General features: G+C 37.0%; 14 protein-coding genes and 1 long non-coding RNA gene across 16 annotated transcripts; 12 read left to right on the forward strand and 3 right to left on the reverse strand.

Moving 5' to 3' along the window:
* Window positions 1-234: 234 nt before the first annotated feature.
* LOC140143921 (uncharacterized) lies at window positions 235-6974 on the forward strand. The gene is made up of 3 exons (XM_072165764.1): window positions 235-391; window positions 4255-4455; window positions 6459-6974. Exons 1-3 carry the CDS (start codon window positions 235-237, stop codon window positions 6935-6937), a joined length of 837 nt encoding a protein of 278 aa, XP_072021865.1. The 3' UTR covers window positions 6938-6974.
* A 15176-nt stretch (window positions 6975-22150) lies between these two features.
* On the forward strand, window positions 22151-28226 carry LOC140137314 (uncharacterized). The gene is made up of 4 exons (XM_072158958.1): window positions 22151-22403; window positions 24438-24761; window positions 26933-27271; window positions 27496-28226. Exons 1-4 carry the CDS (start codon window positions 22307-22309, stop codon window positions 28200-28202), a joined length of 1467 nt encoding a protein of 488 aa, XP_072015059.1. The 5' UTR covers window positions 22151-22306; the 3' UTR covers window positions 28203-28226.
* A 3392-nt stretch (window positions 28227-31618) lies between these two features.
* LOC140143929 (thyrotropin-releasing hormone receptor-like) lies at window positions 31619-32797 on the forward strand. Its single transcript, XM_072165773.1, has one exon. It carries the CDS (start codon window positions 31619-31621, stop codon window positions 32795-32797), a length of 1179 nt encoding a protein of 392 aa, XP_072021874.1.
* Window positions 32798-61508: 28711 nt separating this feature from the next.
* On the forward strand, window positions 61509-71288 carry LOC140146697 (uncharacterized). Its single transcript, XR_011858284.1, has 3 exons — window positions 61509-61693; window positions 67631-67764; window positions 70672-71288. It is a non-coding gene; the product is annotated as an uncharacterized lncRNA (long non-coding RNA).
* A 13890-nt stretch (window positions 71289-85178) lies between these two features.
* LOC140146698 (tetratricopeptide repeat protein 28-like) lies at window positions 85179-204328 on the forward strand. Its single transcript, XM_072168569.1, is given in 20 exon segments — window positions 85179-85339; window positions 110953-111267; window positions 170282-170429; window positions 171132-171278; window positions 174664-174789; window positions 176459-176617; window positions 181972-184785; window positions 186238-186544; window positions 188823-189079; window positions 191635-191873; window positions 192695-192885; window positions 193611-193980; window positions 193982-194019; window positions 194159-194282; window positions 194979-195216; window positions 195707-195783; window positions 196294-196416; window positions 198179-198290; window positions 198751-198858; window positions 201372-204328. Coding segments are annotated over 20 exon segments (8328 nt in total). The 5' UTR covers window positions 85179-85312; the 3' UTR covers window positions 203780-204328.
* Window positions 204329-225343: 21015 nt separating this feature from the next.
* LOC140146699 (protein-tyrosine sulfotransferase 1-like) lies at window positions 225344-426133 on the reverse strand. Of its 2 annotated transcripts, XM_072168571.1 has the most exons (8): window positions 426023-426133; window positions 399708-399813; window positions 358842-358892; window positions 328621-328677; window positions 281376-281468; window positions 238532-240138; window positions 234426-234998; window positions 226517-226644 (listed from the first exon to the last, which is right to left on the reverse strand). In XM_072168571.1, exons 6-7 carry the CDS (start codon window positions 239404-239406, stop codon window positions 234440-234442), a joined length of 1434 nt encoding a protein of 477 aa, XP_072024672.1. In that variant the 5' UTR covers window positions 239407-240138; window positions 281376-281468; window positions 328621-328677; window positions 358842-358892; window positions 399708-399813; window positions 426023-426133; the 3' UTR covers window positions 226517-226644; window positions 234426-234439. The 2 variants fall into 2 exon arrangements, with proteins under 2 accessions (XP_072024673.1, XP_072024672.1); XM_072168572.1 differs by lacking the exon at window positions 234426-234998 and having other exon boundaries at window positions 225344-226644.
* On the forward strand, window positions 252183-350354 carry LOC140143944 (uncharacterized). Its single transcript, XM_072165783.1, has 2 exons — window positions 252183-253008; window positions 350239-350354. The coding sequence occupies exons 1-2, from the start codon at window positions 252183-252185 to the stop codon at window positions 350352-350354; spliced, it is 942 nt and encodes a 313-aa protein (XP_072021884.1).
* On the reverse strand, window positions 356398-357249 carry LOC140143956 (uncharacterized). Its single transcript, XM_072165791.1, has one exon. It carries the CDS (start codon window positions 357247-357249, stop codon window positions 356398-356400), a length of 852 nt encoding a protein of 283 aa, XP_072021892.1.
* On the reverse strand, window positions 422756-424326 carry LOC140143965 (uncharacterized). Its single transcript, XM_072165800.1, has 2 exons — window positions 424097-424326; window positions 422756-423545 (listed from the first exon to the last, which is right to left on the reverse strand). The coding sequence occupies exons 1-2, from the start codon at window positions 424324-424326 to the stop codon at window positions 422756-422758; spliced, it is 1020 nt and encodes a 339-aa protein (XP_072021901.1).
* A 17636-nt stretch (window positions 426134-443769) lies between the features above and the next one.
* Window positions 443770-459916, forward strand: LOC140137323 (collagen triple helix repeat-containing protein 1-like). Its single transcript, XM_072158969.1, has 4 exons — window positions 443770-444413; window positions 447374-447523; window positions 448457-448673; window positions 459281-459916. The coding sequence occupies exons 1-4, from the start codon at window positions 444315-444317 to the stop codon at window positions 459427-459429; spliced, it is 615 nt and encodes a 204-aa protein (XP_072015070.1). The 5' UTR covers window positions 443770-444314; the 3' UTR covers window positions 459430-459916.
* A 2233-nt stretch (window positions 459917-462149) lies between these two features.
* Window positions 462150-466899, forward strand: LOC140143980 (collagen triple helix repeat-containing protein 1-like). The gene is made up of 4 exons (XM_072165815.1): window positions 462150-462691; window positions 463232-463339; window positions 464647-464851; window positions 466419-466899. Exons 1-4 carry the CDS (start codon window positions 462605-462607, stop codon window positions 466565-466567), a joined length of 549 nt encoding a protein of 182 aa, XP_072021916.1. The 5' UTR covers window positions 462150-462604; the 3' UTR covers window positions 466568-466899.
* Window positions 466900-470044: 3145 nt separating this feature from the next.
* Window positions 470045-474241, forward strand: LOC140137333 (collagen triple helix repeat-containing protein 1-like). The gene is made up of 4 exons (XM_072158977.1): window positions 470045-470347; window positions 470752-470901; window positions 472070-472280; window positions 473584-474241. The coding sequence occupies exons 1-4, from the start codon at window positions 470243-470245 to the stop codon at window positions 473727-473729; spliced, it is 612 nt and encodes a 203-aa protein (XP_072015078.1). The 5' UTR covers window positions 470045-470242; the 3' UTR covers window positions 473730-474241.
* Window positions 474242-480209: 5968 nt separating this feature from the next.
* On the forward strand, window positions 480210-511337 carry LOC140143992 (uncharacterized). The gene is made up of 6 exons (XM_072165822.1): window positions 480210-480723; window positions 503990-504052; window positions 504965-505075; window positions 505744-505845; window positions 507925-508161; window positions 511183-511337. The coding sequence occupies exons 2-6, from the start codon at window positions 504037-504039 to the stop codon at window positions 511335-511337; spliced, it is 621 nt and encodes a 206-aa protein (XP_072021923.1). The 5' UTR covers window positions 480210-480723; window positions 503990-504036.
* Window positions 511338-512668: 1331 nt separating this feature from the next.
* On the forward strand, window positions 512669-522237 carry LOC140146700 (uncharacterized). The gene is made up of 8 exons (XM_072168573.1): window positions 512669-512981; window positions 513624-513785; window positions 514461-514724; window positions 515210-515371; window positions 516308-516577; window positions 517294-517455; window positions 518515-518781; window positions 519497-522237. The coding sequence occupies exons 1-8, from the start codon at window positions 512702-512704 to the stop codon at window positions 519502-519504; spliced, it is 1575 nt and encodes a 524-aa protein (XP_072024674.1). The 5' UTR covers window positions 512669-512701; the 3' UTR covers window positions 519505-522237.
* Window positions 522238-556329: 34092 nt separating this feature from the next.
* Window positions 556330-566990, forward strand: LOC140146701 (uncharacterized). The gene is made up of 4 exons (XM_072168574.1): window positions 556330-556384; window positions 560387-560476; window positions 561400-561478; window positions 565531-566990. Exons 2-4 carry the CDS (start codon window positions 560468-560470, stop codon window positions 566217-566219), a joined length of 777 nt encoding a protein of 258 aa, XP_072024675.1. The 5' UTR covers window positions 556330-556384; window positions 560387-560467; the 3' UTR covers window positions 566220-566990.
* The last annotated feature ends 9726 nt before the right edge of the window (window positions 566991-576716 follow it).

The raw sequence follows: 576716 nt of genomic DNA on the forward strand, positions 1-576716 counted from the left end.
GATGCACTAAGGACTGGCGGATCGTGTTCGTGGGTTTAAAGTGGGTGGTAATTCCTTGGCCTCGCGATTAATTCTTTTGAGTTTTTCCGATAAATCTCCGTGATATGGGATGGTAATACTTGTTGTTCTCCCCGTCTGATTCGTGCTATTGGCAGTGGGTTTACTGTTGTCCTTGTTTAAGGTCTTGTTTATGGCCCAGTCCTGGTAGCCATAGATACCCAGCGCTTTGCGAAAATGTTGATGTTCAGCGATCTTGTCGGAGTCTTTGGTGATGATCGACTCAGCTCTATGGAAAAAGGTGTTGACCACGCCGAGTTTCTGAATGAGCGGGTGATTGGAACCAAATTGAAGGTATTGGTCTGTGTGTGTCTGTTTTCGATAAACAGACACAGTAAGGGAGCGATCTTCTTCCACGGACACTAAACAGTCAAGAAATGCGAGTTTGTTATTTGACAATCCTTCCTGCGTGAACTTGATATGGGGATCAATTTGATTGATGTGGTTGAAAAACTTATCAAGTCGCAACCTCTCTATTATTTGTTATGTTACCTGTATAATACAACACACACAACACAAATCACGAGTAGTTAATATGTCTGTATGAGCTCCAAAAAAAAAACCCTTTGGGTTAAAATTTATAGCATAACTCCTGAATACCCTCCGCATCCGTTAATCATGTTAATGTACTTCAGTCTCCCGATATTCTTCTCAGTGTGCATAATGATTCTCTTCCAATTATTTTGGTAGTTGAAATGCATTCAATATCTACGTTCACATGATACAAATAATTTAGGTATTAGAATGAAAGTTCATCTGTGTTGGTAGTAGACATAGTTTAGTGGTTTAAACCTTTGACCACAGCACAAAAATTTGCGTACCTGGAATTTTCAGTCGACACTTCGACTTTCATCAGCAGGCTGGCAACTAAGCTTCTGGATGTGTGTTTATGTTGCACTTATTTTGTGTATGTAGTGTTCTATCAACAAATCCACAGAGCGGCGATGGGGTCCCCAGTGTCACCAATCGTCTGCAATTTGTACATGGAAGATCTTGAACAAAAAGCAATAAAATCAGCACCCCCCCCACCGTTGTTTGTGGTATCGTTATGTGGATGATACTCACACAAAATTAAAGAAGCAACATGCCCAGGAGTTTACGGACCATCTCAACTCTTTGTACCCTGATATTAAATTCACGACAGAAGGCGAAGAAGATGGCGCCCTCACGTTCTTAGACACCACACTGTGATCAAAGAAGACGGGAGTCTTAAAATTAAGATCTACCGTAAGCACGGACCAATATTTATATTTTCAATCTAATCACCCTGTCCAACACAAACTTGGTGTCATTCAAACCTCAATATCACCGGGCTGATTGCATCGTCACAAATCCTGAGGACAGGGAGGGGGAGAAGTCGCATATAAACGCAGCGCTTGAATGATTGCGGCTATCCCAATTGAGCCTTTGACAGAGCTGTTAAGCCGAACAAAGACAAGAAGGACACGGAAAACGTTAACCGTGAGACCAACACTGAGACAAAGGGACAAGTGTTTTTGCCGTATATGAAGGGTACACCCGAGGCGCTTAGAAGAACTTTTGGCACCTACGGGATAAGAGCGTGCTTCAAGCCTACCCAAACGCTTAAAGACAACTGCTTGTTTCCCCAAAAGACAAAACCGAGAAGAAGGACATAGCGGGGGCCGGTTTATTTCATCCCATGCTAAGGACAAACCCGTAAGGGTCAGTGTTCCGAATCTTATATCAGCGAGACCGACAATTCGCTTCGCACCAGATTTTTGGAACACCAACGCCCCAGCTCTACCTCGTCTGAGGTTTCCCAACACATCCACATCGAGTCTCCCGGTCATCATATATAGACTTGGACAAAGTTCAAATTCCGGACAAGGAACCCAGATATTTTGAGCGTGGTGTGAAGGAGTCCTTCTACATCAGAGTGAACCAGCCGTCACTGAACAGAGACGGGCGGGCCGATACAAGCTACCTAGAGTCTACGACTGTTTGTGTTGTGATCAAAGGTTTAAACCACCAAACTAAATTTATATATTTTTCATCTATTTATTTATCTATTTGTTGTTTCTTTACTGTCAATACTTTCGTTCACAGAAGTATAACCATCTACAAAAGGACTCTTTAGACATTTTAACTGAGAGTAAGTATTTTCATCTTGATCAACACCAAACATCACGCGACATCGCGCGTTGACGTACCGCGTCCTCATTTGAAAAACTAACTGCGAGTGGTAGCACATACCTCCCCCCCCCCCACTTCAAAAAAATAAAGACAAACGCAAAATCTCTAAGAAGCGTCGGACTATTGTCAGCCAGGGCCTTATGAGCTGGTTAGTGGTTAGAGCTATATCTTCATCAAGAAACAGCGCAATAGCCGTGCAGCCTCTTAAGTGCCAAGTTGAGCTGACCATACTGTCGCCATTCATTTATTTTTATGATGTGCTTGAGAAAGTTGGGGAAAATCTTTTATTCGCGAACTATATTACTTTAAAAACCTAAAAATTAACCCCAAAAAATTCTCACGGGCTTCATTCAGGCTTGTCAAAATCGGAAATCTTACACTAAAACACAAAATTTCACGCCAAAGTTTAACACCAGGATTTAAAACTCAGTCAGGTTTTGCCAAAGTTTTAAAAAAAGACAAATAAATAACGGATTGTTAATGAAATGAAGAAGAAGTGGAACTTAGCAACGCGACCAAGGTTATTAGCGCCAAGTCAGTCTACTTACACTTCAAATCTATTGAATTCCGCCATTGTATTCTATTCATAAGATGTAATGCAAGAATCGCATAAATCGCTCAAATAAAAATTCATTAATTGTCTCTACCGCCGACGTTTCACAATTATTAGAGAGATTGCGATGTTACATACGTGGGCCGTGCGTTTATACGACGTTGAAAACTGCGTTAAATATTGCTAGTCTCAGTTCCAAATTGGATTGTGCTCATTCGTCACGAAGGAGAACAAGGCGGATGGAACAAAGACTAACATCTGATCTGGTCACTAGAGGGCGATGTGATTGAAAATTTAATGGTCACCAAGTCCTATGTCTACTTCAATACAGCATGCTTTTGATTTTGACTAAAGACCAAGGTTAACATGCTGCTTAAAATAAATTGTATTTTAGTGCTTCCCAAATATTATGGTTGCCAAAAAACATATATTTTGGTAGAATAAGGACCACTACATCCATGACTTTACTTTCAAAATGGGGCTTTTTCGTTGTGAAAATTAGGCGCGTTGCATGAACCTCGTTATGCCGTAAAATATGCATCTTTCAACGTCACCCGTGCGTTTTATACGACGTTGGTGTCCAAAATGTGAAATCGCAATGTCATTTTTTATACGGAAAGTATCGCACACATTTCAATGGATTATCTCTACGTGTGAACCTCGCGTTTGAAATAAGTCAAATTTTCACACATCGCTGTAGCTTTATTATAATGATTTCTTACAAACAAAATGGATCATATTAATAGTCGTCATATTTTGGCAGACAGGATCACCAAATACACAAGCTTCCATGGGTCGGTCAATCGTGAAAAAAAAAGTTACTCGTTCGGCTAAAACATTGAGTCGTCTGAGTATCGATCAAACAAGCGAGTGTCCTAGAATCCGAACGTCCTAGATTATTAATTTCGAACTTTCGACACCATAACGTCCCAAAATCCGAAAAACTGATTGTGGTGAGCCAGCTGAACGTTCCAACAACTAAACATCGTGATCTGAACGTTCGACCAGGCTACTCTTACTACTTATGTTATGGTCAAAATATAAACACTGGGTGGAAGAATTGTTATTTCGACCAACATACTCATAGACGGTTGGTATTTGTATACCATTAGGCCTAACCGTCGGAAAAGAATTCGTTTCGCATCGGTATATTAAAAAAAAAACAGATACTGCCTCCCTATGGGTATACAATGTTCAATTCACTCGGCCTTTCCTCGTGCTATAATATGTTTTATTACCACTGCACGATCAGACATTCAATAAGTTTTTACAGATTTCGTACCAATTGTATGGTCTTCAACAGTTTGCTGGTCGGTATAGGTACAGTTTAGTATACCGGTTAACTTGTTTTATATAGGCGCAAATCCCACTAATTGCCCGTTACTCATTTCTCTATAAGACAATGCCCCGTTCGGGGCCCCGTTCTGATGCCTTGCTAAAGTAAGCTGTTGTTGCCGTGAAGTTGATGTTGGGATGTATTCTTTTAACAGATGGAGAGGCAGCCCAGCAAGGAAATTCAGACACTGCTGGAAGTGGGCCAGAGGGTCCAGCCGGACCAGCAGGTTCAACTGACCCGGAAGTGCCTCGTAGTCTTGCAGGACCACCAGTACCCGCCGCAGACCTATCAGGAACTATTTATATCCGATGGGGACGAGACGACTGTCCATCTACGGCTTCCAAAGTATACGACGGTAAATTTAGATATAAATTTAATGATAACGACAGGTCGACTGGTAATGCTGATTAAAGCACTGTTGTATTGAAATCCGGGGGGTACTCAGTATGGACAAATGACCATACGGGGACGTGCCGCAAATATGGGTAGCATTTTCAGCCTCTTGGTGCCTGAGATTGGAATTCCAGTTTCCTTTCTCACGAAGTAAGGGCTAAGAGTAAACTTGTACAATTGTGTTTGGGAGTGGCCTTCTCTCTTTCTCTTTTTTCCTAGCTATTTTCTTCCATTTCTTGCTTTGTTTATCAAAGCTATCTAGGCCAGCATGCATATATTAGCCTACACTGGCTATCCAGGCTTGTGCATTTGTATGAGCTTGGAACGGTCCATGGTTTTCCATGGATTAGCATGTGTTCCTCACGGACCAACCTGGGTAAACAAACAAACAAACAAACAATGACCCCTTTTTCAAAGCCTATTTTGGTATATGAATGGGTCCTTTTTCAAAATTTTCTCAATTTTTTCGGAAAATAGCCCAATTTTTCCGTAATCTAGCCAAAATTTTCAAAATTTTCCCAAAATTTTGGGAAAATTGGTAAAAACTAAGACAATTTGGGTTAAATTCGGCCGAAAATTTTGACTTTTGGTATATCAATGGGTCCAAATTTCTTGAAAAATTGGTATATTTATGGGTCCACTTTCAAATTCTCAGCAGCACGTCCCTACCAAAACCAAACTTGAGAACCCCCCCCGGGATTGAAATAGCGGAAGCTGTACTCAAGATGTCAGGATAACCACTGAGCATCCTTTGGTAAATTTAAGGTGATATCACAGGGGTGACACTCGATCCGAAGCATGACAAAATGACCCCTCCATTGTGTTTGTTCATTTGTGTATAGAGAGACACTCTTGGGGGGGGTAGGCAAGGATCATTAAATCAGGATGTGACACTTAGTAATTTGCATGTGTCCCATTCTTATGTTAATAGCATATTGTCATTAAAATGATGGTCTGACCTGGAGTGAAACCTAAAACGGCTTCACACCCCGACTGCGTGAGAGAATGTCAAATAGTATAGAACGGTCGCAAACACGGTCTATCTGCATTTAAAACACATTTTAATTAAGATTAAGACAGGTTAATAATCGAGTACCCAATACAATCCACTATGAAAAGCGAGCCGTGAATGTTTCAATGTTGAAATACGTAATTCACGTAATTTCACGACAGAATAGTTTCCGTTTGTATCGGCTACCGAACGAAACATAATTATTATGCACATTCCGTGTCACGGAAAAATGTCGACCAGACTAGCTTTGCCAGGCAGGGTAGGCCATCGATTAAAGTGGTTTTCCAAGTAAAGGGTTGGATGCGTGCCGTTAGACCAATATAGGCCTATAAAATAAACGCCGTGTCAGACAAAAGTCTTTGAACATGGCAAAAGTTCCAAGTCAGCAAAAACATTTGAATCCAGCGATGCTGAGGTCTTCATCAGTAGGCCTACTCGGGCGGAGTCGGGCCCCAGTACTATAAGATAGAAATACTCGGAGACTCGTTTCTGATTAGAAAACATTTTTTAGTCTATGCTTTTATATGCATAACTTGCATTTCATTTTCAACAGAACCTCAATCATGCAAATTACAATATCAGAGCCTGAATTTAAGCACAAGCCTAGTCTTAGGCATTGTAGGCCTACCTAAGTGCCTGTGCTACTACTGTTAGTTCCTGGGCTCTACTGAATGAACTTTGAAGCTATGCGTCTGCGAACCTATAACTTAATCTACTATAAATACTAATTTTCCTTCAAGATGTAAGACAAGTAAAGATTCTGAAAACATAATAATGATAAAATTGGATGGTTTTTTTCACCCAATACTACACATTTATTGCTCTCGCTATGAGTTTTGAAATATTGGACGAGACATCCAACATTTTAAAACTCATAACTCGACCAATGAATTTGTAGTATTGGGTTCAAACCATCCAATTTTATATCAATATTGGTCATTGTTTCTTTTCAGGGGTCGCCGGAGGGGCGTGGTTTGATTTCACTGGCAGTGGTTCTAACTATCTATGTCTTCCGTGGGATCCAGTTTATCTTCCCTACCAGTCCGGTAAACAGGACTACAGAGGAATGGTCTACAACGCTGAATATGAGACGTCTGATTTTCCACCACTTTCAAACGTACATAACTACGACGTTCCCTGTGTCGTTTGTGAAGTAAATAGCCGGTTGAAAATGCTAATGATTCCCGGTACGGAATCTTGTCCAGCCGGCTGGATAGAAGAATATGACGGGTACCTGATGTCCGACATGTTCTCGCGTGATAGCCCTACAGAGTTTGTTTGTGTGGATCAGTATCCCGACGTTATTCCAGGGACTTCCGCAGATGAGAACGGTGTTGTATTTTACCCAGTTGAATCGCGATGTTTTTCAAATTTGCCATGTCCAAAATATGTTGACGGCGGAGAGCTGGCATGCGTTGTCTGTACTAAATAAATGCATTAAAGGCCAATGTGGCTAATACTAACACAATTAGACTGTGGTCTAAACCAACATGACCAATGGTTCTATATTGGAAATTGTGTGCTCATTTAAGCGTCATTCGGTAAGTTTGTGTATTGGCAACAAACCTTTTTTGTTAATTCGGGTACATGCTACATTCGAAATATTTTGTCTGCCAAGATATATGTGACCCGTTACAGCAAAAGGTACCTTAAGTCGGGAGCTACATATGCCTTATTTTGCTAGTAACAAATGCATTCTAAACCAATCATTAATCCTATTGTTGTAGAGGATAATAAGCTTGTAGCTGTCTATAGAACTGTTTGTTATACAGCTCTAGTCTTTATTTGATATGGCTAATCCCTGTTCAAGTGGCATGAGTGGTGGGTTACAAAAGCATTGTATTGTATTTGTATAGGTATGTATTAGCCACCCACTAACAATGAGAGGGCATTTCCTGAACCTCGTTGACTTGTAGATGATTTGAAATGACCGCCACTTCAGATTGTCATTATTGTTTGATATTTTCTGCCAACATTGGGGGAAAAGAGACACTTGTAGCAGCCGACATAAGGTACCTTTCGCTGTAACGGGTCACATATTTGAACCCCATGACCTCAAAGAAAGGATCCCCAAAACCCCGGAGGGGTTCTCCCTGGTTGATGGTATACGGGGATGTGCCACGGTTTTGGGGTACCTTTTCAGCAATTTTGGTATATCGATGGGTGGGTTTCCAGTGGAGACCAATGCGCCCAATTGGGCGCATTTGGGCATAAATGCCCCTAAAAGTGCCCAATTAGGGCAAATTTGGGTGTTTTTTGTGAAACATTGGTATACTGATGGGTGGCAAAAACAGCAAAAAGTAGGTATAGAGAAAGTCAGCATCCGAAAGTCTGCATGGCATATCCCCGTAATTTTTTTTCGAAGAACCCCCCCCGGGCCCAAAACATACAAGGAGCAAATATTAAACATTATTCCAAGTTCACTAAAAACATCAGGGTAACAAAACTGTGACATAGTGTGCATAGGACATAGTTACAAGGCTCAACAGGTCCAAGGTCAATTTGCATGTTGTACAGGACTAAAAAATTAAAGTTGCTCAGATTTTCGTACAAACGGAGGCAAAAACCTCAAGTTCATGGGATTCAGGGAAAGAATCGTTTCACTACCTGCGATTTGAAATTCAGAAGATAGGTAATAAATAAATACCAAGTTCATTGAATCCTTTTGAATCCTGCCGGTCTTTTAACTTTTTGCTGTGTAACATACTAACCAAGACATCGCAGATAGTGCAAACTATTCTTTTTCTGAAATCTCAAAGCTAGACGAACAATTTGTAAAAATTTTAGCGAACATTTATAGAGCAACTTTGACTTTTGCCCCATGTACAACAAGCAAATCATACGCACACAAACCTCACATTTCTGGTATGGGGGGTCAGACGAACATTTTATTTTTTGCCCCTTAGGCCTATTTGATCCCGTAGGGCCATCGGGGTCTTTTGAGGGTCACGATCTCAAAATACTGCTTGTAGACAATGGACTCGAGTTCAGCGTAACCGATTGAACAAAAATAAGCTGGTTGCCAGCTTTTACTCAAACTTGCCGATTGGAACGCGATTTTTCCAAAATAGAACCTGATAAATAAAGTACATGTAGGAGCAAAAAGTAGAAAAATAATAGCTCTTTCCACATAAACTTTAATTTTCCTATTAATTGTTTTTAATTTTAAATTAGTATAGCATCCTCGATTTTGGGGTCATACATATTTTTCATGTTTAGAATGTCGTAAGGATTCCTGTTAAATTGGCGCACGATTGAAGCAATTTTAACCATTGACCCCTTTTTCTTTTCCCATGTTGAATAATCGAGCAAATATTATTGCAAATAGATTTCAATCATTAACTTCAATTTGTGCGTGAATCGCTAAAATATCAACCACTAAACACTCTGCATTCAACGCAAACTAAGCATTTATTAAACTCTAAACAAAGGTATGCAATTAAAATCCAAACCTAAATGGTCTTACAAGTAGGCCTATACATTTTAATGGTTAGTTAATTGTTATACGCGGATAATATAACAAAATGATTAAAAATGCTAATATTTCTCTATTTTGTGATTTTTTTTTTGTTCATATATCTATCTTACAGTAGATTGCACATAGAACTTTGTGACGTGATCTGATTGAATAAGGCCAAAGTCGGCAATTATGAAATTGAGATTATAGGCAAAAAGTAAGGAGCAAAAAATAATTTTAAAAAAAGAAAATGGATACATAAAAAGTTAGTAACTTTGCAATGCCTTGGACGTAGGAACATCCGTATGCTGAGGCACTGAAGAAGTTAGTAATGGTAATAACTCCATTTTCAAATTTCCGACTTTGATCCGAGTGAAAACAACAACGGTTATGGTTATCGTGGTTATGGGTAATAAAAGTAAAGTAATGCAAAGCAGAACCGAGTTTCAAATTCCGTTATTTAAATGTGAATTTCTCTACCTTTCATAAATGTGTAATAAGTAGAAACTTTAGTATTCAGAAACGTCAAGGCGAATCGAAGGGGAGCATGACCTCTATATTGAAACAAATAAAGCTGACACACAAGAGGAATGTCGATCCCAAGGCTTGGTGAACTTGATGTAAGGGAGGTCATTTCCGCCTACACTCCAAAACCGTGTTTTTGCGTTTAATTGCTCCATAAAAATAGTGCACTATATTCCCGACTAATAGGCCTACTGTGGTTTTTTTACATTCATCAACCTGTGATTTCTTTTTGCCTCTGAATGTTAGGCCAAGTAAAAATAAAAATATGTTTCTCGTCCGGGTTTTTAAAAATTAGCAGGATGAGGGGCTTTTTATTTTCTATTTTTTATCGGAAAACGACACTAAATGCCTGTATTTGGCACTATATTTTGGGTATTCGACGTACAGATTGATATCTGAGAAAAAGGAGGAGGCCCTTTTTATTTTATTGTTTTTAGAGGTAGGTCCCTCTAGTGATCACAAAACTCTTCTTAAATGATGTATTATGCATTTACAAAGCCGTAAAATAAGTTTCAACTTCTGAAACATCTTTTTCAACAAGTAATAACTGAAAGTTTACAAAATAAAAAGAAATTTGAAAAATCTTCAAAAAAGGAGGAGGGCGCGGACGAGAAACATGTATTTTTTTTACTCGGCCTTATGCTTGTGTATGCATTTTGTTGTTGCCTTGTCTGATGATTTTATACATATTTGTAATTGTTACCCAGGCGTATCAGGTCTGTGACCTGCTTGCTGGATTGGTTTTTTTAGTAAATAAATAAATAAATAAATAAATAAATAAATAAATAAATAAAATAATAATTAAATAAATAAATAAATAAATCACCTGCTTGCTGGATTGTTTTTTAAGTAAATAAATAAATAAATAAATAAATAAATAAAATAATAATTAAATAAATAAATAAAAAATAAATAAACAAATAAATAAATAAACATATAAATAAATAAATAAATAAATAAATAAATAAATAAATAAATAAATAATAAATAAATATCTCCTGTTTTGATTAAAAGCTCGTAAAATCATTAAATGCGCGCAAAAACATTTTAAAACGCTTCATCACCGTTATATAAACTCGACATTTTATACTTAAAAACACTTTTCGTGTTTGCAGAGATATAACCCACAATCCCGGAAAAAATGTGTTCGAACACCCACTGTAATTCCCATGTTCTACTTAGTATAGTGCGCACGCTATATGAGTCACTGGAAACTAAGAATTATAACAGAGTTCTCTCAATGTTCATCTTAAGCATATACCCTCCCCTTTCCCCACCAATCAATGTTGGGAGAAGATAATGTGACGCGATCAAGCAAAATCAGTCGGAACTCGGAAATATTAAATTTTCAGTTTCTTATAGGATGGTAAAAGCATTTACCAAGCTGGATTTTGCAGAAAACCCCATTGAAATTGAACAACCAGTTCCAATGATATGAGCAATTAAAGAGTTTCCAATACAATAGGAAACAAAAGGAAATATCTTCTTTGTTTGGCTATATCTCGAAATCAATATTTCCGAGTTCCGACTGATTTAGCTTGATCGCATCACAATGGTGAAGATGAGCATATTGGGCATGCCAACAATTGTACGGGGCCGGGTAGAAGGGGTACCATTTCCAAAAAGGCCTTTAAAGTATTCGAACAATAATTTCTAAGATTGTCTGAGGAATTCTAAAATCAGTGTTTGCTTTTTCACATTTGGGATCATAACTTCAGATCCAGTAGAAACTTGGACATGTTAGTTTATATATGATAAGGAACACAGGCAATAAATCATATTACATTACATCTACAAATATTTCAGGGATCGGTCACTTTAAACATTATATAAGTTCATCAAATTTTGAATAAGTTAAGTCGAATAAGACGTAGAATACCTTATACATATCCCCAGACATTTTAAAACATAGCAATTTAAATAGCTAAAAAGTTGACAATGTTTTTGGACAATTATGGACCATCTTTTATATTTGCTATAACACTAAGGGCACCGTCAATTAAACATCCCACGGATGTGGGATGCAAATTTGTCAATGTTATCTGCAGTAGATAGCAAAATATTGCAACGACATCTACCAACCTATGTCCATTGCTTTGCCAAACTTCTCCTTCCAAACCAGTAATTCCCGACCACACAAAAGTAAACTTCAAAGAATTCAAGCAAAGACAAAGAAAAAGAAATCATTAAAGACCCCCCACAAAAAATAATAATAAAAGATATAAGAAACAAAGAAACCAAAACAAAATAGCAAAGAAAATGCCAAAATTAAATAAAAGATTGTAAAACAAAAAATCAAAGTAAAAGGAAAATAATGCATTAAAAAAGAAGGAAGAATAAAAAGTAATAAAAAGTGCAAATGTCACTTGCTGTTCAATATGTTTCAAGTTCAAGTCCAATTTCACATTAAAAGACACACAAGTATAAGACACATTAATCAATAAAACATGGTCAATGATCGGTGTGCAAGTTGAGGGTTATTTCATGATTGTCATTATATTTGATTGGAAAAAAAGTAAATATAAACGCTTCAAAAATGCTGTTTTTCAGTTAAACACCGATCATTATGAGCATTATAGATAATGACCTTTATTATTAGGCCTATGCAATCCCCACATGGGCACATTTCATTAAACATGATTTGCGTTGTCTCTTCAGTGGGTAGGGGGGTGTACACTGAAAGTGTGAAAGCCTATTCATGGTAAAGGTAAATCCACCAAAAAAACGTTGACAACGTAAAGAAAGCAGCAAGTTTAAAAAGCCCCCACCTCGGCTCACTTTTTGAAACTTGGTCCCATTTGTAAAAGATACGGATTTAAACTTTGTCATAATTATCAACTTGAAACACAAAGTGTTATGTATCTTTAATGTGCCGATGCGATATTATTTTTTTTTAATAAGTTGTTAGCATTCTGGAACGATCAGAAAGGTTATTATGTTGTTCTTGGCCAATATCCTATATAATTATGTTTTGTTTTATAATATTAAGTTCATGATCAATTGAATGATCGATTGAATTAAACGAATAACAAATAGGCATGTTAATGACAATGATGCTATTTTAAAAACACCGATTTGCTGTTGATATTCAAAATGGGACCAGGTTTCAAAAAGTGAGCCGAGGTGGGGGCTTTTTAAACTTGCTACTTTCTTTACGTTGTCAACGTTTTTTTGGTGGATTTCCTTTCTTTTTATGAATGTAGCCAAGCAGCTCCAAGCTTGGAAAGTCATCGGGTTACCAAGTACTCCATAAAACGAATAAAACGAAAAATAGATGTTTGAAATTATGTTATCCTTGATTTACGACCGTAAATAATTTAACAAAACTTTATCAGCCGTTTATTTTTAAAACTCGTTGGTCACAGCTACCGCGTGACTGTAATGTTAATAGGGATACATAATATGATCAATATACATTTTAATATACTTTAATTATTCAAAGGCAACTAAGAAAATGTAAATATGAACAACACATACCCAATGTTGACGATGCCAGCGAGACACAGAGTCAGTCCGATTTACTGAGAAATACGCGTATAATTATGTAGCAAGGCTTATACTACGGAAGCGTCTAAGTGCCACGACTTAGCAAGATAATTATGTTTTAATGATTGTGGTTTTTGTAGTACTGCGGGCAATCTAGTTGGATATCCAAATTTCGCGGTTGATGGTTCTTTGTAGCCCTGCGAGGCAATTTAGTTGGATTTCCCTATTAAGCGGCAGTTGTTGGCGGTCTTTCGCGGTTTGTGATTTTAATTTCCCTCATTCTTCATGCCCTACCCTCTATCGGGGGTTAATTTATAGTTTAAGCTTGTTGGATAACTATACTTCGCGGTGTGTGGTTCTTTGTAGCTCTGCGGGGCAATCTAGTTGGATATCCAAATTTCGCGGTTGATAGTTATTTAGATTTAGATCTAGTTGGATTTCCCTATTAAGCGACGGTTGTTGGCGGTCTTTCGCGGTTTGGGGTTTTAATTTCCATCATTCTTCATGCCCTACCCTCTATCGGGGGTTAATTTATAGTTTAAGCTTGTTGGATAACTATACTTCGCGTTGTGTGGCTTTTGAAGCCCTGCGGGCAATCTAGCTGGATGTCTCTATTGAGCGGCGGTTGTTGGTGGTATTTCGCAGTTTGTGGTTTTAATTTGTTGGATATCCAAATTTCGCGGTTTGTGGTTCTTTGTAGCCCTGCGGGACAATCTAGTTGGATATCCCTAGTGAGCGGTGGTTTTTGGCGTTCTTTCGCGGTTTGTGGTTTTAATTTCTCTAATTTATCAGGCCCTGGCCTCTATCGGTGGCTAATTTGTCTTTTAAACTGGTTGGATATCCATATTTCGCGGTTTGTGGTTCTTTGTAGCCCTGCGGGGCAATCTAGTTTGACATCCCTATTGAGCGGCGGTTGTTGGCGGTCTTTCGCGATTTGTGGTTTTTAATTTCCCTCATTCTTCAAGCCCTGATCTTTAGGAGGGGGGGGGGTAATTTATAGCTTAAGCTTGTTATATAACCATACTTCTTTGTAGCCCCGCGGGGCAATTTAGGTGGATATCCAAAATTCGCGGTTTGTGGTTCTTTGTAACAATGTGGGGCAATCTAGTTTGACATTCCTATTGAGCGGCGGTTGTTGGCGGTCTTTCGCGGTTTGTGGTTTTAATTTCCCTCATTCTTCAAGCCCTGCTCTCTATCGAGGGTTAATTAAATAGCTTAAGCTTGTTGGCTATCCAAATTTCGCGGCTTGGGGTTCTTTGCAGCCCTGTGATTCACCATTTGACCATCCTAACCATGGTGTATTTAAAAAGTTTAATGAACACACTTTCACACATTAGGTAGAATTTCTTAAATGTAAGTCAAGTAATGTTTTTTAAAACAATAAATGTGCATACCCTGTGCGTATCTCTCCCTTCCTATCACTCGCTCTCTCTCCCTCGTCCTCCACCCTCCGATTTATCACACAGTGGTAAATTTGTGACATTTAAATACATAACATTAAATTTACGAGTAATGTTTGTTTTTAGATGAATATAAAATTTTAACCCCTTCTCTAAACTAATTATACCACATGTACATAATATGCTCAATGAACATAGCACATAAACCATTAACATGATTGAGGCCTGTATTTGTGTGTACAAAACGCTACGTAAAATCTATACTAACTGACCGCTATCTAGTCCGAAACCCGGTTTCCAGACGGACATGTGTGTGTTGTTACAAGGAATTCAAAGTAATTTTATCATCAAGTGACCCACATAGAGGAACACGACATCTATCGTCCCAGCAAACACAAAACGTTTTCGACATCATTCGCAAAAGGTTATATAAAGTTGTCAGAAAACGTTTAAATGTCGGGTTATATAAAGGGTATATTAAGAGTATAAAACGTTTTCATAACCTTAAAAAACATTTTTTGATAATCTACTGCTCAGCAAACAAAAAAGTTTTACAGTAAACGTTTAAATGTCGGGTTATATAAAGGGTATAAAATCGTTTTAATAACAATCCAAAAACATTCTTGAAAACTTGATACAAAACATTCTAAACAGAATGTTATTTTGGGGTTGAAAAAATATTTTGTGAAAAATGTTTGCCCAAAATATTTGCAATAACGTTTTAAAAACGTTTTCATGAAATATATAACCCGACATTTAAATGTTATTAAAAGGTTTTGAAAAAAACATTTTAAGAATATTTCTGTGTTTGCTGGGTTCAAATATTTTAACATAATGTTATTTAAGTATTGACAAAATATTTGGTAAAGCATGTAAAAATGTTTTTAAAAATAGTTTACAATAACATTTTTTGAAAACATTTAAAAAATATTGTTGTAGTGTGTTTTCATACAAAACGTTTTAAAACGTTATCATGACCTTTATACAACCCGACATTTTAATGTTATTAAAACGTTTTACTTAAACCAAAAGCCAAAATATAACTTATTTAAAACGTTTTTAAAACGTTTTTGTGTTTGCTGGGGTGAGCCAATCTGCATTCTGTTGCCTGCAAAAGCCGACGATCAGGTAAAAATTATAAACAGATAAAAGAAGCGTGAGCAGATATTTTTCTTAATTTCATGATAAGCTTAAATTACATTGAAAACGCCAAATTGCAGTCACAAAATATATGATATTCGTAAGCAAGGGCCTCCGGGGCCCACGGACAAGGAGCAATACGGGCCCTTTTAACCTCTCCTTTATTAGCCATATCTTTCACCCATATAACTAATAATATTAATGAGTAATCGTCAAAAATGCTTCAAATGCCCACTGTTTCAAAGCTGAAACGTCATTTTATTTGTTTTTCCAGTCTCATAAATCATCTAGATTTTCGAAAGTTATGCATAATTGCATTATATTATATTCTTACTTAGAACATGGACGTACTAAATACGTCCATGCTTAGAAAAACCTATAGTTGACTCCAAATTACCAGTGGTGGTGGCAGCATTAAATGTAGGTGGTCATGAGACGAGCATTTTTGTTCCGGTTTTACTCGGACTTAATTTTACTATTTTAATGCGAAAATTTTTAATTTCAGATTCTTCTGTCCCCAAACTGGTGTGTTTTGCTATTTGATTGGGCCAGTTTCGCGTTTTTTCATTAATTATTATTTTGTACATACATGGAAAATTTTCGTACATTTTCCGACATACTAGGGGCCCTTGCTTCTGTAATATCACAAAGATGGAAATGTTAAATTTGAAGAGTATCATTTTGACGAATTTTATTGAACGTTAATCGCCTTATAGCGAATCTTACAGGGGCCCCAACCGCTTTTGTGTTTAGTGTCGTCAACTAAGTAGTCAATTATTGAGAATACACTGCACTTAATTAGAGTTACATGTTTTTTGGGTTTTTTTCTCTTTTCCCCTTATTTCATTTTCGCTTTTGCTCGGGGCCCCTAAACCCTCGGGGCCCATAGACTTCGTCCACCCTGTCCTCCCGCTTGCTACGCCCCTGATGGTAACGTAGGTATGTGGAAAAGAAATGCAATAGCAATAACAAAGTATATGGCCAAAGAGTTGTCTTTGGCATGTCGCTTTTTGCAGCAGTGCTGCATTAATTCTGAATTGGCTGGGTGTTACTATACTGAAATTTTCGAATGTGAAAGGCATTTTGTACCACTGAAGTTTTTCGTACACATCGATAGCTTTATTAATATAAAGATTGACTTTTGTAGAATTTTGGTTGTGTATCCATTGATTTTATATGCGATTTCATTGAAAGAAGTGTTTTTTATTTTTTTGATTTTCAACAACACACTCAACCTGGGCTCCTTGCATGAGGAATATTAGCTACAAGCATTAGCTGAGCATGCGTCCTGTCAATTTCTACTCTCACACCCCTGATTTAGCATAGGGATTGGGCTCGTTTGCATATGCATGAGTTCGTTGAGTTGGTCGTAGCGTCCTTGGAGATAGTACATTTCTAGTAAAATGGTATAGATGAGTTTATAGTCAAAATGCGTGATGTATTTTAGCAGTTTAAACGTAGGCCTATGTTTTTGTAAATGTGCATAATTTCCAATCACGTCGCAGATGGCAACTATCACAGCACAAGTAATAATTTATCCTAGTGTATTGCCCCGGTAGAATACCTTGCATATGCCATAGACAAATTTTGATAACTTGGTTGGTAGACAGAGATGACGTCAGTGGTACTGATTTTGGTTTAGATCTGAAACCATATTATACCTCAGGTTTAGATTGAGAAAGTATAGGCCTACATATCAAGTAATTATCTGGTGGGAATTATTTTATTGTTGTATTAATTGTGGTATACTGAACCCGACAACCACATTTGAAGAAAATAATTATAACTATCTTAATTTTATCATGGGCTATATTTTTGCCGGCGGAGGAATATGGATTTAGCCTGGGGAGTTAGCTTTCAAAAACTGTATCACGTGTCATTACATGTGGATGGGATGGGTGAAGTTTCGTGTTACCAAAGTATGGTGTGTTACCATTACAACAACAACTTACTTATTTACATAGTACATCCAATCACAGCGTGCTGATCTGTCTGAAGTAATAAACAAAGGTTGTTCAGTCGCACAGTAACAGTGCATGCACGTCATTAGAGGCGCTGTAGTTTAATATGGATATGCAAACGAGATGGCCGGTGACCGTGACTCAACTGTAAATGATTATTCTTCGGGACACCTTGACGGATTTTCCCGCAATTGACACACCGTGCTGTAAGCATGGTAAAGTGAACCTGTAAAATGTACCAAATGCAGTTTTGATATTGCGGTACATGTCAGCTATTTTTTTTCAATTTTCGGCCGTTGTTTCGGCCTACAGTTTGTTTAGGACTTCTGTGTTGTGGACCATACTATTTTGTTTTTACGAAAGTGATAATATCTCCATCATTTTGTTTCAAGTTGCTTTATTTATTACTAAATAGCCTATTCGGTCTGGGTATTAAATTGATAGGCCTAATGGCGCAGTGTAAAGGACCATGCGGTTATAAGTTGAGACTCCCAAAAGACTGACGGCGTGACATTTTTCTTGAACAAATGAAATGATAATGATATTTTCAAAATGAATACTTACACCCCTCATAGGGGTCTATGTAAAACAGTCAATTATCAGAATTGCAAGTGTAGTCTAAAAGTGACAAAGAGATATTGTATTCTCTGGTTTGGAATGAGTATTTATGACTGAAAGCAGTTTAAGCAGCTAATTAGCACTAATTAAACCTTTTGAATAAATAATTAGGTCTGTTAATGAAGTAAATTTTGATCACCCTGTATACATAGAAGCAAACATCGCACCCAAAATAAAGTATATTTCTGGTTGGCTTTTTCAATTCAAGCTCTGTTTGATTTTGTGGTCCTCAGATTGAGAAAATATTCCTGAAAAGAAAAATATACCACATGTTCCTTAAAAAGTTCATTTTTACACACTGTATATCGTCTAGTACACCCTGAATATTGATTTCGAATTTTGGTCAGTTTAATCTCTGTTCTTAATGCTTTCCAGAAATAGGCCTACCTGTAATTGGTTCATAAAATGATATAACTATTCATCGCAAAATTGAAAACAATGGCCATACCCGATGTCAGTCAATGGTATATCCAAACCACAATATGAACCTGAAGACTCGTCATCAGACTTAGACACTATCCATGCTATCAATGAGGAATTGCTATTACCCCATACCACAGTATTATGTTTATAATCATTCCTAGGCCTTATTAAAGGCTCAAATGCATACAACTTTTAACTCATTTATGTTAAGTACAAACTTGAGAATATGTTCTTCATTTTAAGTAAATGTCATCATATGTTATTAAGTATACCAAGAAATGAACTAAGTACTCAGCATATAAATTAATTTGTGCCCTCATTGTGGGTTTTAAGACAAAATAAAATAAAGGAAACAAACATCATTCTCCTTTTTACAGTGTCGTTTCTAAAAGCTCATTTTTAAGCCAAAGGTCCTCTCAGTGAATGTGAAATCCAACATTTTTTCTTCATTCACTGCGCCGTCTTTTTTAAAGACATTTCTTGTTTGAAATATCACTAAAAATATCAAATTTGGGAAAAACGCCCCAAAATTTAAAACAAACGCGAACCTTCCAAAATAAATACATATTCGCACTCGGCGGCCCAGTCACTACCTGTCGCTGTGATTTGGGGTAACTCGTTGCTTCCCCTCTCCAGATACCTATACTTCAAGTTCGCCCATACCCCATGCCTTAAATAATACAATTTTTGTCGTCACATAATATCAAATCAATATACACAAATAAAGTGTGTCATGAACATGATCAACGCACAGCATCGATTATTCATTTCATTTTTTTCATATATTATTTTTCATACGGTCCTCACTTCATTACAACATAACAATCGATGCGTCTCGTATGTATACGCGGGTCACTACTTCCATTGTAGTTCGGATTGATCATTTTATTTTCAATCTATATTTAAAATGACCCAACTTTAATGTTCAATCGTTAGACTTGGTTTGTATTGTCAGCCAGCTTTGATCGCGAGCGACAAATGTAACGATTATTTTTTGTCCACTAAACCTCTTTTGGAGGATATTGCAATCCTTCTTTCAAATGAAAAACAATACGATCCACATCATTGGTCGGTCTCACTCGCCTGAAGCTAGCGACATGAGTATAAATTAAACTTCAGCGATATTATAAGCACCAACGTCGTTACATATAGCAACCTAAAAGTACGAGCTACTCATTGGTTAAAATGCAATCGTTTGTCGTCGCGGCGCTACCCGATTCAATGTCAAGTTCCAACAAAAGTGCATATAGTTTGCGCAACAAAAAAGAATTGGGTATCGAAAACCGATCATTTTACGGCAATTTGACTATTACATTTAAGTGGCTACATATACTATGAATTTAACCATTGGTTCCAGAACCGGGGGCCTGGGGAGCCCGGCCCTCTCAATAACTTTGGTGAGGGGACCCAAGTACCCTAGGGCCCCCCAATAATTCATAATTTTAAGGTAATATTCATAATTTTAAGTATAATTCAAAATGTGTAAGGTAGAATTCATGTAAAATGTATCCATTTCAAAAGACCCACCTCCTTTGACGTTTCGCGTTACGCAGTAGGCCAAAAAATTTGGGCCCCCCCCCCCCATATTCAAAATCTTCCGGAGCCTCTGTTAACTTTATACGCGACCTGTGTCACCCTAAGTTGGTTTCAACGTAAAAATCTATATACGTCACATCACAGATCCTGATGGGTCATAACGCGTCAATATTTAATGCAAAAGAAGAAGACCCATTTGTTGAGCCTATTCTGTAAGTATATAGGTGCATTATAATATATGATTATTTATCATAAAAGTTTGACGTGCCATGCGTTGTTAAACCTGTTAACTTGGAAGTCGTATAATTTTGTGTTGATGTAGCCATCATATTATTTGCTGACGTATCTGCTTCTCACTACCGGCATACCAGGTAAACTGGGGCAAAATCTGGGGGCAAGATAACAAAAGAAGCCTTGGGTGTTGTGAAGAGCTTAACAAAATAAAAAAAGATGGGGAAGAACCATCATCCTTGAACACATCACTATAGTCGCGTTCACACAGTCGGATATAAGTGAGTTATTATTACCGGTAATAAGCGACTTATAACCGGTATTAGTGACTTATTATCGGTATTAAGTGACTTAAATCCGACTGTGTGAACACGACTTATGTGATGCAGTGATGCCGCATAGAGTGATTCAAAATTGGGCATTTTACGTCATCAGCAGTGCTGTCAAAAGTCACACTGAAACCATTTTATCAAAATGATTGTTACTTTCTTCATAATAGGATATAGCTTACGTCACATAATATGTATGCATGTTTTACGTGGAATCGTCACGCGATCTCGTTTGCGTTCATTAGCTTTCATATTGTTCTGCAGATTCTGCGAAAGGTTGCATCTTATATATCTTATAAAGTTGATGTAAGGTCGTTGCATCATTTATAATTGAAATGCACAGTTTATACGTGTTTAGCCACCGCTCGATCGGAGAACAGAGATCTCCGGTTTTATTATAGAAACTTAAATTTGACTATAATTAAATAACTACAGGCTTAGTCTTTCTCAAGCATGTATTTTAGTACACCATTGAGCATTACAATCCTGCAAAAAGTAGAGATTCGACAAAAATTGAGGGCGTCGCTGTGGAGTAAATCACACATTATGATTTTAATGTTTCATTTTACGGATAACATTTGCAAACATGACTTTGAGCTAGCTGCTTCTTCAGAATCAGGTGATTATTTTGTGCTGCATATGAAAAGGTTACTTCAAAAACGATTCTCTTATAAATGCACACACAGTTTCCACCTCGTTACACCCGAGTACATAGATATTTCCAGCACAGCGAGTCTAGTCTCCACGCAGTCTGTGTTATACTACACGGTTGAGTGCATAGCATCATAAGAGCTATGTGAGATCTAGTGGAAAATAGACGTCTGTAATTGGTTTTTGTCCAAACCTCAAGTGTTCCCTGCATCCAATCAGAAAATTTTTGATATCGAACGAAAGCTCACACTTCCCCCTAAAACACTTTTTTTACATATAGGTCAACAGATAACGCAATTCAATGTTATAGCAAGGTGAATGTGGTACATCAGCGAAAACTACCTATCCAAGCACATTGTTTGACCGAATTGTAGGTTTTAAAAGTCAAAACCTCAAATGTTCCTTACAATATTCTTCAACATTTATGTCATTAAATGAAAGAGCACACTTATACTGGCCATTATACTAGCTTATTAGAATGAGCAATAGCCAATTCTCTTTAAATTGCAAATCTTGTGCAAAAAGTTACTATTTTCGCCTGTTTTGTCATACGGTTGTAGATTCAATGAACTATGACTTTGCTAAAGAGCGCTTACAAATATTATTGACATGATGGTATAATACGTTAAATCATTTATCACACAACATCGCCCACATAGAACTGAAAAAACTAACCAGTATTATTTGTATTCCCAATTAACAGTGAGAAGCCATTTACTCTTATATGGGAAAGCTGAGAGTACTTAAGGAGTATAAACATCACTAACTGTTTCCATGGTAACTATCTTCCAACACATCCGGGAGAAACATAGCTATATACTGTCAGGCTTCAAATTGCTGTGTGAATGTGAGAAAATAATACCTTTCTATTTACCGAGTCAGCAGCGCTCGATCGAAGACGGACATCGACTATATCGAGTTTTATTGTCATTTCAGAACTTCGGATGTAAAAAACAGAAGAGTTTGACGACAGTATTTATAAGGCAGTAATATTATCTGCCCTGGATTGATGTTATAGACAAAGTCAACAGCTTGCCTTTACATATGAATCGAATGTTGAGCTCAATGAAACAATTTTTTCTTCTGCTCTCCGTAATCGTATATAATTTGCGAAGTGCAAAGACGCTTGGATTAAACACAGGTAAGATAACAATAATTACATTAAAATTATATTTTGTTGAAGAATGCCTCATATGTGGCGTGTTGGTGGAGTATGTGGGAATGCAGCCCTGTGGTAGGCCTCCTAGAAATCAAATTTGAAATTTTAAGTTGAACAACTGAATGGTACGATATCAGTTGGACGACTAAAAACGTACTCGGGCTATCAATTTCATATCAACTGCGACACTAGTGTACGTTTACCACATCCCGGCACGCCACGTAAATCACGTTCTTGGTTTTTGTTTGTGTGTGTAAGGGGTGTCACGGGGGGGGGGGTTGTTCGTTGTTTTTGGTGGGGTGTGTGAGGGTGTCATTTGGGGGTTGTTCGTTGTTTTTCGTTTGTACGTGTCATTTTTAGTCGTCCAACTGATATCGTACCATTCAGTTGTTCAACTTGAAATTTCAAATTTGATTTCTAGGAGGCCTATAATATGCCAAATGTATACGTTTCACAAATAATTAGTTTAACATTTAAATATTTTGTGTGTCTGAATTTTGAATATCCCGTATACGTAGGCCTATAGTTTGCTTATTATAATCTATAAACCACATGTCTACCCAGCAAACACAAAAACCTTTTAAAAACGTTTTAAATAAGTTATATTTTGGCTTTTGGTTTAGGTAAAAACGTTTTAATAACATTAAAATTGTCGGGTTATATAAAGGTCATGATAACGTTTTAAAACGTTTTGTATGAAAACACACTACAACAATATTTTTAAATGTTTTCAAAAAATGTTATTGTAAACTATTTTTGCAAACATTTTTGCCAAATATTGTGTCAATACTTAAATAACATCATGTTAAAATATTCGAACCCAGCAAACACACAACCGTTTAATAACATTTAAATGTCAGGTTATATAAAGGTCATGAAAACGTTTTTAAAACGTTATTGAAAATATTTTGGGCAAACATTTTTTGCAAAATATTTTTTCAACCCCAAATTAACATTTTGTTTAGAATGTTTTGTATCAAGTTTTCAAGAATGTTTTTGGAATGTTATTAAAACGTTTTTATACCCTTTATATAACCCGACATTTAAACGTTTTCTGTAAAACATTTTTGTTTACTGAGCAGTAGATTATCAAAAAATGTTCTTTAAGGTTATGAAAACGTTTTATACTCTTAATATACCCTTTATATAACCCGACATTTAAACGTTTTCTGACAACCTTTTATAACCTTTTGCGAATGATGTCGAAAACGTTTTGTGTTTGCTGGGTATCTACATCTACGTTTGCAAACTATATAAGCCTAGGGTAAGAAATTAATATGAAAACGCATAATTAATAATGGTCAAATAATGTGATAAACGACAGTAAGAAACATGTAATTTCACTTATTTTTGATTTTTAACTCTCTTCAGACTGGTGTCGATTGTAGACAACTTTTTTTTTAATAGAAATTCAAAAATTTCAGAATTGTAGGCCTACATTTTCATGACAATATTTGGAAAGTGAGTACAAACAAGCATAGTATTGCCTCTATATTGATTTTAAAGACATTTTCCAAGTAATAAATGCAAAAATAACTACTACCATCCTGTCAAAGTACATATTTAGAGTGAATTCACTCCATCCCAAAATGTCAAAAGTATATTGATTTCATATTTTGCGGAAGGACTTCGATATAATATCCATTTACATCTATTAATAACATTTTTAAAATATTTGTAAAAATTTTCACTAAAAGATCTTTTGAATGGATTTTTTAATGCCTGGTTGTGGGCCGTGTGATATGTGACGGGGAGGTGTCAGCTGAGGTGTGGTGTGAGCAGTGACGTTTGCCAAATGGTGGGGGACATTTCCCCCTGCCCCCTCCCCCGGATTGACGCCCATGGTTGCATAGAGGCTACACATCTCCACTGTGTTGTGTTGTGTTCTGTTCTGCGGTTGTTTTGTTGCATGATGTCATGTTTATGTTTCGCCTATATGTTTTCGTTTTAGCCTGATTAAAATAACCATTTTTCTTTCTCTACTCTTAATCAAAATGCCATCTTCTCCTGGAAAAGGTGACATAAGGCTCGTTGGCGGTCAACACCAATACGAAGGACGTGTTGAAATTTTCCGTGATGGACTCTGGAGCACTGTATGTGATAATAAATGGGATTTGAACGATGGCCAAGTCGTATGTCGACAGCTTGGATTCGGACCCGCTACCTCTGTCACTAAAAGAGCAGAACGTTTCGGATCAGGGCAGGGGTATACTTTAATGGATGCTGTAGAATGCGTCGGAACGGAGACGTTGTTGATGCAGTGTGATCACGGAGAATTTTACGTGAATACGTGTGAACATGATGAAGACGCCGGGGTGGTGTGCTCACCACCGCAATTTGGTAAGTATTCGCCGTAGAAGTGATGATGTAACTAGTGATACTGATAGGCTGTACAGCCCAAAAAAAAGGGTGATGTTTCAAAAAGCTTAGGGTACCAGCTGAATTGAAGCAGCTAATCCTTCTGAGCATTTTGACACCTTTAAAAAAAAAATCGGTTGAAAAATGAGACAGTGCCGGCCAAAAAACTACGCATAAGGGGGATTTCTTGGGACCCCCCTATTTTTCACTATTTTGACAATTATGGGCGTTTTCTTTGCTGTTTGTTGGATTCTAATGATTATTTACATGATTTTGGGTCCCCTGGATATATTTATGCAATTTTTACACAAATTGTATGTTTTGATGCAAGTATAAGAGCCAATTTAGGATGTGAGGGCGCTGTTCAGCCTAATAGCTGTTACGTATCCCCCTACTAAAATGTTATCATTTCTTATTATCAAATCAAAGTTATTGATATATAACATCATCTATCCAAATTTGAACTCTCAACCTTATTTCACTTGTGCGTGGTACCCATTTGAATATGTGTAGAGACGCTTCCATTGACTTACATGTGATACAAAGTTCGTTGACCCTGTATATTGCTATGGGCAGGTTACCCTGTATTAAAAATTAGTGCCACGGCCACACCAAATGTGATAAATGGCTGAAAATTTCAGAATATGGATGATTCATGATTATCTCTAGTATGATTAACTTAAAAATCAAAAATAGTTGCGAAATGGGTCGCTAAAAGGTAAAGCGCCCTCACGGCCTAATTTTACCCAAAACCGTTAATTTTAAGGACACTAAAAAGTTTCATTTGACACAAAGTGCATAAATGACCTTCCTGGACCTAAAACTATGTAAGTAGATACCAAAAATGCATTACATAATCCTTAATGTGATAAAATTCCCTTAAAACTAGAAAATAAGGGCAAAATCTGCCCCCCCCCCCTTGTGTGTCGTTATTTGGCCGGCACTGTCTCAATTTTTGGCCGATTTCAATAAAATTGGTGTCAAATTACTCAGAACAACAAGCTGCATCCAATAAGCTGGTACCCTAAGCTGTTTGCAACTACACCCTTATACAGCCTATCACTAATGTAACAGGAGTAACTACCATTGCATATATCGCACCGCACTAGAACGTTCACGCGGTACCTCTGCATTGAAACATACATGTGAAAGAGCAGGGATCCAGGAGGGTGCTTTGCCCTCAGCATAATTCTGAAAGCCCCTCTGAGCCTCCCCCCCCCCCCTTGCAGGAACAGATCCTGGCCGGTGGATATATACCTGGATTATTCTATATTGAATCTTCATATCATGTTGATCACTCGCACCTGTAAGATTAGTATCTTTGAAAAGATTGTATTGTATTATGCACAGGTAATGGGCGCAACCCGCTTGTAGTGCAGGGCGATATATTCAAAATTGTTTCCCATTGCTATGGTAGTTAATCTGGTCACATCATCACTTCTGCCACGAAGTAGGTTAACACTTCAGATTTCAGATACTGGCGTTATATTTTAAAGGATGACTCCGGTAATCAAACATTATGCCTTATATGTTAGAAAAAACAATTATCAAGCACGAATCACGTGATTATATTTGAAACAACCTCATATTGACCATAAAAATTAACAAAAACAGTCGGCTCTCAACACGCGATATTCAAAATTCCCGCGCCGATATTGTCTAGTGCAATGACGTCATGGATACTTGTATTACTAGGACGTCATTGGATCGGACAATTTCGGCGCCCGTGAGCCATATTTTAAGCTCCTCCCATGTTCACAAAATTGGTACATTGCAAATGTATTTCAACTGTGATGAATACCAACTCTTGACGAAGTTTAGGATATATCACCTCAAACCCCTTTAAATTTGATAACAGAACAATGTTGCATAAAGTCCGAAATTGTGTCCCCCACAAAGCTCAAATTCAGCCTCCCTAAATCCGCCATTTTAGGCAAATTTCCTACATTATGAGCACCATTATTTAAACTTATGGAAAACACATTTTCTATCAAACAATTATTTTACACCATCTCCCGACACACCCCAATTTATAGTTATAGCCCGCGCGGTTTATGCAGACCCCTGCCAGATCAGTCTTGGAATTTTGCCAAAAAATATTCCATATTAAATGTCAAGTCTGTATAATTGTATGTCTTTCTTTCACAATACAGAAACTAATGACGTTCGTCTGGTGAATGGAGCTCACCACGCTGAGGGCAGAGTCGAAGTATATTACAATTCGACTTGGGGAACCATATGTGACAATTGGTGGGATTCTCGGGATGCAGACGTGATTTGCCGAGAACTTGGTTTCCAAGATGGCGCCCATAAGGCTTTCGTCGGTGCTGCATTTGATCAGGGTTCGGGACCCGTATGGTATGATAGCGTAGAATGTGAAGGGACGGAGGAAAGGTTTGCGGAGTGTTTCAAAATTGGCCCGGTTTTGACGGCTAGAGTTGGACAGAGATGTGGACATACACATGACGCGGGCGTGTCATGTAAAATTGCAGGTGAGGCAACTCTATTCTCTCAAACCTTTACATGAATCGATTTGAACACTATGTACCTTATCTACCCCGTTTTGCCACCATTTAAATGGTATCGATATGTCAACGATACATGGGTTATAGTGAAATCAGCAGATTGAACTACCATCAGCATTTTTAAACACGTCCTGATATATTTGACTTTCATGTTTCTTTTATATTGGTTTTTTTTCTCTCTCTCTCCACAGGTGGTAACCCAGCTTGGACAATAACTGCCATAATTCTAACATGCATTTCCATAATTGTGTTGGTTTGTGTTGCATTGAATATCCGCATCCGAGGACGCAAGTGCTGGACATTCATCCCTGGATGCCATAAAGCACACAATAGCTATCCTGCGTCTGATATGCCACAACCCGATTCACGAAGCGACGATGTTTTCGACCGTGATTCCGTAATGTATCCGCCACCTCCATTATATGATCGCTGCGCGAATAACGACGACACCAATTATGAATCATTATATGGACATTTTGCCATGTGTTCTTTCGGACAAAGAACTAATTCCGATTCAGGCGTTTTTCAAGATGACGAATCACCACCGTCGTCGCCTCCACCACCGTATGATTCCGTCTCAGAATATTCCCGGTATATATTATCAACGGTACACGGACCATCAACTTTATCCGGGAGTTTATCTGTCGGGCATACACCAGTGGGTACCCCGATTACAATCCGGGCAATTAGAGGTAACTTTACCCCGCAGTCGTCACCCAATGCATCACCACAAATTCACCGGGCTGCTTCGCGGATATGGAGGGCCTCTGTGTCGCCTAGTGTGTCACCAAGAGATACCCCTGATGAAATTCCGGTATCTCCACCACCCCCATATTCAGAAACAGATCCTGAAGAAATAAGAACTATAAGTAGTACACATATGCCTTCTGTTGAATGAGATAACATAAAGTTACATTTTTATCAAATCCGGTATCTCCACCACCCCCATACTCAGAAACAGATCCTGAAGAAATAAGAACTATAAGTAGTACAAATATGCCTTCTGTTGAATGAGATAACATAAAGTTACATTTTTATAAAATCAAAAACACAAGCGACAAGACTCGACAATGTACACGTTGGCCAAGAATGCTGCCTAGCGACTTGAGAAGGATACCCCAGCAAATACACAATCTTTTACAGAAAATGTTTAAATGTCGGGTTATATAAAGGGTATAAAAACGTTTTAATAACATTTGAAAGCGTGATGCAAAAATATTCTCACAAAATCTTGACAAAATATTTTGCACAAATGTTTGCCCAAAATATTTTACAATAACGTTTTAAAAACGTATTCATGATCTTTACATAACCTGACATTTAAATGTTATTAAAACATTTTGAATAAACGTTTTAAGATTATTTTTGTGTTTGCTGGTACTCTCCCTCTGTTCTCGATAACAAGAAGCTCAAAACGATTTACCGTAAAAGAGAGTTTGTGATTCCCATACGCCGTGATTGTACATCTATATCTATCGCATAAGAGGTTACCGAAACAAAAACAGTGCGGTGACATGAAAAAAAATTACATATAATTATATGCACTACTTAAACATTACAAAAACCAAAACCAAAAACACATCATTTATAATTAAAGCTGTTTTGAAAGCTAAAATATTGGTGATCTTGAGCATATTAACCAAGGGTGAAAAATAAGAGAGCTTGAAGCAGGGGCTACTTTAGTATAAAAAAAGTGGCCCTGGTTCACCAAGATTTGGAGTGAACCATGGGACACTTGGATGAACCAAGGCCACTTACCAGGGGTGAAAATAAGGAGTGATGGACCAGGGGCTTCTTTTACTAAAAATAAAAATGTGCGAGATGAGTTTTAAATAAGCACTATAGTTGCTTATAATTAGATATTGTTGGTTCACTATACAGGGGGCCAGCTTTGTAAGAAAAGTGTCAACTAAAATTCAAGCCAAATGCGTTCGTCGTGTACACACACACACACACAAAAATCAAGACAAAGGTGTGATGGTGTGTGTACACGACGAACGCATTTGGCTTGAATAGGAGCCAAGTGCAACTTTCAAAATCTGACTTGAAGCCAATCAAGCGCCCATAACTCAACCAAATTGTATCGTAGAGCAACAAAAGAGGTATCAAAATGCGCAGGAGAAAGCTGCGCTTTATATACATTAAATAAGTTTTCGCTATATATTTCAGTTCCCGATATATCTGACCATCTATAATCGTTTCGATACTTTATGGGTTGAGTTTATATTAATAAAAGCCAAACCTGAATTGGTAAGTGTCCATCACTCTCTATTTAGCTAAATGGTACGCCCATCTAACTATTTAAAACCACTCTCCTGTGACGGTATGAAATCGATTCTTTAGCCTGTATTTAATATTTAACGTACGAAATGAACGCACAGACGAAACAGAAATTGCCCACAATTTTTCGTTTCACAATACATCAAAAGGGCATTTCGTGATCCACAGCCTCATCCCCCCACTTTTCTCAAAAAAAGTTGAGATTTTTACATCACTGGAAACCTCTGGCTACATAATGTTTATGTACAAGATATTTCTTGCAGATTAATTCGTTTAGCAAAGATATCGTGAAATTTGAATTTCGTTCTGGTGCACCAGAACGAAATTACAACGCATTGTCTATGGAGTAGTGTAATACACATAATCGTGCATAACTCGCAAACGCAAAATCGTAATCAACTGAAATTTTGTGGAATAGGTTTTTTCGTGGATATCTAATGAAAAATGACATAAATAGAGGATGCTAGGATCACGAAATACTCCTTTAAATAGAATCAAGAATATAATACATACGAAGGAATATTAATATGATCCATTTTTTGAAATTATTATAATAAAGCTACAGCGTGGTGTAACAATTTGACTTCATTTATACGTGTAGGTTGTCCATTGAGATGTGTGCATGTGAGATAAGCCGTATAAAAAGAGGTTGCGATTTCACATTTTGAAACGTGGCTTTGTACCGCATGGCGTGATTTAAGCAACGTGACTATTTTCCCCCAGAAAAAGTGCAACAGTTGAAAGAATTTTGAACATGTTGAGTGGGTGGGGTGGTTGTTTGGGACGGTGTTTATATAATGTTATACTAGTATGAAAGCCGAGATCCACAACTGAATGAAATAATTTATCATCATATTCTGTAACATATCATATTGGAAATCCGGAGTGTTACTACTATAATTATGCAATCTACACAAACGTTTTTAGAATGTATCAATATATTTTTGCATGGTTTATTGTATACTAGTATAATGGGTGTCGAAAATTACTTGAGTTCCGTATAATTATGGTGTGGGTGGGGTATGTGTGGTGTGCGTTTATGCACAAGTGTGCTATAGCACAGATCAACAATATAGTCATGTTAGAACTCTTCATGATATTTTTGCACGCAAATCCCGATTATGGAAAATCTACTTTCACATAATTTTAGTCATTCTCTGTAACATTAAATATGCGTGTATAACTGTATGCATTATGTGGATGGCTTCGTGTGTGTAGGGGTGCGTGCATGTTCGAACCCTTGTAGGGTGAGTGTGGGGATGTTGCATATATGGGGGGAAGCCCGGGAGACAGTATGTGCAGGGGGAGTTTATGTATTTGTCCTTATGAATTCAATCTTGGTTGTTTGCATTTATACGAATTCGCAATCTCCTTTGATTACGAAGATGCGGATTAAGATAATATCAGTGTCCTTTTGAAAAATAGAAGAGTTAAAGTGACCACCGTAATTTATTATATAATACAAAATCTATATTGAAAAATATAATATAATATCAGTAGAAGTAGAAGTAAGTGCAATTACAGTAGGCGTAACTGCAATCGTCATCACGTAGGTTGTACTTGCCTAATTAGAGGACAATCATAATTAATTAGGTTGTGAATGGTATTACTTGTAACAGCTTGCAACACCTCATAGATTACAATTTACTCTAATTAGTAGTTATCCTATTGTTTCGGATCGGAACAGAAATCGCATTCGTTCACATTGTATATGATGCAATTACACGAATTATCATAATTTTCAGGCCTGTGTACATTGTTCCTGACATCAAATTTAAATGATTTACAAAAGATGTAGCCTATATATTTAGCTCGTTGTATAAGCTGCATTGACAATAATTGCTCGGTTTTTATGTCCTTAGTCAAAATAATTGATAAAGGTTGATCAACAGAATAGAAAGCGCATTAGTTCACTCATATATAAGGTGCACGCAGAGCCAGACATTATACTATACTATTTACGGAGCGTATTTCTTTCGTGAATCTGCAATCCTCCTTCAAGAGGTACTTACAGCGGGCTAGCCGTATTTAACAATGGATAGCTATAACTCCACATTAGCCAACGGCACCGTTGAAGAACACTGTGATGGTGTCCTTAACCTTCAGTTTGCAGCAGAGGACACTATAACCCGCCACCTGTACTCTACTCCAGAGAAACTGATCATACTGACACTCTATCCAATATCGCTATTGATTGGACTTACAGGCAACTTCGCGTTTCTGGCAGTCGTTGCTTTCGTTCCTGAAATGCGCACCATAACGAACGCCTATTTGGGAAATCTTGCAGTGGCTGATATACTCTTCTTGTCCGCTTTGAATTACGATGTACTGATGGGGTACATTCTGTCTCCTATTGTTAAAATGAAGCCGTACTTTTCTAGTTTCGGTTGCGGGTTTAGAATTTGTATTCAATTTACATCTCATGTGACCATAGTAGGTTTGATACTACTGGTCACCGTGGAGCGATATTTGGGAATCTGCAAACCCTTTAAACACAGAATTGTTGTCGCGAAAGGTCGTACGGTAAAGCTCATCCTTGGGGCATGGTCTGTTGGGCTTATGTTTTCTGCCTTGGTGATACCAAACGTCGCTATTTTTACAAAAACCTGCGTTATTTGGCCAACAACGCGCAAATATGATACATTCCCGGGAATATTGAGGTCATGCAATCCAGTCATACCAGTCTTTGGCATGTTTCATGACATTCTTCTAATCCCGCTTCTGATCGTGTTACTTACTACTATGATAATGTACACCAGAATTATTCGCAACTTAAACAAGAGAGTTTCTGAGGTAGCTGGTACAGGCGTAACCGACGCGAGGCAAGTGCGTAACCAAGTCGCTCGTCTCCTCATCGCCACTGGTACATTCTTCTTCTTCTGTTGCGTGCCAGAGTTTACTCTTCATTTCAACAAACTGATTCTTACCGTAAGTAACGGGGACGTTGGATTCAAGATGACCCCTAAACAACAATGGTATGTTGTTTGGTTGGCACGCGGAATGACAACGAACAGCGCCGTTGTGAATCCCATCATCTATGGGTTAACCAATAAAAGATATCGAGACGCTTTCAAAAAGCTCATTACTGGTAAATGGATGAAAAGAAAGATGGCTGCCAATTTAGGAAGCGGATTGAATCAAGTAACTGTGAGTTCAAAGGTCAATCAGAGTGGTTCATCGACTGCTAACATAAATTCACAATCAAACCAATAAGACCGTTCACTAACAGGTACCAGTTTCTTGAACATTTTTAGTTTTCTAGTGCGCGCCGCCCACTAAAAACAAATAATACAGTTTTTACGCAAGTGGAAGTGATTATGCGTCCCAACAACACCAATAATTGGTCTCATTTTGGCCACTGTCTTCAATATACTAGTTCCACCGGTCAAGATCTATATAGTACTGTATAATTTGAGCGAGTTTGTTTGGTAGATATCCAACATTTATTTTGTAAAATATCTATCAGATTTGAATAGGGCCAGAGAGACAGTGGTCCCAGTAGAGTGAGGCCGGTGTATGCTCTCATACCTCAATAATTATAATTTCAATGGCTATATTATAGGAGATATATGGACTATCATAATATTTTACAATCCAATAAACTATTTGAATGTACGCAAAGTTTACTCACAAGCCTGAAGCTTTTGTCATCATACGAATATAATGCAAACAACACTTAAATATGACACATTCTCGCGAGTGTTGAAGTCGCGAGGCAAGTGCGTAACCAAGTCGCTCGTCTCCTCATCGCCACTGGTACGTTCTTTTTCTTCTCTTGCGTGCCAGAGTTTACTCTTCATTTCAACAAACTGATTCTTACCCTAAATAACAGGGATGTTGGATTCAAGATGACCCCTAAACAACAATGGTATGTCGTTTGGTTGGCACGCGGAATGACAACGAACAGCGCCGTTGTGAATCCCATCATATATGGGTTAACCAATCAAAGATACCGAGACGCTTTCAAGAAGCTCATTACTGGTAAATTGATGAAAAGAAAGATGGCTACCAATTCAGGAAGCGGATTGAATCAAGTAACTGTGAGTTCAAAGGTCAATCAGAGTGGTTCATCGTCTGCTAACCTAAATTCACAATCAAACCAATAAGACCGTTCACTAACAGGTACAAGTTTCTTGAACATTTTTAGTTTTCTAGTGTGCGCCGCCCACTAAAAACAAATAATACAGTTTTTACGCAAGTGGAAGTGATTATGCGTCCCAACAACACCAATAATTGGTCTCATTTTGGCCACTGTCTTCAATATACTAGTTCCACCGGTCAAGATCTATATAGTACTGTATAATTTGAGCGAGTTTGTTTGGTAGATATCCAACATTTATTTTGTAAAATATCTATCAGATTTGAATAGGGCCAGAGAGACAGTGGTCCCAGTAGAGTGAGGCCGGTGTATGCTCTCATACTTCAATAATTATAATTTCAATGGCTATATTATAGGAGATATATGGGCTATCATAATATTTTACAATCCAATAAACTATTTGAATGTACGCAAAGTTTACTCACAAGCCTGAAGCTTTTGTCATCATACGAATATAATGCAAACAACACTTAAATATGACACATTCTCGCGAGTGTTGAAGTCGCGAGTCAAGTGCGTAACCAAGTCGCTCGTCTCCTCATCGCCACTGGTACATTCTTCTTCTTCTGTTGCGTGCCAGAGTTTACTCTTCATTTCAACAAACTGATTCTTACCATAAGTAATGGGGACGTTGGATTCAAGATGACCCCTAAACAACAATGGTACGTCGTTTGGTTGGCACGCGGAATGACAACGAACAGCGCCGTTGTGAATCCCATCATCTATGGGTTAACCAATAAACGATACCGAGACGCTTTTAAGAAGCTCCTAACTGGTAAATTGATGAAAAGAAAGATGGCTACCAATTCAGGAAGCGGATTGAATCAAGTGACTGTGAGTTCAAAGGTCAATCAGAGTGGTTCATCGTCTGCTATCGTAAATTCACAATCAAACCAATAAGACCGTTCACTAACTAGACTAGTGTATGTAGCCGCCGGCCGCCCCCACTCAAAACCAATAATACAGTATTTACGCATGTGGACTTATACATGCGTCCCAACAACGACAATTGGTCAAATGCACTTCGGCCCCAGTCTTCAATACATATACCAGTTCCAGCGGTCAGGATCTATTGTAGGCATGTACTGTATAATTTGAACGAATTTGTTTGGTAATATTCACCATTTATTTTGTAAAATATTTACCAGATTTGAATGGGGCCAGAGTGGATGGCCACAGTAGGTTGAGGTAGGGTTATGCTCTCATACCTCAGTGTAATTTCGATGTCTATATTATAGGAGCTATATATTATAGTATTTTACAATGTCGATAAATTATATACTAGTACTTAAATATATGCAACTTTTACTCACAAACCTGTTTCTTTTGCCATCCTAAATCACGAATTTTCCGCAACTTAACTGCTTTGCTACACTATAAAGCAGGTTATTAATAGTATAGTCTCATTTCCAGTGTAAACTTTGGATTTACATACATACATACATACATATTAGAGCTTATAAAGCGCTATTACAAAAAGATCAAAGCGCTAAGTGATACACTGCAAAAGCAAGAGAATGAACAAAAGCAAAGAGTCAAAAAGGATAATAATGAGCCTTAAGAGATTTTTTAAATGTTGCCACTGAGGTTGCCTCCCTGATGTTGCGCGGGAGGCAGTTCCACAACGCTGGACCAGCAGAACGAAAAGACATGTCACCACTGCGATTTTTACCGATGTGAGTGTTCAGAAGACTGGTATCCATAGAGGATCTTGTGACGGGTCCAGATGAGCGCGTTCTGTATGAGAGTAATTCTGTGAGGTATGAAGGAGCAGATTCATGCAAACATTTGAAGATGTACAGACAGAGTTTGAATTTGATTCGATCTCTTACTGGCAACCAGTGAAGGTCGTGCATTAATGGTGTGGGGCTATCAAGTCTGGCGGCATAGAATATGAGTTTGGCTGCTTTGTGTTGGAGGGATCAAGGTCTTTTGATTTTGCTCCATAGAGGAGAGCATTCCCGGTGTCAAGGCGTGATATCACGAGAGCTTGCACAACTGTGTGAAGTGTTTTGTGGTCCAAAAAGCGACGAATACGGCGAATATTACGGAGCTGGAAATTGATTGAAGAAATCATGCTATTAATGTGAGGAGTCATCGTTAGGCGAGAGTCAAACACTGTGCCCAAGTTCCGAACATTATCAGATGGTTTAATGACGCTGTCTCCCACATTAAGTTGCAATGGCGGAAGTTTACTAAGACCTTGAGAAGTACCGGCTATGAAGAATTCAGTTTTATTGTTGTTAAGTTTCAATTTGTTCACGCACATCCAGTCTTTGAGTTCTGAGATACAGGATTCAAGTTTGTGAAGAGCCATCTTGTGAGCGTTAGGATCCCTAGGATTGAACGATATGTATAGTTGCGTATCATCTGCGAATTCATGGTAACTGAGTCTGTGTTTATGTATAATCTCACCGATGGGCAGTGTATAGATGATGAACATAAGTGGACCGATAACCGAGCCTTGAGGGATACCGTAGTCAAGTGAACGCTTTTCTGAGAAGAAACCGTCGATGTGAACTTGCGTGGTCCTACAAGTGAGGTATGAACGTATCAACTGTAATGCAGTACCTGAAATCCCTAATCTATGTTCTAGGCGGGACATTAGCACATCATGGTCAATGGTGTCAAATGCTGCAGACAGATCAAGAAGGACTAATAAAACTACTTCCCTCTGTCTACAGCATCTAACATTTCACCCTTGACCCTGATGAGCGCAGTCTCTGTGCTCCTGTTAGAAGTGTACGCAGATTGAAATCTTTCACCCAGATTATTTACATGAATATACTCAGTAATCTGTCTACACACAATTTTCTCAATTAGTTTAGAAACAAATGATATGTTTGACACAGGTCTGTAATTGCCCAACTCATTCTGGTCAAGAGATGGTTTTTTTAACACAGGAGTGATGATAGCTTGGCCCAATGACTTTGGAAATGCACCTTCAGACAGAGACTTATTTATAATAACAGTGAGACAGCGAGCAAAAACCTCAGAATGCTCTTTGAGCAGCCAGGTGGGGATGATATCAAGCTTGCAGGTCTTTATTGGACACTGTTTAACAAGTTTAAGAACCTCATCTTCAGACACACATTCAAAGTCAGTGAGGGATGAAGAACACATATTGGATTCCAAGTCATGGTGGTCAAGACTTTCTTGATCCAATCCATCACGAATTTTGGCAACTTTGCTTTCAAAAAATTCAGCAAATTGGTTACATAAAGTTTGGGTAGAGTCACAAGATGGCAATGGTTTTTGAGACTTGTTAAGGAGAGTATATTAGGGTGGTGCGTTTAAATGTACACTAGCAATTAAACTTTTTGGTAAACAAAGCATTAACAGTGTTTTACACCATTGGAAACCTTCTAAATGTTATTGTCAAATGTTTGTATGCTTACATTTATACATTTGCTTAGGAACTGGCACCTCCCTGGTTTTCAATTTTTTTTTGCATCTATTTTTCCATCCTCTCTCGCCTTCCAGCAAATTTGGGAGAATTGTATGCTTTTCCGCTTCCGCTTCCGGTCCTTTGGTTTTGGATGAAATCTCCTGCCCCAAGCCTTACAGACAAAACTACGGCTGCGATTCATTATCTTAGCCACTTCTGTCAAGCTATTGCCATCACTGTGAAGCTTAACAACACGATCCAGTTCAGCATCGGAGGCAGATTTCCCTCTCTTTCCTCCCATCATGTGACTTTGTTTACGTTCTGTCCCTTTAAATTTAAGGCCGGAAGGAGCTTTTTCCTCACCAATCACAAAAACAGCGAAAAAATTATGAAAATCCGTTCAGAATTAGTCGAGTTCGGTATGGAATGAAAGCTTAAGTCTTCAAGATGCAGAAAATGGGCGCACACCACTAAATAATCGTCCCATTGAAATACACGGAAAATACAAGAAAGTAAGTTTGTTTTTCTACCCCATGTAACAACATTTTTAATATTTTGATCGAATCAACGTCTTAAATAAAGATTAAACTTTTATTTAAATATGATTTTTGGGACAAGTTGAGACAAGCTTAAAAGATACGAACTCCTGACCAGCGCCATCCCGAATTTCAGCCGACACTCTCGCCTCCTTACCAGTTCCGGCCATGATATTGTTCCGAGGGCCTATTGCCCATGTACATTCGATTCGGAACATTTTCTGAACAGATTTGTAATGTTGAGCTCCTATTCTATCGTTTTTATCAAAACAACCAAGAGTCACTCAAATTTGGTTCCCTTGGGACGCCGATATATTTCGCATAGGCGCTATTTTTACCGGAACTATGAAGGGTTACACCAAATGCGGAAGGATTTAGTGTAGTGCACTCTTCTAAGAAAAAATATTTTTGATATTCTTTATTTTTGGAATCAGTGGTCAACATCCTACAAAAGTGTAATTGCTTTTTATCGCTAGTCGCTCTAAAGTTATAAAACAGGGCTCCAAACAAGCTGGGACTGGGTGAAAAATATGATACTTTTTCGCAATTTTCGGCATTCAAGGGCCAAAACAACATTTTGACCATGTTAAACTGTATTTATAATCCCATTAACATCAGGAAAGTGACTTTGTTTACTAAAAATATGTACAATCACAAATATAACATGACCGAAAAGCGACATGTCATCATTTCACCCCCCCCCCACTCTTATATCATGCATAATATAAGGACGTGCAAATAGGCATGTGCCTAAAGATGGGGGGGGTATGGGTAGATATAACGTCAATTTGACACTCTAAAATGTTAAATTTCCCAGTTGCGTGTCCCGGGTTGCGTGTATTATTTTTGCAAGATCTAAAATTAAGAACCCCCATCATTAGAATTGTTTGATAAATTTCTCTCTTGGGAATTGAATATTTGGTCATATAATAAAAATGCCATCATTTTTCCACCATTAGGCCGTAATATAGTATACTTTGACTTTAAATGTCTATTGAGACCCAATTAAAGGTTCCGTGATTATTTTCAAAACGGTTATAATTGAGTTTTGATCTTATAATTACATTTTGCATCAACATAATTCCAAAGATGTTTCATTTTTTCTGCACCGAGATAATCAAAAGTGACCACTTCTATGATATTGTGGCCAAAATAGCTCAATTTCTATAGCCCGGTCTTAAATTGTCAATTCGACGGGAACTTGTGTTTTGAAGCAAATTTCTCGTATGTTTAAGAATGAAATCGCGTATTTGTAGACAGAAATAGAAAACAGATCTTTTTTCTTTGCAAAGACATCAGTTTCAGACAAAAATCTCAACTTTTGGCACTTAAAATCAGGTATTAATCATGTCCATAGCCTATAAAAATGAGTCTTCGAAGGGCGCACACCACTAAATAATCGTCCCATTGAAATACACGGGAAAATACAAGAAAGTAAGTTTGTTTTTCTACCCCATGTAACAACATTTTTAATATTTTGATCGAATCAACGTCTTAAATAAAGATTAAACTTTTATTTAATTTGATTTTTTGGTACAAGTTGAGACAAGCTTAAAAGATACGAACTCCTGAACAGCGCCATCCCGAATTTCAGCCGACACTCTCGCCTCCTTACCAGTTCCGGCCATGATATTGTTCCGAGGGCCTATTGCCCATGTACATTCGATTCGGAACATTTTCTGAACAGATTTGTAATGTTGAGCTCCTATTCTATCGTTTTTATCAAAACAACCAAGAGTCACTCAAATTTGGTTCCCTTGGGACGCCGATATATTTCGCATAGGCGCTATTTTTTACCGGAACTATGAAGGGTTACACCAAATGCGGAAGGATTTAGTGTAGTGCACTCTTCTAAGAAAAAATATTTTTGATATTCTTTATTTTTGGAATCAGTGGTCAACATCCTACAAAAGTGTAATTGCTTTTTATCGCTAGTCGCTCTAAAGTTATAAAACAGGGCTCCAAACAAGCTGGGACTGGGTGAAAAATATGATACTTTTTCGCAATTTTCGGCATTCAAGGGCCAAAACAACATTTTGACCATGTTAAACTGTATTTATAATCCCATTAACATCAGGAAAGTGACTTTGTTTACTAAAAATATGTACAATCACAAATATAACATGACCGAAAAGCGACATGTCATCATTTCACCCCCCACTCTTATATCATGCATAATATAAGGACGTGCAAATAGGCATGTGCCTAAAGATGGGGGGGGGGGGGGGTATGGGTAGATATAACGTCAATTTGACACTCTAAAATGTTAAATTTCCCAGTTGCGTGTCCCGGGTTGCGTGTATTATTTTTGCAAGATCTAAAATTAAGAACCCCCATCATTAGAATTGTTTGATAAATTTCTCTCTTGGGAATTGAATATTTGGTCATATAATAAAAATGCCATCATTTTTCCACCATTAGGCCGTAATATAGTATACTTTGACTTTAAATGTCTATTGAGACCCAATTAAAGGTTCCGTGATTATTTTCAAAACGGTTATAATTGAGTTTTGATCTTATAATTACATTTTGCATCAACATAATTCCAAAGATGTTTCATTTTTTCTGCACCGAGATAATCAAAAGTGACCACTTCTATGATATTGTGGCCAAAATAGCTCAATTTCTATAGCCCGGTCTTAAATTGTCAATTCGACGGGAACTTGTGTTTTGAAGCAAATTTCTCGTATGTTTAAGAATGAAATCGCGTATTTGTAGACAGAAATAGAAAACAGATCTTTTTTCTTTGCAAAGACATCAGTTTCAGACAAAAATCTCAACTTTTTGGCACTTAAAATCAGGTATTAATCATGTCCATAGCCTATAAAAATGAGTCTTCGAAGGGCGCACACCACTAAATAATCGTCCCATTGAAATACACGGGAAAATACAAGAAAGTAAGTTTGTTTTTCTACCCCATGTAACAACATTTTTAATATTTTGATCGAATCAACGTCTTAAATAAAGATTAAACTTTTATTTAAATATGATTTTTGGGACAAGTTGAGACAAGCTTAAAAGATACGAACTCCTGAACAGCGCCATCCCGAATTTCAGCCGACACTCTCGCCTCCTTACCAGTTCCGGCCATGATATTGTTCCGAGGGCCTATTGCCCATGTACATTCGATTCGGAACATTTTCTGAACAGATTTGTAATGTTGAGCTCCTATTCTATCGTTTTTATCAAAACAACCAAGAGTCACTCAAATTTGGTTCCCTTGGGACGCCGATATATTTCGCATAGGCGCTATTTTTTACCGGAACTATGAAGGGTTACACCAAATGCGGAAGGATTTAGTGTAGTGCACTCAAATAACTTTCTTTGACTAAACACAGCCGTAGGCCAAATACCAGAGGGCGACAAAGCAATTTCCAGCTAGTGTACATTTAAACGCACCACCCTATACTATAGTATTAACAGTTTGAAAAATACCCTTGGCATCCGCAGTAGCCAATTTCTCATGATAGAACTCCTTCTTAGCAGTTTCAATGAGCCCATTGACATAAGACTTTTGCTCAAGATAAGCTTGTTTGTCAACAAGGGAACCATGTTTACACCATTTTCGTTCTAAGCGACGACGCACCTTTCTTTGATCTTTGATGTTATCATTATACCACGGGTACCGTGGTCTAATAGTGCGAGCTTTTGTCGTCTCAGGTGCATGGACATTTAGAATGGTGCTAATCTTGATGTCATAATCATGAATGTACACATCACAAACTGCATCCGGAGTCATGTCATTGAGAGAGTTACACAGATCAGAAACAAATTTATCCCTATCAATAGCCTTAAAGTTACGACATTTAACCATTTTCTTGGTGAGAGAGGGTTTACTACAATTGACATCACAAATGACCATAAAATGGTCAGGAGACATGCCATTGTTATGCACATCAGTAGATTGAAATAAGATCCAGGGTGTTTCCATGAATATGGGTGGGTTTCATACCCGGTCCCCGCACTCCGTGCATCCGCGGGTATTCATGCTTGTCGGTGAACTTTAAAAACACCCCCTTTTGCACCTCATTTCGCGAAGTTTTTAGGGGAAAAAGACCCCTTTTTTAGCGATTTCGCGAATTATTTGCCCTTCGACAATACCCCTATTTTAGCTAAAACGCGAACGATATTTCTAATATACCCTTTTCTGGCAGAAACGCGTAGGCTGCTCGATGAAAATACCCTTTTTTTTAATTTCGCGAACACGTTGTTTGAAAAAACACCCCTTTTTTGTGTGTTTCGCGAATCGCGTTTCTTCATCTGAAAACACCCCTTATTTCGCGAAATTTTCGACAAGCATGAATACCCGCGGATGCACGGAGTGCGGGGACCGGGGTTTCATAACATGTTGTTGAAAACCATTGGCTTCAACACAGGCAAGGAAACGTTTGACCTCAGGTTTAGAAGGCAAATTGACATGTATGTTAAAATCCCCCAACATAACCACCTTCTGTGGGAAAAGAGAAATTTCGCCCAAGAAATCCTCAAACTCATTCAAATAATCAGAAAGCAGCAAACGATTTTTGGCAGAGGGTGGTGGCCTATACACAATGATATACTGAATACCATTAATAGGATCATTAACACTAGCATATTCAAATGTAACAAAGTCATAGTTCAATTTTGTGATCTTAAAGTTCAGAGATGCTTTGTATATAACAGCAATTCCACCATGGTTAGAGGTACCTCGAGGAAAGTTATAGAAATTGTACCCCGGGGGCGTGCATTCACCGATTACAACTGAATCATTTACTTTTGACCCATAATTTTCATGTCAAAAAGGAGGCCCTGACAATTTTGAGATCTTAATTTTGATTCATTACTCGTTGACTGCCGATAAAACGCCCAATAAAGACTTAGTCACCGGACCGCGCCGGCCAGTTAAAGTACATGCCCTATCACACCACTCCACACCATACATAAATTCTCCCAGTCACATTTCCCAAATATGAAATTAAAAAATTCAAATTTTAATTTACTTCTTTTAAAGTTTGGCAGAGGCGGGGTTCGAACTCACGGCGCAACGCTTAGTACTCTATGAGCCTAGCGCCTTAGACCACTAGGCCACTTGTCTTCTTGTTATTCATCTGAAACTTATTTAAAAATATAATCGCAACTTCAACATAGGCCTACCACGTGACAAGCAAAGGCAGAAAACGTATTATATTTTGGAATTTTATCTGCTTAAAACATTAATGTGTATTATAATACAAGGTGTATCAAAATGATTGGTACCCGTCAGTTTTTATTGATAATGGATGAGTCAAACGCATCAAAATTCAACATAAGATCCAAATAATTTGCAGATTGATTATATAACAAGTCATAAACTATGTATTCCATACATTTCAAGAGTATTCAATGTTGCATTTGGAAGAGGCGGATTTTCAAACAAACATCAAAATTGATGGGTACCAATCATTTTGATACACCCTGTAGAGCTACCATTATTTATATTGTTGAATTCTCAAGCGCATAGAGACAATTAATACGAGCGTCCTATGATACATACACAATACATAAAATCGATTTTGATCTTCGGCATTACTCGGTGACCTCCGATAAAACGCCCAATAACGCCGGTCAGTTAAAAAAAAATGCTTAAGTACATGCCCTATTGAGATAAGCAATCCTTTTGTGATATGTCCATTCATCCATATAATAATAGCAATCAGATTTTTGGATGGATGTTTTACACAGTGATTGGAGAAGAAGCTATGTAAATAATCAAAAGTACATGTCTACAAATTGACAAGGACAACTCCTTTTGTCAAAATTGTTTTCACCTATTGCTCAGTATGTTAATTAATCCGATTAATTACGTAATTTCGCCAGCGTATGATATATCAGTACTAATATGTAGGCCCAAGGAGGTTAGATATAGAAAGAAGAGGAAATAGATTACGTATCGCATATTGGTCCTTTGTGCCTATTAGAGTTTCCGCCAAGGGAGGAAGAAAAAAGGAAGGAGGGGGAGGAGAGAGAGGAGAGGGGACCGATGGAGTCACAGGGCTCTAAATTACATAGGCGTAGATCGGGGGATAAATGCCACAATATTTTGCCAGGGGATGGTCAATATAATCACCCCCCAATATTGACGCCTGTGTATTGGTTTGTGTCGAAATTAACCTCATATTTGGCCATTTTATAGCCACAAAATGCCATTTTTAGCGCTTTGCGCGAATTTATTCCACTTTTGTCCCATATTTCACCAGTTTAGTTTCAATAGGCCTATGCTAAAATTTTCGCGCGCATTTGTACCATAAGGTTCACTGTACTGGGTACTTTTAAAAAATCCTGACCTAACCTAAACATAACTTTAACCCTTAGATTGGAGCTCTACTAGAAGTAAAAATATAGATAGTGAACGAATTTAGTATTTCTATATCTATGTGAGAATGATACAATAGAGGCCCTGCATGAAATTATTGATTGGCTCCAAACAAAGGTTTTCAACCGGTGTCCTTCACCGTAGTTATGGCGGAGTGCAGTCCATTCAATCAAATGTTGTCATCAACCTATTTGATCGTAGTGCAGGATTATGTGTGTGAGACGAACTGTCACGGTAGATTGCAATCATGCTTTTGTTGAATGCATTTGAGTAGTCCGCCATATTTACGGGATGATACGTCGCATGCAAGGCCTCTATATGACATGATGAACATAGTCATTGATGCATCAGTTTTAAAATAGACTAGGCGGTTACCCATATTTGGCGGTTCTCGGCTGGGCGCGATTACCAGGCTGATGGTGACATGCCCATATGACAATTTTTACTAATTTGACCTCAGATGACCCCAGGGTGACATTGGATGACCCCAAAATGACCTAAACTTATAACTCTAAATGTTGACTGTACCTACCAAGTTTCATGCCCATATATGAGCTTTTACTAATTTGACCTCAGATGACCCGTGGTGACCTTGGATGACCCCAAAATGACCTTCAAAAAATGCTGCTTTAAATGTTGACTGTACCTACCAAGTTTCATGCCCATACGACACTTTTTTGTAATTTGACCTTAGATGACCCCTGGGAGGGGACCCCGTGGTCAAATGACTTAACGAACATAAACATCTTCTTGCCAGCACAGAACTATACCCACCCACCGAGTTTGAGCCCCGTACGACCTAGTTTCATGCCCATATGACAGTTTTTAGTCATTTGACCTCAAATGACCCCTGGGAGGGGGGCCCCGTGGTCGGATGACTTAACGAACATAGACATCTTCTTGCCAGGACAGAACTACACCCACCCACCGAGTTTGAGCCCCGTAGGACCTAGTTTCATGCCCATATGACAGTTTTTAGTCATTTGACCTCAAATGACCCCTGGGAGGGAGCCCCGGGGTCGGACGACTTAACGAACATAAACATCTTCTTGCCAGGACAGAACTACACCCACCCACCGAGTTTGAGTCCCGTACGACCTAGTTTCATGCCCATATGACAGTTTTAGTCATTTGACCTCAAATGACCCCTGGGAGGGGCCCCGGGGTCGGATGACTTAACGAACATAAACATCTTCTTGCCAGGACAGAACGTCACCCACCACCGAGTTTGAGTCCCGTACGACCTAGTTTCATGCCCATATGACAGTTTTAGTCATTTGACCTCAAATGACCCCTGGGAGGGGGCCCTGGGGTCGGATGACTTAACGAACATAAACTTCTTCTTGCCAGGACAGAACTACACCCACCCACCGAGTTTGAGCCTCGTACGACCTAGTTTCATGCCCATATGACAGTCTTTAGTCATTTGACCTCAAATGACCCCTGGGAGGGGGGGCGGGGTCGGATGACTTAACGAACATAAACTTCTTCTTGCCAGGACAGAGCTACACCCACCCACCGAGTTTGAGCCCCGTACGACCTACGACGGCCTCACATTAGCAGTCACAGACAAAAACTAAATCTACAGAATATATCCATTACTCGTCGATACTCGAAAGAGCTCAAAATAAATAACTTAGAAAATTTTCTTGATGTCCTTTAACATGTTTTCATAGTTAACCATCGTTAGCCATGGAAATCTATCATGAGAACTGACCGGTGACTAAGTCCGATTTATTGGGACGTTTATCGGCAGTCAACGAGTAATGTTTTGCATCAGCCCCCCCCTTACAAGTGTTTGTGAACGGTCCCTAACTTCCAATGGACATGCCCCGGCAGGTCGTACATGACCTAAGGCCTGACAACCTTGAAAACCCGAAATAATGCTTCGTTCTTTTCGACCTTGATGTTCATTGGTCACGTTTTCTCTTTGAGGCCCACGTATTTCAATTAGGGGTCACCAGTGTTCACAATTTGATTCATTCAGTACGGTATGCAGAGCATTTACATAGTAATACAGGTTATAACAAAAACATTAGGCCAAATAAAAAAATAAACATGTTTCACGTCCCCTCTCGCTTCCTTTTTTGAGGTTTCTTCAATTTTATTTTTATTTTTTGAAATTAAGTTATAACTTTTCAAAAAATATGTGTAGGGAGTAGAGATACTTTCAATAGCCTTGCTAATATACAAGAAACACTTTTATAAGGTTTTGTGATAGTAAGAGGGGCCTATCTCTCAGAACAACAAATAAAAAGAGGCCTCCTCCTTTTTCCAGGCATTATTGTATGTACGCTAAAACAGCTCTAATTGTGGCTATTTACATTGATTTTGCGATTTAAAAAAATAATAAAAAGCCCCCTCTTCCTCCTTTTTTTCAAAAACCCGGACGTGAAACATGTTTTTATTTTACTTGGCCTTATACAATTTAGAAAATTAGGCAACATGTCAATTTTATTGAATTTTATTTGGTCGTCAATTTCTTAAGGGATCTGGAATGAGCGTTTTGAGCATTTCGACAGTATTTTTTGTGGGACATGAGAGCCATATCGAATTGCATTTTGAATACGAATAATGTCTTTCTGATATCAAATAATTTTCATTTTTGAAATTCGCAATGTAATACAAATTTTATGACAAATTATTAAAATTTGATATTTTTCACATTTTTGATATATAACAGTCCTCGAAGTAAATTTAAAAATCCAATGATATATTCTTAAAGTGTATGTAGCTGGGGGAAAAGCCGACGATCAATTGAAAATTTTGACCTTTCATATTGAAGATATGGATTTTGTTCCCCAAAAGAACTAATTTTTTTTGGTGTTTTTTGAAAAAAATCCATATCTTCAATACGAAGGTCAAAATTTTCAATTGATCGTCGGCTTTTCATCCCACCTACTTACACTTTAATTATAAATCATCAGATTTATAAAGTTTACTTCGAGTACTGTTAAATATCAAAAATATCAATTTTTAATCATTTGCCATAAAATGTAGGCCTATATTACATTGTGAATTTCAAAAAATCAAAATTATGTGATTTCAGAAGGACGTTCTTCGTATTCAGAATGCAATTCGATATGTCTGATGTGCTCTAATGTCCCACAATAAATACTGTCCAAACGTTCATACCCCATCCCTTAAGCTACTACATAAAGTTTTGCTTCGATCAACTCGGTGGTCTACACGCGAAGATAAGACCAATTGTAGTAAAGTAGTCATAAGGCTGAGTTCACATAGAAGTATACGGTATACGGTATTCGCTATACGAATACGCTCATTCGATCAGGCTGAGTTCATATAGGAGTATACTATGTGAACTCAGCCTGATCGAATGAGCGTATTTCGTATAGCGATTAGCGAGTCTAGGCATGATAGGTCAGTTTACCAATTTCCTTCGTCTAATCAAATGCTTGTAAGTTTACTTCTTGAGGTCACATTGCATTCAATGAGGTGTCATAATGTGCATCTATTTAAAAAAAAATGAATTTACCCACATATGGTTTAGTTTTAAAATTAGGACGGTATACGCTGCACTAAAATCGAACACGACCGATTCCCACTTATTCCCACTATTACTTAGTCATGACCAGCAAGTTTTAAAAAAAAACGACTGATAAAGAAGAATAAACAGATGCGCCGCGAGACTATATTTACACGGAACAAAACGCTATTGTTCTATGATATTTTTCGCTGGGTACAAAATATATCTAAAACCATGCTAAATCTTATTTACTGTCCAAAGTGTCATATTTTAATAACTCTTTATTTCAAAAAGTTACACCAATCTTACAGTCCCAGGATTGTTTCTGGACGGGGGTCGGCCGAAAAACGAAATTACGTTTATAGAACTTCGTCGATCTTCCTCGTATAAGTGTGGCAAGAATGAATGTTTGGAGGACTAGTGAAATCATAGGCCCAAATACTAGTCTGTATATCTTTATTGCCTTACTGTGTCTTCCGCGGGTCTTCCGCCTGTACACATCCTATTTCAGATGATTTCATGACACTTGTGACGACCTCCATGACTAGACTCCCCACTCCACTTCACATTACAGCTGCCTTAGCGATGATTGTCTTTTTTAAAGACTATTCTTGTTTCATCATATATCGCTTTACTAAAAATTTCTGTTAGGTCTGACAGTGTTTAGCAACTTTTCTTTCATGACTTTTCGCCAAAGTGAAAACTTTCCGAAATAAATCATAAAAACCGGGTGTCTAAGTTAATTGGACAGACAGTAGCAATATTTCATTTGGCAAAACAGGGTAATATAATTTTTAAATCCCAAAGCACAAGTGCTGTATTTTTCATCGGGTGTAGTGTGTGGGCATCAGGATTAATGGGATTTTAGATGCAAAAACTCAAAATGAAATCGGCTGAGAAATGGGCTAGTGTAGGTTCATGTAAGATCATATGGCAAAGCCCCAAGAAGTTCTGGGAATTTCAATTTACTGCAAATTTCAGTAAATTGAAATTCCCAGAACTTCTTGGGGCTCTGTCATATTTAAGGGCAAAAATGCAGCCTGAAATTATATAAATGAATACAAATAAGCCTAATGGGGTCCAGGGGGCAAAACCCCTGGAAGCTCTTGGGATTTTTTATGTATTCGGAGTGCAAAATGGTACCAAAAGGCATTTAGGCTCAAATAAAAGACCATCAGCAAAAAATCTTTTTAGGAATAAGGCTACAGGACTTTTTAAAAGCTATAAGGAAAATAGGGAAAGTTTAAAATATAGGAAATATAAGCCGCTTAAAGTCCTGCAAAAGTTATAGTTCCAAATGATAATGGCTTTAATGCATTTTCTGAGAGTGCACACACATGGGGAAAGTATGGGAAAGTATTGTAGGCCTACTGAGACTAGACTGCTTTGCATTCCCTTTTTGATAAACAATTCACACCATGCAAAAAACACAACACAACCATGACAACCCCAGTGACCACTCTGCCCAGAGAAAAGGGAACTGACTGCGCCTGTATTTGGAGTATGACCTTGTGACCCACCATAACACATAGGCTCAACCCAGAACCCCATTCATCATCTCCAATCTGAGATTAGTCTCCACGGCAGCCAGTCCCGGGGGGTCACTCCCATTTTGGCCTGTACACCATCCGCGATAATCACCTTTTGAAAAGCACCCTAAACAAGGATTTAACCCTTGGCTAAAACGACACCCTAAACAGGGATTTCATTCCTAACATCAAATTTCATACCCTAAATTTCATTTCCGCGTATTTAGAAATTGCAAATTTGCTACCCTTTTTTCCAATTTTTCATGTTTTTGACACCCTAAACGCGATACGCGAGTATCGTGCCTACCCATGAAAAACGACCCTTTTTACGCGTTTTCATTATCGCGGATGGTGTACAGGCCACAATGGGAGTGACCCCCGGGCAGCCAGTGGTTCCGTTCCCTCCACACAAACAGTCTGCCAATGATATTACGAACGAGTTCTTTTTGATTGGCTAGCACTTCTTCCATGACGTCATCCAGCACGTGCTGTCGCGTATCTGATTATTCAGCCAAGAGTTCAACCAGGCGGCGGATGACATGATCGAGCCGGCAACTCGTGAAACCGCCCGGCCGTATGGCATTTTCCACTCGGTTAGTTTTGTGGGGTTCATTATCGAACCCCAACGGTTTGAGCTTGTATTTATATTATTTATCAACATAGGCCTATTTGTTTGTGATATTTCAAGCGTTTTAAAATTTCAAAATAATCCCATTCAATTACACGGTTGACGATGAAAATTTACTGAATTTAGGGACTGCACGTCATACACCACCTGAGTTCAACCATGTTCTATTTCCAGGGTCTATGGTTCAACCCACTGGCAATCAAGTTCCCGGATGCATCACTCCTGATTAGGTTCTCATAGACTTTGCATTGTCGCCCTCTTAGCCAACCAGAAACGGCGTATACGTGGTCATTGGCAGACTGTTTGTGTGGAGAGAGCGTAACCAAACTGGCTGCGGAGGAGACTAATCTGAGATGAATGTAAATGAAGTAAATATCAACGTGTGTGGTAACTCTTAACCAATCAATAGGCATCCATACATATTTATCATTTCTTATGAATAATACATGGACCCATAGGCCACGTGGTCTAGCTGGGTCAGGTTACTTTAAGGGGGTACTACACCCCTGCCCAATTGTGTGCCTACTTTTGCATTTTTCTCAAAAATTATAGAGAATTGGTGACAAGTAAGATATGTATATCATAGGGGCAAGGACTACAACTACTGCACTGGAAATTTTATTTCAGCACAGACAACAGTTGTGGAAAAAAAAAAAAAAATGAGGGAAAACCAATATATGATCAGTAAATCAACAACTACTTGCCTTGAGTTGCTGAATTTTCAGTGCAATAGTTGTAGTCCTTGCCCCTATAATATACATATCTTACTTGTCACCAATGCGCTATAATTTTTGAGAAAATGCAAAAATTGGCACAAAATTGGCCAGAGGTGTAGAACCCCCTTAACACCCAAGGCTGCATTATTAATGATGTAGCATCATAGTCAGTATTAGAGTGCATAGTTCATTTTATTTTCCAAATAGAGTAGACCTTTTTTTTCTCGGTGGCGCAATTCTTGGGGACGATGCTTTTCGGAGTGAGTCACCAACATTGAAGATCTATACATTGTAGCTGTTGAATCAGAACAGGCTAAGGGGCTTTTCCATGGTCAGAGGGAATACAGGGATGATAAATTGCCCGTTTGCCTCATACATATTATTATTTTGTATACAGTCTGCAAAACAGTTATTGTTTACCCCTGAATATCCTAAACAAAGGCAGATATGTCATAATTAGAAACAGCAGCTAATAGCTGTATCTTTTAGCTCGGATTTAAGGCTTCATTCGTTAAAATCTGTCAAGAAATAAAAACACGATGATCCAAGGATATGGCTCGCATCCTGTTTGCTCTATCCATATTACCTGAATCTTGCCCCAAATACTAAGAGGCCACATGTCACATGGGAAAACGAGGTAAATCGCACATTATTTTTGCTAAATTTTATCGCCATTTTGTGGACTTTAAGCTTCCTTAGCAATTTTTTTGGCGATTTTAGCCGATTGGTCAAGATTTGAAACAATTTTTATGCCTCCACCGGAGGTATTATGTTTCCTGGTTGTCCGTCCGTCCGAGCTTTTGAGTGCAATTTCTCGGAACTGGTAAGGTGTATTGTGATGCAATTTGGTGGAGGGGTGGTAATAGACTATGCCATAGTCGAATTTTATTAAAAGTATGTTATTATTAGTCATGATGAACCCATTTCGTTGAACTCAAAATTATACTGATGTTTATTAAAATTAAAGTATTCAATAGTAAAATGGTCATAAAGAGTTAAAAATATCAGACGATTAGTGACAATAAAAGTAATTGAATGCAACATTATCTTGCATAATTATAACGGCTCACTTTAATACTGAACAATTCTGATCTACCAGTTTATTGATAGCGAACCCCGAAAATTCGACTATGAACTCAAATTGTAAGCAGAACTTTACCCCCTGGACTTTGCTCTCTAAAAACACACTGTCCAGCATACTTGTTTATCAGTTCATTAACCACAAGTACTAAGCATGGACGCGCTAGATGTTTGATGAGAGATTAACTTTCGCGTCAACACAAAAGCGCCGCAAATACCACAGACAGTTGTTTACGGTGTAGTTAATGGTAATGGTGCGGGCCCAGACGATTTAAACCATAGCGAGGTATGGGCGACCAATCACAAGGCAGATCCATTTAAAGATGCATTACATCATGGCCAATTTTAGTTAGGCCAGAAATTGGCCTAACTCTCCATAGAGTCCCGTGTTAAAAATCTTAACCGCAAGGCAATGTCAGTAGTCCACTTGGGAAGCTAACAAACAGAGGGAGTAGGGTTACTGATCAGATGTGAAAATCTATCAATTGTGCACACATTAATTAAATCAGAGTTTTAAGCTTAAATACAATATCCAGAGTATGCACAATGGGCAAGTGGACTAGGGTGGCAATTGCGAGTCTCCAAATTTTAGCAGGTTCACAAAATATGGTAATTAAGTACCTAATTTGCATAATTTATGCATATCAAGCAAAATAAACTTGTGCACAGATTATCTGGAGATCAGTACGAGTTACAGTGATGAAACTTGACAGAGAGTAGCACAGCCAGAGGTTCTTGACCTTTTCATCACAAAATTTGCATAATCGCAAGGTCATTGTGAGGTCATTTGGGGTCATCGGGGGTCAAATGGCCATTGTTGCAGGTTCATGAAATTTGATGGGAACGACTACTGTAGGAAGAAAAAATGTCAAGGTCATTTTGGGGTCATCCAAGGTCATCCAAGGTCAAATTGCTATAGATTGTCGCAGGTTCGTGAAATTTTGTGGGGATGACCACTGAAACAAGCCAAAAATGTCAAGGTCATTTTGGGGTCATTCGGGGTCATGTGGGGTCAAATCGCCATAGACCGCTGCAGGTTCATGAAATTTGGTGGAAACAGCCACCTTAGTGAGACAAAGAATGTGAAGGTCATTTTGGGGTCAAGTGAAATTGCACCGGTTAAAATGATGGACGTCAAGGTGGAGGCATTGCGGCCGACGCTTTGCGTCGAGAACCGCGAAATTCTAATTTTAAATATATCTCAGTTTGCTGTGGTTGATTAAAATTAAACATGCACAATTTAGCAACATTTTCAGCAATTTACTGTGATTTCCGGTCACTTTGCCGATTTTAAGCTTTCTTTATATATAGGAGATTTCATTGTGATTTTTGGCGATTTTAGCCGTTTGACCAAAATTTGAAACAATTTTGTGAAATTTACCTCAATTTGCTGCGATTTATCAAAATTTAACGCGATTCATAGTGATGGGTCACAATTTAGCATAATTTCGCGCAATTTCCAGTAATTTCCACCAACTGTCGGTTAGGGGCGCGTGTTTTACCGTGTTTTCCTCTTGGGCAAGTACCCAGCAAACACAAAACGTTTTCGACCTCATTCGCAATAGGTTATAAAAGATTGTCAGAAAACGTTTAAATGTCGGGTTATATAAAGGGTACATTAATGGTATAAAAAGTTTTCATAACATTAAATAACATTTGTTGGTAATTTACTACACATCAAACACAAATGTTTTTACAGAAAACATTTAAATGTCGGGTTATATAAAGGGTATACAAACGTTTGAATAACATTCCAAAAACATTTTTGAAAACTTGGTACAAATCATTCTTAACAGAATGTTATTTTGGGGTTGAAAAAATATTTTGCAAAAAATGTTTGCCCAAAATATTTACAATAACGTTTTTAAAATGTTTTCACGACATTTATATAACCCGACATTTAAATGTTATTAAAACGTTTTGTAAAAAACATTTTAAGAACATTTCTGTGTTTGCTGGGTGCATATATTTTAACATAATGTTATTTAAGTGTTGACATAATATTTAGCCAAAAATGTTTGCAAAAATAGTTTACAATGACATTTCGAAAACATTTCAAAAATATTGTTGTAGTGTGTTTTCATACAAAACGTTTTAAAACGATTTCATGACCTTTATATAACCCGACATTTTAATGTTATTAAAACGTTTTTACCTAAACCAAAACCCAAAATATAACTTATTTAAAACGTTTTAAAACGTTTGTGTGTTTGCTGGGTAGGCCTACGGTAACCCATCATGTGTGTTTCCCATGAACTAACTTAGAGGCTTCAAAATGCCCAGGATAAGAAATTGCATCTATTGAAACAAATAATTTTCCCAAATATGGTTTAGGTTTAATATTAGGATTTTTTTTCCAAGTGTAGGCCTATACTGATACCTTTGTGGCGCAGTATAAGAAACTTAACATGGATTCCTGAAATTGGATAGCTCAACATTTATGCAAAATCCCTAGAGGACATTTTTCCGTGAATTAAAAATGATCAAGTGCTTATACTCCGGATTTACGTGTAATGTTTGATAACATGGTAGGGGCCTATATAATATGTTGTGGTTGAAGTTTTAAAAGATTTAAATTTTGCATTAGCATTCCTTGGAAATATTCCAAAAACATTACTAAATGTGTGAGAAAACTACTTTTTAGCCTGCTCTATTTCTTTTTACATGTTGTCCAATATGGTAACATTTTCTAGAAAGATATTTACAAGTATCCCGAGCATCATCTTAGTCTTACATGCAAGCTTTCATTTTTAATATCGTTCAGTATTTTCACATAATGAACAAAACCTAATTGAATGTTTTGCAAGAAAAAAATTGTTTAAGGGCTCTGCTATGAGCGTTTGGGCAATATTTTTGTGGGACATGAGAGCACATCAGACATATCGAATTGCATTCTGAATACGAAGAATGTCCTTCTGATAGGCCTATCAAATAATTTTGATTTTTTTTTCGCGACATAATACACATTTTATGGCAAATGATTAAAAATTGATATTTTTGATATTTAGCTGTCGGGTGAAAAGCCGACATTTATTGACCTTTTGTATTGAAGATATGGATTTTTCCCCAAAACACCAATTAGGTCTTTTTGGTCAAAATCTTCAATTGATCGTCGGTTTTTCATCCAGCTACATACACTTAAAGTACATATCATTAGATTTATAAAGTATACCTCGAGGACTGTTGTATATCAAAAAATTAAAAAATATCAAATTTTAATAATTTGTCATAAAATTTGTATTATATCGCGAATGTCAAAAAACCAAATTATTTGATATCAGAAGGACATTCTTCGTATTCAGAAGGTAATTCGATATGTCTGATGTAATCTCAGGTCCTACAAAAATACTATGCAAACGCTCATACCAGAGCCCTTAAGAAGAGCGGAAAGGAACAAAATATAAAGCACATTGCCATGTTAACCACTGCAGCTTTTATTCTCTATTGTGTCCGATTTGAGCGCTGACATGTGATGCGATCAAGCAAAATCAGTCGGAACTCGGAAATGTTAAAGGGCAGGTCTATTGCAAAAACAAATTTATCTCTATTCGAAGAGAATAATTATTACATTACAAGTTGACACTCGTTGCAATTTTTTATGCGTATTTCTCCTGAAAAAGAGAAATTGTGTGGGTAAAGTTCGGGCTCCTACATGTTCTTCCCCCGTTTGAAGCGAAATTAATTTTCAAGGCAGCGGTTGATGACGTAAGTAAATGAAGCGGACACTGTATCATGCTCTCATTTACTTGTGTGATCACTTTGACAAGTTTGACATTAGCAACAATGAGTTGTACTATTATTTACCATAACAATGCTGCATAACAATATGCAGACTATTGTTCTCATTTGGGAAACAAAGCGTCACACAGTATTGTTACTATGCGTTTGCTTTGTAATATTTCATCCAACTGAAACTATAATAACTATAACATTGCAATATCGCACAGGGAAATCAGATACAGGAGTTTGTGGAAAACACGGTTTATATATGCAAGTCTCAAATTGATCACGCTGAAATTCTAAGCTCAAATTATTTTTTTTATTTTTTAGCGCAAATATTTCTCATGATATTGATATACATATGAATTGTAATATCACAATTTACTAATATATAAAAGAAGAAGCGGCTGATTTTATCCATATGTTTAAAAACCATTACATTTGTAATACTTAATTCAGAGGTTTTTTTCTGTGAACAACAACAGTATACGTTCTGTGCATTGAGAATGTTTATAGTCCTTTCTTGCAAAGCAGGCACAGTCATTTCATGACGTCAACTTTTTTCTAGGTCAAATCTGTCTCGTTCGAAGGAACTCATCGCTTAAGTTGGTTTTTGCCGAATATCAATTTTAAACGTCTTATTTTCTCAAAAAAAGTCATTTTCATTGTCCTCATGATATTAGCTTGCCAATGATGTGATGTTGTCCGAGCAATATAATATGACCTTTAAGGGGTGGGGTATGAACGTTTGGACAGTATTTATTGTGGGACATTAGAACACATCAGACATATCGAATTGCATTCTGAATACGAAGAATGTCCTTCTGATATCAAATAATTTTGATTTTTTGAAATTCGCAATGTAATACACATGTTATGGCAAATGATTAAAAATTGATATTTTGATATTTTTAAATATCAAAAATATCATTACTTCGAATATCAAAATTATCAAAATATCAAAATTATCATTACTTCGAGGACTGTTAAAACAGTCCTCGAAGTAAACTTTATAAATCTGATGATTTATATTTGAAGTGTATGTAAGTGGGATGAAAAGCCGACGATCAATTGAAAATTTTGAAAATTTTGACCTTTCATATTGAAGATATGGATTTTTTCCCAGAGACCTAATTTTTTTGTGTGTTTTGGGAAAAAAAATCCATATCTTCAATACGAAAGGTCAAAATTTTCAATTGATCGTCGGCTTTTCATCCCACTTACATACACTTTAAATACAAATCATCAGATTTATAAAGTTTACCTCGAGGACTGATATATATCAAAAATGTGAAAGATATCAAATTTTAATAATTTGTCATAAAATTTGTATTATAACAGTGAATTTCAAAAAATGAAAATTATTTGATATCAGAAGGACATTCTTCGTATTCAGAATGCAATTCGATATATGTCTGACGTGCTCTCATGTCCCACAAAAATACTGTCTAAACGCTCAAAACGCTCATTCCAGATCCCTTAAGAGATCGTGAAAGTAAGATATAGGATTATCTTGTGAAATTTGAAATGTAAATGGGCACCATGTCATTTTTTGACACGTAGATCAACCTAGCTTCTCTTTTCATGTTCACTGATATGTAGACCGCAACCTTTAGCGCGTAAATTTCGGAAGCCTATTCGCCGTAGAAATGATTAACTACCATAGAAATAGATGAATACAATTTTTGAATACATCGCCCTGCATTACAAGCAGGTTGCACTCATCACCTGTGTCTGTCTGCAATCATAGATTGAATACACAGTGATTGAATACAATACCACTCTTTTCAAAGATACTAATCTTACAGGTGCGAGTGATCAGCATGATATGAATATTCTATAGAATTGCGATTGAACGTTGTAGTGCAGGACGATATATTCAAAATTGTATTCATCTATTGCTATAATCCGATTAATTACGTCACTTCTACGGCGAATTATAACATAAGGGTAGTTCCTGATAGATGCACACATCCATTAGAGTGTGAAATTGGTTATTTGGTCCCGAATTAGGAACACAACGTTTTCGACTGTATATTAAGTCGAATGATTTGATTTTTCATTGCTTTTCAATCTTTTGAAGACTCAAATTAGGGACAAATCATTTCCAATTGCATAAAATATTGAACATATTCACTCTAAAAAGTTTGAAATCTCATTCCAAATAATTATATGCAACATTTGGCAGTACATTAGGAGTAATACATGATTGGATAGTGAAATCAGTCTACAAAGTCAATCCAAAAATCCATTTCAATCTATTTTCAATCTAAATCAACAGAGGTTAATGCAGGTTTATTGATCTTTAAATACAATAATGATGTCATAATATACTTTACATTTAATGCAAAATGGGGCGAGTTCAAGACACGTGGCCTTAAGTGGTACCTAAACTTTAGTGGGGTCAAAGGCCACACAAGTTTCAGTAACGGGCATTTAGGCAAACAGCAATCTAAGGGGCTACCACAATTGGTGTGAAGAATTGCTGAGCCATTCCATGTCAACTCTAGGGATGTGCACCGCAGCACCTCTTCAATTTTTTTGTTTTTCTGTGTGGTGGTAGATATCGATGAGAAAGTAAAATCCTGAAAATTTGAGCTTCATACTCCATTTCGTTTTCCCGTGGCATCAATTTGAAATTTAGGGGTCAGCGTAAAAAATGTGTCGCAACGCGAAAGACGATGTTTGGAGGTCCATAAATGTATAAAGGGAACCCCAAACAACTTTGAAAAGTATGTATCATGGGGTACTTTTTTGTGTAGAATTCAGATCTGGCATCAGAAAACTTGTGACTCCTTTACTTTAAAAGATATAGGGCCCTCAAAATGCAACTTCGTCCATCCAGGACCAACTTCGGGGGGTCAGAACTCCATAAGTGAAAATAAATTTACTGTCCATTTTTTTGCCAGTCAGAGCCCTTTGGTAGACATAAATCAGCTATCACATACTTTTTGAATTTTGACAATTGACCACACCGTTCTTGAAATATAAGAATTTTTACGAAACTCCCTCATTTTCAAACCTTTCCACGGATTCAAATATCACATGATCTGTATTCGGAGTGCTAATCACTGCATCATCAGCGCATGAGGCGTTTATTGACATTGATAGGTATTTGACTCCGTGGAACGGATTGAAAATGAGGCAGTTTCGTAAACTTCTTTTATATCAAAAACGGAGCGGTCAATTGTCAGAATTCAAAAAGTATGTGATCGCTGATATATTCCTCAACCACATCAGTTATTTAGTTATGTTTGTCTTATGCGTTAAAATACACAAAAAAAATCAGTTTCCGGCGATACAGTTCTTTCAGTGACGCGATGTATAATTATGTTAATAATGCCCAAATAAATAAGTATTGCTGTAAAATATGTTCTTTTAATGTAATAATATCAGAAATATATGTGTCAAATTTATCCCTACCCCAGAATGTGTCCCACTTACCCCCAAAGTGTTGGGGGTAAGTGGACAGTTGAGTCATTACATAACGGCCCCGCCCTTCTGTACTGAATCGGAGTATCGCCCGCAAACTAACTCCAGACATTGTCCTAGGATTATACTTGAATTATAAAAACATAAGTCCAATCTTTATTCACTTAGGCCCCCCCACATGAGTTTTATATCCAATAATATCCTTAAGTGTTCCACTTACCCCATCTTACCCTACTGATCTGTTACCGAAGCTACGGCCCTTGGTATTTTCCGGACATTTCTGAAAATTATCGTAAATTTGAATATAATCCACTATTTTGAAGCCAAAAAAGTTGGAATGTGTGGGTTTTTTTTCGTGGTAAAACATTGATAGTAAGAGAATTATGTTCGGTGACCAAATCTTTGGAAAGTGTTTGTTCCAAAAATTTGGTCACGGAACATTAGCATTCTTCTCTTACTATGATAGGATTGTTCTTAAGGGGGTACTACACCCCTGGCCAATTTTTGTGCCTATTTTTGCATTTTTCTCAAAAATTATAGCGCATTGGTGACAAGTAAGATTTGTATATTATAGGGGCAAGGACTACAACTACTGCACTGAAAATTCAGCAACTCAAGGCAAGTAGTTATTGATTTATTGATCAAATAGGCCTACTGTTTTCCCTCATTTTTGACTGTAACTCCACAACTGTTGTCTGTACTGAAATAAAATTTCCAGTGCAGTAGTTGTAGTCCTTGCCCCTATAATATACAGATCTTACTTGTCACCAATGCGCTATGATTTTTGAGAAAAATGCAAAAATAGGCACAAAATTGGACAAGGGTGTAGTACACCCTTAATCAACTGAAATCAAGAAAACATAAAATCAATGAGATTATTGTTTTAAAAATTGCACACGAACGAAATTGGTTTTGTTTCAAACAAATGTTCAAAATTGTCAAAATTAATGGTTTTCTTACAAAATAACAAAAAACTATAATTCAAAAAGTTTAAGAGCCTTAATATTAAATGCGTTTTTTCTGTGTGATTTGACATAATTGTATTAAGGTGCACCTTGATTTTAAATAAACATTATTTTTCAGTAAAATGATTTTCTGAAAATTTGTCAAATCTATAAAGAAATACACAGAAAATACAGTGGAAATAAAAGACTGAAACCAACCCAGTTTTTAAGCTTCGAATGGGCCGGCTATTCCGTTTAAAATCCACACTACCCTGTGGAAGATTGAGCGAAAGTCTTCATCCACAGAGGGAGTATGAGTTTTGACTAGAATAGACAATTGGGTAACTTCCATTTGAAATACTCACGGAATATAGGCCTATAGGTAAAGCCATAATACAGGGGGAGTATGGGTTTCAAAGTGATTAACGAGTCCTGACCAATTACATTTGAAAAACGTACTCACCCTTAGAAGATATTTCCAGAATATTCCACAGGGGTAGTGTGGATTTTAAATGGAATAGCCCAATGGTATCTTTCATTGGGCAGAAAATAAACTTAATCAGAGAAGTGCAACATCCTTGTTTTAAAAAAATGGTTTTCTCCGAACTGTACAAAGCTTTTGATTTAATTCTCTTCATATGCATATTTTGGCATTTTTTCAAAAACTTAAACCACAGAATACTGGAACATACATGTGGTCCAGACGATCGTAAAAACATCAAAATTCAGATTTTGGTACCCTTGCCATTGTCATAGATGTAACATAGTTCAGCCGAAAGCCGTGTATTTAAGCATAGACCATGCATGATTATGGTGGAACGAACTTTTTGCACACTATAATTATATTACGCTGTAGGTTGTTTGGAACTCACTTCGCAACCAGCACATCCCCCAGACTTTCGTTATTAAAAACGCCAGCTTAAAACCCATCTCTGTAAATTGATTGTTTTTATGTTTGTTTGTCATTTTCGTGTTTTTGTTGGTGAGGTGCCTTTTCTTTGTATTTGTTTGAAACTGCTTTTGGAAATCGACCAAAAGTCATGGTGAAGCAGCCAAAACATACAAGGTTTTTAAACATGGAAGTTTATTAAAACCTATTAATAGAAATGTCCACTAAAAATTGAAGTACTTTTAAATTGATTCAGATCTAACTTTATTGGCTGGGAATTGATGAAAGAAACATTTTGGCGTTTAAATAATCTTAATCGGACGTTTCATTCCAGAGTGTCACGGTTTAATATAGGGCTGCTAGAACAAGTCCAAAAAGGAATACTAACAGAAAGTTTTTTCTTAATATATTTATTAACTAGCGTTATCTGGAACATTACATTTACTTATAACAACATGAAATAAGATCATCCTGAAAATTTAAGCGATTTTGTTGACATACAACAAAAAATATAAGACCTCAAAACCCCGGGGGGGGGGTTCTTCGAAAAATTTTGTACGGGGGTGTGCCACGCAGACTTTCGGATGCTGACTTTCTCTATACCTACTTTTTGCTGTTTTGCTACCCATCAGTATACCAATTTTCAAGAAAAAGCACCCAAAAAGCACCCAAATGTGCCATTATTGGGCGCTTTATGTGCACTTTTTCCAAAATACGCCCAATTGGGCGCATTGGTCTCCACTGAAAACCCACCCATTGATATACTAACATAGCTGAAAAGGTACCCCAAAACCGTGGCACATCCCCGTATACCTTCAACCACATTATGTTGACCTACGGTACTTCTACTCATGAGGGGTTAATATCGGGGTTATAGCCATGGTTTTGACATCTAGGCCTATATATCCTATGTGTCGTACGTGTAGCAGTCTTATCCTGTTTACTTGGAACAAGAGTTCGAAGAAAAGTAGAAGCACAGGCTAGGCTAGGTTTAAACCTGGATACTATGAAGTCGAAATGACGTGACAGGTACGTGACCATTATAATTAAGACGTTTTCCAAAAATCTGAAAGATCCTGGCTATGATCCATTCCTATTATGTTTCCAATCGTTCCAGATTGTATATAAATGCTACTGTTGAATAGCAAACAATACAGTATTGCAGGAACTGATGCCACTTTTGGACAGTCGACAGTGCAAACACAACTTCATTCTGAAAACATTAACAGTTCAAATATTTCAAGCTCAATCTCTGAAGTTTGACGGCACTTCGATTTGGCGTCTTTCAAACCGGACTCCTGTCTGCAGTCAACTTGATACGGTTTATGAGGTATGTTAGTTTACATTATTTTAATTTAAAGCCATAATGTACGATTTCCATCAAATTTTGTTATTTTTTTTACTGAAAATGCTAAAATAATACAGTGTGGGCCAAAAACAACTTTACCCAATTTGAGAGGGTGGTTGCTCGAATTGTAGAAGAGCTATTCATAATATTGTTTCATATTCTAAATGTATATATTTCTAAAAGTATGTGATGAAGAAATGAAAGCAAAAGAAGCTAAATTAACAAAATGGTGCTAGTTTTACGTCCGAGGGTCAAAAATCACTTTGTCCACACGTAATTCAATGGTATATGTGTCCGATTGCTAAGAGTACGGCATACATATGCGTTAGACATACATGTAATTGGTAAACACGTCTGGCTTGTCTTTGAAAAGTGATGATTGTTTTACATGCATGAAAGAAATACGATCGATTTTAACACCCATTTACTTGTCCTGTACTCGAACTTCACTCCTGTCATTGACCAACAATTAGCATAAAGGTTTTATCTGGCGCAATTTTTGAATTTTAAATTGGCCTTCGTGCATTTTGTGACTGCGTGGTTTATTTCTAAATAGGTTTGCAAGGTGTCAAGATAAGGTAATTCACAACACAAGAGATGACTTTTATGGCAAAGGTATACTTAATTAAGAACAGAAAGCTTTTTGGTAGTGCAGCGTCAATTTCGGATTCTTTTCCCGAACGTAAGATCCCACCGAAATCTACCATAACTCTACATACGAACAACTTTCACAACCTAGGAAGTGTGATGAATAGATGCAAAGCACGGAGCGGACGTCCAAGAACTGGTCGTCCAGCTGCAAATATTGCAGCGGTTCAAAGGGAACTTGCAGCTAACCCCAGAGTCAGTTGTCGAGGCAACAATTTGCCGAACATACCACGAACGCAAAGTTTTAATAACTTCAAACTTTCTTGTAGATAACATTTCGTAATGACAAAAAATTCAGGTCTGAGGTTACAATTGCTTTGCGCATATTTAAAGAGAATTGTGTTTATCTTTGCAGCGTGAAAGCTGCATATCATGACGAAATATCATAGCTTGACATTTAAATTGTTCATGTTTGATTTATTTGATTTTGTTATATAAAATTGCTGAACAAATTTGTTCGTATACTGAATGGTTCTCGTTCTTTATCGAACTCGCCATTGCAAGTGGTGCGACGCGACAGCTAGTAGTAGGCCTTCGCGTGGACAAAGTTAATTTTGACTCTTTGATTTAAAACTAGCGTCACGTTTTTAATTTAATACAATTTTGGATAGTTTTCTCACCAAATACTTTAAAGAAGATGTTCTTTATGAATATGTAAAAACAATTTGCAGCAGACTTTTCAATTTTGAGATATGAACCTTTTAAATTGGGTAAAGCTGTTTTTGGCCCACACTGTATTAGTAGTAACTGTCAGGAAAGTACGTTCCTGTCCAATAAGCCTAAATAGCAGGGTAACATGAAAGAAACACCACTGGCTATTTTGGCCGCTTAGGCACGGGATCACAAATTGGCTGTGCTCCAGCAGGGCCACCCGCTCTGGCTGTGCTCTAATCTGAGTGGAGACAGGCGAAGCCAAATCAAGGTTGGCCCTGATACCTGCGATCGGCTGCGCTTATACTAATAGCGCGTTGTTACTACCTACCTTGCGACCCATATCGGCACAAAAGGCTTGTGCAAATAGCTAATAGCCCAGAGAAACCACAAATCCTAGGAACAATAGGAATAATGGTTAGTATTGGTCAACAAATATTATGCAAACCACATTATTTACCCAAGCAGATATATAATCCTCATGCGACCTAACACCAAATGACCCGCTCTGGCTGCCGCCTTCAAAATACATTGACCACCCAGATTGCAGCCAACCTGGGAACTGTCGCAGCCAGACAGCACAGTCAGAATTAAAAGGGGTAGCAGGGCCTAGGCGGTGTGCCGTCCCTTTCGTGTTTCATTTTTGTAGATTTGAATAGCGCTTTCAACTCAAAAGGTTATTTGCCCCAGTACTATACTCCTTTGTCAAATTGCACCTGTGCATCTTCATTCAGTCACAAAACGTAGGCTATATGCTTCACTGCATTTTAGTTATTACCTTCCTCTCACCCAATGACCCCCCTTTTTGTTTTTCTGTCACCAAAAGAAACCATCTTTTAAGAGAATTTTAGACAAATATCTCACCGAATGACCCTGGGTTTTTTTTTTTTTTTTTTTTTTTTTTTTTTTTCTTAAAATTTCAAATTTTGATGACTTTTTGAAAATTTTGTATCGACTTTGATATTTTGACCCAATATTTTCACACATTTTGCAATTCCGAATTTGTAATATGTTATCAAAAACAACATTTTGAAAGTAATTGACGACGGAAAAAAAAAAATTCAACGACGGAAACGTTTACAATTTGACAAAATGGTCAACTTTGGGCTTGTCGTTTTATATGAAGTCAACCTATACGATTACTGGGAGTTAGCAAAGTTGTAATTTAAGACTATAGTAGTCATATAAAAGTGATGTTTTATAAATTTTGAAGGTGGACCACATCGACTTTGGGCCCCTGAAAATGTTGAATTTCAATAAATTTCATCTTCGTGAGGGCGCTGTTCGAAATGTAAATGAGTTGTGACCACAATTTTTTGGATATGCATTGTATTTATCCTATATATAGCATCAGTGATAACAAAAGATAATTAATCTGACAAAAAAGGGAATTTAGGGGGCTAAACTTGCCAGTTTACAAAACATTAAATTTTTTCTTGCATATTTAATGACCCCGTGACACAACACGCAATTACACAAATTTTTTATTTTTTGACAAATTGGGCATGCAGTTAGTGTGTATACAAAGTTTCAGACCTCTCTCTTTTTATAAAGAAGGCACAGACTCCCAAAGATGAAATGTATTTAAAGGGCAACTTTTGGGTCCAAATTTAGACCCACCTACTCCAACTTTAAATGGCTGCCACAGAAAATTCGTAAGCGCTACAGACCTCAAATTTGCCGGTTTTTGATATTTTTACAGGTACAACATATGACTAAAATATAAAGCAAATCTGAGGGGGTCAGGTGGGGCGCCTCCTTGATTTCATATGGAGTGACCCTATGAGGTAAAACCATAGAACAATACCTGGAAGCGGCAATAGAAATTAGCATGAGGCGCATTGATATGTAAATAGCGTATTGTTATTGAAATGTGTGCTCAGACTTATAGAGGGCGACAGTCATGTTAGGCAGACGGAGAATGGCTGGATATGCCGGGCATGTCAAATTGCTGAGTGAAGGCTGATAATCAGTAATCACCTTTTGTATAGGTAATAAGCTAGTATATTTCGTGTACCAGTTGGTTATAACAAAAAAAAATAGTATAATATTAAATATATTAAGTGTACAAACTTTGAAATTTACGTGAATTTGAAGAGCAGATAGAGCTTCGAAATCTAGTCATCTGGTGTGAAATTCTGCTGCGTGATCCCCTCTACGTGGTAGAATTATATTCATAAAACATTGAATTTAACAGATATCATGGGCAGCCAACCACGATGATCAAGGTGTCAATATGAATTATTCATAATGGATCGATAACTGGCCTCATTTTCTAATCAGCGGCATGCATGTTTCATAGGATTTGCGTTGCTAATAGAACAACCGTGAATTTAGTGTCACCCCTTGGTAAAACGGCTCTTAGTCACGGATTCATTCTTTCCTACCCAGAATGTCGAAGGTGGTAAAAAGTGGTATACCATAATTAGTCTGTATTTTCATGATTTCTCCGGAAATACATCGAATTGGATCGTCAAATTTCAGGATGGTATATGAGAAAAATATAATCTATATTATATCATACCAAAAACTCATCAACAATGAAAAAAATTGGGGGAGGGGAGCCTGTCAATCGGGTTACGGACCTTTAAAACAGGGAAGTGAGAGTAGTATCACTTCCCATACTGCAGTTACTGTCCGTTTTCCTATACACAATACACAGTGCTCTCACCATTGACGCGTGACCTGTACAAATGATGTATGTTGGGAGAATGGACACTTGCCTAGTTAACATCACTGTGTGAAAAATAACCAGCCAATATTTTATTTATTCTCCAAACCTTCTAGCAAATATATTTCTCTAACATGACCTAAAATTACAGCTAGGTTAGATGTTCAGAAATGGTCGCACTTTTGTAAAATATGAGTGAGGGCAAGGCATAGCTAGCCAACTCCCCGTGTTAATTGAATGGAGATTTGACCGAAAATATTGGTATCGGACCGCTCACTTCTGAAGGATGCCACAAAAAAACGGTAAAAGCTACATTTAAATTATTCTAAATAGGTTCTAGAAAATAAAGTTTTGTAACATGTCCTAAATTTTTAGCTAATTTAGATGTTTGGAGAGGGTCGCACTTTTGTGTTTTAGGAAGGATATGTAAACGACAGATAACACCAAAAATATGAAGAAATTATTTCCAAACCGTGTTAAGTCAACAATCATTATGTTGCTCATTTTGAAGAATGCTGGTTAACAAAAAGCAGGTCTTTGTCTCATTTCGTGAACAAAAGTACACATACCATTGTTTCCTTTCGTTTCCTTTATAATCGGTTACCCAACTGAAGCTATAAATACCAGCTTTATTGCGATGTCGCACATTGAAAACAGATACTTGTGCACAACCAGAGAAGATCTGATTTAATCAGTTGAGCTGCTTCAATGAGTGTTATCTTGGTTTAATAGCTTTTAATGGGGTTTAATCCTGCAAAGGTCGAGATGAGTTCTACTGTAGACATGACTGCATCATGCCTGGTTAAAACAAGACTGTCTTAGCTGTTTTTAAAACTCCCGCTACCGCTACATCACAATAAGACTATCGAACAGTGCAGTAGTTGTATGTCGCGCAAGCATATCGACATACCAGTCCCTTGCCTTTGTTAATGAGTAGGCCTATTGAGGTCAACTCATCTATAGATAGGCCACTTGCATAAACTTGTTATACTTTTTGCTTGAGGAAACTTTTGAATTGAAATCATGCTCATTTTTTCCAGTTTTAGCATTTGAACTAAAAAAACTGCAGTACATGTATAGGCCTACTTCTTATTATAGGAAATGAGGCAAGGAAGTCATCTATTTTAAATCACTTTTAATCACCTGAGCACTACCTGCCGATCTAACATAATTGCCGCTGATTGGTCAATTACATGATATCTTCACTTTAATCACCAATCAGAATGGAGCTTTGAAAATAATTCACCCCAATTATTTTTGCGTGGTGAAATTAACAATGTTGCTGATTGGTCCAATTGATAATGAAAACTTCTTTTTGACCAATCGGCAGGTAGTTCTCATGGGGTTAATTTAAGGACATAGACACCTCTGACATAACTTAATCTGAACTGAATCTTTATTTCCATAAAAACAAGCAAAATACATTGTTGCATATTTTATTGGCTTGAACTTGGAGAGTGACCATGTCCAAGTTCAAGCTAAAAGGACTATTCCAGTTGAAATCCATACACCCCCTATGGAAGACATGACCTTAATCTCCCACAGAGGGAGTGCGGATTTCAAATGGGGTCATCTGAATGGGTGCCTCATTTTGAAATCCACACCACCTGTGGGGAGATTAAGGTCATGTCTTTCATAGGGGTGTATGGATGTCAACTGGAATAGCCCAATGGTGGACAAAATCAAAGTAAAATAAAAGTTAACATTTGAAGAGTATCGTCGCAAAACGCAATAAATGCCATTTCTGAAATTTTTGAGTTACGATTCAGGCACCATATTTTAGCAGCTTAATTTGCGTAGGCCTATATCTCAAATTGGTAAAAATGGATATATCGCGTTTTGCGATGAAGCTCTTCATTATCCGTACTGGCTCTATTAAAGCCCTTAAATATTATTGTTTTCTCTAATAGAGTACTGTTTGTAACTTTCCTTATCCATTTATTATTCAGGAAGTGAACGTTACAACTTATTGTGGAGCAATGGAACTGTCGTTGAAGATCTGTCTATTCGCCTTCATGGTACCAATGGTGCTGTGCGGTACCTGTCCCCGGTATTGGACATCATTCGGTGGAAAATGTTACAAGTGAGCCTATAAAATTGTCAGCTTGTCTATTTGCCCCACCCCCACCAAAGAGATATGTCTCAAAGCTGCCGCGTGCGTTCGTCTGCGGTGTCCCTTTTTCTCAGAGAAATTGGCCAATGTTTTTTCTAAAACAAAAATATCAGTAAAAATATGTTTGAACTCTCTCCCCGCAGGTGTGGACTGCAGACGACAAGTTTCATTTTTGTTTTCGCTCTATATCGCTCAGGTACACCTCAGTGAATATATAGGCTACATCCAGTTTAGACCTTGGAATTAAAGTAGACCTTTGAACCTAAGTAGCTCCAAGTCAAGCTTCTTCTGCAAATGCTTTTGCTTTGTCTTCACTAGAAATATTTTATAGTATAATATTTGATAGGATAATGCCTGGTAATGGAAATGCAGACTATAAATGCTAGCTACTAAATTAACCTCACTCCCTATGACATATTTCAGTGAGATATCTAACTTGAGGTGGGCATAGAATATTAGCCTCATTTCCCATGAAATTATTTATAAAACTGTGTTCTGTAGCCCACAGTGGAGGGTTTGTTACCTGGGGATGATATTAGTTTCAATAATCATAGGTGTTGACAGATTGATAGTGGTCTGGAAGTTCAAGTTAGTAAATTACATACTGCTCATGAACTTCTTTAGATCAGATTTTGTTTGCCAGCCAGCTAGGTCAGTGTGCATGGCCAATACAATACCAAATGCCCATGAACTTCTTAAATTTGCATTGAGAGGTAAGAAGGCTTGTTCTGACCAGGGTATGGATTTGATATAATCAGCCCAGCATTTAACAACATTATTAACAACATTGAATGTTAAGGCCAAATGTTTATATCTTCTCCATTACATTGCACACAGTATTTTGATGCATTACCTGAATAGGTTTAGTTTCATATTACCTTCAACTTTTACTTTTACTCTCTAGTTGAAAGTAAGTGGCACTAATGAGGTTCTCAGCATTTAGGTCCAGTTTTAAACCTTTAACTTTTACCTCATATCCCTGCTTTTACCCTCTTTCAAGTTGAAGTCCAGTGCATAATGAATATCATCAAAATGTTGTTTCCCTGTTTAATTCCGACCTTATTCAACACCAACGACTTACATTGCACAACCATGTGTTCCAATCATGCCTGAGCACTCCCTTTTAAAGGTTTTTTTTTATTAATTCAACAATTTTTAGAATTGTAAATGTTCATGGAATATGAGCATGAAAAATGCATTAAAATGAGTACCAACAGAACAATTCTAGTATTGGATCTGTGGTTCTTAAGATAGCTCTTGATATTTTGAGAAACTTCTCAAAACTTGGGACTTTTTTATGTTGACGCCTAGGGCCTATGGCTAGCACGCAGTGCTTTTAAAAAGCATTTTTTGGAATGATTGTATGATTAACACTTTAAATTGGTGAAAATGTTTCATTATTTGTATGTTAAGTTTGAAAGTTTCGAGCATCTGAACCTTATTTTTACTGAGTTTGAGTTGGGGACGCACTCCGCATTTGATTATTTAAATCTTCGGCAAGCTTTGAGACATTATTATTTCTTGTAAACTGGGAAAAGACATTAGGCTCTATAAGATTAATGTTTTAGTTCTCGTCCAGAGGATTTTCTTGAATTGATGAGGAGGAGGTTTTTTTTCTTCAATGTAAAATTAACATTGTGAGTAGTTTTTGGTCTTTTCCATCAGCGCTCAGGGAAATGAGGAGGCCCTTTTTTTTCTTCTTTTTCAAATGTGATATTCTGAGGGATAAACCCCTAGAGTACAACAAAAGGGCTTGGAAGTGATCCTAGGGCTCTAATAAACTTATTCATATGAAGTTTTCCTAAAGCATTCCAAAGTCTAAATTAAATAGTTTTGAATTTTTTTTTTAATGAGGAGGGAGGGTACGAGAACCAAAACATTAATATTTGTTGGCCTACGTTCAAGGATTTGCATAAATTAATTTGTGGTGTGTGATTTTTAATATCAAATTGATTCGGAATTCTCAAAACTTGAATTTGTTTCCCTAATGAACTTTTTTTGAACTTGGTTAACTTATTTAGCATGTTTAGGCATAGTTTTTCCAAACTTTATAAATTGAGCTAAAAGGGTTAATGTTTGCCCCCCCAATACATTATTTAGAATATCTATCTATATATTCCAGCTCCACACCTCATTAATTTCCCTGACTCAGTTTGGTCTCTAGTGGACTGGTGGTGCAACGCAGTGGCGTGTCCGGGGGGCATTGGGTGATGAAGCCGGCCCCCGCACTTTGTTAAAAAATCATGCGAAATCAGCCGTTTTTTGGCTATTTTAGCAAAAGCCCCCGCATATATCTTTGAAAACCCTCTGAGCCCCCCCGGCAGGAAAAGATCCTGGACACGCCGGTGCAACAGATGGGGGTGGGGGAATATCCCCAGTCAAACTCTTGCCTCCCATGCCGCCAGTAAAAATCCAAAATTACGAACATTTTCACTTTTTGTGGCAATTTTATTTGTGCGCAACATTACCCCTATAAAATTCACGTCCCCCACGCCGCGTGCCCCCCGAAATTCTAGTGCCGCATTACTGCTCTTCAGTAGGCCTAGGCCATAGGCCTACTAAGTGTACAAAAGATTTTTGATGGCTTTGACCAACCTTTTTGTTTCCAACATTCAATATTTACGGCAGGGGAGTGGGAGGTGTTTTTTTGTGAGTCTTGAATGAGAAGAATCTGCATTTTTTACTTGAACCATGAGGGGGAAATGTAAAGTTTTAAATGGGGCAGAAGGGGAAAGTAAGCGGGGAATTCGGACATTTTGAGAGGACGCGAGGGTGGAACGCGAAATTTTTTGTCGATTTTTTGTCACACTACCTCTCCTCCCCATCGGCGTAACTTTTGAACGGTCCCTAAACATGTTCTTTCATGGCTCATTACAGATTGTTTATAATTCCAACTTCGTGGACAAGTGCCCGAGACCGTTGTATACAAAATTATGCGAAATTGGTCAGCATAAACAACCGAGACGAAAACGACTTCGTTTCTTACCTATCTTCTGGTTCAAGTGAAACTGCCAGAGGACTCCAAACATGGATTGGACTGGGGCCTAACTACCATCAACAGAATCCAGTACGGTGGTTGGATGGCAGCATGATGCTCCCCTACACTCGATGGTCAGGTGGTCAACCGGATAATTGGCGGAATAACGAAGGATGCATCGAGACAAACCATAACACAAGGGGCTCATGGAATGATAGTCCATGTAACGATAACCGACAGTTCGTTTGTGAAAAAAGACAAAGTCACAGTAACTGCTGACAATAGCAATAATAGCACTCTAATTAACATGTCTTGCGATCGCGCGTTTCTGCCATTACTTTGTATGTATAATCGCAATAATCGCACTGCGATTTTGAAGAATTGCTATTTGTGCTATTAACAAACTTAAAATATTTCTACAACATTAAAACGGCTTAACGTGGTACGCTATTCGCGCGATTATGCTATTTCCCCCTAAGCAAAAGCCCCCGCATATATCTTTGAAAACCCTCTGAGCCCCCCCGGCAGGAAAAGATCCTGGACACCCCGGTGCAACAGGTGGGGGTGGGGGAATATCCCCAGTCAAACTCTTGCCTCCCATGCCGCCAGTAAAAATCCAAAATTACGAACATTTTCACTTTTTGTGGCAATTTTATTTTTGCGCAACATTACAAATAAAATTAATACATTACTATACAATTCACGTCCCCATGCCACGTGCCCCCCCCGAAATTCTAGTGCCGCATTACTGCTCTTCAGTAGGCCTAGGCCATAGGCCTACTAAGTGTATAAAACTGAAGATTTTTGATGGCTTTGACCAACCTTCATTCTAAATGCAGATTTTGTTTCCAACATTCAATATTTACGGCAGGGGAGTGGGAGGTGTTTTTTGTGAGTCTTGAATGAGAAGAATCTGCATTTTTTACTTGAACCATGAGGGGAAAATGTAAAGTTTTAAATGGGGCAGAAGGGGAAAGTAGGCGGGGAATCCGGACATTTTGAGAGGACGCGAGGGTGGAACGCGAAATTTTTTGTCGATTTTTTGTCACACTACCTCTCCTCCCCATCGGCGTAACTTTTGAACGGTCCCTAAACATGTTCTTTCATGGCTCATTACAGATTGTTTATAATTCCAACTTCGTGGACAAGTGCCCGAGACCGTTGTATACAAAATTCTGCGAAATTGGTCAGCATAAACAACCTAGACGAAAACGACTTCGTTTCTTACCTATCTTCTGGTTCAAGTGAAACTGCCAGAGGACTCCAAACATGGATTGGACTGGGGCCTAACTACCATCAACAGAATCCAGTACGGTGGTTGGATGGCAACACCATGCTCCCCTACCGCACTCGATGGTCAGGTGGTCAACCGGATAATTGGCGGAGTAACGAAGGATGCATCGAGACAAACCATAACACAAGGGGCTCATGGAATGATAGTCCATGTAACGATAACCGACAGTTCGTTTGTGAAAGAAGAGAAAGTCGCAGTAACTGCTGACAATAGCAATAATAGCACTCTTATTAACATGTCTTGCGATCGCGCGTTTCTGCCATTACTTTGTATGTATAATCGCATACCTTGGTGTTAGTGTAGAGTATTTTCTTTTGCAGTTTCAATAACTAGATGGGAAGGGGTGGTTTGTTTCGTAACCAGGTTATAAAATTGACTTCTATAAGTATAAATTGCAAATTGCGCACATCGTTATTCAACATGGCTGACAATATTATAACTACCTATCTTCAGGTTCAAGTGAATCTGTCAGAGGCCCCACAATAATTATAGATTGGACGGGCAGGCCTTGCCAGGATTTTTTGGGGGTGGGTGCTGATTTTGAAAAGGTGGACCTTTTTCCAAGGGGGAGCAATTCTGTGAAACGTGGACTTTCTTCCCCAAATTTAGACCTTTTTTGACCAAAAAGCTTTAAAAAATGAAATTTTTTGGCTCGCTATGCTCAGGCTACGCTCGCAAATTCTTACATTTTTGGACTTTTGTATACTAGTACTTTTGCAAATTTGGGGGTGGGGTGGTGCGTCGCACCCACCCTGGCTACGGGCCTGGAACTGGGGCCTAACTATCATCAACAGAATCCAAAACGATGCATGGTTGGATAGCACTGAGCATCATGACCTACACCCGATGGGCAAGAAGAGGGCAACCAGATACAATAGCGAAGGATGAAGGGGTTAATGGAATGATGCACTGTGTAATAATAACGTATACATTTGTGAAAGAAGTCCGACTTAGGGGCTAGTACAACTTGACAATTTAGAAATGCCTAAATATTATGCTATAAGGGACCGTTCACAAACACTTGTTAGGGGGGCCTGATGCAATGCAAAAAATTCATCGCAAACATTTTTCAGTTCCCCCCTTTTTGACATGAATATTATGGGTCAACCCCATAGAAAATCATATAAACTCAATTTTCCCAGGAAAATTTGTGGTCATTTTTTTCACCCCCCCCCCCCCTAGGAGGGTCAAACATTTTAAGGGTCCCCTTTTGCATCAGGGCCCTCCCAACAAGTGTTTGTGAACGGTCCCTAAATCCTTCCAAATTAATATTATCTGTCACAGTTTATCCATGGCTTTTGATACAAATTGAAACACTTTTGCCATTTTACGGCCTAAGCAAACCCCATCAGTGTTATATATTCTTGGTTTTTAAAAATCCCACCCTCACTGTAGAGCATCCTGGGATAAAGTGCACGTGGTTCTACTTGGTGGTTGTTAAGCTAAAAATATCTTCTTTTGGTGAATTTAAAAGAAAAATGCCTGGTGCAAAGTAGTTCCAACAACTTTTATGAGGTGGAAAGAAAAATTTTTTTAAACAATAATTATAATTATAATTTAAAAAAAAAAAAAAAAAAAAACATGTTTGTTTCCTGTAGCAGGTCCAAAAAGTCAAATGCGAAATGCGTGGTTTTTTTAATCCATGTCTTGAAATGGAAAAAAAATACCCTTTTCGCTTCAAATTGGTATGAGAATTTAATTTAGGCCTACAGTGGGTTTCTCCGACACAAAAAAAAATCATATTCTTCATTTTAAAGAATATTTATATTGTTTATTTGTTGTGTAATGTGTAAATGTTTACTCCAGTAGTGTTTTATATTATTTTTTGCGATTTTTCCGGGTTTTTTTCTTTTTTTTCTTTGTAAGTGAAAAAAAATTCAAATGCGCACATAAGCCGTCAAAAACGAAATGCGCACGCTACAGGAAACAAACTTGTTTTTTTCTTTTTTGGCCTTATAAATTTAATTTCTATTAATTGCAAAATAATTGTACGCATCATTCAGTTATTCAACATGGCTGACAATTTCTGACTAAATTGTTTATTATTTTGTTTGTTTGTTTGTTTGTATAAGAGTTTGTCCGGGGTACACACGCTTGAGTCCTGATTGCTTAAGATGACTTGCTTATATCTAACATATTTTCATTGCTTCTCATTTTAGTTTAGGTCATCAATTATTTTTTATTCTATGTAGTTATTTTGGTGACGACTGATTTTAAACTCTCAATTTATTGGCAGTCGGTTTTACTCAAAAAATGATAAGTTTATAGTATTTGGTGTATACTGTGTATTGTAAGCCCCCATGTCACACGGAAACGTGAACGCCAAAACGGCGCAAATGACCATCAAAGATGCCTGAAATTGCATTAACTTTTTGCAAAGTTGCACAAAGTTACCATAAGTCGCATAAACTTTGCGCAAAGTTGCATACAATAATTGCAAAAAGATACATAAAGTTTATGTAAAGTTGCATAAAATTGTATGAAAATTCGCAAAGTATAGAAAATTATGTCAACTTTGAGAAACTTCATGTGCAACTTTTGTCGTTTCCCGTGCAACATAGGGCCGTGTATAGCACATTCTGGTATTGTTCCATTTTAAACAATTAACATAAATGTATTATTTTCTTACTCACAGTTTCAGAAAATTTTCATTGGAATTTAAAAAATCATCACTGCACTCAGTTGCAGTTCTACTTAACAGTTAAAAAATTAGCCCTTTTTGTGAAACTCACACATCCACTATTATGCGGCTTACAATGTATTTAATCACCTTTTCTTTATACACTGCAAGAATATACCGTAAAACCATGTCTACAAGCATATATAGTGTGTTTTTGATGATAGCTAAATTAAAACGAGACAACCGTAAATATCCCAATACAAAAGATTGGTCTTACAATAGTACTTGTTTGTATGTGTTTGTATCGTTAATTAATTTGCTCAAACTCCATAATATTATGATTTTGTCAATGGATGGCGCCAGGATTAATTTAGCTTTCATCAAGACCACTCTATATGCTTGTAGACGAGGTTTTACGGTATATCCACTATTATACAGCATGCTTAATGTATTTTAATCACTGTTCCTTTATACACTTCAAAAACAGTGTTTAGCATGTAAATACTTTTCTAAAGACATCCTTGCCGTCACTTTATATAAACATGTTTAAATACTTAACATGTTTAGAGTATTAATGGATAATGTTTAGCCTTAGCCCCCTAGCGTTTAGCTTCAAACATAAGGCAAGAATGCGTTCAACAAAAGTTACATGTTCAATGGCTAAACACAGTTTTTGGAGTGTACACAAAAGTTTGTAGAGGACAATAAATAAATAAAGAGATCTTCTGGAAAAAGCTATTCGAAATATCTTGCTGTATTTCTTCATGAATTGGTGAATTTATTGTTTCATATAAATATATCCTTAAGGGCTCGGATAGCGACATTTCCACGTATTTTTTGTGGGACCTGCAAGCACATCAGACATATCGAACTGCATTTTGAATACGAGGAATGTACTTCTGATATCTGATATCAAATATATTTTTTTTTTTTGACAAAATAGGCTATCAATTATCAAACTGTCATGAAATTAGACATATATCGCGAAATTTCACAAAATTACAACTATTTGATATCAGAAGGACATTCCTCCTATTAAAAATGCAATTCGATATGTCTGATACATGATGTGCTTTCAGGTCCCACAAAAACTACTGTGCAAAGGTGGGTGACCGACCCCTTAAGAGACCGACCCCTAGCTATGAACAACCCCGTTGTTGGGTAAAATATAACTGTTTTGTTGGGTAATATTAATTCTGGTCCCAGGGGTTATTTTAACGTGCCTCACCGTCACGTTCGTGCAATGAGATAAAAGTGTTGATGAAGTAGAGAGCGTTTCAAAAATTAAAAAAATGACATTTTTACCTGAATGTGACCGTAAGAAAGGCTCTACCATTGTCTACTATAAAAGCATATCTACACGGATGGTTAATTGTCACTGCACGAATATTTTATCTCGTCACGTACGTGACAGTGAGGCACGTTAAAATAGCCCCTGTCTGGTCCAATCAGGCTAAAGTCGGCAATAATGAAACTGAGATATAGGCAAAAGTGAGGAGAAAGAACAATAAAGAACATAAGAAAATGTACAGATAAAAGGTTCATACCTTTGCCACCAAGTATCCAAGAGACATGCGGATTCAACAACAGTAATTTTATGTAGGCCCCTATACTGAGCAAAAGCACGGTTAGTAATGGTAGTAACTCAATTTTCAAAATTTCCGACTTTGGCTTGAGTGGATCAGATTGAGTCACATATTTTAAACTTAATTTTTGTGTGAAATTTACCCAAGAATAAGATTGAGATATTTAATTACCCAACATGAAAGTTATATCTTATCTAACCTGAGAAGATCTTCTCTGATCCAACAAAGGGACGTTGGGTTTACCCATAGGCCTTTTACCCAACCGTTAACAGTGTAAACATACTAACCTATCGACCCGGGTGTCGACTCTGGGTCCCGGCTCTGGGTGTCGACCGTGAGGAGCACTCACACCAAATTCTGTTCCAAATGACCAGCAGGAACCAATGGATCCAAAAGGATACAAGTGTGTCACCCTGGGGGAGATGTCATTTTTCTTCGGAAGGGGGGGGGGGCACCTTTGTTCCATAACCATTAAGGTATAAGACTTTTTTTTTGTTATAGCCCCCGATTGAAATGTATTTAATTATGTTTGTACTCACTCAGGTAACATTGTGTGTGGATTTTACATCCTAACTAAGTGCTAATCTTTTTTATGGGCATTTTAGTCAGTGTCTAAAATGGCCCCAAATGAGGGTTTTTCAATATTGCCGTCCATTTCTAATTGTAACCCCCATAGACTTTACATGTAACATAAAAAGGTTCATACAAATTTAATAGCACTTAGTTCAGATGTAAAATTCACACAAAATGCTTTTTGAGTGATTACAAAGATAATTTAAAATATACTTTTCATTCGGGGCGGGCTATGTGGAATTTATTTTAATGTATTCTTTGTACAATGACATTTCACAATAAAATGTCCATTGGAAACAAAGGTGGGGGTCTTGAATATATGTCCCCCTATCGCTTGCTAAAAATATGACCCCCCCCTTTCCGGCATGTTTCGCCCACATATAGGCCTGACTCAATCCATTGTTGGAACTATATAAAGTGCCAAAACTTTAACTGTTAGTGTAAAGAAAGGGCGCAAAGTGCGCAAAAAATTTGATTAGGGGTAAGAAACGCGCGCGCAGCATACCAAAACTTTTGAATTAAGGGCAAAAATTTAGAGCCACCACTCACCAGCCCTTAATAATTAATTTTACAACCCACCCCTATTTCTGGTGTAACAAAATTATGACCCCCCCCCATTTTGGCATAAAAATAGTAGGTAGGCCTATATTTACTTATGAACCCCCTTTCGAGAAAGTGACAGCCCCTAACAATTTTAAAATAGCAAAAAATGTGACACAACATCCAATGCATGGGGGTTGGCCTAATATCAAATAAAATAGGCCTACATTAGTTAAAACCCTAGCGTTTTGAAAAGACGAAACTGTTCTTTGTAAATCGAGAGATACCAGCTAGTGTACATGGGAGTCTAAGACCTCCCTTAATAAAAAAAAGTTCTGTCTTTTCGAAACGTCGCGTTTTTAACACGTGTATTTATTTGCTTTTACCCCATTGGATGTTGTGTAACATTTTCGCTGTTTTTAAACTAAATCATTTTAGTCATGTCAGTGCAATAACGTCGTAACGTTTCAGTCATTTTGCAGGACATTTTTGTGTTTCAATTTGTCTTATTTGTTGTTTTTTAACATTTTTTAAAATGTTACAAAATTACACGGAAAAATAATTGACATAACATAAGGCCCCTAATTGTTTGTAAAATTCAATTTATTACTTCCAAGGACTTGTAAAATAGCTTAAGGGATCTGGAATGAGCGTTTTGAGTGTTTCGACAGAAGTTTAGGGGACATGAGAGCACCTCAGACGTATCGAAATGCATACTGAATACGAAGTATGTATATCTGATATCAAATAATTTTCATTTTGAAAATCAAGATATAATACAAATTTTATGACAAATTATAAAAAATTGATATTTTTCAAATTTTTGATATATAACCGTCCTCGAAGTAAATTTTATAAAGCTAATGATATATTCTTAAAGTGTATGTAGCTGGGAGGAAAAGCCGACGATCAATTGAAAATTTTGACTTTTCATATTGAAAAAAATCCATATCTTCAATACGAAAGGTCAAATTTTTCAATTGATCGTCGGCTTTTCATCCCACCTACATACACTTTAAGTATAAATCATCAGATTTATAAAGTTTACTTCGAGTAATGTTAAATATCAAAATATCAATTTTAATGATTTGCCATAAAATGTGTATTACATTGCGAATTTCAAAAATCAAAATTATTTGATATCAGAAGGACATTCTTCGTATTCAGAATGCAATTCGATATGTCTGATATGCTCTAATGTCCCACAATAAATACTGTCCAAACGTCCCGGCCAAACGTTCATACCCCTTCCCTTAAAGTGTCAAGTGTGCATATTATTTTTTCATAATCCATTAATTAATAAATTTCGCCCGAAATGTCACTTAATCGATGTTCTTTCGCTGACACAATAATTATGAGAATAGCTCAACAGTCAGAAAATAAGCGTAAGCGAAGGAGCGTTCCGACTCAATCAGGCTGATAATAGTAGTGATTTCAACATCTGGATTTCAACGAATCAAAAATGGAATAGCGCCATCGCTTGTTGATCGTGTTGGTAATTAATTTTAGTGGTATTTTAACAAATAAATGTCCAGAGAAAATAGTAATTTTTAAAGTGACAAATAAAAGGAAAAATAGAGAAAGGGTTATAATAATCTAGAGAGTGAGCTATAGATTATCTGAAAAGGCAGAAATTAAATTAGATTTTGATAATTATGTGTTCGTCTTTCGAATTTCCATCTCTTTCACGTTTTAAGTCTTTTTATCTTTTTTAATCACTTTTGCCTTCTCTTCCCTTTTTAGATATAAATTTGGGTGAAGTTTTTCTCTTTTTTTTCTTATTCTTCCCGTGTTTAAGAAATTATTATGACTTCGGGGAATCTGATGAAAACAAGAAAATAAATGGGAATTTATTGGCTATATAATAAAAAAACATACCATTTTGCCCAGAAAAAAAAAAGAAAAAATGTTGGCTTTGGCTTTTTCTGTCAGTAATTGGCCATCCGTCAATTTTCCGTTTATTTCCCCGGCGGGATTTCCCCTTTCCGTTATTTTCCTCTGTATTTAGGCTAATTTAGGCTACATGAAAAGACAAACTCGGTCAAAAGTCTTTGTCGCGTAAATGATACCACAGTTGAGACAACATACCAAACAACTCAGGTGGCAGTTTACTTGGCTGTTCCCTTTGATTGTCTTCCTCCCTAATGTACCCCAATGCTGAAATCTTGACAAAGGGAATTGTTTTAGGGTGAAACCGTCAATTATTTACAAATACTTAGTAACATTTATGACATTACATATGTATATACCTTGGGAAGTATTTTCTAAAATTTATTTAGGGGAGGGGAAATCAGTTGTTGGAAAGTACGGGCCACTAAGTTATATTCCAAATACGCATTTGGCTGTTTTCCCATATTAATTAATTACCTGCTTGTAAAGACTTTTGGAAGATTCTTAAGAGTAATGATAATAGTAAAAGTAAGTCTGCTGTTCACTGTATAAAAGCGCCTCAATCGGGTGAAATAATTTATGATAAATTAAAAATGAATCAAACTATTCTCCAATATTGGCGCACTTTAGGCAAGATGTACATGAATATTAATGAAGATGGAAACAACGAGAGTACAAATAGAGTAAATATGGTAAATACAATGGTTAATTCCATTAGATGTAATTCAAATGTTAATGTAAATGATGATACATGCTTGCACGATGTTGATATTAATATGAATATTGTTTTAGAGGCACTGAGCATTGCAAAGAATAACAAATCTCCAGGTTTAGATGGAATTACAAATGAACTTCTTAAAAATGGTGCAGATTATATGCATAGAAGTATATTAGTAATGTTTAAGAAGTTTATCGATCTTGAAAAAACTCCTAAAGAATGGAATCGCGGGATAATCGTTCCTATTTTCAAGAAGGGTGATCGCAAAGATTTGAATAATTACAGAGGTATTTCACTCACTTCGTGCGTTTCAAAAGTTTTCAATAGAATTATTGCGATGAGCATTTCAAAATTTTTAGAGAACTCAAATACGCTTTCGGAAGTTCAAGGAGGATTCCGCCCTGACCATAGATGTGATGATCACATATTCGCACTTAAAAGCATTGCCGCATGTCGTTCGGCGGAGGGGAAGAAAACATTCATGGCATTCTTAGATTTCCGTAAAGCATTTGATACGGTGTGGAGGGAGGGTCTTCTTTTGGCAGCCTGGAACTCGGGGTTAAGGGGACGAATGTGGAGATTAATTGATGCGCTTTATGACAATGTTCAAGCTCAAGTTAAATTTGGTAATATTAAAACTGATTTTTCGAAGTCTCTGAAGGTGTTAAACAAGGCTGTGTATTGTCACCTGTATTATTCTGTATTTTCATACATGAATTTACTAAATTGCTTAAAAACATGAAATTGGTGTAAGGATTTATAACGTATGTGTCGGTAGCCTTTTTTTGTTCTTCGATGTAGTGTTATTAGCCGACAATGAACACGAGTTGAACAGAATGTTAAGTTTAGCAGCAGCATTTGCTGATGAATGGAAACTAAGCTTTAATTATGACAAATCTAATGTATTAATAATAGGCCAACGTACTGATGCAAATAAGTTGTGGAAATTAGGCGATAAATTCATATCAGAAGTAGACTCTTATAAGTATCTAGGTGTTACCATATCTCGTAATCTCTCAGATCATGGTCACGTTCAAAAAAAAAAAAAAAAAGGTAATAGAATTATTGCATATATCAAGTCTGTAATAGGTAATTTCGACAATTTTAATCGTGTTTATTATGGTGATATATTATGGAGAACAATAGCGCTCCCATCAATTAATTATGCTAGTGCAGTGTGGATTCCCAGTAGTCAATCCGATATTGATAAGCTTGAAAATCTTCAGCTTCAGATGGCGCGTCACATTCTCAAAGCCCCCCGCAATACACCACGTGCAGCGCTCTATGGCGATTTGGGATGGGTCCCTATTTCCACGATTCAGAATTCTTTCAGGGTAAAATATTTTGCTCGTGTTATTGATTTGGAATCCCATCGCTGGCCAAAATTGCTTTTGAACACGATGATGAGCTTAAACATCGAGCCTAACAAGCTGCGTTACAAATTCTTAAATAGTGTCCAAAATATCTTAACCGAATGTGATTTAGATGATGTCATCGCCTGCGCAAAGGTCGGAAAACCTCCTCGTAATCCACATTGGGTGAATTCGATTAAAGATAGTATTTATAACATCTCTAATAACAAATGGGAAGAGGACGCTCAAACTAAATCTTCACTCGTTGATTACTTAGCAATTAAAGACGCTCCATATATGGAGACATATCTTTTAGATGCAACTGACTTTCATGGCGCCTCGCGTTGAAATTCAAAATTCGCTCTAACACTCTCCCGTTAGACAGTAAAATTTGTAAATGGACACCAGACAATGATGGTATTTGTAAATTATGTAATATTGATCGCGAGGATGTAAAACACTTCCTTTTCACATGTCACTCACTTAACACAATCAGGGCTGATGAATACAGTAAACTTGAGAAAGAGCTAATTAATTTAAATGGTATAGATATTTGGGAATTATTCATCTCTGGTAACTTAGACGTAAAGTATAATATGACCCTTGGAAGTGTAAAATTGTTTGATAATATAAGTAAGGCAGAAGATTTCTATCACACATTTGATAAATTCTGCAAATCCTTCGTGAAAAGAGCATGGAAGGCAAGATCCGAATTCAGTTTGAACGCTACTGATATTTAATGTATTTATTTATATGTGATGAATTCTGCGTTGCTAGCTAAACTGTATAATTGAATATTTTTATATTTTGTTTTATTTTCATGCTTACAACCCATTTCAAGTCAACTTGGGTTGAGACAGGCAATTTCTTTTCTTTTGTTATTATATATCTTATAATTTGGCATGTATATTCAGTTGTGTTTAAAATTCGTTTTTTATATGTATATTGTTTCTGAACGCACCGCTGGTTAGGCGTGTGCCACTGATATAAAAGTGTATGTTCCAATAAATAAATAAATAAATAAATGATCATGCACTAACTCTTGAGGCCTTATTAAAATTTATATACTTTTGAAATGATAGTACAATTTGTATTTTTGATTTTTCATATGTGATGCGATCAAGCAAAATCAGTCGGAACTCGGAAATATTGATTTTGAGATATGGCCTAACAAAGGAACTATTTTAGTTTTGTTTTCTATTGTTATGGAAAGTCTTTAATTGCTCATATCTTTGGAGCTGGTTGTTCAATTGCAGTGGGGTTTGCTGCAAAATGTAGCTTTGCAAATGTTTGTTACTATCCTATAAGAAACTGAAAATTCAATATTTCCGAGTTCCGACTGATTTTGCTTGATCGCATCACATATGAGCTCATATGCTCTACCCTAAATAATGTATTGTGATGAAAGGTAACATAACACCCATTCTGCTTATTTATTTTGTATTTTTGATACACTGAACACGTATCTGTTCTTTTGAAAATATAATTAATTATAGGCCTACCTTTTTCTTTTTCATTAGCTCGAAACATCATGTACTTTTCTTTTCGCCAGCCCATATTTTCGCCAGCCTATTCGCGGGCTGGTATCTATTTCAGAGATCGGGTTTGTATGCTCAAGAGATGAACTTATTGGTATTGGAATGATTTATTTTATTTTACTTTTTGTGGTGGAATTTTTTAAAATTATTGTCGATGAGGACTATCATGTTCTCATTGATGGTTTGGTGGACTGTCGTGTAACATGGATGTAAGCGTGATCCTAAAAATGCCTTTCACAGTGACCCAAACTAATCATAGGCGTAGATCCCAGGGGGGGGTGGGGATTTATCCCCCATCCCCCATGCTCCATACAATCATCCCCCCCCCCCAATGTTGACGCCTGAATATGGGTTTCTGATCAAATTAACCTCATATTTGCCCATTTTAGCCCCAAAAGTGCAAATTTTCGCGCGCTTCGCGAGCATTTATTCCGCTTTTGCACCATATTTCATCAGTTTAGCTTCAAAATAGCAAAATTTTTCACGCGCTTCGCCCGCATTTGCACCGTGAACTTATTTTGTCGCCAAAAGTATACTGCATTCATTATATTTCCAAAAATGTTTCCAACACCATCCCCCCCATCCCAATGTCAAAAAGAAATCTACGCCACTGAAACTAATTACAAGACCTCTTCTGCATTGAGGCTGGCTTTCCCTTTAAAGGTATTTTTATTATGAGATGCTCCATCATAATTATATTCATGATCACAATACATGATTACCGTACATCATCATCACCATTACCACCATATAAATCATAGGATGGTCCCCCTAACAACCCCAAAAGAAAATTTCAAAACCCTACCTCCCCCCCACCACAAAAAAAAATTGACCCTGTAAATATGATAATTTCATTTTTTACTAAAATAGTGTAATATTGAAATTGGCCCTGTAAACATGATAATTTCACTTTTTACTAAAATAGTGTAATATTGAAAATTGGCCCTGTAAACATGATAATGTCACTTTTTACTAAAATAGTGTAATAATAGGCCCAGTAAACAGAATTTCTCACCTTAATTTTGGGCTAAAATAGTGTAATATTGAAAATTGGCCCTGTAAACATGATAATGTCACTTTTTACTAAAATAGTGTAATAATAGGCCCAGTAAACAGAATTTCTCACCTTAATTTTGGGCTAAAATAGTACCGGGGTATGAAACATGTATTAGGGTCTAATGAGCTGTGGACCTCCAAAGGATATAAGACCATAGCCCTACTGTCATGATGATCATCGTCATGATCAATATCACCACCATGCACCATCTTCATCATGTACTTGGATGAAAATTCCCTGTTTATATTGCATTTTTCAAAGTTCATACCCATCATTATCTTTATCATTCACCACCACCACCACCACCACCACCAACATCACTACTCGTCATCACTACCACCACCACCACCACCACCACCACCAACAACAACAACAACAACAACAACAACAACAACAACAACAACAACAACAACAACAACAACAACACTAGGCTCATCATCACCATCATAATCATGGCATCACCTATATTCACTTGACCATCATCATCACACCATCGACATCGTGATCATCATCATCATTTCATAATGACCAACACCATATCGCCACCACCATCATCATCATCATCATCATCATCATCATCACCATAACCATAAGATATTCATCATCATAATCATCAACATTACCTATTTACTTGACCATTATCGTCATCATCATCATCATCATCATCATCATCATCACCACCATCTTCATCATCATCATCATTATCATCATCATCATCATCATCATCATCATCACCACCATCTTCATCATCATCTTCATCATCATCATCATCATCACCACCATCTTCATCATCATCATCATCATCATCATCACCACCATCAAATACCGACACCACTCATGATGCACCACCACCACCATCACCACATCACTACCACCATCATCACCACCATCACCACTACCACCACCATCATCACCACCACCATCATCACCACCACCACCACCAGCACCAACATCATCATCACCACCATCACCACCATCATCACCACCATCACCACCACCATCATCACCATCACCACCACCATCACCACCAAAACCACCACCACCATCACTACCACCATCATCATCACCACCATCATCATCACCACCATCATCACCACCATCATCACCACCATGCACCACAGCATGCAGCACCATGCACCATAACCACCCAGGGCAAGGGCACCACCAATGGATAATTTCACTATTTCAGAGGGCGTGCGTTCAATAAATCAATTTCCCACGGTTTGTTGCCATCTGAAAACAAAATGGCGATAGAGGATTGTGTGCATCTCTCGCCACTCACAAAATACACTGTAATATGGGAATAATACAATGGAACTACTGTCAACATTATGTTATCCTGAAATATATGTGAAATATCAACAAGTACAGAAATGGAGAAGAAACCAGAACGAAGGAAGGTAAGAGAAAACGGTGTAGTTCTTAGAGATTCCTCCGAAATGTCCGATGTTGATTTGGCATGTTTGGTACTGGTAGTGGTAGGCCTGCCATTCAATGAATTGCATCAATGTACACGATATGGGACTATGTGTGTGGGACCCATGATACCCATGATACCGGCTGATTCAAACACACAGTAAACGTAAACAAAGCTTCCAACCGGCTGTTAAAATGGTACCATGATCATCAAATAACCATGCACAGTAATTTATGAACAATTTGTGAATCTAGTATTGATGATGTTTTATTATTTAAGTTTTAAATTAATTTTAAAAACAACAACATGAGTGACTAAATCACTGGCTGCGAAAAAGAATCATTGATTATAGCAAATAAGGGTGTCATTTTTAACACCATGTGTCCGTGCTAAGGGTATTTAAATCTAATCACATTCCTGTCCCTACAATTGTCATAATAAAATATAGGCCTACTGCCCTAATAATGCAGGCGATAATTATGTTGAATAATGATAACTGAGTAGGCCTAAGCCTACCAAATCCAGTTAGGAAGTATCCAATTAGAGTATAATTAATAAAGGAAATAAGAAACCTTGAAAGATAATTTCTTCTACTTTTTTCTTCAAAATTGATCATGCACCCTTGCTAAGGGTTGGATTTAATCCACTTGTAACTTTGTCCAAGTTAAGGGTATGGTTAACAAACCATTATCCTTCTTAAGGGTCATTTTGAAGACACAATGGTTGTCCTTGTTAAGGGTGCTTTTCTGAAGTGCATTCACACGCATGCTTACAACTTTTATATGAGTGGCCCCCCTGGGACATAATGACATCTACGGACCTCAGTATGCTGAGTTATAGTTACTAGAACTAGCTCTGTTCCTGAATTAGGGGTTCATTCATTTCATATATTTTCATGACTAAACGTTTAGTCATGAAAATATATGAATGAACCCTGTTTTTGCGTGCTGTTTTGTTCCAGCCTCCACTTTAACTAAAAAATACCGTCATTTTAGACTAAAAGCTACCAATTCCTTATCCTTTTTTAAAGTTTTTCCATCGCTAGTAAGAAAACGTTTACTTGCTTAGGGCTGGCATTTTCTTCGGAAGGGGTGGTCCCAAATATGTCGGTGACCAGAGTCAATTTTTTTATGACCCCCCTATCGTGGGCAAATTTTTTTTACGACCCCTCCCATCTTGGGTCGACATATTATTCATCGCTGGAACTAAGGTGCTGAGTAGGCCTACGGCAAAACTTATGAGTGATGAAAGTGCGTGGAGCGCGGAATTTTTTTAATCGTAAGTGTAAAGAAGGCGCGCGGAGTGCGTAAAATTTTTAGATTGTACGCCCCACATTTCGATTGTGAAGTTAAAGAAAAAATTTTAAGTCACAGCCCTCAATAATTCTATAACCCCCCTATTTTGGGTGTTAAAAAATTATAACCCCCTAGATTTCTGGTCTGAAAATTCTATGACCCCCCTGTATTTTTGGGACCCCCTTCCAAGAAAATGCCAGCCCCTTAGTCTGCCGTGTTTGGGCGTGCGCGAACATCGCGCACCGGTACATCATTCGCTTTATGTAAATTATAGCTCTCGGCGTATATGTGTATGTACCTATATCCTACTCGCGAGCGTCCATCGGTTCTCACAGCTTATTTACGACCAGAAAGCTGGGCATAAATGTTGTTTATACATGTATGAACTGTATTTTGCTGTGCACCTTTGTTTTGACGACAAACCGTCATGTAAACTCATGTTCGTGCTGTGATGTCGTAATTTTGTATACAGCTAGCCGTTCTTCCGGGAACGGCTGTCTACAACAACGTCACTTTAATTCACCAGCAAATGTAGTCCGTTTTCACTCATTGTTACAAAACGTGACATGTACACCAAATACAGCCCCCGAAATGGTCTACTTTTAGCGGACCCCATCATCTCCGAAACATTTTAGTGGTCAGTTAAAAATGGGATCCCCAACCCTTTGCTTATCTTTAGATGAATTTGTAGTAAGTCTATATGTGTCGAAAATTGCCCGGTACAATTTACAAACATAAAAATGGCCACTTTGCTTCAGTCCCCGTTCAGTCCCGATAGACTCAGTACACCGGTCGATCTTACCGTTTCCGATGTTGATTAAGATACTTCTTGCATCGATCCCGAGATGCGGAAAAACCAATAGTCATTTTGTCCCACATAAATGAATAAATAACAAAAACCCCGATCCCCGGTGGACTCACCCAAAAGGTGACGTCACACCATATGATCGTCCCTTATCCTCCTTGGTCTCCGACTGACACAGACGTGCCTATCGATTGTTCATAGCACTGTGTATCAATTTCTCGACCAAGACGAGATATACGGTTGTAGTTTCACACCTTAGGTAAAACCAAACCGGTATTGTTCGGCTGAGGATAGTTTTGACGGCATTTTCTGGCGAAAAAGTGACAAAAAACGATCCAAAACTTAGCTACATATCGTGCCTCCGTTTGTATACGGGACACACGAGCAATTCAAAATGGCCGCTCGTTGGCGCCATTCATTTTGTTTCCCACGTAAAACAACCATTGCAGCCTGTAAGTTACAATAGATGTTTGTACATACACATTGTATTTCATGTACGGTAGGTTATTGTTGCTATGTTAGGGTGATTACTCTATCGTTATGTCTTCATTACCGTCCAATAAAGACGCGAGTTAATCAGATATTCATACGGTGGGGATTGGTAGGGACCCGTCTGACATTTTAGTAATAAAGTTAGCCAGTCCTTACTTTACCACTAACGTTAGCGACCAGCCTCCGTGCTCAGGTTTGCTTACTGGGCTTGAGTCGCGTGTTGGGGGGTAGTGCCCCCTCCCTTTCTCCTCGCTCGCCTCGGCCCTGTCGGGCTTGCCCTTCCCTGGTGACGGAGCGGGACCCACACCGCTCTGTTTCACCCACAGGAGTGCTCACAATCTTCTAGATGTCTTTCTTTTGCTTAGGACTCTCCGAGTTCCAGCTTGACGATTGGGATAGGCTCCGTCATCGCCATAAGACGAAGAAGAAATCTACCAAGGGCACTGGTAAGGTCGATACGGTGGATTCTGCTGTGACAGCCCCTATGGGTCATGGCAGGTCTGCTTAAGGGGCTCCGGTCCCGGACAAGCAGGCGGTTCCTTCGAGGACTGCTAAGCGCGTCCAAAGGCTCAGCAGCCAGCGAAAGCACTGACTATACGTCGGAGCAAAGTAGCAGGCAGCAGAGCGGTAACCACCAGCGAAAACCCTAGCGGGTTTTGCAGCAGGAGGATACCAGTCGACACGGTAGATTCTGCTGTGACAGCCCCTATGGGTCATGGCAGGTCTGCTTAAGGGGCTCCGGTCCCCGGACAAGCAGGCGGTTCCTTCGAGGACTGCTAAGCGCGTCCAAAGGCTCAGCAGCCAGCGAAAGCACTGACTATACGTCGGAGCAAAGTAGCAGGCAGCAGAGCGGTAACCACCAGCGAAAACCCTAGCGGGTTTTGTAGCAGGAGGATACCAGTCCTCTAGCGAAAATCCTCACGGGTTTTTAGCAGGAGGACACCCGTCTGTTGCAGGCATATCTACGGGCTCAAACAGCCACAGTAGTAGCCAGCGACGGGCAGCATGCAAGGGGACCCCGGGCTTGCCTGGGTTGAACCCTAGCATGCATGGGTTCAGCAGAGACGATACCGCGGCTAACGCTGTGGGTGTAGTCTTAGCAGAACCAACTGGGGTTGTCACACGGCAGCGTTCCACCGCCGAGTGATACCCTGGGCCCTAGAATAGCTGCTGGCTGTCCACAGGGACTGGCTGGCGATTATTCAGGGGTTGGGCTCGCAGTCTCTCACGGGACAGCGACCCAGGTGCATTCGGTGGCAGCTACAAAGACGAGCTACGGCTTGACTTCAGTGGTAGCCGCTATGCACCCGCCCATAGCTGCCGTGAGTGGTCCGCCACACACAGCGACCGTGGGCGAAGCTCTAGAGGGTACAGTAAGTAGCTTGAACAGCCTAGCTGATCAACAACCCACTTATGTCCTCGAGAGCCAGCGGAGCGTGGGTGATCCATTACCGTCAATGGGTCAATTACCCTCTCTTGATCGATCACTGTCAAATCAACAGGGCATAGCTCCATTGATTGACGCTGCCTATTCAGGTGGCGAGGTGATTGATCGGGGTATGCACGCCAGCTACCCGTGGTACTAGGCAAGCTCCCTCTAGCCAAGGGACAGCCGGTATAGCGGGTACCATACACACGGCTTGATCCCCTTGCGGGGAACGCAGTGAGGCATGGGTACAGTGGTACACAGCCGGGAGCCCTCACGGGCACCTACGCTGGAACCACGCATACAGCGGTACACAACCGGGAACCCTCACGGGTACCCATGCTAGTACCGGCGCCGGTACCACGCCAGCACACAGCTTGAGCCCCCAAACAGGGAACGCGGTGTGGCGAGGGTACAGCGGTCCACAGTTGGGAACCCTCACGGGTACCCACGCTGATACCGCACCGGTACCGCAGCACCCGCCTTAGTCACCACAGTCTCTGTGGCAACAAGGGGGGGGGGGAGGCGGTGCTGGTACTGCAGTACCATGGGGTTACCCTGGTGGCGGATCCTTTCAGGGTCAGCTGCCGGCTGGGTATGCCCGTGGTACCCGCCGCAGGGTGTTTCTTCCACGGCCCAGCACCGTGGCAAGTGTCGCCTAGCGATGGCCACGCAGTATCAACATCAGCTGTTGACCAGGCCAGCCGGCATGGGGCTAACCCAGATCTTTATCAGGGTAGGCCCCGTGCTGCTAGCGCTAGGACGACGGCTGCGAGAGCATGCGGACCCAGTGGTGCCATGGCGGATACCTCAGGGTCTTGCGGGAGTACTCCCTCTTCTGCTGGCAGGTAGTCGGCGAGCCACACAGTGGTTATGCCTTCTTACCCGCTTTCAGATGCCCGTCCACAGTTACCGTCATCATCGGAGCATGATACGGATACTGTGGCGAGGGAAAGGAGTCGGAAGCTGAGTCCGGTAGTGACATCACTACAATCTCCTTCCCCGCTGCCCCGCGAGGGGAGCAACAGCACTGATCTTCCTCCGACACCCCCTAAGGGGGAGTCCATGGAGGAGGACCAGGGATCCTTTCAGTAGGATGCTCAGCTGCTGCTTCCTCACAGGGGCGCCTGCACTCTCATTCCCGCAAACCTCACGGGTAGATATCGTGGGGCTGTCGAGCTCAGTAGAGCTATGGCGCCGGCGTGCTTGCACGCCTCTGCGTGTAGCGGGGGAGGACCACAGGACCTACCTGAGGGGATCCGAGAGGGACCCAGATGTCGTCAAGCGTATCACGCTCAGACAACATCTGAGCTCTTCCATGAGGTGAGCCTATTAGCGGTGCTAACAGCTAGCCTCAACGAGAGCTCCATGGGCCTAGCCCATAGGGTGTCCACTCAGCGCCCGGGGAGGGGCCTGCCACTCCAATCGCTCAACGCGATGGAAAGGCAGGGTCCTTTTTCTCTTTGGATGCTTCTGCGCTACGGTGGAGGACCGTGCAAAGAAGCTACCAACGGAGCACTCTGAAGAGGTCGGAAACTGCCCTTACCATGGGTAGGAGCTCCGACTTCAGCAGGCCGTGCACCACCAACAGTACCCGAGCCCACTACCTCTGCAGCACCCATTTCTGGGAGGCGCAAGGGTAGCACAGGAACAGCTGGCAAGCCCGAAGAAGAGCAAGCGCTCTTCCAAGGGAAGCTAGGCAGAGCATTCCTGGGGGCTCAGCGGTTTTTCCACAGGGGATCTCCCAGTGGATCGACCGCTTATGGCTTTCACCCAGAGGTGGGAAACCATCTCTTTGAGCGCCTGGGTATGGTCAGTGGTGAGTGGGGGTTACAGACTGGCAACCCAGTCTCCCCACATTCGTCTGCACATTTCAGAGGTCCACAGTAGTGCCGTCAGACGGCCCCCAGCGTCGGGCACTACTGACAGGGATCACACAGCTTCTCACGAAGCGGGCGATTGTCCCGGCTACCCCCGTTCTAAGGGTGATCTTGGAGCCATTGGCTCCAAGGAAGACCGGCGACGGGAGCCCCATCCGGAACCGCAGGCTGTTGAACACGTTCTTCAGGCCCAAGAGGTTCAGAATGGGGACTCTCGCCTCGGTGCTAGCCTGCCCCATCAGGGGCATGGGAACAGCATCGCTAGATCTCTCGGACGCCTATCTGCATATGCCAATCGCCTCTCAAGATTGGAGGCATCTGCGCTTCTAGGTACAGGATCAAAATTACCAGTTTTGATACCGGCCATCCGGCCTGTCCATCTCTCCCAGGGTGTTTAACACTCTTGGTCAGAGCGGTGGCAGCGTACCTGAAGCACAGGGGTGTCAACATCAGTTGCTACCTGGACGTTTGGCTCATATCTGGACGCACTCCACTGAAGACTACGGGTCTCATGGGGTTGATAGTCCGTGAGGTGCGGGACCCTGGATTTTTGATCAACTCAAAAAGTCCAGCGTGGTCCCGACGCAGACACCACTATTTTGTAGGGGCCCAGATCACCCTCACGGAGGGGTTCGCGGTGCTCTCACCCGAGCGGGTGACGAACATGGTGCGGTGTGCCTGACTCTTGGCCGAGTCTCGGGCAAAACCCGCTGTGGCATGGATGAAGGTGGTAGGCCTAATGGCCAGTATGGTAGACCTCGTGCTGTACTGCCGTTTCTACGTTAGGCTTACCCAACTACACCTTCTAGCCTGCTTGCAGGCCCAGTCGTCACCCAATATCCCTCGCGGTTCCGTTGTCGGAGATCGCGCGAGAGGAACTCTGGTGGTGGACCCATCAGCCCAATTTGACCCAGGGTGTCAGGTTTCCTGCACCCCCGGTATGTCACGTAGTGACGACCATAGCGTCAAAAGCGGGCTGGGGGTCCACATCCACGGAGACTCCGTCTCGGGCCTATGGGGCCATAGAGACAGAGTTTCACATCAACCTCCCTCGCTTACGAGGAGGTGATCGTGGAATCACATACCGTTGTCCTGACGGATAACACAACCGTGGTAGCCTACCCCAACAGACAAGGGGACTCCGGGCCACCACGATTGAGCCTGCATGCACGACACCTGATAGGGTGGTGCAAGTTCAGGCAGATTACGATGAGAGCGATACACATCGCGGGCGTCACCAGCATCCTCGCGCACAACCTGTCACGAGGAAGGGTGTCGGACCAGCAGAATGGTCCCTTGCTCGCAGGTCGCTCAGACGATCTTCAAGGGATGTACCACCCCTCGAAAGATCTGTTCGCATCTCATCGCAATCATCCACTGCCGGTGTACTGCTCAAGGGTCGCGGACCCCAAGCATTCACCGTGGGCGCTCTGTCCATAGACTGGGGAGGATGACAGCTTATGCAGTCCCTCCGATCTCACTACTCATGAGGGTGGTGGCCAAGATCGGGTGGGAAGACTGCATTGTCATTCTGCTAGCGGCAAGGCCGCTGGCACTCCCAGTACCAGATCTACTCCGGATGCCCGGAGCGGAGGTACCCCGTCTATCACTAGAGCACCTGCAGTTAGCTGCATGGCCCTTACCAGGGAACACGCAGCGGAGGGATACTTTTCATCAGAAGCTGTTTTTCTCATCGCCGGGGCTAGGCGGAAGTCTACCCTCCGTGCGTATAGCCAGAGTCTGGCTCCATACTACGCTTGGTGCAATGAGACAAATAGCTCTACCGCTAGAGCCTCTGTGCTGCTAGTTCCGGAGTTTCTGACAGAAAAGTTCCAAGCAAGACTTCAGCGGGCCACTGGGGCCAGCTATAAGTCAGCTGTCCTCTCCATTCACCGAGGTTTCGAGGCGGGTTAGACTATCATAGCCGATGGTTACCTTATTAGTCTACGCCTCGACGGTATGTTCAACGAGTGTCTACCAAAAAGGAAAGTGATCCTCCTAAGGGATCCCAACACAGTCTTAGATTACTTTAAGGGTCACCCTTTTGACCTTCCGTCAAAAGCGGCAACTTAAATACGTAACTCTCAAGATGGCTTTCCGGTTTGGCGTTGGCTTCGGACGGCGGTGCTGAGTTGCACACGGTCTCGAGGTTAGCTTCCGTGTTCACAAACACTGGAGCGACACTGTTTCGGCGCTCTGTTCTCGTGACTGCGTACGGGCGCGGTGCATACCGACATTCGTCCCTCTCCAATCCCCAGGGTTGGGCAAGGTTCGGCTGAAGCCAAAGATAGGCTGGGGTGTCCGATAAGGCGCTGCAGCACTATTTCTTCCGAACACAAGCCTTGCGAGGACTCACGACCGCATTCATCACCCTTACAGAGCCTTTCGGTCCAGCCGCTGTCGCAATGGCTGGTCCAGGTGTTGGTGGGGTCCGGGGGGATCGCGAAGGTTTCGCGTCCCACGACCCACTCGACACGAGCTATCTCATCATCTTGGGTATACCGTTCGGTTGTCCCTTGAGGAGATCTAGCAGGCGGTGTCCCGGAAGCCACCTTCGCCTTCTCTACGATACTTCCGTTTACGTTAGTAATCAGAGACGGGCGGGAGGTTTACCGGGACATTGTTCGGCGATCATAATACGGTGGTGTACGGGTACCAGGTTTTCAGACTATACAGAATACTCAGCATGGTAGGAACCAGTGTCGCTATTCTTAACCACCAAACTTATTAAGTAAGGAGGTTTATGTCTGTGATCGCGTGGTCTTTTTGTTTCCCGACCGTTGGGGAAAATATTTTCTGACCTCGCGAAAACCATCGTTACCGCTCCCGATCCCTGATCAGATGCTGACCAATCTTGTACCTCCATCCGTCGGTTACTTGCTAGATCGATCTTTCAGATGTTGATGCAAGAAGTATCTTAATCAACATCGAAGCGGTAAGATCGACCGGTGTACTGAGTCTAGTCCCAAACAGAAATGTTTGGTAGACTCATAACCGTGCGATCTTACCTTTCCGATGTTGATTATCCCGACCCCGCCACCCCTACAAGTTTGGTCCGAGTAGGGGATCCCAAGTCGGATAAGGGACGATCATATGGTGTGACGTCACCTTTTGGGTGAGTCCACCAGGGGATCGGGGTTTTTGTTATTTATTCATTTATGTGGGACAAAATGACTATTGGTTTTTCCGCATCTCGGGATCGATGCAAGAAGTATCTTAATCAACATCGGAAAGGTAAGATCGCACCGGTTATGAGTCTACCAAACATTTCTGTTTGGGACTATTTCTTCCGTACTCCAATGGTTCTAATGTCGAGTCGGACGTCACGATATATTTTATGATAGTCTCATACAATGTATGTACACACTACACAGCCAGTTTGTGTCGGTCTGACGCTCGTCGATCCTAACAAACATGTGATAGCCACACATATACAGTCTGGCCCAAGACTAATTTTATCATCAAAGAGTCATACGCATGGTGCATGCGCGATGGAGTTCTTAGACTCGCCATTTTGCCATATATTTCATAAAATAAAAAATTTAACAAAAAGTAATTTTTCTCACCCGCTATACCTAGCGAGCAGATATAGTGGGTGAGAAAAATTACTTTTTGTTCAATTTTTTATTAATGAAGTTACATGTTGTTTTGAGGAATAACATTTGCTTTTTTGGGGAAGTTCTGAGTTTATTTCAACTGGTGGTGTAGGATCGCAAGGTGAGTGAATTCGTGATGAAGTTTTCTTATTTCATTTCAACGATACAAGACATACCGTACCGTAGGCTAAAAAGGTCATACGCATGCGCTGTGGTGTTCTTGAATTCTTGAATTTTATCACCAGTCAACACTGGCTATGATAAAGTGCTGTGGGGATTGGGCAAAAGTATCACGGTATGCGACGCGTGCCAAAAGCTAGTATTCTGTGGGTCAGTGCCACATCACTTTCGATTGATTTGCGACTCACTGTCAAGTGAAAACATGAAATTTATTTATTTATTTATTTATTTATTATTTATTTGTCACAAGTCATTGATTCAATTAAAATGTTGTTGTTGATGTATCATGTATTCAATCGCAAATAGTCAGTGGAATCAACAGACCTGAAACACAACACTCTGTGGAGTGTTGCTGGTTCATCACATTATTATGAAGTCTTCCAATCAGAAGATGAAAGGTCTAAAACATCAAATTATTGGACAAGATTGTAATAAGATAATTTACCATTTAGTATAGTCTGGGTTAAATTTCTGATCATAGTAAATCCTCTCCAGTATCCCAACTAAAAAAGCAGTGGAAAGTCATGATTATCATTATGGGGGTGATTACGGTAATATGATGCATGGAATTCAAAGCAACATCAAATTCGACTTTTCATTAAATTAAAAGTGTAAACAGGACTGGTAAGATTGGTATACGGGCAAGACTCACATGTAGGTAAATGACACCACTCAGTAAAATAATTAAACTATCATTGCTAATAGATACAGTAATTATTTACACTCATTATCAGCTAAATGATCCTAGTATCAATTGCTATCTCTAGATAAGGTGTGCTGTTACACAAGCCACATTCTGTGTTAACTCTGTACACAGTTTTATAGATAATTTCTATGACTGCATGATAGTTGATACACATGTAGTAACTAGCATTATCTGATTCAATAGTGTGTGACTGTGTCGAGGACTGTCGACTGTCAGTTCTACACTAAATACAAGATTTCATGATGACACATTTTACTGCCAAAATTGTCACAGTACTGGCTTATGCTGTTGTCAATTGCAATCCTGACTCCCAGGACCCGGACAATAAAGTATAGCAAGGACTTAGCTGGGGGATGTAACAGCTCAATGGGTCCGCAACTCCCCGCACTGCCGAGACATAGCCTGGACTTAAACGGTGATATAATGCATCTCAAAATGTAATGCATCGTCAAAATGATCACTTTGCACAAAAAAAAAAAAAAAAAATTTTTTTTAAATGATCCTAGCATTTAGCTCTTGGTCCAGGGACACTCCAAAACGGATTAAATTTTTTCATGGGCATCCGACGGATAATCTGCAGTGAATTTCTGGTCATCCGACAGCAAATATTACCACTTAATTGGCACATACACATACTGCCTGCTATCACTCTGGATTAAGGTTGGGCATCGCCAGGTTTTCTATGTCGTGATATTTCGGCAAAATTTATCACCATATCGATCATATCGCGATAAATTTTAAAGACTCAAACAAATTGTAGTAAAGTTAAAATCTTAAACAATGTTTCTATTACGTCATTTCCGATCTTTATTCCCTCCTCATTGCATCATATACTAGAACTTAGTCAGTTCCCTCGGATCGCGATGTGCAAACAGTAGAGGCGCGTAGCGCTGACATCGAGGCGCGTACAAGTAAGAGGTTTGAAGACGAATGATCCTGCCCAGTCAGAACTTGGATTGCTTGTGGTAGTCAGACCTCATATAAATTACTTGTGCTATTGGGCAATGGCAGAGAGGCTCTATACTAGAGCTATCATACATGTACATGTAAGTGCTTCATTATATTTGGAAGGGTAAAATCTGATTACAAACTATGAATATTATTGCCAAATTGGTGACTTTATTCAGCTTTCATTTGGGAGTTGTTGAGTCTATTATAGTTTATCGTGGGGTCATTGATGAAGCAGTCAAGAATTAACGCATCGCGATTAATATTTTCTCACGTTATTGTCGCCGAGCACGATATCGCACACCTACTCTGGATGGTGTACAATGTACATTTTTGTCATCAATATTCAATACAAGTTGCGTCAAAACATTTCATTTGAAGTTAGCACGGGCTCTGTGCTGTACTCTCATACCTATGATCCAAGGGTGGTTAAGGGGGTGCGTTACCCCAGGCCCGGGGCCCTAGGGGGCCCAAACTTAAGAAAACATACCTTAATGGGCACATAAAAGCAAAGAAAAGAAGGGGCCTCAGGGGGCCCGTAAAAAAGGGGGCCCTGACGTTCATTTTACCCCCGGGCCAGTAATGGCTATCGGCGGCAAGAGCTCTTATCGGCGGCACTGGGCATTGCGGTTTGCGAATGGGGCAAGTTCTAATGTACTGTATTGGATATTTGTAATTGTATGTTTGATCCATTCCGAACTAGAACTGGTTTCAGTTCCTCAGGCCTAGGGGGGGGGGGTGCACGGACGAAGCGTGCATGGCTGCAAAGTGACCTTCAATTGCACTCACAAGTGGATTTTGTAATGTCAAAAAGTTATCTTCCCCACCGGAATGAACAAGTGCTGTTCTGAACATACAAAAATACATACAAAATAGCAAAAAATTGGAACAAGGAGTACACCACTGTTCAAAATGTTCAGTGAAAATCTATTTATAAAATCATAATTATTATGCAGCTTCTTTCTTGATCATGCAAGCATAAGTTTTAATGCCATCATAATCCCATACTAAAATAAAATATTGGATATTTTCATCCTTTTATCCTTTCAAACAGTGTATGACTATTGTGGCTGACCCCAAACAAATAGTATTGTCCATTGGTACTAATCAATAAGGGGCCATTGAGTATATTGGATTGGGATTGGGAGTAATGCAGAAATTGATTAGAAATAGATTCTTAACTGCCACTCTGAATTTTATGTCAGTTAAAATGATAGCCCTACATGTACTATGTACAATTGTACATGTACGTGCATTTATGCATACATTCGTATACCAACCTGGTGGCAGAGGAGGAGACTCGTAATGAGCCAGGACAAAATTAACTGACAAAAATTCAAAATTCACAAATTTTGATTGCATTTAAAATAGGCTTAGGAACTACATGTACATGTAGGGGGCTCAGCCCCCTCAATAATTTTGGTGCGAAGGACTGGCATATCTTTCAGCCCCCCCCCCAAAAAAAAATTGTGATAAAATAGAGAGACAATGGGCCCAGGACAATGGGTGTTTGTGACCTATATTTTGCAAAATTTTCTGACTCTGAGGGGGAGGGTTTAGCTTTAGTTGGCCCACCAATTTTTTCCAAGTTTCAGACCCCCCCCCCATGTTGAAGATCTTCCTAAGCCAATTTGTGTGTGTTTTACAATCATGTATGCATTTGTCATGAAATTGATTAAAAAATAAAAACAAACTGAAAAGACACTTGATTTGGCATTAAAATTTTAAAAAGTTGTATAAATTAATTTTAAATATAAATTTACATTTAATAGTAAACACATTGGACCAGTACAACTTCCGTGAGTCACAGTGCTAGGAGGGTTGTTTCTTTGAACTGTTGTTCTCAATACGATACTGCACTTGCTCCCATGTACAAACATTTCTGAGTGTAGCTACATGACTTTAAAGTTCAAACAACAAAGAAAAATCAAGTTGAAATGAAATCAATGGTGCCAATTCCTTTTATTTCGACAGATTTTATGGTTCATTACCCGTCCCTTTTCAATTCCATTTTGGAAAGAAAAGACCTGTTTTACTACGCTTACTGTGCGTTTTGCTTGACAATGGCAAGGCTCTACAGGAATTTTGGAAGTCTTTTGAGAAACGGTTGGAAAATCTTAACAAAAATAAAAACACAATTTGTCTTTAATATTGATGACAGTATTCCAAAGCCTTGAATATTTCTAATCTAAACAATGTAAATAGGGAAATCTATTCTGTTGCTGATAACAATGAATCAAGAAATGGGCTATTCCATTTAAAATCCACACTGTCCCTTGGGGGAAGATTCTGGTTGAATCTTTCTCAGAGGGTGTACATGTATGAAATTCAAATTGAGCTGCCTTTATGTGTTCATTCCATTTGAAATTCATACTCCCCCTGTGGCAGATATTTCCAAAATCTTCCACAAGGGGAATGTGGTTTTTAAATGGAAGCCCAATTTTATGTTTGTACTTCTGAGTCAGTACCCAACTATTTTGTTTTAAGATTATTTTAAGGCCTAAAATGAAATTAATTTTTTGGTTTTTGTCCTCACCTGCATTGTTTTCTTGAGTTAGTCCATATTTTTTTTTCTTATTCAACAAAGTATATAATCTTTTAAAAGCTTTAGCAATTTATTACAGCGGCTAAAAACAATACCTTTATTCTCATTCTTAAACACTTCAATTCAAATAGAAATATTTACAAAATTTGAATCAAATTAAATCCTACATTTTAAAAGGAACTACCTAGGGCTTAAAATCGATCAGTCCTGTTGTTGCTATGCGCCTCCTATTGGTTCAAATAGCGAGCACACGTATCGCGCCGATGCACACGCGCTGACCCGTGTGATATCATGTCATATCACACGGGTAAAGAATCAATGAGATTGCAGGAACGTTCTCAAGTGTTTAAGAATAGCAGTTAAACAATTTAGTAATCCGTTAAACATGGTTGTGTCGCCAGCATACGGACAAATTGCCTTTATAAACATATGTGTAGGCCTACATCCCTGCTGGATTAGCTTAGCGAGAGCGATTTGAATCTGCCTCTGCGAAATCCAACATGGCGTTACTATCAAATTGAGACAAGACCGACTTATACTTATACATGGTACAGTCAGTATGTAATACTGCATGTAGGCTGCATGATGACTCTGTCAGGTTGTTTTGCCACGTAGGCCAATCATAAAAATACTTTCCTTTGAAAGAAAAGAATGATGTACCAGTAATAAAATCAAAAGAGGTCAACATTGGGTGCAATTGTTGAGGAGGTACTCAATTGTTGCATGGAAATTATTAATTTCTATTTCGAAATGTATTTGTCAGAATATATGAGTAATGGTGGCAGTACTTGTATTTTGTACATAATATTATTCATTATTTTGTAGCATGTAGTTACACACCTCTCCTAGAGATACTGAAGGGTTCAACAACTTTCATTTGATCAGTGATTTGTCTACATGGACAGTGGCGGTGCCTGGAATTTTTTTTTTTTTTTTGGGGGTGGGAAGTGAATTTCAGGGGGGGGGGGCAAAATCGCAAAATTGTAAATTTGGGTTTTTACTGGGGATTTGCCCTAAGGCACCGCCACTGTACATGTAGGTGGAGGAGAGAAAGCTTTATGCTTTGAGTAAATGAGGAGGGGGGTGTTGATATATACTTAGTAAGTTAGTATAATATAATTATTATAGTTTGTAAAATTATTTGGCTCATACATTGTAGTGTATTTTTCACTGAGCCTCGGATTGTTCACAAGATCTGTAGTACTAGTGAGGATTTTGGCCTACAGTAAAATGTACAGGACAGACATTATGTGTGAGGTCAAAGTTTTAAACAAAAATTACCGTACTGACGCGAGTATAGTCCCACCTTCGAGTAAAGTCCCACCCCCAAACTTTTGGAAAATTTCAGAAATAAAAATTTTTAAAGTTATTTATTTGTTCGTCTTTGGAGTGTCCCAGGACCTAGACCTAAATGCTAGGATCATTCATGGTTGACCTAAAAAAAAAAAAAAAAAAAAAAAATTCAAGATGTTTTGTTATTTTTAATATGAAAATTGATAATTTGTATTCATGTCATACTCTATTAATGATTTCAAAATGCATTCAAATTCAATGCATTTTGAAATCATTAATAGAGTATGACATGAATACAAATTATCAATTTTCATATTAAAAAATAACAAAACATCTTGAAATTTTTTTTTTTTTTTTTTTTTTTTTAGGTCAACCATGAATGATCCTAGCATTTAGGTCAGGTCCAGGGACACTCAAAACTCAAAAAATAAAAAATTAAATAATTTTTTTTTTTTTTTTTTTGAAATTCGAGTATAGTCCCACCCCCAATTTTGAAAAATGTTCACCCAAAAGCGGGGTGGGACTATACTCGCGTCAGTACGGTAATACTCTGACACCACAAAATATTACATTTTAGTGCATACCTTCAATTTCAAAAATGAGACAGAAAGCTGTATTGTATGCTTATCACATTACCATCCTCTTGGTTTGGTCATGGATCTTGGTTTGGTCAGACCTGTAACCAGGATTTATTGGGGGGGGGGGGCTGATTTTGAAAAAGTGGACTTGGGGGGGCAGATTTTGAAAAAGTGGACTTTTTTCAAAATGTAGTCTTTTTACCAAAAAGCATAAAAACTCTTTTTCTCTCACTACGCTCGCAAATGGGAAAGAGAATCTGAAAGTCAACTCATTGATCAATATACCGATATTTCAAGAGATTTGGACCCATTGAATCGATGTGTAGGCCTATACCAAAAGTAAAAATCAGTCCTATGTATAACTGCACCGTCACCCCCAAATTGGCAAAAGCAATAAAAGCCCAAATCCCAAATTGTGAGTGTAGCAAGCAAAAAGAATCAGGTTTTTTATGCTTTTTTGTCAAAAAAGGTAAAACATTTTTTGGGATGGTCCACTTTTCACAAAAATGCCTCCCTGACAAAATAGGTCACTTTTTCAAAATCCATCCCACCCAAAATTTTTTTTTTAAAACAAATTTCTGCGAACGGGTTTTTCGCTAGTTTTTACAACTTTCCCCCAAATTTTTGGTAAATTTAAAATACTTTTCGATACAGTGAGGCAAAATTGGGCTATTTTCCAAAAAGATTGAGAAAAAAATTATCTATCCATATACCAAAATTGGCCAAGAAAAAGGGGGTAAATTAATTGATACCCCAAAGGCTGAAAATGTAGTGCACATCTGTATAGTGAGTACCCCACTCCGATTCTCACCTTGGGGCTGTGACAGGCTGTCCCCCAAACCATCCTGTTTAAAAATATCTGAATAGCCCGATGCCTGGAAGTGATATAAAGCAGCAATTTGGATTGGAACAAAATTTGTGTAAAAAGCAAACACAGATTTTGCCTCCATGCAGCATGTATACAATGTACTGCCTTAGGGGCATAGTACCGTAATAGTATTGTACTTTAAATGCCTTGCCAACACAATATTCCAAATAAACTGATTCCCATATACACATGTATACAACAAATCAGACAGCTATTGAATGAAACTTGATTTTACGGGCGTACTATTTTTGGTAAATCGCAAAATCTTGAGGTTCCAGTTTCAATTCACAAATCTGCTTTTGCAAATCAGTTTTGTGCAAAACTTGTTTTGTATTGTTTGTTTACAAGTCTACCGAACCATTGCTTAATCGAAAGTTATGATAATTTTCAACAAGTTGCAGACGAACTGTGCATAATTTTCTCAAAAGATTGAGGCATTGAAAATTGTTGGCATTTCATATTGCAGACTACATATTCGACATGTTTACTTAAATAGCATATTAATCAGTGGAACATTGAGCTTTCGTTCAGGCGTGAATGTTATTTCTTCTCTGTATCTGCGACAATCGTCGCTAAATATGAATATTTTCCACCCGACCGAGTTGGTTGGCGTTGATGTAGTGCCATTCTGTATGCGATATGACAGCCATGTTTTGTATTTCCTGATAGATACTACATTGTAGTACTAGTAGATGATAGTTTATCATACTTAGTGCTAAATTACACCAGGTAAGCTCAGCATGTATAAATGGCCTATTAGGGATGTCAGAAAAAGATAATTGATGACCAATATTTGTAAATTTATCATATTAAATTATCCATGCAGTCATCATTAATTTTTAGTCACTTTTTGGTCGCATCAACATATAGTCACATATGGTGGTAATGGGGTTCCTTCTGAAGATTGTCCATGCAAAAGACGGGTGGTGACATACAATTATTTACCTTATTCAACCTAATAAGCACCCAAGAAGCGGCCCTGCAGAGTGGCAACTGTCAAAACCGCCCACTTTTTCGTGTACCCAGGAATGTCTGAACCTTAGTTCCAGTTTAGGATTTATGTGAAATTTTGACTTATGTATTTTGAATGTTTTAAAATGCATGTAAATTTCCATTTGGAACTGATAATCAGACCCGAAACTTTTCCTCTTTTCAGCTGATTTTCTCTTTTTTATTCCTGAAATGCATGTGTTTTCTTTTATTTTCATCCCAATTTGAGCCATCTTACCCTCATTTTCAGCCTTTTTCGAGAATTTTCAGCTTTTTTCCTCTTATTTTATAAAGACCATGTTTCAGGTATTAAAAAAATTGTGTAAATTACGGTACTTTTTAGTTTTAGTGAAGGATAAGTCATTAGAATTTTCATTAGATATTATCTGGACTGAAAAATTTGGCAAAAAATCAAGGAAACAGCATCGTTGACAAAGTTGAAGCACCATTGAAACATGTAGCTATTTTCTCTACCTGTCTTAGGTAGATCTGAAATAACAGATTCTGTCAAATGTCTTATTTTGTCACTGGATGGGCCTTTTAAGTTTTTATTCATTAATGCTGTAGGCCATAAAATAATACAATAACTCTTTCTAGGCCCCTATACAAATATATCGAAGGAGAGAAGAACTTATACAACCATCAGGCAGGTGGTAGCATACAAATTTTTTCCGATCGATGTTTCATCCAACTCTTTAAGCCCCTACAAATTATGTATCCTTGTATTATATATGAACTCTCTTTGGGCCCTGCATGTATAAAAATGTGTCGTAGGCCGGTAGGATAATTTTACTCATGAACTGTTATCAACCCGCCTGAAGAAACTCAACACCTTTCTTCCCTTTTCACTTTTCACTAAAACATTTTCCTATTCTCAAAGATAAGTTTTACCCAAACATGAGCCTCTTGTTTTTCAATACTACTCTAATAGGATGTCCGTGACTTTGTAGCAATGTTATACAGTAAAAGAACTAATTTTCATGTGTGCAATTTTTCACATTTTGTTTAATAATTTTCAACCACTTTGCTTGTTCTTAAATTTACTATTTTGAGTTTTCTTACATTGGTCAATACATAAAAGAATATATTCTGATGTTTTTATTTTCGTAGTAGCTGTGTTGAGTGCAAAATGTGAAAATTAATGTTGCACGAAAATTGACTACTTGTACAGTAGTTGACCAAAGGCAACCAATTCAACAGCTTGTTGTAGAGAGAAGATAGAGAGAGATGATAACATTTTGTTCAGAAGGATAAGTTTCCCCAAACATGAGCCCCTTGTTTAAACTGCTCCTAACTTATTCCAAATATATGAAACAATTATCGTTAGGGGTGGGCAAAAAACATAATTTGTCCATCACAACACATAGTGGCGTAGAGTGATTTTCCAAATTTTTTGTTTCACATAGTGGCGTATAGGTTTAGAGCTAGCTATTATCCTATAATAGTTATTCCTTGTTAACTATTAAAGATACAGTTTAATAATTTCAACCTTAAACTTTAGTTTCAAATGGAATCGGGTCACTGAGAGATAACAGTTTAGGAGTATCCACTCCATTACTAGTAGCATATATCCATCAAAAACTGTTTGCTCGGAAACACATTTTGTCCTTCACGTCAAAACTATGTCACCACTATGTGTCGCGACCAACAAAAATTTTGACCAAAAAGTGCAACTTAATTGTTCAAAATCCCCCCAAAACTGCAATTTTTTTGCCAAAAACAAAAAATATTTTTTATTTTAGTTTCTCCCCAAATATCCAAAAAAAGCATGTGGGCACAATGAAATACATAATTTGCACAGTGAAAACACAATCGCATTTTTTGAGGGAGTGGGGCGGGCCCTACCTATCATCCTTTCCATGACTTAGAAGTATCTTGACCCACGGCAGCCTATTCAGCAGCAAAGAGAGAAAAATCAAATGTTTGTTCTGCAGGAAAAGATTCCCCAAACACAGCCTCTTGTTTTTCAATACATACTACTCCTACTCATTCCAGGCACAAAACAATTATCTAGTCCTAGCTGGATCATCCTGTCCATCGTATTTGACCCATTGCAACCTATTCAACAGAGAGAATAGTGTGTTCAGGCAAATGATGTTTATTCCAACTTACAAGTAGCTCCAATTATCTGACAGGGATGCCAAACATTTTCAGCGGATATTGCGGGTCAACTAATCAAAAAGTCGCCCAATTTTTCACTTAACCATTGGTTTCTATGGGATAGTTGCGGTTGCGGGAGCCAATGTTGAAAGTCACCCAATTTTTTATTTTTCCAAATGTTTGTTTCTATAGGACAGGAAATGTGTAAAAGTCACAAGTGGCAAAAATGTGGCATGCCACAAAATCACAAGTTTATCAACAGTGTTACCCAGCATACATAAAAATGTTAATATTGAAATGGGCCAATAAAGGATACATGTAATTGTGACCTAAAAAAGTAAAAATTGAACATCACAAAGTCTTTGCCATTTGAGGAGAGCTAGAGTGATTGCTCCCCATCTCTCCTCTGAAATAAAGCTGAGGAGAGCTTTTTATTGCTTGCCTACCAATAAGCACATAGAGTACAGTAAAAATGCTCTCCTAGTGCTCTCCTGTAGCACTCAAGGAGAGCGATTAAAAGCTCCTCTGCAAATTTCAAACGGCAAATCCTGATCACAAAATTTGGCACTTTTGTTCAGTATTTTGGCAGTCGGTATGCTACTATATACAGTGGCAACATTTCAGGGTGTATTTTGGCTGGTTAGGAAAATAACATGTCCACAGACAAACTGTAAGCCCATCTCGGATGTGCTGTTTAACACACTGCCGTAACATTACAGCTAGCGGTGATCAGGAAAAGGTGATAAGAAATTGTGAAAAAAAAGTACAGTTTGGCATCTTGATGGCAGAAATGACACTATATCACATGTGACATCAATTTTTATGAAAAATGATAACTAGTGGTAAAATACAGTGGTTGTCCATCAGACAAGTGCATCCATGGCTCATCATGGTTGTCGAGAATATGATTTGTGGACTTGCAGCAAACAAGTGGTTATTTCGAACACTTGACCACAATAAAAGTGCAAAGTTGAGATACATACTGAGGCTGTCAGGCATTTAGAATATTGATCAGTTCTTGGATTTTCTTCTACTCATCTGGACAGCACTAGACCCGGTTGAATAGCATTTCCTTTCATGTGCTATAGTTGTGGTCAGACGGTCATAGAATTCTCAAGAATCAGCATGCTCGAGAACTGGGATGCTTTGGACAATCCCTCTGCACAACTTGTAGAATTTGTGAGGATTGGCCCGGTCCCTGTACTCCGTGCATCCGCGGTATTCATGCTCGACGAAAATTTCGCGAAATAAGGGATGTTTTCAGATGAAGAAACGCGATTCGCGAAACACAAAAAGGGGTGTTTTTTCAAACCATGTGCTCGCAAAATTGAAAAAAAAAATGTATTTTCATCGAAATATCATTTCTGTTGCTTTTTTCAGAGAAGAGGTAATATTTTATTATATCTTCTGTGGTTTTACGAAAATATTGCACTTTCACAATTTTCCGTTTGGCGCATATCCGGTGTGCCAAGTGATTGAAGTTCATACATTGAGCCATGGGACCTTGAGCCAACCCTACGCGTTTTTCCCAGAAAAGGGTATATTAGAAATATCGTTCGCGTTTTAGCAAAAATAGGGGTATTGTCGAAGGGCAAATAATTCTCGAAATCGCTAAAAAAGGTGTGTTTTTCCCCTGAAAACTTCGCGAAATGAGATGCAAAAGGGGTGTTTTTAAAGTTCACCGACAAGCATGAATACCCACGGAGTGCGGGGAAAACTACGATTCTTAAAAATTCAATCCCTGATTGCATGCCCACACTAATTCCATTGAAGACTACAACCCTGGCGAAAAATGTTGCCACACCTGAGCGTTAATTGGCCAACATCCTTCCCCGCTCCCCTATTGCAATGTTGATGTGGACAAAATCATCACCATTTCTACATTACAAGTCTCCCAACATTGAGAAATGGGGGTGGGGGGGTGGGGATGGGCGAATATGAAAGCTGAATATGTATTTGCAACTATTATACAAAATATTGCAGAACTATCACATATTCAGCTCCGACTGCATGGTTTTAACGCCAGCACATGCTGGTGTGGCAACACATTTCCGCTGGATTTCCGCCAAGATTGTAGTTTTGAAACGCCAACTCTGGAATTACAACCAGAAACTCACTTTTACCCATCTAGTGGGGCGCAGAATTGAGCCGTTTAACTAAACAAGGTCATAGGTTTTAAAGCTCATTCCTCGAGAATCGCAAAATGTTTCGTTCACACGACAGTAGCACTCGAGGATTGTGCCCACTCACTCAGGGAAATGGTGAAATCCCCTAAATGTGTTGGGAATAAATTTGGGGAAAAACTTTGGGTTGGAATCTTCTTTTCAAGACAGTTCACACGAGGGATTTCCACAAGTTTTTGCTTGAGAACTGTGTTGCTTTTAGCAGAAAGCCCTCCATGTGGACATGCCTATAACCTTCTCATGTACACCTGAATTTAATTGTGTCTTGTATGGATTGCCTGTAGTCAAAGCACTCTACTGCCTTACCATTATAGAAGGAAGTATGACAGTGGCGTAGCCAGAAATTTTATATTGGGGGGGGGGCAAGTTTTTGACACAAACCGACAAGTAATATTGACAATTCGAGCATAGCGAGCGAAGCGAGAGGAGCGAGCAACAGGTGGGCCCCTGGTGGGGTCCAGGGGGTAGGGGTCCAGGGGGGCGAATCCCCCGGAAGCTCTGAGGTTTTAGCGTTGTGGAGGGCCATTTTTCATGCATGTTTTTACCTATATAGTATTTTGTTCCTTTATAATTTACGTAGGTTACACAGTGCGCCGGTGTGCCTAAATACCATACAAATAAGTAATGTTGAATCAAATTTTCATATTACTGACACTTTTAGTCGGACCCAAGTTCACATGACCGACGATGCAGATGCATGATTTGCCGACCACTCAAAATGAACCGACAGTCCCGTCTGAACCGACGGAATGGTATATGGGGGGGGGGGCAATTGCCCCCCTTGCCCCCCTCTAGCTACGCCACTGAAGTATGACATGCATTGGGTTATCCAGTTGAAGTCTATACATCCCCTGTGGAAGACATGATCTTTGTCTTCCAGACAGGGGGTGTAGGTTTCAAATGGTGTGACCATTTCAGGTTACCCCATTTGAAATTGTCAGTTTGTGTGTGGAAGATTTTAAGGTCATACTTGTACATGTATGTCCCCTTAGCATGAGATATCAGATATTGTTGAATAGAACTGCTGCCAGTGCCTCATCAGAATTGCTTGTGGATATGGTAGTAGTAGCAGACCTCATTCCAAGGCAGTGGGCAGCCTTCGGCCTCACCCTAGATGTGGGCGCTGCGAGCCTCTTCTCGACATCAGCACCTCTGCTCATGCTAACGCGCTCGCTGTTTTGGCATCACAATCCGAGGGAACTGATTGCTTGTGATATATTAGTGGCAGAGGCTCTTTACTAGAGCTAATTGTTGAACGGATGTACCTGGACTTCTAAAAGTCTTGTTTGCCGACTAAAATGGTTCTTTATTGACCCGATTCTTCCTGTTGGGGCATTGGTAATCTAAAAAGGTGGATTGGGTGGATAGGGAGACAAAAAAATGTCTTGAACTGTGATTATGTGCGAGATTTTACTACCTTAGCATTCAAGTACTCATCAAATACATGAAATGAGTGAGACCTGCGACAAATGCATGGGAGTTAACAGCCCTGCCATACATCCTTCTGGCATGGTAACGTAGTCTAGCTATCATATCTAATACCTGTAAACACATCGATTGCACCTTCCTTGCAAAGTAAAAATCAAAGATTTGCAGCCCGCAGCTAGCATGTGTTCAATTCTAATAAGAGACGAGACATTAGCCATGATCACGGTCGAACCATAAATCTGGCTATTTTAATCCCAGATCTTTATTTATTGACCATGAACGGTGAATTCTATTATGGGTTCTATTCAATATGGTATTGAGTTGTGATATGAACGCTCGGAGAAGGTATCCTACACTTCCCACAATGCATTTCTTCCATTTCAGTTTTCTACACTGGATTGCTATCCCGGGGGGATCACTCATACATGTATATGAAAGTTGTAAGCATCCGCGTGAAAGAAAACGCGGATTTAAGGTGGTTTTGAAAAGCAAAACGAGGATCCGCGATTAGGGTCTCAAAACACTCATTTTACTGAAAGAAGGGGTGTTTTTTAAGGACGATCCTCGCTTAATAGGGTAGTTTTTTAAAATTAACGGACATTAGTGGTGACATATTTATCAAGTTATTCGGCACAATAGAGTGGTTTCTGAGCAATTTTACTGCCCAGATTTTTTAAAAAGCGGAGCCGACTTCAACAGCGCCAATTTTAAGCTTACCGATATCATCACTGTCACTGAATGGCACTCTACCGACTAATGCAATGAAATAGGGGCAAATTTCAAACCAATTCCTCCCTGTTTTTATATTGTCTGTCCTTGTTTAGGGGTAAATTTCAAACAAATTCCTAGCTTAGGGTGTTTTTATTTGAGTACAATCCTTGTTTAGGGCTAGTTTGATAAATTTTCGACATCCTAGCTTAGGGTCATTTTTGAAAGTCAATTCACGCGGATGCTTACAACTTTTATACATGAGTGCCCCCGGATTGCTATCTAGTGCAACATGGGTTGATAGTGACAAAAAGTACCTCAATGAACAGAGCACATCGTGATGATTATTTCTAGACTATTGACCCATCTTTAGCCAATCTATTTTTCACATGAAAATAATTTACGGAAAATGTGCGAAGTAATAAGAGTGTCATTTGCAGTAATGAGATCATACATCATGTTGCAAAGGATTCTGGGAAGGGTAAAATTATTGCTAAGAACCAAAAATGATCTCATATCAGGGACACAGTTCTTTAGCCTCCATTCATTAGCCTACAATCATATGTCTATAATTGACATCAAGTTGTAGATTATGAGTTCTCATACCCAGTGTATGAAAGGTCATTCAATGAATGTACAAACATTGGGATTTTAAAAAGAACTGTGTACTGATAGATGAGAATGTTTGAGTTTACCCAAAGTTTAATAAACAAGTGCATCATATTCTTTGATGCATTATAGAAATGTTGGTGCAGGGTTTTGCTGAAATATTTCAGTCGCAGAAATGGAAGCAAAAAGTGAAGACACATCTGGGAAAGTTTTAACCAAATTGTGAGCTACGAAATATTTTCAGAAGTGCAGGGAATATTGAATTGTGAACAAATATAGAATCTATAGATACGTAAGTGGATATAATGGATTTATTTTCTGGTTTTGCTAGAAACTGCATAATGTGAACTACATAGAAATGATATAATTTGGTGCTTAGTGTAAACTGAAAACTCTTGTCTGATAAATCTACATTGCAGCTGTAATCGGGGCTGTAATATCTTGGCAATGATGGCCTCTGCAATGGAAAGTCATCACAAAATGGGCTGGAATATTGCCACCCTGTGCTTGAATGCAGCATTGTATGCTAATGTGTGCAGCAACACTTTCTCTGGCCAGCAACATGATATATCCCATGGAGTTTATTTCAATTTGTTTGCATGAGGCTGGGCATCTCAGGTATATTTTTAACTTCCCCCATGCTTTTGGGGAAACAGAAAGGAAAGAAGGAGGGAATTTAAGAGAGAAGATGAACAAAGAAGTGGTTTGTTTTCCTCAGGATTCGAACCCCAGACCTCTGTCAAGCACTCAGTTGGTTGGCGACTGGTAGCCAACAGATGAATCGCCAACAAAACCATGCATATTGATGCAAGCTTGCGCAGTGGCTTTGTGCTGTTGGATTTTGTTGCATCAGGGAAGGTTAGGGTGGGATTTCAAGTAGAATATTCATCAGACTTCAGAGGATACTGTCGTAATAATATTATATCTGTTTGTTAACCCAACTTTCTCTATTATTTCGTCACACAGAAGAGCGCCACCAAGGATAGCCAGGATAGCGATAGTGTCACAAGTCGCGAGTCTTCCAGCAATGCCGGCGAGGATGTGATACCGATGGAAAATAAACGAGCCCTCTTTCAAGAGAAAGTCCGCCTGAGTAACGAAGCATGTCAGGCCGGGGATTTTCCCCGTGCCGTCCGGCTGTACACGGAAGCGCTTCAGTTGGATCCGGGGAATCATATCTTGTATAGCAATAGATCTGCGGCTCATGTGAAGTTAAAACAGTATGAAAAGGCTTTGCAGGATGCGATTAAAGCGAGGGAGCTTAACCCCAAATGGCACAAGGTAAGAACAGGTTACTTTAGGAACTAGCCAACTACAGTATTCTGCAAATTCCTTCAGCGGTGTTCGACTGTTCTTCCTGATTATCACTTAAAAAAGAACTAGGTCACACTTGCTACGCGGCGGCTTGATCGGCAAGTGAGGTGCTGATGTGATGATGACGTGATTCAATTAGCGAATCAGAATCCCACTTTCTGATATGCTATAAACAGTGCCAAATCAGTAGACTGCTGAAGAACCTTTGCTAAAAACTGTAGAGACATTTTTGATTTCATTTGCAGGGACATCTGACATAATTTAGTTGTAGACAGTGGCGTACAAGCCAAGGGGAAGAGGGTTGACCCCTGCTGAAAATTTGGCATTCAGTCCCCAGCTATTAGGTTGAATATGATATGCTACTTGCCGGTGTACAGTGTGGGCCAAAAACAACTTTACCCAATTTAAAAGGTTCATATCTCAAACTTGAAAAGTCTGCTGAAAATTGTTTTCACATATTCGTAAAGAACATCTTCTTTAGAGTATTTGGTGAAAAAACTATCCAAAAATGTATTAAATTAAAAACGTGACGCCTGTTTTAAATCAAAGAGTCAAAATTAACTTTGTCCACGCGGGGCTTACTAGCTGTCGCGTCGCATCACTTGCAAGGGCGAGTTCAATAAAGAATGAGAACCACTCAGTATACGCACAAATTTGTTCAGCAATTTTATATAACACAATCAAATAAATCAAACATGAACAATTTAAATGTCAAGCTATAATATTTCGTCATGATATACAGCTTTCACGCTGCAAAGATAGACACAATTCTCTTCAAATATGCGTAAAGCAATTGTAACCTCAGACCTGATTTTTTTGTCATTACGAAATGTTATCTACAAGAAAGTTTGAAGTTATTGAAGTTATTATGCGTTAGTGGTATGTTCGCAAATTGTTTCGCCGACAACTGACTCTGGGGTTGGCTGCAAGTTCCCTTTGAACCGCTGCAATATTTGCAGCTGAACGACCAGTTCTTGAGCGTCCGCTCCGTGCTTTGCATCTATTCATCACACTTCCGAGGTAGTGAAAGTTGTTCGTATGTAGAGTAATGGTAAGCTTCGTGGGATCTTACGCTCGGGAAACGAATCCGAAATTGACGCTGCACTACCAAAAGCTTTCTGTTCTTAATTAAGTATACTTCTGCCATAAAAGTCATCTCTTGTGTTGTGAATTGCCTTATCTTGACACCTTGCAAACCTATTTAGAAATAAGCCACGCAGTCAAAAAATGCACGCAGGCCTATTTAAAATTCAAAAATTGCGCCACATAAAACCTTTGTAATTGTGTAATTTTTATGCTAATTGTTGGTCAATGACAGGAGTGAAGTTCGAGTACATGACAAGTAAATAGGGGTTTAAATCGATTGTATTTCTTTTATGCATGTAAAACAATCATCACTTTTCAAAGACAAGCCAAACGTGTTTACCAATTACATGTATGCCTAACGCATATGTATGCCGTACTCTTCTCTTAGCAATCGGACACATATACCATTGAATTACGTGTGGACAAAGTGATTTTTGACCCTCGGACGTAAAACTAGCACCATTTTGTTAATTTAGCTTCTTTTGCTTTCATTTCTTCATCACATACTTTTAGAAATATATACATTTAGAATATGTAACAATATCATGAATAGCTCTTCTACAATTCGAGCAACCACCCTCTGAAATTGGGTAAAGTTGTTTTTGGCCCACACTGTACATCTGGTGGATGTAACTATTGTAGACGAGTGTGAATACTTGTGTAATCACTTAATTGGGACGATAACTTTTATTGTCAGAATTACCTGGGTTGTAGCCCGATTACAAAAAATTGAGAAATCAGGAAGGTATAGAATTAGGTGTCATCGATTGTTTTTTGTGTCGTAGTATCATCGACATGACCTAAATCCTTTTTGACACTTTACTACACATATCAAAAAGAAAAAAAAGAAAATTTCCATGCTATTTTGTCCAAATAAGCTTACTGTATGTCTGATCATGTTTTCATCGGAAAAAGTCGAAAATTACCACCCGAAGTTGACCCGAAGTAGAAAGAACCAGGAAGTTTGTTTACACCGGAAGTCGGTGATCGTAACTCATATCGTCATGATTTTAAGTTTATTTATTGAGTTTTGTCAGCATTTTTAGATCTCATTACGAGTGTCGATATGTGTCGATTGTTGTATTTTTTCCCTGACAAAGTGTTGAATTAGAAATCATGTGTCGATAACACCTCTGCTTTTGGTCGATCCTTCATGTAATCATTTCGTGTAAGCTAATCCTAACCCTAAGCATAATCCGACCCCTACCCCTAATCCTAACTCTAACCCTAATCCTAACCCTAAACTAACCCTAACCCTAATTTCGTGTATAATTACATGAAGGAGTAACCCTACTTTGTCAGCAAATATTACTACATGTACACAAGAGAATTGGTAGATTATTTGACTATAAACATCAGGTTTGCGAAGTAGAAATATACTTGCCTTAAACATTGTATGTAGCTTTTTTTCTGAACTTATAGATATAAGTAGTACAATGACAGTACTACAGGTTTGTAATTTGTTAAGTGAATTGTATTCTGGACACCTTGGAAGTGTAGCACACCTATTGATACAACCAATGGAAGGTTGAAGTGAGAATTTTTTACAAAGAAACAATTAAGATAAGAAGGTCAAAAAATCAGACAAACAATGCACCACCAACAAGACAATAGTGGGATATTCAGCACCTTGCCTGTTCAAAACTATACATATGTATCAAGTGAAATAGGTTGTTTACTGGTTGATAACCATTGTGTGGTATAAATCAGTGTTTCCGAGTTGCCAGGGAGAGCCATCTCTGCACTCTTGGGCTTGTTTGAGTGTCTGCAAACTTGTTTATTGACTTGACACTTGACAGTCACTTTTGGGAGGATTTCAGAAATTTTTAGAAAGAGTTACATCTTATATTTTTTCAAAGCTGTTTTTTTTTTACCCTGTGAAATGTCATGTGGGACCACACATTTCCCCTAGTTATGTTACGGTGTAAATTGACAGCTAAAATTATGTAATTTTCTCATGAAAACGAATGGTTGCTTCAAATGTACATTTTCTTCAAAGCAAAAGCCACATGGGAGGGGGGGCAAGCATTTTTTCAGCAGGATGCCACAATTTGTTTTGCATTTGCACCTTTTTCGATATTTTCTGAAAGGTGGATTTAACTTTTTGTTTGCTTTTTTACAGTTATTATTTAGGCCTTAGTTCATGTACACATTATTGCACACCCCATAAATCTACATGCTTCTATTACATACAAAACATTTACATTGTAAGTCTGATTCATACTCCACATCGCAGTGCGATGCGATGCTGCAATGTATGAAAACTGAAATCTGAGCCAGGTTTTTACGAGCTTGGTTGTGAATATTCTCAATACGAAGTGGAAATTTCTGTCTGCGATGGAGTTTGACTTAATCTCATCGCGCTGCGATATCGCAGCCATGCACTGTTGTGAATGGCTGCTGGAAATTCAAATGCGGCAGAATGACCATTAAAGGAGATGCAGACCCCACATGTTTTTAAAACATCACAGTATCGTGTGATGAAATTGAAATGTACATTTTAATTTCGTCGTGCATGGCTCTGTGATGTAGAGTCTGAATCAAACTTTAGGGGCTATTTTCTCTCTGCTTTTGGCAGCAGTTTACATTATACAACACCTGAACCAGCAACACTGTATGCGGTCTGTCTAGACATACACAGGTTCATATGGTTACAGGTCTTGAACAAGAATTTCCCATGGAGGTCTTGTTTTATGCATAGTAACATTGGTGCGTACTGGTAGTGAGTGTTACATGTTGACTACTTTATAAAAATGCACATATCAGTATTTATACTTTACACTCCATACTACATGCAGTACATGTTCTGTTGCATTGTAATGATACAGATATTACAGCATAGGGGCCATGCAATTTTCTGAAAAGGGATTTTCCCCTTCTGAAACATGATAGCATGGGGTAGGGCCACAGTGGGGTAGGGCTATCAGCTAGCCTGTCAAACTCAATGCAGACTTGCAGCCTTGTTGAAATTTTGAGTTTTCAGAGCTCGCCTGTGAAAATTCTCATCGCGCAGTGGAATTTTCATCGGCGAGAGTTGAATTTTGAAAGTTGAATTTTGTTCAATTTGCTATATCGCAGCCGTGCAGGGTCGGCAGACCTTAAAGCCAGATGCAGACTCTACATCGCACGATGTAGCGTTGTGATGTGGAGCCTGCATTGACCTTCAGTAAAATAGATAAATTTCTTTAAATGGCAATCATTTGTGGTAGGTCTGGTGTAGCAGTGGAAATCCAAGTTCACGCATCTATGCAAGACAAAACATAAAAAATCCAGCAATATTTGAAATGACAGGACTCTGGGACAAGGCAGAAAGGGAAAAGTTTTAGTCGGTTCCATTGAGCTGAACATAATTTCCTGACAAACAGATTTACAGTGAAATATTTCCTAATCTTCTTATGGTCTCATTACCAAATGGACCAAAATATTTGGGGTTGAAGAGTATTTTATAATATTTTAAAATTTTATAAGCAGATTTGTCAAATGAGCATGACAGATCCAATCATGTAACCTTCAGTTTGTTAATACTAAAAGTTGCAGAAGAGGATACAAATCAAAGGCCATATTTTCTGTCATTACTATATACTGGGCCTATTATACCTTGTACCACACAGTGGCAGCACCGGGGGGGCAAATTTCCCTGAGTTGGAACTCTTGCCTCCAGTTCCCCCCAGGGCTACTGAAATCACCGGTATCGTGGTACCGGCGTTCCCAGAAAAAAATTCAGAGTCGCAGAAAAAAAAAATCAAGACGGAAAAATAATCTTTAATATCATTTTTCTGAAGCTCTGAAAATATTCTGTGAACACGATCACTGTGAAATATTTTCTGCGAACTTTCTGCATGGCGATAACTGATAAATAAAACTAAACGCCAGTGACAGGAATGAATATAGCATAAGTAGGATTCGTTCCCCAGAAAAGCAGGTTTTTCATTGATTTGCCAAGGGAAATAATTTTTTTTGTTGCATATTGTTTTGGAAAAACTTCAACTGTTCACATCTTTGGAACTAAATTAATGTTCAATAACTAGGATTTTGGGTCCTAAAAAGGGGGAAAAAAAAAAAAATTCAGTCCTTAATAGAGGGGGATCAAAAAATTCGAGGGTAAAATTCGAGTAAAATGTACAAGAAGGCATGTACATTCCAAAATTTTGCACGCTCACAAGCATCTAATGTTAAGTATTCAATTTTGTAATCTCAAGCTACAAATCAACAAAATGTGCGCAGTTTACAATTTGGGTGTAACACTATGACTCCAATGAGTAATAACTCCAAACAGTCATTTTTAGCTAATGCCATAGGGTAGATCCGGGTGGGAGGGCATAAATCCCCCAATATATTGTTAGGGGATGGTCCATACAATCATCCCCACAAAATTGACGCCTGTATATGGGTTTCTAACCAAAATTAACCCCATATTTGTTCATTTTAAAATAAAAAGTGCCAATTTTTAGTAGCTTCAAGCAAATTAATTCTAAGATCATGCTGGGGCTTTGCCCTGGACCCCACCTGTTTAATAATTGTGTTCATACTCGCGCTCCGGCTCCACGCTGGCAGAAAATATTTCAAACAACAGTTCAGGTTCCCAGAAAGGAAATTATTTTTCGCTGCCCTGCCCCCCCCCTTAAAAGTCAAAAGTATACAAATTTCCACTTTTTGCAGCAATTTTGTGTACAATCTTTCCTCCCTGATATTTAAAAACAAATTCCTTGTGCTGACACTGTACATTTGACAATTTCTGTTTTCTGCGTAGGGGGGGCTACTTTCCCATTGTACAAATCTTAAGATATGACACCTGGCAGCTATTGCAGACAGTGCTTTCTTACAACAAGAATTGTTGTATATATGAGATCAAATTGTTGCAGTATTGTTTTTAGACATTTTATTGCTGATTAATTCCAACTATTATAAAAGATTTTTAAAAATAAATTAAATTTATGTACAATTTTATAGTACAAATGTAGGCCCAGACATCACACCATGCAATGTGGTGAGCATATTTGAATAACAAAGCATTTACAGTCAACCTTGTCAATAATTTTGGGATCTGCTTTAGATGGTTAATCTGTTTATATTTTGAAGGATAAGAGAGATTATCCCTGGAAGTGTTTACTGAAAACAGTTAGATGCAAATCAGACATACTGCATTCATCTGAGTTTGTTTTCAATTTCTACAAGTTCTGTTTTTGTGGAATTTTATTTTACAGCACTTGTTTGTAGTTTGCTTGCTACAATGTATTTATAAATATTTATTTATATTTTGAAAGTATCAAACAAATTTGCCACACAGCACCGAATGGATTACTTGTAAAAATGTTTTACAAAATGTTTATGTTTTCATAATTGCAATATTTACAGTACTGGCTGCAATACTTTGAAATATTATTCATATTCATAATAATATTGTTCCATAAACATGTAGAATGTGTAAACATTTGTCTCTCTAAATAATTATTGGCAAAACTACAATTTTCCATATCAATGAACTAGATTTCCATATTGGCATGTTGGTGTACATTATTTGAATCTAGTGAATATTAGGTTTTTCCAGAAAATAATTGCAGCCCCTTAGAGGAGTACCTGGTTCGTTTTGGACCAGTTACATTATAATATGATTGCTGGAAATTCAGACTTTCAAAGTGTCTTGTATGAAAATTCCAGCAAAATAGTACACCATGGAAAATCTTAAATTTGAAGGGCTCATTTTGGACAATTCTGTAATTTTTCGTACATTTTAATTGTATTTCCAAGCTTTTTCCAGTAACATTGGCAACTGCAATTTCAGTTGTTTTCAGGAAGTAAACCTGGAAAAAAGACATTATTTTTATTGAAAATTTACCCCTCTGTAGAGGATGTGCACTTACTTTCCAGAATAGCACATTGCCAATGATTGCTCCCAACATTGCCAAAGCAAACCAGTTTGGGATGCTGTTTGTAGTGGATGGGGGGGGGCAATGAGCTGAGTTTTCCAATGATTAGGTGGAAGATTCAGAAATCTTTTCCTATTGGCTGTCTATAGTTGTGCCTCTTGACATGAATACATAAGGTGGACTCCATCAGTTTATCAGTCCCATAGGCCAGCCAGTAGTGTTGACATAGCCAACCTCCATAGCATTGTACCTTATGTTGACCTAAACCATGTTGTGAAACAAGAAGGACTACAATCGGAGAGATATTTTGCATAAAAATAGAAAATTGGTGCTCCATGTTTGCTGAGTATGGTTGCACAAATGAGGAGTGGGCTGGAGGATGGTAAACATACAATTGTCAAGTGATGTTATGTCCCGGGGGGGCCACTCAAATATGAGAGTGTACGCATGCGTGACCAAATTTTTTCAACACCCCTAAACAAGTTTTCCTCTGTGAGCAAAATGACCCCCTAAACAAGTTTTTAGCGCTTTCCCAAAAAAATTTGACCCCTAAACAGGTTTTTGTCTAATTTTGACCCCCTAAACAAGTTTTTGTCTAATTTTGACCCCCTAAACAAGTTTTTGTCTACTTCCACGTTACAAGTTTGGATGGATTTTGACAAATTGAACAAATTTGTAGGCCTACTAAGTTAGTAACTTTTCATTGAACACTAAAACTGAGTCCACCTCCTAGATATAGGCCTACCCCCCCCCTCCGGTAGGCCTATACCATACCGTACCACTTTAAAATATAAATAATTCAGATTCGTAGCTTGTTACATGAATCTGATTGGATTCTCGTAAAGTAGTTTTGTGAGAATATACCAATATTCAGCGTAATTTATCATCATAGTTTATCCAGACAACGTTAAAGCAGTTTTCACATCGTATTTGGTTCCGGATTCGGCACCTAAAGTTGATTATCGTGTCCTGATATCAGCGGCCCTTTTCATGCTTTCTACTGCATATATAATTTCCTAAAGTAATCCAGAGAAGGGGAAACTCGCAAATCTACCAGCAGGAGTAGTGAATAATGTGAGGAATCTATAAAGGTCCTAAAAATCTTTTTGAAATAGGGCCTACATATGAATTTTCATTCGGATTTTCGTCTCCCGCTTTGTCCACTGAACTATATACCCATCATCATAATCATGACGTCATTAATTAATATGCACGTTTTTTAATCTAAACGGTATTTTACATAGAAGTACGAGGCCATGGTTAAATCACATGTAACACGTCATGAAATATATTTGCATAACATAGTGCTTTAAACATTTATACGACACTGGAATAAACTTTTTCGAATCGGAGTTTCAGCAGATTTGAAAAGCGGATTAAAATGGTACCCTAAATGCGTTACAAAACGATTTTAAAACAACCCCTTTTCATGAAAATCACCGTTTTTGACCCCTTAACGCGTCACGCGCATAACGTGCCCAAACAAGAAAAACACCCCTTTTCACGCGTTTTTTTGGTCACGCATGCTTACATCATTATATTTGAGTGGCCCCCCCGGGTGTTATGTGTACATTATTGATGTAAGAAATTTATGAAATTTTATTTTTATTTTTTTCAGACAGAAATATCTTGTTCATAGTCCAATAGCATTCCAAACCATTGAACACAGATTTTATAATACATGTAGTTGGAGTACTGGAATTTGTTCAATCTTGGTAAAATTTAATTTATTCTTTTTTCATGGATGAAATTTTCAGGTATTCAATCACAATTACTGAGTGTTTTGAAGATTGTGAATATTTATATGTCATGAAATTTAATCTTATTTACAGAATCAATTAATAAGTCATCATATGACTGGATGTCTGCATACATAACATGTGTATAACTGCCAAACCCCAAATACTTTTTAATTTTAAATTTTGGCATGGAATGTGAACAGTAAATATAAAGTAATCATCTTGGGGGTGACACAAGGATGGATAATATTTCTAGTTGTGATTTAGTCAAAATGTTGGGAAGATTATGGATCATACTAGGTTTGCTATCTACTGAAGATAGCTATGTCAAGGCCTGAGAGGAAATAGGTTTTTGGAAGTGAATTACAGCTCGATATCCTTGCTTAGTAGCTCCAGCAACATGATCAATATCACTATTATTTAGTACATCCATGCTATTATCAGCAAATGTTTGTGATTGAATTTGGTGTGGTGGACCTTCATTGATGTGTACATTGCAAATGTTGGGAAAAACGCTGATGAACAAATTTTAATCTCTACCCAGAGCAGCTAGCGAACATAAACATTTAAAAAACAAAAACCTAGTACATCTATCCGGATTTGGACCGGGACCTTCATTATACTAGCACGACACTCTAACCAACTGAGCCACAAAGGCATGCTGGAGAAGAGCGGAGGATTTAAATCTATAGTATTACATTAGGTTCGAATGAGGTTCGTCGCATTCGTCAAATGATGTTCATCGCATTCCTATCGGAATGCATCAGAACTGCATATTTGTAACAAATACACAAAGTCACATTGAACTGGGGACCCTCATAATTACCGGTACTACTAGCACAACGGTCTAGCCAACTGAGCCACAGAGGCACCCTGAAGAAGAGCGGAAGATTTAAATCTATAGGTAAACCCTGATGTTCACTAAAGATGAATTTTGATATATCTGGTAAAGGATGAAGCAACATGATTGTCAATGGCACTGTGTCTTCTGATATTGGAGATTGGATATCTCACAGCTGTTGAACCTACAATGCAGAATTCAGTTGAAATTGCAGATGGCAGAAGGTGTTACTATCTACTGAAGATGGATTTTAAGTTTACATGCATGGATGCATGTGGGGTATGATAAAATTAAAAAAGATGGAGCTATTTATACTTCCAAATATTTTCAACTAATATTTTTCAAACTTTGACTAGCAGACACCAGATATTGGATTAGAGATGATGAATGTTAGGATGCTGCCATCCAATGAAGATGAATTTAATTAATTGTATTTTACATTGTTTTTATCATGCAACCACAGAGCTATATCCAACTCTGTGTAACCGATGTGCAAGCATCGACTACATGACGAGGAAGCTGTCATACATTTTTTCGATGGAGGCACCAATTTTGTATCACCTTGAAACTCAATGAAAGTCATTCCTTTTAATGTGAGAACTCAAGTAGCTGTCATTTTTATGAGTGGTTGTTGCTGCTTATTTCTAGCATATATTTTGTTCACCCAATCGTCAATTGATACATTGACAAAGACACTTTCACAGCAGTTGGGAATGATTTTAAAAGAAATCTGAATGCATACGAAATAGTCTCTATCACAGGCATCACTGTTAATCCAGGAAATGCATCATCACCGGAATTGCAGACTGCAAGTATAGACTATTCAAACCACACATTCCGATATTCACTTAAAACTCATCACGATTACCAGATTTTGTAAATTTGCTCCCATTTGAAGAAAAAAACTTTAAAAAAAGAAAAAAAGAAGAAGACACAGACATTAAAACTTCCTGTTTTTGTTCAAGTTTCATTAATCCAGATCAAAATATGTGCAGAATATCTGTTGATGACACATTATATGAGATAATGATTTCTTGTTTACATCAAAGATTAAGATTAGTCCTCTTAGCTATGCAAATCTGTGCTCACAATCGGATTATAGCACTTTCATAGGATTAGAAAATCCTTGATCACAATTATTTTACAAAGATGTTTTATGTCTTGTTCAGAAAGGTGTGGAGTAGGTGTAAACGGAACATTGTGTTCAGGGTTGCTAAACCCGCAATTTGGTAGCCCAATTGGGCGACTTATGACAATTTCCTGTCCCATAGAAACCAGTGGTTAAGAAAAAATTTGGGCGACTTTTCAACATTGGCTCCCCCAACTTCCGATAGTTTCCTGCCCCATAGAAACCAATGGTAAAGAGAAAATTTGGGTGACTTTTTGATTATTTGACCCGCGATTCAGGCTGAAGTCTTTTGGCAACCCTGATTGTGTTGTTGATGATTCAGCTAACAGTGGAAGCAGGATGCAGGAGGAGATACATTTTGATGCAACCATCAATGGAACAAATTGCCTGTAAATTAATTTGGTTTATAGAAAAAGAAAAATACACCATTTACACAGAATACAGTATATGTGATCATCATACTGGGTTGGTGCCTCTAGATGTACAATCTTGAACAGGACCAGGTGATAAACAACATGTAAAGTGACATTTGAAGTGGAGGAGTTGTTGTTTTCTTGAACTTTGAAGCACTTGTAGCTACAAATAGGAAACTTGCTGCAAACATTTATAAGACTGTAGGGAGCAAAAGCTACATAATATTGGCCATTGATGCTCAGGGGAGAGTGAGTCAGTGACTTCCAAATCTGAGCAAATTATTGCTGTGTGCCTCAATTCTGAACATTATTGGACCAGGTGTATTCAATTGTCATCTGAAGTGGAAGACTAGGTATTGTTTTATTATTGTAAGGAGCCAGTGAGTGAGTTTATGTCATTGAACATGCTGAATATTGTCTACACCTGATGCAAAGGAGCATCTTCTGTCAAAGCTGGATATTATGAAGTGGCTTTTGAACAATGATGTATTGTTTTAAAGTAGGCTTTTAGTTGCATCACTCTACGACACATTGTCATTGTTTTATTGATACTTTTTGTGAAGTATCTTCCATGCGTTGATTAGTTTCTTGACTAAAAGATACTGGACATCTTCAGTGCTTCTTATTGTATATACATGAAGGTAAATGTTTAAGCGGTTTCTTACATGTATGCGATACCGTTGTTTTTGAATAAGAAAGTTTTGGCCGTGTTTCATTTATTGGAATCTTGTCTTTATCAGTAATAGGAAATATGTGTAGACCTCATCTGATTCCAGGTCTGTCTGCTCTTAACTTGACTGAAATACCAAAGTAGCTGACATTTATTGTGAATAATTCAGATGATACAATTGATGCGTTAATTGGAAATCCAAATCAAATCAAAATGGAATCAATATCTAAACTTTCTACGCAAGATTTACATGACGACCTGTCTAAAGATAAAGAGATTCCTAGTCCTAGGAGTGAGCCGGATGGTACTGAGCGGCATATTAGTGAATCAGATGAAAAGCCGGGATACTTGGATGTTTTCAAATATTTTGTCAACAAAGCAGAGGTAAGTGTTCTTTACCCTCCCCTCTCCAGTCCATCCCCTACCAAAAGTGGAAAGAAAATTTTATTTTACTTTCCTTTACAAAGGAAGTTAGCAACACTAGCCCCTATCATCAGTGGCACAGCCAGGATTTGATATTGGGTGGGGGAAGTCATTCTAAGAACCGACAAGATAAAGTGACAAGTGGAGCATAGTGGCTAACTGATGGTCCAGGGGCCAGCCTTAGGGTCCCTGGTGGGGTCCATTGGCAAAGCCCCGACATAGGTCCAGGGGTGGAGCCCCCATGGATCGCATGCAGATGCATGATTTGCATGCCAACGGTCCCGTCTCAACCAATGGAATGAACCATCAGTTAGCCACTATGCTCCACTTGTCACTTTATCTTGTCGGTTCTTAGACATGCTTGCGTGTAAATAACGGAAAACTCTCACCCCCTCTCCCCCTTTCAATGTTAAGAAATGCCAATGTCTTCAGCGGTTTCCCAATGTGTTCCAACATTGATTGATGGGGAGAGGGGAAGGGTAAATCATTGTTGTAGATGTCATGTTTGTTAGCAAAATATATGTCATTTCCATGATCATGAATTTCGACAGAGTGTACCAAGTGTTCCAAGGACTTATTTCGTAGATTGTAGTATAATTTTTGATCAGAATGATTTCAGCAAAACCATTCTCTGTCATCGACATCAATTATATATTAAATTGGCATTTAGATATCATATACTGTAATTGATGATATTATGTACAATATCACTTTCTGCATGGAAAAGATACTTTCATGTGTGTGGTGAGTTCATTGACCAACATGTCAGCAATAACAGCTCAATTTAACAGTTGATATGAAGGGTATGACAGTTTCCATGGTGAAGACTGGGGGCAGGGTCAGAGGTCACTGACAAATTTATGTACCATGTGATGGTATGGCATTACTCAGAATCATGAGGATTATGGGGTTGTTGAATAGTGCACTGTTTGTGGTCTAGACCTACAGGCCAGAGGGTAAACATTGTTAAATGGTTTGCTTGACTTGTGAATATTTGTGATATGACTATTTGCTTGAAAATTAAATCATTTGAATACATGCTGTAAAATTTGCTTGCACTTCTGCCATACATTAGTCTGTGCTACAGACAGTGTACTATGTTTTACCCATAGGGAGATTAACTACTGGGAACCACACACTTCTTGGAAACCTTGCTGCTCGCTTCGCTCGCTATTCGAGGGGAGTCACGGTTTGCAATCAAACAGCAAAATGTTTGTTGTATAGGGTGGGCCCTTCAAAAGAAACCCCTTGGGATGTTAAAATTATTTTGTTTTTTACCCAAACTCAAAAGGGGAACCGGACCATATCAGTATAATTAATATGTTGCTGATCAGAGCAACATGTACTGATCTTTGCAATGAAGTATACATGTAGTAGTGCAATCGTTTTGAATAAGCTTTCAATAATTATGTATGTTATGAAAGAGTAAAATGAATAGAGCAGATCATGTGGTACAGAATAAATAGTTGTACTATTCAGTGTTATTGATTTCCATTTTTCAATCAGTTTTGTTTTGAATGAGTCATGTATGGCTTTACTGTGGTTAGAAAATGTAGCAGTGAGCCCTCTAGGGTTTGTTAGCAAATTGTTTTTGGCATGTGGGTAAAAGGTCAGTGCTGCCCTCTGTTGGTCAGAGCAGATATCACAGATTTGTGGAGGTGGTGCTGTAAGGAAAATAGGAAAGTCATAAAAATTAAAATTAATTGCCAAATAAAATGGTTGGGAATGGTTTGAAACATGCAAAGAACAAACAAATATTAAGAATTGAATACCTGAGTGGAAGAAGGGCCCAACTCCATCAAAACTGTTTTCGAGATATTAAGAAAAAACTTAATATTTGGAAAAGTTTTATAAAATTATAGACAGAATGTTTTCATCTTCAGGGGACCTTTAATACATAAACATACAATATTACATACATTCAAAATTATATATGATGTTTCCATGGTAACGGTACAGGTCTTAATACTGAGCTGGAGTTGGGCCCTTCTTCCACTAATATACTGCAAGTGCCAATTCCGTAAGCAGATGGGTAATTATCCATTAATTGCACAAATAGAAGCATGTAGTATGTTAGCAAGAAAGTTTATTGTAGTGAAAAGCAGAATTCATGGATGAACAAAATTCCTCTTTAACCCAATATTTGTGGAAGAAGGGCCCAACTCCATGGAGTTGGGCCTTTCTTCCATGAAAACCATGATTAAGTGTAACTGGAAGACTATTTAGAGAGTGGATTTTGGCTCATCTTTCACACACAAGGAAAAACAGTCTGCTGGCAATAAAATGCTGGGTCTAACTCAATTTCGTAAAAAATGGAGTTGGGCCCTTCTTTTACTCAGGTATTCAATTGTACCCTTTCCCGTGGGATAAGAAAGAAAGTAGAGGTTGATTTTGTAATTCTTTTCACATTTTATGTGTGAAAGTTTTATTCATAGTGGAAAACTTAAATTCAGTTATTTGTATTGTTTGTGGATAGTTAGGTTAGGCCTAAATTGTTAATTACCTATTAAACCAGATTAAACATTTAGAATTGGTGACAACCAATAGGTCATTACATGCACAAGTACTGTAGTCTAAACAAATTAGATAAGATAGAAATGTACACACATTACCCTTTGACAAAGAAGTAATTAGGGCTGTTAAGGACAGATCAATCACCAAGAGCATAGAATTTTGTTCTAACCTCACTTCCGTAGTTAATTGGTAGAGTGACTACCAATAGCTAAGCGATTTATCTTACTTGTGTCAAGTCGCAAGCCAGTTGACTTTATTCCTTTGTTCGAAGCAACTTTGTCATTCCTCAAAACATGTATTTATCCTTAAGATATGGGTCAGCAAATTGCCCTTACTATCATAGAAATGGGTATGGGGATGGCAGCTTGAGCCAGGCCTCCTCTAAAACTACCCCCCATTAGATGACTCACTGATTTTTGCTTGACCTATCTCACAAAATGCTTGTCCTTTGCAACAATAATTACTAATTGGAGTTCCATGTTTGTCTGTAACTATATTTGTTTTACTCCAGATTGACATGATAAGACATAATGCCAGTGCCAATGGAAATGACCTTTCTTTATTCTAGATTCCCTATGTCAATGAGCTAATAATTTGTATTGATTGTCTCTTTGTTTTGGTTTAATTTAGAATTTTCCTCCTCATGCCAATACTTAAGTCTGAGTTCTTTATGCAAATGGAATGATTTTCTACCAAACTCATCCTGTTCAATGCTACAAGGTTTAAACATTGCAATGGTAAAGATGTAGGAGTTTGAACTGTGCCACTTCAAAGGATGTTGCATCCAGTGGCATAGTGTCATAGGGGCAGGGGGTACATGTGCCCCCAAATGATTGCAAAATCTAGAAAATCCTATTGGAAAATAGCCGAAAAACGGCTTGTGACCCCCAAACAGACTCGGTGACCCCATCATGGTCGGTTCCCCCAATATGATGACCCACGCTGTAACGCCACTGGTTGCATCATCACCTTGTTGAAGCAGGGACATTGAAGTCAGGTAAAGTTTTCCCCTTGAAATTATCATTTTATTCACCACTGAACCAATACTATAGTACTAGGCATGTGTGTGTACACTTGTTTGAATGAATTTTTCATGGCGGATTGCAAATTATCTTGATGACGACAATTTATACCAGTTTTGAAATTTTGATTTTTTTTTGGAAAATTTTTCAATATTGACCTAGAATATGAATTCCACTTCAGTATGTGAAAGGATATAGGTGTTGCATTCATCTCATGTGTGTATAGCTGTTGAGGATGGTGATTTATTTGCAATATCTTTGTCAAGACATGATCACCATGACTTGAAATTGACCATGGACTTACATTGTCCATGTCACTCCAAATCATCTCTGGGGTATATTCTCAATGCTACTGGTAAAGTTAAATGTCGCTAATGCTTTGATTATGTACAGAAATTAACCTGTGGAAGCTAGGGTTGAGGTTACGGTACACAGAGTTTAATAAGTTGGCTGACTATTTGACTGCATGTTGTATGTAAATAGACTTTGGAAGTGGTTATGAGAGTGTTTGAGTCATTAATCTGTAGCTGTCATCTGGTAACATGATGTTGAAGCTGTGTCCTCTGGGGATGATGAGTTGATGTTTGGGCTAGTGGTCTCAATATTTTTGTTCTGAGATGTGCAAGTGCAATCTTGATTGATCTTGATCGGAAAATTAGGCTTTTCTCCTTTCCATTTTCTCCTAATAACTCTTTGTCCAATGTGCTATTTTCTTCTGTAATTGTGTTCATGAAGGGAACAAACAGTGGTGGCACTACGGGGAGGGGGTGCCTCCAGTCAGAACTCTTGCCCCCTGTTTCTCCCCAGTAAAAACCCAAAATTACAAAGATTTCAACTTTTTATGGCATTTTTCTGCAAAATTTGTTGATTTTGCCTCCCCCCAAAAAAAAAAATTCCTGGCGCCGCTACTGGGAACAAACCAAAGTTTGATGATGTTCTCTAAGCAAAAGTCCTTTCATTAGGGGGAGGGGTAAAGAAAAGTCTGATTATGTTTGTAAAAACTAGTTAGAATAGCATCAAACGCCCCTCATGTCAATGTTATTTTTTGCTCATATGATTAAAGTGTGCCACTTGTCAAGTTAAATAAGTGGTCCAAATTTAAATTCAAACGGAGGTCGGGAAATGGGTCCACCGCAAGCTCAAAGTTTGAACATTATTTGCATGTATAACATATAATTACACATGAGGCAGCTATTTAGTTTTCGGTACTTTATGACATGCACAATAAAGGCTGCCTCATTGATTTGTGCACTAAGTAGCCAAAATGTATCATCTCAATGATCGCATACTTCCAAATCATAATAATCATGCTAGGATGATGTCACAGGTTATAGATATGCCTTCAAAATGAATAGCTGCCCCATGTATTCAAATACATAATAAAGCATACATATCTCTTATAGTCTTATTTGGTGTTAATTCACTTTACGGTTGCCATCAGAAAGGAGTCAATAGATAACCAGTAAAGTACAATGATGCTTCTGCTTGAGCAGTGAACAATTAAAAAGCCATTATATTATTTATATTACCATTGCTCAAGATACTGCCCATGAAGTGAAAGTTACTAGTTTAGTCTTAATCACAGCTATCGCTATACAGTTTACGCTTCCGCAAATTTGGTGTCTTCTTCCGATCTTGCTCCACCACCTGCAGAACATTCTGATAATGTTTCTCACTGTGGGCTGTAGCCAGGAAATCGGCACTCAGTTTCACACCACGTTCCGCTCGTCATTAACCACATTGATGGCTTTAACATTGTTTAAGGAGGATAGATACGCTGGGGATTCTGGCCATGTGTCTACGCCATCTGTTAAGAACGCCTCATTAATCTGCAAGATGTTCATGGTAAACCAAGAGTCTCTGCCGGCAAAGTCAGCTAAAGCTGTTGTTTGTGTGATGTTCTCATCAGAGAACTTAGGCTTACCAAAGTCTGAACCATACCGATTAGTTGGTGTGACCATCACTTCATCGGGTTTAACTGCGAGAAGCCTACTAGCAAGAGCTTGTTTCTCCTGTGGTGGCACCTTATCACTGAAGAGAGCCAGTGGCAGCCCTCGAATTAAGGATCTCAAGGGGCACGGCAATTTTTTTAGGGCAACTTGATAATTGCCTTGGATTTTCACTGAAAAGACAAGGCAGCACGGCAGTTTGTAATATTTCAAGAGGGCATCATGGCAACTGTTGAAAATTTGAGAAGGGCACCAAGGCAATTCTCAAAAGTGAAGAAAACACACACAAACATAGATAGAAGATTTTATAATGAAGGGGCAGGGCTGGGGCACCGACGGCAACTTCATTAGAGGGCACGGCAAGTGACTGCCTTGGGTAAAGGACATATTTTGAGGGCATTACGGCAGTGGGGGTGGGCACCCACGGCAAAATGCCATGGGTGCCGTGGGTTAATTCGAGGGCTGGCCAGTGGGATCATTTCTTAGGAGATGTACCACAGATGTCATTCCATGGCTTTAGGGCACTTGCAGCAACATCAGCATTGACATCAGAATACTTAAGCAGACTCTTGTATAAGCAGAGATCGTTCTAGGGAGCATCAACTGCAACTGCAACGCTGCATGTCATCCACCAGGAGCTGTAGATTACAGTTGCGAAGATGACAAACTCGCGTAACTTGGGCAGCTGTAGTCGTGATTAAGTAACTTTCACTTCATGGGCAGTATCTTGAGCAATGGTAATATAAATAATATAATGGCTTTTTAATTGTTCACTGCTCAAGCAGAAGCATCATTGTATTTAACTGGTTATCTATTGACTCCTTTCTGATGGCAACCGTAAAGTGAATTAACACCAAATAAGACTAAGAGATATGTATGCTTTATTATGTATTTGAATACATGGGGCAGCTATTCATTTTGAAGGCATATCTATAACCTGTGACATCATCCTAGCATGATTATTATGATTTGTAAGTATGAGATCATTGAGATGATACATTTTGGCTACTTAGTGCACAAATCAATGAGGCAGCCTTTATTGTGCATGTCATAAAGTACCGAAAACTAAATAGCTGCCTCATGTGTAATTATATGTTATACATGCAAATAACGTTCAAACTTTGAGCTCAAGGGTGGACCCATTTCCGACCTCCGCTTGAATTTAAATTTGGACCACTTATTTAACTTGACAAGTGGCACACTTTAATCATATGAGCAAAAAATAATATTGACATGAGGGGCATTTGATGCACCCTATCGGTCAAAGTTGAACTTTTCAGGTTGGAATTTTCAATATTAAACTTCCGTGTTACTTGGAGGGAGTGAGGGGGTTAGCCTCTTAGTCCTAAATTAAGCACTTTCGTTTATAGGACGGCATAAAATGTTTGGGTTGTTCCCTATACGTTATGTATAATGGTAAAACTATCTGGTCTACTTGAACTTCCGAATTGCTAAGAAATGTTAAAGTATTTGTCTGATGCCATGCCACCTTTTTCTTTCCCTTTGACAATTTCTTGCGACTAGAAATAGCACAGATCTTGGACTATTACACCCTGTAAAACAGCCACAAGTACTTAGGCTACAGCACAAGTACTTAGGCTATAGCACAAGTACTTAGGCTATAGCACAAAAGTTTCAAAATCAAGAAATTCAAAACAGCAGAGAGCATGGATAAAACAAAGACCCTGTGTTCGGAACAAAATACCACTTGGTAAACAACTAATTGCCATTGTGACATATATTCACGGACAAACAGATGTTAGATCAGAAATTACAGGCAGATCACTTTTCATAAAAGAAATAATTTGCACAATTTTGATAATTGTTAGGAATTCACTTCCATTGAAACTAATTCGACCAATTTTGAATTGAAAGACAATGTGTGGTTGTAGTATATTTGAGCAATTATAATTGGAACCTGCATATTAAGGTCCAAAACAAATCAACAATGGTTGATAACAAAGGCTGGACACTTTTAAAACAATTTGAAATTATGAAAGAAAAGTGGACACAAAATTTGAAAACTGGACATTCACCAACATAACTGTCTGTACTTTGATAATTTCAAAATTTAGGGAATGGAGACATTAAATAATGTATTGAATTTAGTCAATTTACCATAGGATATGAAAGTCTCCATTTTTTAATGTTTTCTAAATGTTAAAGCAGCTCCCAAATGTTTTAATATTCGCCAAATGCAGTAGACCTTTAACTTTTTTTTTATATGTTTATAATGGTTTTTTTTAATAATTTTGTTTTTGTACATTTAATTCTTTATCCTGGGGGGGTGCAGGAGGAAAGGGATGCCCCTTTAAGTAAAAAACATTACGAATGTCCCTTTAAAGACCATACCGTGACAGCTAGAGTGCCCCAAAAGACACACGTCGGTAAAAATACAAATCAATTTACTGAGTAAGTAACATAAACTTGTAGTCTGAACCAAGGTCCAAACTGAGTGAGTATTGAGTATGTAAGTGACATTTGCATTTGTATGCTGGACCAGGGTAAAAAACAAAAACAAAAGAAACTTTTTTGGACAAAAACAAAAGGCAATGACATAAAGAGAACAAACAAGTGTTTTAGGTTGTACAGGAACCTTAAACATACAGTGAAATTAAAAAGAAGTGAAAACTTTTGAAAACGTAACAGCATGAAAAATTAACCCCATGAAAAGTACACACACACACACTGATGCGCACACGTGCCATGACATTGTGGCTTTCTTGTCGCAGACAATACCCGAGTTAACAAAGTGCGAAATCCATCGGGTTTGCCTGGGTTAATATACAGGTGTTTAATTAGAGGTGTGAGGATAGTAGCCAATGGTTCTGTGATGCCCAACAGCTGCTATGGGCTATTCTATGTGAAAACCATACACCCCCCTTGATGAAGATATTTTGAATTTGAACCCAATTCAACATCCTTAGTAATATTCTTGATCTATCAATTTTCTTCTGAAAATCACAGAAAAAGGCATGGGAGCCAGACATGGGATCTGAGATATAATTTGCAATTTGCTAGGCATAGCTGAGCACTTTGGTCCATTCCATTCCATTGAAAACCACACTCCACTTGATGATCTTTTTGGAATTTGAACCAAATTCACAACCTGAATGAAAGATATTTGAATTTTAAACAAAATTTACCAGTGTTGTTTGACTTAAATCGTGCTGATTTGAATAAAAAAATACGATTTGAATACAAAGAATCCGATTTCTTTGGCTTGTTTTTAAAAAATCAAAAAAATCAGCAACCCTGAAATTTATCAAAATAGGGAACCAAAATTGTGTAAACTCTAACTGGGTTTCATAATTTTACTTTTGAGCTGCATAAAATCTGCAAATTTTCCACATGGATTGTTTGCAGATAGCTTAGTGTAATATTTCACAGGGGGTGTGGAATTCAAATGGAATAGTCTTAGGATCGCATTTCATATCTTGCAAATCTCTCATGCCAATCAGGCTATTTTAGAATTTAGAAAAGAAGGAAATAAAAAAGGGAGAAATTATTAAAAAATGAGTCATTATTCTGTATGCATTCATGCATCAGAAATCATCGGCAGTTGAGTTGATTGATGATAAGAATATTTTAATAGTAAAAAATTAAAAGTAATTATTTCATGTTGAATGTTATCGGGCCATGTGGTTTGTAGGCTAGCATAGATCTGGCTGGCGTCAGGATATTGTCTTGATTAATACAAGAAAAAGTCTTCATTTCCCCCTCTTTTCGCCAAAGGGCAAATGCAGTCCTTCATGCCAATTTTTCTATTAAGTTTGAGCAACATTACACATTGTAAACACTGAATGCGTCGATATCTGCCCAGACTTCACAAATCGGTAGCACAGTGGTACGGGCTCTGCCTCGCAATAGGAGGATTGCGAGTTTGTGTTGTGCACTTGAGCAAGGCACTTTACCTCACTTGTCTCCCTCTACCCAGGGGTGAAATGGGGAGCTGTTATGAATAGTTGTCCATTGAGAGCCGCCCAAAGGTATTCATGAGTATGTCTATGGCAGCTGCTTTGATACATGTGAAAGGGGCTATAAAATACCAACATTGTGTAAGAAAGAAACAATTAAAAATGTTTCTTGAGACAATTTAAAAATTGCAAACAGGATTAATTGCAAATCTACATGATATACACACAAATCTAATTAAAATGTGAACTCTTTTGCAATGTCAGTGCAGTGGTATGATTTCTCCCACAGCAGCTGAAACTTGAAAGGAGTATCCCATCATGCATTGCAGTATATCTGCATGCTCATAGCAAATGTATACAAAATAGAAACAAGAGCCGCTAGATATTGAAAGCTATGGATAGTTTCACAATACTTCAGGGGTCATACTTTTGCAAACAATTTACCAAAGTCTAAGCTCCCTTGATTTTTAGTGAGTAATTGAAAGGTGAAGTGAGGGATTTTGTGTACATTTTCTATGACACATTTAGTTCTATGATGGTACTGCAAAGCATAATGGGATATTCCCTTTAGCTGCTGTGGATTTCTCCAGTTATTTTATTGTTGTGTTTCCACTGTACACAGGTATAAGAAAAGGCAGATTTTGATAATTTTGTTACTACCATGTTGAACAATGACAAATTGTGATCAATTGTTCATGAAAGTTCATCTGTGTCTGTAATATATGGATGATTGAAGATGAAAATAATTTGTTTTGGGGTCAAAAGTGTAATGTAAAATCAATACATAATGTACAATGCAGATCATATTATGCCATATTTTGCAACTTTTGAAATTTTGTGATCTGTCAGTTGACTTGAAAACTTCCAAACCAGTTTTCTATCTGTTGGCTGCATGAGATAAAACTGGCCAGGTCAAGCACTTCAAAGTTCAAATGTGAAAGAGTTGCCAATAATATGTAAATTAATAAAACAATGAAATGAGAACAATAGTCATGACCCCCTAGCATGCCTGGTGTTGGTGCTTGGATGTGTTTTGCGCTTTTGGCTTACATGGTATTGAACATGGAAGTTTAGAGTAGAAGTAGCCCATATTTTTTATTATGAAAAGTTTTTTTTGCCAAAAAGACTTCTTGAACTCATTAGTAACAGCTTTAAAGAAAGAAGACACCCCAACCAAATTGGTTTGATCTTGCGATTGACAAAAACTCACTCATTTAGAAGGATGCTTATTGACATAATTCTATGGTATTTTAAGCATCAAAATTATAGGCCTACAACTTTATTGATACATGAGTGCATTAATTCACATATTTGTTGTGTTTGTTGTGATACGTTTTAAGATGGAACCATTATTCTCTTAGAATAAGAAGCTGTTAGAAAAACTTAAGAATTTCCTCTTCATCTCTCAACCCATTGGCTAAAGAGCAAAGTTGTTTATATTAATCGTTGGGAGTGGCTTTCTTTGCTTCTTTTTATTTTTCTTCTTTTTAACTAATGTAGCCTGGCTTATGCATTTTGCATAGGTCTGGACATTGGATTTTCTTTGGACCCAAGCCTGTTTTTACAAACCAACTTAAGTAAACAAACAAACAAACGTTTTGGTCTTGTACCAAATTTACATCAAGCATGATTTTGTATGTATCTCTCAAAAGGCAACATGTATGGCATAACAATGAGATAACATAAACACATAACAATAACCATTTCGATAGAGCCTAACCTACTTTAGTATACAAGATCTCGACACTTAACAAGCAAAATAAACTACAATCTTGCAGATACAACTAAAGCTACAAGTACATGTACAACTTCATGCTACAGATCTGTTGTTAAGATGGTCTTTTGCAAACATTCTATTTGTTTCGCTCTCAAAATGCATTATCAGTCCATTTCACTATTACCGGTATATTCAAGGTTATACATGTTGTTACGCTAAAGTGTCTGGCAAGTGGTCTGGCTATGTCCAGTCCCCGCACTCCGTGTATGCGCAGGTACTTGTGCTCATCAGAAAATTTCAAAACTTGTGATAAGTTTAAGTTTTTATAAGTTTAAAAACTTGTGGTCTGCAGTCGACACCCATGTGGAGAGAGTTAAATGGTCTCTGATTTAAAGGAATATTTCGTGATCCTAGCATCCTCTTTTTATGACATTTTTCTGTAGATATCCACGAAAAAAGCCTATTCCCAAAATTTCGGTTGAATCCGATTTTGCGTTTGCGAGTTATGCATGATTATGTGTATTACACTGCTCCATAGACAATGCGTTGTAATTTCGTTCTGGTGCACCAGAACGAAATTAAAATTTCACGATATCTTGGCTAAACGAATTAATCTGCAAGATATATTTTGTACATAAACATTATGTAGCCAGAGGTATCCAGTAATATAAAAATTTCAATTTTTTGGGGAAAAGTGGGGGGATGAGGCTGTGGATCACGAAATGCCCTTTTAAGATCTCATGCTTTCGGCATAAAAATATTGCATGGAACTAATTATGTGGTCTAGTCACAATGTTTGTGAGCATCTTCAATATTGGTGCAATAGAAAATACTTGACTGATAGTCTTTCTTGACTTTTAAATCGCACAAACGTAATTACATGTGTCATAAAAGTAATAGGAATTTGAAGTCTGGTTATTGCCAGGAACCATATTATAACGTCCACACGAAACTGTTTTTATCTGATCTATAATGCCCGTAAGGTTTGATTATTAAGAATTCTGGGTTATTAGAAATAGAAGGATAGAGAAAGGAGAAATTATAATTAAATAGATGACGGCAGAAGCAAAGTGGTAGATCTTGGTTTATTAAAAATGATATGAAGACAACACCATGAGTCAAAATGTCTCATATCCAGAGAAACAGTCCAATAGCCTACATTCAACTTTTAAGAGGTCAAATGTTGACCTCAAAGATGTGGAGATGAGTTTTTGTAAATACCCAATGTGTACAAAGATCATTCTATAATGAAAGACGGAGATAAAAAGACTAAATTGTGACTGACGTCAGGGCAAAGGCGCGCTGTGATTGGTTGCAAACCTGCGCAGTACGGCATTTTCTGTCTAGTTGTCAGAATTTCAGATGTGAACTAGTCTTTTTATCTCTGTCTTTCATTATATGTGTGTACTTGGATATTGGGATTAAAGAACTGTGTACTGAGAATTGGCATGATTGAGATCCATTCCTTGCAGGCAGAGAAGATATCTTACACTTCCCACAATGCATTTCATTTCAATTTTCTGTACCGATTTGTTACCCAGTGCAATATGGGAAGATAGTGACAAAAAGTGGGTCAATGAACAGAGCACATCCATATTACTTACATGTATGTGCGTTATATGGCTATCAAAAGACAGTTCATTCTCAACTTGAAAACAAAGTGAACCTGTGTATTTGATGTACAGAGGTGATGTATCATGTTGCAAAGGATTCTGGGAAGGGTAAGATATATTCTGTGCTCACGGTACTTCTTCACTTTTATGATGGATCTGAGTGACCATCACTTGTGATCTAATTATGACCAATATCAAAAATTGGGACAAGCCCCATATAGCTGGAAGCTCATGCAATAATCCGAGACACTCTCATATGAAAGTGGTGGATACGTGCCTACCGGTGTCAGGAAGTAGGTGCCTATTGGTAGCTAATGCTGTTTAAAACAGGTGTCATTGGGGAGTAAAATTTGGGAAAAGGGGTGATTGGGTAGAAAATTTTTTAAAAAGGGGGTCATAGTGAAGAAAATTTCAACAAAATGGAGCCGAATTCTAATTTGTTGGCCAAATTTTTAATACAAATTTGCTGAAATAGTTTTATAAAGTTAATGCATTATTTTATGGTAATTTGATGATAAAATTCTAGAAGAAAGTCTAGAAGTCATTGAGTAGCCAAACCTCTAATAGGAGATAGAACTTTATGAACTTTTAAAGAAGTGGGGTCCATAGTGCCAGGTAAGTTGACTTAGTAAGGTCTGTTGCCAGGCACATAGATATACTCATCACATAACAACAATGCAATAACAACTTACTGATGGAAATAAATAAACAAACAAACAAAAATGCTTATAGGCAAATCAGAAATGGAACAAATGGCTTGCTCAGACAGAAGCTTACCTCTGTGTTAGCGTAACACGAGGTAGTAAGTGGTCATTCAGTCCACATGGTCCCTCCTCAGGGTTGTTAACTCTAAGCATTCCATATTAGCTGCTGCAGCGATCACTTTGTGTCAGTGTGCTACCACAGAGATTCTCGGTGGTAAAATCATTCATGTTAAGCTTGTTTATGACAAACTTGTTCAAACAGGCGCTAACACTACTTCAGAGTATCAACCTCAGAGGTAGCTTAGTGTTAGCCTAACACAAACTTAACTTGAAGCCCGTGTGAACAAGACTAAATGCAGCAAAACTGACTGCTTCTGATGCCACCTGTTGCATTCACCTAAACAAGAAGTATGGTGGCAAACTTGATGAATAATTGAATATTTGGATCATAGTGTTCAGTAAATGTGTCATGCAATAAATGTTGGCAAGGAAGATGTATTTGATGGATTTTTATTTGCCATAGGAGACAAGATGAATAATTGAAGAGAAAGTTGAGGACTGCACTGTGCTGTTCTTAATGAAGTGTAAAATTTGTTGAAACTGTAATGCAGTTACTAGGTTGAAATTAAAAAAAAATTCCTTTGAAGATTCATGTGTGTTACATTTCACTCCATGATAGCAAAATTTCCTATAATTTGTTACATGGGAAGCAAATTTTCCTCTAAAACCTACCCCCCCCCAACAAAAAAAGAAGAAGAAAGAAATCATAAGCTTCCTTGATTCCACACTTGTTCATTTTGTGTCTGCCCCCTCCTGAACCAATGATTTTAAACTTAAAGCCTTAATGTACGATCTTTTTAAATTTTTAGATTTTTCTTTTTTTCTTCTAAAATGATAATATACAATCATTATGAAAGTTCCCAATACAAAAAAAAAAAAAAAACATTGGGAATTTGCAAAGAAACAACATCATAATCTTCACCTGTATCACTCAAACATCTCGCACTATTTGAATTAGGACAGCGAGTGCGGCCTCAGAGTTAGTCTCCTCTGGCGGCCAGTTTGGTTACGCCCCTCCACATGTGGAGGGAGCGTAACCAAGCTAGTTTTGTACGAGACTACGGTTTGCGATCGTGGCCGACATAAAGTCATAATCTAAAAAATTATGACTTTATGTCGGACCAACAGAAAATCGTCCCGTTTTACTACAAATAGGACGAATTTGACAGTTTGCTCATAGATTTAAGTTAGAACATGTGTAAGTATTACAAATATGCCAAAAAATCGATTTTGAAAAAAATAAAGGTAAATTCTGAAAAAAGATCGTACATTATGACTTTAAAACACACCATCTGCCATCTAACTCTAAGTCTGGTTTCATGTCTTGCACATTTGTAAGCTGCTTGTGCAACATGATTGATGTGGTGGGTGCCATGCCCGGGATGCCATGCCCATGAATTGAATCTTAAATTATTCATGTGTAATATTGTGTGCCTCCTGGAGGGATGTGTCCCAAAATGAACTTATTATAAGGTCATCATGACCCATTGTCTTTGTCAGTCTTTTGTTGTAATGGGCTGTTTGACTAGCTTGGGAGGTCAGGGTGGGGTGAGGGGAGCATTAAGCCCGATCCTGACTCCACATCGCAGCGCGATGCGATCCTGCGATGCTATCAAAACTGTAACCTGAGCCAGGTTTTTACGAGCTCAGCGGTGAAAATTCTCATCGCGCGGTGGAAATTTCGGTCCGCGATAAAGTTGAACAATGTTCAACTTTTTCGCATCGCACTGCGATATCGCAGAAAATCTGCTGGAAAATCAAGGTCGGTAGACTGAGCTTAAAAGGAGATGCAGACCCCACATGCTTTTAAAACATTGTAACATCGCGCGATGAAATTAAAATGTACATTTTAATTTCATCGCGCAATGCTGCGATATTTGAAAAGCATCGTAGCATTGCATCGCGCGAAGTGTGGAGTCAGGATCGGGCTTTGCGGAGGGGTTGGTAGAAGATGGCCTGCTATCTTGAGCCATCTGTGCAATGTGTGGGGTGGTGGAAATGACAGGTTCAGATATGGTTATCTTGGAAATATGCAAAATTAGTGATGGTGATGATGATGACATATGGTGAGGATGATAAAAATCAAAGTGAAGGGGATGATGAATGATGATCAGTGATGATGATGTTGATGATGATGACAACAATGTTGATCATGATGATGACTGCAATGACATACTAGTGAAGATGAAAGTGAAGAGGATGACAATGATGATGATGATCAATGATGAGGGCAATGATTGCGACGATGATGTTGATGTTTTATTATAATGATGACTACATTGACATGCTGGTAAAGATGACAGTGAAGGCGATGATGATGGCAGTGATGACTATGATGATGATGATGACAACAACAACAATGTGATGATGCCATGACGATGTGGACAATGACATACTGGTAATTATAAGGTAAAGATGACAGTGAAGGGGTTGATAATGGCAGTGATGACTACAATGATGGCGATGACCACAACAACAATGTGATGATGCCATGATGATTAGGACAATGACATACTGGTAAAGATGACAGTGAAGGGGATGATGATGGCAGTGATGAGTACGATGATGATGATGATGACAACAATAACAGTGTGTTGATGCCATGACGATGTGGACAATGACATACTGGTAAAGATGACAGTGAAGGGGATGATGATGGCAGTGATGAGTACGATGATGATGATGATGACAACAATAACAATGTGATGATGCCATGATGATTAGGACAATGACATACTGGTAAAGATGACAGTGAAGGGGATGATGATGGCAGTGATGAGTACGATGATGATGATGATGACAACAATAACAGTGTGTTGATGCCATGACGATGTGGACAATGACATACTGGTAAAGATGACAGCGAAGGTGATGATGATGTCAGTGATGACTACAGTGATGATGATGTCAACAGCAGGTATGATGATGATGCCACCATGATGATGAGGACAGTGACCATGATGGGGGCCATGATGACTTTAGAAACAACAATGAGGATATTTTTAGCTGATTTAAAAGAAACAACTGAAATGTACCACTGATTCGGTGCTGGATTGGCTTGTCTGCATCATATAGCCAGGACATGGCAATCAGAAGAACTTTTAGTTCCACTCAAATGTGAATCCAATTGCAACCTTCACATTCATCTTCCTGGATACTTGTTGATTATAATGCAATGCAGTGGGTGTTATGTGGGTTGCTTTATGGGTCTAATGACTTGCCTTGCATAACACTAAGCACTCAATTAAGCATCACCATAAACACATTACTCCTCGTAACTTCTTTTATGAGACTAATTTTCATATTTGGTTTACACCATTGCTATGTATTTGCACTTCATGATTGGACGGTTTATGAACATTTTGCCTGTAAAAATAATTATTTACAAATTTAAGACACAACAGTTATAGACCATTGCACTAATTTATTCATAATTGTCGGTATTTGTTTTTGAAAATTCCTTGTTAATCCCTTAATTAGGTCCTATAGTTGTAAACAAGATTTGCCCTTTTGTTTTCTTAAACTGAGATATCCATATACAGGGTTGCCAAACTCGCGATTTGGTAGCCCAATTGGGCAACTTTTGAAGATTTTTCCCGCGACTTTTGACAATTTCCTGTCCCATAGAAACCAATGGTTAAGAAAATATTTGGGCGACTTTGCAACATTGGCTCCCGCGACTTCCGATAGTTTCCTGCCCCATAAAACCAATGGTAAAGAGAAAAATTGGGCGACTTTTTGATTATTTGACCCACGATTCGGGCTGAAATCTTTTGGCAACCCTGTCCATATATAGGCCTACATGGTACTCCACCCAATATGCAATGGAACCAGATTACCGAAACAAACTAATTAGACCTATACTTTATCTAGGTTTTAATAGTTTAATGCCAGGCGATGAAAAAAAAGGTTGTTTCTTCAAAATTGTCTCCAAGTTTTCATATATTTTTTTAAGCAAAATTTTCCAGTATAATTTTTGGGCACAGTGTTTTACATCAAAGTTATATAATTTAAAAGTTTGGTAGTTTTTTAGGGTTATCCTTAGTGTAAGAGAGCACGAAATACTAAATTAGGGTTAGGGTAAGGAATTAGGGTTAGGGTAAGGGTAGGGTTAAGGTCCGTTCATACTACCACCGCATTTGCGATGCGTTGCTTTGCGATGCCGATATATCGATTACTTTTGTCGCAACTCAACGCAACTCGTCGCATTTCCAAGTTAAAATGTATTTAACTTTATTGCGATATTGCAATGCAGTACTTGCAGTACGATGCAGTGCGACAACGCACCGCATCGCGAAGCAACGCATCGCAAATGCGGTGGTAGTATGAACGGACCTTTAGGGTTAGGATTAGAATTGGGATTTGTTTGGTATTCTCTTACACGAAGGATACTCCATTTTTTAGGAGTCCAAGCCACACATCCACATCCAAACCAAAGTTGAGAACAAAACTTATGCAAATTCCAAATGAGCAAACTCAAATTATACCAGTGTAAACTTTATTTAGCATGAAAATGGAATAAGAAGCCACATATATCACATACTGGTCTATTTTTATGCAGTACTGTTAATAGTTCAAACAATATCACAGATAGAGTTTCTAATTCTTCCATTTTCCACCTAATTTAAAGAAAAAAAACCCAACCTAAGAGTCAAGACCACTTGTAACAAAGGCCCAAATTCCAACAATGCAAATTAACCGCCCTTTTGTTCTCTGCCATTTATTCCCATTCATTTTGTGGTGCTACATTACCTAAATTATTAGTGCCCATTGTCATCAAATATATACGATTTCCTCTTTCCATTTTCCAGCCATTTACGAAAAGCGCCAGATCTGTTTTCTATAGAAAATTACCAAAGTATGAAGTCATTTGTCGTTTCACACTGATGCCCTGTTTGCCTGGGGCTACTGCCAGAATGGTTGTATCATCTGCGATGGTCAAGTTCAATAAGTTCCATAGCTTAAAAGTTGAGCTCAAGTAGTTGGGTATGAGTTTTTGTACCCAACACACTCAAATGTCATTCTATCCATGTTAAGGAGCCTATTGGGGTTAAAGAACTGTGTACTTAGATGAGCTTGTTCACCTGGGGCTGTTGTCAGTGTTGTACCTGTTGAAATTGACAGAAGACAATGAAAGTTCAGCGGATGTTCATCATGATGTTGATCTATTTTTCTCCAATATCATTGTCAGAAACTTTAGGATTTGGCTCATATAGGCAAGGTGTGTGTGCTTATGAGTGCATTTCAGAATACTGTTAAACAAATATATTAGAACACAGTAAAAAAGAAAGAATAAAATTAAAAAAGAAACAATAACCTGTGTTGCAAACAAAATTTTGATATAAATTGGGTCTTGTTGGGTGCAATAAATTTGATAGACCCTCCATGGCTTGCCTTGGTAACCATATGCACTGCACATGCTATTTGAGGGAGTCACATTCTGAAGAACTTAGCAAGTTCTTAAAAAAATACACGAATACAAATATTCTGGTGAAAATTCTTTTCTAAATTCATAAAATGTGACCATTAAGCTACTTGCAGGTTCCGCCATTATGCACTATATATGCGGGAGAGCCTCGAACTGGCAGCATACATGAAAGGAAGAATTATGTAACCTTACACAGAACGTTATGACTAGTTCAATTCCCATTCATGTATGCTGCCAGTTCGAGGCTCTCCCCATATATAGTGCATAATGGCGGAACTGCAAGTAGCTAATACACCACTTAACCAGGTGTAAAGTCGCCAGGGCCCATTTCAGAAATATTGGCTATTCTCAGTAAAATTTAATAGGAAACAAAAGAATTTCATTATTTCAAGAATTTCAATTATTGATTATTTGAGTGACTTTTAATTTACCAAGCATTGTATGTGATATATTATTTCAAAAGTTTATTTCTTTGGCATTGTAACTAATTCAAAATCTAATAATTGAAAATTGCAACTTTGCACCTGGTACGTCATGGATGGTCACAAATGGCAGAACTTTAAAAATACTAAAAACATCTGATCAGGGGAAAATACATGTAAAACAACCTAGCATCTGGTGGTAGTTCCTATTATACATGTAGGCCCTACATCGATTTGAAATCAAAAGTTCAGAATAATTATGGTCAATTAAAATCATTGAACTACAAACAGGTCAGGAGCATTGATCAGCATTCATAAATTACTATTGAAATGACAATTATTCCCAATGTGCAAGCTAGGGGGCTCTGTTCGCCAACCACACACAGAGCTCTGGCTGAGTCAAATCAGGAGAAACCGTTTTGTGTGTACACATTGCATTAGCTCAGTGACAGGCTTTACGTTCTGTCAGTCAGCAGGGAGAAGCGATGCATGCATTTACTACTTGGGGATCTAGCATTGATCAACTACACACACTTGTTCAGGAGTAGAAAGTGAACGCTGTCTTGTTTACGATGGTAGTGATTTTCACAGTATATTGATAGGAATTATGAAGTAAGGAGCGAGTGCAGATTTGTTCTGGTACGGTGATGTCCATACGGACATTACTTTGGATATACATTCAACATCAGCTCTAGAAGTTCCCATAAGGATTATACTCACACTTTTCTGTGTTGGAAAATTTGTATTCTCTCTTTTTGGATGACAGTGATTTGATATATTTGTCCCTATTGAGATGAATTGATGTTGGAACTTTTATTACTACAGGAGGGATGAACGGTTATTCTTGGCTTTTTAGCTGATGTAAATTTGATCAGTGATATTCATGTATTCTGTTGCAGATTTTGTCAGATGGACAAAATGATGGATTTCATACACACATTTTTCTGTATTGGAAAATTATTATTCTCACTTTTTGGATGACATTGATTTCATATGTCCCTATTGAGATGAATTGATGGTGGAACTTTTTCTACAGGGAGATAATGAATGGTCAATCTTGGCGCAGCTGACCACTGCTTGATATTGCAGCTGACATGTGATACTTGTTCTGTAGCAGATATTTGTCAAACTGGTGATACATGTATAGATGATGTTATTTTACATGGAAGAAGTTAATATGATAATATTCAAATAGGTATTGGAGGAAAATAGATCATATTTCATTGTAAACATGACTGAATCATATCAAATTCTGTTATTTTCCTGTTGTAAGGTTCAGTTTTTTTTCAAGTGTTTTATATGTTAAACAATCTGACATAATCGCTTGTGTTTTGTTTTGGCATTACTAATCTGTCGTCAAGTTGGTGCATATTAACTCTCTTCACGTGGGTGTCGACTGCAGACGACATGTTTCAAAAAAAAAATTTCAAATTCTAAAATTTCAGAAATTTAAATTTTCATGACCATATTTGGAATCAGCATGAAAAATGCATTAAAATGAGTACAAACAAGCCTAGTATTGGTTCAGTAGTTCTTAAGATAGCTCTTGATATTTTGAGAAAATATTTCAAAACTTCAACTTTTTCCGTTTAAGCGCATGGCTAGCACGCAGAGCATTAAATAATACATGAATGTTTGCCTTCAACAGGTAATGAATGAATGCATCACTTAATGCTGAAATCAATTCCAAGTGTCTGGTTGCGTAGAAACTTGACTTTGGGATGTATTCAAGAGTAAATCATTTAAGCTTAGTTGACGTAAAAACAACCGTATTTGTAGAGTTTGATATCTATGTGGGTTGGAACTTGGATTGGAACCAGACATTCAAAAATAGATTTGAGGATCTCTGGTGGAACTCATTGATTGCATTCCAAAAACAGCGGAGGAGATATTAACTGGAACATACTTAATCTTTTGAGTCATATTGTGTAATTTGACTCGGAATGTATTGAGAAGCACTGATTTAGACTGACACTGAAAAGTGTAATGGATGTGGATTTTCTAGTGCACTTTGAATGGTTGGAATTGATTTGATGCATGGCGACCTGTTGGAATAATATGTATTGTGTGTATTGGGGAGATGTAACTTGTTTCATTGATGATGGATATGTACAAGGAATCTTTTGTTCACTTAAAACTTGACTGTGATGGTGTTCCTTTATCATGATCATGGAGTAAATGGTTTTTCCTTGGAGAAAAATGAAGAACTGATTGTGTGTTGAAGAAACCGTTTTCTGTAGCTGACAAATAACTTGATGGTTACTCCTTCATGTAATTTTACACAAAATTAGGGTTAGGATACTGGGAGATAATGAAGGGATGCTGCACTGCAGCCAAAGAAAATTGTTTCTCTTGCCCAAGATCGCAATAGTTGGAGAAAGCATAGATACTAAAAATTTTTAGTATCTATGGAGAAAGCTTGTTATAGTCGCCTGTTCCACAGCTGACTGATGATGATGGTTAGGATAAGGCTTAGGATAATAAAGCATAGGCCTTCAATGAAGGTCTATGATTAAAGCTTACATGAAATAATTACATGAAGGATCAACCAATTTATCTGTCTTGCAGTGCTCTTGATATCAGTGAAGAAAATTTGGAGGGGAAAATGCTGAAAATATGATTAGGCCTACCATCCTTTCTGAAAAATGCTATCCTTTCTGGAGAAACTCACTGGAGGCAAAGACAACAGCATGTGTTTGTACATACAGATGGTAAAATCCAGGTTCCTCATCTGAGAATTCAAGAACATTGGAACAATTTTCACTTGGAATGTACTCAAACCGTTTGACTTTTTAGCTGCAGGTATCTAATATCTATCACCCGGATCTATCATCTCTTCAAGCTGTTGCACTTGGCAGTTGTGTGCTTTTCTACTGGTTTTGTAAACAGTAAAATACGGTAGCGATTTATATAACCTGCAGTGTGTATGCAGTCTGTATGGTAGTTTCCATTAAGCTTAGTGTGAAAGGGACACAGGGACCTGTATTATAAAAGCATCGTAATTTTGTAACAACACCAGTGTGGCTACAGGTCATTTGAAACAGAGAATTCTGTTATTGTCAAAAATGAGGCGTGTATTTCTATTTTCATAGCCTCAATTTGATAACAAACAAAGGTAAATGTTGGTGACTTACAAAATATTAGAAAAGTTGACCTCTTTATTCAGCAACAACACAGAATTGCTTCCATGTATCGCACTTAAATAATACACTTAAATAATGACTCCGGGACTTGCAGAAAAAAAGGATACTTGATATTTATATGGCTGCTACTAAGTTAAGATGAAGAAACTTTGTCGGGTTTCAAATTCAGACATTTCGCTTATAAACGTTGATGTTAGTTGATGGAGACCATTGACCTTATTTTAACAGCGTCAAAGGTTCAACAACACTACATTGAAAAGACATACATGTTGAAACGTGTTCTGCATTCAAATAGCGACTTAAAAGTTACAGGAAAGGTACAAAAAAGAGAGTTATTTATAGCCTCCAGGAAAAAACAAAAAAAAATTGCAAGTTGAGTTACAATCGTACAATTGAGTACTCATTAGGGGGCTAATGGACGGGTCTATGACCCACCGCCCCGGGCCTACCTGAGCTCAAAAACCGCGAAGTGATACCTAAGTATTAGAACTCGATAAGCGTGGAATGATAATATCAGGCATGAACGACCGGATGTGTAAAAAAAGAGTGCTGAAAAGGAGTAACCGGTGTATTGATGTGTATGGGATAGGATTGTGTTTGGAAGTTTTGTTGACACCTTAACGTGAGTAAGCAGCTTCAGCACCAACTATTGGTTTGATGGTTGATAGGACTAGCACCTGCCCTATGTGTGTTAAGAAGTTGTGAAGCTGTGCTTCCAAGATCGTAAATAGAGGACAAACATTAAGTGAACCATGAAATTGCGATTGTAAACATCAGGAGGTGTAAATCGTTTTGTGTTTTGATTTGGAAAAACGATCTTTTTGTTGTGAAATTGTGCAATAATGGTTTGAGTTATTGAAGATATTTCACAGCAATTTGTGGTTGGAGATACTGTGCAATAATTTTAAGTTACAAAATTGTCTTTTGAAAACAAGGACATGCAGTAGTGACCACCATTTGCTGAAGGCTCCACTGTGTCAAGATTGGAGACAGTTTACTTGAAGTTTACTTTGCATTGCTTAAACAGGGCAGAACATATTGCAGATTTGAAGCAGTTGCTGATTGGAAATGAACATATTGCAGATTTGAAGCAGTTGCTGATTGGAAATGAACATATTGCAGATTTGAAGCAGTTGCTGATTGGAAATTTAAATTAGAAACAGCTAATCATACACACTTAAAACTACGGGGTCAAAAAATGACCCAAACGGGGTCATTTTTGACCCCAGCATAGTTATCAACTAAACACCATACCACTAACGGGGTCATTTTGACCCCATTGGTCGGGGTCATTGCAATGACTACGTATTTGGGTCAAATAGTAACCCCATTGGGGTCAAAATATTACCACATTTCGGGGTCAAATGAAATGACCCTTCAAAAGGGTTGCCTTATTGGGTTACTTAATGACCTCATTACGGGGTCAAATGAAATGACCCATTTGAAAGGGTTGTTTTATAGGGTTACTCAATAACCACATTTAGGGGTTGTTTGGATTTTTTTAGTAGGCCTATGGTCATGCTGGTCCCACCAGGACATAAGTGTGTTTCTGCACAGAGAAAGCATTACATAAACAGCAAACTGCAAAATGCGTCTGTGTATCACACTCACACACAGTCAGTCATCGCCTATGACAGTTCACGTATTATAAGCTTACATGATATAAGCTTATAACAACTGCAGCCAAGACACCAGCCACGACAGCATGAAATTGAATGAATCTGCGTGCATAGACAAGGGTCTATGCATCCTTGCAGTCTCACTTTTCAACTAACTTTTCATATTCCATCATGCAGACAAGCACACACGACAATCCGCTGAGCTGCACAATCAGAACAAATATGGCGCTGATGTGACCACGTGAGCCGATGCACATAGTTCCGAAATGCAAGTCATTATAAAGTTGACAAATTGGGTAACTTCGGTCAAAAAATTAGTTTTATTTATTAATCAACAAACATTAATTGCAGCTCATGTTTAAACTCATTTATGAATTGAGATTTTCAAAGCGGAAGATTGAAACTGATATCAATGCTTGGACGGTATCGGCAAAATGACCACTAAGTTTTTGACCACGTTAAATCGTGGCTAAAATGACCTCGTGAATGTGGTCAAATTAAAACAGTACAACCCCCTTGAAGGGTCAAAACAACCCCAAACGTGGTCAATTCAAAATGACCACGGAAAATATAACCCCGTAGTTTTTAGTGTGTAGTCTTAAAATGTTTCAAATTTACTTAGTATTTTGGAAAGTAACATGTCTGCTGATATATGATGGATGCTGATTGTGTAGCCATAGATGACATTAAGCCTTTCTCAACTGGTTTCCCTGCATATTTAGCAGCTTCATATGAAACACTTTTATCCCATTGTTAGATATGTAAATTTATGCAAAGTAAGGTAATATCCTTAGGGAAATCTTCATGGAAACCATGCAATATCAGAATTGATACAAGTCATTATGAATTTCCTTACAACCTTCGACCGATCATGAGCGAAATTTGTAGGATATGCACTACCGGTCTCATTCTGCACGGCCTTTAGTGCATATCCCATAGTTTGGTATAGCAGGGGTTAATTAGTTATCTATTGCAAGTGGAACTAATTGGTCATCTTTCCTCCGAGCTTCGGGAATGGAAATCTGGAAATTTGTAAGGGGTCAAATTCAGTTATTTTGCGACTAAAATCAGCATGATTTCTTCTAAATTCTACTACTATGCATGTACTCATCAAAAGCCTGTTCTAGCAAGCTGGATGAGGGACTGCTGTGTGGTGCTTCTACACATGTGACATGTGCTCTTTAGACATACTGTTGTGGTATGTTGTACACATGTTTACAAGGATTGCAGTATTATGTTGACTGAAGTTTGACATGTTTATCAAGGAGTTGAATTCAACAGACATACATTGACAGAAACATTGCTCTTTGTGGAAATTGATACACACTTTACAATGGAGTTGAATTCAGCAGACAAACTTTGACATAGCTGTGATGGAAAAATTACTCTTTTTTTGAAAAATGATCCATGCTTTTGTCATTTCTATGAGAAACATTCTGCATTTATGAAGTTTACATGTGGAATTTAGATGAGTTGCATCCAAGACTTAACAGATAAACACAGAAGTTGTAACTTTTCTCTTTTGTCAACAAACTTCAGCATATTTGGAATGACACATGGTATTAAGAACAAACTTGTAAAGCTAAGTCACTTTCCTGTGGAATCTACATGCAGGGTATCTTATAAGCCATGTCCACACAAAAGGCGTCTGCTCAGTGGAAACTCATGAGGATCAGAACCCATGAAGGTACAGTCAGGGGTTTTGTCCGTGTGGACACACTTTGAGGTTTGACACCTCAAGGGAAACTGAAGGTTTGAGTATTTGACCCACCACGAGGCTCAAACCTCCCAGAGTTTTAGGGGGTTTCGCCCAACCTCCATGTGCGCTCAAAGAAACTGGGAGCTTTGTGTTGTGTGGACACATTTCATCCATTGATTCATCGTCACATAGAGGATAGCTCTTGGTTTCTGCTGCCAAAACTAGCAGGTGGACACAACTAAAGAGTGACACATTGGAAGGTTCAAACTCTTGGAAGTTCATAGCCTGTCTGAACATACTGGTCCATAGAAGTTGTAGCATTGGCCAATGCTCAAGTGGAATTATACTGTTGTTATATCCTAGCCTGGAATAATAGAAGTAAATTTCAAGTGGATTCTTGTACATTTTGAGGATACCAGCCCAAAACAATGCCTCTCATTGTTATATTCTTCGGTAATATTTGCAAACCCCTCTATGGATCTATTCAACGTTATTGAAAACCATGTATGCTCAAGTTAAATTTTAAACAAACTCTATTCAGTAGAAAAATGTAACCACAATAAAAAGGTGTATGTACGCTTGTCAGTCATACTGGTTAAAGTGAAAGGGCTATTTTTAGAGTGGTCAGTTGGTCACTTTGTGTTGCTACTTGCTTCATTTGAGTGGATCAACATTGGGGTGGATTTCTACAGATTTTTGGAATTATACCAACATGGGATTTTCTGAAATCAACAATATTATGGTGATATGGATTTCTACAGATTTTAGATGGATTTTCTAAAATCAATATTCTTATACAGATCAATATTGACATGGATTTCTACAGATTTTGGAATTCTACATATAGGATTATCTGAAATCAACATTCTAACTTTTTTACTCAATATTTCTGCCTGTGATCAGTGTTCTGAGACTTATCCTTCTCAATGCTCCAGTGGATGGAATTTGTTCAGCTAATGTAACCAGCAGCTTATAATTGTCATCTTCATTCACATTCTCTCAAAATAGTGTTCAGCTTAGTGGAACTACCAGCTTATCATGTTCATCTCTTCCTTCATGCCCTTGTCAAAAAAGAAGATTTAAATTGAGAGATATCCATCAGTCACTCACTTTATCCCAGTAACAATTGCTTGGCTTAATCACATCAATATTGGAATCTGTTGGATTTTGCTCCAATAATGGAACCATCAGCTTAAATAATGTTCATCTTCCTCAACATCCTTGTCAAAAGAGAAATTGAGAGCTGTTTATGACCAAATTAGTCATGGTATTCCTATGACAATTGCATGTATTATTTGAATCAAATCAACATTTAAATCTGGATTACATCAGCTTGTAAAGGTGTGGTGGGAAACACATCAATTTGTCCAATTCTGGTTTCCCTGCACTTTTTCAGCAAATGAAGCATGCTGCTGTGGTTTAATAATATGGAATATATTTAAAAGCAATTTGTCTGTATGTGTGTTGCTCTCAAATTTACATGTTGGATTTAAAATCTGATACTACTACTAGCCATGATGGACTAACTTCAAACTTGTCTTGTAAAGTGAAAGTGGAAAGCATCTGTATTTGAATTTTGCTTGGATATTTTGGCAGGGGGTTATGGGAGTGATTTAGTGGTTTTAGTTTTATTCCCATTTCACATGGAAACTGGATTATACATGTTCTTTTAATATTAGATTATATTGTATTTTGTGCCTAAAATTATTTTCTATTTTATTTTGTGCCAAGGCTTTGAAGATGGGATATACTATGAATTTGAGTAACTTCAAATATCTGCGTTTGTGCACTAACTTTGAACAAATCACTGTCATCCATATACAAACATTATGACTGTGACGTGACATCACGGGAGAACAATGCACATTATCATGTTGATGTGCAATATACAGATATAACTGTCAACATATTGACTTAGTGATTCTAGAATGTTATGATTGAGGACATAGTGATTCTAGAATGTTTTGATTGAGGATTTAGTGATTCTAGAATGTCTTGATTGAGGACATAGTGATTCTAGAATGTTTTGATAGAGGATTTGTGTGTACTTGACATAGTGTTGTCATACTGAGTGTTTCTATACTCAAGAATGCTGAAATGGCAACCAAGAAAGAAGGTAAGATTATTATTGCTAGTATGTAATGTTTTTTACATTGTTAAATTTGTTTTTAATTTTCAGAAATAACAGAATTCAGTCAAAAATTTAAAATCTTGTGATACTATAGCTCCTACATATCTTTAACATCCTCATGACATAACTGAACATTCTGTGGGTGGGGGTGTGTATGTTAACCTACAACGGAGAACAGATGTATAAGACTTTCCGCGAACCGTTGTCGTTTTGCGAGGTCTGCAGTAGGTTGCAAATGCCAAATGTATTTTAGCAATACTGTAGCAATATACAAGGTCCAGGATTGCCGACGCAGGATAGTGTGGGGGTGTGGTGTGTGTTTGTTACACCCCAGTTAAGGACACACATATCGAGAAATACCTGTGAGTCAGGAAGTATAGAAAGAAATGTGCATGCTTCTTGGATATTGTTGTGTGTGCCCGCGTTATATTAAGTCTGCACAAAAAGTAACTCAGCTGTTATAAATATGCCTATAGATTCAGAACAAATTATTGTTTTCACAATATTTCAACATAGAGAAGGATGATTTATTTACGCGTATTTTGATACCCCATATGTCCACTTTTGTTCAATATTAACAACACAGTAGTGCTTTTACAGAAAAATACCCGAATTTAAAAGTTGCAGTTTACAGCTATCAATGGTTATAATGCCATCACTGTAAACACGTAAAGCCCGTCATTATCTTCGCGTTTACTTCAAATCAATACAAATAACTGCAACTTTTAAATTGGGGTATTTTTCTTTCAAAACACTGCTGTATTGTCAATATTGAACAAAATTGGACAAATGGGGTATCGAAATGCGCGTAAATAAATCATCCTTCTTTTATGTTGAAATATTGTGAAAACAATTATTAGTTCTGAATCTATAGGCGTATATATAACAGCTGAGTTACTTTTTGTGCAGACTTTAGTTAAAACGCAATGGTGTGGGTTAAACTGCCTGTGTTTACATATGTCTTGGGAAGTACATCATCACTGATCATCATGGTTGGGGATGGGTTGGCATAATGTGGGGTGGGTGTGTTAATTTATGTGTTGTGTGTACTATAGGCTACATGTCATTAACTTTATATATGTGCCCTTGAATGTGTGTACACATCTTTTATGGGTAATATCAATTAAAAGATGCTCTGTTCAGTGAATGAACACTCCAAAATGACATGATAAAGTAATTCATCATCAATTCATTGATGCAGAAAATTTCTTGTTATTTAGTGTTAACCATCAGATTTCCAAGATCGCATTATTAAAGGAAGTGTCCGGTAATCACAACATTAACCCTTATATGTTAGAAAAATAATTATCAAGCACTAATCACATGGTTTTATTTCAAACAAACTCATATTAACCATAAAAAGCGAATAAAACAGCCATCTCTCAACACGCGATATTCAAAATTCCGCTACCGAAATTGTCTAGAGCAGTGACGTCCCAATAGTTCAATGAAGCCTGTCGACAAATGAGCACAAATAACCATGACGTCACTGCTCTAGAACATTTCGCGCTGGAATTTTGAATATCGCGTGTTGAGAGACGGCTGTTTTATTCGCTTTTATAATTAATATGAGTTTGATTGAAATAAAACCATGTGATTTGTGCTTGATAATTATTTTTCTAACATATAAGACCTAATGTTGTGATTGCCGGACACTTCCTTTAAGCTAAATACAACCACTCAACAACCCATGGTTGATGAGTGACCTAGTTCCCTGTATTTCCCCTATATTTTTTGGTGAATTGCATGTAGCAATTGCTTCTAGGGCGCTGTGCTATTGTAAATATTAAACTCTGTTCATGTGGAAGTTTATTTTAAGTGCTACATTGTACAAGATAAAGAATGAGGTCATACAAGTAGGTGTAATTGTATAAACATGAAGATGATATAATATGAGTGTAAACACAGATTCTGGTGTATGGAAGGAGCAAACGAAGAGAGGATGGTGGGAGGGAGGGAAAAAGAGAAAGGAAAATTTTAAAAAGGAAAGGAATATGAGGTAACAAAATAGCACCACAAATTATTTCCAAAGCGTTAAGGGGGTACTACACCCCTCGATAAATTTGTGTCTATTTTGCATTTTTCTCAAAAACTAATAACACACTGGTAACAAAAGTTATGTATATTATTGGGCAAGAAATCCAATTACGACACTGGAATTTCAGTGACCCAAGACAAGCGGTTTGTTATATACGTTAAGAAATAAGGTACTGCTAGGATGTACCTCGTTTCCTATCGTATACTGAACCTCTTATCTTGAGTCACGGTCACTGAAATTTCAGTGTAGTAATTGGATTCCTTGCCCCAATAATATATAATTTTTGTTACCAGTCTGTTATTATTTTTTGAGAAAAATGCAAAAACAGTCACAAATATACCACAGGGGTGTAGTCAGGCATGAGAATTTTCAGTTTAAAAACTGAATTCAGTTTTTTTTATAGTCAAAATTTTCGCAACTTTATTTAATTTCAGCCTGTTTTTGGTACTTTTTGCCCAATTTCACGCGCATTTTCAGTTTTTTCAGTTTTTTTTAGGAAAGTGCAGTCTCATGCCTGTGTAGTACCCCCTTAACTTAATCGAAATTGTATTTTCTGGTCCAAGTCCAGAAGAATATTCCACTCTCCTGCTGTTCTTGAGATGTGAAGAATGCATCATCATGATTGATTTAGATGTATTATGTTCCTTTGTTAACATTATCAGTGTTGACAAATAGTTTCAGCGTTTAACAGAAGATCGCCAACGCATCTTCCAATTGGTGATTTCCTCTTTTCTCAGTACCTAGCAACGTACACCTGTACAGCTGTGAGATGCTGTGACAAATTGAGTGTATTTACACAAGTTAAGGTTTAGTGTGGATATATCTCAGCCCTCCAGGCCAAATGCAGTCAGTGGTATCTTGCGATATTCATCCCTCGCAAACCTGATCAAGATATTTCTGTGAGCAATAGGGGCCTATGTAATTTCCTGAATTTCGTGAGAGAGATTATGTTTGGAAATTAACTTGATGCCTTTGGATATTAGAACACTGCCATGTAGTATTTATTTTAAAAGATAAGCTAAGAAACATATTTATTGACCATCAGAAAGTAAGAAAATTTAATATTTGCCCATTCTCAGGATTTTTTGTGTAAATGTGTCTGTCTTCTTGAGGTGTTCTTGACAATGGATGACATAAACCTGGAATGGGAAGTTGTTATCTTAAATTAAAGATAGTTTTGATGATGTCTCCTCTCTCATCATATATCACCAACAAATTTATATTTAAATGGGAAAGAGAAATAATTTTATTGACACGTGAAACCAGAGGGAGGATGAGTAAGAATTTACACCTATGTCGCTTTCACCATAGACTGTGAAAAGAAACTATGCTTTCACTTTTGTTGTTAATTTGGAAATATGACCCAACTGGGCATCAAATGGTGTAATTTGCTATTTGAAAAAAAAAGGGGGGGGGGCATTGCAGGAGGGGAGAAGATATGGCAAAATTGCATATTTGGCACCTGGTGGGGAAGATACTTCTTTGATCATTGATGACCAGGAAAAGGCTTCAAGGCAGAAGGCACAATAAAAGCAGAAGCTTAAAATTGAAGCATAAGCTTAAAATTGAACAGAAACAGAAGCTTAAAATTGAGATTAAGGGGTAGGGGTGATATAAATATCAATTTCCTTATTTTCATATTTTGGTTTTTTATTATACAGATTTTGAACAAAAGCTGAGAACCTAGCATTTCAGTGACAAAGTAAAACGGACATAGGACGTTCAATTTTACCAATAATACCTGGCATTCTTTACATGTGTACATATCAGTCACACCTGAACACATTGCTTTATTATTCAATGAAATTTGACAAATCCCCCCTCCCAACCCTACTGTCATGGAAACCACTCAGTTTCCTGTCCCAATGGACACCCTGGAGGGTAAGGGTCGTGAGGTCATGACCCTTTGTTTGAGGGTTATGTTTGTGGTGCAAACTGGGGGATACCTGAGTAAATAGACTTGTTGCTGTTCATTGGTGATATCCAGTCATGCCATGATTTGAGGTGTTGCCAATGCATTGAGTGATCTGATCAAAGGAAATGTATAGAGACTGATGGGTGTGATGATGAAAAAGGGGGGAAAGTTGGTACAAAATTGTGAAGATGTTGTATACAGGAAAACTGGACAGACTCAGTACACCGGTCGATCTTACCGCTTCCGATGTTGATTAAGATACTTCTTGCATCGATCCCAGATGCGGAAAAACCAATAGTCATTTTGTCCCACATAAATGAATAAATAACAAAACCCCGATCCCCGGTGGACTCACCCAAAAGGTGACGTCACACCATATGATCGTCCTTATCCTCCTTGGTCTCCGACTGACACAGACGTGCCTATCGATTGTTCATAGCACTGTGTATCAATTCTCGACCAAAGGCGAGATATACGGTTGTAGTTTCACACCTTAGGTAAAACCAAACCGGTATTGTTCGGGTTGAGGATAGTTTTGACGGCATTTTCTAGCGAAAAAGTGACAAAAACGATCCAAAACTTAGCTACATATCGTGCCTCCGCTTTGTATCACGGGACACACGAGCAATTCAAAATGGCCGCTGTTGGCGCCATTCATTTTGTTTCCCACGTAAAACAACCATTGCAGCCTGTAAGTTACAATAGATGTTTGTACATACACATTGTATTTCATGTACGGTAGGTTATTGTTGCTATGTTAGGGTGATTACTCTATCGTTATGTCTTCATTACCGTCCAATAAAGACGAGTTAATCAGATATTCATACGGTGGGGATTGGTAGGGACCCGTCCTGACATTTTAGTAATAAAGTTAGCCAGTCCTTACTTTACCACTAACGTTAGCGACCAGCCTCCGTGCTCAGGTTTGCTTACTGGGCTTGAGTCGCGTGTTGGGGGGGGGGTAGTGCCCCCCCTCCCTTTTCTCCTCGCTTCGCCTCGGCCCTGTCGGGCTTGCCCTTCCCTGGTGACGGAGCGGGACCCACACCCACTCTGTTTCACCCACAGGGAGTGCTCACGATCTTCTAGATGTCTTTCTTTTGCTTAGGACTCTCCGAGTTCCAGCTTGACGATTTGGATAGGCTCCGTCATCGCCATAAGACGAAGAAGAAATCTACCAAGGGCACTGGTAAGGTCGATCACGGTGGATTCTGCTGTGACAGCCCCTATGGGTCATGGCAGGTCTGCTTAAGGGGCTCCGTCCCCGGACAAGCAGGCGGTTCCTTCGGGACTGCTAAGCGCGTCCAAAGGCTCAGCAGCCAGCGAAAGCACTGACTATACGTCCGGAGCAAAGTAGCAGGCAGCAGAGCGGTAACCACCAGCGAAAACCCTAGCGGGTTTTGCAGCAGGAGGATACCAGTCGATACGGTAGATTCTGCTGTGACAGCCCCTATGGGTCATGGCAGGTCTGCTTAAGGGGCTCCGGTCCCCGGACAAGCAGGCGGTTCCTTCGGGACTGCTAAGCGGCCCAAAGGCTCAGCAGCCAGCGAAAGCACTGACTATACGTCGGAGCAAAGTAGCAGGCAGCAGAGCGGTAACCACCAGCGAAAACCCTAGCGGGTTTGTAGCAGGAGGATACCAGTCCTCTAGCGAAAATCCTCACGGGTTTTTAGCAGGAGGACACCCGTCTGTTGCAGGCATATCTACAGGCTCAAACAGCCACAGTAGTAGCCAGCGACGGGCAGCATGCAAGGGTACCCGGCTTGCCTGGGTTGAACCCTAGCATGCATGGGTTCAGCAGAGACGATACCGCGGCTAACGCTGTGGGTGTAGTCTTAGCAGAACCAACTGGGGTTGTCACACGGCAGCGTTCCATGGCGGGACCGCCGAGTGATACCCTGGGCCCTAGAATAGCTGCTGGCTGTCCACAGGGACTGGCTGGCGATTATTCAGGGGTTGGGCTCGCAGTCTCTCACGGGACAGCGACCCAGGTGCATTCGGTGGCAGCTACAAAGACGAGCTACGGCTTGACTTCAGTGGTAGCCGCTATGCACCCGCCCATAGCTGCCGTGAGTGGTCCGCCACACACAGCGACCTTGGGCGAAGCTCTAGAGGGTACAGTAAGTAGCTTGAACAGCCTAGCTGATCAACAACCCACTTATGTCCTCGAGAGCCAGCGGAGCGTGGGTGATCCATTACCGTCAATGGGTCAATTACCTCTCTTGATCGATCACTGTCAAATCAACAGGGCATAGCTCCATTGATTGGCGCTGCCTATTCAGGTGGCGAGGTGATTGATCGGGGTATGCACGCTCAGCTACCCGTGGTACTAGGCACGCTCCCTCTCGCCAAGGGACAGCCGGTATAGCGGGGGACCCATACACACGGCTTGATCCCCTGCGGGGAACGCAGTGAGGCATGGGTACAGTGGTACACAGCCGGGAGCCCTCACGGGCACCTCCGCTAGTACCGCGCCGGTACCACGCCAGCACACAGCTTGATCCCCCAAACAGGGAACGCAGTGTGGCGAGGGTACAGCGGTCCACAGTTGGGAACCCTCACGGTACCCACGCTGATACCGCACCGGTACCGCAGCACCGCCTTAGTCGCCACAGTCTCTGTGGCAACAAGGGGAGGCGGTGCTGGTACTGCAGTACCATGGGGTTACCCTGGTGGCGGATCCTTTCAGGGTCAGCTGCCGGCTGGGTATGCCCGTGGTACCCGCCGCAGGGTGTTTCTTCCACGGCCTAGCCCCGCGGCAAAAAACGCCTAGCGATGGCCACGCAGCACCAACATCACCTGTCGACCAGGCCAGCCGGCATGGAGCTAACCCAGATCTTGATCAGGGTAGGCCCCGTGCTGCTAGCGCTAGGACGACGGCTGCGAGAGCATGCGGACCCAGTGGTGCCATGGCGGATACCTCAGGGTCTTGCGGGAGTACTCCCTCTTCTGCTGGCAGGTAGTCGGCGAGCCACACAGTGGTTATGCCTTCTTACCCGCTTTCAGATGCCCGTCCTCAGTTACCGTCATCATCGGAGCATGATACGGATACTGTGGGCGAGGAAAGGAGTCGGAAGCTGAGTCCGGTAGTGACATCACTACAGTCTCCTTCCCCGCTGCTCCCGCGAGGGGAGCAACAGCACTGATCTTCCTCCGGACACCCCCTAAGGGGGAGTCCATGGAGGAGGACCAGGGATCCTTTCAGTAGGATGCTCAGCTGCTGCTTCCTCACAGGGGACGCCTGCACTCTCATTCCCGCAAACCTCACGGGTAGATATCGTAGGGCTGTCGAGCTCAGTAGAGCTATGGCGCCGCTGCGCTTGCACGCTTCCTCTGCGTGTAACGCTGGAGGACCACGGGACCTACCTGAGGGGATCCGAGAGGGACCCAGATGTCGCAAGCGTATCACGTTCAGACAACATCTGAGCTCTTCCATGAGGTGAGCCTATTAGCGGTGCTAACAGCTAGCCTCAACGAGAGCTCCATGGGCCTAGCCCATAGGGGGTCCACTCAGCGCCGGGGGGGAGGGGCCTGCCACTCCAATCGCTCAACGCGATGGAAAGGCAGGGTCCTTTTTCTCTTTGGATGCTTCTGCGCTACGGTGGAGGACCGTGCAAAGAAGCTACCAACGGAGCACTCTGAAGAGGTCGGAAACTGCCCTTACCATGGGTAGGAGCTCCGACTTCAGCAGGCCGTGCACCACCAACAGTACCCGAGCCCACTACCTCTGCAGCACCCATTTCTGGGAGGCGCAAGGGTAGCACAGGAACAGCTGGCAAGCCCCGAAGAAGAGCAAGCGCTCTTCCAAGGGAAGCTAGGCAGAGCATTCCTGGGGGGCTCAGCGGATTTTCCACAGGGTGATCTCCCAGTGGACGACCGCTTATGGCTTTCACCCAGAGGTGGGAAACCATCTCTTTGAGCGCCTGGGTATGGTCAGTGGTGAGTGGGGGTTACAGACTGGCAACCCAGTCTCCCCACATTCGTCTGCACATTTCAGAGGTCCACAGTAGTGCCGTCAGACGGCCCCCCCAGCGTCGGGCACTACTGACAGGGATCACACAGCTTCCCACGAAGCGGGCGATTGTCCCGGTCTACCCCCCGTTCTACGGGTGATCTTGGAGCCATTGGCTCCAAGGAAGACCGGCGACGGGAGCCCCATCCGGAAACCGCAGGCTGTTGAACACGTTCTTCAGGCCCAAGAGGTTCAGAATGGGGACTCTCGCCTCGGTGCTAGCCTGCTCCATCAGGGGCATGGGAACAGCATCGCTAGATCTCTCGGACGCCTATCTGCATATGCCAATCGCCTCTCAAGATCGGAGGCATCTGCGCTTCTAGGTACAGGATCAAAATTACCAGTTTTGATACCGCCATCCGCCTGTCCATCTCTCCCAGGGTGTTTAACACTCTTGGTCAGAGCGGTGGCAGCGTACCTGAAGCACAGGGGTGTCAACATCAGTTGCTACCTGGACGTTTGGCTCATATACGGACGCACTCCACTGAAGACTACGGGTCTCAGGGGTTGATAGTCCGTGGGGTGCGGGACCCTGGATTTTTGATCAGCTCAAAAAGTCCAGCGTGGTCCCGACGCAGTCACCACTATTTGTAGGGGCCCAGATCACCCTCACGGAGGGGTTCACGGTGCTCTCACCCGAGCGGGTGACGAACATGGTGCGGTGTGCCTGACACTTGGCCGAGTCTCGGGCAAAACCCGCTGTGGCATGGATGAAGGTGGTAGGCCTAATGGCCAGTATGGTAGACCTCGTACTGTACTGTCGTTTCTACGTTAGGCTTACCCAACTACACCTTCTAGCCTGCTTGCAGGCCCAGTCGTCACCAATATCCCTCGCGGTTCCGTTGTCGGAGATCGCGCGAGAGAACTCTGGTGGTGGACCCATCAGCCCAATTTGACCCAGGGTGTCAGGTTTCCTGCACCCCGGTATGTCACGTAGTGACGACCATAGCGCCAAAAGCGGGGCTGGGGGTCCACATCCACGGAGACTCTGTCTCGGGCCTATGGGGCCATAGAGACAGAGTTTCACATCAACCTCCTCGCTTACGAGGAGGTGATCGTGGAATCACATACCGTTGTCCTGACGGATAACACAGCCGTGGTAGCCTACCCCAACAGACAAGGGGACTCCGGGCCACCACGATTGAGCCTGCATGCACGACACCTGATAGGGTGGTGCAAGTTCAGGCAGATTACGGCGAGAGCGATACACATCGCGGGCGTCACCAGCATCCTCGCGCACAATCTGTCACGAGGAAGGGTGTCGGGACCAGCAGAATGGTCCCTTGCTCCAGAGTCGCTCAGACGATCTTCAAGGGATGTACCACCCTCGAAAGATCTGGTCGCATCTCATCGCAATCATCCACTGCCGGTGTACTGCTCAAGGGTCACGGACCCCAAGCATTCACCGTGGGCGCTCTGTCCATAGACTGGGGAGGATGACAGCTTATGCAGTCCCTCCGATCTCACTACTCATGAGGGTGGTGGCCAAGATCGGGTGGGAAGACTGCATTGTCATTCTGCTAGCGGCAAGGCCGCTGGCACTCCCCGAGGTACCAGATCTACTCCGGATGCCCGGAGCGGAGGTACCCAGTCTATCACTAGAGCACCTGCAGTTAGCTGCATGGCCCTTACCAGGGAACACGCAGCGGAGGGATACTTTTCATCAGAAGCTGTTTTTCTCATCGCCGGGCTAGACGGAAGTCTACCCTCCGTACGGATAGCCAGAGTCTGGCTCCATACTACGCTTGGTGCAATGAGACAAATAGCTCTCCCGCTAGAGCCTCTGTGCTGCTAGTTCCGGAGTTTCTGACAGAAAAGTTCCAAGCAAGACTTCAGCGGGCCACTGGGGCCAGCTATAAGTCAGCTGTCCTCTCCATTCACCGAGGTTTCGAGACGGGTCGACTATCATAGCCGATGGTTACCTTATTAGTCTACGCCTCGACGGTATGTTCAACGCAGTGTCTACCAAAAGGAAAGTGATCCTCCTAAGGGATCCCAACACAGTCTTAGATGACTTTAAGGGTCACCCTTTTGAGCTTCCGTCAAAAGCGGCGCTTAAATACGTAACTCTCAAGATGGCTTTCCGGTTTGGCGTTGGCTTCGGGACGGCGGTGCTGAGTTGCACACGGTCTCGAGGTTAGCTTCCGTGTTCACAAACACTGGAGCGACACTGTTTCGGCGCTCTGTTCTCATGGTTACGAACGGGCGCGGGGCATACCGACATTCGTCCCTCTTCAATCCCCAGGGTTGGGCAAGGTTCGGCTGAAGCCAAAGATAGGCTGGGGTGTCCGATAAGGCGCTGCAGCACTATTTCTTCCGAACACAAGCCTTGCGAGGGACTCACGACCGCATTCATCCCCCTTCCAGATCCGTTCGGTCCAGCCGCTGTCGCAATGGCTGGTCCAGGTGTTGGTGGGGTCCGGGGGGTCGCGAAGGTTTCGCGTCCCACGACCCTCTCGACACGAGCTATCTCATCATCTTGGGTATACCGCTCGTTGTCCCTTGAGGAGATCTAGCAGGCGGTGTCCCGAAGCCACCTTCGCCCTTCTCTACGATACTTCCGCTTACGTTAGTAATCAGAGACGGGCGGGAGGTTTACCGGGACATTGTTCGGGCGATCATAATACGGTGGTGTACGGGTACCAGGTTTTCAGACTATACAGAATACTCAACATGGTAAGAACCAGTGTCGCTATTCTTAAACCACCAAACTTATTAAGTAAGGAGGTCTATGTCTGTGATCGCGTGGTCCTTCTTGTTTCCCGCCCGCTGGGGGAAAATATTTTCTGACCTCGCAAAACCATCGTTACCGCTCCCGATCCCTGATCAGATGCTGACCAATCTTGTACCTCCATCCGTCCGGTTACTTGCTAGATCGATCTTTCAGATGTTGATGCAAGAAGTATCTTAATCAACATCGAAACGGTAAGATCGACCGTGTACTGAGTCTAGTCCCAAACAAAAATGTTTGGTAGACTCATAACCGTGCGATCTTACCTTTCCGATGTTGATTATCCCGACCCCGCCACCCCTACAAGTTTGGTCCGGTAGGGGATCCCAAGTCGGATAAGGGATTTATCATATGGTGTGACGTCACCTTTTGGGTGAGTCCACCGGGGATCGGGGGTTTTTGTTATTTATTCATTTATGTGGGACAAAATGACTATTGGTTTTTTCTGCATTTTTGGGATCGATGCAAGAAGTATCTTAATCAACATCGGAAAGGTAAGATCGCACCGGTTATGAGTCTACCAAACATTTTTGTTTGGGACTATTTTCTTGGAATTTTAATTTTTTTGACAGTTTTTAACTTTTAGATCTTTTACATTTACCTGGGCATTGATCTATAGATTGAGTTACTTGCCATCAGTTGAAAGTTTTAAAATTTTCTTGGTTATTTTAGCTACCGGAATGTATGAGCCTACATGTATTAGATAGATATGCATAAATTTATAAATGTATGTATTTATTTATTTTATGAGTTTATTTAAATTTATTTATTTTATTTTTACTTTAGCGAGGGCCTCATATAATTCATAAGTTTCAAAGTAATACATTGATACATAAATTGAGAGAGATATAAGCACAATACAAGCACAAATTTGAAATGCTTATGCAGTTACTTTTAAAATTATTCCAAATATTGGAATCTTAACTTTATAGACAAAAACAGCTTTACCAAACATGTGTTTCATTAGGACAAGAAAAAACATTTGTGTGCCCTTTCCCGACCGAACCGAAAAATCACAAAAATCTTGGGTCCTGATTTTATTTATTTTTTTTATTTTTTCATAAGCTAAAAAATTCAGTATAATTATTTGTGAAAAAAATTAAAAAAAACTTTTCTAAGATATTTTTGAGTGTTTTGAAACCATGTTTCCATGACTGTTCTCATTTTTCTTTGTTTGTGTTTTGTTTTTAAAACAAATGTGGGACTTTAACATCCGATGTTTACATCATAGTAAAAAAAGTTTTTTAAAAAAATCGACCGGCCGACCCTCCTGATTTTTTACATGAAAGGGCAAACAAACAATTTTTTTCTTGGCCTTATTTGAGATGTGCCAGTTTTACATTTTGTAGATTTAAAAGCTGCAAACAGGAAAATTATATGTAAATTTGAAGAAAGGTGAATATCAACTACTGTATACACCCATTTGCATTTATAAAAGGTTATAGATGGCCGGAAGGGAGATTTGCGAACAGATTACAATTGCCGATAAAATGTACGCTCAATTCAACAAGGAGTCACTGACCACTGAAATTTAGTATTCTAATAATTCTGTGGGCAGTGAGTCAGTTTCATTTCATTTGAAAGATACTTCAGATTTGTAATACTGAATTCAAATTTAATTTTAAATGATGGGAAGAGATGGTCAAGGTACAGGTTGGTGTTGATTATGGTGGTGGTCAGAGAATATCATACCCTTCCCAGAATCCTTTGTAACATGATGGTGCATCACCTCATTTCATCAAATGACACCCCTATTTGTAAAGGTTCCCTTTATTTTCATTTTGAGAATAGACTTGCTAAACGTGGGTCAATACATTTTGCAAGATACGGATGTGCTCTGTTCATTAAACCCTAACGCCCTAGCTGCTTTTTGGCGAGGGGGAAGGAAAGAAGGAAGGAAGAAGAAGAAGAGAAAACTTTTTTTTCTCGGGTGCGGTTTCGACCACCGACCCTTCGGGTGCGGTTTTGAACCACCGACCCTTCGGGTGCCAGACACGTGCACGGGCCTACCTTGCCATGGGGGTGTAGCTTTGCCGGCCAAGCTTTCCGTGAGCATATGACTGTTCGCATGATGATGCAATCGCATCACGTGTGATACCTGCCTGTGCATATGCTTTGTGAACTGTTGTATTTTGTTGTTTGGTAAGGTTAAGGTTAATATGCACATATATGGCGAAAATTAAGTGATTCTTAAGGCACATTTAATCTTGTTGAGGTACTTTTTGTCACTCAGTCGACCCATGTTATACACTAGATAGCAAATCAGTACAGAAAATTGAAATGGAAGAAATGCATTGTGGGAAGTGTAAGACATCTTCTGTGGGTAGCATTGAAGATGATGATAATTTACACATATTTGTTCAAAATGTTGACAGTAATGATGATAGTGGTGTTGCTGGTGTTGTGATGATGAGGATATTGATGATTTGGATGATGGTGAAAGTGGCAATGATGAGGAGGGATGATGGTGGTAATGATGATGACAAAATGAGGTTGATAACATTTTGGTGATGATGATGATGATACTGTGCCATTAACAGCAATGAGGAGGCGGGTGTTGATGGTGAAGAGGATGAGATGATGATGATATGTTGCTTGATGATGGCAATGGTGGCATTGGCATTTACTGGTTTGTACTAGCTTCTACTTGGGGAATGGGGGGGGGGTTGAATCATAAAAGGGTTCAAAATTATGAAAACAAACATTTGAGCTTCATTTGAGGGGGTTAGATGCTGTTTTATTGGGGGTAGGGTGACCCCTCCCTAACTTAGCTTCAAATACCACCCAAGGGACCTCCATTTTGAATCTCTTTCACTGTGCATAAGTCAAAGTTAAGAATTGACCTGGAGAGGCTTCTACAGTCTTATTATTTTCATGCTTGTTGCATTCCTATAATTTTGTAATTGAAAAGGGAGAGGCCTCGATTATTTTCTTTGCTACATGTACATGTAGTAGTAAGATATACCAGTATCTGAATTCATGAACACAGTGATACCAGCCTTGCTAGGCGTCAGTATTTTTATTAAAATTCATACTCCACAACTTCATGTCAAATTTTGTGCTATGATTGTTTGATAAAATTGATTGAACTACACCATTGGAGATGAGGCCATTTTGGTCCATAGTATTCTACATAAATGGACTAACTGTTTCTGAAAGTGTTTTTGAGCACAATTAAACACAAAATAATTATCCCAGGAAACAGGGCCAATTCTAACCACTGTTAATTAGTTATTGTACCCAGCATGACTAGCAAATTGAACAAATCATATCCAAAGATAATTATGATCAATGTTAGTTTTGTTTTTGATGAAGACATTCATTCAACTAACATTCACACAAAAATTATTTCATTCAATGTTATCAAATGCTTCGGCAAAGTTGGAAATTTTACCTGGGCGGATGAAGGGAGCTCAAAATATAATTAACTTTGTGTTATGAGTCAATATTGAGATCCATGTATCAATATGTTGCTACATAAACTGCTACATCTGTCCTTTTTCCCACTTCATTATGATACATTTAGTGAAAACAAATTAATTTCCAGTTAATTTAACCAAGTAACAAGAGTGGATAAAGACCCTTTTGTTGCAGCGATTGTATGCTTCATTAGATCATATAAAGAGGTTTTAAGTAATTGTTAGTCAATAGTACTGGTCGATGAGAACAAAAGTTTAAAGGGTTAACTTTCTCTCTGACACACCATATTTTTGTAGGAAATATTGTAACAAGTTTAGGCAAAATTAAAAAAATGTCTTAAAGCACCTGCACATTTGTTTTTTCTTAGGACGTCCATTTCAGCTGAAACGGTATATTCGTTTTTTCAGGGGTGTGATTTTTCCGGATTTTTCCGGATTTCCGGATTTTGGGATTAAAAAAATTCGGATTTTCAAAAAAAAAAAATTATTTATTTTTATTTTATTTTTTTGTCGCTTTTGGAGTGGCCCTGGACCAAGAGCTAAATGCTTAACACAGATGTCACATTTCCGGAATTTTCAGTTTCCGGATATGAGAAAATCTCCAATTTTAAAATGAAAATTCCTTAGAACCCTGACTGGATGATTTATAGACATACTGTACTGTGAAAAAATGGTGATGCAATTTCTCATGTGTTTGTGAATGATATGATACTGGAAGTATGTATTCACAGATAATAAATGTTTTTATACTATAAAGTGAAGTATTTTAACAGTTTCTCATTTTTGCATTTTACCCCATGAAATTGCATCTCCAGTGGTGCTCAAGTGTGTAAAACCCCTCTGGCTTCGGGGGGCTTCCCCCCCCCTCGACCCCCCCCGGGCCCTTGCCCCTGGACCCCACCAGGGGCCCTTAAGCAGGCCCCTGGACCCCCCGCCGCAACAGGCGCGAGCTCCGCTTTGCAATTTTATTGCCTTGGGTTTTTTTTCTTAAAGCACCAATCACACCCCTGGTTTTTTGTTTTTGCTAAAAATCATGAAATTCTGAGCAGATATATTTTGATGAAAATTACTTATTCGATTATAGCTATAAAACAATTGACATTTGTACTTCAGTTGTGTATTATGATCCACATTTGTATGCTGTGTATTTTGAACCCTCGCAAACAACATCTTAATTCAAAATAATAAAGATTAAACAAAACCCTTTCATCAAATTATATAGGATGAAACTTCCTGAAAAACATGATTTTCTTGCATTTTTTGATACTGAAATCATCAAGCAGCTGGGTTTTCACGTTGTGTATGCCCTGCTCTCGACCAATCACACACACCGTTAGATAATGCACATGTATGAATTATTTACCACAAAATTAAATTAAAAATTGAATGAAAGTGCAACTGTTCTCTGCAGCACACAATTTTGAATCTTACCAAAATAATAATAGAGACAAGGTCATTTGTTATCCAATATATCTGACAAATATAGATAGAAATGACCATATTTAATTTGACACAAAATGTAACCAACCCTTCAGAATTGTTATGTTCCCGAAAATTAAATTAAAATGCCGTCCATAAGAGCATAATGAATTCTATAAATGTAATAATAGAGCTAGGTCACCTGACATCCAATATATTGGACACAAATTGGAATGACCATTTTTAATTGCCACAAAATGTAGCATCAATTGACACCAACATATTGAAGGTGTAATGCAAAAAAAGCCCTATCCACAATAGCTGCCAGGTGTCTCATATGCACACTATAGAATGCAGAAACTCAAATGTCTATAGGGCAGCTATTGCCTTTTTGCACTAACCCTAAATATATAAAGGTTAATTTAGATGTCATCTCTGTAATAGCTGCTAGGTGTCATAGTCTTAATATCTGTGTACAATATAGAAAACAGAAATGGTCAAATGTGTATAGGGCAGCTATTGCAGGTACTGTCTTCTTGCACAAACCCATAACGTCCATCCAGGATGGACTTATTAATATAGATCTATTTAGTTAGACACTCCATTTAAGGTAAAATCTTGTCGGTTGTCAGTCCAGATTTTCTTCCACTTCATTAGTGGTTAATGGAAATCCAATCAATATAATGAATGTAACATTGATGTAATTATATTATCTGTTCATTTGGCCTTACTACAAATTGGGCAATTCCAGTTGAAATCCATACACCCCCTGTGAAAGATGTCAGTGGCCTTAATCTTCCATATGGGGTATCTCAAATGGGGTTACCGGAATGGGTGACTCCATTTGCACCTCTGTGTTGGAGATTAAGGTCATATCTTCCATAGGGGGTGTAGGATTTCAACTGGAATAGCCCATTTTGTTACAGGTATTTTGATGAGCCTGCTGTAATTGACTTACACATTTAGGTGGCAAGTTAGCAAGGTTAACTTGTATTTACCAGATTTCAACTGCAAGTTTTAATTTAAATAGATTTTAAAATCAGTGTTAATTCTATACTTTTTGTGTCACTCTGAGGTAGCAAGCGTTGAAAAAATTATGTGCAACATCCCCATACTCTCTAAATGTGAAAGAGTGAAAAATCACTCAAAAAGAGTGAAATCTCACTCTTTCAAAGAGCCATCTGAGTGACAACTCTTTTAGAGTGAAGCTCACTCTCAAGAAAGAGTGAAAAAATTCACTCCGGAAAAGAGTGAATCAGAAAAGAGCATTTATTTATTTATTTATTCATTTAGGCCTATTTTATATACAAGAATATCACAGCAGTTCATAACAGCTACTATGTGCTTTAAATTGTTGTGAGGCTAGGCCCCAGGTTAAGGGTAGGGCCCGGTCTAGGAATATTGAACTGGTCTAAAGCTTAAGCACATACACAATGTGTCGAACTTCAGTGTGGGATGAATGATGAAAAACTATGGATTTAGTGAAGCTAATAGTCAAACTGTTCAATGGTGAGTACACTTAGGTGTAGGACATAACACTTGGCAAATACCATGTTTACGGCGACACAGTCTGGAGAAGCGTGATGCGGCATAACCTACATAAGCTTACATATGCGTACATGTAAACCGGCCCAAACTGCTCACATATGACTTAAGCTTACTGCCGCCGTTGTCTCCAGACCAAGTGTATACTTGCTACGAGTTATACCTACACATAAATGTAATCACTATTGAGTATGCTGTCTATTTCTTCATCAAATCCGCTTTCTTTCGCCATTCATTCACACACTGTTCGCCATTTTGTTACACAAGTTCAACAAACATCGGCCGATTTTGGCGCTTCTGATTGGCTGACAGTTCACTCCAAGAAAGAGTGAGATTTTGCGCCACTTTTGAGCGAGTGAGGCTCACTCGAAATCGCGAGTGAAATTATGTGTACTGTTTTCACTCTTTTAGAGCTAAAACCCACTCTTTTAGAGCTAACTTAAATTCACTCTGAAATTCAGAGTGGTTTTTCACTCTTTTACATTTATGATAGAGAGAATTTTACCAAGACATTTGCACTTCCTTCCCTTTGTAGGTGTCTTGGTAACCATTTTCAAATAAATGAAATAGCGAGTTATGTTTTTTGTCCTCAGTTTTTTTGGGCGCAAACGTCTAAAAACTCACTTTCACCGTGTTTAACCAGAATATTTATGGCTAATCTTATTTTACATCAAACAAATTCTTATCGTCCATCATATTTATTTTTGGAAATACTTCATTGATTTATAAACTAAATGAGAGGGCAAATCAGATTGGTATAGATGGTTACTTATTTCCAAGGTTAAAAATAAACCTTTTTGTAAAAATTTCAGTACCATCACCCTTTAGGTCAATTCCGTAAAAGCTTACATGATAATCTGTTAATTGTTAGTGTCTTTTCTATTTTTAGTGTTTTAAATGCAAGGGTTTTGACCTCTGCTTTAAAAGTACAGCAAATTATTTCTAATGAAATTTCTATTTGGGTAGAAAATACTCCAGTGTTTGTGTTCATACAATGTACAGTATGAATTGACCTCGAATTTTTTGGAAAAATGCAAGCTAAACAACACTGATTTGTTCACCTTTTATTCATTTGCATTTTGTGTTTGATTATTTGTGAGTTTTCACTTCAAAGTTTAAAGGAATATCTTATTTTTTAAATGTCTGTGAAATGATAAACTGCAATTCAGTTATTAAATGTGTACTGATAGGCCGAAAGTGATTTATATTATTATTATTACATTTAAAACCAACACTTTATAAAGAGTCTTTATCGCTGAAATCAAAGCGTAATAATACAAATCAAAGAAGCAAGTAAAACTAACCATAGGAAATCTGAAACAGATGAGTTATGAGAGCAGATTTGAAGTTTATAGTGGGCTTTATGATGGCAAACCCTAAAAGAATTGAGGACATCCTAGTGTCTTTGTATTTCAACAAGATATGAATATTTATTGCTTTCAAGCAGTGGTGTAGATGTTTTTTTCCCAGGGAGGGGGTGGCAAAGAGGGAAGGTGACTCTTAGGTGGGGGAGCGCTGTTTTCAACTAATGATTCAGCAGCATTCAGGGAGACAGGTATTTATAGTTAGTAGGTACACTACACTAATAATCCTACATCAGCAAGTAACATTACAACCAGGATCAGCTCCCCGATTAGTAACATTTACATTTTAATACATACAGCTTTTGTCCTGACAGAACTGCAGAATTGACATTGGAAGCGGTTTGTACAAAGTCGTCATTTGTGTGTGATGGTATATGTTTAAGTTTCTATAAAATAATTAACCATATATTTCTTTTTTGTTTTGTTTTTGTACAGGCATACTACCGACAAGGCGTTGCTCTGCAGTGTTTAGGACGTCACGCTGATGCTTTAGCAGCATTCTCATCAGGTTTATCTCAAGACCCTAAAAGCTTACAACTCTTAGCAGGACTTGTGGAAGCTGCTGTCAAATCACCATTAAAAGGTAAGAAACAAGGCGTTGCTCTGCAGTGTTTAGGACTTCACACTGATGCTCTATAGCAGTGTTCTCATTTGGAGACCAAATATTGCCAAGTTTCTGTGGCTGAATCTTCCTCCTCCTCCTCCTCCTCCTCCTCCTCATAATCTTCATCAGCTTCCTCCTCCTCTTCCCTATCCTCATCCTCATCCTCCTCATCCTCATCCTCATCCTCCTCCCTCCTCTTCCTCATCATCATCATAATCCTCATCAGCTTCCTGATCCTCTTCATCCTCCTCCTCCTCTTCCTCCTCCTCCTCATAATCCTCATCAGCTTCCTCCTCCTCCTTCTCATCATCCTCATCCTCATCTCCTCATCCTTATCCTCCCTCCTTCTCCTCCTCCTCATCATAATCCTCATCAGCTTCCTCATCCTCTTCATCCTCCTCCTCCTTCTCATCCTCCTCGTCCTTATCCTCCTCCTTCTCCTCCTCATCATAATCCTCATCAGCTTCCTCATCCTCTTCATCCTCCTCCTCCTTATCCTCATCCTCATCCTCCTCATCATCATAATCCTCATCATCATTATCATCCTGGTCGTCATCATCATCGTCCTCCTGATCTTCTTTAACTATGAGTTAGCATTTAGAGAGCATTGATTCATACAATTATGTTTTTAATTAGTAGATATATTTGCTAACTCTGGCAACTGATTTATTTCTGTTTCAGCTACATTTGAGCCAATCTATAGACAGTTACAGTCCATGAAACTTGACAAATCACCATTTGTGATCATCTCTGTTATTGGACAAGAACTACTAGCAGCTGGTTACCACGCCTCATCACTCACTGTACTAGAATCGGCTCTGAAGATTGGTAAGTTAGCATGGAAAAGTGGTATCAAGGATCTAAATGCTATAGGATAAGCCATTTGTTTACAGCTCTCTCGCAAATAAAGTCAATCTAATGTCAAATTGTTCTTGTCTAAAAAAATACCACTTTCACCATCAGGTTTACAGGATGAGAAAATGAGATAATACTGTATACGCTGCTATTTTTGCGAGCGTTTTATGTTTGGAAATTTCTCAAGTGAACGTCCAAGCAAAAAAATATGTGAAAATAACATTGCATATACAATACTCTTTTCATTTATCTCAGCATTTTTTTAATAATTTTTATCAGATAGTTTTACTACACAAGTTTCAAATATGATATATCAAGATTAACTTATCTTCGTCGAATGAAGAAATTTTCTAATGTGAACAGGGTCCATGAGGGAGAGCTCCACATTAATTATAGGTTAATAAATGCGTATCACTTGTTGGGAGTAAAATTATACAAAAGAATGCACATGTACTGAAATGTGGATGTGTCTGACGGCAATGCATACAAAAGTTTACTAGTTTGCAAGTCGCTGATTTCCCAAATTATTTAGAAACCTACTTCATCAGTGATTTACAGGGCCCTTAGGATAGCAGTGCTGTGTACACCTTGGTCTGGGGCGGACATTTTATAAATAAATTTAGAAGAGCAGCAACGACACCACTTGCATTACATTCCAGATGTTAAATCTACATCATATGCAAAATTTGAGGAAAACTGAACGAGTTCGTTTTATTTTAGGACCATTTGTCTATAACTGGTCTTTACATGTAGCCCTATGGAGAGAGTGCCCGTTGAGGTCGTTATAACCCCCATTTTAGGAACAAAAATGTGATTTAAAAAAAACCGGACACACACGAATTTTCTAAAATTTTCAGAGTATGTAGTATGAACATGTAGAAATATAATCAAGTAGTTGCCCTACCTGCTCTTCTCCTAAAAAATAAAAAGTCCTATACCTCAATGATAATGAAACTTAGGTGTGTATTGAAGGGCTATACCCTGTGTATGGAAAGTGCTAATAAATTCAGTTTGTTTAATTTATGAATTTACCATTTAATTAAATGTTAATATAGCAACGATACATGGTACTATAATGTAGGATGCACTTTTAATCAAGGCATATCATCAATATTAAATTTACTGATTGTTAAATTGAAAGTCTATAGCTGTAAAAACAAAGACATGGAAGGTACATAGATTGTCACCAATATTAACACATAGGTGGCAATAATTATGAGGTTCAACTATATGTGAAACAATCGGATCCAATCAATCCAAAGTTGGCAATAATTAAATTGGTATATAGGCAAAAATAAGTGGTACACCCCGTCAGTCCGAAACCCCGTCAGTCCGGACCACTGCTAGTCTGAATTTTAAGCTTACCTAACCAGGATCTTAGCTAGAAATTGAGGGCTGCCCTTCATTTGAATAAAATTGCCTGTCCTAATTCGACCTTTAATACATTTACCAGACATCTATAGCCCATTAGGGGTTCAAAGAGTTCAAATATGTGCTGATATGGCCTTGTCCTACAAATTGGGTCTACTAAAAAGGGCAATTAGCTTCTCAAAACATACAATTTATAATATAGCATCTGTCAAAGACATTAATTTTGCCCGTCCCATGAGCAAACTGGCCGTCTAAAATGACGGCCAGACGGGTGGCTAGCTAAGACCCTGTACCTAACGCTAACCCTGAACCTAACTCCTAACCCTGAACCTAAACCTAACCCTAACCCTAAACCTAACACTAACCCTAATGCTAACCCTAACATTAACCCTAACCCTAAACCTAACCTTTACCCTAACCCTAAAAATTCGGACTAGTGGTGGTTCGGACTGACTGGGAGACCCCAAAATAAGGAGCATCCCAAGCACACAATAAGAAAACAAGAATATAGACAATAAAAGGGTTTTTTTTTTTTATTTATTTTTGAAACAAAAAATTTGGCAAAAAACAAAGAAAACCGTCATAGACAATAAAAGTTGATAACTTTGCAACCGGAACAGATTTCAACATATGTAGGCTTATCCACTAATTTGACTTTTAGTATGTTTCAGAATATTATCAGGAAGTTGCAGTTTTGTTAACCCTAACCCTACCCGTGGTTTTTGTGCTATCGGAAGGGAAAGAAGATGAAGAAGAAAGTCACTTGGCACCCCGGATTTGAACTAATTAAGTCATCAAGTCCCGTGGAATGCATGCACGCAGAGTGGTTTTAATAGTGAGCTTTAGTGAGTCCTAGTTGGGTTAGGGTTAATTCAACTGTAAATTTTGACTTCTTTGGTACCATTGTTATTGTTAACCATACTTGTTAACATGTTAACATTAATTAACTTTCAGAAAAGTAGTCCTTTATCTATACAAAATGTATAATTTCAAATTATGTACCAGGGTTGGCTTAGGCACTTCTATGTAAGGTGATATACAAGCTACGTTGTATAATTATTGCTATTATTTTTTATTATTCTATTCAAAGAGGCAATTAAAGTGCCTTGAACTTCTGCAATAGTCTGTAAAATTGGTTCATTTAAATCAACAAAAGTGTCATATTTTTCACACTGATCGGCAAAATGAAAAGACTTCACAGTGGCAATTGATGTTATAATTGCAAAATTTTGCAAAGGTTTGCAAAAGTTGTTTATTATATAACAATAAGTGTCATATTTGTTCACAATGATCTTCAATAATCATAATAATTAAGATATTAAATTCAGTTTAATACGATTCAGTGCCTACTTATTATTATATTCTTCATGGTCAATTAGTGCACGATCTTCCAATTAGCTATTCAAGTTGAAAACCATACACCCCCTATGAAAGTCGTAGCCTTAATCTTCCACACAGGAAGTATGAATTTCAAACGGGGTTTACTTGAATGGGTGATTCCATTTAAAATATACACCCCCTGTGTAAGAGGTTAATGCTAGCCTTCCATAGGGGCATGTATTTTAACTGGAACAGCTTATTAAACACCATAATATTGTTTTCACCTGCACCACTGATTAAACTGTTTTGAATGAGTGATTGTGTTATATTTTTCTTAACTATTTTCTTGTAAAATTGTACTCCTAATTGGAATGACTTCTCTGTCAAAATATTTTAATTGCTACAACTCAACACTGAACCCAGTGTGCTGCCTATTTTTCTGTAAAATAAGATAAAATTATTATATAATTTTTAGATTTAATTTGATACAATTGCTTTATTTCAAGGCCCTGCAAAAAAGGAAATAAAATGAATGGAAAAAGAAAGGAAGAAAAGAAAAGAGAAAGAGAAAACCAAATTGACTGCTGCATTTGGAGGAGTCAATACATTATGCACTCTTTGTTTCATGTTTATTTTGTATTTTTCTTGCCCCCTTCTTTCAATCCAGGTACATGTAGTTTGAAGCTTCGAGGATCTGTATTTTCAGCTCTGAGTAGTGCACACTGGGGTCTAGGGAATGCTGAGAAAGCTACTGCATACATGCTACAAGACCTGTCTGTGGCCAAAAGTCTAAGTAAGTATGGTACTGAGATCTCAAACATTCTCATCTATCAGGAAATGTTTATGGAAATTGAGATACACACTACAGTTCACAAACAAATGTGACATGATCAAGGGAATGAGTCGGATGTCGCTAATATTGTTTTTGAGATATTGGCAAAAACAGTGTTCAAATTCTTTTGTTTTATATTGTTTTCAGCCATTGATAATTGCTCATAACTTGGTAACCAGATGTCCGATTTTGATTGGGTTTGCATCCAAATGTAGCATTTGTAAACTGCTAGAAAATGGTGCAAAAAAATTTTAATTGAAAATTGCAGACAAGTGACTCATTCCCCTTGATCATGTCACAAATGTGGAATTGCACTGGCCCACTACCAATCATTTGCAGGCATCAAGTGGCAGGTCATTCACATTACATGGTAACATTTTCAAGTGTTTAATTGGAATGTGGCCAGTGAAAATACCAGAATAGTTGCTATCAGTCATGCACTTCACATAAATTGAGTGTCATGGTCTATGTCATCTACAAAGTCTCCCAAGTTCATGGGTTTCTGTCAGGTGGGGTGCAAACTTGGGTCACAGAAATTTGTCAATATAATTTGACAAGTGTTGTTTTACTAGTCATAAAACTGTCATAATGGGGCAATATTGGTACTTTCAATATCCAGATCAATTTGAGTTTAGGCTCTTCCATTTAAAATTCATGTTACCCCTGTGAAAGATTTTGAAACTATATTCCACAGGGGGAGTATGAATTTCAAATGGAATTAGCACATTAGGCAGCTCGATTTGAATTTCATACTCACTCTGATCTGAGAAAGATTCAACCTGAATCTCCCACAGCAGAGGGAGGGTGAGTTTAAAAAAGAATTGGTAATGTGCTTATTCCATTTAAAACTCATACTCCTCATGTGGAAGATGTTTTCAAAAGCTTCCACAGGGGTCGTATGGATTTTATATGGAGTACACATGGGGCTGATCCAGGAATTTTAATAGGGGGGCTCCATATACCCAAACTAAACTTTTGTTGGCACCGACACACAAAGTCAAGCACAGCTGCAAAAATTAGGGGGCACCCGGCTCCCCTAAATCCACCCCTGGTAGACTCACACATTGTTTTGTTTCAGTTTCAAGTTTAAAAATTTGACCATGTGATGAGAGAAAGTTGGCTTATGTATACTATAAGCTATAATCTCTTATAGTGTAAGGATAGTGTTTCATTTCAAATGTACTTAGTGTCACAAATTATGACTAAATTCTTGTAACTTGACAAATGAGGTGTCAAATAAAACTCCCAATATGTCACCTTGTAACCCCAAACATGACTTTAAACATGATTGCATGTAAGAGCTCTTGGTAATCTTTTTGTCCCTGCAATTTTTCTATTGTGGGTTTTTTATCAAATTAACTTGACATTATAAATAAATTTTTTATAAATTTGCAGGCCTATAGCTTATAGCTTACAGCTTGACAAATGAGGTGTCAAAGAAAACTCCTAATATGCTGCCTTTTGACCCCAAACAATTTTTTAGACCTTAGTTGATGATGGATAGATTAAAATATTCAGCAGTTATAATAATATAGGGCCTATGCATTTAAATTGAGAACACCATTGCATACTATTTATTGATCAATTGTCAACTATGAAAGTATATCCTCACTTTTTCTCAATTTTCTAGATGATCACATCGGTGAATGTCGAGCTCACGGCAACTTGGGCGCAGCATACTTTTCTCAAGGCAACTACAAGGAGGCCCTCACACATCATCGTTTCCAGCTGGTACTCGCCATGAAGCAAAAAGACAGAAACGTGGCAGCTTCGGCACTCAGTAGTTTGGGTAAGAATATTTTTATGTCAAGACTGGTCTGGGCAGGGTGATTATCTATTTAGGTAATGCTGAAGTGTTACATGTAGCACCAACATAGCTCTGCAAATCTAAGTTTGAAGCTACATTGGGCTATTCCATTTAAAAGCCACACTACCACTGTGGAAGATTTTGGAAATATCTGCCACAGGGGAGTATGTTTTTCAAATGGAATCGATCAGGGTTAATCATTTTGAAACCCATACTCCCCTGTATTATGGCTTTACCTATATCTTCCACAACTGGAGTGAGTATTTCAAATAGAAGTTACACAATTGTCTATTCTATTCGAAACTCATACTCCCTCTGTGGAAGACTTTAGCTAAATCTTCTACAGGGGTAGTGTGGATTATAAATGGAATGTATAAATGGAATGTAAAAGCCCATTATGCTGGTAAGGTATTCTAAATGCCTGATGGACAAATGATCAGTTTGGTATGAGGCAAGGATTAAGTAAGTTTTAAAGGAGGAAGAACTATAGGCCTACATTGATGCAATTCAAAACTAAACATCAAAACCAAAGGTCGCACCCTGTTTTGATTCACCATCCACATAGCCCTTTTGCACTAGGAAAATTCAGAAATCTTGGGAGTGCAGGTTCGATCTCCACCTGTTTTTTTTTTTTTGGTCTCTCATTTGTATCATGGAATAACATTGACTCACACTCTTTGCAAGTTAATTTCAAGGTATCAACCCAGGCATGAAAGGCACCCTCATACTTTAGCTAGTACCAATTCCTTGGAAAATTGCTGTGATTTTGGCAAATTGCTGCCATTCATTATCACATAAGCATGTGGGGATACTTGTGATTTAAGTGTTATGACCCAATTAGCTAGTTTTGATATTTTCCAGATCTGTTTAAAAAGAGTTAATGTTTTATCCTATCTAAAAGTTTCTTGTCTGTCAATGAAACAATAAACCAGTTGCTAGAACATTTTCATCTTGAAAACTAGCCCAATTTTCCTCTTAACTATTTGTTTCAATGGGTCCGAAATATAATGAAAGTTGTGGGAGCAATGCTAAAAATAAATAATAGCTCAATTTTTGTCTTAACTATTGGTTCCTATGGGTCAGAAATATAATGGAACTTGTGGGATCCAATGCCCCAAAAGTAGCCCAATTTGTGTCTTAACCATTGGATTTTATGGGATAGAAAGTGGCCAAAAAGTTGCTGTGAAAATCTTCAGAAATAGCCCAATTGGGCTACTAAATTTGGTACTTGACAATGGTGGGTGGGTACAAAAACTCGTATTCCATACCTGAGGTCAGATTTTGAGTTATGATTCTTTGATGGTGGTTATTGAACTATGCCATTGGAGATGAGGCCATTGTTGACCCATCAAGCCAAAATGATCTCACCGCCTGATGGCAAAGTTCACTAACCTCTCTTCAACAAACATAACTCCAAATTTGAAGTCGTGGAGTATGAGTTTTTGTACCCAAATATTCAAAGGTCATTGTATGAATGTACAAACATAGTAGGGTTAGAACTGTGTAATAATGGTTGAGCATGTTTGAGAATCCTAGTGTAATTCTTGGGGTAAAAGGCCGAAAGTGTGTCCTTTTCTTCTCAGAAAAGTGGACTAATTGAATCCATTTATCCACACTATTTGAGATCTGGGTGACATGATAATTGTCTCTTATGTGGAATGGATTACTTCAAACAGTTGTGATACTTTCCAGAGCCATTGGGCTATTCTAGTTAATATTCTTACACCCCATTATTGACAACTTGACCAGGCCTGGAAAAAATGATTATATCCCGGCAAGATAGATCAATTTCCCTCCAACAAAGCAGTATTTCCCAATATTTCTTATGTATTTCTTTATCCAGAATAGCAAAATTTCCCTCCAAATGCCCAAATTTCCTGGCAAGGAGATTGCCAAATTGCCTATTTTTTCCAGGCCTGGACTTGACCTTAATCTCCCACACAGGGTTGTAAGTTCAATCAGGTAACCCTATTTGAATTTCACACTCCCAAGTGGGAGAGTTAGGTCATATCTTCCATAGGGGGATTGTTGGATTCAACTGGAATAGCCCAGCCTCAGTTTGTAAGGACCAAAGAAGTGCATGAAATGCAATGGTTGTCTTTTAATTTATTTATTTTTGAAAATCACTTCGGTATGTTTACCTCATGAGTCAGTCAATAGCCTTTGAGATTCAGTGGTTGCATTAGGAGGGGGGGCATGGTGGGAAAATCCCCCCCAGTCAGCACTCTTTCCTCCTGTTGCCCCCCATAAAAACTCAAAATTATGAAAATTTCCACTTTTGGGGGCAATTTTGTGCAAAATTTGTTGATTTTGCCCCCCCCCCCCCTGCTGAAATTCACTTTGCCCCATGCCCACCTGAAAAAAATTCCTGCCGTCGCCACTGTTGAGATTATAATGATATGATCCAATCAGACCAAAGTTGGCAATAATGGAATCCAGATAAAGGGAAAATAAGGAGCAATAAGTAGATCAGATCCTATCACATTTGAAAGATTTTCCCAGAGAGCAACTCAAACTTGTTTGAGAGAGCGAGAGAAAACAATGGCTTTTAAAATTCAAACAGTTTGTTTCTTGAACGATAAACCCAAGTGTCTGACCATTTCAAAATGCAAGTTTAAAATGCATTTGGTTTTTGGACAAAGAAAACAAGTTCAAATGTGTGTTTTTCCAATCAATTGCAAGAAGTCATAATTCTCTGCAGAATTGAGAGGTTCTTACCGATTCACAACTTCACCCCATGATCCTTCCAAACGAATTTGATGGCAACATTTAGTTAAGATATTTTTGCTGAGGAGATATGTGTTCGATGAGTGAAACTTGTTAAGGAGAATTCCAAAATTGTTTGTGTCCCCTTTACACCCCCTTAACCCTCACTTCCAAAAATATACTACAGGAAGAACTCAAAGCATCCCCTTTCAGAGCACATCACTCACTGAATCCAAATTGTACCTTTGATTCCATCATTATTATGAGTCATGCCCTTCTTTGAATCTTAAACATCAAAACAACCTGGGTAATCGGTGAATTTGTATGCATCGAATGAAAATAAGCGTGCTGCCATGGCAACATGGCTACTGAGTAAATAAGTATGCTCTTTATCTGAATCCGGTGGAAGCTTGAGGGTCAAAAAAAAGAAGAATATTTTGATTTCCTCAAATAAGCTTTATTTAGAACTCAAATTGTAAGGAGAAAATGAAAAATAGGAAAAAGCTAGGGGTGTGGGTATTGAGTATATAGAACACTGAATTGTGGAAGAAAAACTATGCCATAGCAGCCACTTTGACTTGGCCTTTTTTTTTCTTACATAGAAGAGAGCGGGATTGACAACAAGTACAGGAAAACCATGTATCTCTGATCTCTGTACATCCTGTAGCGCTTCCATGCATCAGTTTGATACATGTAGATATCTGAACTATTTAGGCAGTGTGAAAATCAGAAGCATTAAAGGAGTTTTTGTGATCCTAGCATCCTTTTTTATGACATATTTCAGTAGTTCCACATAAAATGTCATTTGATTCTGATTTTGTGTGTGTTACACTGCTCGATAGGTCACTGTGTTGTGATTTCATTCTGTTAACCAGAACGTAAAACAAATTTGATGATATTTTTGCAAAACAAATTAATCTGCAAGAAAATTTTTGTACATCAACAATATGTAGCCGGATGTTTTCAGCATCATAAAAATCTCAACATTTTTGAAGAAAAGTGGGGGGATGTCAAGTTGTGGAACAAGAAATGCCCCTTTAATGGGGGCAAACAAATGCAGGTTGAATTTGATCATAGATAATGAAGGACCCCTCACTATCTATGATTTGATCTGGAAGGAAAAAACCCCAAACATTAACTCTGAAACATAAGATGCAAGTTATCGCATAATTCATAAGTTTCTATGCCAATATATAAACCTTATGGTTTATTAACATTAAATGGGAATTTACTTAAATGAAAGCATGAAATATGCATGAAAGCCATAAGCATCACAAGGGATAAACGATGTCGGCAACTTATCCATAATTCAAGAGATGAAAATCCTTCCAAATGTGTTTCAATTGAGAATATAAGCGAGTAGACGTGGATTATGTTGTCAAGCCTGTAAGCACTGTGAGATTTGTGCGACAGGGTGAAAGATGTTATCAAATTTGTGCGAGAAACAGGTTGTAATGTTAGCATTTAGTTAGGGACTGGTCACTTTATGATACGTAGGGAGGATGGGAATTAAGGAAAGTTAGCTTTTCAGCAGAGAGCATCAAATTTGTTTTTAGGTAAAAGGTGGCAACTCACATAATTTCTAATATGTAAGTTTTGAGAAAAAAAGAGATGCCTGATATTTTGAAGTAAATGTGAGAAATAAATTGACAAAAGCTTAATGTTCTCTATCTGTGAAACAAATTTGGGCTATTCCAGTTGAAATCCATACACCCCCTGTCAAAGCACCGGGAGCGTGAATGTCACAGTGGCACATCTGAATGTGTGACTCCATTTGAAATCTACACCCCCTGTCAGGCAAGGGAGAATGCCAAATTGTTCTTGGGATAAAGGGGGGGACATAAGTTTTTGTCTGAACAATTTTGAAATCCCTCTTTTATGTAACGATTTTTGATCCTATAGTACAACAAAGGTTAAGCTGCCTTTTGCAACTTACGTGATTTTAATGACTTGCCGAAGCTTCAAATCCTAATCTTTAATTAAGATTTCATTTATAGAAATTATTTTCTCCCACCCTTCCCCATCACAACTACTGCTGACTCACAAAATAACCATTTGGCAGATCAACTTTTGTAGGTCCAAACAACTTAATGGCACTTATAAGGGCATAGCCCAGGGGGCACTCAACTTAAATTTTGGTAGGGGTATGCGGCGCGGAGCTGCGTACTTTGGGAACTACATGTATAAGAACTGATTTTCAGGCAAAATACAGGCTTGATGAACTGAAATTTCAGCATTTTTGGGGGTCTAAGTGAACTGAAATTTGGCCAAATTATAGCTTGTGGAGCTAAAAAATTCCAAATTTTTCCAAATTTGAGCGAAAGAGCTACAATTGTCAGAGTTTGAGGTTCAAAGAACTGGAGCATGATCAAATGCGGGTCTTAAGGAACTGCTGGAGAGCCTGAAAAAGGCTACATGTGAGTGACCCCCAGGCGTAGTAGCTGACAGTCTCTAAAACAACAACAGATCTATAAAGTCATAATGTCAAACTCAACATGAAAATATATCATTTAAAAAAAAGCACATTAGTATTGATAATTCTTGATCTTTTACATCCAATAAAACATCAAATGCAGAATCTTTGTCACTTGAGATTGAAATTTTGTCTCTTTCCCTTTCATTCTTTGCAGGTCATGTGTATTCAGCAATTGGTGATTATCCAAACGCCCTCGCAAGCCACCGGCAGTGTGTCTTACTGGCCAAACAACTCGCCGATAAACACTTTGAAGCCAGAGAAGTGGGCAATGTTGGCGCTGTTTATCTTGCACTAGGAGACTTTCAAAATGCTCTCGAGAGTCATAAGCAGCATCTAAACATTGCCAAGCAGTTGGAGAATCGCAACGAGGAAGCCAGAGCATATAGTAATCTTGGTAGTGCTTATCATTACAAGCGAGATTTTGATAAGGCCAGTTTCTTCCATAATCATGTACTGAACATAGCTAAAGATGTTGGTGATCGGACAGTAGAAGGTAGAGCGTTTGCCGGATTAGGCCACGCAGCCAGGTGCATGGGTGAATTAGACAAGGCTAAGCAATGCCACGAACAACAGTTGAATATTGCACTTAGTACCAAAGATAAGATCATGGAAGGGCGAGCGTGCTCAAATTTAGGTATCATATGCCAACAGTTGGGACAGTATGATTCTGCACTGAAACTACACAAAGCGCACCTGACGATCGCGTCGGACATCAGCGACCGTGGCGGAATGGGCAGAGCATATGGTAATATAGGTAATGCTCACAGCGCTTTAGGGCAGCCGGAGCAAGCCGTGAAATACCACAAGCAAGAGTTGACAATATCGCGAGAGGTCAACGATAGATCATCGGAAGCCTGCACCCATGGAAATCTTGCGGTGGCGTATCAGGCGATGAATATGCAAGACAAAGCGCAAGAACACTATCAAGCTCACATTGGAATTGCGCGTGAGCTGAAAGACTCCGCCAGCGAAGCACGTGCCTTACTAAATTTAGGAAATTACCACTGCTCACGTGGTGAATTCACACAAGCGCTTCCATTTTATCAGCAATTCCTTGCATTATCAAAGGAAGTCAATGACAATAGGGGACTTGGAAAGGCGTACCACAATTTAGGGTACGCTCACTACTCTCTCGGAAATCTCAAAGAAGCCGTCCATTTTTACGAGAGGGATTTAGGATTAGCCAAAGAGCAGAAGGATAAGGTCAACATGGGGAGAGCATTTTGTAATCTGGGTCTCGCCTATAGGGCGCTAGGGAACTTCCCAAAAGCAGAAGAATGTCAAAAGTGCTTCCTTACGATAGCCCACCATGTGAAAAACGCCCCCGGTAAATTCCGTGCCTTAGGGAATCTGGGTGATATCTACATGGCGAAAAAGGACACCGACAGTGCCATCAAACTTTACGAACATCAACTTCGGCTTGCCAAACAGGTCAATAATAAAACACTGGAAGCCAGTGCGTATGGCGCCCTCGGTGCAGCTAGTCGCAAAATCAAACAGTTTGATAAAGCGTTGGCGTATCATACACAAGAACTACAATTGTGCGAAGAGTTGAATGACTCAAAGGGAGAGTGCAAGGCTCATAGTAACTTAGGAGCAGTTCACACATCGTTAGGAAAGTTTATGGACGCTATCAAATGTTACGAAGAGCAGCTGAAGAGAGCCACCGAACTTCAAGATAGCACTCAACAAGCGCAGGCTTCCGGAAATTTAGGCATCTCCAAAATGAACATGAATCTGTTCGAAGATGCTTTAGGGTATTTCGAAGAACAACTTGCAACTTTAGAGCAAGGATTTGGCAATAATGTGTTGAATGATAGAGGGCGTGCTTTTGGTAACATGGCTGAGTGTTACGAAGCACTTGGCGATTTTGACGAAGCGGTGCGTAATTTTGAGCAGTATTTGTTGATTGCGCAGAAGATGAATAGTTCAAATGAACAGGATAGAGCGTATCGCGGTTTGGGGAACGTACATCGTGCGATGGGAAATCTACAGCAAGCGTTATTTTGTTTTGAGAAACGACTTGTGGTTGCACATGAAACGGAAAATTCAACCACGAGGGCATCGGCGTATGGTGAGCTAGGCTGTTTGCACAGCCTTATGGGTAATTATGAACAAGCAATATCATGTTTGGAGCACCAGTTATCAATAGCACGTGAAATGAACAATAAAACAATGCAAGCAGATGCAGCTTGTGGGTTAGGCGGTGTCTATCGCGAGATGGGTGAACATGAGAAAGCGCTAGAATTTCATCAGTTAGATTTAGACCTTGCAGAAGAAACTGGAAACCTCGCATCTCAAGGTAGAGCGTTTGGAAATTTAGGAGTCACAAACGAGTTGCTTGGTAACTATCAAAAAGCTATTATGTATCAAGAACAACATTTGAGCATAGCAGCACAGGTTAATGACAGAGTTGCAAAAGCTCTTGCGTACAGTAGTTTAGGGCGTATCCATCATGCGCTTGGTAACTACTCGCAGTCTGTTGCGTATCTAAGGCAAGGACTTCAAATTGCTGATCAGTTGGGTCGGAAAGAGGATGAAGCCAAGATACGCCATCGACTCGGTCTCGCTATGTGGTCAAATGGGAGCTTGGACGATGCACAACAGCAGCTGTACCAAGCTGCAGATATATTTGAGAACATTCGACGCGAGACGCAAACGAGCAATGACTATAACCTGTCGTTGCTGGAATCACAATCGGCCTCATATCAAGCTTTGCAAAGAGTTCTGGTTGCTATGGGGCGATCGGATGAAGCTCTAGCTGTAGCCGAACGGGCAAGGACAAGAGCCTTTGTGGACTTGCTTCTTGAGAGACAAGCTGCTGAGATGAACTCAGTAGATGTGATGGATACAGTGTTGATGAGTGTGGACCAGATATTGGACCTTGTGGGACGCCAGAAAGCTACTGTGTTGTATTACTCCATTGCGGCTGGTCATCTGTATAGTTGGCTCATCAATTCAGAGCAAGGTAAGTCTTTGGTGATACTTTAACCACATGGGCATTGTTGTCTTTCGAACAGTGCCTGTTATTGGTTACATGTTGTAATCATCTGAATAACCAATCAAAATAGAGCTTTTAAATCTTAGAAGAATTCTTAAAAGTGGGTAACCTGATTGGCAGCCTCATCCCCCACTTTACCCCATCAAAATGCAGATTTTGGTATCAGGTGAAAGCTCATATTTTTCTCATTAACATATTGAAATTAGGCATTATCGGTATATTTCTGAAGAAATCATCAAAAAACTGTTGAATTAATCTTAACTGTGGTATACCATGTTCTAGACTAATTCATCAGTTTTTGGTGATATCTTCAGAAATACACCGATATGGAACCTCTAATTTCTTATTTGGTATCAATTTATTACATGAATATCATTAATAAAAAACACTGTAGACTATATTATCATGAGATCACGCTGTCAGTAACATTAATACTTGAAAGGGACAACATTTTATGCTCTATGTCAATTTTAAAGAATTCCATTTTCCAAATTCATCAGGTCACCTTCCTTTAAGCTTAATCCCCTTTAGCCCTAGAACAAATTTTAATTGCATGATATTATTTGAATAATTGTTATGAATAATAATAAGGGCATTTTGTTATGCCCCAAAATCCACTTATGCAGGTGCAGAAAAAAAAAAAACAGGTTAAATTGCTTAACACAGTCAAGTTAGCTCAATATATAAGGCGTTCAACTATGGTGCGATAGGTTGCTTGTTCAAACCCTGGTGGTGGTTAGTATGCTCTCGTGTAAAAATGAGTTAGCTTGAAATTCCCTGGGACAAGGAACTTACTGCTAATTGTCCCGTTGTAACCTGTACGAAACTCGGGGAGCTGATCTTGGTTGCGATGGTCATTTAAGGAATGTCTAGGGTGTGTGCTCTTGAAAGCTGCAAGGTACCTGTGATGTTGTTAAATGGTTTATGGAATGATGTGGGTCCGTAGTGGTCAGCAACAACCTGTAAAGTGTGTTGGGGCTTGTGGATCAACGTCCAGGCTAACGTCTAATGCAGGCTTCCTCAAATAGATTTGTTGAAGCGCCACATGAAAGAAAAGAAAACTGCAAAGCGCCACTCAATGCTGCGAAGTTGCCGGGGAGAGTAAGAGGGGGTGCCCCCCCCCCCTGAAGCTATTGATTTTTTTTAAATTTGAGATGCAAATGATGCCATTTGGTGCAACATTTTGTACTATTTTAGCCTGTCTTTACAAGGATAACATGGGGATCGAATTGTTTAATGTTGAAATATAGAATATTGGAGATATTCCTGCAAAGTTTAATCAACGGGTTTGATTTTTTTTCAAATCTAAACGGCGCCGCGCGCCACTCGGGAAGGCACGGCGCGCCACATGTGGCTCGCGCGCCACTATTTGCGGACCCCTGGTCTAACGTATACATCATCTTTTACACTTCACTCCAGGTATAGTTAAATTCAATGACTGTAACTTGAATGACATCGACAAGGAAAACGCCAGGGACCAGTCCAACAACACCTCCGCAGACAACTCCAGTAATGCCATGCTAAACCTGTCCACCTCCACCCACCTTGATCACTACATCATGCACGCGAGAGAAGCGCTGGGTGTCGACTCCCAACAGCAGTGGATACGTGGTAATGGTGACGTCACGAGTGAGACGGAGAGCGAAGCGGACGATTTGCTGCAGCAGCATTTGGAGGAGTTGAACGCTAAGTTATCTCATGATCCAGAGAAGAGTGGGTTTATGAGGTAGGTTTGTAGACACTGTCAGAGGAGATATCTTATTCTTCCCAGAATCCTTTGCAACATGATATATCAGCTCATGTCATCATATGATACTCCCATTACTTTGTACAGGTTATCTTTGTTTTTATTTTAATAGACTGGCTAAACCTGGGTTGATAGTCAGGAAATAAACATATTTTGACAGATAGGATCTGTTCCCTGAGGTACTTTTTGTCACTTGACCCATGTTGCACCAGATAGCAAATCAGCACAGAAAATTGAAATTGAAGAAATGCATTATGGGAAGTGTAAGATATCTTCCCTGAGACACTATCAGGCCCATATCTTACACTTCCCATAATGCATTTCTCCCATTTCAATTTTGTGCACTGATTTGCTATCTAGTGCAACATGGGTCAATATGGGGAATTTGCAAAAGTATTTAAAAATTGCTAAAAAATCCCAATTTGCAAGCATAGCAAGTTAAAAAAAATCGTTTTTTTATGTTTTTTTGGTCAAACAGGGTCAACTTTTTGGGAAGAAGGTCCACTTTGCACAAAGTGTCCGCCACCCTTATCATAAAGATTATCACCACAATGCACCATGCTTTTCAAAACACCCTAAAATTGGCCCTGATGCATGCAAGGTCCCATTGAACTTACACACGAAGGAGAGTGTTACGAGTCGTACTTGACTCAAGGCCAAAATCACCTTTTACCCGAACTCACACGAATGCACAACACAAATACACTGTTTGATTAAGCTAACATAATCTAAGTCTTTAATTGAAAACAAAGTATGCTTGGTACATATAACAACAATATACACTAAAATCACACAATCAGTTTTACTCTATCGGTACTTAACCAGCGGTCTTCTTGTTGGTGATTCTAGAGTTCTTGCAATGTTCTGGACGACTGATTTAATATATCCTTATTCACTTGTCCTGCGAAAATCAGCGAAGTCCATAGTACACTTGCATTTATAAATCCTTGCGTATAAAATCCTCATACGAAAATGATGATGCTTCCTCCAATCTCCTTTAACGCTGCTATCTCCACAAATATATCTCCTTGCGCTGCTTTCTCCACAAATATATCTCCTTGCGCTGCTTTCTCCAAAAATGGTGTTTCTTTCACCAATCACTCTTTTCCCAGGGAACAGGTTTCTTTAACACAGCTCCGCTGTTTTTTGACAGATGCGTGGCCTTCACAAACCCAGCAAACTCCAGCAATTTGACAGAAGAACTTTTAATCCTTTGATGAGGAAGAGCACTTTTGTGTGCTCGCTGTCTTCTTCGTTGCTGTATTAAAATTAGCTCAATTATTGGCTATATAAACTGGTTAAAATGTACTTCTTTTTGAAGCACAAAGACCATCACACACATGTGCAGTATCTCAATCTCCCACGGCATTCTGTAAAGTCCCAATAAAAGCCTCCAGCTTTTTATATCAGTACTCATGCAAAAACCCATCATCTATTAATAAACCATTACTTCAATCACATTTTCACAACATTGCTGCAATCTTGGGATTTCCCAATATTAATTATACACATTCACCTTTCACATTACATCACTTCCTGGGGGGTTTTCTGACTATGGTGCAATATACTGAACTGGGGATTTCCAAGTTCCAAACATAGATCTGACTTTGTTTACAATAATTTGGGGAAATACCAAAATGACTTTCCACACCATTGTCTTGCACGTACAAGGGTGTTTCCCATCTCATGAAATACTTTCAGCTTGTAAACAAAGTTAAATAATTAAATTAAATCAAATTACTCAGGGCACATCACAAGAGCTTTACAGCAGCAATTTCATGGGGGCTCAAGATGGTATTTATGAGTAACTGGGGGGGTTCTCATGTACTCTTTACAAATGTTCACAAATTAAAGAGCTCCTGAAAGTAAGACAAAATTGGGTTATGAAATGAAATGAAAAATGAGAATCGGTAATTTGTTGACACGGAAATCAACCTAGTTTCTCGTTTGATGTACACTGATGTATGTAGACCTCAACCTTCAGCACCCAAATTTTGGAAGGCTGTTATAGCATAACAAAAGGATAGTTCCTGATAGATGCACAAATCCATTAGAGTATAACATTGGTTATTTGCACATGAAAGAACATATTATTGTCCTCTCCTGGTGTATGTGTATATAACAATACAATGTATATCATGTTTTGGTCTGGCTGGAAAAGGTCAAATTCCAAAGAAGTGGTATGTTGTACATCATCTTCACATTCTCATCATTTTATCTCTTGTATTCCATGTTCTCTCCTCATATAATTCATTAGATTAAAGAACCGTAATCACGCCTTCAACAGTAGCGGCAGAAGTGTTGCTAGCGTCATCAGCCAACTCAGTGGTGGAATGAATATCAACAGTAGTGCGGTCTCTAAAAATCAATCGCAGCAACTCAAGTTGTCATGGTCAGGGCGCCCTCCGTTGAGAGTGTTGTACGATCTCCTGATTGCACCTATGGAGGATGCGTTGCCGCAGCATAACAGATTGGGATCTTCAGTGTTGCCAGATTTAGTGCTTGTCCTAGAAGGTTAGTCAATTTAATTTAGTAATAAATTGGTTTGTCGTAAAATAAGATAAGATGAATTCCAAGGGAAGGAACCTGTATGTAACAAAACAGCCTCATGCTTACCATTAAAACAATAAGTTTCCAAATTTTGAGTTGTATTACTCCAGTACACACTTCCGGTTGTGGGTAACAGAATGCAGCATGTTTTTGTTCATACCTTCTAATCAAAGTGTCTTAGGCATTGAATTTTACTGGGATAATGAGACAAATGTGAGCTTTCTTCTGATACCAATATTTCTAGTTTTGCTGAAGAAAAATTGGGACGAGGCTTTTGATCGGGTCAGTCAATCTAAACAAATTAGTGGTGTCACCCATCACTAATTGCAACAGAATTTTTTTCACATGTATACATTTTAGAGATGTGCCCTGAACATCATACCAAAAGTATACTAAAATATACTTGGTGGAAAGGTAGTTTTTGGCGGGAAAAGGTCATACAGGGGTCAAATTTCAAAATTGCTTTAATCTTTTTAAACACTATACCAAAGCATTCCTCTAGTCTTAAGGATTCAGAAAAAGTATAGTTTGTCATATCTGTGATGTACCATTCTCAAGTTGTAAGCAAAAAGGTCAAAGGTCAAATTTTGGGCTCCACGTGGGTCAAATTTCGAAAAAAATGCTCGATCTCCTTGAAAATGGTCTCAATGTGTTCGTCCTTTAAAAACACTCCAAAATAAGAATAGTTTGCCATATCTTGGATGTTTCGTTACCTAGGTAGCAGGGTAAAAGAGGTCATTGACCATTGAACTCTATTGACCCGACCTAGTTTTCGATGATACGCATGTAATTAAACAACCTAAACAGTACAAATATTCTTTAAATGAATTATTTTTGCAAGCCGAACAATTTGAGACCATTTTGGTTAAAATCAGACAATTTTTAGTTTTTTGACCTCTGTTGAACCCAACATTTGACCTTTGACCTTTTCGGTTATAACTCAAGAACCGTACATCACAGATATGGCAAACTATATTTTTTCTGAATCCTTATGACTAGAGGAATAATTTGGTATAGTTTTTAAAATGATTGAAATTTGACCCCTGTATGACCTTTTCCCGCCAAAAACCTTACCTTTCCACCAAGTATATTTTAGTATACTTTTTGTATGCTGTTCAGGGGACGTCTCTGAGATTCATAGGAGTGAAAAAAATTCTGTTGCAATTAGTGGTGAGTCAAAACCCACTTTGACTGGACTATTAATAAATAAAGGCCTTCATTGCAAACAGTTCTGTATTAATTATTCATGAATCTGAGCAAGTAATAAACAAATTTCAATCGGAATTGGTTTTACCAGAGAAGATGTAATAAAGAGGAGGGTCAACAGAATTATATCCTTGAGATAATCCCGTAGGTAATCCTGTCGCATCTATTCATAGTCCTTTATTCTCAAGTAGTTAGACATCCACTTGAAATATCCTATGATGTTATGTGTGTGACCGCCCATGGTTGACCAATTTTCACTACAGAATTGAAAATATTTCCAATGTTTCTATAAAATAATTTGTTAAAAAGTATAAAACGTGTGTGTTAAGGACCTGCTGCTTGGATGAGATACCACATGTGGATAATACAAGAAAGAAATAGAGTGCTGTAAAATTTCCCCCCAAATCCACCGTTTTTTGTAAATATATAAATTTCTAAAGAAGAAATTTTTAGGATTTTTTTAGAGAGGTGATGATTGTTGATCATTTCTATTTTATTATTTTATGTATTTTCCTGTCATTTCCTGCCAACCTAATAAAGATATTCTGATAATTGATAACATTCTTTATCATAAATAATAGAGTCTGAAAGTGGCAACAAGTAGCAAAAATTATAATTTGCCATGGAACTTCAGTCATATTTTATCTGAAATCTGACAAGATTACAGGGTCTGCATGCATGGTGTGTATGGCATGATGACATGCACACACTGACGTATCCCTAAAAGCAGTTAGCTGCAACTTGTGTATCACACCCATCCCGGGTTCAAACCCTATTGTAGTATTCTATTGTAAAGCAGCTAAATAGGGTGATTCATCATTTACTTTGAGTGAGCGGTTTCACACATATTTTGTTTGAGGATAGCTTGATCAACCTCCTCTTTATTACATCTTCTCTGGTTTTACCTTTTAAAGATACTTGACCCAATCAACAGCCTCATCCCCTCATTTTTCTGCATTATAATTGAGATTTTGGTATTAGAAGAAAACTCATATTTTTCTCATTATTCCAGTGAAATTTAACACCCGAGATATTTTTCGTTTAAATGTTGTGAACAAAAACATAGTGATTTGTGGTAACCACACTGGATGTGTATGTACTATCCTATAGGGTATTGTTATATACACGTTTTTGCTTCTCATATCAAAATTGGGAAATGTAGTCCTCAATCTAAGATTGAAAAAAGAACATGAAAAATCGGACCACGCTTTATATTGTATTTAAATTTTTATCACAGAGTATACATTTATAGAGTTGCTTATTATTACTTCTGATTATTCATACACAAACATGGTCTCATTTGATTTCTCCAGGTGATTTATACCTAGTACCATTTGCGGTCCTCAAAGGCGGTTCGTCAACGGAGTGTCTTCATGAACGATTCAACCTGCGCATCCTGCCATCCCTCAAGGCGCTGACGGCCAATCTATACTGGGAGAAACGGAGCCTATCCAACAGCGGTCTGGTGCCGGCATTAGTGGTCGCTAACCCTAAAATGCCACAAGCAGTCACAAATAAATGGGGCTGGGGAGATTTGCCTAATGCGGAGCAGGTAAGGATTCTCTCCCAATTATTGTAGAACTCTTATGTCCTAATAAAATGGTTGATGATAAATTTGGTTTGTTGCACATATTGATGCTTTATATGAACATAGCTAGGTAAATAACATCAAAATTGAGAGTTAAGTTATGAAAGAGTAAACAAGACAAGAACCTTCTTATCCTTTGAAATAGACTGGGAAATGGGTGTGTCCTTGTGTGTAAGATATTCATAGTTGTGTAAAGACTCCATTGAGGAAGTAACCAGCTTTATAAAGCTCTGTAATCCTTCAAAAAAGATTTCTGTGCTAAGTATGAACAGGGGAAAATGCAGACTTGACCATGTTTCTATGTGAAGTGGAAACTGTACTTCTGGTTTATTTTGCAGTGTACTATTTAAACTTTGCATGCTGGTGTATGATATGTGCAATACACTGATAGTGCATGAGCACCAAGTGCTTCATACACTAATACTGCGGAAGAAATGGTCTTAATCTTCAAGTTCCACACTGAGAGAGTGAATTTCAAATGGGGTTACCTGAATGGGCAACTCCATTTGAATTTCGCACTCCATGTGTGGAAGATTAAGATGCATGTCCTTCATAGCCTAGGGGTGTATGGATATAGAATAACCCATTGTTAGCACTCATTTGTAAGTAAAATGGTTGATGACTTGAACAAATTTGGTTTGAATCGTCTTTTACCCAAAACATGAGTTAGAATTCAATGAGAATTGAGCTTCTCTGTATCCAGTTTCTTTGTTCCTCTCACATAATCAACAACAACAGCAAGCATTCTGTGCATCTCAAACTTATTTTCTGCATAATAATTCCAGGAGGCGCATATTGTCGCTGACCTTATGGGTGTGAAGGCATTAACCAGCCAATCAGCAACCAAAGAGAGGGTACTCAAGGCTATCAGTACAGCTGAGTGTCTACACTTTGCCACCCTTGTGTCATGGAAACTGTCTGCTTTAATATTGTCACCTGGAGAGGTTATGCCTGGATCACCTGAACACAAACTTGGGTAAGTTCTGTCTTCTGTCTGGGGGTAAGGGTCTTGCTGGGGGTTTGAGGCTATATCAGTACACCCGAGTGTCTACACTTTGTCACGGTGTCTATAGGAAACTGTCTGCTTTAATACTGTCTCCTGGAGAGATTTTGCCTGGATCACCTGAACACAAACTAGGTTAGGTTTTGTCATCTGTCCAGGAGCATGGTTCTGGGAGAGGGGCTTGGGGCTATTATACCTGTATCATACTAGCAGTGGTAGTGATCGAGAGATAAATTAAAGAGTGTTTCCAAAACTCACTCAGTCCACTTTGACCCATTATATATGAGACAATCACCTTTTGGACCGAGTGATGAGTTCTGCAATACCAATGTAACTCAATACCAGGACATGAAGACTTAGTGAACTTTGGAAATTAATGCAGATTCACTTACAAGGTGCAATAATTATGTGTTCCCCTGGGGTCTGGGGTGGTGAATTTATAGGGGGTGGGGTAAAGATTTTTTGGCATGCTGAAAGGTGGGGCAAGCATTTTTGGTAAGATCAAAGGGGGAGGAGGGTGGAGGAACAAGTGATTTTTTGGCACAGATAGTTTGGGCACTGTTTCGATGTTACGTCCTAAAAGGGTGTCTTCAGAAACATGTTAGGAAAACGTTCAAATGTGCAAAATTTCCTGTTTGTTGCAGATATAAACAGTTTTGCTTCTACTTATTGTTAAAATACATCATTTTTCTTCACAGGGACAATAATGGTAACATGGAATGCCATGACCTGAATGACAATGAAGAAGACAACCGAGAAACACATCCCGACACTCCTCCCTTATCTGAATTCATCCTCACGGCCGCTGACGTCCTCGATCTCCGTCTCACTGCCAAACTTGTCGTTCTAAGCGCATACTCCACAGACAGCCGTGGAGGGCGCATCACTGCTGATAGCGTTATTGGCTTAGCAAGGGCGTTTCTTGCAGCAGGAGCGCAAAGTGTGTTGGTTCCGCTTTGGCCCATTGCAGAACCATCAAATAAGATTTTTATGAGGACGTTGTATAATACCTTATTACAAGGGACTAAAGCTAGTGTGGCGATTGGCGAGGCGATGCAGAGTGTTCGGGGAGAATAAGCAATTTGTACATCCATCCAACTGGGCAGGGTAAGTAACTTTTTTGCCTGTTTGAGTGCTGTGATAAATTAATAAAGTGACTACTTGTGTTTCATAAATGATCAAGTTCTTTTTGTTGGTGGTGATGCTTTTGTACACTAACACATTTATTTTGTATGACTTTTAACAGGTATATGCTATTAGGCTGTGATGTAAGGCTGAGTAACAAAAGTGCAATGTTTGGTAATGCATTAGGAGACTTACTGACTACACCTACAAGATGTAGGGAAGCTCTAAGAGTGCTCCTACATTTGGTAAGTACATATAGGGTCATAGCAGGTATATGCTACATTTGGTAAGTTCATATGCTGGTTTGTTTAAAGTTTGTTTGGTAGGTCCATTACCAAACTTTATTTTGTAAAATGCAAAATTGAACATGAAAGAAGTGAAGAATAAAATAATGAACAAAATGTGAACAACTCATTAAAGCAGGGTTATACTCACTCACAAAGATGTAGGCTCACTCGCACATACATACATTAGTCCAAACATTTGGAAACCAGTGTGGCTTTACCTTTGGTGTGAGAGGTCCTGGGCTCAAAATCTCTGCAGGACAAAAAAAATCAAATGCTTGCTCCCCATCTAGAAAATGTGGGACACATTACCCATGGTAAAGACCTCATTACAGTCAGTATCCCATCTAATGCAAAGTGAAAAATCCAACACATACAAAATCTTGAAATCATACACATTCAAATATTCAACGGTTTGATATAGCAAAACCCTAAATTATTATCTGGTAGTGATGGACAACAAAATATATCCTTCTTATAAATGAGAATGAACCATTGAATTATGGCTGTTGCTACTCAGGGCACGAGTACAACTAGCTAGTGATAAATGGTATATTATTTGCACTAGCAAAAATCATCGGCTTCACACGTTGATACTCTTGTGACATGCATTTGAAATCAACACCAATTAACCACAATCTTGTATTTATCTTTCAGATTGAAAAATCCCTTCAGCGCATCAACCGCGGACAGAACAACCCTATGTATACTACACAACAGAGCATCATGAACAAAGTCGGTCCAGTCAGAGGGTGGAGGGAGCTTCTCAAGGCTGTTGGCTTCAAATTTGAAGAGGATAGTACAGGAAGTAACATCCCTCCCTCTGTATTCTTCCCCGTCAATGATCCAGGGGAGAGGATGTTGCAGGCGAGTGCTAGTCTGCAGGCTTTGCTGGGTAAGTTGCATTCCTCCCACTCTAGTTATCCTTTTAGAGACAGTCACGTTTAAACTAGAACCAGTATGCATTAAAATTTTATTCTTGGAAGTGCATAGAAAACAAAGAGTTCTGCATGCTGGGTATAATTATGCTCCAAAAAAATTGAAACCGAATAAATATTTGAAGTAGAGAGAGAGTAAAATTTTGGCTCTTGTGCAAAATATGGCCTACACAAGAATAAAAGTTGAAATGCACATAGTGGTACCATTTTCAGCTACATTAGTTCAGGCAAAAAAGAAATGTTTGGTTGCCCATGAAATATGCACTGACGTCACTGCCACATCAAGGTGGAAATGGTATAATGGTCCAGTGAGGGTGGGTTGGTGTGGTGTTGGAAGCACTCCCTATCACCACTGCAGTCTTGGCTTAATTCCTAGTAGGTATCCCATTAGGTACTCAAGTATTTAAGAAGTGCAATTTATGTGTTCTCTTCTGTCCATACTTGCAGGTTTATCACCCAACACCCTGATAGCCATCTCCAAGTTACTGTCATCACCTGAAGCAGCTACAGAAATCATGGGCATGGTAGGTACCAGTATTATATACTTTGTTAACACTCAAGAACAAGTGAATTATACCACAGAAAGAATTTTCTCATCTACCCACAAATTGACCAATACACCTTAGTTACCAATCAATGTGTGGATAATCTTTGGCACCAACACAAACTATCAACACTCCTGACCATTAACATAGTCATCAAAATGCACCCATACATTCAAACTTCATTGTCTATATAATTATGTCTGACACATAAACACACCAATATTCTTGTTGGCCTCAGCAGGGTTAAAAAAAAGGTGGCAAATTGTGTTTGCCTGCCCTTTTTTTGGCCTTGGTGCCCCAGATCTTTCTCCACTTTCAAGGCATTTATCATCACTCATTAGAGTCGTTAGCCTTGATTTCCTTCATCTTTGCCCAGTGGCCTTGAAAATGGGTGCCCTAAATATTTCAAATTCAAGGCCTGGTGTGTACATGTCAACAACCACAGTGCAACATATGCAAATTGATTCAATTTTGTCTCCCATGTACCAGCTTAACAAGGTTAAAGATCAAATATCGGCAGCACGAGGGCGTATTTTGGAAGATGCTCATGAGAGCATAAGCGTGCACATAGAGGACCACTACAAGTCACCCAGAACACAAGTCACAAAGATGGTGATTAACTAATTAAACTAATTATAACATTGCTGTTGCAAAAAATGCACAATTTCTTTTATCTGTACTGCTTGGATCTTAATTGCACAACTGAAGATAATTTGCTGTGTTTTCTACACTATAGTGTGTCGCGTCTCAAGTTGAGAGTAACATATCATGTTGGATTTTGTAGTGGCAGATTTGAATCACTGCATTTACGCAATTGTGTCGCCGGTGTAACAAACCACCATTCTACACATGCGTGTGAGCACACAACTCAAATCTGCCGCTGTGAAATCTGTGCAATGCTCTCAACTTGAGACAAGACAGATTCCCATTTCAGGAAATTGAGGATTACAGTCAAGTAAAAAGAAAACAATTTTGAGATAAAACAAAAATGTTAAAGTTAAATTGGAAAAATTTAGCTCCTCAATTTTCTGGAATGGGACATAATTATACAATACTTTCTGTCCTATTGATTATGGAAGAATTACCATGGTACCATAATTATGACCTGTAACTTGATTTAATTTGGAACCATTTGGACTATGACCATGCAGTAGATATTTATCCCAGGGTTCCAAATTGATTTCATAGGATGAATAATCTTCTCTGCTCTTTGATGAGCCACTTCAGAATAATGGCAATCCTAATCCTAACCCTAACTCTATTGCTTTTCATCTCAATCCCTTAATCCTTAATTCTAATCCTAACCCTCATCCTAATCCTTATAACCTTACCCATCTCTCATAGGGCAGCCATTATTCTAAAGCAGGCAGCCATTATTCTAAAGCAGGCAAATAGCAGCGCAAGTACATGTACCATTTGTGGGTTGTGCAGTGGCGCACAAAGTTGAAACCAAAAATAGCTACATATTATTTATTTATTTCATTCATTTATTTTACTGTGCTCAGTGGAGGCATTGCATGAAAAGAGTACATGTTCATGGCTACTTGTCCAATCGCTTGTGCTCTTGGGGTGCTTACATCTGGACATCTGCCTGGGCTTAACCACCGAAGCCCATCTGGGGCCTTTTAAGTGTGTCACATTTAAGGACAGAGGCACTTTTAAAGTGGAGCTTTCCTAAATCTAATAGAGGATTCCTGTTCTAAAACTATTTTCATTTTTGCACACAAGTATGCTGTGGTAGCACAATGCACTTCACCAATTTGAACATATTTGCTTAAGTGTGATTGGGATATTCAAATGGTTTTGCTGGCCAATCAATTTGTTATTGTTACTGTTATTGTTGAGTCTGTGTGGTATCACAATGGTTAAGGGGGTACTACACCCCTGCCCAATTTTGTGCCTATTTTTACATTTTTCTCAAAAATTATAGAGCATTGGTGACAAGTAAGATATTTATATTATAGGGGCAAGGACTACAACTGCTACACTGGAAATTTTATTTCAGCACAGACAACAGTTGTGGAGTTACAGTCAAAATGAGGAAAACCAATATTTGATCAATAAATCAATAACTACTTGCCTTGAGTTGCTGAATTTTCAGTGCAGTAGTTAATAGTCCTTGCCTCTATAATATACCTATATCTTACTTGTCACCAATGCACTATAATTTTTGAGAAAAACACAAAATAAGCAAAAAATTGGCTAGTGCCCCCTGAAGGTATTGTCTACGCTAGCAGAATGCATGAAATCATCACTGCTACAAAATGAAATCAGCACAAAGAATATCTAAGGATGGAAACCTTTTTGATTGTGCGTAATAAACAAATAAGATTTTGTTATAATTCATATTTATGATGTCAATTCTTACCAACAGCTCCAACAGGTAGTAGCAAAGTACACACGTGACAGAGAGGGCGCTATACAACTTCCTGTCAACGTAACACTATGGCGGACTCCTGGATGTCATGAATTGCTTGCATCGCTAGGTGAGTGGGATGATTTGCAGGCATGGTTTTCTTAGATGTCACCTTCAAAGCCATCAATGCAAATCAAATTGCTCGACTTACTGTACACAAAAAGTATCTGTACACTTAAAACAAATGTTATTTCTTAAAGACAATAAAACTCGACTAGACACATGTAGCAGCCGACTAGTGCATTGTTTTGATATGGATGTACACATATTTGCTTGGGCCAAAATCAAAGATTTGCGCTCGAGAGCCAAGTACACTTTGTTTTGCTATATTTACTGTACATTTCAGTTAAGGGCCAATAGTTGATCAGTGGACCGAATCTGGTACACGGGCCACCTGTTGAGAACCACTGGCTTAACTCATCCTCTGGTCACAACCTGTTTTACAAAATTGGCATGGCCCAAACCAATTAAAGGATGGATATTGCACGCTGAATATTGCTAATAATGTTACTTATGAATTAATGTTGCAGGTTTTGATTTGATTGATGTGGGTAAAGAAGAGGTCCTTCTTATCACAGGGAAGAATGTCAGTCGCAGAATGATCACCTACGCACTGCAGGGTCTACTAGCAGTGTTTGGTAAGTGTTGACTCAAAAATAGCATTAAAATATATGGGAAGTCAATGAGCTAAGGCTTAAAAAAAAGATTTGTATTACCTTTAGAGCTCCAAAGTCGGGTCGGTTGGACAGTTAGTCACTTCTGTTTTTGCCACATACAATATCAGGAAACGCAAGTTAACCACAAAATGCCATTGTAAACAATGATTTATAGTAGAGTTTCTTAGGCTTGTTTTCAATATTGCGCAGCACAAATTACAAACAGGCAAAACATTTTCTCAAAATTTTTATGTATTTTATACCAAACATGAAAAAAACGCCACCCTTGTTGACATTTTAAAGTCAGTCGAAAGAGGGCAATACAAATCTTTTTTAAGGCCTAACCTCACTCGGTATTGGAAGAAATTGTGCTAGTCTAACCAACTATGGCTGGTAGAACTTTTGTGGTAACAGGCTGGTATTAGCCGGCAAATAATTTAAGGACTTAAGGTTAGCCGAGAGTTTTTCATGCGCTTGATTCCAGAGGGGCGCAAGTTCATAACAGAAACAGCCGTGCAGAAAATGAACAAGCGTGCGGGACGTGAGGCCTACTTACAATAGAATATCGATCCACGGTCAAGACATGAAACTTGGCTTAGCTCGTGCCCGGAGCTCGTGAGTCGGGGGGGGTGTCAGGAGGGGCAGCATGCCGGGTCGGATACCGGGGGGGCACAAGCCGTTTTCGGCGGCAATTTTCATAAGGATTTTATAAATTTTAAAATTGATTGGGGCACTTTTCAAGCTACGCCCTGGAAAATGTGTTGATTTTGAATTTATAGCCTTGATATCTTTGATGAAATAAATCAATGCTGCTATTCCACTGATTACAATGTAATAGGGTACAACAAAATAACATCAACAACAATATCAAAAAGCAATTATTTGCAAATCGAATTTGGAAAGAGTATTCAACAAGACAGACTTAGCAGGCCTACAAATTTCTGAATTATATAAAGTGAAAATCACGATTCACTGCAGTCAGCGAATCAATCAAATAAAACTTAAAAGAAAGGAGCAAGAAAGAATAAAGAAATAGTGAAAAAGAGAAAGAGAGAAAGAAAAAGAAAGAAAAAGAAAGAAAGAAAGAAATAAAGAAAGAAATGAAAAAAATAAAAGGAGAAAGAAAAGAGGAAAGGAAGGAAGTATAAATGAGAAAAGAGAAAAAAAAGAAAGAAAATTCAGCCACACGGGACTCGAACCCACAAAAATGTTTCATAAAAGATTCCCAGTCCAGCGCTCTATCCACTCGGCCATACATCAGCTTACGCGATTATATTGCTTGTTCTCGAAGCGGAAATATAACTATAATTTGATGCAATTACGTGATTACAACCGCGTCCGCACAATGGCTCTTAGAATAAACACGCATGTCGGCGCTGAAATTTTGAACGAACTGACGGAGGAAAAACCTCATTTTTTGGAATACTAGCTTCAATTTGCAGTGAAAATCAAATGGGATAGCAATTGGCAGAATGTTGAGAAATAATGTAGGTATTCAGATGTCTAAATTAACGTCCCGTAATCAAGATATCGATAATTTCACAAAACAGTTTTTTCCGAGGCAAGATTCTCGAAAATGTTCCCCAAAGCGGGCTTTTAAAATTTAATCGGTACTGTATTTGGTTCTTCCCCATGGCAACATTATTTCTTTAATCGATTTGTAGTACAATACAAAAAAGAAGAAAACAATCACTCGGCGTGGTTTTATACGGAGCGCACATTTGAAAAAAAAACGTCATGGAACGTGTTTTTGATATTGGGAACATGGTGCGCAAAAACGCATTAAACGAAGGATTTTCAAATTTATTCTAAAAATTTGTATAAACACACAAGAAAAATGTTAAGCTACATGCAATGCACCAACATTTCACTTGTTGCGATATTTGATTACTGAGAAAACTCTGTTTAGAGAACAACTTTATACGTCTTTTATACGTTTTTTATGCGTTTCTTCGTGTAACCTTAAAATAGGAATACACTTATTCTTATGCTCAAGTTTGAATTATCGTCACAGAAGTAAAAATATTCTTGAATATGACTAATCAAATTTACATTTTTGAGCTAAACTAAACAATTGTCCACCACAAGTACATTATGAAAGTTGCTTTGTATGGTTCATCTGCCCGATTTGTGAATGCCTTTCTGTGATAATATAATCAGGCATGAGAAAGAATTTCAATGAAAATAAACCCTGTAAAATAACTCCCAAATGCCCTAAACCGGCCAAAAAATACAAATGTGAAATATTGGGCAAAACCTACCCGCATGAATTCATGTTTATAGCAACAGAATTGCCATACTTGTATAATATATGTTTTTCACGAAGTTGTTTTTGGCAGCAGAGCTTTGATTAAGTTTGGACTGGTAAATTTTGAGTTGGACTGTAACTTGTAAGTTGAAAGTTTGACTGGCTGATCAGGCAAATTCTAACTTGCTATGTACTTGCTATTATTTGAAGTCAGTAATAATTTTGTTTTCTCTGATTTCCTTCCCAGATCCCACTGAAGCACCAAAGCATCTTCCTGCCCTAGAAAGCTTCTCTTCCATGGAAAGTCTCTGCTCCGATCACTCCGGCAATTCCGTATCCGGCATGTCCGGAATGTCGCTATCCGCCATGTCCGGTGTTTCCATCGTCTCTACCCATTCGCTCAAAAGTGGTAAAAGCATTGCTAGTAATAGACCGACCGAACCTAGCGTAAACCGATCAAAGGACGGTCCCCGTGCCAAGTTACGCGCCATGAGTCACTTTGGAGGAGCGACATCAACGCCAGTAACGCAGGACCCTGCAAAAGTTCACTATGAAACCGTGAATCCGTATTACAATTCTAGAATTTCGCCAATCACATCAAATGTATCCCCAGTGACATCCAATGCATCTGAAGTCAAGCCTGACCTTGCTTCACCTGTGACCTCTCGCCAGGTCAGTAGGTCAACTCCGCCGCAGCAAGGAATTGTGGGTGAAGATGATTATAGTTTGGAGACTACATTAGCAATGGGACCTGATGTGACCACATTGTTGAATAGGCTTAATAGCCAATTTGGTGATTTTGACACTCCCACACCGACAAACTCCGAAGGCACATTATCGCTAAAGGATCACTATTCCTCACAGGAGTATCTCATGCGAGAGGAAGAATCACCACTGCAAATGGCAGTTGGTAATGTGAACTTTGCCTTTGAAGATGATGCTACAGATTTTGACCACGCTTCCATGAGGTCGTTCGGTCCGGTACGCATTACAAACAGAAAGTCGTCTCCATCGCGATCAGACTCACCGGGCGATGTTTTTCATCCTACTAGTACATACACACGGACCGGTATGTCACCACGGCAAAGTCCGGTCAAACTAGAACCAGGGGTTACAAATCCAGGTTTCAGTCGAGGATCAAGTCCGGGTTACAGTCGAGGCTCGTCCTCTAGTCCAGGAAACAGCCGGGGTTCAAGTCCTCATATCAGGGATGCACGAATGTTGAACAGAATATCCCCTGCTTTGTCAAGGGATAGCTCGATTTCCAGAGGGGATTCACCCCATGAGATAATAGCTTTGAAGATCTTACAAGACACGGCCAGTCATATGAATGCGGTGGAAAGTATGCAACGCAGAGCTAAATTAGAACAAGCACATCGGACTGCTCAGAATCGGAACAGTCCACTTAGGAGCAATCCGGCTCACTCCGCTTTCGCGTCAAATTTCCCTAAATCTGGCCAAAATGGGGAAAAAGATTATGGTGCTTGGAAATTAGTGTCTGCATCGCCGAGGAGATCCTCAGGATCTAGCACTGCATCGATTGGAGAAAGCGCTGCTACTGGAAGCCCGCCTGGTGCGGGGAAATTAGGTAGCGATTCTGGTGTGGAGTCTAGTGCTGAGCAAATTGATAGAAAAGCAGTTGATTCAGTGAATGCACCACCGCCCATAAAAGCCAAACCGGTAATAGGCAATAATGATTCAAGGCTACACGGTCAAACTAGCGAGACTAGCCAACATCAAAAACCAAATTTGACTTTGTTGGGCACAAATGGTGCAGGTAGAACCACAAAAACAGATATGGCATTTGGAGCTAGGAACTCAAATACTACCTCCTCAGTTTCTAACAAATCTTTGTTAAACGGTAGCATTTCGTCGCACGATGACATCCCCAGTATCGTGCGCCCTCAAGCTCCAAGAAGCAACTCGACAGTCAGCAGCACCGCAACTCTACCGATGAGAAAGAAGCTCAACTACAACCCACCGACAGATTTTCAACATATAGGAAATTCTAGTTTTGATAGTACAGACTCTAGTATGATGAGTGACCGGTCTGGTAACCTACCCAGACCGGAGAGTACACATAGTAGCATGTATTCCTCTACCTCGTCCATTCCCAGTGTTATTCACATGCCTGCATCTAAACCACATACATCATCAGGTACCACAATGTTGCCCCACGCAAAAGGCGCAATTGATCGCAGCAATGGTACGTTGCCAAGTCATCTGAGATTGAACCCTGACTTCAGCAACCAATTAGAGGCTAGTATTCAGTCCATGAGCCGCAACAGGTCGAAGGTTGACGATCATGCTGATAGTGTCAATTCAAATCAACCTGATGCAAGTCCGCATAAACATCTAAATGGTGCTCTTAACAGTGGCTCAATACAGGTGACTGGTGCGAATCATGTTGGTGCAGCCTCAAATGGGAGTGCTGTTCGTGAACTTAATACAAAGCCAAGCAGTGCTACTAATACAACAAAAATGTATGTTAACACAGCAGCGCCAAAACCATTTGCAAATGGAGGAATAGGATGGAGTAGCGTAAACGGTCCCAAGTCACCCAAAAGTCCAAATGTTCCCACTTCGCCAAGATCCCCCACGAGTCCGTCTAGAACAGTAGCGGTTAGACGTGTGTATCAGTCGGAGCCCTGCTAACATAGAGCCTTTGGAAGGTTTTCTTGTGGAAATATGTTGGATTAAAGAGACTTGCTGACTCATTTTAAATTCCCCTTTCTGGCCTTGTCTTTTGAGGTGCACTATCACACACATAAAATGATCACAACAAATGCAATTCACAACATGTATAATTCTAGAGAGCTCACTTGAACATCCCAGGAGTGTGATCCAAATCACACCCCTACAGCACACCTGAGGGGTGTGATTTGTAGCACACCTCAAAATACAAGGCCTGCCTTTTTGATGAAGAATGAAAATAACCCACCGTAAAAGATAATGATATTTTGTTTAATTCTTATAATTTGTAGTAAACTGACTACAAAGGACCAACCTTTTTCTGTATGATTGAAGACCGAATTAAAAAGACTGGTTTGCTTATGATGTCCTGTCAACCAGACCAAAAATGCCGTACTGCGCAAGTCGGCAACCAATCACGCCGCACCTTTGCCTTGATGTCAGACGCAAACTATAGTCATTTTAATTCGGTCTTCAATTATAACAAATTTCTATTTGTGTGTGCCTTATTGTAATGTACAAAATGGGTATTCCTTGTGAAATCCACCCTCCCCTGTGGAATATTTAGCCAAAGTTTTCCACAGAGGGAGTATGAGTTTCAAATAGTATGTACCATAAGGTAAGTTCCTTTTGAAGTACTCCCTCCTGCTGTTGGAGATATAGATAAAGCTATATACAGGGGGAATATGGATTTCAAAATAACTCTAGCCAATTCCATGTGAAAACCCTACTCACCTACCTGCAAGTGATTTGGATAGGATAACCAGACACAACATTGGGCTGTTTCATTTAAGATCCAAACTCACACTGTGGAAGATTTTGGAAATATCTTCCATGGGGGAGTATGAGTTTCAAATGGAATGAACACATTAGGCAGCTCCATTTGCATTTCATACACACTCTGAGAAAGATTAACCTGAATCTTCCACAGAGGGAGGGTGAGTTTCAAATGGAGTTGGTTAACATGCTAATTGCATTTGAAACTCATACTCCCACTGTGGAAGATATTTCCTAAATCTTCCACAGGGGTAGTATGGATTTTAAATGGAATAGCCCATTCCATATGCTGGTAGAAATAATCTCAAGTGGCTGACCAAGTTAGATATGGGAACTTTCACAGCAAGTGATTTGCTAAATAAATAGTTTTATTTGTGCAATTTGTAAGGTTTAGCCAAGTAAATATCTGTGAGAAATAGTTTGTAAAAGACCCCAAATGTGATTTACAAAATGTTAAAATTGGATATATGAAATAGTCAATGACCAGGGAAGACATCTTATACTTCCCAGAATCCTTATTACATCAAATGAAACATCCATTACTTTGTTTTCATTTCAAAATAGACTGTCGATAAGTCAAGAAATAAACACATTTTGCAAGTATGGATGTGCTCTTTTCATTGAAGTAAACTGCATCCAAAAAATATTCAACACTTAAAACAAAAGCAATATCTTAAAGACACTAAATCTAAATTGCATAGTGAAGTTGTTGATAGATGGAGAATTTTGTTCTGCATACTTTGATACCTTATTAGGTACGATGCAATTTTATTCCACTAAGCTATAGCCTACTCATTTGAATGACAAATGGTCACGGTTCAAAAGTGACAACTTCAGATATTTTCTCCTTCAAGGCGATTTCTACTACCTTTTGTTACAGGTTCAATAAAGCCTAATAGAGGAACGCTTACTCCGCTGTGATCAATATCTGCATGCTTTGAGGGAAAAGTCAATGCAAGTTTTTGTCACTTTTGAAAAGCTCTCTTTTTATTCAAATTGCTATAAGTTAGGAAAATAAAGTCGTATCGTACTGAATGAGGTATCAAAATAGACAGAACAAAATTCTCTATCTATGGACTTCTTTATTTTGTAATTTAGTTTTAGTGTCTTTAAGAAACAGCTTTTAAGTGTTCAGATACTTTTTGGGCGCAGTATACATTTCGTCACTATCGACCCATGTTGCGCTAGATAGCAAATCAGTGCAGAAAACTGCAATGGGAGAAATGCATTGTGGGAAGCGTAATATATCTTCTGTGGTCAATGATATTTATTTTATTTATTTAAAAAACAAACAAGGACACCAAGAGCAGGTGTTTGGAACCAATGTGTTGAAAATTATATTTCAGTTTTGTATGTAATATTATTATGATTATTTTGTATACTTATTTAATTATTGTACATATATATCCAAAGAAACAATGCAGTACCTATTTATTGACTTCCGGGCTTTATGTACAGTTACCTTTCTTTCCCCCTCCCCTTGTATGGGTTATTCCAGTTGAAATCCATACACCATATGGAAGATGTGACCTTAATCTTCCACACAGGGAATGTAGGTTTCAACTGGAGTTATCCATTCAGGTAGCTCCATTTGAAATTCACACCCCTTATGTATGAGATTAAGGTCATGTCTTCCATAGGGGGTGTATGAATTTCAAGTTGAATATATCAATAACCTTCAGTCATGTTTGATGTACAACATTTGTACTTGAGTACTAGGAATGCCAAGTTTTAGGGAATTGTTTTATGCTCTATGTACAAAACCATTTTGTCTGTATTATATAATGAATGTTTTATAATAATTATTTAAATGTATTCGTCCATATCATAATAAGCATTAATTCTATAGCATTCAAAATGCCACTGTAAATGTATATTTGTACAATTTTGTGAGTACTACATGTATAGGGTTAAAGGTGTTATTATTATTTGAGGCAAAATATGAAATAAGTACTATGTCAGTTATGGTGACAAGTTATTATTTAGCTTCAGCATCACAAGATTTGGATGAGATTCAAGATTAGACTAGGACAGAATCTCAAAATTAATTGTGCAAAATGTGGGCTAACTTCCACCGCTGTCAGGGGAATTGTTAGCGGAAATGAGGGTATGGGGATGTGCAGCATATTTGGGATGCATTTTCAGTCAGTTTAGTTTATTGATGGCCCTCAATTTAATGAAATTTTGGTTCTAAAAGGGTGTTTTTTCCAAAATTTCTAGAAAAAGTGCCAATTTTCAGCTTTTTAGACAACTTTCCAAAAATAGGTATAATTTTGGATCTGTTTTACGTCAAATTTTGTTTTTCTGAGTCCCAGCCACATATCCCCAAACCAAAGTTGAGAACTCCGGGCCACCACCGCTGGTTTGATTCCACACACTCCACACAAACTGTTTGCCATAATAACATCGCAAGTCCTTTTTGATTGGTTGAAATCTGTCCCACATGTCATCAAAGCACAAATTGTATAACAAGCCTACCAAGATGTCAGTGACTGTTAAACGTCTACTTAATATTCACAAGTCATGATTATAGTTGAGTTGAATCAACTTCCTTTGAACTCCAACGTACACAAGAAGAGTGGAATCGATTTCCATTGAACTCGGACGTCCACACGAGTTCCTGGATCTAGCCGTTTCTGTTAGATGCTCATAGCTATTCAGAAATGCTGGTATATGTTACATTGACAGACAGTTTGTGTTCAACTGTATTGACATTGCAAAGAAAGTGATATTGAACAGAATTTTAAGCAAGAACAAAAATTATACATTTGTTGGTTTTAAAGATGATAAAACTTGGGAATGGAAAGCATCTCATGTTTCAATAAATTTCAGAGATGCATCTAGGGTATGTAATTTAACACATACTGGAAGTAAAATACAACAACTGCTCCGTGCCAGGAGTTGGTAAGTGCAATAGCTGCCAGGTGTAGATGAGTACAATGCACTGTGTGTAAATTGCCAAATGTTCACAGGGCAGCCATTGCACTTGCCCACTTCTGGCACTGAGTAGTCAACCATTGATCAGAATGATCAAAATTGTCAAAAGTTGGAATTTATGTATTTTATTTGACTTCAGTGCTATCATAAACAATGATATCTGCACTGGCATTGGTATGTCACAACTCGCATGTGAGTAGCATTGTTTTGTGATTTTGTAATCAAATGTATTCCAATTTTAATAGAAATCATGATCAAATAATAATTCATGAAATACAAGAAATAACATGAATTTCTGCTGTCTGTGTTTTGTTGGTGTCATCAGGTGATGATATATCCTAGTCCTAAACAGCCCTGATACTGACCCTATTTACTCTTACCCTTCAGACTAAGGCCAAAAAAAATCTGTCTCATACACATTTTTTTTTCTTCTACGATATGGGATGTTCATGGCAAAAAGGCAAAATTGGATTGTTATACGATACTGAAAATATCAACAACAAAAATTGAACATACACTGAATGAAAAAATACGACCACCACGTAGCGTTAATTGGAGTTGGAATCTGAGACAAACTTTCTTATTTTTTGCCTAATGCGATAACTGTCCCTAGCAGGTGTTGTCCGACAAGTAGGACCTGTTTCTTAGTTACCAAACTTTACTCGGACTGATCACTGAAGAAAGATAAACCACGATAGTGCCGCTCAATCTTTCACGATTAGTCTTTCTTGCACCTTGATATCTTTGTAAAATCAAATTCTTGGAAATGGAATTACTGGTAGTCTACAGTGTTTTTATTAATGAAAATCGTCATGATCCTGTAATGAGATGTACTATTTTACATATTGCAATTAGGAGTTCTAAATCAGTGTATTTCTGAAGATATCATCAAAAAACTGTTGAATGGTCTCAAACGTGGTACCACAGTCAAGACTAATTTAACAGTTTTTTAATGTTTTCTCCAGAAATATACCGCTTTGGAATGCCTATATGTTAATGAGAAAAATAGAATTTCTCGTTTCATGCATATCAATTTTGTAATTAAAAGAAAAAAGGGTCCTACTATTGAATCCAATTGAACATTTTTGACAGCTTAATCACGCATCTTTGCACAGTATTTTTTGTGGCACATCAGACATCCCAAATTTGCATTCTGAATATGAGGGCTGTCCTGATGATATGATATCAAATAATTTTTTGGTCTTTTATGAAAGGTCAAAATTTCCATAATATAATGCAAATTTCAAACAATATTATTTGGGTTCCACAAAAAGTCTGCAAAATCACACCAGCCAAGAAAAAGTCCCAGTCAAGTTTTCACTTTTGTAACATTTGCTGGAAGGACAGTAATTTCTAGTAGTCAAGAGTAGTGACAAGTAACCGTCAAATAGGTTGGGGGGGGGGAGGCAATTAGTGCCTTGTGAATAATAATAATTAATCATTTATGTTGGAAAATTACCTTGGTCGATTTCACCCAATGACATCAAAATGATAGTGCAGAGTTAATATTTTCTAAATGGTGAGGCAGCGGGTGAAAAAGGATTTCTGTGGATTAGGGGCACAACACAAACAAGACAAAGACACATTTTATTATTAAAACGCAAGGTGGCTGTCTATTTATTCCCATTTCATAGGGCTTTACAAGATCCAGTGGAGCAGATAGATCACATCCTTATTATCGCAATAACATATTCCCAAGAAATTCATCAAACTATACCATTTTTCACCCCGATGTGGCAGTGGCAAGCAGCTATTTCGCTCACACATCTATGCGGCATTTTTAAGCACATGTGTACGCCAGTACTATGAGCGCCCAATGAAATGCGCATCAGGGTAAAAACGGTATACAATCAATTACAATTACAATCAATTACAATTACCCCAGGTAGCTTGGCATGGTGGGGGACTTGATCAATAAAATAAGATGGACCAGGAAAAATTTCTTGTGGTACGGAGCCAGGACTTGACTCGCCATATGGACAAAGACTTGGGAAGTGGGAGGGTTGAGGACTCGCCATTCGAAGAAGCCCACCCTGCTTGGAAGTTGGCGAGTCAAAATTGAGTTCCCAACCAAGGACCCCAGGGCCGTTATTATTAAAACCGAAAGGTGCAATGCACAGAAAACAAAATTGGGCTATTCCAGTTGAATCCATAACACCCCCTGTGTGGGAGATAAAGGCCATGCCTTCCATAGGGGTTATGGCTTTCAACTGGAAAAGCCCATTAAATAGACAGGACCAATTTTCTATGACTCCCTAGCTTATGGAGTAAATACAACTATTAAATAGTGTACAGTTTTACTCGTGACTTGTGGGATTCAGTGGCAGCGGCAGGAATTTTTCAGGGGGGGCATGGGGCATGGGGGGAGTAAAGTGAATTTCAGGGGGGCGAAATAAACAAATTGTGCGTAAAATTGAAGCAAAAAGTGCACATTTTCGTAATTTTGGGTTTTTAATGGGGAAAAGAGTTCTGACTGGGGGGGGGGGCATTTTCCCCTGGTGCCGCCACTGGCGAGATTGACAGATCTATGTTTTTTCGGGATTATTGAAATAAACCAATAAATTTCTAGTACATACGACTGGAGACATGGAAATATGATTCTATACAAAGCATCTCTTTTATGCACCTTTTAATCGTACTTTTAGTACCACTCTAAATATGTGCCAACCTTCTAAAAAAAACAACTGAAAACCACACAATTATTATTATTAGCTTACTCTCCCACCAAGTAACTGATAAACATGTACATAAGTCAAATATTCATGGTAACATTATGGAGTCTGACATTTAGTCTGACTCCTACTCATTGGCGAAGTGATGTAAAAAATTGTTTGATTGGCGTAACATGGCGTTAGTATACTCAAGGACATTCTTTGTATGCAACTTTTAAAGCTGTAAATTGCATTTGATAAAAGCCTTTTTTACTTCCTTTTTTTTAAATTAAATTTTTTATTTATTTATTTATTTATTTATTTTTTGCAAAAAAAAGAAAGAAAAGGTCTAGGGCTGGGCCTAATTTTAAGGTAGCTCGGGTTACGCTAATCTAACTAGGTGAAAACAATTTTTGATTATATCTCGCTCTTACAAGTGCGAGTGATCAGGTCTTTATCCCGGTTCTTTGACATCTCTGGTCCAATGCATACATGTGAACGTTGTAGTGCAGCGCGATATAATCAAAAATGGTTTTCACCTATTGCTACAGTCAATCTAGTACCGACGCGGACGCATAATTGTGCCGACATTGAAGGCACGCATACCTGCAGCAGAGACGCAGTACTGCACGCTGTTTACAGGCTGTATACGCGCGCGTTGTCACTTTGTACTTCGGAGTGGACAAACTGTATGGTACATAATTATTACATCACTTCACGAGCGAATTGAATTCTTTGGTCTCAATATATTTCTGGACATGCCCAGTGATGCCAACACCATGCCTTAGGCGGATATTTGATGCTACTAAAAAAACATGCCGCTCCTTGCAAGTGTCAGGCTGCGGCAGTAATTTGACGTGTTTTTCCTTTCAATTCTGCCAATTATAAAGATTTTACAATTAGAAATTGCAATTACAATGGTTTTTGTGACCATATGTTTTGTGACCATATGCTTTTTCCGCCCAATTGGGCGATTTATGTTGTAATCTAAAATCCTACAAATTGGGCAACTTAAGAGGCATTCACTGCAGCCTGGGGAGCTGATGCGCCGCCGCCTTGGCACTGAAAAGTTTAGGCAACACTGGCCATGCCTGTACAGATACTTATAAACCACCATATTCTCCAAAACCACACCTTGCTTAGCCTCTAACATGAAAGAAATATTACAGCACATTATAGTAACACATACAAATTTATTAATAGCCTATTTATATGACCCATTCTGGCAAAACATGACACCCCCTTAGGCAAAAAAAAAAAAGATGTTTGCTTGCCCTCAACCGAACGACCCTAATTTTGGAAATCAGAAAAAAGGTGTTTTTTTCTATTTACTGTACAAAAGAATACCGACTCTATTTTTGGAAATTCCTGAAAATTTTTTTTTTTCCTTTTCAAATTTTTGCATTCTGAAGATGTAAAACAAATGTATTTCAGAGCTTGTGTTTTAGTTGTTTTGTAATGTCTGATTTGTCATATTTTGAGCCTTAATTAATACAAACAAGTAATTAAAAAAAAAAAGAAATACCGACCCAATTGTTAAAATTCATTTGAGGGCAAGCAAACAATTTTTTTTTTTTTTTTTATGGAAGACATGACCTTAATCTTCCTATACAGGGGGTGTATTTTCAAATGGAGTTCCCCATTTAGCGTGGAAGATATAAAGGTTGTGTCTTCCTCCATAGGTAAGTCCAAATTATTTTTGCTGTAACTTTTTTTAAAAGTTGCAGCAAATCATCTGTGAGATTTGACAATCATAGGGCAGCTATTATTATAATAATAATAATAATAATTATTATTATAATCAAATATGATATTTCAACTTGCATATTGGTATAATGTTGTAATCAGACCTTAACCAGTGGCGTGCGCATTGGTCAATCAATGACTGATTTCGCCCGCACCTTAAACTCCTAATCAGACTCCATTCATTTAAGAAAATTACATTGTTAAGGGCTGGGGTATGAGCATTTGGATAGTATTTTTCAACAAAAAATAATTTCATATCAGAAGGACATTCTTTGTATTCAGAATGCAATTCGATATGTCTGATGTGCTCTCATGTCCCCGCTCATGTCCTACACAAAATACTGTCCAAACGCTCATACCAGAGCCCTTAAGGCATGAATTTGGCAGAAATACCAACATTCACATCGCAAAGTTCCAGAAATTGTTAAAGTATATGGAAGCGAAAATTAAACGATTCAATTCTTTTATTTTTCTGTCAAAATCTCACAGATGAAATACACAGAAGCCTATTTCAATATGTAAAGTCCTTAAGGGATCCAAAATGAGCGTTTATTGCGTTTCGACAGTATTTTTTGTGGGACATGAGAGCACCTCAGACCTATCGAATTGCATTCTGAATACGAAGCTTGTCTTTCTGATATCAAATAATTTTCATTTTTTTAAAATCACAATATAATACAAATTTTATGACAAATTATAAAAATTGATATTTTTCAAATTTTTGATATATAACAGTCCTCGAAGTAAATTATATAAATCTAATGATATATTCTTAAAGTGTATGTAGCAGGGAGGAAAAGCCCGACGGTCAATTGAAAATTTTGACCTTTCATATTGAAGATATGGATTTTTTCCCAAAAGACCAAATTTTTTTGGTGTTTTGGGAAAAAAATCCATATCTTCAATACTGGTCAAAATTTCAATTGATCGTCGGCTTTTCATCCCACCTACATACACTTTAAGTATAAATCATCAGATTTATGAAGTTTACTTCAAGTACTGTTAAATATCAAAATATCAATTTTAATGATTTGCCATAAAATGTGTATTAAATTGCAATTTCAAAAATCAAAATTATTTGATATCAGAATGACATTCTTCGATTCAGAATGCAATTCGATATGTCTGATGTGCTCTAATGTCCCAAAATAAATACTGTCCAAACGTTCATACCCCAGCCCTTAACAAGTTGTATCTTTTTTGCAGGAATAGGTCATTAATTATGTTATAAACATCCACCAAATTTCAAATTATATTTTAAATACAAAACAATAATATTTACACTATTATTATTTTTCTTACACTACATGTTTGAATTACATATAATACACATGCTCATTTTCAGAATTATTATTTAATTTCCAATCTGTGTAGAAAATGAACATTTTTTATTATGTACAATTTACATCAGTATAATAATATACTAGTCTGCATATAAATTGCTTGTTAAAGGTGGCACCATTATATCGGAATAAACAAGACAAACATTGTGATAATTTCAACAAAAAAATTAAAATTTATGTACAAAGAGAAAATTTCCCACTTGGTTTGTCTCCTTTTACAATGGGCTGTTCCGATTGAAATCCATACACCCCTATGGAAGATGTGACCTTAATCTTCCACAGAGGGTGTATGGATCTCAACTAGAACAGCCAAATTACCGCTATGGTTGTCACTTTTTACAGTGTTGTATCAGCCAATAAAACTCAGAAACAAGACATTAGAAATAAATGAGTGCCTAAGACAATATAAGAAATTAATAATATAAATGGGTGAACAAGCTCTCTAGATGAGCCTGTGTGGATTCCTCTGGCTCTGAATATTTCTTTCCCTCGCCAAAGTTTGTTTACCTGAAACAAGACTGCAAGGAAAAGGAAAGTCGGATGAATTAACCCAATAACTTGAGACGGCAAAAAATCAGAACCAGTAGGGATTGAACCAGTGCACTAGAGATTTATGGTCTAGAACTCGTCCAACTACAGCAGATTGCTGATGAATCTTCAGCAGTCATGATGGTTCCTCACTCAAGAGTGTCGACAGCCAAATACAATATAAATGGAGCCACAAGACTATTCTATTTTCACCTCCAGTATGGTCGTAGTATCAAATCGCATGCTAATCTAATCATGCATACATACAAGGGCGGTTTGTTGGCATGTTTGCCACATACAACCATTGACATCACTACCAAACTCGGGATGAAATAGTATAGCATTATGTGCAATATCAAATAGAAAGAAACAAGCAACATCACTTATTATGTATAGTCGCCACTATAAATACATTGATCTTTCAGTTTTCCATTTATATTTTATAGTACTTGACAAATGGCATACTCGGCAAAAGATACGCAATGTTAAGTGAAAAGATTTGAAGTGGTTAAATCCTGTGAAACTGCCATTATATGACATTAATTTGCCCCTATCAAGAGCTTATTTTTTAAAACTGCTGCTTTATTTTTATAGCGGCTGTGCGCCATCTTTTGTACATTGTATTATGCTTTATGTTTACCTCTCATACCAAGGATGGGGTCGTAGAGTTTAATAAAAGTCCATCACTTGATGGACGCCTGAACAGATTTCAACAAAAATAGCACCTGTGTACCTTGGACAATGCCAATTACTAATTCTCCCAAAATAGCACATTTTTTATGACAAGGATTACTTTTATTGATATGGATAAATTGCTCTGGTGTATATTTTGAGTCTTGTGATTTTCACCTCCACCTTGTCACGTTACTAAAACACAAAATCTGTTACACAAAAACGCAAAATATTTCTAACTGAAGTCCTAAGCATATATACATTAATAAATCATATGATAATGCAAAATCTTATTACAAACTTAAAAAAAAAAAACAAGGCCCTGCCAAGTTTGTGTTAATGAGGTTCCACTCTATTCTGCTGCAAATTACCCGAGCCTATTATAAGGACTAAAACATGTTTCTGCAAGGAAATATACAGTTTATAGTACAAATTGCACTACCAATAGGTAAGAAAATAAACTCTAGATAGGTATATTAAAAACAACAAAAAGATAACAAAACTTCATACCACAAAGTAATTTTATACATAAAGTGAGATTAGTTACTGACAGTGCATGCATGCATATTTTGGGTTGCCAGCTTTTTTTCATATTTATGTACATATGTTTGTACACCAATCTACCAAACCTGTGATTTGGTTACCCAATTCGACAACTTTTAAAGAACTCCCACCATTTTGAGGGATTTCTTTTACTAGTTTTCTATGGGACACTGCAACTTTTGAGCAGCATGTTGGAGAAGTTACTTCAGCAGCGCTGATCTCAGTAAATACACAATGAAATCTTCATAAAGGAATATAGTGCTTTTGTAGTGTATGCATTTTTCCAAATTTGTCAAGCCTTTTCACACATTTTCTTCGCATCCCTATTACAAGTAAACATACATCAAATGCATGGAGTACAGTGTTTTGCAGTCGCCACCTTTACACATCACACTGCTCATAATCCAGTCCAGTGTTCTTGAGACCATAGAAGATACCTTACCCTTCCCAGAATCCTTTGCAACATGATGTATAACCTTACCCCGGAACTTTACTACATCAAACGACACCATTATTACTTTGTACAGGTTCCCTTTGTTTTCATGTTGAGAATAGACAGGCTAAACATGGGTTGATAGTCAAGAAACGAACACATTTTGCAAGCTCTGAATGTACTCTGTTCATTGAAGTACATTTTGTCACTATCAACCCATATTGCACTACATACCAAATCAGTACAGAATATTGAAATGGAAGAAATGCATTATGGGAAGTGTAAGATATCTTCTCTGACAAGTGACTGATTTGAAAAAGCACTTAACCTTTTTGTGATTCAAAAAATCAATATTGTGACATACCATTGCTCAAATTTTTCAAAACAAAAACATCACTGCATTAATGCTACAAATTCCAAATGAAATTTCAAGTCCAACAAAAGATTTTTATCTGTCAATTTTTTTATGTAAATTAATCATTAAATGCCTCCTTGGCCTTCTCCCCTCCCTCAAGTCACATATTATTGATTCATGTTGTGATTTGAAAATGAATAGGATTTTATTTTCCTTGAATAAATCCCCTTATTTGGAACATGCATAACCCGGGGCTTTAATCACGACACAATATGGTACGTGCACGTATTCTTCTTACAGAGCAGAAAGTTCATTGACACAGTCGCGATTCAGTAGACATGTTTGATTATTGTATGGTTGTACAATCAGCAAGATAAGTGCACAGTTAAGCGATAGTTTACAGCTCATCCAGCCCTGTCGTTAACAGTGAAAACTTGAGAGTGATGATAGTAATGATATTATCATTATTATTACATTATTATAGATAATCCTGGATACAAGATATTCATCCAATGACAGTCAATTGTACTAGTCTAAAGAGCTTCAAAAATAAAGTCAAAGAGCACTGCCAAGCCAAAAACAAATTTTTTTATTAGCAAGCATCATACAGAGGTTTACACAGTTAGCGTGGTGCGTCGCCTGAAGATGTCTTACCGACTATACCAGATGAGATGAGATGTCGTATGAGGTATCAGTTAACTTGCACTCTTCTAAATGACCATGCATCCACCAACTTGGACAGATATTGCATGGAACATAATTGACGATATAATTGAAGATTAACTCCAATACTACATTATTTTTCGCTCATGCACCTGCAATGTTTTCGCTAGATCGACAAATGGTGGTGCTGTGATAGTTCTGGAATAGTCCATTTCTCTATAGCATCATAGAAACTCTTGAATGACATTGAGCATGCATGTTATGTTTCTGGTCATTGGGTTATCCCATATTGGATCTATATCCAAATCCTTTGCCATTATTCAGTTTAGGATTATCCAGTCTGCAGACAGAGAATTATCACAGCACCACCATCTGCTGATGACACTAGTCCATCTATCGAAAGGTATTCCAGGCAAGCGAAAAAAAAAGGGTAGTGTTGACTGTTGAAGTTAAATTCTTCTTATGTATCACTGAATATCCACTCATATATAATTGTCAAAGTTCTTTATTTAGTTCATCATTTATGGACTGAATTTTTTTCCCTAATGAAATGAGCAAAAAATAATAAGATGGCTTATATATAAATAAATCAAGCATTAACCATGACAACATAACTCCATTATTTAGCTGCACTCTTCCTCACACCGGATAGTATCAAATTAGCAATGCATTCTATTTTAATGTGTCTTTGACAAAGTGACTTACACCAAAGGGAAGTATGGCATGATGCTAGCAGATATGATATACACCATTTAGCAATATATGAGGAGTATCATTACAAGAAAGCTACTTATGATATCATCCATGAAATGGATACTGCAGCAGTAAGCTTATGACAGTATTATGTTTCATGCAGTCCTCACAACATGGACACTGTACTGTTTTAGTAAGCTTATAATGTTCCATGTAGTCCTTAGGAATGAAATCAAAACTCGACCGGCGGTTCCGTCCGGTTGCCATTGTTTAGAACAATAGCAACCGGACGGAACCACAGAGAACCGGCGGTCAACCACCGGTCAAGTTTTGATTTCATCCCTTACAACATGGACACTGCACTATTTTAGTAAGCTTAAAATATAATGTTCCATGTAGTCCTTACAACATGGACACTGCACTGTTTTGTCCCATTTTATACTGGGCTATTCCATTTAAAATCCACACTACCCCTGTGGAAGATTTAGCTGAAGTCTTCCACAGAGGGAGTATGAGTTTCAAATAGAATAAGACAATTGGGTAACTTCCATTTGAAATACTCACTCCATTTGTGGAAGATATAGGTAAAGCCATAATACAGAGGGAGTATCAATTGCAAAATAATTAACTCTGAGCAATTACATCTGAAAAACATCACCCCTCCCCTGTGCAACATATCTCCAAAATCTTCCACAGGGGTAGTGAGGATTTTAATTGGAATAGCGTCAATAGCCCATTATAAAGAAAAAAGTGTAAATATATCTTTCTTTCTTGCATTTTATTATATTCAATCAGCTGAAACAGCCTTTAATTATTAATCAAATTGCAGTGTATTCCTTTCAAAATTTTGCACATACTCTCTTCCTAGATGTAGTCTCACTACATTGGACACATTTTTCTACATTATTCCACTACCTGTCCATGTCCATTAGGACTCGTTATCAAATCATCCATAACTCCCAGCTACATGAGATCTGAGCCATGAAATTAATACACAATTCAGAGCTAAGCTGTATTATGTTGCATACTTAGTTTACTCTAATTAAAAAGGTCAAATCGTCCACTATCGTCAACCACCACTCGGTGAAATTCATATTGTAATTTAATCCAGTGCTATTACATTAGATATGATTATTCCCATACGTCTAGACCATGTACATCTAGACGTGTACATAGGGACATATGTGACGTGGTATATCGAAAGCAGACACTTTTGGGCAGGATCGTAAATGAAGATATAGCCAAAAATCTGCCCGGGGGTGATTTTCTTACAATTTGGGTTTGTTGCAAATTTGCGATGTTATTAATGTGTAAAATATTGTCTGACAGTTTCAGACCGGAATATAATTGGCTTTTTGTATTTTTTCAGACATTTTTCAAGATAGATATTACTTAGACAATAGATACACAATATATTTAAAGGCCAATATCTCAATTTCCAATTTTATAATACCATAACTTCCGAACTCAATATCTTCGCTTAGGAATGTCCGATTTCTTTGAGGAAAACAGCGTTGTGGAACAAAATATCTCTATATTTAAGATATGTAAAAACCTCAATATTGATAACCTGCCCAAAAGTTTCTGTTTTTGACATGACAGGTCACATACACCTGATCAAAACACATGTACATCGGTTGTATAACATATAACAAACTACTGCTGGTTTTATGCTGAAAATTGTCCCTGTTCATTCCTACATAGAGAGCACAATTAAATTGGTACAAAATAATTATTTCAATGGACCACTCATACTTAAAGGAGTATTTTGTGATTCTAGCATCTTCTTTTTTACGGGTTTCAGAAGATCTGCATGCAAAAGGCTTATTCCTAAAATTTCAGTTGATTCTGATTTGAGATATGCAAGCTATGAATGATTATGTGTATTATATAGGCTCCATAGGGCCACTGTGTTGTAATTTTGTTCTTGTTAACAAAACATAATACAAATTTGACAATATTTTTGCCAAGCGAATGAATCTGCAAGATTTTTTCCCCACAAAAAACTGTGAAGCCAGAGGTTTTTGATAGTATAAAAATCTCAAACTTAGTTTTAGAAAAAGGGGGGGGGGGTGTGTGAGACAGTGGATTATCGGATTATCAAATACCCCTAGAATTCACCATCATTTTCAACTTTGACCTATAAATTTGGACCAAGATGTTGACACTTCTGTGAGATGGCAAAAACATCTCCTTTAAATACACTTATTTGGTGAAAGGAATGCTGATAAACATACTGAAAATTATTGGTATTTCAAGTATAATACATGCCAATTTCAGTGTGATTTTCAGCCTGTTAAATGGCCTATTGCAGTTGAAATCCATACACAGGGAGTGTACATTTCAAATGGAGTCCCCTAATCAGGCAGCCCCATTTGAAATTCACACTCCCTGTGTGGAAGATTCGAGTCATGTCTTCCATAGGAGGTGTATACATTTCAGCTGGAAGAGCCCATTTTCCTGCCTATTAAATAGGTATGAATATTATAAGCAAAAATACAGGAACTGACTATGCATGACAAAAGAACCATTAAATTGATCATATCACATATGGTTCTCTTTTGATTGGCTTCTACACAATATAGTTGCAAACTTATGCTGGCTGATGAATGACGACTTTACAATTCATGGGCTATTCCAGTTAAAATCCATACACCCCCTATGGAAGATATGACCTTAATCTTCAGCACAAGGGATGTAGATTTCAAATGCAATCACTCATTCAGTTAACCCTATTAGAAATTCACACTCCCTGTGTGTGAGATTAAGGCCATGTCTTCCATAGGGGGTGTATGTATTTTCACTGGAATAGCCTAGGCAATGCCTTTGCTCATCATGTAAACAGAACCAGCCGGTTAAATGTCTAATATAATTTTATGTAAAGTGTATTTGCATATTTTTAATTTTGGATAAGCATACGAAGAGCACAAAAACCGTCAAATGAATGTAGAGTGAAAATGCCCTTTTCGCCAGCGTCAGCTGGCTATCTAATTCGGAGATCGTCTCTGTTTGCTAAAGAGATTACGGGTACTAGCATTGGTTTGAATTACTTTGCGAACTTTTTATGGTGAAAATATATAATAGACATGTTATTGGATTTGTAAGAAAAAGAAAGTATGTTTTGCCGTTTCAACGAATGAAAACGAGTGAGAATTTCAAAAGTTATGGTTTGAAGGAAATATGACATTAAAAGTTCATGCCAGGCCTATAATAGTTTCCACAGCATATCAACGAAAGAAAATTATAGAATCCTTGTTATCAGGCGTTCTTAGATTTACATTTGCAGACCTCCTGGAGATCAGCACAGCATGAGATGTGAGTGTATTGATAACATGATTAAAACCTTTATGGACGTAAAAGTCAAAGTAAAATATCCTATATCCTGTATCGTTTTATGGATAAAATGACTCAAAATGTCATTTATGAAATAATTTATATCTTAAACATCAGTTTTGTCTTTTCAACGGAAAAATTCGATGCAATTTCAGGGCCTATTTTTGATATGGGTATAATTTATATACATGTAGGCCTGTTATAATTGAACAATATCAGTCTTTATACATTTTATAATGTGCTATATTAAGTATAAATGGCGAATTAATATAAAATTAATGTGCATGTATAAGGCAAGTAGGATGGCAGTTTTTAGCCAATTAACTAAAAACTGCATTTCTTTATATTAATAATGAGCTAAGGGTAGCCTAAAAGGCAGAAAAGACAAAAAAGACAGAACAATTTGGAGTAATTAATTGACAGGAAGTTATAGGAGTTGTTTGGTTTGCTGTTTCTGTGTGCATGTTCTCATCATTGATGGTTTGGTGGACTGTCATGAAACATGATGGATCATAAAAAAGAGTGATCCTAAAAATGCCACCACCCAAACTAATTACAAGGCATCTTCTGCATTGAAGCTGGCTTTCCCTTTAAGGGGAGTTTTTATTTATGATGTGATAATCCACATCAGCTGGAGAGACATTTCCCTACATGCATTGCAGTGGATAATAATCCACATCAGCTGAAGGGACTACCCCCATCATGCATTGCAGTGGATAATAATCCACATCAGCTGAAGGGACTATCCCATCATGCATTGCAGTCGATAATAATCCACATCAGCTGAAGGGACTATCCCATCATGCATTGCAGTCGATAATAATCCACATCAGCTGAAGGGACTACCCATCATGCATTGCAGTGGATCTGCTTGCTCCATAGCAAATGTACACATAAAATTAAGAGCCTTTTAAATATTGAGATAACTTCAGGTGTCATATTTTTTCAAACAAACGTCTATGCATCCTTGCTTTAAGCGAGTTATTGTGAAAGTTAAAGCAAAGGTTTTTGTGTACATTTCTTATGCCATGTGCAGTTCTATTATTCTACCAGAAAGCATTCAGCTATTATGATGATAATCACTGCCAATTTATCTTAGTCGGTATCGAGGTGAATGTTCTACTTCATGTGAGCAGTACTTTCTATTCACACGTTCTATCCAGAGGTTGATTAAATGTAAGCCCAGAATACATTTCAGCCACTGACAGCATGTTTGAGAAACACATGGTTATTTTCAGAAAACATCACGCTGGGCTCCTGCTGTGCATGGTCAAGGTTGTTATACAACAAGATAAGCTATGTGTCTGCATGCATGCATGTGCAAGAAAACTTTGCTGGTTGCACCTTCTTTTCCCAAGCATTTAAAATATCTAAAATTGTTTTAAAAACACACGACTTTTTAACTTTCTTGGTAGCAATGTATCAACAAACATTACCCGTACCCAATTATCAATTCAAAACATAAAAGTCGCGATGAATATTCCATCAAAACTACTGGTTCTTATTTTGCACATAAATTTGAATGTGAAATGGTGTTGAAATGGCTCCTTTATTACATTGCCCCTAATATCATACTGCATGTTGGGATTACATTGAATCAACCTCTGCGTTCTATCAGGCTTAACAATTACTTGCTTGTATAAAGATGTGTAAACATTACAAATACAAAGACATGTCCCAACTTACACCTAACTGGATTCAGTTAAATTCATTGTGTTTCTAGGAAAATTAAAGCCATACATAATTACAGCCAACAAAAGCATGCATGTAGCTTAGGATGATTGCATCATGGCCGGCATCACATCAGATGCATGCCTGCACAGTGCTTTTGCTTTGAAAGATTTTATAGAGTTAGAGTTCATATAAATTCGCCCTAATTTGATTTACAACAACTTGTTTATATTTACTGTTAGTAACACATTTTAACCAATGAATAAACCCAAATGCCTATGGCAAACTGACTCTCTTTGAGTACTCTGCTGGTTCATTAATATATTTTCAACAGTTTTGCCATACAGACTTAATTTTAATCCCATGGACACTACCAGCCAAAATTATCGTCCTCTAAGGACTATTTCGATTGGTTACAAAAAAGGTATATTATGTATTGAGCCAATCAGAAATATGGTAAGAATTAGTCAGCAGGGCTGAATGGGATTAAACTTAAAATTGCTGAGAGTTCTAAAAGCTCTATTTTGATTGGTTTCTCAGATGATTACATCATGTAAGTAACCAATCAGAGGCTCTATAAGATAGACAATAGTGCCCATACTGACGAATGCAAGATGTCAATAAACCGTCCATATCATCGTTGGGAAGGAAAAATCTCCTATGTGCTTTTGGCCCCTGAACCTGCCGACAGGTTACATAGGAAGTTTTGCTTTAAACATGTTCAGGGGCCAATGACACATAGGAGGTTTTTCCTGCCCAATGATGATATATAACCAGTAAAGTGCCCGACGCTGTTTCACCAAGCAAAGTTATTGACCATGGCACCAGATGCTGTAAAAAAATTGATATCGCCCTCTTCAGTCAGAATGATACAGAGGCGCGGTATAGACCGTATGCAATAAACCAACCGGAACGGTATAACAATTGAAATGGCAGACATGTTGGAGGACAGTTCTAAGATAGCTTAAGATGACAGAGGGACAGGTCTCTAGATCGATTCCACAACCATTCATACCTATTCTCTGTTTTATTGTATTATCATGCGAATTGCCCTGTGGTACCTTACGGAGGACAGAACTTAATTTAAATGAGGATGACTCTGTCATGAGTGACGTAGTATTGCATACCCTCTATAAAAACACATTTTGATTGGTACAATATTGACAAAAGACAACAGTAATCGCCACAGAAGAGGTTGTCTTGTGAAGAAGCACCCTGTTTCCATATTTTTGCTATAATCTCTGTATCACACACAAAATTTTAGCAATAAGGCGACACAGAAAAAACCTCACCCTGTTCTATGGGCCCGGATTCTTAGTTTTGAGGATTTTTTGTAGCTGTATGCTGGCAAAAACAGCAATTTTTGGCAGAAGTAGAATGATTTCGATCAGAAGTATTTGAAAAACATATCAGCCAATATTCAAAATATGTTTGCACAAATTGCTCAGATTATTTTCTGATTATTCAAGCTTTCTGTGATTTTTGGGTCATTTATAGCCTCGCCTAGAAAAAAAAGTCACCCATAGAACAGGTGGGGTTATTTTTTCGTCGCCTAAAAGACATTTACATTTCAATAGTTACCGTATGGAATATTGTGACCTCTAATATTGTGTTTGTAAAAAAGTGACCATAATTTCTTATTTTCATATCATAAGCCTTATACTATAGGTATACTGAACATTAAAAAAATCCCAAATTTTTTCACCATTTGATATTTGGTTAGTTTCTATGTACAGAATTAGTGAGCACCAGTCCTGTTTTGCTATAATAACATAAGGAAAAAACTTAAGACAAAAAACACATGTATATGAGAAGCCACACAAAAAGAAGCTTAATTCACTGAACTGGTCATTATTAGAAATTATAGGTGCAAGTCTACATGAAGATGAGCTGAAACTAAAGCTGAAGCTAAAATATTTGTTCACAAACATCTTCGAGTTCATCAGCTTTGCTTCAGAACTGGTGCAGGATCACTTGTATTCACACAAGGCGGTTCTCGAACCACGAGTCTCGCCTGCTTTTGTGACGCCTGCTTTTGCGATTACTTTTGGTAGACAAAAATCTAAAGAGGACCACCATTGACCCCGTGTCAGTCAGGGCAAACGCAGTTTGAGTTTGCATAGCTAATGAGCTTTACTAGCGTCTGACGTCACCCTCACCAGTTTGTTTACGATTTTCTGTGATGATTAAAATACCAGAACAAAGTGAAAAGTGCGCCCTATAATTAGTTTTGCACCTTCAAACATACAAACCATCTCAAAAGTTAGGTTTTGATTTTCATTATGATTCATTTCCATTAGCCAAGGATACAAGAGAGAAGCTTCTTTTTGAGTAGCACTGTAATACTTTGAATTATCTATACATAAAATATTTTTTTAGATATTATTATTTTTGTTACAAAAAAGTAAGTATTATTTACACCTTTATAGTACATAGTTATTTCTAGACAAACAAATTATGTCTAGAACAGGAAATATACAATTCCAATTTTCAACAAAAAAGAATTATACAAATTAAAGTCATTTTTAAATTAATTATTAATCATTTCTTGATGCATTCTTTTTATTTAACTGATGTATCATGGACATGTAAAACTGACTGAAATGTGATCTGCAGTGGCGTCGGCATGAATTTGTTTTTTTTGGGGGGGGGAAGCATGAGCGAAGTGAATTTTAGGGAGAAAAATCAATAAACTTTTGAGTCTTGAGACAAAAATATCTAGTTATTTTTGTTTCAGTTGAAGTCATCGCCTTGAGGCAGCCATTTTCTACTCCCAATTTATGCAGTTTCTTTAAATGTGCATATGTACACCAGTGCAACTAGCTCACAATTTCAAGCTGTCAAATGAAATGTGCACTAACATCATCGACTCACATGGAGGAAAAAGAGTATACCTTGTATTGTGCCCTTAAAAAGCACAAAGAAATAGAATATACATAACTTCCGCTAAATTTACACTATTTGCTTTTAAGTCTGTGTAAATGTTGAATACATTAGAAGTAAAAAAACACTTTTGCTATGTTGTGTTGTGAGTTTGTGTGTTGCTTGCACCACCTGATCTGTAACATGCATTTATGAGTTCTTTGAAGCAGTTTGATGACTAAGTTACTGTGAGCTTTATACACAGATTTTGACTATCTAATAATTACCATAGTCATCTTAGTCATGACTATTTGGTAGTTGGTAATGACTATTAGACAAGTTAAAAGCTCAGTCATGCAACCCCAGTTTCCACCATGCAACAGAGTAAACCTATGCTTATTAATGCTCGGCATAATAGCCATACATACGCTTCAACGTAACAAGTCCAAGTTTTGAAATATATTCTCTAAAATCAAAGAGCTATCTCAAGAACCACCAAACCAATACCAGGCTTGTTTGTACTCATTTTAATGCATTTTTTGTGCTTATTCCAAATATGGTCATGAAAATTCTGAAAGTTTTTAATTAATAAAAAAATTAATTAATAAAAAAAATTGGAACTTTCCATCTGCAGGCGACATATGTGCGGAGAAGGTTAACATAAAAAGAATACATCAAAAATAGCTGCCCTTGCAATACATGCACTGCAATGGCAAGAACACAAGAACTCTGCATCCTGAATACATTCTACACTCTCTTGGCAAGAGCAAACTACAATATGACTGTGTAAGAGGTTATTATATATCATGTTACTATAAGACAACTTTCTTGAACAGAAAGAACAAAAACTGTCAAGAAAAGTAAACCGATGTTAAGGATATCAAACACAAGTTAAAAACCAACTGTACATCATTTTTTGATAAAATAACTAATTATTAAAAACACAAACATAACCCTTTTCATTTCAAATAGAAGAAAACAATCAAAAAATCCCAATATTTTCACCATGATAACCTCTTGCACAGTCACAAAAATCAGGAAAGATATTTGACAATTCAACATTTTGGTACATAAAAACTATCTACATCTGAACTACTACATCCTAATACTGTCTATGTCACCGAAGGGCCGGGTAGGGGCCCTCAGCACGCTTGGCAAATTTTGGGTTCGGCCTTCTTTCACCATGACCATTATTAGCAAATTCCTCATCTTGGTGAGGTCTTGGTCCTTGCTTCTCTCTAGTATCTTGCTGCAATTTTGCAATGTTAAGTGATGGCCGCTTGTCCTGCGGCGGAATATACGACGGGTCTTTTCCTTCTACTTTATCCCGTTGCTTTTCTTGCTCTAAAAGTTTATCAACCACTTTCTTCTGTTCTTGTACCTGCTGCATGTTGTGCTGCCACTTTTCGTTATTTTTCATGATTCGATCCTCGTTGTCGAGAACGAACTTGTCCGGTTTGCCGTAATTGGGCGGGTTGGCGCGGGGATCGTAGCCTAATCTTGCCAGCATGGGGGCCAGTTTTGCCATGTCGTCTATAACGTCTTTCGGTATTTTTCCCACCCATTTTGAGAGTGCTTCGAGGTTCACAGGTTTGACTACTTGGTCTGTTGAGCGTTCTCGTCTGTGCAATTACAGAAAGTATGAAAGACACAAAAAAAAGGAGAGAAGAAAAGGAACAATTAGTGCAAAAGTCTCAATGAAATCTACATTTATTCAGATTTTACTATCACTACAATCCTAACATGAAGAAGAAATATATTAGAATGGTGAATGCAATACAAAACATCACAATTAAGCACAACATATACCTCACATTATCTAATTATGGTATTGATAAACTTTTCAAGTTCAATTCTCACCTCCCTTGTTATCACATTGATACTGGGCTATTCAAGTCGAAATCCACATGCCCCCTACAGAAGACATGACCTTAATCAACCACACAGGGAGTGCAAATTTCAAGGTCATGTCTTCTGTGGGGGGCATGACGATTTCAACTGGAATAGCTAAATGGTGAAACAATTTCTCTGAAATTCTTCTTTCATTTTTAGATGTCCCAATATCTCATTATTTTCTGAAAGAACTTTAAAATTTCCTGAAACTATAACTTTTTCTATACTTCTGTGCAGGATAAAAAGAGCAAAATTTCTTGAAACCTGAAAAATTGAACTAAGTGAACATTTCTGCCGGGGTTTCTTCATTTTGTGCTTAGATGCCAATGTTTAGCTGTTGCTGTTCCTACATTCTGTCTCAATTTCAAAATGATGCATTTCTATCAAATATCTCCTGAACCACTAAGAGCCATTTTGGGCTATTCTAGTTAAAATCCACACCCCTTATGGAAGACATGACCTTAATCTTCCACACAGGGGGTGTAGATGTCAAATGTTATTACCTGAATGGGTGACTCCATTAGAAATCTACATCCCCTGCATGGGAGATTAAGGTAATATCTTCCATAGAGGGTGTATGGATTTCAACTGGAATAGAACAATGGTCTCATCCACTATGCCACAGTTCATCAACTTCCATTTAAAAATCATAGCTCAAAATTTGACCTCAAGTTCAGTAGTATGAGGTTTAGTACCAAAGTCATACAAAGGTCATTTAATGAATGTGGGAACATATGGGGTTAAAGAACTGTGCCCTCATAGATGAGCTTGTTTGAAATCCTAGTGAATATGATATTCGAAAATAATACACTTCAATTTTACATTCCCTATCATTTGTCATCTCCCCATAGACCAGCAAGGCAATTAATTTTGGTCTCACATCATTGCATCTTCACCCGCTACCAAATTTTGATTTCAGTTTATAAATCAATATACGGCAACTGGAGCATGGCTGTGCAAACGGAGTAACCGTAAATGGTTTTCTAGTTTCGTATAATTGTGAAAGATCACAGATTCTGATAATTGATGAGTTTCGGTTTCATCTGCTTTGTCTGCAGGGAATCATGTTGGATTTCTATTACTATAATATTTCATTCTAAATTTGAAATTGTCGCAAAAATGAAAAAAATCACACACACAGATCCATTGAAACTTGACATTAAAAAATCAATGCACCCGTCAGTTGAATACAACAAAGTTGTAAGTGCATAGTTAAGCCAAAATAATTATTTGTTATGTTGCCCTCACAGTAAAATGGGGAAGGTCTGACAATTTTTTTTTCAGGATCAATTTGCCTTTTCCTGACAATTCACTGTATGATGTAACAGGATTATATTAGGATAGCAATTGCAGACCTGCCAATCTACCAAAGCCAGAAAGAGGGACATTGAGGCCAAACCTTGTATGTGTACAGTGTACATTGTATACAAACCAGGAACAGCCAAATTTAAAAAAGAGTTGAGGTGTGCAATACTTTCAGAATTCAGGGAAGGTTTTGCAGCTCTATATTTATCACAATAGACTAAAGATAATGCTATAGCAAAATTTGAAAGTAAAATTTGCATCATTTTCTGCTGTTCTTACATTTGAATTTGCCATCACTGAAATTTTCAGGAAGAAGGACTATCTCTCTTTTTCACTTTGGAAAACCCCAAAAGAGGGATGGTTGGCAGGTCTGCAATTGGTCCACACTATTTTTGAATGTATTGCCCTGCACTATATGTTACACACTTCCTCTGCATTGCACCATAGATTATCAAAGTACATGGATAAACATATTGAAGATCTGGATCGGAATTTTATAGAAATTTCACATTATGCCGAGTCCATTTATGTTTCAAGCGCACCTGTAAGATTAGTATCAGATTCAATTCCGGGATTCAATCTTTGATTGCACACATATGCAGGTGATGAGTGCATCAGCCTGATTATAATGCATGCCAATACATTTAAAAATAGCATAAACCCATTGCTATGGTGATTAATCCTGTTACAGCACTACATATACTGCAAATTATCTTGCATGGAATGGGATATTCCATTTAAAATCCACACTACCCCTGTGGAATATTTCACTAAAGTCTTCCACAGAGGGAGTATGAGTTTCAAATAGAATAGGCAATTGGGTAACTTCCATTTGAAATACTCACTCCAGTTGTGGAAGATATAGGTAAAGCCAGGAGTACATGAATGGGTTTCAAAATGATTAACCTTGACCAATTACATTTGAAAAACATACTCCCCCTGCGGAAGACATTTCCAAAATCTTCCACAGGGGCAGTGTGGATTTTTAATGGAATAGCCCAATGCATCAGTTTGCTAGGATTGAGACAGACTTGTGATTAATACCCCACGCAACCTCATCAGCATGTTATTAGGACACAAAGTGTTATTGCACATGTTTGGAAAATATCTGTGAAATCAAGAAAGAGCAAAGATAAGTGTACAACACATAATTATGTTATTGTGTGGGGGTGTATGTGTGTGTGGAAACGAACAACATATCAGCAATATTTTTTTGTTTTGTTTTTCAAATTTTTGTTTAAAAATTGGGCTATTCCAGTTGAAATCCATACATCTCTCAATCCTAGCAAACTGGTATATTGCACACAAGATAATTGCTTTGAAATAGCTAATTGAGCCTGGAAAAAACCCATACACCTCAAGGGAATATGAATTTCAAATGGGGTTTCAGGAATGGGTGGCTCCATTTAAAGCCTTAATGTACGATCTTTTTAAATTTTTAGATTTGTCTTTTTTTCTTCTAAAATGATAATATGCAATTATTATGAAAGTTACCAATACATTTTGACGCGAAAAACATTGGAAATTTGCAAAGAAACAAAATCATAAACTTCACCTCTATCCCTCGAAACAACTCGCACTATTTGGATTAGGACAGCGAGTGCGGCCTCAGAGTTAGTCTCCTACGCGCCCAGTTTGGTTACGCTCCCTCCCCATGTGGAGGGAGCGTAACCAAGCTAGTTTTGTACGAGACTACGGTTTGCGATCGTGGCCGACATAAAGTCATAATAAAAAATTATGACTTTATGTCGGACCAACAAATAGGACGAATTTGACAGTTTGCTCATAGATTTAAGTTAGAACATGTGTAAGTATTACAAATATGCCAAAAAATCGGTTTTGAAAAAAATAAAAGGTGAATTCTGAAAAAAGATCGTACATTATGACTTTAAAATGGATTTCAACGGGAACAGCTTACTGTGGGTACAAAGTGAGTCCCTTTTTTTAATTTTTTTTTATCCTTAGACATAAGTTCCCCCAGGTTACACCCTTATATATGCCCTATGTGATAAGCCCCCCAGGTTACCCCCTTATATTGGGCCTGGGTATTATTGTGACCATTGCAGTTTTTTTCCACACACACACAATCTAGGAAAAGAAGGTGATATTTCAGCACACATATATAAAGCATCTGTGAAAAGAAAAATGATGATAAGTGTTACAATACAAATAATGAACAGAACATCTGTGAGACAAATTACATGAATAGATCAGTGAATTGAAGCCATATGACAAAAGGGAGCTATAATCATCACATAGGTGCAGCAAGGATGCACATAGTAGCTGCCATTTATAATAACATGACAATTATCATAAATTGTGAAGTCTGATAGCTGCTTCTCAAGTACAACATAGTCTGCTAGATTTTAACTCTCTGTGTGCGAGCTATATAAAGAGGGCCATAGGCTTCAACATTAAAAGTCCAAGTTTTGATATATTTTCTCAAAATATTAAGCGCTATCTCGAAAACCACTGAACCAATAAATACAAGGCTTGCTTGTACTCATTTTAATGCATTTTTCATGCTGATTCCGAATATGATCATAAAAATGTACAAATCTGAAAATTTTGAATTTGAATTTTTTTTTGTCGTCTGCAGTCGACACCCACGTTGACAGGGTTAACATAGCAATACTGTGTTACAGAATAGCTGATTCCTGGTTAACATGATTAATGGCATTCTGTACGACAGTTACCAATATAAAATGTACATATAGTACTCGAACAATACCCTTATATCCTGCCATACTGACATCACATGATAACAATGCCCCTTTTGTCATAACAAGGCTGTACTATGTTAATACACGACAACAAACACTTGTGATTAGAAAGTGAACGCAGGCTACGGTGGCGCTTGCAGCAGCGTGGCGGCAATGGCTAAGCGTTTCGTCTCCTTCACCGATTAATTCTAACAGCTTCAGCTGGTGGCATCAGTATTTGAAGTTTCCCAGGCGTTTGTTATGTGTACTCTCATGTGAGTTCTCCAGGGCAAAGGCAATGATATCCTCTATTATGGTCATAGCAATGAAGTCTCTGCTAATTCTACACCCATGTATGGCATTAGCGCTATTAAAACCATCACCATCGACTAGAAATAGCTATGCAAATTATTTTACTCCTTTTCCCGTACCAGGAAGTAGTCGGCTCTACTGCCGATTCCAGATAAAAATAGAGCACCTTTCTTCTTCTTTTTTTTTTTAAAAGTGTTATTCTGTTTTTCCTGACTCAATCAAAAACCATTAGTTTAAACTGTGACTGAATAAAATTTTAATATTTGGCCAAAAAAGGAGCAAAAATCAGTATTTTGCATGTTTTCTTACAATAGAAGTTACAAAATTTGATAACTTAGCTTTCCAAGTCTAACGATCCAGAATCGTATGTATAGGCTAAAATATCACTTTTAAATTTACCCATTTGTTTTAATTTTAATTATTGTTTGAAAACATGTTATCATTGGCTAAAATTAGTCTTTAAAGACTCTTCAAAGACTAATTTTAGCCAATGACAGTTCTTGGCTTCATCGGGCTACTCCATTTAAAATCCACACTACCCCTGTGGAAGATTTAGCTAAAGAATTCCACAGAGGGAGTTTCAGTTTCAAATAGAATAGACAATTGGGTAACTTCCATTTGAAATACTCACTCCAGTTGTGGAAGATATAGGTAAAGCTATAATACAGGGGGAGTACGAGTTTCCAAATGATTAACTCTGACCAATTACATCTGAAAAACACACTCCCCCGGTGGATGATATTTCCAAAATCTTCCACCGGTGTAGTGTGGATTTCAACTGGAATAGCCCTTTGTCCCATTATTATATACAATTAAGTGCCGTCTTTTTGTCTGATATCGAGAGTATTTTACTAACACGCCGTCATAGCTATCCTTTAATGTGCACAGGATATAGCAATGCACTGCAGCCATTACCATTATTTTTGCAACATCAGCGCTAATGGTTAAGATAACGTGGTGCCTAATGCTGATACGTGTCTCATGTCTCTATTGATTTACAGAATTGGGTGTTATTTTATTTTTGTCCTTGCCGTTCAGCGTGCCAATGGGGCAGTCGTGCGGTTGGCTAGCATGGCCGTGGCCAGATTGTCCAGTAGTCATCAGTACTTTTGATAAGGTGAACGAGTTGGATAAATAGCCCTTCAAGTTGTTCAGGAAGCCAAGGAAGACATAACATATAGTCACCCTGCTACGATAATTGCCCAACTCATTTTTTGTAATTTTGGGAACAAGTACAAAATAAAGTTCAAGCATGCATTTAAACATATTTATTCGCCAATCTTTGCACAAGAACAAATGATAATGAAACAAATTAAAAGGAATAATCAGAAACTGATCATAATTGATGCATGCTTGAACCATATTTTGTACCTTTTCTCAAAATTACAAAAAAAGAGTTGTACAATTATCATAGCAGGTTAACGATAGGTCAGTGTTTCTATAATTATTTTGTACTAGACTTGAATAGTGTTTTTATCTTTGCTGGTGTGTGATTTATGCATTGGTGGTGTGTCTGCAGTGTTTGTGTGTGTGCATTTGCAGTGGTACTTCGACATAACTAAAGAATACCTACACCACCCTGTGGATAGGGTTAGAGTTTTGAAGTTAGGCCTAAAAAATAAAAATAAAAAGTTTGATTGGCGTGGCATAAAGAATAAATTAGGGTAGGTAGGTAAGGTGGTTTTTTTACACATGCATGTAGGGTCGGGCCTAAGGGACGGTCGGATTACACCAATCAAACAATGCTTTGTCATGCCTTAGGGTTAGGAATAGAGCAGTGGTACGTGTTAGGTGCAGTAGATATTCTGTAGTCATCCCTGTACATTATTGTGTGGGTCCTGATTGCTTGCCATGGAACCTGAAGTGGTCATATTGTTTGGGGAATAGTCCTGTTTTGAGTTCGGTCATTGCTGGTGTGCAGTTGAAATGCATTACTAGTGTCTATTGCTTGCCATGGGATCTGAAGTGATCGCATTGTTTAAGGAATAGTCCTTTTTTGAATTTGTGATTGGCAACTGGTGTGTGTATAAATGCATTACTGGTGTTTGCAGTGTGTGTACGGTGAATTACTTGTGTCTGTGTTACTCTCTGCATACCTTTTTCCACTGATGCTGGATGAACATTGCTGGATTTGCTTGGAATGCCAAAATCCTCCTCAAAAAGGGGGTTGCGTTTCTTTTTAAAAAATGTTTGGAATAGCCCATCTACTTTACATCGGGTCATCATCATTATCAGTCGGCTGCGGAGCAGATCTATTGCGATCTTGGGCAAGCGAAACAATTTTGTTTGGCTGCAGCATCCCTTCAGTATCTCCCAGGAGGAGTATTGAGTATTTAAATGTTGTGATCGTCTGTGCATTTTTGTGTGTGAAGTTGTGAACACAAATTTTGAAATATGTACATGAAAATGATTGGTCATATTTTTGTCATAGTTTTTCTACATGTATTCCGCATCCAGGTCATTAATTGCCACAATTTCCCAAAGTGTTAAGCTTCAACAACCACAGTAATGAGTATTATATTTGATCTTTTCAAAGGCCAACTGCTGAATACATTACATACTCAACTTTAACCTATAGGTTAGGGTTAGAGGTTAGTGTTGTCTATACTGTATTCAACAATTGCCCTAAATTTTGAGTATGAAGGTATCAGAGAAAAGGACAAAATAGTGCTAGTGTATGTAACTCTGTTCCCCCAAGTAAAAACACAGAATAGGTATTATAAATAGCATAAATACTGCTTATCTTATTGGGCAAATCCATTTAAAGTCAACATGCTTGGAAATATCTTCCACATGGGGAGTATGAATTTCACATGGAATGAGTACAGCTCCATTGAGTTCCAAATAGAGTTGGTCAATGTGCTATTATTCCATTTGAAATTTATACTCCCTCTGAGCATATTACTTCCATGCTCTGAGGAAGATATTTCCACAGGAGGTGTGTAGCTTTTTAAATGGATTAGCCTAATAAATGCATGGAAGACATGACCTTAATCTTCCACACAAGGAGTATGAATTTCAAATGGGATTACCTGAATGGGTGACTCCATTTGAAATCTACACCCCCTGTGTGGGAGATTATATAAGGACACATCTTCCATAGGGGTGTATGGATCACAATTGGATTAACCCAGTTGCTGTGTTTTTACGTGGTAGGACAGATATAATAAGTTATCATATTCATATTGTACCATATGTTATCTAACTAGTAGTACCCTCCCACTCTGGGGTGAGCCGGTTCCCTTCTCTGTCGCCGCTGATGCAGTTGCTGTTGCTGTCGCTGTCTGTCCCCTTCCATTCTCGCTTTCATCAAATCATCAAATGTCCCTTTTCCACCTGCGGGTTTGGGTTTGTTCTCCGGTCCATTACTGTTTTGATACTGCTGCCTGTTGGGGTTCATGCGATTTGGGAATTTTTGTGGTCTTTGTTGCATTGGTGGACGGTCTGGGACAAATCTGTTAGGGTCCGCTAATTTCTCTTGTTTAATCACATCATCCACAGCCTTCCTCTTATTTTCCTGCACTATCTTCATATTCTCTGCCCATTTTTCAGATTCCTTTTCGATTCGATTGGACTTCTCCAGGACTTCTTTGTCGGGGGTGCCGTAGTTTGGTGGGTACGCGTTGGGATCGTAGCCGAGTTTATCGAGCATTGGCGCAAGCTTAGTCATATCGCGCTTGACGTCATCTGGTATGTGACCGACCCAGCTGGTAAGCGCGCCTAGGTTAACAGGTTTGATCACTTGATTTGTTGAAGGTTCCCTCCTGTTTTACATGCAAGAAAGCAAGATATAAAGAAAATGTTTGTTATTATCAACATCTTATTTTTAATCAGGCCCATAACCAGGATTTATTTGGGAGGGGGGCTGATTTTGAAGAAGGGGATTTTTTTTCAAAATTTGGACCTTTTTGGACTGGGGCAGATTTTGAAAAAGTGGACATTTTTTCAAAATTTGGACCTTTTTTACCAAAAAGGCATAAAACCCCCTACTTTTTCGCTCGCTACACTCACAAATGGGACCCTTTGGGTAAAAAAGGGGACTTTTCGGCCTTTGGGGATGGGGACATCCACCCCAGCCCCCTGGTTATGGGCCTGTTTTTAATATAAGTCAAATATGATTTAAGCCTAAGCATGATGCAGATTGTATAACATTATGTAAAGCATGAAACTGGTAAGTCCACACACTTTCACAAATAATAACAGAGCCCACACAAATATAACCACAGATTTTCAAATATAACCACAGATTTTGTGTTGAGAATCTGTGATATATCCCACAACCACCCATCCCTACTTGCACACACACACACACACACCAGTCTTCTTAGACTGCTTTGCATTCCCTTTTTGAAAACAATTTACACCATAAAATGCTATAAAAACTTAACACATCCCCAGTGACAGCTCTGCCCAAAGAAACAGGGGAATCACAGTTTTCGGATGGAAAACGGTTTTTGTTCTGGATTTTTAATCATTGTGAGATGAGTTGATATTGAAGTATGAATTTCAAAAAGGGGTTATGAAGTAGACTAGTCTTTTGAGCATGCTGAGGGGGAATTGCGCCATTCCAGTTGAAATCCACACACCCTATGGAAGACATGACCTTAATCTCTCACACAGGGGGTGTAGATTTTTTTCAAATGGGGGCCACACATTCAGGAAACCCTATTTGAGATTCACACTCCATGTGTGGACGATTAAGGTGAATGTCTTCCATAAGGGGTGTATGGATTTCAACTAGAATAGCCCATTCATTTCAATATTAAAAATGATAAAAATAATAATAATCATAATGATATAATGATTAATATTAAAATATTTTAAATTTGTAGTTCGAAAGGAGGAAAATAGAAACTTGAATAATGACGGATGCGGCCTTAAAAGGTCATTTAAAATTTTAAAAAGTCCCACTACACAGTAATAAGAATGATAATTACCATATAATAATTATAATAACAATATGTTATAATAATAATAATAATAATAAGTATTAAAATAAGACAGTATTTTGAAGAAAGCAAGCAAGAAACAGGACATGTAAAAGATGACTGCAGAACAGGTGAAAGAAGACACCAGACACCTGGTAACAGTCACATTTTCTCTGTTAATCTGAAAAAGAACATGATCAAATTCATTCAATCCTCTCCATCTTTGATATACAAGTTATTTTGCACACACCATATTCTCTTTATTTAACCCTGTTGCATTTTTCAAAGGGGGGTGTTAATTAGAGGTCCTTTTTAGAACAACAATTCCCATTGCTAGTTCCGTCTCACAGTGCAGTGGTGCTCTACAAAAATACCAGATTCCTACCAATATGGTAAACATTGTCTATAACAATGGCCAGCCGCTACAATGATATTGTGAAATCGGTGATCAATATTCATAAATACAGGTACTGTATGGTATTTTGGCTGCATTCACGGAACAGTTTGGTTGAAAAAAATAGTGGGGGGGGGGGCATTTATAGTGGGGGGCATTTATAGTAGAGGGGGCACAAATGAGAGAGAATATGGTATATACTTCACAGGGTTAGTATAAAAAGAAAGACACCATCTGGAATAGCTGCCAAGAGTCATATTTTTAGATGTTGTCGTTAGGCAAGTAAAACCTCTATGTGTCATTGGCCCCTGATCATGTTTAAGGGGGTACTACACCCCTGTGGTCAATTTGTGACTATTTTTGCATTTTTCTCAAAAAATAATAAAACACTGGTAACAAAAGTTATGTATATTATTGGGGCAAAAAATCCAATTACTACACTGAAATTTCAGTGACTCAAGACAAGCGGTTCAGTATATATGATAGGAAATGAGGTACACCCTAGCGGTACCTTATTTTTTATCATAAATAACGAACCGCTTGTCTTGGGTCACTGAAATTGCAGTTTAGTAATTGGATTCCTTGCCCCAATAATATACATAATTTTTGTTACCACTGTGTTATTAGTTTTTGAGAAAAATGCAAAAATAGACAAAATTTATCGAGGGGTGTAGTACTTCTAAAGCAAAACCTCCTATGTATCCTTCTGGCAGTTTTGTTTTAAACATGTTCAAGGGCCACAAGAAGGAAGTTTTTCCTGTCCAAATGTGATGAATACAGAAATTGTCAAATGTTTATAGGACAGCTATTACAGATAGGTTTTCTTGCAATAATCCTTTGATTTTTAAGCTCACAATTTCAACTCTTAAAAAAAAAACAAGTTCAAAAGTGTTATTGATTTGGTTAACACTTTTACCATCTAAACACTCTATGAAATTCACCTGACATGCGTCGTAGGGCAGGAAAAATCTCCATGTGTTTGTGGCCCCTGAACATGTTTAAAACAAAACTGCCAACCAGTTACATAGGAGGTTTTGCTTTAAGCATGTTCAGGGGCCAATGATACATGAGGTTTTTCCTGCCCATCAACGCATGGCAAAATGGAAATGTGCTATTCCAGTTGAAATCCATACACCCCCTATGAAAGACATCGTTTTAATCACCAACACAGGGGGTGTACATTTCATATGAAGTCCCCCATACAGTTATCCCCATTTGAAATTCACACTCCCTGTGTGGGAGATTAAGGTAATGTCTTCCACAGGGGGTGTATGGATTTCAACTGGAATAGTCCAGTGGAATCTTAATGCAACCTGTCATTTTGTCTTCTATTTTTGCCATTGCTTTTAAAATTGTCCATTTTTTTCAACATCACTGGAGTTACAACTGTCACAAATAATTTTGAATTTTTAACCAACATGCCATGAAACTTGACTTGGGTTATGAATTAGTACTTGCTTTAAAAGGCAAAGCAATCAATTTATTGAATCAGCTTACAATGCATCTGTTAATGAAAGGAAAGGAGGAAAGGAGGAAAGGAAAGGAGGAAATGAAGGAATGAAAGAAGGAAGAAAGAAAGAAAGGTAGGAAGGAAGGAAAAAGGTAGTAAGGAAAGTAGGTAGGAAGAAAGAAAGAAAGGAAGGAAGAAAGAAAGAAAAAGAGAGGAAGGTACAAAGAAAGAAAAGTAGGAAGGAAGGAAGGTAGGAAGAAAAGAAAAAAGAAAGAAAGAAAGAAAGAAAGATAGATAGATAGAAATAAAAGGAAGAATCACAGAGAAATGCTCAGAAAGAAGTAAGAGAGTCGGGTGAAAGTAGAGTTCCGAAAAAAAAAGTGAGAAAGAAAGAGAATTACATACAATGTTTTCTTGAATTGATAATAAAGAGATACACATTAAAAACAGAAAACGAACAAACAGACAAACACAACATAATGATAAATTCATACATTCAACCAGTTGACCAATGTCAGTCATTACCTTGATAGCGAAATGCCGCCAGGTTTGCCGATGGCATCTTCGTGATGTAACACAGAAGTATCCCAATCCACCTTCAGAAAGCCTAGAATTTTTCGCATCCACTCTTCGGGATGCAGTACTAACTGTTCATAATAAACTGGCAGACACCACTGTGGTCCTACTTGCAGACATTGGTTATACATACTCTCTACCGCTGTATTCCACTTTTTTAAACAATCCCTGTAGCTTGTAATATCAAAACCAGTGATAGTTACTTTGCGTTCGATGATCGAGTGGACCGTGGCACGCCCATCTCTTATCATCAGTAGATACTGACCATGTGGGAAAACGTCGTGTAAGTACGTCATAGATTTGAGAGTGAAAGGGTCTTTGTTACAAAGACGTGGCGCAGGATCGCCGTGCTTGGCGATGATTTCTAAAATAAAAGCTGTCAGAGCATCGTCTATAACCGGGTCCGTCAACCCGGCTTCTAGTAACCGGGCATGCTCTTTGACGGATTTGCGCCACTGTTGTCGCATGCTCAGTAGCCTTGGTATAACTCTCGTTTCCTCACCGCACCGTACATCGGGGTGCGCGTCAAGCATTGCACGCATCAAAGTTGTTCCACTACGCGGCATGCCGCCTATAAATATTAGCGGCATGTCACGACTGTACTCATATTCTTTATCTGTTTGTTTGTCTTTGATCACATGATCTGTAGATCTCTGCACCATTCGTTGATTATTTAAGCCACCCATCATTTTCTTTTCATCGCACGTCGACTGTAGAAGTAAAAATGTGATGCTTGCGGTGGCGAACACCGTCGCTAAGGTCCGTATTTTGCTGTAACGAGCCATGTCTCGTAGCACGTGTCGCACAATGCTGTTAGCGATCATCAAAACCGCATAACTGAAGAAATTTCGTCAGCACGGAATATCAGATGTTTTATCGCATAAGTGTGTGCACAAGCTTCCAAATACTTCAGTGATACCGCCGCTCTTACTTTGTGATCCCTAGAGACGATAATTATAAATCTCTCAACATGTGAAGATGATCACTAAATACTGCTTACACAAATCATCAAAACAATCAAACAGATATTATTCTTCTGTCTACAATACAGCTGTATTGTAATCCATGGATAACTTCTTGCCTTTCTTCCTCTATGGGTGATATGCTGAATGCAAAAGCCAAATTAATCAAACTAGTATTGAAAGACTCTTCCTTGTCACGACAACCTTCTACACGTAATCCAACTGTTTTCCTCTTCTGACAAAATTATGTCAACGTCGATAAATCACAATACAAAAATGATGCTAATTTTATCTTCTTTCCTCTTGGATAGCTAATTAGCAACAGCAAATTCCACGCGGATTGATCAAATTATGAATTTTTCACTTGTTTTCCGCACGGATGATCAGAATTATCTTTCAATTTTTCACTTGTTTTCCGACAATCAGAACAACTTATTCAAGACAGCTTTTTCCTCATTTGCATTGCACCAACTATTCCAACTCATTTAAACGTCGATAGTCGTTATGTTAGCTCTGCCACGTTGCCAGTCCTCAACTTGGCTCGCTGATCAAAATTGATGCACGAGTCAGAAAGATAAAATAATGTGCATTAATCTGTAAGTGGAAAACAAAAGAAAGAAATTATTACTATTATTAGCATTTTATAGATTCAATCATGGGTGTATTAATATGCCATATGCTAAATGCCTATGCTCTATTGGATTTGATGCATTTACTGAAATCTTTTCAGCAGGTACTTATTTTAACAGCAGAGTTGGGCTATTCCTGTTGAAATCCATACACCCCCTATATGGAAGACATGATCTTAATTTCATACACAGGGAGTGTGAATTTCAAATGGAGTCACACATTCGGGTAACCCCTGTGTGGAAGATTAAGTGCATGATTTCCATAGGGGGTGTAAGGATTTCAAGGGGAATAGCCCATAGTGTGAGGGTGACTGGTTTCTGTCACTACAATATGTGGAGTTAGTTATTTAGTAAAAAAAGCATATTTTCATTTCTGTTTTCTGTATCAAAGGAGGCTTCAGTGGCGTACCGTGACCGCTCCTACCCCTGGGGGCTGAAGTAAATTACATTTTGCCGCCCCTTCCTCAACAACCCGAAAAGGTTGACCAAATTTTTTTTGGTGGTTTGAAAAAGTGAAGAGCAAAAAAAAAGAAAAAAAAAAAAAAGGGTTTTAGGCGCTAGCACCCTAAAAGCAACGTATAGTGCCATTTTTTCACAGTTTTTATACTTTTTCAATTTTTCCGCCTTTATTCTTTACTAATTCGTTTTGCCGCCTTCTTCTTCCGCCACCCCTCTTTATGACGCCCTGGTCTGGTGCTTTACCAACTGAGCTAATGGGGTTGAGACACAAATTTGTAGGTTTATTTGTTCACGTGTATCAGTGATTTGCTCTTTACACTTTTGTGGATAGGGCACATCATGTTTGCATGTTTTAAAAGCGCTGGATAGTAAGCACATATGCTAACTGTTGAGTTTTTACAGAAGATGAACATTAAATGTGCTATAAAAGTGTCCATCTTTTCTCCACTTTAAAAATGACGACCAGTAATAAAATAAATAAATAAATAAATAAAAATTAAACAAATAAACAAACAAATAGTACCAAAATATATAGTGCAATCAAAATCATTGAATGGGTGACTCTATTTAAAATCTTCACCCCCTGTGTGGAAGATTAACATCAAATCTTCCACAGAAGGTGTATGGATTTCAACAGGAATAACAGTATTTTGGTGATCCTGTCTAGCACGTTGTATGATACATTTTGAGGAAGTATCAATCAATAAATATACCAGTATATCATTTAGGTACAATGACAATCCTGTACACTGTAAATTAAATTTGATACCACTTCTCTTGTTTCACACCCGATTTAATAACACAAAGGATTTGAAAACAATTTTATGGTACTCAACATGTGTAGTGAATTGTAAAAAAGTTGCATTTAATTAATATTTCCTGTGACATCATACAGTTTTATGTGATATTATGAAATCATATTTATTTTAAGGTACTAATGATGATGATGATGATGCCAATGATAGCCGATGTCAGCTGCACCTGAGCATCCACTACCTACTCATAATATTGGACCTGCCTGGTAAAAGATAGTAAAAACAAAAATTCCTATCGTTTATCTTCATTGTTAGTCATTTAAATATTATTTTAATTACAAAACACTGTTTTATTTAGCAAAAATTAAGTTAACATCATGAAAACTCCCCTTTTTCTGAAATGAACAAAACTTGTTTACCCTTTTTAGTTGCACATACTGCGATCTTGTTCGTGTATTATTATAGTACATGCTACATACACACGCTTCGACAAGCATCTACCGCAAAGCAGCAGTTGCCGTATGATAAACGGCATACAGAAACCAATGAAATTCAGCGCTAACAAGCTAAGCCACAGCCACTGACTAAGAATTCACAATTACATTAACAATATTTTTTTAGATACATAGCAATTGAAGTAGTTAGTCGACCTTTAACAGCTGATGACATTAAGTTTTACTAATGCATCAAATATAAGTTTATGTAGATCTGCTTAAAATACGCCATTTAGGAGGCCAAAATATGCACCTTCATTTTCCAAAAAAAAAAAAAAAAATATGTGATTTTCCACCAATAACACAAAATCTAAAAAATTAATAAAAAATATGAATATATTTTTCTTAATAGTTCTTTTTTTGTGATTTTTAATATATATAAAAAAGATTTTTCCACAAATGTCAAAAAATGCATTTGGAACTAAAATACGCGATTTGCACCAAAATGACGCAATTGCATATTGTTAGCATCCCTAAGTTAATGTCATTGATTTATACGGTATTCATCCATTAATCAGGTGCATATATCATCGGGGCTTATAATCATCATCGGCTATAGACATATTGTGTGGGCCGTAATATGATAACACTCATAGCAACTCTTTAAACAATCTGAATATATGCACTATTGATGAGAAAATTTAAATTCGATCACGTCAGAGAATTGTCAGCAGACTAGCGACTTGTTGTTATCATAACATGTTTAATTTCATTCAAGTTGTCCTCACTTTGGGGGAAAATATAAATAAGAAGCTACTCAAAATCATTTGATTAAATCAGGTATACAGTCACAAAGGGAGAATAATTAACTCTAATGAAGTCAGTCATTTGTTTTCCATATTTATGATATTTAAGACCTAACAAAACAAAATTACTAGTCGGAGCCATGTCTGGCAAATTGTGTTTCATTTCTAAAGCAAAAGTGATGTCAAAGACATAACTAGAGATGCCACTCACTTATTGCCAAAAAAAACGAAACCTAAAAATGCCAGTTACAATGCCTGCAGAGTGTTAGCGGCCGGGGTGGGGCGTTGCCAATTTCTCCCTTTCCTTACTAAAAAACCGAAGTTCCGGCTAAAACCAGAAAAGTATCATCTCTGCATAACGATGTATATTCATACATAACGAGTAAACAAAATTTAAAAACATCTACGCTACTAAATTTGGTACACTCGTCGTACCGCTTTCACCAGTGAGTGTACCACATTTAGTAACTAGTGTAAAAGTTTAAAAACGATCTTATTTGATGTCAAAGATGTTTAAAAGTTGTTGATTATCTACAGCTGATGGCAACCTTTGGTATTTGTCAACATATAATATATTTATCGATAAGAGATATTGAGTGATGAATTTAACTCTCTCCACGTAGGTGTTGACAGACTGCAGACGACAAATTTTTATTTTCTTTAAATTCAACAAATTTCAGAATTGTAAATTGCATTGACCATATTTGAAATCAGCATGACAAATGCATTAAAATGAGTACAAACAAGCCTAGTATTGGTTCAGTGGTTCTTAAGATAGCTCTTGATATTTTGTGAAAATATCTCAAAACGTGTGACTTTTAATGTTGAAGCCTATGGCATTAAGGACCCCTAAGATGACCAAGTTCCCTCACTGCACTATTTATGAGACTGAGTTGACTGAACCTTGTAACAGGTAACAGTGCACTACTGATAATATGGAAATGACTATGTGCTGTCAAATTGTTAGGTGAATGACCCGCATACCACTAAGGAGGATTAATCCTTGGTTGAGTCCCACACTTATGGCAGATCCTGCAGCACTTGTGGCCAATAAGTGCAATTAACCATAATGCTGATATTACAATGATTGAAAAAGAAGTAGAAAAAAAGCGCTCAGTCAACATATTTGAATTATGATTTTTGTTAATCATATTATATGTTTTTTTATTACTTTGTAAATTATGAAAGCATCCATCTATTGCTGATTGCACACTCTACTAACTCCTGCTTTCAAAGGTTCATCTACTGTTAATCTAGCATTCTTTGTTTCTCTTGTTCAGATCATTCTGTGATATCTACGGCAGATGACAACCTTTGCCATCTACTGCTGAGAGCACAACTTGTTATCAGCAGTTGAAGGCACATTTGTACTATCTATTGCTGATAGCACTACTTGCTTTCTACTGCTGATAGCACATTTTGCTATCTACTGCTGATAGCGTATTTTGCTATCTACTACTGAAGCGCTACTTGCTTTTTACTACTGATAGCACATTTTTGCTATCTACTGCTGATAGCACATTTTGGCTATCTTTTGCTGATAGTACATTTTGCTATCTACTGCTGATAGCACATTTTGCTATCTACTGCTGATAGCACATTTTGTTATCTACTGCTGATAGAACATTTTGCTATCTACTGCTGATAGTACTACTTGCTTTCTACTGCTAATAGCACATTTTGCTATCTACTGCTGATAGCAGATTTTGCTATATACTGCTGATAGTACATTTTGCTATCTACTGCTGATAGCACATTTTGCTATCTACTGCTGAAAGCACTGCTTGCTTTCTACTGCTGACAACACATTTTTGCTATCTACTGCTGATAGCACAATTTTGCTATCTACTGCTGATAGCATATTTTGTTATCTACTGCTGATAGCATATTTTGCTATCTACTGCAGCTGATAGCACTATTTGCTTTCTACTGCTGATAGCACATTTTTTATCTACTGCTGATAGCACATTTTGCAATCTACTGCTGATATATGAGTGAATGTTCTTAGTCATCCAGTAGTTTCAAACAGAGTTTTGGAATTAAATCTAATACTGGAACATACTTTTGGCAACTATTGCGACGTTGCGTCTGGAACCACCAGACTTCATCAGGCAACTGACCCGTTGGACTGGTCACGTGATAGACGGCTAGGTATCCCGTTTCACCAATAGTGGTGAATTTGTGTATGGAAAGCTTGAACAACAGGCCTTGAAGTCGTACCGGGTACAAAACCGAGGGTTTATGCGTTTTGTCGATTTACACTTTCGTTATACTCAACCGTAGCGAGCTCAACGGGTTCTTCTAACACATCATTACCCATAGACACGAGAAATGAATATGAGACGCACCACTTAATTTGCCACACATATCAGCATCAAACCGAATCAAGAATTTATTTTCGCTTAATATTTCTACATAAACAAACAACGATAAGCATTATCAATTGCATAAGTATATAAAGGTTCCAGCAAGCCACATACATGTAAACAAACATTAAGGCAAACATAATTCTTTTGGATGAGGTATCTAAAAGTAATAATTATGCGCTATTATGCGTTAATAGCTTCATACAAAAACAAAGCAAATAAAGTTGCAAGAGCAAAAGCTAGGGTGTGAATTACTCTAAAATTTTGTAAGAGAATAGCTTCCTACAAAAACAAAGCAAATAAAGTTGCAAGAGCAAAAGCTAGGGTGTGAATTACTCTAAAAATTTGTAAGAGAATAGCTTCATACAAAAACAAAGCAAATAAAGTTGCAAGAGCAAAAGCTAGGGTGTGAATTACTCTAAAATTTTGTAAGAGAATAGCTTCCTACAAAAACAAAGCAAATAAAGTTGCAAGAGCAAAAGCTAGGGTGAATTACTCTAAAAATTTGTAAGGGAGCAGCTGCTTACAAATAACATCAAAAGCTAGGGTGCATTAAATATAAGTTTAGCAAAAGCTGACAAATATGAAACAATGGCTGCCGAACCTTCAGAAATACATCAAATTAAGAAAATATGCAGAAAAAGCAGAGGGAATTACTCCCATTCACTATCATTGACGCTATATATATAGGCTAAAATACCCACCTACTCATAAACCATGCCATATTTAGCACTAACGCTAATGCTTTTGAAACACATTGTAATTAGGCAAATTGTAACATGCAATGACTGGATCTCAAAAGAGATTCCTGGCCATCTTTGAATTAATGGCAACAAAATCGCAATTGTGGCTGCTCAACCACTGACTTTAAAGATTTGTGGCGACTGAACAACAAACATACTGCTTATGTTAAAATGCACAGAGGGGAACCAGCAGAACGGTTGGTCCTCTTTTGAAACACTAAACTCAATTTAAGACATGATGTGCCAATCAACTTTTCTTTTTCTAGCACATAAAATCATTACATGTACTACTCATAGAAGTACATGTAACTAATCAAAGAACAGTTGCTGATTATTTTTAAAACCAATTATTACGGTAACCAATATTATCAACCCATTTCGATAATGAAATAAATATTTCAGCTTAACAATATGTGTACTAAAAATATACTGTACTGTTTACCAAGTCTCACAGACATTAACATGTACATGTACATCATTCCCAATTTAAAACACATACAAAATCCAATATGCACAAATAAAATAATACATGTACTTCTCATGGGAGAAGCACATGTATACAGTCTACATGTATGAAAGGTTGTAGACTAATATTATATCAGAATTTCAAAATCTTTAAATGATTTTCAGCTTAATTATACCATATGTACACGATTTGTAGTTGTACTAAAAACTCAATCACTTACATGATCCCCCCACACCCATTGATCCACTTTCCTCATGGCAGATTGATGATTAACTTAGTGGAATAAAAGTATCGCTTTTAATTGTACATTTTTCGCTTAATATTCTAAGCTGTCTATATTACATGCATGAACAGTACCAACAAGTTTGATTTTTTAGCTTGGATTTATACCTTTACAAATGTATTTCAAATTACCTTCCCCCAGAGCAATAGTTCACCACTTCAAAGCTTTCCTCAACCTTACTTTCCTATTTAGGGAGTGGTGGGTGGGAAAATAAATTTCTCGATCCGAATTTGATGAAAGCTGAATGTGATATGAACCAAAAGCAAACCCGCATCAACATTAGGTCTACTCCCATTGGTTCATGGCTAGGCCATAACGGGCCTTACGATTGGACGTGGTATGATGCACTCGTAAACCATAACAACAATAACCTCACGGTTCAAAACACAATGACCTTACATCAACAGTCATGACGGAAGCAACCATTTCTCTGCATGGGTAAACTGGTTTCTTACAGACAAGCTTTCAGAAACGTTATTACCCATAGACACGAGAAATGAATATGAGACGCACCACTTAATTTGCCACACATATCAGCATCAAACCGAATCAAGAATTTATTTTCGCTTAATATTTCTACATAAACAAACAACGATAAGCATTATCAATTGCATAAGTATATAAAGGTTCCAGCAAGCCACATACATGTAAACAAACATTAAGGCAAACATAATTCTTTTTGGGATGAGGTATCTAAAAGTAATAATTATGCGCTATTATGCGTTAATAGCTTCATACAAAAACAAAGCAAATAAAGTTGCAAGAGCAAAAGCTAGGGTGTGAATTACTCTAAAATTTTGTAAGAGAATAGCTTCCTACAAAAACAAAGCAAATAAAGTTGCAAGAGCAAAAGCTAGGGTGTGAATTACTCTAAAAATTTGTAAGAGAATAGCTTCATACAAAAACAAAGCAAATAAAGTTGCAAGAGCAAAAGCTAGGGTGTGAATTACTCTAAAATTTTGTAAGAGAATAGCTTCCTACAAAAACAAAGCAAATAAAGTTGCAAGAGCAAAAGCTAGGGTGAATTACTCTAAAATTTGTAAGGAGCAGCTGCTTACAAATAACATCAAAAGCTAGGGTGCATTAAATATAAGTTTAGCAAAAGCTGACAAATATGAAACAATGGCTGCGAACCTTCAGAAATACATCAAATTAAGAAAATATGCAGAAAAAGCAGAGGAATTACTCCCAACGAGTTACTAGTCATGACATGCTAGGAACTCGCCCAACCCCCCGTTTGTGTTTGTTAAATTTTCCTGTAACTAATGCAATTTATGACTCTGGAACTCATTTGCTAGCCCTGATCAATGGATTACGACTTAATTACAATTCTATATTATTACACCTTTCCCTTTAACCGATATTGTAATCCTTCTTCATAATGAAACACAACTTTCACGAAAAATTCATGACTGGATAGTACATGTATTAACTATTTTGATTTGTGAAATCTTTATCATGTTCATTGAGGACTTTACACAACTTTCACGAAAATTCATGACTGGATAGTACATGTATTAACTATTTTGATTTGTGAAATCTTTATCATGTTCATTGAGGACTTGTTACTTCAATGGCTAGCACTCATAAAGTGACATTTTTATCACCTGCTTTAATACAGAAAATTGACAAATAATGTGATATTTACAAATTTATATAAACTCATCAAATAATAAATGGGAAAGAAAATAACTATATTTCAAGTACCGTATATAATTGATATAAATCTTCATGTATATAATTACATGCAAACATGATCCTAAGAATGATTACAATTCCACAGTACAAGTAATGATGCTTGTTTTGAATTGAATCAAATGGTGGTAACTATTTTAACTACCATACCCGATCATTCCACATTCTGAGGAAACAAATAATTTAAGATGAATGGTCCTAACCTGGACCCTGCCGAATCTTTATTGATGAATTAGATGGCTAATACTGCTTTCCAAGCAGGCCCTCGTGCATAACATGAGGTAATTTTTTCCAAGATTTATCCAGAAAATTTACAAAATAACCTGATACATTGTATTTATATAAAATCATATTAATAACTGGCCAAGAAAAGAAGAAAATAACTCTATTTCAAGTAAATCTATAAATAAATGTATACCAGCATAAGTACATTATGTATATAGTGATGCTTGTCTAATGTCTTGTTTACACAATTCTTGAGCCTGACCACTTCTATGATAATAGTATAATATTTTCATCTGCTTCTCCTTGTTCAGTTCGGCAATCAGCAATTCTGCAAATCAGCGGCATCGGGTATTTTGCGCAGTAGAAAATCAATTTTAGCAGTTCAATCGTTAACCGTAATGATTATTTATTATAACGTACATTCCATAAACAAACCGCTGTAAGAAACGTTGGTGTTTGTAGATAGACTACGACTTCATCCCAAATTGATAGTACTGGTAGATGACGGATGATGGAACCAATTGTTGTAAGTTTGACACAAGCTCTCTTTTGACTAGGAGAGCAAGAACGACAGTGTGTCCTGCTTCATCGCTTTAATAATAATAATATCGATAGTAAGTATTTGGTAATGTTAACATTGGTCTTTTATTCCTGCACACCTACTCATTCTGCCTTTTCTTCTTCCACTGCTGCTGCATTAATGCCCATTCAGAAAATATCAATTTTTAATTGTCTTCCAATATCATATAATATTCTGAATATGTGCGTATTTGAGCTAATTCCGAATGCATGCATTTTATGGCTGCATCTTTCCAGTCCTGGACATCCAATTATGATTCAAGTTCCAGCGTTTCTCGTTCCCCATCCTTTAGCATCTCAGCCCAATCTGCAATTCAAAAATACAAAGAAGAGAACTAATTGTGCCAATAAAACCCTTACTGTACGAATGAGCAAACAGTATGGCCCTATTCTTTTTTACTGCATGATTGTGCCTTGCAATTGGAATAGGACTTAGTCATTATATTTGTCCTTTGACCCCAATACTCCATCGAAATTGAGATTTTTGTATCCACTGAAACTTTAACGCCCGAGATATAAAAAAGAAATTGATACTGAAACGTAATCCGATGTGTAATACGGTATACCCAAAGTGTATCCATTAATACTCTCACTATGGGCCGCCTATATCTAGGCCCCTAATTTTTATTTGCTTCTCATAATTGTCCAACTGCACCTGGGCAAAACGTCTCAATTTGCATGTGTATTCTGTAATAGCCTTAATTTATCATAATGTAAAAAACGGATCCTGTAAAAACAACACAAATAATATATCCAAATGACAATATTATGAATAATTCACAATGTTATGACTACTGATCAACCAACACCTAACCAGAAGAGCACCTTTGGCTTGACTGATAGCCATACCTCACCCGACAGGTAGACTCTGCTTGCTAATTAAAGACTCGTTTGAAATAAAATTAAAGATCTAAAGCATTTAGTTTTATACTGAAATGAATAACATTGAATAGCCACTGTTGTACTCACTGGCCCGTGGGAGGAAAGTACATGCATCAATGATCAACAACTACCAATCTTTATTTATTCCCTGCAACTACGATGACTCGAAATTAATTTCAATGAGATCTAATCAAATATCAATATTCCTGACCCGATAATACTCGTCATTAATTTTAAATTCAGTATAATTATGACAAAGCGCCACAAAAACAAGATGTTTTAGCTTGTTGATCATCAAAAGACCAATCCACCGTATATAAAATGCATGCAAATTGAATAATTGCTGATACTTAAATTATAAAGCAATGAAATTCTATTCTAACTTTTATTTTATTAACTAATTTATTTATTTATTTAACCCAATCCTCCCTACATTATGCTAGGTGAATTTAAATTTGCCATCAACTGCATCATTTTATATATCAAATTAATGCCCAAGAGTAAACAAAGCCAAAACTGAAAACCATTTTTTCATAGCACTTTCCGTAGCAAAGTTACATCTTGTCAAAGATTGACTTTCATCAAAAAGTTTCAGCTAGCAAAATTCCCCAAAACGGCATTTTCGGGTTGTTTCTAGATCTTAGTCTCATTATGATATCCAAATCCTCTAAAATTCCATGTGCGGGTGACTTATCACCATAAAAAATCATATATTTGGGTCAAGTGAAGTATAGAAAACATATTTATGTAGGTTTCTTTCTTCGGGCACTTGTTTTAAATTTCTATGTAAAAATGCATTGACATTGTCGGCTGAATTTGACTGACTAGCAAATGTGTTAACTAAGGTTTGCCTATTTTAAATATAGTAATTAAATTAAAACTTCTCACCGAATGACTCGTCAATTCTGAAGTTGTACAATGTATTTGCATCGCAAACTGCGACCCGCCTGGGCCCCACCATGTACCATAGCCGTCGTTGCGATGCCACGCCCACTTTATGAATTGAATACATTGTCCCTGTACTGGTGCCGCTGTTACCATGGTTTCAAAGTCATACATCTTCAACCTCCGTGCGCTGATGATTTGTTTTGACTGCATTGCACAGATTAGATTGTTTACCTCGCCTCAATCACAATCGGCGATGATCCATTGTATATCAACAAGTTCACAACAGCACGAAATATCATTCGTTGTACCCTTAGTCCCCTTTTGGCGTCAAGATTCTTTATCAGCCGATTTTTTAATAATTACTAGTCCATATCTTCCAAAAGTACATGCATTTTGGTAGATTTCCTGCACTTCTGTGTGAAGTTCGAGAAATGCTTTTTCCCGGACTTTCTTAACTCCAATTTCACTGCGCATGTCCAATGACATTAATGATGCCATTTCATTCATAAAATTTATTAGTTCCCGCACCACGTTGCTATTGCCTTTCTCATCTGATTGCCAGAGTTCAAGCATATAAATCGCCGTCTTCGCAGCCTCGAAAGTATTTCATAAGCCGATTTTTGAATTATTACTGGTCCATATCCTCCAAAAGTATGTGCATTTTTCGTAGATTTTTTGCACATGAATTTCAAGATATTATTTTTCTTCCTCAAATTTTCATTATGCATGTCCGCATGTCCAATGACCTTGACGATGCCATTTCATTCATAAAATTGTTGCGTGAAAATCAAAACCTCGATTGCAATTTGTGTTTATGCAGAATCAGATTTTTGATAAATGTTTTGTTTCCCGCCCATGTAGCTATTACCTGTGTCATCTGATTTCCATAGTCCCGGCATATAAATTTCCGTCTTCACCGAGGAATGTCCCCGAAGATACAGATAAAATAATCCATGATTTGTTTATAGTTATACATGATTAAATTACGCCGCAAATCTGGTATCTTCGTAACTTGCTCTGTTAATTTTTTCTACTTCCTCTTGCGGCCTTCTCCATCACGAACGATGCATGATGAAAAATTACCCCAATCTCCGGCAATATTTAGAAGGATAAACCTGTCATAATTATTTGTCCCGGTTATTGTAGAAGATATCGCCATACGCAATGAATGCCAATGATACGATGCACCAAAGTTAATTGACAATTGGCCCATGAATAATTTAGTAAGCTTAAGTAGAAATATCGGAAAATAAATTTCTCGATCCGAATTTGATGAAAGCTGAATGTGATATGAACCAAAAGCAAACCCGCATCAACATTAGGTCTACTCCCATTGGTTCATGGCTAGGCCATAACGGGCCTTACGATTGGGCGTGGTATGATGCACTCGTAAACCATAACAACAATAACCTCACGGTTCAAAACACAATGACCTTACATCAACAGTCATTACGGAAGCAACCATTTCTCTGCATGGGTAAACTGGTTTCTTACAGACAAGCTTTCAGAAACGTTAATAGCGTCGATGACAACATAAAATTCACCCAAGAACTGTGCAAAGACAATACCCTTGCATTTCTCGACTGCTTGATATCTGTTCAAAGCGATGGTACCCTGACATCTAAGGTGTATAGGAAACCCACACATACTGACCATTATCTTCAGTTTGGTTCCCACCATCCACTCGTACACAAGTTAGGAGTAATTCGAACTCTCCAATATAGAGCTGATACCATCATAAGTGAGTCTGAACAAGTTCCCGAGCAAAAGGACCACATCAAAACAGCCCTTAATAACTGTGGTTATCCGGACTGGGCCTTTCTCAAAGCCACCAAGAGTAAAGAGCCAAAGACCGGAGGCGCGAGTGGTCAAACCAACAGAGCTCGCGCAACGATACCATATATTTCGGGAATCTCGGAACGCGTGAAGAACCACTTCAAATCCTTTGGAATCTCAACATCCTTCAAACCAGTTAACATGCTTCGCGGGAAACTTGTGAATGTGAAGGACAAGCAACCGAAGGACAAACGCTCAAACTTAGTGTACGGGGTTGTGTGTGGTGATACCGATTGCTCTGCGGCTTATGTTGGAGAAACCAAACAGGCGTTAAAAACCCGCATTGGTCAACATAGGAGACCAAGTACCAACGAAGCCCAAAACTCTGCTGTTTACCTCCATTTAAAGGACACTGGACACTCAATTAAGAACGAGGAAGTCGTTATTCTTGATAAGGAGGAACAATGGCATAGGAGAGGCATAAAAGAAGCCATTTGGGAACGCATTGAGCAACCGTCACTGAACAAGAAAGGGGTAACTCCGCTTCAATTTATCTCATGCATGGGACCGGGCCATCGGGTCGATACCTAGCCGTCTATCACGTGACCAGTCCAACGGGTCAGTTGCCTGATGAAGTCTGGTGGTTCCAGACGCAACGTCGCAATAGTTGCAAAAAGTAAGTTCCAGTATTAGATTTAATTCCAAAACTCTACTGCTGATATCACTACTTGATTTCTATTGCTGATAGTACACTTTGCTATCAGCTGTTGAAAGCACATTTAAACCTACATGCAGAGCATTTTGCTCTTTACTACTGACAGCACCTTTCATTATCTACTGCTGATAGCACTACTTGCTTTCTACTACTGATAGCACATTTTGCCATTAGCTGTTAAAAGCATATTTTGCTATCTACCACTGATAGCACACTTTGCTTTCTACTACTGTTAGCACACTGCTATCGCTGGCTGATAGCACCTTTGCTACCTATTGCTAATAGCACACATTGATATCTACTGATAATACACATTGCTATCAACCCACGAAAGCAAAATGTGCTACATATTGCTGATAGCACTATGCTACAGATTTCTTTCCATTGTTTAATGATAATCTTGGAATTCATCGAAAGTATGTGTACTATAAGAAACAAAATATGTTATTGTTTGAGAACATCACTAATATACAGTACAAGTCAAGTCAAGTCAAGTCAAGTTAAACTTTATTAATCCATTTCTGGAAATAACATGCACATGAGATCAGTACAGTGCATGAACGGATATAGTACAAACTACTAATACTCCAAAATGTCAAAAAGTCCCTCACTATTATCTCTAGTACATGTAAATCTCCTAAGGCTGTCCTCTTATGACCCTATACAGAGAGATAAAGCCATTATGAATAACAGAACAGGTCTTACACCTGACACTGGTTAAACAGTGCAATAATACCTGTATGACTATGATGACTTGACTCATGTCTGCATGTTAGCGATTTCGTTAACCTTAAGATTAAAGAGTGTATGTGCTTTTAGAAATGGTTGCTCTGTGTAGAGACATGCTTGGGTCCTGATGGGAACAGGCTCAAAACAAAATGGGCTATTCCAGTTGAAATCCACACTACCCCTGTGGAAGATTTTGGAAATATCTTCCAAAGAGGGAGTATATTATTTATAATTTTCTTGTGTTTGATGATACCATTATACTTATTTGTAATACTAGTATATTATGTATGCTATTTTGGTAAATATTGTGTATCGTAATATATTTTGTTGCTATAACATGTATACAATGAGGGCCTGCTTGAAAAGCAGTGCTTGTCACTGAAGCAGTATTACCCTCAATAAAGAAAGAATAAATAAATAAATAAATATGTTTTTCAAATGTTGATATCCGTACTCCACCTGTATTATAGCTTTACCTATCATCTACAACTGCAGTGAGTATTTCAAATGGAAGTTTAACCCCACTGTCTATTCTACTTGAAACTCATACTCCCTCTGTGGAAGACTTTAGCTAAATCTTCCACAGGGGTAGTGTGGATTTTAAATGGAATAGCCCATTGCTCAAGTGGTCAAGCCTGCCAGGATTTCAAAACACCTGTGACTATGCCAAAATTAGGCAACATTAACGAGGAACACCTGTTAGATGAAAGTTAAGCAAAGAAGATATCTTCCCACAATGCATTTCTTCCATTTCAATTTTCTGTACTGATTTGCTGTCTAGTGCAACATGGGTCGATAGTGAGGAAAAGTGCTTCAATGAACAGAGCATACAGATCTTGTAAAATGTGTTTATTTCTTGACCATCAATAAACACCCAATCCAAACTTGGTTTCACCTCGGGTTTGGTGGTGACAAGTAGGTGCATATATTTCAAAGGTAGCAGTATCAAAATCTTAAGATATTGTGCATACGTGTGAACATCCATCCACCTTTTCCCCATCACTGTCATTGCACCTGAGTGCAACATAACCTAATCCAAACACATTATCAGAAACTGTCAACATTACCAGTATCACCCAATGAAATCCAAGAAAGAATTGCATCGTTCTAGTCAAATCTTAAGATATTGTGCATACGTGTGAACATCTATCGTAACCTTTTCCCCATCACTGTCATTGCACCTGAGTGCAACATAACCCAATCCAAACACATTATCAGAAACTGTCAACATTACCAGTATCACCCAATGAAATCCAAGAAAGAATTGCATCGTTCTAGTCAAATCTTAAGATATTGTGCATACATGTGAACATCCACCTTTTCCCCATCACTGTCAATGCACCTCGTGGAACATAACCTAATCCAAACACATTATCAGAAATTGTCAACATTACCAGTATCATCCGATGAAATCCAAGAAACTCGCCTCTCTAAAATGCTTTATACAGTGTTATGAATATTTTCTATAGGCAATGCAGAGATTCTCAACTGTACCAGACACTTTTGTTCAAATTCCTTTCGCATTCCAACACCCCCGAATATGTCAGTATATTGATTTTTATTGAAACAGGCCGCTTCACCTCGTGTACGGTTAACAACATATATATAGGACGTTTAAATAGCTCAGATTCGTCTCCTGAATTCCAAATTGAACTGGTTGAATAGTGAGCACAAAATATTTGACCCAAATTTTCAGTATAACTTTCCACATACAAATTGGAACCAATATTTTGTTCAATTTTAGCAATCAAGTAATGTTTTGTGGACATTCAATACATATCAGCATATGTGAAATATTTTTGTGTAATTTTGTGTCTGATTTTAGATGTTCACTTTCCTTTCTTCCATCCTTCTTTCCTTTGGAAAAACTGTGGCATGATCGACGGGAATTATAATAAACATAATTTTTTCACCATGTTCGCCGTCACAAATAATAAAGGAGACAAGCAGAAAAAGTGATCCCGCCTGAGAATCGAACCCAGGACCTTAGGTTTACAAGACCTGTGCCTTAACCACTTGACCACAGGAGCTAAGTGATTAAGCTGGTTGCAATTTGAAACTATAAGCGGTCACTTCTTTCCTTTCTTGTTCCTTTTTTGTTTGCTCTTTCTTTTTCTATTGTTCTTTATTTCATACATTCACACCCATCATTTGTTTCTTTCATCTTTTATAACTTCCTTCCTTTCTCTTTCTTGTCTCCTTTCTTCCTTCCTGTCAGTTAACACTTTCTTCCTTTCTCCATCCCCTTTCTTCCTTCCTGCCAGTTAACAGAAGACATATTTGGACAAGTTTTTACCGATTTCAAATTACCAAAGCATGGCAGTGTGCCTTTTATCAACTCATAACTTGTAAAAGGAAAACCATAACAGCATTTTGGAAAACTGTGCCAATTATTTGCAAATCTAACCCTACGATCAATGTACATATCTTTACTACACATTTCAATGTCCGCAGTAAAGAGGTGCGTAATGATATTACGTCATCACAGGTACATTCGCAAAAGGATCTCTGGATTTTCCGAAATCAACTGTAACTGGCCTTTGGTTTTGATATCAAAATTACTTTTGCTTTATTTATGGAAAATGCTACCAATCTTCTCTTATCCCATTAAGAGCCTCATTAAATTCCCCTGTCACCTATTGCTAGATCGTATCTCTTCTATGTCTCCTTGATGGTGATTGAGGCACCACATAATGCAAATCAAACAATGACCATGGTTGTCATGATTTTTTACACCAAAAGTGCGGCAATCACCAGGCAAAGGAGGCATACAAACAGCTAAACATATCCCATAAAGGGACAAAAACACCCAAAATGCTAATATTTGGACTCTTTTACTGAAACTAATGGGTGAATTATTCTTGGCCTGCCAAAAATTGCTCCCTTCCTGACTGTGGCAAAAAATCTTAACCCCCCTAATTTCGATGTGGCAAAAAATCTTTGTCCCCCTCTTTACACATGCCATATTTTGGAAAACCCCAAATTAATACCTTAAATTGTCTTATATCATGTGAATCGAGTGCATCAAGTAGATTTGCATATTTAAACATTTTCCTAACATGTTTCTACACCTTTTTAAGGAATAATATTGAAACAGTGCCCAAACTATGCCAAATAATGCTTTCCCTTTTTTGGCCATGGCAAAAAATCTTTACCCCCTCCCGATAATTCACCATCCCCGACACACATAATTATTGCGCCAACCCTTACAAAGGCACTCAAAATTCAACGGAATGCAGAAAATGTAGGCAACTTGCCAATAACGCATCAACCCTAGGCAAAAGAAGCTCAATGTAATTGTGTGAGCTTTTGTGACAGCCGTGTTAACGTTAATGCAAAGTAGCAGGATTTTGAAAGTAGCCCAATTGGGCCCCATACGGTGTTTTGTAGCAACCCTAACACTGACCAGTAACATCATCTTGCTGACCTATTGTCAAGCATGCAATCTGATCAGCGTGTTCATGTCGTTAGGATTTACAATAACATCTTGTATAAACCTACTATGAATTGCGCTATTCCCGTTGAAATCCACACCTCCTATGGAAGACATGACCTTAATCTCCCACACGGGGAGTGTGACTTGCAAATGGGATTACCTGAATGGGTGACTCCATTTGAAATCTACTCCCCCCTGTGTGGGGGATTAAGGTCATAGGGTGTGTGTAGATTTCAACTAGAATAGCCCATTAGGTAAGATAATAATACAGGTTTCAAGTGGTTGTGTTGGAAGTCGTGTCTCAAATATTTTGTTAATAAGCATTTTGTCTGATGTTTGTTCTTTACTTCACCATAGGGTTAAGGAAACAAAGGTGTTCAGGTGATAATGTCTATCACTGCATGACTTTTCCCCTTGTTTCTTCATCGTATATATTGTCATTCATTACTACCCTCATCAGCAACATCACCACAATCATAATATTATCACCGTTTATTGTCGTCATAATTATATCATCACCATCATCATTATCATCTTCATCATTATTGCACCATTCTCCTCATCTGCCTCCTCCACCTCATTGTCATTGTCATAGGCGACGGTAGCGAGGGGACACATCATCTCAAAATTTTTCAAGGGGGGATGTCTCCCCTAAAAATCATAACAGAAGAAAAAATAAAGCAATAATAGCCCTGTACATTAGCCTTTTTAGTACGAAACACTGTGCTTTGGCTCGAATAAGGTAAACTTGCTTAATAACTTTTGTGCACTTCACTCGCACTGGCCCACAAAATGGCAAAACACACCGCATTTGGGCTAAAAATGTCTGAAATTGACATGTTTGTGTGCTTCGTCTGTCCACAAAAGTCCCAGTAAAACCGGAACAAAATTGCTAGTTCCTTCCTAAATTTTAATGCTTCTGCCACCACTGGCATCGTCAATAATCATGATTATGATCATGTTACAAAACTTTTGAAATCACTTTGAACATTCAAGAAACAGCAAGTGTGATATGTGGGAAGATGTTTCAACAGAGACACATCCTCTATGTCCCTTTCAAATTAGATGGATAATTCATGCCTATTAATTTGAATTTCAAATCAAATCGTGTTTTTAAGTCACTAGCCCTTTGCAATCTCTTGAGCTGTTTTCCTGGTTCAAACTCCTGGTGACTAAGTTTAAAAGCAGGCCCTATTTGCTTACGCAAATCAAGTTCATAACACTTATCACATACATATTCCATTTTCATGTCAACATCATTTATGCAAATAAAATACTCAAGAGTAGTGCCAAAATCAACAGACATTGGTGCCTTCAGCTCTTGAAAACAAACAATACTGGATAACGCTTCTTATATTACTTGATCGTCAGTGAAATTGTTCAATCAAAATATTACATTATTTTTTGACGTGCATTTATACATCGATAGCGATTGCAATGAGAGGAACAATTTGAGATATACTACAACATGATAGAACAAATTTTACATTTTTGCATTTTTTTACATTATTTTTACATTATGACCTTCAACCACTTGTGTGTGAAGCATAGGGAACAAAATGGAACTAATTCTAGTTTTATCATTTGAGGTGTAAGGGTGCCAAAAAGCATTCATAACCTCATTAATAAACGCGATGAGTGCGGTCCAATTACATTTAGTTATTTGTGAAAACGCGAACGCAAATCGAGGTCATTAATATCTCACAATTGACCGCAAAATGCGTAATTGTTCCAATGGCGCACACAATTGACTGGCGTTTGCGTGTTGTTGTCGTCGAACAAACTGCGTCTTGGCGCTGGCTGCCGATTTGGATTATGCGCTACCATATTTGCACAGATTGTGATACGCACTTTTGTTATTGGTCGTTCTGTTTTAGTCTGATCGATTTTTGGAAAGGGAAGATGTAAAAATCATCTATTAATATAAATTTTTCAGCAAAAGTTTGTGTTATTTTGTAAGGTGAAGAGATTAAAGTGGCGGTTATGAATGAGGTTAATAACTTTGCATCGGTAATATGTCGGTCATTGTGAAAAATCTAAACAATTTGCTTTGGACCTCGGAATTCCTCGGTTCCAAAGGCAAAATGTTTAGATTTTTCACAATGCCCTCCAAATAACTGATGCGCAGTTATTAACCTCTAATTGGTACCACTCAAGTAGCAAGACAAAATGCTAACTCAAATATCTCCCCATAGCGCCCTGTACTATGATGTCAAACTATCAATTCATGTCAAATTCGCCAAACTGTATGTATTATAGTTGTAAACATGGCATCCTTCCACTAATTTCCTTCCCAATATTTTGCATATTAGGCCATGTTTACTCACTCACAATCCATCTGATATTCTCCCTAAGGCAAGATATCAACATCAGATAAAGTTTATATTTTGGTTATACGGTCGTGTGTCTTGAGCTCGCCACCAAAAAAAGGTGGCGACGTTACATTTTGCCAAAGTCGACTCAAAACAAATGATGATATCTCTGTCAAGCAAGAAGGTATTGTCATGCTTGTGGTCTCATTTTATTGCTAAATAAAATGCACTTTCAACCCTGTAAAAAGAAATACTTGAAGTTTTTTAATACTGACACTGTTGCTCATAGAATTCAGAATGGGCAGGGTGGCGGTGGTGGGGGATGTGGTACACACAAACTCTATGGAATTGGTATTTTTAGTGCGTAATCTGCTTCTGTAAAGGCTGTAAATTGGATTTGGGCTCTATTTAGCATCTAAAACACTCATGGCCTTACAGCTAAACAATTCTACTAATTGTTTTTAATAATTTATAATTGATTTAGTCTAGAAAATACAAACTTTTCCATACAAAACTACCCGTTGTCATATTAAACACTGTAGTAAGTAATGCAGATGTCTTCAAAATCTAAAAGTTACTGTAAAATTTTAATTACTTATCCTCCATCATAGTCAAAGTATAGATTTTCTGAAGGGAAATTTGACGAGGAATCTAAATATGGACATATTTTTTTCTGTATGGGTTAGGGGGAAAATGTTTAGGTTCAAAATATGTTGAATTGTAAAAAAATCTAACATACTTTGGGACACCCTATATTCCTAGATTACCAAACTGCTGTGATTTTGGTTTCTTCCAAAGTCAGTTGGCTCTCCATATCCTCTAACCAAATGAATGTTGTTTACTTCCAGTTTATTACTGTAAGTTGGTAATAAGCAATGCATTGAGTGACCCATTTTTTATCAAAATCTTTTTTATTCCACTCTATATAACTTGCAGGCCACCCTGTATAATGAGTTGAAATGTATATTTGAATTGCTTATGCTGTCAGCTTTCCAAAAATGTATACTTTTGCTAGTTTAGGGTTGATGATTGTCGAGATAATCTAATTAGAAACCCGGTTGGTGTAAAAATTCATAATATTTGTCATGTAACGCTAAGGGTGGCGAGTTCAGGACACACGGCCATACACATCAGCTCTCTTATATTTCAATGAAACATATACATACTGGATATATTTAAGGTGGTACTACACCCCTTGATAAATATGTGACTATTTTTGCATTTTTCTCAAAAAATAATAACACACTAGTAACAAAAGTTATGTATATTGTAGGAGCATTCAATGGAATTTCAGTGACTTAAGACAAGCGGTATGTTATTTATGATAAGAAAAGAGGTACCGCTAGAATGTACCTCATTTCTTAACATTATGATGAACCACTTGTCTTGAATCACTGAAATTTCAGTAAAGTAATTGGATTCCTTGCCCCTATAATATACATAACTTTTGTTACCAGTGTGTAGTATTTTTTTGAGAAAACTGCAAAATTAGTCACAAAATTTATCAGGGGATGTAGTGCCACCTTAAGCTAGATTGTGATCGAAATAAGCCACATTCACACCAGTTACACAAGTTTAAGAATTCTTTCCCACTGCCTTCCAGGCAAAACATTGTTCAGTGTATGTGCAGCTGTCACTCTGAACCCTCTGATACTCTCTGTCAGACAGGCCAGTGTGCAGGGGGTGTGGCTGCCAGTACGCAGGGGGTGTGGCTGCAAATAGAGGATGAGGCTGCAAATTAGTGGGTGCTCTCAAGATATCAACTACTCTTGAGATATTGCCTATGTGACATCAACACAACTGTAATTATATTAATACACTAGGAAGATTACTTTGATCACATTACAAGATAAGACTTTACACTTCTTAAATTCTCAAGATATCACCTACTCTTGAGATGTTATCCACTATCTGAAGTAACACAACTATATAATTTTATATCTTATAAGGAAGATTACTTTGATCCCATTACAAGATAAGACTTTACACTTCTTAAATTCTCAAGATATCACCTACTCTTGAGATATTATCCACTGTCTGAAGTAACACAACTATATAATTTTCTACTGTGATAATTTTCATATCTTATAAGGAAGATTACTTTGATCACATTACAGGATGAGACTTTACACTTCTTAAATTCTCAAGATATCACCTACTCTTGAGATGTTATCCACTATCTGAAGTAACACAACTATATAATTTTCTACTGTGATAATTTTCATATCTTATAAGGAAGATTACTTTGATCACATTACAAGATAAGACTTTACACTTCTTAAATTCTCAAGATATCACCTACTCTTGAGATGTTATCCACTATCTGAAGTAACACAACTATATAATTTTTATATCTTTATATAAGGAAGATTACTTTGATCACATTACAAGATAAGACTTCACACTTCTTAAATTCTCAAGATATCACCTACTCTTGAGATATTATCCACGATCTGAAGTAACACAACTATTTATTTTTTTATATCTTATAAGGAAGATTACTTTGATCACTTCTCAAATTCTCAAGATATCACCTACTCTTGAGATATTATCCACTGTCTGAAGTAACAAAACTATATTTTTTTTTATATCTTATAAGGAAAAGTACTTTGATCACATTACAAGATCATTCTCAAGATATCACCTACTCTTGAGGTATTATCCACTATCTGAAGTAACACAACTATATATTTTTATCACATTACAAGGAAGAGTACTTTGATCACATTATAAGATAAGACCATACAACCTGATATGATCAAGAGCTGAGGATCTGTTGTCAAATAATATTGACCTATGGACGTCAAAATTTATCAAGATTTCAACTCGCACATCTAACTTGTTTGATGTATCCTGTCAGTGTGGATATAGTAAAATATAACAAAGTAAAATAGAGGTAGAACATACTGGAAAGGGTTTTTCTGTATATGTGGAGCACAATTTACACTGGGGGAAGAGAACTGATATGTAAAAGTGGTACGCAGTATGTGTGGCGTTGAAGGGTAGGGTCCCCCTTTTTAGGCCCACCTGCAGTTCCGAAGACCCCAGTTGGGGATAATATGTTCTAGTTCAATATACAGGGATGTAAGTAGGACTGAAGAAAAAATCCTACAAATCCTGAAAAAGCACATGAATTTGGGCTAAAAAGCCCCAAAATGGGCTGATAATAAATAAAAGTGCGGAAATTTGGACACAAAAAATCCTACATTCAGGATTAATCCTACAAACTTACATCCCTGATTATATATTGTAGCTCCATTTGAGTAAAACTCCAAAATTGTATTTTTTTAGCCGAAATTGGGGGAAATTTGCATTTTCTTACCTCTACAACCTACAATTTGTCCCAATTTCAGTTCACTATTTAGATCCAAAAACAATGAAATTTCAGTTCAAAAGTTCCCAATTTTGCTGAGAAATCACTTCTCCGTTCCACACCAGCCGCACTCCTGTACCAAAATGACAGTTGAGTTCACCCCCACCTACCCTAAAATGTACAGGGCTTTTGCAAAGCAAAATATTACTAAGGCAATAGAAACAAATTAGTTTGATCTTCAAACTATCGATTCTTAGTTGATCTTTATTATTTATGAAATCAATTAATTAACTATTGTTAATTGTGATAACATTTTGAATCTTTGCCTGTATTGATATTGACCAATACAAATTTAGCATTAGGCCTAATTCTGATTAATTAGTTGTTAGTTCATTGTAGCATTGAAGCAGCATCGACGGTCGATCCAAAGATCGAACAAATTTGTTTCTGGTGCCTAAAGTTCCATATTTGACAGAAGCAAAATAAGCTTAACCCCATGACAACTACCTGCCGATTGGCCAAAAAGAAGTTTTCATTATCAATTGGCCCAATCAGCAACATTGTTCGAATAAAATCACAACACAAAAAAATTGGGGGTGAATTATTTGCAAAGCTCCATTCTGATTGGTGATTAAAATGAAGATATCATATTATTGACCAATCAGAGGCAATGTTAGATCGGCAGGTAAGTGCTCAGAGGGTTAATTGTGATAAAGCACAGTAAGTAGAATTTTGATTTTGCAAGGAAGGAAATGCTAAATCTGTCGTAATAATATCCTGATTTCCTGCGTGCAAACATTTGATCGGTCCCTACAGGGAGTCGGCTTATAATACAAATATTGACAGGATGATGAGGCACAATGGTGCAAAATATTTCCCTGAAGTGCACGGGAGACTGTAGGCTTACTATTTTGAACCATTTCCAGAATAATATAAAGAGCAGTCAATACTGGTTTTATGCTATATATGAAAATATTCAAACTGTCACAGTCTCAAAAAGTTACTAAACAACGAGCCGACAATCAGTGTCAGATTGATCTATTGAGACAAAAAGTTTCATAGTAAGTATGACAATGGTATTAGAAAATTTGAAAAAGGCCTTACAAATGGCAAGGAAATTTTCAAAAACTTTTCATGATGAAATGTAAGGAGTAAGTCATTTGGCTAATTTAAATTTAACATAAATAATAAGTAAAGTAAGTGCCCTGCACACAAATGTACAGTTTATAGAATAAAAATTACCACAAAAAATGTACAAAAAATTGAATAATTTGATTTAGAAATGAAAATCTATGTTAAAAATAGCTAAAAAATATACGTATATATTAGTGTGATAGCTGTTGGTAATTGTCCTGGACTAGAATTGAACAATGTTTTGTTAGAAATATTAATAAATGATAACATCAAATAACCATATATGTGATGCGATCAAGCAAAATCAGTCGGAACTCGGAAATGTTGATTTCGAGATATAGCGAAACAAAGGAAACATTTCCTTTTTGTTTCCTGTTGTTTTGGAAACTCTTTAATTGCTCATTTCTTTGGAACTGGTTGTTCAATTTCAATGGAGTTTTCTGCAAAATCCAGTAAATGCTTTTTACTATCCTATAAGAAACTGAAAATTTAATATTTCCGAGTTCCGACTGTTTTTGCTTGATCGCATCACATATTACCTCAATACTTCCATTGTGCAGATTATTATTGTAACTGTATTATTCTCTTCCTTGTACCAATGTGTGTTGGGATGAAAATAAAACTGATCTGAATTGAAAAACTTTCACATAATTTACCACCATAATTCACTTTCAAATTTGCTTTGCTATGTAATTTAATGATTTTTTTCCCTATGTAATTCTGCAAATCTACATTTCATACCCGACATTAATGGACCCTGGGATGAGAAGCCAGTATTAGCCATGTTCAGATGGTTATAGATTCCTTGAGAATCAGGTATACTTGAAATTGTGATTACTAAGTTTATTCCCGACTGCAGGTCCACATACTAGTAAATCCATTGAAGCTGTATCACTTTGTACGGGTGTTTTCATATCAAGAATAGATTGGCTAAACATCAGTCGATAATCAACAAATAAACATATTGCAAGATCTGGATGTGCTCTACTTTTTCTCATTTCGACCCATATTGCACTAGATAGCAACAGAAAATTGATATGGAAATGCATTGAGGGAAGTGGATTTTCCTTCACTTGAAGATCATTTGGGATTCACTTGGGGATATCGTAAGAATATCCCTAGATTTCTTTGGGATACATTTTGAGGTCAATTTGGGGACCATTGGTATCCACAACACAGTAGTTTTTCCTTCACTTGTAGATCATTCGCGATTCACTCTGGCCCGGGATTGGAACATGCTTCCAAATGATATCAAAAACATCCCCAATCTCAATCAATTCAAGGGTGCAATAAGAAAACATCTCAGTAACGGCTAATTTCCAGTGGGGTCTGTTGTCCATTGTGTGCTTTCTTTCTTCTTTTGTTGTTCATACTCTGCCTTTTTTGCCAAAATCTTTCTTTCAAGGACCCCATTGGAAATAAGCCTGAAACCACATTTATATGTGACGTGTCATGTCAAAAGGAGACACTTTTGGGCAGGTAATCAATTTTGAGATTTTTACATATCTTAAATATAGATATTTTGCTCCACAACGCCGGTTTCCCCAATGAAATCGGACATTCCTAAGCGAAGATATTGAGTTCGTAAGTTATGGTATTATAAAATTGGAAATTGAGATATCGGCCTTTAAAAATATTATTGACAATGTTGACAGTAGGAATTACCTTGAAAAATGTTTCAAAAAATACAAGATGCCAGTTATATTCCGGTCTGAAACTATCAGACAATATTTTTAACATTAATAACATCACAAATTCGCAACAAACCCAAATTGTGACAAAATTACCACTGGGTAGATTTTTGGCTATTTCTCCATTTACGATCCTGCCCAAAAGTGTCTCCTTTTGACATGACACGTCACATATATCTTTGTATTTCTTATTTTGTCAAATGTCATATGTAATGTATTTTAAACTTGTAATCTTAATACTAATAACGGCGTGTCCGTCCGCGCGCTATCACATACAAGTCCGCACGGTTAGCGATCACGCGGTGCACTATCGCTATCGCGTGCTCGCAGTGCGCTATCGCGGAGTATCAATGGGAGTGTGCGCGGAGTACAGTGCGCGCATCGGAAAAGCATTACAGTGTGACTAACAGGTGCATCTCATCGGACCAATAATTATAGGCCTTATTTTCAACACATATTTCAATACCGAACACGCACACACACCAAACACGCATGTAGGCCTATTTCAGCAGAACATGACTATTTCCGGAATCCTCCAGAATGGTTAACATAAAAATAAAGGCCTATAACCGTTTTTTCGTTCATGTTTCTCGCGATTGATTTCATTACTTTAGTAATGGCCTATATCCACGTCCAGATACTAATTTCGGTTTCTCTAAATGTGGTAACAGGGCAGGGCTTGGAAGAGGCGAATGATGGGTTTCCAGATTATGGGTAGGCCTACCGAACTACCAAAGTAAGCATCACACTTATAAAACAGAGTTGATTAAGTTGTGTCAAGATGGGTCTTGATCATTGAGAGACGCATTTCATAGTAGTTTAAAAAGTCAGGGCGGGTATATGGGTAACGGGTTTGGGTAATTAGAAATAGGCCTATCACGAGAAGCGCCCGACCCGAGAACCGCGAAATCTAGTATTATATATTTATGTACTTTGTATTTTTATAATGCTGTTTTATATGGAACCAAATAAAATCAATCAATCAATTATCGTACGAATATCCCTAAATTTCTTGGGGATACATTTTGAGGATCAATTTGGGAACATCAGTATCCATAAGACACAAAGCAGTTTCCCCAAAAGTTTTTGCTTGAGAGCTGCATTGCTTAAGCAAAAATCCATGTGTGTGGCTACTGCTATATGTGTTATCATACAGCAGGGTTAATATCATGTTTCATCCTCATCATGTAATCCAATAATATAGAACCAACTGACTTGAGTGATTGGTAAACCGCACTCATTGCTGAATTAAATGTCATATTTAAACAAGTAAATATTTGATTCACTTTAAGTTATTTTAGATGAGACTTTTTGATTGACTCTCTGTCGCAAATTGTTTTAAGAAAGATTTATGTTCAAGGAAATTGACAATTCGTCGGCTTCATTCCAAAGTAGCGTTAAGGTGATTTTTAGTCAACTTTTTGAAAAGTATCAAATATGTTTTTAATGATGTTCTCTTTCATTTTGCTAAGTCTCAGCAGCCGAAATTAGCTAATAATTCAACTTGTTGTATGTTTACAAAGTAAAATTTTGTGGCAGCGTGTCCTTTTCTGCCAACCCAACTCATCAGGCCCTCTATGCCGGTTCCTGTTGCTGATAAAAGGAAACAGTCAGATGTGATGAGTTAACACCCAGTCTGATGAAGCCACTTGAAACGCCATTAAAATGTGAGTAAAGCACCTTCATTTTGAGTTGGAATTGTTCAAAATGAACAAATGAGTAAATTGTTGAAATGTGCTGGTACCATATGGGGAAGTGCATATTAAATCACCAACATTTCCTGTCAAGGACTAACATTTTCTCACATAGTATAAAATGAAAATATTAAAATTTTATGTTTTTAAAAAAGCCTTTAGCTTACAGTTGAACCATCCTCTTTGAATGGTCTCTTCCAGTATAAATCCATACACCCCCTATGGAAGACATGACCTTAATCTCCGACACAGGGAGTGTGAATTTCAAATGGGGTTACCTGAATGAGTGACTCCACTTGAAATCTACAGCCACTGTGTGAGAGATGAAGTTTATGTCTTTCATAGGGGGTGTACGGATATAAAGTGGAATAGCCTTGTCAGAGTAACCTCAAATTCCCAAACAAAATTATTTTAGCATAAACTCATTACGGTTGTACACCACTCCCGCACACAGATACTGAATTGGTATTTCATTTCATTTCATTTCATTTCATTTCATTTCATTTCATTTCATTTCATTTCATTTCATTTCATTTCATATACATCAAAAATTGCAAACAAATAGAAAATACAATAGATTGCACATTATGGATAAAATACATTAAAATCTACTGTACATATATGTAATTCAGGGTACCAGAATAAACTATTGCACAAGGTGATAATAGAAGAAATACCAGTGAGTACCAAGGATAGCCCAAAAAGCCTTCTGAAGAAAGCTTAATTCCATTGGGGTCCTTGAAAGCACCCCCTATGAAAGAGATCAGTATCCTCTAAACTACACAATATATGAGTCAATTAAACTGTGTTGTTTTCCACATGATCTGTTCATTCTGAAATTAACTTTCAAATCAATTGCGGTACTATCAACATAACAGTGTCTTGCTGCTTAGACTAAATTGAACCACATGTGTTCACCTCGTCACCAAAGATTATTACTGCTGAACACACAACTGACTGATTTAGTGTAGTGCTCCCTATACCTCCTATGAAAGAGATAGAGTATCATCTTGACTACACAAGACATGATTCAATCCAAATTGTGTGCTGTACCCATGACCTGTTTACTCTGAAATTTACTTTCAAATCAATTGCGGTACTATCAACATAACAGTGTTTTACTGCTTAGACTAAATTGAACCACATGCGTTCATCTCATCACCAAAGATTATTACTGCTGAACACACAACTGACTGATTTAGTGTAGTGCTCCCTATACCTCCTATGAAAGAGATAGAGTATCATCTTGACTACACAAGACATGATTCAATCCAAATTGTGTGCTGTACCCATGACCTGTTTACTCTGAAATTTACTTTCAAATCAATTGCGGTACTATCAACATAACAGTGTTTTACTGCTTAGACTAAATTGAACCACATGCGTTCATCTCATCACCAAAGATTATTACTGCTGAACACACAACTGACTGATTTAGTGTAGTGCTCCCTATACCTCAAAGAGATGGAGTATCCTCTTAAGGGAACTGGAATGAGCATTCTGAGCGTTTGGACAGTATTTTTTGTGGGACATGAGAGCACATCAGACATATCGAATTGCATTCTGAATAATGAAGAATGTCTTTCTGATATCAAATAATTTTCATTTTATGAAATTCACGATATAATACAAATTTTATGACAAATTAATAAAATTTGATATTTTTCACATTTTTGAGATATAACAATCCTGGAAGTAAATTTTATAAATTTAATGATATATTCTTAAAGTGTATGTAGCTGGGAGGAAAAGCCGACGATCAATTGAAAATTTTGACTTTTCATATTGAAGATGATCCTGTGCCATATACTGGGGTACCCAAAAAGGTGGCTTTGTTACATTTTGATGTGCAGTTTGGATTTCAAAACACTGTCTCTTGAGTATTCCTTCACTTAGAAGATTCAATTAGGTCTTAAATTGAGGCTAATTTATTCTATATTACTCATGTTTTTATCCTGTTTTAAAATATTTTTCAATTATTTTCTTATGACGTTTGGCATGAAATGTGCCAAGGGTGGCTCAGGATTAGGGGGAGGAGGATTAGGGGGAGGGAATCATATCGTAAATTTGATTTAAAACCCCCTTTAAAAATTTGAATCTAGTAAAAAAATGTCTAAATGAACTCCCAGACATCTAAACCAAGTAAATAAATACAAAAGTTCATTTGAAAGACCAATACTTGCTCAGAATGATTGTAAATGTAGAAAAAAGAGGTGGGGTTACATCCTCCCTACTTTGTGATTGTTTTTGCCCGCACTCTCTCATTTTTTAACCGATTTCCATAAAAAAGGTGTCAAAATGCTCAGAAGGATGAACCACTTCAAATGAGATGTGTAGCTAAAATGTTTGAACCATTTCATTTTTTCACTATGTAACACAAAGGTACCCCAGGTTGTGACACAGGACCAGATATGGATTTTTTTCCCAAAAGGACCTAATTTTTGTTGGTGTTTTGGGGAAAAAATCCATATCTTCAATACGAAAGGTCAAAATTTTCAATTGATCGTCGGCTTTTCATCCCACCTACATACACTTCAAATATAAATCATCAGATTTATAAAGTTTACTTTACAATTTTTAATGATTTGCCATAAAATGTGTATTACATTGCATTGTGAATTTCAAAAAATCAAAATTATTTGAAATCAGAAGGACATTCTTCATATTCAGAATGCAATTTGATGTCTGATGTGCTCTAATATCCCACAATAAATACTGTCCAAACGTTCATACCCCTTCCCTTAACTACACAAGACATGATTCAATCCAAATTGTGTGCTGTACCCATGACCTGTTTACTCTGAAATTTACTTTCAAATCAATTGTCCTGTCGACATAACAGTGTTTTACTGCTTACACTAAATCGAACCACATGCGTTCACCCCATCATGAATGAGTGTATACACAACAGAAACTGATTTAGTACATTGCTGGCTACACCTCCTATGAAAGAGATGGAGTATACTCTTTAAATACACAAGACATGATTCACATGACCTGTTTATTCCGCAATTGATTTTGATATCAACTGTGTTCTTGTTAACATAACTGAACAGGTGTTTTGCAGCTTCGAGTGAACCACATTCATTCATCTCATCAAGAAAGATGTACTAGCTGCTGTACACACAAAAAACATACTGAAGGAGATGGGTGTATCCTATTAACTACACATGATTCAATCAAATTGTGTGCTGTTCCCTATGACCTGTTTATTCTGCAATTGACTTTGATATCAATTGTGTTCTTGTCAACATAAATGAACAGGTGTTTTGCTGCTTCCACTAAATGAACCACATTCAGTCATCTCATTAAGAAAGATATTATATCACTGATACACACACAAAACACACCATATAGTGGTCCCTATACCACTATCCTATACCACTTCATATGAATAAGGTGGATCACCCTCTAAACTACACAAGACATGATTTAATCAAATTGAGTAGCTTTCCTCATGACCTCTTTATTCAGCAACTGACTTTGAATTCAACTGCATTTTTGTCAACAAAACAGCATTTGATTTTACACTGTACTGCTTCAACTAAATTGAACCATATTTTATAAGTTCATCTCATCACAGCACACACACACAACATACAGTATACATTGTAGTATAGTATGGTGCTCCCTATACCACCTGTTATGAATAAGGCAATAGAAACAAATTAGTTCGATCTTTCGATATTTGGTTGATCATTATTATTTATAAAATTGACTGTTGTTAATTGACTGTTGTTAATTGTTATAACATATGGATCTCTGCCTGCACTGATGTTGACCAATATATATTTAGCATTAATTCTCATTAATGAAGTTGTTATTTCATTAATGAGAAGCATTGAGCAGCATCAACTGTCAATCCAAAGATCGAACAAATTTGTTTCTGGTGCCTAAAATAAAGGGGGAGCACCCAACTACACAAAACATGATTCAATCATGTTTGTCTTGTTTCCCCTATGACAGGGGTCCGCAAATAGTGGTGTGCGCCTTCCCGAGGGGCGCGGCGCCTTTTAAATTTAAAAGAATAAATAAATAAAAAATTTTTTAAAATCAAATCAAATCAAACTTCATCCATCAGGAATATCTCCAATATTCTACATTTCAACATTAAACAATGCGATTCCCATGTTATCCTTGTAAAGACAGACTAAAATAGTACAAAATGTTGTACCAAATGGCGCCATTAATTTTGCACCTCAAATTTCAAAAAATCGATAGTTTCAGAGGGGGGACACCCCTATGACTCCCCCCTCCCCCCGCGGTGAGTGGCACTTTGCAGTTTTCTTTTATTTCATGTGGCACTTCAACAAATCTATTTGAGGAAGCCTGCCCTATGATCTGTTTACTCTGCAATTGACTTTGAATTCAACTGTGTTCTTGTTCTAGTGTTTTGCCGTTTCAAATTAATTGAATCACATACCTCCATCTCATCAAGAAAGATGTACCCACGGATGTACACACACAAAACATACTAATTTACTATAGTGCTATTTTAAATACCTGCCCCTCTTTACATCCTCAGAACGACATGATTCAATCAATCGCGTAGTTTTCTCCACGACCTGTTTGCTCTGCACTTGACTTCCAAATCAATTGTGGTGCTGTCAACATAACAGTGTTTACTGCTTAGACTAAATTGAACCACATGCGTTTTTCTCGTCAGCAGCGATGTACCCACAATGAGTCATTTTCATCATCATCAAATTTTCAAATGGACATTCTTCACTGCATCATTATTAATTGCACTTATTAATTTCACAGGTTTCAGTTGCCCATATAAAATACAGTCAAAATGGTTGCACAGGGTTTACTGAATTAGCTGTATCCAATTACTATAAAAATGTGAAAATATATTTTGTACAAATTTTACGTCATTTGGTAGTGTGCTTGCGTAATGACCCTCTTGAGAAGCAGGATGCAAACACATGGCTACAGAATACTAATAGTCTTCACAGCAGTCATTAAGTAGTACCTACGTTTTACCAATTATCTCTCCCTTGTAACCCAGGGACTGCAAGAATTTGACATTTTTTATCATCATAAAATGCAATGATCAGATACGGTGTTGGATGTTTGGTTGCAAAATGAGACACAATTGATCCAATTTGAAAGAAAAACACATTTTGTTGGTCCCTTTAATGGGTTGAATACAATTGTGCCTAAATGCATAGTCAGCCATGTTATCTTAACAATTAATAACAAAATAACACAACTAAAGAGTTTTTATGTTTATAATTCACTTCCAGGAAAATATTATGCAATTTCAAGGGCAGCAATTAATGCGAGACACTCCCAAATCTTTATCAAATTTACAAAAAATCAAAAATATTTTGTTATAATTATGCATTTTATTATCAACAACTCTTAGATCAATCATGGGTTATTAAATCATATTTGCTTGTGGGGAACAGAGAGTAAAACTCATTTCAAGGTTCGTGAATTTGAGGGCAAAACAAGAAGTTATGTTATGTCTACTGTACATTTCAGAGCTGTTCAAGCGCCTAGCACAATTGGTCAGTGGGCTGGATCAGGCCTGCAGGCCACCTATTGAGAACCAGTATTAGATCATATTTCCAAGGCAATTAAATTAAATGCTGCAAACTTAACACAGCTGATTAAATAAATTTACATGTTGAAATTACTTAGGCCTAAATGAAATAGCTATTTCGTTGTTGTTTTTGTTAATGCCTTTTAATGCCAGTCTTATCCAGTTCTCTTATTGCAGCTGTAGTATGTAGCATTTATTGCATACTGCTTTCAGTAGTAGATAGCATTTATTGCTATAAGCAGTAGATATCATATATTGCATAATATTGCTATCAGCAGCAGATAGCATTTTTTGCAAAATATTGCTATCAGCAGTAGATAGCATTAATTGCAAAATATTGCTATCAGCAGTAGATAGCATTTATGGCAAACAATTGCTATCAGCAGTAGATACCATTTATTGCAATGTATTGCTAGATCAGTAGTAGATAGCATTTATTGCAAAATATTGCTATCAGCAGTTGATAGCATTTATTGCATGATATTGCTATCAGCAGTAGATAGCATTTATTGCAAAATATTGCTATCAGCAGCAGATAGTATTTATTACAAAATATTGTTATCAGCAGTAGATAGCATTTATTGTAAAATATTGCTACCAGCAGTATATATCATATATGGCATAATATTGCTATCAGCAGCAGATAGCATTTATTGCATAATATTGCTATCAGCAGTAGATAGCATTTATTGCATGATATTGCTATCACCAGTAGATAGTATTTATCGCGAACTATTGTTATCAGTAGTAGATAGCATTTATTGCAAAATATTGCTATCAGCAGTAGATAGCATTTATTGCATGATATTGCTATCACCAGTAGATAGCATTTATTGTAAAATATTGCTATCAGCAGTAGATAGCATTTATTGCAAAGTATAGCTATAAGTAGAAATAGCATTTATTGCAAAATATTGCTATCAGCAGTAGATAGCATTTATTGCATGATATTGCTATCACCAGTAGATAGTATTTATCGCGAAATATTGCTATCAGTAGTAGATAGCATTTATTGCAAAATATTGCTATCAGCAGTAGATAGCATTTATTGCATGATATTGCTATCACCAGTAGATAGCATTTATTGTAAAATATTGCTATCAGCAGTAGATAGCATTTATTGCAAAATATTGCTATCAGCAGTAGATAGCATTTATTGCAAATTATTGCTATCAGCAGTAGATAGCATTTATTGCATGATATTGCTATCACCAGTAGATAGTATTTATCGCGAAATATTGCTATCAGTAGTAGATAGCATTTATTGCAAAATATTGCTATCAGCAGTAGATAGCATTTATTGCATGATATTGCTATCACCAGTAGATAGCATTTATTGTAAAATATTGCTATCAGCAGTAGATAGCATTTATTGCAAAATATTGCTATCAGCAGTAGATAGCATTTATTGCAAAATATTGCTATTAGCAGTAGATAGCATTTATTGCAAATGATTGCTATCAGCAGTAGATAGCATTTATTGCATGATATTGCTATCACCAGTAGATAGTATTTATCGCGAAATATTGTTATCAGCAGTAGATAGCATTTATTGCAAAGTATTGCTATAAGTAGAAATAGCATTTATTGCAAAATATTGCTATCAGCAGTAGATAGCATTTATTGCAAAATATTGCTATCAGCAGTAGATAGCATTTATTGCATAATATTGCTATCAGCAGTAGATAGCATTTATTGCATGATATTGCTATCACCAGTATATAGTATTTATCGCGAAATATTGCTATCAGTAGTAGATAGCGTTTATTGCAAAATATTGCTATCAGCAGTAGATAGCATTTATTGCATGATATTGCTATCACCAGTAGATAGCATTTATTGTAAAATATTGCTATCAGCAGTAGATACCATTTATTGCAAAGTATTGCTATAAGTAGTTATAGCATTTATTGCAAAAATATTGCTATCAGCAGTAGATAGCATTTATTGCAAATTATTGCTATCAGCAGTAGATAGCATTTATTGCATGATATTGCTGTCACCAGTAGATAGTATTTATCGCGAAATATTGCTATCAGTAGTAGATAGCATTTATTGCAAAATATTGCTATCAGCAGTAGATAGCATATAGCATTTATTGCATGATATTGCTATCACCAGTAGATAGCATTTATTGTAAAATATTGCTATCAGCAGTAGATACCATTTATTGCAAAGTATTGCTATAAGTAGTTATAGCATTTATTGCAAAATATTGCTATCAGCAGTAGATAGCATTTATTGCAAATTATTGCTATCAGCAGTAGATAGCATTTATTGCATGATATTGCTGTCACCAGTAGATAGTATTTATCGCGAAATATTGCTATCAGTAGTAGATAGCATTTATTGCAAAATATTGCTATCAGCAGTAGATAGCATTTATTGCATGATATTGCTATCACCAGTAGATAGCAGCTTTATTGTACAATATTGCTATCAGCAGTAGATAGCATTTATTGCAAAATATTGCTATCAGCAGTAGATAGCATTTATTGCAAAATATTGCTATTAGCAGTAGATAGCATTTATTGCAAATTATTGCTATCAGCAGTAGATAGCATTTATTGCATGATATTGCTATCACCAGTAGAAGTATTTATCGCAAAATATTGCTATCAGTAGTAGATAGCATTTATTGCAAAATATTGCTATCAGCAGTTGATAGCATTTATTGCAAAATATTGCTATCAGCAGTTGATAGCATTTATGGCAAAATATTGCTATCAGTAGTAGATAGCATTTATTGCAAAATATTGCTATCAGCAGTAGATAGCATTTATTGTAAAATACTGCTATGAGCAGTAGATAGCATTTATTGCATATTACTATCAGCAGTTGATAGCATGCATTACATATTATTGCTATCAACATAAGATAGCATTAATTGCATAAATCAGCAGTAGAGACCATCTATAGCATAATATTGCTATCAACAGTAGATAGCATTTATTGCACAATACTGCTATCATCACTAGATATCAATAATTGCAAAATATGCTATCAGCAGTAGATAGCATTTATTGCATAATATTGCTATCAGCAGTAGATAGCATTTATTGCATAATATTGCTATCACCAGTAGATAGCATTTATTGTGTAATATTGTTATCAGCAGTAGATGTATTGAATAAAATTGCTAAAAGCAATAGACAACATTTATTGTTCAATATTGCTATCAGTACTTGATGGCATCCATTGCATAATATTACTATCAGCAGTAGATAGCAAGAGTTGTAGCTACCGTTTTAAATGATTTTTTCTTCATAAACAGAGCAAAACATTTTTTTTAGGGGGTGGGGTCCCCAAAAGCTTATTCCCTGACCACTCGCATTCACTTAAGATGTGCCCATAGCCATTCATGGACTTTAGCCATTCGTGGACTTTAGCCATTTAGAGCCCACCACTAAAATCAGGCTAGCTACATCCCGGGTAGATAGAATGTTAGGTATTGCTAATTAGCAGTAGATAATAACATTATGATGTGCATTGCTAACATCAGTAGATAGCATTAAGCAACGCTCAACAACCTGCCCCAAACACACACATGCTACCAAGTATATTTCATTCATTTATTTATAGTTTCTGATCATCCTTGTCCTCTCCTCACCTCATCTTCCGACATCCACACAAGTTATTTCCCAAATTGGAATTCTTATGAAACTATACAAATTTAGACACATCAGCCTAGACACTCAACAACAAGATGCCTGCATGAGATGAATGACAAGCAGCGGTATTCCAACACATGCGAATGAATTGGGTTCATTCTGGTGCTTACATTGAGATATTCTAGAATAAGTATGTACTCTCTGAATTTGGAGATCTTTCACATACCGTAAAAACTCAATAGTTAACATATGTGCTTACTATCAAGCGCTTTTGAAAACATGAAATTGTACCAAAGTCTGGCGCTTTACCAACTGAGCTAATGGGATTGAGACACACATTTGCAGGTTTACTTGTTGGTATAACTATGTGTATCGATGATTTGCTCAAAACCCTTCACACTTTTGTGGATGGGTGACTTCATGCTTGCATGTTTTAAAAGCGTTCTATTATAGTAAGCACATTATGCTAACTATCGAGTTTTTACGGTAGTGTTTTTGATATACAAAGTACATTTATTGCTATAAACAATAGATAGCATATATTCCGTAATATTGCTATTCAGCAGCAGATATCATTTATTACATAATACTGTTATCAGTAGTAGATAGCATTTATTTCTATCAGCAGTAGATAGCACACACTGCATAAAAATGCTATCAGCAGTAGATAGCATTTATTGCACACTATTGCTATCAGTAGATAGCAATTATTGGATAATACTGTTATCAGCAGTAGATAGCATTTTTTGCAAGATATTGCTATCAGTTGTAGATAGCATTTACTGCATAATATTCTAGAATAAATATGTGTTCTCTGAATCTGGAGATAGATCAAGTTTTTTTAGACAAATAATCGTTAATTTACACCATTACAAAATGACAGGCCGGCCCTACTTGAAAGGTCTATCCCGCCAGTAGAAAATTGTGGTTTTTTTGGTTGCCTAATGGCTGTGTATAGCATGTATTGCATAATATTGCTATTAGTAGTAAATTGTATTGAATCATATTCACATTCATAAATTCATTATAACCATCCTTCACATCATTCCTGTCCTACAATTCTAATTCTGTAGGCAAAGTGCATATTCTTCCCCCAATTACCACACTTCAACAACGTGCAATGCATAGCAGAATAAATCACTGCTACAAAGCTACCAGTTTACACACATTTTACAACATGGTTTTTTCTTTTCTAAATATCAAATATAACTTTTTAACAGCAGTATTCTTCTTTCTTTTCAAAGTATCAAATTTAAGACTCTGAAAGTAGCAAAGCTATACACCTTGCCAAAACACTTCACACTCAATGCTATATCATGCATATTTTTTTATTTATCTATAGTTTCATTCATACAGTCATGCATTTATAATCATCCTTGTCTTCACCTTATCTTCAGACATCCCCACAAATTACTTCCCAATTTAAAATTCTTATGAAACGGTACAAAATTAGTAATGTCAGCCCAGACACTCCACAACTTTACATGCCTACATGACAAGAATAAGAAGCAGAGGTAGTCCAACACATTATACTGAATTAGTTTCATCTTGATTTTTACATTGAGATATTCTAGAATAAATTTTTACTCTCTGTCCTGAAAATGGATCACTTTCATATTAACCGTTCAATCGAAATTCTGACATTTTGCAATATCAGCAGTAGAAAGTGTTTGCTTTTAGTTAGTATATATTGCATTATAATATGGTTGCTTAAAGCATGTATTGTATAATATTGCTATCAGCAGTAGATGAATTCAATTCCCAATTATCATAATCACATTCATAATTCATTATAACCATCGTTCACATCATTCCTGTCCCACAATTCTAATTCTGTAGGCAAAATGCATTCTCCTCTCCATTATCACACTTCAATAATGTGCGATGCATAGCAGAATAAATCACTGCTATACACCCAATTTAACACACGTTTTACATCACTTTTTTTTCTTTTCAAAATATCAAATATAACTTTTTCACAGCAGTATTCTTCTTTCTTTTCAAAGTATCAAATTTAAGACTTTGAAAGTAGCAAAGCTATACACCTTGCCAAAACACTTCACACTCAATGCTATAATCATGCATATTTTTTCATTTATCTATAGTTTTATTCATACAGTCATGCATTTCTGATCATCATTGTCTTCACCTCATCTTTCGACAGCCAAACAAATTACTTCCCAGTTTAAAATTCTTCTGAAATGCTACAAAATTAGTAATATCAGCCCAGACACTCAACAACTGAACATGCCTACATGATGGTAATAAGAAGCAGAAGTAGTCCATCACATGAGACTGAATTAGTTTCATCTTGATTTTTACATTGAGATATTCTAGAATAATTATATACTCTCTGTACCTGAAAATGGATCACTTTCATTATTAACCATTCAATCGAAATTCTTACATTTTGCTGTATCAGCAGTAGAACGTTTTTGCTTTTAGTATCTTGCATATAATATGGTTGCTTATAGCATGTATTGCATAATATTGCTATCAGCAGTAGATAAATTCAATTCCAAATTATCATAATCACATTCATAATTCATTATATCCATTGTTCACATCATTGCTGTCCCACAATTCTAATTCTGTAGGCAAAATGCATTCTCCCCTCCATTATCACACTTCAACAACGTGCAATGCATAGCAGAATAAATCACTGCTATACACCCAATTTAACACACGTTTTACATCACTTTTTTTTCTTTTCAAAATATCAAATATAACTTTCAACAGCAGCATTCTTCTTTCTTTTCAAAGTATCAAATTTAAAACTCTAAACGAAGCTATACAACCTGCCGAAACACTTCACACACAATACTACAATCATGCATATTTTTTCGTTAATTTATAGTTTCATTCATACAGTCATGCATTTCTGATCACCCTTGTCCCCTCCTCGATTCATCTTCAGACATCCACACAAATTACTTCTCAAATTAAAATTCTTATGAAACTGTACAAATTTAGAAACATCGGCCTAGACACTCATCAGCAAGATGCCTGCATGACGGGAATAAGAAGCGGCGGTAGTCTAACACATGAGACTAAAAAATTGAATAATTTATATCTCTCCGAGTCTGAAGATAGATCATTTTCACATTTAAAATATATAGATTCTGCGATTAAAATTGTGTTTGAAAACCTTTAGAAAATGCAACTGAGTGTGATCTGTAAGCTGTACAAATTGATGTAGTTGAAAATCCAAACACCCTATGGAAGACATCTCCCACACAGGGGGTGTAGATTTCAAATGGAATGACCCATTCAAGTTACCCAATTTGAAATTCACACTCCCTGTGTTGAACATAAGGGTCATGTCTTCCATAATGGGGGAGGGGGTGTTATGGATTTTAACCGGAATAGCCCATTGCCGTTGGTGTTAGAGAAGAGAAACAGGTTGTTTTGAATTGGACTCAATATTGGGCTATTCCAGTTGAAATCCTTACACCCCTTTGGAAGATATGATCTTAACCTCCCACACAGGGGTGTAGATTTCAAATGGATTTACCAATTCAGGTAACCCTGTTTAAAAATTCACACTCCCTGTGTGGTAGATAAAGATCATGTTTTCCATAAAGGGGTGTATGGATTTTAATTGGAATAGCCCAATTCTTGCGTTTCACAATAAGGGCGCCGCCAGCGGTTTACGATGTAATCGTGATGTGTCATGGGAAAAGGTCGACATCCAAGTCCGCGCAATACGAATATTACCATGCTATTACATAGGAACATGTGACAATATTTTTTAGTTTGTCAATATAACGGTATTACACGCAAATCGATTAATTGTGCACAAAAATTAATTGTGCACATTTCAAATCACATTATTAAGTATTATTGAGTATCGATTCGCGTGTAACACCTTTATTTTGACAAACTAAAAAAAAGACTGTCACATGTTCTCATGTAATAACATGGTAGTATTTGCATTGAGCGGGCTTTGATGTCGACTTTTTCCCATGATACATCACGTTTACATCACGATTACATCACAAACCGCTGGCGGCGCCTTATTGTGAAATGCGAGAATTGTCGTTGGTGTTAGAGAAGATATAGAAACAGTTTGCTCTGAGTTGGACTAAACTACTGTACCCCATGAGGGCAAGATCCAGGATGGAATCAACAAGGTTTATGTTGGTTTGCTGTCTTGTTTGAGTATGTTATTCTTAGGTGGAAGCTGTGGAGGATGCAGTGATGCATGAATCAAGGAGTGTTTTGACCATCAATTAAATGCAACATGTTTAGAATAGTCAATGAGGAAAGTTGAGATGGTTAACAAGCAGATTTGGGAAAGATTAAAAACTTACATAATTCTAAACTGTATTTTTAATTCAATTTGATACATTTGAAAATCTGGTCTTCATGGCAAATTGTATGTACCAAAAACCGGAACCAAATATGTAAGCCTAATGTTTGACATATTTTTTTTTATTACTGGAACTAAAATTTACAACTCACTTTGCTGTGTTGTCTCTGATACCATCGGACTTAATCAGGCATCTGATTGATGATGGTGTGACATCGTTTAAATAGTATTGTCATTACATTTGATAGTATTTGTAAGCAAATCAACCAATAAAACATATGTATGTATGCCAGCTGGTTTTTAAACTGAATTATTCAGTTCAAATAATATTTATTTGTGTGACTTACCTGAAGAATGTCTCCTAAGTTCTCAGAAAAACATCAAGTCAAAATCTAACTTCAAGCTTTGAGCACAGATGATGCAAAGGGTCGGTCTGAAATCTAAACAGAAAGAAAAAGAACAACTTGTTTTAAAATCCAGCCAAATCTAAATGACCAGTACAGTTTATCTTTTTTTTATTGTGGTAATCTATAATAAATTACTGAGTTTGGCGAATTGGTAAGGCTAAAAACTTCTACGTTTTACATTATTTCGGAAAACGGATTTTTGTGTTGCGTAGAGTAAAGTTGTCCGCACCCCAATAAAACGTCCAATTTTGTTTTTGTTTAAGTTAAGGGTGTCAAATTATGTTAATTAGTTTCAAAGGCAGGGCAAAGGCAGTGGCAGCGCACCTGCATGCCAACACAAATACACTTATGTTGACATAGCCTGAATTAGGCCTTCTATCCTGTCATCGGTGTGAGGATATTATGCCTTTAGTCTTAACTATTACATGACACAGTAGAAGCAACTATAGAAACTCAATTAACATCTATTGTTTATTCAACTAATTGATCAACATTAGCATGTATTCTGTGTTTTTATGGAGAACCTAAAAGTGAAACTTTTGAAGGACAAATTAATCAGGGTTGCCAAACCACACCATGAATAAGCCTACTCTGCTTTGTGGTAGTGCTACATGTATGTTTAATGTTATCAGCATAATGTATGATCAGGTATATGATCATAACTTTATATGAAATAGAGTGTAAGGAAATGTGAATAAAATTGTTTCAGCTGCACAGTGGTGTAGCCAGGACTTTTTCAGAGAGAGAGAGAGAGAGAGAGGGGGGGGGAGCGAGGCAAATTTCATGGGGGGGGGGCGGATTGTCACAAATGGGCTAAAGAGTACGACAAATTTATCCAAAATGGGTTAACAAATAAAAAGTACAACAAATGCATAGAAATCTAAAATATCAGATCAGCCAGCAGGCCACAGCGGGCCAAGAGGGATGTGAATAAAATTGTGTTCATCTGCTCAGTGATGTAGCCAGGACTTTTGCAGGAGGCGGGGGCAGCAAGGTACATTTCAAGGTGGGGGACAAACTTGGATGAAAATGATAAAAAATGAGCTAAAAGGTACAAAAATTTGTCCAAAATGGGCTAAAAAGTACTGTAGAAACAAATGCATAAAAATCTTAAATATCAGAGCGACCAGCATCCCACAGGGGCAAAACATGATCTAATTGCAATTTCAAGCCATTGATTTATATGGAAAAGATACTTAATAGTATACTTCTAAGTTCTAAATGATCATCTCCTCTCATACCATTAATCACATTAAATAAAACATTTACATGTACACAAAATGTACAAAATTTACCAACCGCGAAAGACCCTGACCGCGAAAGACAGGTGACCGCTAGTAATAATAAATATCATGATTTTACCAGCCCACAACAAATCTGTTTAAATGCAGCTTGTAAAAAGAATAGACCAGATAATAATGAATATAATTTTTACCAGCCCACAACAAATATGTTTAACCACGCAGCTAAGAACAAGAAAAGACCAGACATTCTTAGTCAGTGGGAGTGGTCTAGTTCGTAGACACAAAATCTGATTGGATAATCACATGATTTTGCAAAATCACATCTTTTTTTTTTAATTCAACTTTTTGGAATCGCCCATACATGACCCAATACCAAAAGCTGCATATAGTAGGAAATGAGCCAGTTAAAAAGGGACACAGCTATAATATCATTATTAACTTTATTTACATAATATTACGTTTTAATCCAAACACTGTTTGGTGTCATTTTCCACTATTTTCTTTCTTTATGCATGTACATAATGTATTATATTAGTGAATAAATGCATAGGTTATGAATGTTTTATTTTTGTATAAAATACAAACCATCACTTATTTCACCTGCCTGTGGTTAGCATATGAAGAAAGACAAACAAATGTGCGCTAGCGCCTTTGTAAGATATCTTGAAAAAAATATCAAGATTTTAGATGAAAGAAATGCTTTATTTTGATAGATTCTATATTCAGAGTGTCTACCAAGCAGTACTTTCATTCAGTGATTTGATCATTTGGAAATTTGTAAAAATCATGAAAATTCAGCTTTTTGCACCTTTGTTTAGTACCCCACCTGTGGGGAAATTATTTTTATTATATTTTTTACTTGTTCTCTTTCAGTTGACACCACTCCGGTGGTCATACCTTTGTGGCCTTTTGTGATATGTCCATTTCAGACCAAAAGATTAGTGAGTAACTATGCACTTATATAGGCTTATATAATATGATTATTTTTACCCATATTGCAAAAAACTATTGGCGGCTTCTTTTGGTCATATTTCAAAATCTAATTGCAGCAACAATACACTGAGTCTGCTTGATCACAGCATACAGTGTAATCAATTTTGTATGAAAAATATGAAATGAACAAAGCCAAACACTATCCTTCGCATGTCGTTAACTTAAATATCTTAACTGAACTATCTTTTTATGTTCTAATAGTAAATCCGCCTAGCTGCGCAAAACAACAATTTCTAGCGCAAAACAGTTTTAACTTAATTTTTATTATATTGGCAATAGAATTTGAAAGTTTTATTGCCAATATAATAAAAATAAGTCCTGTAAATGCTTGAGAGTCAAACTAGAAAAAATTTCCTATGACCGAAAATTTGTGTTTAATTTGCTATGCAAATAAATCTATACAAATGTGGTTTGACACCAAATATTTCTGCTCTTGGACTCTTTTACTTAGAAAAAATCTCTAAATCCGCCTAGCTGCCCAAAACAACAATTTCTAGCGCAAAACAGTTTTTTATTGTAAATGTTCGAGAGTCAAACTAGCAAACTAGAAAAAATCTCTAATACTTCAATGTTTTTGCTATTTTGTTGATTTATTCTGTAAAAAAGTGGTCTAAATACATCACGTGCATGTGTATCGTTGAATCATTGAATCAGTGACGTATAAACTGGGAGCATCTTGTTAATCGTCTTACGTCTTGACGTACAAACTGTGTGCATGTCGCTATTCATCTTACGCCTTGTTTGTACATCCCAACTGTGTGAAGCTACGCCAATAATCATGATAATAATATGATCGGCAAGCTAATACATGCATTGTAGCTGGAATGAAATATTAATTTTCTTCGTTTTACCTCATTTGTTTGGCTCAAAATTAAAAGGGGACAATGTGCTCAGTGAAAACTAACATTTAAATAGGAATCTATTCTTTATGCAAATCACACATCATTGCTTCAATATTGTATGTAGCCACAAAAAAAGTCACATGAAAATCCCTTTAGTACAATTTTACATAACTGTAAGCAACTGGCAGCTGACTTCATATTTCAAATTTGTCAAATACAATGGATTAGCAGTTAGTCTCACCATCCTTAAACTCTGACAAATGCTTGGGGATTTCCAATCAAATGATTGTAAAGCAACTTATGCCGGAGACTAGTCGGTAAAGATGCAATGATTTATTCAATATTCATCAATAATGGTCTGTGAATCTGTCAGAGCATTCGCGAGTCGGTGATATATCATGTCTACTTCGATGGGGAAATCTTAAAATATATCCTTTTTGAGATACCATGATTGATCACCTGTCTTCTTCTAGTATTTACCAGACAAACAAACTTAGAAGAAAATGTGACCGGGTTGCCGATCAGTCCGAATCGCTGGTCAAGTAATCAAAAGTCACCCAATATTTTTCTTCAACATTGGTTTTATGGGACAGGAAACTACCGGAGGTTGAAGGAGCCAATGTTGAAAAGTCACCCAATTTTTTTCTTAACCATTGGTTTCTATAGGACAGGAAATGATTTAAATCATAGGGGACATCTTCAAAAGTCGCCCGATTGGGCTACAAAATCAAGGCTTTGGCAACACTAAATGGTGAAGGCAGACATATTTTGAATAATAAAATGGGCTATTCTATTTGAAATTGCCACACCCCTGAAGTCTTTCAAAATGAATAGACCTTTTCAAACCGACTTTTAACGATTTATTCCGATTAAACCCGAAGCATGAAATAATCTCCCCGAATGCGTGCGCAGAAAAAGTACCTCTTCAGAATCATGTACAGTTCAAAGTTCCAATGCATAACAGACTACATAACTGCGATGAACTTTCGCACGGTCAAGTATGGATGAGAGAGGTACTTTTACATGGATTCATGCAATCAAGTGTGTGGTGGTATATTGTCTTGTGTAAGAGATGCCATCATTAAGGGTGTCTACGTTTAAACGTTTCACATGTAACCGCCCGTTAAATGCAATATCAGTTTAGAAAAATCGCTCACCCCTAGCCATCATGTCTCCCTTCTCTCTTGAAAATTTAACAATAAACCATCATTTGTAAAAATACATATCCACCAAATGATAAAATTTATATAACAGTCAAAAGTAAGAATTACCAGCTGTGATTTCCATTATAGCCTACATGTAGTTTGATTTTTATGACAAAAAATATAGCAAGGCAATGTTTGCCAACGCTCTCCATCTTGTTAATTTTTCCCTCATAAATATTAAGACCATTGGGCTATTCCATTTATAATCCACACTACCCCTGTTGCAGATTTTGCAAATATCTTCCACAGGGGGAGTATATTTTTCAAATGTAATTAGTCACTGTTCATCATTTTGAAACCCATACTCCCTCTGTACTATGGCTTTACCTGTATCTTTCAAATGGAAGTTTATACCAAAGAAACTCATACTCCCTCTGTAGAAGATGTTAGCTAAATCTTCCACAGGGATAGTGTGGATTTTTAATGGAATAGCCTATTGAATCAGTAAAGTTTCCACTCCTAGTCAATTTCCATCTATTTTTCTCTTTGTGCCTCCTGGGTAAATCTGATCAAACATCCATCTAAATTGCATGCAATTGTCTATTCCAGTTGAAATCCATACACCCCCTATGGAAGACATGACCTTAATCTCCCACACAAAGAGTGTAGATGTCTAATGGAGTCACCCATTCAGGTAACCCTTTTTTGAAATTCACACTCCCTGTGTAGAAAATTAAGGTCATGTCTTCCATAAGGGTGTAATGATTTCAATTGTAATAGCGCATTCGATTGAGTGCATTGGCTGACTACTTCATAGTCGTCTTTAGTTTGATAAGAATTTAAAATAATGAACAATAACAGACCTGTCAGTCTCTTGTGGCGTTTGGATAGAAATTAAAAATGATGAGTAATAGTATATCTGTATGCCCCTCTATCTCTTTCTCTCACTTTCCTATCCTATAGTTTGTTTGGCTTGTAAATGGCAAAAAATATGAGCCTCCTTATACATCATGTACTGATATAGAATGGATGTGTGTGCAATCGCCTTCAAATCGAGGACACACACACACACTACTTTCCAACCTGTCCTCTATCGTTATGCATAAGATAACGTCCGCAGTGTTGGGCCACCTGCTGAAACAGCCTCATCCTTTATCATTGTCTTCACCATATGCATAGCATTTATTTGGGTGTTTTTCAAAATGTTTTGCATATATTGAAAATTTCTTTAAGGCATATTCCTCCCCAACCCCTACAGACCCAACAATGCGGCTGATGATATGGCTTCAATTTCAATCAACATTGTACAGGGGGACTGAGAGGGGTAATTTTAGTGGATGGTATTAGTGTCCCAAATTTTTTTTCCAGGGTTTTGGAGCCTGAAACTTTACGACTATTGAAACTGGGAAATGTTAGATTAGGTTTAGGTTTAGGTTTTATTAACAAATATAGATACATCGCAGCCAAATGCTGAATTGTGAAGCGTATTACAAAATGTTTCTCCATTCTCCTTTTTCTCACTCACCCGCTGTTTGATCCATATATTTTTGATTGGCAAAGGTGACTTGAAACAAGGATGCTATTTTGTTTCATACTTTATTATCATTACGAGGAAAATCAAACATACTTTGCACATGATAACTAGTTGAATAATTCAAAGTCTGCACTGGGAAAATGAGCAATCTGGCTATGTAAACTGGCTATTTACATAGCCAGATTGTAGACAAGGGTTCTTAACAAAATTCCTTGTAGTACTTTAAAATGTAGCAAAATCTAAAGTGCCACAATCCAGGGGCCTGCCTGTTTCTGATTGGTCGCGAGATGCGACACAAGAAAGGTACACCCAAGAACTTAATTTCAGTCTCTGAGTTTGATACTTAAAATAGGGCTGTATCACTCTACATGACTATGGTCACAACTCAAGAAAATTAACCCCAACGCTACCAGGTACTACAAAATACTACTTAATGTGCACTGGTCATGTGTGCATCCCATGTGATGTGATGATGCAATCACCCTAAGTGATATATAGGCACGCTTCCATTGGCCAAGCCAGCGGAAGATCTGTGGCTAAGTGTCCCGACCTAGTCCTTGGCATGCTAGGGGTCTCAGGTTCAAATCCCACCACAGCCTTTATTCCTTCCTTCTTTCCCTTCCAGTCACCAAAAAGCCCTTGGAGTGTTAAAGTTAAGTTGCTGATTGAAAGCCTTGTTTCAAGTCATGCTTGATGAAGTTGTGGGAAAGATTTCATCCAATCAAAAGGGTTTGTAATGTTAACCCAAATTATCGGCCTCTAAGAACTACTTTAATTGGTTAAAAAGAGGACTATATCATGTATTTAACCAATCAGAGATATGGTACGAATAGTCAGTAGGGCTGACAGGAGATAAAGCTTAAAAGTACCAAGATATCTAAAAGCTCTATTTTGATTGGTTACTGAGATGATTATATTATGTAATTAACCAATCAGGGCCTCCGTAAGAAATGCAGTCAGTGCCCATGGTGTTATCATTGGCAGACAGTTTGTGTGGAGGAGTGGAATCAAACTGACATTGAAGAAGACTACATGTACTGTAAAAATGGAAATATTTGCGCTACATTTATTTCTGTGCTTTTCACGTTCCAAACTTCTACTGCGAAAATAACAATATGTGAATATATTCCTTTTGTATACAGGCTAATGTAAGGAAACTTAGAATCACAAATTTAAAACAAGAGAAACAGTTGAAAATTGGCAAAACGTGAAAAAATAATCACACAAAAATTTCCACTTTTATAGTGTACTGAAACGTGACTATGCATCCAGCTTTGTGTAATATCAAGTCCAAGCCATTTTGAAGTGAAATATCACATGTACGACCATGATTTGATGAAAACACACAATGCTATGTCAGATGCTATTCTTCTTGGCACAATAATTCAACAAACCATCATATCAATTTCTTCTTGATGGAAAAGGTCACTTAAACTCTCCAAATACCTTCCAGATATGTCCCTTGTGGACAATGATGATTCCACATCATCCAATTCTACAAAGAGAGACATTCCATTTCAACCTGAGGTAGGTTTAGCACCTGTGTGAATCAGAATTGTGTTAGTAAATCTGACTTTTACCAGAGCAATCTCTTTGATAGTGTGCTACCTCCAAGCAATCCTTCAAAAGTTAGCATGTAGGCCTACCAGTCTCCTGACCAGTCTGGCCAAGAGTCAACATTTCTTTACATAGACTGATTTGCACTCCCTTTTTTAAAAATGATTCCCACTATACTTTGATCAGCTCGTAATCGGCGGGAATTGTTAGGCTTTTACCACTACGCCAAAAAAGTAGATCCGCGTTAAGAGTGATATTGTTCATCTGGAAGATCTACAATGTGTATGTTAAAGAAAGTAGACAAGTATAGGACTTGAATTAATAAATTGTGATTTTTCTGGCAAGGTGTCACAAGACAATTCTCTAAATAAGATATATATTGATATTAATCCGCTATGTTAAAATTCTCGCCGATTATGAGCTGATCAAAGTATAGCTGCACCATTCCATAAAACACAACACATCCTCAGTGACCCCTTCCCCTTTTCTCAGAGCGTCACAGTTTTCAGATGAGAGCGGTTCTCGTAACTTGCAATTGTTGTGAGATTATGAGTTGATACTGAAGTACTGTATGAATGTCCAAAATAGACTATGAAGTAGACTATCCTTATAGGACAGATATAGAGACCCCAAGGTTAGTAATCTCTAGATCAGATTCATCTGAACACATCTATAGAGGCAGAGATAACACAAGGTATTGATAATCTCTAGATCATGCCTCATCTGAACAGATCTATACAGACAGATAGGGATCCAAAGGTACTGATAATCTAGATCATGCCTTGTCTGAACAGATCTATAGAGACCCAAATATAGTGATAATCTAGATCATGCCTCATCTGAACACACCTATAGAGACCCCAAGGTAGTGATAATCTAGATCATGCCTCGTCTGAACACATCTATAGAGACAGAGACCCCAAGGTACTGATAATCCCAAGAGGACATTATTACCATCTCTACACATGCCAAGAGGCGGTTTTTATAAAAACATCCTCAAGCATCAAATCTCAATTGCTTTATCATCACCATTTATGATGTTATCATTCATATCAAGTTCAGAAAATGTCATCCAACTGAAACTTCAGATTTCATCTGTATGGCAATACTATAAATCTATTCTTCTCCCTAGCCTGTCATTTCTCATGTCATGCTTTCATATTTTTGTCTCATTTTAAATATTTGCTTGGGGTACAGACTTGGGGGGGAGAAGGACTAAAGTTGATTGGTAATGTCTCTGTACACTAAATTCAGACTTATACTTTCCCCAAATTGTTTCAATGGGCCCCAAATAGGCAGATTTTAAATCTTTTTGATATAAAATTGAATCCCATATTTATTGGTCGAGCTATGCATTTTAAAATACTGGACAAGATGTAGTCGAGTCCAATATTTTTCCAATATTTTAAAACTCAAAGTGAGACCAATAAATCATAATTGGGTGAAAAGCATCAAATTTTATCACTATGTTTTGGATCAAACATTCTCACACACTTGGATTCATCAGAACAGTATAAATTATACTATAATGAAGACCTGGGAAGAAGGCTACTCAGTACAAAAATACCATACGGGGATATGCCACAAACATGGGTCACATTTGCAGCCATTGGTATAGCACAGGGACTGCCTTTTGAGGAGAGTGAGAGCAATCACTCTCTACTGCTCTCCTTAAAGGCCCTTTCAGTGATTTCACAGGAACATTAAAAAAAATGGAAATTTGTCAGAGTTGCTTAGAAATAAAGAATAAGTCTACAGAATTTCATTAAACCACTTTTCCCCTGAATACATCGACAAATTAGTCAAAAACAGAAGTTTTAGAAAGGTTTTCTACTTCAACTCTGAGAAAATCGAGATTTTCGTACAGTGCGCCACCAATCGACTGGAAAAACTTCCTAGTCCAGTGTTTCTAACACGGGGAAGTAGAGTCTAAATTGATTTAAAACAGACGCTTTTAAGCTACAATTTTGTAGTAGAAAACAAAATAAGCAATTAAAGGTCACCGAGGCAAACTAACGGTCAATTCAAATATGAAAAACAGTTAAAATTGTGTATTTTGTTTAAAATAGTAGCTACTGATGTAATAAGTAGTAGAAACAATACGCAACGCGTGTTAGTACGTGGAGAGTGAGCTTCTTTCGATCTCGAGTCGGACTTTTGTACTGTCAGTATCAAAAGTCCAGAATCATGCAAATGCTTTATTTTGTCTAAAATACACGGCTTTCGACCGAACCACTAGCAGGCTATGTTAGCACATCTATGCCAATTACAAAGGTACCAAAATCTGAATTTTGATGATTTTTACGATCATCCAGAGCAAATCACTGAATGGGCCTTTAAATCTGATATAGGAGAGTGATTTATAGCTCTCCTTAGTTGGCCATTCTCTCCTATTGTAAATGCTCTCAATGCTCTCCTGCAAATTCCAGAAGACAGTCCCTGATATTAGCAATGATCCCTTTTTCTGCAATTTGGTCAGAAAGTTACAGCGATGGGTTCAATTTTCTTGAAAAACTATAGTATATGCATATGCATGGATGGGTCCACTTTATAAATGCTCAGCAGCACATCCCTACCCAAACCAAACTTAAATACCCCCCCCCCCCCAGTCCATTACTTCCCCTTGGGCACACACCTGAATACTCAATGACTAATTCTCACTAACCAAACTCACACGTTTACGATCTCACTTTCACTGACACTTTGTTATGTCATCTCAACTTTTCTGTCCTCTTCTCCCTTTCATATTCAGTTGACCTGCCTAAAATTGACAGAATTATTCTTCCTTCTTCCTCATTTTTAAAGTTATACATTAATGCATGTCATTTCACGCCAAGTTGTCAACAAAATTGTTATTTCCTGTCATCTCGACAAATGGGCTATTCCAGTTGAAATCCATACACCCCTATACTTTGATCAGCTCTTAATAGGCGGGAATTATTTGGTTTTTGTTACTGCGCAAGTCAATAAAGTTCCAACTTACGCACGCGTAAATTCACAAAAGCGCACATCATTCACGCAAAACACAAAGCGCAGTTCGCATAGGTGGTGCGCCTAGCTGTGTGTACGCCATTCTGTATCAATCCACGATGTTATGAGTCCCGCCTATTACGAGCTGATCAGAGTATAGGGGTATAAATTCACGGTTATTTGTCTAACCGTTTAAACGGACCACTGTCCGGTCGGTTAACCGTGTAAACGTATGTAAAAAAAACACAAACTCTAACCCCTTCCCAAACCTTACTACATGTATACAAACCCACCCAAGCCCAACTTAGCCTAACATTAGCATGTTTAGTAAATGCATTAATATATAGTAATAAAGTTTCAATTACTTTATTTAACCTCATCTCATCAAAATGGCAATTTTTATGGCGAAGTATAGGAAGGAGAACCCTTTCACATACTTTTTTCTTGCAGGTTAGAAATATAATAAATAGGTCCATGCATGCATTTTGTATGATGACCTATTTATCAAATTTCTAATTTCCAAAATTATGTGAGAGGTTTCTCTTTTATTTTGTTAGCAATAAAATTACAATTTCGATGAAATGAGGGAAAATAAAGTAAGTAAAACATTATTAACACACTCATGCACTTAATTCCCTTTTGGGGGTAAGGGCAAGGGTTTTGGGTTAGGTTAAAGGTTAGTTGGGCTAGGGTAGGCTTGTATACATGTAGTAAGGTTTGGGGTGGGTTAGGAAAAACATTGAAAAACTTTTTTTTTAAGTTTTAAAAACGGTTAGCGATTCTTCTAAATGGATAGTGCATTTACGGGCAGTTACACGTGAAACGTTTAAACGTAGACACCCTTAACACCCTCTATGGAAGACATGACCTTAATCTCCCACACTTTGGAGTGTAAATTTCAACTATTTCAAAGCTCATCCTATAAAATGTACAAACAATGAACATATTGAGTTCAAAAAACTAGTTTCTGACACTGATGAGCATTTGAGATCTGATTGAGATTGTAAATAATCCATGAATGTCATGTGATGTTGCATCACTAACCAGGTAATCTACTTAATGTCTACTCCACCGCAAGGGATAGAATCAGAGGAGATAGCTTACACTTCCCATAATGCATTTCTCCCATTTCTGTACTGATTTGCTATCTAGTGCAACATGAGTCGGTAGTGACGATATGTACCGCAATGAACAGAGCACATCCAGGTCTTACAAAATATGTTTATTTCTTGACTATCGACCCATGTTTAGCCAGTGTATTCTCAAAATGTAAACAAAGGGAACCTGTACATGGTATTGGGAGTGCTATTTGATGAAATGAGGCGATATATCATGTTGCAAAGAATTCTGGGAAGGGTAAGATACCTTCTCTGATATAGGATGATGCCAATAATGTTTCTATTATTCACCAGATTATTTCCACAGATTTGAATTAAATCCTGCAAATATTATATATACATGAACTGGATTATTCAGATAGATTTTAAGCTGAAATTAACAACTTTCTCATCAGCTAGTATAAAAGAGCATTCCAATTCAATATATTAGTATTCCAAGCGGACATGCCGCAGAATCTGTGTTAAGTCTCCTCCACTACCTGTTTGATTTTGCTCACTCCATAAAACACCTTCTGCCAATGATAACATCACAAACCCTTTCTGGTTGACTAAATTCATTGCCACAATGTTAATGCTCTGTGTGCTATAGCCAGTCTTCAAAATAACAATTCCAAGTTTTGAGATTAGCTGTGTTACAGCAAACAATGTTTTATTGCCTCAGAAAAAGAACCAGCCGCATAACTACAGCATATTGACAGAATCTAGGTTGGAAAGTCTACAATAACAAAGTATAAACTACTAGAGTTCATACAAGTCATTCTATGATACATCTGTGTTCTAGAATTGCATACATGTTTTAGTACTCCAAATCAATTGTGAATGTGTCAAATTATGTAGTGCCGGTTCTTCTTTTTCTTGCACAGTACCGGCGTAGCATGAATCATCCTATTGGAGAGGCACTGACCATGATGTGGTGTAGGTGTAGCCACCGGGCCTGATTATAGGAGGAGTAAAAGTCATTTTTTTTGGCAATTTTCCAATGGGATTGTCAAAATGTTCAAATCAATCCCTCTGTGACCCTATGATGCTACGCTCTTCTTGCAGCTTACAACATTCAAGAAACAAGTGTAGGTAGAAAAAAAAAACATGACCAAGCCTCGAAATAAGCAGATCTGGACCAGGAGCCACACATTTGGAAAAAGCGGCTCCTGGTCCTATGATTATCTAGCGAACCAGGAGCCATTTTCAAAGAGCTAAGAGTCATTTAAATGTTAATTGTACTGTTTGTACATATTAAATACAAAACCTGCTTTATAACTACCAGGCTCTATTTTTTTTTTTTTTTGTAGAGCCTGGTTCACATGATTTTGGTGTGGACCAGGAGCCAAAATGTTATGACCATTGGGTAAATGGCTCCTGGGTGCCTGGTTATTTCGAGGCTTGAACATGACCGACCTGATATATTTCATGTTATGACAAACAAACTATACTTTTTTTTATGCCAACATACATTCAGCGGTAATTTCATTCATGACCATTGTACTTTATTATGAAGAATAAAAAAGGAGAAAAAGAGAGACGTAATCCTTAAATGCAGATTGCCAGAATCTAGTTTGGAAATCTACAATAACAAAACATACCATACAAGAGTTCATACATGTCCATCTGTAATATGTCTGTATTATTGCATATGTTTTAGTATTACTATGATCAACTCCAAATCAAATGCGAATGTATATGTAGTGGGTTCTAACGCTCATAAAACAAGTATAAGACATGCAGAAAAAAGTAAAAAACATGACCGACCTGATATTTTTTATGTTACAGTTTTTTATGCCTGTTTTAGTAGTACTTAATGATCCACTCCAAATCAATTGTGAATGTATCAAATTATCCCTGGCAAATTATAGTGGTTTCTTCTTTCTTACCACTTAATACAACATTCATGAAACAATCCGTTAAAAAATCAAATAAAAAAAAAACGACTGAAGAGGAGTAGGAAGAAGAAACCCTACTGAAGATTGACAGAATCTAGGTTGGCAATCTTACAATAAACAAAACATACCCTACAAGAGTTCATACAGTCTGTGATATATCTGTGTTGTAGAATTACATACATGTTTTAGTATTCTAAATCAATTGAGACTGTGTCATATTATATGTAGTGAGTTCTTACTTGCAGCTGTTGACAACGTTGACATGAAACATTTATAACATAGAGGATGCGCGTCTGATTGGTTGTGTTATCACTCTTATGCACATCTTGTTTCTTATAAAGTCTGCACAAAAAGTATACAGCTGTTATAAATACGCCTATAGCTTCAGAACTAATAATTGTTTTCACAATATTGCAAAGAAAGAAGGATGATTTATATACACACATTTTGATACCCCATTTGTCAAATGTAGTTCAATATTTACAACTCAAAAGTGCTTTTAAAGAAAAATACAGGAATTTAAAAGTTGCAGTTTAATCAATGGTTATTACGCAAGCAGCCTGGCATGTAAAACCCTCTATTATCTTCGCCCTGACTTTAAATCAATTGATACAAATAGCTGCAACTTTTAAATTTGGGTATTTTTGTTTTAAAAGACTGCTGTGTTGTTAATATTAAGAGAAAAGTGCCTGTGGTGAGTCATTTGGGTCACATTCATTGCACCACAGAGAAGAATATACAAGAACTACATTTTCCCCAGGTACTGACTACGAGCCTGTCACCCTAACTAACCAGTATCAAGGGAATAATAGCAGACTCAGATTATTTATGAAATAAAGTTATTTCAAATGAAAATTATGGTTTTTAGATATCAATAATTATGTGCACGGAATGCTAGTTATTACACTGCAGATAGCAAACTATTTTGGAAATAGAATCATTTTTCATTCCATTTGCTATCTACTGTAACTACAAAAAAGTGGAAGATTAACATTGTTGTAATACTATCTGCTATAATTTAATGAAATCATTTCAATTGAAAAAAAAAAATTACATATTTTTAATAGCAAGAAATATTTATGTATATGGAATGCAAGTCATGATCATTGACATATATCTACTGCAGATAGCAAAACTCCATTTGCTTTCTACAACAAAAAAATAAAATGGAAGTTTAACATTCCTGTAATAGTTTCTACTGCAGATAGCATTGTTTGATGAAACAAAAATATGACATGTTCTGTAGATATGATTTATTAAATGAAATCATTTCAATTGAAAACAATGATATTTAGATAACAAGAATTATTTATGTGTATACAATACAAGCCATGGTCACAGACATTGCTATCTACTGTATATAGCAAATGTTTAGAAAATAAATTCACTCCATTTTGTTGTCCATGTTGCTATCTACTGTAGATAGCAAATGTTTTGGAAATAAATCCACTCCATTTTGTTGTACAATGTTTTGGAAATATATTCACCCCATTTTGTTGTACACATTGCTATCTACTGTAGATAGCAAATGTTTTGGAATAAATTCACTCCATTTTGTTGTACACAATGCTATCTACTGTAGATAGCTAATGTTTTGGAAATAAATTCACTCCATTTTGTTGTACACAATGCTTCACTCCATTTTGTTGTACACAATGCTATCTACTGTATATAGCAAATGTTTTGGAATAAATTCACTCCATTTTGTTGTACACAATGCTATCTACTGTAGATAGCTAATGTTTTGGAAATAAATTCACTCCATTTTGTTGTACACATTGCTATCTACTGTATATAGCAAATGTTTTGGAAATAAATTCACTTCACTACATTTTGTTGTGCACATTGCTACAGGGTGTCCCAGAATGATTTATACCGTGTTTGAACAAAATATCAAAAATATATAGTCAACAGTGTATCTAATTTTAATAAGTGCAATAAAATGCCACACATGTCTCCTACTTATTCTGTGATTTTCATGGAAATAGCTTGATTCGTTTTGGCGTGACATTGCTATTACTGAGAATAGACGAAAACTGCATGTGTGTAATTTACAGTACAAAGGCACCCCAACACATTGATCCTTTATCACCCTCGTCCAGCCGCACTGCGCAATTATGAGAAAAATCCTACATTCTTTGATAGGATATACACCAAATTTGGCACAGATGTAGAGCTTACAATGCTTAATAATTCTTGATATGGGATTAAGTGAAAAATGACATCAGATATTTAGGTTGAAAAACATACTTTTTATGTGATTTTTACCTCAATTTTTACCCAAAAATGTCATTATTACAGAGGATATAACTTCCTCAAGGATCCTCCGCAGTAAATTTTAATCTTCTTCGTTACATAGCTGTGGGTTTGTCCATATACTGTAGACATAAATGCATGCTGTGACGCTAAGGACGAACCTTCTCTATACTTTTATGAAAAATCCACCTCTGCCGGCATTTCAAATGATGAAACTCACACACCGCAATAATTGTCTTCAAAACTGCCGCCAAAGAAAGAATAGTTTAAGGTCACTCAAGCATAGCAAATCCTTTATTCCATACAATGATTGCTTCGTAACATCATAAATAAACGATAGATATCAACTATTTAGTAGAAGACCAGGACACAGCAATATACTGCATAACATTACTTTGTGCTGAACGGTTAGTAATTTTACAGATTTTCAAAATAAGGTTGCTTTGTCAAAACTTGGAATTCGCCATTTTTACGCAATCCTCTCTAACTTCAACTAGAAACGTCCAATTTTTAAAATCTAAAAAATCTGAGAAAGCTAAATATATGTAAAACTTAAAATGCAAAACAATATGACCAATAGAAATGCCGTTCCTACCTAAAAAAAATCCATCTTTCTCGGTATAAATCATTCTGGGACACCCTGTATCTACTGTACATGTAGATAGCAAATGCTTTGGAAATAAATTCACTCCATTTTGTTGTGCACATTGCTATCTACTGTAGATAGCAAATGTTTTGGAAATAAATTCACTCCATTTTGTTGTGCACATTGCTATCTACTGTAGATAGCAAATGTTTTGGAAACAAATTCACTACATTTTGTTGTACACATTGCTATCTACTGTAGATAGCAAATGTTTTGGAAATAAATTCACTCCATTTTGTTGTACACATTGCTATCTACTGTAGATAGCAAATGTTTTGGAAATAAATTCACTCCATTGCTATCTACTGTAGATAGCAAATGTTTTGGAAATAAGGTAAAGGTAAAGGAGACGACCCTGTATAAACAGTGATCGGAGGGCCCATCTCTCTTTCATTGGCGATTGGGCCAGACTCCTCCATGTAATGTTGCTATAGGGGATCGCTACACCTCCTCTACAGCGAGTCTGTTACCTTCCCAGCATTTAAGAATGCCGGTACCCATTTAAACACCTGGGTGGAGAGGAGTAATTGAGATAAAGTGCCTTACTCAAGGGCACAACACGATGGCGTCGCCGGGGCTCGAACCCGCAACCTTCCGATTATGAGTCAGTGCCCGTTCCGCTAGGCCACCGTGCTCCCATAAATAAAGTCACTCCATTTTGTTGAACACATTGCTATCTACTGTAGATAGCTAATGTTTTGGAAATAAATTCACTCCATTTTGTTGCACACACTGCTATCTACTGTAGACAGCAAATGTTTTGGAAATAAATTCACTCCATTTTGTTGTACAATGTTTTGGAAATATATTCACCCCATTTTGTTGTACACATTGCTATCTACTGTAGATAGCAAATGTTTAGGAATAAATTCACTCCATTTTGTTGTACACATTGCTATCTACTGTAGACAGCAAATGTTTAGGAAATAAATTCACTCCATTTTGTTGTACACATTGCTATCTACTGTAGATAGCAAATGTTTTGGAAATAAATTCACTCCGTCTTGTTTTAGCAAATGTTTAGGAAATAAATTCACTCCATTATGTTGTACACATTGCTATCTACTGAAGATAGCAAATGTTTTGCAAATAAATTCACTCCATTTTGTTGTACACATTGCTATATACTGTAGATAGCAAATGTCAAGGAAATAGATTCACTCCATTTTGTTGTACATATTGCTATCTACTGAAGATAGCAAATGTTTTGCAAATAAATTCACTCCATTTTGTTGTACACATTGCTATCTACTGTAGACAGCAAATGTTTAGGAAATAAATTCACTCCATTTTGTTGTACACATTGCTATCTACTGTAGATAGCAAATGTTTTGGAAATAAATTCACTCCGTTTTGTTTTACATTGCTATCTACTGTCGATAGTGTTTAGGAAATAAATTCACTCCATTATGTTGTACACATTGCTATCTACTGAAGATAGCAAATGTTTTGCAAATAAATTCACTCCATTTTGTTGTACACATTGCTATATACTGTAGATAGCAAATGTCAAGGAAATAGATTCACTCCATTTTGTTGTACATATTGCTATCTACTGAAGACAGCAAATGTTTTGCAAATAAATTCACTCCATTTTGTTGTACACATTGCTATCTACTGTAGACAGCAAATGTTTAGGAAATAAATTCACTCCATTTTGTTGTACACATTGCTATCTACTGTAGATAGCAAATGTTTTGGAAATAAATTCACTCCGTTTTGTTTTGCACATTGCTATCTACTGTAGATAGCAAATGTTTAGGAAATAAATTCACTCCATTTTGTTGTAAACATTGCTATCTACTGTAGATAGCAGAATGGTTTGGAAATAAATTCACTCCATTTTGTTGTGCACATTGCTATCTACTGTAGATAGCAAATGTTCAGGAAGTAAATTCACTCCATTTTGTTGTGCACATTGCTATCTACTGTAGATACTAGATAGCAAAAGTTTTGGAAATAAATTCAGTCCATTTTATTGTAAACATTGCGATCTACTGTAGATAGCAGAATGGTTTGGAAATAAATTCACCCCATTTAGTTGTACACACTGCTATCTACTGTAGATAGCAAATGTTTTGGAAATAAATTCACTCCATTTTGTTGTGCACATTGCTATCTACTGTAGATAGCAAATGTTCAGGAAGTAAATTCACTTCATTTTGTTATACATACTGCTATCTACTGTAGATAGCAAAATAGGTTATAAAATCGGTCAATTTGCTACCATAGCCAGCTAAAATGAGTCAATATTTTCCATACATTGCAATCTGACTGTAGATAGCATAATATTTTAAACAAACATTTTTCCACCTACTGAAAAAGCTATAACATGTTCATGAAATTTCATACTTCATTCCAGATTCCACACACACATTAAATTGCCATCAACTACAAATAGCAAAGTTGCAATCTATTTTCATTTCTAAAATCACTCAGATCCAAAACATGCTCATCTATCAGGGCACAGTTCTTTTACCCCCAATACATTTCAAAACAGTCATTGAATGACCTTTGAAAATTTGGCTACAAAAACTCATATGCTGCAACTTGAGGTCAAATTTTACAATATGATTGTTTAATTGAGGTTATTGAACTATGCCTTTGGGATGAAGCCACTGTGGTCCACAGGGAATGCACAATATCCATTTACTAAAGCCCATGCCATTTAACCTTAGCAGCTATTAGTAAACAATTTAAACATGGCCTTCCTTTCATCAGGCCCAAAAAAAATTGTTTGCCACAAGCGCCCAACCCAAAAAACACAAACATCTCGGGTCGCTTTACAAAGAAATTGTTTTTATTTTAAAATAATGTTTGTAAACTCCTAAAATTTCATCAATATTGCACATTTTCTCTTTCAAAAGGGAATTATTAATTTTTAAGTTTATATTTTGAGTGTTTTGAAGCCACATCCGGTGTTCAATAGCTTTAGTTACACCGTAAGATGTGGTTTCACCTTCCATATTTCAAAGTGAAGGATGAGCACATGAAAAAAAGATAGACCTACCGACGCTCCAATTTTTTGTCTCTTGAGGGCAAACAAACAAACAATTTTGTTGGCCTCATGTTTATTTCTACATATTAGCCCACCCACACATCATATTAAGGCAATGTAAAATGCTTTCTGTTTTGAAAGGTTTTATCCCTTTCAAAATTCACAATTACGTAATTATTGATATTTTTTTATTGTAAAGCAACAGGGCTTGAAAAAACTGCCATTTCCATTCACTTGAAACAATCTGGCAGATTTCAATGTTTTCTTTCCTAAACGAAAGAACCATAGAACTGATCTTGCATTTGATTTTCCTTCTTTATCACAGTCCAACTATGTGCAGGGCTGCTATATTTGTAAAGAGGGACTATAGTAGTACCACAATAACATTGGCCGAACTTGGATGGGAAACCTTGGAACTTAAACATGAATCAACTCAATCACCAGTGGTCAGGCAGCCATAAGCTTCTGCAACCAGTGAATTGTCACACCAGAATCTTCACACCAAAGCACTTGTGACCAACAGAAAAGAAAGACTGTTGGGTGTATTCATCATCTTACCCAAATACCACAAAGGATTGGAACCAGCTACCTCAAAGACTGGTTGACATAAAAAAGAAAGAAACCAAAGCATTCAAGAAAGAAGTTCAATCCAATTAAATCTACTGATGTACAGTGAACCATTCCTTCTCACCTGGCATTCAGATGAAGTGATGGGAATCATTTGAAAAGAACAGAATAGAATGTTAACATGCAGTTAAAGCAATTTTTATGCAAACTTGTTTCCTTATAACATGTTAATTAAGTTATTAAAAAGGACATTAAGGGTAACATTACGCTTTGAGAAAAAAGACAATATTTTACCAAAAATATGAGATTGCAACTGCAAAATGTGAGAATAAGCAAGATTGATGCTCCAAAATTGGCGAAAATTACAAAAAAAAAATAATAATAAATAAAATATTGCCCTCTATAGCCTATTGATTTAAGCCGGCCTGAAGACCAGACTGACCAAAATTACAAATATTTTCCGCATAAATCAGCGTGAAATGTCAATTTTGAATGGTTTGAGCAATAAATAAAGAAAAATACTTGCGATGTTTCTTAGATATGCCAGAAAAAGGACCGTTTTTGTAAACTCAGGCTGGAAAATCAGGTCTAACGTATGCTGTACAATGTACTGGTTTTTGAATTCTGCATACATACTGCACAGAAACAGCTTTTGTGATAGAAAGTAATCTGTTAAAAGTGTGAAAAGCACTAAAAGCGAGAATCACAGCATGAAATGCGAGATTGCGTTTTCTCTCTACGCCTAGGTAAAGTATCACCTTCAATGAACAACTTGCAGGTTGCCATTGTTTGAAACCTCCTGGGTTTCTTTGCTGCTCTCCAAAATCTCATTGTGAGCAACAATTTCAATAGAAATGGACACTTCATTGCAAATTGCATGGACACATACACCACTCACTAATACATCATTGAAAAGCTTCTGCACATACAAATGTATTTCAAATTGATCGAGTCTGGGAGCAGTTACACAGAACATATCGACTGACTGTTCAGTGCCAGAAGTGGGTAAGTGCAATAGCTGCCCAGTGTGTGAAAGTTTGCCAACTTACACACAGTAGTACTCATCTACACATAGCAGTCAACATATTCTGTGTATTGTTCCCATTGTCATATCAAGGGGTTAGTGCCAGAATGCCCCTTCTGCAATAGCTGCCAGGTGTCATATTATAGATGTGTACAATGTAGAATGCAGAAATATCTATAGGGCAGCTATTGCTGATACGGCCTTCTTGCAATCACCCCTGAATATATCGTTGGGCAGGAAAAACCTCCTATGTGTTTGTGGCCCCTGAACATGTTTAAAACAAAACTGCCAACCAGTTACATAAAGGATTTTGCTTTAAACATGTTCAGGGGCCAATGACACATAGGAGGTTTTTTTCTGCCTAACGACGATATATATAGGTCAATTTGATGATAAAAGTTGACATAGGATGGTTTTTCATAAAATAGATCACTTCTTCTGGAAGTCAACATATATATGCCTGTCATAGTGCCATCTGCTAGTATACATTGAGCATCACTTCTGGATTGGGCTGTTCCATTTAAATTCCACACTACCCCTGTGGAAGATTTTGGAAATATCTGCCACAGGGGGAGTATGTTTTTCAAATGTAATTGGTCAGAGTTGATCATTTTAAAACCCATACTCCCCCTGCATTATGGTTTTACCTATATCTTCCACAACGGGAGTGAGTATTTCAAATGGAAGCTACCCAACTCTCTATTCTATTAAAAATTCATACTCCCTCTGTGGAAGATTTTAATTAAATCTTCCACAGGGGTAGTGTGGAGTTTAAATGGAATGGCCCATTTCACTGCCATGCTCACATGAAGTTTCTTGTCACTTCAGATAAAATGGTAACAATAAAGTCGTTCTTTGACAAGAAAGACACAGTTTCAAACTTGCAGACACAGTTATTTATTACTTATTAATTATTAATTTCAGAGTTAGATTACTAGACATGCAAACAAATTATAATTCTTAGTCAGTGGCTGTGGTTTAGCTTGTTAGCACTGAAATTCATTGGTTTCTGCATGCCGTCTATCACACAGTAGACTGCAGCAACTGCGTCATCGCGGAAGTAGGTAGTGTGTTCTATAACCATGCATAAACAAAATCACCCCACACGCACAAAAACGGTAAACAAGTTTCGTTCATTTCAGAAAAAGGGGAGTTTCAAGATGGTAACTTTTGCTCAATAAAAAGGTGTTTAGTTATTAAAATAATATTTAACTGACCAAGAATGAGAATAAATGATTGTGGATCTCAGCGTGTCCCTTTATTTACATGTAGATCTACTCTAAAACTCATTTTTTTAAATCCCCTCCCTAGTGATAAAATACATTAAAAGTCCACCCACCATATCACTCAGAACCAACAACATTTTGATGGCAATTGATTTTTAATAGACCACTATAAGAGAAAGATTTGAACAGTAAATGCCAAGATGACAAGGGGGAAATAAGCAAAACAAGGCCAAAGGCAGATGTTTGAGGAAAACAAGCAAGCAATGGAACAACCACTTTAACAAACACTAGCAGACAAAAAAATAACAAGATGTGGATCGACAATTGGGGCATGGTTTTCCCACTCCCTGAACTGAACCAGACTGCAAACAGAGCCAAGTCTTGCGCCAAGCTGAAATGGTCCAGTCTGGTCCCTATCAAGTCCTATTTGCAATTTAAAACTATACCACAACATGCTCTTCATCAATACCCCTAACATATGCACTGAATCAATGGGACGCGGGGCATTTACTTAAAAACAATGTTTGATAGAAAAAATGTGGAGCAAATTTAGAATTGTTTGCGGGATTAAATTGCAAGCAGGCCCAATCTGCAATGACTGCCAGGTTTCATATTCCCAAGTATGTACTCTGACAATACTGTCACGGAGGTATAAACTTGTGCGTTAGTGTTATAGACCTGACGGGGAAGTCCTCTTTTGGTCTATATGCTAGCGCGCTTGCCTTTTAATCTCGTGGGTTTGAGTCCCGGCAGGATTGGAAGTGGCTCGAGAAGGCGCAGGATACTTCCGTGAGGGGGTTGTGACATAAATGGTGGCAGCGGTAGGATCTGGTGTTACTTAACACCAGGGGTATCCATCCATCGGAAAGGGTTAGGCGTTCATATAATGGCTGGCCTAGTATTCCTTGTAGCAAGGATGACCAAGCTGGCCGAGTATTCCTTGTATCAAGGACGACCAGTTAGAGGAAGTAAGGCACGAGGACGCACCTTACAAGGAGGGGCATTGTCACTGAGGTATAAGTGTGTTAGTGTTATAGACCTGACGGGGAAGTCTTCTTTTGGTCTATACGCTAGCACGTCCGCCTTTTACCCCGAGATCGTGGGTTCAAGTCCCTGCAGGACCGGAAGTGGCTCAAGATGGCGCAGGATACTTCCGTGAGGGAGTATGCAGAAATACAATGCATGCAGAAATTGTCAAAATGTCTATACAACAGCTATTGCAAATAGGGCCTTCTAATGCGCTAACCCATTGTGTTGTTGCCACCTTTAATCCTTAACCAGAAACCTAATATCCGAATATCTTGAAGTTGAGGTGGCTGCACTTCAACCTCAATCTTGCCAAACAAACCACAGGTAAGCCTCAATATAGCAATTCTAAATGACTTCTGAAATTCTACAAACAAACCGGGAACTCCAACTCAACAAGCAAGGCCAATAATCCCCCATAGCAACAAGGCATAGATTAACACCAAGTGACAGCAAACATTATCTCCCGCCATTACTTTCTCTTCCTATCTGCTCCCATCAACCATTAATGCCAACGCAAATAAAGTTTACAAGCGGATCAGGTTAGTACAAGGAGGCACAAGTGGAGATCATATGGTGTGAATAAGGTGGGATGATTCCGACGACTACTGTAATTTATTTTCCCGTGCGTAATTTTTTGCGTTTCAACGTTTTGAACCATTTCATTGTTTTAAAATTTGCGATTTTGAGTCTTCTTACAAAGAAAGAACATATTCGCATGTTTTTATATTTGCGGCGGCTGCATTGAGCGTAAAAAGCGTGAAAATTAACGTACCGCAAAAATGTCCACTTCTACAGTACATGGGGTGTTGACTGCAGACGACATTTTTGTTTCAAATTTTTTTTAAATTAAAAAATCAGAATTGTAATGTTCATGACCATATTTGGAATCGGCATGAGAAATGCATTAAAATGAGTACAAACAAGCCTCATATTGGTTCAGTGGTTCTTAAGATAGCTCTTGATATTTTGTGAAAATATCTCAAAACTTGGGACTATTTATGTTGAAGCCTATGGCTAGCATGCATAGCATCAAAGAAATCTTCCATTTTTCATCAAATAGAACAACAGCAGTGAATAATTTACTACATGCCCTAAAGACCAAAGTTTGCCATTTTATGTATATTGTATTCGGTGTTCTTGTCCTTTTTTACAAAAGAAAAAGAAAATCACTACAATTCTACTACATGCACACTTTCTATGTAAATTAACTATATATTGACATAAAATCACTGTTTCGGGTCACAGACCTTTATTTATGCTTTGCATTCTAGCCATACTTAGGCTTCAATATAAGAAGTCCGAGTTTGAGATATATTCTCAAAATCTCAAAAACCATTAAACCAATACAAGGCATGTGTGTACTCATTTTCATGCATTTTTCGTGCCGATTTCAAATATGGTCAAAATGAATGTACAATTCTGAAATTTTAGAATTTTTAAAGAAAATTTGAAAGTTCAGACAACACCTGTATGGAGAGAGTTAAGTAAGCTTAGTTCATTTAGACATGAGCCCCATGGAATGGAGAAAATACCAATGCTTTACAAGTAATTTAAACACTAAATAAACTTAACTCTCAATTCTTTTCTTTGATAATTCTGAATTTTGGTGACACCATAACAAACAACATAATTTTCAAGATATGAAATGCAAGGCTCTTTCTAATATACGATCATATTCTTTTTTCCCTTTAATATGGTGCCTCTTTTTGTTTTCCAATCTCGCAGATCATTTTGCCACTAAATGCATAGCCATGCTATGCATCAACACGCCAGCCTCTAAAACTAACACCTTCATGTGTCTATAGAGCACTGTGCAGGCAGGGATGCATTCCAACATTCAAATGCCACCAACCGCTCATTTTCTGATAAAATACCGTAACATATTTAGAAAAAACTCAAATACTAGGAATGTTTGTACTCAAATGAATGCATTTTTCATGGAGACCTATATGATATATGATAACCAAATATAAAAATTTGGTGATTTTTTTTTGTAATTTTTGTAATTTTGAAAATTTCTAATCCGTCGATTGCGTATTGAGTTACAAAGACGGGTAAGTGATTAAAATGCATACATATGTATGTTGCTACTGGAGCATTTCTCTCCCTTGGGGGAGTGTGTATTACATGGTAACTGCAGACTAAGCAAAGCCTCCTTTAAGAATATGCCTTTAAAGGCATTCTTGACAATGAAAGAATGGTAACATGATACAGAGACGAGCGTGGGCTCAGATACAGATATTTTTATCATGACAAAAGAAACTGAATAAAAATGTTAATGGACCCTGTAGTTGTGCCATTATACTACGTCATTACAGGGTGGTTCTAGAGATGTCAATATCAGAATAAAATACTGGGTAGCAGAAAATACACTATGTATAGGGCCTATATATGACATTATTAGTTCTGTAGTTCTGTAGTTTTACATACACAAACAAATAAGATATTGCTCAAAAGAAACACCTACTTCAAAGAAAGCCACTCAATTCTGCCTATCGGTCAAAGTGTAAAGGCTGTCAGTGTTACATCATTTTCGGCTGTCTTGTTGATAAATTAATATAATTGTAGAAAATAAAATCACACATATTCCCACCTATCAATGAATTGATTCACTTGGCGAAAGGCGGACACCTCTATTGGACAATTTGTGACATAACCTTGTCTGTACAAGCAAACCAAGACAATTTTAACACTTTCGACAGAAACTGAAGGCAAATAAATAAATATTTACCTGCTAATATTTTCGGTAACTACGGTAACTGTTACCATATCTTCTTTACCCTTGGATGATTTAGGAGTTTCTAGAAAACTATAAATTCTCGGATGATCCAGGCCCCTGTCTCTGTTGAGCCTGAATTGTTTTTCCTGTCTGGTGGCTATGGACTCCTTTATCTTTAGGCTTGTCTGTAAGCGTTTTCATGCACTAATGAAAACATCTAATGTACCTGATTATGATATGCTTAAAGATGGAATACATGTATGCTTGCACTGCATCAGCGCAATAATGCTTCAGATTTCCAGAAGCCGAGTACAGTGACCAGTTGACCACTCTATTCACTCACTAAGCCACTGTGTAGGACAGTTGGGGCAGTCAGCAATACTCTTTCACCATATATTCTACAAATCTCCAGAACTACTGTGCCAGCTAATGTCAAACATGCAAACCCCAGATACTTGGCTTTTATGTTCCTGTATAAGATCCGATGCTCTTGAAGTCAAAACACCACAATCAAACATTGTCAGCCATTAAAGATCTTTTGTACCATCTACAGCCTGTGTCATAGTAAGTTTTACAAATACTATCCACCTTACCCAGTCTGTCCACATCTCAAGAGGAGCATTTTCCACAGATGCATGGTATCTTGGTCTTTGGCAATAACAGCTTCAAAACCACTGATTAAAATGCTTCAGGTTGACTAGCAAAAGGCACACAAGAGTATTATAAACTTTGATCAAACTGCAGACACACAATGTGTAATATCCTATATTATGTCCATCACTTTTAATCTATACTACAACACAAACACACTGCAACCCACACACCTCTGTAGACTCACCCCTACATTCACATCATGAGGAGCGTCATCTAAATGGATGTTGCGAGGTATCAGTAATCATTGCTATCAGCGCCAATGATATGTGGTGTGGTATTGGTGGAATACACTCGAGACAATCCTAGTATTAAAGCTTTGAGTCTTACTTATTACAGAATACCTGTACCTGTATCTCAAATTAAACTATTATTATGTACACCCACAAGTCTCATTTCTCATGCGTCATACACACCAACCAATATGACATCTGCAAACCTCTGTAGACCCTTATAGTGTATCTTGATCATCTTAGCCCCTGATCAAACTACAAACACATCACATAATCCCATAATGTCCATCTACTGATCTAGTCTCACTATGGACCACAATGCAATGGCCTCAACCCAATGGCATAGTTCAATAACCTCAATTAAACAATCATAGTGCAAAATTTGACCTCAAGTTGCAGAGTATGAGTTTTCATACCCCAAAATTCAAAGGTCATTCAATAAATGTACAAATGTATTGGGGTTAAAGAACTGTGCCCTGATAGATGAGCACGTTGTGGATCCTAGTGTCTAATCCATACCGCAGAAACATGACATGTTGCCCGTGGGGATCGACGCTAAGTCAGGTACTGCGTGAGCAAACTAAAAAATAGCGCAAACAGCGCGAGCGTACACAAAAGAAACTTCGCGCGTAAGATAAGCGATGTCGCCAGGTCTGAACGATGTACCGGCGTCAGCTGAATTCTAATACGCCTAGGTGGCACAGGCATGGAAAATTCCTATCTGTTTATTTATTCATCTACAATGTATGGTCTAATCCATATCACAACACAAACATCCTGCAACTCACTCACCCATATAGCCTCACATCATAAGCAATATCCCCCAATTGATGCTGGGAGGTATCAACCACATTGCTCTCAGTTTTTAATACATGGTATGTGCACGCTGTAATGTTGGAAATCACACATGAGAACACATAACACATTGACTCTTGGTAATTACAGTCCTGTAATTATCAAATTATCATTAGACACCCACAAGCCTCATTTTCCGTAAGTCACACAAACAAACTAATGTGGCATCTCCAAACACCTGTATACCCTTATATTGTTGAGAGCATCCTACGCTCCTTGTAAAGTTGTGAAATTAAATTTGTGATAATGAAGTGGTTTACACTAACAGTATACCTTTGATCAAACTGCAGGCACACACTATGTTATCCCATCTGTCTATCCAGCCTAATCAACATGACAACGCAAACACCCTGCAACCCACTCACCCCTAGACTCACGCATACATTCACACCATAAGGAGGATTTTCTAAACTGAAGCTGCGAGATATCAACGACATTGCTACCAGTTTTTAATACGCCAATTATATGCAGTGTGAATACAGAATACACCGACTTGTGACAATTACATAATACCTGTATATATCAAATTATCACTATGAACAACCACAATCCTTGTTTGTCACTCGTCACACAAAGAAACCAACGTAGCATCCTCTGTAGACCCTTATATTGTAAAGATCATCCTGAGCTCCACATGAAAGTTAAACGAAATAGCTTGTATATGATAAACATAGTTTCACACTTTTCATCAAACTGCAGACACATCACATGTAATCCCATCTGTCCATCGCACAACACAACACAAACACCCTACAACAAACTCCCCCCTAAAGACTCACCCATACATTCATATGTCAAGAGGAACACTGATGCTGTGAGGTATCAACCGTGCATTGCTATCAGTTTTTAATATACACCAATGATATGCGGTGTGGTAGTGGAAGGCACAAACAGGATACACTGAGTTGTGACAATTACATACCTGTATTTATCAAATTATCATTACAATACAGACACCCACAAGCGACATTTCTCATGTCACAAAAACGAAGCGCAGTGTGGCATCTTTGAACACCTGTACGCCCTTATATTGTATAGATCATCCTACGTTCCTCATGAAAGTTGTTAAATGAAATCGTTTGTGATAGTGAAGTAGTTTACAATTACGGTATACCTTTGATCAAACTGCAGACACACTATGTGTAATCCCATCTGTCCATCTGGTCTAATCCACATCACAACACACACAGCCTGCATCCCACTCATCCCTGCAGACTCACCCCTACATTCACATTATGAGGCACATCCTCTAAATTGATGCTGCGAGGTATCAATGACATTGCTACCAGGTTTTAATACACCAATGATATGCAGTATGGTGTGAAAGCATAGACTTGAGTCTTGGTTATTACTCAAATCGATCATTACGAACACCTATAAGCCCCATATCTCATGCATCATGCAATCAAACCATTATTGCATCTTACTCCTGTAGACTTATATGTGACCCAACACATGCAAATGAGACTGATGTTAGATATAAGAAAATGGCATGAAAGAAGATATATGTGACACGATCTGGTCCATGGGGGGCCAAAGGAGGCATTTTTGAAAATTGAGTTACTGTAATTATTACATTATACATACAATAGGCTATCATTTACTGAAAACACCAAAGGTCTAGCATACTTGGTTCTTAAGTTATGAAATTTTTTGATGTCTATTTTCTTATGTATCTTATTGTTTTTTTACTCCATATTTTTACCTTTATCTCAGTTTCAAATTTGCCGCCTTTGGCCCCCATGGACCAGATCGTGTCACATATATTAACCCCAACCGCAATATAACAAAATACTACTCTACAAAGCGACTTCACGATCAAGCATCCTTCATAATCCGATTGCGCAATGATCCAAAATCACATATACACACACAAATGTTGGGTTTGGCAACATTCACACTTATGGCTTTCTATACCCAGTTTTGTCCTCCACACTTGATTGGTCGGTGGTTTAAAACCGGGGGTAGAAAACAATTACTCTCTTCATCTTCTCTCTCCCTCCCTTCCTTCGTTCCTTCCTTCTTTCCTTTCCCATTGCCAAACAATAGTGGTACCATTAGGGCTAAGGTTATATTTTTCCAAAAAAGTAAATTCCCATTATTTACAGTCATCACGCATCAAACACATTATTTGTCAACATCCGTCTCATTTGGTAGTGTTGGGTCATATCTTGCAAAGAGCATCCTCCATCCCACACGGATGTTGCAAGGCATCTATCACATTACCATGACTACTACCCAATGTTTAATACCAGGAAAACACAGTTTATCATATTCCTAAATGTAGAACAAGAAAGGGAATATATGTGACGTGCCATATCAAAAAGAGATACTTTTGGGCAGGTTATTTTTTGAGTGTTTTACATATCTTAAATATAGAGATATTTTGCTCCAGCACCATTTTCCCCAATCAAATCGGACATTCCTAAGTGAAGATATTGAGTTAAATGTAAGTTATGGTATTATAAAATTGGAAACTGAGATATCTGCCTTTTAAAATATTATTGACAATGTTGAGAGTAGGAATTACCTTGAAAAATGTCTCAAAATATACAAGATGCCAGTTATATTTCGATCTGAAACAATCAAACAATATTTTAAACATTATGAACATCACAAATTTGCAACAAACCCAAATTGTGAAAAAATCACCCCCAGGCAGATTTTTTGCTATTTCTCCATTTACAATCCTGCCCAAAAGTGTCTTCTTTCCACGTCACCACATATATTATTCCAAAAAGGAAATTTCAATAATTTATAGTCATCATGCATACCTGTACTTCAGCATTGTTCCGTGTCAACATCAAATTTTTAGGCATCCATCTCAATTTGTCACGTTGGGTCATTTCAAAGAAGTCGTGTTCACATTGTCGGACGTACGCCCGGCGGGAACTTGGTCGGCGCAAGTTGCTAGGAGTAGCGGTAGTTGCTGCCAGGAGTAGGTGCAGTGTGAACGATGGTCAGCGTAAGTTCCGCCAGGCGTACGTCCGACGATTTACTCCTGACAAAAAGTCAGGAGTAGCGAGCTGGGTGTAACTTCCGCCAGGCGTAAGTTGCAATGTAAACGCAGATTACACCTGGCACCCGGAGTAAGTTTGACCTTTTGTTGGTCGGAACGAAGAAATTACATATCGTGTGGTTGATAAAGGTCACAGAAACACCGGAAGTGGTAGCCAATGTTTACGCCGACCAGAAGTGAATACTTGGTGGAACTAGTCGGCGTAATGCTAGGAGTAGGCTAGGTGTGGACACGCGGTAGGAGTAGGGAAAATATTTGTGGAATTTTGATCAATGTTAGCGTAAGTTTACGCCGGGTGTAACTCAAAATGTGAACACGACTAGAGTATCCTCAAACCCACACAGATGTTGCGATGTATCTCTGACATTAATACCAGGTGTTTAATACGATGATGATATGCATAGCGATGGTGACACACATGCAATAGAATATGACAGCATTATTATAGATTCAAAGCATGTCATTAGGGGTAAATTTGGTCCCCTTACACAAAAAGATGTACCTGACGTCTACCTTTGAATGCATTTACTTTCTTTTAAGCAAGATTTTGTGAACTGGAGAAGCAGATTACAGAATATACAGATTTAATTTGGAATCAAGAAATTTAAGGGGTACTACACCCCTGGCCAATTTTGTGCCTATTTTTGCATTTTCTCAAAATTATAGCGCATTGGTGACAAGTAAAATATGTATATTATAGGGGCAAGGACTACAACTACTGCACTGAAAATGCAGCAACTCAAGGCAAGTAGTTATTGATTTATTGATCAAATAGTGGTTTTCCCTCATTTTTGACTGTAACTCCACAACTGTTGTCTGTGCTGAAATAAAATTTTCAGTGCAGTAGTTGTAGTCTTTGCCCCTATAATATACATATCTTATTTGTCATCAATGCGCTATAATTTTTGAGAAAAATGCACAAATAGGCACATAAGTGATATCTGAAACAGAAATGAATGATTTCTTCTGACATTCAAAGTGTCTATATATCCACCATTTATCTGATCATATTTGACATAGCTTGTTGAGATATTATAAACACAGCCAAAAAAGAAAGTCTCCAGTAGTGCCATCCCCATTTAATCAGATTCGGATGAGTTTATGGCAAAATAATTTATATAATAATTTTCTATACACCTTCCTGCGAAGATTGATACCAAATTTGATATCAAAAGTTTAATCATCATGAGCAAAGGAGCCGTTGTTTGGAAATTCGTGCAATTTTAAAATGACAAATTACGAATTGACCACGCAAAAATCAATGCATGGTATCAGCTTATTATGTGGCCTGAAGCATGCCCAGTACAGGAATCATTGTACACTTGCTCTGCGCACAATTGAAAGAGCGGGTATTTGATTTGCATTTTGACATGCATGGGCAAACCTTTAACCTGCCGGCCTATTCAGGCGACGTAATTCTTGGCACTCACGCTAGCTCTGCTACGTGATACAATTCCTATGTCATTTTTAAAATTGCATGAATTTCCAAACAAATATTTCTATGCTCACGATGATTAAACTTTTGATATTAAATTTGGTATCAATCTTCGAAGGAGAGTGTATAGAAAATTATTATATAAATTATTTTGCCATAAACTCATCAGAATCTGATTAAATGGGGATGGAACTACTGGAGACTTTCTTTTTTGGCTGTGTTTACTACCTAACATGAACAGGCCTGGAAAAAATGTTGATAAATTTCCCAGCAAGCGAGCAGGATTTTCCACTATTTCTTATGCATTTCTTTCTAAATGACCAACTTTTCCAGCAAGGAGATTGCCAAATTGCTCATTTTTTCCAGGCCTGTAACATGATGTTGCTTTATTTTAACTCTTTATTTTCATGAACTGTTTGATAAAAACTGATAAAACATATTTATAACATATTTGTTTCATTCTACACCCATACCCATGCACCAATAAGTGCCCACCGCCCATCAACCCAGCAATTTTTTTCAGCACGTAAAATAACTTGCAATATTAATCGTCCCCCCCCCAGAGAGTTTGGTTCAGCTTACCTACGGCAAAAAATACTCACATTGTAGGTTATAGGGGCAATCACAATGTTAGTTTTCATCACAGATTCCATTTAAGGTCCATCAATTACATTTTTATACATTTTCGTGTCCAAATGCACCTAAAAAGACATATCAGTGCCGATTTTCAACCTCCAAAACCACCAATATTGTGTTAAGTATCTGCATTTATCAACCAAGCAATGGCATACTACCATAGCATAAAATAATAACAGCAGATAGCAATGGTCATACACATTTGGGACATTTTATATGCATGTAACCAGTGGCGTACCGTGGCCTCCCCAACCCCGGGGGGCTGAAGAAGAAACAATTTTGCCGCCCCTTGCTTAACAGCCCGAAAAGGTTGACCCAAATTTTTTTCACGGTCGTTTGAAAAAGTGAAGAGAAAGAAAAAAAAAAGGATTTCAGGCGCTAGCGCCCTAAAAGCAACCGTTTTTTCAAAAAATTTTATGCTTTTTCAATTTTTAGCCCTTTTTCTTTCTTAATTAGTTTTGCCGCCCCTTTGTTTTTTGCCCGCCCTGTTTTTGCCGCCCTTCTTCTTCCGCCGCCCCTCATTTTTGCCGCCCTACTTTGACCCGGGCTGGCGCCTAAAGCCCCCAAAATATGCGCATGGTAACATTGGGCATCCACCTCAAAATAACTTCCGTGTACTTAAGCACCCTGAACATGCTGCAATGAATATGGTATAACATGTACATATAAAATAGAGCAAATATACTTTCAGTGAAAGTCTATTGTGTAATTGATGTCAAATCCGATATTCTATTTACAGTAATGGTTTCAATATTAGGTATCCATTGAAATACTAAACACTGATTTTGCTGCCTCCAAGCATGGACTATTTTTATGAACTGTGTCACAGATCATCTATAAGATAGGATGGATGTGGTTGGGGGCAAAGTATATTGTATAACTGATTTCAAATCCGATATGATATTTTCAGTAATTGCTTCACTGTGATGTATCCTATACCATACCTGCCAACATTGAAAACCTAGAAAACAGAGTACATGGCGAACGTAGGGGCCCGCTTAAGGCCCGGTGGGGGTTGAGGGGGCGAAGCCCCCCAAAGCTAGAGGGTTTCTTCTTTCTACACTGTAAAAACCCTTATAAGCCCCTTCACAGAAGACACATTTTATAGAAAAACAACAATAAAGAACAAGGTGAAAATGAAGCCCTAGGCTTTATACACTTCGAGGAGGGATTTATACTGCATATCTAGCAACAATTTCAACACATATTTGATGACTACAACCTTTGAAAAAAAATGTGAAAAAACATTCTGGGACCTGTTTTTATGAGTTTGAAAAATATGCTTCCTTCACACAGTAACTGTGCTTTTAAAAATGCAGTTTCCTATACTTTTGTACATAACGATCATTCGTTGAAGCAATTTTTTGGCTTGACAAGAAGGCCTACGTGACTGATAGGACATTGATATGATGCACAATACAAAGGTGAAATTTTTTTTTAAATCCATTTTTTTCTTAATTTTTTCAAAGTTTTTGGCGACTTTAGAGACCCGCTAGACCTATTCTGAAGGTTTGCATTTGAGGAGGGATTTATACTCCATATCTGGCAACAATTGCAACACATATTTGATGACTGCAACCTTTGAAAAAATGTGAAAAGACATTCTGGGACCTGTTTTTACAAGTTTGAAAAATATGCTTCCTTCACATAGAAAATGTGCTTTTAAAAATTCAGTTTCCTATACTTTTGTACATAACGATCATTCGTTGAAGCGATTTTTTGGCTTTATAACAAGGCCTACGTGACTGATAGGACACTGATATGATGCACAATACAAAGTTAAAAATTCAGAAAAAAAAAACATTTAAAAAAAACATGTCAAATTTTTTGTTGACTTTGGAGAACCACTAGACGTATTCCGAAGTGCTAGGATCATTCACAGTTAATTTGAAAAAAAAATTGGGAAAAAATTACAAATAAATTACAGTTTGTTATCTTTAATATGGAAACCACTAACTAATGTTTACCTCTTCATCTATCACATTATTATACATGCATTGGTTTTCCATGCATTTATAATATGTGCTAGATGAAGAGGTAAACATTAGTTAGTGGTTTGCATATTAAGGATAACAAACTGTCATTTTTTTCCAATTGTTTTCAAATTAACTGTGAATGATCCTAGCACTTCAGAATAGGTCCAGTGGTTCTCCAAAGTCGCCGAAAACTTTGGAAAAGAAATAAAATAAAAATTACTAAAAAAAAAAAAAAAAAAAATCGGAGTAGTTGGCAGGTATGCTAATACCTATAATGAATGGATTCAAGCGTAAAAGGTTCCGTTTAAGAAATACAATTTAAGGGGGTACTACACCCCTGTGGTAAATTTGTGACTATTTTTGCATTTTTCTCAAAAAATAATAACATACTGGTAACAAAAGTTATGTATGTTATTAGGGCAAGAATCAATTACTACACTGAAATTTCAGTGACTCAAGAAAAGCGGTTCAGTATATATGATAGGAAATGAGGTACATTCTAACGGGACCTCTTTTCTTATCATAAATAACGAACCGCATGTCTTGGGTCACGGAAATTCCAGTGTAGTAATTGGATTCCTTGCCCTATAATATACGTACATTCTGTTACCACTGTGTTATTAGTTTTTGAGAAAAATTAAAAAATTGACACAAATTAATCGAGGGGTGTAGTACCCCCTTAACTAAAAGTATGTGAATGAAAAGTAAACAATTATTGACATGATCAACCCCTTTTCTTCTGTGATTAAGGCTTTGCCTATTATTAGCCATGAGATGATACATGTGAGGTTCATAATTATTACACAGCCCCTTAGTTGGTATCCAAAACAGGCTATGTAGGCCTATACGTCATGTCTATCTCAAGAACCACTGTACCAATACTAAGTCCGTTTCTAGTCATTTGGTTACAGTGACACATACCTGTTGCAAGAATAACTAAGTTGAGTCCAAGGCATGCTAATTAATTTTGACACACATCTATCTTAAGAACCACAAATACCAGGCTGCCCTCAAAATAGATATATTGAAACAAATAAGATACTTGGGAAAACAAGTCTAAGAAATGTTTTCTTTCAATTAAAATTGTTCAATGTCAATATTCTACATGTGTAATTTGTTTGCTATTCATTACCTTCTATGCATGGGGACATCATAAAATTTGTAGGAAAAATCAGTGTGTTAATGTCAAGTTACAAGTTCTATTTGATCACCATCAAGTTCTAAAAGGTGGCTGCCTTTTGTAGAGGGTTGGGGTTAAGAATTCAAATTGAGTAACCCAGTCAGACAACCCCCATTTGAAATTCTCACTCCTTGTGTGGAAGTTTAAGGTCATGTCTTCCACAGAGGGTATATAGATTTCAACTGGAACAGCCCAATCAGCCTGGGAAGTAAGAATTGTTTTCTTTCAATTTAGAATTGCGGTATTTTAATCTCCCATTTGTTGCATGTCTGTTTGCTTCAATGAAGTCATAGTGGAATTCATGTATCCAATTCTTCTCTTGTTGTAGTCACATAATTTCTAATTAAGTGTGCTTGATGTAAATAATGTTCTTGCCTTTTGAGTGTTGCAACAAAATAATGTCAATGACATCAGACTCATGCCAAGAATGAACTCAATTAAGTACTGTACAATGTTGTTATGACCACATCAAAGTTAGCAAAGAAACCAAAAGTTTGATAAAGTGTTTTATTTTGGGTCAGAATTTTGTTTTAGTGCGAGAATTAATAAATTAATATAAATTTGCGGGAATCATGTGATTCTTGCAAATCAACTTCTGTGTAAACTACAAACGTTTGCGGGAATCAACTTTGATTCATGCACATCTGTTTACAAGAATCGATTCTCTGATTCACACCAAAATTCTGACCCTGTTATTTCAAAAGACCCACACAATCACTCAAAATCCAAATGCTACAATAAGCATGATCTAAAAACTCTAATCTCTATTCCAACATTTCACTGACATACTCTTGCATTTCTCTCATTTCTAAGTAATTAATATGTTCCTCCACACGCACAAAAAATGATACGAAAACATTGTCGTATGTGCAACCCAACCGCTTGTCTCCAGCATTGTCACAATTTTAATCATAATACATCAGCTCAGATTGCACATGATGTACGGTGGAAGATAAAATGTGTCAAGCCAATCATAAATAATCGTTGATATCTATGTCAAGTATATTGGATCACGAAATGTCGGTTTAACTTTAATATATTAGAGTGTTATTATGTGGGATCCGTGTTATGAGATAAAAGTGTTTTGACATATGCATCTGTGTCATAATTTTGTGGAAATTTTAACTTTTCCACACTGAAGTAAACAGAATGTCACTTACAATGGTGGAATTATCATGACAAGCAAAATCAGAATGAATCTGAGGTCTTTATAATATAGTAGTACAGTTTAGATTTAATGAACACGCGAAGTGCCCTAATTTTCCTGACTTTGCTGGTATAAATTCAAAATAGGTTCTTACAAACTTTTCTGGTTAGATTCAAAATACTTGCAGGCCTGGAAGAAACATTTTCCTGATATTGATAAATATTAAGATAAATTACCCACAAGTAGCACAAAAAACTTAAAACTTACCCATTTTCTGTAATTGAGGATACTAAATTTTGTCCGAATGCCAATATTTCCTGTGAGGCAGCTCTCAAATTTCCCCATTTTTCCAATTGATTCTTGAAAGACACAATGCCCTTGAATCCAGACAACCCCAGTAGTGGTTTGTTTTGTGTCAGATTGTTGTGAACTAACAATATTCCAGTATTGTATTTCAAAAAGACCCAGACAATCACCAACAATCTCAATTCCACGATAAGAATAGAAAAATCCCATCTGCGACATTCTGACATTTCTCTCATTTCTCACAGATTAATACTTTCCTCCACATGCACAAAAATAATAGTAAAAACATTGTCATCGAACCCCCTCATCTACAGCATTGTCACGATTTTAATCAGAACACATCGCATTAGGTTGCACATGATACAGCGGAAGATAAAAACCAAATGTAACAAGCAAGCTACAAATAATTGTCTGTATCTATGTCAAGTACAAGATGTCAAGATTAGGATACATCCTATGTCAACTTAACTAAAAATTGTTATTATGTGGGGAAGTATGTCATGATATTTTGAAACTTATCTGTTTCATAATTTTGTGGAAATTTTAACTTTTTGATACAAGCAAACAGAATATCACTTACTATAGAGAAATTGTCATGACTAGCAAAAATCAGAAGTAATCTGAGGCTTTTATAGTGTAGCAGCCGCCAAGATTTAGTCAATTGCTTTGATTTTCTTAACTTTGCTGGTATCAAAATAAGTTCTTGCAGTCTTCTCTGATGAGAATGAACTGGCTTGCAGGTCTGGAAGAACAATTTCCCTGAAATACTCAAAATTAAAATTTGTGACCTGACAAGTGGCACAGAAAACTTGAAATGCATACATTTTCTGTAATTGAGGATACTAAATTTTGTCCAAATGCCAACATTTCCTGGGAGGCACTGCTCTCAAATTTTTCCACTTGATTCTTGAAAGATACAATGCCCTTAAACCAGACAACCCCAATAGTGGTTTGTTTTGTGTCAGATTGTTGTGAACTAACAATATTCCAGTATTGTATTTCAAAAAGACCCAGACAATCACCAACAATCTCAATGCCACGATAAGAATAGAAAAATCCCATCTGCGACATTCTGACATTTCTCTCATTTCTCACAGACTAATATTTTCCTCCACACGTACAAAAATGATACTAAAAACATTGTCATCGAACCCCCTCATCTACAGCATTGTCACGATTTTAATCAGAACATATCGGATTAGGTTGCACATGATACAGCGGAAGATAAAAACCAAATGTAACAAGCAAGCCACAAACAATTGTGTGCATCAATACCAAGATGCAAGTGCAAGATGTCAAGATTAGGATACGTCCTATGTCGACTTAATTCAAAATTTTTATTATATGGGGAAGTATGTCATGATGTTTTGAAACTTATGTGTCATAATTTTGCGGAAATTTTCACTTTCTGACACAAGCAAACAGAATATCACTTACTATTATATAGAGGAATTTTCATGACTTACAAAAATCAGAAGGAATCTCAGGCTTTGATATATAGTGTAGCAGCAGCCAAGATTTAGTCAATTGCTTTGATTTTCTTAACTTTGCTGGTATCAAAATAAGTCCTTGCAGGCTTCTCTGATGAGAATGAACTGGCTTGCAGGTCTGGAAGAACAATTTCCCTGAAATACTCAAAATTAAAATTTGTGACCTGACAAGTGGCACAGAAAACTTGAAATGCATACATTTTCTGTAATTGAGGATACTAAATTTTGTCCAAATGCCAACATTTCCTGGGAGGCACTGCTCTCAAATTTTTCCACTTGATTCTTGAAAGATACAATGCCCTTAAACCAGACAACCCCAGTAGTGGTTTGTTTTGTGTCAGATTGTTGTGAACTAACAATATTCCAGTATTGTATTTCAAAAAGACCCAGACAATCACCAACAATCTCAATGCCACGATAAGAATAGAAAAATCCCATCTGCGACATTCTGACATTTCTCTCATTTCTCACAGATTAATATTTTCCTCCACACGTACAAAAATGATACTAAAAACATTGTCATCGAACCCCCTCATCTACAGCATTGTCACGATTTTAATCAGAACATATCGGATTAGGTTGCACATGATACAGCGGAAGATAAAAACCAAAATAACAAGCAAGCCACAAACAATTGTCTGCATCTATGTCAAGTACATTGGATTACGATACGTCCTACGTCGACTTAACTCAAGAGTGTTATCATGTGGGGAACATGTCATGGGATATAAATGTTTTCTGAAACATATATGGATCTGTGTCATGACTTGAAAATCAAGAGCAATCTTTGCAGATTTACAGTAACATGAGGCCAAATTTACAGCAAAACAAGTTCATTATGTTGCACTTTGCTGATATTAAAAATAAGTTCTTGTACGATCTTATGCTGAATATGAACACAGAATCAAATTATTCTCAAATTATTTTGAATCACTTGTAATTGGGTGAAAAACATGTGTGGGTTTCGGGAAATCAACATTGATTCTCTTACATATTACTTGGAGTAACATTTCAAACTACCTTTCAGAAGTAACAACGGATTTAACCCAACTCCACAAATATTCAAAATTCTAAAAGTTGGCTTCCTCTAGATGGCCTGAAAACCTAAATGGATTTTTTTTATTTGTTTTGTTTTTACTTCTAATTTTAGAGACAAACAAATTTTGAAAATTTGCAGCATTTTTTCAAAACATTTCAGTTCAAATCAATCCACTACTGCCAAAAAACCAACTGTTTTCGGACAAAAAGGTGAGTGTTGTTGACTAGTTTTAAACTTTTCTTTGACAACTGTTTTTTAATCAAATACATCTAAAAAAATCCTCAAATGCAACATCTGGGTTGGTCAGGCCTGTAGAACAGGAGTTTTTTTGGCTACCTAACTCAACAGGTTTCTTCTGTCAGTCACTATTTCAGCCACAAACAAGACATGTGACCAACAAATTTACCTAGGCGAATGAAGACTAAGTGCAGCCCTATGCTACAAATGTGTACATCCATGTCAAAATGATCAGCGTTCGAAATTTTGGTTGTCCGGTTGCCCGGGACAACTAAAAAAGTCGCCGGACAACCAAAAATACTGATTCGGTTGTCCGCCGGACAACCATAAATCTAGCTAAAAGTCAAATTTGTAGGCCTACGGACAACCAAAAACTTAGACGGACAACCAGAAATTGTAATCTGGTTGTCCGTGGGACAACCATTTATTTTTCCTAAATTCGAACACTGAAAATGATGTACTTGTCGGCTGCTACATGTGTCTCATTTAACAAATACCAGACTCATCTCAAGTGGAGGTCACTCCCAATCATCCCCAAGTCACAAAGTTTAGGAATGTTCTCTGTATTCCTAAACATGTGACTTGGGGTGATTTGAAGTGACCTCCACTTGAGATGAGTCTGGTATTTATTCCTAGCTTTTATGTAAAATGAGACACATGTGACATGTAGCAAGCGACAAGTGCATTGTTGATATGGATGTACACATATTGGATTGTCACATATTGTGGACCAAAATAACATATCCATCAATAGCTTTTGACTTCACACTAGCGTTCCCACAAGCAATGCAGTCTAGTCAATAGACTGTTGGGATTACCTATGGTGTCTTTTTCTTGATAAATTTGCAATCGACATCCATCACTATGTAATACACACAACAAATTATTGTGAAAATGAGATACAAGCAAAAAACATATGGCAGCAAGATGTACCAACAGGATCGCATTAGTACCAACGCATCAATGAAACCAGGGGACACACAGAAAATGTTAAAAACTGCCAGTCAACATCAAAAACAATGACACTGCACTAACTAGTCCGACACTTATCCCTGTCCCAGCCGTACAGGCAAGTGTCAAACACATTTCACAGATCCACTTATTTACTTGTGAACTAGTTCAACTGCCGATTGTGAAGTGCTATTTTTGTGTTAAATTTACATTGATCTAGAGAATACTCTCCAACACTTCATTATCATGTAAAGCGGATGAAGATGTGGATGAAGACATGTTTTTAACGGTTGGCCACATTGTGACCTATTTCGACCTAGTTTTACTTATAAAGACAAGTTTAGGCTGTAAAAGGAAATATAGGTATTGGCACTATTAGGCTTGTTCAGACAAGAGCGCACCTCAGTGTTAGTGCAACACGGATGTAGTGGGAGGTCATCATTAAAACAATGATACTTGCCCTCGTTAACTCTAAGCACTCTGTGTTATCTGCAGCAATTACTTCGTGTTAGTGCACTTCCACAGAGATTTCTCGGTGGTATCTTTCATGTTACACTTTGCTCACTTCATGTTTGTTAACACGATACTTGTTCAAACGGGTGCTAAGTTTAGTGTTAGCTGAGCTAGGCTACTATTGCTATATATTTAATTTTTGAACATGTGTACTGTGCCTGGCACCGTGTCAATGCCTGTGCATACTTCGCAGAAGCTCTGACTTTAGCACTTGGCTGCTTAGTAACAACATATCGTGATCAGTTTAATTTTCTCAGGCCGTGCGTAGTCCCTGTTGCAAACTTTGTAATAGGCGCATACATAATATTAATTACACATGCATGTGAAACATCGACCTGAATGCACTGACATCACTGACTAGAGGAAGGCAAATAGACTATAGTTGCTGCAATAGGCTTCCACATAAAAAATCTTATTTTCTTAAAATATCAAGAGCTATCTCAAGAACCATAGAACCAATTCTAGGCTTGTTTGTACTCATTTTAATGCATTTTCATTCTGTCTCCAATGAAATGCCATGAAAATGTACAATTCTGACATTTTTGAATTTTTAAATTTTTTTTAGAAACATTTCGTCTGTAGACGACACCCACACAGACAGCTCTCAAACTTAGCTATCTAAAGAACCACTGAACAATACTAGGCTTGTTTGTACTCATTTTAACACATTTTTCATTCTTTTTCCAAATATGGTCATGAAAATGTACAATTCTGACATTATTGAATTAAAACAAATTGAAACATGTTGTCTGCAGCTGACACCTGAGTGGACAGAGGATAGGATGCTCATTGTTTATGGAAAGTCACACAGTATATACATTATCATGTCAATTATCATCATTGGGCAGGAAAAACCTCCCATGTGTCATTGGCCCCTGAACATGTTTAAAGCAAAACCTCCTATGTAACGTAACCTGTTGGCAGTTTTGTTTTAGGCCCTTCACAATTAATTCTTAGTTTCCTGTTTCATGGTTGAAAACAAGGGATGAGGTGACTTTTAATTATTAATTATTAATTATTGATTATCTATTATTTTCTTTGTTTTAAAACAAGTGGTCGCAACCTACATCAACCCGTTTTGACAAGTTACATGCATTTAATTATTTTACAACTATGTTTGATTTTATACATAAATAATGGTACAGTTATGTTCTTTGTTTATTCATCATTATAGTTGATATGATCAAAGTCAGGAAGTAGCAAATGGGAGTCATTAAAAGTTATTTTAAAAGAGTAAATCCAAAATATAAATAAAATAATTAAAAGTTTTGCAATTCTCTACTTCGGACGCGGGCGGGCGGGAAACAGGAAACTAAGAATCAATTGTAAAAGGCCTTAAACATGTTCAGGGGCCAGAAGCTCATGAAGTTTTTCCTGTCCAACGACGTTATGCATATTGCAACCATCATCTCAAACTCAAGTCAACGCAATTATAAATTTGTAAAATTAAATGCATTGCTTTATAACGGCATTGGAATATGACAAGATGGTGGTGAAGCAGGACTGCTCCATTCCAGTTGAGATCCATACACCCCTTATGGAAGATGCGACCTTAATCTTCCACACAGGGAGTGTGAATTTCAAATGGGGTTACCTAAATGTGTGACACTATTTTAAATCTACACCCCCTGTGTGGGAGATTAAGGTCATGTCTTTCACAGGGGGTGTGTGGGTTTCAACGGGAATAGCCTACTGTCTGCTGTATTATCAACTCATGCTACTAATACCCCAAAGGAGAAAGTAATTGTTGTATTAAATGTGAGCCCTCTCCATGCAGGTGTTGACTGCAGATGACAAGGTTCAAAAGTTTCTTTAAAAATTCAACAATTTACATTTTTCATTACCATATTTGGAATCAGCATATAAAATGCATTAAAATGAGTACAAACAAGCCTAGTATTGGTTCAGTGGTTCTTAAGATACCTCTTGATATTTTGAGAAAATATCTCAAAATTTTTTATGTTGCTGCCTGTGGCGTGCATGCAAAGCATTAACAACTCATGTTTAGCAGGTGATTTCAATGATGTATTAAAATGCATGCAAAACTTAAAATCTATCGAGAATCAGCAAAAATTGATTCCGGTAAAGACTCTCCCGAATTCAATTTGCATGAATCAATATTGATACGCGTAAAACACTGGGCCAGTCAACAGTGGAATCTAAATCGCATTAATGTGGTTTTTCAGAAATTTAGATAAATGTAGATTTCTATGGGAAAGTAATTCCATATATGAAATCTGCAATAAGTTTACAATGGAGTGCAGTATCACGGTATAGCTCAGGGGTTCTTTAAAGTGGTAGCCCGCAAACCCGATCCGGCCCGTTGACCAGTGTGGTTGGTCCTTGAACAGCTCTGATATGTACAGTACACATAACCAGGGGGGGCCAGCCAAGATTGGCTGAATTTTGACGTCGTCATTGGTTTTACACGTAAACACAAAAATGTCTCAAATTATTCCAAAACTGTACGTATGTTATTAAGCACTATCTTATCAGTCTAAATCCGTTGAGGTTCGCCAGTGAACCTCATCGTAAGTACTGTTTTTTTTTAATTTGTTGTATGAATAATGCACGATATGTTACGATATATACTTAAAATTTCCCCGTGTGTACCAAAGCGAAACGTGGTGTAATGGTGAAGAGTCTCTCCTCCCACGCAGAGGGTCCCGAGGTCGATTCCCCACTCCGGCAATGCATGATTAAGGATTTTTTTTAATTTTTTTTTCTTTGAGTCTAAAATTATTTATTTTCATGTGAAAATGTATACATTGCACTGGGAAATATATTTTGTGCGTTTTTTCTGTATTATTGGGCCAATAGAGCTAAAAACGTTTGGCTCGGGAAAAATAATTATGTCCGGCGTGCAGACAGTGTTGCCGTCATATTGTCTGTTTTGTTTACGCTTTTGGCTGTTGCCACATTGAATAATGTCGTCCACCATCGTCTGCACATAACATGATATTGATGTTGGCCCTCTATGGCCTGTGAGCAAATATAGTTGAGAACCCCTGTTAGATACAATGGGCAATTCCAGTTGAAATCCACACTACCCCTGTGGCAGATTTTGGAAATATCTTCCACAGAGGGAGTATGTTTTTCAAATCTTGGTCAGAGTTAATCATTCTGAAACCCATACTCCATCTGTATAATGCCTTTACCTATATCTTCCACAACTGGTGTGAGTATTTCAAATGTAAGTAACCAAATTGTCCATTCTATTTGAAACTTATCCTCCCTCTGTGGAAGACTTTAGCTAAATCTTCCACGGGGGAGTGTGGATTTTGAATGGAATAGCCTGATGCAATGCAGGCCTTGGAAGTAACATGTTGATGCGACTTAATGTGGATCTTCTATCACATATGAATTGCCATATTCCAAGCTATTCTATGTATCACATCCGCAGCTAATTGATTTCAATTGATTCTTGGTTGACTTCTACTAGATAACCAAGCAAGAATTGAATTTATTATTTGTAAAACTTAATGTAATTAACTACTAATGCAAGTGTAGAAATGATTTGTTATCTTGTTGCAAATTTATACTCCTATTTTGAAAGCTGTAATGTTCATAGCCCAAAGGTTCTTTGAACGTTCAACTGCAGGGCATTTATTCTTCTGTTATTTGCCCACAAAGGGGAGGGAATAATTTTACCCCTTTGGGAAAGAATTTTGTGTTTCAAAAAAAGAAACAGAAAAAAGGGGGAGTACAATGTACTGGAAAAAAAATTTCAACAGGATTCAAGGATGATGCAATGGTTCAGGCCGGGGGTTCAGGACTGTATCATCTAGGGAAGAATGAGATGTTTGTAGGGAAGATGGAAGAACAAGTCCTAATTAGCTAACAGTTGTACTGTTGTATAAGAAAAGTTCCTGGGTCTAATAAATACCTACTTTCAGTCAGGAAGGGAACAAGAAACAGTCAGGAAAAATGTGGCACATGTATGTAGATAACAACCAGCATAATTTTATTCTCTTTTGGGTCCATTTCTGTGGGATGCTGGTTGTGAAGAATCTGGGGAAGGATGTGGCCGCAGCGCAGTAGCGTGAGGGGATAATTTAGATTTTCTGCAAGAATAGACACCCCTGGGTTCAAGAATCTAAAAAGGTTCCTTATAGAACCATTAGAGGTTCAAAAGACCCTTTGGAGAACATTTCATGGTTCTTTGAGAGGAAAGCTGAAGCAGCTGTTTTTCGAACGCATCTCGAAGCTGCGCCTAATGAAATGTGTACTGATGTCACTGCCACATCAGTGTGAAAAATCAGGTGTCGTTTTTTAGATGTGTACAATGCAGAATGGAAAACCTTTTCAAATGCCTATAGAGTGCCGAAGTGTGACGTCATACAATTTTCTTTTTTGCATTTCAGCATTTTTATGACCATATTTCAGTAGAACATGATGAAAAACATCCACAGTCCAAATTTGGTGGGAATCGGATCATGAGGGCCCAAGATATGGCCGCATGAATACCTAATTAGCCCCATTGAAATCAGTGTAAATTGGCCTGGTTCCAAACAGTTATGATCCGATTCCCACCAAATTTGGACTGTGGATGTTTTTCATCATGCTCCACCGATACATGGTATTCAAAACGCTGAAATGCTAAAAAGTTTTCTGTGACGTCATCACTTCGGTACTCTATTACAGATAGATCCTTCTTACGCCAGCTCCTCGATTTTGTTCAGGACCTTAATGGACAATATCTCACAAAGAAGCTTTGCCAGCTTAAAGTCCCATGTGTGGACAGTCACAGATGTGATGCAGCCAAGAGTGGTAAGCCTAATGCCGCTAATATTGATTTAGCGTTATTGGCAAATACGGTGCTCAAATTCATTTTTTGTTTTCATGTGTGGTGGGTCGAAATTCATTAAATTATGTCAAAATGTAATGTAATTTTTTCAGATGTTGACATAATTTCTTGAATTTTGTCTCATTTTGTGTAACAATTCCTGCCAAATTAATGCAACCTATGAGTTTTTTTTTTTTTTCCATATTAAGAATTGAATATTTGCGCATGTACTGAGCATGTTCTTTTAGTAATTGCACAAAAGAGTGTGACAATTAAATTTAAGAAATTGATTGAGGTATTTGTATAATGATGCCACATAAGACACGGTTGTTTGATGGGATCATTTATAAGTTTTTCAAACAAAACATCATGTACAACCAAATTTTAGGCTCAAACAGCTAAAAGTGATATCATGCTAATGTATACACATGATTTTGAGTCATTCTCAACTTTAATTTCCCGTCTTTTACACAATTATTCACTTTTATAGCCTTTTTATAGCTTTACAGATATAAAATGTATCTATTAATGACAAAATTTGTGGTGCTATTTAGTTACTGGAAATTACTCTTTCAAACTATTAATACAAATCATTCCTTTTATTGTTTGCTAAAATATGTTTATAAAATTTCTTTGTTGCTTGTTTCACCTATTCCAGCTGTTTGAATGGCAGTATTAATCACCTACCCCTTGCAAATAAATCAATATGATTTAGGATAAATAGCGCCATCTATAGTTTGCATTTAGTTAAAAATGAAGCCAATTCTATATACATCAAACAACCGTGAAGAGGTGGTACACAGTGGACAATGCCGAAAGTGCATTGCTTCCTATCTCTTTAGTTATATTCGTCTCAGATCAAAGCGTAGCATTTTTGAAGTGCTAAGTAACTGATATATAAGAACTTTCAATTGAATATATTCGACATTGGACTCATTTTGCTGATGATCGTATCACAAAATGGATTTACTGTGTGACCCACTTACCTTTCGTATGGCTAGTTATCTCATCACTTCAGGTTATGACCAAAGCATATAATAGTCCTGTAGATAACACAAGAAAATGAAAGAACAATATTGTTACTCCAGTTGTACATGTGCTGCTGTGCAGATGTGACTATGCATCTTACAATATGTGACCATCCACCATAACTGAGCCCGGATGTCGCCAGTGCCACTATTGAGATATGCTCCATTGAACTTAACAATAAACAGTAGGAAACAAAGGATTTATTGACTGTTTTATTGATTTTCACTACTTAAATGTCAAGTACTATAGACATGATATACATCATTTTAAAGCTAATTTCAAGCAGAATATTTTGGTTGAATATCTCAAAAATGATGATTGGCGACTTCAGGGCTCAGTTGTGCTGGATGGTCACATATGGTATTCACTACATGTTTGATATTCAAACATTATATCGCAAAATACTATAATAGTCCATTTGGTATCCTCTTCTTGAGTGTTGTCAGTGCATGTTCCAGCGCACATAGTGTTAAATCATGCATGCATGTTAACTCAAAGAACTGCCAAGATTACATGCCCAGTTACACCCACAAATTAACTCAGACATTCATTCATTTCATTCGGCTGCGTAGCAAAGTTTCTCCATGTACTACTATTTGAAGCCAAATCTGTAATGGCATCTGGCAGTAAAAAGTTGCCAAAGTCCTCCAACAGTCCCTGCACACAAGACAAGCAGGATGTTCCCTACCAGCGGTCTAATTCGACGGTATCGCATCATGCGATGCAATTTCCATCAACTGCTATGCACTTTTCCAAAATGCATAGCTAAAAGTGCTATACATATATTTGAGCTAAATTCCACGTCGTATTTACCTCAAAAGTTCCCCAACGCATCGCGATTTTCGAGCCAAATTCCACATCGCATTTTTTTGGCATTTTGACAAAGCACTTGGGGATATCCCTCAAGCTAGCAATGTAATTGATGTAAAGCCCCAGGTAATTTTGGTGGTTCCCGAATCTGTCAAGCTCTTGCAATAGCAAAATTATGTCTGTCAAATCAACGGCTATCAGCAAAAAACCTGACCTCTGACCGTTGCTAGGAGATGTTTTCAAGTAGTTTCAATACCCCCTGAAGCTGTATTATGTCCCCAATGCGTTACGTCGCGATAATGAGCTCATGAATAATTAGTGAGGGAAATGGCGATATTAGTATACACATAAATTTTGACTTCTTGAACACAATAGTGAATTCTGATGGCTTTTAAGCATAAAATCCAGCACAAACATGAATTTATTGATGATAAATAATAATGAACACATACAACCTGTATTTTCTTGGATAGGCCTATACTTGATATTTATTAGCAACAAGATGAGTTAGGGAAATGTGTGTGATGCGCGAATACAAACAGAAGTATTAGCTGATATCACTTTCTGGAGGAAGCCAAATAGACTATCATACACTCTAGTTAAAACCACAGCCATAATCCAAACCAGCCAAGCATCAATAGCCAGTAATAGTAACCTGACAGACTCGGAATTTGGATATCACAATCAGGGATGACTGTGCCAGTTCTACTCTACCGGGTAAAATAGAGGCATGCTTGTTGTTCTCCTTGTTTTGCATTTTCAGGTATTTCAAATGGGGTCAGAGCACTTCATGTTCTATCATCTCTTGTCTGCAAACTAACACATTCACACATGCATTATTCTCAAAATCTCTCACACTCTACGTTCTATCTGTAAAACCATATATCCCCTAGAAGATATGCGACATCCACTCGGAAGTTCTACAGATGGAGTTATTACCATTTCTAACTTGTTAGTATCTACGCTGACTTATTTTAAAATCCCCACATCCCTGGCATATTGGTTGCAAAGTTATGACTTCTTACATCTTCCTTATGTTTTTGAGTATATTTTGCTCCATATTGTTGCCTATATCTCAATTTCATATCAGCGACTTTGGTCTGATCGGATCAGATCATGTCACATATAGGGATATGTAAACCATCTTTCTTCTTATAATACCACGACAGCTGAAGGGAGTATCCCATCATGCATTGCAGTCTATCTGCTTGCTCCAGAGCAAGTACATACATACAAAATAACATACATTGTAAGGCCAAAAAAAAAAATGATGTTTGCTTGCCCTCAACCGACCGACCCTAATTTTGGAAATCAGAAAAAAGGTTTTTTTTATCAGAAAAAAGGGTTTTTCTATCTACTGTACAAAAGAATACCGTACCGACCCTATTTTTGGAAATTCTTGAAAGAGTTTTGTTGTGTTTTTTTCAAATTTTTGCATTATGAAGATGTAAAAAAATGTATTTTAGAGCTTGTGTTCCAACATTTTAGTTGTTTTGTAATATTTTTAGTTGATTCATTTTGACACCAAAATTGTCTGATTTTTCATATTTTGAGCCTTAATTAATACAAACAGTAGAGTTTGCTAGTAATAAAAAGAAATACAGACCGAACGATCCAACTTTTAAAATTCATTTAAGGGCAAGCAAACAATTTATTTTTTTTTTGCCTAAGTAAGGGCCACTTAGCTATGGACAACTTAAAAGTTTAGAGGTCATATTTTTTCGAACACAAGTCTAAGCACCTTTTAGCGAATAATTGAAGGTTGAAGTGAGGGATTTTGTGTACACTTTCTATAGCAAGTGCAGTTGTATTATGATACAGCAAAGCATGATGGGATACATCTATCAGCTGCTGTGGGTACTAAACAACAACTTCAACATTCATACATATTTGTTAGTGTTACATTTTTCATGAAATCTAACATGTTCTACTTTCCATCTTAAAAGCATTTTACATCTATCCCCAGAAGATATAGGCAATATGCTTTTTGGTAAAAGGAGACACTCCAAGCCTAGCTTTCATTGCATCAATACAGTCGAGTGAAGCACAGGTGAAGCAGCGAAACATAAAAGTGTCTGCCTAGGGATACAACTAAACCCTCAAATCAGTCTGATATCGAGATTTTTTACATTTTATCATCTTTCCCCGCAAGATTCAATAATATACTGAACTACTATCACTTTGGTAAGTGAAAAAGTACTCGCATAATCAGTGGGACTGTTAACTGACCACTGCCCAGGTCATGCATTGACTATGGCTACTGGACATCTACATTGTTATGATATTGTTTTTTTTAAGTTTAGAGGTCATATTTTTTCGAACACAAGTCTAAACACCTTTTAGCGAATAATTGAAGGTTGAAGTGAGGGATTTGGTGTACACTTTCTATAGCAAGTGCAGTTGTATTATGATACAGCAAAGCATGATGGGATACACCTATCAGCTGCTATGGGTACTAAACAACAACTTCAACATTCATATATATTTGTTGCTACATTTTTCATGAAATCTAACATGTTCTACTTTCCATCTTAAAAGCATTTTACATCTATCCCCAGAAGATATAGGCAATATGCTTTTTGGTAAAAGGAGACACTCCAAGCCTAGCTTTCATTGCATCAATACAGTCGAGCGAAGCACAGGTGAAGCAGCAAGACATAAAAGTGTCTGCCTAGGGATACAACTAAACCCTCAAATCAGTCTGATATCGAGATTTTTTACATTATCATCTTTCCCCGCATGATTCAATAATATACTGAACTACTATCACTTTGGTAAGTGAAAAAGTACTTGCATAATCAGTTGGAGTGTTAACTGACCACTGCATTGACTATGGCCACTGGTCATCTGTATTGTTATGATATTGGGTTTTCTCTCCCCCATGAGTCAAGTATTGTGATGACCATATGTGACACAGAAAAGTACCGTCGTACAACGAAAAACACCCCTGGGTTAGCGGTGTGTTATGAGTTTCGAGAGAGCAAGTCGTCCTAGTTTCTCTTTACTACATCAATATTAGAGCATGCAGATGTAGCCCTGCTAGGTTTAGCGGTATTGCCTGGTTAGCAAAGAATCTGTAGGAAGCTTTTAAATTTCTTATAGGGCCATAAAAACCTCAATAATTGTGCTCCGTTTAAAGAGATGATGTAAATCACTTATAATGTACGAATCACACGTTTATTTTTATTTGATCTTTTATGTACTTTACACTTGCTATCAGCTATCAGGTGAGATCCTCCTATACTTGGCACAAAAAATATCTTAACACTTAAAACAAAAGCAATATCTTGGAGACACTTAACCTAAAGTACCAAACCGTAAAAACTCGATAGTTAGCATATGTGCTTAATATCGAGCGCTTTTGTAAACATGAAATTATACCATATAGTCTGGCGCTTTACAAACTTAGCTTAAAATGGGGTTTTTGTGCTCAAAAAAAAGGTCTAGTAAAAGGCATTTGAAATGCGTTTTTATTCAAATTGGTATACCTTGGAAAAATGAAGTCGCATTATGTCCAATGAGGTATCAAAATAAGCAGAACAAAATCTCAATCTATTGATTTCTTCATTTCGTAAATGTATGGTTAGTGTCTTTAAGATTTGCTTTTGTATTAAGTGTTCGGATACTTTTTGTGTGCAGTATAAAATTATGAGCTTTATAGCAGTTCATCTAAACATCCGATCCACATGTTATTTTACCTCAACAAGGATTCAATTAAATCAACCTTTATATTAACCATAAAAACAACTTTTTGGAATCAGGTCAAACATATGAATTCCCTGTATTGACTGTAATGAAATTCTAGAGCAACCTACAAATCTAATGAGCCTGTCCAAATCGAACTAACGATAATCAAGTTGCATCCTTAGCCCTTCACAACCCTTCATTTAAAACAAAACCTATGTATGATGCTTAATTGAAAACTCACATCCTTGCATAAGTTGTCAGCTTTAGAATCTTCAGGAGTAATGTATGGATCTGAATATCAAATTAGCCTAAATAAATGTTCTTGGAGCAAGTCGCTTTAAGAATACCTTATAATGTAATTCTGCATGAACCTACAAATCAACCTGCCCAAATCAAACTACAGTAATGATAACCAAGTAACAGCCTATTATTGCAGCCTTTACAAACTCTCATTAACACAACCCTACCAAGTGATGCAGACTCTACAAAACTTGCATTAACAAAACCATGTTTGATGCTAAATTGAAAACGTTCACGCAATCACATCCTAAAATATATTGTCAGCTTTAGACTTATCAAGGGTCACACATGGATCAGAATATTAAATTACATTTTGTAGCCTATAAAAACTGGTGGCAAACAACTGAAGTATGTTGTTAGATCAAGGCCCATATAAGAATGCGCTAATGTAATGAAGCGCCCCAAATCTAACTAACGATAACCGAGTTACAGATTTTGCCCTTTACAACTTGTCATTAACAAAACCCATGTACAATGTACCTGTATTAGGCACAAAAAAAATTGTTTGGTTGCCCTTCCAAGACAAAAATTTGGAGGGTCGGTAGTTCCATCCATTTTTTTCCATGGGCTCTTCCTTCATTTTTCCTAAATTTTGAAAAGGCTAGTTGACAATTAATGCTTGATCATTTTACAGTTAAGTGAATTTAAATGGAAATACTGCTTGTTTTTAATCAAATATGCATTTAATAAATAAAATAAGTGAATAACAAATGTAAAATGTCCTTGATACTACCCAAATTTAAGGTTTCTTCTAAATACCTTCCTGGATCCCACAAAATAAAAGGACCCAAGATTTCTAATTTTTTGGGTCGGTCGCTGACGGCAACCAAACATTTTCTTTTTGGCCTTATGCTAAATTGAAAGCTTCAAGCAATCATGTTCTACAATGAATTGTTGGTCACATATGGATCTGAAAATTAAATTAGCCTATAACTGGCACACAACTTAAATAACATGACATTGGATTATATTAAATTACATTACAAGTCTCATACATGAATACTCTGTAATGTAATTCCGTGACAACCTACAAATCTAATGAACATCCTTAAATGATAACCGAGTTGCAGCCTTTAAAACCTCAAATTACCATGTTATGCAGTCTCAACAAAACTTTCATTAACAAAACCATGTATGATGCTAAATTGAAAACCTTGGAGCAATTGTCGGCTTCAGACTTTTCATCACTACTGTGGTGATTGCAAACTGCAGGCACTTTGTTGCCACCATTATTATTGTCGAAGTCATACTACAAATAATTTACTGGGAAGTCATGGTTCTATCATCGTAAAATCACTCAGTACTGTGGGTTTATCATCTCAAATGATAGTAGTTCAACAATAACTGGTATCAGAGGTAGTTCATCAGTAACTGTGATCAGAGGTAGTTCATCAGTAAATGTGATCAGAGGTAGTTCATCAGTAAATGTGATCAGAGGTAGTTCAACAGTAACTGCTATCAGGGGTAGTTCAACAGTAACTGGGATCAGAGGTAGTTCATTAGTAACTGTGGTCAGAGGTAGTTCAACTAAATGTGATTGGAGGTAGTTCAACAGTAACTGTGATTAGAGGTAGTTCAACAGTAACTGCTATCAGGGGTAGTTCAACAGTAACTGAGATCAGAGGTAGTTCATTAGTAACTGTGATCAGAGGTAGTTCAACTAAATGTGATTGGAGGTAGTTCAACAGTAAATGTGATTAGAGGTAGTTCAACAGTAACTGAGATCAGAGGTAGTTCATTAGTAACTGTGATCAGAGGTAGTTCAACTAAATGTGATTGGAGGTAGTTCAACAGTAATTGTGATTAGAGGTAGTTCAACAGTAACTGTGATCAGAGGTAGTTCAACTAAATGTAACTGCTATCAGAGGTAGTTCAACTAAATGTAACTGCTATCAGAGGTAGTTTAACAGTAACAGTGATCAGAGGCAGCTCAAATTAGAATTAAAACAAAGCGGTATTAGTTCAGTCCAGACAGAAGCAGGTGGCACTCATCACCTGTGTATGTCTGCAAACATAAGATTGAATACAATAACGCTCTTTTCAAAGATATACTAATCATACAGGTGCAAGTGATCAGCATGATATGGTTCAATGCAGAGACGTGAACGTACTAGGGCAGCGGGGAGCGCAGTAGAATCAAAAATTGTTTACACCTATTCAGCATCAAAGTAGTTACATAATTCTCTTGGTTACCGGATCACATTATTTTGGTATGCCTTCGAGTGCCATATAATTTATATGGTGATTGTTTTGATCATGGTTCATTACTCAAGCATGTGATCCCGTTGACATAGTAACATTACGCATCTTCGATACTGAATTGCTATGGTAGTTAATCCGATTTAATTACATCACTTCGGCGGCGAATAGGTCAGGATTTTTTTTAACAGCTCATTCAAACAATTATACCTTTTCCACCACACATGTGTCCACAGCTGGAAATAAGTGGCCACAAACACTAAAAAAGAATTCTAGCATATTGCATAGCCATATTTAGTTTAAAATTACATGCCATTTTCTTTGGAACAAGCCTTTTTTTGTTAGCCTAAGATATATGCATTTTCCTGTTAGTTTTGAATTCATCATCATTCTATAAGAAATACCATGCAAAAATTATGTGCTACTGTTTAACTCCATGAGAACTACCGGCCGATTGGCCAAAAAGAAGTTTTCATTATAAATTGGCCCAATCGGCAACATTGTTAAAATAATTTTACCACGCAAAAAAATTAGGGTGAATTATTTGCAAAGTTCCATTCTGATGGTGAAAATATCATGTAATTGACCAATCAGAGGCAATGTTAGATCGGCAGGTAGTGCTCAGGGGGTTAATCCAGGCATATAAGTAGGATTGTAGATGCTACAACTTAAAAATTTGATTATCATATTTTAAGGGGAATTTTGTGATCCACAGCATCTAGCCCCAAAATTGGAATCAACTAAAATTTAAGGAATAAGCTTTGTTCTGTGTATATATACTGGAACATGCCATAAAAAGAGGATGTTGTAATCAAAAATTACTCCTTTAACCATTATAAAATTATGTGCTACTGCATAATTCAGGCATTATAAGCAGGATTGTAGATGCTACCGGTACATCTTGAAATTCAGATTACATTTCATATTTTATCATCTTCATCATAATACTGTGAGATTAATGTTGCATACATGTTTAAATTATCTGAAATCCTAGCACATCATCAATATTGTGAAAATTGTCGGTGCCAAGCAATTATAGAAATAGCAATTCCAATTAAAATCCATACACCCTCTGTAGAAGACATTCCCCTATCTCTCACATGGGGAGATATATTTCAAATCAAGTCAAATTTATTCAGGTATAACCATTGAAATTCACACCACTTTGTGTGGGAGATTACAGGCATACCTTCCATAGGGGTGTAGGATTTCAACCAGAAGAGCCCATCATATAGAGATTTTCCATCTTCTTCATTTCCATCCAAATCGTATGATATCATACCGACAGGATTTATGACAAAATATGATATGAATAAAATTAATATTAAATATGTTGCAAAGTAGGTTAAATATGAAAATGAAAACTTTTAGGAAAAATACAGGTGTCTAGATTTCTCAAAATATAAATATAAAAATCTACTCGCACTACATGTACCGTATTTTGTCAAATAAACGCCCCTGGGGGCGTTACATTTTCCCAAGGGGGGGTTATTCAAGGTCAATTTTAGAACGATAATTCCCGTTAAAATCATTAGGTAAACTAAAAACACACGCTAAAATGACTAACTATGAACTGGAAACACTTCTGGGTTTCTGATCCAGATTTTCGCCAATTATTGACGCTATTATGGACCATGTGCGCAACTTGGTAAGCTTACTACACAAGATAACATGGAAATATCGGCATTTTTGAAACATCTTGGTTGAAAAAAGTGGTGGGGGGGAGCGTTTATTTGAGGGGGGCGTTTATTTGAGGGGGGCGACTATTTGACGAAATACGGTATGTGAGTTAGTGAACACAATGTGTACTGTGTAATTACAATCATTATTGTGTTCTTACTACTTTCTGACATCACGGTTTGCGGATGGAGATAATTCTGTACTTTTATATTTTTAATACATAAACTAATATTTAGTTTTTGTTTATTTTTGCTGATGTTGAACTGAAGAAAGGAACCTTGGCCCATTAAACCTCTGCAATAACTCACCCTGCCCCGCCCCAACCCTTTGATATATTCCCAGATTCGTATTTTACAGCACACATATTTTGAACATTCAAAAATCCAATCGTTGTCTGACCAGGATATTTCTGATTTTCGGGTTGCCCCAGAGGGCATTAATTCAGTGTCCGTGAACCGGTATTAGTAAAAAAAAACACCTTGTTTCCTATAGCGCGCCTTATGTTTTTGACGGCTTATTTTGCGCATTAGAATTTTTTTGTTCACTTTCAAAGAAAAAAAAATGGAAAAAAATTGCAAAAAATAATATAAAACACTACTGGAGTAAACATTTACACATCACACAACAAACGCACGTGAAAAACTACTGGAGAAAATATCACACATTTTTTTTAATACCTTTTTTAGTCTGAAAGGGGATCATAAATATTTTTGAATATGAAGAAATATGATTTTTGTGTGTGTGTGTCTGAGAGACCCACTGTAAATTCCCATTCCAATTTGCAACAAGAAAGGTGTTTTTTTCTATTTGAAGACATGGATTAAAAAAATAAATAAATAAAAAAAACATTTCGCATTTGACTGTTTTTGACCTGCTACAGGAAACATACATGTTGTTTTTTTTGCCTTATTACCTCTATTTTAAGCACTTGTTCCCAGTTGCATAGAATGGGCTCTAATAGTAGCGTCCCTTTAAAATGAATTTTGCCATAGCACATCTGAGCCAAAGGGATAGCAGTTGCCATCATGATTAATTTCAAAGATTAATCGCTATTGGTATCTCATAAAGACTTGGCACTAATCAATAAGGGCCGTCATTTCATGGGTTGTTTGGCAACGTGACACTGACTGGGTCATAAAGGCTTATTTAAGATTTATTAACATCTTTTGGTCGTACTCAGAATTAATTATTTGTGAGTATAGTGCAATTTCTGTACCTTGTGCAATAAACCAACTAAAATGGTATAACAATTGAAATGGCAGCCATATTGGGGGACTATTTAAGATGACAGTGGGACAGGTCTCTAGTTTGATTCCACAACTATTCATACATCACCAGTTTTACCTTACGGAGGCCACGGAGTGACATTGTATTGCATACCCTCTATTGTAAAAATTTACTTTAGTGAGGTTTAACAATTTCAAAAAAATCTATATATACTAAATTGTTTGTTTCTTAAATTTTATTGAGTGTTGATTTCTTCCAGAAATTGCCATTTGACAACGACACTTTCTTGCATGTTATTTAGGAAAACATCAACTTTAAAAGGCCAATCAGTGATTTGTTAAATACCAAAACATCCTAAAATTAATCACTAATCTAATTATGCCATTTCATAAACAAGCATTATTAGTTGCATTCACATTCTCGGACATATGTCCGGTGGAACTTGGTCGGTGCAAGTTGCTCGGAGCAGCGGTAGGTTGCCAGGAGTAGTGGCAGTGTGAATGATGATCAGCGTAATTTAAAGTTCCACCACGCGTAAATCCCAACAATTTACTCCTCACATAACCCATAGGTGTATTCTCCACCCAAGCTTTGCTGCTTTGTCTGGAACCTTGTGTAAGTTTGACCTTTTTTGGTCGCAGAAATTACATTTCTCAAAGTCGAAAAAGGTTGCAGAAACACACAGAAAATGCTCAAAAAGGTTGAAAACAATGTGAAATCATGAAAATTGAACTGAAAATGAATGAGCAACAAAAAAGCTGCAACTGAAAATTTCAGTTCTAATTTTTTTTAATTCTCCACAAATTGTGTTTTCACACAATTCAGTCATTCATTTTTCCAGAGAGTAACTACTTTGCACAATTAGTATACTCCCTAATTATGTAACGTAATCTAGCACAGGGAGTTGGATGTCATTTATGTCAATAAAATGGATTTTATGATACATTTGTACAATATAGCTTCTTTTTCTAGCTTCAAATTTGCAGCAAATTGCAAACTATCACCTCTCTAGAGTATTAAATCCAATTTTGATGGGGTTTTTACAACATGAATATTGTAACTCACAGCAGGCAACCATCACTTCCCATCATGCATTATTTTATAGACGTGGGCAATAATTATAATAAGCTCTGAGGGTAAAATTTCCAAACCTTAAATTGGTTTAAGTTAGCACAGTTAGGGTATCAGACTTCAGTGCAGAAGGTCCCGAGTTCGAGCCCCATTGTGGGTGGAAAATGTTCTTGTGAAAATGTGACCTGTACTGATCCACTCACGCTCAAGTCAGAAATTTTGAAAATTGAGTTTCTACCATTACTAACTTGCCCAGTACTTAAACTTACTGATATTGAATCCCCACTTTCAAAACAATTCTTCGCTTAGGGTGTTTTTATTTGAGTAAAATCCTCAATTAGGGTTACTTTGACAAACTTTCAACATCCTCGCTTAGGGTTTTTTTGAAAGACAATTCATGTGGATGCTTATAACTTTTATACATGAGTGCCCCCCCCCCCACCCCGGGCACTGCCCTATTAATATAGCAACAAATAGCAATGCATGATGGGACAACTAAATTTGCTGCTCACAGTCATAACCTGAACATGAGTTCAGTTATTACATGTCTACAGAAAAAATATTGATTTGCTCCAGAAGTCGAACTTGGTGTGCTCGATCAAGCAAAATGAATCTTTAGTCACGAGCGTAATATCAGGTTTCCGTCTTTTCATCCAATATTCATGCATATTAGGCTCTGTATTTAGGCTAAAATATATGCCAAAACCTCATTATTTATATTATATGATTCCTGAGATATGAACGCTTTACCTTGCAGAAAATTATGAAATATGAAAAAAAGATCAAGCTCCTTTTAGTTTGATCTTCAAATTGATTTCTGCGACTAATGTCTGCGACTTACTTGATTGGAATGCATCGCAATATGAGGTAGCACTGTGTAGACGCACTCATTGATAGCTATGATTTATACCTACGATAAACCTACAAGAATTTACCTAGAAGATTTCTGGTAGTCAACTAGCGCTCTGCATATTAAAGATCGATAAATTTAAAAATAGATGGGAAACCTTTATTTGCCTTTATTTCTGCAAAAAAAGGGTCCTCTTCCACTGTAGTCTGTACGGTAATTTCTTTTAAAGTTTACAATTCCTGCCAGGCATACAATGTACTCCTTAAAGACTACAAATATACAAATATGTTCACGGAATGTCAGCACAACTGATCAATGTACAATGGATAGTTCCATAGACATCACAAACTAAATGTTGCAATGATGATGTTAACCTCCCAGAAGACTTAAATGAAGATGCACCATAAGCAACATTGCTACACGTGCAACTGCAAACTGTGTCCACAGCCATTGCGTAAAGTATACACATAACACACACAATGTTTAACATTTGAACGTTTGTTATGAACAAACCAATGTAACTGACAAAGGTATAGACCTTTTTCTCAGATGTCACCAATCAATCGATATTGGGGTCCAGCATTCGAGTCATCAGCTTTCGCGCGATCAACTTTGCGCCACACTAGGCGTCCTGCGCGGAATTGCCAGCTCGCAGTACGCGTTTCATTCGTCACGGTGTAAAAGTAAACAAAAATGTGAAACAAAACAACATTAATTTTCAAATAGCATGACGGGTTTTCCGTATCTTTTTGTATTTTGTGGTATCAAAACAATCTGAAACAAAGGTAACCAGTATACAGTTCCCTTTAAAACATTTATTTATAGAAGCTACAGTGAAAGATGACAGAACTGAGGAGAAAATATGCAGTATTTGGTGTTTTCACACTGTGGGCATGTGGGAAACGCATGCGTGTTGTTTGCTTTAATTGTTTACATCTGAGACCCCAATATCGATTAGGTGACATCATCAGAAAAAGGTCTATTGCTTGAGTCCGAGTCTCAGGCTTGAGCTGGCTTCACCACTAAAAACAGTTTCTGCAGTAACCCCTGATATGTGACCTACAATAAAGTCAAAATCAATTCAAGATTTAAACATAATTTCTCATATTACAGGCTGAAGTTGAAATCAATAAGCACTTGAAAAAAAAATCCCCCTTAGATCTATTGATTCACTCCTGGGAATCACTAGCATAAAATTCAGTGGACCAAATATCTCCAAAACAGTCATTTCTTTCATAATGCAAGAAAAGGTTCCATATTTATATTTGTTTTTATTTTTCCTCGAAAAAATTAGCATGGCTATAGATTTTTTTTGTATAGAATTACAAGCAAAATAGCAAGATGTGTTTATCACTTGGGAATAGAAGCCAATATTTTACAAGGGGGTGGTATATATTATATTCCATTCACATAAGACAGTGTATGGAAAATTTGCACAACTTTGTAAAACTCTGAACTCTAAATACTTATTTAGTACGTCCATGGTAATATCTTCCACTAGGACAGTAAGTTTTTCAAATGTAATTGGTCAGAGTTAATCATTTTAAAACCCATACTCCCCTGTATTATAGCTTTACCTATATCTTCCACAACTGAAGCAAGTATTTCAAATGGAAGTTACCCAATTGTCTATTCTATTCAAAACTCATACTCCCTCTGTGGAAGACTTCAGCTAAATTTTCCACAGGAAGTGGAAGATTTTGGAAATATCTTCCACTAGGAGAGTAAGTTTTTCAAATGTAATTGGTCAGGGTTAATCATTTTAAAACGCATACTCCCCTGTACCTATATCTTCCACAATTGGAGAGTATTTCAAATGAAAGTTACCAAATTGTCTATTCTATTCAAAACTCATACTCCTTCTGTGGAAGATGTTAGCTAAATTTTCCACAGAGGTAGTGTGGATTTTAAATGGAATAGCCCAATGATGCTGGCTCGCTGGCCTACATTTTCTCACAAGCAGTCTAGACTAATGTTTGTCTAACAATAATTCTGCATGCAGAATTCGGCAGCTTTCTTCATGGTGTAATGCCTGCGCAGTTGAAAGTACCCAGGACAATACTGTATAAGTGGTAATTTTCGCGTACAGTTATTTTCGCGATTTAGATTGAGAGACACATTTTCGCGATTGCCCAGTCCTTCCCTACACTAGTACATAATTGCATATATTCGCAAGGTGTTATTTTCGCGGATGGAGCTCTAATCACGTAATTTGCGCAAATAAATCCCTAAATAAATCCCTCTAGATATTACCACTTATACAGTATTCAGTGTATGTATGTGATACGTAAGACTGGATGTATGTGCAAAGTCTCAGTTTATCAAAGTTACTAAAGAATGAAAAATTAAAAACCTAAATTTCTCTAAAGCTTCTGTTATTAAAATTTTTTGGTCAACGTTTTTTACTGTCCTTCACTGTAATACTCAATATTGCTCAATCATTTCTACATGTAGATTTGTCTGACATAATACATCATATCTTTGATCATGTATTGTAGCATACGTCATTGCACAGATACTACAATGTAAATCAAATGTAAATCAAATGTATCTCAGAGAAATAAATCAAGTCAAAATTAGGAGAAATCATTTGCATGCAAACTACATGTTAGCAAACTGAATAGTATTGATCACAATTACTTTTAGCAAATCAAATCACTAAACACATCAAATCCTATAGTCTTACCTTAAAATTCGGGTTTACATAGTATGATGGTTACTATTTTGTACAGGACTAAATATGCCACATGTTCAATTCCACATGATAAATTAATACAGTACATGGAGTCTATCACCTCCACATATACATTTAGGGTTGCCAAATTGGGAGTTGTCAAAAAAAATTCAGCCCAAATTATGGTTAAATCATCAAAAAGTCACCCAATTTTTCTCTTAAATATTGATTTCTAGGAAGACGGAACACAACCAAAAATCACAGCAACCTATGTCAAAATACCACCTACTTTGCTCTTGATTATTACGTTTTGAGTGTAAGCGTTAAAAACTTGCAATGAAGTTTTTCACAAATTGCCCAATTGAGCCACAAGATCGCAGGTTTGGCAACTCTGTATGCATGATGAGGATGAGTGATTTTACAATAATAGGCGAGTGACAATATAATTATGTCAACTTTCTAAGATTATTCAACTATTAAATCATATTGTTGAACTATTCATCACAGAAGGTATCTTACCCTTCCCAGAATCCTTTGCAACATAATGCATAACCTAACTACATCAAATGAATCTCCCATGGTATTCATGTTGAGAATAGACTGGCTAAACATGGGTTGATAGAAGTCAAGAAATAAACACATTTTGCAAGATCTGGATGCTCTGTTTATTGCGGTACTTTTTGTAACTATTGATCCATGTTGCACAGTACAATAGGAAATCAGTGATCAGTACAGAAAATTAAAATGGGAAGAAATGCATTGTGGGAAGTGTAAGTTATCTTCTTCTCTGACTATTCATCATCTTAAAGCTGCGCATCTGCAACTTCTTGGAATCCTACAGTCTCAGGTTGCACTATAGTATTAGAAGACACGTCTCCCGTCTTTGCACACTTTTTTATCCACTAATTATTGGGTAAAGAAATACCGAAACCGTTATCCTTCATGTTTCCACTTCAAAATTTGTGTTTTCTTCAATGTACAGCTATTTACTGAAGACCCGAACTTCTGTAAAGCATAGTGAGGTCGTGTAGGTACATGGACAGTTGTTACCCAGCTGGTGTTTCTCTGAGACAAGAATTCTTGTCTCAGGTGTTTCTACAATGAACATTATTTATCCGCTTTGATATGGCATGAACCACCTCAGGAGGATAACTGATTAATGGAAAAGCATACACCAACGGCATCACCTGGTACATTTCCACAGAGCAGGGACTGGAAATTGAAAATGAGGTTGTAAGCTGTAAAATGCTCTACTGGTCTCTTCAAGAAGAGCTGTTTGCACATGTGGCCATTAAAGTGTTAAGAATTTAAAGAGTCATAAAGAGGAGCTATAAATCGCTCTTGCAAATTCAAATTAAGAGGAGTTGTAGAGGAGAGGAGCAATTGACCTTCTCAAAAGGCAGTACATGTACCTCACAGCTCTTGCAAATTCAAATTAAGAGGAGTTGTAGAGGAGAGGAGCAATTGCTCTCCCTCTCAAAAGGCAGTACATGTACCTCACAGAACTTGTTACCCGCCATCGCATGGCACAGTAACACTATGATTCGGAAAATGGTGCTCTGTGCAAACATGAGGAAGGCTAAAAATCAAAAACTGTTAGAATCCCTAATATCCTACCAATGCTATATGTTTCATGCAGGTACAGTTTAAAGAACAGTGCATAGACATGCATAGTTAAGGTGACGGGAAAAACCCCCTATTCTACGGGCGGACGGACCTTTCAAGTAGATTCTTTGCAAAAAAAAATTTCTAAAAATGTTCAGCCAAAATTAATGAATTTTGGCCCCACATTGGCTGATTTTTTCATCGCCTAATGGAATAATTCTAGGACCTGTGGTATTCTAAAGGCTAACAAAATCTTCAGTGCCATGTTAATACAGTAATAGATTGAGGCGTAGAGACGAGGGACTGTACACAGATCCAACCTAGGCGAAATGTCAACCGTGCTAGCATGGTCAACCATGGTCAACCATGGTCAAAACATGGTTGACCATGGTTAACTATGGTCAGCGATGATCAGCCATGGTGGCTTGACCATGGTCAACCATGGTCACCATGGTATACCATGGTCACCATGGTATACCATGGTCGACCATGCTTTAGCATGGCCGAGCATGGTCAGCCATGGTCTTCACCTCACTTGACCATGGTTGACCATGGTCACTTTTAAGTATACCATGGTCAACCATGCTTTATCATGGGTGAGAGTGGTCAGCCATGTTCATCACCTCACTTGACCATGGTTGACCATGGTCACTTCAAGTATACCATGGTCAATCATGCTTTAGCATGGGTGAGCATGGTCAGCCATGGTCATCACCTCACCTGACCATGGTCACTTCAAGTATACCATGGTCAACCATGCTTTAGCATGTGTGAGCATGGTCAGCCATGGTCATCACCTCACCTGACCATGGTTGACCATGGTTACTTCAAGTATACCATGGTCAACCATGCTTTAGCATGGCTGAGCATGGTCAGCCATGGTCATCACCTCACCTGACCATGGTTGACCATGGTCACTTTTAAGTATACCATGGTCGACCATGCTTTAGCATGGCTGAGCATTGTCAGCCATGGTCATCACCTCACCTGACCATGGTTGACTCTGGGTAGTGAATGAGAAAAAGCGCCCTCTGTTGTTATTAATCATATTTAATGCGTATTTACAACGTTGTGAATAAATATTTGACACCATAGAATATAAAAACTAGTAATTTGATAAGTTAAAATAAGATTTTTACCGAAATAAATCTAAATAATATGATTATGCAGTTTATTCCGTTAAATATTTACCCCATAATTTCCCTCATTCTTCAGGCCCTGCCCTCTATCGGGTGCTAATTTAAAGTTTAAGCTTGATTGCTATTGTTTCTTTCTATTGTTTCTTCACTATGGTCAAACATGCAAATTTTTGACCATGGTTGACCATGGTCACTTTAGATAGACCATGGTCTCTGGCCGTGGTGCCATTTTTCAAAAACATGGTTGACCATGGTTGACCATGGTCAAAAACATGGTTGACCATGGTCAAAAACATGGTTGACCATGGTCAAAACCCTGGTTGTTGAACTATGGTTGACAATGGTTCAACCATGGTCAAACATGCTAAGTTTTAACCATGCTATTGTTTCTTTCTATTGTTTCTTCACCATGGTCAAACATGCAAATTTTTGACCATGGTTGACCATGGTCACTTTAGATAGACCATGGTTGACCATGGTCTCTGGCCGTGGTGCCATTTTTCAAAAGCATGGTTGACCATGGTTTGACCATGGTCAAAACCCATGGTTGAACCATGGTTGACCAGGGTTAACCATAGTTCAACCATGCCTTTTTCGCATAGGTAGGAGACCTACTTGAACTTGTGGCAAACATGTACCTGAGCAGAATACATAACAACAGTGCAGTTATATATATTAACCCTAACTTTCCAGGTGCTCTTTATTGAATGGAAGGGAAAGAAGGAAGGAATAAAAGAGAGATGAACAAAGTTGTTTGTTTGCGATGGGATTTGAACCCAAGACCCATTCCAAGCCCTAAGTCACCCACCAGTAGCTATTGGTGTTTCGCTGGCCCAGCCAACCAAAGCATCCGTAATCATAACTACAATGTAATAGTGAGATTGCATCATCAGATCTTGTGGGATGCATGTATGCATTGAAATATGCACTGAAAAGTTTTGAGATATTTTCTCAAAATAAGAGCTATCTTAAGAACCACTGAACCAATACTAGCCTTGCTTGTACTCATTTCATATGCATTTTACATGCCAATTCCAAATATGGTCATGAAAATTTACAATTCTGTAAAAAACAAAATTAAAACATTTTGGCTGCAGTGACATGTGACCGTGTGTACTCAGGGGATCATATATAAAAGCAATTAAGTTATTTAAGTCAATGGTGCTCAAATTACTCACTAAATGCAATTAAGCTGTACATAGCTTCCCTCTCTTTAAATCACTTGTAGCAAGAAATGCCCCATTAATTGCTTTTATCATGTGACATGATCATGTGACATGATCAAATAAAGTACAGCAAGTCACTGTCAGTCAAATTTGCAGTGTAATCTCTCACGTAATTCCCTCATCCAACTAACAAGCTGGAAATGCAACAATGTCTTGACGTATCTCGAGTTCTTCACGTAAAAAAATTCATTTTGCTCTATTTATTTCCATTAAGTTATCAAGTTGAGCTTCCATGCTTCATTCCACTATAAATCGTCAAGTTATGCTTCTTCAAATTTTGTTGACAAGATCAAACTCAAAATAGTCGCTACAAAAATACGCCTGAGATTTCTTTAATGGCGATTTGACAGATTTTCCCCGCGCAATTTCCGCTCATCTTAGATGATTCTTTTGACGTCTTAATGGGACAAAGAGGGAGGGAGGAAACGGGGTGAGTCTCAAGAGGGACAGCTTTATTATTGGGCTGTTCTAAGAAGAGGTGATGTACCCTCTGATTGACGTGTTGATTGTTATTAAGCCAGCATCTAACCAATAATGGTTTTGTCATAATGGTTAATACAGCCATACAAATAAGTGTCATGCTGTCTTGAAACTTGGAGGCTGTATCACAGGCTACTGAGTTGGTCTGAGCTTGAGTGTTTCCAAAAACTTTTATTTCCATCAAATATATAGACCTTTATTGAAGATATGTCTGAAGCCATAATATTTTCTCTTAAATTCTAAATTACACAGCCGTGACGTTAGTCACGGCTGTGTCTTTTTTCTTACAGGTTCTTTCTTCTTCTTCTTCTTCTGTCAATTTTTACATTGCTCTAGCACTGACATGCTTACATCGATTTTGACCTAACTTAGTCACAATGATCATTCACCGTGCACCTACAAGTTACATGAAACTCATGGGGTCAAAGGTCACGCAGAGGTCATAGGGGTCAAAAACGTGATTTCAACTAAAAATGCATCTTCTCCCACAAATTACATAGGACAGTGACGCCACTTGCACACATGTATTGTAATTACCTAGTGTCTATAGGGTGTACACAGATTTGGGGTCAAAGGTCATTAAGGGGTCACTTCCGGTATAAAACGAAATATCTCCAAAAAATTTTATTAGCTAAGAAAAACGTAGGACAGTAACGGTATATGCACACATAAATTGTGGTTACCCAGTGTATATGTGGTATTTTTTAATTTGGGGTCAAAAGGTCATTAAGGGGTCACTTCCGGTATAAAACGAAATACTTATAAAATGCATCTTCTTCCACAAATTACGTGGGACAGTGATACCACTTGCACACATGCATTGGTGTTACCCAGTGTATATGGGGTGTACACAGATTTGGGGTCAAAGGTCATTAAGGGGTCACTTCGGTATAAAACGAAATATCTTCAAAAAATTTTATTAGCTAAGAAAAACGTGGGACAGTAACGGTATATGCACACATAAATTGTGGTTACCCAGTGTATATGTGGTATTTTTTAATTTGGGGTCAAAGGTCATTAAGGGGTCACTTCCGGTATAAAACGAAATACTTATAAAATGCATCTTCTTCCACAAATAACGTGGACAGTGATACCACTTGCACACATGCATTGGTGTTACCCAGTGTATATGGGGTGTACACAGATTTGGGGTCAAAGGTCATTAAGGGGGCACTTCCGGTAGAAAACGAAATATCTTCAAAAAATTTTATTAGCTAAGAAAAATGTAGGACAGTAACGGTATATGCACACATAAATTGTGGTTACCCAGTGTATATGTGGTATTTTTTAATTTGGGGTCAAAGGTCATTAAGGGGTCACTTCGGTATAAAACGAAATACTTATAAAATGCATCTTCTTCCACAAATTACGTTGGGACAGTGATACCACTTGCACACATGCACTGGTGTTACCCAGTGTATATGGGGTGTACACAGATTTGGGGTCAAAGGTCATTAAGGGGTCACTTCCGGTATAAAACGAAATACCTTCAAAAAAAATTTATTAGCTAAGAAAAACAAAGGTCAGTAACGGTATGTTCATATATGAATTGTGGTTACCCAGTGTATATGTGGTATTTTTTTAGTTTGGGTCAAAGGTCATCAAGGGGTCACTTCCGGTCTGAGACGAAAAACCTTCAAAATGCCCCTACTGCCACAAGTAACATGGCATAGTGATGCCACATGCAAATGTACATTGACACTAGCCAATGTCTATGGGACTTTCATATATTTTGGGGTCAATAAGGGGTCACAGCACGGCTGTGTTCGTGGTCTTAGACCACAGCTAAGTCTAGTTGTAAATTCTGTTTTCTTAATATTATACCATTTTCTGTTTTCTTAGAAAAATCTTGTGATATTTTTTGTACTAAGACTGATGGAGTGACACGCATTGGTGACATCAGCTCTAGTAGTAAATTCCAATTTTCTTTGCTTTACCTCTGTAGTTCGGCTCAAAATTAAAAGGTGACATATCTGACTGTAAAAGCTAACATTTTATGGAAAAGAAATACTAATCTACTTTTTATGGAAATGTTACAATCTGGTTTTAAGGTCATGCTTTCTGGGGTGTATGGATTTCAGTTAGAATAGCTTATTTCCTAATTGCAAATTCTTGTAAATTGTATGATTAAAGTCAAGCTTTTACCTTACACAAGAAAATAACAGAAATTACGGGAAAAAATGTAAGCGTTTTCATAAAGTTACTATTTATATAAAAAAATGCATTGATTACGCAAATTGCAACTGAGTGTGAATTCCCGATTCATTGTGCTAAGATGGAGATAATGGGCTATTCCATTTAAAATCCACACTACCCCTGTAGAAGATTTTGGAAATATCTTCCACAGGGGGAATATGAATTTCAAATGGAATTAACACATTAGCAGCTCCATTCGAAACTCACTCTCCCTCTGTGGAAGATTCAGGTTGAATCTGTCTCAGAGGGTGTATGACATTCAAATGGAGCTGCCTGATGTGTTCATTCCATTTGAAATTCATACTCCCTCTGTGGATAATATTTCCAAAATCTTCCACAGGGGGAATGTGGATTTTAAATGGAATAGCCCAATTCATCTGATCTTTATACAGGTCTGCATTTACACATATTACTTGTGTTCACATTGTTAGTCGTACACCCGGCGGAACTTGTTCGTCGCAAGTTACTAGGAGCAGCAGTAGGCGCTGCCAGGAGTAGTGACAGTGTGAACAAAGGTCAGCATAAGTTCCGCCAGATGTACGTCTGACGATTTACTCCTGACAAAAGTTAGGAATAGTGAACAGGGTCCTCCGTCAGGCGTAAGTTGCAATGTAAACGCTTCTACTCCTGGCACCCAGTGTAAGTTTGACAAAAGTAAGGAATAGCTAGCTGGGTGTAAACTCCGCCAGGCGTAAGTCGGGGCGTAAATTGCAATGTGAACGCTGCTACTCCTGGCACCCAGTGTAAGTTTTACCTTTTGTTGATCGGAACTAAGACATTACATATCGTGTGATTGAAATAGGTAAATAGGTCACACAAACAAACACCGGAAGTGGTTGATGATGTTTACACCAACCAGGAGTGAATGATTGGTAGAACTCAGTTGGCGTAGTGCTAGGATTAGGCTAGGTGTGAACACGTGGTAGGAGTAGCGAAAATATTTGTGGAATTTTCATCAATGTTAGCGTAAGTTTACGTCCGGTGTAACTCAAAATGTGAACACGACTAGTATCTTATTGTCAGCTGCTCAGGGTCAATGTCAACAGCCACTAAGGCTCAATTATTAAATCAGCGACAAATTTGGAATGTCAATGGCTTCCACGTTATTCATCTCTTTTCCTTGGACTTCTTTTAAAAACATAAGAGTTTCAATTAAAGTGTGGGAGTGTGCATCTGTTTTGGATTCACTTTTGATAACAACTCAACAATGGATAAAGTTGACTGACCGACTGACTGACAAACACATCAGACAGACGGATGGAAGGATAGATGACTGGATGGATCAAGAGATTTATTCATGATATAATTGATGGATCAACTTATTAAAAAATATTGATTCATCAACATTATTTAATATTATATATAATGCTATCTTCAGTAGATAGCAAATAAGGCATTCTATTAACCATATTGTAACATTTGCTGAGATTAGGATGCCCTCCATATTTGTCAAAATTGTGTTTTTACGTGATTATAATACCATACTGATGCAAGAATAGTCCCACCTTCGAGTAATGTCCCACCCCAAATTTTCAAAAAATTTCAAAAATTAAAAAAGTTATTTATTTTTTCGGCTTTGGAGTGTCCCTGGACCTAGACCTAAATGCTAGGATCATTCATGGTTGACCTAAAAAAAATTTTTTTTTTTTAAATTGAATTTTACACAGCGTTTTGTGTTTTTAATATGAAAATTGATATCAAAATGCATTCACCGTGCAAAATTCATTTTTTTTTTTTTTTTTTAGGTCAACCTTGGTCCAGGGACACTACAAAACCGAAAAATAAAAAACTTAAAAAAAAAAAAAATTTTAAATTCGAGTATACTCGCGTCTGTACGGTATATTTAGTAAACTAACATACCCTGCAAAAATCAAGATTTTAGGTGCTGTAGTTTTGTCAAAATCCGAGATTTAATTATTACGATTGAAAAATTAGTCAAATGCGTACACGATGTTCATAACACAGTACCTACATGGCGTGCGGGACGGTCATAACATATCAAAAGAACTGTTCAACAGAGTGGCTCGCATTGGTGACATAATGCGCTGGACCAGCGCATTGTGTCACCAATGCGAGCCACTCAGCGCCGCTGGTATTAGAGATTTTGTTTGTATTGCCTCATCTGTTTACGCCAAAATTAAAAGAGGACATATCTGACAGTAAAACTAACATTTTGTGAAAATAAAAATAAAATTCTATTTCTTTTGCAAATGTTACAATATGGCTCTAAAGAATGCTATTACCGTAACCACCCGGGTATAAGCCCACCTTCAGGTATAAGCCCACCCCCTATTTTTCAAAACATTCTGGGAACAAGGGTGCACTCGGCTATAAGCCCAGTACTAAATTTTGGCCAAGTTCTTAAATCAAATCAATGCTTTTCTCTCACATTTAAAAACAAAAAAAATATTAGCTGATAATTAACATTCCACACTTAGAATGTTAAGAAATTGACATAGATGATAGAAATTACTGGTACATTGGGCATATACAAATGGGGATGATTCCCGGAGATGATTTTTCTTATTCTAAATTCAAGTACTAGCCCCTCCCCGGGTATAAGCCCACCCCCATTTTGAAGTGAAATCTGCCATCTAGGGGGGTGGGCTTATACCCGAGTGGTTACGGTATTAGAGTAAATATGCTTCTTTTTCATTAATTCCTATACACTGCATGAACTGTGAGTAAAATGGAACAGGTTCCGCTGAAGTGGAACAAAGATTAATGCAGACAAACATTGGCTTCCTGGCTTCCTCCATTCTCATTCAAAGCACATTGAAAAAAAAAACACCCTAAAATAAACATTGTCTAACTGTATGCTCCACAAATGTATTAATATCTGTGCATTGCATAAAGTCTTGGGTGCAATCTTTTTATCCTACCTTTGTTTTGATTTAAGGTTTTTAGCTAGCTGCATCCCAAAAATGCAAAAATCTGAATTTTGATGAATTTTATTTATTCCCTTTAATCAATGGGCTATTCCATTTGAAGTGCATACACCCCCTATGCAAGACATGACCTTAATATCCCACACAGAGGTGTAGATATAGTCACACATTTTAGGATGACCCTATTTAAAATTCACACTCAACTGTGTGGAAGATTAAGTTCTTCCATAGGGGTGTATGGATTTCAACTGGAATAGCCCAATTCTAATGCTTGCAATCAATCTATAATAATAATAATAAAATAATAAAACAGCATTTATCCACGCTTTCTGAATACTCAGATTCCTCAAAGCACGCCACGGGTTGATATGCTGCCAAGCCCCAAAGGGCAGCGCAAGTTGACCTCAATGCTGAGTGTGACAGACAACAGGCCGGGCTGATCCCCTGCTCTATAAAAAAAAGGCCTGCAACTTTTACATGTCCAGATATTGCTCTTCTGGTACATGGGACCACCATTTTATGTGACTCTCCAAACCACTGCATACTATGCACCCACTGTGGTGTCTGCACGTTTAGGGCCACAATCTATCTGCAGTTATCTATATGAACTCTGTGTGCCATTAATGCCTCTAACTCAAAGACATGTAGAAACAAAGCAATCAGCAGAAAATTTGGCCCTGTAAGAAGATACCATCAAAGTTATCAACCACATACCCCGTAGCATTTCACAGAAATTCACATCTCAAATTGCCTGTCTTCATAATCAACTCTTAATACAAGATTACATCTCATACCCATTATAACTGCCTACTAAATATTATTTCAGCAGTAAACTCCATCATGAAAAGCTTTATAAAGGTAGATGGTTAAATTTTTCATATATTTTGTCTTTATGATCTTACATGTATACCATAACCCTTCCCTTACTGTAACCCTAAATGTGACCTTTATCTATGCTGTGCACAAAAACCTAAACTATACTTCTAAACATAATGTTAAAACCTTAGCTATTCCACTAATCCAAAATACTTAACAAAAAACTAACAACACTTCGAGCTTGTCGGTTTAAAATAACCGGAAAGGATTTGCTCCATGATCTAATCTTGAATCTTCACAAAACCAAAACAAACAAAAAATAAGTCAATGATAACAATCATTAAATTTGAACGAATTCCTTATTACAACATTTACATAACTAGACTAACTGTCAAACACATATTATTTTGAACAAGGTCTGTTGGTATAGGCTTGACGTTGCATGAATTTGGCATTTTTATTTAAAATACCGTAAAAACTCGATAGTTAGCATATGTGCTTACTATCGAGTGCTTTTAAAACATGCAAACATGAAGAGCCTTATCCACAAAAGTGTAAAGGGTTTTGAGCAAATCATCGATCATAGTTATATGCGAGCAAGTAAACCTTCAAATTTGTGTCTCAACCCCATTAGCTCAGTTGGTAAAGCGCCAGACTATGGTACAATTTCATGTTTTCAAAAGCGCTTGATAGTAAGCACATATGCTTACTATAGAGCTTTTACAGTAAGAACAAAGCAAACAACAAAATAAACTTAGCACTTACACTTATGTATAATTCTTAATCATATTCACCAAATGTTACATTATTTCAAGCAGCAATACTGATATACACAAATATGATCATGCCATTGTACTCACACGATCACACTATATTGACTTTGGATACAGTAGCAAGACCTGAATAAACAAAAAGTAGCCAAAGATATTTAAAAGGGAATGTTCATAACCTTTCCCATGGACATGATGCTGACCTTTTGTGAAAGGTTGCTAAGAGAAAGGTATTGCTATATTCAGTAGAAGGAAACAGTCAAGAATGAATGATAATCGAGCAAGAAAATAATCTTTAATAGCTAAGATTTGAGATTCATGTTTCATCATAAGTTTAATGCTGTCTTCAGTAGATAGCACTCTTAAGAATGGTAGCACTAGCAATGTATCAGCTATAGACAGCAACATTTAGAACAAAAACTAGGATTTAAGATGAATGTTTCATCATAAGTTCATTGCTGTCTTCAGCAGATAGCATTCTTCATAATGATATCACTGGCAATGTGTCAGCTATAGACAGCAACATTAAGAAGAATAGCTAGGAATTGAGATGAATGTTTCATCATAAGTTCATTGCTATCTTCAGTAGATAGCACTCTTAAGAATGGTACCACTAGCAATGTATCAGCTGTATAGACAGCAACATTAAGAAGGATAGCTAGGAATTAAGATGAATGTTTCATCATAAGTTCATTGCTATCTTCAGTAGATAGCACTCTTAAGAATGGTACCACTAGCAATGTATCAGCTATAGACAGCAACATTAAAAGCAAAAACTAGGAATTAAGATGAATGTTTCATCATAAGTTCATTGCTATCTTCAGTAGATAGCACTTTTAAGAATGATAGCACTAGCAATATGTCAGCTATAGACAGCAACATTAAGAAGAATAACTAGGATTTGAGATGAATGTTTCATCATAAGTTCATTGCTATCTTCAGTAGATAGCACTATTAAGAATGGTACCACTAGCAATGTATCAGCTATAGACAGCAACATTAAGGAAAGCTAAGATTCAAGATTGATGTTTCATCATAAGTTCATTGCTATCTTCAGTAGATAGCACTCTTAAGAATGGTACCACTAGCAATGTATCAGCTATAGACAGCAACATTAAGAACAAAAACTAGGATTTAAGATGAATGTTTCATCAAAAGTTCACTGCTGTCTTCAGTAGATAGCATTCTTCAGAATGATAGCACTGGCAATGTGTCAGCTATAGACAGCAACATTTTGAAGAATAGCTAGGAATTGAGATGGAAGTTTCATCATAAGTTCATTGCTATCTTCAGTAGATAGCACTCTTAAGAATGGTAGCACTAGCAATGTATTGGCTGTATACAGCAACATTAAGAAGAACAGCTAGAATTTGAGATAAATGGTTCATCACAAGTTTCATATTGCTATCTTCAGTAGATAGCATTCTTAAGAATGGTAGCACTAGCAACATAATCAGCTGTAGACTACAACAATAAAAAGAATAGCTAGGATTTGAAATGGATGGTTCATCAGAAGTTTTAAATTGCTATCTTCAGTAGATAGCACTCTTGAGGATGATAGCACTAGCAATGTATCAGCTTTAAACAGCAACATTAAAAGAAAAACATGGGATTTGATATTAATGTTTTAATCACAAGTTTTATATTGCTATCTTCAGTAGATAGCACTCGTGGGAATGGTAGCATTAGCAACATATCAGCTGTAGACAGCAGCATTAAGAAGAGAAGCTAGGATTTGAGATGGATGGTTCATCAGAAGTTTCATATTGCTATCTTCAGTAGATAGCACTCTTCATTCATTCATATTCATATTCATATTTTATTATCAAAAGGTGACCCGAAGGTCAAATTACATGATAAATTTACAAAGATAAAAACAACAAACATTCAAAAATATTTTTTAAAGAATTACATCTATAAAACACATAAAATGGTATAAAATTTCATTTAAAGAAACTAATATTGCACTTTTAAAATAGTATCATTAAATAATAAAAAAAAGAAAGAAAAGGAAAGCTACACATTGCATAATTCACTTCAGGAAAAGGGGGTTGATTTCACGGCCACTGTGCATGCAGGATACAATGAGCACATGAATAAAAAGAAAAATTACACATTACTTGTTTAGCAGGTCCACAAAGTATGGTATGGGACTATTTTGAAAGCGAGAGGTTCTGAACCGCAGTTGGGTGAATTTGTGCGCATTGCGAAGGTTGCGACCATGAGCACTTTGTCTAGATGGAGGAAGAAGATCTTTAGTACGGTCTGAGTCGGCAAGCCCTTCGCTAACCTTTCGACAATGATCTTCTCTTCTATCTGACAAGCGCTCAAGGTCGCAAGCTTGCACCGCCTCAACAGCATATGAGGTAAATCTCTGGCCTAAAATGATCCTGCATGCATGTCTTTGGAGTTGTTCAAGTGACTTTGTCTGATTTGTTGTTAACGAGGAGTGCCAGGTGACATCTGCGTACTCAAGAATAGGGCGCACATAACCTTTGTACACAGTAATTAGTTCTTCGTCATTGAAACCAAATTTTTTTAGCAGTTTTAGCATATACAACTTCTGGTTGGATTTCTTTGTTATTTCATTAACATTTTTGTCCCATTTCAAGTCATTTTGAAGGTGAACCCCTAGAATCTTAGCCTCAGTTACATAGTTCAAGGGCTTACCAGCTATCTTAAGCTCAATAGGGGGCGGTGGTTCATTTTTGAAACAGACCTGGATGGCCTGACACTTGCTAGGGTTCAAGCTAAGCTTGTTTTTGTTTGTCCACTCAGTGAACTCGTCCAGTGTATCTTGAAGCTTGCTTGGTTGGGTATACGGACGATTTTCAGCAAGTGTCAGGTCATCCACGTACTTCCAACAGTTGATGCTTGCATCTTTGGACTGAACTGCATCATTAATGATAACCTGGAAGCCAATTGGGGATGATAGCACTAGCAATGTATCAGCTTTAGACAGCAACATTAATAAGAAAAGCTAGGATTTGAGATGGATGGTTCATCATAAGTCAATTGCTATCTTCGGTAGACAGCAATCAATATAATTTTTATAGAAACAGCTTAATCAGTATTTTGGCCACCCACATTTTTGTCCTTTGAAAATGTAATTTTTACTGCAGATAACAAGCCTTGATAATCCGTATTGCTTTATATAGGTTATCTTTGTTTGTATAGTTAATATTCAAAACACTTCAAATTGTCAACCACTTCAGTACACACTCACCTAAGAAACATATATAGACCATGATGTACCTGAGATGTTGTCAATTCATCTTCAGTAGATAGCAAGCATTGGTTTTGTTTGTTTTGCTTTATAGGCTTATACAGCATTAGTCTCGGTCCCAGCCGATTTGTGCTCCTTCGTCACTAAACAAACCGTCTGGCGACAACCTCATAGTACGTCTTTTCTGATTGGCTGAACATCAACGCCATAAATACTGGCGTTAAATTTTGCTGTCAATCAACGCTGGGCTTCAGCGCATGCAGCGCCTGATGGACAGCTATGCGGTTACATAAATCCACACAATAATGCGTGAGTACGCGCTGCAAGTCAGCGTACATGAAAGGCGATATCCGACGATCGGCGCCTCAGTGGATGCTAAAGCTAGGGTACATTTTTCGTTTGCGGTATCTACAAAGAGTGGAGGGCCTGTGATGTTTAGTGTCACTTACACAAGTCACATCCTATAGCCAATTGAAAACAGTTTGTAAATTCATTAACCAATCAGCGATTGTCATTTCACAGGTTGTCGCCAGACGGTTTGTTTAGTGACTGAGGAACACAAACCGGCTGGGACCGAGACAAATACAGCATCTTTGCTTCTATATAGTTCAAGTGCAATACACTTCAAATTCCCAAACACTTCAAATTGTCAAAAACAAATTTAAAAAAAGTTTGCAAAAAAATTTTAAGAAGCCGTCATCACTATTCACATCTCTCACTCTGTTACCATAGTAACACACAAACTTTTCACAAACAACTTCAGGGAAACGTGACAGATTCAATTTCCAAAGCAAATTTTTGACAGAAACATTGCTGACACTGGAAAATTCTTGAGGCAATACCAAAGATGGATAAGAAATAGCACAACATAGTCTTTATTTTTATCCAGGCCGCGAGCGGCATGATAGAGAGACATGGCAAAACCGCTCAGCCGTATGGCGCTTTCCATACACTCGGAACATGGAAGTGTATTGGAAAGTGAATTTTGCAGCTGCCGTGACCACTGGTACGCACCGTTCAATTTGCACACTGAGTGATTGGAGCCTAACCAACACGCCAAATTTAAAACCGTCACAGAGACTCTCACCCAGTAATAATCAAATTTGTACTGTAATTAATTTGAAGGTTAGTTTTGTGGGGTTCATTATCAAACCCCAGCAGTTTTAGCTTGTATAAATATTATTTATTAACATAGGTCTACTTGTTTGTGATATTTTAAGTGTTTTAAAATAATAACAATCCCATTCAATTACACGGCAGACAATGGAAAATTCCTGAATTCGTCCTGCACACCACCTCAAAATGTGAAGAATGAAATGAGTAATTTGGCTTACCACTTACTCTGTCGATCATCCAGATATCCAAGTAAGAATCATCCACACTTTCTGAAAAGATAAAAATAAAACCATTTATGAATATAAAATCCATATGAGAAACACACATCCATAATTCCAAAGTGTGTACCTATCTTCAGTAGACAGCATGGTAAAGAAAGATGACATTAATCTTTATTTGATACGTTTGGGGATCTAGAGCTGATAAAGCTGTAAGCATACTAAAGGAAACTTTCTGAAAAACTACCTTCAGTATTTTTTCTAAATCTTGATCCAAATTGCATCTAAATATTGAGCTGTGAGTAGGACTTTGAGTATTTTTTCTAAATTTTGATCCAAATTGCATCCAAATATTGAGCTGTGGAAGCCTTTTCTTAAACCTTCTACAGGGGTATGGCAGATATCACTTGGATTTCCTACCGCCTGGCTATGAGTCTCATGTTTCAGTATTGATAAGATCCTTACAACCTTTAAAGAAACACACAACATTTTCACATAACCATGTGATGTTCAGTGCAGAAAATTGATATTGCGGTCAACATCACGTTTTGCCAATGGCTAGAGTACTTGGCAAAGCATTTTTTTCTGACAAAAACTCAAAAGAAGTTGACAAAATTGATATTGTAGTCAACATCTGATTTTACCTTTGGCTAGAATAGTATTTGACAAAGCGTTTGATACAACATGTTCACATAACCTTTTTTTGTGACGAAAAAAATCAAAAGAAGTTGACAAAATTGATACCACAGTCAACGTCAGATTAGTTGCCGATGGCTAGGATACTATCTGGTAAAGCATTTCAAGTGATACAGACACAATGACAGGTCTCTGTATAAATTTCCCCTGTGATTTCCTCCTATTTCCTACGCATCTTTGACTGATGGACCGATGGACTGGCTAGCGTTTTCCCTCAGGGGATGAATGACGAGTTGACACCGATCTAAGTTTGCACACTTGATACATTTTAGCTCGGTTTTTGAGGCTTTAATAAGCACTGTTGCTATGCATTGGTGTTAAATAGGTTTACATCTGTAACTCCATAGCATTTGACTGCTTGGTGATGCCGTCATTTGTAAGGAAGGAAGAGAGATACTGGGACAGGGTGAAAGTGAGAAAGGGAAGGCAGTGGAAGGGGAAAGAGAAGAGGGGAGAAAAGGGGATCGGAGAAAGGAGAGACAGTGGGTGATGTGGGGAAACAAGATGACAAATTGGACGAGGAAGGAGGATAGAGGAAGAGGAAGATGAGAGGAAATGAGGGAAGAGAGGAAATGAGAGAGAAAGAGATGGAGAGGTAGAGGGAATGAGATGAAAGAGATTGAAGATGAGATGAGAAGAGGAAGAGAGGAGAGGGGAGAGGAGGAGAGAGAAGACGAGAAGTAAAAAAGAGGAGACAAGTGTAGCAATAAACATAAAGAAATAAAGAGGAGCAAATTGGTGGAACGGTTAAAATGAGTATTTTGTAATTTAGCAATCCTCTTTTTATGACATGTTTCAGCAGATATAACGAAAAGCTTATTCCCAAAATTTCAGTTGATTTTGATTTTGTGGGTCAGAACACAGTTTACATCCTGAACCAGTTGACCTGGCAACAATCACTTTTCATGTTATCGTCACACTACAACGAATGTACACTATTAAAGGTCCAATCTTACAAATGCCAAAAGGCCAGTTCATCATTCTTTTCACACTACAGGGATAGCTTGGTAATTGCATATATGTAATGGATAGACTATATTTCATGCACTCTTACCCAATTTGAATTACTGATTTATCACACAAGTAACATCTATCTCATATGTAAGCTAGAATAGGCAGTCCATGGAACGCAAAATGCACAATAAACACATCAACTGGAATTGAGTTATCAGTGTCATCGCAGAGATTTCATATTGAACAGCCCGATTGCAGAGTAATATTAATCAGATTCTCTATGGACAGAAATTTCCACTGATTATGTGTCCCTAAATATAAAGATAATGAATAACTCATTTCAGAATAGAGAAGAGCAATTATATAAGATAATGTACAACTCATTTCAAAATAGCGAAGAGCAATTATATAAATTTAAAAAAGTGCTGTGATGTATAGTGCACTACGCACAGGCACAACGCCTAGACATTGATCCACAAGCCTGACAGCACACTTTACAGGTTGTCGCTGACCACTACGGCCCCACATCATTCCATAAACCATTTAATAAATCAGGGACTTTGCTTCTACAAGAGCGCACACCCTAGACATTCCACAAATAACCATCGCAACCAAGATTATCAGCTCCCGAGTTTTGTACGGGTTACAATGAGCAGTAAGTTCCTTGTCCAGGGGAATTTCAAGCTAACTGAGAGCATACTAGGCACTGCCAGGGTTCGAACCCACAACCTCTCACACCGGTCGAACACCTTAACGATTGAGCTAACTTGACTGCATATTAAATATAATGTATAACTCATTTCACAATAGTGAAGGGCAGCAATTATGCATGGAAAATCCAGGTTAAATTAGTGCAATAACATTGTGTCCCTCTGCATGTGTAGTGTGGGCCCATTTTTCCACAATTTACTTAGACACATTTTTCTAATGATAATTTATTGTCTGGCAGCTATTGCAGATGGGGCATTTTTCCCCAAAACCCTCATACGTATTTTTGGCATAAAATATTATGTATGTAGGGAGACAAAGTAGACATCAAGGGTTTAGGTAAAAGAAAGCAGGCTTTGCCGTTCGAGAGTTAGAGCAATTGCTCCCCATCATTCCCCTCAAATAAAGCTTTTATTGCTCGCCTACCTTTGGTGTATCAATAATAACCACATTATATAAAGTCCAGTAAAATGCTCTCCTGGTGCTCTCCTGTAGCACTCAAGAAGAACAATTAAAAGCTCCCCGGCAAATTTCAAACAACAAAGCCTGAGACTATCAGTAATAGCTGCCAGGTGCCATCCTTTTAGATGTGTACAATATAAAATGCAGAAATTATTCACATCTATCAAGGTGTTGCAGATAAGACCTTTTGGTTCTAAACCTTACACATGTTCATCTTTCCCCTACAAAAGGTCACCCACAGTTGATTCCATGTTAAAAAATGACAGCTTTCAATTTCTTGGTGATCATAAATATCCCTATAGCGAGTACAAGTAAGTCGTGATGATGCATCATTAATGAGCTAGCATGTCTCTGTTCATGCCTGGCATAACTTTCACCGTCTATACACTATATCAACACAATGCCGACTTCTTGGATTAGTTCCATAAATTGAGAAATCCTGCCTCGAGAACCGCTGAACCAATACTAGGCTTGTTTGTACTCATTTGAATGCATTTTTCATGAAGTTTTCAAATATGACCATTAAAATATGAAATTTTGAAATTTTTGAAAAATTTTATTTTTGGGGACTCTTTTTGTAACTCGCATCAATTATGAAAGGGTTAAGAGGACAACCAAGTTGTGAAGTATTTACAGCAACTCTAACTCTACCGTGGTATTCATCACATGCATATTGCCACCCTCACAAGCTGAGTGAGATACATAGTAGTACAGTTTGCACCTAATTTGTCATGGTAATAATTTGACACGAACATTTCAAAAATATTCTAGGGATGAGAAGAAAGAGTAGTTCATGGTTGGATATGTTTGTGTGCATGCAGGTCTTCTCAATGTTCTGCTCAAATGTGTAACTTGAAATTTGTTTGAGCATGTTTATACTGAGTACCTTATATTGATGGTGAGGTTCACTCACATCACCTTGCATTCTTCTTCACCCGATCTGTTTCTACTGGGGCCGTTAACACATATTCCTTGCATAACTCAAATTCACCAGCAACCACTCAGTAGAAACGCTGTTTGTTCTTCATCTTGACATTGAGCTGCTGTAAAAAAATACTGCAGCTAGCATAAAACTATGTTGGAAAATTTCTGCTGAGTTTGTTGCAAATCAACCCTTTTCATGTAAATGTAACTCAAGATATGTTATATCCATGGCTGAAAATTCGATTTTGGTCTCAGGGGTGGACAATGAATTCAGAAGAGCAATGAGCAAAGACATCACTTGTCTTACATTCCAGATGTTGAATGTACATCTATTCAGAACACTGAGCGACGAAAACCAAAACAAACAGAATTTTGTGTAACATCACTATTAATGTTCCCTGGCTTCTCAATTCGAATTATATTTCAAGATTTTAAATAGGCGTGTTTCTATTGGGACCATTTACCGGTAAAGAGACGGTAAAGGGATTAATTCTCCTCAACTGACCTTCCCTGCCATTTACCGGTAAATAGTCCCCACTATTTACCGGTAAATAGCGGTGAGAGTTTAGCGGTAGCATTTTCCTTCTTGAGGAAGGAAAATAGCGGGGACGCAAATAGAAATTCATTCCGTTCTGATAGAATGTGCATTTTACCGGTAAAATGCAGGGGACTCAATAGAAACACGCTTAAGGAGGCTTTCAAACAATTAGACCATGGCATATTTCCCATCAATTTGAATCAGCATTTAAATGGCCACAACAACAATTAAGGGTGCACACCACCAAAATAAAGTACCTGTTAGGCTGTTAAAACACACACACAAAAATCAGAAACAGACTAAAATATTTTCCTTCCCAATGAGATGGAAAAAAAATCTACTTTTTGTAAGATTCTTGTGCTATGCGCTAGTCAGGTAATCTGGGTCATGGTGTGAGTGATGCGCCATAAAGTCAACACTTACCTGAAACTGAGGGGAAAAAACCAATAAACATAAACAAATTGGCATTACAAAAACCATAACTTTACAGAGACATACGGATTTCACTCAGAAATGTTACTCTGTAAGTTCATCATGATAATAACTCAGTTTTCAAAACTGTCTGATTTGGTCTCATTGGATATCATATCATGTCGTATTACATTAAATTTTACCACTGACCTTCCTTCATAGTATACAACATTAAGGCCGGTCAGAGGGGAGCTGTGGCCTTGCTGTGTTTGCACTCAAATATTAAGACAAATAAAGCTGACACACGAGAAGCATAGTATGGGTTCTATAAAGGTGATCCTAAGGCTTGATATAAGGGGTGTCATTTCTTCCCATTGGCATTTGGGGGGGGGCAGGAAAATTCCCCAAACCTTTGTTTATTTAATTCTCCTTTACTTAAGAACCACAAGACCTATGGAAATAATGCAATTATTGGCTTTTGTGACTCATTTCCTATAACATGTATATTAATATCAAGTAGTGCACTGCAGTAAACATATGGCTCCATCCCGCTGCCTTAAATTATTCATTTTGCATCAAGTTATAATTTTACCTGGTGGTTTCTGCAAAGCTGGTTGTTAAATATGCATACACCAAACTACTTCACAATATTTGAGATGAAAATGAACGAGCATTCAATCTTATTATTTCCATCATCAATTCATAATTCATTCATTTTCATAATTTCAGCATGAGATGTCATTTTTAGCAGGTTAATATATTCCACTATGCCATCAGGCTATTCCAGCTGAAATCTTCACCCCCTATGGAAGACATGACCTTAATATCCCACAGAAGGGGTATAGATTTCAAATGGTGTCACCAATTTGGGTAACCTCACTTGAAATTCACACTCCCTGTGTGTGAAATTAAGGTGATGTCTTCCATAGGACAGGGTGTATGGATTTCACCAGGAACAGCCAATTTATTCCTACTCATGGTATCAATCAAAGACAAAAATAAACAACTGTAAGCTTCTGTTCTAAATCCTATAATGGTGTTTCATTCTTCTTACTGGATATTCATGAGTCTGATGTAGCCTCAGAAACAGATCTATTTTCCTATCCATAGGGTTGCCAATTTAAACAAACATTTTCAACCTAAAATTGTGTGTCAAATCACACAATAAATTGCCTAATGTTTCTCGATTTCATCTCTTCAACTTGTCTCTTGTCTCTTTGACTCGTCTCTTGTCTCGTTGACTTGTCTTTTTGACTTGTCTCTAGGATTTGTCTCTTTGACTTGTCTCTTTGACTTGCCTCTTGCATTTGTCTCTTTGACTTGTCTCTTTGACTTGCCACTTGTCTCTTTGTCTTGTCACTTGTCTCTTTGACTTGTCACTTGTCTCTTTGACATGTTTCTTGTCTCTAGGACTTGTCTCTTGTCTCTAGGACTTGTCTCTTATCTATTTGACTTGTCTCTTTGTCTTGTCTCTTTTCTCTTTGACTTGTCTCTTTGACTTGTCTCTTTATCTTGTCACTTGTCTCTAGAATTTGTCTCTTGTCTCTTTGACTTGTCTCTTGTCTCTTTGACTTGTCTCTTGTCTCTAGGATGTGCCTCTTGTCTCTAGGACTTGTCTCTTAGACTAATCTCTTACCCTTTGCATCTACTGAAAATTAAGGTAACAAATTTTTAAAAGCATAAGGATTAGGAAATAAGTAAAAAAAACACACCCAATTGGGCTACAAACTAGCAGGTTTGGCAACCCTTCCTACCCAGAAGGGCGTAAATTTTGCTTTTATCATATTTACAAGCACACACTGTCATCCCTTTATCCCTCGTAGCTAATATCTTATTGATTCCATTCAAACACTCTAAATGGGCTCTTCCAATTGAAATCCATACACCCCCTGTTAAAGACATGACCTTAATGTTCTACACAGGGAGTGTGAATTTCAAATGGGGTTACCTGAATGGGTGGCTCCATTTGACATCTACACTCCCTATGTGGGAGATTAAGGTCATGTCTTCCATAGGGGGTGTAAGGATTTCAACTCGAACAGCCTAATCCCCAGTAATTAATCTGACCCAATTTTGGTAGGAATTTATTGTAAGTTTGCTTTCAAAGTGAAACAGTAGTGATTTTATTTGTGTCGTGCACGATCGACATCCATGTTTTGTCAAAGCTAATACACATATAAAAACGCTTGTGGCATCTTGTTTCTAAAGCCTAACTCATAACGCTATGTTTAATGATATCTACTGTTGGGAGGGAGTGATACTGCATATCAATGCCAACCGTAACCATTTTTACTCAATTTTTACAACTTTAAAACCTACAGATTGTGGATAGCGAAAGTAGAAATTATGCATTTATTTCAACTATGTTTTTTATGCAAAAATTGATATGATTTTTGAGAAGAAGAATGATTTTCATTGAATAATTATTGATTTTATATTGCTTGTTTAAAAAAAGCATTCATGTATTCAAGACTCGAAAATGATTTTAAAAAAATGCTGCAAAATTGCTCCCAAAATGGATATACCCACAGCCTAAATAAAACAAACTTGTCAAAACTCGGAATTCCATACTCAATATCCTGTAATTTCTATTAGAAATGTCCTTTTTTCACGGCAGTGAAATGATGCCACTTTCCCCCACATCTCATATTTTTATCCCTTACATATCCTGTGTCATGAATAGGTACTGTAGGCCACCAGCCCTGTGGTTAAGAGTCTAGGAAATAATTCCTAATATCTCATAACCTAGTTTGTATGCCTTTATCTAATCTTGCCACACATGACAACTTACTAATTAGCCCTAACCCGGAAAAGAGTCTATCCAGGAGTAGGAATTTTTTAGCCTTTTTTAGAAACATGTTTACAATTGGCTTATAGCCATCACATGCTGACAATACACATAACTGATTGGTTAATCAAAACTAGCAGGGTCATGGCCAGGCCTGATTACAAAGTAAACTTCATTCTGTATAGAAAACTGTGCAGCAAGCGATTTACTTCAGAAAATTACTACATTGCACAAAACTAAGTCCATTATCTATAGTTAATTGAATGTTAGCTAATGTTTATTGACTCTTGTAATAACCCATGTGTAGGCCTATAAACCTGTATAATATTGGTGTTCATACATACCCCTGACCCTGACAAAAGCTAGCAAGAGCAAGCTGTGTAATTATTTTGTTTACTTGTGATAAGATACAATTTTCTTCGTAGTTATAGCCAAATTTGTTTCCTACATGTAGTAGGTGACTTAATAAAAATTCCTTTAAAAAGGAATGGGTGCCCAATGTGAGCTTGGTCGTGATGTGGTAAATTTCATGGTGTTTAGATTTGGTATTATTATCTCTTGCAAACTCGGTGACACCTCATTATAGAAATCAGACCTGTTGATAGGTTGTAAGAGGGATAGCCTTTTCCAGGCACGAATTGGGCCATATATAAAGAAAGTTTTGCTACTTTGCAACGCAATAAAACCTAAATGCAAAACGAGATCCTGTAGGTGGCTCCCGAGGTGGCTTAAAAAAATAAATGCAAAATGAGGCTTATTAAAAAATATTGTTTTCCAGAGTCAAGACGCATGTATCATTATTAAGCCTCAGATCACTTATTTATTGTCGAATAAGTGCAGAGTAGGTTAGATATGAATATTGAATGTTAGATCAGAGTAGCTCAAAGTACATGTACTATATACACCTGATCCGTGAACTTGTCTTTTTTAAAGACAAATTCTTATTAAAATTCTCATTCTCACCAATCCTTTTGACAGACCTTTGTATGATAGAAAACTGAACGGAAACGCACAAAAGAAAAAAAAAAAAACATTGGACTGTAATAAAGACACTGTATGGCAAACAATCAGGCAAATGTTGAAGGAGAAATTGTAATGAAATAAAAATGGTTTGAAGCCATTTACAGCTAAGTGTAAAAGTAACGCTAGATGTAACATTACTGAATGTCAATGACTTGTGCTTCTAAAGCTACTCATTAATGTTCAATATTGTGAATTTTGAGGGGTTTCGATTAGCAAAATTAAATTGCTGACAATTTTATCTGGAAAATTCAGATAAAAAATAAGCCTTTTTACTATTTCCGTAAATTTTGTAATTGCTTGAAGTACAATGGATTCTCATCATGTCATAAGACTAATTGGAAATTGCATTAGGCTATCCTATTTGAAAACCATACTACCTCTGTGGAATATATAGAAAAGTCTTCCAAAAACACAGGGGGAGTATGTTTTTTAAATGGATTTGCCTAGGGTTAGTTATTTTGAAACCCATACTCTCCCCCTGTATAATGGCTTTACCTAAAGCCAGAAGTCCAGTATGCCTGTAGCCAGTATGCAACTATAATATGTGTCTTTTTTTTAAAGAAAGTAATTTTTCATTTCTCATAAAAATTAAAAATAATGTTTCTGTTTAAGGGGGTACTACACCCCTGGCCAATTTTGTGCCTATTTTTGCATTTTTCTCCAAAATTATAGCACATTGGTGACAAGTAAGATATGCATATTATAGGGGCAAGGACTACAACTACTGTACTGAAAATTCAGCAACTCAAAGCAAGTAGTTATTGATTTATTGATCAAATATTGGTTTTCCCTCATTTTTTTTTTTTTTTCCACAACTGTTGCCTGTGCTGAAATAAAATTTCCAGTGCAGTAGTTGTAGTCCTTGCCCCAATAATATACATATCTTACTTGTCCCCTATGCGCTATAATTTTTGAGAAAAATGCAAAAATAGGCAAAAAATTGGGCAGGGGTGTAGTACCCCCTTAAAAAAACCTTGAAGATCTAAAATTGATGCACAGGTTCTATGTAGCCAAAAAGTGGCCTCTCTACTATCTACACTAACCTCTCCTCCAATTATTATGCGTCATAGCTATTATAGCTTCTCACTATCATACAAAAACTTGACAAAAAGACAGAAATGTTGTCTATAGTGTTAATGAAAATGGTTTGAAGCCATATAGCTCAATGTGAAGGAAACAACACTAAATGTAATATTGTTGAATGTCAATGACTTGGCTTGTCTTATCAAAGTAATTACTAGTACTCATGTAACTAATGTTAAATTGTGTGAATATTGCAAGGTGTTGATTAGCATGCAAGTATTACGGTGGCTGACAATTGTATCCAGAAATAAAGTATTTTGTAATAGAAAAAAACTGAAATATGAACTTCCTTTGGAAATCATATTCAGTACCCCTGACAAATATGTTTTGTAGTAGTCTCTGAACGTTTTACTTTTATTGTGCAACAGACACTTTTACACTTTAGTCATATTCAAATGTTGCAACACATATGCTGGCATTACAACACTATAGTCTTTGCCAAAGACTACTAGTACTTGTGATTATGGGGGGGGGTTGAGCAGTGTGGTTCCTAGTAGTTTCTCTCCCTATAATATACAGGTCATGGTTTGTAGTACAGACTGTTACAACATGTAGACTAAGACAGGCTTTTCGGTCGGTTTTCAGGTACCCGACCAAGATTTCACTACCCGGATAAGAGAGTCCGGTTACCCAGGGAAAAATTCAGTTATTTATTTTTTCGGTTTTGGAGCATCCCTGGACCTGGAGCTAAAATTTATGCCACTGATAAGTAATATTTTCGGCTGCTTTGCTAAAAAAAATTCATATGAAAGAAATTGACAATTTTATTGACTTATCCTTCACTTTTAATGCAACTAGGGTGACATGAGCCATATTTCTTCCAGTTCTTTTAGCCAATTTTAACTAAGATACTGCAGCGTACTTCTAATTAATATATTAAATAAATGTTAGTATTTATACAGCGCCTTTCACATGTGAACATGTACCAAAGCGCTTTACATATGTGACATGATCAAGGGGAATGAGTCACATGTCGGCACTGGTCGAAAATGAGTTTTACACATGTTTCTAAATAGGACATTTAGAGCTTTCAAAAACTGAAAACCCCATGTTGATACAACCTTTCTTTGTGAAGTTACATCAATTTATCAATCGCTGAAAACAATATAAAACAAAAGAATTTTAACACTTTCTTTGCCAATATCTCAAAATCAATATTAGCGACATCCGACTCATTTCCCTTGATCGTGTCACATATATTCCGCTGTCGTTAGAATATGTCAGCTGCCATACAATGCCCAAGGCATGTTCATACCTTTGGGCGGCGCTCAATGGACAGTATTCATAACAGCTCCCCATTTCACACCTGGGTGGAGAGGAGTAATAGAGATAAAGTGCCTTACTCAAGGGCACAACACGATGGCGTCGCCGGGGCTCGAACCCGCAACCTTCCGATTATGAGTCGTAGCCCGTTCCGCTCGGCCACCGTGCTCTCAAGATATTGATCTTTATGCAAACAAGTCAAGGAAGACAATAATCACATTTAATTTTCATTTGAAGTTCCTTGAGTTAAGGTCAATAACCAAAACAAAGGTTGTGAGCATTTTCCTCCCAAGCAAAATTTTTTTTTGTCTCAATATTTGAGTACTATCATTTTGAGATGTGTTGTAGTCCCATACCTAAGATAGATATTCAGGGCATTCCTTTTTAGATTAACGTACTTTGTCAGTAAATGATACAATGTAACTGAATACAGAATAGTCACGTACAGATTCAATGCATTTCAAATGTGACATTCAAGCTCTACCTCCTTTTTTCTTGTCGGAGACAACATATGTATGTATTACTTGATGTTAAGCATTATCCTGTAACATGATGTGGCAAATGCATTTTACTTCATTTCCATGTCACCAGATATTACCCAGGATTCACAGCCAGCGTTGGAAATAGCTGGTACATCGCGCCCGGTGGGGGGGGGGGGGGTAGTACAAATGACCATACGGGGAAGTGCCGCAAACATGGGTAGCATTTTCGGCCTTCTGGTATATCAATGACCCCTTTTTCAAAGCCTATTTTGGTATATGAATGGGTCCTTTTTTCAAAATTTTCTCAATTTTTTTGGAAAACAGCCTAATTTTTCCATATTAAATCTAGCCAAAATTTTCCAAATTTCCCAAAATTTTGGGAAAATTTTTAAAAACTAAGACAATTTTGGTTAAATTCGGCCGAAAATTTTGACTTTTGGTATATCAATGGGTCCAAATTTCTTGAAAAATTGGTATATTTATGGGTCCACTTCCAAAATCTCAGCGGCACGTCCCTACCAAAACCAAACTTGAGTATCCCCCCCCCCGGTATCGTGTAGCAAAATGCTACACAATTTTATCAATTTGCTACACAATTTTGGAGTTGAGTAGCATTTTTATGCCATAGACTTACACACTGAAGTATGTGAATGTACCAAGAGAAAAGTAATGAAAAGCAAATTTTGCTACGTATAAAAACTGTTTTTACACAGGTAGTACCTGATTTTGGTATCACAGTAAAGTCAGACTCCACATCGTAGCCACAATATCACAGCCACAATAAAATTTGAGCTACAATCAAATTCAGTATTTCTTGGCCAAACTAGAACATGCGCTTTACGTCCATGTAGTATACCAAGCGTGTACGCAATGTACGGCCTGTGTGTACTTTCTTCTGTACCGCGCTATATTCGTGTGTGTTTATCGCGGAGCCACAAGCGTTCACAGTGTTCCAGTTTGGCCAAGAAATACTTAATTTGATTATAGGTTTTTACAAGCTAAGTCTCCGTATTTGATTGACAAATACTGTCAGACACAACATTTCCAGTTTATCTGCGCCAATAACTACAGTAGGGTGCCTTGTGCAACAGCCTGCAGCATTTATCTTTATAAATGCAGAACGGCTCTTCTCAGCTTACCCTTCATCCCATGGTAGATAACAGAGTAATTGATACACTGTACTTCTTGAATGCTGTCGTCTAGATTCAATGCATTGCTAATGTAAGTGTGAAACTGCTACCTTGGCCTGCTTCCCACACATTATAAAATGTCCCAAACAAAATGTTTCACCACATGACTTTTATAATGTTTTTTTTACACGCATTTTAATTACAATTTAGTCTTTCTATTCAGCAATTTCCTCATTCGGACAAATCGTTCCATGAAGTATGACAGGCTTAACTTGCACTCTGCGCCAGTTATCACATAAGCGCTGTCTTTACCGCATATATTGTACTTTGAAGCGCAGTCTTAACAATTTTGTGTATACGCAATGGCAAGCAATGCCATAGGTAGACACTGTCAATAGAACAATCTGCCCTCATGAATATGCACAGACTTAATTCTTATCATTGCGAAAATAACCTGCTATACAGTATCACTGTGACAAAGTAGGTACTATGTTTTACTATGTACCAGGTAACAATCTAGTAAAATGAGAAATTACTAGAATTTCAACTCTCTCGTAATTTTTCTGCATTATCAATAAGTTGTGTAACAGCTGAATAGTAATTTGAGAATATGTCGGCATTCTAAAGAAGGCTTGCAGAAATGCAGTACAGTGACATCCCATTAAACTTTCATGCATATAAATGTTGCAATGATGCGACATCTTCACATCAAAACCATGCTTCATTTACAGTACTAGTTGTAACACAATTCCCATACGAGCAAATCGGGAGATCTGAGATGCAAATAAACATCTTGTGTCTATGCTCATCAGACCTTCAGTTCACATTGAATTTTGAATTTTGTAACACACTACATGCACTAAGAGTAATGTAAAGTCTGCACAAAAAGTAACTCAGCTGTTATGAAATGCCTATAGATTCAGAACTAATAATTGTTTTCACAATATTTCAACATAAAAAGAAGGATGATTTATTTACACATATTTTGATACCCCATTTGTCCAATTTTGTTCAATATTGACTATACAGCAGTGTTTTGAAAAAAAAAATACCCCAATTTAAAAGTTGCAGTTATTTGTATTGATTTGAAGTAAGCGCTTGAAGATAATGGCGGGCTTTTACGTGTTTACAGTGCTGGCATTATAACCATTGATCGCTGTAAACTGCAACTTTTAAATTCGGGTATTTTTTCTGTAAAAGCACTACCGTGTTGTTAATATTGAACAACATTTGACGAATGGGGTATCAAAATGCATGTAAATAAATCATCCTTCTCGCTATGTTGAAATATTGTGAAAACAATTATTAGTTCTGAATCTATAGGCGTATTTATAACAGCTGAGTTACTTTTTGTGCAGACTTCATTTAACTAGTTTGCCCCAGGTACTTAACCAAAGTCAGTGCAAGGGTGCTTATTATTTACCAAATCATGAAAGTCAAAATTAACATTTTCTAAGCAAAATGACATTCTAATTCGTAGTAATCGAAATAAAAACCATATAAATCACAGCCGTATCAACCTAATCCCAGATGGTTTTGAAACAAACATATTTTCTACAAATTGCCTCCAAAAATTGAACTTCCTGCCAATATTGCAAAACTACAATACATTAGAACTTCAAAACTTTTTTTGCCATTTATGAGCGTACTTAATACTAAATTTTTAAACTCTAACAATCTAGTATTTATTTCAAGGAGTCTGCGAATACTAGAGTTACAACTTGACAATAAGAGCATAAAAACGGCCTGCCGAAATGTAGTACAGTGACATCTTATGAAACTTTCATGCATGTCGCATTGACAACAGCTTCACATCAAAGCACTACATTTACTCCAGAACTACATGTAGTTGTTACCCGATTCCTATGCAAGCAAATGAACATCTGTATCTAAACTCATCAAACCTTCATTTTGAATTTTGTTGTGCACAGTATAGCGACTGCTTGGTGCCAGAAGTGGGTATGTCCAAATAGCTGCCCCCTGTGAACATTTGGGAATTTACACACAGTATATTGTACTCATCTAACACATAGCAGCTATTTCACCTTACCCACATCTGGCACTAAACAGTCACAGAAGTAGGTAAGTGCAAATAGCTGCCCTGTAAACATTTGCCAATTTACTCACACTATATTGTACTCATCTGACACATGGCAGCTGTTTCACCATGGTTTCACTTACCCACTTCTGGCACTAAGCAGATGGTAAGCGTATTGCATTTGACGTAATTTGTGCCACAGGTACTTCTTCAAAATCAGTGCACGCATGCTTATGCAAGTCATGCATGAAGTCAAAATTGACATTTTCTAAGCGAAATAACATTCAAATTTAGATTCAGATTAATCAAAATAAGAAGCATGTAACTATTAGTAAGACAGCCATATCGACAGTATCCAAGATGGCAGTGCTTAAATGTCCGTCATCACTTGCTCGCATCCTCTCCATCTTTGTCATATGAAGTGCTTCTATCTGGCTCCCTACTTTGAGATGAAGCGGGTTTTTTGTATGCTTTGCATATTTCACTGTCAGCTTTTGTTAGTAGTCATCCTTAAATATTTTTTGTGAAATGCCAATTAGCAGTGTTTTCCTGTGCTCCATTTTCTCTTGCTCATTCTTTTACACATAACACTTCTGGTTGGCTTCAATTTTATTTGTTGTTCTTTATAATGAATATGTTAATTGTGTTGTTTTATTAAGGATAAAGATGGCTACCTGGCAGCTGAAAAAAAGAACAGAAGAAAACTTTATCCAAGATGGTTTTGAAACGAGCATATTTGCTACCACTTGCCCTTAAAAAATGAATTTTCTGACAACAATGCAAAAATACGTAAGAACTTTACAACTTTTTCATGTGTGTAATAGTGTTTTTAAACTATATTTTAAAAATCTGGCATTTATTTCAAAACAGGAATTCCAAGAACTTTACAAGAATTTTCTAAGCAAAATTATGTTCTCAGTCTAATTCACAATAATCAAAATAAGAACCATAAAAATAAGCCACAGCCATCAACTATATGCCCAAGATGCTCTTATATTTTGTTCAGAATTGCATGCTATATTTAATACCACTGTTTCCATTTTCCATGTTATATGCATCTACATAACATTCCAGATCTAGATTTGTCTACATCTAATTTTGTATGTGTAGTGGAAATTCCACATTAACCCAACCAACACTTACAAGGAAAACCATGTGATGTCATGACGCAATCACCCTTGGTCACATACGCACAGGGTGTCGCTAGCCAGGTCACATACGCACAGGGTATCGCTGGCCGGGCCAGCGAAACCCCAGTGGCTACCTGTCCGTGTTTTTGTGTTTGGCACATGAGGGGTCAAAGGGTCAATTCCCAGGGGTATCAAGTGACTTTTTTATTCATCTTCTCTCCTTTTTCATTCCTTCTTTGCCTTCCGATAGCAAAAAACCATGGGCAGTGTTAGGGTTAAGGTCTTTCGTTATTCTAGCATCATCTTTATGGCTTATTTAAAGCTTATTTACAAAATTACAGTTGATTCGGACATTGGATTTGTGAGAACACAACTTAAATGCACAATTGCACGTATTACGGTGCCACTGTTATAATTTTTTGTTATAATTCGCCCTTTGCATGGATCCCCCATCTTGTAATCAATATAAGGTTATGCCTGCAAAATGTGCATTTTTGTTTCTCGTGCTTTTCTAGCAACACGCAAGAGTAGGCTTTTGCAAAGCGTATACGATTAAAGCATGTGTTTGACAGGCATACGCACACACGGCACGCACTTTGCGGGTAGAACCTCATTTTGAAATGACCGTGTGATCGGCGAATAGTCGGGTTCTTACGGTATAAAAATCTTAACTTTTTTTGAGAACGAGGATGCTGTAGATCACAAAGCGCCCCTTTAAGTAATAAGTTTGATGCAATTTTTCAGCCCATAGTCAATTCTAAACTACTCTTTATTACAATTTGCATTTGCACTTTGCATCCACACTTCCAATTACCCCATTATAGTTCGATCAGCTTTTAATCAGTGGGAATTGTTAGGCTTTTCATACTACGTTGAAAAGTAGACCATGTTTTAGAGTGATATAGTTGTCCTGCCTCACTCTATATTGAATAAAGTAGACAAAGTATATAGAGTTTGAACTAATAATTTGTGATACTTCTAGTCTAGTGAGATGTCACTAGCCAATTCTTGAAATATTTTTTTTGTGATGTTAGGCCCACTGATTATGAGCTGATCAAACTATAGAAAGACTAAGTTGAATATCAAGTGATTCAAGTCAGCAGTGTACAGGTTAATGTACTCTCATTTTGTTTTAAATTCAGTGAAACTGACACTGACTGATTTTCCAACTTTTCTTCACAAGTTTTACACTGTAGACCACAATGGCCTCATCCCAATGGCATAGTTCAATAACCTTATTAAACAATCATGGTGCAAAATTTGAACTCAAGTTGCAAAGTATGAATTTTTGTATCTAAATTTTCAGAGGTCATTCAAGGAATGTACAAGTTTGTATTGGGGTTAAAGAACTATGCCCTGATAGGTGAGCATGTTGTGGATCCTAGTGTTAGAATGCAGAAATGGTTTCTTCTTTCTTTCCTCTTCATGAATATAATCACACAATTATCCTCCCATCCACGAATCTCATCAAGTGTAAAGTAACTACATGGATCAAATGATATCAAGAAGGAACAAGGATCCAATATTACTAGAGAGGTCCCGAAAGAGAGAAAGGAATCAAATTCTTTCTTTTTTCATCTTTTCACTCAATTTCATTTCATTTCTTTTCTGATAAAATTCAAATCTGAATCTAACTCACTCTATAATCTCCTGTGCCCATCTCTCTCTCCCCCTTTCAAAACCGTAATAGTGGGGACATGGCCAAAAATCGGGTCCTCAGAACATGCTAACCACACGTCGTAGCCATTATTTGATGCCACTAATCGATAGAGTGCCCCTATTTCTATTTGACATACGAGACTCTCACCCCCTATATATGCTTCCTTAAGAAAATGAGAGACCAAAATACTCTCACACAAACTGCGGACTTAAGTACTTGTGACCCCCATGTTGGGGTCATTTTTTGGGGTCCCCAATTTTAAAAATCTTTCCTATTGGTTTATTACAGGGCCTTTTGATCAAGTCAATTTTCTCAGCACAGGGAACACCAATTTGCCTTTACTTTGGTAATTATTGGAAGTTGAATTCCCTGATAAAAAAAAATTGAACTTTTGGAATTATTTCATCAAGACGAATTTGTTTTATGGCATGTTTTGTGATTTTCCCCATTGAATACAGCAGTAAATGCCCCTTTCATATGAATTTCTTGAGCCATTATTGTCCACCTAACACAGACAGTTAAATAGAACCTAACAGTCTTATGCAGCTATTGATTTTTATCTTGTTTGCACAAGTACTTATATGATAGTGTAAGTTCTATTGTCCTCCCCTACCATGCATGCACACACATTTTGTGCAGATGAAAAACTGCCGAAAAGTTTTAAATTCCATTATTTCCTTCTGTTTTATGTGAGCTATTGCCAAGAAAATTACAGAATATTTTTCTGAATACCTGTCGTCTATGATTATGTATTTTATTTATCATTAGAGGTAAAATATCTCAATAAAACAAGCGCTTAAACTGCACCGGAAGTCTCTGAAATTGAAGCTACTTTGTATACAGTTCAATGGAAATTTTTTGGAAGTCGGCAAACTCAATATCTGGGTGAAAATGAAACAGAGGTGCTGATTGGAAGTTGGAAATTACGGTAGTAAAGTTCAGCCAATCAACACAAAGTTAATATAGAATTGTTCAGCACAAGACAAGGTTATCAGTGGACTTTCTGTAATTTTCATAGCTTCTGTGGTTGCGGGGTTATGATGCTTGGTAAACTACGAGTGCAAAATTACATGAAAATTCTCAAAATAGCAGTGTGAAATGTCATCATACTGCTCTGTTATACTTTGTTCATCACTCATTTTACGGTTTTAATTTATTTAATAAAATATATGATTTATATATGATAATTTAAAGCAAAATCTAAGCTATCTAAAGCTGTTTCTGTAACCTGAATATGTTACTTATAACTCCAACGCTGGTCGTTGGAAGAAAAAATTGCTCATTTTGGCCTATCTCTCACTACACAAATTTTGTGCATTCAGCCTTGCAGAGTGACTTGATGCTTATATGGACACAAGAAATTCATATGGTGTCTCAGGGTATGAGAAGGAACAGCCAAATCCTGGTGAAAACAACCAATATTCAATAAGGTTGGGACTGAGTCCCTGGAATTCGAGTCCCGCCCGGGTAGCCTAGTACCCGAGAAGGAAATTCCATGCCCATGTACCCGAAATTCCAAAAAAAGTTATTTATTTTTTCGGCTTTGTAGTGTCCCTGGACCTAAGATCTATATGCTAGGATCATTCATGGTTAACAACACAAAAAAATTTGCATGATGTTTTGTGTTTTTATGAAAATTGATATTTTGTATTTATGTCATACTCTATTAATGATATCAAAATGCATTCAAATTCAATGCATTTTGATATCATTAATAGTGTATGATATGAATACAAAATATCAATTTTCATGTTTAAAAAACACAAAACATCATGCAATTTTTTTTCAGGTCAACCATGAATGATCCTAGCATTTAGGTCTAGGTCCAGGGACACTACAAAGCCGAAAAAAAACTTTAAAAAAATTATTATTATTTTTTTTTTGCAATTTCGGTACCCGGTACCCACCGAAAAAAATCCCAACCCTAATATTCAATATTCTATCGCAAGTGATGTCATGCTGATTGACCGAATCTCTACTGGCCTGTCTGACTACCATTCTTTCTTCTGCTTTTGTCTGCCTCTGTCCCTGACTCTGTCTCTCTACTTTTCTGCCTCCATCTATTTTTGTCTGTCCATGTGTCTGTCTGTCTGTCTGTCACATCTCTTTTCTGTAAATTTCTCTCTCCTCTATCTGACTTTAAAGCTAACTTCTTCATCAATCCATGGAATTATGTTTTATAAATTTAGTCTGAAGTCTTACATAGTGTCACAAAATGTGGACCAGTTTAACGAGGTGCTAACCGTTTTTCACGTTTTATTTTCACAGCTTTTTTGCCATATATTAATTGTTATTTAACACTCATGTCTTCTATTGTCTTGCTAATTTCCTTTTCCTTTATGTCCATGTCCCTATATTATATGCATGTTTGTGTGTTGTCTTGTCACTCTGCCTTTGATAAAGATCCTGCTAGGATCGAAAGCTCAGACCCCTACAACTTAAAAAAACTAAACTAAAAAATTTTACTTAACAGGCTATTTTTGAGGATAAGCAGTTTACAACAGCTCACTTTATAACGTTAGAACTGAATAATTTCAGTTAGGGCCTTCTTTCTCTCTTTATGTTTCTATCTCTCTTTCTGTTCAATTCCTGTCTTCTCTCTCAATCTCTCCTGGCTCTCTCTCCTCTACTTGTCTTTCTGTGTGTCTCTTCTCTTTTTCTGTCTGTCTGTCATGCTGTATGTTTAATTCCTTTTGTGTGACTCTCCTCTACATGTCTTTCTGTGTCTCTCTTCTCTTCTTCTGTCTGCCTGTCATGCTGTTATTGCTGTATGTCACTGCGTGTGTCTCCTCCGCTTGTCTTTCTGTGTCTCTCTTCTCTTCTGTCTGTCTGTCTGTCATGCTGTCTAATTCCTCTCCTGTCTCTCTCCTCTATCGGTCTTTGTGTGTGTCTCTTCTCTTCTTCTATCTGTCCGTCATGCTGTCTGTTTTTCTCTCTTCCTGTATTCACCTCTTTTTTTGTCTCTTTATCTTTTCTGCTTGTCTGTCATTCTATTTCTGCCTATCTGTCGTCTCTCTCTCTGTCCCTCTCTCTCTCTCTCATACACACACATGACTATGCGCATCATTCTTTGAATGCAAAATCATAATGCTATAATACCTTTTCATTCTACTTGCAATATAAGTATAAAGCAGTATTCAGACTTTTTATTATGCATACAATATTGTATGCAACATATCTCGTTGTTTAATCTATTGCCATTCTATTTCCAGTAATGTTTAAGTTCTAACGAATGTTTGATGACGTAAAATCGATAATATATTTCTACTTTATATACTAGATATTACATGTAACATATTATCGATTTTTCGTCATCAAACATTCGTTAGAACTTAAACATTACTGGAAATAGAATGGCAATAGATTAAATAACGCAGATATGTTGCATACAATATTGTACGTACAATACTCGGAGTCTGTGGAGCGCTTAACCATCGAGAAAACAAGCTGTTCTCTTTCATCAAAACACCTTTCACAATTTCCTTTTTATTTCCATTTCTCATCTTAATGTATTCCAATTCAAATAGTTCAATGTATCATACTAATCATGACATTACCTATTTAATTCATAATGACTGAAATTACAACACCTGCAGGTATAGTGGTATGCCTCTTAGAATAACTTAATACCCTGCGTGCTAGCCAGGCTCAACATAAAAAGTCCCAAGTTTTTAGATATTTTCTCACTATATCAAGAGCTATCTCAAGAACCACTGTACCAATACTGGGCTTGTTTGTACTCATTTTAATGCATTTTTCAAGCTGATTTCAAATATGGTCATGAAAAAGTACAATGTTAAAATTTTACAAATTTTTAAAGAAACTTGGAACTAGTCATCTGCAGTCGACACTCGTGTGGAAAGGGTTACACGTCCTGTTCTTAGTTTGAACAAAATTTTCTTTAACTCTTTCCTTTTTTCTGTTGTGTCCTCAAATTAAATTACTTCCAAACATCGCTCAATTGAAGATGTTACGTCAGCTCGTGACAATCTGCAATAACCAAACCTTCAGGTGGAAATGTTCTACCTTAGCTCAAGGCATTACTTCTATTCGTACACAATTTTTCCTGCTCTTTTTTACAACTTTTTTCACCCTCAAATTAACTTCTTCTTTTTTCAGTATATTGTGCTAATTAAGACATACCTTCCCATCCAATTATAATGACAACAAGCTCCCACCGGGTCTTCAGGGCAAATTTGTCTTCCTCATATGATAAAAGGTTTCCTGATATTCTGTCAATGTAATACTTGTTATTCTTATGCATGATTCAATGGGTACAAGCACACATCGAAAAATATTATTTTAATGCAAAGCCGGCAGTGGTAATCAACGTTTTGATATGGGTATAAGGTGTCTATTCTCAAAGGTACAGTGAACTGATTTGCAATGACAAGGAGAGTCTACTGACTCGGAATGATTCTTTATCTTTAAAAGTGGATGTTCCGATTCTAGCACATGTTTTCTAACTCACACTGAGTCCCTTCACCCGAACTTTCCGATTTCAAGTTTGGAGTTCAATTGCTCCAGTGATTTCAAAAATGTGCATCACAGCATAGACTTTGTCATAGTAAATGACTGGGTAACCACTAAACCACCCGGTACCCCAGGTCAACATAAAAAGTGGTAACCATGTGTGTTCTTCCTTTTTTCAAAACCCCCCTTTTCACTGATTTTTCATTGATTTTACCCCCCTTTTTTGCCAAATCACTGACAAAATCAGGGTAAAAAATACCCCCTTTTTCAAGGTTTTCAATGAGAAGATTTCCAGACACCCCTTTTCAATGACTCCAAATATTTTAATATATTAAGTACAAAATGTGCAAGTATGAACGATTGAGGGCGGAATCAATGAAATGCCAGAGGATGGAGGCTGAAGACTCGGGGTGAAGACATCGATCGAACGAGCCTGTGAAATACCCCTTTTTTTTTAAATTTTTTGGAGACAATGCTCAGAATACCCCCTTTTTTTCGCGATTTCAAGGTCCGCGATTTCAGTCAACAAAATACCCCTTTTCCGCGAAATTTAGAACACACATGGTTACCACTTTTTATGTTGACCTGGGGTACCGGGCTAAACCACCATTTCTTGTTCATATTGTAAAACAAAATATATTTCAACTTTCACCTGATACCAAAATCTGCATTTTATATTCGGGAAGGTTTGAGGGTGTCAGATTGGATTCTAGTTTTAAGAGTATTTAGGACAAAAATGAGCTCATATGCTCCTCCAAAAAGAGTGGGCTAACTCCACGAAACTGCAAAATCCAAAATGGCTACCGGCGGCCATCTTGGAATTCAGAAGATTACATAACTTTTGAATATATATCAACCTGCAGACATGACTGAGGTGTCGTTTCCTACTATTTTTATGATCAGGAATCCATTCCAAGTCTTACTCTATCATTTTTTGGTCATCTTCAGCATGAAATCCAAGATGGCTTCCAATATTTAATATTCATTATTTTTTGTATTTGCACATTTGCAGACCCATTCTACCTGGAAAGCGTATTTTCATTTGAATTTATGGCTAGAAATTCATTCTAGGGTTTTATTTTGTCATTTAGAGTTCAAATTTAGCTTCCAAAATCCAAAATGGCAGCTGGTGGCCATATTGGAAAATTTGAAAATATCATAGCATTTGAAAATATAATTCATGCAGATTGTTTTTTACTAATTGCATGGGGAGGAATCCACCCCAGAGGTAAAGTTTATCATTTTGAGGTCATCTTCAGGGGGATGGAGTTTTGATGATGTGAAGTGGGGATATTGCGGTCAAGCGATTCATCTACTTTTAAGGGACTAACAAATTGCAGGTCTGGGAACTAATTTAGAATCAATAGAAAACATTTCAGTAAATTAATTCATTGATGAAATCTTGTATTTTTGTAAATCAATATTCCATACAAGATCCGATTAACTAATCAATTAAATCTGAATTCACAGACAATAAATTAAGGCATATTGTTATCAAACTTGACCTTACACTATTTATAATAAAGGCATGATTCTCAAAATTCATTTTGAAATACTAAAAATTAATCTCATTATGAAACAGAATATACATCAGCAGTATCAGTACCATAATTGCATTACCCTGAATAAACTACTTAGCTACTTGAATCGTCTGCAATTAAAATAATATTTTCTTACGTTACCTATACCCTGGCTAATATGCAATCCAAATAGTCACAGTGCTTGATAATGCACACTTGGCGATGAAACTACTAGATGCAGGAAAGAACAGTAAATATTGTGGAATATTTTTGTCCAAAAGCTCAGGCAGAATCTAACCAATTTTAGCATCAAAAAGGCTATCAAAACAGGTTTGGCTACTGGCTAGTACTATAGGTAGGCACAGACATCAAAAACTAGATGACAGACACCCCTTGCATTTGGAAGAGCTAGCTGGAGGTATGGCGGCTATAATGCATTTAAACGTAATATTTATACTATGGGCCCTAGATGTAGAGGCTTGCATAGATTATTACATGTACCTGCCTACTTTTGTAAACATATCAGAAGTATGTGCAAAAGACACAAAATTTATGAAAATTAAAATCATCAAAAATTGAATGGTGAAAAATTAATGACACAAAAATTACCAACATAACATTAGCATGATTAGGGCACTCTGCAACCACAGATACTGTGCTGCAACCTATAAACCCCCTCCGTGCGGTGGTCATGTCCCCATTTAATGGAGACAACATTAGCAATGCCAAGCAGCCAAGCACACACTTGTACAATGGGCTGTGCCGGCTGAAGTCCATACACCCCATGTGGAAGACATGTTCTAAATCTCCCATACAGGGAGTGTGAATTGAAATGAGGTTACCTAAATGGGCGACACTATTTAATCTACACCCTGTGTAGGAGATTAAGGACATGTCTTCCAAAGTGGGTGTATGGATTTCAACTGGAACAGCCAAATATAGGCAAGCACTTCCAGGTTTGATTAGGTAACCCTCAACGAGCCAAACACAAATTAACTTTTCTTTCCTTGTTTCCTATTTCTTACTAATCTTAGTCCATTCAGTGGAATATAAACCATGACTCAAGACCATAATGTACCAGGGTTCTTTCCACAAGGGTGTCGACTGCAGGCGACAAGTTCAAAATTTGCTTTCAAAATTTCAAATCACATTTCAGAACTGTACATTTAATTGCATGACAATATTTGGAATCAGCATAAAACACATTAAAATGAGTACAAACAAGCCGGTTTGTTTGGTAGTTCTTGACAGATCTTGAAATTTTGAGAAAATGTCTCAAAATTAGGCAATTAGATGGGCCCTAAAGCCTAAAAAATAGTTTGATTGGCGTAACTCGACCGATTTTTTTTTTTTTTTTAACTAAAATTTTTAAAAAGAAAGAAAAAAGCAATTTACAGTATAAAATGTGTGTAAAAAAAATTGCAGACCGACCGACTTTCATTATATTGAAGCAATTTTTTTTAAATTTAAACTTCTGACATTTTAGTTAAAATTTAAACAGAAATCTTTTCCAAATTCTGACTATTATGTTGGCTCTCCGTTCATCAATTTGGTTCATCTCCTGTGTTGGGTTTCCTAATCTCAGCCACACATCCCTACCAAAAACCAAAATCATTTTAGACCCCCACCCAATAGCTTCCACCACCCCAAGGTACTACACTTTTGAACTTCCAGCCCAACATGTACGAATATGCCTGTGTTAACATGCCCTATATATCCAGGGTTTAGGGCAAGAAGCTCATATCTGCAATAGCTGCCATGTGCCATATGTTTAGATGTGCAGGACATACATGCAGAAATTGTCATATGTCTCTAGGGCAGCTATTGCAGATAGGGCTTTTTTGCCCTAAACCTTCCATGCCTAAAATATTGATATTAGGAATGACATTGAAAGGACACTTTCAAATTCAATATGCACTGTCAATGAAATTACTAATGATCTTTAATTAACTATTTCCTATTATTAAAAACATTGCTAGTCCATTCACCCAGAAGTGAAATCATAAAATAATAAATAACATTGTAGCAGACACACACTTCCCTCCTAACTTTTTTTTGTGTCTTATTTAACCTGGATAATTCATTCAGTGTTGGAACACTGCTCTCACATGATGCCCAGGGGCCATGGTATGGTAGGGTGTACAAACAGCCAGGCATTTACCCTGTGTCCAGTGGCTGTGTTGGAACTGACTGCAAGGTCTTTGTCATCACCTGCATAGTCCCACAATTCAAATACAGTAATGGAGAGTGTGGGTAATTGAATAAATGAATTTTGCCTCCACCAGGGATCGAGCCGAGGACCTTTCACACCAGAGTCAAATACCTTAAAACCACTGGACCACACCACTAAAATTTTACGCTCTCTCTCTCTCTCTCTTGATTGGCCAATTCCAAGTTTGTGTAAATGAACTTTAGAACTGCCAAAGGTAATGTACATTGTATAGATTGCAATTTGTTACTGTACATGGCGCGGAAATCCTACAAGGGTTTAAACGAGATTGGAAAACGGCAGGAATGTTTTTCTGTGATTGAACTGAACTTGAAATTAGATCAATTGGTGGATGTCAAAATCAGGCACAATGCAGGAATCATTGATGAATGAGGGGACAGTTGTGCAACTTGTATTGACTGTGCTCTCCCATTACATGTTGAGACACTAATTTGGTCCTGAAGATTGATTTGTTCTCGCCACGCTCACGGCAGAAATTAAAATTGACAGAAACGGTTTAGAAAAGTGTTCTGTTCTCTTCTTTTTTAAATCTTTTTTTCTAGATATTTGAAATGGACTGACGATGGTCTCGGTTCATAATGCAGAGATGCCAATGGGTTATGAAAAAAAAATCTGAAATTTGCGAACGGAGGGAGCGAAGCGACCGAAGTCTCGCCCCCACGGCCGGGGGGTCCAGGGGCCCGCTTAAGGGTGGGGTCCAGGGGCAAAGCCCCGGTGGGGGTTGAGGGGGCGAAGCCCCCCAAAGCCAGAGGGTTTCTACACATTTTACACTGCAGGAGACACCATTTCTGAGGGTAAAATTACATTGAAAAATAAGGTTATTTTGAGAAAACAAGCCTAGATTAGCAGTATTGAAGACTATCTATTATACATGTAATATTCTTTAAGGCTTGTTTTCTCAAAATTGTACCATAAAATATGCAAATTAGGTACCTAAGCACAGGCAATTTTAGCAGAATTAGCACCCCAAAAGGCCATTTTAAACATAAAAACCAGTTTTAGACTTTTTTGAAAAAATGCTTCCTTCATCCCAAAAAAGTGGTTTTAAATGTTCAGTTTCCTATACTTTTGTACATGTGAGACATTTTCCAAAGTATTTTTTTGGCCTAATAACATGGCCTACATGGCTGAAATGGATATATATAATGCGTAATATAAAAACGATGATTCATCAAATTTTTGACCCCCCACCCCTATTTTTTTGTTAAATTTTCAAAAAATTTTTGGCCAAAAAAAAGCAAGTTATATGCCCTAAATTACTTCTTTTTTATTTCATGTTGAAACCATAGAAATACTGCTGCTTTAAAAAAAATGCCAATTTATGTTTACAAAGTTGGATAAAGTTGTACATTTTAATTACTTTTACTTCTACTGAACAGCTAGCAATGTATACTAATTCAATGTGTTCCTGACTGTTCAACAGAAGCAAAAGTAATCAAAATGTACAACTTTAATAGTTTATCCAACTTTGTAAAATAAAATTGGCAATTTTTTTTGTTTGAAGTAGCAGTATTTCTATGGTTTCCAACCTTGAATAACAAGTAATTTAGGGCCTATAACTTGCTTTTTTGGACAAAAATATTTTTTTTTTTTTTTTTTTAGAAAAATCTGATTTTTTTTGGAAAAATACAAAAAAATCGGAATTCCGATTTAAATCGGAAGATTGGCATCTCTGATAATGGGTTGAATTTTTGGCCATTTTGGTACATGACTATTTCAGGCAAATATATGTTTTTTATTATTTTCTCATGCGTAATCAGGTTCTTTATTTAGGCTCCTTGACTAATTTCCATTCCCAAATGTATACTTTTTTTTATCTCACATGAATATGTTGTAATTACAGCACTAATTTCACTGAGTAAAATTAATGCATTTCTGAGATGGAGCATGAGTTGGTTTCTTTTTTAGAAAAGTGGGAGATGAGTCTATGGATCAAGAAATTCCCCTTTAATGTACCAGGTATCCGAGCTACCAATGGTATAATGTTATACACATCACATTTTGATTTTTACTATCAAAATAAGTATAAACATGGAATAAAAATCTTTTTATTTTATTTTTCAAAAGATCTGGGCAGAAAATCTCATTGTCGTACCTGGCCTTACTTGTGTCCATACTAATGTCTTGTTGTTCTAGCATTGACATAGTCAGTGCTAAGAATTACCAAGTGGTGCTTCCCAATTAGGAGGCACCCCTGTTGTCTTTCTATACACCCTTTTCTGCTTCATTATGATGAATAGAAAAACAACCTAACTGGATTTGGGATAGAATGATGTGAAAAATCTGTACTACCAATTCTGTGCTGAAAGGGAACAAACCAAAAGATCGATGCCGCAGGGACTTGTATCTTGTAGTGTATATCATGCTCAAGCAAAAAAAGTGTAGTGGGTTTTTTTTTAGTTGCAAGCCATAAACATGTGCACATCATTTGAGCATGGTACCCTAGCCACTGCTATTGATTACCTACAAGATACATATTTGGTGCATACGCACCAATTATGAACTTTGTACCAATCAATCCATGAAAAAATTGTAAGTCAAGAGAGTGTTTGTTTTATATAGTACCAGATCAATGAATATTTTTCTCTCTCTCATTCTCTCATAAAAGTAATCAAACAAAAAGCACCATGTTGGACAGCAACATTGACAAAAATATCTACCTTTAAAAAGTAACCAAGTCCAACACATCAACAGGGAAATACATTACATGATGAAATTGGAAAACATGAGTGCATTCATTTCAATCCTAGCCAGATCAATTTTTCTGTCTCTCTCTCTCGTGGTATATTTTTTCAGTCCACTCCAACATCAATTTCCTTCTGCATGTTTGTATTGAGATTGAATCTTTGAAATTGACTACCTATAACCAGGAGAATTAGAACTGTAACATTGTTGTTTACATGTTTTGCACATGACATATAAACCACAAAAGAATTACATGTAAGGTACCAGTTATGTTCACCTCTGTATCCTAAAGACCAATATGTCAAAATCAAAACAAGCAGCAAGTACATGTACCTGTACCCTTATTTGTTGAAATTGGTTGAGAATTAAGAAAACTGTGATCTAAAACCCAAGGAAGTAACAAAATCAAAATTCGTACTTTTATGTTCTAATCAATAAAACGGCATAGCTATAGAATACCCATCTCACCTCCCAACACACAGGGTTAGGGTTAGGGTTAGAGTTAGGGTTAGAGTTAGGGTTAAGGTTAAGCACCCTGAGCGGGTATTCTATAGTTATTCCAAAATAAAAATAAAACACAGTGCTAGTTTTGATGTGCTAATCAATGGAAAGCACAGTTCTCTTGTTCGAGAAACGATTGTTCGAGAACGCTTTGTGTACAAATCAATAGGGCATGCATGCAATAGAGCAAAAAGCAACTTTTCCTTTTCCTTGGATTTTTGGATCATTGTGTCTTTATTTCTAGAATGATTTCAACAAATGAGCTCTTAAAGTTATTCCAAAATAAAAATAAAACACAGTGAGCTCGAAATGAAATGAAATGAAATGAAATGAAAGCCGAGCTTAACGATTGATTGATAAATTCATACAAAAGCAAGCTTTCTGTCAAATGTTATCTTAATTTTTTGTTGACACATTCAGTTTTAACTGTCAAGCAGTCAAGTTAGCTCAAATTCGATAAGGCATTTGACTATGGTGCAAGATGTTGTGGGTTCGAACCCTGGTGGTGGTTTAGTACTCTCATGGAAAAATTCCCCTGTCCAAGGAACTTACTGCTAATTGTCTCGTTGTAACCCTTACGAAGCTGATCCTGGCTGCGAAGGTTAATTGTGGAATGTCTAGGGTGTGTACTTCCTGCGATGCTGTTTAATAGTTAATGTGGAATGGAGCTGTAGTAGTCAGCGACAACCTGTAAAGTGTGCCGAGGCTTTTGTGGATCAACGTCTAGACGTTGTGCTGGTGTGTAGCACACTATAAATCACTGCATTTTTTAAAAACACAATTTTCCAAGTATCTGGGGCACCCCTTTAAACTTAAATCATTGGCCAGACAGCAAAGTGTGTAGACAAATGTTTCAGTTGAATTAATAAGATCTAGCACTGAACACCATTCTGTAAGCTTATGACTGATGTCAATGTCAGTGTGACGATGGTTGGATCACAGTGAGATTGATGTAACTGCCAAACAAATTGCCTACTATCGGGCCCACTATACTGTGACGAACTCAATACTATGGTGTACATTGGTAGATTGCATTTGCAAGCTGGGAAATAAGCTAACTTAAGGCTGTTGTATATTCCATTCTTGCAACGCTGCGGTGTTTCTTTCCATCGCAACATCACACAATGAAATTGAAATATACTCATGTTCTTGTAGGCCCTCGGTAAGCAACAGATAAAATCACAATTTTGGAAGCCAAAAAACACACCACGATTTTTAAAAATACGCAACTAACCGCAACTTCTCAAAAAAACGCAATTGCACCCAAAAAACGCAATTGCAGCCTCTACAGCATGATAGGTCATGCATTTGGGAGGTCACCAGAGTAACCTGACCTTGATTTCCCAACAGCCAATCAGAAGCCTACAGCGCTGCGATATCATAAACCTAAGTGAAGAAGTTGAACAAAACTCAACTCTAGGTGATGGACAGAAATCCATCGCGTGATGAGAAGTTTCTTTCCGGAGGTCGTAAAATCTGGCTCTGGTCGTAAAATCTGGCTCAAGTTTCATTGCAGCCTTCATCCTGGCTGCGATAGCATTTGATGTAAAGTATACATCATGCTTTATAGAATGTAAGAATTATTAAAGGGCTCTAAACAATACAGACAAATGAAGCCCCAAAGCTGAAAAACGTGACAAGACTATGTACAGTTAATATTTATACCAAAGTTGAGTTTTATACTTTTAAAAATATTGAAGTACTTGCATACAGTGTGGTACTACGGCACAACTTGATACATTTTCTTACTTGATATATTTTCTTATCTGACCATCAGAAAGCAATGTTCAGAGTTGTTACCATACTGATGATCAAAATTTTTGCCACACTATTGTAACTGTTGTCCTGGGGATAAAACATGTAAAGGCAAATACTCATATACCGGTATACCACATTTGGTCCTCTCCTGGATTGTAGATGATTCAAAAGAAATTCCCAAATGGCCATATTTCTTATATTTCAAATTGCTGCATCACCCAGATCCAATCGTTTTTCAGTTATATGCCTCGTTAACTCCTAAAGGACTGGATCTAATTCACCAGAAATAATAACACTAATTAAAATGTATAAGTGATATGATCCTAAACATCATATAGATGTCAAGGTCAACATTAATAACACTATTTCCATTATAACTAAACTAACAACAAATCACAAAACATACATGTAACTACCGCACGAGTGTGCTTTCCCTGTCGATTACGATCGTGTCATAATCGTATCACTATTATGATATAAGTAAGTGTCCGTGCAATGTTGTCGGTATACTACAATCGTGTCATCATTTGTAAATGATGAAAATTTCCATCATGAAATGGCGTGAAATTGCCATGGCGTGTGTATAACCCGAATTTATTACGACAAGATGACGGGGTGCTGACCGTGTGGATGCTCTCATCATTCACTCATAATCGTGTCATAATCGGGTAATTACGATACGATACGAGGACGAAATTATACTAGTGTGGACTGGGTCTGACACCCTTGGAAATAACTCAAAATGTGCTATTCCTTTTAAAATTTACAATACCCAAATTGGAATATTTTGGAAATATCTTCCACAGGGGGAGTATGGATTTCAAATGGAATTTGGCAGCAACATTTGAATTTTACAAACCCTCTGAGAAAGATTCAACATGAATCTTACACAGAGGGAGGGTTAGTTTCAAATAGAGTTGGTTTAATGTGCTAATTCCATTTGAAATTCATACTCCCTCCATGGAAGATATTTCCAAAATCTTCCACAGGGATAGTAAGAATTTTACATTGAATATCACATGTTTAGTTATTTCCAAAAGGGTGTTAGTCACATTTTGTAATTTTCAAAATCGTCCACAGGGGGAGTGGGGACTTTAAATGGATGAACCCAACTGTGCATCAAATTTTCAAACTGAAATAGCAAAAAGAAGCCCAATTATGTTCTTATTTGCACAGTTTGATACCTTACCAATACTTAAATTTTTTCCTAGTATGTCATTGGTAATATTTACCAACAAATATCAATATTTCCTACCTGATTAGTTGTGCCGCACACAAAAATTACTAGCATTCGAAGTAGTTGTCAATGCAATATTATGAAACATGATCTTCATCCATGGTATTGTCTTTTTTAAAGACAGTTCTTGTTAAATGTTAATTTCTACCCTGAATCCACTTGTGCTAAAAACAGGAAACCCCCAACAGAATCCACTTTGAAGTGTATACCGGATGCAAAAAAAAAGCTCACATTGCGATTGTTCTCCATCGTTTTCATTTCATATTTCATGCAATTCACAAACTGTGGTGTATATTGGACATGACTAATCACAGGAGACTTAATTCTCTTTACGCGGGTGTCGACTGCAGACGACATGTTTCAAAATGTTTATAAAAATTCAAAAATTTCAGAAATGTAAATTGTCATGACCATATTTGGAATCAGTATGAAAGATGCATTAAAATGAGTACAAACAAGCCTAGTATTGGTTCAGTAGTTCTTAAGATAGCTCTTGATATTTTGAGGAAATATTTGAAAACTTGAACTTTTTCCGTTGAAGCGCATGGCTAGCACCCAGAGCATTAAGCTAGGCAAGAGAGAGAAGAGAAAAGAGGCTTTTTACTCAGATTGATTTTCTATCCCTGCGCTTCGCTGGGCTTGGTGTAATTTCATCTTCGACGACTTGTTGATTTTAATCACATTTACGAGAAATTGACTGAAAATTTAATAGTCCATTTGCGAGTTAAATATGATTAAATCATGATCTTACTACAGGCAATATATGGTATAATTAGTTGGTATGAAAGTACATTTCATTTGAATCACTTAGAATTTTCCTCTTAAAATGGTGCTAACAGCCAGGGCAAATTATGGTGTCATCAGATTAACCATGAGTTAATTTATATCCTTAATTTTACATCTAATATGCTGAGAGTGCATTGTGGAAGGTAGAATATTAGTCTATAAATGGAATTATGGATTGCCGATAAGTCCCGTCATAGCAAACTGAACTAAACTGATCGTTGTGAGAGTACAGGAAAAAACTTGGTGTATGCTAACAGAAATTCGAGAATTCCGTTTTTTAAAGTTGCAAATCTTTTAAAAACTAGATTGTCTCAGCAGCAGGGGACATTAGGCTGTCATGTGCATCTAGGTGTAGAGGCTTATCCTCTTATTCCCACTTGAGAATTCCCAAGTACACTTAAAGTGTTTTGGTCTCCTGGTCAATTCAGTTTTAATTTAGGTGTTGTTGTTATGTTGTTATAGCAACAAGCTCAGTTTTTCTGTCCAGTCAGCTGTCACTTTAGTGGTGTGCAGCCATTCAGGTCTCCTGTCTTATTTTTTAATTCCTTTGTTATGTCCATAGTTCTCCTAGTGATGCACTTGCAATTGTTCCTTCGATCTTGATGGACCAAAAAATCCCACCCACCATCCCAAAAGCTGGAAGGGTGATTCAGTAACTACATATGGTTAAAGATACTCCAATGAAATGGTATGTCCAATTATGCTGCTTTATGATTAAAAATAGAGGCTTTGTATGGAAGTTCTTGAAATCTTGAAGAATATCATTAGTAGATTGTCTCCACTTTCTACTGCGTTTTATAGAAGGGGAATGAAGGCTTTTTATGGAGTTTCTTCAAATCCTGAAGAATCTCGTCAGTAGATTGTCTCCACTTTCTACTGCGTTTTTATAGAGGGTGGTGGAGTTTCTTCAAAACCTGAAGAATCTCGTCAGTAGATTGTCTCCACTTTCTACTGCGTTTTTATAGAGGGTGGTGGAGTTTCTTCAAAACCTGAAGAATCTCGTCAGTAGATTGTCTCCACTTTCTACTGCGTTTTATTGTATTTATTGGTTTTATTGGGCTATTGAATGCTTTGTATGGAGTTTCTTCAAAACCTGAAGAATCTCGTCAGTAGATTGTCTCCACTTTCTACTGCGTTTTTATAGAGGGTGGTGGAGTTTCTTCAAAACCTAAAGAATCTCGTCAGTAGATTGTCTCCACTTTCTACTGCGTTTTTATAGAGGGTGGTGGAGTTTCTTCAAAACCTGAAGAATCTCGTCAGTAGATTGTCTCCACTTTCTACTGCGTTTTATGGTATTGGTTGGTTTTATTGGGCTATTGATTGCTTTGAATGGAGTTTCTTCAAAACCTGAAGAACCTCGTCAGTAGATTGTCTCCACTTTCTACTGCGTTTTATGGTATTGAATGGTTTTATTGGGCTATTGAAAGCTTTGTATGGAGTTTCTTCAAAACCTGAAGAATCTCGTCAGTAGATTGTCTCCACTTTCTACTGCGTTTTATGGTATTTAATGTGTTTATTGGGCTATTGAAAGCTTTGTATGGAGTTTCTTCAAAACCTGAAGAATCTCGTAAGTAGATTGTCTCCACTTTCTAAGTACTGCGTTTTTATAGAGGGTGGTGGAGTTTCTTCAAAACCTGAAGAATCTCGTCAGTAGATTGTCTCCACTTTCTACTGCGTTTTTATTGAGGGTGGTGGAGTTTCTTCAAAACCTGAAGAATCTCGTCAGTAGATTGTCTCCACTTTCTACTGCGTTTTATAGTGGGCTATTGGTTGCCTTCATGCTTTCCTCCCTTTCTACTGCGTTTTTATACCAGGGTTATAAATGCTTTGTTGCTTATTTGGAGTATCTTTATTTACTTGGTTGTAAATACCAGTGGATTATAGATCAGTAAATGGTTTAAGCATTGATGCCGTATCTTGCTGAATACAAAATGTTCGTTTGCTAGTGTTGGCATTGTTTATTCTTTTGGAGATTTCTAATTATTTAATTGCGGTTAAAAATGCTGTTTTCCAATCCAATCCTCTGTTTGATCCAAAGATGTATCTGTTTAAGATATGCTTAAGATTTGCTTAAGATGAAATTTTGTTAAATGTGATTCAGAAGTCAACTTTTGTTTGTCCAGCCTGTATGGTTGGCTTGTACACATTTTTCCAATAATTCGTATATGGTCATTTTCACGGTAAAGGGTGTAACTTTGGATTTTTAACATTTTAATCCGTAGTGTTCTAATAAAGCCACAGAATTCCATAATTTTTGGCCACATAAGTCATCTAGTTAGCAGCTACCTTGGGTAGCATAATCAGCTTTGGGAGTTACTGCGTTCAGTTTTAGCAGGCTTAAATGTACTTAATATTGCCATTTTGAAAAACTATAAAAAACAGTAACATTTTTGTAAAACCCTGTGTTTTCTTCAGTTAGTTCATGGATAATTTTTCTTATCCTGAAAGTACAGTCATATGTTCAGTAAACACTGCCACATTAGATTTAATTGTGAACGGCCCTGTATTTTTGAGAACCGGACTTGATATTTGTCGTTTCGAGGCTTCATTTTCCGTTAACAATTGTTAACAAACTTTGTGGGTGTAGCTTTGGTTCATAATTCTTGGTTATTTCTTCACTTCTTCTTGATTTATAACAGTTGTTATCTTAACTTGAAATGGGTAACAAAAATTAGCCGATTTGCAAGCTTTTAAAATTTTTATAAAATCTTGACTTCAAATAGCCGTTTTTCCGTTAACTTTTTGAAGCCTCCGAAACAAACTGTTCAGCAAGCTTGTGCAAATATAAATAAAAGAGCTCATCCAATCTATTTATCAAAATGTAGCAAAGTAGATCCTCAAGTCACATGTTTTTAAATCGTGGAGATATATATCACCGTTTGAAAATGGGACCCAATACAAACTTTCCGTTAACAATTGAAGCCTCCGAAACAAATGAAGCCTCCGAAACAACAGTAAACTTAATTATCATCTATGCATATCTAAATTGGTGTGTTTCATACTGATATCTGCATTGTAATTATTACTTGATATGTGCAGAATGTCATAAATTTAAAAAAAATTGACATTATGGTTAATGTTTGAAAAATATACTGATAACTTAAAAGCCTGTTTCGAGGCTTCACATGCAAAAAACACCATACTTAACAAATGGGTGAAAAAATTAATGTGTGATAAATCTACAATATCTGCCGCATAGAATCATTGATTCAATACACACAAGAAAATAACAGCTTAGATGATCCCAACACTGTTGTTTTCAAAAAACTACTTCTGCAATGTTTAACAATTGTTAACATGAAGCCTCCGAAACAAAAAAAATGACTTGCTGTGATAATTTAATTTTTGTCACAACTGAAATTCAATACTTAGAAGCAAAGCATGAAAATTGGTAATTGTGATATTTTTTACCTATTTTTTATGTCAACTTGTAGTAGTTAGCTAAATATTTTACTTTTATGATCACCTGTGTTGTTAACTGAAGCCTCCGAAACACAAATCGCTTGAATTGCCAATTCTAAAAAATAACTCCAATTTCTGTGAAACTTGGCTGGGAGGTTCCTTTCATCAAGTAGTATTTGTACATGAAAATAGACATTCAAATTATTTTAGGAACCCAATTAAAACTTAAAAAATATGTTTAAGGTTTGGAAATTTCCATTGTAAATGACACTTGATGTTAAAATTTTCAAAACTGCAATTACAAACATAGCAAAACATGGTATAAAATTTAACTTATATCTGTTGACTTACTTTGGAATGGAATTTCACATGTATTCCAGCTTTCATGTCAAAATTTTCTGAGGTTATGTAAAATAAATTTTTTCTTAGATTTTAACCAAAATGTTATGCAAATGTCAAATTTTTATTAGAAATCAAAAGGTTTAAGCCTTGAAACATTATTTTACTTGAATTTAAGTTGCTTCTATGCATGATTTCAGTAAACAGAAACATATTTAAGTGGTTTGAAATTTTGACCCTAAAAATCAAAAGTTACACCCTTTACCGTGAAAATGACCATATTTATTGATTTATATGAAGATGATAAATAATTTCAAATGCTTGCTGCAATTAATCATCTCAATGTATATAATTTGTTTAATTGATATGAAATCTGTTATTATCTCAATATAGTCTTAATTTCTATGAGATTGTGAAATTATTATAAATAAGCTTATGTGTATTAAATGGTCCTCATGATCGTGGGGGCAATGCGGAGTCTATTCTTTGCGTTGTTGTGCTTTCCTGCTGTCTCGAGACAATCATTCTCGCAATGATTCTCTTAAACTGATTTGCATGAATCTAAACAGATTCTCACAGATTTTTTGAGCCTACTAGTACCGTACACACTATGTAAATGGGGGAATCTAAAGATTTTAGTAAAATTCTGTTGCCAGAATCCATGTGGATTCTTGTCAGGTGTAACATAATTCTACCCCAGAGGTTTCAAACACTAAATAGCAGTGTCAGCTGAATTCAAGCACACTAAGACAGGGAAAGTGGAATTATGGTTTTAAAGAGTATTTGGTATCATGTGACAATCCAATTTGTTGGTTAGTCAATGGACGCCATATTGCTTAGTAGTCGATCATCGTGATATAATCAACATATTGTAATAACTAGATTATACAATTGTCAACATAAATAAAAACTGAATTAACAAAATTTTCTGTAGTAAATCAAGAACCCAATTACTTGTAAATATGCTTCTGGTAGCCTATACTTAAGTTAAAGGCCCATTTAGTGATCACAACGCAAGTGTGAAAAAAATAAAATTGTTATAAATTGCTTAAAAGTGAAGGATAAATCATTCAAATTGTCATTTGGTATTTTTAATATCATTAATATTCATAAATATGCAAATAATGCAACACAAAACTAAACAGCACATGAGGCCACCATACCCTATCTCCGTACCAAGTTTGAAGTTGATCGGTGATAACGTTTAAGCTGGAGAGTGGATTAATGAATTTGCTTCCGCCCGGACAAAGAAACAAAGAAACAAAGAAAGAAACAAACAGGGGAACAAACAACCATCTGGATGATAACATAAGCCCCACAAAATAAGGCATTTACATTAATCATATGTGGGGCCAAAAATGAAGAAAGCAGCACTGCAGCAGTATTGACTCAGTTGAAGCCCCATTCAAATTCATGCAGCTAATTTTTATACTGTCAGTATATAAATTAAAGATTAATGTAAATGCCTTATTTTGTCTTGGATACACTAGGAAGCTATGTTAGCACATCTATGACAATGACAAAGGTACCAAAATTTGAATTTTTATGATTTTTATGATTGTCCAAATGAGCAAATCACTGAATTAAATATCTCAATGTATGAAACATTTACGCCATTGTCTTTTTCATTTTTTCTTGCAAAAGAAATCCGATTGTAAATTTCTTTCTGTGTTACAACCATCTTGCGTCATTGGCTCACAATGCCACTCTCTTTTTTCATAACACTTGCACTACGACGGGAAAGCTCCGCAAAGTAGGAACGTATGTGTGCGTACTATACATGGACAACAAATGCACTATTCCCATAACAAAAACAGCACTTAAATCAATAAAGCGCTATCAATGTTGTGAAAGAGCTTTACCTAAATGCTTGTCACTTTGCCGTTAGCGATAGATAGATTCTTGATGCAATCTTCCTGCTCATGTGACGTGTGATGAAGAACACTCCAGATCACTGCTACATGGAATTTTGAATGTCATCAGTTTTTACAATGTCAATTCACATTAGCAACTAGACTGGACTAGTCAGTAGGATTGCACGACACAGGTTTTTATTTAATTTTTTTAATTTTGACCAACTTCACCTAAAATGGTTGAAATTTGGGTGAAAATCATGTTTCTTTGTGATTTTTTTTATAAAATTGAGCATTTTTCAACCAATTTTGGTGAATATTTCTCAAAGTTGGTCAAAATTTAAAAAAAAAAAAAAAGGTTTGCTAGATATTCATATCTAATTTTTAAAAATTTATAAAAAAGAATGTTTTACTGAAGAATTCTTTTGTTATGTTGCCAAAACAATTTGGGTCAACAATTTTTTTGTGTGTGTTTTCTCCAAATTTGGGCATTTTTACAAATATTTGGCATCACAGATGGATTTGTCAAGTGTTTGCTATTCTACTTTTATATATTTTAGACCAACAATTTAGCAGATATGAGGCTCAAAAGTGTTCAGAATTTTAGGGTTAAGACCAACCTTAAATCAATAAAGCGCTATCAATGTTGTGAAAGAGCTTAACCTAAATGCTTGTCACTTTGCCGTTAGCGATAGATAGATTCTTGATGTAATCTTCCTGCTCATGTGACGTGTGATGAAGAACACTCCAGATCACTGCTACATGGAATTTTGAATGTCATCAGTTTTTACAATGTCAATTCATATTAGCAACTAGACTGGACTAGTCAGTCAGGATGTACATCTTCAGAGTAGTCGAATAGTCAGCACCCAAAGGCTGCAACTAGTCGACTATCAACGACTATATGGAGATCAAAATTTGAGTAAAAACTTAAGGTCACTTTCATTTTGTTAGTGATCCGTTCCAAAAATAATGGCACCATGGCCGTCTACAGGGTGTCCCTAAAAAAACTGTATCGTCTGGAACTGATTTTTTTTTTTAACGCATAAACCAAACATAACTAAATGATCGATGTGGTTGAGGAATATATCAGCTATCACATACTTTTTGAATTTTGACAATTGACCGCTCCGTTTTAAATAAAAGAATTTTACTAAACTACTTCAATTTCAATCCGTTGCACCGAGTCAAATATCTATCAATGACAATAGATGCCTGATGCACTGATGATGCGCCGCAATTAGCACTCCGAATACAGATCATCGATTGATATATTTGAATCTGTGAACAGGCTTGAAAGTGAGGGACTTTCATAAAATTCTTATATTTCAAGAACGGTGTGGTCAATTGTCAAAATTCAAAAAGTATGTGATAGCTGATTTGTTCCTTTACAACCCCAGTTCTTTGGTTATGTTTAGTTGTGGCATTAAAATAGCCAAACAATTATTTCCGATGATACAGTTCTTTCAGGGACACCCTGTAGCCTGAATTCCTTGGCCGCCCCTCTGCAAACATGACGGGAAACAAATGGCTCACTAACCGTGTCTGGATCTTGATGGACGGGGGGATTTTATTGCCTGCATGTTGCACTGCAACCAACAATCACGATAGGTCTACCTATGGATAAACTTGCACGTAAAAACAATTTCAGCAACATTTGTATGGATGTCAAACGATTAGTTTGCCAAACTTTATGTATTAGAGTGGTCTTAATGTATCTTTTGTCATGTTAGTCGACTATTACCAAGTCATAGTCAAAAGTCACGACTAGTCGACTACCGCTAATAGTGGCGACTACGACTATTGGCGACTTGGGTCGTATAACCCTATTAGTCAAGTGTTCGTATTATTATGTTCATTTATGATTTAGGGCTGTTTTACCCGATTTCTGCCGCACATATCGTTGTACAAAACAATGATTCCAGTGAATAGTGTAAGAACCTATCTAAAATAGCTGCCCTATTGACATTTGACAATATCTGCAGTCTGTAACTGTACACATCTCAACATATGCCACCTGGCAGCTATAGCAGTTACAGCTACCCTCCCTCCAAATAGGTCTCTGTCATTGCCCATTGCCCAATAGTTTTTTTTTTTCACACAATCACAGTACACTTGGTTACTTTCTGAGATACATTGTCTGATGAACAAATCGCCTATAGCCCAAGTTTTGCCTCTAAGGATTTTTGGGCCCGGGATTGGGGCTGATACAAGGTTGAACGTTTTACTGCCACTAAAATCAATTGAAACGTGATATACTGTACAGACACAGGCATATAAGTCTTCACCTTACTTCTTATAATAGTGCTTGCCTCAAACAACTTGACTCTCACAGAAATATTTCATTTCATCAAATTCAATTTCAATTGTGGGACAGGCTACTAAAATGATTTTTTCAACATCTTTTCCAGAACAATTTCAGAATAGCAATTTAACCAACAAGTTGACTATCCGCACAAAGCCTCTGGTAGCATTTTTTTAAATCAAAAATACTATTGAACATAACACTTGTTCAGTAACATTATTGATTGATCAATCGATCATTAGATTTGTTGACTTAATCTCAAAGCGATGATTTTATAGTGTGTTGCCAGACCCAACCAGCAAGTCGCTGATCATGATGGGTCAGTGGATCATTGAATCATGGAAATATTGACCAAATCTCAGAGTGCATTGCCATACCCACTAAGAAAGACGCTGAACATGGTGCATCGGTGGCTCAAATAATTCCATAAACCATTTGTTACGAACACCACTACAATCAATCCAACCAAGCTCATCAATAAACTTACCTGTACAAGTACTAGCCACTTAGCCTGCAGAAACTGCTTACGTGAAGAACACTGGCGATTTTAACAATCCAATTTGTCTTGCTTGCTGCTAGCCGGGCTAGTGTTACTGTATTAGTGAGAGACAGAGAAATGAGAGAAATAGTGAGTGATAGATGGGATTTACTTTTCATCAAGCACGGACAGCATCATTGTGAGTGGAACATGTAAGGGGATGTCAGGAGTTCTTAGCAGTAGCACAGTTTTTATCTTACGACACAATTTATACATGTGCAAGTAGTATTTTGAGATTATTTCAGATTCCACAAAAATAGATAATTTTGGGGGTATCGGGATTCAGCAAATATATCCTGTTGTGCTAAATGAAATTCAACTCAGTCCCTACATTGTAACCTGGGATTCGAATTGGCAATAAAAGTGAAATTTTGATATAATGGGGAAATTATACATGCATGACGACAAATAGTTTTGTTTTTTTAGACCAAGCAATTAACGCATGTGTAACACATTTAGGGTTTTTTAAATATTGGGAAGCATCATGTGCATGTCAATAGACCCCTTTTTTAAGGCAAACTCTACACCCAATGACCCCCGATATGCGGCTTACGCACTGTCATTATTTTCTCTTTAAATCAAACTATTTTTGCAGTAAAAGAATAAAATAAAGGTTGCTGCTTTATCCTTTACACCCAAATAATGTGTTCTCGGCAGTAAAAACATTTAAATAATGGGTTTGGCTGATCACCCATTATTTAGGTTTATACTGCCTCAGACATATTATTTGGGTGTTTTTAAGGATTCAGTATTACCCTTTATTCTTCAATAAATAAACCAACCATAAAATTGATCCACCTTTAGGCAACAGTATCTGTATAAAATAGGTTGACATACCTAGCTAGCTTTCATACCTTTCTAATTCATGTAAAATATTCATTGCACTATGTGGGGAAATCCTCATAAATGTTAACAAGGTTGGGCAGTAGGTTACATCTATGCACCTGCATCCCAAAGCTGCTGTGAATACTGCTATGAATAAACAATCAAATTAAAAGCCACATGATACAATGAACATTTTTTCAAGCACCGACACTGTCTTTTGAGTAGCGTAAGAGCGATTGCAGGCTTCTGTTATACATGTATGTATAAAATGCAGGGGCCTAACCGGCTTTCTTGGTCGGGGGGATAACAATTTCGGGGACAGAGACAAAAAATTCGGTTATATACAAATGTACTTATAGCAGGTTTTTTAGAGAGACTGCACATGTAGAAATCTTCCGAGCTTCAAAAAAAGGACTTTATTGGGCCAATGTGCAAAAATTTGGAATTTTACACTATTTTGGGCCATGATCGGGGTGAACTTTGGTCGGAAGCAGGCTCCTTGCCCGTTTTCTTTTCCTTGCTTTCCTGATTTTAATTTTTTGTAAGAGGGAGCACTCTGCCCCACCACTGGATACACTACACACCGACATCGCTTGGTAAATAATTACATTGTACAGCAGAGAAACTAAAGTCAATACCCGGGATCGTATGTGCCATGCACGATTTGATATTCAGACGATAAATCTTTGGATACCGGGGTAGAAAATGATGAATATCTCCCGTAATTTTTTATTCTAAAGAAGTCAATTTCAAGGCTTGCACTTGAATACATTTGTATGTGTTAAAAGAATATGATAGTTGTTAGCTTGTGTATTGAGAATGAACCGTACGTATTGAACTCAAAAACTGACAAAAATTCTGATCTTATATATATGTGCCGAACAAAAACAAAATGACAGCTGCCCTCATTTGTAAACACTCGGGTCACAGAAGTCATGACGTATCACCATGCTCACTGAAATCTAGAGGTCAGTCACCAGGCTATTGTCAATAGCCTTAGTCGTATGTCCCTCGGCCCATTATGCGTCTCAAAACTCTTAAACAGGTCGGAACAAAATGGCAATGCGTGGCTGTGGATTCAACCTACCATGGCGATTTCTGCCATGAAGATATCTGCACGATGACACTGTGCACCAAGGGCTTAGGCAGCCAGCCGTGTTGGGAGTGTTTTACACACCCAAATTTTAAAATACACACCCAGTTTTTGTCCACATGGCCTATACTTTGTACACAAATCTTAAATTTACACACCCAGTTTTTTGAATTTACAAACCTTCAAATCCTGCCTAAGACCCTGCTGTGCACTATTGACAAAATGGCATGTAGAAGAGCTATTTATAGCTCCTCTTTTTTGAATCAAACAGCTCAAATCAAACTGGACCTAATACAGCTCACCTAAAACAAACTGAACCAAACTGGACCAAACAGCTCACCTACATGTAAAGCTCTTCATGACAGTGGCGTAGCCAGGTGGTCAGCCCAGACCCCCCTTTTTAATTAATGTTGAGATGAACAACTGAGGTACGGTAAAGCCAAAGCAAAAATTCGAGCTCATATGTCGCCAATGCATGTCACTCTGTCTGTCGTGACTAATGTTGGTCCTAACGTATATACAGTGTTATCAATATCGCGTATGCATAAATATTTTGATCGGTTGAATAAAACAATGGAACAGGTTTATCAAGTAAAAATCAGAATGTTGTCATACATTGCAAGTCCTCCTTGAGCAGTAAATTGAAAGCATTAATTGAAAAGGCCATTAATTCATGGGAAGTGAATGAGCAGGTCTACAATTAAGTCAGAACACAGGTATAATCAGCATCCATGATCACATTTTCTAAGGTTAGACTTGTTAAGTTGGCAATTTAACATGCAGAAAATGTATTCAGACTACACTACTACTAGTAGTTGATGAGATAGCCTTATTGAATGCTCAATTAGCAAAACAATCAGTACCAATACGCTGGCGAAGTGACATAATAAATCAGATTTAAACTATCATAGCAATAGATCAATACAATTTTTGATATTGCCCTGCACTACAAGCATGTTGCACTCATCACCTGTGTCTGTCTGAAATCAAAGATTGAATACAAGACCACTCTTTTCAAAGATACTTAAATCTTACAGGTGCGAGTGATCAGCATGATATGAATATTCTATACACTTATGATCCAGGTCTTTATCCCTGTTCTTTGACATCTATGGTTCAATGCAGGTACAGCAAGAACATTGTAGTGCAGGGTGATTCAAAATTGTATTCATCCATTGCTATGGTAGTTAATCCGATTAATTACGTCACTTCTACAGCATTTGGGCTATTTGACAGGCACTGAGTCTATACTCTAGCAAGCCATTGGGCCATTACGTATTTCGGCAACGGAAAACAACGCATTGTTTTCATTAAGCAATATGTTGTTAAATCAGCAAATAGGAAGAGAGCTTTTGAAAATGTGTTACCTTCAAATGTTTTCATACCTCAATTCACGAGGTAGGCAATGCGTTGTTTAGGTTGGCCAATCATCTCAACGCTTTCAAGAGCCCTGACTTCGATGCTTCTGTATTATAATAGCTGTAGCCCATATGTTATACAAGTCTCCTATATAAGATTTGCTTAGCAATACGCTCTAAAATGAAAGCAACGCATTGCTTTGAGCCTCCTATTGAGGAATTTAAACAAAGCGTTGCTTTGGAAAGCAATGACTTGCAAAAAGCTGTTCCTATTGGCTGATTTAACAACGCGTTGTTTATTGAAAGCAATGCGTTGCCGCAATACGTAATGGCCCCAATGGCTTGCTATACTGAGTTGGCTAGTAAATAGGCGATAAAGCTTTACCACTATAAATACTGTCCACACGACATGTGCATTATGAAAATTTACCATCGTTCCAACCAATATTTAAATAATTGCCTTTTACACACACAGTTTCCTGTCACATTTTTAACTACATGTATATAAACCCTAACCAAGCCACTCAATGCAATACTCCTCGTTACTTAAGCTTAACGAACGCCCATTAATGAATGGACTTCATGGGCAATTAATGCCTCAATTGCTTCCAAATAGCATCTAAATCATCCTATCTCCCCATGGAGCATTACAAATACACCAGCACTGCTTCCTTCTATGGTTGATAATTAGCATAGAGTACCATTATAAAGTCTGCACAAAAAGTAACGCAGCTGTTATAAATACGCCTATAGCTTCAGAACTAATATTAAAACTTTGATACCGCATTTGTCAAATGTTGTTCAATATTAACAACACAGTATACTCCAATTTAAAAGTTGCAGTTTACAGCGCTCAATGGTTATTACACAAGCATTGTGGTACGTAAAACCCTCTATTTATCTTAGCGCTGACTTCAAATCAATACAAATAGCTGCAACTTTTCAATTCGGGTATTTTTCTTTAAAAACACTGCTGTGTTGTTAATATTGAACGAAATTGGACGAATGAGGTATCAAATGTACCAGCCTTCTTTCTTTGTTGAAATATAGTGAACACAATTATTAGTTATGATGCTATAGGCATATTTATAACAGCTGCGTTACTTTTTGTGCAGTCTTTACATCAGCGATATGCCTTGAGGTTATCATGTTGAGAACAGTTTTTAGCCAATATTACAATTTATATTAATTTTAGATACTAAAACAGTAATTAATGGCCTCAATGGCCATCAAACAGCATCTAAATCATCCTGTCCCCACGGAGCATTACATAAACACCAGCACAGCTTCCATCCATGGTTGACGGATATCAGCTACGTTCTATCCGTGTGTATTATAAAGTTACCATAACATCAGCGATATATGCCTCGTGAACAGTTTTCCAATATTATAAATTTATTAATCAGAGGCTGTCTGCGTGCAATTAATGGTTTACCATCAATGATATAATGCCCCAGAGGTAATCATACTGTGAACAGTATTTAACCATATAAATTCATTTTACCGTACAGAGCTTATGCACTTGTCAAGTGACTGTTAACCCCATCTGAACTACCTGCCGATTGGCCAAAATGAAAATTGTGTCCAATTTTCAACCAATCAAAGAGGGTATTTAATAAGATCATCTACAAATGCAAGTTTAACCATAAATAGTTTAAAGCCTAGCTATAATTGGCAATTGATATGAGCATTTCAAGTTATCAACCAATCAGAAATGCTGTTAGATGACCAGTAGTGTCCATCCAGCGGGTTAAACGGTGGCTAAATTTGTTATTATTTGGCTAAAATGTGCATGGCAATAAAGTACCAACTTACGCTTGCGTAAGTTCACATAAGCATTAAGCAACACACAACTAGCGGAAGCACTGCGCCTAACTGCTTACACGCCATATCAATGTACACGGTGTTTAATTTTTGTGCCTATAAGCCGAACAAACTTTAAGTCCCTATGAAAAACATGTCACTAGTCACCCATACCCCCCTACCCCTTCCCACATCATGAACAAACATCTTATGTACTGGTACTGGCAAGTCTGTACTCCCTCTAGAGTTGCTTCTTGATCCCCCGTCAATAATGTTTGAAAATATAATGTCGGCATCATGTTGCACACAAGTAGAAAAATACTGCTCCCATGCCTAATCTCCATCAGGGACTTAAATACTCCACTCCACAAATACATGGCAACCTACTTCATGTGACCCAAAGTTTTTCCAATAAAATTAGCCTCCATTTATGATATCTAAGTTCATTTTCCAAATCATTACAAGCTCACAACTGGTAATCAGATAAACTCAAAAACAGGCAAGTCAGTGAGTTAGTTAATATTCAAGATTGCACCCAACCCTACGCAGTCCCCATATTTTTGATGTAAACATGGCCTCGCTATTATTCATACGTTAAGTCGACAGCATGCTTTTATATGAATGTTGTTATTCCACAGGAGTAAAGTGTTATGAATGTTTAATGACATGAATGCAATATCCCTTCAGAAATGTAGAGCGGAATGGCAGAAGCCATATTTTCCAGTTTTTGCCATTTTTAAAACTAAAAAAACTGCAGTGTATGGTACTTCTTTAAAATCAGTATGATCTGATAGAAAGGAAACCAATAATCACATAAGACCCCCCCCCCTGCCCCCAAGAGCCAAAGTGTACAAAAAGTCCAAAAATTTCAGTATTTGCGAGCGTAGCGAGCCAAAAAAAAAAAATCAGGTTTTTTTTACAGGTTTTTCATCAAAAAATGTCAAAATTTTGGAAAGAAAGTCCACTTTTCACAAAATTGTCCCCCCCTTGGGAAAAAAAAGTCACTTTTAAAAATCAGCACCCCCAAAAAAAAACAAATCTATGCGTCTGGCGGCCTGCATAAAGGTACTGCTGTTCTTGAGTTCAGGGCAATAATATGTTTTTAAAAAGTTTTGGACATTTTCCCCCTCCTTGGGATCTCTTTTATAGAACCCATACCATTCCTATTGTGTGTCAGCTTTATTTATCTCAATATTAAAGTGCAAACCACATGGCTGGGTCTCAAAACAATACTTTCATTCTTTAATTTAATAAATACTGTGCTGTTTTAACTTAGGAATGTGCTCATAAATAATTATAGGCTATAAAGCAAGTACTGTGCTAGTTTTAAACAGTATTTGAAAGTATCTAAATTATATGTTCAGACCTGGAGAAATGCTGAATTAGCCATAGGCCTACTTCAGAGTCTTTTGACCCTGGCAATCCCAAAAAAACCCATGTTGCATCCAGAGAAGGGCTAAACCTAGTGACAAGTGACAAGTGCTAAACCCAGTGAATGCCCCCCCCCCCACCCGACAATTTGTTTGTTTCAGGTGGAGCTGTCAGTGCGGTTTTAGCAGTCCTCGAAGTATAGCATAATAAGTCCTATGATAGGGATATAATGCTGAATATATGTAGACAAAAATTTGTCTGATACATTTCATATTCAATTTCCACCAAACATTAATGTTCTTCATAAATATTTGATGGAAACATTAATGTTCTTCATCAGAAGAATGCTCAGCATTTTTAAAGGGGTAGCATTTTTTTTTATTGTAGATGATATAGAATGCAGATATTGTCAAATGTCTATAAGGCAGCTACACTGCAGATAATGAGTGATAAATTCTGCCAGGGTTTATCCTGATTTTTCAATGAGGATTCAGGGGGAAAGACAAGCACATGTTGTCCCAATAACGAAGGACTAACATAATCATACCACTAAGGGAAACATCAAAGAACACAGCTAACTGCATAAATTTCCGTATCTAGTCAGTAAGTGTGTATAAACGCTTTATATCTAGTCAGCGAGAGCGTATTTTGCAAGCACGATACTGCGTATTCAACAAGTTACTTTTTTACTAATAAATTTCATTGCAATATTACATTTGTGATTTGATAGTTTCTGGCTTCAATGCTCAAAATATTCAATAATAAGCAATTTTACATAACAAACACCAGAAAACAGTAAGTAAAATACAGGCAAAAAATGGAAATTGTTGGTGGCTTCACATAATTTGGGCTACAAAAAACAAGGCTATATGACAGAATTCAAGAGCAGAATTTTAAAATGTTGTTTAAAATGTTCACCCCTCCAAAATTATACAGATAACCAACTTGTTTTGTAATTGTCATGATGAATGGCTCTAATTCTGAAAATTTCACAGTTTTACACCAATATATGATTTTGTGGTTTGCCCCTTGTTTTCAGTGCATATTATAGAAGTCAACACAAATCTTGAGGAAATTCCTGTTTCCTTGCATTGAAACCTAGAGCTATACTTGGTGATGCAAGTCCCTTCTCACTACAATCATAAAATGAGTTGGAAAAGTTATCCATTTCTAGAATTCCTGATCAGTTTTTCAAAAACAACACATTTTTCACGATGCTTACATGTATAACTACCGCATTCGTTCCAATAAGCGCACATACTGATAGATGGAAAATTTGCGTACGGTACAAAAACTCATACATGTACTCTGCAGTTTGAGGTTCAATTTTTCACTATAATTGTTTTATTTGTTTAATTGAGGTTATAGAAACTATGTCATTAGGATGAGGCCATTGTGATCCATAGTGTAATTGGCAATTGACATAAGCATTTCAAAGTTATTAACCAATCAGAAATGCTGTTAGATGACAGTAGTGTCCAGAGGGTTAAAGAAAATCCAAATGAAACATAAACCTTGCATTGCTTCAAATGCTATAACATAGATTACATCATGGACGTATAATAGAGCACGAAGTGCGATGGACTTGCAACTCCGTTCGTCGATGTAAGGTCAGCGATCGTCACGCTTGCAACATGTGGACGTAGATGGCAGCAGCATTTTTCTGTAATTAGCATATTCGTGACGTCATGTTAACGTAAGTCTCCACAACACTACGCAGTACTATCGTAGGTGGCAGCAGCATTTTTCTGCAGTTTCTTTAGGCTATCAGCACAGGGTAATACACAGGGGAAGCCGACGCTGACGCCATCTTTTTGTATTGCGCTAGTATAGAAGTTGCAACGGCCTGATTACATCATCAGACTATGCCAATATGTGGTTCAAATAGGGGGAAATGTTGCTATTTTCTGCACAAATTTGATCATAGTCCACAACATCCCTCTCCCTATATGACGTACAGTTGAATGGCTGATACTGTGATGCGTGATCATGCGTCATCTTAAATGTCAGGCATATCGGGATATCCCAATGACGCATACAACAAACCACCAGCTGCCCCAAGCTCAATGTCTACTACATATACACCTTAGTTTTATAATAGTCTTGTATTAGCAATATTAGCAATATTAGAGATAAATGTCTGCTCTTCCACTTCTAGATCACACACAAACATTCTGAAAGAATATAATGTTCTATGGACATTCATGTACATAGGGTCTTGAAAGTAACCATATTATTAGAACTAAGACACCCAGACTAAACTGTAACAGATAGCTAGACCTGTCCTTGTGATCCCAGTCTGGGACAACCTCCTGACCCCCACCCTAAAACCAAGGGGCACCACAACATCTTCTTGTTTGATGTTATCCCATGTGATGGGGATGACATCAACATCACTAGCAAATCAACAAATCTTTGGTGCAATAACATAACCTGAAGATGTCGGTTCTTAAAAGCAGGTGCAAGCACTCTGGTTGGTGTACCAAATTTCAGTAGCGTAAAAGTGTAATTAATTGCGTTCAGTCCTGAAGAATGTACACTACGCCATGCTCATTTGTCAAAACAACAATTTCTTTTGATAGAAGAAAATAAGGAAGAAAGAATGAAATCACTTTTCCAAAAAAGGAAAAAAAGAAAGAAGGGAGAACAATACAAATGAATGAAAGAACATTTAACCATATAACCCTCTTTGGTTCCCAATTTCCTTTAATTTGCAATAAAAAACTTGTAACATAAAATGTTTACAAATTTAAAACTCCTATGCAATAATATCATTGTTCAACCACATCATTTTGTAATTTAATACAATACGGAATAACATTCGCCCATATTATGCAGTCATGCAGGGCATGGTATTAAATAAAATTTGATCCTTTCCCATGTGACTTTTGCCAATGTGAAGAAACATAATGTGCTACATCCTGTATTCTGAATGAATGCATTGAAAGGGTAGAGTTGTAAATTGGGTAATTCCAGTTAAAGGAAGCTAGCCTGATATATTTGGGAAATGGAATTTTTTAGAACTTATGCTCTCCCTTTGAAACATTCATGTAAAAAGAACACGTAAATAAATGTGACCAACTCCTTATGGAATTACTGATAACCATGTATACAACATAAGACTAACATAGTCTATAGTAGGCCTATTTTATGATAATCATGTAATAAGTTGATATCAAATGAAAGATCCTATTTTTATCATGAAATTGGTACTTTTCAAATCAGTGTGTTTCCAAAGATATCATCAAAAACTGTCAAATTAGTCTTGAACGTGGTATACCACAGTCAAGACTAATTTGACAGTTTTTGATGATTTCTTCAGAAATATACTGATAATTTCAACATGTTAAAATGAGAAAAATATGAGCTTTCACCTGATACCAAAATCTGCATTTTAATATAGTAAAGTGGGGGATGAGGCTGTCAATCAGGTTACCCACCTTTAAAATCCATATCTCACTTATACGTCAATTTGATTGAAAAACAAAAGTTATTAACTTTAAATTGTGACCGTACAACACGAATGAGCCGTAAATGTCCTCAATTGTATTCTGAGTTACAGTGTAAAATGGGCATGAAGGTCATATTCATAGGTATTTCAATTTGGTGCTACGTGTATCTCATTAAATGAGGTACACGTAGCACCAAATTGAGGTAACTATGAATACGACCTTCATGCCCATTTTACACTGTAACTCAGAATACAATTGAGGACATTTACGGCTCATTCGTGCTGTACGGTCACAATTAACCTAAAAAAGATAATTTTTTGTCATTTTGATTTTGGATCCTTGGTTCTCAAGTGCCACAAATCCATGATAAGGGGTTTGCGGGAAGGTCAAAGTGTGGAATGGTCAGTCATCAAGGGTGCCATATTGGGTCAAGAGGAGTGTATCAAGGGAAATACAGATGGGTCAAGGACAAGGTGTGTCATGGTGGGTCATGAGATGTCAGGATGGGCCAATGGGTATCATGGTAGGTGAATGGGTGTCATGGTGCGAGAAGGGGTGTCTACATGTAGGTAGGTCAAGGTTTGGAATGGTGGGTCATGGGGTGTCATGGTGGGTCAATGGTGTCTAGTATGACCCCAGGAGTGGTGTCAAATGAATAAGAAATTAGGAATACAATAAAAAAAACCTGGGGTAGTATACATCTGATAGTTTTATGCCTGAATTGTCACGGAAAAAAATACATTTTTCCTTTTCACCATTGAAAACATGAAATAATGCAGTGATTTGCAGTTGACAGAAATTTCTTCGGTGTGTTTTTTAAATAGCAAAGCTTGATATGGGATTTGTACATCATGACAGGAGAAAATAAAGAACACAACACTCAGAAAAGTCAAATCATACATTTTGCTGTATTTTATTTTGTGTAGCATTACATGTATGTGCAATATTACAAGAAAACTGGGTTCCTGTGAGGTGCAAAATGCAAATCAATTATATCTGAAATGAAAATTCAAAATTCAAAAATTATTTTCAAAAAAAGCATTCGGGAATTCAGTTTGAACGTACATGTATCAGATGAGCTCTGAGACAAACTTTCAAATTAATGGGGCCTTATAGACAGCAGAAATTTATAAACTCCTTTATAAAAGACTTCTGCGCATGCGTGTTTACATTTTAAAAGCATTATGGCAACGCACATGTATCGACACATGATTTCTAATTCAACACTTCATCGGGGGAAAAAACACATGTCGAAAGTCATAATGAGATTTTAAAATGCTGAAAAAAGTCGACAGATAAGCTTAAAATAATACCAATATGAGTTACGATTGCAGTCTTCTGGTGTAAACATACTTCCTGGTTCGTTATATTCTACTTCCGGGTTCGGGTCAACTATTGGGAGGTAGTTTTTGACTTTCCGATGAAAACATGATCGTACGGTAAGCTTACATGTATTCGGACAAAATAGCATGGAAATTTCTTTTTTTTCCTTTTTGGTATGTGTCGTAAAATGTTGAAAAAGGACGATTTATTTTGACATGTCGGATTTAGGGTGACGATAATACGACACATACGACAGTCGATTACAGGTCTAAACAAAACCCTCAGATTTCTCCATGGAAGCAAGACCTGTCTAACTATTCTAGCGTAAATCCAGGTGCAGTCCACGTCATCAACTGGCAACATTATAATATAAATGAATGTGTCTGACCAAATTTAAGCTAAGCTAATATTTTAGCCGAGAATTGCAAATTTCCTGCGCTTCTTGCTCATTGCTCCCCCGGCTCGAAAAAGTGGGAAATTTGGGAAGCTCATTCCTAGGAAATTTTGGTGTTTGAAGTGAAATTCTGGTATATTGGAGGGAAATTGCGTCTTTTATGTACGGTATATAAAAACATGGCACTAATAACACTATAATTGTGGGAAATTTAGCTTGCTTCCCGGTAAATTAAAATTTTTTTCTAGCCCTGTGTCCCTCCTTCAATGCTCATATTTGATCATTTTAGCTTAAAAATGGCAAAATTCTACGCTTCACGCAGAATTTGTTCTTCAGCATGTTATACGATAGCAAAAGTCGCAACTTTATTTCATGCACATTTGTTTTGTTCAATGTTTATACTTGGTCATTTTAGCTTGAAATTTAAATCAGTAGAGCCATTCCATGTCAACTCCTGGGATGTGCACCGCAGCACCTCTTCAATTTTTTACTTTTTCTGTGTGGTGGTAGATATTGATGAGAAAGTAAAATCCTGAAAATTTGAGCTTCATACGCTATTTCGTTTTCCCGTGGCATCAATTTGAAATTTAGGGGATCAGCGTAAAAATGTGTCGCATACGCGAAAAGACGATGTTTGGAGGTCCATAAATGTATGTAAAGGGAACATCATACAACTTTGAAAAGTATGTATCCTGGGGTACTTAATTGTGTAGAGTTCAAATCTGGCATCAGAAAACTTGTAACTCCTTTACTTTAAAAGATATAGGGCCCTCAAAATGCAACTTTGTCCATCCAGGACCAACTTCGGGGTCAGAACTCCAAAAGTAAAAATAATTTTTGTCCATTTTTTGCCAGTCGGAACCCTTTGGTAGGACATTACTCTTATATATCCAATATTGAATAAATTAGAATAATTTTAGCTGAGATATTACCCATGCAAAACTCCAATAGTACATTTTTTGTACATTTTGACCCCCTGAAAACCAATGTCAGACATTTTGCACCACCATCAACTTCAGGTATGTTGAAAATATGTTCTTGGACAACATTTCTGAGAAATAGTGGCTTGGGGTCTTGATGACTTGGCTTTAAAAACATCAGTTAGGTTTGCCTACTCACATATGAGTCATTCCAGCCACATCAACAAAAAGGGTTGGTTGGTCAGTGGTCATCCCCTCAAATTTTGCTGAAAATCATTTCTAGCATACCTCTATGAGCATAATGAACAGATGGAAAAAAATGAATGCTCAACTCCAAGCGGTTTGGGGATATGGCTTGTCAAAATTTGGTCCAGACCCCCACTTCTTGCTCTCTCGAGTCATGTCGTTGAATTAGTAGCATTTTGGGACACTCATATTTTGACTTTGAAAAATGATATTATGCTGAAAAGTACTAACTAGGGTGACTTTTACCCAGAAAAACAGAATCTGGCCTCAGAAATAATGTATCTTATCTACTTAAAAAGTTATGGGTCTCTCAAAACCTTGTTTCGTTTTGTGAAACTTTATTTGTCAAAAACGAAACGAAAAGAGGTTTTGAAAGACCCATAACTTCTTCAGTAGATAAGATACAATGTTTTTGAGGCCAGATTCTGTTTTTCTGGTTAAAAGAATTTTGCATGAAGTTTTGTGTTTTTAATATGAAAATTGATACTTTGTTTTCATGTCAAAATTGATATCAAAATGCATTGAATTTGAATGCAGTTTGATATCATTAATAGAGTATGGCATGCAAACAAAGTATCAATTTTCATAATAAAAACACAAAACTTTGTGCAAAATTCATTTTTTTTTTAGGTCAACCATGAATGATCCTAACATTTAGGTCTAGGTCCAGGGACACTACAATATTGAAAAAATAAATAACTTAAAAAACAAAAAACAAAATTAAATTCGAGTATAGTCCCACCCCCCAATTTTGAAAAATGTTCACCCAAAAACGGGGTGGGACTATACTCGAGTCAGTACGGTAATATTATTTTAAGACGCTTGGCTAATATAATATACTGCATAAAGAAAGACAGAGATAAAAAGACTTTATCGCATTTTATGTCATGGTCAATTCTAACCTTGATTGGTTTTAATAGCACGTAAAAGGAAGGCCGATTTATCTGGTGCTGATCGGAGAAAAGGAATAGCAGAAAATGACGAAAAATTATATACTTTTACAGGGCAAAAAGCAACTTTTCTAGACATTGTTGACATGGTGCCTAAAACGAAAGAAAGTTTCCTATTATAAAGACCTAACTTTTGAGATGGTTTGTATGTTTGAAGGTGCAAAATTAAGTTTTAAATTAACAATGCATGAATGAGGCGCCCGGTTATACCGCAGTGTTCAGCAAGTCATCATCACGACACATGTAAACAAACCATGCTCGAGTTTGATTGACAGATGACGTAATTGAATTTGTGTGGCAGTATCGGGGAAATGTACACGGTCGCATGTCATAAGTTGGGTACAATTTCAATTACATGGTCAAAAATGACAAAAAATGTATTGTTTGATATGTTGTATATATTGACAACCTCTAACAATTAACACCACTTTTAACCTTAGCACATGCTTAATTTTTGAGATAATGCTTAATTACTAATTAATTAATACACAGGCGTCTATGTAAATCTCAATTTTCAAATGCATTTTTCTCAAATCGGACCTCAATTACAAAAATGACTGTAATTTTTTTATTTTATGCAAGAATGTCATCAGATTTGGAGGATATGTTCTCAATACATTAATGCTTTAAGGGGGTACTACACCCCTGGCCAATTTTGTGCCTATTTTTGCATTTTTCTCAAAAATTATAGAGCATTGGTGACAAGTAAGATATGTACATTATAGGGGCAAGGACTACAACTACTGCACTGAAAATTCAGCAACTGAAGGCAAGTAGTTATTGATTTATTGATCAAATATTGGTTTTCCTCATTTTGACTGTAACTCCACAACTGTTGTCTGTGCTGAAATAAAATTTCCAGTGCAGTAGTTGTAGTCCTTGCCCCTATAATATACATATCTTACTTGTCATCAACGCCTATAATTTTTGAGAAAATGCAAAAATAAGCACAAAATTGGGCAGGGGTGTAGTACCCCCTTAAGGGATCCAAAATGAGCGTTTATTGCGTTTCGACAGTATTTTGTGTGGGACATGAGAGCACCTCAGACCTATCGAATTGCATTCTGAATACGAAGCATGTCTTTCTGATATCAAATAATTTTCATTTTTTTAAATCACAATATAATACAAATTTTATGACAAATTATAAAAATTTGATATTTTTCAAATTTTGATATATAACAGTCCTCGGTAAATTATATAAATCTAATGATAAATTCTTAAAGTGTATGTAGCAGGGAGGAAAAGCCGACGGTCAATTGAAAATGTTGACCTTTCATATTGAAGATATGGATTTTTTTCCCAAAAAGACCTAATTTTTTTGGTGTTTTGGGAAAAAAAATCTATATCTTCAATACGAAAGGTCAAAATTTTCAATTTACCGTCTGTTTTTTCATCCCACCTTCATACACTTTAAGTATAAATCATCAGATTTATAAAGTTTACTTCAAGTACTGTTAAATATCAAAAATATCAATTTTTAATGATTTGCCATAAAATGTGTATTAAATTGTGAATTTCAAAAAATCAAAATTATTTGATATCAGAATGACATTCTTCGTATTCAGAATGCAATTCGATATGTCTGATGTGCTCTAATATCCCAAAATAAATACTGTCCAAACGTTCATACCCCAGCCCTTAAATGAACTATTTAAAATAATTGTACGTATGTTAAGAGACCTTGTGTATAAAAATCAAAGATGTGGTGGCAGACTTCAAAAAATCGATTTTCTTTATACATTGCACATGGTTAGACATTGAGTCAACATGTATAAATTTGGTTAAAATTTTACCTCTTCATCTATGGTTACCATGGTAACGGCCAAAATATGAATTGACCCAATTTTCACTATTTTTACCCTTTTCACAACTGGAAAAATGCTTAAATATTAGGTCATATTTCTGTATGAAGAACATGAATTAAAATAATCTTCTCCCATACAATGAAGTATCCATCCTTGTCCTTTCCAAAAATGAAGGAAACAAAACAATTAATTATTTCAATATGGTAGATACCATTTTGTAAAATAGGGGTGTTTTTCATTAATTTAATTATGAAAAAAATGATCTTTTTAAAAATGACGTAACCTCCAAAGTGGTGCTTTTTTAAAATTATTTTTTGCAGGGTAGGTAGATAAGGTATTGGTCTACCTATCTATAGAAAAAAAGTTCTGGTAATTGTTTTACTGGAGAGCAGTGTTGCCAGAAACTTTGAACTTTTTAGGATTGTTGACATTATAAGGTAGTGTGGAAAAATATGGATTTTGAGCATTTACTTTCACTGAAAATCCTGATTAGGGTTGATAATGTACCAAAAGAAATTGGCATCAATACACCGTAAAGTGAGACACGATTTGATAATATTTTAATGACAGTGTTGCCAGAAAAAAAGTCTCTCAGTGAAGCTGTTGCTCATCTTGTTATTACCTATCATACAGCTATGCTGAAAAATGGCCAAATAGACCAGGTTAAAAATGAGCTAGGTCCCACACATGAAAGGAGAAACTGAGGAACAAGAATGTATAAGGTAAAAATCCTGTATCCTGAAAACTTTCCTGTGAGGGCGCTTTGTTAGATTATGGATTTGTATTAATGAAAGTAATGTATAAATAAGTCGGTATATTAATAAGAAGGTACCAGGAGGTCACAGATGGGGACGCTTTTCAAAATGGCCACCAAAATTCAAAGAAAAGCATTATACGGTTACCATAGTCAATAATGAGGTATAATTGACCAGATTTTGGTTTAAGTATTGATGTCAGTAATGTAACGCTAAATTAAGATTTCAATAGGTAGCTACCAGGAGGTCACAGTTGAGGACGCTTTTCAAAATGGCTGCCAAATCCATATATATGGTACACCGTCACTTAAGAGGCATAATTTAACTGAATTTGGATTAATATTTATCAAAGTACAGTATAATCAGCCACAAAGCCTCAGATAATGTTACTGAAAAAATTATTTGAAACATTGAAATAGTTGTCTTTGATGTAATCGTAGTCTTCAATCATTGTCACCTCTAAGTTATCGTTTTGAGGGTGCAAAAGAACGAGTCACCAAGTCAAGATGACCACTAAAATGTCCACAGGAATAATTTATGTTCACGAAGGGCAACATATTAACTAAATATACAGCACTAAGAAAGTATCCTTACCCCAGGGGGCCACTCAACTTTGGAAGCGACGGTATGTGCCTGTCAACCCTCTTTTAAAGTCGACTAATACCCGATGACCCCCTTTTTTTAAAGTCATACCTGATGACCCCCCTTCATCAAAATGCAACAAAATAATGTCAAAACTTTCAAATTTTGCTCCATTTTTTTCAAAATTTCTACCCGATGACCCATTTTTTGAAATCTTATACTCAATGACCCCCTTTTTTCAAAATATTATACCCAATGACCCCTTTTTTATTTTGTTTGTACCCAATGACCCCTTTTTTAAAATAACGCTTTGTTACCGATAGCAATATTTATTTCAGTTTTTACTTCTCTGTACTTTTCATAACTTGTATTTTTGTCAGCTCTTTTGTTTCAGTTTTCTTTTGTTCCTTTTCTTTTTAAATCAAAGGCACACACAAATTAGCCATTTACCACTCTCAAACCAGATGTCTAGTCCGTGTTGTTTTGAATAGGCCAGTGTGTCACTTTTTAACTTTGCTTCTTGAAGTTACAGCAGAGGCAACTGGCATTGCATGTGCCGTTGACCCGATGACTTTAGTCAGGACATTTACACCTACCAGTCATGTATGAGGATTTCGCTTTTGCCAGTAGGCCTATATGCAAGACAATTGATCATTGTTGCATTTTTCCTTGACATAAAGCATCAAGTATGTTGAGAGACAAACAAGAGGTATGACAATAATGACATCCAAAGTTATCGCCAGGTAATCACAGTTGTCTTGTGATTTCAACAGTTTCTTTACCAACATCGAGAACAAAGCAGTCTATTGGTGTCAAAGAAGGAAAAGGTTTTAGCAGACTCAAAGTGCAGTTATCTTCTTTTCAGAGAATGCAACGTTTTCACAAAAGAAGATATATATGACCTATATGCCGCTTTGATTTCAGATAGGCTAGATAATGAAGAATAATTTTCTTAATGTAGTGATATCGATGTGAGTGATCTCGAAGATAAACACACAATAAAAGAATTCAGTGAAACCAAGAAGAGTATGAAGTAAATATCCTGCTCTTTGTCAATAGTCAATACATAGGGACAATTCTCTGGTGGTTATTTTGGAGATTTGGTGATCATATTAGCCATCTTGACTCGCTATATAGCACTTTGTAGCTCGCTATATAGCACTCTGAAACACTTGCTTAGAGGTGACAATGATCAAAGACAACTATTGAATGATTCATCAAAGACAACTATTACATTCTCTTATCAAAGACAACTTTCTTTCTTAACACTTTTATCTGTGGCTTTGTGGCTGATATCATGCAGCTCTTTTTGGTGGCCATTTTGAAAGGCAACCTCAACTTAACTGTGACCCCCGGTATCTTCCTATTATTACATTGACTTAATTTTACTGTACTGGGATCAAAATTAATTCAAGATCTGGTCAATTATACCTCTTTTTAAGTTTAACGGTGTACTATGTTGGTCCGACATTTTGAAAAGTGCCCTCAGCTGTGACCTCCTGGCACCTTCCTATTAATATCTTGACGTATATTTACATTACTGCTATCAATGCTTAACCAAAATTTGGTCAAGCATATACAGTGGCGTAGCACCAGTTATCATATGGGAGAGGGCACCAACCAATATGGGTGGCAGTCCGTTTTTTGGGATTCTTAAAATTCAGATCGATTGGGGGCCATGTAACCCTGTGCCCCTATGACGTTACGCCACTGCAATCATACCTCATAAGTGACTATTTTAACCATATATATGCTTTTCATTGGATTTTGGCGGCCATTTTGAAAAGCGTTCCCAACTGTGACCTGTTGGTACCATTCTATTAATACCTTGACATAGTTATACATTACTTTCATCAATACAAATCCGAAATCTAGTCACTTTTATCTTTTAATTAATGCGACCTTTTTAAACGTATAGTAGCTTTTCATTGGATTTTGGCAGCCATTTTGAATAAAGCGCCCTCACAGGAAGTTCTCATGATACATGGTTTTTATTTTTACCTCATAAATTCTTGTTGCTCATGAAAAACTGGTCCAGAAAAACTATGTGAGAATGTTTCCTTTCATGTGTGGTAACATTTTTAACCTGGTCTAACTCTTATTTTATGGAAAAATACCTAACTTTATGGCAACACTGTTTGTCTATATTAAAATTACCAGAACTTTTTTTTATTTATTTGGGTACAGTACTATCTAGTCCAGCCACACTGAAAAATATAACATATAAAAAGCACCACTTTGGGGGTTACAGCTCATTGAATATTGCTATATTTCAGAAAGTCAAAATTACGAAAAACACCCTATTTGAAACAATGGAATATCCCAAGTAGGACAGACTGTTTGTTAAAACAACTGTATTTTTAGAAAGCTTAGATGTTGCCAATTATGTCGTGGAACTCTCAAGGTTTACTTATATTTTTCCTTTATATGGTGAATCCTGAAACTTGTTATTTTTTTAGCCTTGTAAAAGTGCCGAAATAGTCTAAAACCGGTCATTTTGATGTTTTGGCCGTTGCTATGGTAACGAAGGTGCAGTGATGAAATAATTTTGATTTTTGTAGACTTTGACCAAAGTTGCATCCTGATATAAAGTAAGAAGAAATTCCATTTTTTGAAGTCTGCCAACTATTTTTGATTTTCTTTGATTGGTACGCAATACTACTCTTAATTACATTGTGGAGGTCAATGACCTTTTTACGAGTAATTAGCGAGATGGTTATTCTATTGTTGAGGAAATGAATATCAAGAAGAGAAATGTACATTAGCATATTGCTAAAAATACTGAAATTCAACTAGGGTTTCATTAAAAATGAAAAAAATGGAACATATAACCCTTTAAGGTGGTACTACACCCCTTGATAAATTTGTGAATATTTTTGCATTTTTCTCAAAAATAATATCACACTGGTAACAAAAGTTTATATATATATTATAGGGGTAAGGGATCCAGTTACTACATTGGAATGTCAGTGACTCAAGACAAGCGGTACGTTATTTTTTGATAAGAAAAGAGGTACCGCTAGAATGTACCTCATTTCTTTTACATATAATGAACCCCTTGTCTTGAATCACTGAAATTTCAGTGAAGTAATTGGATTCCGTGCCCCTATAATATATACATAATTTTTGTTACCAGTTACTTAGTTGAGAAAAATGCAAAATTAGTCACAAATTTTATCAGGGGGTGTAGTACCACCTTAAGTAGTCAGTAATTGTTTTAGGTGTACAAATTCAACATTCAAAGCTTTCAATACCGGGTACATCATACCCTCACTGGATTTGAAAAAATAACCAGTAGTTTTGACATGCTGACATGTGAATTTTCACATAGGCCCTATTGCACACTCCCGCATCCGCCTACTCCACATCCGCCTGCTCCTCCACCCCTGGCATTTTTCATTTCAACTGATGTGATTTTTTTACTGAATAATGTATAAGGCCATGCGTTTTCAACTCAACACCCAAAAAGGGTGGTGGCATCACACTTTTCACTGTGATCATTTTGTTTTTTGAGTGTATCTTTGGAAGAAATATAGGTATGACAGTATATTTGGTATCAAATGAAGGCTAAGATATTGATTAGTAACTATGGATAGTTTCATTAAGATATCTTGAATATTGGCAGAATGGCACCCAATCCAATTGACCAAGTCAGGGGTGGTGGTGGCAGCGGTGCATGTGGCAGCGGTGCACTCATGTACAAACTCTATGGGTACCGGTAGTTTGTATTTTAAGTGCACACAATTGTAAAATTGTTCATTATGTACTTCAAATGTGTCCTTATTACTATAAATTTGGTATCAAAAGATAGCTTAGTTGTCCATGTAAACATTTAAATACCTTAACTTTCTTAAAAGAAAATGAGAGGACTGGTAGTCACAGGTAAGTCACATGACATACAAATTCGTCCCTATTCTCTACACAGTAAACCCAAATTTTCAAGCGCAATATACTGCTAGAGATTACCATCGCTGTATTTTTAAAAGTATACCCCCTAGGATAGCAAAAGTATACATTTTTGGAAAGCTCTTGGCTCAAGGAATCCAAAAATGCACTTGAAATTAGTGTAGGGTGTTACCCTAAGAAAATATTTTTCAAAATGTACTAGACTGATGGGTTGAATCGGTATAAAATACCACCAGCCATTTTCTGAAATACACATTGGTTTACTATCATAAAGCCTTATATCATCAGAAAGATAATGGTCTGAACTTTTCAAAACTGCATTAAGAATTGATGGAGGGGTACACATGAATGAAAACCAGTACCCCAAGTAAGCTTCGTCAAAAATATAAAACGGGCTTGCATTTTTTACATTATTTCTTTTCACATATACCCTACACTAATTCTGATTCCATTTGTAGATTCTTTGGACCAATAGCTTTCCAAAAATGTATACTTTTACTATCATAGGGTGTATAGATTTTCAGATATGACAATTTATACCAAAAAAGGTGCATCGTGACAGAAAAATCAAGTTGTGACGCAAAGTCGGCGAGTTCACGACGCATGGCCATAACTATATGCTTCAGTAGACTGAAAGAGTATAAAATTAGGCTTAAAATGAGGTATTATACAAATATTTACTGCTCATGAGGGATCTGGTGGAATCTATTGGTCCCCGAGGTGAACTGGAGACCGTGAGCCTACTATTTCCCGAGACCGCCAGGTCGAGGGAAATAGTAGGCTCACGGTCTCCAGTTCACCGAGGGGACCAATAGATTCCACCAGATCCCAATTTAGAGCAGTAAATATTTGTTTTATATCCTTCATTAATATATTCTTTGTTCATTAATTGGTTAAATAATAGAAAGGCCTTTATCATAGACATAGGCCTAGGCATAAATGTAGGCTAAGCCCTAGCATAATCAAGGCTAGGCTAGGCTTGCCGTGCTTTGTTTTGATTGAATACACGTAGGCCTACATGCACAAAGCACGCACACAATTGAGTGGCTATAAAGCTTACCGTTGTAATGATTTAACCTCTACAATACCGCCGTGAAACGAGTAACCATGTTCTCTGTTATTTCGCCGTCAATATTAAGATATTGTTCCTGATGTAACTCAGATTATGTCATTAAACTGCCAGATTTTAGCTGCACTTCTGTGCTGCTGCTTGTGTACTTCGCAAGACAACACGACTTGCTACACATTAATACCCCAGAACCGGCAGCGATATCCCGCGTATGTGGCGAAGTTGCACCGACCGCTAGGAACTGCGACGCCAGCTATGAGGTCATACTGGCGCTCAGAGGGAGTATAGCAAAAAATATATCCCGGGAAATAGCACTTTGAGTCGGCTTTTTAACTGCTTTGCAAAATAGCAAAACTATTTTTTGTTACATGATACTCGTTTTTAACCAATTAATGAACGAGATATATTAATGAAGGATATAAAAACCACTGCTGTAGGATATGGGGTTACGGAAAGCCAATCAAATTTGTATCGCAATTTTCAGAAAAGTGTAATCCCCCCACCCTTTTTGCATACCCAACTTATGACATGCAACCAACCACACCGGAAATATAACAAATTCCCATTGCAGCGAGACAGACACTCATTTAGGTATCCCAGGCAAACCTTAGTTAACACATTTGCTAGTCAGCGAAATTCGCCGAGACCAGGGCCCAAACACAATGCATATTTACATAGAAATTCGAATTTTTTTCAAGAATAGGTTGGTGAAGGAAACCTACATAAATATGTTTTCTATACTTCACTTGACCCAAATATATGATTTTTTATGGTGATAATCAAGTCGCACATGGAATTTTAGAGGATTTTGATAGCAGTTCCATTAAAAAAGCTGCTATCGCCATGAGACTAAGATCTAGAAACACCCCTAAATGCCGTTTTGGGAATTTTGCTAGCAGAATCTTTTTGATGAAAGTCAATCTTTGACAAGATGTAACTTTGTTACGGAAAGTGCTATGACAAAAATGTTTTCAGCTTTGGCTTTCTTTACTCAAGGGCTTTAATTTGATATGTAAAATGATGCAGTTTGATGGCAAATTTGAATTCACCTAGCATACCTTCTGCTTCTGCTTAATTACTCCCCAACGCTACACTCGTAACCAGGCGAGGAGGGATTAGTGCGCGATGCGATGCGTAGATGTTTAACTTTGCTGTTGATAGTGTTTCAGGATCTCTTGTTTGAATTGCTTATTTTCTTCAATGTTGACAATGTTCTGTGGTATTAAATTCCAGTCTCTTATTGTGTTTGGGAAGAAAGAATAGACCCAGCAATACTTCCTCCCTGACGGTCTTTGGTATGCTTTGTTGTTTGTGTTATGGGTAAGGCGTTTAACCGGCTGCAGGTACAGTTGCTCTGGAATGGCTGCCTGACGATATGTGATCTTGTGCATTAGTGAAACTCTGTTAACTCTCCTTCTGAGTTGCAGCTTATCCCATCCAAGGGATGTCAACATGTCGGTGGGACTACTGTATCGGCTATAATCTCGTTTCACAAATCTTGCCGCTCTTCTTTGGGTTGATTCAACTTTTTTGATAAGTTCCCCATTGTTTGTGTCCCAAACTGAGGAGGAGTACTCCAAAAGTGGTCTGACTAACGTTGTGTAAGCAAGGGCTTTAAGCTCTTGCGGACATGATAGTAGATTTCTTTTTATGAAGCCAAGCTGCCTGTTGGCTTTGGCGGTTATGTTATTTATGTGTGTGTTCCATTTTAAATCATGCGTTAATTCTACACCCAGATAGTTGTGACTCTGAGCTTGTTGTAATTTGTTGTTACCAATTGTGTAATCAGTAAGTATTGGGTTACGAGAATGTGTAATGCGTAGCAAGAAACACTTATCGGCATTGAATGCCATCTGCCAGGTATGTTGCCACCTGTCCAGCATTAGCATATCATTTTGCAGCTTTTGAGCATCAGCCTTACAAGTAATGTTTCTGTATACAACACAGTCGTCCGCAAAGAGACGAATAGAGGACGTTAGATTATTTGGCAGATCGTCAAATAAATCAGAAATAAAAGCGGTCCTAAAACCGTCCCTTGCGGAACTCCAGAGAGCACATTCACCCAGTTTGAGTTCTCACCTTTCACTACTACTCTTTGCTTTCTTTGGGTTAGAAATTTATCGAGCCATGCGTGTATGTTTCCTGTGATACCACATTGTGATAGTTTTCTCAAAAGTCTTTGATGCGGAACCGTGTCAAAGGCTTTTGAGAAATCCATCACAATGAGGTCAGTTTGTTGTTTATTTTCCAACGAATGTGCAAGGTCATGGACCGTTTGTACCAACTGGGTTTCGCACGAGTGGCGTGCTCTGAACCCGTGTTGTTTATCAGTTAATACATTAAAGTTGTCAAGATGAGACATGATATGAGTGTGCAGTGTATGTTCAAACATTTTGCACACTATGCAAGTTAAGGACACCGGACGGTAATTCGCCGGACAAGTTTTGTCCCCTTTTTTATATATTGGAGACACATTGGCTAACAACCAGTCATCTGGTGGTGTACCTTGATCTAGGGAGGATTGGAATATGGTGACAAGCGCCGGAGTAATCTCGACGGCCGCTAACTTAAGAACTTTGCCTGTGATCTCGTCAGGACCTGGAGCTTTGTTTTCCTTAAGCTCCTGAAGGAGTTTTAGAACACCAGGTGCGGTGACAGTAGGGCCTAATGTCGGAGATGCTGGGATACTGCATGTGGAGCGAGTGAGTAGCATCTAAGGGTTGCTCGTGAGTAAAAACGGACTGAAATTGGTTATTTAAAATTTCCGCTTTCATTTTGTTTTCTGAGACCAACTTCCCCTCACTCCTCAATGCTGCAATACCAACATCCTCCTTTTTCATTCTGTTAATGAAACACCAAAACTGTTTGGAGGAATCCAAGCATGTTAATTTGACATAATTCCAATAGGCCTTCTTGGTTTCCTTTTGGACAAATTTCCGCTGCTGCTTAAAGTTATTCCAATCCTCGGGGAGGTTTGACTTACGAGCTTTGTTATAGGCTCTCTGTTTTCTTCTTAAAAGTCTTTTGATTCTTTGATTGATCCAAGGGGTTTGGTGTTTTTTTACCTAACTCATATGATAGAGGACACGATGGTGCAGGATATTTCTCACTAATACATGTAAACACACTCGGCAGTCCACGCTTTATAATGCGTGCCGGTTCGAAATTCTGAAAATTGGTGAAAGCGTGGGGGTTTAAACTTTTTGGGTAAAAAGCGTGGACTGATATAAAGCGTGGGATTAAAATAAAAAGCGTGGGGCTTCTTCCAACTTACAGTATATTTTTATTGAATGATAAAATAATCATAGTTCCAAGAAAAATCACCAAAACTTGCACACTATGTCGCAAGATAAAATTCCATTTGATGCAGGCTCGCGCTTGTTTACGTGAATCCAGTGCAATGTACACAATATCCTTCCCCCGGAAGCGCTGCCAAAACACCTACGTCATATGCAAATGTCCGATTTTCCATGACGTGTTTTTTCTTTACATTGATCGTATATGAGTGACGTAATTAAATGCACAATTGATTGAGCGAAGCAGCACGGAAGAAGTAGGATATAGTCGCTGAACACAGCGTCGTCAAGTTTCATGACAAGAACAACATTTGAACACCATAAAAGTACAGTTATTCATTAAAATGCTTATTTTACAGTGCAGTAGTAGTTTTTCACATATAATTTGCATTGTTCACGCATGCCGTAATGTATCAATTAACTTATTGGAGAGAAAACATCGGACTCGCACATGTGAAATAGGTGCAGAATTCGGCGTATTTGATACTTGAACCAAATTATGCGTGCGACTTTGTCAGTTTACAAATAGCGGAAAAAAGCAAAAAGTGGTGGGGGTCAAGAATTTTCAGTATAAAGGGTGCCTCAGTAAAAAGCGTGGGGGTCAGGAATTTTCAGTATAAAGGGTGCCTCAATAAAAAGGGTGGGGGTAAAATAAAAAGGGTGGGAGTCAAACCCCACTGCCGAGTATGGTAAACTAAAACTACCCGACAACATGATCAACAGCAGCTCAATCAACTCTTTTGACTTTTTAGACCCCGCAAAGGCAAGGCAAAGACAGTTCTAACTTTTAGATCACATCCGGCAAAAGAGCCCAAACTGTCTATGACCACGCTACCCTCACCGTGGCTCCACATGGACCTAGGTCCGTCGTCACGTACCAAGAAGAAGAAGAAGAAGAAGAAGTTAATAATATCCGGGACTAAAATATAATGCAGTTGCACAGTGACAATCGCACTGTGTCGCACAGCTAGTGGCAGCAGAATTCTGCAGTCATCTGCGACTGTGCTTTTGATTACAAGTTGCACTGCACTGTCATTCGGCAACATGTATCTCTAGTCATTTCTCAAATGAGAACCAAATAAAACAAACTACATATGTTAGATACCTACTTACCACTTTTCTATAAATCCTATGTCATATAAGACAGCTGCAATTATAAAAGGTATAACTTTCACTTTTTTACGGCTTCAGCTTCCCCGATAATCCGTCCGTCAGTGTACGTGGATGCGGAAGATAATTTTTTTTTAATAACATAGAGTTTCTAGATTTATTTTTCTAAAACTTTCCTAAAATAACAAAATAAGAGCTAGAGAAAAATAACCAGATATGTATATTGTTAGAGTAAACGTAAATTTGTCATATTTTCTACAAGTGATTAAATCAGTATTTTGTAAGCTTCACCAAATTATGCTGAAAATTTGTACCTTGATAAATCAATTTAAAACACGTTTTATAGTAACAAACGAGGTCAGGAAAAAAGGTGGGCGCTGTTTTAAAATTTTCTGTGAGGGGTCAGGGTCTCAGACCACAGCAGGTTTGCTATCTGCAGGCTGAGACAAAAATTATATTTGGCATAGGCCTACTGCCATGACTGCAGTTACTGTCCGTTTTCCTATACACAATACACAGCGCTCTTTCCCATTGACGAGTGACCTCTACAAATAGCCCTACGTTAAAAGTATGGGGTTATGACTAGTTAACGTCGCTGTGTGAAAAATAACCGGCCAATATTAAAAGTACTCTTCTAAAGTTCTAGAAAATATAGTTTTTTAACATGTCCTAAATTTTTAGCTAATTTAGATGTTTGGAAATATTCGTACTTTGGTGTTTTAGTTAATGTTATAGGTAATAGTACATTGCCTAGTTAACGTCGCTGTGTGAAAAATAACCGGCCAATATTAAAAGTAGGCCTAGGCCTACTCTTCTAAAATTCTAGACAATATAGTTTTGTAACATGTCCTAAATTTTTAGCTAATTTAGGTGTTTGGAGAGGGTCGTACTTTTGTGTTTTAGGAAGGATATGTAAACGACAGATAACACCAAAAATATGAAGAAATTATTTCCAAACCGTGTTAAGTCAACAATCATTATGTTGCTCATTTTCAAGAATGCTGGTTTACAAAAAGCACGCCATTGTCTCATTTCGTGAACAAAAGTACACATACCATTGTTTCCTTTCGTTTCCTTTATAATCGGTTACCCAACTGAAGCTATAATACGCAAACTTTATTGCGATATCGCACATGAAAACAGTCACATGTGCACAGCCAGAGAAGATCCGATTTAATCAGTTGAGCTGTTTCAATGAGTGTTATCTTGGTTTAATAGCTTTTAATGGGGTTAAGTCCTGCAAAGGTCGAGATGAATTTTACTGTAGACATGACTGCATCATGGCCGAGTTGGTGATGATCGTTCAAATTTCAGAAAAATTACCAAATTTTGGTCCTATAGTCCGTAGGCCCTCCTATGTCCAGGTGCAGATTACAAAGAACCCCATCGAAAACCAGTGGGGTTCTTTGTAGACCAAAAAAGTTCTTTAGCCAAGAAAATGGTTCTTTGTAGGCCTACTATTGTAGGGCTTTTGTTTCAGGCTGAACCATTCAAAGCTATTCAAAAAGAACCCGGAAAAAGAACCCTTCAAGGGTTCTATAAGTAGAAAATAAAAAAGGTTCTTTAGCGAAGAAAATGATTTTTTAGTACCATAAAGGGATATCACTTTTTCACTTTTCAGAACTTTGTGATGAGTCCCGGGCCCTTAATTAATGAATTAGAAGTCAGTAGGGCCTATGCCTGTTCAAATTTTATAAGGTTAAAATTTCTTGGCCGGCCTATAGGCCTAGAACCCCGGCCTAGAACTAAGGTCCGCTTCCTTTATAGAACATAGGCCTACCCGGTAACTTTGTTAGGCCGGTGCTGTATTTTTCAAACTAAAATAAGTTTTACAAAATAATAGGTCCAAAATGGTCCAACGGCTTAAATTAGGTCTTCATTTTGCAAAACATTTAGTTTTACTATTTTCTAATGTCAAGTAGTAGGCCTACCGTAAAATAGGATAACTTTGGGCACTTTTCAGAGTTTTTAAATCACTGCTTCCAAACAAAACCAATTATATTTCTAATTAACTCTTTTTTACACCTTGAAGTTGAGAAAGATATTTGAGTGAGGGTGCCCTTGGGGTGCCCTTGGGCCCTTGGGCCTAAGGGTGCCCTTGGGGTTCAAAATAGCCTGACCAAAGTTACCCCGCATTTGGGGCAACTTTGGTCAGAGTATTCCCAGCAAACACAAAAACGTTTTAAAAACGTTATATTTTGGCTTTTGGTTTAGGTAAAAACGTTTTAATAACATTAAAATGTCGGGTTATATAAAAGTCATGATAACGTTTTAAAACGTTTTGTATGAAAACACACTGCAACAATGTTTTTAAATGTTTTCAAAAAATGTTATTGTAAACTATTTTTGCAAACATTTGTGCCCAATATTTTGTCAATACTTAAATAACATTAGGGCCTATGTTAAAATATTTGAACCCAGCAAACACAGAAATGTTCTTAAAATGTTTTTTCAAAACATTTTAATAACATTTAAATGTCGGGTTATATAAAGGTCATGAAAACGTTTTTAAAACGTTATTGCAAATATTTTGGGCAAATATTTTTCGCAAAATATTTTATCCACCCCAAAATAACATTCTGTTTAGAATGTTTTGTATCAAGTTTTCAAGAATGTTTTTGGAATGTTATCAAAACGTTTTTATACCCTTTATATAACCCGACATTTAAACGTTTTCTATAAAACATTTTTGTTTGCTGAGCAGTAGATTATTAAAAAATGTTTTTTTTTAAGGTTATGGAACCGTTTTATACTCTTAATATACCCTTTATATAACCCGACATTTAAACGTTTTCCGACAACCTTTTTTAGCCTTTTACGAATGAAGTCGAAAACGTTTTGTGTTTGCTGGGTTAGGCCTACATTCCATGAAGAAAAAAAAATCAAAAAAAATGATCTTCGCTGTATATGGGCAAGTTGTTTTTTGTGACATTTGACCCGTTGCAAAATTAATCAAGCACACATCCTTGCTCACAAATATCGAAATTGGACATGAGCGACTATTATTTCTTCCAAATATATTTCTTAACAAATTGACACCAAATATGACTAAAAACAATATTGCCGTACGAAAATATGACCATTTAAAAAAATATATTTGACCGACCAAAGTTACCCCGCTGACCGAAATTACCCCATTTTACGGTATATCCCCTTCCCAACAATGGCCCAGGCAGTGTTACCTCGTTTTTGGGGGCGCCCGCCTTAAGCGGGCGCCACCTTATAGGCATGACTTTGTGAAAAGCTTCTAATTTCACTCTTGCTAGATTTACTTCGCAATTGTTTTGCTAAAATTATGCCCAGCTTAGAAATAAAACCACAATTTGCTTGGATTTTATTTTATTATTGTTTTCTGATATGCACGGGATAAAATCTTGTGCGTATATTCTTTGTTTAATTAATGGACTTATAAAAACACCAAATAAATCGTGACCTTTGTACCAGTTTACAGCCTCTTAGAACCCGATAGACGGTGACCAACACTATGGATCACAATAGCCTAATCTCAATGGCATAGTCCAATAACCCCAAATAAACAATCATAGTGCAAAATTGGACCTAACTTGTAGAGTATGAGTTTTTGTACCCAAAGTTCAAAGTCATTCAATGAATGTACAAATGTATGTTGTATCCTTGGTACAGTGTATGAATAGGCATCTTATCAAGATCAAGATAGTGATAGTGACATAACAATTAACATGCTTATCTAACCAAGGTCTTATCTATCTGCATGGTGTAATTGAAAATTATGGTGTATTATTGTTTTAAGGATGAAACAACTGACCAAGTTCTTTTGCATGGAAATTAGAACAAATTACTATACAAGCTGTATCAAAAAGTTTAGTACCCAGCAGTTTTGATAGTTATTGAAAAGCCTGGTTCTACCAATTGCAATATCGGGTCCCCCTTAAAATGATAAAATGATCAGACCATAAATCTTTTGTGACTGTTTATGGCATTAATCAACAAATTATGCGGATCCCGAGTAGATGTGTCGAGGATGTTACGTTTATGAACAAAACGTTACGTTTGTATTTTCAACATTGTTAATCATACGTGTATGTTAACAAATGAAAGTTCTGTAATTTCTTTTTAATTCTTCAATGCTAAGTATTCTTTTGAATATCATGAAATTGTAAATCTCTAGTCAGATTTTCAGTGTGTTAACAACTATGTATCAAAGACGTTACGTTCATGTACAAAACATTAACGTTCTTATCTTGTAAACATTGTATACCCATAGCTACTTTTATGAAGAATGAATGTTCTGCAATTGTTTTTTATCCTTCATCTCTATTAGATTTTCAGTGTATTAGCAAGTAGAAGCAATATCATCACTACAATATGCCCACAAAATAGAACTCCCCCACCCCACATAATCGGAAATTGACACGACAGCTTCATTCCAATTCAATTTATTTCATCCAAAACGGTCCTGTGATACACCTTCCCCAATCAAACACATTTGCATTTGATCATCTTCTACTCTTCCCTGAGTAGATCATTATCATTTCGATTTGGATTTGGAAGATACCTTCTCTTAAATAACAGTATTGCGAACCACCAGCATACATAACTCGATGTAGAGAGTCTTTCCTATTCAGAGGAAATATTGCAATTACACACCTTATTGCCTTTTAACAATAACCATTGACCCTAGCACATATCAGAGAAGATGTAAGAAAAGGAGGGAGAACAGAATTATATCCTTGAGATAATCCCGTAGGTAATCCTGTTGCACCTATTCATAGTCCTTTATTCTCAAGTGGTGGGTTAACCAACAATTAACAATGAGAGGACATTCCTGAACCTCGTTCAGTTGGGGATGATTTGAAGTGACCGCCAATTATGACCATTTGATATTTAATACCAGCAATGTGAAAAAAAGAAGAAATAATGTAGTGCCAAAATAATGTACCCTTTTACGGACGGAGCAAAGTTTAACAAGTTATAACTCCGCTTGTGCAGTACGAATGTCAGCGGCGAATGTCAGGTTATTATTTCCCAGTATTTAAAAAAAAATTGCAGGCAGAGGGGGGAATCGATCTTGGTACCTCCCGGTTAAACAGCACTGTGTAAGACTACTAAGCCAACTAAATATCTGTTGTGAGATGTGTGACATTAATCTTTGATATTGCTTATTGGAACAAATCGCGGAATTAAATCAGTAATAAAAGAAGTAGATTCTTATATAGCGGTCAAATTGGATAAAAGGGGAAATATTTGTCCCTGCTCTAAAGAAAATATAGGTTAGAAAATTATCAAATAAATCTAAATTAAAAATTGAGATTTTATATTTATTTATTTCACGAGGCGGCATTATCACAGACAAACACTGTATAAGCTAAAAACTCGACCCTCATCACTAGATGCTGTCATAGCTCAATGGTAGAGCATCAGACTGCTGATATCAATATCGTTGGTTCGAGTCCTCCTGCCAGCAATGGTTATATTTATGATTTTAATGCTACGCTAAAATTTGTTCAATTTATTTATTTGTTTTTGTTTATTTATGTAAATAATTTGATATATTTGAAAGAGGTATTTGAGCAATTCGAAATTTTGATTTTATAATCCTATGGGGTCATTTTGAACCCCACCCCTCCCAAATTGCCAAACGCACAACACCTATGAGTTTGCATCATGCATAATGATCAGTACGTCCATGTCATCATCATAAAAAAACCATTCTATGTATACCTGACGCCGGCAACGAGACTACTATTTAAAAAAATAGTATCACATCTTTCCTGCTCAATCAAAATAATACTTACAAATAGATCATAGTTTACTAATCTAATCCTGTAATATATAGACCTGTAATATCACCTGTAATATAGGTGATCATTGTTTACATGGTTTGTTATGGTTGGGATTAGTGTCCGATCTCTGTATTGTAATGTAAATGAAGCATATTGATATGCAGGAAGAATCGATCAGGGCGCTAGCTTTATTGTCCTATGAGATGTAGGGCCTAGTGCGAACTGTCCAAGCTGATTGTTCATTTAGTATCATAATCTATTAGGGAAAGATAAACACTATTCAAAATATCAATAGATAAGAAGAAAGGGATTTAGAGATTTGTAATTGAGTCATGCATGATTTAACAGAAGGTTCTTTCCAAAACCCAAACGTAATGTAATATCAAATCTAAACACCATGCCATGGAATTCAGCATATCACGTCCAAACTCACATTGGGCGCCCATTCCTTTTTTAAAGGAATTTTTATTATCCACTCTCTTGTAATTGGTAATTGGTAAACTGTCTGTGATAAGTATAGAATTAGCAGTGCAAGGTGGCCATAGGCCTATACAATTTTCATAGTGCAGTTATGTCCACGGCAAATTCACCGTGACCTTTCCAGCCATAAACCCGCTTAGTGAAGATTAAACGGAGATATGCAGTACTAAACCATTATAGTAATCGATCCAATGCACATTTATTACCACATGATAATATTAATCCAATGAGCGATCGAATTGTCAGCTACGGTCGACTAATCCAATCGATAATGACGCTATTGACATGTACGGGCGGAGCTCCACTGACCGAGTTTTGGGATATTTTTCACTGGTTTGCTGTCATTTACTCATCAAGGCGGTCCCCGTTATTATAAGGACTATGCTAATGATTTAAAGATTGACATGTAGAGAATAAACCATACTTGATTGACAGAAAGTACTAAATTTGTACCTATTACGGTTTCGTAACACCCCTCTTCCAAATGCAACCAAACCAGGGCGGCCCGGTGAAGCAAAATGTGCATTGGAATAACAAGGGAGTTTGGATATATGGTAGGATTTCTTTCTCATACAAATGTATGGTCCCCCGTTATTAACGCTTGTACCGGGTTGGAAATTCAGATATTTTGAAAAGAATAAGCTAGTAATTGAAACATAGAGCAAGTACTAAAATCATAGCATTTATACTTTTTGATATATGACGCTAACTATAGTTCATCTTCTCATGTACAACACAGCGCTACCAGTACACTGCAAAAAAAAAAAAAGGGCGATTTTATGTTGGGCGATAACGTGTTGGTAAAATAACATTGAACAAATAAAATTTATGACATCGATCATTGCCCGACGTTGGGAATTGCCCGAATTTAATGAATGTTGGGTGATATAGAACCAAATCCAGCAACGTTGGGCAATTTTAAGAAAAATGTGCGATTTTATGTTGGGCGATAACGTGTTGGTAAAATAACATTCAACAAATACACAATTTATGACATCGATAATTGCCCGACGTTGGGAATTGCATGAATTTAATGAAATGTTGGGTGATATAGAACCAAATCCAGCAACGTTGGGCAATTTAAAGAAAAATGGGAGATTTTATGTTGGGCGACTATAAAGTGTTGGTAAAATAACATTCAACAAATACACAATTTATGACATCGATCATTGCCCAACGTTGGGAATTGCATGAATTTAATGAACTGTTGGGTGATATAGAAACAAGCCCAGCAACGTTGGGCGATTTTAAGAAAAATGGGCGATTTTATGTTGGGCGACTATAACGTGTTGGTAAAATAACATTCAACAAATACACAATTTATGACATCGATCATTACCCAACGTTGGGAATTGCATGAATTTAATGAAATGTTGGGTGATATAGAACCAAATCCAGCAACGTTGGGCAATTTAAAGAAAAATGGGAGATTTTATGTTGGGCGACTATAAAGTGTTGGTAAAATAACATTCAACAAATACACAATTTATGACATCGATCATTGCCCAACGTTGGGAATTGCATGAATTTAATGAACTGTTGGGTGATATAGAAACAAGCCCAGCAACGTTGGGCGATTTTAAGAAAAATGGGAGATTTTATGTTGGACGATAACGTGTTGGTAAAATAGCATACAGCAAATACACAATTTATGCTGTACAATTGTGCTGTACATATACTATTCTCTTACAGAAATAAAAAAATAAACAAACACCAAAAACAAACAAACATGCCAGGATTGGCTCTCAAACTGATCGATTACCTTTATAAATGATCTATTCTTAAAATCAGACGGAACTGGGCGCCGTTATGTTGCTTATTTAAATTCGATTGGCTCTGAAGCAAGGAAGTTAAGAAGTTTCTTTTCCCTAAGGTGGTACTACATACACCCCCTGATAAATTTTGTGACTAATTTTGCATTTTTCTCAAAAATAACTATACACACTGGTAACAAAAGTTATGTATATTATAGGGGCAAGGCATTAAAATTACTTCACTGAAGTTTCAGTGATTCAAGACAAGCGGTTCATTATATATGTTAAGAAATGAGGTACATTCTAGCGGTACCTCTTTTCTTATCTGTTATCATAAACGTACCGCTTGTCTTGAGTCACTGAAATTCCAGTGTAGTAACTGGATTCCTTGCCCCTATAATACTAGTATATATAACTTGTGTTACCAGTGTTTTATTATTTTTTGAGAAAACTGCAAAAATAGTCACATATTTATCAAAGGGTGTAGTACCATCTTAAGGTTATTATTTTAAACTGTTGTGATTTGGTAGTTCACCACATCTTACGAATGGTAGTGAGCTTTGGCAAAAACTGCATTACTCGAGGTATAGCGAGAGTGTAGAAGAATTGAAATATGACAGATATACGGTGATAGGTGCTGCGGTTCTTGAGTTACGTTGTATTAACAGAGGGCTGAAACAACAACACTTTTGTAAAACGTACATAACTCATTAACAACAATAAATTAAGCAAGTTTGCGAAGTATACGATTTGTAGAATGAACTTTTGCAAAACATCAAGGTGTTAATTGTCAATAATATATTGATCTAGCAAGGTTATTATTTTAAACTGTTGTGATTTGGTAGTTCACCACATCTTACGAATGGTAGTGAGCTTTGGCAAAAACTGCATTGCTCAATTCATAGCGAGCGTGTAGAAGAATTAAAATATCACAGATATACGTTTATAGGTGCTGCGGTTCTTGAGTTACGTTGTATTAACAGAGGGCTGAAACAACAACACTTTTGTAAAACGTACATAACTCATTAACAACAATAAATTAAGCAAGTTTGCGAAGTATACGATTTGTAGAATGAACTTTACATCAAGGTGTTAATTGTCAATAATATATTGATCTAGATAATAAAAATCGATTTATAGGTTGCTTCGACCAACAATACCTCGTCTGCCCTTAAGGCTAGCAACTATTTTAAACTGTTTCGATTTGGTAGTTCACAGCATCCTGCGAATGGTAGTGAGCTTTGGTAAAAATTGTATTTATCATTATTTTCATTGCGAGTGTAGAAGAATTCAAATATCACAGATACGCTTTTGTAGGTCATGTGGTTCTTGAGATATGTTGTAAAGAGGGCTGAAACAACAACACTTTTGTAAAACGTACATAACTCATGTATTAACAACAATAAATCAAGCAAGTTTTCTAAGTATATGATTTGTAGAATGATTTTTTGCAAAACACTTAAGTGTTATTTTTCAATATTATATTGATTTAGATAATGAAAATTTTTTTTTTGCTGGCTGCTTCGACCAACAATACCTCTTCTACCCTCAATATTATTATTAAATCTTATTTTGTTCTTATTTTTATCACCATCGACTGCATTGTGGTATAAGACACAGGCCCGTACGCAGCCACCCAAATTTGGAAAAGTATACAAAAAGTCCCAAAATTTCATAATTTGCTAGCGTAGCGAGCAAAAAAATCAGGTTTTTTACGCTTTTTTTCGACAAAAAAGGTCCAAAGTTTGTCCACTTTTCACAAATTCGCCCCCCCCCCTGGAAAAAAAGTCCAATTTTTCAAAAGCAGCACCCCCCATGAAATCCTGCGTACGAGCCTGATAAGACACATGCTCTAATGCTTTTGTTTTTGCTGAACCATGAAATGGTATCAGCCTATATGAGTGAATGTTACTAGCTTATACTAGCTTACTTACTAGCTTACTATCTTACTAGCTTACTAACTGACTAACCATTTGGTCTGAAATGGACATATCTCTAAATGCCACGAAGGTATGACCCCATGAGTGGTGTCATATGAAAGAGGAAAACATAAAGAATATAATAAAAATATTTCCAAACGTCAGAGGTCATCCAGGGGTCACAGGGGTCAAAAAGGTCATTTTAACCGAAAATGCTCCGATTGAGCTTAAATTTAAATGCAATGATTCTTATGACATTCTAAACATGTTTAAAACATTTAAACATTTATTTAAGGTCATTAAGGGGTCATAAAGGGGTCAAAGGTCAAGGTTTTCAAAATGCTCCAATTGAGCTGAAATTTAAATGCAATGATCCTTATGACATTGTAAACATTTGAAAATATTTTAAAATTCATTTAAGGTCATTAAGGGGTCATAATGGGGTCAAAGGTCAAGTTTTTCAAAATGCTCCAAATGAGCTGAAATTTATATGCAATGATCCTTATGACTTTCTAAACATTTTAAAATATTTTAAAATTCATTTAATGTCATTAAGGGGCAATAAAGGGGTCAAATGTCAAGTTTTCAAAATGCTTCAATTGAGCTGAAATTTAAATGCAATGATGACAGTGGTATAGGCCTACCATAATATACTGCCGAAGCCACATGGTTCAGCTATGGTGCGGTTATCGCTCTAGTTAGTTTGAAACCAGTTAAAGTTGTTACTTGTATAGATGTAGGTGACCAGTTCCGTCTGATTTTGACAGAACCGGCCATCATGGTCATATTATAGTCAATACCAGAAAGTATACGGTACCGGATTCGGAGAAGATACAAATTCGACAAATAAATCAATTAGTCTGTTATAGTCATGGCCCGGTTGGCACAACTTGTCCAGGTTGAAAAGTTCACCTACCTGGGAGGAACAATCAGCCAACAGGGATCCTGCACAGATGACATAAAACTCAGAATAGGGAAAGCAATAGGGGCCGTTCAGAAACTTCAAAACATATGGAATTCCAAGGACATCCAAACACATACCAAGACAGAGCTTTACAAAGTCCTTGTCCTCTCAATATTGCTCTACGGAGCCGAGACCTGGACACTGAAGAAAGTCGATGAGGACAGACTACTCGTCTTTGAGATGATGTGTTTAAGAAAGATACTGGGTGTCACAAGACTGGACAAAATCCGTAACACAGCAATCAGGAAGTGCCTAGGTATCGAGCAATCTGTTGTTGATAGGGTAAAAAAAAAAAGACTCTGTTACTTTGGTCACATCCAAAGAATGACACCATCACGTTACCCCAAACTTCTGATCGATGCTCGCATCCATGGGGACAGACCCAGAGGTAGACCACCAAAACGATGGCTAGATTGCATCAAGGCTGACTGCACCAAATTAAACCTGAGGTCTGTGGTGGAGGCTAGTCACCAATCCATAAACAGACAGAAATGGAGGACCATCGTGAAACAGATGCCACCACTCAACCCCATGTTGGAGTGAACGGCATAGGTCAAGGTAGGTCAAGTCATGGCCCGAGTCATGGCCGTGATCATGTCCGCACCATTGCGCTATCATTATTTCACTCTCAAACTTATCGATCACCCAATATTTGTGACCTGTTCTTACAAAATCATCTACTTCAAAAAACCTCTATACAGGAATTAGCCCGGAGTTATAAATCAGAGATCCATTGGCTGTGATTTCTACAGATCGTTGGCTGAGTCAGTATCGTAGCGTGGGTCATCCGATTGGGGGGGCGCACCGGGTCTGAATGGGGGGGCACAAGCCGTTTTTCGCCCATTTTCCTATGGGGTTTTCAAAATTTCATATCGATTGGGGGCCACGTGCCACCCGTGCCCCTATGACTCTACGCCACTGGGCTGAGTGATCGTTGGCAGAAAATAAAGTTTGTACCGTGGTTCAAAGTTACTTGTAGGTGACCAGTTCCGTCTGATTTTGACAGAACCGGCCATCATGGTCATTTATAGTCAGGGGCGTAGCCAGCTTTCTTGGTCAGGGGGGGCAAAATAAAATTTTGGGGGCACAGACGAAAAAAATTGCAGTTGCATCATACGATACATAGAGACTGTATGTCTTCGAGCTTCCCGAAAAGGGCCTTATTGGTATTTTACACTATTTTCGCCTATTATCCGGCTAAAAAAGGGCTTTATTGTTACAAGGAGCGCGCGTAGCGCGGAAAATTTTGTATTTTACACTATTTTGGCCCTGAATTTTGCTAGAAAAGGGCTCCTTGCCCTTTTCTTTTCCTTTGCCCTCCTAATTTTTCTTTCATTTTTTGTCAGAGGGGCACTTTTTCTTTCATTTTTTTTTTTTTTTTTCACTCTGCCCCACCTGCCCCCCCGCTGGCTACGCTACTGTTTATAGTCAATACCAGAAAGTACACGGTACCGGATTCGGAGAAGTTAATCATCAATTAGTCTGTTGTTATAGTCATGGCCCGAGTCATGGCCGTGATCATGTCCGCACCATTGCGCTATCATTATTTCATTCTCAAACTTATCGATCACCATTTATTTTGTGACCTGTTCTTACAAAATCATCTACTTGTACTTCAAAAACCTCTGTACAGGAATTAGCCCGGAGTTATATAAATCAGAGATCCAATGGCTGTGATTTCTATACAGATCGTTGGCTGAGTGATCGTTGGCAGAAAATAAAGTTTGTACATGGTTCAAAGTTGATTAATTTTGTTTCTACTGAGTGAATGTTACTCGCTAAAGTGAAGTGCACCAAATAATCATATCTGACGTCGCTACTAAGCATATTCATAGACCTTATAACATGTATAAAGAATAGAGTCTATGGTATAATCATAATGCCGTAATACGTCGCCTTTCTCCAGTTGATGCAGCGGTTGCAGCAGCTTTTTGTCCCGTTTCTTCTTGCTGTAAGACATAATTAAGGTTATTAACCATTTTTAACTGTTGCGATTTGGTAGTTCACAGCATCTTGCGAATGGTAGTGAGCTTTGGCAAAAAACTGCATTGCTCATTTCATAGCGAGCGTGTAGAAGAATTCAAATATCACAGATGGGTCAGTCCATTTCAAAACAGATTGATTGTACACCCACCCTCTTCACTCTCAGAACATTGGATAAAAAATGAATGGGCAGAAAACAGTTGGTTAAAAATGCCCAACAATGGTTAAGATTCTTGAAGTTGGGCAAAATACAGTTTAATACATGGTTGGTCAAACCTGTCAATATGGTATTTACACAATGTTGGTTAAAAGTTAACCAACCTTGGTAAAAAACATCCTTTTCCCGCCAATAAAGTTGGGCAAAGTATGGTTTTGCCCAACCATGGTCACATGGTGTTCCTTTGCGAACTGTGATTGGTCATTGTGTTGGGCAAAATGCATTTCAGAAAACAAGATGGCCGATATGAGTGGCTTGCTGCAAAGCGGTGGATCAGGGTCTTCAAGATCTGTTGGAGACATTTGAAGGTATGAAATTATATTATAATGTATATCATTTCATCGGTATAACACTTAGTTTAAGTGTGTGCGAGGCCGAGACTGTGAGCAGACTTACGATGCTTTATCGACGACAACTACCACCACAACCGGTAAAGCTTAAGCTTAAGCTTACCGGTTGTGGTGGTAGCTGTAGTCGATAAAGCATCGTAAGTCTTGCTCACAGTCTGGCCTCACACACACCTAAACTAAGTGTTATACCCGATAAACTGTTTATAATATAATTTCCTGCCTTCAAATGTCTCCAATTGGTTAAAATATGAACAATGAAATGAACTTCCCATTCATAGTGTTTAACCAACTATTGGTTATATTTTGCCCAACATGCTTTGCCCATCGGGTTTGTTACCGTCATGTTAACCATTAGTTGGTCAATGTTTTAACCAACCTGTGGTTATATAGTTAACCAACCCAGGTTGGTTAACAATATAACCAACTGTTGGGCTGTTCACCTGTAAATACATGGTTGGTTAAAATTTTAACCAAGTTGGGTAAAATTGTTAACCAATGTTCTGAGAGTGTTGGATTTTGCTCTCCTTTGGCTCAGGGGTACCTTTCATGGATCCCTAGGTGAGGTCACAAGAAAAAAATTCAAATTCCATTTCGTTTGCGAATGGCGGACAATCAAAGTTTGGCGACCTTGACCAAAGTTGGGAATTTAAGGGTCCAAATGACAAAGTGCTCTCTTTGAGGGCATTTTCTTCTTAATTGAATCAGTTGTGATCCTCTTTTTGAATGTGGTCACTCACTGGCTGTGTCTGAAAAAGATAGATTTCGGAATTTCGTTGGGATTTCAGGGGGGGGGGTCAAAATCAGCACTTCGTACTGTTCAATCAAATTAAGTCACAGTGCACTTATAGGTCCTAATTATGTTCAGAATGGATTAACCATGTGCCAATGTCTATGAGCAATTCAAAAAAAGAGAAATTTCTAGACCCTACAGAATTTTAGGCCACCCCTAAAGTGGTTCAGCCACAAATGGTGCTTAAAATCGGCAAATATTGATCCCTAATAACTTTAGGTGTACACCAGATATGAATTTCTAGTCTTTTGCATCTGAAAGAATGCAGTCTAATGTTACTAGGAACATAAGATTTGTTTTGTATTTTTTGTGTTTTACTATGAAGTTGACGCTTTCAAAAATAGTGATTTTTGCCTAACATATACAGGATACGGTACAAAATGCCAATTTTAGTATGACATTTTTTTATATTTTTGATCACTTTATAGCCATTTGTATTATTTATCCTGATATTTCAAGTTGCTCTTGAGTCAAATAATAAGAAAAACTACTTTCTAATCCTCTGTATGGATTTTTAAGGGGCCAAAAAGGCACTTCCTGGCAACGATGCACATGCAAAGTACAGGTTATGGTACGAAGTACCCATATCAGTGTGCTATTTTTTCTCTGTTTTACAATTTTATTGCAATTTTCTAAAATGTTCTGACATTTCAAGTTACTCTTGTGTCAAATAATGAGAAAAAACTAATTTGGAATCATCTGTATGGATTTTCAAGAGGGTCAAAATAGCATTTGTGGCATCAATGTACAAGATGAGTTTGCAAAGTACTGCAGGTAGTATAGTACAGGACCAGCCTGTAGAATCTGTAACCAAATCATAGAACAAAATTTGAGAGTAATTTTGGGATCTTTGATTGATTCTGAATAAATTTAGCTTGGGCTCACCACCTGAAACCTCCGGGCATTCCGGGGAGAGGTCAATCAAGGTCACATGGGGGTCAAATTTTCAGAATGCTCCCAATTATGTCAAGTAATATATCAAATTACTCGTATGGTCATGAGGGTTCCAAAAATGTATAGTTTGTTATGTGTCAGACCTTTCAGGAGGGCGCTATGGCGAAAAATGTTCATAGGTCAACGACCTTTTTGAATTCTGACCATAGTTAACAACGTCTGATTTTGGTAAATTTGGTGTCTAATTATACATGTTTTCTTGCATGAGAAATACAACTAAGCAAATTAAAAAACTATACAATGAACTGATGACCCTCTTTTGCAACATGGCTGCCAAAAGCGTCCATTGTACAGTTTTTTAAGTTGTGTAGTTGTATTTCTCATGCAAGAAAACATAATTAGACACCAAAATCACCAAAATCGGACATTGTTAACTATGAAATAACAGGATAAATAAGACAATTTGCTATAAAGTGATCAAAAATAGAAAAAAGGGTATGTTGAAATAGACATTTTGTACCCATAACCTGTACATTATTAGTCAGAAATTGGAATTTTTGGGACCATCAACTTAGTATCAAAACACAAAAAATACTAGACAAATCTTATGTGTCTAGTAACATTAGACTACATTCTTTCAGATGCAAAAGACTAGAAATTCATATCTGGTGTACACCTAAAGTTATTAGGTGTCAAAATTTGCCGATTTTAAGCGCCATTTGTGGCTGAACCACTTTAGGGGGCCTAAAATTCTGTAGGGGGTCTAGAAATTTCTCTTTTTTTGAATTGCTCATAGACATTGGCACATGGTTAATCCATTCTGAAAATAATTAGGACCTATAAGTGCACTGTGACATTATCATGGGTCCTTCAAATTCAAAATCAAAGATAATTTGATTGAACAGTACGAAGTGCTGATTTTGACCCCCCCTGAAATCCCAAAGAAATTCCGAAATCTATCTTTTTTGGCATTAGGCATTTCAGACACAGCCAGTGAGTGACCACATTCAAAAAGAGGGTCACAACTGATTTAATTAAGAAGAAAATGCCTCTCAAAGAGAGCGCTTTGTCATTTGGACACCTTAAATTCCCAATTTTGGTCAAGGTCGCCAAATTTAGATGGCCCGCCATTCGCAAACGAAATGGAATTTGAATTTTTTTCTTGTGACCTCACCTAGGGGTCCATGAAAGGTACCCCTGAGCCAAAGGAGAGCAAAATCCAAGAGGGTGTGTGTACACTCAGTCTGTTTTGACATGGACTGACCCAGATATACTTTTGTAGGTCCTGTGGTTCTTGAGTTATGTTGTAAAGAGGGCTCAAACAACAACACTTTTGTAAAACGTACATAACTCATTCACAACAATAAATCAAGCAAGTTTTCTAAGCATATGATTTGTATACCGTATGAACTTTTGCAAAGCACTAAAGTGTTATTTTTCAATATTATATTGATTTAGATAATGAAAATCGATTTTTTTTTGATGGCTGCTTCGACCAACAATACTTTTTCTACACTCAATATGCCACGTGCCCCCCCCGTGCCCCTATGACGCTACGCCACTGGGCTGAGTGATCGTTGGCAGAAAATAAAGTTTGTACCGTGGTTCAAAGTTACTTGTAGGTGACCGGTTCCGTCTGATTTTGACAGAACCGGCCATCATGGTCATATTATAGTCAATACCAGAAAGTGCACGGTACCGGATTCAGAAAAGACACAAATTCGATAAATAAATCAATTAGCCTGTTTAAGTCATGGCCCGAGTCATGGCCGTGATCATGTCCGCACCATTGCGCTATCATTATTTCACTCTCAAACTTATCGATCACCCAATATTTGTGACCTGTTCTTACAAAATCTTCTACTTCAAAAAACCTCTATACAGGAATTAGCCCGGAGTTATATAAATCAGAGATCCATTGGCTGTGATTTCTACAGATCGTTGGCTGAGTCAGTAGCGTAGCGTGGGTCATCCGATTGGGGGAGGGGCGGGTCTGAATGGGGGGCACAAGCCGTTTTCGCCCACTTTCCTATGGGGTTTTTCAAAAATTCAGATCGATTGGGGGGCACGTGCCCCGTGCCCCTATGACGCTACGCCACTGGGTTGAGTGATCGTTGGCAGAAAATAAAGTTTGTAGGCCTACATGGTTCAAAGTTACTTGTAGGTGACCAGTTCCGTCTGATTTTGACAGAACCGGCCATCATGGTCATATTATAGTCAATACCAGAAAGTGCACGGTACCGGATTCGGAGAAGACACAAATTCGATAAATCATCAATTAGTCTGTTATCATGGCCCGAGTCATGGCCGTGATCATGTCCGCACCATTGCGCTATCATTATTTCACTCTCAAACTTATCGATCACCATTTATTTTGTGACATGTTCTTACAAAATCATCTACTTCAAAAAACCTCTATACAGGAATTAGCCCGGAGTTATATAAATCAGAGATCCATTGGCTGTGATTTCTATACAGATCGTTGGCTGAGTGATCGTTGGCAGAAAATAAAGTTTCTACATGGTTCAAAGTTGATTAATTTCGTTTCTACTGAGTGAATGTTACTCGCGAAAGTGAAGTGCACCAAATAATCATATCTGACGTCGCTACTAAGCATATTCATAGACCTTATAAACATGATAAAGAATAGAGTCTATGGTATAATGATAATGCCGTAATACGTCGCCTTTCTCCAGTTGATGCAGCGGTTGCAGTGGATTTTTGTCCCGTTTCTTCTTGCAGTAAGACATCGTTAATGTATACGTTGTATTGTTGGTCGAAGCAGCCTATCGATTTTCATTATCTAAATCAATATATGATTGAACAATAACACTTTGATGTTTTGCAAAAGTTCATTCTACAAATCATACACTTTTAAAATTTGCTTGATTTATTGTTGTTAATGAGTTATGTACGTTTTGCAAAAGTGTTGTTTCAGCCCTCTTTACAACATAAGTCAAGAACCACAGGACTTTACACAAGTATTTCTGTGATATTTGAATTCTTCTACACACTCGCTATGAAATGATCAATGCAAGTTTTGCAAAAGCTCACTACCATTCGCAAGATGCTGTGAACTACCAAATCGCAACAGTTTAAAATAGTTGCTAACCTTAAACTTGAAACGATTAAACGAGGAACTTCTTGACATATAGCATCGTCGTGGCGCCGAACTACTCGCAATGGATGCACCCTGTCTTTTGAGATGTTTAAGTTTAGTTTTATGGACACGTCTCTCCGTATCTGCGACTAACAAGTACACAAAAACAGTGACAGTAAATGTAAGTATTCGCTTAAGGGCTGTGGTATGAACGTTTGGACAGTATTTATTTTGGGACATTAGAGCACATCAGACATATCGAATTGCATTCTAAATACGAAGAAAGTCATTCTGATATCAAATAATTTTGATTTTTGAAATTCGCAATTTAATACACATTTTATGGCAAATCATTAAAATTGATATTTTGATATTTAACAGTACTTGAAGTAAACTTTATAAATCTGATGATTTATACTTAATGTGTAGGTTGGTGGGATGAAAAGCCGACGATCAATTGGAAATTTTGACCTTTCGTATTGAAGATATGGATTTTTTCCTAAAACACCAAAAAAAATTAGGTCTTTTTTTTTTTTTTTTCCATATCTTAAATATGAAAGGTTAAAATTTTCAATTGACCGTCGGCATTTCCTCCCTGCTACATACACTTTAAGAATATATCATTAGATTTATATAATTTACTTCGAGGACTGTTATATATTAAAAATTTGAAAATATCAATTTTTATAATTTGTCATAAAATTTGTATTATATTGTGATTTTCAAAAATGAAAATTATTTGATATCAGAAAGACATGCTTCGTATTCAGAATGCAATTCGATAGGTCTGAGGTGCTCTCATGTCCCACAAAAAACTGTCGAAACACAATAAACGCTCATTTTAGATCCCTTAATGTAAACATCTCAAAATAAAAATTCCTTTAAAAAAGGAATGTGGCGCCCAATGTGAACTTGGACGTGATATGGTGAATTCCATGGTGTGTAGATTTGGTATTATAATGATTTTTCTAGGGAAGAGTAGAAGATGATCAAATGCAAGAGAAATGTGTTTGATTGGGGAAGGTGTTCTGACAATCCAAATATAAACTTAGTCCACCTCAAATGACCTGTAACAATTTGTGATTGACATTACTTAATTCACCTCGGATGACTTTGATCTCACATTCAACATTTTCGCGCTTACACCAATCATATCCATAACAATTTAACTCTTACAACTTCCTGTCAACTCTCTAATTTAAAACTCTAAAAATGTCTGTCTGTTTGCCTTTTCTGTCTTGTACCATTTAGTACACTACAGTTTGTTACAATAAAAGAGAAGCAAACATTGCTGGGTAGATAACAGGATTTAGTTACTTAATCCAATCATGGAGGTAGTAGCTAGTACTACCTCCATGATCCAATCATGGCATTAACGTCAATTTTGGTCTTCAGTGTTTTAAAATACAACAATGTAGAACATGTATAATTAATATGCCGTGTTGTTTGCATACAGTTTGCCGCCCAATTGTGCCACCATATTGCAACTTTGGCAATAACCGCTATATAGATTCTATGGTAATTAGCAAACAAAAGCCATCAGTTTAAGAGGCCTCGTTAATTGATCTTATCACTATGGACCACAAGAGTCTCATCCTAATGGCATAGTCCAATAACCTCAATTACATAATCATAGTGCAAAATTTGACCTCAAATTGCAGAGTATGAGTTTGTGTACCCAAATTTTCAAAGGATGAATGTACAAATGTATTAGGGTTTAAGAACTGTTCCCATGATAGATGAGCATGTTGTGGATCCTAGTGTATGGTCAAATGTCACCGTCTATCGGGTTCTAAGGCACACGGTAAACTGGTTGAACGCATACAAAGGTCAGGATTTATTTGGTGTTTTTATAAATCCTAATTTTTTATTTTAAACAAAGAATATACGCTCACCATTTTATCCCGTGCATATCAGAAAACAATAATAAAATAAAATCCAAGCAAATTGTGGTTTTATTTCTGAGCTGGGCATAATTTTAGCAAAACAATTGAGAATTCAATCTAGCAAGAGTGAAATTAGAAGCTTTTCACAAAGTCATGCCTATATTGTGGCGCCTCCGTAGAGGGCGCCACAAAAGTAACTAACCCCCCCTTAAATAATGACCATTATTCAAAAACGGGTGATTATATTACAAATCTGTAAAGTGCGTTGGAATCAGAATTCATTTCTGCATATTTTGACACCTCATTTGTAGCAATTGACTAAATATTGACGTCACAGCGTACATATAAATCAAGGTAACCCAAGATTTGAAAGTTGCAGTAAATTGTATTGATTTTGTGTTCAGTGGAAAGAAATCTGTGTAATGATATCTGAGTGTTTTTGTATTGTAAAAATTTGTATGTAAGTGCAACTTTCAAATCTGGACCTCACTATACATTAAATTGACCGGTGTTTTATTGTTTTCTGGGCTATCGTATCAAATGAGGTGTCAAAATGCGCAGAAATAAATTCCGCTTCCAATTAACGCATTTTACAGATTTGTAATACAATAGTCCCTTTTTGAATAATGGCCATTATTTATGGGGGGTTAGTTACTTTTTTTGAGATGTTTATAAAGGAGTCAAAGACTTACTCTCAAACAGAGTGTGAAGAGTGAAAAATTACTCCAAAAGAGTGAAAATCACTTCTAAAAGAGTGGAAACCATGCACTCTTTCCACTACGCCAGCACTTTTTCAAAGGGTGGGCAAAAACAAAAAAAAGGGGGGGTGCAGCGTTTAAGGAGGTGGGGCAAACTTTGACGAAAATGGTAAAAAATGAGCTAAAATGTACAAAAAAAGGCCTAAAATCTTAAATATCAGGACAACCTGCATCCCACAGGGGTATAGTTGGTGGTGGGGGGGGGGCAAGACTTCTCACAGAATTGAAATACGACTACATGACCTCATTCTAATAGGGTTACCTGAATTGATGGCACCACTTAATATACACCCCCTGGCATGTGGGGGAGATTAAGATCATGTCTTCCATAGGAGGTATGCATTTCAACTGGAAGAAGCCAGTTTTGCTGTTAGGCTAAGGCTGTACCCTGGTCTATTGCAGGATAATAAATAGGCTATATACACCGTATTGAAAATGATTTTCCCTCGATAAAAAAAATTAAGGCCTAAACTAAAATACAATTTCAATATTTGCAGACATGCACTTCAGGCGTGACAGGCCCACCCGGCCGTCCAGGCCTTCCAGGGCCCCGCGGCGATGCAGGCCCTACAATAGAAGCCACACCAAACTGGAACTCATGTCAATGGAACCATTTAAATAACGACAATGATGTCGCACAGATTGTGGTAAGTAGGATGAATGAATGAATGAATGAATGAACGAACGAACGAACGAACGAACGAACGAACGAACGAACGAACGAACGAACGAACGAACGAACGAACGAACGAACGAACGAACGAATGAATCAATCAATCAATCGATCAATCTACCCAAGGGAACCTCTTGTCTATATAGGCCCTACTGCACAAGGGAAACCGCTGGTCTACCATAGACTCAGTCCGGGGGGGGGGGGCGTGCGTCGCACCCCCGCACCCCCTGGTTTTGAACAAGTTTGAGTTGAAATGCCTTCATAGCCTAGAATAACTATCAGTAGGCCTAGGCCCCCCTACTATCAGTACCGTGATGCAGAGCTCTGACCGCGATGTGCCAACTTTAACATGATTTCAATACACAATAGTGCATTAGACTACTCCGTAGTCCACTTGCCCATTGTCATGATTGTGCATACTCTGGATATTGTATTTAAGCTTAAAACTCCGATTTAATTAATTTGTGCACAATTGATAGACTTTCACAACTGATCATCTTTTCAGTCACCATACTCCCTCTGTATATTAGCTTCCCAAGTGATTTTTAACTCGTAATAAACTGGCAGATTCTAAAATTAGAATTTATCAGTATTGAAGTGCCATTATAGTTATGCCATTATGATATGTTGCATTCAATAATATAAACCTAAGTATAGCCTACTTTACTTTTACTGTCGCAAATATTATTATATAAACTTTTTCATAACCATTTATACTAGTATTTTGATGTAATAGATATCAGTATAATTTCGAGTTCAACTGAATGCGTTCATCATGATTAATAACGTATTTTTATTTATCAAAAATCGACTATGGCATAGTCTAGATAGTGCATATGAACCGAAATTTCTTGCACTACCCGATTCTGTGTAGGCTAATGACACATGATGCATATTTTAATTGCAGACGTGCCCTATCACCAAAATATATTCAGACACATATCTATATGTCGGCATTTCGAGCGACATGCGATATAAAGGCGATGCCGATTCAAGAGGATGTTGCCGATGGTATTTTACATTTAATGGTGCTGAGTGTTCGAATCCTGTCAAAATTGAAGCTGTGGTGTATGCGAATGGTTATAACGCAACTGTGGACTTGCACCGACCGAGGATGCTGATAGGTAAATGGGTTATTCCAGTTGAAATCCGTACTCATATGGCAGACATGACTCTTTTATTATTAGTATTATAATCTTGCACATTAAGGTTTTTAATTATTTTAAACTGTTGAGATTTGGTAGTTCACAGCATCTTACGAATGGTATTGAGCTTTGCATGATGCAGTCATGGTCCATGGCAAAGGCGATTCGACCTTTGTGGCATTAAACCCAGCAGAGAAGATGATAAAAGAGGAGGTCGCTCGCTGCCCACATCAAATAAATAATGTGTGCATCCGCCTATTGATGGAAACAATGATCTAATCCGATTGATCAACTAGAGCGGTTCTCGGGCTTCGCGGTTCTCTGCTTTGGTGGTTTGTTTTGGTACTGAATGGTACATGTGTTTGGGTGATCATTGATGGTGTTTGTGATTGATTGGTTTAGGTTGGGTGATGTATGTTTTGTTTCTGTTCAGAACCTTGTGGGGATTTGGCGAGTCGATGGGTGGGGTAATAAATTAGTTAAATGTTTGTAAGAAGGGAAAGTGAGAGGTTAGAGAGTTAAAATGAGGTAGACGGTAGAGGTTTGTAAAGGTTGAAGGGAAAACAGGAGCATGGACACTTGGCCTGGTGAAATAGTTGTTGAATAGAAGTTGAATGTATAATGTTTGTTGATGAATGAGACCGATTTGACCGAATTAATTACACGTCTGTCTGTCTGCAGTGGATACTTTGAAGGGAAGTGACGGCCCGGGTTGCCAAAAGATTTCAGCCCGAATTGCGGGTCAAATAATCGAAAAGTCGCCCAATTTTTTTCTTTACCATTGGTTTCTATGGGACATGAAATGATCGGAAGTCGCGGGAGCCAATGTTGAAAAGTCGCCCAATTTTTTTCTTAACCATTGGTTTCTATGGGACAGGAAATTGTCAAAAGTCGCGGGAAAATCTTCAAAAGTCGCCCAATTGGGCTACCAAATCGCGGGTTTGGCAATCCTCACTCACTGACGGGCGCATGTGACGCTTTCTTTGGCGTGGTGTAAACAAAACATGGAATATAGCATAGGCGTGCGCAACATCATTTAAATTAATTATTATTTACCGATACAACATTGTAGGCGTTTCAATGTACAAAAACTTGTGTCATAGCGTTACGTAATCGCTATCATCATCATCAATTCGCTCAACACGAGTCATTCATCAAGTCAAGTACCAATTTCCTTGATGTGTTTATTATACAGGTTTGGGCAAAATCGATTTTCTTTTATAATATCCCGTGGACGGCAATGCACAAAACGTACTACGCCATAATATAAATAAGGCTAAATAAAAATAAAATGATGTTTCCGGTAACATGCTCTGAAAAAATTGGGACGGAAGGAAGGAAAAAAAATTATTTACACATACTGAAATTTCGACCCAATTTAACACTTGAAGGCTAGCCAATAGAAAAACAGTATGACTCAGGGTCTCAATCGCAAAAGCTCTTCTCATACTACACAAGTGTGTCGTACTGTCCAATATCATTTACCTACTCTCTGTCATTCACTGTTCTTGTCTATATATAAAAGCTTTTTCTGTTTGTGCAATTATAGAAAACTGCTACATACAATTTGGAAATTTATGCAATACAAAACACTAAACAGATAAAATAATATTTTGAAATGACCATAATTAGGGGTACAAAAAAGTAAGGAGTCCAAACTCCAAATGGACCCTCTTATCTTAAATCCAAAAATAGGGTCCATAACCAAACTTTTGGGATCCAAAAATAGTCAAATATAATATTAACTTGTAAACAGTTAATGACTTGAACGTGAAATCAATAAGTGTAAATCAAACCAATTTTTTAAGTTTACCTGACTTGGGGATCAAATCTCGACAGAGGTTTCTTGCCAATACAACATTTTACTAATTTGACCTCAGATGACCCCTGGTGACCCCCAAATGACCTTACCAAAATATGGCTCTAAATGGTGACTGTATCCACCAAGTTTCATGCCCATATGACAGTTTTACTAATATGACCTCTGGTGACCCCAAAATGACCTTCAAAAATTTGGCTCTAAATGTTGACTGTACTAACCATGTTTCATGCCCATATGACAGTTTTAACTAATTTGACCTCAGATGATCTCTGGTGACCCCAAATGACCTTCAAAAAATTTGGCTCTAAATGTAGACTGTATTAACCAAGTTTCATGCCCATATGACAGTTTTAACGAATTTGACCTCAGATGACCTCTGGTGACCCCAAATGATCTTCAAAAATTTGGCTCAAATGTAAACTGTACTTACCAAGTTTCATGTCCATATGACAGTTTTAACTAATTTGACCTCGGATGACATATGGTGACCCCGAAATGACCTTAAAAAATTTGGCTCTAAATGTTCACTGTATTAACCAAGTTTCATGCCCATATAACAGTTTTAACTAATTTGACCTCAAATGACCTCTGGTGACCCGAAATGACCTTAAAAGAATTGGCTCTAAATGTTGACTGTACTAACCAAGTTTCATGTCCATATGACAGTTTTAACTAATTTGACCTCAGATGACCTCTGGTGACCTCAAAATTACCTTCAACAAATTTGGCTCTAAATGTTGACTGTATTAACCAAGTTTCATGCCCGTATGACAGTTTAACCTAATTGACCTCAGATGACCTCTGTTGACCCCGAAATGACCTTCAAAAAATGTGGCTTTAAATGTTGACTGTATTAACCAAGTTTCATGCCCATATGACAGTTTTAACTAATTTGACCTCAGATGACCTCTGGTGACCCCAAATGACCTTCAAAAATTTGGCTCTAAATGTTGACTGTACTAACCAATTGTCATGCCCATATGTCAGTTTTAATAATTTGACCTCAGATGACCTCTGGTGACCCCAAAATGACCTTCCAAAATTTTGGCTCTAAATATTGACTGTACCCACCAAGTATCATGCCAATGTGATGTGACAGTTTTTACTAATTTGACCTTTGGTGATCCCCCAAACTACCCTCCACAAATTTGGCTCTAAATATTGAATCTACCCTATCAAGTTTCATGCCCATATGATAGTTTTTACTAATTTGACCTCAGATGACCCCTGGATGACCTTGACCCATTAACCAATACAAACTTGTTCTGTCTCGGGTCATGATGAACCCACCCACCAAAAAGTTTGGGTCAAATAATAATTGCCCTTGTAAAACAAACTGGGACATCCCCATACCCCCATTTAACATGTGCTTAATATCTGTATCATCCAAGTATCCTCATCTTCAATGCAACGTTCACTATTTATCGCTATGGAATTATATTTACATGTTGAAAAAGGTAGGCCTAGGGTTGAGTTTCTTGACGGGATAATATGCAGGCCTGGGCGAGCGGCATGAGAAAATAAATGTTGGTTAATCCTGAAATCTGCCAGGTTAGTTATTTTAATTTTTATTATATCGGTGCTGACAAAATGCACAACTTCCTCAACGTTTATAAATTGAAATGAACAGTCTTTTATTCATACTTGATAGGGGTTTATCGTTGAGTGTCTAGGACAAGATTACACAATTTTTCGGCCTACATCATTTTTAGCATTTTAACTTTTTTATTACTTGCTCTTTTTAATACGAGCTTTATGGGAATTAGTTCGACAACAACACCGATTTAATGAGCGTTAGGCCTTTGTCTTATAGTGTTAGGCCTACTATTACCGTTTTTATCAAATTTTTTGCGGACACAGACAAAATACCCAGCAAACACAAAACGTTTTCGACATCATTCGCAAAAGGTTATAAAAGGTTGTCAGAAAACGTTTAAATGTCGGGTTATATAAAGGGTATATTAAGAGTATAAAACATTTTCATAACCTTAAAAACATTTTTGATAATCTACTGCTCAGCAAACAAAATGTTTTACAGAAAACGTTTAAATGTCGGGTTATATAAAGGGTATAAAAACGTTTTAATAACATTCCAAAAACATTCTTGAAAACTTGATACAAAACATTCTAAACAGAATGTTATTTTGGGGTTGAAAAATATTTGCGAAAAATGTTTGCCCAAAATATTTTCAATAACGTTTTAAAAACGTTTTCATGACCTTTATATAACCCGACATTTAAATGTTATTAAAAGGTTTTGAAAAAAAACATTTTAAGAACATTTCTGTGTTTGCTGGGTTCAAACATTTTAACATACCGGTAATGTTATTTAAGTATTGACACAATATTTGGCAAAAATGTTTGTAAAAATAGTTTACAATAACATTTTTTGAAAACATTGAAAAATATTGTTGTATTGTGTTTTTCATACAAAACGTTTTAAAACGTTATCATGACCTTTATATAACCCGACATTTTAATGTTATTAAAACGTTTTTAGCTAAACCAAAAGCCAAAATATAACTTATTTAAAACGTTTTTAAAACGTTTTTGTGTTTGCTGGGTAGTTCAATAGTTTTTCAATAGTTGTAGGCCTACTTAATATTACGAGTCCTGCTGCACGCTGTTTTCATAAATAAAATAGTTGTGCATAGGCCTAGGCCTATATCGCGATAAATATTATCTATCAATTCAACTGTATTTCTTTAATCATTGAATGGCAGAAAGTCGGGGGAAAATAAAATAATGTGATTTCCAACAACTTCATATCAGAATTTCGACACGGACGACTCTTGAAAAATTTTATTTTTTCCAAAAGTGGCATAAATTATTTCATGTCAGCTCGACACGGACGACTCTTGAAAAATTTTATTTTTTCCAAAAGTGGCATAAATTATTTTTTTTGCGGCACCAAAAAAGAGGGCGGGCGGGTTACCGGAAACCGAATTTTATTTTTAGTAGGCCTAACAAGATGAGTCATACATCATAGTTTATTGGTATCACATTGATACAACCTGATTGGTCCCCATATTTTACTGCTAGAAAGCCGATTGGTCAAAAAGCCACTTGAACATTTGCCCACACATTGATCAGCCACTTTGACCTTTTTATCACGACTTGATCACGCGCCACGATTAGTGACAAGTAGGTCTATTACTAGTAGGGATTTTACGATTTCAATATTACATTCGCATGGACGGTCATTTTTTTTGCGGGTCGCTAGGATTCTAGCGAGTAGATTTCTTGCAATATTTGGCTTATTTACCATCCAATTTATATCCTACAATGTACCTGTATATCATTAGCATATCAAGCGCGGCCCAACAAAAATAGTTTTTGAGGTTTCTGATCGTCACGCTGAAACACTTTTAAGGACACAATTTTCTCCGTTTTCCCAGCCATTTTGTTTACTCGTTGTTAACGACGTAACTGATTAGTCTCGACCCCAGAGTGCAACGTGGCTGTATCGCGAACATGACTTGAAGACAGAAACCGGCTGTAAAGAGGTGGGTCATCTCGCGAGATCTTGTGACTTGCATTGTTTCATCTCGTAAGGTCGATGGCTCAAAAAATATCTTTGAAGTATCACAAATTCCAAGTGTAAGGTACTTGGATACATTAAACAGGATAATTATGATTTAGAAATCAGATATGTGAGTACCAATTTTATATAAATTGACTCAATTGCAAAAAAATGTTGCTACGTTTGTATAGATCCCAATGACACACACAGTGGCATAAGCCAGTCTCTGTGTACAAACGGCGTACACGAGACTGGCAAGTCTATACCACATCGTTACGACTCTAAAAGCGACCGAGTCAATGGGGGTCTGAGATAGAAGTATAAATTCGTAACCAATGGCAACGGTAGGCAAAACCGGCTATGCACGACTATGTGCACGACTATATGGACCAACCTCTGGTTGGATCGCACGGAATACAGAGTTGCCAATGCAGATTAATAAGGTATAATATTGGGTGACTTTGTGACGTGAACGTCCAACTAAATTAGTACAATTCTGAATACTTCGTTATTCTTTTTGTAGATGTCGACTACCATTCAAATTTAATAGGTTTCATCATTAGCACACACTTGACATATCCTGAAAGTGTCACTGAAAAAAAATACTTCGTTTGTCTGCTTTTTTGTATACAAGAAACACATGAGACATCTGTTTGTGTGGACTTTGTGCAAGGAGCCCAAATCCCCACAACTAATACGATAAGTGGCTTTGCGAGTCACGACTGTCTAGCTCAGGCGGCTGACACTGAAAAATTTGCATGGAAAAATGACCCGTCTCCTCCGCAGCCAATTTGGTTCCGCTCCATCGAAATCAAGCCGGTCACGGAGGAGACTACCCTCCTTTGTGTTTGTTCATTTGTGTATGGAGAGCCCTTTTGGAGTCCGGAATGACTTAGGCTACGCTCTCAGCTAGAGTCCGACGCTGCATTGCACTAGAAATACCTTTTCTGTGAAATCGCTATAGAGCCAACCGGGAGCACGTATTCGTTTTGAAAATATAGCATTAAAATTAGTATCACCCTTGTGGCCACCGTGCAGTGGAAAACCTTAATTCTTTCATTAAAAGGAAATGAAAATTAAAAAAAAACACGGATCTACTTGTGCACCAATAAAATTGGCACAGCAATTTGTCTCAAATATGAATGAATTTTAAGAAACATACGGGGTATGATGAACATTGACCTGACGCCATGATAGTAGGATCTATTAGTCGTTTTATATACAATGTATATACCGTATTGTCATAATACCAATATTTGTCATTATATATAATGAGTATATCTAGCAACGTAAATGTGCAGTTCATGTGCACAAACGAATACTGATCTTTATGATATTCAGGTTTTTGTACATCACATATAACATGTCACATAGGAGGTCATACGTGTTGACCTTCATCTATTGTATTTGTTCATCTGTGTATGGAGAGGATTAGCGCCATTAAACGCCATTAAAACGCCATCAGTATTAGGGCGTAGTTCAGTGAACTCACCGGATTGCTATTCCAAGTACTTTGATAATACAGATAATATGTATTAATGGGTCGAGGCGATTGCATTGAAAAACCTAATAAATTATTCATAACAGTTACGTAATCAATCGATAGTGCGGACACTTTTTATTTGCAAACCACCAAAATTCGTGATCTTTTAGCGTTGGAAAAGAAACCACGTGAATAGAGTGCCCTCTCAAGAATATCAACTCTCTGGTCTAGCTCTAAACGACGCATGCCCTGATATCAATTTGTTACGTCACTTGACCGCGAATTATAATTTCTGTATTGTTTGGCATGACTGGCTGCTAAGTTTGACCCGAGATCCCTGTGAAAAAGACTCGCATTTTGGATCCAAATAGCATTTTTGGACACGTTTGGACACAAAACGGGAGTATATGGAGAAACTGACACGAGTTTGAATTACTGATTACACTGGTTTTAAGTTTCCGTAAACTGCCGCAAATATTCAAATAGTTATCATTTAAATTTCTTTTCCTTTGACCTTATATTAATTTGACTGGAAAATTAATATGCTTGACTTTCCATATCTTAACAATCTTTTGATTTTTTTTAATGGCAGTTGCGATATATATAATGCTTTTTCACTCGTTTAAAAATCATGGTCACCCTGGTTAGTATTATTTTTTTTAAAAAAAAAAAAGCATGATTTGACTGCAAAATTGGGACTTTAACGATGTACTTCCGTGTGTGGAATATTTTCTCCACTAATGAGAACTACCAAATCAGACGAGCGTGTGGCGGATGAACAGATTACCACAAAGGAAGTTTCAAGTGGTGTTTTAAGTACCCCAAACAAAGAAAAGTGAATAGAGGTTAACTGTGGGTAATCGGATTATATGTTCGAGCGATCTCCTCTTTTCTCATCTTCTCTGAACCCAGTTAACAGGAAATGAATCCAGTAAATCGATTCAGTAAAGCAAATAAGCTCATGCATTCGATCACTAACGGCAACCAGCTTCGGTCGATTACCCCAGCTGCAGCGTGTGTAAACTCTAATTTGCATAGAGGCTGTACGTGAAATTATTGATTGGCTCCAAACAAAGGATTTGAACCGGTGCACGTAATCATGGCGCAGTGCAGTCCATTCAATCAAATGTTGTCATCAACCTATGTGATCGCAGTGCATTGTTATGTGTGTGAGACGAACTGTCGCGGTTGATTGCAATCAAACAAACGATGTCTTATGTATTACTTTGTTCCGTGATGAAAATCGTGATGTTTTATTTAATCACTCTCGAAAAATGTATTTCTTTTGTAGGCCTATTATTACTTTGTTTTGTGATGAAAATCGTGATGTTTTATTTCATCACGCTTTAAAACAAACGATTTCTCATGTATTACTTTGTTTCGTGATGACAATTTTGATGTTTTATTTCATCACTCACGAAAAATTGATTTCTTATGTATTACTTTGTTTCGGGATGAAAATCGTGATGTTTTATTTCATCATCACGCTCTAAAACAAACGATTTCTTATGCATTATATTTGTTTTGTGATGAAAATCGTGATGTTTTATTTCATTAAAACGGTAGGCCCTATGTTGTTTAGAAAAATGTAGAAAGTGATGATGATGATGATGATGTCGATGATGATGATGATGATGATGATGATGATGATGATGATGATGATGATGATGATGATGATGATGATGTCTCCAAAAGTGTCCCGCTTTGTTTTTCTTGCCCTAAATCGTGCGTATCTATTAATAAGGCACTTCAATAATCAATAATCAGTCCCGTGACGGCCTCCACTAACTAGCTACTACTAACTTGGGTTTATGGGCGCTGATATTTCATGTTCACTGTCACTTATTTATCAGAAAAGTGCGACCCTTTCTCAATCACCTACAGTACCCAATTTCGGCATACTATATAAGAAACTCATCATGAAGGTTTGCCAGAGAATAATTAAAATGTAGCTTTTACCGTTTTTTGTGGCATCCTTCAGAAGTGAGCGGTCCGATACCAATATTTTCGGTCAAATCTCCATTCAATTAACACGGGGAGTTGGCTAGCTATGCCTTGCCCTCACTCATATTTTACAAAAGTGCGACCATTTCTGAACATCTAACCTAGCTGTAATTTTAGGTCATGTTAGAGAAATATATTTGCTAGAAGTTTTGGAGAATAAATTAAATATTGGCTGGATATTTTTCACACAGTGATGTTAACTAGTCAAGTGCCCATTCTTCCAACATACATCATTTGTAGGGGTCACGCGTCAATGGTGAGAGCACTGTGTATTGTGTATAGGAAAACGGACAGTAACTGCAGTATGGGCAAAAGTGCATTGCTCAATTCATAGCGAGTGTGTAGAAGAATTAAAATATCACAGATGCTGCGGTTATTATCATTGCGTGCATGCATGCAAATATCACAGATATACTTGTATAGGTCCTGCGGTTCTTGATTGCGTTGTGAAGAGGGCTGAAACAACAACACTTTTGTAAAACGTATACATAACTCATTAACAACAATAAATTAAGCAAGTTTGCAAAGTATACGATTTGTAGACTGAACTTTTGCAAAACATCAAGGTGTTAATTTTCAATAATATATTGATCTATATAATAAAAATCAATTTTTAGATTGCTTCGACCAACAATACCTCGTCAACCCTTAAAAGGTTATTAATTATTTTAAACTGTTATGATTTGGTAGTTCACAGCATCTTACGAATGGGAGTGAGCTTTGGCAAAAAGTGCATTGCTCAATTCATAGCGAGTGTGTAGAAGAATGAAAATATCACAGATATACTTTTATAGGTGCTGCGGTTCTTTAGTTACGTTGTAAAGAGGGCTGAAACAACAACACTTTTGTAAAACGTACATAACTCATTTACAACAATAAATTAAGCAAGTTTGCAAATTATACGATTTGTAGAATGAACTTTTGCAAAACATCAAGGTGTTGTTTTCAATAATATATTGATCTAGATAATGAAAATCGATTTTTAGGTTGCTTCGACCAACAATACCTCGTCTACCCTTAAAGATTAAGATCATGTCTTCCATAGGGGTGTATGGATTTCAACTGGAATAGTCCAATGGAAAGGCAATCTTTTGTTATAAAATTAGGAAACAAATATTTAATGTTCATAAAATGGTAACAATATTTTCATGAGGTGAAATATAGATTGTACCATTCAACGATGATTTCCTGAATGAGCGAGGCTTTGACGAGTTGAATGGAACAGTTCATATTCACCGAATGAAAATATTCTTTCCATTGAACGAATAAAACATTCAGATTTAATTTGTTTGATTATTTACTCTATACAAATTCCTTTCATTCCACTTAATTTCATAAATCATCAGGAAATAAAAATAAATTAAAAATATATCTAAACTATTATATCTATTACAAATTAGCATTAAAATCTGTTATAATTATCGATTCGAAGTGGTCATCCGAGCGCTATTATACAGGGTGTCCCATAAAAAATTACCGAGTGAATAAAATTGAACGTAAGTCGAGAAGTAGACATCAGAATAAAAAAAACTAAATTACAGTCATGACAGTAGTGCTCTGATTAATACAGTCCCGACAATTAATGCTAATTTCTTATGTTTTGGTCTTGGGGGGTGAGAGGGGTCCAGTGGGGACCTCAGTGACGGAGGTATAAGTGAAGAAGTGATTTGTCATCTCTGTCCAATTAAATTGTTAGCCTAACCCTCCCTCACAATGCCACCAAAATTATGTCTGTCTTTTGTATACATCAACAGGTTATTGCAGAGGCATCAGCACTGGTAGTATCACCGTTGGTTGGCACGTCGGGCGATGTTCAGGATTCCGCACGTATGACTGTTACTCTGGCTGGAATTCTGCAACCAATATGTGGATAGAAGAAGTTCCGCCATCACCATACGATTAGCATGCTAAGCAAAATTGACCAATAGAAAGACAGAGATCGAAATGAATAAAGGCGGGTTATTCAAATCACAATTGTGTGTATACATGACATGACACCCGACGTGACGTAAATCACGTAATAAAAAGTCGAAAATCAAGTTACTGTAACGCCGATGGTTTTTTCCGTCAAAGATTAGAAATGTGATTTTGATACCTTTTTTTATAGGCCTAATATCGGTAATTACTAGTAATTCAATAAATTTGAGAGAAATTGGCTGTAGTTTGTTAATATGTAATAATATTTTTATAGTTAAAATTAACGGTTTGTTCCCATTAAGACACTGTAGTCCTTTTAATATTTGCATTTAACATATGGACATTTGTCCATATAAAGTTAAATTAGGTCATGATCATGATGATTGTGCAGATCCATGTCCAATTTTTAACTTTTCTAAAAACTCACAACAGCAAAGGCTCTAGTAGAAATTCCAGTAGATTTATAATTATAGTTTGCGACTCATAAAGTGTAAATCTTCAGCAGTTTGTTCCATGCATTAACCCTGTTAACTCAAGAAATTTCGATAAACTTATACAACTTATGTTACACAAGTTTCTAAAATATAAATTAATTACGATACTTTTCACAAATATGTTGTGAATTTTGTTAATTTTCAAAAACTGGAAAAATCATTTTACCAAGATTTGACGACACACAAAATCAGGTTCGTCAAGTGTACCCATTCTAAATAAAGTCTGCACAAAAAGTAACTCAGCTGTTATAAATACGCCTATAGATTCAGAACTCATAATTGTTTTCACAATATTTCAACACAGAGAAGAGCATGATTTATTTACACGCATTTTGATACCCCATTCGTCAAAAACAGTAGTGCTTTTACAGAAAAATACCCGAATTTAAAAGTTGCAGTTTACAGCGAATGCCAGCACTGTAAACATGTAAATACTTCAAATCAATACAAATAACTGCAACTTTTAAATTGGGGTATTTTTCTATCAAAACACTACTGTATTGTCAATATTGAACAAAATTGGACAAATGGGGTATCAAAATGCGCGTAAATAAATCATCCTTCTTTTAATGTTGAAATATTGTGAAAACAGTTATTAGTTCTGAATCTATAGGCGTATTTATAACAGCTGAGTTACTTTTTGTGCAGACTTTATGTATATTTTATATCTTTAAACCAACAATTGAGTTGTTATAAGGCTCAAATTCAGAAACACAATTTTTGCCACAGACCTATTTTCCGATTTGAAAATTAGCTACAATCAAAGAAATTAATGTTGGCACACTCTGGCATAATAACTGTATAAATTGATGCCCCTCTACCCCCAATTCAATGTTGATTAAAGCAACTTTAACATTGATTGAAGGGTGGGGAGGGAAGGGTAAAGGTTGTACTTTTCATTAAACATAGTTATACTAATTTCACTGAACTCACAGAGCAGTAATGAAGAGTTCCAACATATTGTCAATGCGTGCCAACTATTAAAGGGGCATTTCGTGATCCACAGCCTCATCCCCCACTTTTCTCAAAAAAGTTGAGATTTTTATATCACTGGAATCCTCTGGCTACATAATGTTTATGTACAAAATATTTCTTGCAGATTAATTCGTTTAGCAAAGATATCGTGAAATTTGAATTTCGTTCTGGTGCACCAGAACGAAATTCAACGCATTGTCTATGGAGCAGTGTAATACACATAATCATGCATAACTCGCAAACGCAAAATCGGAATCAACTGAAATTTTGGGAATAGGTTTTTTCGTGGATATCTAATGAAAAATGACATAAATAGAGGATGCTAGGATCACGAAATCCTCCTTTAATTTCTTTGATTGTAGCTTTTCAATCCTCATTTAGTTTTTTGGTGAAATTCCGATCTTCAAAAATCGAACTGCCTCATTTCTTTGACAGTGAAATTTTAATTCTAATGAGCAAAACACAAACAACAAATAAACAAACACAAAAACAAACAAATATTCCAGGGTTTGACTCTCAAGCTGATAAGGGAAGTCAGTACCAGAACGTGGACGGTACCGAATCGGAGAAGACACAAATTCGATAAATAAATCAATTAGTCATCCGCTTCATTGCTCTATCATTATTTTGCTCATCAACTGAAGGTGACGCATCCCCGGGACGCACCTACTTCAAAAACCGCTATATTGAACTACATTTTGCTTGAAAATTACTGTTTTGTACGGAATTTGACTTGTCTTCTGTGATAAAACAATATGGGACTCATAAGGACAAATTTCGACAAATTCTAGGACGGATTGCTGCTATTTGATTTGGTTAGCCGCTAATGATAAGTTCATTATCATCTCAAGATCCGTGGGTCTGTCAACGTTATCATTCACTGTCTATCTGAACATAGGTACTTGAAGAGACCTTACGTGTTGGCCATAGGTTTTGGCCTTAGGTTTCGCCATAAGAGATCCAAGGTTTGACACATTTTCTCAAAATATCTCAACTATCTCAAGAACCACTGACCCAAATACTGGACTTGTTTGTACTCATTTTAATGCATTTTCCATGCTGATTCCAAATATGGTAATGAACACGTACAATTTTTTTGCTTTTTCTTAAAGAAAATTTGGAACTTCCTGCAGTCGACACCCTTGTATCTGTGGAGAGGATTTGAGGTATCATCTCCGTAGATAAGTCGAAGGTTCTGGTCAATTTACCAATAAATTCTGCCATAATAATAAATTCGACAAATCGCTGCGGGATAGGATAATCCTGATAAATTTGCCATATTCCATCTGCCTAATGTTATATTATGGATGTCTCCCAGAAGATATGAATTTGCATCAGGGTATCCGGTAGGCATGCAATGAAGCTATTTTGATGTGTAGTCCTGCTGCATGCGAGGAACTAGAGCCTGAGAGTTCATATTTCATTGGCTGTGATTTCTACAGATCCGCGTTGACGCGAAATCAAGTTTGGTTCAAAATAGATTCGTTTTGTTCCTCCACCAAATAATCACATCTGACGTCGCTATACTAAGTATAAAACGTCGCTTTTCTCCAGTTAGTGCAGCGGGTTTGTGTTGATCCCGTTTCGGCCTTCCTGTAAGACACGAACACTTGAAGCGATTAAACGAAGAACTTCTTTTAAAAGTTAAAACACTGATAACATCGTCGTTGCTGGCAAGCAGAACTACTCACAATGGATGCATCCTGTCTTTTGAGATGTTTAAGTTTAGTTTTCTCTGTATCTGCGACCAAAGAGTACACAAAAACAGTGACAGTAAATGTGAGTAAAAAACGTACTCACAAAAAGAGTGGTGAGAAGAGTGAAAAATTACTTCTAAAAGAGTGGAAACCAACCACTCTTTCAAGGTATATTAACTCGAAAAAGAGTATGTCCCTTATAATAGTGGTTTCCACTCTTTGAGGAGTGTTTTCCACTATTTAGGAGTGAGTTTCACTCTTTTTTTTCGGAATCTTATCGAAAATGAGGTTTTTACTCTTTTACATTAAGAGATATAATATAGGGTTACCTTATAGAAAACAACAATAGTGAAAAAGAACAGGAACTGAGGAAAGGAGAAAAAGCCCCGGGGAAGAAGGAGACGAAGGAGAAGGATAAGAAGGAAAATAAGAGACGGCAAGAGAGGGCGTAATCAGGATTTGGGGGGGCTGATTTTGAAAAAGTTAACTTTTTTTTTAACCTTTTCCCAAAATTTTGGATTTTTTTTTTTTTTTTTGGTGAAAAGGAAGAAAAGGGAGGAAATAGAAGAAGATGTATTTGATAAAGCCGGACCTAAACTAAAATATAACTTCAATTTTGCAGACATGCACTTCAGGCGTGCCAGGCCCACCCGGCCGTCCAGGCCCTCCAGGGCCCCGTGGTGATGCAGGGTCTACAGTAGAAGCCACGCCAAACTGGAACTCATGCCATGCCAGTGGAACCATTTAAATAATGGCAATGATGTCGCACAGATTGTGGTAAGTAGGAGGAATGAATGAATGAATGAATTGTTGAATGAAGGAGTGAATGAATTGTTGAATCAATCAATCAATCAATCAATCAATCAAACGAATGAATGATGAATGAACGAACGAATGAATGAATGAATGAATAAATGAATGAATGAATGAATGAATGAATGAATGAATGAATGAATGAATGAATGAATGAATGAATGAATGAATGGATGAATGAATGAACGAGGGGATCAATAATTAATCAAGCATTTAATTATGATCCATTCATATTGGAATGAGTAGGCCTAATTAATTAGACGGGAAGTTTGTGCCCACAGAGCACGAACCCAAGCTAACCCAGTCGATAGTTGTTGGACAATTCATGATGCAGTCATGTCTACAGTAGAATTCATCTCGACCTTTGCAGGACTTAAACCCCATTAAAAGCTATTAAACCAATATAACACTCATTGAAGCAGCTCAACTGATTAAATCAGATCTTCTCTGGTTGTGCACAAGTGTCTGTTTTACATGTGCGACATCGCAATAAAGCTGGTATTATAGCTTCAGTTGGGTAACCGATTATAAAGGAAACGAAAGGAAACAATGGTATGTGTACCTTTGTTCACGAAATGAGACAATGACCTGCTTTTTGTTAACCAGCATTCTTCAAAATGAGCAACATAATTAAGAAATAATTTCTTCATATTTTTGGTGTTATCTGTCGTTTACATATCCTTCCTAAAACACAAAAGTGCGACCCTCTCCAAACATCTAAATTAGCTAAAATTTAGGACATGTTACAAAACTATATTTTCTAGAACCTATTTAGAATAGTTTAAATGTAGCTTGTACCGTTTTTTTGTGGCATCCTTCAGAACGGAGCGGTCTGTTACCAATATAGCTCAATATTTTCGGTCAAATCTCCATTCAATTAACACGGGGAGTTGGCTAGCTATGAGCTAGCTATGCTTTGCCCTCACTCATATTCTACGAAAGTGCGACCCCTTCTGAACATCTAACCTAGCTGTAATTTTAGGTCATGTTAGAGAAATATATTTGCTAGAAGTTTGGAGAATAGTTAAAATATTGGCCGGTTATTTTTCACACAGTGATGTTAACTAGGCAATGCCCATATACCTATAACATACACTGTTTGTAGAGGTCACGCGTCAATGGTGAGAGCACTGTGTATTGTGTATAGGAAAACGGACAGTATGATCCATAATGACCGTTGACCCCGATTCTGTGCAATGACACCAATGCATATTTTATTTCCAGACGTGCCCTATCACCAAAATATATTCAGACACGTATCTATATGTCGGCATTTCCAGCGACATGCGATTCTATGGCGGAAGTGGATGCTGCCGGTGGTATTTTACATTTAACGGCGCGGAGTGTTCGAATCCTGTCAAAATTGAAGCTGTGGTGTATTCGAATAATTACGCAACGGTGAACTTGCACCGACCCAGGATGCTGATAGGTAAAACAAATTTTATTCCAGTTGAAATCCATACCCCTATGGAAGACATGACCGTAGGCTCTCACACACAAGGAGTGTGGATTTAAAATGGAGTCATGTACCCACTCAGGCAACTCAATTTGAAATTCACACTCCCTGCGTGAAAGATTAAAGTCATGTATTCCATAGGGGGCATATGGATTTCAACTGGAATAGCCAAATGAATTTGCAAACCAAATGAATTATCATGGCACACAACTCGGTAGTATGCACCCAATCAATGAACATCTGAGCTTGGAAAACATACCCGTAGGCGTGTACAAATTACAATACTCCAACATGAGCACCCAAGTGGGCTCTTTTTTTGTTGAAATTCGCAATTTAATACACATTTTATGGCAAATCATTAAAATTGATATTTTTGATATTTAACAGTACTTGAAGTAAACTTTATAAATCTGATGATTTATACTTAAAGTGTATGTAGGTGGGATGAAAAGCCGACGATCAATTGAAAATTTTGACCTTTCGTATTAAAGATATGGATTTTTTTTCCCAAAACACCAAACAAAAATGAGGTCTTTTTGGGAAAAAAATCCATATCTTCAATATGAAAGGTCAAAATTTTCAATTGACCGTCGGCTTTTCCTCCCTGCTACATATACTTTAAGAATATATCATTAGATTTATATAATTTACTTCGAGGACTGTTATATATCAAAATTTGAAAAATATCAAATTTTATAATTTGTCATAAAATTTGTATTATATTGTGATTTTCAAAAATGTAAATTATTTGATATCAGAAAGACATGCTTCGTATTCAGAATGCAATTCGATAGGTCTGAGGTGCTCTCATGTCCCACAAAAATACTGTCGAAACGCAATAAACGCTCATTTTAGATCCCTTAAAGCCATAATATTATTAAGTGATTTGTTCCAGAGGCGCCATCAATTTTTCTCGAATTTCTACTTTTTGCATGATTGTAATGCCCAATGGTGTAGGCCTATAACAATGGCTACTAAAATACCATGTTATGAAAGAGTAAGCCTGAAGCTTGAAGCGCTTTAATTACAGTAAAATTTAAGTTTCTATATGAATTCCGGAGATTTCTGGTTTTATTCCGTGTTCACTGTTCACCGATCGAATGATGCTGGACACGTCTCGTGTGTGGTCTCGTGTGCGATCTCATGTGTAGGCCCTACATATAGGCCTATCATTGGATCAGTGACGTAAACTGTGTGCATATCATCACTATTCCACTTACACCTTCTTTATACGTCCCAGTTGCGTGAAGCTTCGCTGAATAGTACATGTATGCCTAATACGATCGGCGAGCTATAATACACGCATTGTATAATGTAAGCGCTGAAATGAAATTGCAATTTTCTTCGTTTTACCTCATAAATTTGTTTGGCTCGATATTAAAAGGAAAGGGGACAATGTTATCCGTGAAAACCAACATTTAAATAGGATCTATTCTTTAGGCCTATATTATGCAAATTACTTTTTATTGTTTTAACTTGTTAACCCTGCCTAACAAAGTCACCATAATTATAATTTCTGTTGTCTGTATTATGTCAACAGGTTATTGCAAAGGTATCAGCGCCGGTAGTATCACCGTTGGTTGGCACGTCGGTCAGTGTTCGGGATATGGCACGTATGACTGTTACTCCGGCTGGATTTCCGCAACCAATATGTGGATAGAAGAAGTTCCGCCATCCCCATATGATTAGCATGCTAAGCAAAATTGACCAATAGAAAGACAGAGATCAAAATGGATAAAGGCGGGTTATTCAAATTACAATACTCATTGTGTGTATTAACATGACATTCGACGCGTCGGGAGTGACACCCGACACGTGACCCCGATGTTTTGGGTGTGACCCCGATGTGTCGGGTGTGACGTGACGTAATATAAAAGTCGAAAATCAAGTTACTGTAACGCTGATGGTTTCTTCCGTCAAAGATTAGAAATGTGAATTTGATGCCTTTTTATAGACCTAATATCGATAATTAAATTAATTCAATAAATTGAGGAGAAATTAGCTGTTGTTTGTTAAAATGTAATATTATTAACAGTTTGTTCCCATTAAGACCCTGTAGTCGGATGTGACGTGACGTAATATAAAAGTTGAAAATCAAGTTATTGTAACGCCGATGGTTTCTTCCGTCACATATTAGAAATGTGATTTTGGTGCCTTTTTATAGTATCGGTAAATAAATCAATTTAAGAGAAATTGGCTGTAGTTTGTTAAAGGGCATTTCGTGATCCACAGCCTCATCCCCACTTTTCTCAAAAAAGTTGAGATTTTTATATCACTGGAAACCTCTGGCTACATAATGTTTATGTACAAAATATTTCTTGCCGATTAATTCGTTTAACAAAGATATCGTGAAATTTGAATTTCGTTCTGGTGCACCAGAACGAAATTACAACGTATTGTCTATGGAGCAGTGTAATACACATAATCATGCATAACTCGCAAACGCAAAATCGGAATCAACTGAAATTTTGGGAATAAGCTTTTTTCGTGGATATGTACTGAAAAATGTCATAAAAAGAGGATGCTAGGATCACGAAATACTCCTTTAAAATGTAATAATATTTTTTATAGTTAAAATTAACAGTTTCCCATTTAGTCCTTTTAATATTTGCATTTAACATGTGTATAACTATACCTTTGTCATAAAGTTAAATTAGGTCATGATTGTGCAGATACACGTCCAATTTTTCACTTTTCACAACAGCAAAGGCTCCATTAAAAATTCCAGTAGATTTATAATCATAGTTTGCGACTCATAAAGCGTAAATCTTCAGCAGTTTGTTCCATTAACCCTGTTAACTCAAGAAATTTCGATAAACTTATAATATACAACTTTTGTTATACAATTTTCTAAAATATAAACTAATTATGGTAGCCTACTTTTCACAATGTTGTTAATTTTGTTAATTTTCAAAAACTGGAAATAAATAATTTTTACCAAGATTTGACGACACAGAGAGATTCGTCAAGTGTGTCCATTCTAATGTATATTTTGATATCTTTAAGCCAACAATTGAGCCGACAAGTATATAGGCTCAAAAGTGTCCATAACGCGTATGCTTTCGGGGTATCCGGAAACACACCGAAATGCCAAAAATGGCTGAAACCAACGTTAAGGAAATAAGAATCTTTGTGAAAATACACCCTTAACGTTGGCCACATAGGCCTTCCCTTATACAGGCCTTCCGTTTGAGGCGAGCGATCGCTCTCGCTCGCCGCCGCTCGCCCAAACTCGATTCTGTACCCCTCAAAACAGAGAAAGTCACAAATTTTAGCGCGCTTCGCGCACATTTTAACATAAATACATCGATACCGTTTTAACCCAAAGCTCTATTTGATTAATACTAGTATACCCAAATAAGTGGTGACAATTCGACTACTCGCCTAGCATTATGCTACGGCCGCGGCAGCGAGTGATTAACCACTCGCCTTTAAAATCTAGACGGCAAGGCCTGCTTATATTATCAAACATTAGACCATTCCTCCCCCGAGGTTAAAATGGCCATTGTTGGATTTAAACTACAGTAAGCAAAATAATAAGGTACCAGTTATGTTCACCCCTATATATCCCAAAGAAAGACAGATCTGCCATAATTGCAACCTGCAGCCGGTAGCTGCATGTTTTAGCTCGAATTTAAGACCTCATTCGTTTAAATCGTTCAAGAAATAAAAACACGACGATCCCAAACCTAATGGGCAACTTTTGATTTCGTTTCTTCCTCAGGTTTTAGATCACCTTTTCTTTAATTCTCAACCAATTTCAACAATTAAGGTCTTAAATAAGAGCTAAGGAGTACCGGTACTGGATGCTTGTTTTAATTTTGATATATTTGTCTTTGTTTAGGATATACAGGTGAACATAACTGGTATCTTAATTCTTTGGCTTACTGTAATTGATAGAAAGGGATGAGAACAGTAACAGCAAGTACCCAGCAAACCCAACACATTTGATAGAAAACGTTTAAATGTCGGGATAGGCCTAAGGGTATAAAACGTTTTAACAAAATAATTCAGAAAACACTTCTGAAAACTTAATGCAAAACACTCTAACATACGGTATGTTATTAAGTGTGGACAAAATAATGTTCAAAAATGTTTACCAAAAATATTTTTGCAGCATTTTTAATAAGGATATTGCAATGTTTGTTCATATAAAACGTTTTTAAAATGTTTTGATGAATTTTATAAATCCCGACATTTAAATGTGATTTAAGCGTTTCGACCAAAAACAAAACGCGTTTATAACGCGTTTTAAACAAAATGTTATATAGGTTTGCTGGGTAGATGTAGGCCTATTGGGTAAAGTGAATGCAACAAATCTGGAAATTTGCCTTGACATTATTATTATGTGCCCCAAAAAGTTGAATAATTATTATCGATGATTGGTTTGACTGGGCCGGGATCTGGTGGTGCCTGTTGGGGTAACTCCAAGTTTCCCCCACGCCCCTAGCGCCACCACTGTTTACAACACGCCTTTTGCCACTGAATGGATATACAAGCCGTATCAAAAAGATTGGTACTCAACTGTTTTTAGTGTTTATTCATCATTGCTCAACCCACAACGTTAACGTTGCAACCTCTTGAAATGCCCAGGATTAATAGTTTTATGACCCTTTTTTTACATGTTTTATAACATTCATCTATAAATAAAGGTATAGTTCATATATGTTGCATTTTGTGCAATCTTGTTCATATTCAATGGAAGCTGATGTGTACCATCCTTTTGATACATCCTGTAGGTGCTAAATTCGACCCTTAATATTCACGTTATTACGCAGATTAGAGCGAAAGTCTGCAGTACCTAAAATATTGATAGAAATTATGAGGTGCACGGAATGGTCTAGAAATAAGATCAATTATTTTACTTAAATCAATTCTGGTCCTAAAAGAAATTACGCATTTCATTTTCGATTTATTGAATATTTGTACCCCTCATCAATATTGAGCGATGTCAACAAGTTTCAGCTAAATATATCAGCACCCCATCATCAGAGGAGATATCTTACATTTCCCATAATGCATTTCTTCCATCTCACTTTTCTAGACTGATTTGCTATGTAGAGCAATATGGGTCCCGCATAGTGACGGAATAGACCTGAACCTGAACAGAGCAAATCTAGATCTTGCAAAATGTTTATTTCTTGACTAGCAATCCCTGTTCATGCTCAGCCAGTCTATTCTCAAAATGAAAATAAAGGAAACCTGTACAAAGTAATGGGAGTGTCATTTGATGAAATGAGGGGATGTATCATGTTGCAAAGGATTCTGGGAAGGGTAAGATATCTTCTTTCCCCCTCATAACTTGTTAAATTGGTACTCCATTTTGTTTTACCCTTGCTAAGAGATATTTTAGAAGCTTTCGCCATGTATCCAGTTTCTTCATCAGTGACGATTGCCTTCCTGATATCAGTATTACACGCCGTGTTGGGCGATACTCCGGATTCGTTTAGAAGACCGTTAGTGCTGGAGGTTTGTTTATTGTTGTTTTATTACGTTTTAGTATATTTTGTAACCTATTAAGGTAAACCAGATACAGGCTACCGTGAACCAACAAGTTTATTTTTTGTTGAGGTAAATCTAAAACTGGTCACACAAGAGGAAAGCAAAAATTTGACTTATTCAAATTTTCGTCCGTCATACGAGACTTTGTCAAGAGTGGTTCCTTGTCTGAAGCGATATATATTGTTTACAGCTTAAGGGATCGGGTAAAAAATTGATATTCTTGATATTTAACGGTCCTCGAACTGAAATTAATCTAATGATATGAATACATGTACTTTAAGTGCAGTATGTAGCTGGGAGGAAAAGTGGTCCATAATTTGACCTTTCGTATTGAAGAGTATACATTTTAAAATGTTTATTCTTTTTTTCAGGAATGTTCAGCCGGTGAGCAGGGACCACCGGGACCGCCTGGTCCACCAGGACCAGCTGGTATTGAAGCCTTCCCCATATCTGTCTCTAAAAACTGGCGACAATGTTCATGGCTAAGAACTAACGATGGACAGGACAATGGACAAGTCTATGTAAGTACAGGGTGTCTCAGAAAGAACTATACTGTCGGAAATTTGAATTTTTGGGTATTCTAATGCCCAAATCAAACATGACTGAATGCTTTTAAAAGATCTCTAACCACCAAATCAATGTCCCGTAGAGTAATGAGCTGAATTTGCCTAAAGAAAACATCATTTTTTTCTTCACAGGAGCGACTCAGTTCTCAGCGACAGCTAGGCCTAGGCCTATATATAGGTTTACCGTCATTATTACGACTGGCTCTCGAAGTCTATGATGTACAAGGGATTTACTAAAATATCATTTGTTTCTTGTAGGGACGACCCGGCGATGTGCGACAGGAGTGTTGCGCCGAAATCACGAGATTGCCGAATTCCCAATATATTTCGGCAGAAATTTGTTCCGAAATCACAGTATTGCCACCCCAACCTAACACTAACCCTAAGCCTAAACCTAACCCTACCTAAACCCTAATCCTAACCCAAACTCAAGTTCTGCAGAAGAGCTCTCTGCCGAAATCCCGGGATTTAGGCATCTCGTGATTGAGGCGCTACAGGGGCATAACAAACAAGGATCATCCGTTAATAATTAATTACAAAATGGCCGATGATCTTATGTCGAACAATGGGAACCTCCTGGTTCTCCCCATCAGGATCATCGCTTGTCTTCCTGTCCACCTAAGACTTTTTGGTCCCCCTCTTTTAATGTCCAAAACTTTTTTGGCCCCCCCTCCCTTTTTACCAGCCCCCACCAAAGTATTTCTGAACACTCCCTTACTATACATAGATGGGTAAATCACAAAATAAACATTGCTGACCATGACCTGCCTAGTTTTGATTAACCAATCAGTTATGTGTACTGTCAGCATGTGATGGCTATAAGCTATAAACATGTTTATAAAAAGGGTACAAATTTCCTACATTGAGCAGTCTCTTTGTCGGGTTTAAGGGCTGATAGTCCTTGTCCTGTGGGGGCAGGATTAGATAAATGCATACAAACTAGGGTATGAGATATTAGGAATTATTTCCTAGTCTCTTAACCACAGGGTTGGTGGGTTAAAATAGCTATTCAGGACACAGGATATGTAAGGGATAAACTGTGAGGGCAAGTGGCATTATTTCTCTGCCGTGAAAAAAGTAATGAATCTTTTTTTCTTCCGCTCTTTCTCTCTTAACAATTCAGAGTTGTGATTTCACCAAAGAATATGATGACACCTCCATCTACGTTTCAATGTCGACGAACATGCGTGTTGCATACACTAATGGAGCATGTTGCAGATGGTACATGAAGTTCAACGGGAATGAGTGTAGTGACCCAGATAAAATTGAAGCAGTCACATATGCGGCTGGATATGGTGTCAGTTATAATCTCCATAGACCGAGAGTATTAGTTGGTAAGTGTTACCAAATCGATGGCAAAATCAAGAAAGAGTTATCCGAGTAGAATTTACATTGTCGACAATCGTCAAATCTCAAGATCCGATGTCGACAAGGTGTCGACAAAGCAGTACATCAACAATGTCAATATGTTAAGTTCAGAGACCACATTGTGCGTTGTTTATTTAAAGATTCGCCCAATGGCGTCATGGACTCCCTTGACATAATAACTGAAATTTCAAGCACAAACTAAGAGTGCCCTCCCATAAAAATCCCACCAGCAGCAAATAAGGGCACGGACCCTTAATTTTTGTCGGGAGTTTCAGAGGAGGGTGCTCTCTATTTGCACAGGAAATTTACTCAGGGTAGGCCTACAGGAGCCCTTCTGCGCCATATAGGCGAATCTTTACGGTAATACCACATACACATCATCAGAATATTGGGATTGTAACGGAAAGAAAATACCGTATTTCGTCAAATAAACGCTTCCGGGGCGTTACATTTTCTCAAAGGGGGGGGGGGCGTTTATTCAAGGTCAATTTTAGAACGATAATTCCGATAATTAACGATAATAACGTTAAAATCATTAGGTAAACTTAAAACTCACGCACTATGAATTAGAAACACTGACTTCTGGTTCACTTGTGGGCCATTTGGGAAGCTTACTACACAAGGTAGCATGGAAATATCGGCATTTTTGAAACATCTTGGTTGAAAAAAGTGGTGGGGCGTTTATTTGAGAGGGGGGGCGACTATTTGACGAAATACGGTATGCATGACTTACGAATGCAGTTTTTATGGTGATAAATATAGGCCTAAATGGCGATGTATAATTTAGTGACTATTTTTTGGGTCAACAATTGTTCCATACTTGTCGACAATGGGGAAAATTGCTTTGTCGACAATATTATCTAGTCCACCGTTACATCTTTCAAAATATAAAGGCAAAGAAAAAATCATGCTAATTTCTTTTTTCTTCTGTTTTTTCGCTTGTTTATTTCTGTTTGTTTTAATGGCTTTAAATGCGACACAATTTTGCAGCTAATGTGCTTTTACCAGATCCTGGATGACCAACTAAACTATACTCTGGTATTTACCTCTCTGCACGCGACTGATGACGACAAGTTTAAAAATGAAGTTCCAAAATTTCAGGATTGTGCATTGTCATGTCCATATTTGGAATCAGCATGGACAATGCATTAAAATGAGTACAAACAAGCCTAGTATTAATGTAGTACTTCTTAAGATAACTCGTGATATTTTGAAAAAAAATATCTCAAATAAGTTATAAGCCCTGTGTGTTTCTTTCTCTCTGTGCAGGTTATTGTGACGGCATTGCAGCTGGAAGTGTGGCCGTTACTTTCTGGGTAGGAACATGCAACGGTTACGGAACATACGACTGTTATACAGGCTGGAATAGCGCCTCACATCTCATCGTTGAAGAAGTAACACCATCACCATATTGAGATGGGTATCTCCTGTCATGCAGTGGCGGCGCTACAGAGGGCAAATATTTCAAAGCAAAAACTCCAAAATTACACAAATTTCCCCTTTTTGTGGCAATTTTTGGCAAATTTGTTGACTCCCCCTGAAATTCACTTTGCCCGCATACCCCCCGCCGAAAAAATCCTGATGACACCACTGTCTCTTGTACGTCTCGTTAGTGTGACTTTAGTCAGTATTATTTATGATTTAGTAGACTAGACCACCGTATTTTCAACTTCTGTACCTCCACGGATGAGCCGTTTTGGTGGATCTGAAGCATTTGATTCAATGAATGCTGCTTTTCGTATGTTAGAGTATAGGCCTGCATGTGTGAAAAAAAAACCCACCCCGGTACAGCCCGCTGGAAGCAGCCTTGCTCCACCCTTGCTGCAAGAATGGTTGATATTGCTTTTTGTGGTTTCCCCACACCCGGGATGCTTTAACTTAACAATTTCACAAGAACAAAGTGAGATAATTATATATATGTATAAAATAGAACAATATAAATAAAAAATAAAATAATATCTTAAAATTGATGTCATTAATTGTGGTTTGTCTATTGGGCAATTCCATTTAATATCCACACTATACCCCTGTGGAAGAGTTTGGAAATATCTTCCACAGAGGGAGAATGAATTTCAAATGGAATGAACACATTAGCAGCTTTATTTGAAACTCGTCCTCGATTCAAGTCGAATCTTTATCAGAGGGTGTATAAAATTCAAATGGAGCTGCCTAATGTGTTCATTCAATTTGAAATTCATACTCTCCCTGTGGAAGATATTTTCAAAATCTTCCACAGGGGTAGTGTGGATTATAAATGGAATATAGCCCATTGTGATATTTGATAGATTTTTTTAGCGTTTCATCTTCGGCGATTTGAAATCAAAAGAAATGACAAACAGACAGGAAACCAACACACAAAAACAGCAACAGGCGGCAAAAATAAATTAGGACCAAATATCACACACAACACCCACACACCCAGTCACAACCCTACACAAACCACCCACTCACATCCCCACCCCACCTCCACACACTAGCAGAAAACAAATAAAAGAAGACAATCAGTCATCAGAATTAAAAAAAAGTATGACTTGTGGTGTAACACAAGGCCCCGTCTTAGGTCCTATGTTATGTGTACTATATTTAAATGATAGTGCCAATACCGCTTCCTCAGTGAAATAATTATTTGCTGGTAATGGGCTATCCCTGGGCCTCATGGAAGAACAGAGGATACCTTGACATCCACGGAATGAGTAACCCAGGCAAAAGAAGAAATAAAACAAAACCAAACCAAACAAACACCGTCTTCACGAATTCATATGCTGATAGTTTATCAAAATTATATAATTATGATGCTTTGAACTTCTTACGAAGTTTTTAATATCAATGGGGTGTAAGATTGTTCTGTATTGTGTGTGTGTGTTTTTTGCCAAAACCAAAACGCGTTTATAACGTTTTAAAAACATTTTTTGCGTTTGCTGGGAAACTCTTAAAATACATGGTCAAAATGATGGGTCCGTTTGTGAGTCGGTGCATATACATGATATATTACCACGTATTTTTAGAGTGTACATACTGGTAAGTTAAATTCAACAATTGTATGCCCTGCAAAGCATTTATGATGTTGATGCTCTGTCAAAATATTGGTATAAATATTATGACTATCTGAATAAACAGTAACCGCCCACTTATTCGTCGCCATGGAATGGGACATTCCATGTGTAATCTGACATACCCCTGTGGAAGATTTATGCAAAGTATTCCACAGAGGGAGTGTGTTTTTCAAATGGAATTAGCTCGGGTTAATTATTTTCAAACCCATACTCCCCAGTATAATGGTTTATACCTATATTTTTCACAGCTGGAGTAAGCATTTCAAATAGAAGTTATCCATTTGTCTATTCGAATTGATACCTATACTCCCTCTGTGGAAAACTTTAGCTATATCTTACACAGAGGGAGTGTGGATTTCAAATGGAATTGCCCAAAAGGCATCAACCATAGGGTCTATGCATCAACCCTGTTTCAGTTTTGATGTGACTTAATTGGTAGGCTTATTGGTACATCTGTACACGGTCCATGCGTTAGGACTTGTGATTTTATTTCAAGAAATAGATAATTTTACATTTTGTGGAAGATAACGTATTTGACATTATGTGTCACATGATATATATTTATAGCACATACTTCAAGATGGATAAATCTGGAATGACATCGTAAAATACTTTTGTATTATTGAAGTTCTGCCTGTATATATATGAAGTGTGAATTTGCTGCTTCACATGTAGAAACGGTAAGTACACCAATATTATTAATTACGATACCCAAACTGTAAATAAAAATTACTTTAATAATGTTAAGTAAAAGAGAACATAATAACAAAATGCGTGAATAGAACTCAATGGTTATTAAATTGCACTCAAATTGAGTAAAAATTTAATCCATAATGAATTCCATTTGACTATAGACTCATTTTGTTGCTCTGAATTCCCTTTTTACTCAACATTGAGCAATGTGTACTATTTTTTTATTCAGAGTACATATAAGTTAATAACCATGTTGTTCTTCAAAACGGCATATTTGAAATGATTTTCAATATAATATAATATTCTTTAAACAAGAAAACCAGGGAAGTTGATAAATAATTTATTTAGATTCAAGGCGACAAATATATCACGAGATGTACCGGTAACAAAATGTATGTCATGCCCTAAAGTGTTAAAAGGTGGTACCCCCTGATAAATTTTGCGACTAATTTTGCATTTTTGTCAAAATATAACTACACACTGGTAACAAAAGTTATGTAAATTATAGGGGCAAGGAATCCAATTACTTTACTGAAATTTCAGTGATTCAAGACAAGTGGTTCATATGAGGCATGAGGTACATTCTACATGTAGCGGTATCTCTTTTCTTATATCATAACGTACCGCTTGTCTTGAGTCACTGAAATTTCCAGTGTAAAGTAACTGGATTCCTTGCCCCTAATATACATAACTTTTGTTACCAGTGTGTTATTATTTTTTGAGAAAAATGCAAAGATAGTCACAAATTTATCAAGGGGTGTAGTACCACCTTAATGCTTATATCATTTCATTAATATAGGACCCACAATAAAAAAAACAAAAAAAACAAAAACAAACAAAGTTGGCATGCACAGATCTCGTATAAAACATAAACAATGGGATTTTTTACGTTCGTACTTTTCAATTTTTGCATTTCTATATATAGATCGTCACGATACAAAAAAATGCACGTTTTTGCAAAAAAACTAAAGCAAAAAACTTGTTGTAAAGAAGAGTTCAGTGGCAAAAACCGATATCAGTTTTTCTCAAATTGAGATCATTTTGTAGGCACATAAAGCTGGTCAAATATAAACAAAATAATAAGAATATGTGCTATTTTTAATCATTGTTTCAGCGATTTTCCTTGGTTTTGTTAATTTGGGTGTCAATTTAAAGATATAGAGCAGATACTTATGGCCGTAACTAAAAAAAATTGAAAATGGTGTATCGGATTTTGACATCAATGCAGATGAGGTCACAACTTTTGAAATAGATATCTATCTCCTAGATTTTGATATCACACACCAATTTACCATTATTACTACCGTTTCCTGTAGATATTGAGTCTAATATAGTGACAAGGATGTTAGAAACTTGGCAAGCGACACTTCGGGAAGTGTGACCCGGAAGTGTATAAAGTTCGAGGTTTTGCCACATACTCGACGTCGAATATTCGATTCTTTCAACAAGTATTCGTTATTTTATCTGTTTCGGGTCAATTTTATCTTCTAACGAATGTTTGTTGACGCATGAAGCATTCGACATCGAATTTCACTTCAAATATTCGCAGGCCCGTAACCAGGATTTATTACTTGGGGGGGGGGGGGATGATTTTGAAAAAGTAGACGTTTTTTCAAAAATGTGGACCTTTTTGGACTAAAAAGGCATACCCCCCAATTTCTGAGGCATTTCGGGAGGGGGCGTCCACCCAGCCCCCCTGGTTACGGGCCTGAATAATTATTCGATACTTTTTTCGTCAACAAACATTCGCTAAAAGTTAAAAAGTCTGAACCAGGCTTAAAGAAGGACTGCGAATAATAGGCCTACTACAACAACATTTTGAAAATGTTGTCAATATTATGTATTGCAAAATAATTATTGCAAACGTTTAAAGAATATTTTACCAATTTTATATATAACATTATGTTAGTATGTTTTACAACAACTCAAAAAAAGTTTTTTAAACGTTTTATACCCTTTATTCAACCCGACATTTAGATGTATCTGGCAAACTTTTCTAACATTTTGCGGATATTTTCGAAAACGTTTTGGGTTTGCTGGTGTTTGTCCAATCTATAAGATTATAATTATCATTTTAAACTTTGTACTTAATTATAATTGCAATAGGTCGATCGATCGTTTTATTTTAACAAATTCATTTTTATAAAAGTGAAAATGTAATGTTTTTGTTAGACGTACAGGGTATCCCAATAAAAACGCACCCAACTTTGACCCATTATTTGCAGGTTTATTTATTGTCCGCACTGCAAAAACAAGTGTTTATATTTAAACACCATATTGTCTTTATCAGAGCAACACTTAATAAACACATAATTCATGTTAATGGTCTAACACTAATGTTCATAAATTAACACTTGGTGTTATATTACAAATGTTTGTAATATAACACCAAGTGTTAATTTATGAACATTAGTGTTAGAAAAATTAACATTAGTATCCGCGTAGGCCTACTTTGCGTATATTTTTTCGGTTCCGTAATCAAGGATCATAACAACAACAGAGCAATAGTCTGACGATCGCCGTGAGGCGTGAAACTACTAGTTACTAAATGCTGAATATTATTTAGCCAAAATTGTTTTATTAGAAGTACTAGTATATATATCAGTGGATAATCACATTTACTTTCCATCAAAATCTGAAATGACAGTAATTGAGTAATATAGCATTAATATCACTCCGTATAAATCTATACACATGTCAGATTTAATAATTCTGTACCACTGAAGTACATTCGATTTGTTTCTGTGATATGTTATGGTATTATATCAAATGTACTTTTACATATTCAAATTTGTTTTGAAATACAATCTTAAGAGATCACATTAAAGGCATAATGACAACACAAAGAGAACAACTGTAACATATTTCAATAAAATTAGTTTAGTGAAAAGCTAACTCAGATGCTCATGATTTCCATTTCGCGGACAAACTTAATCATGTTAATTTTAATTCATTTTGCCTAAATGGTCATATTTTAACAATGTAAGATGCTATACTTTCACGATTTTGTCTGCGAAAATTGTCAAACTATTGACTATAATATAAGCAGGTTTCTATCCCTGCTATAAAACAATGGTTCAAAGTTGGGTCCCGTTTTTATTGGGACACCCTGTATTTACGAAATAATTTGCATAAAGTATGACGATAAACTGCAGTCACTGGTTACAGTTTTGCTATCAACTTCCAAAGGTCTTTTGGGGACAGCTGATCAAACATGTCAAATATTATAATAATTATCAGTGGAATCCCTTTGAAACAAGTTTTTGCTACAAACATGCTAAAATGTAGCCAAAACCCGATTCTGATACGTGCTTTTTCACTCAAAGACCCAAATGCAAGGTAAATTCCGGGGGTAAATTCCATTTGAAAAACGTAATTAAAACCTGAGGCATTCCGATGCGTGCTTTTTCACTCAAAGACCCAAATCAAGGTGAATTCTATACTTGAAGAGCAAATTAGTTTTAAAATATCTTAAGTTAGTAACACACCTGTTTCGCCTAAACACGTTAATTCCTTGTTTTTCACATAAAGACTCTTAATATTTGTACATATTTGTTTTGATCCAATAGTTCCTTGAATTAAAATACAAAAAATAATGTTCTAACTACATTTTTTCTATGAACATTGGATTATTATTGTTGTTTTTGTTTTTGTTTGTGAGTCTTGTACCTGTTCTTGTAAGTCATGTTTATGGGCCTTGTGTGTATAGTTGTGTCGCTTGTTCGTGTCCCGGTTCGTGTTTCCCTTTTGCACCATACTCAAGGAGTTGAACGAAGGAAAACCAGCTTTTGAGTGGAAAACACTCTAAAATGAAAGAAAGTACATTTTTTAGGCGATATCATGAATATTCACTCTTTTGAGAGTATACAGACTACTTTTTTCAATCCATTAAAAGTGACATTTTCCACTCTTTCCACTCGGTGTACATTTAGAGAGTTATTGTATTTTGATGATGTTGTGCAATAAAGGTAATAAACTAACACTATTGTTGTTCCCGCGTTAATTGTGAGTTCAAAAAGCTCTGGATGGACTAAAACCAGCATCCCTGGAACATCCTATCTAAGGAAACAGCCGCCCTCAAGCTGCAGCTTGGCAAAAAGAGGCTGCGTCGTTTCAGGAGGAGATTGGACCCTGACTTTGAAACGATAGCATTCATTTCAGGCCTGACGTAGGAAATTGGCGTGTGGCAAATGGCAGAGGACATACATATTCTTTTCTCATGATAATTGCTGGAATATAAACGCAGTTGCCAAGAAAGTCATCAAATTTTGTGCCAGAAACTCGCAATTTCATCATCGTCATCACCTACGCCATCCTTTGCATATCTATACCTATCTTTTGTTATCTAAATATCTCAACAAAAGATATTGAAAGATTGGGTGCAAAATAAGGTGTATATTGGTGTATTTTACAACAATTTTGGGCGCTTTGAGCCCATGATAAGGTGGTGGGAATCTATTTCTACATGTACATGTACAAAATAAGTCAGCTACGCCATTGCGATTTTTTTCCTTAAATACCCTTTATATTTCTAAGGGTGTGACCCAAAGGAATAAAGCCTGGAATTACTTTTTTATTGGAGTTCTCAAGATATTTTGGATCAATAATTGGAATATTACTAGTTTGAGGATTGTTTGGAGCCAAACATAGAGATAAATCAAAGGTAAGTTTGATGAAAAATTGGTGAAGTTAGTCAAGTGTTTTTGCCTGTCTGTGTGTGGACGTGTGTACACTGATTGTCGAATGCGCAATCAAGTGCCATCTTCATTTCAAACACGTATCATGTTTGTTAAAAGTCTAAAATTATTGATTATAAGTAATATTATCATGATTATTTGTAATTTAAACCAAAACAATTGCATTTTTATTCTTCAATATCTACACAATTCAATATTTTTGATATGAATTTTGATTCAAAGACCAACTTTGTGCTCTTTGAATATTATGCTTGACATGGTTAATTTTCAATACAAATTGCGATATTATCACGATTGTAAATATTTTTATCCAACATTTATGACTCAAAAATAATCCTCTTATCCATCTAGCAAATCCTGGGAGCACAATTTAAAGCTTTAATCTTTAAATATATTTATATCATTAATGCAATGTTGTGGAAATAAGAAAACATTTTCAGGGATGACCTTTGATATTATTTTCCGGGTCTTTTTTTGGCTCGATTTCCGTCCGATACCAATTCAGTATGGCTGTATGCATGCTGGGCATTGCTAAAAACTCATCAAATTGATAATTTTCTGGCAAAATTTTTTTTTTTATTAAACTAGACAAGTTTGTGAACATTGAAAGACATTTGTTGTGGATAATTATTTGAAATATTGTCATGAAAACGGAAAAAATTGAAATGTTTTGATAACAAAAAATATCTCGATTGCACATGACTTCCGAATAGTTTGGGATACCCAAGCATCCGTTTGGCTTCTTCCGTTGCCATGGAAGTGGTATCACTATTTGGCACAATAGGACATATTAACAGGACTATCCTGGAGTTCTGTGATTCCGAGATAAGAGACGTCCCGTGTCATATTTTTTGCTCATCAAGTTATAAATTTATTATTTTTACAAACGCAATAAGTAAAAAATTTACACAGTATCATAAGGTAAATAGTGTGGGTTATATTGGTATTGGCTGACACGATATCTTGCTTCATGCTATATACGATGCCATTAAACTTATGAACTATTAATTTATTAATTTTTCTCGATGAAGTTCTGTTATTTTTTTAATTTTAATATTATTATAAAATCACAGACATAAAATATAGCGGTATTTATTAAATAAATAATGTCATGTGTATTTTCTTAGTCAACCATATGATTTTTCAATTAAAAGTATTGTGTGACAAAAATAGCGCGCCACAAGAATATAATATGACAATGAAAATGGTTTGCGCATGCGCATATAAGTCAATATCTTTATTAATTGTTGTCGGAAAAGTATAATGTTTCATTTCGCATATATATTGGTGTCATCGCGGAAAAGAAATTAAATATTGTTTGGTATATACCACGAAACGCTAATGTTGGTACATGTACGTTGGCCATTATGAAAACATAAATATATCTGGTTTGCATTTATATAAATGATATATTTATAAATTTGTATTAATTATCTATTAATTTATTTATAGTTAATTTTTGCTTGTTTATATTTTATGTATATTCATTTATTAATTTCATTCGAGTTAGGCCCACATGCCGGATGCAAACGATTAGATAAAAAAATTTAGAATAAAATAGTTTTCTATGTTCGAAAAATATATGCATTCATATTTTCCTTCTGTATCTAAATTGGATTGAACATCGTATACCAGAAACACTAGATTTAAAGTTGTTTTTTTAATAATGATATTAATTATTAACTCATTACATCTTCTTTAAATTAGTAACGTAAATGCATATTTGTGCATCAGTCTATTTGCATTGCAATGCTGTAAATTAATAACAAAATTAATGTAATGTATATTTGATTAGACACTAGGGAAGAACAAGGTAAACATATAAACATGGTAAATACTACAGCCCTGAGCCCCAACTCGTGCATCACATCTGAATCATCATTGATAAAATATCATTTTGTGTCTACTGTCTATGCAATTATATCATTACACAGGCCCATAATATATCTATTTTCTGTAAGATAGGGAAGACCTGGTAGAAATGACACTTAGAAATTAAGTGAACACATGTGGCCATATCAGTATCAGACCATGATAAGCATGCATATATGATAAGAATTAGCTGCAAATAATTATGGTATACCCTTAATTATACTTTGTAAATAACGAATTAGGTATTATTTGCCGGTTTACACATAATACGAATCATTTAAACACCATTAAGGGAAGGGGTATGAACGTTTGGACAGTATTTATTGTGGGCCATTAGAGCACATCAGACATATCGAATTGCATTCTGAATACGAAGAATGTCCTTCTGATATCAAATAATTTTGATTTTTGGGCAAATCATTAAAAATTGATATTTTTGATATTTAAGAGTACTTGAAGTAAACTTTATAAATCTGATGATTTATACTTAAAGTGTATGTAGGTGGGATGAAAAGCCGACGATCAATTGAAAATTTTGACCTTTCGTATTGAAGATATGGATTTTCCCCCAAAACACCAATGTAAAAGGTCAAAATTTTCAATTGATCGTCGGCTTTTCCTCCCAGCTACATACACTTTAAGAATATATCATTAGATTTATAAAATTTATTTCGAGGACTGTTATATATCAAAAATTTGAAAAATATCAAATTTTAATAATTTGTCATAAAATTTGTATTATATCGTGAATTTCAAAAATGAAAATTATTTGATATCAGAAAGACATGCTTCGTATTCAGAATGCAATTCGATACGTCTGAGGTGCTCTCATGTCCCAAAAAATACTGTCGAAACGCCATAAAGGCTCATTCTAGATCCCTTAATTCGGGAAACGAAAAAGCGGTAGGCCTATGTGCTTTGGTTCACGATGAAGTGCCTGATTCCCAGGGCTTGATTGTTCAAAATGATGTGAAAATGTTTAAAAAGTTGCAGCCCTTTAAAATATCAAGTTGATTTTATATGGCGGCTTTAATATAGGGTCAAGCGTAAAGGGATAAAAATGAATAAAAGGATCACGGTTTTCATAATGAAACGTTTTAATTGAAATGTTTAGTATACTCATGAACAACTGAAATAAAACGAGTTATTTTAATACTGCTACCATGGCAACGCAGTACGTTTGTTATTAATATAGGTATTTAAACCCCCCAAATAAGGCTTCATTTCATAACCAGAATAAAATGTCTGGGTTTTATATCCCGAATTCAGATTTTATTTGAACCTTGAAGTTATTGTGAGCACAAAACTTTTGCATGTAAATATGTGCCCACACATTTACTTTATACCAATGCCAATGGACCATGAAATTGAAAATAGCAGAGGGCAGTACGAGTAAGCGACCCGGTAAGCGACATTGTGGAATGAAATTAAACTACGTGAGTTCATACTTCAGTCGTCGCGAGATCAAGGAAAGACCTATTTCATTAGTTTATTTTTCTGTTCTGTTGTACTAAAGCGACTTTATGGGGCAAACTTTATGTACTTTGCTTTATAGTGGGTTGCTTTACTTCACGGGCTTTCAAGCTGGGTGAGGAAAATTGAACTTTTGGTGAAAAGAAATAAAAGAATTCCTTTACCTAATTGGCTCATCAATACCCGTCAATTTTTGAATGTGCAAGTTCAAAAGTCAGGTTTATTTTTCATGCACTGTCGTTTCGGAATCCAATAGCTTGTATTTAAAATACGATTCAAGTGATGAGGCCTAAATGCACTTGAATAGATGTATGGCATGTATGGCATTAACATGAATGAACGAGTGAATGAATGAACGAAAGAACAAACGAATGAATGAAAAGAATGAAGAAAGAATAATGAATGAATGAATTAACAAAGTGAACAAAATAATGAGTGAACGAATGAACAACTGAATGAACGAGTGAATGTGTGAACGAATAAAAGAATGGGTGGACCTGGGGGTGGACTAATGACTGACTGACTGACTGACTGAATGAATGACTGAATGAATGAATGAATGAATGAATGAATGAATGAATGGATGAATGAATGAAAAACGAACGAACGATCAACGAACAGACAAACGAATGAACGAACGAACGACCGAATGTAAAGGTTGAACTCTTGCATTAGGCCCTATATGAAAGTGCACTCAATGACAACATGCATGGCGCAGGTCTTGTGTCATGTGGAAGAGATTAGGGCAGTACAATTACCTTTTAAATTTCTCCCTGGAATAAGAAATTTAGTTGTAATGATTTTGTGATGAATGAGGTCTTACTAGTTAATGTCCATGGGATTTGATATGGTGTTGGGACAATGTAATGGTGTTTTCCTAAGTTGGTTTGACATTTTTTCTACACCTTAAAAATAGAAACAAACCAAAAACACAGAGAAAATTCTTTGTAACCCAATTATGTGTAAAAATAGCACGTACTCTTTTGAGTGAAAAATTCACTCTCCCAAACAGTAAGAAGAGTGAAAATCACTCTAAAAGAGTGAAATACACTCCTAAAAGAGTGGAAATCAGTATTTCAAGGTAAGGGACATTACTCGAAAAAGAGCAATGTCCCTTAATATATCATAAAGAAAGGTTTCCACTCTTTTAGGAGTGGTTTCACTCTTTTAGGAGTGATTTTCACTATTTTACATTAAGAGAGTATGCTCACTGTGCTGCATGTGACTTTATGGGGGCAAACTTTATGTACTTTGCTTTATAGTGGGTTGCTTTACTTCACGGGCTTTCAAGCTGGGTGAGGAAAATTGAACTTTTGGTGAAGAAATAAAAGAATTCCTTTACCTAATTGGCTCATCAATACCCGTCAATTTTTGAATGTGCAAGTTCAAAAGTCAGGTTTATTTTTCATGCACTGTCGTTTCGGAATCCAATAGCTTGTATTTAAAATACGATTCAAGTGATGAGGCCTAAATGCACTTGAATAGATGTATGGCATGTATGGCATTAACATGAATGAACGAGTGAATGAATGAACGAAAGAACAAACGAATGAATGAAAAGAATGAAGAAAGAATAATGAATGAATGAATTAACAAAGTGAACAAAATAATGAGTGAACGAATGAACAACTGAATGAACGAGTGAATGTGTGAACGAATAAAAGAATGGGTGGACCCGGGGGGTGGACTAATGACTGACTGACTGACTGACTGAATGAATGACTGAATGAATGAATGAATGAATGAATGAATGAATGGATGAATGAATGAAAAACGAACGAACGATCAACGAACAGACAAACGAATGAACGAACGAACGACCGAATGTAAAGGTTGAACTCTTGCATTAGGCCCTATATGAAAGTGCACTCAATGACAACATGCATGGCGCAGGTCTTGTGTCATGTGGAAGAGATTAGGGCAGTACAATTACCTTTTAAATTTCTCCCTGGAATAAGAAATTTAGTTGTAATGATTTTGTGATGAATGAGGTCTTACTAGTTAATGTCCATGGGATTTGATATGGTGTTGGGACAATGTAATGGTGTTTTCCTAAGTTGGTTTGACATTTTTTCTACACCTTAAAAATAGAAACAAACCAAAAACACAGAGAAAATTCTTTGTAACCCAATTATGTGTAAAAATAGCACGTACTCTTTTGAGTGAAAAATTCACTCTCCCAAACAGTAAGAAGAGTGAAAATCACTCTAAAAGAGTGAAATACACTCCTAAAAGAGTGGAAATCAGTATTTCAAGGTAAGGAACATGAAAAAAAAAAGAGCAATGTCCCTTAATATATCATAAAGAAAGGTTTCCACTCTTTTAGGAGTGGTTTCACTCTTTTAGGAGTGATTTTCACTATTTTACATTAAGAGAGTATGCTCACTGTGCTGCATGTGCTGCATGGTATGGTATATAGACAAAAGATCGTTTTAGAATGACCAAAAAGGCCACAAAAAAGGCATTGATTATTAACATTAATCTGTTAATAAATCCAAACCAAAAGAACCATGAAATTTGCTGATGTAAAGAGAGAAAAAAAACACCGCGAAACAAAATTATTTATGATGAAATGTTACGAGTGATTTCCTTTTATTTTCTGTGTTAAATTTTACTTGAGCATCTTTTATGACCAGATGCATAGTACATAATCAAGTACATTACTATTTGTTTTTGAAAATTCCAATAAATAGCAAACAAAATGTTAAAAATATCAGGCAAGAAGCTGAATGAATGTATTCAACTCGAAAATAATTAGATGCATACCATCAACATGAGGCTGCCCCTGTTTTACGTATTCAAGGGATTACACGAATTAACTCCAGGGCAAAAGGGATGATACTGTTTTATCATTTTAGTGGAATCATGCGTGCTATTTATCAAATGGAAATCTTTAATCTTCCCTCAGAGAAGAGAGACACGGCCATCTATGGACCATAAGAGCCACATCCCAATGGCATAGTCCAATAACCTCAATTACATAATCATAGTGCAAAATTTGACCTCAAGTTGTAGAGTATGAATGTACAAATGTATTTGGGTTAACGAACTGTGCCGTAAAAGTTGAGCATGTTGTGGATTTCAGTGACACGACCATGTCTGAAACAAAAACATGCATGAAAAGAGGCGCGAGCGAGCATTGGGATATTCCAGTTGAAATCCTTACGCCCCCTATAGAAGACGTGACCTTAATCGTCAAAACAGGGTGTGTGAAATTCAAATTGGGTTACCAGATTGGATGATTCCATTTGAAATCAATACCCATGTGTTGGACATTAAGGTCATGTCTTCCATATGGGTGTAAAGATTTTAAATGGAATGGCCCATTGTCGCTTTACAGACGGAGAGGCACTTCGTGTTTTACCAGCCGAACGCTTTTAAAACAAAATAATTTTAACCCACTACTGCGATGCGCTGATCGCTATGGAGCCAAATCACAGATTTGCGGGGGAAAAATCAGAATTTTAAACCACGAATTGAACATTTGCAACCATGCAAAGGTTAGGAATGGCGGTTCTTTTACAAGTATGTTCTCACTTTGTATTATTTTCTGCCTAATCCATATTACTGATGCGTTTGACAATAACACAGCTGATATGCATCTTGGGCGTACTGCCCTTTACTCATCCACTCTCAATAAACCACCTCCTTGCGATTATTTGTCATCTTTTAATAACAAATGTGTCAAAACGCGGCAAAATAAACTAGACATTCCGATTCTTGCATGCAGTATCATGAAAATGAATATATCGAAATTAAAAAAAATGAATAAAGGCGTTGGTGTAAAAAAATCCTGAAATTAACTATGGAACAAATGCGCTGCATGCAATTGGGACGAAAAAAAATCATGGCTATTTCTGAAATTGTATATTCCTGGTGTTGAAACAAGCAGTGGTCTTTAAGATGAACCAAATATAGACAGAAGAAGCACTTTGTTAATTAAATCTGTAGGAATTAGGTACTGGCATGTTTGCGTGTCAACTCTGCTGGGAATTTATAGGTTACAAACTAATTTGATCATTCAAGTCATGCATGTAAAAAGGAGGTTTTATTTAATTACAAGTTATTTGATTTAAGTGCTAGGAGTCAAAACACACATCTTCACAAGACATTGGTTTAGGATGTTTTCTCTATACACTCTTAGGGTTCCAAATAGAAACTAAAAAAAATTGAAAGGTTCTTAAGGGGTGGGGTATGAACGTTTGGACAGTGTTTATTGTGGGACATTAGAGCACATCAGACATATCGAATTGCATTCTGAATACGAAGAATGGCCTTCTGATATCAAATAATTTTGATTTTTGAAATTCGCAATGTAATACACATTTTATGGCAAATCATTAAAATTGATATTTTTGATATTTAACAGTACTCGAAGTAAACTTTATAAATCTGATGATTTCTACCTAAAGTGTATGTAGGTGTGATGAAAAGCCGACGATCAATTGAAAAATTTTGACCTTTCGTATTGAAGATATGGATTTTTCCCAAAACACCAAAAAAAATTAGGTCTTTTGGGGAAAAATCCATATCTTCAATATGAAAGGTCAAAATTTTCAATTGATCGTCGGCTTTTCCTCCCAGCTACATACACTTTAAGACTATATCATTAAATTTATAAAATTTACTTCGAGGACTGTTATATCTCCAAATGTGAAAAATATCAAATTTTAATAATTTGTCATAAAATTTGTATTATATCGTGAATTTCATAAAATGAAAATTATTTGATATCAGAAAGACATTCTTCGTATTCAGAATGCAATTCGATAGGTCTGATGTGCTCTCATGTCCCACAAAAAATGCTGTCGAGACGCTCAAAACGCTCATTCCAGTTCCCTTAAGATGTCCTGTATCATATTGTATGTATATCACCTAAAGCAGTTCACAAAATACTAAAAAGGTTCTGTTAAAGGCCAGAAAGAACTATTTTGGAGTTTCTTGGAATTTCCGAGGACCCCTATAGGACCGTTTTATATAGGAGTGTATCTACATTTGATTAAACCTATTGACACCAAAATGCATCATTCGCGATTTCTATACATTTCTAGATCCTACCTGTTATGTTGGGCGTTCCAATAGGCTAAAATTTCCGTGTCTTTGAGCAATATGATTTCAAGACACAGTGTATACATGTGTAGTTGATTTTCATGCATGCCACAATATTAAATATGACATATTTAATTGGTCAAGTTAAATGTAATTGATAACTCCTTAAAAACCGACCTTAAACCGAAATATATTTTCATATGTCGGTTTTTAAGAGGAGTTATCAATTACGCCCTGCATTGTGTATACATCTTATACATCTGTAGCGTGGTCAAGTTTAGCGGATGAATTGTTTCAGGGATGAATTTGGTTAGCCAAATCTATAATAAGACACATGTTAATCATCATTTTATTGTATAAGCCATTTTTTACGAATAATAAATGCATTTCGTTTTAAAATTGTGTTAGTTCTTAATGATACAAATTTTTCAAACCATTTGACTAACAAGAAAGTATTGATTTACAATTTATATTTGATCACATCTTCCAGATATACGAATGATGAAAAAGATTTATGATCTTCATCGTCTTAAAATTAATCATGGTATACTCAGTGATTATTTCTCTTCAAAACCCTTTGACCAACAGACAAATATATAATTTAAGATACAAAAATGGACAACGGGAAATCCACACACCCCTTTAGGATTGTTTCTGGACGGAGGTCGGGTGAAAAACGAAATTACGTTTACATGACTTTGTCGAAATTCGTCGTGTGACAAGAATGAGTGTATAGATGACTAGGGGGAAGCTTACTTATTTGTGTCTTCTAGTTATCCATCCCTGAATAACGAAATTCAACAATATTCAATATCCAAAGCAATATCCTCACTACAACGGCCCCCAAAACAGAACTCCCACCCCACATAATCGCAAATTGACACGAAAGCTTCATTCCATGAAGCATTTCTCTCGTATTTGATCATCTTCTACTCTTCCCTAAAAAGATCATTATAATACCAAATCTAATCACCATGGAATTCACCATATCCCGTCCAGCTCACATTGGGCGCCACATTCCTTTTTTAAAGGAATTTTTATTAATAAACACCATGACGGGAATTCACCATATCACGTCCAGCTCACATTGGGCGCCCTATTCCTTTTTTAAAGGAATTTTTATTAATAATCTTCTACTACCGGGTACGAGCGTATAAAGGAGGAGTGAATTTCAAATGGGGTTACCTGAATGGATGACTTCGTCTCCATTTAAAATATAGGCCTGTGTTGGAGATGAATTTCAACTGGACATGCTGGAAGTGCCCAAAGTTGCTCATTACATTTATCATAGGCTACCTTAGATCATAAATATAATTCAAGAAACAAAATTTTAAAATGAATATAAATAAATATACTATATTTTGTTCTGCTATCTGTGTAGCATAGACCTGTAAACAAAATAAATTTGCATGAACACATCATGGCATTTGATAAAAAAAAAACTGTGCCAGGTGCCTCTTGTCATGCTTGTAATGAAACCAACATATTCATGGTAAGTGTGAATTGATACCGTCGTCAACAGCATGGTCAAGAGGCACCCGGCATCGAATTTTCAATTAATGTACTATTTTTTCTCTCGATCACACTTTAATGCATTATTTTTTTGCTCGATCACATTAGAATTTCTGAAAGTAATGAACAGCTATATAATTAGCCATTTGTAGCACATTGTAGGCTATTTATGTATTTTAATTTGCGCATTTTGTGATTCTTTAGACCCTTTTATATGGTTTAATAAATAAAGTTTATTGTATAAATTTAACCATAGAAAACACATTGCAAGCTTTAAAATACGAATTTTTATTCCCGATCACAGCTGACATTGAATTATCACGACAAATATTTGGTTTTACATTTTTTAAAGAAAATTAAACACTAAAGCGCTATTTACATGGAGACTTTACCCTTGCCTACATAATAACCATAAATTTTATTTTGATGGATGACTTGCCCTGGCGATGCAATTTACATGGGGACATAGAGTCCAGCAATTGTGACCTCAATCAACTATATCTGGGGCCCCCCTATGTGACCTATAAAACCATAACCAGGTAAATACATAACAAAAGTGTGTAAAAGCCATCAACATTCCAGAGAAACTCTCAGGAGAGTGTAGTACTGTCTTGAAAAAATAGCCCCGGTTCTATTTTGAGGAAACTATGAAAGGTCAGAGGTCCAGGGTATTGCCTGGCAAAATTACCAATATACACGAGGACTTTCCCTTGCTGGAAATAAATTTCCAGCAATAGAGTCTCCATGTAAACTGTGCATAAGATGATCGTTCATGGTCATCTCTTCCTTTAACGATTTTGAATAAGCTCGGTCGCCACTTAGATTATTAAAAGCTTGAATTGAAAACAGTCCTCATCTGAACTAAGTGTCTGGCGACGAAAGAAGCGTAATGATGCATCAATTCGGTGTCAAAGAGCAAATAGTTTTACCTCGCCTCAAAGACGGTTATTTTGTGCCCAATTTTATGTCAGAATTCCGTACAATCACTTCATTGTATGACTTGATTTTTTGTCAAATTTTGTAAAGCAATTTTGATAACTTTATGTAGAAATAAGGGTTTTTGAAAAGTTTGATATTTGTATAATTCACTTGTATTATAATCACCGGAAAATATATAAAGGCAAAGATTATGGCTAAAGGAGCCTCTTCTGCATGCCAGATGAGCAACGATATGCATATTTACGTGTGTGAAGTGTTAGTTCACATCATACAATGACTCAGTTTTGGATTTCTCATTAACATTCCTATAGGCGTTTGCTGATAATTATTCGCTGAGCTGAAAAGAGCAAAAATGTTCTTGTATTTCTTGGGGAAATATTATAGAGAAATCAGAGAATTAAAGTAAATATTATGTATATTTGGTATGCGGTATTATCAGTAGAGAGAGCAAAGAAGTGCAACCAAAGAGTATCTAATAAAACAGCTGCAGAGAGCAATTTATAAAGTACTTCAATCACATGACAAAATAAAATTACAAAAAAAAGTAATGAAATTTGGAAAGCGTTTATGAATACATAATAATTTTCCCCGCATCAGTTTACTTTCAGAAGATTGACACTGTCTTTTGTGTGTTGTTTTCAGCCGTAGGCAATGACTTGGTGATATATTAACTCAATGTATGTCAGCACAGATATTGGAACACAATATCTGTTGTGATGTGCCCTGAGTAATTTGATTTAATTTAATTATTTAACTTTGTTTACAAGCTGAAAGTATTTCATGAGATGGGAAACCCCCTTGTACGTGCAAGATAATGGTGTGGAAAGTCGTTTTGGAATTCCCCAAATTATTGTAAACAAAGTCAGAGCTATGTTTGGAACTTGGAAAGCCCCAGTTCATTATTGAAACAACAAGAAAAACCCCCAGGAAGTGATGTAATGTGAATGTGTATAATTAATCTTGGGAAATCCCAAGATTGCAGCAATGTTGTGAAAATGTGATTGAAGTAATGGTTTATTAATAGATGATGGTTTTTTGGCATGAGTACTGATATAAAAAGCTGGAGGTTTTTGTTGGGACTTTACAGAATGTCATGTGAGATTGAAAACTCCACATGTGTGTGATGGTCTTCGTGCTTCAAAAAAGAAGTACATTTTAACCAGTTTATATAGCCAATAATTGAGCTAATTTTAATACAGCAACGAAGAAGACAGCGAGCACACAAAAGTGCTCTTCCTCATCAAAGGATTAAAAGTTCTTCTGTCAAATTGCTGGAGTTTGCTGGGTTTGTGAAGGCCACGCATCTGTCAAAAAACAGCGGAGCTGTGTTAAAGAAACCTGTTTCCTGGAAAAAGAGTGATTGGTGAAAGAAACGCCATTTTTGGAGAAAGCAGCGCAAAGAGATATTGCGGAGAAAGCAGCGCAAGGAGATATATTTGTGGAGATAGCAGCGCAAAGGAGATTGGAGGAAGCATCATCATTTTCGTATGAGGATTTTATGTGCAAGGATTTATAAATGCAAGTGTACGATGGACTTCGCTGATTTTTGCAGAACAAGTGAATAAGGATATATTACATCAGTCGTCCAGAACATTGCAAGAACTCTAGAATCACCAACAAGAAGACCGCTGGTTAAGTACCGATATAATAAAACTGATTGTGTGATTTTATTGTAATTGTTGTTATATGTACCAAGCATACTCTATTTTCAATTAAAGACTTAGGTTTGTTAGCTTAAAATCAAACAGTGTATTTGTGTTGTGCATTTGTGTGAGTTCGGGTAAAAGGTGATTTTGGCCTTGAGTCAAGTACGACTCGTAACAAAAATTGGGGGCTCGTCCGGGAAAATACACTGTAAAAAAGTTGACATTCATTTACTGAGTCTTAAAAGTGAAAGTACAGTATGGCAGAGTTCAAAGCTGAAGAGTTTCTTGAAACTATAGATTGGGAGAAATTTGATAAGTTGAAGAAGCCTGATTTATTAGCACTTGCCAAACATTATGACTTGAAAGTAAAGCAAACTACAAGAAGACAAATAATCAAAAATGTCTTGATTGAGGTTTTAGTTGATGAAGAGTATTTTGATGAATCCATTTTGGGCAAGAGAAAAGAGGTCGAAACTGAAATCGGTGGGGACTCTGCAGTTAAATTGAAAGAGTTGGAAATTCAATTAGAACTGAGGAAAATAGAAATGGACCAAAAAGAAAAACTGGAAATGATCAAGTTAGAGAATGAAAATAAAGAAAAACAAGAAAGGCTAGATATGGAAAAACAGAAAATGTTTATTGAAGAAAAGGAAAAGGTGGCAAAATTGGAACTTGAGAAACAGAAAATGGCAATGGAAGACAAAGCGCGCCATGAAAAGATGGCGCTGGAAGCACAAAAAAAAAAAAAAGAAATTGAGTTTGAACAAGAGAAGTTAGCAAAACTAGGTGACAAATACTCATCAAGTTTCTCCTCAAAGTCAAAGTCAGGGTTTGATGTTACAGCTTGTAAAGCTTGTGCCTAAATTCAAAGAGAAAGAAGTTGACGAGTACTTTCAACATTTTGAAAAGGTAGCTACAAATTTGAAATGGCCTCCAGAGCATTGGACCCTACTGTTACAAAGTAGTTTTGTGGGGAAGGCCAGGAAACTTACTCAGCTCTACCAATAGAGAAGTGTAATGATTATGAAGAAGTTAAACAGGCAGTCCTTAAGGCCTATGAACTGGTGCCTGAAGCATACAGACAAAAGTTCAGAGATTCAAGAAAGCAAGCAGATCAAACCCATGTAGAATTTGCTAGAGTAAAAGAACAAATGTTTGACAGGTGGCTTGGGTCAAAAGAAGTCAAAGATGATTTCGGCCAACTTAAGCAATTAGTTCTTATAGAAGAGTTCAAGAAATGTGTCCACGTTGACATTAAAACCCATTTGGATGAAAGCGCTAGCAAAATTAAGACGCTAAACGAAGCGGCGACAATGGCGGACGACTATGGTTTAACTCACAAATTGAATGGGAGTAAATTTAGTCATAACAGAAGTTATTCAAACAGGTTCAGCCATAATCAACCTAGAGCAAATCAGGGTGGTACACAAGAAGTGAAACCTCAGTCTAATTCACAGCATAGTGCTGGTGGTAGAGGGACCCCAGGGAGTTCAGGTAACAGAGCAAAATTTGGGACTGAATTTAAAGCCAAAGTAACTTGTACTCATTGTAAGAGACCAGGGCATACGATGACCCAGTGTTATTTCTTAAAAGGCAGACAAGACGCACAAAAACAGCAGCAAACTGCTAGTAATACTGTGGGATGTGCAGTGTCACTTGAGTCAAAGAAAAAGTCAGTCAAATCAAGAAACAAGAATTCCCACAAAAGGGAGGTGAGACAGACAAGGTGTGTGAAGAATTTGAACCATTTGTGTTAGAGGGAGTAGTATCACTTGGTGAGAATGGTAGTCCAAAGCCCATCAAGATTGTGCGAGATACATGTTGTGCACGGTCTATGATTCTGGAAGGAACTTTGCCCTTTAATGAGGCTAGTTCAGCAGGTAATGCTTTGATCCAGGGTATTGGGATGGAAATAATTAGTGTACCTCTCCACAAAATTAACTTGACATCTGACTTGGTTTCTGGTCCTGCAACCATAGGAGTTAGACATGAATTGCCAGTCAAAGGAGTGTCCATGTTGCTAGGAAATGATTTGGCAGGGGGGAAGGTTTTTCCTGACCCAATAGTCACAGATAAGCCCTGTATACAGGATGATAATAGTGAGGAAGAGGAGATATTTCCTGCATGTGCAGTGACACGGGCAATGAGTAAGAGAGCCTCATTAGAAACAATTGAGGACAACCAAATTGATGACTTAGGCTACAATTTGGAAGACACATTTGTGTCAAAGTTGAATGAGAAAGAAGATAAACTTCCTTCTCCTGGGGATAAAAATACCCCTAAAGATGACACAGCCTCTGAGCATGAACAAATTGGGGAAACCATGAAAGACCCATTAAGTCATGACAAGCTAATTCTGGAGCAACAAAATGACCCAGAACTCAAAGAGATCAATCAAAGGGCATTGACCCTAGAAGAAGCAGAACAAAATTCTGTCTGTTTTTACAAACAAGATGATGTGCTAATGAGAAAATGGCGCCCCTTGATGTACCTGCCGATGAAGAGTGGAAGGTAGTGCACCAAATTGTGGTACCAAAAGTATACCACACTGAAGTAATTAACATAGCACATGACAGTCCAATGGCAGGGCATTTGGGTGTTAAGAAAACTCATGAAAGAATTCTGAGACATTTCTGGTGGCCCACTCTCAGAAAAGATGTTTCTGAATATTGCAAAACATGTCACATATGCCAAGTAGTAGGGAAGCCAAATCAGAAAATACCTCCTGCTCCATTAAAGCCAATTCCAGCCTTTGATGAACCATTTAGTAGGGTTATTATTGATTGTGTAGGCCCCTACCAAAGACTAAGTCAGGTAATCAATACCTTCTGACAATTATGTGCGCGTCAACACGCTTTCCTGAAGCCATACCCTTGAGAAATATTAAAGCAGTGACTATAGTGAAAGCTTTAACTAAGTTCTTCACATTTGTGGGGCTCCCCAAGTCCATACAGTCAGACCAAGGATCAAACTTTACTTCTGGAGTATTTCAGCAGGTCATGTATCAATTAGGTATAGAACAGTATACCTCAAGTGCTTACCATCCAGAATCACAAGGTGCACTAGAAAGGTTCCACCAAACATTGAAAAACATGATCAGGACATACTGTTTGGAATTTCAGAGGGACTGGGATGAGGGAGTACACTTGTTGTTGTTTGCTGCTAGGGAAGCTGTTCAGGAAACTTTAGGATTTAGTCCTTTTGAGTTAGTGTTTGGACACACAGTGCGCGGGCCCTTAAAGTTGTTGAAAGAAAAGTGGCTCAATGAGAAATCAGATATCAATTTATTGGATTATGTCTCCAATTTTAAGCATAGGCTTAACAGAGTAACTGATATCGCCAAAGAGAACTTGAAACAGGGTCAGGCCAAAATGAAACAATGGTATGATAAACATGCCAAAGAGAGAGTGTTCAAACCAGGTGACAAAGTTCTAGTACTGTTTCCAATTCCAGGACACCCATTACAAGCCAGATATCATGGCCCATGTGAGGTAGAGTCAAAAGTGGGTGAAGTAGATTATATTATCAAGACTCCTGGTAGACGCAAGAGCAGGCAGTTATGCCACATAAATATGCTCAAAGAGTATGTTGAAAGAAGTGACAGTGGCATTCCAAAACCTGTGTGTACAGTAAAACATGCTGATAATGTAGACAAACATGCCGATGTAGACAAAATTGCCAATGTAGACAAGAGTAAAGATGACAATTCTGATGTCACATTTGACCAGGATAAAGAGCTGGAGCACAAAGAGTATAATGTAAAATTGAACAATTCTGATGTGCTCACTAATTTAGACTCAAAGTTAGGTCATCTTTCTCAAGATCAACAAAGTCAAATTGCAAATTTGATTCACAAATTTGACAATATATTTCCTGATACGCCAAGTAGAACAAATGCTGCATTTCATGATGTAGATGTTGGTGATACAAAACCAATCAAGCAGCATCCTTATAGAGTCAATCCATTGAAAATGGAACATCTCAAAAATGAGATCAATTATATGCTAGACAATGATATCATAGAACCAACCAAGTAGTAGTGAGTGGAGTTCACCATGTATTCTTGTTCCCAAGCCTGATGGTTCATACCGATTGGTCGCAGACATGAGAGCTGCAAATGTTCATTCAAAGACAGACTCGTACCCAATTCCAAGAATTGATGATTGCATAGACAAAATTGGGAATGCAAAATTTGTTAGCAAATTTGATCTTTTGAAAGGGTACTGGCAGGTTCCACTCACAGACCGTGCCAAAGAGATTTCTGCTTTTTGTACACCATTTGGTCTTTACCAATACAAAGTTATGCCATTTGGGTTGAAAAACGCACCCGCAACATTTCAGAGAATGGTAAATCAAATTGTGACAGACATAGAGGGATGTGAAGCGTATGTAGATGATTTGATTGTTTACAGTCAAACTTGGGAACAACACATGGAACAACTCCATCAATTGTTTGAGAAGCTGTCTGAAGTACAGTTGACAGTCAATCTGGTAAAAAGTGAGTTTTGCCATGCCACAGTCACATACTTGGGATATGTTGTAGGTCAAGGTCAGGTGAAGCCTATCAAAGCCAAAGTTGAAGCAATTGAGCAATACCCCACACCTGTAAACAAGAAGGCACTCATGAGATTTCTAGGAATGGTTGGCTATTATAGAAAGTTCTGTCCAAACTTTTCAGAGATAGCAAGTCCTTTGACTGATTTGTTGAAGAAAGATGCAAAATTCATGTGGTCAGAACAGTGTGAAAATGCTTTTCACAAAGTCAAATCAATACTCATGAGTTCACCAGTACTTACTGCACCTGATTTTCAGAAGCAGTTCAAGTTGACTGTTGATGCCAGTGACATAGGCTGTGGAGGTGTTGTGATGCAAGAGGGTGAAGATCAAATAGATCACCCCATTTGATGAGCAACGATATGCATATTTACGTGTGTGAAGTGTTAGTTCACATCATACAATGTACTCAGTTTTGGATTTCTCATTAACATTCCTATAGGCGTTTGCTGATAATTATTCGCTGAGCTGAAAAGAGCAAAAATGTTCTTGTATTTCTTGGGGGAAATATTATAGAGAAATCAGAGAATTAAAGTAAATATTATGTATATTTGGTATGCGGTATTATCAGTAGAGAGAGCAAAGAAGTGCAACCAAAGAGTATCTAATAAAACAGCTGCAGAGAGCAATTTATAAAGTACTTCAATCACATGACAAAATAAAATTACGAAAAAAAGTAATGAAATTTGGAAAGCGTTTATGAATACATAATAATTTTCCCCGCATCAGTTTACTTTCAGAAGATTGACACTGTCTTTTGTGTGTTGTTTTCAGCCGTAGGCAATGTCTTGGTGCTATATTAACTCATTGTATGTCAGCACAGATATTGGAACACAATATCTGTTGTGATGTGCCCTGAGTAATTTGATTTAATTTAATTATTTAACTTTGTTTACAAGCTGAAAGTATTTCATGAGATGGGAAACCCCCTTGTACGTGCAAGATAATGGTGTGGAAAGTCGTTTTGGAATTCCCCAAATTATTGTAAACAAAGTCAGAGCTATGTTTGGAACTTGGAAAGCCCCAGTTCATTATTGCACCATCAGGAAAACCCCCAGGAAGTGATGTAATGTGAATGTGTATAATTAATCTTGGGAAATCCCAAGATTGCAGCAATGTTGTGAAAATGTGATTGAAGTAATGGTTTATTAATAGATGATGGTTTTTTTGGCATGAGTACTGATATAAAAAGCTGGAGGTTTTGTTGGGACTTTACAGAATGTCATGTGAGATTGAAAACTCCACATGTGTGTGATGGTCTTCGTGCTTCAAAAAAAGAAGTACATTTTAACCAGTTTATATAGCCAATAATTGAGCTAATTTTAATACAGCAACGAAGAAGACAGCGAGCACACAAAAGTGCTCTTCCTCATCAAAGGATTAAAAGTTCTTCTGTCAAATTGCTGGAGTTTGCTGGGTTTGTGAAGGCCACGCATCTGTCAAAAAAACAGCGGAGCTGTGTTAAAGAAACCTGTTCCCTGGAAAAAGAGTGATTGGTGAAAGAAACGCCATTTTTTGGAGAAAGCAGCGCAAAGAGATATTGCGGAGAAAGCAGCGCAAGGAGATATATTTGTGGAGATAGCAGCGCAAAGGAGATTGGAGGAAGCATCATCATTTTCGTATGAGGATTTTATGTGCAAGGATTTATAAATGCAAGTGTACGATGGACTTCGCTGATTTTTGCAGAACAAGTGAATAAGGATATATTACATCAGTCGTCCAGAACATTGCAAGAACTCTAGAATCACCAACAAAAAGACCGCTGGTTAAGTACCGATATAATAAAACTGATTGTGTGATTTTATTGTAATTGTTGTTATATGTACCAAGCATACTCTATTTTCAATTAAAGACTTAGGTTTGTTAGCTTAAAATCAAACAGTGTATTTGTGTTGTGCATTTGTGTGAGTTCGGGTAAAAGGTGATTTTGGCCTTGAGTCAAGTACGACTCGTAACACTGTAATGTCAGAATGATTTTCACTCTTTAGTGCACGCGACACGCTAAAAATTAAAACCCTCATCAAAATAAGGGCAGACCATTCCTGGAATTTTTCCAGTGGTTCTTAAGATCGATAATGCTATTGTCGGTACTTTAACAAAAACGGTAAAATATATACATTTACTATTTTGGAGTACATTGTGTATGATGCATTCATTCATAACGCCGTTTGATTTTAAGGATCTGCACTGATTTGGTTTTTGCTTTGCCATATTAAGGCATTCGCACTCGCACGTTTTGGTATAGTCATTGTGTACCTGACTTTTTACCTTTTTTCTTCTCATTTACTGACCCGAAGCAAAGTCACTGAGTTGGCACAGCAATTTTCTATTAATATTTTGGTATATGATGACTACACTTCATGTACATGTACGTAAATTAATATGCTAGTCAATTTATTCAATGACAAAACAAGTAGTGAGAAAAAAATATTCTATCCATTTTTTGAATTTAAAATTTAAATTCATTTTATATTAATTGGTTTATTTTAATTTAATTGGACATAGTAATTCTATTTTGAAAGACCGGCTATTTTCGACATAGTTTGACTCTCACATTCACTAAGTGAATATCTTGTGTAAATCTTCAAAGCCAATTCAAAAGTATTCTATTTATGTGTGCAATAATATAAATACACTATAAATAAAACTGACTATAATTAAATGAAATCATACCATGCATTGGTGTGATTTATACCATTCATCCAGCACGATTCTTAATGCATGTCCTATACCACATCAGATGCATCGTCATGAACGCTCATGTACAAAATGCACAACGGAAAATGAGAAGAAATAAATATCTTATATAATATACAATATTGCAACTTTGGCTGAAGTCAAAAATGAAATTCATGATTTATGATTGTAATCAGGAAAATAATTCCACCAAATCAGGAACTTCTACTACAGTGACAGACATGTTACCATTCATCACTGTTGTATTGAAACGGAAGCGTAGCATCCATGCTAACTTGTTACAACAATAACCCAGACCACTTTATACGTACCTTAATTTATCGTAATTTATTCTCGCCAATTATCTGTTTTGTCTTACCACATTTGAATAAAATATTAATTGATATCATAAAGCAGTTCTTACAGCTCAACTTATCAATGTCGATTCCATGAAAATAAGTTTACACGCCATATTTAAATGTCTATAATACTATAATAGAAGTGACCCCTTTTGTTGACAAAATTTGGGCACCAAATAAAGCACCATAAAACACCAAAAATAAGTTTGCAAAACACCTGAAATATTATTATGCAAATGATATTACAATCAGATGCTATTGTTATTTGCAAACCTACAAAGCCCCAAAGTTTGGATTTTGAGATATGTGGTGTCGTAGCTGCACCAACTTGGGCGAATTTTCCACCCAATTGATGCTGCATTACCAATCATAAAATGTGAACTAAAGCGGGCAGCCTTAATGCGATCTTCAACCCAAGGGGTACAGTACGACTTAAACCTCGACTCAGAAGGAAAGTTTTGAAATTTTATTTTGATGTTTATTTTAATACCACCTTTTTGTAAAACACTAATATAATTTTGAGGCATGCAGATCATTTCCTAATTATGCGCGTAGTACATTCACATGATAGCCAGCAAAGGTGCGCTGCCTCCGGTGAGAAATTTTGCCCCTGTCCCCCTCTGCCCCTCCCCCTGGCGGGATGCTGGTCGCCCTAATATTTAAAATTGTATGCCTTTTTGTACTTTTTAGCCCATTTTTGACAATTTTCGTCATATTGTCCTTTCTTGAAGTTGCTCTTTCCCACCTCGCCCCTCCCCCCACACTTCTAAAAAAGTCCTGGCTCCGCCACTGCATTCATTATTGTAGTTGCAGAGCCTTATTTTCAGTTCAAACCGAACGACGAGGGAATCGTTATAATTGAAGACCGAATTCAAAAGACTATAGTTTGCGTATGACGTTCTGTCAACCAGACTAAAAAATGCCGTATACTGCGCAGGCCAGCAACCAATCACGTCGCGCCTTTGCCCTGACGTCAGACGCAAACAAGTCATTTGAATTTGGTCTTCAATTTATATATATAGCTTGTAGAATGTCAAGGCAATATGAAGGAAATGAAAGAAATGGACGTTGAAACAATAATAAAATGAGTTAGTGTATTGCTGATGGGTAGAGACAGATAAGAAAGCGTTATACCGATACATATTAATTATAATTATTTGTAGTTGAAGATAGAAACGAATCCCTCGTAAACTCCAAGGAGGACTTGCTCAGCATGTCTAAATGTCGGGTTATATAAAGAGTATATAGAAAGAGTAACATTCAAAACACTTTTGAAAACTTGCTGGAAACATTCCTACTCTCTAAATTCAAAAGAGTGAAAAAGCAATCCTCCTTGGAGTGACTCTTCTTGTCAATATAAAAGATTGACATTTCAATCTACCAAGAGTGAAAATCACATTTTTTCTCCATACGAGTAAAATTTTCACTCTGCAAAGTGAAATTTCAATCTTTTTAGAATGAATTTCAATCTTTTCACAGAGTGTTCCCTCAGCATAATCCCTCTCGATTGAAGTTTATTGTTTATTAAATTTAAACACACTTCAATCGACTGTGCTGAGGGAACACTCTGTGAAAAGATTGAAAATTTCACTCTAAAAGATTGAAATTTCACTTTGCAGAGTGAAAATTTTACTCGTATGGAGGAAAATATGTGATTTTCACTCTTGGTAGATTGAAATGTCAATCTTTTCGATTGACACGAAGAGTCACTCCGAGGAGGATTGACTTTTTCACTCTTTTGAATTTAGAGAGTATGATGTTCTTCATGTGTTGACAACATAATTTGCAAAAATGTTTACCAAAACACATTTTGCAATAAAATTTTGACAACATTTTAAAAACGTTTTTGTACTTTTTTTATGATCCAGAAACACGTTCATAACATGGCAGTTTACGCTTTAGAAATGGGAAACATAGGAATGGGCCAGTTATGGGCAAACGTTGGCAATTGCAGATAATATATTTTTATTTTTCAAACCTATATGCTGCCGGAGACACATTGGATAGACATGATAGAGAATAAATCTCCATATAAGTCTCATATCTCTTAAATAAATAATTTTATGTCTGGTATTTACATTTATTTGATTAAACGTATTCAACATAATTAATTCTAGCATTCTTTCCCTGCAGTTCATATACATTTGTATGCTCATCTTTAAATCGTTTTTAAATCTACATGATACAGTTCTTGTAAATAATTAATTTTTGATTTCGTATTCTGTTGATTAGCTTACTGGTTTTAGCATAAATCATGCATAACACCAACGTAATTAATGGACGTTTCCAGTTGCAATCCGTACACCCCTATGAACGCGTATTGGTTTTGGTCAAAACATTTTAATATCATTTAATTGTCGTCATGAAAACGTTTTTGATTAAAAACAATTTTTAATTGTTTTTTAAAATGTTGTTTAAAAACAGCATTTTAAAATGTTGTCAAAGTGTTATTGTAAAAGTTTTGTTTAAAAATTTATAAAATATTTATTTCTCCAAAATATATTGTCACAATTAAATAACAGAATATTTTGCAGCTAGTGTTCTAAAATGTTTTGAATGAAACGTTTTATACCATATAGGCCTACCCTTTACATAACCCGACATTTAAACGTTTTCTGAAAAACCATTTGTGTTTGCTAAGGTTCCACACAGGTGGTGTAGATTTCAAATGGAGTCATACTCAGTAGGGATTATGGATTTCAACTGGAATAGCCCAATTTCATTTACGAAGGAGGGTAAACACCGAATGTATTATACTAAATCACCTCCCTGACATGATGTAATTTAATCTAAAATAAACATTAATATTTTCGAATTCCTCACTTACAAGTCACAAGCTTTGATGCGTTTAAAACAAAGAGAGTAAAAGTAATTTGCATATTAATTAGATGCGGTAGGCACACGCTCAGTTTAAAGTGAAATCACACTTTTTATAATGGTAAAGTACTAAATAGCTTCGCAGGTGTTAAAAGTAATCATCTACTGAATTCAATTATACAGTTGCACAGTTTTGTTCTATTAAAATTTAAAAATGTCTTTTTGCTGGTCATAATCTATTTTCATGCTTTCCGTTGAGCGATGTCGAAAATAAATTTCTTTATTTCTGATTAAGCCAATTCGTGATTTCTCTTGTGTTTTTGTGAACCTTACAGTATGAGTTAAACTTGATTCTTTGGAAGAAGACACATAGCAGTTCATCATGACGTCACAAAAAGGTACGTTTCATGCCAATAACTTTTAAAAATATTTCCCATTTCTGATTTTGTGTGTTCATTTCGGACTCAGACTTGGTCAAAGATGATTTTACCATGCTGAAGTGCACGTCGTCAAATGTCGTTTCTGCGGCACCATTAAAGCTATGATATCCTCTTTGAGACCCACTTTATACAATGAAGTCACGTATTTTACCATTCGAACATTAGAGAGGTTGCGATTTCCAAACGTACGTAACGTACGCACGTAAATCTATTCAAAATCCCGTCACACGAGAGTGACTTTGAAGATGCATACGGGAGTATGATACGTACGTTTGGAAATCACAACCTCTCTAATATTTATCATAGACGATCGCAGTTTGGAACACGCTTTTCAATACGGAATAAATGCTCACCTCATCGTGACATCATCCAAGCAGCAAAGCTCATTTCCCATTAAAAAAGCGTTATCCGACGAATCTGCAGTCGATTATTCTGTTAAGCATGAATAAACAGTTAACGAATTGTTGAATTCAGGCAGAAAAACTTCTGGCAAATTTGCCAAAGAAGGGTTCCAAATGAGTTACTTTCAAGCAGAATTCGCCGTAGTAGTGACGTAATAATCGGTTTAACTACCATAGCAATATAGATTAATACATTTTTTGAGTAGATCGCCCTGCACTACAAGCAGGTTGCACTAATCACCTGTGTTTGTCAGCAAACATATAGATTGAATACAATACCGCTCTTTTCGAAGATAATCTTACAGGTGCGAGTGATCAGCCTTTCTTTGACATCTTTGGTTCAATGCATAGGTACCACGTGAACGTTGTAGTGCAGGGCGATATATTCAAAATTATATTCATCTGTTGCTATGGCATTTAATCCGATTAATTACGTCACTTCTACGGCGAATTGTCTTTGCATTTTTAGGTCAACATGTGATGATAAGCTACCAATGGGACGTGCAAGATAGGATGCTACTCTTGAAAGATAAACTCCAGAGGGCGGGCTACAGAGTATGGATGGACGTAGACAAGATGGGTGAGTGAATTGAATTCTGAATATGAAGAGCTTCCTTCCAAACCATGTTAAGTCCACAACCCCATGTTTGTCATTTACTTGTGTGATACAATCACAATTACTTTGACAAGTTTGACATTAGCAACAATGAGTTGTACCATCAACAAGCCATTATTTACCACAACAATGCTGCTTAACAATATGCAGACTGTTGTTCTCATTTTGGGAACCAAAGGCCTCACACATCCATGCGTTGTATTGCATCCATCTGAAATTACTATACCTATAGCATCACAGCCCATTGCAATATCGCACAGGTAAATCAGAAACACGTGTTTGTGGACTGAATCAAGCTCTTCATATAATGAGGCGATCAATCCAATCAGTCGGAAGTCGGTAGTATTGATTTTCAGATACAGCCAAAGAAAGCAAATTGTTTCTTTGCTGTCATTTGTGTTGGAAACAACTGTTCATATCTTTAGAAATAAATTTTCAATTTCTACATGTTCTATGGGATTTTTTGCAAAATAATGCCACAGTCATACAGAAAACTGAAAATTGCCCAACTTCAGACTGATGTTGCTTGATCACACCACATAATGCTATTATGAAGATTGGAGAGGTTAGCATTCAGAAAGACTAATAATTTAATTTCTACATTGATTTTGTTCATTTGTTCACTTTTTCAGAGGGAAGTATTCTTCAGAGCATGGGCGAGGCTGTCGAAAATGCTGCCGTGGTGCTAATGTGCATATCAAGCAAATATCAGAACAGTATCAGTTGCAGAACAGGTAGGTTGGCTATAGTAAAAGTGAAATATATAATTTGCAGTCAGTTTCTAAAAGAGTATGCGTTAACTCCTATAACTGTTCCGTTTATCGTTCTGGTTGTAAAGATTAGGTCTCTTTTGAGTATGGAGCGAATGATGTAATCATGGTAGGCCCTACTCTTTAACAATTAGAAAGTACCAAAAGGTTGTCTCTCATATTTAGAAGAAAATCATATGTTCCATGTTCAAAGAAATATTTTTGGAAAAAATCCGTTGCTTAGAGTTTACCCACTTTTCGAGAAAAACGTGATTTTGTGGAACATTATCCCATAGAAGCGCGTGTTATAGACAAATTTGTAATTAATATTTCATAAGAATGGAATGACCAATAGCGTTGCCAATCACGGACTAGTTGGGCGTTACCATGGTCATTGTTATAAACGAAAATGACATTGACCCCAAAACTCACAAAATCGGTCAGTACACACTTTCCAATTTCCTTATTCAGAACAAAAAAAAATTTTATTGCCAAAAATGTTGATTTTATCAATTGCGGCATAAAAATGGGAATTTCGTTTTTTTTGTTTTTTTGTTTTTTCTCTTTAACGTTCCGGAAATAGAGAATATCTTGATTGATTATCGATTATCAATTATTGATTATCGATTATCAATCATCGATTATCGATTATTGATTGACACGACAACCCCTCCCCTCCCAGTAGACCCTTCGTAAGGGATCGAATTGACGTGTTTGAAAATCATTTCCGCATGATTTTGAATGAGAAAAATTGAGATTATCTTGATTGATAATCGATAATCGATTATTGATTTTTAATTGACGGGACAACCAAAACCACCACCCCCCCAACCAACCACCCCCACCCGGAATAGACCTTTCGTAAAGAGGCGACCCGACGGGTTTGCAAATCACTGCCCCCCATCATTTTAATCTTTTTTGAAAAGTAGACCTAATCTTGATTGATTAAGTATTGACTGAATATTGATCGATTAGGGCCTATCGATAAGCCATCAGTAAGCCCTCGAGTACCCCCCCGCCACACATACACACCCACATATACAGAGAGATAGACACAGGTTAACAGGCTGCCTTGCTCATAACAACGTGAATGATATAATGCGTACTATGTTAACAGTCTATTTTCACGTGTTTTATAAATTGGAGATGTTTACGTTCTAATTATTTCATATAAAATAAAAGTAAGTTTATTTGAACTTTTCATAAAATCAACCTTTTAGGCCACATGTCACAGGGGAAGTTGCCCAAAGGTGTCAAAATTCTCCAAAAATGTCCGAAATTTTGCAACATTTTTTAATGTTACGTAAAGTTCCCCAAAAGTGTGTGAGGTTGCTGACCTATTTGCGCTGCATTGGAAAATTTTTGACAATTTCATAGAATCCGCGCTCACTTTACGCAGCTTGCGCGGGAGTTGAAGCAATTTTGAGTAATTTTGAAAACTTTTGAGCATCTTTTCAGCAACTTTAAGCAATTTTGAGAAAATGTTAAGCAATTTTGTGAAATTTTGAATAACTTTACGCGATTTTGAGAAACTTAAAAAGCAACTTTGTGCAACTTACCTCAATTTCGAGGAAGTTTTAAGCAAGTTTTTGAAACTTTGAATAACTCTATACTATTTTGACAATTCTGGACCAATTTGGGCAACTTCCCCTGTGACATAGGGCCTTATAATCACTGAATAGATTCACCAGGTTTGTAGAAATTTCTTTTGCACAAAACCAGAATTTTACTCACGATTGACGGTTTTGTCAATCATGGTCGATAGTACGATAGACATCTTCAGAATGATGATGGTATAGATCCTCACCACTTCCGGTTTGCCGGATCAGGAGATTATCGTATAGGCCTACGTGACGTAAGTAGTGGGCCCCTCGTCCCTATTCATGACGCTTTTTCTGATCCAGACGGATTCCCTGCATGAGTTTGAATCACACTCCTTACAAAGGATTTTCGCATTGCATTGTTCCAGTTAATGACGTTATTTTTCGCGTGATCTGCTCACTGGGGATCTGCTATGGCCGATTTTGCATCTCATGTTGTTTCAAAATTATTTTCTAATTTCAGAGGCTGAATATGCATTTAAAAAGAACAGATCCATCATACCCTTAATGGCCGAGAACCACGACCCAACCGGTTGGTTAGGAGTGTTACTAGGGTCCCGCCTTTACTACCGTGTCGACACAGACGATCAATTGAACCAAAATTTTCCCGCGCTCATCCGGGCACTTGGGGACAAAGGTCGAATACTTGGACAACAGAATGGAAATTCTGAGGCTTTCACCGGAAGTGTTCGTGACATGGGTAAATGTTTTGTTATTTTTGTTTGAAGGACTGGTCTCTGACAATCACAACATTTTGCCTTATAGGCCCATGTTAGGAAAATTATTATCAAGCACGAGTCACATGGTTTTATTTTAAACAATCTCACACTGGGAATAAAAACAGCCGTCTCTCAACATGCGATATTCCAAAAAAATTCAAAAATATTCAAAAATATTCCTGAGCACAAATAACCATTACGTCATTGCACTAGAAAATTTTGGTGTGGGGATTTTGAATATCGCGTTTTGAGACCCGGCTGTTTTCGCCAGCCCATTCGGGGCTGGTACCTGTTTCAGGTTTGGGGTCAGTTTACTCAAGAGATTATATTTTAGTGGTATTGGAATGATTTTTTTTTTTACTTTTTGTGGTTAAATTTTTTAAAAATATTTTAATTCGATTTGTTAGGAAAAGTAAGTATGTTTTGCCGTTTCAACGAACGAAAACGAGTGAGTATTACCAAAGTTATGTTTGAACTAATTAATTATGACTTTAAAAGTTTAAAGGCCTAAATGTAACAATAATAGTTAATATATATAGCATCATATGGTCAGCAGAAGAAAATCTGACATCACCTATGATGTCATATCAGTGTCCTTGACCGGGGTCCTTACTCCTTGACCACTGAACAGCGTGATATCATGTTGATAACAGATCTATAGAATCAAAATCTTCATCATATCCCCGGATCATATCACAGATTCTCAACAATCTGCATATGGACCATATTGATGTGAAAGTAGTTATCTATCATATCCTGTGTCGTTTTATGGATAAAAATGACTCAAAATGTTATTGATGAAATGGTTGCTATCATAAACATCAGTTTTGTCTTTTCAACGGGAAAAATCCGATGCAAAATAAAGTTTTTAGGGCCTAGCTATAATATGGGCATAATTTATGCATATAGTATTGAACAATGTACCCCATTTGACATGCACTTATAGATAAATAAATTGTCTTACTTTATTAATTTAATAACTTCTTGGAACAGGTTCATCAGGTTTGGTAATTAACAAATGAAAAGTTTTTTGTTTGTCAAAACCAGTTGAAGAAACTTACATTTCTTGCTGACAGTTTCGTCAGTGCACCACTGACTTTCTCGAAGCTTGGTGTTGTTGTGATGATCCAACAGCTGATGACTGGCGGAAGTTATATCACTTCCGGTAGCTAGGTTAGTCTTGCTACAAGTCTCCAGCAGTGGATCAAACACGTGACTCAGATTGTAGACCCCCTCGTCTCTGTTCATAACTCCTCGCCCCCTTCTCCTGATCTGAATTGATTCTTTTATCCATCTCGCTTTCCTATCACTTTCTCTCTCTAAGATTTTTGCCTCCCCCCAATCAATTCAGATCAGGAGAAGGGGGCGAGGAGTTATGAACAGAGACGAGGGGGTCTACAATCTGAGTCACGTGTTTGATCCACTGCTGGAGACTTGTAGCAAGACTAACCTAGCTACCGGAAGTGATATAACTTCCCGCCAGTCATCAGCTGTTGGATCATCACAACAACACCAAGCTTCGAGAAAGTCAGTGGTGCACTGACGAAACTGTCAGCAAGAAATGTAAGTTTCTTCAACTGGTTTTGACAAACAAAAAACTTTTCATTAATAACTTCTTTATTATAAATAAAATGACACATAACTATTTGATTCATAAAATTACATTCAACAAAATGATTGAAGAGATAACACACAAGGCACTAGGCAGACTGTTATAGAATGGAGTATGTAAGATGCCATGTCCATAGCTTCGCAGGAGTTTCCGACTAGCAATCAACATGATCAGCACATTCAGAAAAACACAGTTTAAGAGTGAAGATTGTAGTGAGTAACCAGTCCTTTATAAATGTGCTGGCCACTATCTATTATAATATAGTAGGCTTAAACTATACATTGCGAATTAATTAAGTTATTTTAAAATAAAATGTACATGTAAGTTAACTCAAACCGGCAGTGTATATATCGAAAGCAGTGAAATCGGACATTCCTAAGCGAAGATATTGAGTTCGTAAGTTCTGGTATTACAAAATTGGAAATTGAGATATCGTGGGTAAAAAGCTGAAAAGACAAAAAAACCCAACGACAACAACAACAACAACAACAACAACAAAACAAACAGACCAGAACAATTTGGAGTACATGTAATGAATTAAAAGAGTTGACATGAGATTAGGAATTAATGTTTTCTGCTGTTTCAGTGTGCATGTTCTCATCGTTGATGGTTTGGTGGACTGTCATGTAGATGTAAGCGTGATCCTAAAAATGCCTTTCACATTGACCAAAACTAATTACAAGACCTCTTCTACATTGAGGCTGGCTTTCCCTTTTAAAGGGAATTTTATTATGGTCAATATGAGTTTGTTTTAAATAAAACCACATGTGATTCGTGCTTAATAATTATTTTTATAACATATGATATGGCGTAATTTTATGATCGCCGGAGATTTCCTTTAAATAATATTTTCCTCTTGTATCTGTACCATGTGTGGCTGTTTTTTAGCAGTAACTCTATTATTAGTGGTAATGTAAATATTCACTTTTTTCAACTCATTTTATTTTACTTGCTTGTTTGTTGGAATGTCTCCCTCTATCAACAATAACATTATACTTTGCAACGCCACCAATTTGGGTCTGGTTACCGTATTAAAACTCTCATTTTGCATAGCTGTTCATTTGAATGCAAACACTTCATTTTATTTTAAGCACTTTTTAATCATTATAAGTGTCAATATTTTTAATCTAATTGATTTGGTAATGGAATAAATTTAATAGGGGATAAGGTATTCTTAAAAAGGCCAAATGAAAAAGGCATGATATCGCAATTTTATTTTGATCCAGGGGCACTGTTCCCGCCAGTCCGCTACCCTTCAATGCGCCAGTGAGTTTGAAAAGAGTACTAGTATCATTAAAACTATTTATCCAAACTAATTTTTTTTAGATAAAATTATTCAAATGGTCAATTCATTAAAATAATTTAGTATCGGAACATATTTCGATTACAGCTCGCCATTACAATGGCAAATCTTCTAACCAGCAAAATATCTTCAGTCGATCTGGTAAACAACGCATCCATGGCAACAGCAATGACGGAGGACCGATGAAAACTAGCTGTAAGAGTTTAAAAATATATATTACAAAAAATACTAATTTTTCATAACAATTGTTTCAACATAAAGGATATAATATCAAAATATTATTTATAAAAGTAGGACATTATTTTAAAATGACGTCACTAGGATACAGGTTGTTAGACAATTTCGTGAATGATTTTTGGTATGTCAAAACAGACATATCTGTCTTTTTTTTCATGTTTTATTTTGACAATACCTATTTTGTTTCATAAATAAAACCAAGTAAGGTATATCATCCATAGTAAAGTGCGCAACCAAGAATGAATGGAGCTGGAATATGTTTTTGTTTCATATATTTTGTTTCATATGTTTGGCTGATCAAATCTGCATTTTGTGCACTTTTTTGTTATTACATTATGGCATATGCATGCTCTTTATTGTATTGTAATTTCTGTGCAACTTGTGGCATGAAGTGTTTAATGTACATGTATATGTTATTAATAACTTGATTGACCAAAATTTATTCAAATAAACACGTTTGGGCTATTGTAATAATACATATTGTTTGAATGAAAATTAATAAAAAGAAATCTACAAATATTATGTAATCTCGTTAGTACTGTCACCTTCTCTTTAAAATTCAGAATCACTCTTTTTTGCAAATCTAAACTTCCTCCCATTCTAAGTTGGCGCAAGTGAAATAAAGTGATACCATATCCATTAAACTTTACCTAATATGTTAACTTGTCATTTAATTTGCATTGTTTACTACGAATAATGGCTCCTTGCCATGGTAATTTACAATTGAGTAAGCATTGAAATTTAAATGCCAAATATAGACTCATTGACCCGTATCCCGATCTGATAAAAGTTATTAATATATTTTTTTGGCGATGAAGTATTTTAACTAATAATAAATAGGACTTATTATATAACTTGCAAACACTAATTTCGTTCGTAAGATACACTGAAAGAGAACAGCTATATATTCGCATATAATGCAAAAAATAGAGACCTAAATGTGCGAGCTTTTATCGCATTAGCAAGTCTTGAACTTTTCGGCAAGTAAACTTTACTAAGTACATGTATTTCTGTATTATATTAAATTGGTACTATTAACCCTTCTCTTGCGGTCGTTGAGTCATTCCATAGTGCTCAAAAAGTTACACTTTTGAAAATTGTGAACTTTCTATTGTAGTATCCATATCTTTATAATTATTTAAATCTTGATTAAATGATAGATCAAATAAGTTCAAATAGGTCAAGCATTGGTTTACATAAGGTAGTTTGGAACAATAAATGCATCTCAAAAATCCCTTCTGCACCGAATTCATAAGCTATTCGCTTTGATACGGCATTGACTCGTGATTACTGACCCTGTAACAAGGTCATGTCATGTAGTAAGATAGGCCTATCTATTGGTGCTTCCATTGGTGCCATCAATGTCCAGATGTTTCTGCGATGTTCCTTAGCCTTCTTGATATTGATATGTCTTTGTATACCATGTGTGCTCCTACCATTGCAATATGAAACGGAAGAAGAGGTCATTCATAACGAGAGAGCTGCAAATGCTTCGGTCTTGTTGTTCCGATATACACCCTTGTATAGCCACACTCGTGTGCAACAATATTTGTTAAATGGTTTATACGAGGTATTAACAAATTATACATTGAAAAGAACATCCACATCTCTACTTCAGAAAAGTATCGCAGTTGTTGAGCTGAAACAATGTAAGTTACAGAGGAATTGGTATGTTTATAACTTGGCTATGGAATTCTGCAGCTTAAACGGTAGATTCAGTGGCTGCGGAATTCAGCAGCTTAAACGGTAGCCTGTATAGAATTCTGCAGGTAAAACGAAAGATTCGCTATAATGCAAGAGGTGATCTTGAGTCGTTGGTTTGATATCCTTCTCAGTACCAGAGCCGGTTAGAATAAAGGATTATTTTATTTCAGCAAAGATGGAGCGTATGCCTAAATAGGCCTATAGGGCTACTGGACATTACAACAACATCCGTGTGAGCCAGATTTAATACGTCGAATTCGGAAACCATGCTCAACATAAGTATGCTAGAAAACGACATTTGCCTTGTTATACAATTTTAGACAACATACCGTAAAGATACCCTTAATGGCGCTATGAGCTTTCTTGAAATAACTGGAATTTTAGGCACAAAGTAAAAGTGCCTTGTCGTAAAATCTCACCAGCAAATAAGGGTACCGACGCTTAATTCTTGTTGGGTTTTCAGAGGAGGGAACTCTCTAGCTATTTGCAAGTGAAACTTACCCTATGGCAAAAGAGCCCATGTGCGCTACTAGGCGAAGCTTTACGGTATATCTATGAATGTTGTTTTTGACTTGTTAACTTGACAGGTTTCAACCAGTACGAGACACCAGACAAATACGAATATCGCTACGTGCTACCTGCGATACCAGATGACCGTAAGATTATTACATTCCGTGTGAAAGCCAATAGCGATGCCTACATTACATTGTCATCTGAAAACAAAGATGTAGAACACATGTATGAAATAGGTAAGAAATATTTCTAATAGTAAGACCTGATAATAACTGCCACCACCATGCAAGAGATCGGGAATATAGGGTTAGGTTTCAGGGCTAGTACTAAAGTTTCTCTCTTGAATTCTGATTTTCAATCTTTTGCCGATATTAACTGCAATCGGCAAAAGATTGAAAATCAAAATTAAAAGGACAAATTGTTTTCGACTGAATCATTTAATAGTAGATTAATTTGAAATTCAATCTTTTTCATCAAACATAGCATGTGATTCTCAATCTTTTTAATGATTGAAAAATTGACAAATCTTTTGCGATTCAATAATTCAGTCGAAAAGATTAATTTTCAAGGTTTGTAAATCTTTTGCTAAAATTAGAGTCAACTCCCCGGGGTCAAATCCATTCCAATTGAAGAAAAGATTGAACATTTTCAATCTAAATAAGTTTTAAATATCTTTCCAACCATACGCAACGAATGACATTTTACAGTAAAGTAATATTTTTGAAGTGACCAAAATGTATGTAGCTCTACGCAATTTTGCCACTAATGCGCTCTTACCATACCGGTATCCCGGGTGACCAAGCAAAACATTTAATTAATGTTATCTAACAAAATTGATTTGAAGACGCGTAGCATGTACTAATAGGCCTACATAATATTTTTTGTATAAATTGTATTCCTTTGTTTTACAGTCTTGGGCGGTTCTCGTAACAACATCTCAGCTATTAGGCTTGGGCGCCTCTGCAAAAATGAAGTCCAGGTCTCAACTCCAGGTTTACTCAGCCCTGATTCATTTCGGCATATCTATGTCTCCTTCGCCGGACAAGAGATTCGCGTTGGACACGTCGGGCAAGAACCATTCATGAAATACACACACAAAGACCCGTATGATGTCAAATTCATAGGGTTTTCAACGGGATTTGGTAGCACTGGTGTGTGGGAATTCTGTACATTTGGTAAGATATAAATATAAACGAAGATATAAGATTATAAATGCATGCAAGTTCCAAAATGTTTCCATTGTAATCTTTCTGTTCCAAAGAATAACAAAGACATAATTTAACTTTTTTTGACATGTTTTGAAACAAGGTGGGATGAATTTGAATTAATTTGACAGATTTAATGCATTGTGTTCGATTTCATACGAAGATCATCCTCAAAACGTAGAGACAGTTGACACTTAGGTTAGGCTTTTGACAAAAATATCTTAGGACAGATATTTCACTCTGAAATCAATAGTCCTCAGTTCAATTTAATACATCTAATTCTGTATAAACGTGTGAAGCTCATTCAAATCTACCCAAACATTTGATAGTTCTACTGGTTCTGACACCAAGTTTTTGAGACAATCCAAAAATCCAAATAAAATCAATTGTAGAATAGGGCGTCCATCATCTCCCTAATTTTCTGTATTTACCTTTGCTTTAATTCTTTCAAACAGGATACAATCAGTACAAGACCAGCGATGAGTACTCGTATCGTTTCGTCCTTCCGGAAATACCCGAATATAAACGAACCTTAACGTTCCGGGTTATGGCAGCTAGTGATGTACACATTGCGTTATCTCCTACCAAAGAGGATTCAGGTGACATCTATGAAATAGGTAGGGTATTATAGACCCAAGTCCCACTCCTCTAGATTAATATAAAAACGAAAACTTTACCTTTATCGCGGTTCTCTGTAATGTTTACATAGATTGTTCACAATCTTTTCAATCTTCATTTTCACGAAATTTTCGAAAAATATTTTGGCGTGTATAAAATTGAAATAAAATTCTCTGCCTCCTAAACGACATCAACTGTACCACAATTTGGTTATCACGAATCGTTATATAAAAATTATGTTGTGCAGTTAATATTCATATATTATTTTATACATATGATGCTTCAGTTTTTACACTAAAAATATTTCATCGAAAACCCGCCCACTCGGCTATTTCAAAAAGGTAATCAGACTTCCTTAGAACGTGCAATAAATTAGCATTAAAATCAAGTTGTTTTTTACGCATTTTAAAAACACTTGGCCAATGGCGAATGCTGCTGTGCCCAAGTCCTATTATTGGACATTTTGAGACACGAGATATTTTTTCATATTGTAGGAAAACGATGAAAAGATTGTAGTAAGACGAAACCGGGAATAAGGTTAAAGTTATAGCTATATCAGACATCCTTTTAATACTAGTCTCTCATATTGTGGTAATGGATTATTGCATTTGAAATCGACACCCCCTCCCATGGAAGATTTTGGAAATATCTTCCACAGGGGGAGTATGAATTTCAAATGGAATTAACATAACATAATATCGACAAAACCAAATCAATACTTTATTTGTGATAATCGTTTAGAAAAGTTTACAGTTCCGTTTTATTTTCAAAATTCATGGTTTAAAATTTCCTGATTGCCCATTAAGTCATGTAAGATGATCGGCAACACCGCTCTTACCAAAATGGCACTGGTAGACATATCACATGAATGGAGAATATTTAGAAATTATCTGACTTATTTGAAACACTCATTTTGATTTTCATTTTTATGACAGTTTTGGGAGCTGGTGGCAACACGTTTTCAACAATCAGACTAGGAAAGCTCGGTGACGATGTCACTACGGCCGACACACCAGACTTACTCAACTCTGCAGAATTCCGCCATTTTTACGTGTCATTTCAAGATGGCCACATTTTGGTGGGCGAAGTTGGTCATAAGCATATCATGGAGTACGAACATGGCGACGGCGATTCGTTTCCGGTGAATTTTGTTGGATTTTCGACTGGGTTTGGAAATACAGGCGTCTGGGAATTCTGTGACTTTGGTATGTCCCTTGTTGATTTACAGAAATAATATCCGTATCGCCAACGTCTCATTTTGACAAACTTACTTGACAATTAATTTGACAAAATATTTTAAGGAATCCTACTGAGCTTTCGTCCCGATTTTCATTTTACCAAGGTTGGATGGACTAGGGCCAGCGTGTCTCCCTTTTAAACATTGTTTTGGCATATGCGGATGATATGCCTAAGACATGAGAAATGTACATAATAATTATATTATTGGATATAAAACATGATAGGAATACGTGATATTAACGTGATTAGGTACGGTATTGTGACTTATAGTTTTTGTCAATGCTCTGCGTGCGGATCATATAGACTTCAATGTAGAAATTTCGAGGTTATAAAGATATTACTTCAACATATCAAGAGTTATCTTAAGAACCACTGAACCAATACTAGGCTTGCTTGTACTCATTTTAATGCATTTTTCATGCTGATTCCAAATATGGTCATGAATATTTACAATTATTTACAAAACGTTTGAGTAAAAAAGGTATGCAGTCTAAAGTCGAGAGTTAAAATGAAACATTATGTCCACTGATGAAATCATGCTTACTCCTATAGTAGATTTCCCTTGGTACTATATAAAAAATATGGTTCATATTATTTGTGTGTAAAATTAAGGTAAAATGTTTAAAATGTTAAAATGCTGTTAGATAATGTTTATCTCTATATAATATATTTTTCCATTCAGGATGCAACAACTACGAGACACCAGATGAATACAACTACAGATACGTCTTACCCGAGATACCCGCGCACAAACAGACGATAACGTTCCGAGTAATGGCGGGAGGAGATGCACACATTGCATTGTCGTCTGAAAATTGTGATGTCAAAGAAATGTATGAAATAGGTAAATAAACAGTATGTGTCACATAATAATAATAAAAAAAGCGCAGTGATTTATAGTGCGCTACGCACAGGCACAACGCCTAGACGTTGACCCACAAGCCTCAGCACACTTTACAGGTTGTCGCTGACCACTACGGCCCCACATCATTCCACAAACCATTAAACAACAAATCAGGGACTTTGCTGCTTCAAGAGCGCACACCCTAGACATTCCACAAATAACCATCGCAACCAGGATCAGCTCCCCGAGTTTCGTACGGGTTACAACGAGACAAATTAGCAGTAAGTTCCTTGTCCAGGGGAATTTAAAGCTAACTCAATTTTTTTTCCACGAGAGCGTACTAGGCACCACCAGGGTTCAAACCCGCAACCTCTCGCACATAGTCCCATTATTTCAATTTAATGACCGATAATTTGGGTATTGTATAGAAGTGATATTTTATAATGCACGCGTTCGGTATTCAACTATATTTACCGACAACATTTATGCCAGTGTAATTAGTTTGGTTGGTCATCCAGGATCTGGTAAGAGCACATTAGTGGCAAAATTGTGTCGCTTTGAAAGCCATTGAAACAAACAGAAATAAACAAGCAAAAAACAGAAGAAACAAGAAGTTGGTATGATTTCTTCCTTTGCCTTAATATTTTGAAAGAGGTAACGGTAGTCTAGCGGTAGGCCTAACAGGTACGGACTCATAATCGGAGGGTTGCGGGTTCGAACCCCGACGGTGGTGCTATCGTGTTGTGCCCTTAGACAAGGCTCTGTTAAGATGTTTATCGTCTGATTCAGGTGTAGGTACAGTAATAATTTATTGCTAGGAGGGTAAAACATATTGTGCGGGAATAGTGACGACCCCCACAACAAGCAGGGGAGTATGGTCCAAACGCCAAGGACAAAGGTGATGCGCACTTCGGCCTGCATGTGAGCATGCTCTGGCATTACTTAACTTTACCTTTATAGTTCATTAGTCCGAAAACAGAGAAATTTATGTTTTTTCTTTGCCTTTAAAAGCTCTCAATTAGTTGCAATATGGTTAAAAATCTGTTGTTACTTTAACAGTACTCGGTGCTGGTGGCAACACGTATTCAGGACTTCGTCTCAGCAAGCTTGGCCACACGGAAGTAACCGCTGATACAGAAGACTTTCTTAGCGCCACAGAATTCAGAGATTTCTATATTTCATTTGATGACGAGGGCAGTTTGCAGATAGGGAGGAGAGAAGAGGAACCGTTTCTGTCGTACACACATGAGGACCCGTATCCAATTAGGTTCATAGGATTTTCAACTGGATTTGGAAGCACGGGAATGTGGGAATTCCTTGATTTTGGTAAGAATATATAAGTGCATAAATTCAAATACAAAAGGTCGTGCTGTGGTTTCGGTTTTACTGATACCGTTTTCAATTTCAGACTATTTTAGCCCCAAATGAAAGTGTGTTTCGTGCAAAAAAAAGACGATGCACATGGACAATTATTGCTTGATATTTCTTCTCTATTATGATTTTTAGTGGGAGGGGACGTCCGCCATGGAAACTTTTTAGAGGGGGAGGGGTGCACATCTATGACACTAACAAAGATGACAAAATTTGAATTTTGATAATTTTTACGAACCTTAATTCAGATGAGCAAATCATCGAAATAAGAAGAGGATATCGTCAGACATGCCCGAGCTGCTAGACTCTATGGTCCGTATGCACAAAAGAATTAGACCGGGTCTAAAGTTAGACCTGGTCTAAGTGGAATTTAGTCCCAGGAAAAAGGACATTTTCCTTTACATTTGTTTAAGTTATTTTGTATTATTTTTTAACTTTGCCTTTAAATCTTTAGAATTTGCTAGCTACTCTAGGAAGGAAATAAGAATAAAGGACCATACCTGATGGAACACATTTCCACTTAGACCAGGTCTAACTTTAGACCGGGATTAACTCTTTGTGCATAGCCTACGTATACGGACCTATAAGTTTCATATCAGCGTCAAAGTGTGACGAAATGTAAAAATATTACTCTACAAAATTTTTATACGGATAATTTCTTTTATTGCAGGGAACTAAAGTCAGCTGATTTTCGACTTGAAAACCAAACAAAGTTGTCAAATAAAATGTTCTCTACTGACTGATGGGATCTGAAGTTCGACATAAGCGATAGATTTTCTTCTCGCCTGATGCTGAAAAACTAAAAGAAACTTTTGGAAGTTTAATTATTTGAATAAAAAATAAGCCTACACAATGACAATAAATAACTCAAGAAGATACGCTCGTAATAAAGAACTGCTACCCATTTGAAGTTAGATGGTAGGTTGCGAGTTCGAGCCCCGATAGGGCCAACGTGTTGTATCCTTGGGTAAGACACTTTATGTCGTTTATCCCACTCCACCCAGGACTATCACGGGGAGCTGTTAGGGGTTGTCATCAAGGTGCCGTTGTTGTTGGCAGCCACATGATTGTGTAGCATTATGCTTGTGTAATGGTAGCGGAATGGATGTATGGTGCTTTGAATAATATAAATTGAAAAGGCGCTATATAAATTCCAAAATTGATTTTAATTTTAGACTAGGCCTGTTATGCAGATTCCAAATCTGGTCATGAAAATTGACAATTCTGAAATTTTTTAATTAAAAAAAATTGAAACTTGTAGTCTGCAGACGACAGTAGACACCCGCGGGGAAATAGTTAAATGAACAAATCCAGGGTCTAGTCTGGTATAAGAAAGCCGTATTTGTAATAGCTGCCGTATAGACAATTTTACCATTTCTACATGCTATATTGTACGCATATGACACCTGGCAGCTATTGCAGATAGGCCTTTAATTGCACCTCGAAATATAATTTCCTTGCAGTTTGGGAAAAGTCTTTACTGGACGTTTTAAATGTATTTAATATTTCAAGCTATTTCATAGAAATAATTTTGAAATATTTCTACCCGACAGATCTCTTTATTATAGGCATCATTTATATTTTGTAAGGCTAAAAGCTGCTGTAATTTATTGATCAAATTAAAAGCGATTGTTTCTAGTAATTTTGTCCATGCCAATATAATTAAGATAAGATGCTAATACATGAATAATCGTTTTACTTATTTTTGTTTTGATAACATTTTTTATTGTTCATCATCTGTGAAGTGTAATATTGCAGCGCAGGGAAGATATTTTACCCATCCCAGAATCCTTTGCAACATAATACATCCCCTCATTTCATCAAATGACACTCTCATTACATTTGTACAGGTTTCCTTTGTTTTCATGTTGAGAATAGACTGGTTAAACATGGGTCCATAGTCAAGAAATTAACATAGTCCTCTTTTGCAAGATCCGGATGTACTCGCTTCATGAGGTACATTTCGTCATATATCAACCCATATTGCACTGGATAGCAAATCAGTACAGAAAATTGAAATGGAAGAAATGCATTGTGGGAAGTGTAAGATATCTTCTCTGAATGCAGCGCAATCAAGAGACTGTATATATTCAATTGGGTTAAAAATGTTTAATTTAATGATGTACTGCAATTATATACACTATAAGGCCAAAAAAAATATGTTTGGTTGCCCTTGCAGAGACCGACCCCAAAAATCAGAAATCTTGGGTCGGTTTTGTTTTCATCACATTTGTAGAAGAAACCTTAAATTTGGACCGTATCAATGACATTTTATATTTTGTTATTTACTCATTTCATTAATTAAATGCATATTTGATCAAAAATAAGAAGTATTTCCATTTAATTTCTGTCCAAAAACACAATTTTTTTAATGTAAAATGATCAAGAATTTGTCAATACTAGCCTTTTCACGATGGAGGAAAATTGGAGGAAGTGCTCATGCAAAAAAAAAAAAAAAAAAAAAAAGGATTGACCTACCGACCCTCCAAAATTTTGTCTGGGAAGGGCAACCAAACAATTAGTTTTTTTGCCCAATATTCAAGGGAAATATAAAGTCTGCACAAAAAGAAACGCAGTTGTTATAAATACACCTATAGCTTCAAAACTGATAATTGTTTCCACAATATTTCTACATAGAAAGAAGGATGATTTATTTACGCGCATTTTGATACTCCATTTGACTAATGTCGTTCAATATTAACAACACAGTATAGTGCTTTTAAAGAAAAATACTTGAATTAAAAAGTTGCCGTTTACAGCGATCAATGGTTATTACATGTAAAACTCTCCATTTATCTTCGCGCTGACTTCGAATCAATACAAATAGCTGCAACTTTTGAATTCGGGAGTTTTTCTTTAAAAACATTGCTGTGTTGTTAATATTGAACGAAATTGGACAAACTTGATATCAAAATTCGCGTAAATAAATCATTCTTCTTTCTGTCTTGAAATATTGTGAACAAAATTATTAATTCTGACGCTAAAGGCGTATTTATAACAGCTGCGTTACTTTTTGTGCAGACTTTATATCGGGATTTCCACATCCAGACGAATGCTGTAGCCAATGCATTGTTTAAACCTAAACACTTGCATTTAGACCTACATTTAGGAATAGCGCTTTTTGTTGTGTTTGGAAGAGCGTGCTGCCTCATTGGTCAAATACCAATCGCTCGTCGCTGAGCGATGGAGTATACAACTCCAGCTTATACTGAAATAGTCTTCTCTCGCGGCGCGGTCATGGTCATCCATGTGTGACTCTCGCCTTATTTAGCCGCAAGCTTTTGCGGCTCTATAGCGTATGGTCGTGTTACAGTTAAAAACTACAGCCTAATATCGACATAAAAAACACCTATTTTGAAATTTCAAAAGACGAAGTGTATACATATTCTTTAATAAATAAACATAATAGTTCACGAATATAATTATTTGAATGTTTAATTATTTTTTGTATGATGTTGTCATTGTGTGCTTTTCCCCAAAAATGTACTTAAAATAACCCCAATCAAGTTTAATTTCTGTAATCCTAAAAATGCATCTATTTCATAAAACAAAATGTAATTCAAGATCTCCTCTGTGTTAAATTCTCCCATCATAGTAACCATTTTGTATGATAAAGACGTCCTTTTATCACGATGTGTTACCAACAAGGACCCTAAGCAAGATCACCTCTATTTTTTCTAATAACTTCAACATTATTCCTCGAGCACCAGTTGCCTATACTATAGGCCTACGGACACTTAGGTCACTGTTAAAATATCGGAGTGTCATCCCAAGAAAAAAGCATCATCATCAGTCGGCTGCGGAGCAGGCGACTACACTACAAGCTTTCTCCAACTATTCTTGGGCAAGCGAAACAATTTTGTTTGGCTGCAGCACCCTTAAGTATCTCCTAGGAGGTGCTGTACATACTGTAAGTAAAGTCGGGGTCCAACAAACCGGAAGTGGTGAGGATCTACCATCATCATTCTGAAGATGTCTATGATAGACGAAACCGTCAATCGTGAGTGAAATTCTGATTTGTGCAAAAGAAACTTAGGTCTATTCAATCTGTTTATCTACACATGATGCAGTCATGTCTACAGTAGAATTCACCACGACCTTTGCAGGACTTAAACCCCATTAAAAGCTATTAAACCAAGATAACACTGTTTTATATGTGCGGTATCGCAATGAGCTGGTATTATTATATAGCTTCAGTTGGGTAACCGATTATAAAGGAAACGCAAGGAAACAATGGTATGTGGACCTTTGTTCACGAAATGAGACAATGGTCTGCTTTTTGTTAACCAGCATTCTTGAAAATGAGCAACATAATGATTGTTGACTTAACACGGTTTGGAAATAATTTCTTCATATTTTTTGGTGCTATCTGTCGTTTACATATCCTTCCTAAAACACAAAAGTGCGACTATTTCCAAACACCTAAATTAGCTAAAAATTTAGGACATGTTACAAAACTATATTTTCTAGAATTTCATAGAATACTTTAAATGTAGCTTGTACCTTTTTTTGTGGCATCCTTCAGAACTGAGCGGTCCGTTACCAATATTTTCGGTCAAATCTCCATTCAATTAACACGGGGAGTTGGCTAGCTATGAGCTAGCCATGCCTTGCCCTCACTCATATTTTACGAAAGTGCGACTATTTCTGAACATCTAACCTAGCTGTAATTTTAGGTCATTTTAGAGAAATATATTTGCTAGAAGTTTGGAGAATACTTTAAATATTGGCCGGTTATTTTTCAGACAGCGACGTTAACTAGGCAAATCCTCATACTTCTAACGTACGCTATTTGTAGAGGTCACGCGTCAATGGTAAGAGCACTGTGTATTGTGTATAGGAAAACGGACAGTAACTGCAGTATGAAACCTGATGAATCTATTCAGTGATGCAGGCCTATATTTGTATGTATTAAAGTAGCTGATATACTTTACAACTAACACACACAAAGTAACTATTTAGTTTTATTAGTCGTAAGTCGTTCAATAACACACAAGTAGTACATGGGACTTTAGAGACATTTATGAATATTCATGAGCGAGCTCAAACGTGGTTAATTAACATATCTGAAAGGTCACTTTCAATCGATAAATCAACAATCGATCTATGAATCAATAATTGATGGATAAATCATAGTAAGCGCAGCTCCAAATCGATGCTCACTAGGTGCTCCCGGAACGTTGAATCGATAATCGGTAATTGATTGATCTATTATTGATCGATTATTGATTTATTGATTATTTTAAATAATTATTAAAAAAAATAAAAATGTGTTCATTACATTTGAAATTCATACTCCCTCTGTGGAAGATATTTCCAAAATCTTCCACAGGGGTAGTGTAGATTTTAAATGGAATAGCCCAATACTGGTGAACTGTCACTATTCGTCTATTTGTATAAATAACCTCATGGGCTATTCCATTTGAGATCTGCCATACCCCTGTGAAAGATTTAAGAACAATCTTCAACAGAGGGAGTATGTTTTTCAAATAGAATTCCAGTGGTTAATTATTTTGACTTTCCTTATTAAAATCGTCCACAACTGAAGTATGCATTTGAAATGGAAGTTACACAACTGTCTACATGTATTTGAAACCCACACTCCCTCTGTGGAAGACTAAATCTTCAAGGGGATGGATTTCAAATGGGATAGCTCAATACTCTTCCTTTCAAAATTAAAAGCTTAGTTTAGCATGTAACCATGATAACAGGAGAAAAACATTGGCTAAAACAATTTTAGTTCTAATAATGACTATTTCTTAGGCACTGGAGCCAAATTCGTTCGATCTTTTAATGAACCATCGATGCTTGGTCGATCCTTATTATCTATTCAATATCAATTAATTGTTCATTGTGAAAATATTTCATCTTCGTATTATAATGCATTGACCAACTCAAATTTTACTATTCATTCTGTTAATTAATTAATCAATAGTTCATTGATTAAAATCATCGATGAATCATCGACGATCGATACCATGATCGAACAAATTTGACTCGAAATTGATTTTGGCAAGGACTTCATGTACGGTGGTAAAATTGTGCTAAAGACGAAATCCACATGTATTATCAGATTTAAAGATTAAAACAGGGTATTAAATCACATTAGGAAATGAATTTGGTGAAAACCTTCTGACAATAAAATACTATGCTGAGCCATCAGCCTGGGTGGCTCACGCTCCAGTAATTTCAGATGATTGAGCTCAGTAATACATCAAAGAATGTCTTCCAATTCATGAAAACAGATAGATAACCAGCTTATCGGATTAAAAGCTAAGAGGGAAGGTCTTGCTGCTCAGCGAGTGTTTGTAATTATCAGGTTTTCTTCAAATTCATTCTCTTATGGACTTAATTACAAAAACTCAAAAACTTGCCAGTTACCTCGTAAACTATTTGATTTTGATTTTGCCCCGTACTGAGTAGGTTTGTCTACTTTTGCAATGTTTTTTTTCATTCACGCACAATCTCACCTTCATAATATATATTTGCTATTCTTTATGATAGAATTAATTTCACTTTATTATTATTAGAATATTGATTGAAATAGAATAATTTCACTTTTTAAAAGAATCAACATGATCAATAATCAATAATCAATAACAGATATATTCATGTTTATAAATTAATTTTGACATGTTTTCGCTTAAAATGAAACTTACTTAATTTATATGATTTAATTGAAACTATTTTTTTTAAATTAGTTCAGCAGAATGTATCCAATTATAATATTCAGTGAACCTTATAGACGGTTTCGTATCACTAGGATCCACAACATGTTCGTTTTTCACGGCACAGTTCTTTAACCCCAATATGTTTGTACATTCATTGAATGACCTTTGAATATTTGGGAACAAGAACTCATACTCTGCAGTTCAAGGTCAAATTTTGCACTATTATTGTTTGATTGAGGTTATTGAACTATGCCATTGGAATGAGGCCATTGTGGTCCATAGTGTATGAAGCGTTGGGAAATATTTAACCATTACCAGTACCAGGACATTCTTCTTTCGTACCGGATTCATTAACAACACAATAGTAATTGTAGGTTTCGAATATGCAATCGCCTATGCACAGGTTGCCCCTATCGGAATAGAGACGACGCGATACCTGAAGAACTTCTGCGGCTGGGACTGCGTCTTCAGCATCTTGAGTTATGGCTGCTTCGTTGACATGCGTGAGCAAAATCATCATAGCCATTAACAGCAGAGTCGTTTGGTAAAGAAAAGCCATTCTGAAGCGTAATTAAAATACAGGACATGTGTGCATTTAGTCTAGTAAACGCCCTTTGTTTTTTTCCTTTATTGTAAAGTTGTGTATGACTAACATTTTCTGCACCCCGGCAATCACAACACTATGCCTTATTAGAAAAATAATTATCAAGCACAAATCACGTGGTTTTATTTAAAACAAACTCACAATTGACCATAAAAAACAAAAACAAATAAAAATAGCCGTCTCTTACCACACGATATTCAAATTTCCCGGGAACCGAAATTGCCTGTGGCAATGTCATCCCAGTAACACAATGACGGCTGACGAGTGACGACAATTGAGCACAAATAACCATGACGTCATTGTCACGGGCAATTTCGGCGCGGCCATATTTGGCATTTGGCAAATACACAAATATGATACACAGAAATATATACGCTAGAAATTCCCAGACACGGAAAACAACTAGCTCCTCTTTTGATGTTTACTGAGGTATGGCGAGTGTGGCCTTCAGCACGTAAAATTGGGAAAGCTATTTAGCATAACAAAGGGTTAGTTCCCATTACACTGTGAAGCAAGGAAAATGGTTATTTGCATAGTATACATTATTAAATCACCGGCGAGATGTAAATTGGGTGATGATGTCATAGCTCATTAAAGTCTGTCACTCGGTGTATTGCAACTTGTTGTAATGCAATTTCCCCCACAGTTACAATCGCCCCAGAGATAATTGTAACACCTAACCCCCTGTTTAAAATAATTATAGCTTCAAAACTACTTGCTTGACTGATTTCAATGCAAGTGGGATTTAAAACAGTGAGATGACCCTTGTAAGCTGAACTCAATCAGTGTTCCTTTACTTACCAAACGAAAGTTATACCCAGTTTATCAAAATCTTTTACAATTGACCCCGGTCTCCCCTATAAACATTGAGTTTTTTTAAAAATTATTTAGAGTGTAATAGTGCATATTTAATAATAAAAATTCCTTTAAAAATGGAATGGGCGCCCAATGGGAGCTTTGATGTGATGTGCTGAAATATAACCGTTTGGGTAAAATTTTCTTATTTTAAATTATTTTAAATAGAAGGAATGATGCTCAATTTACCATTTCGATTGCTATTGTTAGGCAATGATATATCACGGGGGTGTTCAGTGGCGGATCTAGAGCAGTCAGAGCGGCCGCACACCGACATCGCCCGGTTAATAACTACATTATACAGTCAGAGACACTGAAATGAATACCTGGGATCGATACACGTGAATGTGCTATGCACGATTGATATTCAGACGATAAATCTTTGGATACCGGGATAGAAAATGATGAATATCTCCCGTAAATGATTTCGTAGAAACCAGATCTGGTTCCTTGCACTTGAACATATATGTTCAACGGATATTATCGTCGTTAGCTAGCGTCTTGAGAAAGAAGCGAGCGTCTTGAACTCAAAAACTGACAGAAATATTCTGATTTTCTGATGTGAGCGCTCACTCACATGGTGTATACACACAGAGGTCACACACAGCGTAGTGTGAGCACACCCCCACATGGCGTATACAAGCTCACTTACACACAGGGAAGTCAATTACCGAGCTATTGTCAGTAGCCTTTGTCGGGATGTCCCTCGGCTCATTATGCGTCTCAAAGGTCGGAACAAAATGGCGATTTCTGCCATGAAGATATCGGGGCGATGACACTGTGGGCCGGCCAATTTGAAAACATTAGAAAATGTGTGAAAATGAAGGCCCGATTGAAGCCACTATTACAGTAGGCGTATAAAAGAGGGTGCTAGAATCACGAATTACTTACCTGATAAGCTTATCACCTGATAAGGTTATGACAAAACTTGATGTGTCCAAAGTAACCTAAGAGCACAAACACAAACACAGAGAAAGAAGATTCTATGAAAATTATATCCTTGAATACGCATATATATTTCAGGCAGAACGGTAGTCAGTCGATGCCGATTGTTAAACATGCCTAATTTTAACACCAGAATTTTTAAAAAACATGTATATCCAAGCACTGTTTTTAACTCACATTACTGAAGGAAAAAAATTGTTGCTTTATATTTGACCGAGAAAATTAATTTCATAGCAAAAAGTTGTATCTTTGTATCGTGTTGATTTCAACATGTATCGATCGACTTTTAACGCGACTATGCATAACAAAAGAAGCTACTGACCACCGTTCTGAGTGATTTTGTTTGCAGCAAATTGACGGGAACAGCCCGTTTATCCGAAGGGTCTGAAGTCTGAAAAGGGTTAAAGTTAGAGTTTAGGGAATTTTAGGTTATAGAATTAGGGTTAGGGTCATAGTGAACAAGCAAGTTTCACTATGACCAAACAGAGTGCATACCTCGAAATAGAAATCATTTACTTTATTTTTCGGGCCGAAAGGCTAAATAGCAAAGAGTTTAAGTATTAACACCTGATTTTATTTATAGGTTAATAAATGCGTATCACTTGTTGGGAGTGAAATTGTACAAAATAATGCACGGGTACTGAGATGTTGGTGAGTCTAATGCACGAGCCCCTATTTCATACACGAGAAAAAAATCCCGTGATTTTTGCTATTTTGATAACAAAATTGTCACTACTAATGTTGGAAAATGCAACCAAATATAAATGCATCCACCCGCAAGAAAAATGAAAGCGTCCGAAAGCACTGCGCGTACTACGCGGAATGCGCGCCCGTGCAATTATACAACTTGCACCATAGACATACCATTTTGTTTGTCTGGGACTTGCACGGCTAGTACTACCTAGGAGTGTATGAAAAATTGTTATTTCATTGTTCAACACAATGAGCGGTCCGTGTCATTTAAAAAATTTTTGAATGACTTTCAAGATGTGCTCTCATTAAGGTCATACCAACAGGCAATTTCTTTTTCAATGTTTCAGGTACAAGGTTTTTATCTCCAAATGCAGATAATATTTTAGAATCTTGAACTTCAAGAAAATCCTACCGTGTTATATAAAATGATTCTGATGTTTACACCCGGTGTTTACAAAGCATATTACAAGGGAAAGAAGAATTATGTATCGCACACAAGCACAATTATTAAAAATATAATTATAATGGAAAGATGATATGCATAGCCAGGTATAAACCATAGTGAACAAACTCCGGACATACGTGCCTGTGCGGGGACTTGAACCCCATACCTTTCGCTTGCTCGGAGAACGCTCTAACCATTGAGTTACATAGACTGTCCCTGATAAACAGGGCTCAAGTCTGGTACTTACGGATATGAGCAGTCAGGGTAAAATTAAAAAGACACAAAAACACAGGCGTCGAGATCATTTAATGATGCTTAAAAACGTTGACAACATAAGAAAGTAGCAAGTTTAAAAGGCCCCACCTCGGCTCACTTTTTACAACTTGGTCCCATTTTGAATATCAATGGCAAACACGGAAATAAATGTTTTTATTTTGTTTTCATCAACAAAATACAGCGTTTCCCAACAAGATATAACGTTTTAACAATATCATCACAACCATAGAGGCCAACTTGTTATTCGCTTAATTCAATCATTAATCATGAAATAATATTAAAAAACAAAACCTAATTAAATGAGATATAGGCTTATGCAAGAACAAGACTTTTAGCTACATATACTTTTCTGGTCGTTTCCAGAAAGTTTACCGATTAATATCGCATCTGCACATTATTAGATACATAATACTTTCTAGAAATTTATGTTGAAGAAAAAGGTGATATGATTCAATGAATCTCAACAAGGTTTTGTGACAAGTAACTTACGTGATGGAGTTAAGAAAATGTAGATTGCTCTTTAGTCTACAGTGAAGTGGTATAGAATGTTCTTCTAGCGATTTGGCGGGCCTCTTTTATTTAGTACGATGTGCGGAGCAGATTCAATAACGAATTAATGTTAAGTCATAAAAATGATTTTACTTTTAATAAACTACGAATCCAGGGGCTTCATATCAGACGTGGCCTGGAGGTGGAAAACATTCATGACATGATCCATTTCTATGTATTATTTTGTCTTGTTTTAACATAAATCTATCCCAGCTGCCAGACACATCACAGCACATGCGCAATCTACATTTTACAATTGACAAACTTCATGAACAGTTGTCGAACACTCCGCACTGAGTCATCTAAAAGGCTGTTAGAAATAAAATTTGAATGCTAATTTATTGCACATGCTAAGGAAGTCTGATTACCTTTTTTGAAATAGAGTTGGAGGGTTTTCAGTGAAATGCTTTTTGTGTAAAAACTGAAGCATCCTATGTATAAAAGAATATTATGAATAATAACTGTACATCATATATGACGATTCGTGATAACCAAGCGTGCTACAGTTTATGTGGTTTAGGAGGCAGAGAATTTAATTGCCAAAATATTTTGTTGAATTTAGTTAAAATGAAAACTGAAAAGATGGTGAAAATTCTATGTAAAAATTACATTAGACCCAGCCAAAGATTACTGTTTCGTTTTTATGGTAATCTTATCTCCTATTTCCTTAAATAAACTTTGGGGTCTAATGTGGATTTTTTTAAATGGAAAACCTAGAACGTCTATACAAGAAAACTGGTAGAATCTACCCAATAGACCTACCACGTGCAGCGAATCAGCGAAGTCAAACGCAAATAAAATGATGTATTGTGTAATTGTATGTACTATTAATAGACTAGGCCCATCATATTTTCTGCATGAGCATGACGACTTGAGAGCAACCGTGTCTCTTGAAATTGATAGCACTTACCCTGGTTAAATTGAGAAAAATTAAATTCTATGAAAATGAGGTTTTGATACAAATTTGTTATCAAACTATAAATAAGGGTCTATTCCAGTTTGAGGCTCTTTATAGATACAAAATTGCTCAACAGTACAGTAATTGGCCTGGGCAAATACAAAACATCGATCCCATTCGCCGGTTCGAATCTGAAATAATTTTGGCCTTGACCATAAACTTAAAAAAAATCTTTTACGACAACCTAGATCTTGGTCTCTAAAGAAAATGTACATTTGAAGCTTTATAGCAGAGACAATTTCAGTTGTATTGAATTGCTGCCATTTTACAGAGTTACATGTGGTGCAGTGATGATATATGTGATGTGAGCCCATTTGGGGTTTTATGTTGCGTCATATTTACATGACTTGAGTTATTTGGTAGCTATTTGCTGTGTGCAGATTCGGATAAAATGGTCAAAATAGCATATTTGAATTTGTTTTAAATTAATGATAGGTTTATTTTGCCCATTTGATTAAATTCAGACATAGGTTTCTTGAATCAACAGATTCCAATTTTTTGCATTATCGCTTGATATCGAACAATAGAATAAAATATATTTTATTATTAATATTATTATTATGCAAAGTCGACTATCATGATGCATTTTATTTTACGATACTGGTATTATGAAATGCAATAAAAGATATAAAAAATCAATATGAAATAATAAACTTATATGCCTCATAATAATAATGATCAAAGCCACGATAAAGATGTAAGTTCTCATATGGTAGAATTAAAAAAAAAATGCAGATGATGCCATTTGTTTGCTATATTCCCAAAATAGATTGATGATCAGCAAAAGCTGTACAGCCATTCCATGTCAACTCCAGGGATGTGCACCGCAGCACCTCTTCAATTTTTTCCCTTTTCTGTGTGGTGGTAGATATTGATGAGAAAGTAAAATCCTGAAAATTTGAGCTTCATACTCCATTTTGTTTTCCCGTGGCATCAATTTGAAATTTAGGGGTCAGCGTAAAAATGTGTCGCAACGTGAAAGACGATGTTTGGAGGTCCATAAATGTATAAAGGGAACCCCCTACAACTTTGAAAAGTATGTATCCTGGGGGTACTTTTTGTGTAGAATTCAAATCTGACATCAGAACTTGTAACTCCTTTACTTTCAAAGATACAGGGCCCTAAAAATGCAACTTCGTCCATCCAGGACCAACTTCGGGGGGTCAGAACTCCAAAAGTAAAAATTATTTTTTGTCCACTTTTTTTGCCAGCCAGAGCCCTTTGGTAGAGCATTACTCCTATCCAATATTGAGCCTATTAGAATACTTTTAGCTGAGATATTACCCATGCAAAACCCCTTTTTGCCCCAATATCAACTTCAGGTATGTTGAAGATATGTTCTTGGACAACATTTCTGCGAGATAGTGGCTTGGGGTCTTGATGACTTTGTTTTAAAAATATCAGTTAGGTTTGTCTACTCCATACTTCATACATAAATTATGAGTCATTCCATGGGTTTGCTGGTCAGTGGTCATCCATTCAGATTTTGCTGAAAATCATTTCTAGCATACCTCTATAGGCATAATGAACACATGGAAAAAATGAATGCTCAACTCCAAGCGGTTTGGGAGATATGGCTTGTGAAAATTTGACCCACAGCTCCACGTTTTGCTCTCTCGAGTCGCATCATTGAATTAGTCACGTTATGGGACACTCATATTTTGACTTTGCAAAAAAGATATTAAGCTGAAAAGTATTACATAGGGTGACTTTTACCAAGAGAAGCAGAATCTTGCCTCAGAAACATTGTATCTTATCTACTGAAGAAGTTAATGGTCTCTCAAAACCTCTTTTCGTTTCGTTTTTGACAAATGAAATTTTGACAAAACGAAACAAGGTTTTGAGAGACCCATAACTAAGATACACTATTTCTGAGGTTAGATTCTGTTTTTCTGGGTAAAAGTCACCACAGTTTGTACTTTTCAGCTTAATATCTTTTTTGCAAAGTCAAAATATAAGTGTCCCAAAATGGTACTAATTCAACGACGCGACTCGAGAGAGCAAAAAGTGGGGGTCTGGGCCAAATTTTGACAAGCCATATCTCCAAAAGCGCTTGGAGTTGAGCATTCAATTTTTCCACGTGTTTATTATGCTCATAGAGGTATGCTAGAAATGATTTTCAGCAAAATTTAAGGGGATGACCACTGACCAACCAACCCATTTTGTTGATGTGGCTGGAATGACTCATTAGTGAGTGGACAAAGCTAACTGATTTTTTAAAGCAAAGTCATCAAGACCCCACGCCACTATCTCTCAGAAATGTTGTCCAAGATCATATTTTCAACATACCTGAAGTTGATGGTGGGGCAAAATGTCTGACATTGGTTTTCAGGGGGGTCAAAATGTACAAAAATTAAAAATTGGAGTTTTGCATGGGTAATATCTCAGCTGAAAGTATTTTAATAGGCTCAATATGGGATAAGAGTAATGTCCTACCAAAGGGCTCTGACTGGCCAAAAAATGGACAATAAAATTATTTTTACTTTTGGAGTTCTGACCCCCCGAAGTTGGTCCTGGATGGACGAAGTTGCATTTTGAGGGCCATATATCTTTTCAAGTAAAGGAGTTTTCTGATGCCAGATTTGAATTCTACACAAAAAAGTACCCCAGGATACATACTTTTCAAAGTTGTAGGGGGTTCCCTTTATACATTTATGGACCTCCAAACGTCGTCTTTTGCGATGCGACACATTTTTTACGCTGACCCCCCTAAATTTCAAATTGATGCCACGGGAAAACAAAATGGAGTATGAAGCTCAAATTTTCGGGATTTTACTTTCTCATCAATTATCTACCACCGCACAGAAATAGAAAAAAATTGAAGAGGTGCTGCGGTACACATCCCTGGAGTTGACATGGAATGGCTCTGTAGCATAATAGTTGAAAAAAAGAAAGAAAAGAATTTCGTCTTTTTCGAATCTTGATCCTGCAATTAAATTTGTTGGGCCACTTCTGGATCATTCACGAAGGACATACTACTGGCTTGTACAGGTGCGCGGCTAACAAAGAACAATATCAACTCAGTCCAGCCGACTTAATACTCACTTCGTTACAGATTTCTTAAAGGGGCATTTCGTGATCCACAGCCTCATCCCCCACTTTTCCCCCAAAAAAGTTGAGATTTTACACCACTGGATACCTCTGGCTACATAATGTTTATGTACCAAATATTTCTTGCAGATTAATTCGTTTAGCAAAAATATCGCCAAATTTGAATTTCGTTCTGGTGCACCAGAACGAAATTACAACACATTGTCTATGGAGCAGTGTAATACACATAATCATGCATAACTCGCAAACGCAAAATCGGAATCAACTGAAATTTTGGAAATAAGCTTTTTTCGTGGATATCTACTGAAAAATGTCATAAAAAGAGGATGCTAGGATCACGAAATCCTCCTTTAATTATAAAATGTGTATAAAAAGTGGCGTATGGTCGATACGCCACTATGGAAAACACAAAATTTCAATTTGTAACGATACGCCACATTTAATTTATTAATTAATTATTCATTAATTAGCTAATTTTGACTGATGAGACTTAGAAAAATGAAAGAGGACATCATTAAAAACATATGTGCCAATTTAAAAAAAAAATGACCAAAATCACTATACGCCACTATGAAATGCAGCCGACGAATTTAGCATTTCGGCTGCTATTGTGCTCAGAGTGGCCGGCCAATTTGAGAAATTTTTTAGAAAACGTGTGAAAATGAAGGCCCAATTAAAGCCACTATTATGTACATGTACTGTAGGCGTATAAGAAAATGTGCTAGAACCACGAATTACTTACCTGATAAGCTTATCACCTGATAAGGTTATGACAATACTTGATGTGTCCAAAGTAACCTAAGAGCACAAATACAAACACAGAGAAAGAAGATTCTATGAAAATTATATCCTTGAATACGCATATATATTTCAGGCAGAACGGTAGTCAGTCGATGCCTATTGTTAAACATGCCTAATTTTAACACCAGAATTTAAAAAAAACAAATGTATATCCAAGCACTGTTTTTAACTCACATTACTGAAGAAAAAAATTGTTGCTTTATATTTGACCGAGAAAATTAATTTCATAGCAAAAAGGTGTATCTTTGAATTGTGCTAATTTCAACATGAGTCGGTCGACTTTTAGCGCGACTATGCATAACAAAAAAGCTGCTGACCACCGTTCTGAGTGATTTTGTTTGCAGCAAATTGACGGGAACAGCCCGTTTATCCGAGGGGTCTGAAGTCTGAAAAGGGTTAAAGTTAGAGTTTAGGGAATTTTAGGTTATAGAATTAGGGTTAGGGTCATAGTGAACAAGCAAGTTTCACTATGACCAAACAGAGAGCACACCTCGAAATAGAAATCATTTACTTTATTTTTCGGGCCGAAAGGCTAAATAGCAAAGAGTTTAAGTTATTAACACTTAATTTTATTTATAGGTTAATAAATGCGTATCACTTGTTGGGAGTGAAATTGTACAAAATAATGCACGGGTACTGAGATGTTGGTGAGTCTAATGCACGAGCCCCTATTTCATACATGAGAAAAAAATCCCGTGATTTTTGCTATTTTGATTACTAATTTTCACTACTAATGTTGGAAAATGCAACCAAATATAAATGCATCCACCCGCAAGAAAAATGAAAGCGTCCGAAACAGTGTATGAAAAATTGTTATTTCATTGTTCAACACAATGAGCGGTCCGTGTCATTTAAAAATTTTTTGAATGACTTTCAAGATGTGCTCTCATTAAGGTCATACCAACAGGCAATTTCTTTTTCAATGTTTCAGGTACAAGGTTTTTATCTCCAATTAATGCAGATTATATTTTAGGATCTTGAACTTCAAGAAAATCCTACCGTGTTATATAAAATGATTCTGATGTTTACACCCGGTGTTTACAAAGCATATTACAAGGGAAAGAAGAATTATGTATCGCACACAAGCACAATTATTAAAAATATAATTATAATGGAAAGATGATATGCATAGCCAGGTATAAACCATAGTGAACAAACTCCGGACATACGTGCCTGTGCGGGGACTTGAACCCCATACCTTTCGCTTGCTCGGAGAACGCTCTAACCATTGAGTTACAGAGACTGTCCCTGATAAACAGGGCTCAAGTCTGGTATTTACGGATATGAGCAGTCAGGGTAAAATTAAAAAGACACACAAAAAACACAGGCGTCGAGATCATTTAATGATGCTTAAAAACGTTGACAACATAAATAAAGTAGCAAGTTTAAAAAGCCCCACCTCGGCTCACTTTTTACAACTTGGTCCCATTTTTAATATCAATGGCAAACACGAAAATAAATGTTTCTATTTTGTTTTCAACAAAATACAGCGTTTCCCAACAAGATATAAAGTTTTAACAATATCATCACAATCATAGAGGCCAACTTGTTATTCGCTTAATTCAATCATTAATCATGAAATAATATTAAAAAAACAAAACCTAATTAAATGAGATATAGGCTTATGCAAGAACAAGACTTTTAGCTACATGTAGGCCTACTTTTCTGGTCGTTTCCAGAAAGTTTACCGATTAATATCGCATCTGCACATTATTAGATACATAATACTTTCTAAAAATTTATGTTGAAGAAAAAGGTGATATCATTCAATGAATCTCAACAAGGTTTTGTGACAAGTAACTTAAGAGAAAATGTAGATTGCTCTTTAGTCTACAGTGCAGTGGTAAAGAATGTTCTTCTAGCGATTTGGTGAGCCTCTTTTATTTAGTACGATGTGCGGAGCAGATTCAATAACGAATTAGTGTCAAGTCATAAACATTATTTTACTTTAATAAACTACGAATCCAGGGGCTTCATGCGCTCTTATCAGACGTGAAGGTGGAAAACATTCATGACATGACCCATTTCTATGTATTATTTTGTCTTGTTTTAACATAAAAGTATCCCAGCTGCCACACACATCACTGCACATGCGCAATCTACATTTTACAATTGACAAACTTAATGAAAAGTTGTCGAACACTGCGCCATCTTTTAGAATAAGAATATTTTTGAATTTAGTGAAAATAAAGACTGAAAAGATGGTGAAAATTCTATGTAAAAATTACATTAGACCCAGCCAAAAATTACTGTTTCGTTTTTATGGTAATCTTATCTCCTATTTTCTGAAATAAACTTTGGGGTCTAATGTGGATTTTTTTTATATAAATGGAAAAAACCTAGAACGTCTATACAAACGGGTAGAATCTACCCGATAGATCTACCACGTGCAGCGAATCATCGAAGTCAAACTCAAATAAAATGATGTATTGTGTATGTATTATTAGTATTAATACACTAGGCCCATCATTTTTTCTGCATGAGCATGACGACTTGAGAGCAACCGAGACTCTTGAAATTGACAGCACTTACCCTGGTCAAACTGAGAAAGATTAAATTCTATGAAAATGAGAGCTTTGATACAAATTTGTTATCAAACTATAAATAAGGGTCTAATTATTCCAGTTTGAGGCTCTTTACAGATACAAAATTGCTCAATAGTACAGTAATTGGCCTGGGCAATTACAAAACATCGATCCCATTCACCGGTTCGTATCTGAAACAATTTTGGCCTTGACCATAAACTTTAACAAGAAGAGTCTTTCAAAAAGACACAGTTCACGGATCAGGTGTATAGTAATTTGTTCTATAACTTTCCATTTCCATATCTAACCTACTCTGCACTGATCTTACAATAAATTAGTGATTTGAGGCATAATGATTCCTACATCCTGACTCTGGCTATATAACTCTCCATTCAGCAAGAAACTCATTATCACTATCATAGGCTTATTGAAATTCAATTAATATACCATGCAGATAATAACCTTGGCCCAATAATTACTTGGGATCCAATTAAGATCAGCAAACATTACTGGGTAGATAACAGGAATTAAGTTTTGTCAGTTGGAAGGAATTGAGTAAATCGCCTATATCAAAATAGCAGTGTATTTTTCATATATGCAGTAATATGCTCAGCCTTATCACAAAATAAACAATAGCATTGACCTTACCCACCAATCAGTAAAGCCTATTATAATCATGTGATGGCTCAATCCAATAGTAAACATGCTTAGAAAAAAAGGCAAACAAATAGTCCTGGCTGCCATTGTCTCAATACAAGATAAGATGTGCTAAAAAGTCCTTGTCATGTGGGGCCGGGTTAGATAAAGGGATACAAACACAGGGTTGATGGGCTACAATAGCTATTCAAGACACAGTGTATGTAAGGGATAAACTGTGCATATGAGATATGGGTTCAAGTGGACAAAAAAAATCTTTTACGACAACCTAGATCTTGGTCTCTGAAAATGTACATTTGAAGCTTTATAGCAGAGACAATTTCATTTGTATTGAATTGCTGCCATTTTACAGAGTTACATGTGGTGCAGTGATGATATATGTGATGTGAGCCCATTTGGGGTTGCGTCATATTTACATGACTTGAGTTATTTGGTAGCTATTTGTTGTGTGCAGATTCGGTTAAAATGGTCAAAATAGCATATTTGAATTTGTTTTTATTTAATGATAGGTTTATTTTGCCCATTTAATTAAATTCAGACATAGGTTTCTTGAATGAACAGATTCCATTTTTTGCATTATCGCTTGATATCGAACAAAGAATAAAATAGATTTTATTATTAATATTATTATTATGCAAAGTCGACTGTCATGATGCATTTTATCTTATAATACTGGTATTATGAAATGCAATAAAAGATATAAAAAATCAATATGAAATATATAATAAACTTATATGCTTCATAATAATAATGATCAAGGCCACGATACAGATGTAAGTTCTTTTATAGTAGCATTTAAAAAAATGCAGATGATCCCATTTTTTTGCTATATTCCCAAAATAGATTGATGATCAGCAAAAGCTGTAGCATAATAGTTGAAAAAAAAGAAAGCAATGAATTTCGCCTTTTTCGAATCTTGATCCTGCAATTAAATAATTATTGTTAGGCAACTTCTGGGATCAAGATGCACACAAGTATATCGAATAAACATTTTTACCGGATTCTAATATGACTAAATACATAAATTATGATAGGATATCAATAACTTAAATTACGTATGAGCTCAATATCACATTATGGTCGAATCCAATGAAAAGTGTACACGGCATAATTGATTTTTTGAGTGGTATTTTTTAACGTTACCTACGAATACAATTTATCATAGCACTAGATATCTATCTGTTTAAAAATGGAGGTCACTAATTAATGTGCGATCTATAGAAGATTTGGTATGTCAAATACTGAAAAGCATTACATTCAGACATCTGTTTAGAAGCCAGACATTATAAATGGTTTGGTAAAAAATATGTGTTACCTTCGAATACATGTTAAAAGCTGTGTCATTTCCACAAATTGAGAGAAGAGTAAATAATATTTAAGCAATAGGTGCAGGGTAATACACTCTTTGATACTACCAAGTTTCAATAGCCTGTATATAAATATCTCTGAGATATTGACAAAAAAGTAAGTATTCGTTTAGGGAAAGAAGAATTACGCATTTAAACTTGAATTTACAAATGGAAACATGATGAGCATCTAGGCAGATAATACCAGAGTAAAAACTCCGGATATACCTGCCTGTGCGGGGACTTGGACCCCAGACTTCCCACTTGTCGGACGAGCGCGCTAACCACTGAGCTGCACAGACTGTCCCTGATAAACAGGACTGGTACTTAGGCCCCGTATCCATAGGCTGTTCCCTTGTGGCGTGCGCCCTTGTTCCGTGTTCACTTGTTCCCATGTGACCTGCCACACAGACAACAAACTAAGCAAAACAAAGGTTCGTTGTCTGTGTGGCAGGTCACATGGGAACAAGTGAACACGGAACAAGGGCACACGCCACAAGGGAACAGCCTATGGATACGGGGCCTTACAGATATGAGCAGTCAGTGTAAACATTACAAACAATACATTACATACCAGTGTACGAGATCAATTAATGATGATTACCCGCCAGCCTAATATAATCATACAACAAGGGAAGAGGCTTACGCATCATACACTGGAACATGGAAACACCATGGAAACACTCAAACATTACAAACACGAGATCAAATTAATGATACTTTTTCGTTATTCTTAAAATATATCAATATACAGGGCAAAGAAGAATTACGCATCGCACACTAGCACAATTAAACATGAATTTACAAATGGAAACAAGACAAGCATAGGCAGATATACCAGAGTAAAAACTCCGCTCCGGACATACCTTCCTGTGCGAGGACTTGAATCCCAAACCTCTCAATTGTCGGGCGAGCGCTCTAACCACTGAGCTACACAGACTGTCCATGATAAACAGGCCTCAAGTCTGGTGAATATGAGCAGTCAGGGTAAACAGTACAAACAACACATTACATACCAGTGTAAGCTAGTGTACGAGATCAATTAATGATGCTTACCCGCCTGCGTCTATGGAAGCATAAGTGTATCATTTCGAGCAAAACCCAAGAATCGGTCGCTATACCCGGGTTTCGCCAGCCCATTCTTAGGTTTTGCTCTCCAAACTAAGGAATAGCTCACCAAAACTCAAATCGGGTAGCTATTCTAGGGTTTTGCTGTCCATTCCTAAGAATGGGCAGCAATACTATGGTATAGCCGCCGAATCTTGGGTTTAGCCTGACAAAACTCCAATCCGGGTAGCTATTCTAAGGTTTTGAAGCCATTCCTAGGAATAGCCCGCAAAACCAGGGTATAGCACCCGAATCTTAGGTTTAGCTCGGTAAAACTCAAATTGGGGTGCAAATCTAGAGTTTTGAAGCCCATTCCTAGGAATAGCCAGCAAAACCCAAGAATGGGCTGTTGAAACCCAGGTATAGCGACCAATTCTTGGGTTTTGCTCCCCCAAACCAAGGAATGGGGTAGCAAAACCACGGTTTGGCTCGCTAAATGATACACTTGTGCCGCTAAACCTAAGTTTCGGTAGAGAATCTAGGGTTTCGTGGCTAAACCCAAGAATGGGCAGCAAAACCACAGTTTTGCTCGATAATGATACACTTGTGCCGCTAAACCCCGGATTCGCAGCTGAAAAGAAGTTTTGCTCGTATGGTAAAACCGAAGGACTTCTAATTATGTTAATACGAGATTCAGTAAAATTCAACAACTGTCATTAATTAACTAACCTTGTACTGACACGAATGTTATGACATTACTATGTGGACGGCCATGCCCAATAAAAAAGTGTATTAAAAAGCCATGCCTAGTATTAAAATAATCGCGTAAAATACATGTTTTAACACATATGTTGGATTGTCTTCACGATATTGTTTTTATCATGTTTATCACTACATTCACTGCCAAGACGGCCTGCTATGTATTTAATTCGTTCGTTCTTTTTTATTTACGTATATAAATAAATAAATAAATAAATAAATAAATAAATAAATAAATAAATAAATAAATAAATAAATAAATAAATAAATAAATACATGTGTCGTAAAATTACGATTAGCCCTACACCCTGATTATATCTTTGCTGTGGTGGTGCTATGACGATGACTGATGATGATGATGATGATGATGATGATGATGATGATGATGATGATGATGATGATGATAATACACTAACGACAAAGAGGAACAAACATACATGTTTGCCTAACATATCGTAATATTTTTAACATAGAACTAATGTAGAAAGGAGAAATTGCCTCTTTTATTCTTGGAGAATATGCTGACATATCATACATGCTGTTCGACACACCGTATATTACAAGATAAATATTTAAGGTCACGAATACCGTATCAAATTGCGGAATCACAACTGATTCGGTGTTTTCAGACCCGATTCAGGGTTTCCAAACCCGATTCAAGGTTTCCATAGCTAAACCCTGGAATGGGGAGCGAAACTAGGGTTTTGCGGCTAAACCCTGGTTTTGCTCGCTATTCCTAGGAATAGCCCAAAACCATAGAATCGCTACCCGATTTAAGTTTTACCGAGCTAAACCTAAGATTCGGAGGCTATACCATGGTATTGCTAGCTATTCCTAGGAATAGGCTTCAAAACTCTAGAATAGCTCCCCGATTTGAGTTTCCCCGTGCTAAACCTAAGATTTGGGGGCTATACCCTGGTTTTGCGGGCTATTCCTAGGAATGGGCTTCAAAACCGTAGAATAGCTACCCGGATTTGAGTTTTGCTTGGCTAAACCTAAGATTCGGAGGCTATACTATAGTATTGCTGCCCATTCTTAGGAATGGCCTGCAAAACCCTAGAATTGCTACCCGATTTGAGTTTTGGTGGGCTATTCCTTAGTTTGGGGAGCCAAACCCAAGAATGGGATAGCGAAACCCGGGTATAGCGACCGATTCTTGGGTTTTGCTCGAAATGATACACTTATGCTTCCATATGCGTCCACACCAGGTAAATAATTGTTTTGTACAGGGGTTAAAAGAAGATATACTATTATACGCACACCCAGTATAAAATTAATTTCTTATAAAAAACAAGGCCTACATGATAATGCCACACCTGCAAAATCACGATAAGGCGACGAAAAAAACAAAAACAAAAAACAAACCAAAAAACACACCGACCGACCCAGATTTTGAATAATTTGGAAAACAAATTATTCCTGAACAAATGATTGTGGACACAAATTTCGAAAATTCCAGGAACAACTTTTTTGGTATGTTCCCAAATTGCAAAATGTTAACAGATTTTGGTGATTTTTGGGTCATTATAAAAATAATAATAATTGAAAAAAAAAACCCGACCAATCGATTCTGCTGAAAAGGACCTTTCTGTCCGTTGAATATTGTTTATTTTTCGTCGCCTGAACACGAAATATATTTTACATACCTAAATACCAGTATGCTGAGTTGACTGCAAGCTGGTCGGTACTACACGTCGAATATAAGTGATATGAATGAATACTGAAATGAATACAATTTCAATTGCCTTGACTTGCCAGGGAAGTATATAAAATTTATAATTTTATTAGGCAATATCTACTATTGTGCAATATTATTGATAATTATATTGAAGAGATCTAATCTAGTTTGATTGAACTTACTTTTTGACAATACAGAGTTTGCGTAATACGTTCTATGTCAATTTCACATTATATGACCTGCTACCACGAAATAGCGTAAAGTCGCAAGTTGGTATAGTTTCGAAACGCCCAGGCTACTGTATTTCACACGCACCTGTTCAAGGCAGAAGTATATCACACGTCTGCAATGCACTTCAGGGTTTATTGTTCTATTGCGTCTGATTAGAGTCGCCGGTGAATTGACATAATAATCGGATTAACTACCATAGCAATAGGTGAACACAATTTTTGATTACAGCGCGCTGCACTAGTACGTTCACGTGGTACCTCTGCATTGAACCATATCATTCTGATCACTCGCACCTGTAAGATTAGTATCTTTGAAAAGAGCGGTATTGTATTCAATACTATGATTACAGACATACACAGGTGATGAGTGCAACCTGCTTATAGTGCAGCGTGCTATATTATATTGTTTTCACCTATTGCTATGGTAGTTAATCCGATTTTTTAAGTCACTTCGCCGGCGAATTATTAGGTGCTTTTATTCATACATTAGGCGTATCGAGCTGTATTGGTTGGCTTGCAAAAAAGTTTAGTCAATGTGATGTGATCAAGCAAAATCAGTCGGAAGTCGGAAATATTGATTTTCAGATACAGCGAAACAAAGGAAATAATTTCTTTTGCCATCTTTTGTTTTGGAAACACTTCGACTGTTCATATATTTGGAGCTAAATGGTCAATTTTTATATAGTTTTCTGCAAAATGCAGCTTTGTAAATGCTTTATACAATCATGTAAAAAACTGAAAAATGAATATGACCGACTTCAGACTGATTTTGCTTGATCACACCACAGTTATGTTTAATGGCGGAACTCTTTTGTTCAAAACAATAGTACCATTTTCATGAATAGCTTGTCGGCGAATCAAATTGACATCAAAGGAACAAGGCGTTACGTAATCTATTGCTTCTCCTTCCTATCTAAGCTCCTTGGTGGTATGTATGTCCTTTGTGGATGGGGGCAGAATGGGCCATTCACGAAGTACAAACTACTGGCTTGTACAGGTGCGCGGCTAACAAAGAACAATATCAACTCAGTCCAGCCGACTTTATACTCACTTCGTTATAGATAGGTCACGCATATCGATTGGTTTTCTTGCCGTGATTTACTCCGTTTAATTGGTTAGTACTGCACCATCAGCGTCTTGACGCTTATACTTAGGACATGTGTATCAATAGGTGATCAAAAGAAAGCCACGTTGTGATGTGCCCTGAGTAATTTAATTGGATGATTTATCTTTGTTTGCAATTAAAATCTATTTCATGAGACATTTCAGGGATTCCCCTTTCTTGCATCAACTTGATCAAAAACAAATTGAATCATTTCTAATTTTGGATCATCTGGGAATTCCCCTGAGATTGTAAAGTGAAGATGACATCATAATTATGGAGTCAGGAAGTGATGGGATTCCCCTCAGGAAGTGATGTCATGTGAAAGGTTAATGTTATAATTAAGATTATAAGATTAATTAAGATTAATTCCCAAGATCACATTTGGCTATTAAAATAACGGGATTTCCCAGTGCTTGATATATAAGAGAATGTAATTCTTCACAGTTTATAGTGTTGATCTGGGCTAGCTAGCTAATATGCTTACAGTCAAATTCCTTCAAAGAAAGGAAATTGCAAACCAGAATTATTTTATGTAGTCATGGTACTACTACCTGCCAGTGTTGTCGGAGAAGATCTAGAATACGTCAAAGAACGTACTTCTTCCAAGAAAGGAATATATATTCTTCTGTCGACTTGCTGAAGTCTGGTTTTTTGATCCAACACAACTGTCAATATAAGTGGGGACAACAGCATCGCAGTCCTGCTACCTGGAGATATTGTGTGAAAGGTGGAAATAGCACCAGTTTTGGAGAAAGCAGCACAAGGAGTTAAGTTTGGAGAAAGTAGCACAAGGAGTTAAATTTGGAGAAAAAAGGAGATAAATGTTTGGAGAAAGCAGCACATTTTCGTGTGAGGATTTTATACGCAAGGATATGCAAGTGTACAAAGGACTTCGCTGATTTTCGCAGGACAAGTGATTTACATCAGCCGTCCAGAACATTACAAGAACTCTATGATCACCTACAAGAAGACTGATGGTTAAGTACTGAGTAGTTAAAATATTATTGTGATTGTGTGATTATTTTTTGTATATGCATTTGTCATATATTGTACCAATCATATCTTTACTTTCAATTAAAGACTTAGATTTTGTTAGCTTATTGAAAAACAGTGTATTTGTGTTGTGCATTCGTGTGAATTTGGGTAAGAGGTGATTTTGGCCTTGAGTCAGTACGGCTCGTAACAACATGCAATCGACTGCAGCAAAATTTCTCCCTTTTGTTCTGACGAGTGGGTTTTTGGTCACACTCAAACACAGAAGACGGCTGCGTCATGTGAAGTCTTTAGTTATATAACATATATGGTACAATTTGAATACGCGATAAATGAATACATCTGTTCAACCACGTAAAAATGCAGTAACTGCTTTGATAATTCAATACATGAATCCAAAACCCACCCAAGTCCATGGGAAGTGATTTTGAGAAAAAAACCTGTGTATCATTTTAATTCCTTCAGTTAGATTTACCTGGTCAATATGGTAAGTTGTACGTGCAAATGGGTGGGTTAAACTGTATTAGGTATGACGATTAGCATTTCAGGGACTTCGTGGGGTTCATTTTAAATTCTGGACTTGGGTGGTTTTTTGAATCATATACAAAGACAATAATGTTGGAATGATATTACCACTAGTAAGATAATACAAAATAAAGCACACAGTTATGTATAATGTTGATAAGCATTCTGCCATGTAATATAAACCACACACTTTCCTTGATTAAACCCATTTTTTTTTTTTTTTTTTCACTCTCCAGCAATGAAGATGTTACAAGTGGACTTTTATACATACTGGATTTCAATCAATGTGTTACAAGACTCAAATCATGGACTTGGGATGATTCTTTCATACATGCTATTTTTCACATGCTCAATAGACACAGAGGATAAATTTGAGTTGTTCTTTCAAAGATATGACAGGCCTATGTATAGCAACACTTTCCCATGCTTAACTCAATTTGGCCAAAGTATGGACTTGGGTGGCTTTTGTATTCATATATTCAATTACACATAGATGCTGCCTTTTCGGCCTCCCATGTGAAAATGCAGCATGTGCTTTGAAAATTATTATACAGATACTGTACTTTACTTTGAGAGTTTTTTTTTATTTATTCATTCGTTATTTATTCAGGAAATCAATACAAATATACTGGTCTCCCTGGAAGACCTGATTGTACTAGTATATCCACCAAAAAACGTTGACAACGTAAAGAAAGCAGCAAGTTTAAAAAGCCCCACCTCGGCTCACTTTTTGAAACTTGGTCCCATTTGTAAAAGATACTGATTTAATCTTTGTCATAATTATCAACTTAAAACATTTCCAGAAGTGTTATGTATCTTTAATGTGCCGATGCGATATTAAGTTGTTAGCATTCTGGAACGATCAGAAAGGTTATTATGTTGTTCTTGGCCAATATCATATATGTTTTGTTTTATAATAATTATTAAGTTCATGACCAATGATTGAATTAAACGAATAACAAGTAGACATGTTAATGGCAATCATTTCGATTTGGATTTGGAAGATACCTTCTGTTAAATAACAGTATTGCGAACCACCAGCATACATAACTCGATGTAGAGAGTCTTTCCTATTCAGAGGAAATATTGCAATTACACACCTTCTTGCCTTTTAACAATAACCATTGACACTAGCACATATCAGAGAAGATGTAAGAAAAGGACGGAGAACAGAATTGTATCCTTGAGATAATCCCGTAGGTAATCCTGTTGCACCTATTCATAGTCCTTCATTCTCAAGTGGTAGGTTAACCAACACTTAACAATGAGAGGACATTCCTGAACCTCGTTCAGTTGGGGATGATTTGAAGTGACCGCCGATTATGACCATTTGATATTTAATACCAGCAATGTGAAAAAAAGAAAGAAATAATGTAGTGCCAAAATAATGTACCCTTTTACGGAAGGAGCAAAGTTTAACAAGTTATAACTCGGCTTCTGCAGTACGAATGTCAGCGGCGAATGTCAGGTTATTATTTCCCAGTCTTTAAAAAAAATGCAGGCAGAGGTGGGAATCGATCTCGGTACCTCCCGGTTAAACAGCACTGTGCAAGACCACTAAGCCAACTAAATATCTGTTGTGAGATGTGTGACATTAATCTTTGATATTGCTTAATGGAACAAATCGCGGAATTAAATCAGTAATAAAAGAAGTAGATTCTTATATAGCGGTCAAATTGGATAAAAGGGGAAATATTTGTCCCTGCTCTAAAGAAAATATAGGTTAGAAAATTATCAAATAAATTTAAATTAAAAATTGAGATTTTAAATTTATTTCTTTCACGAGGCGGCATTATCACAGGCAAACACTGTATAAGCTAAAAACTCGACCCTCATCACTAGATGCTGTCATAGCTCAATGGTAGAGCATCAGACTGCTGATATCAATATCGTTGGTTCGAGTCCTCCTACCAGCAATGGTTATATTTATGATTTTAATGCTACGCTAAAATTTGTTCAATTTATTTCGTTTATTTATTTATTTATTTATTTATTTATTTATTTATTTATTTTTGTTTATTTATGTAAATAATTTGATATATTTGAAAGAGGTATTTGAGCAATTCGAAATTTTGATTTTATAATCCTATGCGGTCATTTTGAACCCCCACCCCCTCCCAAATTGCCAAACGCACAACACCTATGAGTTTGCATCATGCATAATGATCAGTACGTCCATGTCATCATCATAAAAAAACCATTCTATGTATACCTGACGCCGGCAACTAGACTACTATAAAAAATAGTATCACATCTTTCCTGCTCAATCAAAATAATACTTGCAAATAGATCATAGTTTACTAATCTAATCCTGTAATATATAGACCTGTAATATCACCTGTAATATCATATAGGTGATCATTGTTTACATGGTTTGTTATGGTTGGGATTAGTGTCCGATCTCTGTAATGTAATGTAAATGAAGCATATTGATATGCAAGATGAATCGATCAGGGCGCTAGCTTTATTGTCCTATGAGATGTAGGGCCTAGTGCGAACTGTCCAAGCTGATTGTTCATTTAGTATCATAATCTATTAGGGAAGGATAAACACTATTCAAAATATCAATAGATAAGAAGAAAGGGATTTAGAGATTTGTAATTGAGTCATGCATGATTTAACAGAAGGTTCTTTCCAAAACCCAAACGTAATGAATGATGCTATTGTTTAAACGTTAAAAACACCGATTTGCTGTTGATATTCAAAATGGGACCAAGTTTCAAAAAGTGAGCCGAGGTGGGGGCTTTTTAAACTTGCTGCTTTCTTTACGTTGTCAACGTTTTTTGGTGGATTTTCTTTCTTTTTTATGAATGTAGCCAAGCAGCTCTAATCTTGGAAAGTCATCGGGTTACGAAGTACTCCATAAAACGAATAAAACGAAAAATAGATGTTTGAAATTATGTTATCCTTGATTTATGACAGTAAATAATTTAATAAACTTTATCAGCCGTTTATTTTGAAAACTTGCTGGTCACTGCTACCGCGTGACTGTAATGTTGATAGGGATACATATACATTTTAATATACTTTAATTATTCAAGGCAACTAAGAAAATGTAAATATGAACAACACATACCCAATGTTGACGATGCCAGCGAGACACAAAGTCAGTCCGATTTACTTCAAATTGAAACTATGTAGCAAGGCTTATACTACGGAAGCATCTAAGTGCCACGACTTAGCAAGATAATTATGTTTTAATGATTGTGGTTTTTGTAGCCCTGCGGGGCAATCTAGTTGGATATCCAAATTTCGCGGTTGATAGTTCTTTGTAGCCCTGCGGAGCAATCTAGTTGGATTTCCCTATTAAGCGGCGGTTGTTGGCGGTCTTTCGCGGTTTGTAGTTTTAATTTCCCTCATTCTTCATGCCCTACCCTCTATCGGGGGTTAATTTATAGTTTAAGCTCGTTGGATAACTATACTTCGCGGTGTGTGGTTCTTTGTAGCCATGCGGGGCAATCTAGTTGGATATCCAAATTTCGCGGTTGATAGTTCTTTGTATTGCGGGCAATCTAGTTGGATTTCCTATTAAGCGGCGGTTGTTGGCGGTCTTTCGGGTTTGTAGTTTTAATTTCCCTCATTCTTCATGCCCTACCCTCAATCGGGGGTTAATTTATAGTTTAAGCTTGTTGGATAACTATACTTCGCGGTGTGTGGTTCTTTGCAGCCCTGCAGGGCAATCTAGTTGGATATCCAAATTTCGCAGTTGATAGTTATTTAGATTTATAGATCTAGTTGGATTTCCCTATTAAGCGGCGGTTGTTGGCGGCCTTTCGCGGTTTGTGGTTTTGATTTCCCTCATTCTTTATGCCCTACCCTCTATCGGGGGTTAATTTATAGTTTAAGCTTGTTGGATAACTATACTTCACAGTGTGTGGTTTTTGAAGCCCTGCGGGGCACTATAGCTGGATGTCTCTATTGAGCGGCGGTTGTTGGTTGTGTTTCGCAGTTTGTGGATTTAATTTGTTGGATATACAAATTTCGCGATTTGTGGTTCTTTGTAGCCCTGCGGGCCAATCTAGTTGGATATCCCTAGTGAGAGGCGGTTTTTGGCGTTCTTTCGCGGTGGTTTTAATTTCTCTACTTGTTCAGGCCCTGGCCTCTATCGGTGGCTAATTTGTCTTTTAAACTGGTTGGATATCCATATTTTTTGCGGTTTGTTGTTTTTTGTAGCCCTGCGGGGCAATATAGTTTGACATCCCTATTGAGCGGCGGTTGTTGGCGGTCTTTCGCGATTTGTGGTTTTAATTTCCCTCATTCTTCAAGCCCTGCAGTCTCTGGGGGTAATTTATAGCTTAAGCTTGTTGGATAACCATACTTCTGTGTAGCCCCGCGTGGCAATTCAGGTGGATATCCAAAATTCGCGGTTTGTGGTTCTTTGTAACCATGTGGGGCAATCTTGTTTGACAGCCCTATTGAGCGGCGGTTGTTGGCGGTCTTTCGCGGTTTGTGGTTTTAATTTCCCTCATTCTTCAAGCCCTGTTCTCTATCGAGGGTTAATTAAATAGCTTAAGCTTGTTGGCTATCAAAATTTCGCGGCTTGTGGTTCTTTGCAGCCCTGTGGAAAATCTTGTTGCACATTCCTATAGGCTGTGCCAAGTTGTTCTGTGTGTCTGTGGTGGGGACAGTCCCTCCTTTCAATAGGCCTTTGTGTATTTTTGCCGCTTTGCTAATTTGTCTTTACGTATGACTTTAATGGACTTCCATATTTGGTTGTCTCTTTTTGGATACGTTTTTGTCCCTGCTGGCCTTCCATATTAGTGGAACAGTTTTTCACACCAAAAGAGTGTATGCAACAAACCAACCGGAACGGTATAACAATTGAAACGGACAGTCATGTAGGAATACAGTTCTACGATAGCTGAAGATGACAGAGGGACAGGTCTCTAGATCGAATCAACAACCATTCATACATATTACATGTTTTATTGTCCTATTATCATGCGAATCGCCCCGTGGTAGGACAGAACTTTATTTAAATGAGAAAAAGTAACCTGATCTAGTTTCTTGTGTTATTCAGATTGTTGTGTTGTTCAGATTTAAATAAATAAAGAATGTAATAAAGAGATTTCTTTTATTATTTGTTCTGCTAGCGGCTGCACTAAAGGTTTTTTTTTAAATAGGCCCTTAATATAATAAATAATAATCCTGAGAATCAAACATCTTGCTTTGATAAAAAAAAATAATATCACAATAGCACTGGATGATTAAAATTGTGTTATCCTTGATTAATGACAATAAAATTATTGTTTAATACAATATTGAAAAAAAAAACAATTGGTCGTCGGGTTTCGAACTCGGATCCCCGGATCCGGAGTCGAACGCCGAAACCATTGAGCTACGGGACTCCGAATTGCTGTGTCGAAGTACATTATTTATTATATGAATGGGTGCATCGTCCGGAAAGAACAAAAGAATTGTGAAAAACTTGATTTTTTGGCGAATAGGGCTCAGAATTTTTATGTAGGGTATCTCAGAAAATGCTAGGGTATAATTGGAAGTAAATCTGAAAAAGTAGTGTGTAGGTGATTGCCCGCTAGTGCTGTAGCCTTGTCCAAAAATTCTGGATCAGCAATATTTTCCACTAATTTTCGCTACGAAATACCGGGTGAAATGAAGCAAAAGTGTTTGTTTATTATTAAACAATGGTTGACTGTAGGATTGGTGTCCCTTTTTGAATTAATGAGTTGTCAAGATATTACATTTGGGACTCTAAATAACATTAAACATGGTTTTAGATACACTTTGTACCCAGCGAAAAATATCATAGAACAATAGAAGTCAAGTGTTTTAATGTTAGGTGTAAATATAGTCTCGCGGGAGCATCTTATTAGTCTTCTTTAACAGTCTTTTTTTTTTTAAACTTGCTGGTCACGGCTACTGCGTGACTCTAATACATGTTTACATACATGAAAATTAAAATAAGAATATAAGAAGGAAAACTGCGGAAACATGTAGAATGTCGCAATGTGGAAGATGTAAAGCAACGAATTCTACAAACAGAGACTAACACAATAGATCGGCAGTACTGGTGGAATAATTCTGGAATAGCCCGTAATTATAATCTTACCCTAACATAACCCTAACCCTAAATCTAAAACACAGGATGCGCAGGGTATACCAGAATTATACCCAAAAATTGGAATTTAAAAGTGGCCCTAAGAGTATAGGGTCAATCAAACAAAACAGCAGTATTAACGAAGTTGAAACCCATTGAAATACATGTAGCTAATTTAGATACTGTCAGTATATAAATTAAAATGCCTTATTTTGTCTTAGATACATGGCGTTCGCAGGCTATGTTAGTACATCTATGACAATGACAAAGATACCAAAATCTGAAGTTTGATTATTTTTACGATCGTCCGGATGAGCAAATCACTGAATGGGCCTTTAATTATGAAAGAGTAGCAGGAAAGGTAGCAGGAATTTAAGCCAACAACACAGACATTGTTCTGAATAAATGTCAGCGTCTGTGTATGTAATACATTGCTTATATTGGTAATAAACTGCTCAAATAAAGAAAGTCCGCAGTAATGTAACCCGTCCTGCACCAAAACTTGATCTTGTTATGACAATTTGATCGATACGGTCGTGTGCATAATCTTGTTAGCTCAAATTTGATACCACATTTGCTACTAAACACTCAAAAGTGACAAAGATTGATACCAGTTTATGGCATTTGGTGCATTTTCAAAAGTTGCAAATCAAAACGAAGCACGCGGTCGAAATTGCTTAGCGTGGCAATATGGTCAAGCTTCCTTGCCCACGATGGGCCCCTGTGTACTATCCCAAGTGCGCGCTTTATTCAATTGTTGATTTAAAACGCATGGATTACTGCAGTGCTTTACTGATGAATACTAGGGCACGATGCGATCGATATGACCTAGCGGTTGTTTCGGGCTATGTCAATGGTTGCGCTCTGCCTTCACCTCTACAGGTTCGCGGGGTCCGTTTTTAATTTGCAACTTTTGAAAATGCACCAAATTTCATAAACTGGTATCAATCTCTGTGAATTTAGAGTTTTTGGTAACAAATTTGGTATCAAATTGCAGCTAACAGGATTCTGCACACGACCTTACCAATCAAATTGTCATAACAAGGCCAGAATTTGGTGTAGAACGGGTTATATGACTGCGGACTTTCTTTATTTGAGCAGTTTACATTGCTTATATTGGTTGCAACAGGTTATCTGGGATCATTGTCCAAATTATCTTGTAAAATTGTTCAGAAGAGACAGTGGTTTAAAAGTATTACGTTATTTGAAGTGGACGAAGGCGAACGTTATCTAGGTCAGAAGGGGTTGTTGGGGTCAAAGGTCAAGAAGAGGTCACGGGTCAAATTACCCACTTTATATTAATTAGTGAAAACCCCAGTGATTGAGAGTAATACATTGTTCATAATAGTTGAGGTCAAAGTTCATGCAGAGGTCATCGAATTCAGAAGCCAGTGGTGAGTGGTTGTCATTCATGGTACTTGACCCACACTCCCACAGCAGTTCTAATATAAAAAGTCTTATATTTCAAGAATGAAGTTGTCAATTCACCAAATCAAAAGGTGTAACGAAAGCTGTGTTATTAATTTAGGGATTCAATCATGTTTCACCGTTGTTCATCTCCGTTTAACAACGATGCGGCCGCGTCGTCTGCGTGGTTTACTTCGCGAGGGCAGCTTTAGCTGCCCGAGCGAAGTAAACCACGCAGACGCGCCGGACGCGAGTTGTTAAACGGTGATGAACAACGGTGAAATATGATTGAATCCCTTTCAACAACGAAAAGAAGCTAAATATCGTATAATTCACGATTATTTTACGAGGAATATCAGTTCATCATTGCCACTCAGCCTTACAAAAACTTCGATGATTTCTCTTTTGATATCAGCAATAAAACTACAGAATAAAACGGCAATGTTTAGCCGCTACCTGAAAAATACTGAATTCAACTTGTAAGCTGGCATACGCACAAAGGTTCCAGGCATGACGAATTTTACGCGCTCTCGCGTAACGCGTAGTCTCGCTCGCGTTCGCGTATACGCTACAGTAAAAGTGTGGGTTCATCACGGTTTAACAACGGTTGCCTCCTGTACAAAGGTATAGGAAGAGTTGTTGAAAAATTATTCAATCCTGTTCAAATCCACTACACTTCCGACGGTACAGTGTACTGCTCGGAGAATTTCCCTATGTATGCTAGTTAAATTAAAAAGAAAATCATCCACCACTATTTATTGCAACAGAATCCATTTCGCATGCGTCCATCTTCCAATTCCAAAAGCTAATACAAAGACATATCAAAAGTCCAAAAAATTCAAATACATGTAGTGGAACAGTGCCTAATTTGCATAAAGTCAATATGGACTCTTATGCAGGGGTGAAATTTCAAATTTAATCAAAAAACATACTGATGTATTTCTCTCGTCATAAGGATTCTTACAAAAAGTATAGTTTGACCTATCTCCGATATTTGCAATCTACAGGGGACAAAAAATGAAAAATTCACCGATTTAGAATTTAAAAAAAATGGTGTCATATTGTTCCGCTTGCAAAAGTATTTAATAAAAGAATAGTTTGCAATATCTCAGGTGGTTTGTTACCTTGGAAACATGGCTAAGAAGATCAATTTCCATTCATGTTGACCTTGACCTATTTTGTGATGTTTTTATGTAACAAAACATCGAAAACAATGCAACTTTTATCATATTATTTTGATTTATTTTTGCCAAAGGTGCAATTTGAGACCAGTTAAGACTAAAATTGCAGCATATTTTAATTGTAAACGACTGTGGGCCCCATAGTTTGACCCTTGACCTGTTTGCCTATAACTCAAGAACTATATGTCGGAGACTGGTCAAACTATACTTTTCTAAATCTTTATGCTGAATGCTGAGAGCAATACATTGGTTAATAACAAGATTTGACCAACTTTGAAATCCCCCCTGCATAAGCGGCCATTTTGAATTATGGGAATTGATATGGTATTTTGGAAATGAATGGTGATTAAATGGATTCGGTTACAATTAGTGGTGAGTTAACCCCTTATTTTTCTTAATTTGATTGGCCTAATGGCGGAATATGTAATTCACAATGTGATGGGCCATGAGTAACCTATACCATTTAACTTTGTTTACATTTAAAAATTATGTCATGAGAGATAGGAACCTTCTTTCAAATAACCATACAGGCCTATACGCGTATTTCAAGAACGAATCAGTCTATCAGTGGTCTATTACAAATTTCAAAATTTGCTACTTTATGCCAATTCAGGTCAAATGTCACACCACTTTGCCGATTGACACTTGGCTACTCCTCTTGTTTGGACTTAAAATACTAAAAACAAAACAAACCAAAAAACAAAACAAACAAAAACAAACAACAACAGCAACTCCTAAAAATAAAAACAACAACATACCAACAACAACAACAACAAAAACACTATAATTTTCGTCGGTATACTCGTATATCACGGATGTTTGATGGTATGTAGAACCGTATTCATTTTTTAAACAAAGTTGAACACTGATGGCGCTATTTATCTTAAATCTTATTTACATCTTTATAATCTTTACAAGGGACAGACACTTGTATAATGTATATATAACAGTGGCGTAGATTTCTTTTTGACATTGGTGGGATGGGTTGGAAAAAAATTCTTAAAATATAGTGAATTCGGCACCTTTTGGCGACAGAATAAGTTTATGGTACAAATGCGAAAAATGTTGTCATTTTGAAGCTAAACTGATGAAATATTGTGCAAAAGTGGAAAAAATTGGGCTTCGGGGGCTAAGATGGCCAAATATGAGGTTATTTTGGTCAGAAACCCACATACAGGCGTCAACACGTAGGGGGGGGGGGCTGTATGGACTATCCCTCTGGCAAAATATTGAAGGGATTTATCCCCAAACCCCCAGGATCTTAGTCTACTGTAGTAGACCAGTTTAATTTATCATTCCCTAAATTAATCTCTCTGACCTGAAAACTCATCATTCCTGTTCTGATTCAACAGCTCAGATATCCATGAGAAAACTGGTCTACTGTATTTCGAATATACAATGAACTATGCACTCTATAGTGGGTATGATGTTACCTCATTAAAAATGCAGTCTTGGCTGTTTATGCACATATCCTGTGGTTTTTACAAATTAAGCCGTTTGAATAGCCGTCCAGCGCGTATTATTTGCACAAGGTCCAATGTATACGCTTGACGTTGCGCACGTATACGCGATGGTTAAGCTGTCAAAGGAAATCTGAATGACACAGATAGAGCTACCCCACGTGGGTTGGGTTCAGTGAACACAGTGGGTTGGGCTAATGCATAAACATGTATGCTTGCCTATCTGCTATTGGTTAAGATTTACCACCCACATTGATTTTTACTTCATTAACATTCATCTCAGATTCGAGATGAAAGAGGTTGAGTCTATGTGTTAAGATATGGTGGGTCACACAGGTCATATCCAACTACCGCAGTCCTTTTTTCTCTGGGCAGGGCAGTCACTGGAGATGTGATGTGTTTCGTCATAGATTTTAAATGGTTTCATGCATGAAACGTATGAATTGTTAAAAAAAAAAAGGAATGCAGCGCAGTCTACCAGGATCTACGCCTATGATTATATAAAAACATAAAAAGTAGTAACATATTGCAAATAGCGCCCTCAATTTGTTAGAAACATACATAAATGATCACATCAAATAACCGTTCTTTCTGCACACACTGTATTGCTCGGGGAATTTCCCTATTGCGAAATATCATTAACGTGAATTCAGAGTGTGAGTAATTAAACGTGAATGTGCATGTACTGTATGCATGGTGGCCATTCTCGTGAACTTGTTGTTTGTGTCTTACTTGTAGGGTAAGAATTCATTCATTTCTTTGTCTGGATTTTATGTTGTAGCGTATATCCCGGGTATATCTCGGGCTATATGCCCGGCTATGTTGTAATTAAATCCGTTGCATTTCCTACTATAGGGCCTATTTGAACGATGCGGCTGTAATGAAATTGTCTTGAAATCAACTCTTATCCTTAATTGCTAGTATTTTATCTATATTGATATATTCACAAATGGACTAACATGTGAATATACATTGTATGTATTTGTAGTCGGGCTGCATATTGTTAAAATGTTTTCACATTGTTAAAATGTTTTCATCACTGATCGTGCCGTATGGCGTATCGACACTTCGAAAGGACATTAGCTACATCATACATGTATAACAATTTAAAAGCTAAATTGAGGATCAGTGACAAAAATAGACAGTGTCTAGTACTCCGAAACATTCTCTAATTCAGTAACAATCCCGTAGTGTTATTTTTAGATTCCACAGTTTTCGTGTTGATAATAGGCTATTGCAATAGAGTGCACGTATGCACTAAATCGATCATTTCAAATAATTATTGAGTTTTAGGTTGGTTTTGGTCACGTGGTTGCCTATTATCCTGCATAAGCTCCAGAGTGACGTCATTATCGATATCTTTGTCTATACCCTTTGTTATGGAACCAAAAAATAAATGAAGTTTTTAAATTTCGCAGTGCAATATTCACTAGCAGAGAAGTCGAATAAGTCAATCTACATTTCCAGTTTTGGAAATAGCTTAGGCTTATTTCAGTGTGAAAAAATATAGACCATCGAAATATTTCCACCGATAAAACAAAATAATACCCTGAGAATAGACACATGAGTGATATATTCGTCGTAGAAGTGACGTAATTAATCGGAATAATTACCATAGCAATGGATGAATATAATTTTGAATATATCGCCCTGAACTACAACATTCAAGCGGTTACCTATGTATTAAACCACGGATGTCAAAGAACAGGGATAAAGACATGGATCGTAATTCTATAGAATTATGCATATTATGCTGATCACTCACACAAGACTTAGTTAGAGTGCAACCTGCTTGTAGTGCCGGGCGATCTATTCAAAACTTGTATTCATCTATTGCTATGGTAGTTAATCCGATTATTATTTTACTTCTACGGCGAATACACTATTAATTGTACTTACTCTTCTCTATTTATATGCATATCGCATGCATAGGATCGATATAATAGAAAGCTATATGAATTTATAATTATACGGTGATATGAAAGTATGCCACCTACAACAGACTTCTCTGAAGAGCATACCGTCCGCGGTGATAGATATCGATAATAATTATGCTTAGCACAATAGGCCATTATATACTTTGGTTATATACTCTGTGTCCTCCCAGCTCAATAGTGTTATGATTACAGACCAGTTCATCTGCACTTTTTAATCCCTTGATTTTTGGTTTCTGAACAAAAGAGAAACCATAACTTGAAAATGAGGGAATGTGAGATGCGACTTTACATAATTTTATTAGGGATGCACTATTCGATATCAAAGGGGGGGCTGGGTAATATTTTGAAAGTTGCCTCGTCATTTGATTAGATTTGAATTTATTCAGCATATCATCATACAGTCAATAAATATACTGCGCCAATAAAGTATCCTTACACTCGGAACAATAATCACAATTTCCAAACTGAACAATATTGGGGTAAATTTTTTTTAATAGAGGCACTGTCTAATCCTGCACATTATGACACCACATTGAATCCAATGTGACTTCAAGAAGTAAAGTTACAAGCATTTGATTAGACGAAGGTCCAGTTTTAAAAGTGACAAACTGGCCTATTCAAAACTCCACAGACCACAAATCTGGTTTGAGAGTGGTGAATGGCTAATTTATTCGTTTGGCTTTAATTTAAAACAAAAGGAACAAAAGAAAACTGAAACAAAAGAACTAACAAATAAAATGACAGTAATGAAAAGTAGAGAGAAGTAAAAACTGGAAAAAACTGCTTTAAATAACGCTTCATTGAAGAAACTGTGTTGTCTCTTTGTTGCGCTTGTTGGAATCTTTTTGCGCCTTGTATAGGCCAGTTTGTCACTTTTAAAACTGGACATTGTCTATTCAATTGCTTGTAACTTTACTTCTTGAGGTCACATTGGATTCAATGTGGTGTCATAATGTGCAGAATTAGAATCTTTTTAATTTTTGGAACCTGAAAGTTAAAATTGCTACCCCTAGTGTTATAACGATCAAGATTAGATAATTTGCTTGGGTAAACATGAAAATTATTAAAATTATGGTTCAAACGGAGTTGCTCAGCCCTTGTCCTGATATTTGAAATGCCTACATTCTGAAAGTCAGCTTTGTTAATCTGATCGAATGATATTTAGAAATGGCGCAATACCAGGAAAAAAATAGAATAGTCAAACAGGCATAAAACAAGAGCTGAGAACACCATTTTCTTCACTTTTTGATTAAAAAAAATTGCTTGTCTGTAGACGAAACTTGTTTCACAAGTTAAGTTGTTTCACAATTTTGGTTACAATTTCCTCACCATCAAGAAATTGATTAAGTTCTAGACCAAGATAAACAACAGTATGCTTAGACTTAATTATTTGACCATTGCTAAGGATAATTGAAAAATTAGAAACATTATTGACCTTGCACTTAGATCCAAGGAGAATCAGTTCAGTTTCATCCTGTGTTTAGAGAGAGATTATTTTCTAAAATCCATTTATTGCAGCCAAATTATCACGAAGAGCATGACTGACTCTCTCCGAATCTTTGTCGGAACATATCAAAGCACTATCATCAACATACTGCTACATAATGCAATTATTAGAAGTGGACATGTCATTAACATAATAGAGGAATAAAAGAGGACCTAATATACTACCTTGGAGAATTCCGCATTTTATGGCAAGAGGATCAGACTCAACCCCATCAATTTGAACAATTTGTTTACGATCAAAAACATAATACTCAAACCAGGCTGTGGACTTTTAAAAAACCCATGGCAGTTTGTGAAACAGGATTTTATGGTCAACACTGTCAAATGCCTTCTGGATATCTAATAAAACCATTTCAGTATGTTATCTTGAAGATGAATGAGGCAAGTGTCAGTTGAGTATGATCCTCTGAAGCCAGATTGGAATTCATAAAGGAGTTTATTTTCAACCAGGAATTTGTTCAATTGAAAAAAGACTTCTAAAATTTTGGAAACAACTGGGAGAATGCTAACAGGTCTATAGTTTCCTGCATCCAGCCTGCTCTTCTTTTTGTTGAGAGGGATGATTGATATGATCTGCAATGTCCCTTTTGTCAAATATAGCTTCGATTATTTTTGAATCACAATGAATTGTGCAGTTGCAAGTCATCAAGCAAGCTTTCACTGATGGCAAAATGCTCATCGAAATGCTCTTCAAAAATGCTCATCTGAGCAATAAAATAATACTGCTCTACCTCAGACCCCCAAAAAATTGCTCCACCTCGAACCAGACGAAAAAAACACCCAAAAAACAAAACAACAAAACAAAACAAAAAACAAAACAAAAGAAAACAAAAAGAAAACAAAACCAGATTTGATTGTCGAGAGTCAATTTTGTGTGTGTGCACATTTAGCATGTTATTTAGTAAAGGAAAGTTAATCTCAGATCTGATTGTTTGTAAGAAATAGAAAAAAATGTCAAAATTGCCCGCCAAAAACTCAGGGTTCCTAACACACTCACTCCGCATACCCTATGGCGGTGGTCCTTGTTGACAACGACGTGACAGTGACCATGAATGCAAACTTCTGCAGCATTTAAACCAGTTCACAAACCGGACTTCAAAATAAATCGGTTGCTCAATGAACTGAGTCCCGGTTCCGGAGCTATTATAGTGCCCCCATGCCTACTAGATAGGGCCTTTTGACGTCATACACATTCTACGCCAATGGATCATATCCCTGAATGGATTATAAGCCAGGTTTCTTAACCTCTGTTCCTAAAATGTTATGACTTTTAAAGTTTATTCTACATTTTTGTATAGGAACATCAGGGAGAAGCCGTTTGGCCGGTACTAATAGCCTACATACTTTTCTACTAATATTTTGGATAACAAACGAAGATTATGTTTTTGGTAAGTATTGTCTACTTTATTCTTGTAGTCGGCATTGCTACTCAATGCTTCCTCTTTTAGGTGCACAATAGTAATAAATTTCCCTATACTTTGTGTACAAAATGGCCTCTATTCAAATGGCTCTACCTACCTTATGAAGCGACTCAATTTTTCAAAGTGATGTTTTCCTGACAGACAAACAAACAAGCAAGTAAACGCTAAATTGAATATATTGGTGACCATTGAATTTTCGAGCAACTGGACCACCAATACAAGACACTTGGTTTATTCCCACTTGGTCCAATCCCATTTGGTTCAGTCCCACTTTGTCCAATCCCTTTTGGTCCAATGCCACTTGGTCCAGTTCCCACTTGGTCCAATGCCACTAGGGCCATGTCCCACTGACTTGTGACAGGTTGTGGACACGTAAATTAGTATATTTCTCATTCATTTGGATGAGACAGTTTCATAGAAATGAGAAAATTTTCAATTCTCATAATTTTGTCCAATTCTCATCGCTTTGGAAGAATTCTCATTTTAAATTTCCACTTTGAGGCTCCACACCTACACAACATCTAAAAATGTATCCGTGTGCATGGGAATCGACCTCTGGAGACCAGTACATTTTACATGTGAAACCATCGCGGTTTTTTGTGGCTGAAAGTCAAAACGCATTTAGTTCATTGTGTCTTTTCTCTTATTTAGAGAGTTACCAATGCATGTTGTGCTTCGAACAATAACTGCTTGTATAAAGATCTTCATTGTTAAATTATTGGTGCAAAATGTTCCATATCGATATGTAAGGGAGATATCAACTTTTACTGGTACCTAATTCATGGAATTACCCATATGATATACCAAAACCTAAACATTTTACATTTCCGACATCGTTCTCATTAACTCACGTTGCATCACATTTTTTTAATTCTCTTTTATACTTCTAGGAACTTTTGGCTGGTGGATATGCACTTGCAGTCGGGATTACAACACTTTATCTGTTCTTGAAAAAGGATCGACCACCAGGTGGGTATATGGCAACAAATTAGGAAATTATTATTAGTAGTGTTATTATTATTATTATTATTATTATTATTATTATTATTATTATTATTATTATTATTATTAATAGTGCAAATTGCGTTCGATTTTGTTTAGTGGTTACAAAGAAACGGGTGATAATTAAATTGTTCCACTTGGAAAAACACTTAAACTAAAGAATAGTTTGCCATATCTCAGGTGTTTCGTTACCTGTGTAACAGGGCAAAAAGTCAAAGCCAATTGAATCATGATTAAAGAGTTTAACTTCAACACTACACTATTTTTCGCTCACCTGCACGTTTTCACTAGTTCGACTAGCGTCTTCAGTAGATGGTGATGTTGTGATGATATCTTGTCTACAATCGGGATATCTCTCACTGATGACGTCATATGATTGACAGGATGACGTCATAGGATGTTACGATGTAGCGCCGCCCCCCTGGGCATCAGCAAGTTATCCCAGATGGGGTCTATTTCTAGACCTTTGTCACGATTCAGTCTTGGTTTCTGAGTCCTTATGTGTATTGCTTCCAGAACTCTACGGGAATATTCCTTTTGCTCCCGTTCAAGAACTTTTACATTTTCCCAGTCAATCTGGTGTCCTTTCGATCTTACGACGTGCTCCCTGACAGCTGATTTGGAACTGCCAGCGGTGGATTTATGTTCACTGATCCTTTTCTCGAGCTTCCTGGCCGATTCGCCTATATAACTAGCATCACAATCAGCGCAAGTGATCTCGTACACAATTCCAGACTGTTTAATGGGTTTTGTCTTGTCTTTAGGGGCTACTAAAGCACTCCTAAGCGTATTTTGAGATTTTGAAGCTGGTAGATACTCCTGCGGTCCTAAACGCTCGGCGTAGCTTCTCAGAAAGGCCTTCTATGTAAGGCAAGGTGACAAAACCTTTATTGGCCGTCTCCGAATCCGGGTTCTGAGAAGCACTGTCTTTCTCTTTGGGCTGGCCGCGGAAAAAAGTTCAGTCTTTGTAGCCACAGTTTTTAAGAGCGTTTTTCACATGTGCGATCTCCTCCTCTTTATCTGCCGGGTCTGTGACAACCGTTTCTGCGCGATGGAGTAGCGTTCTTACCACACTGAGTTTGTGTTCAAGTGGGTGGTGAGAGGAGAAGTTCAGGTACTACTCTGTGTGTGTCGGTTTTCGGTACACTTTGACTTTCAGAGTTCCGTCCTGTTGACGACAGACCAGAGTGTCTAGGAAGGGAAGTTTGCCGTCTTCTTCTTCCTCACGCGTAAACTTGATGTTGGGATCAATGTTATTAATATGATCGGTGAAATCTTCGATATGAGCAGTTTTTATGACCACGAAGGTGTCATCCACATATCGTTTCCAAACACGCGGTGGTGGGTGGCTGAAGTTAATGCCTGACTCTCAAAGTATTCCATGTACGCGTCTGCAGAAAGAGGACTACACGAACTGCCCATCGCACATCCATATCGTTGAAGGTAGAAGGTCTCCCGGAACACACAATAAGAAGTGTCTAGACAAAAGCTCAAACAATCCAGCTCACTTGCTCAGGCTCAAGGATCAGTGAGAGATATCCCGATTGTAGACAAGATATCATCACAGCATCACCATCTGCTGAAGACGCTAGTCGAACTAGTGAAAACGTTCCAGGTGAGCGAAAAATAGTGTAGTGTTGAAGTTAAACTCTTTAATCATTTTATCTACCACTACGTATGAATCCACTCGTACAATTGAATCATGTTAACCTTGACCTATTTTGTGATGTTACTCAGGTAACAAAACACCTGAGATATGACAAACTATCTTTGTTAAAAATGTTGTTCTAAGCGGAACAATTTGAGACCACTTTAATCAAAATGGGAGCATTTTTGATATTTTTACCTTCATGGACAATGGTGGAGACCAAAATTTGCATTTGACCTTTATGCCTCTAACTCAACAACTGTACATTGTAGATTGGTCAAACTATACTTTTTCTGAATCCTAATAATGAGAAGAATACATTGGTATGGGTTTTACCCAAAATCGAGCAATTTTGAAATTTGAGTCCTGCATAATCGGCCATTTTTGTTTTATGCAAATTAGCATTTTGGCACTATTTCCTTTTTTCTCCTTTTGATATATTGTTGTGGACGTCTTTTAGAGATACTACATGTTACAACCTTGTCCCTTATGGATATCTATGTATTTTGCATTTATTTAAATTTGCCTATATTAGTTTTATTTTGCAATTGAGGTTGATCAACAGGAAAGGAAGTGGTGAAACATTTGAATTAGAGACCTTTAGATAACATAATCCGGCAGCATATCATTTGGATTGGAATTATTTCAAATTAACCAAACTTGTATTGTTAGCATCAAGATAGTACCTCATTTCGAGCTAGAGGTGAAAGTACGTGCAAAGGTCGTATTTTGGCGAAATTGAGATTTTTGCAGCTTTGAAATGTTGAAGCTTTCTTCTAAGCACCTACAAAGTTTATTTTAAAGAAATAAGCGGAAATATGAAATAATCTACATTTTCCGAGGCTCGTCTGATGAACAAAATTACAAAACAGATAACTTTGAACGCGTTTTTCTCGGTTTCGCGTTTTGATTCATGACAACCTATGATAAGCCATAACTTCGCTTCTGATTGTGATGTGAAGTTCATTGACATGTCATTTTAATCTTTGAAACATGCTCTTTGCAAATATGTAAAAAGTAAAAATGACCAGAGGGGGACTTTACGGCTCATTCGTGGTGTATGGTCACATAGTGAGCTTTAGTGAGACTTGGTTCGGTTAGGGTTAATTAAAGAAGCGTTGGAAGAAGAATTATTTTCAGCCATACATTCTGGGAAGGTTTTACGGTGTTCAAGAATTGAAACATCCCAGGCAGGCTGCCAAATAAAAACAAACATGTTCTGAGTTGTCTTTTCTACTTTTTTATGCACTTCGCTGCTTAAAGGGGCATTTCGTGATCCACAGCCTCATCCCCCACTTTTCGCAAAAAAAGTTGAGATTTTTATATCACTGGAAACCTCTGGCTACATAATGTTTATGTACAAAATATTTCTTGCAGATTAATTCGTTTTGCAAAGATATCGTGAAATTTGAATTTCGTTCTGGTGCACCAGAACGAAATTACAACGCATTGTCTATGGAGCAGTGTAATACACATAATCATGCATAGCTCGCAAACGCAAAATCGGAATCAACTGAAATTTTGGGAATATGCTTTTTTCGTGGATATGTACTGAAAAATGCCATAAAAAGAGGATGCTAGGATCACGAAATACTCCTTTAATGGTATCTTTTTAGCCGATTTTTGTGAACGTTTGCCCCATGGAAAGTTGCCTTGCCCCACTTTCCCCTTCTGAATAAATCCTGGCTACTAGTGTCCGACGCTGGTATTACATCCAAATTAATTAAATCTTGGGTAATGTAGTGTATTGTATCTAGGCTCTCGTTGAATGAGACTATGTGACCTGCTACTACGAAATGAGCGTAAAGTCGCAAGTTGGTAGTTTCGAGACGCTCTGGCTACTGCGTTGGTGTTCTTTGTTTCACATGCACCTGTTCAAGACAGTAGTATATGTCTGCATGTCCTTTGTGACTGGGGAGGGGGGGGGGACAATGGGCCATTCACGACTGGCTTGTACAGGTACGCGGTAAACAAAGAACATCAACTCCGTTGATGTTAATGTGATATAAAAAGCACTAACATAATGCAATGTTAAAATTATGATATAGTTTCCCATAATGAATTGTTGAAACTATGCTATATGGTGAGTGGCTGTGTATTAAGTGGAATGCCTTCCCACTGGCTGTACCCTGTAGTGGAATGCCTTCACATAATGCAATGTTGAAATTATGCCATAGCTTCCCATTATGCATTGTCGAAACTATGCTATAGTCATGGTAAGTGGCTGTACCCTATAATGGAATACTTTCCCAAAATGTTTGCCATACTGTCGAATGTACATACATGCTACAGGTACTTTAAAATTCTATAGTTCTCTGGGAAAACATAAAAATATAGGCATACTCATAACATTTGTCAATTTCGTTTCCAGCATATGTGTCTAACTGGTATGATAGTGGTGCAGATCTTTGTAATGATGTCAGAAGAGGGAAAATCATACTCAAGATTGGAGACAGATTGGAGGTTAAAGGTTTTGCAAAGGGGAGCAATCACCGCCCTCATTACTACCATTGGGCAGTGGTAAAAGAGGTTGGTTCTAACCCTAAGATGATCCATTTTACGGTCCGTATTGGCGGTGCTGCATCTGGACTAGCGAGCTTTATTGTTATGGTATTTTTCTCTCTTTTACTTCGGTGCCTATCGTTCATCGGTGCGGGCTCGGGTGCAGCTAGTGCGGCAACTTCGGTTGTAAAAGGGAATGCGACAATTATAGTGGATAATATTACGGAATGCGACAGGAAGATCAGAGTAAACAACAAAAAAGACCAATCAAGAAATGTCACAGTGCTGTCCGAAAATGAGATAAGAAGAAGAATTGGATGTGTAGAAAGAGACCAAGCGTTGATAGGACAATATAATTTGTTTACTAACAACTGCGAGTCCTTTGCTAATTATATACGGTATGGTATAAAAGAGAGTGATCAAGTACCCAAAATAATCAAGAAAATCTTGCAACATGAAAGGCTATGTAAAGTTATTGTGGCTTTTGCAATTCTTTTTGGTTTGTGGGTCAGTCAAAAAGTTGCGCCTCAAGTCTTTTATAACGAAAAATATCTGTAAAAGTATGGTCTCATGAAATTTTCCATGAAAATACACTGCTAAAAAAAATCATATAAGTCGTGATGATCTAAAAACCAAAAGTGTATTGCCGAAAAGTTACAATCATCTCAATGGTTTATGGTAAAGGGTCGGATTTCAAAAGTTGCATTAGCCTCTCTATATACAAAAGGGTAAAGCCATTAAACAGGCTACACTGTAAAAGTCATAGAACACTTGACACTAGTGTTCTGTCTCTGTTTCCGAGATTAGTTATGAAAAGATATCTGCATATCCATACTAAAATTTGCCTTAAATAGTGTCTCTCTTACCTAGCACTATCACAAAAAGGAAACATTGTTACATTAATATTTGATTTTGAAAAATAAGACAACATTTTCAAAACTTATGTAACACCATTTGAACACTTGACACGTGTTCAAAATTTCCTTATGTCTTTCTTTGTTTCATTTGAACACTGGTGTTCTTGTAGGTTGAACACTGATGTTCTGAAATATTTAGAACACTTATTACACATGTGTCATGTATTCAGCTGTATCTTATGAGCACGTCTCAGGTGTTCACACCAGTGTTCTCTAAATAAGTTGAACACGTGTCATATGTTAAAAACCATTACTTTAATGAACGCGTTCCATGTGTTCTGGCCAATTTACAGTGTCAGTGAGAACTTTTATTAAACCGGTTAATTTCAATCTCATGCTATTGTGTTCATGGATTCATTCTTTACTCTCAGTCATATCAAATGCAGTTTATTTCAATGTGTCCTTCAATACTTACTGTGTCCTCCAATACTTACTGTGTCCTCCATCACTGCACTGTTAATCACAGCTGCTTTTATGTGGCGTCGCATGGCTGATGCTTCTAACGAGGTGTCTTATTATTTTCTTCTTGCTCAATGCTAATCCGCATTCTCAAAAGGATGGGGCACAGACCCTCTATAGGATTGTGTATGACTTGGTGGACTTGTTAGCCATCTTCTTCAGAGTGTCCCATAGGTTCTCTATTGGGTTCAAGGCTGGACTGCTTTTCATCGTTTAATAAAATTCCGACAAAACATAATGGTTTAAATTTGAATGAAAATGGCTCGCACAAAAGCGGCACAATAAAGCATGTAGGGACTTTTGCAACTTTTGAAATCCTACGTTTTACCAATCAAGTGAAATGCCTGTAACTTTTTTCATCAAGATCGTATCGCAACAAATGAGGCGACAAATACTACCAGTTGGACCACTTCCCGGGGACCATTGTCCTATTCAGACCGTTATGTTATTATCATTCCCGGTTTTTATATTACCTGGATAGTCATAATCATATTACTTTAGAAACATAATCTGATAGAATGATTGGTTCAAATAGCCCCCAATTTTTTGCCTACCCATTTGCATCAGGTATTAGCAGTGGGCACACCAGTAAATTGACTGCTTATTGAAATAGGCTACGTAAAAATACAGGTAAATCATAGTAGGTAAAACATAAGTAGGCCTACTGCTAACAAGTTTACAGGTTAGTAAATGCGTATCACATGTTGTCAACGAGGTTCAGGAATGTCCTCTCATTGTTAATTGTTGGTTATACATACCTAGACAAATTACAATTGTTATCCACCACTTGAACAGGATTTAGCCAAAGCAAACAAAGACAAGAACTATTTAAGGATTCTATAGAAATAGGTAGAAGCTTATTATAATCTTCAGCAATAGGATTATTGATTAGTTTAAACAGTGTTTGATGAGATACTTGTCGCACCGAATTGAGATACCTAAGAATACGACATTCACGCACATTTTACACTGTAACTCAGAATACAATTTGCCGAGTTTACGGCTCATTCGTAGTGTCCAGTCACATATAGATGTGTGATTTAATGATGCATAGTAGGCCCTACTCACATTAAGCGCAGCTCATGGGTAGCGCATTCACCTTATTGTAAAACTTAGCCCAAAAGTGTTAATGAAGATAGGAATGAATTGGGTTTTTTTAAACATAGCTTATATAAAACCAAAGAAAAAAAATGTGTAATTACAGAAGATGAAAAACATGTTAAAATTAAAACACGTTATTTGATTATAAACATCTAAAAAAAAGTAACTAACCCCCTTAAATAATGGTCATTATTTAAAAATGGGCGATTGTATTACAAATCTGTAAAATGCGTCGGAAGCAAAATATATTTCTGCACATTTTGACACCTCATTTGTAGCGATTGTCTAAATATTGTACATTTAAATCAATGTAACCCAAGATTTGAAAGTTGCAGTAAATTCTATTGATTTGTATTCAGTATAATGGAAGGAAATCTGTGTAATGATATCTGAGTGTTTTTGAATTGTTGTAAGTGCAACTTTCAAATCATGACCTCACAATTAAAATTAAAGTGTTTTATGGGCTATGGTATCAAATGAGGTGTCAAAATGCGCAGAAATAAATTCTGCTTCCAACGCATTTTACAGATTTGTATTACAATAGCAAATTTTTGAATAATGGCCATTATTTAAGGGGGTAAGTTACTTTTTTCTTTTTTTTAGATATTTAGTTACTAAGTTACCATGGTTACCATGTTAGTGTAAAAAAAAAGTCGTGTGAACCATTTTGGTATTTCTTTTTTTTTTACTCATATCTAAATATTTCAACTATTTAATTAAAAATGAATTGATTGTTTTCAATAACTGGTAAATATCTTAAGATATGCGCATTTACCTAATTTTCATAATTCACAAAAATGAAAATAGCACGAGTAGAAGTATGTGCACTTTGTTTTATAAATATAGATGTATTATAAACCATTGTATATTTTTATCTTAAGAATCGTAAGGTACAAAGTTCATGAAAGAATAAATTTAAAGTATAGACTTGTTACAAACTGTATTTGCATTACATTTTTTAATAATTTGCCATAAAATTTTCATATCGCGAATTTCAAAAAAAAAAAAATCAAAATTATTTGATTTGAGAAGTACATTCCTTGTATTCAGATTGCAGTTTGTTGTCTCGGATGTGCTTGCTGTTAGGTCCTCAAAGAATACTGTGCAAACGTGACTATCCGATTCCTAGTATAGGAAAACAGTACAGAAACGTTCAATGTAAAATATCTTGCTCGCTAGTAGGTTTACAAATTGGGAATCAAAAATGTGATGTAAAAGCCGGGAGGAGAATGGGGGTGGGGTGGGTGTGTGTGTGTGTGTGTGTGTGGTGGGGGGGGGTTGTGGAGGGTAAATTTTAACCGGGGGCTCATAATTATAGCACAGTAGGGCCTACATAAATAATTGAATACTGGACTAAACGCGAGCCGTTCGATGATGTTGCACGAGTAATGGAGTAAAGTATCAAACTAACGAACAGGGGTGGGGGGGGGGGGAAGAGTTCTGACGGGGGGGCATTTTCCCCTCATGTCCCCCTGTGGCGCCGCCACTGGGTTCATTATCGAACCCTAACGGTATTAATATTATTATATCATAGGCCAGGGAAGTGCAAAATTTGCTTGTGATATTTTAAGCGTTTAAAATTTCAAAATAATCCCATTCAATTACACGACCGACAAAGGAAATTTACTGAATTTAGAGAATTCGTGGCGCTCACCACCTCTTTGGGGCAATTGGGTATTAAAGTAGGCCCTCTTGATAATATCGTCAGCATCTTGCGGAAAGTAACGGGACTTAAAAAATAGAGGTGGCGCTCTTCAACATTTTAATGAAACAATTGGTGTTGCGAGAATCGAGGAAGGAAAGAAAAAGGAAAGAATGAAAGAAAAAAGGATGAAAAAAAACGAGAAAATTATATAAAATAAAGAAAATATAAAAAAGAAGTAAATACTAAACGACACCCATGCAGCCACCTGCTTAAGATGTCGGTAGTTTAGTAGTGTATACAATAATATTGTTTAACAACCTTTTAGTATAGGCCTATAGTTTGAAATTGTTAGTAACAAGCTCTCTTTTGTCGGATAGGCCCTTACTCCCGGCCCTTACTATCTTTCAGAATAATGTTGTGCTTTAGAATATCATATTACGCATACTTTAATAATTTGTACCAAGGCCTATGAATTATTTCATTTTTATACCGTCTCTGAAAACTCTTGCAACTGGTCCGATGTTTGTTTGTCTGCTAAGTCTTTTTGCATGGCTACACGAATTTACTGGTTGCTGATTTTTATTTATTTATTTATTTATTTATTTTTTAAAATTTAAATCGGATTTTTTCTTATTTATTTAAATCGATTAAAAAAATTAATTCCGAAAACTGCTATACCCCATGATAAAGTCAAAAGAGACAGTGAAATGCTAAACATATTGTGCGCATATATCACGATATATATAACTTCAAATCCATAAGATCGACTTTTCAAGTCTTAGCATAGATTAATCTTGGATTAAAATAAACCATAAATTAATTCACGAACTAATCCAAGATTAAGATACAAGTCGTACTTGATAACAATTAAAGGTTTGACCAAGTAAGGGGCTGTGCAGTTATGTGTATACCCCCGGTGAATTCTCAAAGTGGTCTGCCAAAATCGCCCCCCCGATTTGGCCGTGCCAAAAATCTTTACCCCCGTTTTGACGTGTCAAAAACCTTCCCCCTTTGACGTGCCAAAAACCTTTGACCCCCCCTTTACACACTACGATTTTTGGGAATCCGAATTTAAAACCTTAAATTGTCTTATCATGTATATATAACATGTATATAATGCGAGCGCAGCGAGCAGGAAATTTTGCATATTTGAACGTGTTCCTAATGATTTCCTACACCTTTATAGGGCGTAATATAGAGACGGTGCCCAAAATATCTGTGCCAAAAATCGCTTGCCCATCCCCTTTCGACCTGCCAAAATTGCTTGCCCCCCCTTTCAGCCTGCCAAAAATCTTTGCCCCCTATAATTCACCACCCTGGGGTACACATAATTATTGCACCACCCCTAATACAAGTTTAAATATTAAAGGGACCAAGTTATTCACAAATGTCACTAGGATCCACAACATGCTAATCTATCAGGGCTCAGTTCTATAACCCCAATACATTTGCACATTCATTGAATATCCTTTGAAAGTTTGAGTACAAAAACTCATATTCTGCAACTTGAGGTGCATTGTGGTTAACTTGCTTAACACGCTTGTCTAAATGAGATTGTCGGATTTCTGGCCTACTAAAACTGGCCATGATGTAATGCAATTTGTGGTGCGTTTGTGTTGGCGCGAAAGTTAAACTCTCACTAGGTGCATGGCGTACGTTCAAGCTTTGTACTTGCGGTTAAATTGGATTGAAAAAAAAGTGTGATTGGCAGTGTGTGTTATGGACAAAGTCCCTGATCAAAGGCCTTTTCAAAATGCAAAGTACATAGTCGATTTTTACTCTGGCTTTCGCGAAACTGGTAGATTCTAAAATCAGAATTATTCAGTATTGAAATGAGCCATTATAATTCTGCCATTAAGGTAAGTTGCATTCAACCTACGTACACTTTACTTTTATTGTCACTAATTATATAAACTTTTTGTAACCATTTACTAGTAGGCCTATTTTAAATTAACAATAGAATAATTTCGAGTTCAACTGAATGCGTTCATCATTAATAATAACATATTTTTATTTATAAAAATCGATCATGACATAGTCTATTCCCACTTCAACTGCCAAAAAACACTTTCCCCACTTTTTGGCCTGTCAACAAATCTGTGCCCTACAATTCACCACCCTGGGGTACACATAATTATTGCACCACCCTATAATTCACCACCCCGGGGATACACAATATAGCATATTGCAACACCCATTGGAATGATTTTTTGGCAGGGGGGAAGCGATTTTTGGCACAGATATTTTGGGCACCATATCTATATTACACCCTAAAAAGTGTAGGAAAACGTTAGGAACACATTCAATTATTTCCTGCTCGCTGCGCTCGCATTATATGATAAGACAATTTAAGATTTTAAATTCGGGTTCCCCAAAATCTTGCATGTGTAAGGGGGGGCAAAGAATTATTGGCATGTCAAAAGGGGTGGGGGCAAAGGTTTTTGGCACGTCAAAAGGGGGGCAAATATTTTTGGCACGGTCAATGGGGGGGCGATTTCTGTCAGACCATTTTGAAAATTCACCACCCCGTGGGGGTAGGCCTACACATAATTATTGCACAGCCCCTCAGATGCGATCTTTACTGATCACTATGCTGGATCACACATTTTCACCAAAGGCCTAGCCTATACGAGTTATCAATTTTCCTTTCTGGTAAAAAATATAATTACCCGGGATAATTACTCAATCGATCACATCTTTTCCTGCCTGCCTATGTGACAGTATTTCATCTATAGCATACACATCTTATGCCAAAGCAAAAGAAAGTAATATATTTAGAAAAATAAATATTAGATACACACCTTTGCAGTAAATTATTCAATGAGAGCCTCGGGGAACAAAACAACACAACAACAAAACTTTTGACTTTCACATTTTTGTGTAGGTGTGCTGCACTGACCTTGGCCACGACCCCTTTGTTGCGTTTATACTTTAATCGCCAGCGATGCATGACAAAAATAGTACTTTTTGCTGGGATGGATAAGTAATGGTCTATCGCATTGGTTGAAAGTCAATCGCTCAATGCGAGATTTTACAATGTAAACTTAAAAGTGGAAAGTTGAATATTTTTTCCAAACTTTGACTTTTTGCTTGGTAGTTGACACTGGATAATCAGCGAGCTATGAAGTGTGTCTTGTCTTTAATAGTTCGCATTGTGTCAATTTCTTTACGTCGGTGAAAAAGTCTGTTACGCTGCTAAAATAATTACTATAATTTGGAAAACGATACAAAAAGGACTATAATACTGCTGCCTGGAAGTAGGCATACGCAGTCACCATGGAGCTGGACGGGAGACGGCCAGATTCGACATTGCCGAGTGAAAAGGTAAAGCTTTTGTTTTAAATAAATATTATATTATGATTTTGTTTGGCACTTTTAGCATTATCATTGTTTTGGGTGTTTTCAAAGTGTTCCACTGTGTTAATGAAATAAATTAATAGGCCTATATGTCAAACTAATACATGAATACTATTCGTTTGCTTTGAATCTGAATAAAGTTGTGTATAGTCATAGAGCGAGTATTATACGTAGCCTGCAGGGGCATAATATCCCGGGATAATATACGAGTATTATGCTTTTCATATAATTTTGTAAAATACATCACAGATCAACAGCTTTACCTTCCATTTTTAGATAATATCAGCAGCTTTGCAAACGGAGAGTGGGTTTTTGATTAACGTAAAGCGATTTTCTTTCAATGGGGGCAAGATATTCAGATATAAAATACCAGTATAGGCCCATACCGTATTCCGTATACGATTCTTTACTTGCTGGCACTAAATGCTGGTACTACTAAGGATATTCGGACTTTAAACAAATCATGTTAAATTGATTCCAGGATCTGTATTCATGTTCATGGTACCGGTATTGCACCTAGCACCTGACCGCCCAAAATGGACAGTTTACCAAAAATCAGTTTCAAGTGCCACACCCCCATCAGGAGTACATTAATGTTTATGTTACGGTAACTATGGTAACGGCACACTGGTGGAACACACTTTAATCATGTTAAAATAGTCTTGTCCCCCAGCCGCCCATTTTAAGAATGCAATTCACCTGGAAATCCGATCATTCTGTGAAAACTGCAAAATAGGTATGACGGTTCAAGTGACATGTTGGAATGTTGATAGTGTTCAACTGTGACTTGACTTTTGACAGAATTATTGTTTTTAAATGGCCATGTTTGAAATGCACTTTAATGCACTAAATGTTGCGAGAATTGGATATAAATATGATTTGTATTTATTTCAATCATCTGTATTAGGTCTCGATGCATTAAGCTCACCGCCCACTCGTTTTAATCATGAACTGCATGCATGTTTGTCATGTTTGAGTGTTTAATAGTGGAACCAGTGGGGCAAAGATTTTTTGGCAGGCCAAAGAAGGGGGGGGGGGCAATAGATCACAAGGGGGGGGGGGCGTCTCTACGCCTTAAAAGGTGCAAAATGTTAGGAACGCATTCAAATGCAAAATATCTAGCTCTCTCGATCGCATTATGATTTTTTTGAAGGTTTTAAATTTGGGGTTCCCCAAAATCTTGCAAGAGGCAGGTTGGGGGGGGTTAGATTTTTGGGCTTGTCAAAGGGGTGACAAAGGTTTTTGGGCATATCAAAATAGTCGAGGCCAAATACTAGTATACTATGTGCTACTTTGGCACGGCAAACCCAGCAAACACAAAACGTTTTCGACATCATTCGCAAAAAGTTATAAAAGGTTGTCAGAAAACGTTTAAATGTCGGGTTATATAAAGGGTAGGCCTATATTAAGAGTATAAAACGTTTTCATAACCTTAAAAACATTTTTTGATAATCTACTGCTCAGCAAACAAAAATGTTTTACAGAAAACGTTTAAATGTCGGGTTATATAAATGGTATAAAAACGTTTTAATAATATTCCAAAAACATTCTTGAAAACTTGATACAAAACATTCTAAACAGAATGTTATTTTGGGTTTGAAAAAATATTTTGCGAAAAATGTTTGCCCAAAATATTTTCAATAACGTTTTAAAAACGTTTTCATGACCTTTATATAACCCGACATTTAAATGTTAATAAAATATTTTGAAAAAAAACATTTTAAGAACATTTCTGTGTTTGCTGTTTTCAAATATTTTAACATAATGTTATCTAAGTATTGACACAATATTTGGCAAAAATGTTTTGCACAAATATTTTACAATAACATTTTTTGAAAACATTTAAAAATATTGTTGTGGTGTGTTTTCATACAAAACGTTTTAAAACGTTATCATGACCTTTATATAACCCGACATTTTAATGTTATTAAAACGTTTTTACCTAAACCAAAAGCCAAAATATAACTTATTTAAAACGTTTTTGTGTTTGCTGGGAAGAGGGGGGGGTGGGGCTATTTTTGGCAGACCATTTTGAGAAATTCACTCACCCTCCAAGCCCTTGTGTCCACCCACTGACCCTTTAGGTTAACACATGGTTTATTTAATCTAAAACCAAGTTCTGTTTATAAACATATTGTAAAAATGTCAAAATTGTTATTCCTGCTTGTAAATAATTTTTACTTTAATAAATCAGTCTCAAAAGTATGTTTTTCTAACCTGTTGTTTCACCTTTAGTACAATCAGATAAGAGTAAATCCAATTTGCTATACCTGACAAATTCGGTTTATACACTGTACATTTACATTTTGAACTATATTAAAATGTTTCCGTCTACAGAAAAGTATTAGAAGTATTAGGCCTTATCAAAGACAAAAGCATGTGAAAGAAGAGCTGGTGGGGTGGGACGACACAAATAACCCCGGAAAGACCCCTGTTTTTGGACCTCGAAACAAAACAGCGCGCTAAAAGACCCTTGATATTGATAGTTTCAGCTCTAAAAGACCCTTAAAATTGCTCATTCCAATTTTCAACCAGAAAGCCAAGAAAGACCGTCAGCTCCCAAAGACGCGTCACCATCTCCGTATTCCGGTTGAGCATAGGGGCCTACCCACCAAAAATTTAATGACGTGTCCCATATTCATAAAAAAGTAGCCCATGCTTTAAGATTGTCTTACCCGGCCCCTGTACCATATCTTGATGATTATACATGTATATCTTAATATCACCAACAGAAGTCTCAATCCATGCCGAAAAGATCCGCCAGTCTTCCAAAGAGCAGAAAAACCACACTTCCCAAATCAAGTAGTACAACGCCGACGAGATCTTCAACTTTGGCCTCAAAGTCACCAACCTCAGATGTAGGACCTCCATCTAGTCCCAAAGAACACGAACCTTTACTGGAAGAAGGACACGACGATGCCTCGATATACACTGCTATCACAGCTACTGAGGTACGTAAGTTTTGTTTGGTTTCACTGTGTCCGACCCCAGCCCAGTAGCGTAGCGTCATAGGAGGGGCACGTTCCCCCAATCGATTGCAAACCCCCCTCTAATATGAAGAGTTTAACATGAAAACTGCCATACTGCAGTTACTGTCCGTTTTCCTATACATAATACACAGTGCTCTTTCCCATTGACGCGTCACCTCTACAAATAGCCTACGTTAAAAGAATGGGCCAATATTAAAAGTACTCTTCTAAAGTTCTAGAAAATATAGTTTTGTAACATGTCCTAAATTTTTAGCTAATTTAGATGTTTGGAAATATTCGTACTTTGGTGTTTTAGTTAATGTTATAGGTAATAGTACATTGCCTAGTTAACGTCGCTGTGTGAAAAATAACCGGCCAATATTAAAAGTACTCTTCTAAAATTCTAGACAATATAGTTTTGTAACATGTCCTAAATTTTTAGCTATTATTTAGATGTTTGGAAATATTCGTACTTTGGTGTTTTAGGAATAATATGTAAACGACAGATAACACCAAAAAATATGAAGAAATTATTTCCAAACCGTGTTAAGTCTGCAAACCACCATGTTTCTCATTTTCAAGAACGCTGGTTAACAATAAGCAGAGT

Source organism: Amphiura filiformis, chromosome 2, assembly GCF_039555335.1.
Source record: "Amphiura filiformis chromosome 2, Afil_fr2py, whole genome shotgun sequence".
NCBI classification, from domain to species: Eukaryota; Metazoa; Echinodermata; class Ophiuroidea; order Amphilepidida; family Amphiuridae; genus Amphiura; species Amphiura filiformis.

What these genes read in the sequence shown, in the direction of transcription:
- LOC140143921 (XM_072165764.1), top strand. Translation starts at nt 235, where the DNA reads ATGTTGATGTTCAGCGATCTTGTCGGAGTCTTTGGTGATGATCGACTC. An exon ending in GTTTTCGATAAACAGACACA is followed by an intron (nt 392 to 4,254) that starts GTAAGGGAGCGA and finishes TTCTTTTAACAG; the next exon opens with ATGGAGAGGCAGCCCAGCAA. An exon ending in GGCTTCCAAAGTATACGACG is followed by an intron (nt 4,456 to 6,458) that starts GTAAATTTAGAT and finishes GTTTCTTTTCAG; the next exon opens with GGGTCGCCGGAGGGGCGTGG.
- LOC140146701 (XM_072168574.1), top strand. An exon ending in GAAAAAGGATCGACCACCAG is followed by an intron (nt 561,479 to 565,530) that starts GTGGGTATATGG and finishes TTTCGTTTCCAG; the next exon opens with CATATGTGTCTAACTGGTAT.
- LOC140146700 (XM_072168573.1), top strand. Translation starts at nt 512,702, where the DNA reads ATGTTTCTGCGATGTTCCTTAGCCTTCTTGATATTGATATGTCTTTGT. An exon ending in AGAACACATGTATGAAATAG is followed by an intron (nt 513,786 to 514,460) that starts GTAAGAAATATT and finishes TTTGTTTTACAG; the next exon opens with TCTTGGGCGGTTCTCGTAAC. An exon ending in CTGGGAATTCTGTGACTTTG is followed by an intron (nt 516,578 to 517,293) that starts GTATGTCCCTTG and finishes TTTTCCATTCAG; the next exon opens with GATGCAACAACTACGAGACA.
- LOC140143980 (XM_072165815.1), top strand. Translation starts at nt 462,605, where the DNA reads ATGGATGCATCCTGTCTTTTGAGATGTTTAAGTTTAGTTTTCTCTGTA. An exon ending in CAAACTGGAACTCATGCCAT is followed by an intron (nt 463,340 to 464,646) that starts GCCAGTGGAACC and finishes TTTTATTTCCAG; the next exon opens with ACGTGCCCTATCACCAAAAT. An exon ending in CCGACCCAGGATGCTGATAG is followed by an intron (nt 464,852 to 466,418) that starts GTAAAACAAATT and finishes TTATGTCAACAG; the next exon opens with GTTATTGCAAAGGTATCAGC.
- LOC140146699 (XM_072168571.1), bottom strand. Translation starts at nt 239,406, where the DNA reads ATGATCGCTAACAGCATTGTGCGACACGTGCTACGAGACATGGCTCGT. An exon ending in GGCGGCATTTCGCTATCAAG is followed by an intron (nt 234,999 to 238,531) that starts GTAATGACTGAC and finishes CATGTAAAACAG; the next exon opens with GAGGGAACCTTCAACAAATC.
- LOC140143929 (XM_072165773.1), top strand. Translation starts at nt 31,619, where the DNA reads ATGGATAGCTATAACTCCACATTAGCCAACGGCACCGTTGAAGAACAC.
- LOC140137323 (XM_072158969.1), top strand. Translation starts at nt 444,315, where the DNA reads ATGGATGCACCCTGTCTTTTGAGATGTTTAAGTTTAGTTTTATGGACA. An exon ending in CAAAAACAGTGACAGTAAAT is followed by an intron (nt 444,414 to 447,373) that starts GTAAGTATTCGC and finishes CAATATTTGCAG; the next exon opens with ACATGCACTTCAGGCGTGAC. An exon ending in ATGATGTCGCACAGATTGTG is followed by an intron (nt 447,524 to 448,456) that starts GTAAGTAGGATG and finishes TTTTAATTGCAG; the next exon opens with ACGTGCCCTATCACCAAAAT.
- LOC140143944 (XM_072165783.1), top strand. Translation starts at nt 252,183, where the DNA reads ATGACCTTACATCAACAGTCATTACGGAAGCAACCATTTCTCTGCATG. An exon ending in GGAACAATGGCATAGGAGAG is followed by an intron (nt 253,009 to 350,238) that starts GCATAAAAGAAG and finishes TCACATTGTTAG; the next exon opens with TCGTACACCCGGCGGAACTT.
- LOC140137314 (XM_072158958.1), top strand. Translation starts at nt 22,307, where the DNA reads ATGAATCGAATGTTGAGCTCAATGAAACAATTTTTTCTTCTGCTCTCC. An exon ending in GACGCTTGGATTAAACACAG is followed by an intron (nt 22,404 to 24,437) that starts GTAAGATAACAA and finishes CTCCTGGAAAAG; the next exon opens with GTGACATAAGGCTCGTTGGC. An exon ending in CGTGTCATGTAAAATTGCAG is followed by an intron (nt 27,272 to 27,495) that starts GTGAGGCAACTC and finishes CTCTCTCCACAG; the next exon opens with GTGGTAACCCAGCTTGGACA.
- LOC140143965 (XM_072165800.1), bottom strand. Translation starts at nt 424,326, where the DNA reads ATGCTACTCACTCGCTCCACATGCAGTATCCCAGCATCTCCGACATTA. An exon ending in ACACCACCAGATGACTGGTT is followed by an intron (nt 423,546 to 424,096) that starts GTTAGCCAATGT and finishes TGTTGTATACAG; the next exon opens with AAACATTACTTGTAAGGCTG.
- LOC140143992 (XM_072165822.1), top strand. An exon ending in GATGGACGTAGACAAGATGG is followed by an intron (nt 505,076 to 505,743) that starts GTGAGTGAATTG and finishes TCACTTTTTCAG; the next exon opens with AGGGAAGTATTCTTCAGAGC. An exon ending in CGGAAGTGTTCGTGACATGG is followed by an intron (nt 508,162 to 511,182) that starts GTAAATGTTTTG and finishes TTTCGATTACAG; the next exon opens with CTCGCCATTACAATGGCAAA.
- LOC140143956 (XM_072165791.1), bottom strand. Translation starts at nt 357,249, where the DNA reads ATGTTGCTGTCTAAAGCTGATACATTGCTAGTGCTATCATCCCCAATT.
- LOC140137333 (XM_072158977.1), top strand. Translation starts at nt 470,243, where the DNA reads ATGTATCCAGTTTCTTCATCAGTGACGATTGCCTTCCTGATATCAGTA. An exon ending in GAAGACCGTTAGTGCTGGAG is followed by an intron (nt 470,348 to 470,751) that starts GTTTGTTTATTG and finishes TCTTTTTTTCAG; the next exon opens with GAATGTTCAGCCGGTGAGCA. An exon ending in TAGACCGAGAGTATTAGTTG is followed by an intron (nt 472,281 to 473,583) that starts GTAAGTGTTACC and finishes CTCTCTGTGCAG; the next exon opens with GTTATTGTGACGGCATTGCA.